Below are 482,982 nucleotides of genomic sequence, written 5' to 3'. Positions count from 1 at the left end.
GGAAGGTTAAAAAAGAGAAGAGTGAACACCTGAACCCAAAAAAAAAAAAAAAAAAAAAAAGATTAGCTCTTTTGTAAATGATCACATGTTTTTTACCATCGCTCTACCAAACCTTTCAAAAAGCAATCTGCTCAGAACCAGTGCTCCACAATATTGTGCTCCTCTATCAGGTTACAGGAGGGGTAGCAGCTCCACAGACAGCACTGAGGGAATACAGCCCTCTGTCAGGCTGAATCCTGAGATGCCAACAAAGGACAAGGCCTTAGGAAGTGTGCTTGTTAAAGCCCCTTGTTTTCACATGCAGCGCTGAATTATTTGTTAGGCTCCCATAACAAACACAAAAGACAAAAGGAAATAACCATAGGTCAAACACCCACCTGCTGCTTTTGAGGTGGAAGAAATTAGGTACCTTTTATATTAAGACCTTTTGTTTCATGAAATAATTCTGTTGTTCTAGTTAAACAATCCACACCTGGCAAGGGCTCATTCCCATTGTTCCCAATGCTTCAGAGGGTTCACACTGTAGAGAAAAACCACACTGCTAATGTTTCGTTTCACTCCCCCTCTGATGCATGTTGTGAATGACTAAAAGTCAAACACACCCCTGTTGGGATTAGAAATGATAAATTATTATAATCCTCCTACTGCTGGGCAGAATGGTTAGCAAGAGTATAAATGAAAGGCTGGTACTTTAGCACAACAAGCAACTGTGAACAGAAAAGGGATGGAGAGTTGTGGACACACAGTTATGGAGGAAAATGTGCCATGATTGATAGTCATGCTGTGAAGAAAGAAGTAAAAAGCCACATGCCACCTGGAAGAAATGCCTGTGCTTTGAAGGACTTAAGAGAGAGAGCATGGTTCCCTTTATCAGCAACATTTGTGAAGCAATAGGAGGAAAGTATAAAGGGAGAAAAGCAGCCACTAAGTTATAGTTCCAACAGGCATTACGCCACATGAACAACAATTTGGTTATAACAATTGCAGTATTTTTGTTAATTCACTTCTTTCTGCTCCTGCCACACAATAGACATGTGTCATCTACGTATGACATTTCACTAATGCCAGAGTATTGTCTCAGCTCCATGTGCTAATGAGTCATTATAATATTTGAAGTACAGATTTATTCACAGGAACTAGAAATTATTCCCCTGTTTGCTCTGGGAGAAGTAGGGGGCATGCAATCACCCTTGCACAGCCTCTGACCATACTTGATCTGAAGAGCAATGTGCTCCCAACTTTTTTTTCCCCCTGAATCTCTTCTGGAGCCTGCACTCAATAAGCAGATACTCCACACCCGTAAGTCTGCTCACTCAGCACAGCAAAACCACAGGGTCATTTGGTCTGTTCCTGGAGAAATACTTCCCTCTCAAGTCCTTTGGAAAGGCCTGGAAAAGTCCTGGGCTGGCAACACCACGCCTTTGAAGTTCTCCTGCTGCTAAAGGTGCAGTAGAAACCCTGTGAGTGTTTCCAAGGAGAAAGAGGAACTGGAATAGCCCATGCTATGGTTGCCTCTGTAGGGTACTTCAAAATAAAAACCTGCAGAAGTGGCTACTGAAATCTCACTATTTATTTCACTGCTGAACTGAGGCAGATTTAGAAACCATTTGTACACTGTCAAGCAGTTGCCAGCATTCATGCTCAGAAGGATTTCTTTTGCATGGGCTGAAAAGTTAGTTCTTCCATTTACATGAAAGTTTAGCCTCTGGAGAAGTGGATGCCAGCAACAGAAGTCTCCCAGGAAACTCATGTGCTGGCAGCCTTCTCATTTTTCCCAGGAAGGATTTTGCAAGCCTGTCAGCAATGAACTGTGCTTACTACCTGTCTTCCAGGGGGTTTGTATTTGGAAGCCTGTTACACTCAGCCGAGAACATCTGACACTGATGCTTTAAAGCTGTTAGTGGAGCTTATTGACATCTATTTCAGTGTTTGCTCCTTTGCTGAGCATGGATCCTACACTGGTTTTCACACGTGTGTCAGCTCCAAACCTCTCAAAGGTCAACAAAAGCATTTGCTGGCTCTGATGTGTGAGGTGGCCCCAGCTGATCTGAAAGGTGACATTCCTCAGTGCCATCTCCTCCTGCCTCAGGTAAGAGATCAAACCAACCAAACCTATTCCAAGTTATGCTGTTTACTGCACCCAACAGCAACCAGGGGAGTTTTTTCTTCTTGCTCATTTCAGTGATTTGTCCACCAGAGAGAAACTCTCAGTGATAGCCAGGACTGCTGAGATGCAACACTAACATTGCCCCTGTGCAGACCCATGCTTTGTTGTGGTCCCTAAATAGGAGTTTGCCTGAACAATTTCATCATTTTTGCAGAAGCCTAAATCAGAAAGATGCTTCCACAGTCTTCAACTCAAAAACCTTTACATAAGGAAGACCTAGTTTTTCAGCACTGTGAACTTCAGCTAGAGGCTAAATGAATGTTCAATGAATGAATTTTGGCCCTGTGATCCTGCCTTTCCTCTGGATTACATGGATTAGTTGCCCTTGAAACAATTTATCAAATAAGACTTCAAAGGGGATTAATTGTACTCATGGGTTATTTCAGACACCTCATATTCCATTGCATAAACTATATGTAGTTTGAAGAACTGATATTGCTGGACTTGATAATTAAATGTCGCAAAATCTGTTTTATTTTCCAATTTTAAAATTTAATAAGGCAATAAGTAATAAAATGGACTGGGCAGTTTCCTCTTTGCTCCTCCTTCCCAAATGTCAGCTCTGTTTAGCAGCCATTCCAGTAACAAGAATACTGTGAGAATCCAGTGTAAATAATACACTCCAGATCCGTGCAGACCAGACAAAACAGAGCAAATATCTGGCAGAGACAGAAGTGACAACTGCTCAGTTTCATTGCAGAAGAAATACTACCCTGTGCCTTACAGGTAATAGCCTCAGCTAAAGGTTTGCTCTCAGCTCAGCCCAGAACAACATCTAAAATCATTAAGCTCTAGACTTGACAGGCAATGAGAAATCAGCTAGACAGGGCCTAATGCCCTGAAAAGAGTTATTGTGTGTTCTGTACTTTAATTTTAAATTTTGTTCTGTGTGAACTTTAATTCTAGAAATAGTTTAATTAAAAAATAATCAGTACAATATGAGACATTTCTATGCTGGAATAATGAAGTCAAACGAGACTAAGATGTGCATCACAAAGTACATATGAAGGGGTAACAGGATGTAGTTCTAATGACTGCTTCAGAGTGCTGTGAGGGAAATAAGCAAAAGCAGGAACACCCTGTTTCCAATTCATCTCAACAATGGGTCCAGAAATGGTTCTTAAAAAGCAAAGCCCAGTTAGTGGCCTGCTGAAGCCTTATTATCTCCTTTGCAAGCACCATCCTCACAGGGACCAAATCCAAAGACATTGTACACAGGCTGAAAAAACTCAGGATCTCTTTCCTATGGGAAATTCTGGTATTTTGTGAGAGCTTTGTTCTGAATTAGAACAAGAAGAAGAAATTTAGAAATATCCAGAATTAAGGACATTGTGGAAAAAAAGAAAAAAATAGAGAACTGTTTGTTTTGTTTTCCCCTGAATGAAACAGAACAGTTTAATAACAGTTTAACAGCTCCCAGCTCTGAAGCATTTTCTGTTTTCTTACTCTGAGGGACTGCACAAGTCCTTGAAGTCATCAGTGGGATCCTACACAGAGAAGGACAAACCCTGGAACCTTTTGAGGGTCTCTGCCAAGGAGATTACAGTAAGCCACCTCACACTGAAGCCAGGGGGCCCAAAGCTTCTCCTTTCTAGACCCCATACCTGAGAACCCACAAGGCCTGAGGATCCCAAAGCTCTCAGACCACACATGGAGCCTGTACTTGAACTGAGTGCCTCACCTCCCCAGCATCAACAAGGCAGCACGAAACCACACAGCTCTCTACTAGAAACTCACAAATGTGTCAGCAATAGGTTGTCAAACAGCCAGGTTTCCTCAAACATTTTGGTTTCGACATAAGTGACATTTTCCAGCAGACTCTCTCTTCTAGGGGGGGAAAAAAACCACCAAGCTCGGAAAGTTCCCATCCAACTGTACTTGTGATATACACCTACAGAAATAGCACTGCATTTAAAGCCATTTCAGGCTTGATTTATATGAACCTTACAAAAAAAAGAAGTGCAAATGCATGTGCTGAGTGTCTAATGGCAAGCAATATCCTCCTGAGGAAAAGCACCACAGAGTGTAGCGTATCTACGTAACATTCCCGTATCACAACCTGTGATACAGATACACGTCTGGCTCTTAGTCATCGAAATAACACCTTGATATTTCATTTTTGTGACTGCTAATTAAAGCATACTACCTTTCTTTGTGGCAACATTCTCGTGCACAGCTTGACATTACAGCGCACACAGATTGCCCAGAGAAATGCAAGCTTTTTTTTTTTTTTTTTTTTGGTGTGATAATTGATCTGAACTTGCCTGCATTCATTTCCCTCAAGATGTTTCAGATTAAATGAATGAATCTCAGAGCTGCAGTAGAGTGAGTATTAAAAGGATTATGCTCACCACAAGAGACCCAGTGCTCCTGAACCCACAATCACTTTTACACACTTTCTACCTGCTCTTCAGACTACGATGTCTCCTCTCTAAATGTCAGCAGGTTATGGAGTTCTACTGAGTTTAGAGATGCTCTGACATATTTTTCTCAGGCAGACTGCATACTAAGAAGTACTGCTAAGGTTAATGACCTAATGATAACAGCAGAAGACACATTTGCAGGCAGAAGTTCACTAACAGAATTACTGAAATGATGATGAACTTTGCTCTCTTCCAGTTCTATACATCCCTGCACCCTAGGAAGGTGCAATCTCCTCACAGAACTGCAACTTGTCATTGAGCAGCAGTGTCTTTACACATGACGATGGCCAGGACAACCCTTTGTCATCTTCAGGAGGTGGAATCACTGTCTTAGTTGCACTAAAATGATTTCTGAAAATGTAGGATGGAACTAGCAATTATAACCACTGAAGGAAAGGTCACGAAACAGCAATGGCCACAGGTCAGCAGCATAGCAGAGTCTGGCAGCATTTGAGCAAGGAAACAGTGCGTTAAAGTGAAGCACCAGCAGCAAATACAAGAACTAGCAATTATAACCACTGAAGGAAAGGTCACGAAACAGCAATGGCCACAGGTCAGCAGCATAGCAGAGTTTGGCAGCATTTGAACAGAGGAATCAGTGGCGTTAAAGTGAAGCACCAGCAGCAAGTACAATATTTGTAGCTCTCACCAAAGAATCAGAATTGTGCTCTTTGCCACAGATGTCCCTCCCTGCTCAACTGGACCCCTGGGGAGCAGATCAGTCTTACAAATGGATCTCTGGCCTCTGCTCTTTAATCTCCCATCTGACAGTACCTGATACAGGCCCAGCTTCCCCCACTCAGCAGGATCCCCCTCCAGATCCAGAAGGGATCCCACAGAACAGATCACCTTCTCCAGCTCTCTGGTCAAAGCACCTCACTGCTCAGGGCCTTCTCTGGTAGACTGAAAGTCCCAAACATCTCAACAGCCCCCACACAGCACCTGTACTTCAACTGTGAGCCCTTGAGTCCCCCAGCACCAGCAAGGCAGCAAGAAACCAGATGTTCAGTCTCCACTGAACACAACAATCCCCTTTGGTTCCCTCCACAATGGGAACTTTAAGTTTGCAAATTTTGTATTTATATTAAAAGTCCTCCTTATTCCAGGGTTGGACCCAAAGTAATTTATCAGTAGCTAGATACAGAAGCAAACAAAAAAAGTAAAAATAAGGATTTTATCAAACTTTTAATTACCCATGAACCAGGCAGCTAGTGTTGAGCTACACCAGAGACAGAAAGAGACCTGACAGGGCACATCAAATGAGAGACTGCAGAGAACACCTAGTCACTGCTTTAAATGTACGCATTAGATGGTATTTTACAGAGCAGGAAAGGAAAGTGTTTCCTCACCAGCAGTAAAGAAGCAGTCAAATCAGATAGCAGGAATTACAGGCACCCAGGCATTCTTCAACTGACTTTCCCTGTTTGTGTGCCAGAAATAAGAGGAGGGGGGGAAAAAAAAGTAAGTTGCACATATGCTGCCTCCCTGCCTACATCTCCAATGAAATGAAAAGTCATCCTGCAGCCACACATTTTCCTGGGAATGATGACTTCGATATGTCATCCCATTCTTCCTACACACACATGCACATAAAAAAAATCACCACAGCTCCCCAGTTGTGGCCACTGAATGGTGCCATCTTTGTGTTTAACCATCCAATTCCACACAGGACCACTCTGACCTGATGGTGCATCCCTCTTACCTGCATTTCAGTGGCTCACCTGGGGAATGTCATGCAGGAAGATAGCACCTTCTTCAAAGTTTCTGGTGACTCTGCACATCACACAGGGCTGGAAAGAGACCACCACTGGATCCTATTGAAACTGCAGGTGCACCATTCATAACATACCAAGCACAGCAAAAATAGGGCCAGGCACAGAGCCAATACACACACTCTTACTAAGGGCACCATCAGACCAGCACTTGCCTCTAGCATTCAGTGCCCAGAGACTCCACATCTCACCTTGTCCCCCAAACATGCTGAAACACCTCTGCTCTTGCAGGAGAAACAAAAGGAACATCCATGAAATAATGACATGAGGGGACTGATAGAGGTTAAGAACTCTCCCAGACAGCTTTAAAATGCTGCCTGTATTTTAACTTCCCTATCCCCCTTTCTGAAGGGAGAATCACTACGGCCAGAAAATCAGCACCTGTGTGTGTGGGTTGGGGGAACTTCAAGTGAGAGAAACAGATTGCTCTTTAAAGCTCTTTTACATAACATGGCCACAGAATCCCTCAATGGCCCTTAAAAACACTTCAACCAGAAAAACACATTGGATGACTGAGCAGCACAGGGGGAACAAAGCACAGCTCTATTCTCAGCCTGACGTCTGACTTTTTAGATAGAACTGGGATGGGAAACTCTTGTGCTTGTGCTGTGCAGGAAATTAATCAGGACTTCATGGGAAGCATTCTGTTAAGGAACCAAGAGTATCCAGCACCTTCAGAGAGTGTGGGCCAGGATGGACTTTGGAACACAGAAGATGAGAGAGTGGGCATTTCTGCAACTGATTTTGTTAATGGGGTTGACACAAGAGGTAACCTTTAGAACACACCAGCATTAAAAAAAAATAAAACACTCCATGTTGACATAACACTGTAATGTTGAACTATTTTTTCAAGGCTTTTTTTTAAAAAAAAAGTATATGATGTATTGGGGGAACCATACAAAGAATGCTTTAGCAACCATAGCAACAAGAAAGCTGGCATTTAAAGGCTACTTGAATTTTTCCCTTTGTTTTTAAGAAAAGCTTGAATATTTTAATAGAAAAATGGTATGTCCAGAAAGGTATTTAAGTAGTCCTTGAGTAAATATCCTCTGCTTATAATGGAGCTCTCCCCTGTGGTTCCTTGCCCACAAGGAACCTCAACTAAGCAAATTCACCTGCAGGTCACCCCTTGCAAGGATACAATTATCTGATTTCTTAAAACATGAGTGAGTTGCTATTTTCAGTGAAGCACTAGATTTCCTGCTCTCTTCTGCTTTTTCAGGACAAGCTCCCTACTAGTGCTATGTTCAATCTGTTGGCTAAGCAGAGAGCAGGGTTGGAAAAACAAAGAACAAGGCTGGAAAAACCCATTTCAAGGAACTGAAAACAGACTGCACTATCAAATCAGAACAAGATTAAAATTTCTCCATTTGAAGTCCTGGAAAAATGTAATTTAGCTCTAGGGTGAGTGTCAATAAAAGCACTCCACTATGATTTCACACCTTACGTCAAAGCTTTACTATTCTTGCTGCAGGTAAGTTAGAAGGAGAAATTTATTGCTTTTTCACACTGACAAATATGTAACTTGTGTGAGTTGTGAGGGTGTGTTAGCCTTGAAAAAATAAAGCACATAAAATGTGGAAACCAACACGTTTCCCAAAAGTCACCCGTGCCAGGTCCCTTTGCTGTCCAAGCATTTTCCACAGTCAGAGCTGTGGCCAGCAGAGGCCTGGGCTTGGGAGGAGCACAGGCTCTGTTTACCCAGGTGGGACAGGCTCTCTTGCACCACTTCAGGAAGGAACTGGCACATTCATTAGCTGCTCTTTTGGGAGTTGCAGATGGCATCCCTCCAGCAAAACACGGTTTTCAAGTACTGACATGAAAACCCTGGAGAGGAAATAAATGCACAACACACACCTAATATCAATAGCTCTGCTTCAACTCGCCCCAGTGCCCCTCCTTCCAGACACAGACACTGATCCCACAGGGTACCACATCAGGCACAAAACCAGCTCACTGTCCCTTTGCAATGGGCATACAGGCTTACATAGAGACAAGAAGGGGAAGAAAAACCCCAGCTTCCCACTGTGACAAAACAGGTCATTATTTTTCATTTAATAACAAATACTTTGGAGATGGTGCCACCATCACCTGTGGAGAAAGGGAGCAAAGCATTCTTCTCCCTGTGGATAGCATGAACTGATCACCACAGGATGGCTGGGAACTTCCCTTTCTCAGAACACACCACCCACTCCAGCCTCATTGCCAACACCATTTCAAATACATGTCTGTGCTGTAGGGCTGGCAATAGAGCCAATGCACTGGAGAGGAGACAAGACATTTCTGGGGTAGCTCTCATTAAAACACCAGATGCCTTGCTCACTGTGAGAGAAAAGCTGCGTCATTTGGCTGTTTTAACTTAGTCTTTGTGCGAGACGATGGCAAGAAATATGCTCTAAACTCAGCTTGACTTTGGATCTTTACAGAGTCATATAATCATGGGGGTTGGAAAAGACCTCTAAGATCATCCAGCCCAACCATTAACCCAGCACTGCCAAGACCACCCCTAAATTCTGTCCCCAGGTACCACAGCTATGTGTCCTTTAAACCCCTCCAGGGATGGTTACTCCACCACTGTCCTGCCAATCTGTTCCAATGCCTGAACACCCTCTAAGTGAAGAAATTTTTCCCAGCATCCAATTTAAACCTCCCTTGGAGCAACCTGAGGCCATTTCCTCTTGTCCTGTTACTTAGGAGTAGAGACCAAACCCCACCTTGCTACAATCTATTTTCAGGTAGTTGTAGCAATAAGGTCCCCCTAAGTCTCATTTTCACCAGGCTGAAGAACCTCATCATTCCTGCAATACTTAAGGCACGGCAGGAGTACTAAAATGTCAGATCCACATTTTTGAATTTTCAACATGCTGAACTGCTTATAACTAAACTGTAACCTCTTGTGGGACTAAATCCCAGTACAACAACAGGGACTTCAGGTTCTTTAAGCTTGATTTCTTATCTCCCTCCAGTTTCTCAATTCACCTCAGTGGTTTCTCACACTTTTCTCATGAGCTGTGGCCAAATGCTCGTCCTTCTGCAAGCAACCTTTCAATTCCAGTTAGTGTCTATCCTTACACCTCAAGCAAACAAGCCACTCCTACCCACCCCTTGCAGAAAAAGCCTGTTCTCCAACATCCTTAGCCAAGTAGCCACCATCATCCAGTGTCCTCTCCAGACTGTTGCCAAGGAAAGCGGTGTAGAGTCCTAGGCCAGGAAGGCTCCAACTGCCTGATCCAGAAGTTTATCTCCTGCTGAAGGGAGACACAAGGCAGAGTCATCTGGCAGGATCTTGCAGGTCCTGGCTACTGCATCCAATCTCATGCCTTTATTGGGGCATCATCACCTGATGCTTTTCACTAACTGTGGCAGGTTCCTGGCAGCTCCTGCTGCACCAAGTACTTGAGCACAGCTTGCTCTCTCCAGGGAAAATGTGACAGAACACCTGGAAGCATCCCAGGCCAGCCCTGAAATCAGGGCATTACCACTTAGGCTCCTTTATCAGAGTTTGTGAAGGAGGCACTTGATGTAACCACCAAAGGAGTAACCTCCAGTACGAATGGATCCAATTCCTCTGTTCCTTTAGGGAGTACACAACACATTAGAACTCCTGTCTCTTCAGAATTCAAGGTAGGGAGGGAGAACAATTTTGCTTTGTAAAGGACACAGCTTCTTTTTATTTTGTGGGTATGACCCAAAACTGGAATAGCACGAAGCGGGTCTGACATTTTAATCTCGTGGTACAGCTATTAATGACCACCTTTGTTTAGGCAGAATTTAGGTAGTAGAAAATTTGCCCTCAGACTACAGCAAATAGTGTTAATGAGCACTGGCATGCAACACCAAGTCATTCTCCAAAGGAACTGCTTGTATCCCTGGCAGAGATGAAAGAGGACAGAGACTGGACATCACATACAGGTCTAGGGTGGTCTAGAAGTGGGAGGGAAGACTGAAGAAAAAAAAATAGACTTAACTTGTTATGCAGATAAATGGAGACATTTCATACAGACCTCTGTCAAAAAAGGTAATGAGAGGCAGACAGCAAAAACACTCCTCATGGATAGCAGCATGGCTTATCTGTCTTCAGAAACATGATCATGTAAATGAAATAAATTGTCCAGTATGTTGGCAATTTAAACAAAAATCTTGGTTTAAGAAATACTGTCAAATGTCACAACAGTGTACAATATGCTGTCCTCTGGGCAAAATAAAGCCAGAATATTATTCTGCTTTAATTAATTTTTAGCAAAGAAATGTCCACATCAAACTAGGTCAGGATGACAAATCACTGTAAATAAAACCTGCTATGTTGGTTCATCAAAATTAGGTTCTGCAGTATGTTTTTGGTGTAATTGGGATTCCACAGCACCCAGTAAACCTGGCTGGGCAGTCCATGTTAACCTGTGGGAGCAGGGCACCAGAAAAAATTCAACATGCCTGGACTTTGGAAGCTGCAGTAGTGCCTGCAGAATCAGCCAATTTAGTATGCTCCTTCCAAGGGAGAAGTAAAGTGTTCCCACAAACCACACTGAGGCGTCATTAACACTGAACAAAAGTACAATAGTACTCCTGAGCAGGAAAGGGTGATTTCACAGCACATGCAGATGAAAGACAACACGCCCCATAACACAGTATAAAAATATCCCCAAGCCTCCTGCTTCACAAAGTGATTCAATGAAGAGCTATAAATAAGCAGGAGGGAGTCAGATGTTGCAGTGAAAGAACTTGGTGACTTAGTGACACATCAAGCTGATTTGGATAGTCAAGAATCAGTATGTTCCCCAGCAATAAGATAAATAAGCATATAAAGAAATATATAAGCCTTTCCACAGCTCTTGACAAGGTAAACAGGAGAAGACTTTTCTATATACACTGATGAGATTATAAAAATGTGATCAGATGTCTTCTATGCTTCATAATAGCCCATGAACTCTCGAGACATCTGCAGAAAATGCTTTGAGGATATAATTTTGATTTGCTGCCTTCTGCTTCCCTTCACTAACGTTGTTTCCCTTAACAGTGGACACAGATTGACTTCAAGCAGCTGCTCAACCCAGAGCAATCCGATTCTCTTCATTTTAACAGGATAAGGAGGCTACAATAACTCTGTTAAGTTGAGGGCCCTAGAGGAATAGTTTCTTGCTTAAATAGTACTTGCACTGGCAATCAAAATCAATACAAAGTCAAAAATGTAGAACCTCCCTCTGCCAGACAATGCCTATATTTCCAGGTTAGTCACACAGCATTTTTGAAAGCTGATCTATCAACCTTCTCTTTAGTGCTCAATGGCAGAACTTAACCAACAGCATAAGATCAGTTTTGTCTTATTCCATTTCATAATCCATATGAAGCTGGCAATAAAGCAAGGGACAATTTAAGGATTGGCTCAATGTGCTGTTTTTGATTAACTTGAACCAATTGCTGAGCCACTGGACCTATGACCAGGAGTAACTGGGCCACTCATTACTTGAACGAGGGCTGTTAAAAAAAGCAACTGGTATTGGTGGCCCACTGACTATCTGCTGGATGAAAAATGCTACTTTATTTTTAATTTAATTTCAGATTACTACAAAAGGAAAAAAAGGAAGCTGAAAAATATGAGAATAAAACACATCCAATATACAATAAAAAAAAAAGGATACATAAATGCATGTTTCAAAGTTAGAAAAGGACAAGCATTACCTTGTGGTGAAAGAATTTCATGTAGCCTGAAGATCTGCAGATCTGCCAGGGAGACAGCAGCACTGGTTCCAGGGAACCAAACCTGGTGCTGCTGCTGGAGTCCAAGGTGAGCTCTGGGGATTTCTCTCCTCCAGCACAGTGGTTCTGGGGCTGTGCAGGACTTCAGCGAGAGCCACCTTGCATCTCTTTTTGCATCAACTTCACCAAGACCCAACTGAGGAAAGGTGTTTGGCAATTCATGTGCCAGACAGATGGGTGGGAGGAATGGTACTTGGAATGTTGAATAGTGTGAATGAAGCATTTGGGGATGGATTTAAAACATTATATAGTGAGCATGGTGTACTGACAAAATCACTGGAGCTAGAGAATCTGATTATGCATTAACAGAGCAGCCAGTTACTTAGGATTTGACCCTGGTTTTGACTCTAGGCTTGCCTCTGTAGCCTTTCAGCAGACACCACTCCTACTAGAAGTCAGTCGTACTTGCACCATGGTGGAAAAATGCATTGGTGAGTTGCTAAGATAATTTTAAAAAGAACTGACAAAGTAAAATTTAATGAAGAGGCAGGGGACTAGAGAGTGAACATTATTTATATGTTTGTGGAGGAGTAAATCAGCCTTTAACTCTCAAAAAGTCAAGAAAACTTTGCAGCTAAGGATTAATACAAATTCTCTAATTAATTTTATTTCTATATATGTCTGCATGCAGAGGAGAGAAATGGGAGATGGAAACAGGGAGACCAGTAAACAAGAGACAAACTGCAGAATGTTGGCATTCTGCATTTTTGGTGGGGTGTTTGAGATAAAATTATTTTCATTCCCCTTTTTTTTGCTCAGGTTCAAGTCAAAAACCAAGGGATGGAGATATCTCCAAGTTCATATTCTCTGATTTTCCCTAAACAAGCTTTGTACTTGGGATTTGTGCAGTCTTACTTAGTTATTCTCTCTTATTTATTGTCTGGACTACCATAAAACAGCTTTAGGTTTCATTAAGGGTTCTTGAAACAAATCTGCCTTGACTGAAAGCTTCTTTATAAATTTCATGCTTCTACACTGCTTTTGTTATCACTCTGTAAATTCTCTTCAATTTTCTGTCCATAAGATTAAAAATGCAGATGCACAAAACCACAAGCATCACTTTTCTTTTCACAATTGCCAGCACATGCACAGTCCAAGTAGCTCTTCCCTAAAATTTCTATTTTTGCAAAATCATTTGAGTTCTGTCAGAGAAACCTTCAAGCCCGAGACACCAGACATAGATGATGACACTACACTGCTGACATCTATTCATGCTGCTGTGTCATCACTGCCAGTGATGTGGGGATCAAGTTGGAAAACACTGGAATTGTCACTTTTTTTTTTAACCACACAATTTTTTTTTTTTTCCAGTGACCTCTGCATGACCTTGCACAAGCTGTTTTCTCTTTCTTTTACTTCCCCTCTACTTTTACTTGGAATTTATCATCTTTAGGAAGAGCTTGTCTATGAATAGGCACAGCACATACCACTGTGATCTCTCATTTCAAAGCACTAAGTACTGACAGCAAACGATGACAAAGGTCTCAGAAATTAGAGAAGATGTGGTATAAGAGAGATTTTGCATTGCCTCTTTAGATCCACGACAACATGAGAACTTTTCTCATGTTAGGTTTAGAGCTGGAACAATGCGTGCCCAAGAGTGCTTTACAGCTCGCCTATGCATGATGCAATGTTTTACACTTACACTTCTGTTTTACCCATATTTAATAAGGAGGTCGAGGTGAAAAGTGAGGGGAGAAGAACACAACAGTACAGCCGGAATGGTGAAGAAGGTAGAGATCCCGCAGGAGGTTTTTAACCCACCAGGTGAGCACCCCGAAGGGCCGTGTCCCCGGCAGTGCCGCTCTGGAGCCCGCTCAGCCAGGGCCACAGCTCCGAGCGTGCCCGGCTGTGCACAGCCACCCGAGCCGGCAAACACCCGCTGAGGGCTCCGAGGGACCGGCCGGCCCTGAGGGGAGCGGCAGGGAATTCACAGAATTCACACGATCACAAATCACTGAGTTGGAAGAGACCTTCAAGATCACCGAGTCCAACCCTGCCCCAACATCTCAACTAAACCCTGGCACCCAGTGCCACATCCAGTCTGTTTTAAACACATCCAGGGATGGTGACTCCACCACCTCCCCGGGCAGACCATCCACAACTTTACCACTCTTTCTGTGAAAAACTTCTTGTCTAATAGCCAACCTATATTTCCCTTGACGCAGGGAAGGGGAATAGGTGTGCCGGCCCCAAACAAACCCCCAGAGTGGCACGGGAAGCACAGCCAGGCTGAGCTCTCGCCGACGCGACTGCCAGGACGGGGCAAACAACTCAAAGTGACCAAAAACCGGCCCACAGCAAACCCAGAGATGGGCAGAGAGGCCGGGCTGTGCTGTGCCGTGCCGGAGGAGCAAACTCCCCCTCACGCCTTCCCGCAGCCCCCAGCAGCCGAGCAGACACCTCCCCTCACATCGCTGTCTGTTCGGGGCTCTCCCATTTCCCCTCAGCGGAGACGGCTGGGGCAGCCATGGCCCTCACACAGCTCCACCCTACTACACCAGCGGGGGTGGTGGGGTTGATAATGCAGCCAAGGAGTAGGGTTGATAATGCAGCCAAGGAGCCCCAGGTGTGCAGCAGCTCTCAGGTGAGGAGATGAACACCATGTGGCAGCCCTGAGTGTCTCTCCCTCCTTTGATGAGGGTGGCCGCGGCTGTGTCCCCTCCACCCTCCTGTCAGGGACAGGGGTGCTTTGTGTAGGATGTGTTTTTGGGGGCTGGAGTTGTGCTGGGCTCCTGAGCTGCCCTGAGGGGGACATGGCCCCCTGCCCAGCTCCTCCTGAGAGGGCTGCAGTGCTGCAGTGCCCAGGGCCCTCGGGCCATGTACCTGGGTATTGTCTGGCCCCATGTCCTGCCCCTGTCCCCTGGGGTTGGCCACCACTGGGGACAACACTCGCCAAAGCCTTTCCTTCCACGTGTGGCCAGGTCCAGGAGGGAGAGATGTCCTCTCCTGAACCCGTGGAAAGTGTACAAAACCACGTGTAAGATCCTAATCAGCACCTGTGCCTTAGGAACAGCCAACCTTTCTGAAGGGTGGGACAAAGCCAGTCTATTTTCTAATCTATATTTGAGCCCCAAACTATCATTAAAAACAACCTCTTTCTTCTCCACTTGACAGTCACTCAAATAGGCCAAACTCTCTAGGGTTTTTTATATATAGCTGACTCAAACCATATTGCTGTGAAGCTCCCATAGGGTCTGTACACCTGCTCTGTTTAAGTACCTTTTAAGTATTCCAGTCTTTATTGATGTTTTTTTTGTGAAATTTTGTGTGAAAAGAGTTCAGCAAGCCTAGTCCTGGAAATCAGAGCTTACTAAGTATCTTTTCACTATCATATTTCGCTCCTGTTTCCTCAGCTCACCTTCCTTTCCCCTGTTTTTTGCCTTGCCCAATGCTTTTGCCACTGCTCACTGTAGTGCATATCTTCTTTCTCTCTCTGTGTTCATCATCTCCAATCTTCTTTTAGAAGAAGGAAAATGCCACATGATGCAGCTGTGTAATAAGCTACTTCAAATAAATTATTTTATTCCATGTGGGAATAAATCAACGCAACAGATGCTGGGGTTTCTGACCTCTTTACAGAGTTTATCTTTGCCTTTGGTAGCAAATGAGAGGCTTTATTGCTGAAGGAGCAAAAGATAAACCAATATTATTTAGTTTTCACTTTGCTGCTGGCTGTTTATTAGTGCATCTGGAGGAAGATGAGAAGCAGGATCAAAGGGGTTTGGGCACATGCATCTGCCTTAATATGGAAGTGGGTTTGGTCCAGCTGTCTGGCATTAGAGTAACCCTTGGTATAAATTGCTTGAATTAAGTATCTAAGTCAAATGTGGCTCTTGCACATAGTGGGGCTGCTTAAAAGGAAATGTCTGAGGGAAGCCATTAGGAGAGGAAGAGAAGCTGAAAGACTCTAAGGAAGGTTAAACCTTGCTAGAGAAAACCTGATAAAATAAATTTCCCCATCTTCTCCCCTGCTGCACACACAGATGTTTGCCAACCCCAGTGGAGCAGGACAGATTACAAAGGAATTTCTTCCAGAGGATATCTTCAAAGGATGTGCACAGATGTATTTTAAAATAAATTGGGTGGGTATTGAATTCACATCATTATACTATATGTACTGCTTGTTTCTTCCTTAGTGGGTGACTCTTGGGGATCCTTCTCTCATTAGGTCCCAGACAGGAAAAAAAGCACTTATTCCTTAACTGGAGAACTGTGTAATCTGTTTTTTTCATTGATCAATTAGTCATCATGCACAAAGGCCATAATGTCCAGCAGGCACCACATCCCAATTTCCCCTGGATGGTCTCTCTTTGGTGAAAGCACAGTAGTTATCAAATATTTTTATACACTAAAGAATGGGTTAAAGATGAACTTAAGCCTTCACCTCAGCTCATGAGTTACGTGTAATCATAACTGCCTCTTGAGTGGAATAATAAATTTGTTCCTGTGTATAATTTGTACTGCAAAGGACGGTAAGAAAGAAAAGCTGAAGTCTAACAGAGAAGCAAACCCAATATAGTCTTAAGAGAAAATATTTACCCTTCAGTAACACAAAGAATTTCATATTTTCTGTGCATTGTTAATTTTCCTGACTGATTGTGAATTTTCCTTCATATGTACTAATATATGGTGTCAATAACAGGAGGAAATTCTGAGAATGTTTTGCCCTGTGACTTTTCTCTAGAAAAGAGTATTAGAGTAGTATTAGAGTAATATTAGTATTAGTGTTAGAGTATAACCTCCCTTTTTCTCCACAAATGACATTTTACAACTTTCTGCTTAGTTTGCTCAGACTAAGTCTGGGTTTTTTTCCCTGTCCAGGACAAACAAATTAATAAGGATGACTTTGTGCAGTTTGCTTCTTTCTGTTACTGTGATCTGCTGTTTTTTTCTCATTTTATTCCTCCTACTCCCCTCCAAGATAGAGAAGATGAGTCTGGGGCAAACAATACATGGAATTTGCTGGTGATGAATTTAAGCGAGAGGTTGAAAGTGGGAGGGGGGAAAACACCAACTCTTTTTTTCTTGCTTAGGGGAGAGAATATTTCACCTGCCTTACACCTGCTGGGCATAATCCAGACCCTGCTGAGGAGCCTGGTTGAAGACTGCTACCAAAGGTTGGTGGTGCTCTCCCTCCTGAATGACTTTGCTCATGTCTAGACCTCCCTTCAAAGGCAGGTGCTAAATGCTGATAAGAAGCAGAAGGAAAACTCCTCTTGGAGTGGAACTGAAAGAGAGATGCAGAGTGTTTATTTTAATAAGAGGATATTGTAAAGGCAGAATGATTAGTAAATAGCATGCAAAAGGTTAATGAATATCTGTTGATATTCTAACAACACATGAGAAAAAAAATGTTCTGGAAGACAGCTTGGACCAAGGAGCATGATGGTAGGCAATTTAACAAGCTAAATGGAAATGGAAATCTTTATAAAGCAAAAGGGATATCAAAACCAGTTTAGGGCTTTGCAGTGGTTCAGGAAAATGTGCCCTGCATTGGGTGGAACAAGGGTGTTAGGGACCCTGGATCCATCTAACAGCAAATACAGAGCATAAAGTGAAATCCTGAAGGCAGATGAAATATACACCACACATGACTGATTCTATTGTTCTCCTTTATGAGTTTGCAAGTTTTTTTAACTTACCTTGTACCTTTGTCTTTTCTACTTTCTTTTCTGAGACAGGATATTTTAGACAGAGATGGGCCACCAGTTCACCCAGGAATGCATAATTCTTCAGGTCTTCTCTCTGGGACTCTTTGAGTTGTGCTATTTTGGTGGGGGTTTTAAGCCTTTTTAATTTTTTTACATTTTAATTATGATATCTTCAATGTACTGATTTGCCTTCTTTCTAAATGTTATGCTTATTGATTTTTGAAGATAACCACTGCAGACGTGTACTCATTACCATGTACCATGAAGTCATTTGGGAGTTCACAAAAGAACATTTGCCCAAGTAATGAGGTTGACAGTTCACTGACCTTCGCTCATGTGACAACACAAAGTACTGTCTTATACCATCATTAAAGTGAAGCACCTTGAAATAAATTATTATATCACTGCCTTGTTTTGATCTCAGTAAATGATGAATTAAGCTCTTTTATATCTAGCCCAGAGACTGTAATTCAGCCACTTTTACATTTTCTGCAGCCTCGTGTCCCAAGTCTGGCTCCCCAGAAACGCTAGCAGAAATATTCTGTCTTTATTTTTCCTTAGAATAAGTCCCAGATGTGTTAAGGACTACAAGCCTAGGTATCCACAGAAGAGTGCCCATTGTATCTGGCCAGTATGAAATGTTCCACGGTGGTTTGTGCTTTTGTCTGTTTAAAGCGTGGCCTCAAGTGATTTCTGTGTCCTTTTTCATGAGAACAAAGCACACAGCAGTGAGCAGGACTGTCTCTCTCGTACCTTCTGTGAGATCCCACAGCCCTCTGCTGCCCAAGGAGCAAGAGGTGTGCCCAGAAACAAACCCGGAGGGACTGCCTAAGACATGGGAAGCTGGGGTGTGTCTAATTAACTTGTTCACTGAGAGGAATATTCCACTTGTTTTAGGGCCATTATTATTTTTATATTTAATACATATTTTCCTTTTGAAATTGCTGTGTGAGCCAGCCCTCTGGAGTGTGTTAGATGAACCAGCTTTTCTCACAAAAGGACCTGAAGAAACCTGCAGGTACATACAGGTGTTTCTGCACAGCTCATTGGCTGTATATGGAAAGAGAATTTGATAACAGTGCAAGACTCCTGCTGATCTGTCCACCTTCAGACAAACCTAATTTCTGAGGCAGAGTTGAGTACTGAGTAATAGCAGGGCTGGACATGGCTCCTGGCTGCCAGCATGGGCAAAAGGTAAAGGGAGAATGACCCTATAGGTGTGCTCTGCATCATCTTGGGGCCACCTTTTACTCTAGGATCAGTTTTGGGGACCCCAGTTTGGAATGCAGCTGTTGACTGGGGCAAAGCAGGTGACATTGACAGGTAGGTTTTTCAGCCAGTACAGGTTTGAATCTTGCTGCTGTTGCATGTGCTGCCATGTGTTTCTGTAAGGATGGAATCCATTTGTAAGTTCTGCTCTGCCCAAAGATGAGTGATCAGGAATTTGCAGGGAACATCCAACAGGAGGAATTGTATTCCTATTAGCACATTTTGCTCCGGGCAAGTATCAGCCTTGTGCTTTTGACTGTACAGAAAAAAAATGCTGCTACTCTTAGTTCCTTGCCTGTCTGTGGATAGGAGCACCTTCTTGTGAATAACATCAGAAAGTCAGTGCATTTACCAGTGCACTTAACCCAAAGAATTCCTGTCCTGTAAGAAAAAGTCAGGGAAGTAACCACTGTGTAGTGACTGAGTACATGCTGATGTTATTAATTTGTGTTGATTTTTTTTCTTTTTTTTCAGATTTCACCCATGGCAAATATAATTTCTTCTTTGCATAGAAAAAAACTTAAGCCTGTGGAGGTTAATGAATGTGTTTGTTCACACTGCTCTAATAGGTTACATGCCAGAGTAGGAGCCAAAAACATGAGTCCTCATTGTGGTTCTGACATGCAGTGTAAGAGTGCTGTTCCCTGAGGTTCATTTTCCCAGACAGACAATGAACTATGGGGCTCTTCATCTGAGGTTAATTGGAGTCTCTGCACCTTTCCTTAAATTAAAGAAATTCCCTGAGGATATTGATGCACCAAATGAGTCTCAAGAACTGTACATCAAATTTAAGGTAGGACTGAGAAAGACAAGTGCTAAAGTGTGACCTCACCAGAGGAACACAGCAGCGCGTAGCAGCTGTGTGCGTACCATGGATGCTTGCCAGGGAAAAGCAAAGCCACTGCCACTCTTAGAAGTTTCTAATTCCTGAAAGATCTGAGGTTATTCACATTTTAGACCCAGTAGGACCAAGATACCTTCTAGTTGTGCAGACCAAGTTACTCTGTAATGGAAAATATTGATTTTGCAGTTAGAAAAGTCTACCCACTTCTTGCTGAGAAAACAGAGGGCAGGCACTGTAACAGTTTGTGCTATAGGATAAGGGAGCAGCCCCCTGCTGTCCCAGCACTTGCCTGAATACAAATAATGAATCATATGGAAAAGAAGCCTTTAGTTTTTAAAGGATAGCTCTGAAACTGAAGGGGTGTCTCAGGCATAATTCATTCCTTCCTGCTCCTGGATGAGGAAGATCAGCAGAAACTCTTCTCCTTTCCTTCATGTCCTGAGGGCTACCTGTGGAGCATCCATAACATTGTCTGCATGTACCCTAAAAAAGGGAATGGCAGCATGATGTGGGAGCCACCGAGAACCCTGGGGCAAAACATGGGATCCTGCTGTGAGAGACACCCTGTGTCCTCACCCCCTTGGGAGCAGAGTACGATGCCTGTGGAACCAGGGGAGGCAACCCCATAAGGATTGAGTCTTCTCTGGGGTTTTCAGGTTCTGGGAGTTAACTTGGATCTGTGCTGCAGAGCCAAAACGCCACAAGAAAACACAGAGTAACCACTGTGAGTGAACAGGGCTCACATCTGGTGTAATCTCCTTCTGCTTGCTCTGGCAAATTCCTTTCATCCATATGTTGTTTTCTTGAAAACATGCAAGATGGGAAAGTAGTAGTCTGTGGTTGTAGGACATAATCCTGTAGGTGTAGGACATGGGTTTCTCTTCCTTTGGAATTCCTTATTTCTTCTAAAGTTAACTCTGAATCTCCTTGAGGACATAATAAATGCAAATAAAACCTGTCTTTTTCTTACACAAGCAGAAGTATTTTCAGTTTGCTCTTTTAGGATGGTGGTAGTTTATGTTGGGTTCCTGAGTTAATCATGACTTCACAGGCGTTCTTTCCAAAAAAAGACTGTTTATTTTCAGATGTAAAACTGAAGTGTAGGAAGACTTCCTACACTGAAGTCACAGTGCCTCTCTCAATATCATAAGGCAAAACATCATTCTGGTAAGTCAGTGGTTGTATTTGGAGCTATTCCATATTGGAACCCCCGAGAAAAGGTAGGCCAAATGCATTCTTTTTTTTGCCCAGAGTTTGGGTATGACCAATTCCATGTTTCGAAGCCAAACTGACATACTGCTCATAACTAAAACCAAGGAACAAGAAGAACAAAAAAAAAACCTGAAGAGGAAAGATTTAGATTCCTGATGGGAGAAGCATGAAATGGATCCTGTGTCATTAGGCTAAGCAGAAGAGCCAGTTACTCACTGCAATTAAAGATCTTCAGTCCAAGATATGAACTCCAGCACCACTATTAAAGAACGTCCTCGAGGCACCTCATCAGATCTGATGTATTCTGAGTATTTTTGGAAAATACATATGGAATCAGGTGAGAAGCAAAGCCTTTAAATAGCCCTACAAATTTGAAGTGTCAAAGAAGCACTTTTAAAGCATCTTTTGGGAAAAGAAACAACATCTTTTGAAGTGGAGGCAGGTTGGATTTGAGAATGAAGCAGCTTTGCAGATTTAGACACTTGCTTAATTAGAGGATGAATGTGAAATCCTTAAAAGGCTTTTATGAGGCAGCACTTCAGAGAACAAGCATCCCTTTAGCATCGGCAGAGAAGAGCTGTTGGCTATTATCTTTGGAGCTGGGTCAGAACCAAATATATTAGGAAAAAGCACTCTCTATAAATGGTGGGATGAGCTGTATGCAATTCCTGGACCTCAAATAGGAACCCTTTTGAAAGAATCGGGAACAGCTGGAGTCGTGGATGCTTTAGGAGGCAATATGCAAATCATGATGCAATCAAAAAATAAACTGACTAAGAAAAAATTGGGTAGGTAGACAGGAGGCACAAGTCACGTAAACACAATCAAGATACATTTTGTTCATGATACTGTTGTGCTTCAGTGGTCTGTCTACAGACTTCAACCAACAGTACCAGAACAGGAAGTAAAAGAGAGTAAACCTTTCCCATCAGCTTCTAAACAGGAAAAAACCCATCTGTTCTGATGGAGCAGTGAAGAGGTGGTCATGGAAATGAGCTTTAAGAAATGCTTGTAAGAGCAAAGGTCTCTGCTGTGCCACTTTAGGTAGAGACATCTGAAAAAAAAAAAAAGATATTTGTTTTACCCCCCTCAAATGAAGGAAAACTGCAGAGTTTGTAACTGACAAGTGATGAGAACACGAGAGTTCCTTTTTCTTGTACACTGGCCTATAGGAAGACAGAGCAGACAGTGCTCCTAATCAAAACCAGTGAAAAGGCTTTTAATAGGGCACACAGTGATTCCAAGAACTCTGTCAGTAGAGAACTCAGTTCTGACTGTTTATGTAGGAATGGAAGTTTTTTTGGAAAAGTCCTACCTGCTGTGGGAGGTGTGTGGCCTTTACCCAGGAGACCACTGCACGTATTGCATCTCTTCAGGGGTACTGAGAGCTCCCAGGAGAGCAGGCAGGCACCTTAACACCTGACTGTGCTTATTTCAAGAAAGGAAGAAGACCAATAATGGAGTCATGTGCTGAAGAATCAGACCTTTCCTTGCCAGACTATGGCCAAAATACAGTTTCTCAGCAGTTCTCAAGGTCTGCATCCTTTAAGCAAAGCATCATCTGATTAAAATACATTTAAGATTTTATAAGCTTTGTAACTTACATCACTGATGAAAAACACTCAGAGGGAATGAACAGAAATTTTAATAGACAATGAAAATTTACTGCTGTGGATTATTTATTTTTATTCCCAATCGCAGTTCACTTTTACAAAGCACGCTGTTTAACTTTTCAAAGTAGCCTTGTTCTTCTTTTAAGACATTGTTCTCAGACTGTTTCTTTAAATTGCTTGCATTGTATTCAATGCTGAAAACAAACTGAAGAAAACTGACAAATTTATGCAATAAAAATATAAGCAGATATACTGCAAATAAAACATGTGCTTGGGAAATAGAAATACATATTAGAGCTTGAATACAGCTTAGGGCAAAACCAATCTATTTTGGAACTTAAAATACCCAAGATACAACTAATGTAAGATAAAAATGGAGCAGCCTATTAATTCCTGTAAAGTAAAATATACTAAAACAGACTAGGAGGCCGTAAACTAGTTATTTAAAAAGCTAAATGGCAAAGCACATATTTCACTAGAGTTTCTATTCCAGTGTAGTGTAAACATTCATGCTGTGTTAGTTCTGATACCAAAGAACAGGAAGTAGCTGTATTATGCAACAAATTGCAAGGTTTGGTGTACTGGCTTCCATTTTTATTCCAATAGGGCTCCATAAAATAAGTGGGATACAAAAAACATTTTCTGTGGTATTGCTGCTCCAAAAGCCTGCTCCCAACTGCAGTTGCAGTGTTTTGGGAGGAGGTTTCAACCCTGTTGCTCACCTCTAATGCAAAAGCTCAAATAAGTCAGTTGACTGCATCTTCTCATTTTCCAAAGAGCCCCCACTGACTGCCTGACTGCTTTGTGGACTTGTCTACAGCTTTTGCCTACACGTGGCTTGTCACCTGTGAGCCATAATCCTGAGCTTTTTTACAGCCCAAAACAGAACTAAAGGGTAGATGTGCTCTTCCATGACAACCTTGCACCAACCCAGCCCCACTCAGGGGGATCTTTGTGAGGCCTAACATCCTGCTTTGGTTTCCTTCCAAGCTGGAAGTTTAGCATAATATACAATAATGTTTGTTTCTGTTCAGAAGAAATTTAATTTCTTCACTATAGAACTGCAGTAACTCAGGAATTTGTGATTTTGCTCATCTGGAAACTCCTGGATAATTTTACCTGAAACTGAATGCAAACACACACAAGCTTCAGCTGAGGCAGTGCACAGCTGCCTGCCCTCTGCTGTGTGAAATTCCCTGAAGACATCAAAGCCACCATCAGTCTTCTCCAACGAGTCTCGCTTAATTTTTAAGACCAGTTCAAGACCTGGATCCTGTTTTAACATGAAACAGGAAAATCAGACTTGATCTGCCTCAAAGCTCGATCTGTTATCAGTGAACCTTCTCTGAGAAAGAATTTCTGCCCTAGGAGATACTCACAGAATAAATATCTCCTTGTAGCCCAGCTACAAAGGTGTAGAACCAACTGCTGCTGGAAAAGGCCCCTGCTGTGCCCTAGAAAGGGAAAATGCCATAAGACTCAGGGCATCCCACGTCTTTCAGATTTGTGTTACAGGCATGAGACACTCTCTGATCAGTGGCTGGGGCAATGCAAAAATTAAGCAAATTTTGTAATGCCTGCAGTTACTCTTGATTTTCAGCACCTGCAAAAAGATGGGCAGGAATTCCCATTCTTGGGCTAGATACGTATGTCAGGGTGAATTTGCATTGTCGAACTGAAATCAAGGAAACTGCATTGATCTATGGGAGCCTAAAGTATCTTCCCACATTTCACACCTCCAGAAAAGTATCTTTATTTTTGGTTTCTCAATTTTGTATGCGTGGAGACTGTAAACATTTTTTTCAGGTCTTCTTTTTAGAAAGATCAAATTATTTTTCTCAGTATTTTGTGCATTTAAATAGAAAATTACTATTTACCTAGATGCTTCCTTGCAAGATTGAAGCAATCTGGTTTAATTTCCACAAGTTTAACACAGCATTCTCAACTTCTGAACTGTATATGCATATACAGAAATGTGAAAATTACACGACTATCTATGGTCTTGAAGTCTTACTGCTTTCCTTTTTCATTACTGAATAAAACAGGCTACAAATTTGGGATGCTGTAGTTAATTATGGGAAAGTGGTATCAGACTTCCTCCATTTTAACTGCATTTAAAATGTCAGTAACTATTTTAGGTGCAATAGCCTAAAAGCCTAGCCTGGCTCATAAACCCAGAAGATGTATGAAAACGTGCTTTTGCATTCCCCTGAAAAGTAATTTTTACAACTGTGTATTTGCAAGGAGTTCACAAAACTAGCAATGCATTTGTTTTTCAAATGAATTGTCCACAGCCTCTAGAATAATTCAAACAGGTGCTAATTAGGTGTACAGAAAGGCCACTGAGGACAATTTCTATATCCCCCTGCAAGAGGAAAAAACCTGAATAAATATTAATTGCTTTTATTATACAACTAATTATTTTTCAGATGGCACTAAATTAACTGCAAATATTATAATTACGAAGTACTGAGTAATTTACTAAAGATTAATTGAAATGATTAAGTGCAAACAGCATAATTTTGCACTTTCTACATGGAAAAAATGAGACAAACGTGGTTGTTAGTGGGTATTTAATGAAGAACTTCAAGCACATTGTGAGAGCACCACTGGCTTCTCTTTGATGTGCTCTTCTCCTGGAAGGGTATTACAGGATTTCCACGGGGGGAAATCCTTGTAGTGTTGGTAATGACCAGAATGCCTAAATCAGTCTATTTTAAGGACAGTGACATGGAGTGACACAAAAAAATTTCATCATGGTCTGTCCAGCAGCCTCTTCTCAAAGCTACAGCAGCTGCAGCTGGTTCCTGAGTAAGGACTGAAGCAGCTGCACGTGCAGTTGGAATGCATTCCTTGCAACTGGCAAAAGGACATCCACTGCAAGCAAGATATTGGAAATATCACTGTGCAGCAATAGTTTTAATTCACTTTGCTGAATTCAGGAGCAGCTTCCTGCATGCAGGCTTCCTGCTGTGTGTGGTGATGTACCTGGAGAAGGGAGAGGGATTTGAAAAACTGTTCCATTTTTCCATGGGTGATTTCTTTCCTAGGAGTATTCTCCATGTTAAATGCAGGATCTTTTTCGGAATTTATTCTCTCTTTATTACAATCTCTCACCCAGTATTTATTTTTTTGGTGGCTTAATATTTAATATAATTTAAATGTAGTTATTTAGAGAGTGACGATGGAACACAGAAGAGCTCAGTACTGAGAATAATTCTAGACTTCTGAGGCAATGGGAGGAAGATAAACTTGTGTTCTTTTTGACTAACACATGTCAGAGCAGTAATGACATTGACTGGAAGATGTTTCACTTTTCAGTGACATATGCCATATGTCATTACAAGAAGCACAGAGAGCAGCAAAATGCAATAAATGAAAATAAATGCTTTGTACTTACGGCCAGTTGTAACACTAAGCCCTTACAATGTGCAAGATAGGGAATGTGTCCTACAGAGCTAAACTTGACCACGTGAGAAGACATGAGGAAAGCATGTATATCAACTGATTTCCCTTTAAAATGGATAGACTGCTTATCAATTTTCAATAAAAAGTTGGAATCCCTCTGACACCATGCTAGCTAGGAAATTCTGACTGTAAACTTTGTTTAATGTGAAGAGTTCCATTCAGGAATGTAGGAACTTTCTGGATTTTTTGTCCTACTCAGTATCTCACTTCAATGCGTGTTTCAGCTCCTTTCACTTGAATAGACCTAGCTTAAACCTAATAATGTGCAATACTGAATATCTCAGTAAATATGGGCTAAAAGGCTTGACTAATATTAAAATCAAGTCTGTATACAACAGCCATTAGGACAACATGAAGAAGACTCATAGAGGATGAGAGAGTCAAATTTAAATTTTCTCTGCATGTTGCAGTCTTGGTATCAAAAGGGAGTAGGGCTATTTTAAACACAGATCTGATTTAAGAGATCAGAGAGATGTGAATCTCACAGCCAGATACCCACGCACAGAGCCTCTGAAGTCAACGCAGCTGGACAGTATTATTTGTGTGCCCTTATCGAGCTCTGACAGACATTTTTACCTCAAAAGGTTCATTACTGAGAGATCAGAATCACAGTTCCTTATGCAATAACGAAGTTGCACTAGAAGAGAGGGCACAGCACTGGCAATGTGCAAACCAGAAAAAAGTGCGAGAGGCCGGACTGTGTAAAGCATCTAAACTGCAAAAAAAAGTCCAATTCCTAGCAGGTGGCTGTGAAGTTGTCTGAAAGTGCAGTCTCTTGATTCTCTGCTGCTCTTTGCCTGGCCAGTCTCCAAGAGATGATTTGGAGAGGTGTAAAAGCTGCTTGAAAATAGCTGAGAACGCTGGGCTCAGGGCTCAGAGCAGCCAGCTGGAGGCTGCCATGCCCTGGCACCCTGCAGCCACCCACGCCTCTGCCCACCCCTGCTCATCCTCCCCTGGTGCTTCCACAGCCAGGAAGGGCACTGGGGACACGCAGACCTGAGCCTCTCACAGGAACACAGGGCCTGAAGAGCTGTGAAATACTAAGAACTGACACTGTGCCCGTGGCAGCTTTGTCTCATTTGGTAAAAAGCCTGCATCACTCCCAACAGAAAATTGTACATTGATTTTACTCACAAATGTATGACAGCAGTTACTTTCCAATGCTGGCATTAACAAATGTGGGCACAACAAAACATTCAAAGAAAGTCATAGCAAAACAATAAACAATCAGAAAGCAGTGGCTAAATACAATTCATAACTGTTAGGCACGGCTACAGCAATGCTCTTAGACTGGTACCTTATTTTACACTGAGATTACACAGACAAGTTCAGAAGTATTTTGAATTTAGACCTTTGTAATTACATCATAATTACAGTGTCCTGGGTAACAAACTAATACTTTGTAAAGCAGGTAACTTATCTGAAAATGAATGCCTCCTTTATCTGACACAGCCAGTTGGTTTTATCTTTGCTGGTATAGATGGTTTCTTTGATGGAAAATATTTGTTTGCAAAAATGTAAATGTAACTGATCCTGAGAGGAAAAATATCATAAACCACCAGTAAAAATAAACTGCATTGCCCTTTAAAATGGCACCATTTTTTATGTTCATTGTGAACATATTTCATGCTGGTTCGACAAGTTCTCTTCTTACAGTGTAGAAGTGTTTTTCCATGAAATGTATTAATTGATGTAGAGCCCTCTTCCCTCATTCTGCAGCAAGTTGTGTCTATCAAAACATTGTTTGAGTCCAATGAAATGAGTTGATTCTACCTCACCCCACAATTTGAACTTGTTGCGTTTTGTTACAGAAACTTTGAAAGGTTTTTCTTGTTTAGCTCAAGAGATGAATACAAATATTTGCCAACCAATTCCCAAATCCCAACCCTTGATTTTTCAGAGGTTTCTGTTTAGCAAAATGATGCCATTTAGCAACAACAAATAGCTCCCTGGATGAATTGCTGCATACTCCTGTGGGGTTTCTGCAGCTCCCTCTGCTGCAGCTGAACATTGGACCGGTGAGATCGCCGCTAAAATCTTTTCCAGAACAGACCTCAGAACACACCTGGCTCTGGCTGATCAGGTTCCCTCTCTGCAGCTGGGAAAAATCTGAAAACTCCAAACTGCACTGCTGACATCTGGCAGGACTGGAGGCCAGCCCTGAAACCTCATCCATAGGAATCCTGACGGACACTTTCAGTGCCTGAATGATGACTGAGCACTGTAAGTGTGAGAACACTAAATCAGCAGTCAGGCTGGCAAGCCTCAGACAGGGATTGCTCCAACGAACCAGAGTGCTTGGTGGGGCAGGTGGTGAGTGTGAGCACCTGGGGTACATTTCTGTTTGTGCACAGAGAGCTCCTGTCTGACTCAGCCATCACAGTGCAGGATTCTCTAAGGGTGCCAGGCATCAGAGAGTCCTTCCACTGCACAAAAGATGGGACCTGCACACCTCGGCAGGTATAACAGCACTTTCCCAAAGGGCACCGAAAATGGATACAAGAATCAGCATTTTTAACTATGGTTCCATAGACTGATGCAGCTCACAAACCCTGGAAAACACAGGACAGCCATTTAAATACTTGTGGGAAAACTGATTTTCACTAATCAGACTGGGAAGTACTCCTTAGGGACATTAATATCCTTACCATTGTGAAAAATCAGAGTTAAAATATAAAATACTTGATGTTAATGTATCTTCTCCACTTTATTTCCTTGTTTCAATACTACAATTGAATTATCTTTTAGAAAATTTAGCTGGTGCCACTTCAGAGACACTGCCTTTGCAGCTGGGTACATCCACAGTTCTGATCATACCTTTATGTCGTAAATATGATCTAGGAACCAAAACTGGGAATGAAACTGAAGCCCCACCTTTGCAAACATAATTAGACATGTTCACTGATACTGCCTGGAAATGTGCAAGTGCAGTAAGCCTTTGTTCTCTTATTGTCTGCTTGTTCTGTACTATTGTCACCTCCTGTGTGGTGGTACCCAGCAGTAATCCTGGCCCATGGCACCTTCTTTGAGTCAGGCTTCTATAACCAAAGTTGCCAATAAAATGCCTGAAGCTGCTTAGTGAGACACAGGGCTCTTCTTTTGAGTAATCTCAGTGACTGGGTAACGCCAAGTATCAAAGAGATGTTTTACAAAAACCAAAGGCAAGTGTTTTACATTAAATCTTACAAAACTGTACATAAGAATAGTCTACAACATGAAAATGGCCATTAAATGGTTGTAATAGTTATGAAATGTAGTAAATATAACAATTCTAATGTTTCATATATTTATGATATTAATCACTGTATTCATACAGTTGTGTTTGTATACACATATTCAATGGCACTGTAAACAGTTGTTGGAAAACACACATTAACTCTTAACCCATTAGAAGTTATTATAGTACTTTTTCATCCAAAAAGTTAAAATGCATCAATGTAACATTGACTTAAAAAAAATAGCCTTGTAATATAATGCACATTTGACATTTTCTAGGGTAGCAATCAAGATGAAGCGTAACAGAGAATGTTCTAGATTTCAGAATGTTTTACATTTACACCTAAAGTGATACAAAATTTTAAACATTAAATGTAATTAAATAATACAGTTTATGAAACAGTTGATTTCAGAGATCCATAATACACAAAATCTAGTTAGTGTCTAATGGGAGTTTCCAATAATTTATATCTCTGGGACCTTTATGGAAAAATTAAGTTGGTTTCTATTAATAGGCGAAGTAAGTTTGAACTGAATTATCTTTTTTTTTTTTTTTTTCTTTTTTTTCCCCTTTTTTTGTACAGAGCTGCATTTAGGTGGATAAAACATTATTATGTTTCTTTATGTTTCCCTTTGCTGGACATTCATCCAATAAGCCTTGAGCATATGCTTAAGCATCTGGTAATGACATTTTGTGGGGCAGGGAAACTTACTATCTATGTCTCTCAGTAAACGCAGTGGTTCTATTTTTTTCCACAGTTAAGGCAACTATACTGATATATTAGACACACCATATGTTTTTATGTTGCTTCCTACAATCTAAACAATAAGAGTGAAAAGAAGTTTCAAACATGCTTTGATCTTCTTGACCACTCAGGAATTTCATCAAGCTGGTAGAGAACACTTCACACTACAGGGGAGCAACCTGGTACCTGGGCTGGTGGGAGGTGTCCCTGCCATGGCAGGGGGCTGGGAATCAATAATCTTTAATGTCCATCCCAACCCCTTAACATCCCACCATTCTGTGAACGGTAGCACAGCTTGTTAGCTGTTCACTTAAAAAAACAAAGTATGGGTAGCCTCGAATTTGAAGACTGACCATTCATATAACTTACCAGAAAAATGAAACAAATAATCAACAGCCAGTCAGATTCTAGCAAACGAAATTGATAAAAACAGTAACACACATACACAATTTCTGGGTTTTCAGTTATTTCTGCCCCATAACTTAAGCTATGCAGACCCCTGTGATCATCCTCGCTGTTCCTTGGGTGGGCTTTGCCAAAAGCTATCTTCAGACATTGAAAGCGATGACACTTGGTATCTGCCAACTCCAGCATTTCACTTCTTATTTATCCTAACAAATCACATCAAGTAGAGAGCCATTTCCATTTGTTTCCAGTCGGGTAAGGCTGCAGGTATCAATGACAGTGAACAGGAGCACAGCAGCTGCAGGGCAATGCAGCTACAGGGGACAGTGCCACACAACTGCTAGTGCTGCCAGAACAGCAAGGGAGGGACTCGGGGCTGGGCTGCTCCCACTGCCAGCTACACTGTGCTTGGAGGATGACTTGACAGTGCTTGCGGTGGTTGTGGTGTCAATCTTTTTCATGGTTGGTTTTGGTTCATTTCTGTTTTCTGGATGGGTTTTCTTGTCCTTGAGTATATCTGGAAACATGAAAGTGAACATGAGATTAATCACACATCTTTTAAATAGTGCTTGAACATATTTAAATATTGCTGGAACCTGGTGTACACTCACTCTGAATAACTGAAACACAGATGAAGACTGATGGGGCACTCATGTTTTAGTTGGGCTCAGTGGGGCTGCTCTGTCCTCAGCACCCACTGTTCTGCTTGTTGACCAAAAGTCAGTCTCCTCTGCCTGCCTGGTGGTTACTCACAGACACAGCCTGAGCAGAATAGAATGTATTCTGCATTGCAGTGGCTGGGCTCAGAACCTCTCTCACAGAAAGCACCTTCAGTTTCACCTGGGCTGGGAACTAGCTCATGCTTTAAAACATGGTTAGGATTGAGTGGATTTGTAGCACGTCGCAGTGAAACACCCTCCAGGCTGGTGGGGTGCTGCAGGAGATTGGACATTGACTTAACACAATCCCAGAATGGTTTGGGTTGGAAGAGACCTTAAAGATCACCTTGCTCCCGCCCCTGCTATGGGCAGGGACACCTTGCACTATCCCAGGCTGCTCCAAGCCTTTCCAACCTGGCCTGGGACACTTCCAGGGATGGGGCATCCACAGCTTCTCTGGGCACCCTGTGCCAGGGCCTCAGCACCCCCTGAGTACTGACCTTCTTCCTAGTATCTAACCAAAATCTCTTTTCATTTCAAATCGCTACCCCTCGTCCTTTTCTGCCTGTGTAAAGGATCACTCTCCCCCCTTTCTGTAAGTCTCATTTAAGCACTGGAAGGCTTCTCCCTCCAGATGCATTTTGAGGCAATGCCATGTATTTTTATATAAAGAATTGGATTCAGAAGAAAGTGGAAGTGGCCCTTTATTGCAAAAACATGGATTTGGTTTTTTTAGGGAGAAAATAATAAGTCTTTGGTTATGAAGACATTTCGAAGCTATTTGCAAATATTACTGAGACCATATTGCCCTTAAACCCTCTCACTGGCATTGTGGAGAAAAAACAAACAAACAAACAAAAAGACTATTTCATCTGCTGAAGGGATGATGATTTCATAGTCAATCTGTAAAAGCATACCTGAGTGCTCGGAAAGAACAAATGCCTACCTGGAAGAATTTATAATTGACAATAAATGTTCAGGTCCAAGTTTAAAGGATTTGTGTTACTAATGAATGCAGTGCACATACAAAAGAAAGCAAAAGGCATGGATTTGTAATGCAGATGAAACAGCAGTCCAATCTTAAAATGAAAACTCTGAATCACAGAAGCAAGTTCCTGGCAGAAACTGGAAAGATGGAAAGTATTCCAGAAATGTAAATGCAATCTGAGATCATTGTCTGCATGTCAGTAGTTCTGAACAACCATCAATAAATTCACTTGATACTAAAAATGAGCTATTGTATTGGGAAAGCACACATTGTTCTTTTGCCAGAATAAACTGTAAAAGAAACGCAATGAATTCCTCCGTTTTACCATAATATCAACATTAATCCCAGAGGAATGTGTGCTTCCTACACCTGACTCAAGAGGGACTGCAGTGAAGGGACAGCAGCTGGCAAGGCATACTTTGGGAAAAGGGTATTCTGACATTGTGCTTGAAATTCCTTATGGCAAAGTGCAGGCAGAGCTCCTCTGTGATTGCAACTTGCAGTGGAGCTCACAGAAAGGAGGGGGAGAAAAAGCATGCTCGAAATGTTTAGAAAATATCAGTATTCTGAGGACATTTAAAGAAAAATGGACAACCTTCAGACTGTCATTAAAGTAAATTAAGAATAAATCATGGAAATAGGTGTGTTCTGACACTGCCTTGAGTCCTTTCCATCACTGTCACTCTCCTTTGCAACTGCAGTAAAGGCACTATTTCTCTGCTGCCTCTTATATCATCCCAGCCTGCTGACTTCAGCTCTCTGGGGCCAGCTGATTAAATTAAGACCTCACTCAGGTAAATCTATTCCCCTCTTTCAGCTGGCCATGTCCAGCATTGTAACTTGATTGGCGTCTATAAATCGGGCAGACTGAAATGTATTAATTCGTTTATTTTCTTGCTATTGACTTTAACAAAAATCTAGGGTAAGATTTAATGCTATCAGAGATACTGTTGGTTTTTAAAAGCTTTCCTCTCAGTCATTGCTTAATGCACTACATAACAAGCGTTAAATAATACATTAGAAAATTCTGCCTTTATCCTTTCCAGGGGAAGGACTCCATTCTGAATTCTCTCTCTGTCTTCACAGCAGAGGATCTTCCGATGCTATTCATGGCCAATTCTAATTTGAGACCTAATTGTGCAAAATTGGCATTTTATTTATAATGCTCTGTTCTCTGCTTTCTTAAAAATAAATAAAAATAGCTTAACTTTCAATTCAGTTCAAAATATTTTTCAATCCTCTGTTTGGTTCTTAAGGCACAAATTTCAGCAGTATAAAGATTTCCCATTTTATTCCAGTTTCCTCAGAGTTCCTGTTGCTTACTCACTCCATGATTTTGGCTGAGACTCTGAGTTAAATGAGTTTTTCCTCTTAAATCTTTTCCTCTGAGTCAGAGATGGTTATGTTCAGTCTACTACTGACATTCAAAAGGCAAAAAAGTACTGATCATGCTAGGAAAGAAAAAAGTGTTAGTGTGAAGACTAGCACAGAAATGAAACTTCAGTCTCAACAGAGCAAACCCCAGATGTTCAGCACCCATGAATTCAGCCCCCGGAGTATGACTTCATAAAACCAAACCCCACAGCTTTGGTTTGTTCTCCTGTTTACCTTCTGAATTTTAAAGGCCTTATGGTTGCCCATTAGAAGCTTTCTCCATTGCTAGAACTTCCTTCCACCATCAGTCCCTCTCTGTGCTCCAGAAATGGAGTGGTTGAACTCTCTGAAGCCTCCAAGGGGATGGCCTTTGGACCTTGGCACATGAACATTGTCCTGAGCTCTTTATTGTCACTGCACCGTGGTGGTGATGCAGCCACTGCAGAGGCGGCTGTGCTGCTCCCTCATCCAGCTCTCAGTGAGGATATTCAAATCCTGCCAAAAAGGGTGCTTAGTGAAGGCAGCTGACTGCCAAAGCAGCCTTTCTGAGCAGCCTTTCGGGACTCCTGCCGAGGACAGGGGCTGCTGGGGTCACTGAGGATGGCTCAGAGTTCCTCCAGGCCCCGTGATTACAGCTCAGTTAGTCCAGGGGATTGAGTCCACTTCCTCAGCTGAACTCTCATCTCTGTTACCTGCTGCTGAACTCACATCTCGACACTATAAACAAAACACAGAATGAAAATGACTTGACCTTGCTGTTGAGAGTGTTCAGGATTATCTTCACCTCTGAGCTGTAACCACAGATTGCTGCCCAGGAATGCACGTGCTGCTCCGACGGCACCGAGCTACTCACAAATACCTCTATGGATCAATACTATTCCTCAGAGAGACCAGCTTAGCATGACAGGAGAACCAAAACTGCCACTGACATCTAATTTAGGAACAGGAAACCTCCGCTATAGTGAGGGCTGATTATACTTTTCAAATGCATTCAGTGAGTACACCTGAATCAGAGGCAGTAAAGATTCTGGGGCAAAACAATGCCATTATAATTTTTTTAGGTTATTACCAGGTCATCAGACAGAAGTTCAAGTCATATTCACAGCCAAGCTGTCTGTTCCCCCTTCCTAGGCCAAATGATTTTCAGTTTGCTACTGCTAGGGATTATCAAAGATATAACTTTTTACTGTTGTTCCTGCATGCTATTGCTCTCTAGTGAGCGGTATCAGCAGGGTCTGCTTTAATCTGTTCATTTTTCCTACTGTCCTGCCAAGGGATGAACAAGTTCAGCTACTTAACAGAAACCTCCTTCCATTTTTGTCCTTCTCTTGATCTGATTTGAGCTCAGACCTCTCTCTGTGATGGCAAATGACGACCTCTGCTCGTCAGGCACTGCGCTCGTGACTGCCCAACAGCCTGCGTGCCTCTGAGGCTGCAGATCCTCTCACCAGACAGGGGAACAGCCCCCGAGAGGGGAGGCAGACTGAAAACAAACCAGAGAGATTTGCCAGACCAGTCCTGTAGATGTTAATTACAGCAGCCTGGTTTCTAATGGAGCGGGCACTGACAGCAGAGAATCCATGCTCATCAATCCACCGCGCGGATTCTGGACACGTTTCCATCAGTTTTAACCTGGAGCTGCTAGAGAGAACTTTCAACCCAGCTATTTGGGCAGACAAAAGAAGCAGAGATTGTTTATTTCTGCTTTCCCCATGTTAATTACATCAAGTCAGACCATTTATATACTCTTATTTTCTTGTCCATGTCTTTCTAGACTTTCATGCAAACACTGTGCTTTGAAAAGACAGACTGTCAGCATCTACAATAGCAAATTAATGCCTCGGTCTTGAATGCCTCATCATGGGTGTAATGACACTCACAAGACAGGTCTGAAGTGAACTGGTCAGCACCTGCAGTTGCTCTCCACACTGGAGCTCAGTTGCTTGATAAATTTCCCTTCGATCACAGGCTTGGGTTTGGCTGACAGCTTCGTAAGAAATTAAAGCTAGGTGCAACTTGGTGGAACAGGCTCTTAAATTACAGTAGATGCTGCAGTGTTATTATTAGCTTTTTATCACCTCGGGTAGCAAAAGCTGAAATTACTTTTACATATTCAAAGGAAGAAGCTCTGAAATTGCAAAACAATGTTGTCACCATAAAATGTACCAACAATTTCCAAATAATCCATTATCTTGACATTAAGACCAGCAGTAATTATTTCCGGTTACAGCTGCAGCAGACAAATGGAAACAGGAATACTGTGGAAATGGGAATGTGAGAACTCCTAAAGTATGCTAACTCGTGATGCAATTCTCCAAATTCTGGAGTCTGTTATTTTGGTCTGTGTAATACCAGCCAGTAAAAGGTGGGTGTAATGTATGCTTTGTGGAGCCAGAAGAAGGGAGCAATGAACAGCTCTCTATGTACTGTTCTACCATTTTCTATTTCAGCCTGAGAACGTGGGTCCAGAGAAGCCTCCTCCCCACATACCTTTTAATGGAAACCTGGTATTAGGAGGGGAAAAAAAAATCTTTAATCAGAAAAAGGAAGAACTCCAGGAGTTTTAAGTGCATAGACCACTCTCTCCACTGAATTCCTGAGTGACGTTTTTTCAGCTCAGCCTTTCCAGAAGACCTGTGGGACAAGATTATGGGGGTAAGCTGATGTGTCCCAGTTTGATTCTGAGATCTTTCCATTTCTCTCTTTAAGAACTTTCTCTTTTTAAAAAGAATGAGTAAGGGGATAATCATAAATTGGGACCAGGATTATCTATTTCCAGGTTTTAGTTCTAAATTAAGCTCTATGTGATCTTTGGCAGATTGCCATTCCCTGTGGACCAGTGAGAGAACTACTTTACTTCCTGCACGTTTTGCACATTCTGGATGCAAATTCTTCCGTCTGAGATCCATACCCACCCTCTGAAAGAAATAACATTGGCTGGAACTTTCAGGAACTAACTCAAATGCAATAAAGAAAAGGCAGGAGCAGCCATGAGACAGTTTGAGATGTCAGGTGCCTGGAAGCCACACTTACATGAAATGGCAGCTCCTTCCCCTTTTCCCAAGCAACTTTTTAGTCCATACACATCTGAGTGTAATGTACATGTGTACAGAGAGAGGAGGACATTATCTCAGCTGTCCTGCTCTAAGGAAAGCTGTCACTGTATGTGTTTGGCTTCTGATATACAGTGGCCATAGAAAACCCGGCAGGATTTTCAGGAGCCACAATACAATTATATTAGTTCTGGGTTTAAAAGTAAACCTGCACGTAGAACTGCTCCTGCCGTGGTAAATGTCAAGCAGGAACAATCCATCTTTTCCTTGGGAAGAAATAATCCAACCTAACAAACCTCGTGTGATTCAGCAGTACTTCCATTAATCAATCAGTCATTTGCAAGAAAAGGTTTTGTAATTTTGTTTATATTAATATGGGACTTACTCAAATGCAGACAAGCTGAAAATATAAGCTTAAAACATGCCAAACATATTTTACATTTCCTGGAAACATCTGTTTTTAGTCTAGTCCTAGGCACATGTTTGTGGTTGCATGTTTATGCTTGTTTAGTTTGCCAGATACCTCGTATGTAGTGTAGCACAGCTGACATGATATCCTGAAACACAGCATGGAACTATCTGTAAAACATGATGTTCCCACTAAATCTGTGGAACATTTGTTGTAACTTTCTTGTAATAAAAGAAACAACTCAAAAACCCTGTGACAGCCTTCTGCCTTCACTGTATGGTGCAATTAATTAGCTAAGTTTGGAAATTGTGTACATGCCTCATTGGTACTATCAGGAAGACTGAGAGCGATCCTGATCCCACATGCCTCGCATGCTCCAAGCTCCTATTAAACTTAATGGCAGTTTGGGGGGATGCAGGAATGCAGGGCTGACCTTTATGGTTAAAGATGAATGTGAGCTCCAGACTTCAAAGATTAGGTGCCCCTGCCAGTCTGGAGTGTGCAAGTGATCAGCACGCCAAGTGCTGAAGGCATCTGCTAAATATCACGCCACAGCTCAAAGCTGTAATTAAGAAAAATATAAACTGGCTCGAGGAAGAAAAATATTAGTAATAATTGAAAATGCTTTGGCTCTTGATTTTGTCCTGATGATCTCATTAGTTTTGGTTACAGAAACAGTTCTCATCACTGCCTGACGTGGGGCATGCTTTGTTTGTGCTCTCCTTCTACCCACATCTTTCCCAGTTAATTTTTATTGCTCAATACAAAGGTCAAATTGAAGGCTTAATTAAATTGTATGTGGGGAAACTATAAACTTATTTTGGAAGGGAGTACAAAAATATTTAAAGCCATCCCAACTCCTCTCCCCCAGACACTCCTTAATTTCTTGTGAAGAAAAGGAGCATGTGTTTTTGGCACTCTTTCCCTTAAGAAGAAACTACACCTTTTCTGGCTTCAAAATTTACATTTTACGGATATCAAACCCTTTTCATAACCTGCTAATTGTATTTGTAATTGACATTTGTAATGAGGATTTTAATTTAGCTCTGCTGCTCCAAACACAGAGAGCTCCATTTCGTAACAGGCCTGGATATGATCTTATACTCAGCAGTCTAAGTTAAACTTACAACCAGGATTGGAAGTTCCCTTAAACTTTGCTTAACTTTAAACAGAACTCGGAGCACCAAGATAAATACTATTACCCACCTGCTAAAGTTAGGCATGCCTCTCAGGTCTGGAACTGAAAAGTAGTTCTGAAAACACTGGAAGGTCTACCTAAATGGCATTTACAGTTTCTTCATGCCATGAGAAGACAAGCACATAGCTTGAGAGTAAGGTCAGGTGTGAGTAGGCTACAGCCTGTGTACAGCAAGGCTAATCCCAAGGAATTCCAGGCTTCCTTGTACCAGGCTGCTGCCCATGGTGTTCATGCACCAGCGAGGTTCTCAACACCCTGTCAGCTGTTGCTCAGCCCTAGGGGCAGAAGGATTCTCTGGATCCTTCTCCATCTCCAACAGCCCTCCATGGTTTGTGTTAGTGCAGCTGGCTGTGCACACGAGCCCTGGGAGCTGTGCTGGGAGGGGAGGATGCCCTGCAGGTCTGCTCTCCTCAGCCAGACCTTGCCAGGACAGGCCTGTGGGATCACACCGAGGGCAGGGCAGCAGAGAGGAATCTGCCAGCTGGGGCAGCAGTGACAGACGGTACCGGGGCTCAGACCCTTCCTGTGAGTGATTTACAGGGGGTGCTTGCACCCAGGTCTCTCATGCACTGTCCAGTCAGAAGAGTTGTGCAGGGCAGGACATCTCAGCCTGAAGCAGGCTCTGCTTGGACTGCCTGGGTCTATCCTGGAAGCAAACTGGAAAGAACTAATCAATTAACTAACAGGATGTCAGCCAAAAGAGAAGTGACAATAGGAATTGCTCTGTGTCCCTGCATGAGATGTGTTCACATCTCCCCAAGGGGATGGACTGCTCTCTGCCCAGGAAGCCATCCTCTCACATTTTAGCAGAAGCAGATCCCATATCCGCAAGGAGTGAGCAGGAGAAAATCAGCCACTGCAGAACTCCCTTCTCACCAAAGGGCTGGGACTCGGAGCAGAGCCCTTTTAGCTCAGCAGCCTTTAAAGAGAGGCAGGGAGGATTCAACACAGGCACTGCAGGCAGCTCAGCAAAACCTGAGTGAATGGCCACAACTCACAGCAACTCCAGCATGGCAGCCACAGGAAAACAATCACAAGCATCTCTAGAAGATATCTGAAAGGGTCTTTTCACCCAGAAAGCAGGCTGCTCTCATCATTCCTCATTCATTAAAAGCCAGTCAAATTCCTCCAGTTATTCCCATTGCTCCCTTAGAAACTTGGGCAGATACAATTCCTGCTTTAAGATTCTGAAGTCACCAGATTTCAATGGCAACAGAGAGGGTTTAAGATGCTTCCTGTACTTCTGTCATTTTTGAGCAGCCACAGAACCTTATACTAAAGATCTCTTAAAGAGGTTCAAATAGGATGTAATAATAATAATTTATGTTTAATTACGGAATAAACATTGAAATCACCTCAATCTACATAGCATCTGATTGCTTTTAATCTAGATGATAAAAAGGATTAGTTGTAATGCCAAACAATACTTCTAGTCCTTATATCAATCAGTAGGAATTTTATTTTTATTGAATCTTTCCAGTATTTCATTTTGCTCAGAACTGAAATCAAAAGAAACTGTGGCAAGATATTATCCTGGATTAATCACTTGAGCCTGAACATCAGGAGTAGTACAGAAAAACATCGTGGTATTAGGCTTGCTACAGCTCTGGTATGGGAAGCTTTAATTAGTCTTTTCTCCTGCAACTGGCAACTCCTCAGCACTGCACATCCTCTATTTCACACTGCTGGTTTATCCGGCCGGCCAGAGCCCAGCTCCATCACAGCTGACAGTTATTGACAGGGAGCATGATCAGAGCCATCACTCTGCGGAGGAGCTGCAGCAGCAAGAACGTGTTTCATGTGAAAATACCAAAGGGCTTAAAAGCATTATCTTATTAGTAGCATGCAGTGAAACTGATGAACCCTTATCACAGTCAGCAGGATGATGAATACCCAAATCAACACAAACGGAAAGGAGATATACAACCAGCGTAAAAAATAAACTTTTCTAATAGAAACTCTTACAAAACGAAGCCCCATCCATTAGGGTATGCATAAGGCTATGTTCTGGCAGTGTTCAGGCTGTGGGGCAAATTAAAAGAAGGAAATTCCTTTTTGTAGGTGGCAACGATCCCCTTCCCTGCTCTGTTTTTCTACGGATCTGAACTGCTCCCTCCAATTTTCATGGAGCCACCTACAGCAAAAGCACCAGACTGAGCTGAACAGGTCTGCCAACATTGGTACATAACAGACTAAGGGCTACAAATCATCCCCTTTTTTGGGTAACAACACTGCTTAACTTTACCTTGGCCAGGGTTCTCTCACTTGGCCAAAAGGGAAAAACCATTACTGCCATTAGTCCTCACGGGCTAAACTGCCCTCAAGGCATTGTCTCAATCATGAGAATTCTTAAAAACACCATTTTGAGGTGATAAACCCTGCACTGGAGCCCAAAGGTCTGGCTTCTCTCTGCACTGATGTGCTCAGGCTTGACTGCCCAGGTGACACCAGTGACAAGTCCAAGGTCCTTCTGCAGGCAGCTGTGCATGGATCCAGGGGATCATGCCAAGGGGCTTAGGGTGGGTGGCGGTGAGAAAAACTGCTTGTTTTTAAGGACAAGGAAGCTGGAGAGCATGCAAGGGTAAGGGTGTGGCTGGAAACGTGGGGAGAACAGTGAGGACCCCAGATCAGGGAATTTAGTGGGCTCTGATGAACATGAAGGACCATCTTTGCTGCTTCCATGCACAGAACTGGCATGAACATACACAGAACGCTTCTCAGATGACTGAGCTGGCAGCTTGACCTCTGTGTGTTTCCAGCCAGCCAAGGAAGCTTTGACAGGCCCTCAGCCTGCTCTGAGATCTATCAGTTATAGATACTTTTCTTTACTGGCACTTCTTCCTGTCACAGGAGCTCCAATAAAGGGAACACCCTGCTGGAAGTTCATGAGAGCTGACACCGTGTGCTGCGATGGATCTGTTGGCACTGCTGTGGTCTGTTATGCAAATACACATCAGTGGACTTTGTACAACATAAATTATGTAAATATCCATGTAGAGACTCTTCAAAATGCAGATTACGTGCCTGATGTTTGGAGACAATAATTAAGATCTCTGATGTGAACCTGTACTTGGGATTGCTGTGCAACTTGGGCCAGCCTGTGGATGTCTAGGCCTAGCAAACCTCGTTTCAATGCAGATTCCATCTCAGTAAGAAGAATTTTGCAGTCAAAGTTGATTGTCATAATCTACTTAAGCCACGTATCACTGACACCACAGGTTATAAGAGATCCTTGAATTTACAGCTGCAGAAGGGCTCCATAGGATCCCACCTGGAATTTAGGTAAACACTTGTTCATTCAGGATTATGAAGGGTTTTCCTTTTTAACTAAGAATTTGAATTTTACTTTGACACATGCCAGACATCCAGAAAACTGCATGAGGGCAGGTGGCTCATCCTTCTGTGGGGGCAAGGGTTGGAGTTCTCCAGGGGGCTCTCCCGCCCTGCAGTCTGCTCCTGGCCTTGGCTGAGACCTGAGTCACAACCAGCACAGACAAACTGGACCTGGGCTGGAGCTCAGGGCACCCTGCTCCTCAGGGCTCCCACTCAGGAACCAGCTCAAGCAGTGTGCTGCTTTAACCCCAGCTGGCAGCTGAGTGCCACACAGCTGCTGGCTCAGTCCCCTGAGCAGGAGAATAAAAAAAAAAAAAGTACAAAAGTAAACCTGACAATAACTGTAATGAAAAGGAGAGAGGAATAAAACCCAAGAGAAGTCAGTGATGCACTGCACAGTTGCTCACAACCTGCTGGCCACACCTAGCCTGTCCCCAAGCAGTGACCAGAGCCTCCTGGCCAGCTCCTCCCAGTTTGTATGCTGGGAATGTGGCATGGAATCTCCCTTTGGCCTGCTCAGGTCAGGTGCCCTGGTCATGCTCCCCCCAGCTCCCTCTGCACTTCCCCCAGGCAGGGCATGGGAAACAGAGAAGGCCTTGACTCAGGGTAAGCTCTGCTTAACAACAATCAAAACATCAGTGTCTTATCAACATTATTCTCATCCTGAATTCAAAACACAGCGCTGTACTAAGATAAAAATTAACCCTATCCCATCTGAAAACTGGATAAACAGTTAATTTTTTTTCCCAGAGAACACTAAACATCTTAGGTTGGGCTCAGTAGGTCCATTCCTGCCATCTGACATCTTACAAAAATCTAGGCCAAGAAATATATCCTTTCTGGAAAAGAAAAACATCACAGACTGTCTACTTGGGTAAAGAATTTGGAGAAACTAGGTTTTCAGGAATAGTAAACTGAGCATCTGTTGGACTTCATTAAATTCTTATTTAACTTGAGTTGAGATCAGTGAAATTAACCTTTATACCTCAACTGTGCTCTTCCTGCTTGAAGCAGCTGAATCAAAGCAGCTTACCAAGGGCATCCTTCTGCTTTGTAACTTCAAAGAACATTTATTCAGAGGTAGCATGTGAGGATCACGTAACTGGTGCCAGATGATAGAGAAATCACTGCAAACTGAGGCAGGCAGGAAACATACCTGATTTAAGATGGATTAGAGATCTGAAACAAAGGTTCATAAAGACTGGTGTGTTGCAAAGCAGAGGTAACAATTTGCCAGACAGGCAGAGACAGTGCAAGGTGAATGGAAGAGTCTTTCTAACCACTGCTGCTGAGTAGTGTTCCTTGAACCACAGACTATAAAAAGAAAAGGAGCTCAGAAGATTATTTGCAACCATGCAGTTTTCTTTACTGGCCTGTGCAGGCTCTTCAGGACATGGACAGTAATTTCTGTGCACCTACAGTAGCCAAGGTTGTGATCTTGACTGGGGCATTCATGCACTACTGTCAAATGAAAAATGGGAAGATATAAACAGTGGTAATTAAAGGGCAACAAAGAACAACATTCAATTAAACCCCAACATTTACTGGTATCCAGAACAGTTACCAAGTTTCCAGCCATCCATAAGGTTGCAATCAAACACTAAACTAGAAACCCCAGAGATCTACAGCCCTCTAGTTACAAACTTAGATTAGAACCATTAAAATAATTAGAAGGGATAGAACTGATAATTTCACTGAATTTTGTCCAACTGCCCACGAGTGTATCCAAGTCTGGGATATGCACTGAGACCTCCCTCTATCACTGACCTGGTACACTTAAGCACTACAGGCTCCTGACATCTCTCAGCTTTGGAGATGTCAAGGAAACAGAAATACTCCTGTGATGTGTCATCCAGCCATAAGAACCCCTCAGTTCCACCATGGATATTCCAAAGAGCAGAAGATATTGTGAGATGAGACCTTGCAACACTCAGAGCATTTATTTCTAGCTCCAGAGTGGGAGAAGGCAGGAGAAGATAGGATCTCGTATCTGTTTCTCTGCAACAAATTGTTGCACCTCACTGAATATCAAAAGGCAGTTTAGTTCTGCCATTGATAGTAAATGAAAAAAATTGCTGTGGAGTGACAGTGGTCACGCAGCTCTGTGCAACTTTAATGGAACTAATAACTTAGTTCCCTTGTAAAATACCAAGCCTTGTTTGTGCAAGGATTACTGTAGTAACATCCCTTAGGAGCAAAACAATTCCTTGTACATGGGCTGGTGCACAATCTCTTCCCCACGCCACATTTCCATCAGCTTTCAATAAAAAATTAGAAGCAAATTGCTTGACTTGTGAGTTACAAGCCTTACATCAATGTGCATTTGAAAGTGGACTGGGAGAAATGCCTGAAGTTTGCTCTGGACTTTACTTTCAATATCCAGTTACACAGGGATGCTTTTTGGTAGTAGGTTTTGCTTAAAACTGACACCTCTCAGGGAGAAATAATTTTACTAAACTGTCTCCAATTAGTGTGGCAGAGCATGGGCAGGCAGAGAAGTGGTGGCCCCACACAGCTCCATCAGGGGGACCCCCGTTCAGCCAGACAGGAAAAGGAAAGGCAGAGGATGGTGGCATGGGGTACATGGTGACAAACAGGAGAGCAAAACCTCAAATTGCACTGGCAGTGGCATGGATGTGAAGGGCCATAGGAAAGGCCCATCACCAGTGAAAGGGAGACCACGAGAAATATGACAAACAGTTTGGGGCGACAGAGGACGCTCAAAAACAGAGGTATGAGATGCCTTCTCTGCCCTGGCTTTGCTAACAAGGTGATTGCTCAGGTTCCCATGGCTCAGTCTGGGGAGTGAAGATCCCAGGGCAGAGGAAAATTGAATTCGGGACTGTGTGTTGGCAGTGGGATGAGGAGCAGCACTAGGGCTATGCAGGCAGCTGCCTGTGGGGTGCTGTGAAAGCCCTCTTGGTGAAGGTTTTAAAACCCAGGTGAGGCACACAGGGATGGGTTTGTCAGAGCTGACTCTGGCCTGGGACACTAATCCATCCTAGAGAAGCTTCTCCATCACTGTTTTCAATCTTCCAATGATCCATTCATTTTGATGAATCGACTCTATGTGAAAAGCAAATGAAAACAAAGTATTCAATCAGTTTGTGACTAAAGTTGTAACTATCTATAAAAACCAAGGGTGAACATCTTGTAAAAAGAATATACACTGGCAGCTATTGCTGATGAAGTGCTATCGATAGGCATTAAAGCTGCAAATGGCAAGGTGTTGGCAAAGTGAGAGGAATTGCTGCAGAAAGTAAAAAGCCAATCTGTATGATGAACAGAGTGTACATAAAGTACAGCAAATTACCAGACACACTGCCATGGGAGTACAGAGGCATGGGAGCTGATTAAGGAGTCCTTGTGAAGAAATCTTGAAGGCTGGCCAGTTCCCCCTAATTCTCTGGCAGGCGCTGCAGCCGCGCAGCCAGTGAAAAGAGCACTGTCTGTGATGTGAGCACACGCAGTCGTGGATTACAGGGAGATGATGGATGTGCCATACCACAGCAAATGGCTGCTTGGAACTGCCGCCCCCTTTCAGAACAATCCTGCTTTTCAAAGCCTCAGTACTCTTGGCTAAAGGCCAGAGAGGGAGACTTGAAAGGCGCAGCTCCCCGGTTCCTCCGCGAGGAATACGCCGGGCGCGTGGCGGGATGCGCCGGGCGTCACCGGCACCTCGGCCGGGTGACACTGGAGGCTCTGCTGCTGGGCTGTGCTTGCTGAACACCTTACCCTGCACATTTGTAACCCGAGACGGAGATGATGGCCCTAAGTCCTCAGAAGCCCAACAGCTGCTGATCTTCTCCAAACCCAGGAGTCTGATTTTTATTTATTTTTTCACTTCCTGGGTTTTCTCAAGACATTCCTTCTTCCTATTTCCTTCTAATTAAATACAATGGAGCCTTGCTCTTTAACCTGCTAACTAGGGAAAAAATTAATGACTTTCTGGTCATTTTAAGAGCCATCAAATTGTTTAGACTGGAGAAGACCTTTAACATCATGAAGTCCAACCTCTAAACCAGCACTGCCAAATCCAACACTAAGCCCTGTCCATAAGCACTGGGGCAGGAGCTTGGACTACTTGACCTTTAACAAAGGTCCTTTCCAAGCCAAGCTATTCTATGATTTTATGAAAATATGAATTATTTGAGTACTGTTAATAATGACTTGTGCCAAGGAAAAATTAACCGGACTGAATTTGATGTAACTGAAAGATGAGCTTGGCTTAGAGTCACAGAAGGACTGATTAAGCTCAGGTTTTGTGCTGAAAGACTATTCTCTGCTTTACCAGCTCTCCAGGAAAATTTCAAGGCAGCAAAATCACAAACACGACTAAATTTAGTCTGATTTACCTGTCCATTTGCAAATTACCAGTGCTTTAATTCTTCCTGTTTCTGAGATAGTCTGCTTTAAATAAAAGCTGAGTAGGCAGAGGTAGCCTGGTAAAAAATTCATTACTGTCTTTTTGCTTACCTATGGAAAAGGAAAGACTCCCCCAAATTACAAACATAACTGCTTTAATTGGGGATTCTGGGTGCAGCAGCAATGGAAATAATAAAGCATGCATGAGATTATGGTTGTTGAACTTTCATCAGCTTACTTCATCGCTCTACAGCCAAAAATAATCGGAAATAGGCAACTGCAAACATCAGCCAAACACTGTTCCAAGGGCGTGTCTAAGCAATTTGTCTTGTTTTCAGACAAACCAATTATCTGTAACTCCCATTAGAAACTCCCAATTAGAATCAAGACCTTGAAATGTATCTCCAGGAAAATCCTCCTGCGGTGCTGTGGCAGGTCCAGGGAGCACAGCTGGGCAGTTTTCACTGCTGTGCATCCCCAAAGCAAAGCAGCAGCTGCTCCATGCCCAGGAACACTTCCAGGAGTGTTCCACTGCCTCTCCAACGGGGCACACACAGCAGCAAGTGAGCAGCCCTTGTTTCAGGCAGCTCAGCACCTGGGACAGCTTTCCCTGGGGAGCTGCCCCCAGCACAGCCCATCCCATCCCACCCACAGGATGCAGCACAGATTAACATCAGCACTCGGGCCAGGTGGAAATGGCAACGGTTCTGCTCTTCCCGCGTGGAGTGGAGGAAGAGAGGGATTGTGGAAGAGTGAGGGGATGGCACTGGGATTGGAAGGAAGGTACAGCTGTTTTCTGCACCTTCCAATGTGCTTTGGTCTAAGCCAGCAGGGCACGCTGAGTTGTGTTTTTCTTTTCAAAACTGCATCTTGCACATGCAAGGGGGCTCTTCCACTTCTTTACATCCTCCTACATCACACCTGCCAGCCTGCCAAGCACTGCTCAGCACTGTGTGTACCAGGAGAGCTGGGTTTGTTCTGGCAGGGCTCTGAGTCACAAAGGTCAAAACATTTACAGGTATAAAATACTTTCGACTCAGGTGTTATCGTGCCCTTATGTAGCCTTTAAAACCACTAAATTAAACCCCTGTTTTTTTCAATAGCTCTGAAGCTGTGCTGCAAGTATATTATGTGACTTCTGAAGGAACTGCCTGTAAAATGTGACAGAAAATGAAAGCAACTAAACCCAAACAAACCCCTGCCTCACTCCCAGAAACACCACATCTTTTACATCCTGGAATTCTTCAGTAGTTAAAGTCATACTTCAGCTGAATTTCCACTGTTTAGGTAAAATTTATGATGCAACAGCCAAGTAATTTATATTCTTGTTTGTTATGAGATTTCTAAATTCTGCTTTACTACAGATGTCAGCCACTATACTATATTCTATCATTTGCCAGTGAAATTTTTTCTTTGGAGTTAAGACATTCAGATGAATCACGTTTTCTTTGCATCTTTTTTAAATGAAAGGTTTCCTTGTCTCTGTAATTCCCACTCCCCATCCTCCAGCTTCTGTTGCTCTCACTCTACAGAGACAGACTGAGATATTTATTCCCTTACTTAACAATGAATAGTACAACATATCAGTGACAGCCTTTCTGAAATCAATGAGACTTTTTATGGAGCGTGCTACTACTCATTGTGAGCAGGAGTGTTTCAGTTTGGCCCCAAGAAAGACCAAGATGACATAAGCTGGAATGAATAGAGTTACTCAGCACTACAATACACGAGTCAAAGAGACCTGAGCAGATGGAAAACCATTTCAGCAGCTGCCAAGTGTTCTGACCCCCTAAAGCAGGTAACAAGAGACCCTGGCAGTTCTTAAATCAAAGCATGACCGTCTTGACAGTAATTTCAGAATAATCAATGGAAGAAGTAAGTTTTTACATTCCTAAAAAGTCTTTAGTTCAAGTCTTAACAGACATTACAAACAGCAAGTATGGCAGCACTCCTGGGAAGTATCACTCCCATTTTTCAGATGAAATAACAGACATGAAGTGGCTAAAGTGATCCAGGTGGTGTCACAGCAGAAACCTGCAATGGCCTTCAGAGTCAGCGCTACACTTCCATCTTCAGTCCAGAAACCAACACAGCCAAATGTCATTTCATTCCAAATGTATTAATTTACTAAAAGCTAATTTACTGTATGGCCCAATCAAAATCAAACTGTAGGTGGTGATACGCTGGCTTTCCAGCCTGTAGCTCACATGTAGCTTGTGGTTCTTAGCCCACAATATCTGATGAGGGATTGGATTGTCTTTGTTCTGTTTGTACAGTCTGATCTAACACCAGGGCTCCAGGAATATCTGGATCATTCATTTATTGTAATTAGCTAGGGTGTACCGTAACTGAATGCCTGTCCTCGCTAAAAACAGGATGGGCATCAAAAATAAAAAATGTGGAATGAAAAATAAACAGTAATAATCAGATGTGATGACAGAAGTACACAACAGCTGCTGCTCTTGTGAGGTGCTGTGAAGTCCAAGCTGGAAGTATCAAAGCAGAGTTACAGTGGAGAAAGCTGTCAGCAAACAGACATGAAACAGTGCAAGATGAAATAGCCTTCCCCAAATTATGCAGTCTGTGACAAGTTTCACGTGTGATGTGACACAGGTTATCACATGTGTTACAGTGAAGGTCCAGCAAGTTCAGTATTTCTGTGTGTGGGTGTGTAATTTGGAGTTTTTAATACTTCCTACAGTGGAAATGAACAGTACCATGTACTGAAGCACAATTTGATAGACTTACTACAAACATCCATTTAATTCAGACATTCTCAGCACCTGTGAGAAGTTACAAAGCCATCCAACCTACCTCTAAAAAAATAAAGGTATCCAATGACAACACATGCCTCAGCATCTGGAGATCACCATGCAGCACACACCTCAAACCTTGCTTGCACAGGCAGGAGTTTGCTTTTCATCTCACCTGCTACACTGTTAGATTGTTATCCTTGAAATACATGGAATGATTATGTAAAGAGAACTTCATGCCTGACCAAGTATACAATGCAATTAACATTTAAAGCCATTCTGCATGTCTAATCTTCCTGCTGTCCTCATCTTCATCCCTGTTCCTGTGGTGACCAATACTTATTTACCTGTGTCTCAGTTTGAGACACTTGCCCTAAGTTTCTGGAAGGAAATGAAGATTCTTTCCTCAGGTATCTCTAAGCAATTTGCTTTTTCCTCTGACGTTTCTGGCTTTCTGCACATCCTGACTGCTTCCCCTAGTCAAACTGCTATTGCTCCTGTTTGCTTCAAGTGTTTTTGGGTTCCCTGTGTGCTGAAGGGAACAGCACAAGTTGTCTGACAGGGAGGGCACAGCCTGACACTGTCAACAGTAACACCTGTGTAGAAACAGAGCTCAGCCTTTTTCTGGGACTGGGTATCTGTGTAGGGAGCTCTGCTGGAGGGCACTGTCCTGGCACAACGGGACCTTCATGGACTGCTGGCATGGAAAACCCTTACAACTGCCTTGCATCACAACAGGAGAGAACACTGATTAATGCACAAAATATTGAGTATCATCTGTTCTAAAAGACCAAAGATGGTTGAGCTTTAGAGGGAGCAAACCCAAAGTTCCCACTCATAGCCCTTCTCTGGAAGTGAAGGGAATGCCTTGCCCATACCCACACACTGCAGGAGGGATGCCATCCTGCACAGCCACGGGCTCTTTCAGGCAGTAACCAGCCACTGGAAGTGAAGGAATTCATTTGTACACATAGAAATGCAGCATTAGGAATGTGCAGAAGCACGCAGAGCAGTCATTTCAATTTTACTTGTTTATGTACCTCTTGTAAAAAGAATCATTTATGGTCATTATAAACCTGCTCTAATGTAAATCAAATGAACAAACCAGTGCATTACTGCTGTCTGCTTTGCTCAGGTTTATTTGGCAGCTGGGTCTGTCAGCACTGTCAGAACCCAGGTAATCAGTCACCCACAATGAGGTGGGAGTGAAGAAGAGGTGGGTGCCATGCTGAGGCTGAGTACAGAGAGTGAGGGGCTGCTTGTCCCTCTCTGTGCAGGAGGCAGAGTGGGGCTGCTCCTATGATGCCTTAGGAGCTTGGGATTTGTCTACTTTTCATATATTTGTAATCCTGCAGTTTTTAGTGTGTAGCTCTAAAGCTCCATAACCTGTCAGCTACTGTTCTCCCATTTTATTCAGACAACACAATTCCTCTCCAGGCCTGGCAATCAAGGACACTTCACTGCCTCGGGCCCCAAAAAGTACAAACAAAAGTGAGTTGGGGGGAGCAAACTGGAGGTAAAATGACTTCATTACCTGAAGCTGTAATTGGAAGATTAACCCCCAATATGCAAATGGCCCAAACTTATAAAAGTGTGAAAATCCATGAGCCATCATCCGGGGGGGCTTTGTCTGCCCCTCTGAAATGTACCTGAAGGCCCTTCAATAAATAGAAATGCTTTTTATTCCCTTAATTTTGTCTGGCCTCTGTTTCTAGGTAAGCCCAAAATAGGCACCAGTTTTGTGCTTCTTTGCAGTCCCAAAGCAAAGGAATTACAGAACTTCATGTGCTACCAACCCCATCCCTTGATAGTCTTCTCATTATTCCCTCCTAGGTGACTTCATTCAGTGACAAAGTGACAAACCAAAGAGAGAGGAAAACATGGGGAGCAATGCCTAAATCAAAAGAAAGGCTGCATGGAAAAATCTTTCCCTTGAGACTTCTGGCATCTCAAAATATGAATTACTTATTTTTACTGGAGAGCTGCCTGGAATAATCTGGGGAGAAATAAGGGCCTGTGACTTGCTCCAAGTTAAAAATATTGTTGAAAGGAAAGCTGAGGGCACTTTTTGCTTGTACCCAGCAACTTTTCTATGCAATCTGATAGGTCTCACATTGTGTTACGCATGAGCACAAAAGAGAGCACAGAGGAGCCCACTCCTTTAACAGAACCTCAAAATAAAAGGGATTTGAAAGGAGATTTTTTTCCCCCTCTTAAAAAAGTCACTTATCAGCCCAAGAGAGTCCCTGTGGGGAAATAAACCTTCAGAATCCTCCAGTAAAAAGCTCCAGTGCACTTAATCCTTGTTGAAATATAACCTAGGGTGCCAAGCAGGAAAAGAACAGGGATAATGGGAGGAGAAGTGTGTATACCAAAATATCCCTTACAACATCCTGGGCTGTGTCCCAGAATGAGGAGCTGACAAACCTTGGTGGGCTTCAGTTTCCTATGGGAATGTGCCACCAGGCAAAAAAATCCTCAAACCAGCCATATTCAGAACCTCTCTTGCTAATTTATCTCTGTCAGAAAAACAATTTGCATCTTGGTCTGGCTCAGAAATGAACACATTTGTAAAGCAAACAGAGCACCTCAGAGTTCTATAGCCTTTAAGGAAAGATGTTATGAAATCCTGCAGTTCTCTGCATTCCCTGGGCAACATCCTGCACAGTGTTACCTGCTCAGCATGCAGCTCAAAATGAGTACAGACAGGTATTTGCTCTCATAATTACCATTTGATAGCAGGGATTATGTTCTGTCCTGAATCTGCCATCTCCCCCTAGAGCAAACCTGCCTGGATGACGAGCATTCATAAGAAATGAACTGATCAGGAGTTTGACATCAATGGCTCCCTCCCTGGTACTCACATGTCCCTTTCCATGTGTTGGGATCCAGTAACTCACATTGGCACAGTGTCCCCAGAGCTCAGGGGTTAATGGGAGGAGATCTGTGAGTGCAGAGCAGAACACAACACGCACATCTCGGAACTGGCACTGGCAGGTGTCACCCTGCACGGTTCCACACACCATGGCAGCACTGCCAGCCCCAGTGAGCCATGCAAGGGGGCTGCAGCTGCAAAGCCCCACTGCTCCCTTCCCTGCTTGCTGCCATCCCTGTTGGGATTTATCTGCAATTCCCCATGAAGGGCAGCGCTCCGGTTGTTCCCTCACAGTCTTTGGGTGAAGAGGTGATGAGAAAAGAAGTCCTGTAAACGGGAATAGCATCATCTCTGGGTGATGTCCTCTTCTGAAAAGCCAGGCTGTGAAGGATCTAAAGGGTGCTGTGTGATAGACCTGCTTCCAAAGATGACACCTCTGGTAGAAGGAAGCTGTCACCCAGCATGAACAGACATGTCACCAACAAGGCCACAGAACACATGCAAAAGGACTGCAAATTGCTCTCCCTAGAAACATTTCCTGTACCCCAAACACTGCCCTAGAAAATCAGGCTTTGAGTGAAAGCAGTTCCCCGAACATCCCCAAGTGGCACATACTAAGAAAATCAGCCTTGCAAATCACAGAATTCACAGAATCCTTGGGATGGAAGAGACCTTCAAAATCATCGAGTCCCACCCAGCCCCAACCCCTCAACTAAACCCTGGCACCCAGTGCCACATCCAGGCTTTGTTAAACACACCCAGGGATGGTGACTGCACCACCTCCCCGGGCAGCCATTCCAGAACTTTATCACTCTTTCAGTAAAAAACTTTTTTCCTAATATCCAACCTATATTTCCCTTGGCACAGCTTGAGGCTGTGTCCTCTGGTTGTGTCAGTGCCTGGAGACAGAGCCCAGCCCCAGCTGAGCACAGGCACCTTTCAGGAGCTGTGCAGAGTGAGGAGGGCACCCCTGAGTCTCCTTTTCTCCAGGTGAGCACCCCCAGCTCCCTCAGGGGTTCCTCTCAGGGTTTGTGTTCCCAGCCCTTCTCTAGCCTCGCTGCCTCCTCTGGATGTGCTCAGTGTCCCAAGGTCCTTCCCAAATTGAGGAGCCAGATCTGGGCACAGCACTCGAGGTGAAGCCATGACAGTCACAATCTGGCAAATCTGATCCCTTCTGGATCCCACTTCCAGCACTGTGGAAGGGATTTATCTTCTTCACAAGGTTGGTGAGGGAATAAAATCACTGTGTAAGTGCAGATGCTACAGTGACAAGTCAACCCAGTTCTTTAAGTATGTCCTACATCTTTCTGCATAGGAAACAGATTAATCCTGAGGGACTGACACTGAAATGTTTCTATGCTTCTTCCTCTAAAAAACAGAACAAAAAAGCACAGCTGAGATTCTTGGTGTTTGATGATAACTGATGAAGTTCTTACTGAATCTCCCTCCAGATTTTTCATGTTAGCATTTGATCAAAAGGTTACTTTTCTATACTAAGAGGGGATAAATTCTGTATTTTTTGTTAAAGGCAACTCCTTGTGTAGGGAGGTGGGATTCTTCAATGCTTGTATCAAACTTTTAAGAGGAAAATCACATTTTCTAGCAATTTCATAATCCTCAAGGAAATTTTGGAAGTTTGATACCTTAAAACCCGTGTGTTTTTTTAAAAAATAGTTAGCCTTGACAGGAAAATGCTGCAGCATATTTACTATATGCAAATAGACCTGCCAGCTGAGAAATCTTAATTACCTTTCAACTGGAAGCAAACATTCATCAATACACCAAAAAATCTCATGGATTTGATTCTTTGTTGTAAAAGACATCAAAGTGATGATAAACATGAATGAATGAATGAATGAATGAATGCAATAGAAAACTCATCCAATTTTTTTTTTTTTCAGAGATTTGCTAATGTAGTGGAAACAAGAAAATAAATTAAAGAAGTTCCACTGCATATTTACAAATATTGTGGGGAATGTTTCTTTACTGAAGTTGTCCAAGAGTTTGATTTTATCTAAGCCACACTATTGAAGAAAGCATATTTTAATTAAAATTCTTACCTCAAGTCAATATTTAGATCCTATTCACATCAAAGAGATACACTTCAGAGCCCTGCTGAATGGGGACAGTCTGGTCATTTTGGGACATTTCTACCCAAATTAGCTTCTGCCACCTCCAGAGGAATCTCCTGACAGCTTGTCCCAGTGCTGGAGAGCCCTTCAGAGACACCAGCAGAGACATCAGCTCTTATGTCTGAAGTCTCAGGAAGATACTCTTAATGAAACAGAAGAATTAAAGAAAAAAAAAAATGGAGGTGCACGAAGAAAGTCTGAATTCCACGGAAAGCGCAAAACAACTGATAAAATACTGCAGTTGCAAATATTTGCATGGACAAGATGAACTTCTGCATAGAAATAAAAAGCACTTGACTGCGCTCCCTGCAAATGTTAGTGCCTGTGTTGTATGAGGAAAGGAAAAGAAGAATTGGACAGTTCTAGGCTGAATCACCTCTTATTTAAGCAACTTTACTGGCTTCAGTGAAGACTCTTGCCACTTAGCTTTGAATCAAAGATTTTAGGATTCTCTTGGATGTGAATATACAATTCCTAGGACTTTAGCATGCTATCTTTTCAGGCAGCCAACTTTTCCCTCCCTTGTCACTGAGGAGGTGGCTGTTCTCTGCCACTCTGAGCTTGTCACTGCTGCGTGTGCCCACGATGGTCGGGGGATCACTGTGGGAGCAGCAGACTCTCAGAGCAGCACAGCTCATCTCCAAGGGGCTGAACAGCACCCCTGAGTGTGCCTGATTCTCCTACACATGTTCCTGCCCAGGGCATGCAGGCTGGCAGCAGACAGACTGTCCTTAGAGGCATCAGCTCCATGGCCAGCAGGGTCTCAGCACCTGCCAGGATTGTGCCCATCCATTTCTGAAGCCTGGCCTGCCAACAGAGTGTCTGTAACACACCCCTCCTCCCTCACTGCTGCTCCCCAGTGCCCTAGAAAGCAGTGGTTCAGAGTTCAGACACAAATCTGGCACAGAAGCAGCAGCTGACTCAACAAGCTGCCTGGGGAAACAGTGCCCTTTTGCAAGCCCATGCTGGCAGTTTCTGAGGTGTCTGGCTCCAGCAAGGCAACTGCTCTTTGCTTTTACCATCACAAATACAGAGAAATGCAACTTTGGTTGAGGAATCTGCTGAAAACATTCAGCACAATTTTCATAGTGTCTGCTTGAACTCTACATGTGCCCTTTTCCTCTCAGCAGCACTGCAGTGGGAAGTAATGGTCTGTGACTGCAGAAGCTCTCAGGTAAGCTGGAGCTCTCTCAAGTTCACAGACATCCTCAAAAGGTCGATTTTGTGTACATCTTGCTCCAACAAAACATTTGGAAGAACAGTTTAAGAGATTAATCAATTCTTTCATGAGGTGGATTTTTTCACTGTGTGTATTTTCACATCATGTAGTCTTACAGAGGAGACACTGCTCTGATAAACAGACTGACTTGGTGTACTTCATCAGGAATTTCAACAAACACTCTCTCAAACTTCTAATTCCTTCCTCTTAAACCTTGTACTGTGGAAATCTAAGACCAGATTTTGCTTCACCAAGCTCTAATAAAGTGTCTCTGTACAACATTTATATACAAATCCTAAACCAGACCCAAGTATGTGATTTTAATGGTCTGAGGTCATATTACTGTAGGTGCACAGCTCACAGTTTACATGACCGGCTGGCTGCCTTGTTTATCAAAATGGGTGATGGTGGCTAATTGTGTTTTATATGTCTGGGCTGGGCTGGGCTGAAGGTCAGCTGGAGGAGACAGCCTGGGGCTGGTGGCGGTCACTGAGGGAGGGACAGACAGACAGCAGCCTGCAGACACACAGCTGTGGGAACAGGCCAGAGGAGAAGCTGGACAGAGCACAAATGTGGCACATGGGTGAAGGCACAGGAAGCCTAAAGCCCAGACAAGGAGAGATGTGCTTTCCAAACTCACCTCCTGCAGCAGCAACCACAGCGGAGAGAATTCCAGCAAAGAAACCAGTGGCAGAGGCAGAAGAAAGAACTGAGGAAGAAAACCCTGGGAAAGCACGTGGGGAAGCACAGGAGTGAGAGGAGAAAACCCAGAAGGCAAATGGAGGGGACAAAAGTGGAGGGAGGCAAAAAGAAAAAGAGCAACGAGAGCGTGGCCAACAATGGCACAACTGTTGCCAAAGAAGGGTGGGTGGCTGTGACAGAAACATTTCAGCCTTTTGATGCAGTCAGCAGCATTCAGAGTGGCCTTGTGCAGGCAGAGCTGGGCACGGGGCCAGGGCAGACACACGGGGCCTGAACTGGAACCTGCCCCACACCCGTGCCGGGAACGGCGGCTCTGGAAGCGGGATGGATCCCACCGCCCGCAGGGCTCGCTGCTGTCACCACAGGGGTTCCCCTGACAGGGTGTAATTAGCACTGACTCCATGATGCAGAAGGCTGAACCATTGCTTTATCCTTCTATATTATATTATTACTATATTCTTAAGAAACCCCTAACCCCTTCCAGCCCGTCCGATACAGCTTTGACCTCACTGGTCAACCAACCAAAACGCCACCACCCTCTGGTAAACAAATCTTCATCACACATTCCACATTTGCCTAGCAACAGGTGCAGCAAGTGGAGATAAGAATTGTTTTAATTCTTTCTCTGAGCTTTGTCACAGCTTCTTTAGAAGGCTGAACCATTGCTTTATCCTTCTATATTATATTATTACTATATTCTTAAGAAACCCCTAACCCCTTCCAGCCCGTCCGATACAGCTTTGACCTCACTGGTCAACCAACCAAAACGCCACCACCCTCTGGTAAACAAATCTTCATCACACATTCCACATTTGCCTAGCAACAGGTGCAGCAAGTGGAGATAAGAATTGTTTTAATTCTTTCTCTGAGCTTTCTCACAGCTTCTTTCAGCCTTCTCCAGGGAAATTGCCTGGGAAGGCCTGTTCCTGCTCCCTGTGGACAGAGAGCTGCTGCCACACCTGCCAGCGCGGGACCCCAGGACCTCGGAATGAACCGGGGCTGAAATGACCCACGGGTGGATCTTCCTTGGTGATTTTATCATTGCTGCAAAAAGCCTGCCGTGGATTTGCTTGGGTACTCCTAAAAACCCCGTCTGCAGCTAGAAAGGTCCTTTGAAAATTCCCCCCAAACTGAGATTTGCATGGCTGCATTCCGGCGTTGAGGTTTGGAAGTGCTGACAGAGCTGCCCAGGATAGGGCTGGGAGAGCGGCTTAGCTTCAGTCCATTGAGTAATGCTGGCTTAATTCTGCTAAGAACCTTTAGAGCCAGGATTAAAAAAAAAAAAAAAAAAAAAAAAAAAACTCAAAAAAAACTAAAAAGCAAGAAAAAAAAAAAAAAAAAAAAAAAAAAAAAAAAAAAAAAAAAAAAATTACCTCCAGTTCCCTGTATGAAATATGCTGAGATACTTTGTACCAAAAACTTTTTCGGAGCAATTCTGGAAGAACAACCCAGTTCAAAGATACACCACAGGTTGGTGCTGTCATTTCCCAGATTACCCTGTTCCACTTCAGCTCAAAATAAGAGAAAAAGTTAATAAATTAGAGAAAAACTACATCCTTATGCATTTCTCTGCTGAGAAGCAAGGAATGGAGTTTTGTTTGTTTCCTATAAAAGAATTTGAGTAAGATCCATTAAAGGCAATCTTTTAAACCCCACAGAATGCACTGCACAGGATTACATACCCAATACTATAGAAGTCTTGCATACAAGCCCAAGTCCAAGAGCACAGGTACACATGCACAAAGAAAATAACATTTATCTTCATCAGCTGCAAGTTAACACATCCCTAAAAGGCAGAAGACTTGTACTCAGCAAGTGGATACTCTGGGTTTTCCATGTAATATGTGTAGAGATTTCCTGCAGAATCCCTTTCTTCTTTCCAAAAATCTTCATGCAAAGCACATTCGAGCTGCCCATTTAAAGAGAAACTGTCTACTTGAGATAAGCTGCTCCCTACACATTTTTGCATTTATAAAATATGACTTAACTGAGAAAACAAAATGAAAATCTATTAGCTGCAATTCAGAGCTGTGACTGCAGTGTAATGGCTTCATTATGAGCGGGATGATAAACATTCCCAATTGCAGGCTGTTTCAGCAGCAGCCACCCAACAGGAGCCACACTTGAGCTCAGTGACACAGCACACAGTGCCCAGCCCTGCTGCAGGGCAAGGACCTCAGCCTGGACTTCCCAGGAGGTGCATTCCATCCCCTGCCCTCAAAGATTTCCCTGTAGCCTTTGGAAACTGAACTGTTTGCTGTGTCTCTTCATTGCCAGCCTGCACATTGCAGAACAACTGCAGAGGAGGCCCTGTTTTATTACAGCAACTGGCCACGAAAACATCTTCACAGTGTGTCACATTCACATTTTCTGGAAAAATCCCTTCACCAGGATTTCTCTCCTAGGAAGCTGAGAAGCCTCAGAGAAAAAGAAAAACAATATTATCTCATTTGCTTCTGTGATTTGCTGCTTTGGAATGTGTTTAGACATTGTTTACCAACAGGTGATTGTTTCATTGGTTTCATGTGGATTGCTTTTACTTATTGGCCAATCAAAGGCCAAGCTGTGTTAGACTCTGGAGGAGAAAGTCATGGGTTTTGAGTAGTATTCTTTCTAGCTTTCTATCTATATATTTTCTCTATTCTTTAGTGTAGTTCAGTTTAGTATTATTTCATATAATATAGATAATAAAATAATAAATTAGCCTTCTAAGAACATGGAGTCAGATTCATCATTTTCTCCCTTCAACTCAGAAAATACCACAGGGGGTCTCAGAAAATACCACAGGAGTATTAAGGATTTATGCCATACTATAACAGCAACCCTGCTTTTCTAAGAATTTTCATGGAGCCCCCCATAAGGGTCTGAGGAGATATTTCCATGGTTTGGGGAAGTGGAGCTCTTTGCTGGGGAGTCGTGAGAAATCGGAGAGCTGGGCTTTGTTAGACCCTGCCATGGCCCTGAGCAGAGAGGATCTACAGCCACCCCCTCTCCCTGTGGCACACACCCCCAAACACACAGCTCGGGCCAGAGCCTGCTTTGTGTGAGTGATCAACTCCCCCATCCCACAGCAGCAGCTGCAGGCATTCCCCCTTTGGAGAATCTGTTCAGTGAGAGGTGCAAAAGCACACGTAGAGTTCAGCTGCCTCCGTGCCCTCCCTTTGTGCTCAGCTTGAATTAATTGCTTAAAAATCCGAATATGAATTACTCACATATTTGCCTATAAATTAGAAGCTTTCACAGCAAACATGGGCAAGTTATTTACTACCCACACAGAGCTCAAAGCAACCTTTAATAGTAGTAGCCACAAGGCCAAGTCCTGAGCTAAAAAAGCATCGAGCTCATGAGCTTTACAAACACAGAGTTAAAAAACCTGCTCCTAATCTGAAGAACAAATAGGGGATTTATTCAGAGAATGCCAGAGGGACTGTGGTAATGCCAGCAGACTGCAGCAGCCAGCCTCGTGGAAGGTGAGCAAAGTTCAGACTTGGTACACTAAAGCTTTTAGAATAAGTCAGGACAAGAAAAGGACATGAAAAAAAGATGTAAACTGCAGAAGAAACTTGAACCAGCATGGCTAGAGCTGATCAGGGAATAGATCAGGCTGCTTTAGGTAAGCACAGCATAGAAGGAGGCTAAGTTTAGACCCAGTCTCCCAGAAACACAGTGACAAATCCAGTAAAACCCCATTCCCTCGTTGTAATGCTGTGGGTTTATGCTGTTTGTTAGATGATACCCTGGTTTGCCCCAGGGCTGTGTTCCCCTGGCACTGAACTCAGGCTCACACTCAAGTTCCCACCTACAGATGTAGAGACATCCTTCCTTCCAGCAGAACTCCTGACACATGGGGCAAGGTGTGGTGCTCCTGGGATGGCCTCTCCCTGACCCTTCTCAACAGTTTAGAAATTATGAGAGTTTTCACACAAAGATTTTTGTCTTTCTTAGACTAAAAAAACAAACAAAACAAAACAACAACAACAAAAAAAACAAAACAAAAAAACCAAAACCAAACCAAAACCAAAACAACACAACCAAAACCCACACAAATTCTTATTTATTTTGTGTTTACAAAGTATGTAGTATTTTAATTCATTTGCTTCTACACTTCCCATGACTGATTTTTGGAATATCCTATTTTTTTCTGGAATTGATTCCTCCAAGTGGGTTACCTTTCCCTAAGCTTCCTGTCCCCAGTGCTTGGTGAAGAGCAACAGGGTTAGTCTCACTCACTAGGGAAAGCTGATGTTTCACCCTTGTAATATCTTTATACAATAATGCAACAGAAGTTTGAGAAATGGAGCATTCAGGGATCAGGAAATGTGGACAGAAGGTGGAAAATTTACTGTCTTCAATTTTACGCTTTTGCCATACAGTCTGATTTCCGTGCAAGAGGGAGAAAAATTTAAAATAAAGTTTCTCACAACACAGAAACAGTCCTAGGAAGTCCCTAGGATACAGACCGATGGAATACACCAAGGGAATTGTCACTTTTACATTTTCAAGGGTTTTTTGTCACAGACAGATCTCTGGCAAAATTAAACTACCCTTACACTTGTATATTCTGATTCCAAATTTTAAAATAAATTTCTATGTTTACCTTAAAAAACAGATAATTAAAAAAATCTCCTACAGAAGTTTGTTTTATGAAATTGAACAATTTAGCCAGCTCTCCCTGAGTTAAGCCCGCCAAACTGTGGCTGCACAATTGACAGAGGACTCCTGAATGCCCTGGAGAACACAGACACCTTCAGGTAGTGTAAGACGAGCTCTCAGAATTTCAGTTCTATTAAACACCTCAACTACTTGGCACTAGCAAAATTTATTCCCAGTAAACTTATGTTAATTAAGTACTGCTTAACACCATTCTCTATCATTAGACAAAATCAGTTTTCTGAGAAAGTCATAATCTAGAGGCAGCTTCATTTCAGAGTGTTCCAGCTCTGAGCACTGTGTTGTAATAAAGTTCATTTCTGGAGCACCTCAGCAGCACCATTTCACCAATATTCTGTGTGCAGACAGGGCAGTGTCCAGAGTACCAGGGAATGGAGCAGCCCTTTCTAAAGGGCCATGGGACACCAGCACCACAGAGCCTGGCTGTGGCATTCACATTCTCTGGAAAAGTTCCTTTGCCCAGGATTTTTCTCCTGGGAAGCTGAGAAGCCTCAGAGAAGAAGGAAAACAATTCTTCTCTCATTTGCTTCTCCTGTGCTGTGCTCATGTGGAATGTGTTTGGAGATTGTTTACCCACAGGTGATTGTTCCATTGGATTCTGCTGTGAGTTGTTTTCACTCTTTGGCCAGTCAGGGCCAGGCTGTGTCAGGGCTCTGGAGAGAGCCACGAGTTTTCATTACTATATTTTTAGCATTGTCTAAGTATCCTTTCTGCATTCTTTAGTATAGTATAGTATTCTTTAATATACTATAGTATCATAATGTAATAAATTATCCTTCTGAGAACATGGAGTCAGATTCATCATTCCTCCCTGCCACGAGGGTCCCTGCAAATGCAATACCTGTCTGTGCCACAGAAAGCACAAACAGCACTTCTGTTAGCTGGGCACAGCTTCCCCTGTGAGGCAGCTGAGGACAGCAAGTGACAAAGGACAAGGACAGCAGAGAGTGTCCCAGGTGTGCTTGCAGATGTGGCAGAAAGCTGCTCTGGAGCTGCCACTGGGGGTGAAAGGCAGAGAATTGGAGGAGAGGGAGAGGGAGAGGAGAGGCCTTAGACTGAGATTTGTTAAGCTGGGATCAGTGAGGAGAATGAGATTCCCAGTCTGATACTGGTCTGAACTGGGGAGGAAGGTTTGTGGGCTACCAGCCCATGGCAGCACTTGTGTTTGCCCACGTGGGTGAGATTCCTGCTGCTTTTGTGGGAGCTCAGCTCCACCCGACTGCCTGGGAAATCCTGCCCATGCTGCTTCAGACCACCAGCACAGGACACTGCCGTCATTACTTCTCGTTAAAGCTGAGTGTCCTGTGCAACAGCTGTGATGCTCTTTAGAGTAAATTTCTTCCTTTCCATGAGTGTTTTAGAAGCCCTTTAAGAGTTTTTTGTATATACACTTACTAATTGGTTCCTGTAACTTTAAAATGCAAGTGTCCCAGCAGCTGCCTTGTCCCAGCCTCTGTAAGCATGTGGTCATCCTGGTGATCCAGAGAATGCAGCAATACAATATTCCAACTCATTGTCCAGTCAATAAAGTGAAAAATGCCATTCCTGTTTTAGCAGATGGCAGCAGAAACGCAATACAAGGAGCAAGAACACTAATATAGAAATCAATATCTATTACAGTTTAAATCACATTGCAGTCCTGAAATGATAATAGCAATCCTTTAAAAGCTAATGCTGATCCTGTTTGTATTAGAAATCGGTTCAATGTATTTCAGGTTTTAATTCTGTTACAAAAATAATTACCTTTTAACCTAGACCCTCCATTCCCAGCCCCCTCCTCCTTCCCCAGTCCCTGATCCCACAGAAGAAAAACAAACCAACCAGCAAAAAAAGCCCCCAAACAAACAAACTTAATCACTTCCTTCCTTCCAGTCTATGACTGGGGAAGGGATTTTTATAATGGGAATTCCCACAGCAGCATGGCACGGTCAGTGCAGAGGGATTGTTCAGGCAGCTCGGTCCACTGCTGTGCAAAGTCCTTCTGGACAGCTACAGAGAAGCATGAAGAAGGAAGAAAAGAAGCCTTTAGAAACTGCGGACAGAGAAAACACTTCCTTCTTTGAGTAAAACTGGCGTTTTGATGCTAGAACAGCATCTTTTGATAAAATCAGAAGAGCTACTTGCACAGCAATGCTGGCAAACCCCATCTCTGCTGGTTAATGGTCTGCCACGATCAGCAGGTGAGAACTGTCTGGGGCATAATTTCCATGACAAATACAAAGAACAGACACTGGGAAACACTCCCCAGGCCCTGGGTGTGCTGGGTCACCTGAGGAGCCTGGCAGCACAGGAGAGCCTCCAGCCTGGCTGCAGCACCCCAGCAGCCCTTGACCTGAGCAGCTTTATGGCTACAGGGACCACAGTGGCTCAGGCACAGAGCAGGGGAAAACCAAATCAGTTCTGTTACCACTGCAGCCAGCAAAATCCCACATTCAGCATTGGTGTTCACACATCAGGGGAGACCGTGATAAATTCCCAATGGCTCTAAGTCCTGAGACTGACTAAGGATGGGAAAACACATCTTACAGTGACAGTCTCAAGGAGTTCAATTTATTTAGCTTATGAAAGATTAGGTTAAGGCATGTCTGATCACCAAGTAAATACTTACTTGGGGAAAGGGAAACTGATAAGAAGAGGCTTTTCATCCTAGCAGAGATGCAGCAGTCCCACAGGCAGAACATGAAACCAGACAAATTTAGGCAGGCTAAAGCCACGTACTTTTAATAATAGAGGAATAAACCACTGGACAAATTCCCAATAATTTTAGAATTATAAATGGGTATTTCTTTAAAAGATACACTATACCACAGAGTAACATTTTGGCTAGCTCCCAAAGTTGAAGACAGCATAGAATAAAAAGTAATTTTATTAGCTTTTTGATTTTTCATTTCCTCTCTCTGTAGCATTCAACAAATGTTGTTTGATTCAATAAAAAAGCCTCAATGTCATAGATGTTGTTTCTAGCTCATTTTACCACCCCAAAACCTACTCCTTTCTTCTTTTGAGTACAGAACTACTCAAAAGCTTCATTTGCTTCTTTCTTTGAGTAAAACAGAAGTCTTTTTATGCCAGACACAATCTTTTTCACTTCATTTAGAAGAATTTCTGTCTGTGTCCTTAAGGGTACATATGTGTATGCACACACACTTTACCTGACAGGGCACTGGGACTGCAAGTCAGCTCCTTTACAGCATGTGCCTTTCAATGCCTTGCTGCCCTTCATCCACATGCCCCATTTCCCAAGAAGTTGTCTCTAATTTCTGATGATTTCCTGTCCTTCCCAGTGAGCAGAGGTGCAGGGTTGCCCCTGGTTCCCTCTTGCTGGGCTGGGGAAGAGGAACCCTGCACTTCCCTTCAGCTTCACTTGCAGGCTCTATGGAGTGCACTGAGCCCAGCAGTGGCTGCAGGGGTCCTGCCTTCTCCTGGGGCCTTCTGGGAAGATCTAACACCCTGACTCAGTCATTTTTTTCCTCTTCCACTTGCCAAAACCCAGTGCCTCTTTTGCGTTCAGACTGGCAGAGCTGGCACTTCCCTCTGATCCTGGGCTTCTCCCGCTGCTTTCCTCCTCCCCTCCCACCGCTCCATCTCACACACAGGGCAGCCCTGTCTCACTGCTCCTGCTGGTCAAGAATGAACCTCCAGCACCTGCCACAGAAAGAGGAACCTTCAAAGAGCAAACCTTTGAGATTACCCTCCCAAACACACAGGCAGGCAGGTCCCAAATCCCTGTTCCTTGGAAAAGCCACTCTGCTTGTGCCAGGCCACTCTCTGCAGCAGCCAGGAGCAGTGAGCACAGGACACAAGGGCTTGTCAAACACTTTTCAGCAAAGGGGAATTTTAAGGAAAAAAGGCCAGGCTGGAGGGACTGCCACCATGTCCTGCCTTGGCTCACATCTCTGGGACTTCCCCAACAGCTCTGTTTGCTCATGTAAGATGCAGCACACTTATTCAATGTACCCCTGGTTACTGCTGACTGAATGGCCAGTGCCTGTTTGCCCAGCAATCCTGGGAACAAAGCCAGAGAGGCCATCCCTGCCCAGGGCACTGCTGAGCCCAGCAGGGTGGGGTCAGATCGCTGCCAAGAGCTGCTGCCCTGGACAGGTCCTCACCCTCTGCCTCTCCTGCTGCCAGCCACGTTTGCTGGATTTTACTTGAGTAAAAACTTTTGGTTTTTGGGGGGCGAGATCAGGGATTGTTCAGCACTGTGATCCTTGACAACAGCTCCTGCATTTTGCAGTGACAGGAATGACATGAGAGCCACTTGTCCAAATGGTTTTGTCCACAACACTCTTGGCGCCAGAGATCTGAGCAACAACTGTGCAATTGGAGCTTTTATATTCACTGATTTGAGAAAAACTAACCAAGCCTCATTGTTAAGAAAATCCAAACTTATTTTCCCCAGTTCTTAGCCCAGCTGAAGTCTCTGGAAATTCTGGGTTTAACTTAATTTTTTTAAATTTTTCTTTATCATCAGTCTCATGTCTGAGCAGGAGAGATCAGTCAGCTTACACAGCAATGCACACATCAACCTTTGGATCAGGACCATAAACGAAGATTTCAAAGAAATCTTGACAAATACTGAACAGTTAAAACAAGCACAATAGCTAATAGGTTACATACATCACTTAGTATAATAAACCTCTGCTGATGTATTATGTTTTTAATTCTTGCAATATGCAAAACACTTAAATTAATCATTTCTGTAGAGGCATAATAATATTGGGCTCCAATGTCATATCTCTGCAGTGCAGTTTGCCTGGAGGACAAATAAAAACTGATCATTAAAACAACTGGATTTGGCTTTGATTAGAATCACCAAAGAATAAAGGAAATAAAAGGAATTACAAAGAAAAATGAGGAAAGTAAATGAAACAGACAGATACTAGTGAATATTGTACATTAATATTTACTAAGGAATTAGGATAAGAACTTTTAATATGGCCAGCAATGAGGTGTGAAATATACCATATTAACAGGTTACTGACTGCTGCACCAGAATATAAACCAAAGGGTAAGGTGCAATCAGAGGTCATTTCCATCCTTCTACACTAAATTACCTCTACCCCATTTGGAAACACAAACAAAGCTTTGAAACAGAACCACAAAACCCCCTGCATATACACGTATGAAAAATAAATTACTTTGTTAATCATGTTAGACTGGAGATCAGATTTCACCCTGCTCCCACCACGACTGCTCCTGTCACCATCTCTGTACATTTCGCAGGCAAATGTGTTTTTCCTCTGCAAAGTGGCAACTTTCTACTTGAAAAACTACCAACTGTTTCTTTAGCACAAGTGGCAAAATATTTAATAGAAGATCAAACACTGATTGCTCTTTTTAAAATTTCACTTAAGTTAGCAGTTCCCACATCTCCCTTTCAAATTAGTCCCACTAATATCTAGAGGTAGAGCACATTGAAATTTACACTTAATAGGTTTTTGGCAAGGACATGTTTCTGGTTTGCACATTCCATCCTGTCTTCATTTATCACGAGGAAGAGAGGGTGCAGAACCAGCTGCTTTGCTGAGATACCCGTGCTGCTCCTGCCTGCACTGAACTGGCTCTGCAGCTCCTCAGCCCAATGTGGGACACTGTCACATTCATATTTTCTGAAAAATCCCTTCACACAAGATTTTTCTCCTGGGAAGCTGAGAAGCCTCAGAGAAAAAAAATGAGAACAATTCTTGTCTCATTTGCTTCTCCTGTGCTGTGCTCATGTGGAATGTGTTTGGAGATTGTTTACCCACAGGTGATTGTTCCATTGCATTCTGCTGTGAGTTGTTTTCACTCTTTGGCCAATCAGGGCCAGGCTGTGTCAGGGCTCTGGAGAGAGTCACCAGTTTTCATTATTACCTTTTTAGCATTGTGTAAGTATCCTTTCTGTATTCTTTAGTATAGTTTAGTATTCTTTAATATAACATAGTACCCTAAAGTAATAAATTAGCCTTCCGAGAACATGGAGTCAGATTCATCATTCCTCCCTGCCATGGGGATCCCTGCAAATGCAACAGGACCCCATTCTGCAGAGGTCACCACTCACAGGCAGCAGTTTTGATGATTTCAGTGTAACTGAGCCTCAGAGGAATGGACAGCTTGCATCATGGAATATTTACAGCACTGGGGGACAGGTTCTCTCTGTCAGTTTGAAAATGGGCAGTGAGAACAAGTCTTTAATGTGCCAATATGGAACATAAGGGATTACACATTTGACTGTATGCTGGTAACTCTCTGGACAATGCTGTTGGGTGAAAATCTCAGTGTCTGAATGCTCTCCATATGAAAAAGCATTGGATCAGGCTCTGAAGACAGAGGTACTTCTTTTTTGACTTCCTGAGCCTTGACCCTGTACATTAAGTTTCTGAAACACAAATGTAACTTAGCTTCACTCTGGATCTAGGACAGAAAAAAAGGACAAATGCCTTTTCCCTAAGGCAGATGATTTTCATCAGGCACTGGCTGAAAGCCTCAGGTATGGTGCTGGTATCTGGGATGGGGCTGAAGTGTGAACAGTATTGGCAACAGTATCACCTTCCCATCAACATCACTACCAGCGCCCCAGCACTAATAAATGAAGTCATGACTTGTTTCTCACACTCTTACCCTGGAAAGAGTGCACCTGCCTGTGGGCCATTGTGATTTGTAGGATGGGAGAATGATCAAGTTTTCAACCCAGATCAGTTCTTCAAACTTCATCACGTGGGCACAGGCAGAGTTATGCGCAAATAATGGAAAGGGAGGAGTGGGACAGGAGTAAGCAGAGAGGCAGTAATGCAAAATGCCTTTTCAAAACCCTTTCACTGTTCATGCCTTGCTCCTATTAGGAAAGCCAATACAGAAGTGTGCCTGGGTCACTACAGGCTTTGTTGAAGTGTGGATTCCCAAAACTCAGTGACATCTCCAGGACGGCAGAACTGAGACAAAGGAGGATTTTTTTTTTTTTTTTTTTTGAGGACTTTCAACAAAGTAGGGTCCCAAGAAGGGAAGAACAGTGCAACACATGCCCAGGCAAAGCCAGCACAGGGAGCCCGAAAGATGCAGAGGAGCAGCTGCCCCTGAGCCATGGACAGGAGTGAAACCATCTGGAAAATGTATTTGACAATATTTAATTGCTCAAGGTACGAGTCACAGATTGGTTTTCACTGCTCTTGTATTTTGTTTCCCATTCAGGAAAGAAGACAACACAGAGCAGGAGATGCACACAGCAACCACAGCAGAAATTAGAGATTGTGAGAGAAAACACAGTGAGCAGGGAGTGTCACTGAGGGACCTCTTGCTTCCTGTGATACCCACAGATAAGATGAAACATTTGTATTTTCCTCAGCAAATAAAGACTTGCTTTGACATCAGTAATCTACACAGCACATCATTCTAGTGGCACAGCCCTGCCTCAGCTCTCAGACATGGATTAGATCATGGGGACAAGTGCTCCTTTTACATGCAAGTAACCTGCAAGACTGAGGTAATGCACAGGATGAAGCTGTGGAGTAGATAAGCACAATTAAAGTCAGCTAATATTTTTATGCAGAATAGGTGTTGTCAATAACAAATCAAAAAGAAAGAAAATTCCCTGGTTACACTCCACAAGACCATGTTTGATTAATAATGATCATTTCATCATTGTGATAAGGTTTTTATATGGGGTTTGATTTAGTGCAGCATAACATTCTGGTTAAAAACAAATTATAATACGTCAACTGAAAAAATTAAAGTGCTAGCTTGCCAAAGGATCATCATTAAAAGAGCTTTCTAATGGGGCTTCCCAATGAATTGTTACTGGTCTCCCTGTATTTCCCAACACTTCCACCCAAGCTCCAGATGGGAATAAATTACAACTGCTATCCAAAACCTGGGGGTAACATAGGTAAATTTAAAAAAAAAAAGGGTGTCTGTACAAAGGAATACAGATCACCCATCTCAATTACAGGAATTAAAATTGAGCAGAATCAAATGTGACGTGGTAAACATGTCTGAACATGTTAATCCTCCTGATGTGCATTTTACACTGCCTGCAGTTCACTTCTTCCTCTGGCCTTCAAACGACTTCAGACATGACAGCTACTGGGAGGAGAGGCCCAGTAAAGCCAAGTTTATGTCTGCCTTTTGAAGTTTACAGTTTACTATTCCAACATTATGCACACTGAGCCACTGAGATATGTAATCCCCAATACCCAAGGCACTGTTGGGGAAAGCAATCTGAGTAATGAAAAACATTATTGCACATTTTGTACAGTGCACTGCTGTGCTCCCAGTGTAAATGGCTGCAGCAATGCCTGACAAAGGAAATCCTCCTGCCTCTCCCCATTTGTTTCTGCTTTCTCACGTGCCTTCTGCTCTTTTCTGCTGCTGCCAGCAGCGAGCCTTTGTCACCTGCTGCCCCAGGGGAGTGTCTTCGTGAGCCCCTCTCCAGTTCAGTGTGCAACTTGGAGATCTCTTTCCCACTCCTTTAATTGTTCTAACCCTCTAACTACATGAGTTGTCACTGTTAGAGTTCATCACTTGTTCTCTGTTGCCTGAAAGCTGTATAATTAGGAGCAGCATGTGGCCTGACTTGTTTGGGGATATGACTGCTATGAAAATTGTTAAACACAATCAGATTTTGATTGCATTGCCTTCTTTTCCTCCCTTAACCTGTGTCTCAAATCTCTCCCAATCCATCTTCCTTATCCTGCACTCCCCCATGCTGTACCCTCAGGACAGCCTCTCTGAGTTATCTGCTGTACATTTTAGCTCTAAAGCAGGCCATGCACACAGAAGCATGTGAACAATGAACCACACACACTCATGTGAGCTGGGGGTAGCCCGTAGCCCAGGTCCCCAGGGGGAATTCACACAAGCACATTTCCCTGATTCCACCATCTCATTTGCTCTGCTGGAAAACGTTAAGCATGAGGAATTATGCAGAGCACAGAATGCTGTGTGAATGGAGGTCTGAGAAGGGAAAGCTTGGGTGTTCCTAATGAGCACCTGCTGCAAGAGATGCTGCCAATATCCTGTGCAGATGACACCAGCGAGAGCAGGGCAGGTATTGATTGGTGCCTCCAGGGTGCAGGAGGAATTGTTAAGGGTCTCCTGAAAGCACAAGGCACAGCAGTTCCTCGGAGATGTGTGAGTTGCCAGTAATAACATTATCCCTGCCATCCCAGCTCCCGGATCAGCAACGCGCCGCGGAGCAGAACCAGCAAGAGGCTTTCTAGAAATAGAGATGCAAACGAGCATCCCATTTACCAACCCTGTCACTTTAAAGGAACTATAGATTAAATAAAGTCCAACTTGCTGTTTCTGAGTAGGCAGATTGTTGTGGGTAAGACACTTCCTACTGTGTTGACTTCTTAAATCTACCAGAGCCTGCTCGAAGAGGGCTGAAACCGATTAGGCCCAATGTGCTAAATGTCACTTAGTCATGATATGTGAGGTTTCTTCCCGCCTCCTGTGGACTGGGAGAAAACAGGCTGAGCTATAATTTTGTACCAGTGAGAGAAAGTTCGGTCAGCAAAGGGCCAAGGAAACATTGCCAAACTGGTGAGGGTGGCAGGAGGTGGAAAGAATGGGGAAAGAAGAAATAATACATACGTGAACTGTCGTGAAAGCTTTAAGGAGCTACAATTAAAAAACTGGGGAGATATTTTAGGGAGATGAAACACTTGCTAATGTGATGCTTATATTAAAATTGTAACCAGATTGGATAGTGGTATAAAACATGTCACTGGAACCAGCATTTCCATATTGTATGTTATGAATTTTGCCTTAAGGGCAGAAAAAGCAGCAAATGAAACAGGAGATTTCCACCCCACCACCCCAGCTGAGTTTCATGTAGTTATTTCAGCAGGCTTACTTAGCAGGAGGCATACTGCAAAGAAGTATTTTTAACAGAAACTATCAGAATCTGACAATTCAGCCCTTTTTTTCACTCTTCAGTGATAAGATCTTAACCTGAGGAAGGTGGTTTTAATTTCATTTGAGTACTTTTTTATCTCAGTAAAATGCTGCAATATGGGGCACTTCAAGTAGCTCACTTCCAAAAGGACAGCAGTATTTTATTATTTGTTGCAATGGATCTCTGGGAGAAGCAGCTGTGAGGGACAGAGAATGGAAAGGAAAGAAAGGTCAGAGGATTTCTTTGGGATGAACCCAAGTCACTCCCACCCAGTGGAGACAGGATGCCATGCTGGCATTCCTGCTATTGCCAGGCACGTGTAGAGACATCCTCCTGAAGGGAAGGAAATCCCCTTTTTGGGACTTCTCAGTCCAAATAGGAGAGCACCTCCCAGCATGGTGGGGGCTCAGTGCTGAAGCAGTTTCCTTTGTCTAAAGGTTTGTGACTGGAAGGAAATGATGAATCACCCAGACAAAATGATGTTGTCGGCACAAATCGAAGGCTGGGCAGAAGAGCTGCCAGTGCCTTGTGCAGCTCAACAGCAACAACAGGAAGGTTGAAGCACCTTTCACCTCTGGCTGTATCCACCAAGACACAAATATCCCCAAAGGGGGCACATTCTGGCAAATACTGGATGGACTTCTCTTACACCTCAGCATGAAAAAAAAAAAAAAAAGCAGCCAAAAGACTATAAACAAACTTTTCTGGATTAAGTTGACAGAATTTAAAAATAGCTAGTAATAAAAGGCATAGATACTCCAGCCTATTTTCCATGCCATTTATTGCACTTGGAGAGAAAGAACAAACACTGGGCTGATTCTTCATGGGTGGGGAAGGAGGGTATTTAGGATGACAGGAATTACAGTAAAATTGTACTGAAGACTAACGGATATGGCACCCCCCCTGTGTGGAAAGCCCCAAAGCTGGGCAGTGACTAGTAAAATAGCTTATTTAAACCTCAGACCCTCTGTAAATTTATAGAAATGTGGATAGCAATGATAAGGCAGTCAGTATGGAACTGAGAAGAAGTTCTGGCAGCCCTTGATTCCTCTCTGAAAACTGCAATTTGGCTGCTTCTTAAGTGATTCAGTGTCTGCTAAATGTTTGACTCCCCCTCCAACTTACAAAATATGTTTGGCAGAACATTGCTTATTTCTATGCTAGCCTTGGGTTAAATACCCCTGCACCTCTCAAAAACCATGCCCAGCCCCTACACCCAACCCACACTCTCAAAGTTGGACTCCTGTGCTGTGCACAGTTTATCTGGTGGCTGAACTTGCCCTGAAGTTCACCCCAGCACAGCAGGGCCCAGCAGGCAGAGGTGCCCAAAGGAAGGAATGGGTTATCCCTCTGGGAAACACTTCTGCTCACTGCCACTCAGATCCCTGCATGCCTTCACTGTGGCAGAGGCTGTGCTTTCTTCTTCACCCAGCTCAGGCCAGGGTTCTGAAAACCTCGGCCACACTGGAGGGAGTCTCCCCATTTACTCAGTATCATCTTTAAAATCTCTCACCTTTCAGTGATCAAAACCCACTCAAAGCGTTTTTTCCAACACAGAAGTAAGAATCCCTCTGGGTTTTTTGTTCGAGATGTGAGTTCCCAAGGCAGTGTTTCCCACAGGCCTTGCTGTGGGATGGTGTGTTCTGGCTTTCAGCAGCCTGAGACCCTTTGCTCACTGCTCACTCATTTAGAGCCCCTGATGCAGGCAGTACTGACACCCTTGTCATGGCCCCAGGCATCTTCCAACAAGCTTCAAGAGGGATTTTGTGGATGCAGGTTTACAAATATCAGCAGCCCATCTGAAGCAAGGCCACCTGGGTAATTATCACTGAATTATTAACCTGAAGGCACAATGTGACCCCTCTGGAACAGGGTGGGGGCAGTTTGCCACAGCAGCTCCCTTGGACTGAGGTGTCCCCTGCTGCCCTCCTTCTCCAGAGCTCTGACAGCCTTTCCTTGGGGTGACAACACTACAGATCCTTGGGAGCCCTTGGAATCCCATCAAAACACACCAAGACTTGTCATTTTCACTCATGTCAGGAGAAACACTGCTCCTGAACAAATGTGTTCAAGATCAGAATTTCCCTTTTAACCCAGGTCCACTCATAAGAATTCATTAAGAGAAGCACACACTTATCTCTAGTAACCATTTGCCTTGCTCTATCCTAAATTCAGATCCTTTTCACTTTCCTTCAAAAGATATTTATCACGGTAAATTTCTCCATTTTACATCTCATCCCTTTAAAGGTCAGGGTACAATGCTGTATTTATGGAAAAATCATAGTTATCAACAGCTAACATATGGGCTGCACTGAATAGCAGAAGTCATGGTATTTATATCGTATTTACTGAAAATGTGTTTGCAGCCTCATCCCTCCTGTACTGCTGGGTGATGCACTAACTTACAAATTAAACATTAACAGTGATGGCAGCTGATTTACTAAATAGAAATAATAATGATTCACTAAATCACAGCAGCACCTGCTGTTACATATTGGCATTTATGAGCATTGATGAATTTGAACACTACAAAGTGTTAGAGATACCAACTAATACTCTCCACTCAGATCAATAGGACTCATGGAAATTGGTACCAATTACTCTGTTCCCACTGCTTCCAAGGTTTGCCTTCATGTTCAAGGTTGTACAGTTACATCTGCTAAATTCCAACCACAAGAGACAACAGGACAATCTGTTATTGTGAAATTTTTTGAAAAATCTTTTTCCCAGGATTTTCTCCTAGGAAGCTGAGAAGCCTCAGCTTCTCTTATATTTTATTGCTTTAGAATGTGGTTTGGAGATTGTATATCTAACATGTGAATTGTTTTAACTTAATGGCCAATCACGGCCAGCTGTGTTGGACTCTGAGGAGTCAGTCACAAATTATCATTTTCGTTAAGCCTTCTGTCTGTATCCTTTCTCTATTCTTTAGTATAGTTTTAATATAGCATTCTTTAATATAATATAATATCATAATATAATAAATTAACCTTCTAAAAACATAAAAGTCAAATTAATTCCATTCCTCCTTCATCCTAGAAACCCCAACAAATACCACAACAATCCAAATTAATTCTGCTGTGAGAGCAAAGCTCAGCAGTGAAACCACGTTCTCCCCTGACTTACACCTCCTGTGACATCTCCAGCTCACTCTCACCTTCCTCTAGGTGGACAGGACAGCAACTGCAAACTCCAAGCCACTCTGATGCTTGATTTGTGGCAGTGGAACTGCCTCTGCTGCAACCTGTCCTGTCCCAGTGGGAAATGAAGGTCTTTTAGAGCTGAGCTGCTCTTTGGAGAGTGATTTATGTCCTGAGATGCTGCAAGCACAGCTCCTGTGCCACCTCTGCTGCCAGCAGTGACCTCCTGGAGCTCCCCACTGCTGCCCAGGTGAGCCAGCTGCTGCCAGAACGTGCCTACTGCAGAGACACAAGGACAGGAAACGTGAGACTCCAAAACAAACTCAGTTTGGGGCTTTAGTGTTTGTTTGGGTTTTTCAAAGCTTGGCTTTCCCCCAAGAAAACACTTATTATGGGCTCAGTGTTGCATCGTAAGGCCAGGTTTCTCCCTTTCAGCCTCTCCCCTGTGCCCCATCTTTGGAAAACCAGGGAACACCTGAATGAGTGTCAACAGCAGAGTGGCATCAGGGCACATTCTGCCTCTAATTTGACCACAGGCACTGGCCTGGGTTATCAAGTATTTAATGTGCTCTGCTGGCTGGTGGTTCTGCAGGGCCTCCAGCAAATGGACTGGGCCTCTGAACCCAAACACCCCCGTCAGCCTGAAGGACAGCAACTGCTTTTTCCTCCTCTTGCATGCAAGCTCACCTAGCTCAGAGGAGAGGTTTGATGGTTTGCAGAGTGAGAACTCAGTGCTGCTGAGGGCAGAGCAAATGCCTCATTTCTCTGATTTAATGGGAATTCTTTTGGTCAGCTTGTGTTACTGTGTCACCCTCCACAGATGCTGAGAATCAGACCTGAACGTGCTCAGTCGTTGCGGGACTGGTTCTTAATTGTTATGCACTGGCCTCTTAATCTATTAGAAAGGAGAGATAAACCTGGTTGTTTTACAGCCCTTGAAAATAAACATTTGATCCCACTTAGAGTATATACGCATATATATATATATATACACACATACATATATACATACATATATATACACACACACACAAAAATACATATACACATACATATATATATATATAAAAATAAATACAAGGGTATATAATGTGAAGAAGCTGCTTAACATGTCCACAGAGACAGTATTATGAGAAGCAAAGGATGCAGTTCTCCCTGCAAAGCTGACAGTCATCACATGGAAATTTGGAAATTTCACTGCAAATCCTCTGTGCTGCCACCCTCCATACGTGGCAGCCAGTGCTGCTGGGAAGTGCTCAGGATGGCAGGCCCACCTCATAACAATCACCTGATTAAACTATCATCTGTCATCGTAATTTAATTACTTGGTGCCTAGGCCATTCCTGCTCAGGATTGTTTTTCAACACCTGTGGTAGTAGATCATTTACCCAGATGACATTTTATTTCATTTTTACAGTTTTAATCTAATCTGTGAGCTAACAGAATTGTTTTAGCTGTTGTGAATTCAGAGGCACACAAAGAGCTTCATTATACATCAACCTCTTTATTTTGCTGATGCTTTAAGAAAAAATTACCAAAACTAAACATTCCTCTCATTTCAGTATAAACTCTCCAATTCTCTTCAGGTTAGACTGAAAAGTACAGCACTCCATTATCACAGTACATTTAAAATATGCATTAAACACAAAACTACACCTAATCTTGTTTAATGCCAACATAAAACCAAATCTGTATCAACTTGAAATGCTAGATGAACTCTCAAATTACTTAGTGTTTGAATTAAAGAAAACAGTTCTTTTCATATGAAGTACCTGATCATGCAAACAACATATGCCAAGCCCTCCTCACACAGGTTGGGGAATGATGGAGACCTCACTTTTCCCCCTCAAACACCTGATTTCTGCCTGCTGTGCCCTGCACAGGGAATCCAGGAATTCCCCAAGCCTTTACAAATCAGACTTCACTCCCTGGGGAGCTGCACAGCCTGTCAGAATCTGTGGGGAACTGGCACAGCCTTTTTGGAAGAATACCTCTTTTATTAACCAGGCAGATTACAGCGAGTTGAAGCCTTTGGGTAGCAAGGGAAGGAGATGTACCCAGGGATGTGGGGATGTTGGCAGCCATGCCAAAATCAAAACTCTGACCTAAAGTGCCTGGCACCCTGTGCTGTACCCCTTGGGAGATGGCATTGAATTCCCTGGGTGAAGTTTTCAGACAATTGAGTGACTGTGCTTCTCTCTCCAAGCCCTGGCCATGCTTCTCTCAGCAGCTCAAGGTTATAATTCAATGGCCTCTCCCTGCTCCACACAGGACCTGCTGTGCCAGGCTCCCAGCCAAACACCCCTCCAAACTCCACACAGCCTCCTCTCTAAAAAAGTCAGGGGCCACACATCTTCTGCCCTCCAGGGTTCCTCTGGTATCAGCACTTTCCTACACGCAGTGCAATACACACCTCTGATCTTCCAGAACAGAAACTGATGCCTTGGGAGTTTAGCTTGTGTATTTTTCATGTATTTGTATTTTTTAAGGAGTGCAGCTTCTATCTCTTCCCACTGCAATTCTTTAGTGTGTAACTCTAAACTCCATACAGAGTGTGAGCTGCTGCTTTCCCATTTTGGGCAGACACAACAATTCCTCTCCAGGCCTGGCAATCATGGACACCTCACTGTCTCAGATCCCAGAGATGGAAACAAAAGTGAGTTGGGGGGAGCAAACTTGGGGTACATGACTTCATTACCTGAAGCTGTAATTGAAGATTAACCCCCAATATGCAAATGGCCCAAACTTATAAAAGTGTGAAAACCCATGAGCCATCATCCATTTTTGGGTGTAGCCCCTGGGGGGCTTTGTCTGCCCTGAATGTACCTGAAGGCCCTTCAATAAATAGAACTGCTTTTTATTCCCTTAATTTTGTCTGGCCTCTGTTCTTAGGTAGCCGTGAAAAAGGCATCAAAAGACTTCAGCAGAACCACAAAACCAGGGCCTGTGCTCCTCTTCCAGGGCTTTCCCAGCTGCAAGGGCTCAGGAGCCTTTGCATACCACAGATGTATCCCCATGGATATGCTGGGGAGTTGAGTTGGAGCAGTTGCTAAACTTCTTAAATTGAAAAAAATTTAGTTTATGGATCTGCCCTATCAAATAAAAATATGGTTAGTTAATCTTAAGTAACAATAATCCATATTAAAGTAAAAAAAAAAACAAAAAAAAAAAAAAACCACAACCCAAACTGACTAGGACAGACAGCACAGGTACACTTGTTTAGAAAAGTCACAAAAACATGCCCTGAGACACGGAGTGGGCCCTTCCATCCTATCCAAGGCCTTTCCTCTGCCCCAGGAGGCATCTGCCCCTCCTGTTGAATCACTGTTACATTCCAGTTTCCCCCTTGTTACCTGTTGGTGGGGGGCTCCTGGCAAAGCCATTTGGGCAGGGTTAAGTAATTTGTGATCCCTCCCCAGGGCTGCTTCCTGCAGCCAGCATTAATCACTGCTGCCAGCCCAGCTCCCACAGGCCTGCAAGGCAGCTTTATGAATTAATTGTTCCAGCAGGGATCTCACTTCCAGGGAATGATTAAACATACTTTTACTTACTTTTTTATTTATTTTTAAGGAGTGCAGGATCCAGCTTCTATCTCAGGTGATAAAGCTCTTGCACACATTTACCTCTCTGGCTGATTTGTCCTTACTACTCTCTTTTTTTCTAGGCAAAGCTCAAAGATTTTTTCTAAGATATGGTTATTCACAACTTTTCTGTCATCTCAGTATAGCAGTCTGATCCTCCACAGGAGCTCTCTAATCACCTCTGGGTTATAGAGAAGGGATGAAGGATACAGCCTTTTTATTTTAGAAAAGAAAAGAACCCACAAAAACCCCCCACCAAACCCCAACACAAAAACACAGAGAAAAATCTCAAGTTCACAAAAACCTTGTTGATCTTTCAGGATCTGAAACCTCCTGAACTTTCAGGATCCCTGAGTTACTGTTCTCCCAGAAGACACTTCATATTTGAAATTATGAAGGGTTTGTGCCACTCTTGAATTTCCTTTTCAAGCAATGATCTCTTTTACTTCCCTTTAATGAAATTCTTCAGAGCTCAGGGAACCCAGAGGTACTTTTGTCTGCAGTGCATTTGAAGCTGCACAGACTCACAGGTTCTATCCCATTTCTGAAGGGTTTTGTTTTGAAATCTCTTCCCACTGGTTTCAGATAATCTTCATCTTCTTTTGATGAGATGTATTTTCTTCTTGGAAACCCAAAGACATTGAGCTGGGAAGTGAAGATTCCTGTCCTGGCAGGAGCAGCACTGCCAACACGGACACTGGATTGTGCCTCTCTCCCCAAGGAACCTGTCCCAACCTCCTCTTCCTCCTTCGTACATTAATGTAGCAAATGGGGTGGAGCCAGAAGGGAACAAGGACTACAAATAAACTTCACAGCTGGGAAAAGATCAGTCTTAGCACTTTTCCATTCCCTCCCTACCACCCCAAACCATTACTGCAATATTTTTTCTCATTTGTTACTTGTGCACGTCAGGAGTCAGTGAACAGCAAACACAACTGGGATGGCATCTTCCAAAAAGGAAACTGCTTGTATTTCCAAAAAGGAAAATGGACCTGCTGTGGCACATGGAAAGATCTGGCATCCAGATCACAAATGAATTCCCCTGCAACCACCAACGAGGACAACTGTGTACCTTTTCTCACAAAACCTTTTGCTTCTTCCTCAGGAACAAAGCAAGAGATTTACTTGCCAACTGAAGTTTGGGGACCCCAGACTGATTTTTCTTTCTGAAAACCTACTCTCTAGGTGTATCACATTAAAATGAGAAGCACTTAAGCCCATTCTTTTGCTCTAAAGCAAGAACCAAGCACTGCAGTGACTTATATCACCTGCTCCCTTCCAGCATCAATATCACTTACGTGTGACTGAGAAAAATATTCCTTCATTTGGGTGGATCAGGGAAGATAATTAACAGATGCATAGGCTAGTCTGTATCTGTGCATAATAATCTCTAACTGTTAAGTGTCCAAAAGTAAGAGATTGCCCATGGTTTCTTGAAAACTCCCTTTTGTCTTGCAGAACTGGACTTGCTCCAGTTGGGAGATGACAAGATCCACAGGAGAGCTCAGCACAAACACCAGCCTGATGGCTACAAGATCCTCAGAGAGCTGTGCCAGAAAATCTCCCCCCAAAAGCTGCTCTGTTGGCAAACACAGTTATTCAGGAGAAATTCCCTTCTGTGCATGAATAGGGTATCAGCACATCTCAGGATCCAGTTCATTTCAGTGCACATAGAAGCCTAAAGTTACCCTGAACCTGAGGACATTTGGGTCCCTCCTTCTGGAAGCATTCAGGAAATTTCAGCTTCATCTGTCAGCAGACTAGAACAGACTGAAAGTAATCCATATTGTAAAATACCAAACTTCACTGATTGATTACATCTTCATTTTCTCTAGCCATCATCAAATGTGCATGTGAAGAGAAGAAATCCTTTTACCTAAAAGAACGAAGGTGACTTCTTGACACCCCATGAGGGAAAACAGATGGAATTCAGCAGCAGGAAAAGGACAAGCACATCTGATTTGTGACTTTCCCATGTGTCAGATTCCCACACTCACTGGCAGCTCCTGCAGCCTGGCAGCCACTGCCCTCCCCTGCCCTGGGCCCTTCCAGCTTCCCTCACACCCATGAAACCTGTCACAAGCTTGACTTGATGCACCTGCCTTTCAAAATATCCTCTGACTGCAGATAAATATGATATGACAGATAACTTACACAAATGTTTGCAGACAAGTTATTAGTTAAAACAATAAATAAATGTAGGCACAGGAAGGGGACCCTCCCTTAAGCGAGGAGGGAGGAGATGCCCCGTCAGGAAACCCTTCTGAGCAGAGCAGCCTGCACAGCGGCACACCTTTCTTGCCTTAGGTTTTTAGCTTTTCAATTCTTCTTATATTTGTAATCCTGTAATTTCTTTAGTGCATAACTCTAAACTCCACACACAGTGTAAGCTGCTGCTTTCCTGTTTTGGGCAGACACAACAATTCCTCTCCAGGCCTGGCAATCAAGGACACCTCACTGCCTCAGGCCCTGAGGGATGGAAACAAAAGTGAGTTGGGGGGAGCAAACTTGGGGTACATGACTTCATTAACTGAAACTGTAACTGGAAGATTAACCCCCAATATGCAAATGAACCAAACTTATAAAAGTGTGAAAACCCATGACCCATTGTCCATTTTGGGTGTAGCCCCTGGCGGGGCTTCATCTGGCCTGAATGTACCTGAAGGCCCTTCATGAAATATATCCACTTTTTATTCCCTTTATTTTGCCTGGCCTCTGTTTTTAGGTCCCCTCAAAAGGCATCACCTTGCTCCTGCTGGATTTCTGGCCAGCTGTTATTCACACAGAGTGCTCCTGCCCCACCACTCATCCCCAGCCCGATCAGCTGGTCTGTTGCCTCTGTAACCACCCAGGGATTCACTCAGCGGGAAAAGCCCTGTTTAATTACACACACCAGGGTGGGCTGCACAGGCACACAGAATCCACCTGGCACAGCACTGACAGCCTGGGAAGATCTGAGCTGAGCCTGGCAGGACCAGCCAGTGCCCCCAGCACAGCACCAGGAGCCTCAGGGAGTGGTGCTGTGCAATGTGTGCAACAAGATGAACTGTGTTCATTATTTGCAAAATTAGCATCAGAAAACAAAGTCTTGAGTTTCAATCCTGATTTATTTCCTCATTTAAATATCACCTACTTTTCCTGAATGAAGCCTGCAATATTTTGATTTAAATTATAGTCATCAGTTAAATCACTCATTTCAGGTATGACAGTAAAAGTGATGTGTTGTAAAATTCATTCCTCAGCTAACTTGATTTTCATGTGTGTGACTAAAACAGCTGCTGCTTTCTGTACATTTGCCTTTGAAAACACCTCCAGAAATAGTGAAGCTGGAGAAATGCTGTGGTAAATAAAAATTGCTTTCTCTGGACTGGTTTCTGGCAGCCTTGGATGTGTAAAGAGAAAGACATTGGCTTTAGGAACTATCCATGTTTATGAGAAGGCTAAATATATTCATGAAAAGGCACACTGTTCATGGACAAGGAAAGCAAACTGTTTTCAGGAACAATTTGCATGAGATCTTACCCACTAACCTAGAAAAATAAATGGTGCATTCTAACGCACTGGGGGAAAAGAGCACAAAACCAAAAACAACAATTCCTCCAAAACAGCAACACACCCTTGTCAGAGAGAGAAACCAAACACAGAACAGAAACTGGCACCCTCTCCTGCCTTGACATCTCTTCATCATTTTCACACTTAGCAAAACATTCAGGAAAGTCCTGACTCACCAATGGGCAGCACACATAGGGGTAGAAAGTCCAGCATTTCCACCTGGCTTCCAGAGTGCTGTAGGAGGGAGGAAATATCCAGGTTTGACGGGAGCAGCCCAGCCCCTGCAGCAGACAGGAGCCACCTGGCTCCAGAGCTGTGCCAGTGACCCCACCAGCCAACTGAGGTGGGGATGTGTAAGCCCAGATGATTAATGCTTAATAAATCCTTCCCTGACAATCACAGAAACTTTCAGAAGCCACTAAAAAAAGCAACAGCACAGACTGAAGCCTGTGGAGGTGACTAAGTTGGTGAGTGAGCACAAAGAGGACACACAACAGCTACAGGCAGCTCAACTCAGGCCCAGGAAAACTGCAGGGAAAATGCAGCTTCCCATTGGAGGTAATGAGGCTGTGGAAAGCCAGGGCACTGGGAATATTTCTCTGTCTGCCCTGGGGTGCCCTGACCCCCAGGGGAACACTGACTTTGACCTTCATTCATGGAGAAAGTTTCCTAGACTTCAAGATAGACTAGAATCCACAAAAGTGTGAAATAGATTATAGAGAGTAGTGTCGATGTATCACCTGGAGAGAAATTTAGGTTTTGGGATTTTTAATATGTTGCGGATGGAACCAAGATGGAGGGCACAAGGTGTTGTCCTGGGTTTCTTCTTCATGCTTCTTCTTCCTCCTTCTTCTTGGGTTTGGGTGATGTTTTGTAATTGGGCAGAAACGTCTGGGTGCTGTAACATTTTCTCTATTCAGTCTTCTGTTGTATTTTTGATAAGGTTTTAATAAACCTTTCACATTTTTGGAAGTATCATTTCTCACACCTATTTCTCTAAACACAGTCCAGTCCTGCCACAGACACAGCAGCTCAGCCTGGAAGCACTCTGTCTCCACATCCCCCCCGATCTGGTGGGAGAGGCTGGCACAATGTGTCTGAGCAGAGCTCCTCTGCGCACAGGCCTCAGAGCTGTCCCAGGCAGTGTCACCAATGTGAGAAATGACCGCACACTTTTAAAAGATTTTATTAAACTTTAACAAAAACTACAACCAAGGACTAAATAAGGAAAAATTACAGCACTGAAAGCCCCCCCTGTGGCTGCCTGCTAGTGGCTCACCTACAAAATCGATGTACTTTTTATGCCTTTTATATCCTTCACCCCCTGAAAGTTTTGTCAGCCAACTCTTTCTCTGCTGTACATTGGTGGAGGTTACTTTTTACACCCTGACTGGAGGTTAGGTGTTTTGCCACATCTCCTGGTACCAAGCCAGCCTCCTCTAAATGTCCTGACTAATACCGCTATTACAAGAGGGGGAGGGAAAGAGGACTATGGAATGACATCTTACAATAACATTACTATACATCTATATCATACCTATCTCTTAATTGTGAGAGCCAGCTGTTACATTGCTTATCTATAACACTGAGAACAAGGCACAGCCCTGAAGTGCTCAGTGCCAACTGCCTGGGGAGCTGTGAACACCTTTTCTCTTCTGGACCTGGATGCTTAAAAACAGATATTGTGTCTGTAACTGTGTGATGTGCCTACACTGAACACCAACCTCTTATTGTATTTGCAGGGATCCCCATGGCAGGGAGGAATGATGAATCTGACTCCATGTTCTCAGAAGGCTAATTTATTGCTTTATAATACTATAGTATATTAAAGAATACTATACTATACTAAAGAATACAGAAAGGATACTTACAGAAGGCTAAAAAGATAATAATGAAAACTGGTGACTCTCTCCAGAGCCCTGACACAGCCTGGCCCTGATTGGCCAAAGAGTGAAAACAACTCACAGCAGAATGCAATGGAACAATCACCTGTGGGTAAACAATCTCCAAACCCATTCCACATGAGCACAACACAGGAGAAGCAAATGAGACAAGAATTGTTTTCCTTCTTCTCTGAGGCTTCTCAGCTTCCCAGGAGAAAATCCGGGGTCAAAGGAACTTTTTCAGAGAATGTGAATGCCACATCCCCCCCACTCATGCCTTACAGGTGACTTTGCAGATGTCCCCACCCTGCTGCAGACAGTTCATTGGCAAGTCGTGGTGAGTGAAGATTCTTGGAATGGTGGCTTAGAAGTTGCAGCAAGTTTTTCACTGAGTGCAGAGACCACCACAGTCCTCAAAGCAGAAAGCAACACCTGATGCTTCCCCACAGCCACACACACAGAGCCCACCTTGCCCCTGCTCAGACGTGACACACGAGGTGGCAGAGCCCTTGGCACAGAAACCACAGCCCTTTTTGCCATGCTGATTCTACCCAGGTTCTGAACAATACCCATATTCTTTAGCCACCTTTTCCTCTGCTCTCCACTTTGCCATCCTCCTTCCCTCCCTCCCTCCATGCTCCTTCCCACCCACCCCACCCAGCTGAGCCCCAGGACAGTGAGGAAGGTGGCAGCAGCAGGACCTGTATCCACAAGGACCAGAGCTGGGCAGCAGCAGGGTTTGCAGCACAGAGGGTGCTGCAGGGTGAGGGGTGCTCCCCTGTCACCCCCCGAAGGGGGCAGGAGCTGGGCAGCAATAGCTGTGCAGGAAAGGGTTATGCTGCCCTGCCGTGTGACACAGACACAATCTCAGTTCCAAAGAGCAGGTGAAATGCACTTCGGAAAGCTCCAATAGTTCCAAGTTCATCTTCCCACGCACCCAGTCACTTATTTGAAAATTTAAAGGCACTTCACACAGCTTGTCCTCACTTAGAGCCTTTCCTGCCATGTATATATTTCCCTCCCCCCACCTTGCTTTCATTGTTACACTGCCACCACCACTGTCAAAAGTAATTTTATTTCAATTTCATGGCTTGATTGGGCCGACTGTAATGGAACCAGATGCTGTGAATGAATGAAAGTTCCTTCTGTGAAGGCCCATCATATTTTTGAGCTAAGTGGGCCATGTTCAGCTGCATATAGGTGCTTCATGTGCTTCCAGAGCATTAATCTGTATCAGGTATGAAGCCAGTCCAGCGAGCCGAAACTAAAGCAAAAGCATTAAACTGGCCTTTGTTGTTCCACAAAGAAAAATATTATACAGCTTTAATTGCTAGGTAATCAACATACTCCAAAATAAATTAATCATACTATTTTCCTTGGTGCTTACATGGTTTAAAATAGCTAGAAAATTACACGCTCGTTTTCCCCCAAGGGGAAACAGTTGCAAACTGTTTCAAAGATGAAACCATTTACCCAGAACATTTTATTTCAGTAAAATCATGAGGCCACTGCTGAATAAGGCTGCATAAAACTCAGAATTGGAGAGTGCTAGTGTCTGGTGTGCTGAGTATTTCCTTCAGAAACACGATTTTCCTGAAATCCTCTTTTATGCTCCCATCCAGTGGAATGACAGGGTTGAACTGTGCCAGTGAGGGAAGCCAGCCTGCATGGGCAATACTTGGGAGACTACTGAAACAATGCTTGAAGTTATTTGAAGGGGTTCCAAAGCAGCATTTTTTCTGACTTTTCCTAGTGGCTGTCCAGTGGCAGAGTTCAGGGAACTTGGTCCAAAGATATTCACAGGATTCCCTTTCAGATAATTTTAGCAGCAATAAAACATGGAATCCAACAAATGAATGAAACATAATGGAACAAACCCCCTGCATTATAGAGGTATTTGGTATAATATTTCTAAAATCCATCAATGAACAGGAGTATTAATCTTGAAACATATCAATTTTTAAAGAAGTCTCAGGTAGTCAGATTCCAGCCTGTTGGAGGCAGATCTTGCCCAAGCTTCAAAATTTTATTGGTGGGGAAAAATGAGTCTCCTTGGATGTGTGAGTGGTAGCCTGAGCACAAACAGGGCTGAAGTGTCAGAGGGCCATCAGGACCGAGCCCTTCCTTTCCTAATGGCTACTACAGGACTATTCATCAATATCCCCTGGCAGACCTAAATGCCTATAAAGCATCTTAATGTGCACTAAAAAGCTCTTCTGAAGTCTGCTAGCCTTATTACAGTCCTTGTGCCTTCTGGGTATGCACTTTAGGTGCTCTGCAGGGCAGGAAAAGCTTCCTGCTCTGTGCCCAGCACCCAGCACATCAAGGTAACAGGGACTCCTGGGCTCTCCAGGGCCTCCAGACTTGTGCCCTGTATACAGTTTGGCTACTAAATCCTTGCAGGAAGTTCTGTAGATGACCAGCTGGTTTAGCAATAAGCACCCAAATTTGGGTGTAATTTCACAGAGATTGGAATCTGGATGTGAGGAAGCCCTGGATGTGCAGCAGTGTTACTGACAGCAGCTTTGGAACATGGCTTAAACAGAAACTGGTATGGGGCATCTAAGTGCATTTTCTACTGCTGATCCTATCTTTGTCCAGAGCGACAAAGAGGGCAGAGCATCAGCAATAAAGTTGTTTTTTCCTGAGGGCCTCCTTTCCTTGGGCTCCCCACATGGGCAGCTGAGCATGACCCTGTTCTCAGGTGCACAGGTGAGATCTTGGGTATCTCTCAGCCTGTCACAGCACACACTGTAACTGGAACAGGCGACCCTCTGGATGAGGGGCTGAGCCCTGTGGATGGGGACCATCACCACCTGTGATGCCTTAGGATTTCAGCTTTTACATTTTCCAAATTCTGAACTGCTTTGGGGTATAGCTCTAAAGCTCCATAACCTCTCAGCTACTGTTCTCCTCGTTTATTCAGACACAACAATTCCTCTCTAGGCCTGAAACCCAAGGACACCTCACTGCCTCAGGCCCCCAAAAATATAAACAAAAGTGAATTGGAGGGGAGCAAACTGGGGGTAAATGACTTCATTACCTGAAGCTCTAATTGGTGGATAATACGTAAATGGACCAAACTTATAATTGTGTGAAAAACCGGTGAGCATTGTCCATCTTGGGTGTAGCCTCTGTGAGCCTTCATCTGCCCTTAACGTACCTGAAGGCCCTTCATTAAATATATCTGCTTTTATCCTTGTAATTTTGTCTGGCCTCTGTTTCTAGGTAAGCCCAAAAAAGGCATCACCTGGACAGTGATGCCTCAGCTGGACACTGCCTCCATAAACACACAGGGGCTGCTATCAGGACATGCTATCAATGAACCCAACCAATAAACACTAAAATGGGATTTTAATTCAAATAATACTTATTATGGGAAGGTAGGGGGTGGTAAGTATTTGAGCTTCTAATGTAAAGCTTGAAATTCAGAGAGCTGCCTATATTAACTCATCCACTCTTAATTTCCACATTTAATTGCAATACCAGCTATTCTAAATTTAAAAAAAAACTTTCTGAGGTTAAGTTCCCTATTTCAACAGCATCCCAACTGTGTTTCAAAAAAATTTTTAGATGGCCAACAGACAATTTTCCCCTCAATATTTTTGGTAGATGGCTCATTATGGAAAATTAATTATGTTGTTTCTCATTAAATGGTCCAACAGTATCATGAATGTTAAACATAATAAATTTCACATTGCAAGACAATTTCCATAGTTGAAATCGTGAGGTTAGTGACATTATTAGCCTTTTCCCTAGATAAAGCTCTTATATTACTTCTGATTTTCTTCCTCCTAGGAAGATATAATTTATGAGGGAAACCTAGTCTAAGCTGGGTTTCTACCTGAATTCTTGGTATTGAGAAGCAGTCTTATATACTAAAATAACAGAATAAAACTAGTTAAATATTTATAGAATATGCATGAATTTTCCTGTTGAAAAGAGATTAATTTAATACTACAGGAATAGGCACAAATTTTACTTAATTAATACACCAGGCAAAGAGAGGGAAAACTGCTTCTCATGCAAAGGAATCGACATTCATGGTTATTGTGTTGGGCATGGAAACCTCAGCAAGGAACTAAAATCATAAACAGAATTTTCTTAACACTGAACACAACCTTTCCTTCCTCCCCTGTGAGCACATCCACCACAGCCTGAATCCATAACAACCCCCACGGTGTGCACGAATGGATTTCACTGTCCCCAACATGCTGAAACCCCTGACCATGGGGGTGCCCCTTGCAGCTGCACAGAAGCTCTGCCTGTGGTCTCAAGCTGCCACTCCTCTGACAGAAGGTGCTTGGTGGGGTCACAGGCTCCCAATCCAACAAGCAAAGGTTCCATGGGAAGGCACATGAACAGTGCCATTTATGTTCTCTAAAACAAACAACATAACCAATATAAAGTTATTTTACTCGACATGGAAAGCATGACATGGTCTATGAAGGATCCAGAACAGCTTCTGGAGTGTGTCATCTCTGAGCAGGCAGAACCAGCAAACACACAGAGCTGGGAGGATGCTCTGGAAACCACTTCCCACAGCCAGCACCAACTCCTGCACTCCCAGCACAGCCTGACAGCCAGGTCAGCTGGGGAACTCCTCTCCAGAAAGCACACACATCACAGACACACCAAAGGAATGAGGAATCCTGGAGCACAAAATCCCTGGGCAGGGCTGGCACTGCTGGACTTTTCCAGAGGGTTGGCAGCACCCAGGGGAGAGCTGAGTAAGTCTCAGGCTGGAGCATTGTTTTCCTGCTACCTCAGGGCAGCTTCTGCAAGAAGGATTTGTGTGACACTTCAGCAAGTCACACTCCATGTTCCTGGCACTTCAAACCTGTGAAATTAAACTGTGGAGTTAAAATTGGCCGGCCTGGGATTAGGATTGAAGGTGAGTTCTGATCCCAGCAGGACTCCCCAACGTATCCCTGTAGCTGCTGCTCAGAAAATATCCTTCTGCCCTCTGCAGAACCTTGTTTGGCTGCAGAAAGGAAACACTGAGTTTGCTCGAGCCCTCAATGACTTAACATGAGCACTGGGATTTTCCCCCTCCTCTTTTTTTCTTCCTTACGTGTTTTTCAGCTATGGATGAGTGGATGAAAACATGCTGTGGCTGAAACCATGCTTCAGGCTGAAGAAAGTGTCTGTGGCTTGCAAAAACGCAAAGGCATAAACCTCAACCTTTCTATTAATAACTGAAGGAAAGAAATTTCTTTGCACATTATATCCTTGTAATAGCTTTTGTGATTCTATTTTTATAGCACCATGGATTGCCTACCAATCTCTGTTGTCTAATAAACTTTCAAAATGCCTCACACAGGCGAACAAGCATTTTCTAATGTATTCCTGACTGTAAATATAGTACTACAGAACACAAAATTAACTAAAATTGCAAGCAAGACCAGGTATGGAAAGCAAACCAGCTTTGACATTTCCCCCAGAAGAGAGAACAAAGTCTGCTGTTCTTCAGTCACAGTCAGCCTACATCACCTACATGACAGAAGAGCAGTGCTTCACTTCCAGGTTAACTCCTGCTTCTCCAGGGTGTTACAATCCAAACTGTCACTTCCACAGACTGAAATCCTGGGGCTAGAACATGCTTCAGCCTGTAACTAACCCAGGAGCCTAACACAGGATTTCAGCACAAGCATCTGGCTGTCTGTGTCCTTAGGTTTGCCCTCTGAACTGCAAACCCCACACACACACACCCCACACACTCAAAGAATGTTTTATCAGAATAAGGAATTGAAACTACATGTTTTCTTATCCACATAAAGTGAGAGGAAGTTTACAAAAAGGCAATGAACAAACCCATGTGACATCTGCTCAGGCAGTTTGCACCACCTGAAAGTCCCAAGGCAAGAACCTGGCACACACATCAGTCCCAGCAGGGAGCTGCCATCTTCTCCAGGGAGAAGAAGGCTTCAGAGAAAGTCAAGTCGGAACCTGAAAGCAGCAGGAGCCCTGAAAGGTGTGGGGACAAGGAGCAGCATTCCAGGCAGAGGGATATACAGGAATCCTTCTGGCTCAAGAGCTGGGGCATTGAATGCTGCTGAAGCCTCTGATGTCTGGCTGGTGTGGTTAGGCTGAGAAGAATAAGTACTGAAGCCCTCATCAGCTGTACCAAAAACCTGTAGATTACATGGGCGGTCAAACTCAGCTGTGGCTCAGCCATGGTGGTTCCACACATTCCTCACAGGACAGGCTGAGCCAGCTTGGCTTCGGGGGGCTCACTTATAGACCAGGTCCTGAAGAGGGAGGAAGGGTTTTAAAATACTGGTTAGTGCAAGGGAGGAAGAGGCAGTGAAAGTAACAGGCTTAAGGAAGGATCCTGAGCAATGTTGTTTCAGAAGATTGTGACAATTACTGAAGGAAACTGAATTTCTCAGCACAATCTGGTGCCACTTCCACCAGGCAGGAATCTGGCTCAGCTCGTGGTCTCTGCACTGCTTCTCCTCTCAGGAACAGCCACAATAAGATCTGAGAGTTTAGGGCAGAAAAGAACCCAATCTGTTCTGCTCAGCTCAGCACAGGTAGCATATAAATAAAATATTCACCATGTGGGTTCTGCCCCTCATGAATTGTTTTACCCTCCCTTGCTTGAGGCACGGATCTGATCTCCATTCACCCATCGCCCACAGCCTGCACAGCACTGGGAGGTGCAAACAGGCATTGCTGGACCTGGCTCACCCACCTGAGAAACTCTGTGCTGCTCCTACCCCCTGGCCAGATGTTAAGGAGGTTAGGAAAAGTCTGAATTGCAGGGGGATTATATTAGATTCCCTGGAAGTTTTCAGGGAACCCCAGCTTCTTTACAGGGAACATTATACAAATTCACCATCAAATACTCTCTCCCTAACAAGCAGCAAAAGCTTGTGGAAAACAGTGTCAAATGCAATATGCCCTGAGGCTCAATAAACCTGAAAAATTCTCTTTCCTGGTTGTGTGAACTGTCCATGACCCAAGTGGTGGGTCAGGAACATCAGGGAAGAGAGCAGAGCAGGCACCAGGAAAGGTCACGAGATGGAGACCATTGCACTGCAGCCTCAAAGATCTGCTTCTTTACTCAGCTTAACACCTACCTGGCAGAGCATCCTCTGAGAGATATGCATGTGGAAGCAAATTCTAGGGGTTTAACTGTGCAGTCATTAAGAAAATACGACTTTGAGAGTAAGGATAAAAAATGTGGAGTTGTTAAAAAATACAGAGTTTGAATAAATGACTGGTAATCTGAAGATACTGCAAGATACTTGTTTGTAAGAATCTTCCCTTTTTAGGGCTGCAAAGACAGGACTGCTCATGGTGGGTAAAGTGCAAGATCCAGACAATCTGCTGCAGCAGGTAATCAGCTGGATAATTTAATATGACTTAAGGAAGAACAATTAGACATCTAATGGCTAACAGGAAAGCAAAATACATCATGATTAAGGTTTTGCTGGAGGAAATTGGAAAGGCTAGAATACTCTAGGAATTCCACTGTAGAGAAGAACGATTAGCACTTCAGCTCGATACAGATGACTTCTTGCAAAGGGAGATACAACAGAAAAAAGCTTGCTGCTGCTCTAACCCTCCTTCCTAACAGAGAATAGTGTAGCTGTAGGCTCACCTCTGGTGAGTGTATGTGCAGTGCTAATTTCAGTTTTAAGATACTCTTTCATATTAAGAAAAGTACAAAAAACTTCAAGCCACAACACCAAATCTGGGACCTATAAAAATATTTTCAGTAATTACACACAACACTATTGTATTTGTGGGGTGCCCAGATGAAGGAAGGAATGATGAATCTGACTCCATGTTCTCAGAAGGCTATTTTTTTTACTTTATGATACTATATTATATTAAAGAATACTATAGTATACTAGAATGTGGAAAGAATACTTACAGAAGGCTAAAAAGTTAATAATGAAAAAACTCGTGACTCTTTCCAGAGCCTTGACACAGCTTGGCTCTGAATGGCCATTGAGTCAAAACAATTCACATGAAACCAATGAAACAATCACCTGTTGGATAAACAATCTCCAAACACATTCCAAAGCAGCAAAACACAGGAGAAGCAATGAGATAATTATTGTTTTCATTTTCTCTGAGGCTTCTCAGCTTCCCAGGAGAAGAATCCTGGGCAAAAGGATTTTTCCAGAAAATATGAATGTGTCACAACACACTTGGAGGAGCAAGGCAAATAGAAGATGCTTCTTGAAAGCTCATCACTGTAGATTCAGGATGCCATCCACATCTTCCACCAAAAATAATCATTTTGCATAAGATGCTGCTTTTACTCAAAGCCTTTTTTGATTAGGTTTTTATAAAACTCCTTATAGAAAAGAATAGCATCCTGAATGTGGCAGAATCTAGACCAGGTGCCACTTGACAGAGGTAAGTGCACATGACACGACTCCTGAGGCATCATGGAACATCTGATTTTGACTTCCAGGGTTTTGCTTATTCATTTGCTTATTTGCTGATTTTATGGGGGTCACTTAAAGCCTAAAGGAGGTACCTGCAGGAAAGACCAGCAAATGTCTTTAATTATATTAAAGACATATTAAAAAAGTAATTATTTTGGGCACTTGCCCAAGGCTCAGGCTGCAAGTTTTTGTGAGTAACTGCACTCTGCAGCAGGCACTGCATGCTGGAGTCAGAAAGGCCAGAGCCTCTTGCCACAGCCCCTGTGCCCTGAGGGGGCAACCAAAACCTGCAGGAGAGGCAGGAGAAGCCCAGTAATGAGGGATGAAGATGGAGGGACCTGGGATCTCTGCACAATTAAATTTGTGAGAACTGAAAGCTACTGTGCCTCACTCCCCTCATCTACAGAAGGGAGATTATCACCCTTATCTCTGCTGAAGCATTTTGGCATTTATGGACGTAGAGGAAGTTGAGCAGTCAATCTTTCCTTTTTTGAGCAATTAAAAAAAAATCATGTGCTGCTATTTTAGCACCTCTTCTGTTTTTTCACATGCAGAGAACATCCTGGAGCTTTTTACTCCTCCAGTGCACTGTTTCCCCAACTTTAGTTTCTTAAATACACCAAAACAAGAGGGCAGGAGCAGAAAGCAAAAATAACAGTCATTTCACAAAAAGTAGAAAACTAACTCTGGGTGTTAAAATAGCCCACAAAATTGGTACATTTTCAGTAAATGGTTGTACATGAACAGTTTAATTTTCTTAACCATAGGATTTATATAACAGCTTTTTTTACACATTCAAAGCCTCTCAATGTTTACTGGTTCATTGCAGGATATTTAAAATCAGGATCTGCAAAAAAGAAAAAATATTCTGTAGAAAACAGAACAGGACTTTTAGTGCTGTACTTGTGTCCAAATAACAAGGCAGATATAATTTTTGAACACTCTACCACATATTTCTCCTTTCATTTAAAAGCATTAGGGCTGTTAAAGCTGTAAATGGCAGCTCCAGAGCCAGGCAATAAAAATGCACTTAGAGCTATTTTAGCCCTACATGTAAGTAATTCAACCCTTCAGGTTATTAGAAAAGACACCAATTGTGACAAAACTGAGAGGCTTTTCCCACCATTCATACACCAGGCTGAGAAAGACAGATGCTATTTCTCCAATATGCTCCATCCCCACCTTTGTGCTGCAGACCCTCTGCTGGCCAGGGGTGCCAATCTGTAACAAATCACCCTGCTCAGAGGCCCTTGCACATCCCAGTGTGAGGGCACAGCTCTGCCCTGGCCTGACAGACACACCTGGAATGCACAGACACACCTGGAATGCACAGACACAAGTGTTCATGAGATGTCTGTGCCTGGCTACCAGCGCAGCCTCCAGCACAGCTGGATGGGCTCACCCTGCTGGGATTTCGTCCCTGTGTGCCCACAGGCTGGGCCAGACACCACTGCAGGATCCTGCACTTGCTGCCAATTTTCAAGGTCACATCCTGGAAAAAAGCCTGGAGAAAAGGAGGCTCAGGGATGATCTTATCACTCTCCACAACTCCCTGAAAGGAGGCTGCAGTTATGGGGGGTGGTCTCTTCTCCCAGGCAACCAGTGACAGAATGAGAGGACACAGCCTTAAGCTGCACCAAGGGAAACTAGACAAGGGTTAGACATTAGAAATTAGACCAAGGGTTATACACTAGGAAAAAAATTCTTCATTGAAAGAGTGACTGGGCACTGGAATTGTCTGCCCAGGGAGATGGTGGAGTCACCATCCCTGGATATGTTAAAAAAAACCTGGATGTGGCACTCAGTGCCATGGTTTGGTTGATGAGGAGATGTTAGGGCAGGGTTGGACTAGATGACCTCAAAAGGTCTTTTTTAACCTCATTAATTCTGTGATCTTTAATTGTGAGATTCACAGCCACCCCCAGCCCTGCCCCTAGAGCTGGGTCACATTCACAGGGGGCTCTCCCTGGCATGGCTGGCAGAATAAAACCCACCCTGAGGAAAGCCTGACTCCACACACAGCACTACAGCAACTGTGCTTTCCCACCAGTTAAAAATACACATCAGGTATCCTTGCTGGAACAGCCCTGATACCGAATTTGCCTGGTAACATCTGCTGGATACTTGAGTGTATTTAAAGAGTTAAATTGCAGGAAGCAATTTAATGCCTTGCAAATAACCTGGACTAAGACACATCATAATGTGCAATTTCAACTAGTAGAGCTAAGCTGGTGAAACCAAATGCTTTCTCAGGCAGTAATTGAATTTCTTAGGTACAAAGGGCTAAACAAGGGCAGTATCACTGTCACTGTGAAGGTATAACCCGTTTCTGTCAAACCCCTTTCCCTCACTCAGAATTCCAGCCCTGCTGGAATGAGACATGGTTTTGCCTCTGGTCAGTGCACTGGAATAATCTTCCAACAGTAACCTGTGCTGGCCTCAGAATCATTCCTACACAGCAGAGCTTTCCCTCCCTCCTCTGGGCACATCTTGGAAAAATAAAAGTACTGTTTGTTTATCTGGCTTTGTTCGGAGCCCAGCCAAGTTAAGGATGGGTTTCACTCTTCTCCTGTTGTGGTTATGAGGTCCCAGGACAAGGGAAGAGATGAATCTGACTCCAAGTTCTCAGAAGGCTGATTTATTATATTATTGATATTATATTATTTTAAAATAAATTATATACTAAAACTACACTAAACTATAAAGAAAGGAATACATCAGAAGGCTAGAAAAGAATGAATGATAAAAGCCCGTGACTCCTCAGAGTCACTCACAGCTGGCTTTGATTGGTCATTAAGTAAAAACAATTCACATGGAACAGATCAAAGATGCACCTGTTGGTAAACAACCTCCACACCACATTCCAAAGCAGCAAACACAGGAGAAGAGAATCAGATTATTATTATTTACATTTTTCTCTGAGGCTTCTCAACTTCCTAGGAGAAGAAATCCTGGCGAAGGGATTTTTCAGAAAATATCACGGTGACATTCTCCCAACAGCCAGCCAACGAAGTCAAGAGGATCCCTGTTTCTCCTTGAAGGGAGGCATTCCAGGCTAAGCTCACAATGCTCCATAGCCAAAGGGCAGGAGACATCTCCTCAGGTAATTTCTCCCATGGAGTGAGGAATGAATTACACACACTGCCCCTCAAGGGGAGCACAGATGGCCAGCTGCAAGAAGCAGCACTCCCAGCTCCCATTCAGCGAGCTCAACCAACACCTCCTGCTCCCCTGGCCACCCAAAGCCCAGGCACAGCTCAGCTCCTGACACCAGAGCACTGCCAGGGCTGCCACACCACTTCTTCCAGCACTACACACAAGGATACCAATCCTACTCAAAATGCCTTTGCTTGTTTCATTTCAGCTGGCATAAGGATGCCATCAGAAACATTCACTGTCCCTAATTAAAAGAACACGCATCATAAAAAACAAGTGCAACTTTTTATTCTTCATTCCTAGGACTGAAAAGGGTTCTGGCACTGAAAGGCTACTCAGCAGTGCTCTCTGAGCCAACACCCTTCAGTTTTTTGACCATTACAAAGTGAGGTTTTTTTTCTTGTTTTGGGGTTTTTTTTTGTTTGTTTGATGCTTTTTTGTTTGTTTTGCCTTTTTTGTTTGGGTACTGGAGAAGTTTAGTCCAAAAGCGTGGCATCCATTTAACAGAGAACCTGGCTGGAGATCCAGAATCCTTTTATTTCCAGGTTCCTAGACCTCCTCCTCCACAGTGGAAAGCACAAGACCTGCAGGGTCTTGGACATCAGGGAAGCTTCTTGTTCCCCTCACACTTCTGAGAGGGCAAATCCATCTCTCCCTGGGCTGGTGGCAAGGGGTCTGAGGGCCAGGCATAGGATTTCACTGGGGCTTCCCATCTATGCTGTTATTGTGGTATCATTACACCCCAGGGGCAATGAAAAACATCACAACTTCTAACCAGGCTGGTACTATAACCACCCCATCCTAAAGGTGTCCTGAAGGCTCTGCATTTAGGAATTCAAAAGAGCAAGACCAGTAGTGTTGGCTTCCACTCCTGATTTGTGCTTTGAGTTCAGCCTTTTTTCCTTTGGGCTTTCTGACTTCCAGTGTGTTCCCTCTGAAGCAGCAGAGCTGCCTCTCTGGTTGGCCAGAAAGGAGCCTGGGACACATCAGCAACCCCTTCCTGCTCCCAGCACCTGGGATTGCCTGCAGGGACACATCAGCAGCCTGCTTTGCTGCCAGGGCCAGTGATAAGGAAACAGGCCCTGATTAGCTGTGCTCAGGCCTTGGCCACAGCTTCCATCACAGAATCACTGCCCCTCCTGACCCGAGACAGTACCCAGGAAAAACCCTGCACTGTAAACCAAGCAAGAGGATAAATGTTCTCAGAAGGAAGCTAAAGAACTCCTAACACATCCACAGATGCTTAAAAAAACCTGATGAAGTCCCAAAATAGTAACCAGTAAAAAGAGCTTTAGAAGCTACCAGCTTTGTTGATAAAAATATCAACAATCTTCACCAATCTTTCCAAATGTCAAGTATCTTCCCAATACAATAATGTTTACTCATTTCTGATGAAATAATTTCTTAAACTGAATCTCCACAGAGAGCTTTTACTGATGGCTGAAATGGGTGGACGTTCAGGAACTGAGTTGCTCTGAGTGCAAAAAGATGTAAAACAACAACAAAAGACAGGCTTATACAACATTCTCACATTATCTCTGCATCTCTCTGATATCAATTCATTATCATAATAAGAAAGTTAAGAACCTTCCTTCAGATGCCAGAATTTATTCAAAGCTAGAAGAAATAATACTTATTGAGTTTAGCCCTGTTCATTTAGAGCAGCTGAGTCCTGGAAGCAATGCTATGAAGCAGCCCCCATGCCAAGAGATGTATTGCAGGGGCTGTTTTCATAAACCATCCTCAAACCAAAGACCACATTTCTTCATGTTGGCAATCGGTAAACCTAATTAAGGAAGAGAAACATTGCAAATGAATGCACTTAATTTTGAAGAAAATGTGCAGCGTATGCAAACTTGTAGCACACTGAAAAAATGGCTGGGCATCCTTTTTCCTCTCTTCGGGTCTCAGGAGCTCTCCAAGAAAAACAGCTGCTGAGTCAAAGCAGGGGAAATGCACCAATTCTCACCACCCAGGTGTCACAAATCAACCCGGCTTCCTCTGCACACTCCCTTCCAAAGTCATGCAATCACAGACTAGTTTGGCTTGGAAGGAACCTTTAGAGGTTCCAACCCCCCAGAGTAAATAATTCATCTACAGAGGCCTGCACACAAAAATTCTGCTCTGGATAAAGAACCCCCAACGAGCAAGCCCCAGTGCCAGGGGCTGATTCAGCGTGGCCAGAGAGGATGGGAGGAAGGAGCAGCGTACCGATCCACAGACAGGCTCAGGGATCATGAATTCTCTGAAGACAACTCCTCTGGTATTCACAGACACAGAATTTCCTCCCAAGAGCAGCAGTGAGGGAACAGCACGGCCCTGGGTCTGAGCAGGGCAGGGCTCAGCTCCAAAGCTCACTGAGTACACGCAGTGTCATACATGGAGCTCGTGTCACTGCCAAAACTTTTGACCACAACCTGTTTAAACATGTTGTATTTTTAAAGGGTTCCTCCTAAACAACAACAACAAACAGTGACTGGTAATAATAGAACTGGAGGTTGTATATAAAGGAAAAGGGGAATTGTTTAGGCTAATCTTTAAAAGGACCCTTAAATAAGGTAACATTGCTTACAACACATGGGGCCAAAGATTAACATTATTTTAGGCTGATTTTGTACTGTGGTTTTTCTTTTTTAAACCACTGCAGCAAAGGAACAAACTCCTGTTTATTAATGTTAGCTTGACTTAGACAAAAAACCTTAAGTAATTTGGCAATATAAAACTCAGAGGGGACAGGGATGGGCCTAAAACCTGAAATCATGTGGATTTCAGCATTTGCAATTACCTACATGACAGGTAAGGATTCAAATGCATTCTTAAGCATGGACTACCATAGTCTGTGGAATCTACATTTCTGTTGACAAGGTTTCTAGTCCCTTCAGGCACGTTGTAGGATGTCTGTTAATCAGACTCTAGTTCTAATAAAATGAGGGTTATGTTATTTGCTCACTGAATTATGGCCTGCAAAACCTTAGATGGTCTATTTTACATACCTGATTTCAGCAGCACAATGATCTCTTCAACATGAAAGGGCTCTGCAGCACTCCGTGGTACAGCCTGTCAGCCACAGAAAGGTCTCAAATGATGATGCAGAGCAAGGACTGCTCACCCTGCACCCACCAGAGAGGCATGGCTGGTCTGCTAACTGGCAACAATCAAATTATACTTTCTAATACTACAAACAGTGGAAAAGGCTGTTACAGATGAGCACGCTGCAGCAGATGACTTCTTCACTCACTCTAAGTTCTGTTACCTAAAGCAGTGGCAAGGGAGAAACACTGCAAGGAGTGAAGTGCTTGATATAGTGTCAGAGAGCCACAGCATTGCTGGGAGATGCTTCATGCCTTGGAACTCCAAAAGTGACAGCCACACCATGGAACATATCTGGAAGGGACACTGCTGGTTTTGTCCCATTTGTTTTGCCTGGCAAAACAGATTTCCTGTCAGCTCCAGACAGGTTATTTAAAATATGATGGAGCCTGTGAAGGGCATCAATATTTGCAGCAGCCTCATTTATCAGATTTTCCAGACATTTTTTCTACGCCCAGATCCGAACCAAAAGCAGACAGATTGTAACAGATTCTATGTCTTGAAGCTCAGCAAAAGACCTATGGAGAAGGAGAAAGAAACCCCAAAAATCTACAGAAGTGAAGTCTCTGCTTGTTTTTCCCTTCCCTTTTCCAGGGGGAAACAGTCCTTCACTCAGAACAAATGAGGCTGCAACTCCTGACTTGCAGCTGGCACACACAACATTGAACTAGATTATGTAAGCCACAGAATGCAACACAAAGCAGTTGTTTCCCCAGAAGCATGGAGTCATACATCTGATACATTCCCTGAACTCCAAGGTCTGGCCCAGATTTGTATCTGGCTGTGTGAGTGCTGCCAATGAACATCACTCAAAACTTGGCCCGAGCTGTGTATTTCCGTGGAAGTTGATTGTGTGGAACTGAAACCAACGCACATGGATTCACAGAGCACTGCAAACACTGCACAGCCCTGCTGCTTCTCTGCATTTCTGAAGCCTGTAACTCCAGAAATGCCATGCACAGGTGAGCAAAGCAGGCTGTCCCACACCCCACAGAGGCTCCTCTCCACCCAGAGCTCCCCAGGGCTAAACACACATTTAAATCCCTGGGTCCCCCTCCCTGTTCGTTTCAGTCCTTATCACCTGTCAGGCTCTGAAGTGGGTGCAGCTGGTCATTTATCACTTATCAGGCTCTGAAGTGGGTGCAGCTGGTCATTCTGCTCCCTTTACCAAACCTTCCCTCCTGTGCCCTCCCCTCAGAAAAACCCTTCAGTGAGCAGCAGCACAGTGGGGTGGCAGCCAGGGATCAGGAGACCCTGGCTCTGTTGGGATATGGCAGCACAAACCTCAACCCTGCTCTGTCCCCCTTCCTGCTCCCCATCCCCTCAGCCTGGCACACCAGGGGCAGAGGCCAGCTCTCCCACGTGAAAGTGCAATTCCTCATGTCACAATACCCTGGCATGGGTGCATCTTCTAGACAGAAAAGCAATGCAGCTTTTAAAAAGCTGGAAAGATTTCAGAGAGTCAACATCTGGCAGCAGTTGCCAAAACAAACACAGCATAGAAATATTTGTAAAATAGCTGAGGAGCACTATGGATAATGTGGCATTATACTAGAAACAGAGCAGCATATTAATCAAGGAACAATAAAGCTTTTAATTATATTTTAAAGAGTCTCACTTAAAACCAATGCAAAACATAACTCATGTGGAATGACTGGCCTATTTCCCATTGGCTCCCTATGCCAGTTCTCCAGCTGTAAAATTAAGAAAACAAGTCTTGGGGGCATAATGAGGAAAAAAAGATGAAAGACCAAGGAGCTCCAATAGAGCTGTAATTGATACCATGTATGTAGGTGGGCTAGAGATCACTATCCAAGTACTACAAAATTGTGTTTGTTTGGAAGGAAATACCACAAATATTAGAAGAGGACTTGTGGCCATCGAGTACACAAGTGCAGATTCACTGGGGAAGTCAAACACCCTTCAGCTGTGACACACAGAGCTCACAGCAAACCTTCTGTGGAACACTGACACTGCCTACCCACAGCCACAGGGCCATGTCACCCACCCACTGCATCCTGTGAGAGCTGCCCTGCCAAAATGCTCCTTCTTCTTGAGCTTTGAGCAGGCAGAAAGAGATAAGGCTGTGACACGCTCCTAAGCTACACCAGACAGGGTATTTTACACCAAATATCTGGAGCACACATGAATCAAAGGAACTTTCAGACATAAAGGAGAAAAGATTGACAGTATCTGCTGGTTTGAGGTGCTGAGAAGAGAGGCTGTCATCGTTTACTGTCAGCTACACAAGGTCTCTGTGGCCCTCTGCAGCACTCACCTCATCCTCAGCTTCCACCAGGAGAAGTGTCAGATTGATGGGAGCCCTGCATGAGCAAGGTGCATCTCCATGGAAATCCACTGTGATGAAAGAATCTGCCACAGGAGATGGAGAGCAGAACAGCTGGGGCTCAGTGACACTGAGTGACACAGCTGATGAAATGGCAGCACTGGCCACAAGCACTTGGTGAGTTTTTTTGCCTTAAAACCCACTCAAACCCACTCTGTTCAAAATGACCTTTCATCTTAAAATTTCAGGAGAACTATAGTTAGAAAACATGAGTGCAGTAAAAGCTGTAACAACTAATTTAGATGAGCTGTAACAACTCATTTAGATGAGCTGTACCAAAATGAGTGCTCCGTGTGAACCCTTCCCCAGGCCCCACACTCCCAGTGGTTTTTCCTATTCCTATTAAAGGGACCTAAGCGTTCTCTCCTCCACAAAGCTCCGAATATTGTATTTCCTCATCATTGCACACTTCCAAAGAAGCAGGACTGTACTTTGCAGTGTGGGTTTAACACACAGAACTCATGGGAAGTGTTCATGGCACTGCACAAACTCACACTGTGGGGTCACTTGAGGGCCACTGGCAGCACCAAGGAAAAAACATCACCCCAACTGAACACCCAGAATAAGTGGGATATTGCAAAGAATGGAAAAAGGGATGATTGAGTAGATTCTAGTGACTAAGGAGTGTAAGGGCAGAATGTGAGATACCAAAAGTCAGCCTGAGATTCAGTGACAGATGTGAAAGGCCATGACACAGATGTTCTGCAGCTGGATTTGTTAAAAGAGAACAGTAAAGCAGAAGAGGAGCTGCCTCACTTTTCACCATGTGGCTACACAGTCCCTCAGCTTTGGGATTATTTGTGATTATGCCAGTGAATATGCACGACTGGAAACAGAGACTGGAATGTCTTAGGAGGAAATGCATTGGAAACGGCCCAATGTGCCATGTTCTGCCTGGGAGAGGCATTAGAAATCAGAGATTCACCATAAACAACCATCCATGGTGATGTCTGATGGAAAACCACAACAGTCACAACTCCAGGCCTAACTGTGATTACATCAAAGTCTGTAACAAACCCTGGCTGAGGGCAGAAAGTCTCTGTAGGGGAATAAGGGTGGAAACCCACAGGACGGATTTGTGCTCTGGCCTTCCAAACTTTTGAGAGCAGGAGACAGACTGTATTGCTGAAGGCTTCTCTGGTACCAACCATGCCAGCAAGGGCCTGCAGTTATTTTCTGCAAACACGGGAAAAGTGAATCAAATTTCCAGCACTGGACAATGAACTTTTCAGCTCAAAGTAAGCAGCAGAGATTCTCCTCTTTCCAACCAGGTCTTAACTGCATGAATCCCTCAAAGAGAAGGCTAAGTGGTAATTTATATTCAAAAAGATACAGACACCATCTCATGAGTAAGAGGGTATTTAAATTACAGCTTAGCAGCACTGTAAACAAGCCAGGTCAGGCCCAGGAGCTCTCCTGAGGATGGGGTCTAAGCTTTGAGTAGTGCTCCAGGATACTAAACCAGGCAAAGGTTACCCTGCTTTGGGCACATTTATTTTTAACTCTTCAACTTAACCCAGCAGCCACCTGTTGCAAAAACACTTAGGATGATACAGGCTGACTCCAGGATCATGCTCTGTAAATCACCCATGCTGGACTTGAACAGAATGAAGGCAGAAAATAGTTGTTGCCCAGGTAAAAGGTAGGAGAAGAACACTCTAAGGCTGGGACAGCAGATAAGCTCGATGGAGAGAACCTGAATAAATTTCACTGTATTGCACAGAAGACTACCCAAGGGATGTTATTATACAACAGAATTATTCCTTATCTAATTTCTGCACACCCAGAGGAAGGTGTCCAGTGCCTGCAGACAATACATCTAGGTAGAATATTAGCACACTATTCAAGAAGCAGGCTGAAAGGCAGTACATTTTCACTAGGGCCATAATTCCACAAGAGAGTATATTTTTACGGAAAAATCCATTTTTCACTTTCACAGTGATGTTTAAGTATTGCAATACATTTTACAATAGTTTCCTCAACATTAAAAATACAGCTTCAAATAATACAGAGCTATAAATGTGACACTTATGAATATTACGGCAAATGAAGCAGGGATGAGTTCTGGGTTCAGATCTTTAAGGTGGGTTGATATATTGGGCTGACATAACTGTAAATGCCACTTTTCTTTGGCTATCTTTTTTTTCTTTTCTAGACTTAATATTGCCAATTTCTTCTTGATTGGTTTTGGGTATTTTAGAGAGGAGAGAAGTAAATAAATGAAGGGCAGGATGATTCCAGTTGTTGCATCTGGCACTCTGGTGACAGTTTGAAAATTACTTTTAATTAAACAACTGTTGATTTTTAAAGTCAAGAGTAAACTGAGCCTGTAACACTCAGCTGGGAAAGCAAACAGACATGAGTTCAGCTGATAAGCACGTGCTGAAGAGAAGGCAAAGGAGGATATTGCCTGGGATCCCACATGATGCAGACCCTCAGAAAGGCTGGGGCTGTGCTTGCACACGTGTGTGAGCACATGTGCACCAGCAAGGCCTGGCCCAGCCAGGCTGGGCCCAGAGCTTCAGCTCAGTGAGAGGCTCTCCTCAGAATGCCACCTGCTCAGAAAAGCAGGTGGTTTGCAAGGATAATCTGACTTCTGATGTGACATCACCAGACACCACAGCATCCTGGGCAGCAGACTGAGTGTAAACTTGCCTTAGAGTTACCATCAACAAAAAAAGTCCCCCAGTTCCTGTCCACCACCTCTATCACTTCAGATCAGAGTAAGGGGCAGCAGAACCAGCCCCTGGCACACAACAGCTCTGCAGAGCAGGGAGCTGCACGGGCAGGCAGTGGGGAAAATCCCTTGTGATCCCATTGCAACAGAAGGAAACACTATGGAAACCTGGCATACTGCAAGAGAAAGCTCAGAAAGAACAAAGCTTGTTCTTATCTGCTCTAGAGCCAACAATCAGCTGAAATCAGGCACATGAATGGCCCTGGCTGTAAAGGAGAGAGATGGAGGCATCTGCAGTAGCTTTTCTGTGGGTTAGAGCCTCTGGAAGGCAAACAGCCACTCCTGCCCTTGCTCCCCCCACTCCCAGGCACTGCACAATGGTAAGATCAGCACCGTGTGCTCCATCCACACTACTGAGATCTCCTTTCTCCTCTCATCCAAAATCAAACCAAGAGAATGCCCCTGAGGACTCCTCTTGGCAAGCCAGAGTCCTCAGGGGTTCAGGGCTCCTGCCCTGATCAGCTGCTGCTGTCCATGCTCCACATTTGGCCAGTCTGGCTGCAGCTGGAGCCAGCAGGGAGCTGGGAGAGGGATTTCCCATGTGGATTCCAGGCTGCAGAAACTGGAATCTCTGAAGCTGAGAGAAAGGGGAAAAAGAGATGATTAAGTGGATTCTAGTGACAAAGGAGCGTAAGGGCAGAATGTGAGATACCAAAAGTCAACCTGAGACTGAGCCAGAGGAGCTGGGAGAGGGATTTCCTTTGTGGATTCCAGGCTGCAGAAACTGGAATTCCCCAAGCTGAGAGAAAGGATGGTGTCTGGAGGATGTTGGAAAGATATTTCTGATAGGCACTGAAAGCTTGCAAAGAATTAGCAGAGAATTAGGCTGAAATGGAGTTATGGTGCTCGGATGGGTGTGATCAGGCTGCAGTACTTCCAGGAAGGAATGTTTAAGGGAGCCAAGCCATGGAGCTCAGCCTGGGCACAGCCGCAGAAAAGGCAACACATGATAACAGAGCCCAGGAAACCAGGAGCTTGGAGAGGGACACCAAGGGGGTCTGGGAAAATGAGGAGCAGGGACAGCTGGCTCTGTGAACCTCCAGAGCTGTGTGAGCAGCAAAGGCACTCCAGTGATACACGGAATATGTTCTTTACTGCCCATAAAAATGCCAGTACCTAAATCCAAAGGCAAAGACAGCTTCTGAGATAGCACCAGAAAACTAGAATTTAACTTTTTACCCATAAGTAACACCAAGGGAATGTTAATAAAGAACAGAAAGAGAAATATGGGTTCACAGCTCACAGCCACAAGAAGAGCCTTGCCCTTTGAAATGTTCAGCTGCTCCCCACACCCCAGCACTCTGTAACAAAGGCTGTCCTGGCTCCTTCCCTTGGCTCAGCCAGGAGGGCCTTCCTGCCAGGGAACCTGTCCAGCACCCAGGCATTCCCCTTGTGTCCCTCAAAGAAATTCACATTTGACACTGCTGAGATATTCAGACATACTCATCTGACAAAAGCGCCCAGGAATTTCAGATAAAAAGAAGAGATTTTGAATACTGCATGAATTCTTGCTATCTGTTGGGAAAATGGATCATTGTACTAAGTTTTCTGTGAGAAAAAACCTAAAAAGAAATAATAATAATAATAATAATAATAATAATAATAATAATAATAATAATAATAATAATGAAAAAAGCCCCAAATCCTCAGGCTGAGATACTGACCTCTAGAGAGATCAGAAGTGATGAGATCTGAGAAAATGAAAACTATGCCGCTATTTATTCACATGGCACAATTAAGGTAGTTTGAGAAAATGCACTGAAATTTCAACACATCTTGTAAGCTGTTGCACTTTAAAATCAAGGCTGTTCACAGATTGTCTTCTTTTCAAACCAAGACTTTTTTTTTTTTTTTAAATTTCAGTAAGTCAGAATGTTTCATTTCTCAGTCATAATTGCTAATCAGGAAGATGTGATACAATCTGCTAAATCTCAAGAGTGCTAAGATATGAAGGGCCTTTAGCAGTGGTACAGGTAATTAAGTTTGTTATGATTTTCTATATATTCTGCAGCAGAAAATCTGATTGTTCTTTTGGCAAGGGGCCATGCCTGTTCATCTTCAAAGATGACCTGCTTTAAGTTTTAAAATAAATATTATTTAAAGTTGAAGGTAATTTTGTTTTAATAGAGCACACAACACCAATGTTGGTTTTTCATTACATATAGCAATTATTTTTTTTTTTGCTAATAAACCATTGCACTGAATTTTTTCCTGATTTTTAAAATACATATTCAAAAGATGGAAACACTAAAGGCAGGTGATGTTAACTAAGATGACAGATCCTGTGGAGCTTATTAACATACTGCATACTAAGAGTCTGGAATTTTATGTCTGGCTGTAGTAAAGGGGAAGATTTGAGGAAGAGGCTTTGAAAAAGAGGAGAACTTAGCACAACTTCTTCCTAATTATTGGTATTTCTCAGCAATTTCCATGAGACATTATGAGACACAACGATTGTGGGAGATCTCCAGGGCTTTTACTACTTGACAGCAGAAGGAGAATGCTATTTTGGAAGGATCATGGGGTTAAGGGCTCCCATTTCTCTGGACTGGAGGGAATACAAACCCTTTGTGCCACTGCTTGGGAGTGTTCCACATGGAATCAGAGCTACCCTGACACCTAAAAAATGCCATGGGTGTTTAATACCTGCAGCAGAGCTATCTAAACTCTCATTAGAGTCATCTCAAAGGTGATTTATTTCATTAAACAGAAATTTGCACACACCCTGATCTTAACCCTTAATGTTTCAGCCAGTATTCCAAGTTCTCAGTGCCATTAATGCACACATGCTTCCACATCTGCTTCCAGCCAGCACATCCAATTCGTTTTCTTCCTCAAGAAACTGTCTCAAGTGAAGCCCCCAAGAAAGCCCCAACCACATGAATCTCACCACTTCCTGAGATTTACTCCCAAAACTATTTGACAAGCTATTAGACTGAACCGGGAAAAATAAAAAAAAAATAAAAAAAAAAGAGATGAGTGCAACCATGTAGCTGCTTTCCTGTACAGACAGCTGCTTTGGCAGCTAAATAAAACTAATAGTATCTGACCAGTTCTCATGTAGAGGCTTTGCTAATTTACAGGCACAATTTGGATTTCTGGAAAATGCTTCCTGTTGTACATTTTGAAATGATACTTTTGCTTTGGTAAATTATGTTACTGAAGTCTCCAACTCTAACCAATATGTTAAAAATAAGCCAATCTTGGTGCACAGTATTATTAATCAGCAGTCATTTAACTTCATTACGTTTGTGTATTTTTCCTAAAAAGTATTCACTTAAAACAAGGCAATAATCAAAATAAATTTATCTACACCCTGTAACAACCAGATTTCTTAGCACAGACTAACACATTTGCACTACCTTAGCCATATGAAGAATTAAAAAGAAGTATTAATGCAGCATTTTCAAGAAAAAAGTGTGAGTTTGCCAGGGATGCATCATTACATTACCACCTACTGCCTGTGAGTTTAGCCATGGTGCTTTTGATGATGGGCATTTTAAGGCATTAATGCTGGGCAATTTTCTCAAAATTCCTTTCAGGACAAATCTCCTTAAGCTCATAACATCTTAATCCTCTCCAAGAACAAAAGCCTTCAGTTCCACGAGAGCAGCGCTAACGCAGGATGCGTTTGTGAGGAGGGACTGGCACCAGAGCCCTGAGAAAACAGATTAGACAGCTGCAGCTTCTGTGGGGGCAGCCAGGGAGGGCAGGCAGGCAGAGAGTGCCTCATCTGCCACGGCCACACAGCCCTGCCACGGCCACCCAGCCCTGCCACGGCCACACAGCCCTGCCACCTGTGGCCCTGCCATGGCCACACAGCTCTGCCATGGCCACACAGCTCTGCCACAGCCACACAGCCCTGCAATGGCCACCCAGCCCTGCCATGGCCACACAGCTCTGCCAGCTGTGGCTCTGCCATGGCCACACAGCCCTGCCATGGACACACAGCCCTGCAATGGCCACACAGCCCTGCATGGCCACACAGCCCTGCCACGGCCACCCAGCCCTGCCAGCCGTGGCTCTGCCATGGCCACCCAGCTCCAAAGCACTGCCAGGACTCTGTGTGGCCCTGCAGATGGTCCCAAAGAGGAGACTGGCCTGGAATGGGAAACCCTTCTGTCTCAGAAGGGGATTTATGAGCATGTCCTAAATGCAGGAATCACTGACATGTGTGACATGGGTGAAGTGCAAAGAGCAGAGGACCTGAACGCTGGCCAGGGGAGGATTTTTGACTATTTACTTTCTAAACTTGCTGGCATTTACCCAGCAGCTGTGAGCAGAGGGGAAAAGGATCATTGCAAAGGCTTAAGGCTCTTTCAGGGGAACACAGCAAACCCAGAAAAGTCACCTGCACCAGAAACCAAAGCACCTATCTGCAAAATGGGGGAAGAGCCCTTAAGTAAAGACACACCTGGGCCAGTGTTCAAGTCTTCTTTGTAACAGGAGGGAACAAATAAAGAAGGATCTCTGTTTCAGAATAGGCTTCTGCTTCTAAAAAATTACATTATTAAGGTGTATAATCCAATCTAAAAAGAATGCATGAGAAAGGGATGGTGTTTGATTATGTAAGTGGTGGTGGATTACATTGCACTCCAGTGTCAGCAGAACATAAAGGAGTTGAAAACAATGATTTGATTTTTAACCAGATGCAGAGAGTTTGTCCGTGGTTAGTCAGAAGCACTGTACTTTACATAAATGCTTCACAAATGGTGACACAGTAATTACAGCACCAGGAAATGGCCACTATCTGTCTGCTCTGCACTTTACAGACTAAATAGAGATTTCATGCATAATGAATACACTTGTGTTAGCCCAATTCACTTTTTCAATAATAAGGTGAGAATAATATAAATTTTAAATTGTTATTCAAGTGTTACATCTATTTTATCATGAGTTACACTTTTAATAAAATGCAACTTTACTTGAAGCACACATAATGCTTGCATAATCTGTGGAAGAAAATTGGCACTCTAGGAATTTATAATTTGCTTATTTCTTATAAAGCCTTTTGATGTATCCTGCAGATTGATAGGGTTTCAGTGTATTTATACAGATAGAAAAATATTTTCTGTGGTTGGGTATTTGCTCCTTTGAATAGACTTCTTTACAGTTTGCAATGCATTTTCATATAGTTTGCAAAAATAAGTTTATGATTTATCTGTAGTTTAAAAAATTCATTTCAAATCTTCTTTGATACAACACACTTCCAATTTTTGTTGTGACACAGATTATGCAAATGTGCTTGACAAAGAGGATGCAAAGTGATTTTAAAGCAGCAGTTCAGCTGACAGTGCCCAGGCTGCTGTGGGAGCTCAAAAGGATTGGGGGTTTACAGCCCCATGGATGGACATTGATTACTTGGGGCTTTTCTTGGATTAATGGGGAGGCTCCCACTGGGCATTTCCCAGTGATGTATTTGGGGGTGATACCGAACCACTGCTGTGTCCCCATTAGTGTCACACATCTTTTTATCTTTTTCATTCACTGACAAGCTGTCATGGACCTGCTAACATGTCAGGACTCTGGAACGTGATTAAAGTGCACCCAGTTGGTTTTTTTTGTTTTTTGTTTTTTTTTTTTTTTTTAATAAAACTCTTTTCAGTTCATGATATCCATGTGGAATTTATGTTGAGGCTTAAAGCAGCTTGGAGACAGCCAGTGAGTGCCTTCCTAGTCAAGTGTGGAGGAGTGCACATGCAGCAGAGTCCCTGGAGCAGGGCAGAACCACACGGGGATGCTGCTGCGTGCAGAGGAATCTCAGATGCTGCTCACCAGGGCAGGAATCCCCTCTCATCACCAAGGGACCTGAGCAGGGAACACTGCTCCATGAAAATCTGCATTCCCAGCCCCACAGGATCAGGAGGCCACAGGGAACAACACACACAGGTGGGCTGGAGAGAGAGAGAGGAGGGAGTTCTTCCATGTGCAGCCACTGAAACTGTGGAGGCAATGACTGGGCTGCAAGTGATGCCTTAGGATTTTAGCTCTTCTGTTTTTCAGATCCTGTACCGCGTTAGTGCACAGCTCTGAACTCCATACAAAGTGTTATTTAACTGCCTTCACATTTTGCTCAGACAGAACAAATCCTCTGGGCCTGAGATCCAAGGACACCCTACAGCCTCAGGCCCCAAAAAGTACAAACAAAAGTGAACTGGGGGGAGCAAACAGGGGGTAAATGACTTCATTAGCTGAAGCTGTAATTGGAGAATTAACCCTTGATAAGTGAATGGACCAAACTTATAATTGTTTGAAAAACTGGTGCCCATTGTCCATCTTGGGTGTAGCCTTTGGGAGGCTTTTGCTGCCCAAGGTGTGGCTGTTTGAAGGGTTTCAATAAATACCCACTTTATTCTCTGAATCTTGTCTAGCCTCTGCTCTAGGGAGCCACTGCAAGGTATCAGAGGAGGTGAGGTTGCTGAGAAGCTGTCTGGCTTTCATAAGGGCAATGCCATATTCCACCCTGTCTGAAGGGAAAACACATAAATTTGTGATAGTGCCAACCACAGAACTGCTGTGCAGTGACAAGAAAAGCCTCCACATGTGAGGTTTTGAGTACAACACAGCCTCATGACACTGCTGATGCTCAGGGCTTTTCTTCTGCTTTGGAAAAGCAAAACCCAGGCAGCACCTGGCTGGGTCCATGCCCTTGGAGGGCTGGAATGAAATCTGCAAGGACAGTGGTTGGAGAGACCCTGGCAGGCAGGGATAAGGCAAAGAACTACCAAGAAAAATCCCCTAAGGTCCATGGAATGAACACAAGTGCAGCAGGTAGTGGTCAGATTGCTGGAACACAGATGTTTCTCACACCAAGGACTCAACAAAAGGAATGATGTTGCCATGGCTTTAATAAAAAAATTTAGAGCTCCATGAAGAGAGAAAAACTTACTCCAAGTGAACATGAGTAGTTGGTCATTTTCAAAAATAGTTATTTTTTAATGTGTGAATATAACATGAATATTTCAATTCCCAGAACTGTTCTGCAAGTACTTTTTATGATAAGTGATGAAATGTTCCTGCCTGGATGCAATTGTACTACACTACTGTAACAGATTCTTTGTTTGAACTTGATATATCCCAGCTTTGGGGCTGCATCCCAGTTTTGAGAGGATACTTTATAATCAATAGCTGAGTTTCAAAAGGGGCCATGACCCTTGTAAATTAGATAATCAGAATATCAAAAAAAGACAGTGTCACAGTTGTTTAACCTGAACCAATGGAATTTCTGTGCTTTGGCACAGGCCAAGCTCACTGCTGCAGTTCACCATGGGCAGCATCTTTGTAGCAGCCTTAGGGTCACCACGCTGGGCAGGAGGGAGAAGGGCTGCAGAAACCAATCCTTCGTTTCTTGGCTCAAACTGTTGTCTCATTAAGTCAAAAGCAAAATCCCCAGTGATAATTATTGGGTCAGAATCAGGCCAAACTCCCCCATCTTGTTCTTTTCTGGCCTTTATATTCTTTCTTGTGAATTTTAGAATGTAATACCTTTAAATCAAGAACTTTCTGGCTAAAAATATCAAGCTTACTATACATTATCATTATTATTATTATAAAAGCTATATATTATTTGCAGGGGGTAAAATATTCCAGCTTGAATCAATATTTTCCCTTTTGTGTTCAAAACCTACAAAAAATATCCCCTGAAACGAACATTCTTACAATTGCATATGTACAACAAATGTTTCCATTTTTCAAAATGAAACCTTTTCGATAGAGAAACAAATTTGTGGGTTTTTGAACAGGAAGAAAACTGCTTTCCCTCCCATCAGCTCTACTGTTTTTCTATTGTGTAAGAGATTTATCCTGATGGAGTTTAGCCCAGGGCACTGTGCTTGCCCCTCCACGTTCAGGTTACTGCAAATGTTCTTTGTGCTGTTGGAGCAGTGTCCTGCGTGTGCTGCAGCTCCATACATATTTAACCAGGCTGTTGCTTTACAAGCACATGTTCAAAAGATTTTATCTAATCAAATTTTAAATAGGAAATTACTTGTCTGACTTCACATCAGAGAGCCATTCCTTTCCCTGCTGCTGCAGATTGGCTTATTAGGACTTCACTACCAAATGGTCAGCAGCGTGGCTGAGTCACCACTCTTAATTCTGGGCTATAAATATCAGATGATGATTTACTACCAGGCAGTTGCAATGCTGCAGGAGCAAATTTTCTTCAATCTCCTTAATTTGGAGAGGAATGGCAAATAGTTTGGAAAGCTGAGAATTTCTGAGGTTTTCAGTTCTATCAGCTGATTTCAGTGTCTCCCTCCACTTTCTGGTGATTCCAAGACGTTTTCATGCCCACACTGACCCAGTCCTGCTTCTCTCTGTGAATTAACTGCTAACTGTGGGCAGCAATTCCATGGTAAGTGGGCTAAAGCTGTGATGGTGAGAATGTTCAATGACTTTCACAAGTAAATGGAATAAACTTTGAAGGAGTAGTTGTTCCCTTGTGTGCTACCTGCCTCACCACTGTTCAACATTCCTACTCCATGTGGGCTTCAGGTGAGAGTTTATGGTCTGCACGGTGACAGAAATGGTACTGCCTATTCAAAGGTTGGAGTTTGCTCCCCAGAATATCCACTTACAGCTTTCAGCTCTTCCAAAATGCTCATTCTGTTTCTCCTAAAGGGCACCAGACCAAGGTGTCTCATCTATTTGGGCAATGGAGCTGCCCAGGCAGGTTGCTGGTGCAAGGGAGGCTTTTTTGTGCAAATCACACCTGGAGCAAGAATGTGCATCATTTCAGAAAGCCTAAAGCAGGAAATGGACTTAAATCTCACTGAAGTGAAGACTGCTGATCTGCAAACTTAACAGGATTGCTTATTTAGAAGATGCACAAACTAATGTGACACAAGATACCACAAGAGATTAAAAAAAAAAAAAAAGACCAAACCAAACCAATTTTCTTAATTTCAAAATATCTTTTTGTCACATTCAAAGTTTGTTTGGTTCTTTATAGTTTTTTTTTTTTTAATTTCAGAAATAATTCAAATTTGTCTTGACAAACTATTAGGCATTCAGAGAAGAACAAGTACAATAGGGAGATTAAAGAAGACAACCTAAAGAATGTCAGACAATGTCTAAATCCTAAAAGACAGGAAGAAAAGGAAAGAAAACATCTTCTGATTGTGATATTTAGGAGTCTGAACTAGGAATAGAATGCAATTTGGAAAAATAAAAGCTTCTGCGACAAGTAAACATAAAGGGCAACTACAGGAGCCAATAGAGGAAACCAGAATAACAGCAGTGTTAGAAGTGCTGTAGGATCTTGTACCCAGCTGACTTTTCCATCACTGAGAACTATGACAATGACCCTCAGTCATCCATAATTTAGGGACTTCACCCTTCTGTTTGTACAGATTGAGACTCCACTCTTCAGCACCTCATATAAACCCAAAAAGGGTTCTAAATTCCTTCTTTTGCAAGTTAAATCTGGTTCCTGAGTTTTGGGCTACTGGATGATGTTACAGCCCTACACACCCTAAAAGGCCTCTGAAAAGTGTCAGCTGTCCTGTCCAAACTGGAGATTTCAGGGAAATATTACTTGGCCGCTTTCAGGATCAAAGGACAGAAAGAAACACTCCTAAAAACAAGCAGAGAGGAGACACTGTGGGATAAACCAGATGCAAAATCACCTGCTGAGGAATAATGTGCTTAATCTTTGAACACTTTTCAGGGAAGGTATTTAAGTACATGCAAGATCATCAGCTGGTTTAAGTTATTTTAAAGTATCTTGATCTCAAGGCAGCCAGATCCAGCCCTATAAATTCTTGATCCTGGTGATATGTCACATACTTCAGCCTGAAGTTCTGTTTGTTTTGTAGTAAATCGAGTCTAGAGCACAGAGCAGTTGTGCTGTGCTCTCTGTTACTGTTAAACTAAACTGTGCTTTCTTTCAGGGTATTGTTTTGATCCTAAATTTCTCAGCTGAGACATTCTGATGGCATACCTGCTGGCTTCAGGCACAACAGAACTCTTTTAAGGAGTGTTATTTTACTTTAAATGGACAATCAAGGAATAGAAAACCTCTAAATGTGCACCTGGTGTACTCAAGGCAGCTTCTCCCTGAAAGCAAAGACAAAGCACCCCCAAGGAACATTGGTTCAAGAGAGGGAGGGAAAACAAAGCAGAGCAGTTCTTTTCCTCCTTCAGAAGAACAACAACTGCTTAGGCTTTCCTTCTGAACCATAAAACAAGAGAAGGTGTCAGCAGGGGAAAAGAGAAAGTGTATTTTCATTTGTCAGTAACTTTCGGTTCTATTTCCACTGCCAAGCAGCTGCACCACCTGCCTTCCACTTGTTGTGTGCAATGAGAGATGACAGAGGGCTTCTTAAAGCCTTTATGGTTGCAGTAATTCATAACCTTACCTTAATTAACCTGGCAGAATTTACCTTTGAAAGAAACAAGGCCCAGGGTTGATTTTAGTCTCTTCCTTCCTTGGAGAAATGTGAGGAGGGAAGGTGGCAGAGGTGCAGCACAAGGACCAGGAAACAATGTCCCTGTCACCTGGCTCTGGCCAGGTAAGTGTTCTTCCCTTGTGTGGTACCAAAACCAACTGGCAGGTGAACACTTGCCTTGGGCTTGCAGGATTGTTTTGATAACTCATAATCTAATGGCATTAATATTTTAAAGGGAGTTCCATTAAATGATATGAGTTATCTGTTTTGGAGCAATTTGAAGGATCTTTCATTGTTAACTCCTCTTAATTAATTCTGGCTTTATGGCATTCTGGGGGCAGATTGCCTCAGCCTTCATTTACCCTGTCACTGTGTGGCATGATTGGAGCTCTCAGGTGAATTCCTTGTCAGAAGGATGCAAACCACACATCTCACAAGAGCTCCATGTGAAGGGTTGGTTTTACTCTCTGCCTGTGAACTCTGGGTGCCAGCCTGCTCCTGCAAACAACATTTTCAGAAAAAACCACCATGACTGTGGGGTCAAAGTACGTACCTGCAGAGAGCTCCCACAGCCTGAATTAAGTAAGATATCCTGCTTAATGAGTTTAACATTGCAATTTTTCTTAGAAACCTGTCTTTCTCACATTTAACTATCAAACACCAAGGTGCTACTTTTTGTTCCTGCTCTTTGTGGTTCATCCATGGTCATGTTTAGGACCATTCAGCTGTGTGACAGTTCTGTTTAAAAGAAGTCCTTTTTTATTAATACCTGTGAGAAATGCTGCTGAGTGGGAACTCACTGGAAAATGAAATCAATGAGTTTTTGGTTTAGGGCTGTTTTTAAAACTCATCTCAGAAACAGATATACACATGGAATTACTCCTGTGGAAGGTAACCAGATAAAATACTGCTGACAAGGACAGTGAAAATTGTTCTGCTGTAAAAAGTGTGTTCAAGGAACAGAGATTACTGGTAATATTTTTAGTAGGAAGCTGGTAAAAGCTCATTACCCTTCAGTGATCTCCAGTGCAGTCCCTGATGGCTGCTTATACAGAACTACTGCAAGCACTTGAGCCCCAAATGTCTTTATTTTTTCTCTCCAATGTTTCATTTCCTCCTACAGAACATGCATTGGAAGGCTTAGGGTACCTTAAGCAACTAAAATGCTTTACCTTTTAATTTTGTCTAAATGCTGCTAAGATGATCAGAAATGTGCAGTAATTTACATTTCTCTGGTGAAATGGTAAAACTGCATTTCCCCAGTTACCATTTTGCCTCTTTGAAGGCACCAGAGATAGCACCAAAGCTGTTCAGAGAGTCACAGAGCTGGCACACAGTCTGTTGTTCCTCTAGCTACTGCTCTGCTCAGCATTAGGAGAAATTCCTGCAGGGGATGTGTTTATCTGGTCGTGCAGAAAGTCATTTCTACAACTTGGCAAAAACTCCTGTCTTGAGTGGATCTAAGCAGGAGCCCTGGTGCTGCTGGGAACTCTCACCTCAGGTCTGGGAGTGAGAATCTGAAGGAACTGAAATCCCATTCCTTTACACCTCAAATTGTCACATCAGTGCTGAGGCTGAGGAAGGTTGAGGAATGATTCTAAGATTCTTCTTCTGTTCATCCCAAGTTAAAATTATACGAAGTGACAAAAAATAACTTACTCCTGTACGGGCAGATTATAAAATAGATTTACCCAGGGACAGAGATGAGGAAACCTTCTTCTATCTCTCTCTCTCTCTTTTTTTCTTCTCTTCTTCTCTCCCTTTGCAACACTCTCTTCCCTTCCCTGAAGCCCCCCTCAGGTGCCCTCTGATCCCAATAGCACAGAGCAGAGCCTGCAGGAAATGCCACTGCCACCCAGGGAATCTCTCAGCCAGGGATACCCAGGAGGGAATGGTGAGACACCACTGTGACATCAAAGTCACTCACCTCAGGATCAGAGCTTCCCAAGCTCAAATAAATAATCTAAAATCTGTATTTTTAATTGGATTATTTCAGTTTCTCTGGTTTTCTCTGCTCCCATGTCTCCTCCCAAACTGTATCCTAAAACAGAAGCCACAGCCTGAAATTTGCCAGCTGTGGAACTACCACTCACTCTCCCCCACACATGCTGAAGACCCTGGCACGGTTTGCTTCTGCTCCTCTTGACAGAGGCTCATGTCTATCTACCACCCCAAATGGCAAGCATAAGGTGGAGTTTGTCTGAAAAAAAATCAAACTTCTATAAGGGTTTAACCTGTTACTGTGCTGTTTTGAGGACAGAATGAGGCATTTATGCTGAGGGCAATCTAGGAATTTATAGGCTTTCTAAAAACAGAGTTGGAGATAAAATGTCTTGAGCAACAAAGGATGTAGAAAAATGGCTATGCAAGGCAGCAGGATGGGGAGGAGGTGTGATGGAGAGGTTTCTCTAGGCAGGAAGATAGAAGAGACTGAAAATGCAGCATTTCTGTGAGCCAGGATCATCTGTGAGGATGTGTGGCAATGAGAAGCTGACGAGCATGGCTGACTGCCAGCAGATATTATGATCTCAGAATATTGATGTTTTGTACTAATAATTACAAAATCAGCAGCTGTACAACTGCGTATTTGGATAAATACAAGTGTGAGAGCAGCCTGTGACACGGTGAATGGAAATGAAGTATGATTAAAATGACAGGTCACACAGTAATACTGATGCCAAGAAAAGACTGACAGGCTGGGAGAATGATAACATAATAAAGCATTAAAGAATCTTGATATTCAAAAGGAAAAAACTGATAATGGAAACATCCATAAGCAGTCAGAGAAATGCATTAACTTTCCATTGCTTTTGAGAGCAGATACAGATCAGAGAGAAGGCAATAAGAAAAAAGAAAATTTACTTGTCTGCACTTGTAAAGGCATATTGGGGCAAAAATGCATCCTTCTCATAAGCCCCAAATAAGAAATCTACAAGCAGGATAATCTCTTTAGATAGTCTGAAAGATAAGCAGAAGGCTGGGGATTGTCTACACTGCCAAGAAGAAAGCCAAGAGTTGCAATCATGTCATCTGAATGCTCCAAGTAGATTTGTTATAGATTCCCACCCAGGCAATGATCTGTCACAATAATGCAGGATATTCAACTGGGATGTCCAAAATTTGAAAGTTCTTGTTCAAGGGAGGGAGCTTCATGAAGGAATTAGGAAGGAATTAGGAAGAAGTACAAAATAAAACTGTTACTGGGATTAGGTAAGCATTTGGCAAAAATCATGGTAATAAAACACATTTAGGCCACAGTCATGGTCAAAGTCTGGCTGGGATGTCCCAGGATGTGTTTTTATTAATTTAATTCCTGCACTGACAGACACGATTGAAAGTATTATAAAGTGCCTGAGGGCCAGGCACTTGTTGTTATTCCATGGACAGCCCCTGCTTTTGGGATGGGGACACAGCAGAAGCCCTTCTTTGTGGGGAACAGGGCAGTGAGCCAGGCCAAAAGAAAGCTCCATATTTCCATTTCCCAATGATCCCAAGTTTCAAGGCATGTCAGAAGCAGTGAACACCTGTCTCACCTGAGGGCTGAGCTTTTTGAGCCACACACAGATTCTAACCTCAGAGAGGTGAATCTGGTGCAAAGCCTCAAGTTCAAGTACACCAGACACTTGGGGCTGTCCATTGTGTTCAGTGGAGGAGGGCCCAAGGATGGACTAAACTGTATTTTCCTTCACCAGAGGACAGCTCCATTCCCTGGGACTTTGCACAATGTTGCATCGGGCTCCTCAAGACAGAAGCTGGGAAGAATTTCTGCCTTGCACAGGCTGTGTGAAAACACCCGGCCTCAGAGACAGGGATGCAGGAACACCTGGGTGTCCCCTGTGTGCAGGTGTGCTCATGGACTCGTGCCCACAGTGCTGTCAGCACAACCTTCCTCACCACACTGCTCCACAACTTCCACACAGCCCAGAGCTCCACACAGCCGCCTCTGGCCTTGCACTAAACACAGGTTTAAGCCTTCCTGTGGCCTAAACATTTCCTCCACCTTTGTTTAAGAGTGAATCACCTGATGATTTCCCTGAGCTGACCCCTAATGTTGGTTGCCATTGCTTGGGTGGGGCCTCATCACAACAGAGAGCTGGGAATTGGAATTCCTGGCACAGGCTTCCTTCCCACTTTTCATCAAACATTTTTCTGCTCTGAAAAGGAAGCAGCAGTGTGAACCTGTTACTGCTCTCTTTTTCATGCGCAGCAGGACACTCATTCTTCTCCCTCAATCCTGCAGGGCACTGAGCAATCCTTGCTCTCTCCAGCACCTCCACCACCTCCACGTAAGGTCTAAAGAACAAGGACTGACACCCTTGTGTGGACTCACACCGTGATCCACGTAAGACACTGGCTCTGTGAGCAGGCTGGGCTCAGCAAGGCTCAGCCTAGGATGCTGCTTTACCCTTCTGCCTAGAAACCTGCAGGACTGCAGCAGGGCAAACCACAGAGCAACTTCCCCATCCACGCTCCAGATTTATACGGCTGGCTTTCCTCTTCTTAAATCTCTCCCAACAAAGCTTTGTTCCAAGATGATTCACAGATGTTGTCATTAAGAAGTTGGGACTTGCCAACAAATAACACATGGGCCTGCTTGAGAAACTGCTGTTCCCACAGCTTTCCCCAGGAAGAGATACTCAGGGTAATTGGTAAGGCCTGTGAGAACAGCACATTATAAAACATCTTCCACCATCCATAATTTTTGAAGAGAATCCTGGTTTCCTGAGAATTTATCTTGTTCATTTAAAAATCACATGGATAAACACATAGATATAGAATAATTAAGCCCATTATCATGAAAGAAGTGTTGATCTTTTCAGGTAATAGTGAATAGGTCAAGCAAAGACATATTTGCAACAAACAAAATCCCAGCACTAGCTAATAGACAGACATGTATCTTAATTACAGACATAAAATAAAATGATTAATTGATATGCAGGCATGAGTCTCAAAGGCCAGAAGGTGACAAACAAAAGGACAGGACTGTCCTGTCCATTGCAGGATGAGCTGAACTACAGAGAGCAAACCCCAACCAAAAGGGAATAAAAACCAGCAGAGGGACAAGGGTGTTCCAGTAACCTGGCTGGAATCACTTCTGTGCTCACCCACTCAGGAGATGTTGAAATCCAAAACCCAGGAGCCCAGCCCTCTGTTAGCAGCTTGGAAAAGTAACATTGGCAATCAGCAGGGGACCCTGTCTGGGGAGATCTCTATCAATAGCTATGAACAGAAATGTTTCGTGATGGTAACCCATATATTGATTAAATTCTTGGTCATTTAGCAGTAAGGAAAAGGCTTTTTTTTTTTTTTTGAGGGAGGTGAAAAGAAATGAGCATTCTGTAGGTTTTCACAAACTAAAAGCAATCTCAGTCTTTTGCAATGCTCTCAACACATAGAGCAGTAAATATAATTTTCATATAGTTTTGAATAAATGACAGATGTAGTACATATTTACTACATTCTCAATTCTGCAATTTAGAGGCTGACATTAAAATATTTTCCTCTGTTTTTCATGGGTCTGTTGTTAAAAGCAGACTGCTTTGCCAGAAATTTGGTGTTTGGAAAGGCTTTCATTCCTTTTTCATTCCTTTTGTCCTGCTGTGAGACTCCGTGCTCCAACATGCCCCAAAGAGCTCAGTGACATTTCACAGCTCTCCTTGTGTCTCACCCACACCTGTGAGGACATTCCCAATGACTTCACCACCTTTCACACCAGGGATCTGAGATTTGGGATTTGGCTTTAGAGCCAATTCACCACCCAATTTCCAGGCAAGCAGGGAACAGGCAATGCTGTCATGTTCCACTTCCACAAAACCATGGGTAGATGGACTGGATGAGTTTAAAGCTTAGGAAATACAAGTTCACAGGCTGTACAACTGCCAACATCATCTCACAGACATGCAGCAAGGGGAAAATCAACTAATCTGATGTTTGTTTTTCTTTAACATTCTATTAAAGCAAAGCAGCTCCATAATGAGATTACTGCATTTTATCTCTTAATTGTATCCAGATATGGAAAAGAGATTTACTGCTAGTGGCTTGTATACATTACAATATTTTAAAGCTAATTATGATAGAGCATTACTATTGTCACACAATGAAATACTTACTCTTCTCTTATGAATCAATACCATTTTCTAAAATTTATTGTAACGACCTTTTTAATTGGATATACACCTTGCTAAATTCTGAAACAGACAGTTATATAAATATAATTCTTTTAAATCCAGGATGATCTCAGCATAAAATATTTTAATTAAATAGACTCCAAAAATGGAGAAAAAGTAACATCAAGTAGCTTTCCATTATTAAAGCCAGCTGAAAGTCAAGTCTTGAAAGCGTTCAAGGTTTTTTCTTTTAACTCCACCATTGTCCATGGAAGCATGGATACATATCCTCCCCAAATGGTGTATTAATAGTTTGATTGTTCATTGAAGACTACCAAGCACCTGGCTTTTGTTTCTATTACTCCACACAGAGAGGAAATCATATTACAGTATTTATCTTCCTAAATCCCTGGGGTCTAAAACCTCTACAAGTCTTTCCTTTGCTTATGTGTGAAATACAGTAAACAATTAAAAAGTTAAGCAAAGAGTTTTAAAATAGCATTGTATCCCAGCTCCTTTGTTCAAAAATATTGGTGAGTAGATGGTGAAAACCTCTGCTTGATCTCTCAGTTGTAATTACTTAACTATTTTTAAAACTAGTGTCCCTATGTGGTGATACCCTCATCATACAGGTCATCAATGCAAACTAAAATTCAGGTATTTATAAGCTGGTACTGCAATTACCTGTAGCACATTGCACACAATCCAAAGTACATCTGTAAGTTTGGTTTTCCTGAACAAATATTCACAACAGGGACAGCTGAAGTCTTGACCACAAGCTGATCACAGCATGTCTGCAAATCTTACCTGAGTATGAGATACCTCCTCCCCCTCTCCATTCAGTGGCAAAGGGACAAGGAAAAGGCATTTGTTGACCTCAGCAGAACCAAGCAGCAGTTTGAAACCTACCTGAGCTCCAGCCATCCCAATGAGCATTGTTTTCAGCACTGTCTCACCTGTATTTCCTGTATTTACACATTCAACCCACATTATATTTACACTATGGTAAATTAAACCACTCACATTTTGATGAGGTAAAATGAATCAGAACTTAGAGATGAGGTAAATCAATAATATCAAGTATTTAGAAACATCTTACTTTTTCTTAAGTTACTGTAAGAATTTAACTACATATTATATTGCCAGTATGTTGGTGGAAGTTGTTAGATATTGAAGCTGATTCTACACTTGATGACATATTATCCAAGTAATTTAATGAATAAATATTGCAGAATGCAGTATCAGAGACTATCAAGAAATTTCATTTAACTGGCAGTTCACCACTAAGGAAAAACCCCACAGTATTTCTTATGGGTTTTTTTTAAGAATATATTCCTTGAGCCAACTCTGGGTTATCCTTCAGTATGGTTTTGCAATAAATAAATGTTTATGTTAACACTTAGCACACTCTACAAAGGTCATCAGTTTTCTATTTATCGGAAGGGTCCACATTATGTAGGAAGGCTCTTCAGCATTCCTGTGATCCAGATTTCACTGCAGATATTATTCACTCTACATTTAAGCCTTTTATCTGTACTCCAAGTGTTAAATTACATTGGGTTACTCTCTGCATCATTCTATTTTTACTGCACCTCTTCACAGATTAAGATTCAAATCATTTGAATTTAGTGGGATTTTGACAGCAATTCAAGCAGTGTCAGTCTTAGCTCTGTCCACCTAATTGTGACACAGGAATCTCTAAGCTCTCCAAGTGCCTACAGAAGCTGTGTTTACCTGCTGTGTGCATCCTGTCTCCGGATCCTTGGCAGCCATCCTCATCATCACAGTCTCCACTTGACTCCATCTCCTCACTCCTTCCAGCCCCACTGCCAGCATCCCGGGGACCCCATCTCTCCAGCTTCAACTTTGCCTTCTCAGCATCCAGCTGAAATGGAAGAAGTGACAAACCAACCACGGTCAGAGTGTTCACACAGTTCCTGCCCCTGGCACCCATCTGGTTTGTATAGCAACAAATACTTTCTCATGCACTTTTAAGAGCAGCTTCCCAAGTTGGAGGCTGTTTCTGGCAATGGCATTCAAATATTCTGCAATAACAGAGTATGCAGCCAAATGTTCTGCAGTGTAGATGACCAGGAGCACTTATCAAACTTTTAACTGAAAACATCACATCTACCAGTACCACCACAGGGAGTGCTGTTCCTACAGCTGGGGAGTCTCTGTTTCTTTTCTGCCAAGGTCAGGATTAAATGTGTGAGACGGAATTTCTTGTTTGGACTTGGATGTTTATTAATTCTTATCTATGTTACAGTCTCACAAACCCTGAGTTCTACAGCACTGCACTCTAATAAACTAAAATGGAGTCCCATCTCTCTCTAAGGCCTTTTAAGGATAAACTGTCCAATTAAGAAATGACATCTAAAGTATTTTTACTTTTAACCCAATAACCAACCACCCTTAACTCACAATGGGGACTCTTCTATTCAATTACACAAAACCACCCAAACTCATGAAGAAGTGAAGAAGAAGGACCAGACTCCACCCTAAAACCTCCATCTTGCTTTATATATATTACTATATTCTAAACCCTTAAATTCTAAGTTTTCCACCCTGTGATTTCACACACTTCTATTCAAATCACACACCCATAATCCCAGTTCTGTCATTCCATATTGGAAGCCTTCTCCATGGCCTCGGGTCAAATGCAGTGTTCTCTTGGGGGTCAGTGCCTGTCAGCACAGAAAGTCTGAAATTCTCAGTAACCAGGGTTCCACCATACAGCTTTTCCTTTGCCAAGCACAGTTTGGGGCACACTTGTTAACGATGGTACAATCTGCCAGCTGTCCGAGCACTTGTTTTGAGGAATTTACAGTTGACGACCATGACAAACTTCATAGCTGAGGGCATTTGCTACTTTTCATTATGGGCTTGGTCATCTTAAAACCTTGCCTCTGGATATGATTTTTAAGATGCTGCCATTTAAGATGTCTGTTCCAACGGCAAGTTGTTTATCAGACTTCACTTGAAATATTTCCAGGACTGAGCATAGAATAAGAAAACCTTTTCTAAAATAAATCTGGATTTATCACACCAGGTCATGCTTGTTCTAACAACATATTCACCTCCCAACACTCAGCTTGTTGATGTTTAGATAACTCTTTCTCCTGCTGTCACCATGAACAGCTGCCTACTAGTAGCACTGTGGAAATAAATGACTTTTCAGCTCACTGGTAGTTCCAAAAAATAAAAAACCCCATTTCCTTGGGAGGGAATCTAAATCCAGCCCATGCAGATCACACCAAGAGCAGCACTACCTGGGGGAAAGAAAAAAACCAAGCGGCTTAGACTAACCAATTGCATTATAAGGCAAATACTCATCAAGCAAGGATGGTCCAGCAGAAGCCTGAACCTTTCGCCCCACACCTGAGGAGCACTGACCAAAGGGAAAGACTGTACTGCTCTCAAAGCCTCTGCAGTGCTGCCAGATTGGATCTATCCAATACCCTTCAGCACAAGTATCCTCCCCCCAAAGTACTCCAGACCCATTTCAGGCTTTGTGATCTGCTTCATCCCAGAAGACTGATTATTCTTGGTACTGAGCAAAATGCACTTTGAAATGTAACACTTTGGAGATTCAAACACTACAAAGGAGCTGTTCTGGGAGCTGTGGGTGAACTGGAGCACAGGGCTAATACAATTGTATTAACTGGGCTGAAAGGATGGTGATGGGTGCCACAGTTTCTGTGTAGTGGGAAGCTTTGTGTCACAATCTCCTTCTTCTTCAGGTGCTGGAGCTGCCATCCTCCACTCCGGGGCTGACGAATGCTTGGAGCAGAGATCTGGTTCTGTGGAACAACAGATGCCAACTTGTACAAGGCAGAACTCAGGAAATTCTGCACCCTTTTGCTGAAGAGCTCAGTTTGCTCCTCCTGAAGACACAAATAACTGCAGAGTGCAGTGGGAAGATCAGTAAGTGGGAGGAGAGGGTATAGACTCGAGTGGGGAGGCACGTTGAACACTCTCTAATTGTTACTGCATGTCTGGTTTTTATAAACAAGTTGCTTAATGTTGAGCCTTGGTATTCACAGCCATAAAAGACTGATGTCACAGCAACACAAAACAACATTTTTGTTAAACAATTGGAAAATTTTGCCTATGAGGGAGAAAGATAACTCAGTTCTTTCACAAATTTATTGTGTCCTGGTCATATTAGAAAAGACTCATCCATTCTTAGTTACAATTATTCAGAATTAAAAGAAATGGCTAAGTGGCAAACAGAACAGACACAGAATTTAATAAAGGCTTTTAATGACTGTTTGCAAGTCAGAGCAGAAATGTTTACTGCTTGTTAAGGCACTCTTTGCAAAGATCTGATTTAATTCATTGCCTGTGGCTCAAATCCTGACCTCTGCTCAAGACAAGCAATACTTGAACCAAATGGGCTCCAGCTCCAAGGAGGAAGCTGAGCTTTCCAGCATGATGCACTGCAGCATTTCTGGGTTCTCGTGCCTTCACTGCAGCAAGAGAGGAGCTGGAGTATTGTAAATGCAAGGCCACTGAAGAAGGAAGGAATGATGAGGAGAACTCCATCTTATCAGAAGGCTAATTTATTACTTTATTATACTATATTGTATTAAAGAATACTATACTATACTAAAGAATACAGAAAGGATACTTACAGAAGGCTAAAAAGATAATAATGAAAACTTGTGGCTCTCTCCAGAGTCCTGACACAGCCTGGCCCTGACTGGCCAAAGAGTGAAAACAACTCACAGCAGAATGCAATGGAACAATCACCTGTGGGTAAACAATCTCCAAACACATTCCACATGAGCACAGCACAGGAGAAGCAAATGAGATAAGAATTGTTTTCCTTCTCTCTGAGGCCTCTCACTGCCTTTCAGCTTCCCAGGAGAAAAACCCTGGGCAAAGGAATCTGTCACCATGATATTTTATGAAAAATCCTCTGCTAGAATTTGTCCCCTCCTGAGGAGCTGAGGGCTTCAGGAAAGAAATGTAAACAACAACTATCTGCTGCTGTGGAATGCAACAGGTCCATCTGTGATTGGTGCATGTTGGTTGTTTCCAATTAAGAGCCAATCACAGATGCAGCTGCATCGGACTCTGAGAGTCACAAGATTTTGTTATGCATTCTATTCTTGTTCTTGGTAGCCTTCTGATCATTCTTTTCTCTCTGTTCTTTTAATATAGTTTTTATGTAGTATTTTAATATAATATATATCATAAGATAATAAATCAGCCTTCTAAGAAAATGGAGTCAAGTCTCGTGTCTCCACAAGTGGGAAGTCCTCAACAGGAATCATGTTCAGAGAATGTGAATGCCACACTGGAGCTGCATCTCCTCTGCATCTCTGAGGTGCCTCCAGCCCTTCCTTGGCTTGTTAGCAGAGAGGGGCCCACCAAAGTACCCCGAGCCCTGATATCCAGGTTCACCATTATCACTTCACATCAGCTCAGGTGTGACCTACCAACCCTTTTCACCTTGGATACCCTTTCCCAGCCTCTTCACAACAGGGCTTGTATGTCCTGTGGCTCACCCTGAGCAATGGACCAGAGCCTGATTCTGTGCATCAGTAATGCTTTATCTATAAACAAACTAATTCCAGGAGATGAGATAGTGTAGCCATTTTAGCTCCAGACACACCAAACATCCCTGTTGAGAAGGCAATGTCACCATTTCTCAGTGACTTGTGACCCAGCACCCTTCTCTTTCCCATATTCTGAAGGCAGAGCTCTCCTTTGGCTACTGCCACAGGACTCCAGTGAGATCAGTGTTTCAGGGCAATAGCAAAGCTTATGGCAGCATGTCCCAGTCTCCTTTTTCCACAGAATAACAGAAACCTGTCTCAAAGGCCTGAGACTGCACCCAGTGCTATGGTTTAGCTGGTGAGGAGGTCTTAGGGCATAGGTTGGACTAGATGACCTTAAAAAGTCTTTTCCAACCTAGATCATCCTGTGATTCTGTGAAAATAGCACCGACTGCATCAGGATGGACTGGGATGGTGGAGCTTTAGAAGACCATAATGGAAAACATTAGCCATCACTTTTTCCTCTCTGGTCCCAGGGGTTGGCTGTGGGCAGGGAATGCCTGCTGTGCTCTGTGGCTGTGGAACTGCAAGGTCCCCAGCAGAGGAGCTGGAGGTCACCTGAAGGTTCAGGTCATCTTCAGAGATAGCCTGGCAGACACAGATCTGTTAGAAACCTTGAACAATTCTCCGGGCTGCTGCCACCAAGCACAAATCCTCCTGCTTCCCTAGATGGCTGTGGGGAGAACCAGAGTGCCTTGTCCCGATTTAACACTGGGGAGCACAGATTGGACTCAGATGTGGCATTTCTACCATTGCTTAAGAGCCACTCTTAAAGGCCTTATTTTGGTGGCTCTTTCCCTGCCAGCTGACAAATGGTGCCATCCAGCCACTCTGGCAACTCTGCACAACAGCTCCTGCCTGGCAGTGCCCTGTTCTGAGAATTGATGCCTCAGTTAAATAATTGCAATGAATTTCAGGCTGGGCCCTGGAGCTTGTGCCTTTACCTTCAAAAAGCACAAGATAGCTGCTGCCTAAGATTCCAGGGAATACTGCAATCTTAACAGCTTAAAAATTAAGTCTTCAAGTTTTTGCCGTATGTGAAAGATTTTTTTTCCCTCTTGAAAAGGTTATATAAATAGATCAATAAGATTTGTACAGTCCAACTGGAAACTGACTCAAATCAGGAATTTTCCCAACTGCAATAAGCTTTGGATCAGGTTCATAAACCTCTGAAGGGCTTCTGAGAAACTATATACTGCTTCTGTGGGGAAGTTTTAGTGTCTGTATCTGACTCAGCTGAAAGGCAAAAATCCCATATTACCATTCAGCTCTGATTCAGACACAGATGACTCTGCTGCATGGACTTTATTTATTCCAGCAAAGATCCCAACCTTAAGTGACATTAAAAAACCCCCAAGTTATGCTGACATAAGGTTTTCTGGAGAAGAAAGAATTCATATGAGAGTGGCTCCTGTCTTTCTCCCCCATTAATACTTCATGATGTAGCACACACATTCCCAGTCACATAAAAGAGTCCTTCAGACTTCAGAGGCTTCAAAGAGCCCCTGACACACAACCCCTGAGCTCTCCACAATGAGTCTAACCCTAATTCTCCCTCTCAACACAGGTGTGGCAGAGTACAAATTCATTATCATGGTTTTTCATGAAGCCATGCTCCACTTGAGTACTTCCACACCTTAATTAAATAATAACTGCTTTACTCCATGAAAACCATTGTAGAAAAAAGTGGCAATTTCTGTTTCATTGATCAGTCTATTTGCATCATATATGTATGTGTACGACTTCAAGCTATAGGATAATAACCCCATTTTATCAGAAAATAGGTTTTAAAAGTTTATTTTACACCACAGTTTCAGACTTCTCAGGTCAGTGAACACACAACAATGAAAATATTCTCTTTGAATAAAGCCACTTAGAAGTTGTGTGCTTGGAATATTCAGAGAGAAATTCCATAGAATAATTGTTCCAGAGGGATTTGGTAATTAGTTTTCTACATGACAGATTGCACTGTGAATGCTTTTTCCTTCTGAGGAGCCAGCTCTGAGGTGAAATGTGACTTGTGTCCACTCGCCATGTGAGCACACCTATCATTCTCTGGTGTTTCCAGTGGGAGGAAACACCAGCTGATTGTACACTGCATTTAAAAACTGTAAGCTTAGCATAATTTTTCTCAAGGTACTTATAAGTAGTTGCCTTTTTAAAAGTGCTCTAGTGACATAAATATGATTTGCAGAGAGAAAGGTTTTGCCGGCTTATGCACAAATAATGCACAAAGCCTCATCTTGAAAAGAGTCATAAATTACTCAATCCTCCCATTCATTTCTTTAAAAATAAAAATAAAAAATCCTTTCTAAACCATTATTAGGTCAGAAATGACTACAACTGGAAAAGACAATGTGCCTTTGTTTTTGGCCTGTTATATACATTTCTTGTTAGGAACTGACATACTGCTTTAGGCACAAAGCTGCATTTTACTGGTGCCTTGTGACTGAACAGATGTTCTGTCATTTCACAAAACAATAGCAACATAACAAATTTTAGACATAACTGCCATATACATGCTTATTCCAAGTGGGACCTCTCTGAGATAACATTTATGGCTCATTTTCCTCCACATATGCTCTTATCTCCTTTATAAAAGCATTTGGCAGTTGCTTTCTTTTCTTCTTTTCATATTATCTAGCCACTCATCTATTACAATGTAAGTAAGGAAAATAAACTTATTTAGCTTCAATTTTGTCGGACCTTTCCTTTGGTTCATTCTTTCTTTGTCTCTATTTCACAGAAACACAAAAAGGCCTGATGAATTATCTCCTTCTAGTTTCTTCAGGAAGTAGTACAGCTCAAGGAGGTTTCTCCTGCTGTCACCAAGAACAGCTGCCTACTAGCAGCACTGTGGAAATAAATGATTTTTCAGTTCGCTGGTAGTTCCAAAAAAGCTCCAAAATCCCCTTTTTAACAGAAGGGAACAGACATCCAACCTTCTGCAGCAACCAACACCCCCAGCCCTCCTTCTGCTGTTTATTCAGATCCTTCCAATAACCTTTCATGACACATCCTGCTTCACAAGTCACCTGGACACATTACAATAATTTAAATGAACAGCTATACATAATTTATGGGGCACACTTATGGGCTGACAATGGCTTTGGAATTTTATCCACTTCCCTCCAGAGCAGACCTTTTCAGCTCAGGAACTGGACCAACACTGGTAAATTCCTTTGTTCTGTGGTTTTCTCCCCAGCCTAAGCACCTCACATTTACATACATTGATATTTGTAGTTATTGTCCGTGCCCATGCTCCTAGAAGATATAAGTATGTATATATTTTATATGCACTGAAGGGAAGCTCTCTTGAGGCACATGGAAACATGCTAAGTGCAAGTCCCAGAAAGTGGGGCCCTAGTGTATTTGTGGGGTAGCAGAGAGGAATGATACATCTTACTCCATGCTCTCAGAAGGCTAATTTATCACTATATATTATATTATATTATATTACACAGAAAGGATACTTACTGAAGGCTAAAAAGATAATAATGAAAACTCGTGACTCTCTCCAGAGCCCTGACACAGCCTGGCCCTGATTGGCCATTGACTCGAAACAATTCACATGAAACCAATGAAACAATCACCTGTGGGTAAACAATGTCCAACCACATTCCAAAGCAGCAAAACACAGGAGAAGCAAATGAGATAAGAATTGTTTTCCTTTTTCTCTGAGGCTTTTCAGCTTCCCAGGAGAGAAATCCTAGGCAAAGGGATTTATCAGAAAAATATGTGAATTCTACAGGGCCCAACACCTTCTTTTGCCCTCTGCCTTAGTGTATCTCCACTTAAGCCACACACAGAAATTTCAAAGAAATTTTTTTTTCCATTTTTAGAAATTTTCTCCCCAGGTTTTTCTTATCTGTTCTCCCATCAAGTTTCTCAGAATAATCCTACCCTCCCTGTATTGGTTTGGGACATTGCAGCTCCCCATAGAGCCACCTTTTGGATAAACTGCACCAATTTCTGGTTGAGCAGGACAGGTTTACAGGTCTAGCAACAGGAGGGACACAGTGACAGAAAGTTTCCTTGGGACCACTGCATGTGGCAGGGAAATGACACAGCTGCTTCTAATGTCTTTTCCATGTTGTTTTTCATCTTCTGCTTCATTCTAGGATTATTTTGTTCCAAGTATGTTGATTATTTGACCAACCCTCCCACAGTTTCTGAGCATCTCCAGTAGGAGCTGTACATTTTCTGGGAAGGTCAGGACTTGTTTTCTGATTTTATCCATCTTTTTAAAGCCAAAAAGATGTTGGAATTGGTGTTTTGATTTGTTTTGACTTGCTTTTATTCACATCAAATCACTAAATTACTGCCTTCAGAAACAGCATCTGTATTCCTACAAAGGCTTTAGATTATTTTGGTTTCAGTGGAAGTTTCTTGCAAACACTCCTTTATTTTCTCTGTGTTTCCCTCCTAATTTTATAGCCTTAGCTTCTCCACACGTACTTTGCATCCTCTGTCATTGAGGCTTTGTATTTGCCCACATCCGTCTCTACCTGTGATTCCTTTTTGCTCTCCTGGTTTATGCAGATTGACTCATTAACCTCTTCCTGATATTTTTTATTGCCAGGTGACACACTGGCACTACCTACACTACCTACAAATCCACACTTTCACTTATCTTTGACTACTTTTCATTTCTTCTCGGAGTCCCTCCTCCAGCCTGGCTGTGTCTCTCTGATTTCCTGGACATTCCAGTGCACACCCATACTCCAGAGCAGAGGAGCAAAAAGCATTTATTTCTTCCTGGTTGGATTACAAATGTTTCAGCAGGAATCTCAAGATGGTTTTTAGAGATTCACTTTGTTACACTGCCCAATTAATGCTTCTACTTTTGCAGTTTATGGTTTCTGTTTTCCAGCTGCTTATCCAAGGTGAGCTAAGGGACTGCTAGCACCAGGATCAGCGTTCACTGAATTAAATTACACAAGCTACAAATGTTCTCATATTTACTGATTTCACTGTGAAGGAGCAAGAAGAATGTGCACTCACAGAATTTTACACTATTAGCAAGAGCTTCATAGTAACAGTTTGGGTAAAATGTCAGTCAAAAAGCACTAATTGTGACTGCAAAATGAGCATAAGTCAAAAAAATACTTATTCCAGTTAATAATGTGCTTAAGCAGATGTCTAAAGAAAAAAAAAGAAAATCTGATTTAAATTCAGCAAGTCAACTGGGGCAAGGGAGCAGCAGACACACCTCCTTGATGTCTGGTCTTGGTGTTGGGCTGTAACTTTTTGGTATTTTGTGATCCACTAAAGAAGATCCTTCTGATCTGGTATCTAACATGCTTAATTCAGACAGAGATATTGGGTGAGTCCCTGCCACAGGTGTGAATTTCACCTTCAGACAGAAAATGTAGCCCAGTGTTGCCCAAAAACATAACTGGCTTTTTAAGCTGCAGTACATGTCGTTTGAAAATAGAGCATATGGCAAAAAAATCTGTTGTGTTACACTGAAGACTCTATGCATCTTGTTAAGGTAAAAAAGAGGTAAACAATTGCAATAAAATTGTAATATTTTCTAATAAAAATGTAACATAAACATAATTATTGGTGAGGAATAGGCAGTAGTTGCTTACAAAAGACCTTGGATTCTTCAAAGTAGTTCACTTCGAGGAAAAAAACCCTTTAGATGGCATAGTGTACTTTTTTCCAAAAATAAAACCTGTTTACAAAAGACCTTTTACCCTTCAAAATATTCATTACTTGCGAGAGGGTCTCTTTCACACAACAGCTTCAGAGGCAGAGGGTTGCTGGGAATGCCCACAAGGTAGTGGGAATGATATAAAAACCCCAGAAGTTTGGTTTAAAGATTAAGAATGTAAATGATCAGAAATTGTAGCTATGTCTATCTTTTTTCAGTGGGCTCCTGCTTCCCTCTCAGATCTCTGTGCATGATATTCACTACATCATGGCTCAAATTCCAAGTTTTGTATAGATAAAATATACTAAGATATACTACTTATATAAAATATACTATATTTTATATAGATGAAAAGTTTTATATAAAATATTATATATAAAATATACTATATTAACTATATATACTATACTATTTTAAATATATAAAATATTTTATATATATAAAATATACTATATCTTACTTAGTAAAATATACTAAGAGCCTGAAAGACCATGCACAAAGATGACTGGGAGAATCTGCTCCCAGATTATTGTTCCCACTGGTTATTGCTGGTAAAAGGCATTTTGCCTTTCGCTTAAATGCAGACATCTCTGAGAATGAAAGAAGCATAGAAAAAAACAGGTGGAAACAAGCATTTTAGCTATCAGAGTGATGAGTTCTGGGAGCAGCCTCCCATGAGAAAGGTGGGGACAAAAATTCTCAGGCATTTGCAAGCCCTGGCTGAACCAGGGGAGTTGCCTGTGATGTCAGTGAGCTGCACGTGGTATTTGAGGAGGTCTCTTCCACACTTCTATCCTGTAGCTCTACACTCCACTGGTTTCTAATATTAGAAAATTGATTTGTAAAATCCCAAACCAGTACTACCCCCATTAGCAATTAGGAGTGGGGTTTTTTCCTTGCTTCTCTGATTTCTATGTGGGAAAATTGTGTCTATCTAGCAAATTATGTCCATTCTTTCTTCTAGGCTAAGAATGAAGCCTCTTAATTGTGCCTGAAGTCAAAATGTGGTTCAAAAAATGTATTAATTATTACTGGGGCTTAACATGGTTTACAAATGAGCTCTGACTCATCAGGGTTTAGATGTCTAATAATAGCCAAGGACCCTGTGTCTGATCAGACTTGGGAAGTGTGAAATGAGAAGTGCCTGCAATCAGCAGGCTGGTCACACTCCATCAGCCCTGGAATGGCACCCTTCTGCTAGGCTGCATGTTTTTATGGGCTAAGTGAGTAAACAGTGGCCAATCTCAATTGTCTAAGGAACAGAGCCAACCTTTCTCCTTGCTTTGTACTCTGACAGCAATTACCTTTGTTATTTGCTGAGGGAAACGTTCATGACATGCTCCAGTGCATGTTAATTCTGTTTCATGTTCTTGGATAATTATCTGTTTTCAAGCTCTATGTTGGGGAACATCATTTTCATACTATGAAAAGTTTGACATTTCATTGGAAAGACTTGTGAACAATCAAAGTCTCTCATTTCTTGGTAGTGCTCAACAGACCCAGGCTTCAAATTTGACATTTCGTGTTAAAACATGACAGAAGCAAGGATCTGCTTAGGCTCCTCCACACTAAATCACAGCAACAAAGCACTAAAATACAACATGGAATGAAGTATGGAAAATATGGAAAGAAGATGGGTAATGATGTTTGTCATCCATTTAGCATGTATCAATGCTGGGAGCTAAATCACCAATTATTCATTACACAAGCTAACCAGCTTTAATGACATTGCAACCCAAAGCCACATATAAAACTAATCCCACTGTCTCAGGGCCACCATGCTTCTCTGAAATCCTAAATATCATAAATATCTTGTATTATTCAGAAAGTGCCACATGTACAGGAAAAGAAAGAGAAAATAAAGGATTGGAGCCTGTGCTGCTATGAATCAGCAAACTGAATTCTGTGGAGCTGCTCCAGTTTATTCCACATGAAGGGCCAGACCAGATTTTTTCTGTTTGGGGAAGCATAGTGTTGTAACAGAACAGACAAATGCATTTCATGTTGCATAAGCCTGACAGAAGAAAATACTCTCTTTCCAGATGTTGTACTCCCATGGTTTCATGGTAACATCTGAGGACATGATTGAATGCTTTTGCTAAATCATTTTTATTTAAAAAGGGAAGAAGAGGGAAGAAAATATACTTCTGCAAGCAGCAGCTGTCACTGGAGCTCTTTTCTTACAGTTTTTCCTATGGCTTTTCATTGATAGCTTCCATGGAGGTTCTGTGTCCTCACAAAGACTGAGTTCACAATACTGGGTTTTTACCAGCAAGTCTCTCTCCCCACAGAAGTCAGGATCTGTTAAATTTGATTAAAATTGGCTAAAGAGTGGAAAAGATCCAGCAGGAGTGGCAAGGCTGAGAGGCAGGGACACAGCAGAGCACATTACATAACTGTGTTTGTTTATGAAACCAGGTTAAAACAAAACGAGAGGGCAAACCACCAACTGCCCTCGGCAGCCCAGCAGTGAAATTTCTGGAGAGCAGGAAGAGCTCTTTGTCTGATGCAGCTTTGCTTTTCCCCTCCCAGGTTTAAATTCTGTTCAGGCTCAGAACAGGCAGAGTAAGTGGAAAAAGGTCAATGCATCGGTCTTCATGGAATATCATCTGCTCCTGCTGCCTTTTGAGAGCCACTAACAAGATAATCTGATCACAAAGATCAAAAGCTCTCTCGTGGTGCACTGGGGAAACTGATAACTGCATTCTCCTGTGCTGGATATCCTATAATTCAGAGCTGGGAACTGGCCCACATTTACCAGAGATGTAAAGTGGCTTTGAAAGTCTGTCTTTATCTCTCATTCACACTATATAAAGGAACTGATATTTCCTGGGAGAGAACAGGAATGTTCAGAACAGGGCTGCAGACTTGTGCTACCAGCACTTTACTGCAGGACTCATTTAAGCCATTTCAGCACATCCAAGCAACCATCACTTGCCCTGATGTTTTACACTTCTATTTTATACTTATTAATTCAGAATGTTTTCTTGACAAGTGACTAAGCACCCACTTAATCAAACAGAATAATTTTCACTGATGTATCTTCTGAGATTTCTGAATTTCTCCACTCCATTTTTTATTTCACCAAAAATTTAATTCTTTATTTAATTAAAAAAAATCATCCTATTTTCTCCATCGATGGGTCTAAATTAGATTCTGCTCTTGTACAGCTCTGTAGATCTTACCTAATTTCCAGCAGTGTTCAAAAGGAGCAAAGAAAAGATGTAGCTCTGCTAAAGACCAGAGAGAATTCTGGACTGCAGCTGGCTTCTATTATTGTTAAGACCTAGTTTGGAATAGGTGAAAACCCAGGAAAATGACCTGAGAATTACCAGTGCAAGACAGTCAGTGGAAAACAAAACATTCTACTGATCTTGTTTCCCCCCTCTTCTCAGCAAGATGCCCTCCATTTCATTTGTATTTCATCTTTCTTGCCAGTTCCTCTTCACTGCTTACTCATGGCCCACCCCTCTTCTTTTTGCCTTCTCATGGAACACCATCCTCTTTCCTGCGTAAATGCAGTCATCATTTGGCTGAGCACGAGGGCTCTTGGTCCCTTCTGTCTGAATGCATCGCTAGGTTTTACACGTGGAAGCTCTTCTCCTGGAGAGCAGTCCCTGGTGGGCTGCAGCAGCTCTGCCCAGCAGACACTGAAGGCTGTGGGGACCCTTCAATCCCCCTGCCTGTGCCTCTTCCCTGCCTCAGATCTCTGCAGAGCAAGGCTGGCCTTTCTTTTCATTTTGCTCTCTCACAGCTACTGTACTGTTGGAACCCTGGTTGCTGAGAATTTCAGACTTTCTGTGCTGACAGGCACTGACCCCCAAGAGAGCACTGCAATTGACCTGAGGCTGTGGAGAAAACTTCCAAAATTGAATGACAGAACTGAGATTATGGGTGTGTGTTTTGAATAGAAGTGTGTAATACTACATGGTGGAAAACTTAGAGTTCAAGGTTTTAGAATATAGTAATATATATAAAGCAAAATAGAAGTTTTAGAGTGAAGGGTAGTCCTTCTTCTTTACTTCTTATTCCAAGGTTTAGATAGTATTGTGTAATTAGATAAAGAAATCTGCATTGTGAGGCATGAGTAGTTAGTTATCGAATTAAAAGTAGAAATAATTTAGGCGCAATTTCTTAATTAGACGTCCTTAAAAAAACCTTATAGAGAAAGAGATACAACTCCATTATGTAGTTTGTTAGCAAAGTGCTACAAAACTCACAACTTGTAAGACTATAATATAAATAAGAACTAATAAAAATCTGAGTCCAAACAAGAAATACCATCTCACAATTTAATCCTGACCTCAGCAGAAAAAGAAACAAAAAAATTCACACTGTACCACTCAGAATCTTCCTTTCTGCAGGGATTCTCAGTGGAAACAAGGAGGACTCAACCCCAGGGATCTCACCCCACGGACCACTGGCAAGTTTCCCCACAGTCTGGGAGCTCCCAGGTGAGCTTGTTATAGATGGATAATGAGATGATTGGCTCTTGCAATTAAGGGATGACTATTGTGTGAATATTAAGAGAAGCTTTAGTGATGTATGGTTATGTTATTGTAGTTTAGATGTCCTCTGTTCTCCCCATGGTTCCCTTTCCCCCCTGCATTGTTGCTATCAGACAGCCTGGGTTGTCCAGGACAGGTACAGGAAGGTGTGCACTTGTGCCCCTTGCATGGGGCAGCTGGGAATGGCAAAGCTTGGCGCTCAGGGGGTGAGGCATGGCAACACCTGATCTCCAACCAAGTTACAAGAAAGCAGTCTCCACCGATAAATGGCAAAGAAGAGCTGACTGACAGACTTTGGGAGGGACCAGGGCTGGCTGATGCAACCCCCAGGGGTATGAAAGAGTGAGCATCCATCTTGAAGATGAACTGGCCATGTGGTACCCCGTGTTGTGAATTTTTCCTTATGTACTTTGTTGTATTTTTGTCAAGATTTAATAAACCTTTTTAAATTTTCAAAGTGAGCAGTTGCTCCTCACAAGCTTGTCAGCAATGCAGTGCTGTAGGGGAGAAGTGTGGGCTGGGAAAGCTCACGCATTTCCATGGACATGGTCCCATGAAAGACCAGATTCACGCCTAATTTGGATCGGATGACCAAATACACAGTGGGCTTCTTGCTAGACTTCATGTTACGTTTCAGCAGGCATGAAATGACCAGAGCCATGGTCTGGGTCTTTGAAGTATTTCTGAGGTAATACAGCTATATTTAGCTGCTGAAACTAACATGACGTATAGCAAGAAGCCCGCTGTGTATTTGGTAACATAAACATTTTCATGTTCTTCAAGGTAAAATTATTGTAATCAAAGAGCCCTGACGAAGGCAGGAATGATGCATCTGAATCCATCTTATCAGATGGCTAATTTATTACCTTATGGTACTATATTATATTGAAGAATACTATACTATACTGAAGAATACAGAAAAGATACTTACTGAATGCTAAAAAGATAATAATGAAAACTCATCACTCTCTCCAGAGCCCTGACACAGTTTGGCCCTAGCTGGCCAAAGAGTGAAAACAACTCACAGCAGAATGCAATGGAACAATCACCTGTGGGTAAACAATCTCCAAACACATTCCACATGAGCACAACACAGGAGAAGCAAATGAGATGAGAATTGTTTTCCTTTTTTCTGAGACCTCTCTCGCTGCCTTTCAGCTTCCCAGGAGAAAAATCCTGGGTGAAGGGATTTTTCAGAGAATGTGAGTGCCACATCAGACGGCTCTAGGACAGCTGATACTGTGCTTGTTGAACACCCCAGGTGGGGTACGTGCCCTGCTGCCTGCCCTGAGGGAGAGCTGAGGTGTGAGTGCACCCAGGCCTGGTTCTGCCCCAAAGTCCTGCTCTGCTCCCCCTCAGCTGCACCTGGCAGCAATAGGAAACAAACACAGCCTGGGATAAGCTGTAGCTTCCAAACAAAAAGCTGAGGGTGAGAGGTCCTGGATTTCAGAGCTGGCAGCCAACATTGAGCCTGTGAGTTTTCCTTCCCGACAAGGCCCCGGCATGGCAGGGAAGGACGAGCTGTGGCACTGTCACCTCAGCCTGCTCCCTGCACCTCTGCCCAAGGTGGGTGTGTGCACATGCAGCTCTGGGAGGAACCATTGTTTGTGATGGCAAAAAGGATGATCTGAGCAAACAACGACACACTTCCAGCCCTTGTCTTCTCACCTGATGCCTGAGCAATCACATTACGGAGCCCTGATTCTGCCCTTGGCGTTTTCCTAACCATGAATCACAAAAGGCAGAGATGGCATGAAGAGACCATGAGGAGTTCACCCTTCTGGCACTGTGGCTTACTCTCCTTCCCTGGCGCTCAGACGTGGCTGTGCTGGGCCCTGCCTGCTCTGGCAGCAGCCACACGAACCAGTGCTGGCTCTGACCCAACTGGGAAGGAGCAGCAGTCCCCAAACAACCCTGGCATCACTGCTGTATCTGGGGGACTTGTTTGGTCTGTGTCTTTGAACTATTTCTGAGGTAATACAGCTATATTTAGCTGCTGAAACGTAATGTGAAGTCTAGCAAGAAGCCCGCTGTGTATTTGGTCATCTGATCCAAATTAGGCATGAAAAAGAAGGGATCTATCTTCAGTTTAACTTCAAAGCCGAGGCCGGGGCTCCTGCTGTCAGGCAGGTAGGGCTGGCAGCGATAGCTGTGATTACAACTGCGGGGCCAGCGCCCGCAGGGCCATCGCGGGCAGCTGGAAAGGCTCAGCAGCACTAATGCTCCCTCTGTCTCCTTTCCCCGGCTGCTGTGTAAGTTATGGGGCAGGCCAGGGCTATTCATTCCCATTACTCCGATGTCCTCAATGACTGACTAGCAAATCAAAGCCTGCTCACTGATTTCACTCAAGGTGATCCCTCAAAAAATTTCCCCTTCCCAGTCCCCAGCCCTCCCCGTGCTGTCACAGGGCTCAACACAGAGACACAGCCTCTAGCACTCACAGGGACACAAAGAGAACGGTGCTACAAGCCTTTTTATAGAGCAAAGTGGGCAAAAAGCCACGGTGGGAACTGTGTTAAGATCCACCTCCACCATAAAGCTTTCTGTTGTGCTCTCTGTCACCCTCCCCAGAGCTTTACCTGGCCTCCTGTATTTGCAAGCTCTGCAGGGACTGCCTATTCTTTTGGATTTATTACCAGCTTAGAGGGCTGTTCTTAGCTGGTCCCTTATTCCATCTGTAATAAACATGATTAATCATAATAATTAAAAGGATATCCCCCCTGCTTTTTGTTCTTTTATTGCTATACAGATGGTAGGTGTTTTTTCCCTGTTTTCTATGCTGGGTTTTTCCTTTCAAATCTGATCTCATCACCTCTCCACTGCAATGTATGTATAGATCACACAAGTAAGTGCAATTTTATAAGGGGAATGGTGCTTAATTGTGCCAATTTTTATAAATCATGTTTCCTCTTACCCCTCTTCATTTGACACATTACACTCCAGGTAATGTGGGCTTACACCAGTTATGCCATGACAACACACATTGCAAGTTTTGTTGTGATTATTTAAATACATGGTGTCCTGATTCTTATTCATTTCATCTGGTTTTTGTTAAAAGAGATGGCAATATGGAACCATAATGAAGGACCTTCTTGTCAAGTTTAATCTTCAAGGAGGATGGATTAATGTGAAGCACACAGCTGAGGTATCTGTGTTTTGAAGGGCCTGAGAGACTGTTTAATTACTGCAATCTGTTGTGCCTCTCAGATCTATTTGTGAAGGTGTTCAGCACGGTGTGTGCTTTGCTGATCAGCTATTCTTTGTCTCCTAATGAAGAAATGTTTTGTCTTCTGTCAGATTTAGAGCCACTGATATTTAAATGTTTAAGAATGGGAAATGGAAGAATGAATATTAACAAAAGAATGAAAACACGTATCATGACGGTTGATAAAACATTGTAAGGTGGTGTTTTACTATTTTATTATATTTTGTTTATCTTTCTTCTTTCTGTTCATTAGCCAAAAGCCCAGGAGTTTTCTTTCAACAGATCCTCTACTCTAATGCTTTCTAGAAAAAGGCAGTTTATTACCTCAAAATAAACTCTTACTATGGGCTACATACATATGTTTTCTATATCCTTTCTTTGGGTCTACAGTGGATGTTTTACATTAGTGGTCTCTCTCAGAAGTTCCCATTTTTAAGATGTCTCTAAATTGTCTTGATACAGGGAAATACACAGCAATAGTTGATTATACCACCTAATTCTCCTTAGTATTCTATCAAAAATGGGAATTTATGTCACAACATGGGTGGGACTACCATTGGAGCAGAAAACTTTCATACATGTTGATTTAATACTACTAATAAATCATGCCTATATTATCTCCATAGTAATTTAATACTTAAAATAAACATCCAATGTAGAGCAGACCAAGTCACTGCTCACTTGTAAGGAAGGGGAAACCGACTGAAGCAACCACATTTTGCTGTAATTTTCATGAAGTCTCCCATGAAGTCTCCCTTTTCCCTGTTGTATTTCTCCCACACCCTTCCCATGAGTAATACATATCCCAGATAAACACCCTAGGGCTTCTTCTCATCCATCCCATCCCCGCTGTGCTCCCACAAGCAAATGTCTCCATTCCCCTCTCCCACCACTCTGGGGTTATTTCTTCCCCCTTTACCTGATCTCACAGACTTTATTCTGCCTCCTCTCGCTGCCTGCAAAGCCTCCATCACTGCAGTTTGCTTCTCACATCTACTCCAAGTCCCTTTATTCAGGTTATGAACGAGTGGAAGTACTCGGGGTGCTGATCTGGAGTTGCTGCCTTTGTTAACTTTTTTTTGTACTACAACTCCCTTTGTACAGTGTCTTCTAAATTGTGGTGTACCTGATACTGGGAGCATGATTTAATCTAGTTTAACTCTTTGGAAGTTAGTGCAGCCTGCAAGATCAGAACTAACCACTCTCAGGCTACTCATTTTCACAGATCGTATTAGTCAAGAGTTTTTTCATTTCTCGTTCAAGTGACAGAACTGCCAAAGGAAGGTGAGGAATAATGATGTACCTCCAGAACAGAGCTTAATATTTAATAGTCCATGATCACTATTTAATTTGGACCAATCCCATACTGTATGCCATAGAGATCTCTCTACTGTTCCACATCTGTTAAATATTTTAGATATTTTAGCTTTATATTTATGTAGTTGAGGTGCAGTATAATAAAGCCTGTTAAAATCAAGAGTGTATGAGGTTATATTGGGTATCCTGAGAAAGACAGATTTAGCAAGCTTAATGGAAACCATTCACTCCTCTGTGGAGACGTCACATTTGTTTCTCACAGTTTAGCACACTATGTTTAACTCAGTTTTTTCCATCAAAGGCAACTGATGTCTTCTAGCAACACATTCAGACATGGTTTCCTTGTTAGTTCCAGCTTCTCCAGAATAAATTAATATGACAGACAGTGGCATGCATGTGAAGAAGATCATTCCGTATGCAAAATGACGTCTCCATAAATACATAGAGGAGCACAACTTACTGTCTACATCTATGGAATCCTTCCTTCTAAGTTTCTACTGAGCTTCTTGTTAACATTTGGGCAGCACATTCCCATTATGACTAAGAACCCATGCTCTAATTTTCAAAAGCTTTAATCAGCCAGGAATGTCAGACTAACACCACAGCAATTCCACCTCATTTCCAGCAAACTGTTCCACAAAGCTTGAGTGTCATTAGGTGGACGGAGCATTGCAGATGTGTCTCTGCCATCAGGCTCCTGTCCACAACCCTCTGCTGTCAGTATTTTTGCTGAAGTCGAAGCTTTTATCCTCAGGAAAGACTCCTACCCTGAAGCAGGACATCTCTCTTGACCAAAGGCCAAATTCCCTATTGATATTAGGGCAGGTTTAGATGAGTGAAGACAGAAGTAGCCTCAGATCATGTCCTCACTGTTAAAATTGTGGACACCGCAGTTTTAGAAGCAACTGAGAAATGCAGACGTGACCAACAAAATGTGGGAACAACTCCCACTCTCACTCCTCACTGAAGTGCTTTAAAGTGATCTCACTGGGCAGGGGTACTGGGCAAGGCCTGATATTAAAATGGATGACATAAACTTGGAATTTGAGTCATACCAGAGCAAATATCATGACACTCACAGACAGCTGAGGGGGAAATAAGAAGCCACTAAAAAGAAAGAGACTGGCAGACATATCTACTGTTTCCTATAATTTACATCCTTAATCTTGAAACCAAACTTCTGCTTTATTTATTTGTGCGATTAAGCAGATTATTTCATCACTAGCTGTGCACAGAGTTTGGAGGATTTAGTTAAGCTCTTAAGCAATTCTGAAACATAATGCAAATACTCTGTCCAAAAACGTGCCCATACCATATAGCATGGACAGGTAAGAGAGTTAATCAGAGAAGAAAAAAACTGATGTTAAGGAGGAAACGCTCTCAGGAGACACTAACACAAAGCAAAAGACACATTATGGCTTGTGTGAATTACTTACAGAAGCATTTGCTCTCTTATTGCAGCATTAATCTTTGCAGTGGTGGGGTTTATCCTCACCCCTGTCGTGCAGCAGGCAGGGAGCTGCAGGTCAGCACTGCCTCCTGCCCCCCTTCAGCCACTGACAGCACTGACCTCCTGCAATTTGTGTAGGTCACAGTGCCTGTGGCAGAGAGAAGAGGATTTTTTCCGTCTCTCTTACAAGTACCATTCAGACAAAGCAGAAAGTTTCACTGGGCCTCTCCCCCATGCCCCAAAGTTTCCTCTCCTCTCCCCTTCCTTCCACAAGCACAGGACCACACCAGCTAAGCTTGGCCATGTCCACCCTGAGTGCCACAGTCCAGACCCTTGTGCTCATTCACATCAAGGTTCACGAGGACCCCTCTGCCCTCTGTACTCCTGCAAAAGGAAGGGCTGGATCAACAAAATGTCAAACTACACAGGCACAGCTGCAAAATCTGCCCCCTGACAATCCCCTATATCACTGTCTGGAACCGCAAGGCCACCTCTGCAGGGCTAGATTTTTGTCCCAAGTAGAAAACTAAAAAAACCCTTCTGAATCATGGAGGTGTCAAGCACAAAAAGGAGATAAACAACATCTGCTCTTCATAAAATAATAAACACCAAACTTTTCAAGCTAGAGGCTTCCCGAACGCAAAGCACAGCCCCACGTAACGTGACCTTCCAAAAGAGAATTATCACCTCCTGATTTATACTTGCAATATCACATCTTTTCTGCATGAATTTCAAAGTGTATGATAATGTACTACAAGTCCTCAGAGCCAGAGTGAATTGCTGAATAGCTGGCTCGGGATCAAAATGATCAGTATGCCATAAAAATGGCTCTCCAGGTTGAGAGAGGAGTTCATCCAGCCCAGTATCCTGCTCCTGATGGTGGCACAAACCTGATACTGCTCTGTGCCCCTTGAGGCAAAGTGTGTTCATCATCCTGGCGACAAGAGGCAAAGGAATTAGCTGACTCCCTCCTTGAGGAGATGAACTGCAGCTGCTGGTGAGCACTGTGGGACATGGGCCAGAGCAGGAGGTGTGACAGCCTCAGAGGCTCTCGAGGGACAGGTGACAGCAAGGTTTCAGAAGCCTGAGCCAGACTGCCTCTTCCTCCTCATGAACCTGCTGCTCTCCCAGCATTTACATCTGCCTGAGGGATTCCTCCCCACTCAGGGACTCTGAAGACTAGGACGGGCTGGACATGACGGGTAGAGCTGAGAGCCATGAGGGAACTGCAGCTTGGAGCCCAACACCTCCAATGAAGCTTTTAACAATGCAGCTCTTGGAAACCTCCAGGTGAACACGTGCACCTGTGCCTGTCACATTGCTGCATTCCTGAGTCTTCTGTGGCCACGACTCCCAGTGGGCACGTTTAGCATGGCAGGGAACTGATGCTTGGGATTGTAGCTTTTATATTTTTCATGTATCTGTAATCCTGCAATTCTTTAGTGCTAACTCTAAACTCCACACACAGTGTGAGATGCTGCCTTCCCATTTTGGGCAGACACAACAATTCCTCTCCAGGCCTGGCAATCAAGGACACCTCACTGTCTCAGGCCTCGAGAGAGTGAAACAAAAGTGAGTTGAGGGGAGCAAACTTAGGGTACATGACTTCATTACCTGAAGCTGTAACTGGAAGATTAACCCCCAATATGCAAATGGACCAAGCTTATAAACGTGTGAAAACCTGTGAGCTGTGGTCCATTTTTGGGTGTAGCCCCCAGGGGTTTTTGTCTACCCAGAATATACCTGAAGGCCCTTCCATAAATATACCTGCTTTTTATTCCCTTAATTTTGTCTGGCCTCTGTTTTTAGGTAGCCCCAAATCCATCAGCAGAGCTCCGTGAGGGCTGTGCTGCAGGCCCAGCTGGCTCTGCAGCACCCACTGCCACCGGCTCATGTCTCCCCATGTCCCAAATACACCAGGGTGCCTCCTGCAGAGCTCCTGAGAGGCTTTAAACACCACAGCTGCAGATCTGGTCCTGCTGACCCTGCACAGAGCCCCCACCAAAGGGCACACACCGACACAGGAGAGTCCTGGATGTGCCTGAGTCCTGCTCCAGCACACGCCTGGGAGCTGGGAGGAAATGCAACGCAAAGTGTCCATTTGTAATCCCTGATAGCTCCCATGAAATAAAACCAGGGGCGTAGAGGAAATGCCTGACTGATAGTGTAAGCACTCATGTAAATGTGTGCAGGCTGGCAGGCTGATTTTCATCACTCAGGCTCTGCTCTATTCTTTGAAGATATGTCACTTGCCTGGATCATGCAGCTGTGTGTTTGAAGCTCACACTAGCTGGACAACATGATTTGTTCATGATCTTCATGTTTAGCCCTTTCACGGAAAAAAAATTCCAGTACTTCAAGCTTTTGTGAGTCTGAAAGGCTCATTCAGTTTTTACGGATCTGCCTTAGCTTTTCTACTTCAATTATTTATTTGAAGCCTGAGCAGGCAATTTGACGAATGAAAGAGAGAGAGAGGGTGGACAAGAAAGCACACAAATATCATACTGTATATAATTTTGCCAATTATCACGCAACAGTCCTCAACCAGTTAAGAAGATTTAGTATTTTTGGTATGCTACAACACAGGATTTCTTTCATTTTCTTGTTGCTTTCCTCTTTCCTTGTTATTAATTAATCTACTAAATCAAGAGAGACTCTAATTTTAGAAACTGATCCTGATGTTTCTGCCCACACAGGGCAATAGTTATGCTATGTTATCTCCAGGAAACCAATGTCCTGATCCAAGAAAATCAAAGCACTGGATCCCAGAGCTGGAGGGATATTCACTTCATTCAAGGCTCTTATGCAAAGATGTTGAATTTCTCACGCCTGCTTCTTCTGTGCATATTTTTACAATTTTAACCCTCTGCATACACACGTGGCTGATTTCCTCCCTTGCATCTCAACCAATACACAGAAATTTTAATAGAAGATGCTGTTATTTCAGGAGTGTCACTAGTGCCTGCCCCATCCTGGGAAAGGTGGTTGTGGTGTCTCTCAGTGAGGCAGGTAAAGCACAAAACATCCTGTGAACATAGTTGATTGTTCATTTGACTCACTGTGGGGCTTCATTCTTTCTGAAGTGACAGATTAATCTGGAAGTGAGACCCAGTGCAGATCCTCCTTTCTTGATGTGAGTTTGGCTATATTGCTTCCCTGAGAAGATCTGCCCCTACACATCTACAAAGCTGCTGGCTTCCCCATATGATAAAAAGGTATTTTTAGAGTACTCCATGCACAAAAAAAACCCACCAAAACAACAACAACAACAACAACAACAACAACAAAAAACACAACAAAAAAACAAAACAAAACAAGCAAACAAACAAACAAAAAAAAAAAAAAAAACCAAAAAAAAAACCACCACAAAAACCAACATTTAATAAAGAATGGTAATTTTTGCAGGGCTCTTAATGTCAACCTATTTCCCAGCAAAGATATTCATTCAACATTTTGCTGAATTTCTTGTTTTGTTCATCAGGACAATCTCTACACACAGTGCCATGCTATTTCTTTTAATTCTATATTTTCCAGAGGACTACTCTACTGGGGAGTGTGAAATTTAGGCCTGAAAGCATTGACTATTTTTTGAAGCTAACCCTAAGCCTCTGAGCTACTAAATTATTTCTTAAGCAGAACCAGCACTCTTCATTTAAGATCATTCAGCATCCTCTTGATTACAGTCTACTTAAACTGCTGGAAAACTTTAGCTAGTCAGTAAGTTTTACACTGATCCTATTTTGCCAGTAAAATTTTAACTATGACATAGTTAAAGAGACATCTTTCATAGCTGCTGACTGAATATTAATCTGATTTTTTATTTCCACCAGACTCCATTAGAATGTAACTAAACATTAAAAATGAGCACTGAATTCAGTGACTCTTATTCTCCCATTGCCCATCATTATGTGACTCCTGAGTCCTGAAAATTCTCTTCATCCCATTTGAGGTCCCATCCATCTGATTTATGGAGCAGGCTGTGGCAGGAAGTGGAAAGGAATTCTAAATCAGCACTCACTTGTCAGACTTCAATACTAAGTGCAAAATATGGTATTAAAGCAAGACTGAAAGCTTTCTTAGGAGAAAATACCTCCTTGCTCAGGGCTGCATGGAACAGCAGAGGTAATGGGATAAGTGGTCAGGAATTTTCCAGTACTCAGCTGCTCTGCACCTGTGTGCCACCAGCCAGGGGAGAGCTGGAGGCAGGCTCAAACATGCAGAGCACATTCCAGTTTATGACTTAATTGTGCTGAGAACCAGCACTGTTAGGTTGGATCAATGGTGCTGAGAGGAGCATTTCTACATCTGCGAGCTTCCCACACTGATCTGCAATTACCCTGCAAACTGTCCACTTACTGCACTGTCCTGCTGGATGATGCCTTCTCCAAGAGACATTAAGAGGTTTCATTTCTGCTGCTCAGCTTTCTTTTCCATCTTAAACTTCCAAAGGATTCATGCTATCTGACATATGGTGCTTATACTATCTGCACTGCTGAATTACTGCTTCAAAAATGATACAAGCCTATTTTAATTAGATTTATGGGAAATCTTCCTAAGGCAAATTCTTCCCAGTTGCAATTACAGAGCACACCTGAGATAAAGGGACGGCAGCGGAAGGAATTACCTTTCTTTCAACATGAAATATAGTTTATTTGGCTATTTTCATTATCAAAAGAGGTAATAATATTTTCAAAAGAAGCCAAGTGGCTCATCTTTATGAATCATTAACTGTCTATCCATAAATATGCACAAAGCTGCAAGAAAGAAAGGAAATGAGGTTTCCTGCCCTAGAGAGTGTACAAAATGATGCTATAGACAAACTTGCTGTGGCAGCAAAGCACTGGGGAACACCTATCACTTGAACTGTGTGTGCAGAATGAGCAAAGACTCAAAATTACCACAGCAAAATTTCCCATAGATCTTTCAAGACAAGCGGATGCCTCCAGACTTTGGGTGCTGAGCCCTGGGAGTGCAGAACTGCCTCTCTTTGGGATGAATGCAATGTGATGCCTCAGGTTTTAGCTTTTATATTTCTCAGATTCTGTGTTGCTTTAGTGTGTACTTCTGAGCTTCAGATTAGGGGATGGTGAGCTCTGCAGAGAGCAGGGAGACAAAACAATTCCTGCCCTAGCTGGGGACCAAGGACAAATGATCCAAATCTCAGGCCCAAGAGCACAAACAACGTGGGCTGAAGAGAGAAAAACAAACAGGATGGGACTGCATGGGCTGCAGCTGGAATTGGACAAGTAACCAATATGCAAATGGATCAGAACTGATAAAAGTGAGAGACCCCGTGACCTGTCATCCATTTTTGTGACCATTTTGGTTCATCCTGGGTGCAGCCCTGGCTGGGCTCTTGTGCTGCCCAAGGTGCATCCATTGAGGCCTTTTAATAAATCCCAGCTTTATTCTTTAGCTCTACCTGGTCTCTGTTCTAGATCAGCCTTCACAAGGCATCCAGTGCACCCTCCCCAGTCCTGAGCAGAGCCAGGAGCAGCAATCCTTGGGAACCTGCCTCCTCCCACTTTATTCTTTAGCTCTACCTGGTCTCTGTTCTAGATCAGCCTTCACAAGGCATCCAGTGCACCCTCCCCAGTCCTGAGCAGAGCCAGGAGCAGCAATCCTTGTGAACCTGCCTCCTCCCATGCAGCTGACAGCCCTCTGCCCTGCAGTGCCCAGCACAGCCCCACCTCAGCTATGCAGAACACACATGAGAACAGGGCAGTACAAGCAGAGGGGGAAGACTGGGTCAGGAAATAGGAGAAAACACGCGAACCGTTGCCTTTTGCTCTCTTCATTACTCAGAACTGAGCAACCCCCCATCACCATAAAAAGTTTGCCCAAAATAAGACAGACATTGAAAGGAACCCCCCCAATGGTGACTTCAGGACACCCCTGCACTGACTTTGCAAGGCTTACAAGAAACAGCGCTTGTTTTTATCACTATATGCAGAAATGAAAACTGTATTTCATGCAAAAAGCTGCTCTGCTTAAATAGAACAGCTGATGAGAAGTAACCCCCTCAAATTGTGTTAACACCTGGTCCATTTAGCTTCTGTTTGAATGAGATTTTCCAGTTGAATTCTGAGTTGCTCAGGGAGCGAGGCTGGGAGGGAAGTGCTGACATCCCCTTCCCACGGCTGTGCTGGGAAAGGTACAGCAGTGGCACGTTTGGGATGTGAGCTAAATGGGAAGTCAAATGTTGCCACTAATATAAACCACAATTTTCAGCACAAAAGTTATCTTACATTTTTGGAAATGCAGCAGCTGTAATGTTAAATTTAACAAAATGCAGGCATGTAACCTTCATGCAGACTAAGCACAGCTAGGACTATATATGCAGATCCATGGCCTAAATTGCATTTTGTTAGGTAAAACCCCACGATATCAACATAATTACTCCATAAATGTAGCTTTTTTCTAAACATAATACATGTTAATTGTGGCAGATTTGATGTCACCAGGACAATGACCTGAACAGAACATTGCAACAAACTGCAGAACAACAAAAATCTACAGCAGACAAAAAAAAACCAAAACCCAAATCAAGAATGAGATGATCTTTAAGGTCCCTTTCTACCCAAACCACTCTGTGATAATATCTGTAAACATCACCAGGATATTAAACATATCTGACAGAGCAAGAATCCTTGAATTCAGCATCTGAGACAGGCAGAGCTACATAACATGATGCAGGATCTAATGAAGTCCTCGTGCTTTCCCTGCAAGGAAGTATTTTAAAGTATTCATGTAAGAGCTGCACACGAGCTTCGTATGTGGAACTCTGGACCAGCTCTCTCTCATTAGCAATACTAAATCCCTGAAAAAACCAAATAAAAAATATTCCTGTCCTTTCAAACAGTGTTTTAAAATGTTTTTCAGGAACATGCAATTATCCAAGCTGGGAATGGAATGAAAACTAAATAGAAACACGTGTAATCATTTCCTTAATAATGTTCTAATTTACTAGATGGATAAGCTCAACATCCATTCCATGCAGGAGAGATGATTTTAGCTCCTTGCAGCTATGGAAGTTCTGGCACAATCTTCTAAACGCAGCACACAACACAATGCTTGATGAGGCATTCATGACATCCTGGCTTCCTCCACACTGTCACACCCAGTGGGGCAGCAGGGGTGTCCCAAAGGATGGATCTGAGATCTCCAAATCTAGTCTGAGCATTGCTCTGTCCCACACAAAAATGAAAAGATTCTCCATCTTAGGAGAGATGGTTAAAAGGGTCTCTTGTTGTGCTCACTATTATCACATTTTTTACATATTACATACATGTATGTATATATATATTACATACACACATATATATAACACACATATATACATACAGATATAAAATACACACACATATATAGTATATATAAAAATGTAAATATATATACACATATGTACACATATATTTTATATACATTATATATATAAAATATATAATATTAAATATATATAATATATAGATATATTAAAAAGATATAAAATTCTGCACTGAATGTGTTCTTTGGATGCTTAAATGAAGATACCCAAAATGGAAGCAGCAACACACGTACCAAATGTAAGAGTGGTCAAATGGTGACTTGTACAAGTATTAGCTTGCTTTTGCAACATTCAGTATTTAACTCTTGGCTCAATAATCCTGATGCACTCCTCAATGCCAGTCAATATCCATTTAATATTTCATGCTCAAGCTAACCAGTGAGCACCAAATCAATCTGCCTCCCTGAGCTCTGGGAAGCGCACAGGAGCTGCATGCAGCCCAGGGAGCCAGGGATGCTCCCCCCCTGCTCTTGGGAATGTTCCCACCTGCTTGGGAATGTCCCCCACTGCTGCCACCCCTCCCTGTGCAGGTCCCTCTGGCCTGTCCTCCCTGGGAAGCAGATGACAAATCTTCACTGCTTGGCTCTTTGTGCTCCCTCTGCTCCGAGAGCTCCAAGCACTCAGCCTTGGCTGAGCAGAACAGGGGAGCCTCAGGAAGCTCAGAGCCGTGATCCTGATGGCAGAGCTGCTGCTGGGAGCCATGCTGTCAGCTGAGGATGGATAACTCCTCTTCAGTGCATCTTCTCCAGCTAATGGCTGTGCCTTCCAGCTCCATGGGGCTCAGGGCTCAGGGCTTTGCTTGGGTTGTTTAAGGAGTACAAGAAAGCAAAGGCTTTCATTCCTTGTCACTTTGCTTTGCCTGGCTGTCCTGCTTAGAGTGAAGGTCACCCTTTAGGTATTCTCCATCACCAGCTGCTGCCCAGGAAGGCACTGGAGCAGCAGGAGGAAGTGTTTAGGCTTTGCCTGTCCCCCACATCCTCCCTTATTCCTAAGAGGAATAACTGGGTTTATGCAGGCGAAGAGTAACTCTGCTCTCAGTGGAGGAGATGTAACTTCCCCAAAGCAGAGGGAATTGTGTTTTACTGTTGGTGTAGTTTAGGTGCTGAGAACACAGCTGGCATTACAGCCTCTCTGAGGTGATGGCACAGCTCCACCACTGCTGTGGACTCACCTCTTCATGACTCCTGTGAGGTTTGCCCTCACAATGCCCCTATTACATAAGAGATGCTTGCTATTTTTCACCTGAAAGCCTGAGAGCAGGTGACTTGTCCAAGCACAACGATGGCGGCAAGACTGAGCCTAATTTTGGGAAAATGCAAAATTCTGTCCTTCTCACTCACAGTGCTTCCAACCAAAACTGAGCAGATGATTTGATTTTCAGGACATGTACAGGGAACTCCACTCATTAGCCAGCTGAGTGAGCACAAGCTAAACAAGAATGCTGACATCCAGGACCACACTTCAGCTGCTCACATTCTTTTGAAATTTTCAATTTAGCAATGACATTCCAAAAGTTTGTATGTCACAAAACAAACAAACACACAAGGAGAAAAAGGTGAGAAAAACCCACCAAAATATGAAGGGAAAGGACAAAACCAAAGGACAAAACCAAAGGACTAAACCAACCAAGCAACAAGCATCAATTCTGCAACTAAAGGCAGCAGCAGCAGCAGCAGCACGTGTCTCAAGGGCTCTGGAGCAAGTGGCAGGAGGTGGGAGCAGCAGGCACACACTGGGACAGGCACTGGCCCCTCCAGAGCCAGTTCTGCAGCCCTGGCTGCTGCTGGCAGCCAGACCCAGCCTGCAGCTCCTGCTCCTAATTACTGTGCTTGCTGTGCAGTACTGTTCCTCAGGAAACTTCTAATTTCCAGAGCTGAACTCTGGAGATCAGATTCTTCCTAGTTATGTATTGATCCTTTTGAACCCAAATGCCTCCAGGGATGTTTAAATTGCGCATTTTGTAGTAGTGACAGAGACCTGTGCTCCTCTTACCGCGTGCGATTGCGCCTGCAAAGTTGTGGGGTAGACAGAAACTTCACAATTTATTTTGGGGTGAAAGTCTGAACTTGTAAGCTTTTAGGAAAAGCAGAATTGTTTCAAATTTAATTTCTCTTTTATGTTACTGCTTCAAGTTTTGGCATTCAGAAACCTCGTATGCAGGGGAACAAAATAAAAAGGGAACTCAATTAAATTAGTGGCTCCCAAAGTTGTGTCTATAGCACTGGCTTGCCTCCTGATCTCCAGCTGAAATAAAACAGATGTGAGGGGAAATTAAGGGAGCAGCCAAAGTAAACGGTGTGATTTGGTCAAAAGGAACTCCCTCTCCCCCGCCAGATTTCAGGACTCCCCCTGCACCAGAGCCAGCTGAAGGGATAGAAATACTTTGCCATTTACACCTGGTTGAAGCTTTCTGGATTTCATTTCCCCTCTCCAATTTTCCCTTTTCCTTTCATCTCCCCTTTATTCCAGTCATCCTCTGCACAGGTATACATGCACCTAGGGAACACATCAAGATAGAAATGCACAACACATTTTGGGCTGAATTAAAAAACCCCATGATTTGCACAGTAATGTATTCTGAAATGTGAAATGCTATCTAAATACTGTGTAGAAAATTGCAAAGTGAGTCATTAAGACAATTTTTGGAGACACAGTTCGGTGTTGGAGCTCCAGCATTAGATGTTAGTTAGCATTTTGTACAGTGTGGCTTTAAGTTAACACCAATTTCCATCAGCCCTGTCACTAAAACAACTATTTCCTCTCACATTGCTTGCACTTTACTAGTGGCACTTTCCAACATAAATTGTGCAAAGCATGTAAACAGCTACAGTGTTTTCATTAAGCACTACTGATATCTCAGTTCATTGTTTCATCTTGTTCTGCTTGTAAACTGCTCTGAAGTTTGGGAGAGCAGAACAGATGCTCAGCACCACCTGGGCTGGGCCTGCCAGAGTGAGGAAAACCATTCTGCCAGCTCGGTGGAAACAGCCAACACACCCCTCAGAAGGGCACTTCAACCAGCTGACGTGCACAGTGGAGGCTCATCTGACAGCAGAGCTGATTTATGGAAGAAAAAGTCTTTAATGGGCAATCTGAGAGAGAGACAGAGCCAGGATGGAGGTGAAGAGCAAAATGCAGGGCAAACTTTTGTCATGTCCAGCTGTCAGGGCTCACCCAGCAGCTGGCTGTGAGAGAAAGGGGTGATGCTCCTGTTTGATGAAAAAACCACCAACTGCACGATGAGCTGATCTAATCCCAAAGTGAGAAAAATGTGTAGGCACCTGTTATTGAGTCTAAATCTACTTGTTTGTTGTGCAAAGATAATTCAGAGTGTTTGAGGGGTTTGGGGTCTGTTTGGAGGCTCCAGGCTCCCATCCTGCTCTCCCAGTTTCTCTGGATGGTGGTAGCAGAGAGAAGGAGAGCCCTGGGGAGCAATCCATGCCCTGACACACAAGATCTGTCTGCTCCTTGCATGCCTCGTGTACTCTGGGTTCACTAAAAAGCCTGTCACCGCCCTCCTTCTCAATTAAACCCGGGAAAAATCCACACCAACCATTTGTTGCAGTGTCGTGAATACCCCCACAAAATAAACTTAAAGCCAACATGAATTGGCAGGGCTTCATTTTCCCTCATGAATATGCATAACTAATATAGAAAATGCTAATCTTGCCCTCCTCCACTTCCTTTCTGCCTTCTCCGTCTGCCCCTTTTGGAATTAAGCACTTATCTCCTATGGAGTGAATAGGGCTCCATTATGTGGAGGGCTACAGAATTTTAATGAATTGCAAAATATAGTTAATTATGGAAAAAAGACATCTTCTGCACTTTTTCATGTAAATTAGACAAATTAATTGGTGTTCGGTATTTTTTTAAACACATGCAGCCCTGGGAGGGAAGGGAAAAAAAGCCACTTGACAATTCAGCATTGGAATGGTGACAGAGAAAGGAAAACTGAGGGGGCATTTCTGATCATGCACTAATCCAGCCCCCAAAGTGACGACCATAATTGCAAGCAGAATCGTGAGAAACCCAGGGAAGGCTGCTTCCACAAACTGAGTTATTAATTTTTGGAGCTCCCAGGTCTCAGGAACACGTATCAATAGCTGGGTCTGAGCACAGCTCAGGGTGGGAATTGTGTGGGATTTCCCCAGCACTGCTGGTGCCACCTCCGTGCCCATTTCCCTCCAAGTGACACTGGTGGCACCTGGATGGCAACACGTGTCCAGCTGGGGCCGCAGTGACTCTGCTGGGTGAGGTTTTGGTTTCACTCCACCAGCATTTTCAAAATGATAACAAGCTGCTGTGCTTGAAACCCTGTCCACGAAGAAGGCACTGCAAATTGCACAGGCTGTAGCAGTGAACAGTAAAAAATATTAAATATACTCCAGGAGAGTCTGAGTCCTTCAAAACACAACGTAAATCTGCACTGCTGACCTAAACAAAGCACCTACATCCTGCCTTGGCTGCCCAAATCAATACTCATGTGTGGAAGGAGACACTATTTGTTGCAAGTGGGTTAAAGGAGTTCTGTTTAACTGGAGCTTAGAACAGAGCACTCTGTCAGCTGCAATAAAAGGAATGGGTTTATTTCTCAGAATGTAAAATTGACTCTGGATAGTTTCAGAGAAGGTTAGTGTCACAAAACAACACAGCAGCAGCAATAACAGCATCTATTAAAATGACTATATAAAAGATGCCATGGTGTATTAGGACTGCTCTTTATAAATAATATTGCACTCTTACATTGCAACTGGCATCTGTAACAGAAGCATTCAGGCTGATTTATTTCAGTGCAGCAAGGCAGCATTACCACACTGTATTATTTTTTTAATCTAGCCAGAGAAGTGCCCCATTTGGAACAACTGAACCCAGAATGTGCTGACATGGAGCACAATTTCATGTCCTGAGAACCTCTACAGCAGCGCACAAGAATGGGTATTTGAGGGATCTGGGATATGAGCATCTGGGAATGCTATTTGCCCCCACACACCCTGTAGTCCATGCTCCTCCATTTCGTACATGAATTCTGTGTGTCTTCATTGGCATGTGGAAAAAAAAATCTCCCCCTGTGTCAATATATCACAACTGGTTTGGCATCCTGTTTAGGATGTTTTAATACCTAATGATACTAAAAGCTTCAGTGAAGATTTGAGTCTTTGGGGGCTCCACCAGCCCAAGAGACAGGAGATGCTCGTGAAGATGAAGGTGCTGATGCAGCCAAGGGAGAGAGGAGCTCCTTCCTCACAGGGAGACGCCAAAGCAGGAACCTAACTCAAAGGGGTCTGAATCTCTCCTAGTATTTCTCTTCCTCTACCCTAAACAGAGAAGGTTCTTGTGGACACTAAAAAGGACTAACATTAGCCTTTAACGGCATTCTTGTATCTCCTCATCAAAGAGATTAGATGAAGACATCTAAAGCGATTCCAACTTTAAAATTTATTCCAAATATTAACAAAACAAACTTTATAAAATAACATTAATATGAAGTAAACACAAGAAAATTTTCTTTCTTGTTCTACACATGGAGTAATTGACATTATTTAGATTGATCTTAACATTTAAGTAATATTAAAAAAATCCCAATTAAAAAGTAACTTGACTCTGATGGAAGAATGATAAATACTGAATGCAATTTTATCCAAGTAAGAGTTCAAAGCCCTGCAAAGCACAGCTGATCCTCACTGACATGAAGAGAGCATGCCTCAGAGATATCAGGGCTTGTTTCAGGAACTGATTTATTTGAAACATGAAACACTTCTCAGAAAAAAGCTGCTGATTAGACCTTTTTAAGAGGCAGCCAGTAAGTCGCTCAGTGAGTTGGGCAGGGGATGAACTTTGTTGTGGGTCATCTGCAGACAAGTTGAGACATGGAAGTGCTGAAAGCGTTAGGAAGCATTAGCAACAAACTCCAACCAGATTACATTCTTGCAGGAAAACCTGCCTGCTCCCAGGAAACATTTGTGCTTTGTTAGGAACTTTAGAAGATTAGGAAGGGTTTAGCATCACAATTTTAAACACTGGAGGGAACTTCTGCTAACCTTTCTATGTTTCCTTTTACTGACCATGATTTTAACTTTAAAAAGCCCTCCACACAGCGTTCTTTTGCATCCCCAATCTCTCTGGACCAGGCTACAACAGCAGGCTTACATTTTGTTGTCTGACAAAACATCCTTGGAAATCCATGTAGGATTTTAGGGTTACCTGGATCAAGCCCTGAATTAGCATTGAAGCACTTCAGCATCTCCTTAACTGTTAAGCAGATGCTACAACCCCCTCTAGCCACCGATGAAAATTAAGATTATTTTAAGTCCTTTTGATGCCTCAGGTTTTAGCTTTTATATTTTTCAGATTCTGTGCTGCTTTAGTGTGTGGGCCTGGGTTTCATTTTAGGGGATGGGGAGCTTTCTGCAGGGGGCAGGGAGACAAAACAATTCCTGCCCTAGCTGGGGACCAAGGACACATGGTCCAAATCTCAGCCCAAGAGCACAAACAACTGGACTGAAGAGAGAAAAACAAGAGGGAAGGGACTGCATGGGCTAAAGCTGGAATTGGACAAGATGCAAATGGATCAGAAATGATAACAGTGAGAGACCCAATGAACTGTCATCCATTTTTGTGACCATTTTGGTTCATCTTGGATGTAGCCGTGGCTGGGCTCTTGTGCTGCCCAAGGTGCATCCATTGAGGCCTTTTAATAAATCCCTGCTTTATTCTTTAACTCCATCTAGTCTCTGTTCTAGGTCAGCCTTCTCAAGGCATCACTTTGCTGAAAAGAATGCATTGAAGCACCTTCCTCCCAAGCAGGCCTAGAAAACAACAGAACCAATGAGCAGAGCCCTTCTTTGTACAGAGACTTTAAATGGGAAATGCAATTACTTTAGATAGATGTATAATTACTTTAGATAGATGTATCTGACAGAATATTAGAAATCACCTAAGCAAGATCACATAGATCAGCTTTGCTCTGCATTTCCTTCTAGCCAGACTTGTCTGGGCTCCTGTTGTCTTAGGGTACTTCATGAAACACAAACACAACTGAAGCCTGTGAGGATGCAACACGTGTGAACAGAGTTTCTGAGTTTAAGCTTCTACACTAGTGATACCACTAGTGGTAATTTAAATCTTAAGTAACTCAGGTTTTGCTGTGAACAGGGAGAGTGACAACCCTGAGCAGCACAAGCTGATAAAACCCCTTCAGCAGGTCCTCCACAGCTGGAACACCCCACGAATTGATGGGCTCTGCTGCTGAAGGGTAAATCAGCCTATTTCAAGTACCACCAGTTTGCTCTACACTGCAATTTCATCTGTCAGCTAAAACATCCTGAATGTTGCATTATCAGTTGCAGTGTGTTGATTTGAAAAGGGTATGAAATTCCAGGCTCTGTGTTTCCTGCACTGCAATCAGGAGCAGCTTCAGCAGCTCTCCTGTGTGAAGCAGGATGTGCCTGCCTGGGCACAGCTGTGCAAAGCTGAGCTTCCCCACACAGGATCCATTAGCATGGAAGGAGCCCTGATTAAAGGGAGCAGAGAGAGCACCAATTTCCCTGCACACTGAAGCCTCTGCGGAAGCAAAGGACTGCCAGCTGGAATTAACCTCTGACCCTGAGACAGCTGTCAATGCAAGGTCCCCATCCAAACATGCATTAAGGGGCTGCAGCAGGGTTCTGAGCACTGCAGGGCAGCCCCAGAGGGCTCGGGCAGCTCCTGCTCCTCCCTGCACACCCTGCAGCAGCACTGAGGGAGCCTGGACATCTCTCTGCAGGCTGAGCTCACCACCTGGGCATCTGCTGGACTACTCACAGAAATTCTGTAAATCTTATTACCATTCCTGAAGCTCCTTAAGAAAACTGAGCTGAGAAAAGTAAATCAAAAGTACATTTTAAAGAACAGATTCTGTGTAATAATGAATTCAGTTCCCATTATCAAGCTTCATTTATATTTGTCTAGATAATGAATGAGATCTATCTTCCTGATGTTAACAAAATTTATTTGCAAACAGATACTCCCATTGTCAAAGCACTAGGAGATGCTTCTACCTGATAAACAGACATTGTACAAAATAAATAGCTTTGAATGGCATTTCAAAGATATGCTTCATTTATTTCTACTTTATCTGCCTGGAACAAAAAAGGAGATCATGATGTTTTTGCTTGCATTCCTCATCTTGCAACAAGAATTAATTATCACCATCTATCCATTATATTATCCTGACAGATGCCCTTCAGTTTTTTCAGGTATAGACAGCAGAGAAGAATCTCAGCGTGTCCTTTTAAATAAATATTCTAGTGCTAAATATATGATGTGTACACAGAATAGCCACTGGACAGCATTGTTCTACACGTACCCTTTTAAAAATCTGTTCTACCTTTAATTGTTGCTGAACTGATCATTGCTATGAGGAAAGTGAGATGAAGAAATGTTTTGAACTGGCGGAAAGTTTGCTTTATTTTCAGGGGACGCTTTTCTCTAAATAAATCTGTATTTCAAAATAAATGTTCTTAAAAATAAACATTTTTAAACAATGGCATTACAAAATGCTGTAAGACAGGCTAAGTGGTACAAACAGTCCCCTCCCTCAAATGGTCCAGAAGGAATCACAGCGCCCTGTAAATGAGGAAGTTGAAGTTCCTCCTCCAATTCCCAGTTTTCCAGGAAAGCTTAGACTTTTGCAGGGTCAGAAATGTTGGCAAAGAAAAGGTGATTTCTATAAAACATGTTCTCCCATCCTTCCAGTCCAGTGTTCCTCCTCCACCACAATGCCCACTATTGCTTTCTAACCCACAAATAAAGGCACTGGTTTTCCAAGGACAACGTTATCCCTCACTTCAACAGCATTTCCAACAAACAATCTAATGATCCTCCAGTGAAAAATGATGATTCTTAATTCTCTATTTCATCTCCATTTTTTCTTTCCGATCATAGATTTTTGTTTTAGTTTTTTCAAAAGCCTTCATTAAGACTGAATTGATGTGCATTTGATGAGCCTCTAGATAAATTTTAGAAAAACCCCATTTTGCCTGAGCAGAGCTACTCAAATTGCCATGAAATCTGGTTCCCCTTTCAGTATGGCTCAGGTTTGAGCCTTACAAATCCCTACTGCCTTGTTAAAACGTTCTGCCCATGAACACTGAAAGGGAAAGGAACGGAAAGGGAGAAAGGAAAAGGGAGGGAAGGGAAGGGAATGGGAAGAGGAAAGGAAAGGAAAGGAAAGGAAAGGAAAGGAAAGGAAAGGAAAGGAAAGGAAAGGAAAGGAAAGGAAAGGAAAGGAAAGGATCAATTTCTATGCACTCCCAGCAAGGCTGTGGCATGCCCAGCCCAATGCCAGCGTGGTGGGAGGTGCTGAGGTGGCAGGAAGGAGTCCTGTGCCCAGTCCCCAGCCCTGCTCCCTGTCTGACAGCTGGTGCTCTCACCACCAGCAGCACAGCCTGAGCATCTCCAGCTCTTCTTCCATGCAACAGCTGGTCCTGCACAATCACTGACCCTCAGAACACCACAGGAGGAAGGGACTGTCTGTCTGTCTGTTACCACAGGAAATGCTGTGAAGGACAAGACATGTCCTTGGGAACACCAGAGGTTTGTCTCCAAAGTGGTAATTAAAACTGGATTCTCATTTGTCTTCTATATCCACCCTGAAAAGTTCTCCGTCTCTGACAAATAATCATCATTGGCTTCCATTTAACTTCCCCAGTTCCTGCAAGGCTGCCTCCCTCCAGCTAAATGCTGAGAGAGATGCTCATGATGAAATAAATGGCCTCTTATAAAAAAAACCAGTCAGGATATTGAGTTCCCAGCCTTATTTGATCACCTTGCTAGTAAATGGGCTGTTAGCAGCTCAGCCTCAGCGTGGCAATTTTTGCAATAATTATTATTTTGCAATAATAATCATGAGTTGTGGTGATGAGAACTCTCACTACGAACCTATTCAGGTTTTCTCAGGGACTGGGGAAGATCAACTATTTCTGTCTGGATTAGCAAAATTAAAACTAGAGAGCCTGCTTTGTTTACATTTAGCAGCATTTACCATTGACAGCACAATCTTAGAAGTGTGAAACTGCTTCAACTGAGGCTTTGCATTTCCTCCTCCTCCCTTTCCACACCAGTTTACACCTCCCATCCAATACATTTAAAAACACCTTGTAGAAGTTCATGTAAGACACGTGTCTCTCCTGAGGCAAGGCCAGTATGGAGTTCTCCACCCTCACCCCTCTCCCACAGAACACAGAGCAGGAAGAAAACACCATTTCAGTGCCATGGCTTTTCTCCTCTCTGTGGGACAGGGACTGACACTTCAGGCTCCTTCCACTCCCACGTGGGAATGGGAGCTGGCACCCAATGCTCTGGCAAGGGCTGGGCACTGAATGGTGAATGAAACAATAGCTACCAAAAAATTAGGAAGGAACCCCTTTGTAAGAGAATATATATTTCTCTGAAGCATTTCCTTTTCCTAGCACAAACAATGAATACAATCTTTGATACGGGTTTAAGGCTTCAATACCACTGCACCCTGAAAAGAACCCCTGTTCCACTGGCAAGTGCCAAATGATTCCCAAAAATGTGAAGGAAGCTGAAAATCTTGGGAGGACCAAGCACAGAGATGCAGATAACACGTGTTCCCATTTCTTCCTTGGCCTTTCCCCTGCTGGAAAACTGCCAGAGACAGAGGTATTGGCACACCAGGAGGGAAATTGTTTTCACAAGATTCCTACCAGAGGGCTGTGGGTGCAAACACAGTAGACAGTTCCTATGACATTCCCAACCCAGGCATGCTCAGCAATGGGAACTCCTGGAACTTTAGCAATTCATTCATCAAAACTCAGAGCTTTTCCCCTCCTTGGAAAGGTTTTTTGTTGTTTTATTTTCTTGGTTTTTTATGGGTAACATTTTGCCTCCTTTTGTGACGCAGTTTTCTATCCCTTCTTCATCTCCCCTGACTCTTTACCTTTGCCATTAATCTGCAATAGGCAAACTTGTCAAATGTCAGCAACACCCAAAATGTCCTTACAGGCTTGAAATCTTTTCTTTCTTTCTTTCTTTCTTTCTTTCTTTTCCTTTCCTTTCCTTTCCTTTCCTTTCCTTTCCTTTCCTTTCCTTTCCTTTCCTTTCCTTTCCTTTCCTTTCCTTTCCTTTCCTTATCAAATACATGGCTCTAACTTTCAGCATGACTCAAAACAACTCTTTTCTAAAGAAATGCTATTTTAAACCCAAGGGAGTTCAAACTACCAGCACTTGGTTTGGAGCTCCAGCATCCACATGTCCCAAGTCTCTATTTAAGTATGCAGAGGCATGTTCAAATAAATGGTAAAAGTGCAACTTTTGTGAATTCTGAATTTTTCAATATAACATCTTAAGAAGCAATGTGTCATGTACATACAGCTTCCAGTAAAATTGTAATTACAATGGGTATCTTGATATCTCCTATTAATTGTGTAGCAAGGAGGCACTTTTTGAGCTGTTTACTGGAACCAAAATTGTTCTGCTGTCCTGATCTTATTCCTAATTTAGCCCTGAGCTAGTTCTAGCCCTGCTTCATGGAAATCTGGCTGCTGCCACAGATTCCTGTGTTAGGGAGACATGAGAGAGCACATGATGATTTCCTCCAAACAGAGACAGTTTCCCAGAGCCCATCCCAGCTTCCCAGCCTGGGGTGTGAATACCCCACACCACTGAATCCCCAGCAGAGAGCAAACTGCCCCACTGCCCCGGGGCCAGCCTGCAAGGAGGGAGGACTGGAGGCTCAGCAATTGTGTTCCCCACCCCAGACTTGCTCTGGCTCTGTAGTGACAAACCTGCTCAGCAAAGCCTTCAGAAAGGATGGGTTTCTATTCTCAAGCCAATAAATCAGATTTTAGGTGGATGGCTATCCACACACCGGCACATGAACTTACAAAAACAATCACATTGTGACCGGCAAACACAGAAATGTTTGTTTGGACTTTGAAGGCTGCTTCAGACACATTCACCTTCTCCCCATATTGGGCTTCTTCAAAAATGTGTGATTTTGCACATTTGTTGCATAAATCTGCCCCAAAAGTTATAGGCTGCAGTAACTGGTTTCTTGAGCAGAAGCTGAGAGCTGCAGCATCACAAGCTGTAACTCAGGGGGATTTCTGCTGGGTTTCTTTGCTGGTTTTCCTGCCTGCCTGAACACCTCAGCTTTCCTTTGAGTTGGGAACTGCACTTACATGGGCTTGGCTTTCTGAAGATCATTTGCAGTGTAATCATCTGTTACTGCTAATTATTGCCATATTGTTCGTCTATGTGAAAAACAACAACTAGATTTTCGGGAGTTTTCTAACATAGCTCTCTTGCATTTGTAGCATTAAAGAGGCTCTGTGGCATCCGAAACATTAATAATTCAGAGTCGTTCAATCCAAAAAGCACAATATGTGACTGACAGCTGTCAAATGTATGAGATCACCCCGCAGTTATACAATATAATAATTTATATTGTATAATGTCTTCAATGTCTAATGTCTTCAATAAAATGAACAATCCACAGAAAAGCACAGAAACTTCAAGGTGACGTCCAGGGGAGAGTTCCTTTCTGAGCTGCTAATTTAGATTTTCTGGAAACAGTGGGAATGAGCAGTTCTTAGCACAGCAAGGCCTTTCTGAAATGAAATTAACTTTCAGCATGTAACCATTACCTCACAATGGTCCAAGATCACACATTAGGCTGCTGTACACTACGAGAAAAACTCAAATTCTGCTCTGAAAAATACACAGAGAACGTTTTCCTTTCAATGAAGTGAAGCTTTTAACAATTCTTACTAGTTACTGTGTTAATTATGCAAATACAAACCCAACACACAAATCTTCAATATTTGGGTTGCAGATCAATTCACACTTCCCCAGAAGAGACAGCAGAAAGCGAAAGGGTAAGAAGAGGCACATGGAGTCACTTATTTGGCAGTAAGGAGTTTAACTGTTCTCACTCTCCAGCCCAGGAAACAGCCAAGTTTAAGCACATTTTTGTTCACCACACGGCTGAGTCTAACAGGAAAGCACAGCTGAACACAGGCACAAATGAACGAGATGTTCTGTGGGAAGCAGAAGGGAGCCTGAGCACCTTTGGTTTTGTGTTCATGGCTGGATCATCTCACCTGTACTAAAGCAGGAGACCTGACTGAGGCTCTTCTCACAGCTGAGCCATGTGGAGACTTCTCATTCCTTCCCCTAAATGTAGATTCTTTGGGATACAGAACACAGCCCAGCCTTTCTGTCAGTGGGGCATGAGCAGGATCTCTCTCTCTCTAAACACCTCTTCTCCTTCAACTTCTACAACCCCAATTTATTTTATTTTTTTGAGGCTAGAACAGTGGTTGAAATGGCTGACAGGTTCAAGAGTTTCTGGCAGGATGATCAGTGCACCAAGCTGTTCCCTCCCTGCCCCTGTGTGCCAGCCCCACAAACTGCACCCCCTGCACTTGTAAGGCTTCACCCACTGCTCACAAGGCATGCCAAGAACTGAAGGGAAGCTCCCCAACACTCTGCTCCAGTCTGGGCATCTGCTGCAAACACTTCCCAGGCCTATGCCCTGGTTTCCAGAAGAAACACTCGAGCTTCTGACACGTGGAAGTGCCATGGGAGCAACATTTGGACCAGTGAACTTTCCCTGTTATTTCTGCTGCAACCATTTCCCCTCTTCCCAGCTTGTTCAATTGTTATTAAAAGAACACAAAGAACTTGCAGCTATAGGAGAAGATGATCTGCTCTCTAAGAGCAACAACAATTCGACATTTTCTGCAATGGTGAGGGGAAAAAAACAACCAACAAAACAACCCAATCACCCAACCCTCTAAAAGGCACTCGTTTGCCTGCAGTTATACCCGTACAATCTGAGCAGAGATGGAAGGGAACCTTTATCTTCAAAGAAAATAATGAGTTGCAAGATGCCTGTATTTAAAGATACCACACAAAATTAGTCACATAATTCTCATTTTTGGAGAGGAACCAGCTCCAGGGATGCTGCAGAGATCCAAATTTAAATAGTACAATCCTACTGCACAGTGAATATTGGATAGGGCAGGCCAACAGAGAATAGCAAGGAATTAATGGGCAGCCCTCGACACGTTTTTAATTAAAAGAATCCAGAACAATAAGTGTGTCTAAAAACCTCCCAAAAGACCTGAGAAAGATAGATCTCAAGGACAGAAAATCCTTTTCAGATCTGCACCCTTGTAAAGGTCATACTTGGCAAGGGTAAAGTGTAAAGTTACAGAAGTGTGTAGAAACTTGGCACCCCCAAAACACTCAACACAACATCAATTCTTGCTTGTAGATTGAAAATTTCCACTGAATTGTATTAGAAGGCCATAAGATTGGTTATACTGGGTCTTTCTACTGGGATGTGCAGGGCATTTGGTGTATCAATTCCAAAGTACTCACAAAGAAACAGCCAGAACTCAGCGGCTGCTTCTGAGGGGCTGGAGGGATTTGCCCTCTGCTAACCCCTGTACAAAGGACAGCTTTGAGCCAGAACCTGCCACAGCATGTACAGCCCTGTGTCCCCTGCAAATGTAGTTCTACATAACCATGGCACGTTTAGATTTGGGAAGTCACATTTTAATGTAAAAACATGAACAGGCATTTCTGATCCCTGCCTTGGTCAGGAGCTCCAATACCCTGACAACAAATGGACCTGAGCAACACCTTCAGATGCTGCTGAGACTTCTGTCTCACGTTAGAGCAGTGCTACAAAAAGAGGCACCTGGCCTAAACACTCAGTGAGCTTAGAAACCCTCAAGAGAGGATGTTGTCTTGGCTAGAATTGGAAATAATAGTTATTGAATGATGCCTTAGGATTTTAGCTTTTCTATTTTTCAGATCCTGCACTGCATTAGTGCATAACTCCAAACTCCATACACAGTGTTAGTTACTGCCTTCACATTTTGGTCAGACAGAACAATTCCTCTGGGGCTGGAACCCAAGGACACCCTACAGCCTCAGGCTCTGAAAAGTATTTAAAAAAAGTGAATTGGGGGGAGCAAACTGGGGGTAAATGACTTCATTAGCTGAAGCTGTAACTGGAGGATTAACCCCTGATGTGTAAATGGACCAAACTTATAATCATCTGAAAATCTGGTGCCCATTGTCCAGCTTGGGTGTAGCCTCTGGGAGGCTGTGACTGCCCAGGGTGCATATATTGAAGGGTTTCAATAAATACCCACTTTATTCTCTGAATCTTGTCTAGCCTCTGCTCTAGGCAGCCCCTCCAAGGCACCAATAAACTACACGTGAAGGTGAGCAGAGGCCAGGGTGAAGGGTAAGAGGCTTTTTAAGGATCAAGCACCAACCATGGAACTGCAGTGGGCCTGGAGATTCATAGTGGGAGATGCTGCTGTCCAGAGTAACCCCTCTGTGTGGGAAATGAGCACAGCAGATGGCAGAAAAAGGTATTTGTAGACAACCAGCCACTTGTCTTCTTTCAGAGACAGAGAGAGAAAAATCTCCTGTCAGTGTGACAGCCACAGGTAACCACCTACTGACAAAGCTTGCAGTGGCATGTGAGCATCCAGCTGATAAAGCAGCTTTTGATTCAGCCGTTTTCAATCTGTGATGCTCAAAACTATTTCCATACACATACACATATCCACAGATGCCAGCCCAGCAGATTACAGCTGACAGCTCTCTGAAAGCCACCAAAGTCCAGATATGATGGAAGCCTGCTCAAGCTGCTGGAGATATTTCATCTGATTTCTGTCTCATCCAAAACTCTGTATAAAGCCACAGTGAGGAATAGCATCCTCAAACCACAGACTGAGCTGCCACCAAGCACTGTGGACTTGCAGGTGCTAACAAGCACTTTGGGGTGAGGGAGGGGCTCAGAAGAAAAAAGACAAAATTCTTCCTCAGTCCCTCATGTTGTCAGGACTCATGTTGCAATTTTCTGTTCAGTCCTAGGCTGGAAAACTAAAATACAGCACATCTGAATTTTTAGGATTTTGTGTTCTTTAAGAAATCAATGTCATTTTTTTCTGCAGGAGCCAGACTAACCCTGCCTTCTCCCACTTCTCTTATGGGGCTTCCAAAATGGTGGGAGAAACTTGGCTGATTTAACTGCAGCAGTGGAACTGTTCTGTGCTTGTAGCTGTGGTTGTCAAGGGTTTAACCCACATCCAAGGCAGAAGCGAGGGACTAACTGTGAATTTGCTAAATCTCCCTCTTAATGCTCTTCCCTCTGACAGACACCGAGGTTCCAGCTTTGCTAAATTCATATTACTGAGCACTTTGAATGGTTGATACAACCAGAACAGAGGGATGCTGAGACTGACCTGAATTCTGGGGTTTGCAGTGAACTGCCACATCCCCAAACTGCATCTCCACCCACCTGGCTCTTCCTGGGAGCAGCATGGCCAAGGCTCCCCCACACCCCCACAGGCAGATGGGTGCTTCACACACGTGGGGCTTCTGCTCCACCCTGCTCCTGTCACCCACTTACCACAGCAAAATTAAACATTTCATTCACAGCAGGGATGAGAGCAAGGGAGAGCGAAAAAATGAGAGTAGGAGAGAACCAGTGCCTTCCCTTATCATCTGGAGTCTGTCCACAGCCATTTTCACTCCACCCTGGGAACATCCCCTGACACCCAGACCCACAATATGAATAGAGACCAGGCCAGACTTGCTCTTTTTAGATACTTCCTAGTTCCACATAAAAAAAATGTTGAAATCTGCCGTGGGATGCAACCAATCTCCTCAGGTTTTCTCCACACACCAAAATTTCCTTGGATTCGAGGTTCTAGCAAATGATCTTGTTGTTTCTCTGTGTACCAGCCAGAAGAACAAATGTATTGATCATATGAACTCTCTGAAACTGCCAGAGCCTGACAGCAGGCAGCACAGCAACTGCACACACTTTAGCTCCTTTTCACCAGTTTAACTCCAGCTTGACCGTTCATATGGAACTATTTTAGCTCACCCCAGATTACAGTCATTCAAATTTTTCCCTGCCTGAATGATAAAAAAAAAGCATCCACACACAAACCTGCTCTCAGTTAATGAGAACAGCACCAGGCCAGAGTGCCAGCTGATGGTGTGCACAGGCAGTTCCCAGGCTGAACACAAAGCCCTGCATCCCCTGCCCTCCTCACATGCTCAGAGTGCATCACTCAGGCATTCCTTCCATGAATCTTTCCCAGGAGTCAAGCTGCCGTATGTGCTAACGTGTCAGTGTAGCCCAAAACGCCCTGAAACAGGAGGAATGGGCAAGGAGAGAAACCTCCTGCACAGCTGAACAGGCTGAGGAAATGTGCTTGGGCTCCATCCCTTCCAAATGCGGCTGGAGGAGCAGACAGGCAGGACAGCTTGGGCTGCCTGGAAGAACACAGCCCAGAAATGTCAAAGCCTTCACTGGAGCTGAAATGTTGCTCAGAGCTACTTTTTGCCTCCTTATTAAATAAGGCACTTTCTTATTTTCCTGGGCCCTACCTGTCACGGGTTTTACATTGCACCACTTAGCTCTTCTAATTGACTTTCACATGTCATAATTTCTCCTTCATTCACTTCAGTATTTTTTTTTCTTACTTCTGCTACCTTTGAAACTGCCAAGTGTTTTTTCTTTGCCCACTGACCTGAGATGGTTTATGACCAGCTAATCCCATTTCCTGAGTGTGCACTCATGACTTTCTGGCTTTTACCATTACACTTCGAAGTTAAAGAGAAACTTCTCATTTCCAAAAGAAATTATTCACATTTTCAAAGTAATGGAATATATTTAGTTCTGCTTGACCATCTCAGAATTAAGTAGCAATTTATTATATTTTGTTTGGATTATTAGTTAATATATCATATTACCAACACAGAAAGTATTCTGTATGGCTGGTTACTGGTGTGCAATTTGTAGTCTACCAAGTGCTTGGAAGTGATTAGCAAAGCTAGACAAAAAAACCCTCAAAAATATTTTAACCAATAACTAAAATAATCTTTATAATCAGGAAGTATAATATTGCTTCATATGGTTCATAAACACTCTAACTGAAGTTCAAAATTGAACTTTAATACTCAGACTGATTAATTTTATACACCTCAGTTAGAACTTCTGTATGGCGCTGCATGACTCAGAATTACCCTTGAGATCAGAACTTCATGCAACACAGCTCCTTAACATTAAACTTTTATTTGTGGGACTGGCATAAGTGGTCAGCTTCATCAGGGGGTTCAAAGTGCCTGCAGCTCACCACAGCCCCTGGCCGCTTTATGACTTCATCCAGCCCCAATTATAAGGCCTAAGACAAACCTCAAGCTTTCCATTTACCCTTCTGAAACCCATTTGATATTATTAGATTCTCTTATTTCAAATGCCACATCAAACATGGCTCAGCTTTATTTTCCTGCAGCGAAGCACGAGCCATATTTCATTATGTTCCCCAATAATGACATTGTTTGTCTCCAGTTCACTCCCATGAACATGTCACTTTGAAAAACTGCTGGGAGAGGCTCCTCTTATAGGTCCTGAAAGCAAACAAGACACAGCCCTGTTGAGCACTTTCTGATTCTGTTTGCAAGGCTGATCACTTGTATCTGGACATATGGTAGCATTCAAAACACTCCCTGCTTCCTTATCAGCAGGCTACATTCTGCTTATTTGCTTCTGGCTATTAAAAGCTCTGCTCAAATTTGACTATCACTTGAAACCACTTCAATTAGTTATTAGGCATACTTTTATAACTGTGAAAAAGTCCTCATCACATAGATAAATAATCTTCCATATCAGAATTATTAATAAATTAGAGCTGGAAACCTTTCCTAAATGTTGGAAACAACAGATTGTGTGCATGAGGGAATTCTTCTTTTAGTTAAACACGTTAAAATCATGTAGAGGGCAACCTAAATTCATCTTCAGATGCGCCTGAACTGTGTAAGACTGAGGACACATTGTGGCTGCTTCTAAACAATTCAAGCCTGTTGCCTGTCCCTCTGGGGGTGTCTGTGTGTACTGGGGTTTGCACACCCCTGTGAGCCTCACACACACCTCACACACCTGGGCAGGAGCACGAGAGGGGAAAACTGTGGGGGCTGAAGGAGAGTGGGCTGGCAGAGGTGACTGTGAGCCTCACCACAGGATCCTCCCGACTCCCTTTGTTGTTGATGAGAAGGATAATGGAGTAAAAGCCTGAAGATTTTGATTGATCTTCTCAAAGAAGGCAACAAATACACCAAGAGTTCAGCTTCAGAAGGCTCACAGGCCCTGCATCTCGCTTGCTTCTGAGCATGCATACAGCTGGAATTCCATACAGTGTCAACAGCCAGAGGAATTATTTACATCTTTCAAGTTAGGGACACGGGTAAAGATTGATTCTGGGCTTGAGCACGTTACACATGCTGGCTCTTGTTTGCTCTACTGGACCAATGTTACCTTTTGCAAACACTCCCCAGGGCTGCTGTATGAACTTCCTGAGAGCTGTGAGCTGCTGTGAGAGCACTGCCCTGCTGCCCTGCCCCAAGCAGGCACCTCCTGCACCTGCCCGGAGGCTCCTGAGCACTAAGCCCAAACCCCTGGCTGGGGGAAGCCCCTGGCCGAGATGTGGGGGAGCACAGACTGCCCGGAGGATGCTCTGCTCCAGAGTGATGCCTGGGCTCTGCACAGCCCCCAGGCCAGCCGTGATGGAAGTGTGCAATTCCTGCACATGAATCCCTGCCTCTCGGTCCTCACTTTGCTGTCGGTGCTAAGGCAACACCAAGGCTCCCCACTCCTGAATGTCTCCTGGGCCACTGTTCTGCATAATGACAAGTTCATCCATGACATCTGGGACTGGGAATACTCAGCTCCAAGTAGAGCCACTCCCACATAACTGTACTGAGGCACGGGCTCATTTCAGATGCAGCAAAAAGGCAAGTGAAATAAATGTATTATCTCATTTAAAATGCATACAGTCCCGGGAAGCAGGATAGATTGGAGGTGTCACTGAACAGTGCATAGTAAATATATCATATTTGCAATGCAAGGCACTCCAGCCAGCCAAAGCCTGAGGTGGTTAGGGGCATAGAAACTGAGGGCCTGGACGTTTTCAGATCTACAGAGCTCCAATCTTTAAGCAGCATTTTCCACCATGAAATCACCATTAAAGGTAGAAATCCCATCTGTGTTCAGGAAGCAGAGCTGTCTGCAAACCCACCAGAGCTGTAGCACACAGGCTCTTACACACTGTGCCTCATTGCTATTCAAATAATGAGCAAATGGCTCCTTGCTGTAACACCCCAGGCTTTCCCAGCACCATGTGCACAGCAAATTCTGCTCCAGCCCACCAGAGTATGCAAATCCTGTGCTCTGAAAATGAAGTGCCTGCTGCTTAATCAGTACTCTCCATTTATTTATGTCCACCTGTCTTCTGGGAATCCAGGTCCCAACAGGAATCAGCTTCACACAAGGTATGGAGACACTCTGTCTGCATTGGCTGTCATTTCCTTTGGATATTTTCCTATAGGAAGCAGGAACTTCCAGGTGTCTCACTACTGAGCCACATGAATGCTCCTGCTTTATACACTGCAACATATTTCAGTGTATAAAGGTATAAAGTGCCTATTCTGTGCCCAAGACTTACTGTCCTTGAACTCAAGCTGGACCCTAAGAACACAATAAACAGGAAGAAGTGAGGCATTTAAGAGGAGTATACTTATTTTCATAGAGATAAGCAAGCAAGCAAACACAAAGCAGAGGGGCACCAGGGAAGAGATGGAATCTCTCCCTCTGGAATGATGCAGGACCTGGTTTTACAGGGCCCTGGATAACCTAATCTAAAGCCCTGCTTTCAACAGAAGGCTGGATTGTCTCCAGACTGTCCCTTCCAATCTCAAATTATCTACTACTCTGTAGTAACTTTACAGTCTAGTAAATGCTGGTACAAGATGCTAGAAGACTCAGAATTAAAATATATGCCTCTAAAAATACTCTTATTGCTAATGCACTCTGAAAAAAAAAAAAGCCTTTAATCTCAGCTGACTATTAGATGACAGCCATTCCCTTCTCTCTGTGCTCTGTGGGGGGGGAGTCTCTGCATTTTGTCATTTAAGCTCCATGTAAGTCAGCACACACAATGCTGGACCTAGACTTGCGTAGAAGGCTGAGGAAGGGCTGATTTTTACCATTCCTAACTATCCAGATAGCACAATGTATTAGAACCCTGGTGGCTGCTGAGAATTTCAAACTTTCTGTGCTGCCAGGCACTGATCCTCAGGAGAACACTGCATTTGACCTGAGGCCATGGAGAAGGCTTCCAAAATGGAATGACAGAACTGGGATTATGGGTGTGTGGTTTGAACAGAAGTATGTGATATCACAGGGTGGAAAACTCAAGAGCTGAAGGGTGTATGATATAGTAATATCTATAAAGCAGATGGAGGTTTTAGGGCAGTGCCTGGTCCTTCTTCTTCACTTCTTCTCCATGGCTTTGGGTGGTTTTGTGTAAACGGACAGAAAAGTCCACATTGCACGACACGAGGGATTAGTTAGTGGGTTAAAAGTGAAACTAATCTAGGTGTCATTTCTTAATTGGATAGTTTAGCCTTAAAAGACCTTGGAGAAAAAGATAGTTAGCAGTTTTGTACCTTTGTCAGTAGAATGCTGTAGAACTCAGGATTTTTAAGACTGTAACATGGATAAGATCTAATAAACATCTGAGTCTGAAGATGAAATATCGTCTAGAGTGCCTTCAATCCCGACCTCGGCAGAAACAGAGAAAAGAAGCAAAAAAATCCAGAAAACAAAAAACCAACCAACCAAAAAAAAAAAAAAACACCCAAACCAAAACCACCCAACAAACAAACAAACAAAAAAATAACCCCAAAAAAACAGTGACAATGTTTATGGAAAACTGTGCCAAACTGGTCCTAGGACCAAAGGCATTCCTTGCTAGGTTTTCCTGCTCAGCTCACATGCTGCCCTTGTACCTGCACAGGGCTGAATTGAGTTAGGAGCAAACTGCACAGACTGTCTGCAGTGGAATGAAATCAGCTGATACACTCAGCTTGTCGTGCCTTTAAATAATACAACTAACTCAATTGTTGTAAAAGTGACTCAAATGAGGCTCATTTTCAGAAACAAAACATTTCAATATCAGTAAGAAAAGCCAGTAAAAAAGAAGGGTAAAGACTAATCTATATGCTCCTAAAAGTCACAGATGGTAAAAATGAGAGTGTGGTAGGGTTTGTAAAATTCCTACTAAACCTTTTCACATTAGCTGAACTCACATTCTTTGCAAATCTCCAAGTCCTGACACAAAAGCAAGGAGACAAAAAATAAGAAGCAAACAGTTATAAACAGAAGTGATACTCCCTATGAGATGGTTATCTCACACCTCATGTGTTGTAGTTCTGGATGCTGAGAATTTTAGACTTTCTGTGCTGACAGACTCTGACCCCCAGGAGAGCACTGCATTTGACCTGAAGTTGTAGAAAAGGCTTCCAAAATTGATTGATAGCACTGAGATTATGGGTGTGTAGTTTAATTACAAGTGTGTAATATCACAGAGTAGAAAACTTAGGAGTTTGGAGTTTTAGAGTACAGCAATATATGTAAGGCAAGATAGAGGTTTTAGAGTGGTAGCTAGTTGTTCTTCTTTATCTTTTTCCTTCTTCTTCATAGGTCTAGGTAATTCTTTATAATTAGACAGAAAAGTTGCCATTGCAGACTTCAAGTGATCAGTTATTAGGTTAAAAGTGAAAATAATTTAAGTGTCATTTTTTAATTAGATAGTTTAACTTTAAAAACCTTATAACAAGAAATAGTTAGATATTTTGTACCTTATTAATAAAAGACTAGAAAACTCACTGCTGTGCTCACTACAGGCTCACTCGTGTCAGCAAGCAAGCAGTAAGGCTGGCAGGTAATTCTCAGCCTCTGGTGTCTGATGGGAAGCTCTTTGTGGGAATTCTGATCAGTGATATCAATGTGCAGTGATATCAATGTGCATTGAGCTCTACAAGGAGAAAACAGGCTGGCAGCCACACAGAATTAATGCTGTTGGGGAGAAGTGTTTCCCTGGATAAGCAGGAATAGCTGCCCCTGAGGAGAGGTGTGTCAGGGTTAGGATGGTAGAAGGCTCCTGTAGAAACCCAGGGCACTGGGAATATTTCTCTGTCTGCCCTGGGGTGCCCTGACCCCCAGGAGAGTACTGACTTTGACCCTCATTCATGGAGAAACTTTCCTAGAAAGTTTACTTCAAGACAGACTAGAATCCACAAAAGTGTGAAATAGATTATAGAGAGTAGTGGAGGTGTATCACCTGGAGAGAAATTTAGGTTTTGGGATTTTTAGTATGTTGTGGATGGAAGCACGACAGAGGGCACAGTGTGCTGTCCTGGGTTTCTTCTTCATGCTTCTTCTTCTTCCTCCTTCTTCTTGGGTTTGGGTGACACTCTAACTGGGCAGTAAAATCCACATTGTGGGCTGTTTGGGATCAGTTATTGGGTTAAAAGGGACAATAATCTAGGAGTCAATTCTTAATTGGATAGTTTAGTCTCAAAAGACCTTGTAAGGAGATTGTTAGCCGTTCTGTGCCTGCTAGTGAAAAGCTGCCAAACTCATGGTTGTGAGACTGTTTTACTGATAAGAAGTAATAAACACATGAACTGCCATCTCAAGTGCCTTCAATCCAGACCCAGAGAAACCCACACGTGGGACCCCGGCAGGCTCCCAGCTCTGTCACGGGGCAGAGGGCAGGAGGGCACCTCCCTGCACCTGGGGAGCCCAGCCCAGCCATGCTCAGCACCCACAGCTCTGAGATCCCCCTGCTTTGGGGAACAGGCTGCAGTGAAACTCCAGGAGGTCCCTGGGCATTTCAGAGCTGCATCCTGCTTTGGATGAAAGAGCAGGAGCAACAGTGACCATGTCTGACTGGTGCTTTTTGATTTGACTAATTAGGTTGATCCTACACACATCTTGCTTTTTTGATTCCAACTCTGCAGAGGAGCTTGGGAAGAGGTGAGGATAATCAGCCTGATAACCTGATAATCAGTGCTGGGTTTGGGGAACTCTCAGCCTGGCTCAGGGCTGTGTGAGATGTAAGATACCCAAACCTTTACAAGTACTATGCACAACACCAAACCAGTGCCAGAGTGTCAGAAACAAAACAGGCCTATTTTAAGACTGAATTTTTTTAAAGTGACCAAAAATGCTGTTTCACAGCAGTGGTTCTGCCTGAAACAGGAGGATTGTTTCCTTTAGTCCTCCTATTTACTAATTACTTGTGAATGTTTCCCTATCTGGCACGGCCTCTCTCCAGCATTCAGCCTTGCTCTCTAAATCCAAAGTATAAGGCAATAGACACTGACAGAAGAGCAGGGTAGAGCAAGAATTCCTCTGCCTTACTCATGGCCCTGTTCTCTCCTTCAGAGACCACACTGGGAAGTTTGGACAACCTCACCTCACCCCCACCATCAGCTCTTCTTCTGCTCTCCAAGAAGGACATGACTGCTCACATGAGCACACATGGCACCAAACATCCACAGGTTTTAACTCCCCACACCCTGCAGTTCCACTGAGGACACAGATTCAAAGGGTGCTTGCCTGGGCAGACAGGTCAGAACCATCTCACATGAAGCTGTCACAGCTAAATAATCCAAATCTGAGGGCTGCAGGTACTGTCCAGGACCTGCTCCTGAGCTGCTGCCTCGCGCAGGAAGCTCCTGGGGCTGGCACTGGGCAGCCAAACTGGGCACCCAGGTAAGGGAAGCCTGGGGGGGCTCAGGGACACCTGAGCTGGCTTCCAGCCCAGGTCTGATTCATCAAGCTGTGCTGCAGCACAACCCAAATTACTGCTGGAACCATGAAGATTGCTGTAGATCAGAAGTTGCTGCAATGTATTTGCAGGGGTTAGGCCATGGTGTGCACCAGCCAGCCTGCTTCTGAGTTTGGTATCAAAGCCTCAGGAACTCCTCAAGGCTACTGAAACATAAATTGTGCTAAATTAAGAATGAAGAGGCTGAGAAACCGAATAGCAAGACTGCAGGAACTGGAGAGAGGACTGTGAAGCACCTGGACTGCAACCAATCACTCACTGTGAGAAATGCAGGCAGAAAACGAGTGAAAGGACAAAGGCACCAATCAAGAAGTGTGTGCTCAGGAGTTCGTAGAATCTATAAATATGTGTGCAATGTAAACAATAAAGGGCTTCTGCTTGATGACACTGGCCAGTTGCTCAGGAGTCCTGGATTTCCCACAGGAAGTGGCTGAACCCTTGAGCAGCATGAATCCACTCTTCAGCAGCAGTGCAGTTCCAGTCAGGCTCTACAGAGCAAGGCTGGGCTTTACATGGCCTCAGTCCTCCTCTCCTCCCCTGCTTTTTCTGCCTGGCTGTTCCCTTCAGCAGCAGAACAGAAAGAGAGGAAAATGACCCTGCTCTTGCTTTTGGACAATGATCAATTAATTGTTTAAAGACCTTTACTCTACCTAAAGAAAACAATGATTAGCCCATAAAGCTCTGCTTTCTTTTCCTATTATGCTAAACTTACCACCTCCAAAAATAAGCATGTTATTGTACCTCAGGAATTAGATCAAAAGTAAATACCATGATCTCACTTCTAATGGTAATTACTTAAACAATGCATGTAACTCAGAATTACTGGAGTGATCAGAAAAATATAGGTAAAAGAAGAAAATAAGTATTTACATAAAAGAGAATTTTTAATTTCAGTTAATTCAATGATGACTGCTGACTTTCTGACTATAAAAAACCAATTCTCATCAAAACAAATAGGCCAGATCCACGAGTCCCCCTCCCCTGTGAGACCCCCAGAAAGGGGAGTGCAGCAAGAGCCCCTGGCCTTGGGTGCTCACTGCAGCCCTGGAGTTCCCACCCTGCCCTGGTCAGCTCACAGCAGATCCCTCACCATCCTCTCCTCAGCAATTCCACCAGAGCATCCAAAACACTCCCCAGGGCTCATCTTTCACTCAGCAGCTGCAAGAACTGGGCACCCACCCCAAGGGACAGACCCATATTTGTTTTTTCTTTGAGTAAGACTCTCCCAGCTATGTTCTCCTGTGTGTGAAATGCTCTGGCTCAGTTCTAGATTGGAACAGTAGCTCTGCCCTCCTCTCCCCCACTTGGCTCAAGTCACTTCTGAGATTCAAGATGTGATTTTGATTTATTAAGACTAATTTCCCACAGTAAGCAAAACAAAACACATACAATGGTCCATCTGGGCAAATAATTTCTGAGAAGGCTTGCAAGACAAATAGCACAGCACACTCTGGGACACAACACATGAATAATAAAAGGCCATTTTAGCATTATATATTTGCTAGCATATAATAAGATGTGGTGGATTTACACTGGGGTTTAGATTTGTCTTGTTTTAAAATGCTAAATTCTACTTCAGTGGAGCCAGTATTTCACATTACTGCTTCTACTGAAATCCTGATGCTGGTTCTAGTACTAAAAGGTAATTTCTCAATTCCAATTAAAAATATTTAATTCTATCTCAAGTCACTATGTTTAACAAAACCAAACAAATAACCTGCAGCCCTCAGACCAGCAGAAGTTCACTGATTTCAGCAGGGATGATAGATATCTCAATTAGCACCAAATTACAATTTCAACATAAGCTGCCCATAAAACAATGTTCCAGTGGTGTTTTTTCAGTGCACTGGGCTAGAAAGAATTCTCCTGCTCTGATTCATGGACAAACCTCTGGCTTTGACAGGAGTTTTAGTGCCACAACAGAACCAAGGTCAGAGCTTCCAAACTACCTTTCCTTTTAAAATCTAAGAGAGAAGAAAACCACTGCCCACAGCCTGGAGCTGCCCAGCCCTGGATGAGGAGATCCCACATCTCCAGATGAACAGCCCAGTCACCAAATCACTGTCAGCTGCTCTGCTTTTACAAATACACAGATATATATTTGTATTTCCCAAGAAATACAAGAGACCACACAGAGGAAGATCATTCTCAGTCTTTGAGTAAATTGGATTGTTTCAAGCATTGGGATGAATTGTTTCATTGCATATGGATTGTGAAAAAGACCGTAACCTGTCTCAGAGCTGAACATTCAGCATCTAGATCTGGAAGCAAAGACATGTTTGACTTAGCAGGGGAGAAGAAAAACTGCTCATGAATCCAATAAGGACAAACATATTGAAAAAAAAAAAACAGGATGAGAAACAAACTTTGTATAACTGATGAAGTAACCTGAGATGATAGTTTATTTGACTACAAGGGTAAACAATTTTTATATAAAAAACCAAAACAATACAGTTCATTTGGTCTTTCCTGGTCTTCACAAGATCCTACATATAATTGTTTCAGGTTTCATTAATTCTGTCTTTATTTTCTTCTAGTATGTGCATGTCTTGGTGCTATTCATTAATCAGCCAATAAATGTGGTATTAATTCAATTATCCCTGCTGTTTGCTTTGGGAGACAGAGGTGCTGAGGGCTGTTACTGCCTTCCCAGTGAAGTGAATTCAAAAAGGACCAGCACAGCTGCAGAGGTGCTTCCTTCAGTGAAAAAGTGCCTTTTGCCTGACTGCAGCCAAGCTGATCAAGATCCACCTCTGCAGGCTCCCTGCCCCAGAGCCTGGCACAGCTGCCCTGGAGGGCTGACACCTCTGCTGTGTCCCGAGGGAAATGCCATTGCTGTGACAGTGACAGCTCCGGGGAGGGATGTGGGGGACAAGCAGTGGTACCTGTTCAAAGCCTGTGGGGGCTTGGAAATGCCAGGGCACAGAAGCAGGAAAGCAACAATCTTTCTCAGGTGATGCCTTTCCTTCCATGCTTTCACTGGATGAAACCAAGAACAGAAAATTCTGAATCCTTGTCCAAGTCAGCTACAACTTTGGCTAAAAATCAAACCAACTTGTCTCCACTCATATCTTATATAAAAACTCTACAACGTAATAAATTTTATAGATGTCTCAAAAAATACACACTTTTAAATTAAGTCCTACTTAAATTATTTATTGTATTATTCCCTATTGTATAACTCAACTAAATCCACTTTCAAGATTAAATTATGGCTGGCTCATATTATTGGAATGAAACATCTCAATGCTGCTGCTTTGAACTCTGCTCTAACAGAATCCTCTGTATAGAAGTCTGAAAGGAATTAAGTTACATGCATTTCTTAGTTCAGCTGGCAGATCCAGGAGACTTTGGCAGAGAGAAAAAAAATAAAATACATGAGTCCACATTCAGAAAGATTTGCTTTGACATTACTCTCATTTTCTGCACTAGGTTATTGCACTGCCTTGAACTCCAGCCATGCCCTGAGAATTCATCTCTGACAAGAGCAAAACACAGATTCACAAAACCTGTCAAGAGTAGATTTAGGCTGACAAAAACCAAATAAGTCAAACCTGTATAATACTTATTATATTATAATCCCTTGAGAATGCTGATACCTCCCTGCTAGTAGAGTCACAGCTTTTTCACTTTTCCCAGCATTCTCATTTCTTCTCAGGGCAATTGATCCTTGAGCATTTCTAACCTTGGCCTGAGAACCAGTTTAGTCTGAACTATGAAAAGCATTAGGCTGAAGAAACACATTGAAACATTTAAGTGTGATTTTGTGGCAAGAAGCAGCACTCAAAAAAGGTGCAATGGGGGATCATTGTGTTTAATATCAGTTGTGGTTCACACCTGCTCTATTCACAAAAAAGAGGGAGGAAAAGATGTTATTCCTGCTGCTTTTTTTCCCAATCAACCTGGGACTTCACTTGATCTGTTTTTACATTACTAGAAGTTGCTGTAAATTGTAGCTCAGTAATTCTATTGATATGTGAATCAGCCACTAACAATAAACCCTTCAACCACCTTATCTGTCAGGGATGCAAATAACAGTAATTGTTGAATAATATTCTCTAAATTTCACTTTACTTCCAGCTTTGCCAAGTGGATATAAAATAGCCTGCTATTTGCATAATCATTTTAGGAAAAAAAAACAACAACGATGTGCTGAGGATTTAAGTCCCAGATGAAAAAAAAAAAAAAAAAAAGAGGAGCTTCTATAATCTCCAACAAAGTGGCATTTCAGCCTAAATGACAGCAGAAATGGAAGATGCCTTGCATACAGATTATTTGTAACATGCTGGGGCTGGGATGCAGCAAACAGAACAGCAGCAGGACAAGAGTTTTGTTCACATCCACAGGATTTCGGGTCAATGAAGTTATTGGTTCTTTTACCTTTGGACACAACACGGAGCTCACAAAGAAAGGGCAAAGCCAGTCAGGGTGGGATTTGAATGAGGAAATTTTTGGCTGCTCCTGCCTGGCCAGTGGCCAAGCCCTGCTGGCCTGACAGGGGCTGCTCAGGGAGGAGGAGGAGTGGAAGAAGAAGGTGGAAGAGAAATCATCACAGACGGCAGGCTTAGATTTGCTCCAGAAAATGTTAGGAACTGCTGAGCTAAGGCAGACCTTTAAGGAAAATTCATCCTGTTGATTTGAACATAGCTCTCCCCAGCCTCAGCAAACTGATCCAGCAGCAGGTTATTCTGATTTCAAACACCTCTGAAAACCAGAGAGAAAGTGGAATCCAACAGGTCCAGGCTCCCTGAGGGACAGACCCAGCACGGCTGGCGCTCGTTTCCTTGAGACACGAATGTTATTCCTTTAAAAATCTCATCACGCCTTTCTCTTCTCCAAGGATATGCTTTCCTCTGGGTAGTTTAGCAACACTATTGAAGTGGTAGGAGATGGCTGGGGCCCAGGCACACCAAATCACCTCTGATGCACATTGTGGGCATGGCTTTGCTCTCTGCTCCCCAGGCTTCCTGCCCCTCTGGGACTGCTTCTGTGTGCAACCACTGCTCCTAACAGTGCTGCAAATGTGCAGATACACAGACAACACCTCATTTGAGCAGTGTTTACATTTCACCCTGCACATCACCTAAAAAAAAAAATTAAAATGTATTCCTATGAAAAAGTTCAGTTTGTCCATAAAATTAGGAATAGAATTCTGTATGACTCTACAGTCTACACACACTATTGATGACACTTTAGACTCCTGATTTAATTGGCTTTTCAGTGTCAGTTTTTATTTGTACAATAATATCACAACTGAAACAAAAATCCAAGAAGAAGAAAACAGCTACATGTGTTTGATGTTGTATGTGAAAGCCTCAGATATTTAGCAACTTCTTTGATGCTTTGATCTCCAAAGAAATCTTACTAAAATTATGATCAAAGGATTTTATATTATTCTAAGTACTTAAGAACAAACCATCTTAGGGCAATAATCAGTATTCTGTTTAATCCTTCACCCTTGGAATCCATTATTGCTAAGCACCTCAATCTCATGGGAGTTACATTTACTTAACCAAGATATTCTCCTGAAACTGTTACAAGTACCAAAAAGCAACACTTCCAACTCACAGACAAAGCCAAGAGCTGCATTTTATTCTGCTGGCTAAAAAGTGTTTTTTGAGACTGTTTTTAAAATGCATGTAACTTAAGAAAATTGGTATGCAGCTCAGACCAGGCAGATTTTTATTCTTCTACAGCAGACAAAGAAATAGAATTTCCGATACACAACTACTTTTGATTTAATCTATTTCTAACTATTTCCTATTGTCAGTGTTTATAGAGCACTATTACACAGATGGATATATCTAATATTTATAAAGTAAATTAACACTCTACTTTATAACATGCAAAGACAGATAAATAATGAATTATCCTTTTCATCAATCTGACCACATAATGCCTATTCCAGTGCAATATTAAGTACTGCACCAGACTGGTTGTTGAAATCCCCCATGGCGAGTTCAATCAAACAGAGTGATACAAAGCATCCCTGAACTGCAGTCTTCAGAACAGGAGAATAATAGAGACCAGCAAGATTTAACAAAAACACTGATTACAGCTCAGATTATGTATTTGTAGACTTGGTTGATGAGAGGTAAGGAGGTAAGGAGCATTTTTTTCCGAGCAAGTAGAGGAATTCCTGACTCCCAGTCCGAGTCCAAGCCTTAACAACCTGCCAGCTCCTGCCTGAGCAACTCCCCCCAGTTTTACCTGTGCAGATTGTTCTTCCTCCTGCACACCCCCCCCCACCAGGGTGGGTTTCCCACCATTCCTATCCCCACACTCCTCTGCTCTTTAATGGTGCAAGGTGATGAGCAGACTGACGTGCACACACCTCTGCTGAGAGCATCCCTGCAGGCTGGCAGCAGAACATCCTGCTCTAAGTGAAAATCAATCTTGTTAAAGCTGCTGGCTGCAGCTCTGGAGCTCCCAGAGCAGCTCAGGCAGGAGCACAGGGAGCCACACTCAGCTCGGGATGGCAGCAGCACCAGGAGAGCCATGGGTGTGCCCAGAGAAGAGGCAGATAAACTTTCCTAGGCATTGCTCTGTGAAGTTTTGGGGAAGTCCAGAGAAGGAATTAAAGCAATTCTTAATCTTTGCAGCTGGTGTTTACACCAAGAGGATGGTGTGTCTAATGAGCCACTGGAGTGAGGGATATTGACTGAGCACCAGTCAGGTCCATCTGTATCACAACTGTCCATAAAGTCTGCGGTTTTTAATGAACTCAGCTTTTCCCACCATGAAGAAAATGGAGTCCCATGTGATTTATTCCAGTGCCACCTGCATCTGTGGGACCCACACAGATGGCAGAGGCAGGCACAGCTTAATCATATCTCAGACAAACCTGAAGGTTACCTGGCCTTTTGGGCAGAAGAAGGCCTGTGAAGGAAATGGTTTTTTAGGGGAAAGGGGAAAATTCCTCAGTTCTGGAAGGCGGAATGTGATGATGGAATATGAATCTCCACGTGGAGATCTTACCTTCAGCTCCATGATAAAATGGTTTTGTCTTGGAAATTACTTACTTGATTAAAGTGCTGAAGTTTATCAATTAAATTTTTGATGAGTGGGTCCAACCCTCTGACTTTCAGTTCTGGATTATTAATTTGTGCCTTCAGTCCATTGGAAACAACTCTGCTGGTGTAACTGAAAACCAGAAGAAAGAACACATCAGTGAGTGGAACCACATCCACCAGAATCAAGAATTGTGTTACAGGGGACTTAAAAAAGAAAATGTTTTGCAAATGGGAATGAAATTTATTATAAATATTTATGTTTTAAAATACACCAACCGGAATAAAAGTCACAGTTTCTTGCAGTATCATTTACCACTTTAAACTATTCAAGTCATGAACCAACAGCAGTTTCATAAACCATGGAGAGGTTTGTTTCATTCATAATTTAATATTTGAACCTCTGTAACTAACATTCTCAAGTTCTTCCATGCAACAGTCAAAGCTGACTGCTTTCAAAAATTTACTCTATTGTTATTGCAGAAACTCGGGGCATTTGAGACAGAAATTCTGTTTTATGAGATTGAGGCAAATTCCAACAAAAGGGGGGTGTGATTTGAAAAAAATCATAATCAAAGTGTGAACTGGAGCCCCCTTGCTGAGCTGGGGACGCTGGGGACAAACTCTCTGGGGACACTGCACGGCAGCAGCTGCTGCTCTGCAGAGCTCCCAGGGAGCCTCACCCGTGTGAGACCTCCCCAGGCACAGGACACACTCAGCAACTCCCTCTGAGGAGCAGCAGACTGCTCTCACTGCTGGTGCTGAGCAGGTCCTTGCTGGGAACACCCCACAAAGGTATTCTCAAGTCCTGCTTGGGCTGGGGCTCCACCAGGGCACCTTCATGGGGAAAATTTGGGGTTGTGCCCCCTTGGTCTCTACTTGTCTGTCTGTACCACAGGTGAGGAGCTGAATCCATCAGTGTTTGCTGAGCCCAGTGCTGCATGGATGCATCCAGACTCCTTCAGATTTGCTCCAGCATTTATCTGAGTAAAATTTAAGCTCCACAGAGCTACAGAGCAGCCTTTTTTGGAGAGTTATGGCTTTTTAGGGTTGTATGAACCCTGAGTTCAGCACTCACTTGTAACAGAGGACATCAGGGATGTTTTGTGTGACCAGCTTTGAACTGGACAAGTGTTCACAAACCAAACTCTCCCAGACTCACACACACAGGGAGGATCTCATTAAAGACTCCAAGTGGCATCTCTGCTCTGAGGGAGCACTGGCTCTGCTCCTCTGGACTGAAATGTGGAGAGGAACATCCTGCTCCATCTTTCCCTTTGATCATCCCCACACGCCTGGATATGCCAGATGTTCTCCTACCAGTGAATTCTTCACTGTGAACCACTTTGTGCTGAAGCTGAGGACAGCACTTTTGAGTAGAAAACAAGGCCCAAATTCTGTTGTAGAAAGGCAACAGAATGAACTGGGGGGAGACCTAGCTTCCCAGATATATTTGTCCTATCTTAGTTTCATTTAGGATGAACACCAAATTTATACCAACTGCTGGCAGAACACACTGCAGGACACTGCTGCTAAAGATGTGGCTTAGAAAAAGAAATAACTGAGAGTGGCCTGCTTTTTCAGTAAACTCAATAAATGTCACTTCTCAGGAAAAAAAAAAAAAAATGTTTAGAACAGAGAATTGAGAAAAAACATGTTTTGCCTTAATAGCCAGAGAGTATTCAGAGGACAAATGGTAAGGAAAACCTTTTGCACTGAGATGGTATTTTTTTGTTTCACTGAGCCTTTTAAAGACAATGTTCTATTTTTCTTGATAAGTAATTAATAAATGTGTAAACTAATCTGAAGGATAAACTTTGACAATACAATGGCACACCCAAAATGATGGTAGGGCTCAGATCTTAGAAGTAGACCCAGCTGGACTTGTGTCCCCAGGAAGATCCCAGCTAAACTACTACTCTGAAGCCAAGGGTGGTAGGGATTGTAAAAATCTACATCAATGCATCTGGACAATATGACAACACTGCTGCATCTTACCTGCCTTTACCTTTATTCACAAATCATACTATTTGCTGAATGCTCAAATGATCATCATGTGATAATAAACACATGGTGACCCACTGGAGAAGTACAGGGACATGGGATACAGCTTCCTGAGATCATCTAGTTGTAAAACAGGAGAAATTTAATTTAATGGGTCAGCTCCTGGCCTCCACCAGTCTGTTTGGGGATTCCCTATGTCTGCTGCTTTGTCGGATCAGAAACTCATCTACAGCAGCAAAATGCAAGGGTTTTCCTTTTCACTGCTCTGCTTTCAACCCCTGGTTAGAGCTGCTGGAATGTCTCTGGAGGCTTAAATCACTATAACCCACGATAAAGAAACCTTGAGTTGGCTGGGGTGTTTTTTGGCAAATGACATTGTTTTTTTCCCCATGAATCACCAGCCTCCATTAACTGCCCCTAAGTGCAATTACAAACCTACAGCAGTGCATGGAGTTTGCACAAACAGGGCCAGCTCAGAGCCAGCATCAGCACCAGTGCCAGAGCCCTCAAAGGGACCCAGAATGGGCAAGGCCAGGCTCAGCCACTCATACCTGCTGCTGCTGCTAAATCCCCCCTTCCACACACCATCACCAGGAGCACAGGGCCACTTGGAGTGAGTGAGTGACTTCACAGCCCATGCAGACAAAGGGGACCCCTGTACCCTCCAAGTCCCACCCACGATTCAGGACTCCCTCTTTAAAGCTCTGCAGATACGCATGCATTATGCACAGATATTTTCATTGTCCAGATTGTTCACAGCTAGATTCATCACACAGCTTAACTAAATTCCACGTGTCAGAGAGTGCATGGAATCTGTGTGAATCCTGCTTCAGCTCCTTCCCCTCCCTGGTGCCACCAGCAGCACATCACAAGTGGCCCAGCCCTGGTCTGCACTGTGACCTGCCCAAGTGGAAAAGCCCAGAAAACCAGCTGGAGTGGTGAAACAGATGGGATCTGCCCTGTGAATTGGGTAACAAGCTGCTGGAAAAGGAGGCAAAAGACTTGCAGAGCACAAAGGCAGCTCTTGGGTTTTCCCATAATAATGTGTTGATCACAGTGGAGTTGTTCAACCAGTACCAACAGAAATGGTGAAAAAAATGCATGGCAGATGACAAAATATTTCTGCTTAGATGCTGCTGTCTTGATGATGTATAATGTGTAATTCATGTTATAAAAATATGATTACAAGCTGTGCTGTCCTGTGTGCTCTCCCTGGGAGATCCCTGCTAGAACAACCCAGAGCCTGGGGAGGCTCAGAGCAATCAGGAGATGGGGATTTCAGAGAAGAGGTGTTTCAGCCCTTGAGGAGGAGGAGACAAGGCAGAGAATTGCAGGAGAGTTGCACACCCAGCAAGAAGGGAGCAATTCCCCAGCCCATCCCAGCCAAGAGCCACAGCCTGCATTAGAAGTGACCTTTTGTCCATCTGACCCAAAGCACCACCCTGCAGGCTGCAGAGCCTTCTCCTGCCTCTGTACCACCTTCAAATGCTTTGAAATAAACACTATACATTTCCTGAAAGATAATCTGATTACTTTACTTCTTTGCACTATCTAAACCATTTTTTTGGTTGACATCAGATCCTGAATTACTGGAAATGTACATTAAGTAACATCAGGAATTGGCTTGCTTTATTTAATAACCTGCAATTTAACTGAAATATTGTAATACAGAATAGTTAACTCTGGTTACAGCTCTAGTACTTTATTCCAACTAAACCCAAAAATGTCAGCAGGAATATCCAGGAAAACTGTATTAAAACGCTGTCACTGGAGCAATCCTGAAAGTAACTGCTACCCTGGAGCCCAGTGAACAGCTTGTGCAGACAGAATTTTAACCAGACCTCAAGCCTCAGGCCAGTGTTATTCCATTGATTGATCAGGCTAAGCTATGATACTTTAAAATAAAAAAACAAAAGCAAATTATAAAAAATAAAAAAAAACCCAACCAAAAAACAAAACAGCCTCCCAAACCCAGCCTTTCAGCATTTCAGAAGAACAGCATCAATTTTTTTAGATCTTAGACAAGGCTTATCTCAAATTTAAAAATATATAAAAAGTGAAATGCTGTTTACATATGGGATTGCATTTCAACTGAAGGCAGATATTTTCATTTCATCAATAAATAAAAATAAATTAAGATATCTGAGTATAAAAGCCTATTTCAAGAAGACAGATGTTGTTCTGAATGTGTCTTTTTTAGTTTCTAATATAAAAAGGAAGCAAGGTAAAAAGTTTTCTCAAAGTCAAATATGCCTTAAAAAAAAGGCAAGCATATAAAATAGAAATAACTTTGTATAATAAAATTATTTTCTAATTAAATATAAATAAATTTGAATTCCAGGGAAATGAATGCAGGAGTTGCAGTATATAATATAATATAATATAATATAATATAATATAATATAATATAATATAATATATAGCATAGAATATAAATAATATAAATATAACCAGTAGTGACATTTAGCCACAGCAGCCCAAGAGACAGGGCACTGTCCTTGCTGTTTTCACACCCCTTCCCTGCACACACCCCAGCAGCCAGGATGCTGTGGGCAGCTTTTCCAAGCATTATCCAGGGATTATGGAGCAAGACCCCAGCACATCCCACACAGCTGGGAACAAGCACTGAGCATTTCAGGATTGACTGTGTTGGAAATTCAGGACACCTGGAACAAGAACTTCATCTCAAGGCAGATTTCTTCATTTTAATTTTCTGTTCTCTGCTTGAGTATTTGACCCAACACTGCTGAGCTAAAGGCATCAAAATTTTCATTCAATTTTTATTGAATTATGGCATAAATGAGGTATCAAGCATCACATGGCAAAGCTGAAAATCTGAGCCTTAGAGTCAGCTCATAGGAATCCAGGAAGTGCAGCAAGCATCTCTATGGGACAAAATCTGCATTTGATGAAATCATTTGTCATACAACCTTAAGAGCTGCCATATATGTAGAAGAAGAATAAAATTCACTGTTCAGAAAATTTAATATATATTTGCTGAGATGTTTCTAGAATTACACACTATACATCAAGACAGCAGTATCTAACCAGAAATATTTTGTCATCTGCCATGCATTTTTTTCATCATTTTTGTTGGTAATGGTTGAGTAATTCCACTGTGATCAGCAAGGGCTAAAGCAGCAACACCTTTCTGAGACACACTGGGAAGTACAAACTCTTCCTGAGACTCGAAAAATCACATCTCACCATTTATTTCTTTGGTGTTATAAAAATGTGACTGTCCTATTTTCTGTACAAATGTAAAAAAAAAAAAACAAACCATTCACTAAGAGAAGAACACACTGGAAATGTGCAGACTGGAGCACCTAAAAGAAAATACCTGCTTTCTCAGCCTTCTCAAACCCAACCTGCTAAAGCCAGAGAGCTCTGGAGTGATTGTCTAATATTTTTTTTCCAGTCATTTTCCAGCAAAATCATAAAGTGTTGAGACAAAGAGAGACTTTACAGCAATCATTTCACATCAGCTCTGCTTCCATCATCTCTGGGCACAACTTACTAAGCAGGAAACCATCTCAGGATCTGTGCTGCCTGCAAAACCCCCAGGAGAAGAGGGCACTGAGCAGCCAGCACCAGAGGGAACTGAAATGGTGAATCTGTACCCCGTGTGCTTGCCAGGCTGCAGCAGCCTGTTTGCTCCAGCAAAAGGCTCAGCACAGTGCCAGAGCAGCCACCACCCACCCCTGAGTGACTCAGAGGTTAAAGGATGATGGGGAGAGGCAAGGGAAGAGCTCTCAATGTGCCATTTAGAAAGGAGCAATGAGAAATGTGGAGAAGCCACTTAACCAGCCTTGAGATGCCCTGGAAAACGAATTCGGTTACATCAGGCACGGTTCACCAGATGGTGTGTTTTGTCTTGTATTTATTCATAATTTGACCCTTGGGCTGGAATGGTTTGCCTGAAATTCAATTGTGTGAATCCATTGATGATCTATACCAGTGTGTGGTGTCCCCAAATTAATAATTTTTGGACATTTCCCTTGCAAGTTTTCAGATGCAGCCCCTGGAGCATGTGACCTTCTGACCTACAAGGCTCTGTAATCCTTGTTTTTTTCCCAATTCAGGGAACACAGAAACGTGCACCAACTAGTAAAAGCAGTGGCATAAGCTGCAGAGCTGCAGAATGTGACATAATTCATCAGGATTATCAGCTTTGATCTGACTGACCCCTCTGCCTACTCCTCCACACAGTGGCAGGAACAAGCAGAACACACGGCAAACAAATTCCTCCCCTGGTTTCACAGCTGCTCGTCACTCATGGGGAGCTCCAAGGAAAAAAAGAAAATGCTGTTTTCCTGAGCTGTTTGATTTTGGACACAATGCTCCATGAGGAAAAGCCAGGCAGAGCAGGACTCCCCTCAAGCTCAGCTTCCCCTGAGCTGCTGCACACAACAAACTGGAGAGGGGTGAGCCCCCAGCTCTCCTGAGCCTTGGCACTAAAAGTGACCAACACACAGGCTGTGCTTCATCTGAGCAACTCCCACAAAAATGCCTCCAATCACACGATCTGTCATTTCTGAACCAGCTTAAATCTGGGTACACTCACTGAGCATCACATGGCTGAGAGATCTCCAAAAAGGGATGATCAACCCATGACCAGTACTGCTCTCTAAGGAACTAAGCTGCCAAAATAAACACTTCATTAAAAAAAAAAAAAAAAAAAAAAAAAAAAAAAAAAAAAGAAATACATCTTGATAAGTTTACTGGCATGATATCAGCAACCATGGCTTGTTTCTGAGGAAAGAACCATGGCATTTATACCAGGGTGCAATTCTGCTGGAGGAGCTGGAGTCACCAGGGTAAAATCTGGATGCACAAAGGAAAATGATTTCTTGTATTCTAAACAATCAGCTGAGCACAACTGCTGCAACATTCTCTGAGATAAAGGTTTCTCTTTTGAAAAATACCTATGCAAAGAGTTCATTTTGAAATATTAAGTAACTGCCAACAGACTACAAGAAAGCTCAAGTCTGGCACGTAATGAGTTTAGCTGCCCTGAAGATTTTGTGAAGCAGAACTGACACGATGAGAATGCCATCTCTGCCAGAAGTATTCTAATGGGCTCCAGTGGAAGTTTCACAAATAATCTTATTTATTAGCAATTATGGAAAACGATGAGACAAATGCAGTGTGCTAATGAGATAATTAGAAAAGGAAAATCACAAAGCCAAATAGCATTTATAATGGTCTTTCTCCACTTCTACAAGGCTGAAAAAAGCTCCTGTAGTCTAGATTATAAAGAGAGTTTTAAGCCTGAAGCTAAAAAACCAAGTTACCAGATGGCTTTCAGTGACTGGATGATGCCAGCCCATGGACACCCTGAAAATCAGTGAAAACCAACGAGAGAGTCTACATGTAAGAGATGGCAGCCTCCAAAAAGATGTGTTCATCAGTTTGTCCAAAATTATGCTGAAAATGTACTGACTGGAGCTTCACAGAATATTGTAAATGCTTGAAGAGTGTTGCAAAAAAATCTTATTCCAGATTGTTAGTGGAACAACCTTCATTCTTTTCCTAGCTGTATTAAAAGCTACCTCAAGGCACACCACAGAAATTTGTAGAAGTTAATTGGAGAATCTTTATTATGTCAAGGGAAAGAAAGTACTTGCCTGGAATACTATCAGATAGGAAAGCTCTTTAGTTTCCAGCGAAATAAACTCTTCAGGACACACAAATGTCACCTCTATACTCATCACACAGAATAGAATGAGCAATGAAAATGATAAAAACCAAAAAAAGCTGATAACCTAACCGGGAACTGGAGGCATAAAGAGCATTCCCCACTATAATGACTCGAGAAACAGAACAGAAAATAGAGTAGTAAACAAAAAATACATACTTATCAAAGTAACATCTGTGGCCATTCCTAAGGAAAAAGTAAAGCTCATCTGAAACACCTTTTCCTCAGCAATTCCCAGGCCAGGAGGGAGCCTTCCCTGAGTACAAACAGAACAGAGCCAGCACAAATCCTGAGGGAGAAAGGGATGCTGCCCCTCTTGGAGGCTGGCAGCCTTCACTCTGTTCTGCTGGGCACAGCAAATGGAAACAGGAGATGCCCAACTTCTGAACCTGCCAGAGGGAAAACGCTGGTGGAAAACAGCACTGACTCAGCAGAAAGTGCACTCTCAGGAGAGGAGAGGACTTGAACTCTTACAAGAAAAAATAAAAGCAGAAATAAAATAAAAACAAAAACCAAACTCAGCAGAGAGAGAATGAGCATGGAGCACGGGTTCACATTATTTGCTTGACAGGATTTTAGACAGGCCAAGGCAGCAAGAATCCAATTGCCTTTCTGAAAACCCTGGTTGCAGACACTTAACAATTAGCCTTGACAGATGACCACGGCTATACAAAAGGATATTCTGTGATCCCAGCACAGGAATTTTTATGAAGCAAAATGGAAAATGTCCTAATTTGCACACTCTCCACATATGTCACAGGGAAAAGACCTTGCCTGTGGCTCATTAAAAGCAAAACAAAACAGAAATAGATTAATACTGAGGTCAAAATTCCAGCTTTCCTCAGAAGCCAGTTTCTCCAAATGCACGTAGATACACGTGGGAGATTAGAGAACAGCTGTCAATAATGAGCACATGAAGTGCAGCTCTGTATGAACTCAGCTCAGGGGCTGAACTCTGCCCTCCAAGCCCTTGCTGATCCCTCTGGCTTTGGCCAGATTTCATTCCCTTATACAGTTTTTCCAATATATTTGTGCAATACATTCACTGCAATTCTTATCTGCTGCAGTGTCTCTGCTTCTGCCCACACCTTTTGGTGTTTGGTCCTTGAGTCCCAGATGGAAAAGTTATTTGCCTTTCTGGGCTGCACTAGTGCAAGCTACATAGCTCCAATTTATTCCTATTTCCAGGTTACAAAACTTCATCACAAAGATGGTGGTGCTCCATTTAACAGAAGTATAAAGTAAATAGGAGATCTTAGTGCCGTACAGAAAAAGATCAGACACGAAGATTTCCAAGTCTCCTGACTCAAGGGTTCTCAAACTCCTTCCCTTTTGCTTCATCTCTCCCACCAGCAAGACAGGTAGCTGAAATCATCATTCCAAAGCACCCAAGTTTTATTCTTGATAGAGGAATCTGTATTTTAGTACAGAAGATACCTGTTCATCTCCAGCAGACCTACACAAATTTAATCCAATTTCTTCCTTTTGCAACTGCCTGACATGGTGCAGGACAACACTTATTGTCCCCCTATGAGTAAAACAAGAGCCCAGCTGCACTCAGCAAATCCTGAGCCACTGGTGGTGGCTGAATGTGGGAAATGGATTTCCCACAGCTACAGGCCCTGGACTGGGCTCAGCCTGGAGCCATCCTCACTGCTACAACTCCTACAGGCACACCAAAGCCTCTGCCACGCTGGCACCACAGGGCACTGCTCAACACAGACCTTTCCAGGGCCAGCTTCATGGCTTAGAAGCACTGTTAAAGCAGCACTTGGAATTTGTTCTAGCTTTTACTCAATATTTGATGCAGTATTTCAGTATGTAGCAAAAATCACTGCATTCCTCACTCCTGAAAACACTGCAGAAAATGTCAGTAGTAGTAAAGGGCAAGTAGGGTCCAGTTATGTGTCTTTGCACTTGTCCAAGACAAATGTTTACCCAGGTCAAGGTTGAAGAGCTTTAGAGAAATGTGGGAAACTGAGCAGCCTCTATTCGTGTTTTTGTCATTAAACACAAAGCATTGTTTTCCCTGCTCCAGTGTTTGGTGCTTCTCACAAAATAACTGCACTAGAAGAGAGGTCAAATGTAGAAAGATTTTCCTGTCATCACAAATCTGGAACAGAGAATATTTATACAAAAATCAATTTATTTGACCTATACTGTTCAATTTTTCTGCTAATACTGCCGGAGATTTATGTCCAGTTAAAACTGTTCCATTCTGAAATTTAGCATCTCTCCCCCTTGATTTCGCAGGAAGGTCACAATCCCGAGTTCATGATTTTATACTTTGCTGCCACAGAGAGAAACAGCAACACAAATTCACACAAGTTCACTGCAGGATTAACAACAGCAAAACCACATTGTTGATGGAAACACATTTAATGCACACAAATGCATACACCACAAAATATTGTGCAGAAGAAGAGCTAAGAAGAAAAATAAGGGCAGGGAATCCCTTTCCCCATGCTACACATGTCCTCTTCTTGAAAACCCAAGCTGCCAGTTCAGTCATGGGATGCACAATCTTATTTTGGATAGCTACTTTAAAGGCAGACCATAGCAAATGGGAAGAGGAGCCACTTCTGACTTAGTTGCAAGTTAGTGGCTTGTTTCCTCTAAAGTTTTGATTTCTGTTGCAAAGATTCCCTTCCCTCAAACCCCTGCAAGAGCTGCAACCCTCTGTGTTGGATGCAGACAAAATCAGAACCCTCAGTACAAAATCCCCAAGCAAGCAAACACAGGGCAGAGCAGAAGGCTCACCAAGGCCAGGTAAATCAATCAATCTGCCCATCACACATGTCCTGCAGCACACTCACCAACATGCATGTTTTACTTGTTAGCTAAAAGGTGTAGACAGCTGAAAAGAGAAAAAGAAATAGAATGAATGACATGATAAAGAAAAACCCAAACCTGGCATGACATAGTGCTGCACACAACAGAAAAGGTCATGTTGCAGTGATGGCCCTACAGCTCTTCCCTAGAGAAAGCCCTTTTCTTCACAGATAATAACAAATAATCTGTTTAGCAATAATATTCTGCCCTTCCCAGTTTATATTCAGGGGATGAAGTTATGGTGCCTTAAGCAGAGATCCTAAAAGGACCCTGTTCCATCCTATTCCCACTGATCATCTGGGCCTAAAAAATGTAAGTTCATACTCGGAAGACTCCAATGAGCAAGGAACCAAACTCTCTCCCATGTGCCAGGGCTGGGCACAGAGGTCAGGAGCCATCCAGCAGCTCCTGATCTTCTCTGAGGACATCAGGTGCAACAGGAAGCACTTGAGAGCTTGAGTGGGACCAGCCCTGGCTCAAAAAGGAGCTGAGAGCTTCAAGTGGTTGCCACTGGCTGAGCAGACAGAGAGCTCTTTGCTCAAGCTCAGCAGTTGCCCTGACCTGTGTGTTTTTCAAGTGTTTGCTGAGATGCTGAGGGGTTTTGCCCGCCACACACAGTGGAGCTGACACCCCTCAGCATGGGAAGTACAAACTCGGCCATAAGGAAAGGCCTGCAGACACCAGGGAGACAAAAAAAGCACAACAAGAGAGCTGGATTGGCTTTTCTGCCAAAAAATCAAGGGGAAAAAGGAGAAAAAATAGACAGGAAGTCTCTTTTTCCCTTTTTCTTTTTTAAGATATGTACAGTATTAGAGAACACAGAGAACCAAAGTAATTTTGAACACAAGACAAAAGCAATGAGAGAATAGCAGGCAGTTTGTTGTGGCACAGCTATGGGCTACAAAACACCACTTGTTATCTGTGTGCTAAAAATACTGCCATGATTAACAGCAAGGAGAAAACAAATAATAGAAGAATAAATGATGTAACGATGGTATAAAAAAAAAGGAAAGCATGTGACATTTCAACATTTACAATAGGATCTGAACAGACTTCTGTTGTCTGCAGACCATCCGTGTTGGAGGTATCTGAAGGACTTACAGAGGGTGGGTTGGGCTGGTACTACTGAAGGCAGATGGAACTGGAATTAGTCACAGTGCACAGCACACAAATGTTACAACTGCTTTTCAGGGTGGGAAAAACCCTGCAAGTCTGCACAGCTAATGCTGATGGATACTGAATTCCTCTTTTGGATGTGATGGCCAGCACAGCACAGGGACACTGGTGGTGGACAATTGTGTCTGAAGCTGTTCTACAGAGATGTACAGGGAGAAATCCCTACATGCACAAACCCACTGGCTTTGGAAGTTCTGCTGGACAAAGGCAAGAGGAGCAAGAGAAGGAGGAAGCATTGACTGTCATGTCCTACCAGTGCACAGAAAATCTTTCAACAGAGCAACCAGGTTAACCAGCTAGGAACCAAGTCAGTTTAAAGTCATTAAAACAAGACAAGTGTTCCCTGTAGGGGATGGCACAGTATTTTCTGCAGACGTTTGTTAAACTTGTCAATCCTTAATTTGATACTGCATTTAAAGAACAATTAATGATAAAAGGTTTTTTAATTAGATTAAAATTTAGAAGAGGTGCAGGGGGTGAGTAAGTAGCTTACTGCTTGCATTTTTTTTAGATTAATAATCTCTTTTTACCATGGCAAAAAATTAATCCAAAAAATAAGGATCAATTTGGCAAAAAGTAAATTATTTCACCTGATTTTCCCTCTTAGTGTCTAAACTAAGAGTTCATTAATCCCCAAGGGGGACAGGATATTCCAATGTGCCTGTCTAGTTTTACATACACTTACAAGTTTCTGTTTGGATCTTGCCTTGGCATGAGACTAAATACTACCAAAAATGACTTGCCTCCATGTAGACAGTAATGCTCAGCAATAATGGTCCCTCATTTATTTTGGAAAAGCATCTGAAACTCTAATGACAGCTCTCCCCCTGGCAAGTGGTGCAAACACAGCAAATTGCGTGAGGAAAAAACCATTTAATCAGTGTTTTACTGGTTTTCATCTTGAATAGAGTAATATATGATCCACATAAAAAGATAAGGTAAAATTATTACAAATTATTGGATGATTAGCCCAGCACAGGACAAATTTGTTAGGCAATCAAAGCCTGTGGCTTAATGCCACTGCTCTGCAAGGGACAAGCCTGGAACTTGTAGAAGCAGAACTGAGAGCCACTTGTGATGATGCCTCAGGTTTTAGCTTTTATATTTTTCAGATGATGTGCTGCTTTAGTGTGTGGGTAAGAGCTTCACATTAGGGGATGGTGAGCTCTCTGCACAGAGCAGGGAGACAAAACAATTCCTGCTCCAGCTGGGGACCAAGGACACATGATCCAAATCTCAGGCCCAAGAACACAAACAATGTGGACTGAAGAGAGAAAAACAAGCAGGATGGGACTGCATGGGCTAAAGCTGGAATTGGACAATGAACTCCAATGTGCAAATGGAGCAGAGCTGATCAAAGTGAGAGACCCCGTGAGCGCTCGTGCATTTTGTGACCATTTTGGTTCCTCTTGGGTGCAGCCCTGGCTGGGCTCTTGTGCTGCCCAAGGTGCATCCATGGAGGCCTTTTAATAAATCCCTGCTTTATTCTTTAATTCTGCCCAGTCTCTGCTCTAGGTCAGCCTGCCCAAGGCATCAGTGAGAGCACACCAGGGGTCACACCGTGAGGATGCAGCCTCCAGCCCCAATGCATCCAAAGGAGCTGCAGCTCTGAGCAGAGCTGTGACCTGCATTCCCTTTGCCCTTCTGCTACCTCAGTGCCAGGGAATTGTCTCCCAGCTGACACCTTCCCCTTCACAAAGCTCTCTGCTCCTGCACAGGTGGGTTCCCACACTCGTGGGCTGGACTGCAGGCTGGAAACCTCAGTGCTGGCCTCGTGTGTGCACAGATCCACGGGGAACACTCCTGGAGGTAAGCTGGACAGTGTTTGCAGCATGCAGACAGACAGACACACCAGATCCATCAGCACAATCAGATGGAGAGCCCACGCACAGATGGAGGATGACGTTGTGATGCTCACAGCTCCCCAAGCACGTTAGTGAGGAACAGAGGGGTCTGTGCTGTGTTTCTGAGAGGCACCACTCACCTTTAACACCGCAGAGCCTGGCAGCACAGGCTGCCCTCGGGAGCAGCCCAGACTCTCTGCTGGATGCTGAAAGCTCTGCCCAAAGCCCTGGCAGGTGTCCCAGCCCAGCCCCTCAGCAGCCAGCTCAGCCTGGCACTGGAGCACAGTGGGCAGCAATGGCAGCACTGCCTCGCTGAGGAGGCACAGCACATTTCTGCACATTTTCCATCCTGGTTTTTCACTTTACACAGCACATGGAGGCCTTAGAAAGGAAGGAGAACCCCATGTCTTATTCCTCTCTTAAACTTCTAAAATCTCTGTGAGTCAATCAAAGGAGGAAAAAAGACTGAAAAGAAACTAACTAGTGTAAGGAAACAGCTGAAAGCCAACAGGTAAGTCCTGCTTACTTCACCTATCCCACAGAAAGCTGCTTAATTCCTGTACCATTACAATCTGAAGGTCAGTTTGGGCAGAGCAGCATGGCTGGAGCCTGTGACAAGCCTGCAGTGACACTGCCACAACCAGAGAGCCCCTCCAGCCCAGGGCAGTGCCAGCACTGTGCTGTGTTTCAGGGACTCCCCGGTTTATGAGGCTAGTGGGCAACTGCTTGTCACTGCTGAAAACAAACCTTTGTAAGAGATGGAAATTTAAAAAGCAGCTCTTAGCAGCAGCAGTTGTCCCTGCAGGGAAAGAGCAGCATCTGCCACACACATGGATGGCACAGCAGGGACAGTGTCTAAGAGTTTTGGTGGCTCCAGGACACAACAAAGGCTGAGCATGCCTTGCAGGGTCTCTGTGACTCAGAACAACTCCTGGAGACCACACCATCTCTGTCTCTGTACCTGCTCCATGCAAGCTTCTTTTTGGTTGGTTGTTTTTTTTTTGGTTTTTTTTTTTTGGTTTTTTTTTTATTCTTTTTTTTTTTTTTTTTGTGGTTTTTTTTTTTTTCTTTAATGCAGTGGAAGTATTTTAACCATAAAACCTGTTTCCACTTGCCTCACTGAAAACCTGCCCTGTGTTTCCTTCAGATTAGCCAGAGCAGCAATCAGAGGCTGCCAGCCCAGCACTGACATGGAAATACAGCTCCAAGCTGTGCCAGGGCAGGGGAGCTCAGGGTCCCAGGTGGGACCATGGCCCAGCCCAGCCCATGTGCCCTGAAAGGCTCTGGGGAGCCCCAGAAATGCCCTGGGCTCACAAGCAGGAGCTCAGGAGCACCAGGGCTGCACCTCAAGTGAGAAGCAGTGATTAATCACACAGCTGTATGCTGTGGGAGTGGAAATGAAAAGCCTTTTATTGGCAACCTCATTATTTAGTGATAATTAGAGCCCAGTGTGCCATAAACTGCCCCCAGATTTTATTTTTACAAAGAGAAGGTAAATTCACTGCTCCTTCCACAGATCTCTTCAGTTAGCCCCTAAGTATAGAGGAAATTGGAAATGCAATGGCAGAGTTAAATCCAATACAGAATTAAACAAACCTTTCCCCGCTCTCTGCTTTTCCGGGAGATGGGAAAGGCAGCGCTGCTGCTTAAATTATTCCTGCAGCTTTACTTACTTAGTCTCCAGCAGCTCTAATCTGTCTCATTTGTAATTTCTCCCAACTGCAGGAGGCACATTGGAATTGCCAGAGAAGATCAGCTCATCAGCACATTTAGCCCTGAATTCCTGCCTCTGGCAACTGCCTGACTTTTAACTTGCACTGCAAAGCCAACAAAAGGTATTTTTCTGAGCCAGGATGCCAGCTTGTAGCCCTAAGCTTTCAATTCACACCTTGCCCCCACCTTTCCTCCCTAAGATATATATTGTCCTTTACACTCTAGTTATGCTGGTGTACCTTCCACTGGCTTTCCCAAAAACAAGACACAGAAGGAATTTCTTCCCCAATGAGAAATGTCATGGGGCAGACCCCAGGGTTCAGAAGGCTCGGATGTGTTCTAGGAGTTACAGAAGAGAGACCCAAAGCACCTGGTGACTGAAATTACACCTGCAGCTGTAATTCTCTAGCAAACTCCTGGCCATGGCTATGGTTTTATATAATAGGAGTGTATTACCACATTTCCTTACAAAGCAAACAAGCAGCAATTTCTGATTAAAAAAAAAAAAAAAGAACAAAACTTTAAGCTTGGCAATATCCAAAAAAGGCCACTTCTAGCAGAGCACCAGTCCCACTCCCAAAGTGCCCAAGGCACCTGAGAAGGGCAGGGAAAAAAAAAAAAAAAAGAACAAAACTTTAAGCTTGGCAATATTCAAAAAAGGCCACTTCTAGCTTTTGTGGCAGAGCACCAGTCCCACTCCCAGAGTGCCCAAGGCACCTGAGAAGGGCAGGGACAGGGGTTGGTGTGTCCCATGGATGTCTGTGACATTGCTACAGCCAGCACCAAACACACTGCAGTGAGGGAAGCACACCCACACTGAGAATCAGACAGCACTCAGCACTGATTTGGGGCAGGAAAGAAGCTCAAGACTTCTCAGTTCTAATTTGAAAGGCAGTGCAGTAATTTTCTGTCACTTCCTTGTGCTCATTTGACTTGCCAATCACAACAGGTGAGGAAGCACACTTCCATTTTAATGTAATTTCCAGTAACAACAGCCCATTATTGCTGCAGTGATTAGTACCAGCCCTTCCATCACCAGCTGAGTGGCTCAGGTTCACTGCTGAAGTTCATCTCTCTGCTAAAGCTCGTGCACTGACCACTCCTGCAGAACCTCTGAAGTTCTTACCTGCATTCTGTGGGGAGTGACTGTACAGCACTGGTAGAGCTGAGCAGGTTTATAAAAAAGCAGCTCTTTGTGAATTGCTGTATTAACTCAGCAGAGAGGAAAAAGGCAGTTTGCATGGATTCTAATGGAAAAAAAATCAAGTAGTTTCAGTTCCATTAAACTATTACATTCTTGAAATTGTAATTTTATAGTTAAGTCTAATACACTGAGCAATTTAAAACAGAACCTGGCTGGGGATGTTCTGTACAATCTATGAATATTCAGCAGCAATTTGAACCTTGAGCTCCCCCTTGTGCCACGCAGCCAAATTACCAACAGAATAATTGGGGTTTCCTTTCCAGCCTCGGCTGGCGGGGATTTTGGGAGAGTGGATCCAAGAATGCTGAAGCCCAACCCCACACGAGGGGTTAACATCCCACACAGCCCCTGGCCGGGAAAAAACACCGAGGGAAGGTGAGAACAAGGGGTTTGTACTTGTGCTCAGCTCACAAAAGGATGAATATTTCATAATGCCACTGACACATCAAAATGCAGCTGCAGCCTAATGCATGCGATCCATGTTAGATGCAAAACGCAGGATCCAGATTCACTCTTTCATGGATTATTTCTTCCTCCTGACCAAAACACTGTTTGTGACACGTTTTTCAATGAGTATTTCCTCTCTGAATCCACATCCTCCGAGGCATGTAGTGCTACAAGAAATAGCCTCTGCAAACCAAGTGCCACCTCCAGCCTGAGCCAGTCTGATGTTCAAAGACACAGAACACCACAGGCAGTAACTGTCAAACAAGAAATCAGACTGCTTCAAGGAGAGCCTTTCTAGCCCCTCATTTTCCATATTTATTCTCTTACTTTGGAGTAATAGCTCATCTATGAATTGATAAGGAAAATACTGGTTGGTTACATTAGCTCCACTGTGGGTAACCAGTGCTGACACCTGAGAGCTCCAAGAATTACAATCACCCATTTCACCAACAGGAAAGTGATTCTTCAAGCAAAGTTCCCTGCTTTGAAGTATTTCTGTTTTTCTCATAAGGAAAATCCGTGCCTGTAACTGAGTTTAGCTTATAAACCACACACAAATAAAAACCACTTAAAGGTGACAGTGCTTAAAAACCAAACTAATGCACATATAAGATACACCTTAAAAATGTGTATCAATAATTTCCCTTGCACCAGAGATTATATCAAGATGAAATGCTGCTCCCCTTACAACCAAAGAGGAATTAGGCTTTAGCAACTGCATTTATATTGAAATATGAAAGGGCTGTGTTTATTAGAAGTCTGTGGTCTGATGTTTTTCTGGGCTTTCAAGCACAGCTCTGCTGTAAATCTATTTTTCCTGAGACTGATTCCATTCTCCTGCACTGCTTTCTGAACCAGGGGTTCCCAGCATAATGACAAGGAGCTGACATGAGTAGCATTCAAATATCCTCCTAGGTTTTGAGGTGTTTTTTTGTTTTGTTTTGTTTTAAGAATTTCCCTAATTTTCCCATCATTTTCTATGACCATTATTTTACTTTTTTTTTTTCCCAGCTGCAGGTACTGATTTGCACTGGGCTGAATACAGATCCCCAAGGAACGAGCACAAATTAAGCAGCTTCATTAGATGAGTATTCCTCATTTCCAGTCTGGAGGTTTTTGGTGATCTTTCAGGCAGTCTTAATCCAGTGGATATGGGCAATATGGATTTAATAATCACACATGGTTTTACTCACAGTGTTGCCTGGCACTACGTCAAATGCCTTACAGAAATCTAAATGTACTAACAGAGTTAACTTTATCAAACTTCTGTGAGTGCCAACAAAAACGCAGCACCGAGACGGCCTGATAAAATCCTGTTTATAAACCAGTGCTCTCTGGAATTCTGTTTCTACCTCCAGGTCCCATATGGACTTTGCAAACTTCAATTATCATCTGCCTGAGCATGCCACTCACTGATTCTGGAACAGGGACACCCCTGAGCTTTTCCTCCCAGGTTCCCAATGCAGTGTTTGACAAATTTCTGTGACCTCAGGGATGGAATTTGTCCCCACACAGCAGTCCCTGGAGAGACACAGCCCCCGCCAGGGTCACACCCTGCTCCACCCCTCAGCAATTGCAGGTGTATTTGTACCTAAGCTGTGCACGTGGCAGCACATTTTGTGTACAGAAACAATGAAAAAGGGTAAAAGCAACCCCCTGTCATGGCACCCCAAGACTGCCCTCTATTTGCAGAATGGGATTCCCTCCCATCCATCTTCCACAGCCTCAGCAATCAAAGCAGCTTCTGTCAGGACCAGATCTACTGCATATGAAAATGCTGTTTGTCTTTTAAACCAAATTTGTTTTGTTTCTTCAAGGTAATTTAATTCCAGCCTAATTCTGCTGCTGTAAAAACCCAGAAAGTCAGACTTGCATTGCTCAGGAGGGCACCTGGCTAAACCTGATTGATTGTACCTTTTTGTCCACTCTTCCCTTCTTGGGATTCTGAGGTTGAGATGACCCCGAGGCAGTAGAAAGTCTTTTTTTCTCCCAGCCCCGCAACCAAAGAAGATGCTGAAATTTGTCAGTTCTGCTCTTCAAGGTTGTTTATTTTTCCTTATCTCTCACATTCTTTCCCTGACCAGCTGAGGTCTGTCCTGCAGGTCGGGTGGCGGCACACTGACCGCCCTTGTGTTAACATTTTATACTAAGAACTACCTGTACTTTATTTACAATAATTTTCCAATACCTATCACCTATGTTGGACAGTCTGTCTCTAAATCAATCAAGAAGTGTCACTATCACAGCAGAAGATGGAGGACAAGAAGAAGGAGAAGAAAGGACAGGACACGCCCAAATCCCTCCATCTTGCCTCTTGAACCCCCATTCTAAAACCCCCAAATTCTACTTTTTTACCCTGTGACAAATTAACTATCATTCTACTCAAACTCCTGTGGCTTGTAAATCTTCACACAAAGTTGGTAATTTTTCCCATGGGTTAAAATCAAAGGCACAGGTGTTCTTGACTCCGTGCCAAGGTCTCTGAGCCCCCTGACAGGATCTCGAGTCATCCAGGGCAGCCAGAGGAATGTCCTGGGTCCCGACATTCCCTGGGATGTGTGACCTGAGCCTCTGGTCCTCAGTGGGAAACACCTGGAATGTGAATGTTTCTGTGCTCCCACGTGCTGCCCCAGGAAGGATGAGGAGCAGGCAGCCCCAGGTCCTCAGCACAACCATTCTTTGGGGGATATGGTCAGCAGACACTGCAAAAACAGCCTGATGCATCCTCACTGCTACAAGCACCAAGAAATCTGGTGAGTGTGCAGATTGAATATTTAAATATTTAAATATAACCAGCACACTCCTCTTACTCCCTGAAGCAACATAAGGAAGAATGTCTTAGCTCCCAGTGCCACCACTCTTCCCACAGCTCATTCTGCCCTCACAACTGGGGTGTATTTTTTGCACTTTATACATACATTTTTACACATTTTACTGTTTACAGCAAGAAAAGATCAGGAGGATATATTTTGAAAATTTAAAGAGTTTTTAGATTTCAAAATTAATTCTTCTCCTTCCTTATTTTCCACAGCAAAGTAGAGAAGGAGAAGAAAGAAAATAGAAGTGCTTGCAAAGCTACAGAAAAATAAAGTTACATAAAATAATTGTTAAAATTATCTGTCTTCTCTCTTGTTCAATGCTAAATGAACAAAAAAACCTCATCATCAAGAACTCCAAAACTGGGATTTTTTTATTTTGCTACTGCTGTTGTTGATTGAGCTGGCGCATCTGTGAATTAAAAAAAAATAAAAGTACTTGGGGAGCAGGTTTCTCTCTTCTGCTGAACTTGTGTGCCAGTTTTCAAACATTTGTTTTTTGATAAAAAAATTAAGAAACATGATCAAGTGCCTGTGCTTTCTAAGAAGAGCACAGCAAAAGGCTGACCATTAGATGGCCTGGACACACAAACTGAAATTAAACTTGTGAAACTTCAGCTCCAGAATGTGTGTTTCTGGGAGATAAACATGTAATACATTCTAACAATCAAAGTTAATCTATTGTTATCTCCCTTTTATTTCATCAGCTCTTTGGATTAGACTACACAGCTTCACTACTGTGCACCAGGAACTGAGTAGATGGAAAAATCTTTTTTATTCTTCTTACTTTAAAGAATACATGTTTCAAAGCCTGATTATAAATCCTTGGCTGGCAGGAATTACTATCATAAGTATTGTGTAAGAAATATATTTTCAGCACAATGCAAAAATCTTTCATGGTGGATTTGAAGAAAGTAATGAAAATTAACATTAAACCTGAAACTTGGCAGCCACTGCACCTTTCCACACCAAGTCTAATAGCTTACCTTCAGATTTGCGTATTGGCCCTTATTTGATATTTTTAGCTACAGAGCGGGTGCTTTTAGACATTTTTAACACATCTGCATATTTCTGCCTGTCACTGCACTGCAGTGCCTTAAATCTGAAAAGGAAAATGGCACCAACCCTACATGGAAGAGATTTTACAGTGACTTCTGTGAGCCAGAGAGAAGTTTGATAAGAGGATCCATGCTTACCCCTGAAAGAATTTCCAACCAAGGTAGAGAATCCTCTACCAAGTTCGTTGACATAGAAACCAAGAAAGAAAGAAGGATAAGTAAGAGAAACCTGCAACTGTCTATTCCAATGAGCACTTTGTCTGTCCTGACCGACGAGTAAAGTGTAAACTTAAGAGTTTACACTTTAAAAAGCATGCATGCTAGAATAAAATCAGTTTGAAACCTTCTGAAAATGGAGCGTGTTGCTTTGTATTGTCTCCATCTCAACTACGACCAGCCTACACCAAATCACTGCCTGTGGAACGTACCAGCAGTGACTTTCTCCTTCCTGTACCAGAAAAGAAGTTTAAGCAGCACCTGTGGTTCCCTTGTCCCCAGAAAGGTGCCCCACTCCTTGTGGGTGAGGGGGGCAGGGGATGCTGCCCCCCACTCCCCCCATCCCAGCTCTGCCATGAGCAGCAAAGATCAAACACACGGTGTGGGGCTGTCCAACACCTCTGACAGAACCCCCAGCAAGGCAGATTGCCCATTCCATGCTCCAGAGCAGTGGGGAACAGGGAGAACCCACAATGCAGCCCTGTGTGCTGGGACAGGCAGCCAGGGGTGTCTCAGTGGTGTCACTGTGTGCTCCATGTCCTGCTGCTCTACACTGGGCAGCGGCAGAGCCACACGCTGCACAAACTGACAAAGAGTCACAGAAACGGTGGATAAAATGCACCAGGAAACTGCCACCAAATGGAATTTTTGCTCTCATGGAATAATTTTCCTCAGCCATCCCTCCTGTTATTCTTGGCCCTTTTATGAGCTCCTCTGTTACTTTTTGTGCTATCTGCTGATAATTGCAGGCAGTGATGAAGTGGAGAACTGCTAGCAACTGGTCTGCTGGCTCAATAATGCAATCTCACATATGGACAAACCCTAAAAAGCAATCTATCAAAAGAAGAATAAGCCTCCCCTTTGTCCCAGGGGCAGAGACAAGGTTTTATTAAAAAAGAAGGAGGGGGTTTATGGGTGAATGTCTTTGTTGAGAATTCTTACAATTATATTTCAGTTTTCCTCTCAACACTGAACTGCCACTTGCTCCCACATCTCCTGGGTGTTTTGCTTGTGTAGAACAACAAAACGCAAATGGGCCAGTTTTAATTTAAAAGCAGACCAAATAAAGAATGACCCTTAGGCTGTAACCTATGCAACAATCATTAAGCAATTTCAGGCTATTCTAAAAGGAGTGTTTCCACTGAAAAATTTTCCAATGAACTCTCAAGCCCATCCTCCAGTCTTGCTGAACTCATCAAGTTTAGCAGGAAACCACCACACTAAATGCCCCACAGTAACAACATTAAATTCTCTGGATGTTGGATATTTATTCTGCATGTAGTGTATTACATCCAGTGCATCAAATGCTCTCTTAGCAAGTAAACAACCTCTCTTCACCAAAATGAGCTCACTCAGATTCTTAATAACAGACAAAACCCCAGATACCCAGGGGAGAACATAATTCACTAAAAACCAGTGCATCTCTGACCTCTCACCCCTTATGAGGGATCTTCAAGAACAGTTCTAAAACACAAGCTTCAGAACTAAAATTCATAACTCTGCTGGATATTAAAACACCCCAATACATCAGACTCAGTTTACAGAGAATGATTCCAAAGAATGTTCTATTTCCCCATCTTTGTGAACTACAGACTATGAAGGACCTATCTCCTCTTTTTTTTCTCTCTGTGCCTCTGGAACCCCCCTCCACCTGCCCCCATCTCAGAGCTCCATCCTCTGCCAGCAGTTCAGCTGATTTCCATAACAGAGTGATTGTGTGTGACATTGTGGCCTTTGCTCTGTTTCAGGCACTCACCCAGGAGCAGCAGTCATTGCCCATCAAATCACTGCATGAAATAATGCCTTCATCTCAGCACAGCTCACACTGCATTCCTTTGTTTCTCTCCTCTGGTTACTCTCAGCCCTTCCTGATGAGCTCTGGGCTCCCAGCAGGTAAAACACAGCCCTGTGTCCCCTGGCCAGATACAACACAGCAGGTGAGAGGGACCATGAGGGAGCTCAGCTTCAGACACATTCTGCTCAAGTCATCAGGCTGCATCTGGGGCCATGCTCAGTTCTGCTGCTGTTTCAATAGATCTCTGAATGGGCACGCTGTGGTGCTGCTCCCAAAGTGCTCAAATAGTGAGAACAGAATCATAGCCCCAAAGACCTCAGCTGGACAAAGCCTCTCTACTGGGCCCCATATAACCTTACATTTCCACCTGCTCTCTGTGACCCTGACCAGTTTTTCTCACTTTCAGGGTTAGTTGACCTCTCTCATCCTGCCTTATTTTCCTGAGAAACGATTTCTCCCTGTCCTGTCTTGCCCGTGCTGCTGACTGGCAGAGCAGGACAGCTCAGCACCAGAGACATGAGCAGCAGCTGCCTTTTCACTCCTGCATCAGCAACCACAGGCAAAGAGCAGCTACTGTGCAAAGGACTTCCTCTGATTGCTGGAAATGACTCCATTAATTGCATAACCAATTAATTCATCCCAACTCAGTAAGCCAGGAGACTCATACAGCCAGGTGACTGCAAGGGATGACAGCCTGCTTTGACTTCTGCTGCCTTTCTCACATGAAATTCCAATGAAATCACCAGCTGAGATTATTTCCTTCTCCAGGTGTGTTCTTACAACACTTCTCCAGGTGTGTTCTTACAAATGGTCAGACTCTGTGGGACATCAATAACATTTCTTCCTGAAATTTGCAGTCATAGGCTAAAACTGAAATAATCTTGTGAATGTGAGCCCCAGTTCTGTGTCAGGAAGCACTGAGGACAGAAATCCAATCAAGGGGTCTCTAAAAAGTAGTGATGGGTTTTCAAATCCATTATATCCTCCCCTGGGAAAGTAAAAAAAAAAAAGGCAGGACTTGTGAAGTGGGGAAATGCTATATTCCACTCCTCCTTCTGGACTGCCAAAGTTGAGAGGAAAATGTTCTACGGTATGGAGAGCTTAAAGGAGTAATTCTTTTCTTGGTCCATTCAAAACTCATTAAAGGAAAGCCAGAAAGCTGCCAAGTGCTCAGGATGGCAAGCAGACTCTTTGCACCCAGGGGAACAGCTTTGTTCAAGGAGCCCCACTGCTGGGCTGCCTTCTGTGCCAGCTCTCAGCTCACTCCCCTGGGACTCCCAAATTCACACCACTGGAATCCAAATGGGATTCAGTCCCTCTCTCAGTAAACCTGTCTTCTGTTTGTCTCCTTTGCTGGGCCTATCAGCTCAAGACAGAATTTACTGCAATGAACCATTGTTTAGCATCTGTTCAGCTATAAATTAATCACTGCCAGATAGAAATAAAGGTAATTAGTTTCCTGGAGTGCATCTTTTTCCTTAGTTGTTAATTACCTGCACAGGGACCTGCACCTTTCATGGAGTCAGCACAATCACAGCATTGAAATCCCATTACTCAAACTCCTTCTGAGAAAATATTCACCATCTTTATACCTCAGCGGCATGGAAGTATCTACATTTTTTTTATAAGATGAAGGCACTATTATATTCACCATTTAAGCAAAATGAAATATATAAGTTATCACAACGTTTAAAGTTAAATTTCTTTCTACTGGATTGCAATACCATAAAAATGTGCCACGGCAGGCACACCACAGTAACGTTTAAAGTTAAATTTCTTTCTACTGGATTGCAATACCATTGCACATCACAGACAGGACACCTGGATTCTCCTTATAGTGGCCATTTCATATGGCTGCCCCTGTATTTCAAACACCTTCTTCCAAATTCAGGTGACACTTACCCAGTGCTGCAGCCTTTTGTGCACAACCCTGCAACTGCTGTGTATGAAGGACAGGGTTTTGAATTGCCTTCTTGCTTAGCATTAAAAAATTCAAAAGTAGTGTAGAAATTGATTATTTACAGAGATGCCTGATCAAAAAATGAACATATATTTCTATAAGGCTGTCCAGAGCAGGAGACATAAAAACCATAAAAATTTAACTTCTTGTATTGTTATACAAGAAATGTTTTACAGGGGAAAAAAAACCCAAACACACAGAAGAAACCCTCAATTCCAAACAAATACATAACACATACCAATTTCTCCCCATGAAATAAGAACTGCCAGCTGTGAATTTTTATGTGAATCCAGTAAATGGACTTCTCTCTGGCCACAGGATGAGAACCTGAGACACAGAAATCCTCCCCTTTCCTGAAGCTTGATTATCCAATGCTTTTGTCTTTCAGACTGAAATAAATGACCAAGGGGGAAGAATTTCTCCCACTGTCTCACAGAGCAGAGAGGTGCAGCTCTGCCAGGACAATCCAGCTGTTCCCCTGTGGAAGAAGGGAGCCTCGTGTCTGTCCCAAAGCCCCTGCAGGAAGAGCAGCACTATTGCATCTGCAGGGAAATGCCCTGACGAGGGCAGGAATGATCAATCTGACTCCATGTTCTCAGAAGGCTAATTTATTACTTCATGATACTATATTATATTAAAGAATACTAAACTCTACTATACTAAAGAATACAGAAAGGACCCACTGAATGCTAAAAAGGTAATAATGAAAACTGGTGACTCTCTCCAGAGCCCTGACACAGCCTGGCCCTGATTGGCCAAAGAGTGAAAACAACTCACAGCAGAATGCAATGGAACTATCACCTGTGGGTAAACAATCTCCAAACACAGTCCACATGAGCACAGCACAGGAGAAGCAAATGAGAGAAGAATTGTTTTCCTTTTCCCTGAGGCCTCTCGTTGCCTTTCAGCTTCCCAGGAGAAAAACCCTGGGCAAAGGGATTTTTTCAGAGAATGTGAATGCCACACAGCACCTTTTGGGAATCCACTGGATGGATGTGCACAAGAAGAACATCTCCCATTTCCTTCTGCACTGCAAACAAATGCGATCCCAAGAAATGTCTGAGCCTCTGAGCTGAGGATCCACTCAAGGGAGCTACACCAGAGTTTAAACTACCAAAAATGAAACTGTCAGCCTCAAAGGTGCATAAAAATAGTTAGATTATATCCTGTTAATGCTCTGTTCAGTTTATATTTTAAAAAAAATTCGATGGCAGTACTGGAGGGGGCAATGGAAAAAGGGGTGTATGGAAGGAATAGCCCTTCCCAATGACAGCAGTGAAACAAATGTCTGAGCTGGAAAATTAAGGAGAACAAGCACATCACACTTTCCCTGATAGAGCATGCTGGAAATCCAGATCAAGAGGCCTTTGAGAGCAGAACTCCTGAAGAAAATTACCTCAGGAGAGGTTTAGACTGGATATCAGGAAAAGATTCTTCACCCAGAGGGTGGTTGGGCACTGGAACAGGCTCCCCAGGACAATGGGCACAGCACCAAACCTGCCTGAGTTCAAGAAGCGTTTGGCCAACGCTCTCAGACACGTGGGGTGACCTGTGCAGGGCCAGGAGTTGGACTCAGTGATCCTTGTGGGTCCCTTCCAACTCAAAATATTCTATGATTCATCAATGGAATGTAAAATTCAAAGTTAACACCGGAATTAAAATTCAGAATAAAATTCAAAGTTAACACCAGTACATCTCCTTGTAACGTAGGACATTGTAATGTTTTCCACTAAGAAATGGTCTGAATATCCTCTCCTCCAGCTGCCAGAAGGTGGTAGTATTTCAAAATATTAATATTATTTATGAGGAAACACACTCCCTGGTTCCTGAAGGCTGGCTGCCTGCCAGGGCTGTATTAATTGCATCCACAAGAGTCACAAGCCAAGCTCTGCACAGGGCCTTGACCCGGAGCCCTGGGTGTCAGAGGGACCAGAAAACAAAACTGCAGAGCCCTGGCGTTCCACACCGGCTGCTGCAGGGGGAAATGCGTTAATAGCTGCTTGTCAGTGGGGCAGGCTGACACAGTATCAAACAGCAATGCTCACTCCTGGAATCTGCAAAGGAGCCCAGTGAAACAGTCCCGGGCTGAGATCAGTCTCAAAAGGATCACCTGAGGCCAAGTCTCACCCTGGAAATGAACACCACTTTACAATGTCATTAAATCCTCCAGAGCTTCTTCTGCTACCTTCAGAAATTACTTCTCCAGTGAGGACAAAGCAAGTTTCAGGATGGATCTGTAATTAAATAAGGCTGCCAAAGAACAAGTCTGACTCATGTTAAAAGCCAGTTCTTGGCATACGTGTCTGAGTGTCTATCAAGGTAACCTCAGCAAAAGCCATTCCACAGAAGTGCTAGAAAAGAATTCTGAGCATTTGTTCATAAATGAACAAAATTCTGCAACTTTAGAACTAGGGTGAAATTGCTGCAGCCACATAAATATAGTAGATGTTGCTTAGACCAGATGTGGTTAGTCAGAGGAACTGGTTACAGCAGACAAAAAGCAGATGTCCTAACCAAATCAATTAAATGCAATGTATTTTTGCAGGATACCATAGGCAGAAAGGGCACTGCTGGCAGATCCCCATTAGTGCTCTCAGGATGAGCTGAGGGCAGGTGGCACAGGGAAATGGTCTTTTTTGGAAACATGACAAGATCCCAGTAATTCTGCCAAACAGGACCCAGAGAGCTGTGCCAGCTGACATTACCTCAGAACTACTGCCAAACATCTCCTCAGCGTGGAACATTACACCAAACTTTGTGACATTCCTCCTGTTGGTGCAGACGGAGCAGATGGAGGAGACAAACGAGGACAATGGCTGCGCCCTCCCAGTCCTGTCCATGGACAGCCTTCCACTCCATGGATTTCCTCAACAGCTCCAGCACGGGCTGCAGGAGGTGACACAGCCCCAGGTCACCATCTGTCCCCTCCCCTGGAGAGGGGGGAACAGCATGCACAGAGCCTGGAGGGTTTTTCCAGGGAATATCTCCACCAAAAATCTCATTCCTGGCCAGGTTTGTGAAGCTCCTGCATCACAAATCTGAGAAAAGCTGAGTGGCACTGCCCAGGTCTGACCCACCCAAACAAGCCACAGCCAGAGGCTCTCACTGAACCTATTATTTACCACGTGCCAGGTGAGATATTCCTCACAGGTGAAATATTCCTCACAAAGGTGACCCTTCCTGAAGATCTAATCAACACTCATTTAGAAATACCTCCATGTACCTACCTGCTGGTAAAAGAAGTGGAAACCCCCCTGCCCGAGCTACACATATTTACAGTCAATAAAATACTCCTGATTCTTGCATTTTGATTTTATCCCTACATCTTTAAGAAATGAGTTTGGCAGAAGGCGCTTTTAATATTCAGGAGAAAAAAAAAAGAGTTTTTACAATGGCACCCCAGGAACCAGAACAATAGTGCTGCCTTCATTCTGGTGTGATCTGTGCAGCTTGAAAAGTCATCTAGAAAACCCAAGTGCTATTAAAAGGGAAAGATCTTTTCTTGGGGAAAAATAATTCCTTAGGGCATGATACACACAAAAATCAAACCACAAATTCCATGGATCTTGATTACACTAAGAGAACTGTGTGCTTCAAAACTGTTAGCTCAGCTCTGGTCAAAATCCAGTCACAAGGAATGAGGCTGAAAAATAAAAGGCTATGTGGGAGATCAAAACCAGTCTCCTTGCAGAAGAGAGGAAACAAGCCCTGGGTCCTGGCTCCCACCACAGTGATGTGATGGGGGTACTTTAGGAACAGTGTAATGGCTCAGGGAAAGGTTGGCTGTAGAAGTTTGGCCTTTGAGACCTGAAGGAAACCCCCTGAAATTTCTAGGAATTAAAAGCAAAAAGACAAAACAATGCAAAAATAGCAGGAGGCAGAACAGCTTAGACTGGTATGTTCAATCCAGCTTCATCACCCATAAGAGAAAAGTATTAAACACAAGGGAACCCTAGGTAGCAATTTATTTTTTTTTTGAGTGTGCAAATACCACGTTTCTGTTGACCTTTTTATTGAGAAACAGAATTTCTAATGCTGAGCTAAGAACTGCCCTGCCTTTTGGACAGACACAAGTAAAATCAACACAGCTCTGGGGTGCTGGAGACAGCAAGATTTCAGCCTCTTTTTTTGCACCGTGAAGGATGTTACACCCAAAGTAGAAATGTGTAAAAAGGAACCAGAAACTCCCAGTTTTGCTACTGGCTGGAATCAGAGCCCAAATGCCACATTTCCTACATCCCTCAAAGGGAATAAAAAGTGATGACGTGTTCTGGACTGGACTTGGAACTGTCAGGCCACTGCAAATGTTGATTTCCCTGGACTCTGCCAGACTGAGGAGAAATTGAAAGTCCCTTACTAACAGGAGTTTACATTTTCCATAGAAATGTCCTATAAAAAGATATTTATTAGATAATGAATTGCAAAGGGCTGTCAATTGAAAGTGATCTCTCATGCAAGCAAGTGCTCACATTAGGCAAAATCTTTTGGTCATTTAACCAAAATCAAGGATATGAGTTTCTACATGAATTCTTCATATGAATCCCTTTTCTAGCATTTCCTCTCTTTAAACAACTTAGGGTAGAATTTCCAAACCCACCAGTAACACTCAATGCTCACCTCTGTAACAATTCACTGTTTAAACACCCCAGTGCACTCCAGAAGATGCAATCCACACTGACTGTCCCAGCCTTGCCACCTGCTGCCTCACACCCCAGTTATGAATATTGGGACTAAATATTTCAGTGTTCTTGCTACACACACAGGTAGTTCTGTGAGCAACAGATTTAATGAAGCCTTTCCTTTGGGGGATTTTTTTCATGTTTAATAAAGCTGCACTCACCTTACAGCTTTTCAATGAATGGAAATATTAATGTGGTTTCTCTGTGCTTCCTATTCTTGCAGGAATATTGTTGAGAGCTCTTTCCTTCCATCAAATGGGATTAGATTAGTTCAAATTTCACTGAAGTTCTCCAGGAACTGAGGAGTTCAGAGCAGAGGAGAACAGTGTGACTGCAGACACCTTGTTTCTATTGGAAACAATGCCAATAAAAAGAAGAAAAGGCTTTTTTTATAATAATATTTAACTGCAAGGGGGAAAAAACCAATTCAGCTGGGATCCTTGTAAATGCCTGGCAAGTTCTGCTCAGGTTTTAAACACACATTTGCTCCAAACATTTAATAATTGTGAGATGTTTCAGGATTTCTCCTTCTGAAATGTCTGATTAAAGATTTTAGTGTCTTCAGGCCAGGTCAAGGAATAGTTGTGAAACCCAATCTTTGAGGTCAAAGCTGCATCAGCAGAGGAACATTTTTAGCCCTTTTTAGGCTTGACAAATGATTTGAAATGAGAGAATGTGCTTGTACTGATCAATAAACAGGGATTTTATACAAAAAACCACTAAGATGGAAGTACCAACATGGAGGGATGAGGCTATGCTAATTCCAAGAACATTTTGGATGAAGAAATTGATTAATTTATTTTATTTTTAGTAAAGCACCACCCCACACACATAAATGACAGAAGAACCAAGCCCTCAATCAGTGCACACACTATTCAATGAAATTACTTTTATGAAAAGAGATGGCTTAGTCCTTGTAGACCTGGCCTAAAAGTGTTCTCACCTGACTGCTGTCAGCCTAAAGGCTTGAAACATTTATTTGTGAGCTACAAAATTCTTCTCAGAGCTGTGGGGAGGAGGAAAAGGGGCACCTGGAGGAGCCAGCAGAGGTGGAGTGATGGAAGGGATTTAGGTGCTGCTCATCAGCCTGTCACACCCAACATTGGTTACTTCTTTACCTCTGAACACCGACAGCAGAACGGAGAGGGGTATTTACAGGGAAAAAAAAAGGTGTAGCTTCCCTCCAGATTGCTGATCTCCTGGAAGATTAACAATTCTCTCTTTTTTCTGGAAGTCTGCTTTGCTTCACTGAAGGCCTTTCACACAAATGGAGCCCTTTTCTGACTCAGTGAAGGCACCTGAGCTCCTCCTCCCACACATTCTGTAGCTGTGCTATGGGTGTACACTGCCTATTTCTTGGAAGCAACAAGCAGAGGAAAAAGCTGACAGCAAGTTCTGCCAAATTTTTTTTCCCTGTCCACTGAAGAATGAGAAAATTAGGGTAGGCCTTGGGTGAGAAAAGTATATATTAAAGAATAGGTGAAAATCAGGATGATGCTGAGAAAGTATTTATGGGAGGAACTATTATGGGAGAAGGTCTTGGGAGGGAAAATGGTGGCTGAGCTGCAGAACTGGAATAAATAGTACCATTGACTGTAAGAGTTTGTCAGCTTTCCACCTACTCTCACCATTTGTGGAAAGCAAAGGGAGCTGGGCTTGTTTGAAAGAGCCACAGCTTTCAGGGAGTGACCCAGGTCAAATGGACTCACTGTGCCCTCACCAGGATGGTTAAACACCCCATCTTCCCCAGCCACCCAAGTTATGAACTTCTACACTGGCACCAATAAATTCTGAGAGACTTTCTATAGGAGATGAAGTCATGTAGCTGAGTTTTATCTCAGTTATCCATCATCTTGTACCATGTGTAATCATTTATGCTTCTCCAAAGTAGGCAAATGTGTAATTAAAAACCTGTGGCTGCACCTTGTGCAGATTTTCTGCTCGTGTAGGTGAGTGGGAGTTGACCTCTTTCTTCCTTTCCCCCAAGAAATAACAATATTGTTTGAAAGCTGCACTGAAGTCGTGTAAGGAAAGTTACTGTTAGACTTTAGGAACAGACCAGAAGTAAAAATGTTAACATTCTTTTTCTCCTTGAGATGAGAAAATACCCTACAGCACAGAGATGGACACCACCAGTGATGCAAAAGCAGAGTGTCCACGGGCTCTTGCTGCAGCACAACTGAATGGCTGCACAGGGGATGTCAGACACCACGGGGTCCCTGAGTGGATTCCAAATCCTCCTGAGTGCATTCCCTGCAGCCCCTTCCCAAAGCCAAGGTGTTGCAGGGAGGGTTTGGAATACACCCTGACTGTGCTGGCAGAGCTCAAACCAGATAGCACGAGCAATCCAAACCTGCCAACGATCTGGAGGAAAACTAACTCATGGCAAGGAGAAAGGGGACAAAATAAGCACCTCCAGACAGGGACAGAGCTGCTAATTCAACCTTTAGGAAGAAGCCATCTCATTGTCCTGAAAAAAGTGCCCTGAACAGGGGTAACAATTTCAGCATTCCTGAGAAGCAGCAATTCACAGAATTCACAGAACCACCAGGCTGGAAGAGACCTTCAAGATCATCGAGTCCAGCCCAGCCCCAACCCCTCAACTAAACCCTGGCACCCAGTGCCACATCCAGGCTTTGTTAAACACACCCAGGGATGGTGACTGCACCACCTCCCTGGGCAGAGCATCCAGAACTTTATCACTCTTTCTGTGAAAAACTTTTCCTTAATATCCAACCTATATAATTCCCTTGGCATAGCTTGAGACTGTGTGTGCTGGTTCTGTCAGTGTCTGGAGACAGAGCCCAGCCCCAGCTGAGCACAGGCACCTTTCAGGAGCTGTGCAGAGTGATGAGGGCACCCCTGAGTCTCCTTTTCTCCAGGTGAGCACCCCCAGCTCCCTCAGTGCTTCCTCTCAGGGTTTGTGTTCCCAGCCCCTCTCCAGCCTCGCTGCCTCCTCTGGATGTGCTCAGTGTCCCAAGGTCCTTCCCAAACTGAGGAGCCAGAGCTGGAATTACTGGAGCACACTCATGGTCTTTTGTGCTGGCATGGAGAAGTGCACACCTCAAAGAGTTAGAAGACAATTCTCTGTTACCCAGTCCTGGCAACAGCAGAACTGTTCAACTCTGGGGAAACTGGAAGCACCTGAACAAAACAAACCAGCAAGGGGGTACAGGCAGGAGCATGCTGCTCCAGTGATGTCCTCCTGGCTGCCCAGCCTGCATCCCTCCTGCCACAAGTGACTCCTCACCAGGAGAAGAAGGGGTTCTGGGTGCCACCACCTGAAATTTTTTTCAACCTCATTTTGCCTGAAATGGTTTAGATGGAAATAGAAATCCAAACTAGGAGAAAAGCAGGGTTGTTACCCTTGTTCGACTGACAAGAAATTGGGACAAAGGGAGACTAAGTCATGGTTGTGAGCAGGACTTGCAGTTTAACCCTTCTATCTCCTCAGATCCACACTTTAAACATCAGACTTGCCAAACCCCTCTTCTTCTTCCTCTCATAAGAAGGAAGAAACACAAGCCTTGATGGCTTTTGTGAGCCTCTTTGACTCAGGGGACTTACCACCCTGCACCACCACCTCCCCACCCTCTCCTCTGCCTTTTCTCTAACAGGCCAAGCTCCACACGCCCTCAAGTTCCACCCCCAGCCTTGCTCAGCTCTGTGCTCACACACCCTGCTGGGTGTCAGCATCAGGCCCTGGCTGTCATCCTCATAACAGGATCTAAAACCAGATGAGCAGTTTGAGAAATTTTATCCAATAGGACCAGAATTTCAAAATATATTTAAAAACAACTCTGGCATAAATATGTATACAAGGGGAGAGAAAGAAGCAGAGCTGAAGAATATGTTATCAGTATGGTTCTGCACTGCTTTGCAGTCATTCAATGATGACAACAGAGAGTGATGGACAGCCCAGCCCCACTTCACAACACACTGTGCTTTGAGCAACAGGTCGTATCTATGAATTATAGATGACCAACTCCATCATGGCTTACACTAATGCAATGCTAGGGTTTATATTGTTTCTCCTACCTTGATGCTCCTGGTGGAATATTAGATAGAAAAGGCATGTGCCTCATAAACTATCAAAGCAGCCAAAAAAAGTCTCAAACTCCAATAAAAGCTTGTAGAAGCTGGAGGTAAAGATGAGAAAAGTCCTTGGCACTAAGTGCATTAAATTTACTGAAAATACTATAGTGAGTAGCATTTGGGGTTTTTTCGGTCCTCTGCCAACCTATTTTCTTCACTTCTACCAATGGCAAGCAAGTTTCACAAGGATTATCATCCTTTTTTCCAACTTAAATCACAAGCAGAGAATATGTTATCCTCACACTACACTGGCCTCACTCCCCCTCAGGCTCTCATGGTCACAGGCAGCAACACCACCCAGAGAGAGGGAACATCTGGGACAGTGCTCACACACACTCACTGCTCCCTCAGGAATTCCTCCATGGAATCACAATCCAGAGCCTTCCCTGGACTGACTGCTGAGTCCAAGCTTCCACATGTGGAATAGGATGATCCATTCTGAAACTACAGGACCTGACTCAGTTTCCATCTCAAGAGACTCAGTCTTTCTGCCAGCACGTCAGTGAGCGCAGAGCACCAGGAGTGTGGAGATATTCATTTACAGCAGTTGAAAACGTGTCTGCTGAACCTCAGTGCAGCTATTGCTAATCACGACTGGTGCAATTGGGACAAGAATTGAGCTCTTTGAGAACCAAAACTCACACTGATCCAAGAATGCCTGGCATTCCTCCCTCACCATTGTTGTGTCTGGCACAGACAAAGCATGCATGTAATAGGAATCTTTCTCATTAACGTCCCTCAGGAATCAGGGCTACTGAAGACTAAGGATCATGGCAACAATCACACAGCAGACCCACAAGTTAGGGAGGAAAAGCATTTTCTCTCCAGTGTGGCAGGGCCCCACACATGACAGCACAGCTACTTGGGCTTGGGGGAAAAGGGGAAAGCCTCAGCCCCAAGAGAGCAGAGGGTGAAGAATTCTCTCTCAAAAACCTGTTTTCTATGTACAGTAAAAGCTTCAAAGCTCTAGGGAGCAGGGAGCTGGTTATATTGTTCAGGCTGAGGTTGGGTTGCTGGGATTTGGTAAATAAAAAACATTTTACAGCTCATTAAGTGGTGCTTTGGGAAATGTTCTCATATCCGTCTTCAAGGGGCTGTGGAGAGCTTGCCTTGCCTGGTGGGTCAGGGAAGCAGTCATTTCAAAGTAAGGGTTCTAGGGAAGTTGTGTGCAAATATAAATATATATTTTATATAGCAATACTGGACTGAGGAACCTTACTTTACTGATATTGGTAGTTGCTAAGATGTTATTGCTTTCACTTGCTAGATTTGACTGAGGGGCATTCTCTGCTGCTGTATAATGAAAAAGAATCATCAAACAGCCTGGAAGAACGGGACAATATCAGTGGGGTGCCTTAACAGATTCTGCAAAACCATGGGATTGCTGTCATACCCTCTCCACATCATATGAAAACTATTTTCTGTGTGTGTAGGTGAAATTCCCAGGTGGGCTGCACAGGAGTGCTCCTGGTCTCACAGGGCTTAAGGGACAGCAATCTTTCCATTACTTCTTGATAAAAACTCCTTAAAAACCCACACACGTTGTCTTTCTGACAAACACAGAGCACTTACTTCAGCCTGTTACTGCAGAGCAAGCTCAGAGCACTTCCAGCCATGGAAGGCCTTGATTGCACACAAGGAGAGATGTAGCAGCACCTTTCCATTTTCCCCTCATGTTTGGGGTACAAAATATTCTAGGGGGGTATTTTTTTTGTTGGTTGGTTTTTTTTAGGGTTTTTTTAGATGCTGTCTCATCTTAGAAAGACTCCCAGTCACAGACAGCTCTGTGGAAGAAATCCAACTTGTTCACCTTTCCTCTCCTTTGACTTGGGTGCATTTCCAGGGGAGGAAGCACACAGACATCTCTACTGCTTATTTTTGGTTTGCAGTCATTGGTGCAAAGAATACCCACCCCTGCTCTCTGTACCTCTGAGCTATTTGATGTTCTGCCTTCAGAACTATGAGGAAAGTCAAAAAGGCCTACCAGCACCTTTCTGCATGCAAAACTAACCAAAGTCTTTCTAAGCGTGGAACTACAGAAGCCCACATTTTTGAGCCGTATCTAAAATTGAGAATTACATAGGGAAGCACACAGATGGTCAGCAAAAGTCAGAAGTAACTTCTCTCACATCAACACTTCAAGGACTTTTTAGTTTCCTTTTACATAAAAAAAAAAAAAAAAAACCAAAACCAATAAAAAAGCCGAAAAATCTTATACATTAACGTGTATTTTTTTTTCTCATGAAAAATAAGTTAATTAAGGACCTTGCAGGAATGCCAGAACAGTCAGGAGTTTGCAGGTACATGGGAAAAGCCTTGTAAGGGCTGGAGTGCATGCCATCCCAGCCAGCACTGCAGTGGGCTTGAGAAAAAGCAAAGATGTGCTTGGGAGGTTTTGGTATTTTTTCACTCCAAGTCTGATCTTAGCAGCGAGCCTGAAAGAGAAGAGCCAAGCCAACAGGGTGTGCCTGGAATTAATTTATTGGAAGGAAATTTGCTGATTGGCAGCAATCAGGATGGAGCTGACAGCCAAACATTTTCTGGGGCTGACTGAAAGAAATGATCCAGGACTTGGTTAAGAGTGTCCCTAAGGACTGAGTCTGTCACTGCTAATTAATTTATCAAAATGATGCTGTCCCATTGGGTAGAACCAATTGGATTCATCTTCACATTTGCTAAAAGTCCCTCAGTACTTTTCTTTCCAGCCAGCACACATGTACCTTTAGAGAGCCTTTCCTGAAAGATGAATTTTAATTCTTCAGCGTTGTTCTTAAATCTCAATTGCCACAACTCCTTGCAGCCCAGTGCCATGCCAACAGGCAAAGTGACACAGTCTCATTTGTCACCCCCATCAACATCATCACCACTTTGTGCCTCTGTGGGCTGCCTGCTGGAGCTTCTAAGGCTATGAAGCTCTGACACACAGTTCACACTGCCAAGGCAGAGGAAAATGTTACCTAACAGCCATGAAGGAAACAGGAATCTGAAATTTATGCCCAGAAGTTTTAGAGCATTTCACCTCCCAGCGCACAGCCTCACTGCTCTTTCTCCTTCCCATGCATGTGAAAGTGGAAGAAGAAAGTTCTGGCGATTAAAAGGATGCTTGTCTTAAAAATAAAAAAAAAAAACAAACAAGCAAAACCACCAATTAAACAAACAAAAAAAGAAACTACTTTAAACAAATTTAAAGGTAACTTGTGTGCAAAACTGCAGCAGCACAGCTTGTAGCTGCTTCAGCAACAGTTCCATACAGATGTCCAGACTTAGAGGAAAAAAAGGTAGGAAGCCCCAGAGCAAAAACAGGAGAGAGGTTTTTGTTTGTCTTGGGTTTTTTTAATACTTTTGTCATCCCTTTCTTCACTGGAAAGTAATAAATCTTCTGCAGGAAAAAGTACCTGCTAGTATCATTAAGAGACTTAAACACGGCAAGATAAAACTCCCCGAAGCCAAAGCAGCTATTTGTGTCAGAGCAAACAATACAGTAATTTATACTTCCACTCCCAAATCTTATGTTACTGCAGAAAATGTGCTCCTTTAACAATTAATCATAAATCAGAGCACTGACAAGATATTAGTCTCCCATTCCTCTGGGAGACAAGTGGAATGTGCATCAAGGAGCAGAAGTAGGAGCCAGCCTGCCAGCGTGTCGGATGGAAGCTGTGGAAGGGGATCACTGCGTTTCCCAGCACAGCAACAGGGAATTCCTGATTCAGCAGTACCCCAGCCAAGGGGTGAGCAAACCTCAAAGCCCACAGGCTCCATCTGAAGGGAGCTGCTCTCTCAGAACACTTAAACGTGACTCAGGGAGTGCTGGCCAGGGAGTGCACTCTCTGTGCACACTCTGATTTTACACTTTTTATGATAACTCCAAGGGAACAGGGAAAAAGCAGCACTGACTTTTCCACGTGCAAGAGGGGCAACTTGTGTTTGTTTAATTAGTGATCATTATTAAACAGCCAGAGCTGTTAAATGCTGGTAACTTCAGACAGAAATTCTGAAACAATTCACACCAAGAACAAGGCAAATGAAAACAAACTTGAGAAATAATTTTGCAGATTATAATTTCTTGCAGAAATTATTTCTGCAAGAACCTTTCTGAGTTGCTATCACCTCATACTGCATATTTACCCAGCTGACTGCTTGCCCAAAAAAAATGCATGACAACAGCTCTTTATTTTCATATTAAAAAGCATTCTAGGTAAGGGGAAAATGTAAATGTTGTTCCATGTGTAGACAATTCTTTGAAGAAGCATCTCAGGTGAAGAATTAAAGGTATTTAGGATAAAAATGGAAGGATTTCTGAGAGGTACTTAGCAGTGTCTTCTCCCTCCCTCTCAGACAGCCTGGAGGGTGACTGGGAGCACACAGAGCACTCCCCAGATGCCACAGGAGCTCCCTTGACACATCCATCCTCAGTGGAAGACATGGCACAAAAATTCAGGTCAGCACTTGCCCCCTCTGCGAAAACCTCAGGAATTTACAGATTGCTCTTATTCATCAAGGAAGCTGCTTTTAGGTTTAGGGGTTTGGGGTTTTTTCAGTAATGGCATTTTCAGCCCCATGAAAAAAAAAAAAAGAAACACTACAAAATTGTGCACATCATGCAGAAAAAAACACCCAACACAAACCCATCTGAACAATATTCAAGTGCTATGTGTGGTGGGAATAAAGCAGGGAAAAGCAATCTAAACTTTGTAACCATCCTCCCAAACATCTCCCACCAGCCAACAGTTTCTTGTTTTAGGGCAGCACATTCACACCACTCAGGTTTGAATACCTAACACCAAACACACATCTCCCATCAGGGTGAAATATTGCTGCCTGCCTGATCTCCACATCCTTCTCAGCCCTGCTGCCTCTGCTGGGATTGCTGAGCTGACAAGTACAGGACTAACGTGTCATCTTTTCTACTCCAGGGAGGTTTTTTCAGACAATTATTCTTACAGCTTCTCACAAAACAAGGCATAATTTCACTATTTGTGTGACCAAGGAATAACAAATCCTTATTACCATTTCCACAGGGAATGCAATTAACAAATCTTGTGCTTACTTTAAGTAACTGCTTAATGGATTTTGTTATTCCTACAGGATTTCTCACCTGACCAGGAGATCCTGTTTGCGTGCCCTACATTAAGAATTTCAGTGGCATTCAGTTATACCTACAAAAATTCATCCCTTAAAAGAAAAAAGGACAGAAAATCAGTGTGGCCTTGAGCAATTAAAAGATGCAGCCATTCCTCCAGAGCCATGCAATGTCTCCTCAAAAACCTTTACACAGCTCAAATGGAACTATTCAGCAAATCTTGAATTTGCATCTTTGCTTTCCTCTAAACAGAATATAGTGGTATATGTAACCGATGATATCAACAACTATTCTGTGTGCAGTAAATGCTGCTCATGGTCCTCATTTTCTTGGAATTATTTGTGGAGGCTGGGATACTTTTTAATGAACAGAATCAGAATGGAAAACTCTTCTGTAACAGCAAGAAAACAACATTTTACAATATAAAATGCCTTGAGAGGTGGTGTAGTTTTGCTTTTTTTCAATTTCTTCTCCTGAATCGTCTGAAGAATTAGGTCACTTAGACCAGATAAAGAAGTTATAACAGGTATTAATGAACTCAAGAAACCAGCACTAGTCTCCACATGTCACTGTCACAAATGTCGACATCCCCCTGTAAGACTGAATTTAACATGACTGGAGTCTCTGAAAACTTCTGTTCAGCTTGATAATTCGATTAAAGTAAGACTTCTATTTGAAATACTATTTCATGGTTTTCAGTAGAAAAGCTTCAAATCACTAATGTTACTAAAAAATGAACACTAAGAACATTTAACATGTGTTAAGGATTCTTCAGCATCTCTCAGAGTTATGTGAGCAGCTGAGACATGTACCAGCAACAGCCAAAGACAATCTACTGCTTCCAGGTGTGCTAGAATAGTTCTCCAAAACCTGATTTTGTCAGCTGCTTGTACTAAAATCCACCCCTCACTGTGGCTTTACACAGTGATGAGAAGCCCTCCCCATATGACTGAAAACCATCTTGTTACATTAATGCTGTTATCAACAAAAGGGCACGGAGAGAAAGGCTAAAGGGATGAAGGATTCTGGTACCCTTTCCTTATCCAGTTTTAGCTGGTCACTCCCAGTCAAGCATTACAATATTCAGTGACAGTTCTCTTCCTCCTGACTGTGAGATCTTCCCTTTTTAACCAAATCCCTGCACACAAGAAGCTCAGCTGATCTCTGCACTGCTTTTTGAATCTCAAGCAATCATTGAAGCCAGAGGATGGAGAGAACCACAGTTTACTTTTATTGCCTAGGAAAGTAAGAAAAGCACTGAAAGCAGTGGTAATTACACACACTGTTTGCAGAAAGGCTGCTCTCTTTTGAAGTGCAGCTTAAGCTCAGAAACACTTTGCAGCATTACAGCCATTTTACAAGCCTGTTTTGGACATTTAAAATAGAACATCTTTTACACAACTACCTCAAAAGAGGCATCTTGAAAATGTTTCCAAGTTTATTACCCAGCTTTATTTGGTTAAAGGAAGTTCCTTCAGTTAATGGGATCAGTTGTCTAAATTGTGGGCTATCTACAAACTTTCTTAAGGACTGAGGACTGGCCTCATCATCACTTGGCTCTCTGCAGAAGGGCCAGGCAGGTTTTGGCAGGAGGACGAGCCCCACGCCGTGTTTATCACAGGATTAGACTGGAAATGAGCTTCTTCACCATCCCCAAACAGCCTGCAGAACTCACTGGCACAGCGTACAAGAGCTCAGGAAGGCTCAGAGCAGGATCACACATCTATGCAGCAGTGGGAATCTGCACTGGCTGGGATTTGTCTGAAAATCCTCAGGATCACATCCTGCAGACAGCTCTGTCCCACCCACAGGTGTTTGTGCACATGCCACAACCTTCATACTGAACTCACTGCAAAGCCTAGATTTACACTGCAAAATGTAGGTTTATGAAACCTAGATTTTTGAGCAGACTTCTGTGCACTGAAACACACCAAAATATAAAGCTGAGAGTCGTACAATAGAGTTCAGTGTCTCTGAGCTGCTCAAATATAGAGTCATTACTTGTAAACAGCGAGTGTGCTTTTTATGGTTTCTAACCTGGAAACATACTTATCTTTTCAACACAGGATGGATATAATCCTTCCCCTACTTTCCTTCAAAATAAATGTAAATCAAGCACTTTCTGAAAAGTCACAGAAATGTCAAACTGTGCAACTGCTCTGGATGGACTCACTGTCATGTTCAGTTTATTCAGGAGAAGATTAAATTGCAACAAAAAGCAGAAAACATTTAAGAATTTTGCACCATTTGGCCTGCATACAAGTGAAGGAAAAGGCATGCCACACATCTGCTTCTTGTCATGATTCAAGCCAAAACTCATGTGACAATTGCTTTGCTTTTTATTACCACGCATTCCATAAAATTCCAAGCCTCTCCCTCCTATTATGGACATAGCGGTTTCCAATCTGTTCCTGGATGTGAAGTGTGGGCTAAAATTCCTGGTTAACCAACAATTCCTTATGAACTGTTAGGTAACAGGGAGGGTAGGATTCCTCCAGGGAGCCTCGTGGAAGGGTCACAGCCATGCTCAGAGCCTGTGAAAGGGCTTCCACAGGGGTGGGAGGTGTGAGTAACAGCACAAAGAGCGTCTCCAACTCACGCCGTTCCCATCCCCGGTGCGTGTTTTGGGAGCTCTGATGGAGAAGGGGTTCAGTTCTTTGTGGACTTTAGGGTGGGCTGGGCAAAGGCTGTGGTGATGCATTTTGTTTTCATTTGTACTGCTCGGCTCCCTTACTGAAATTCCCCATTTCCACATTTCCTGAGCTCACGAGGAACTGGAAATGGAAAATGAGGAAATGGAAACATGGAAATGGAAAGGGTGAGGTCAGTGCACTGTGCCTGATGCCTGCCCTGGCTCCTCTGATGTCCCCCCAGCAACTCATAATGCAGAGCTGGGCATCAGATATTCCACCTAAAAACCCCAGAGAATCAGGGAAACACTTAGGATGGAAAAGGCCCTGAAGATCATCAAGTCAAACCATTACTCTAAAACAAGTCCCCCACTGAAGCACATCCACACTTTTTACAGGAGTTTTTATCCATCAGGGAGGGTCCACAGAAAAAATAATCTGAGACAGCACAGCACCAGGGACTATTTGCCAAGAAATCCCTGTGGAAAGGGTGGAAGGGGAAAAGGTGGGCTGACTCTCAGTGCAGAGACAGTGAGGAGGCAATGGGTGCCCTCAGGCTTCTTCCCTCAGCAGGGCTGAACCCTAGGAAGCCACAGCAACTGTACTGGATGATGATAAACAGAATAAACTAGAGAAGCACTAGGCCCTCACCAGTTTGCCTCACAACAATTCATTCTTACATAGAATCACAGAATGGGGTCAAAAGGAACCTTAAAGAACACACAGCTCCAACCCCTCTGCCATTACAAGCCCCTAACTGCTGAATGTTAAGAAAAGTAGACAAACAGTGAACTTTAGGTCATCCTTGACTATGGCCCAACAGTAGACAAGCATTTATACAGTCTTCTTGACAAATTTTCTGTGAGAAAAAAACCAAAACCAAACCCCACAACCTTTCACCCTAAAGCGAATGGTATAAAGAATACAAGCCTGATATGACTGGAGAGATTTTTCTGGCTTCCCAAACATGTCCCAGAACACCCTGCCTGCCCCAGAAAGTCCATAAAATCAGGCTTTAAAGTTCTCATGCTCCTGAAGAAAAGCCACTTAAAGTTCCTATTGAAAAATACTGCTCTTTATTCCAATCTTTGTGGCACCCAACCTCTGCTCAGCTGGGCTAATGAGGTCACCTTCCCAAGCAAATAAATCAACATCTCTGCTCTGAAGTGAGCAGGGCAGCATTGATTTACAGCTCTTGGTTTGGGCCATGGAAAATAATCTTTAGTATGTAAGGGTTAAGCAATTCTTACTGGTGAGATCTAGAAAGCAGTTCTAACATTATGTTACAAGGATTTATCCAACATTTCGGCTGCAGAGTAAGAGTCCTCTCTGCTTTCCAGTTCACAAATAATAGAATCTTTCCAAACTCTGCTGAAATATATGTAAACTAGGTGACAGTACACCAAGTGACAGTATTTTACCAGCAGATGGATGGACAAAGCAATGCTTTGACATCTTTCAGAAAATTAGTGAATGCTAAATAACCTAAAACAGAAATTGTTTTAGTGTTTCTTCTTCTTAAAGTTTTTGTTTTTCTCCTTCACATTCACAAATGAAACACATTTCCAGCATAAAAATCAGCAAAATGGAATTATTTAGGTCATAACATTTGTGACTTCTTAAAACACACCCAATAAAGCCTGAATCCCTCATTCTTTGGAACATTTTCTCCTGAAAGTTGTGGTTTGATACTGCAAAGAAACATCTATTTCTGCTTTCCTCTCTCGTAACAGCTGAACCAAACACTGGAAAGAAAACACCAAAACTTTAAAACCCAACAGAAGGCAATGCTTTCACTTGGCCTTTCTGAATTTGTGCCCAGCTTGAGAAGCAGAGTCTGCCTGGCAGCCCAGCTGGGCTCCACCATGGCTGGGTCTCTTGGGGTGCAGGGCTCAGAACCTCTGCCCTCAGCTCCTCTCTCTCACACCAACCTCACAGGAAGAGAAATTCCCAAATACCCCTCGAGTGGCACACTTCTTCTGTTTTGTCTCTGGAACCTGCAACACTATCAATAGAGAATGACAAAGATTTTAATTAGAGTGCCTGGAAACAGTTTTTGGGTTGGAATTGAGTACTAGAATGTGGTTTGCAACCCAAGACTGCAGAACTCTTTGCATGTGAGACTTCAGATAAAATGGGCTGTAATGAAAAACTGTTCTCGTTAAACTCCATCAACTAACTCATTTCTGATAATTTAAGTTAGAGAATATCTGTGAAAATATCACCATCCTCTCAATGTTACTGACTCTTTGAAAGCACTACTCCGTGAGATTTGCAAAACATCACAGATTAAACACAATGGTAATTCAACATAAATGGTAATTTGGATTAGGTCTCTCTCTTCAGGTCCTGTAGGTCACTCTTGAGGGGGCCTGCTAATGTGAGGCCATTTCCCTGAATGGAAATAGAGACTCAAAAATTGGGGTTTATAAACAGCCCAGACTTTAGGGGGAGAAAAGGCAAACAATGTAAAAGGAAAAATCATGAAGTAATTGCAGAGGCCAAACATTTCTAGCAGTGTTTTTCTAACTTCTCCTCCTTATTCTGCATTTTCCAGCAGAAGCAAGCTGGAAAATATAAACTGATGCCAAAGTTTACTGAAAGGGTACTTGGTTCTGGTGCAAATGGCCCTAAGATGCTGCTGACAACAATAACAATATTACCCAATACTGACAGTACATGTTGAAAGCATGTGTTCTCCACCAGATGACACAACTTTCACACAGACTGGAAGAAAAGAGCACATTGGACCCTGATGAAAGGAAATTAGAAAAAGAGGAAAGAGAAAAAGGAAACAAAGAAAATTCAGAAGTGGTGTGGATAAATGTTTTATCAAATAAGAAACCTTAAAAAAAAAAAAGGTTGGTTTTTTTTTTTTTTTCTTTTAGTAAACACACAACAGATTTGTAAATTATATTAAGGCATAGTCTGACTGTATGGCACATGACAAAGATGCCTGAAAGTGTCAGGATAAAGTGCCACATTCAGAAAGGTTCCATGTTCTGAAAATCCTGCTGCAACTGCTGAGGAATATCCATTTCTGTGTTTGCTTACAAAGGTAACAATATAAAATGTGCCTTGCTCACCTAGCAGTCAGGGAGCCAGTATATGGAAGGCAAACAATAATTCAGCTTTTAAAGAAAAATATCCAGTGCAGATGGGAAAATGAGGAATTTCTTTTGTGTTTTGTTGAGCGATTTTTATGATTATTTGGGGGGCTTTGGAGGGAGGTTTTCTTGTTTCATTTACTTTTAACTATTTCTTGTCTCTAACAGAACCAAAAGCAGGTACAAGCAGAAAAGGAATGGAGGGGTTTTTCTCTTTTCTTAACGTCTTATAGTCCTCATGGTACCTTGTATTTAAATATCCCCTTTCACACACAGCTAAAAAAGGCAAAAGTAAAGACAGACATCTCAGAGGAAGGCAATGCTTCAGTGACTGGTCAGCCAGAACAGGGGACTCCTCTTCCCCTGCAGGAGCAGGCATATGGCAGGGTGGGATGGAGCCAGGAGAAAACTGAGCCTCATTCAGGGGAGGAGGCATTTTTGGCAGCCAGCAGAGCCCAACTGCAGAGCTGAATCACCCCCTCCAAGTGTCTGATGCTCTCTGCTGACAGCAAACAGAGACCATGGCCAACAGGCTCCTAAATCACTCGCCTCAGATAAGCTGCTAAAATTAGGAAAGGGGAATTGAGGCAACATCCAGGACAGCAGAATGACGCTACAGCGTTTGAGACAGGAAACCTGGCCTTGCATGGCACAAAATGATGGCAGACATGCCTTCCTGGCTGCTGAAATATTCCAGACCAACTGAGTCCTAAATCCCTTCACAAGAAGGGAGCAGCATGAGCTCCTGCACTGACACATTTCGTAGTTCCATCCATTTCCTGGGTGGCCATTGGAAAAAACCTGTGTTGGAGGAACCAAGGGGATGGGCCCACAAATCAAGCATTAGTATCTCCAGTGTGCCTAATTCTGCTCTGATGGTTGTGCAAAGGAAAGAGCAATGCCACCAACACCCACCCACAGGGCAGGAGGGACCTGCCAAGGGGATCATGTTCTGGCCATGAGCAATGGGACAGGGAGCAGGAGCCCTAAATGGAAACAAATGAGGATGAACAAGACTGTTCTAGAAGCACTGCAGCTCTTCCAGTGTGAGGCTCAGCAGGGGAAGGTGATGCCTTGGAGGAGCTACCTAGAACAGAGGCTAGATAAAATTAAGAGAATAAAGTGTTCATTAAAGGCCTTCAATAGATACGCCCTGGGCAGTCACAGCCTCCCAGAGGCTGCACCCAAGCTGGACAATGGGCACCAGTTTTTCAGACAATTGTAAGTTTGGTCCATTTACATATCAGGGGTTAATTCTATAATTATAGCTTCAGCTAATGAAGTCATTTACCCCCAGTTTGCAGCCCCCAAATCACTTTTGTTTGTACTTTTTGTGTTCTGAGGCTGTAGGGTGTCCTTGGCTTCCAGGCCCAGAGGAATTGTTCTGTCTGACCAAAATGTGAAGGCAGTAACTAACACTGTGTATGGAGTTTGGAGTTATGCACTAAGGCAGTGCAGGATCTGAAAAACAGAAGAGCTAAAATCCTAAGGTATCCGAGGTGTGACTGGGGTGGCTGGCAGAGGCTCTGAGGAGCCCTCTGCTCCCCAGCACAGCCAGAGAAGGGGCCATGGTTCTGTTCCTCCCCACAGCAGAGAGCTGGGCTGGAGGAGGCTGCACATCCTGGGATTCCAGCTCCCCTGACTCCCAGGGAGCCTGGGCAGCCCCACTCTGCAGGAGTCAGTGGGTGGCAGTTCCTACACACCCCACATTCCTTCTGCAATTTCCCTTTTGGTTGGCACATTGCACAGAAATTCTCACTAGGAGCAAGGAAATGTGTCAGCCTTTCCCATCAGCTCTCACTTCCCTCCTGAAGAACAAGAACAGTTATTTCCCTTTTGGATCTGGCATATCATTAGTGTCTAATATAATGCATAAAAGATTTTTGATAAAATATGATTTGGCCTGAAGCATACTTTTATTAAAAAAGCTTAACTCTACTATATGCACAAGCATTAATAAAACACCAGATTATAATTAAAAAGAAAATATCCAAGTTATTTCAATGTCCTTAAAACTCCCACACACTTTTGTTATTTTCTTTGGTTTGATTTGTTGGGGGTTTTGTTTGTTGGGTTAGTTATTTTTAAATAAATAAAGTTGGACAAAACCAAGATATTTCCCAGCACTGCCTTCTCATAGTGACAGTTAGCATTTTCCTTTAGCATATATATATATATCTTGCCTGAGCTGAAGTTATTAACTGGAAAAATGAACAAAGTTTCTATTTGTCAACTCCCGAGTTAAAGAAATGCCAAATACTGCTTTGTCTGAGGACAGTTTAGAACACCTCTGCTCTGGGAAATCTTGGCTTCTGGTCTGGTGGGAAGATGGGAGCTGGAGTTCATTTGATCCCTTTCCAGCCGGGGTGTCCAATAAATGCTATCAGCCCAAATCTGATGGAAACAATCTCACAAAAAGATCTGTAGCTCATCTTGACAGTCCATATCAGGAATTTTTTAATGCCACAGAAATTACCATTTCTTTTGATTTTTTTTTCCCCCTAAAGCAGATTTTTCATCTTATTAAAAATCTAATGTTGGCTGTTCAATGACAGCAGCCTTCTTTCAGTGCAGTCTCAATCCAAGAAAAGTGCTAGTATGGATTAAAAGCATATGGTGGAGCAGGAATTTCTGCATGTTCTACTTAGGCCAGCCACCTCCCTGCTCTGAGTAACACACTGCACTTCATTAGAACTGAATCAAGACTATTTGGTTGTACTTCAAAGTGCATCTCTAAGGTAAACAGAACAACCTCCCATTTTCCTGAGAAACTGATATTCCCACAAGTGAAGTGACTTGCCCAAGGCTACAGCCCCTGACTGCCAAAAACCCAGGGTTAGCATCAGCCCTGCCTGCCAGAGAAAATGCTTAGCCTCGGACTGCTTTGCAAGCTCCAGGTTCATTCTTCATAAAAAAGGGATGAAATAGAATTACTTATCTCTGAGGACTCCTGTGGTCTATAAATAACATTTGTACATTGCTAAGTCAGAGCAAGCCTTGTCAGGGATGGCAGAGGAAAAGTAGCAGTCGAAAAGCAGCTTCTTTTTTTTGCTGTGTTGGTTGGACACAGTTTTATGGGTAAAGCATGTTTTTAGTCTGAAAGAGTAGGCAAAATGCTGCAATGCCAGCTGTGTACAACACCAGCTTTGTGGGCAGGGATGCTGCCAGCTGCCTGCCTTCAGAAGCATGTAATAGTAGAAGGATATTTTATGGAAGGAAAAGTTCAGATTATTTTACAAAACTGTTTCATTTTCCCTAATATTTCACAGATGCAGAAGTGCAGACATTTTTCAAAATTTGCTTTCAGATGAATGCCATTTCACCTTACACACCAACTCCTGGCCACTGCTGTCAGATTACCCATTCTGGGACATTGGATGCCATTTGCAGCATTTTGCTACTCTTTTAGACTAAAAATATGCTTTACCCATGAATGTGTGTCCAACTAACACAGCAAAAAAACAAAACAAAAAAAAAAGGAGCTACTTTTCCCTTGCTGAAAGATTTCCAAATGGACCCCAATATTGGGGTCGATGTGAGACCCTCCACTTTTATTTCTCTCTGCATTCTTGGTAGCCACAACCCCAACTTAATCAAGCTTGCAGAAAATTGCAGAGGCAATAATTTTTGCTCTCTCGTACTGAAATTAAATAAAAAGCCTTTGATTTCTTTTCTGTCAGCTGCGCTACAGAAAAAAAAAACAATACACCAGCAGAGACAGCATGGAAAACCATGAAAGGAGAATGTGTGCACTTCTAAATACTGTTGCTTCTTCTGAGGAAGTTTTTTCTCCTAACAAATGTAATAAAATACAGCTTCAAATATTTCCTCTTATATATTTCTTCCATTTTCAGAACTGAGTTTTAATCTGTATGTTTACAAGTGTAGTGCACCCCACAGGTGCTAACAGAAAATTAGAAGTAATAGAAGCCCTTTTTGTGTTAATCTGCTCTCTAACACAACTGAAGCAGGAGACAGCAGCACCCACCTCTCTGTGCTGTTCTTGTCTTACATGCCCAGTATCCCAAGCCTTTCCTAAAGCTCTCCCAGAAGTTTTTCTAATTTCTCCATGCTGGCTCCCTCCCAAATAGCATTTGGAGAGCAGCAAAGGAGCAGCAGGGTGAAAACCACTTAACTGAAGCCCAGATGGAAAACTGAACACCCCATCTTTTGCTAAGCTTCTTCTGCTGGGCAGCAATTCCACCAATATAATGACCTGTTTTCTTGTGCCTTGACACAAAAGGTGTTTTCAGACATAGTGTGAAGTTTTACAAAGAGGCATAAACTTCTTCAGAACAATCACAGGTTAGAACATTGATAGTGAGGATGTTTTATTAAATATCACTTAAGCTCAGATGCAGTCCCTGATCCTACAGGGTGTGTGAGGAAATACAAGTTCTGACACCACTTCTTAAAACTACTATTCCATTTACTCAAATTCCATACCCTTAACAGAAACCTAAATAGTTTTATACACACAAAATTTGTGAATTTCACAAAGATGCAATAATGTAACAGCAAAGGCATCTGAAAATATTTATACTAAAGTCATATGAATGAACTTTGAAACTAGAAACAGCAAGCAGAGCAAACAACAGTGTTCTGAGCAGCTGAGTGAGTGTTCCAGTGTGGAAGTGGGGATTTTTAGACAATGCTCCCCTGTAAGTGTTATTGCCAATTCTAATAGCAGCAATGCAGCACTTCTGCAATGAGCAGATCCTGTCAGGAGATCATGGCTGTCCTGATAAAGCACAGAATAAACATGTATTGGGGAAAAAAATGTGCTGCAGGTCAAGCTCTGGAGATGAGAGACAGAGATGAGAATTAAGTTATCTAAGGTGGTAGCTAGGTCATGGCAACATCAGGAACACAAAAGAAATCTTTTCACTCCCAAATCGTCCAGCAGTGACAGGACAGAAGCATAAAGGCCATATTCAGTAGAAAACATACTATGAATCCCACCAGACTGGAATTCACTGACTCTGACTCCCTCAAGGCTTCAAGTGCCCTAAACTTGGAACCACGGACAGCAGAACCAGCCACCCCATCATCTTCTTGCTGCTGTTTGCTCCTTTTCTGTGCAGAAGCTGCATTAGCTTCTCATCTTGCCTGCAATGCCAACACTTCAGTGCCATTCTCTGGGGTCTGGGGCTGGTTTGGGTCAGGACCTGCCTGGTACAAGCCAGGATGCTCTGTGCCTCGGTGGCTGGCGAATCCTGGGAGCTTCCCTGTAACAGCACTGAACTTCTGCACCAAGGATCTCCCACTGCTGCTACACTCTGAAAGGTGCAAAAGCTTATGGACTGTGACCCATCCAGCCCCAGCACAAAGGCACTAAACAGTCCTCTCTGCTTTTTTCTCCCACAGTTCATCCTCCTAGTGACACATGGCTTTTCTTTTAGGAAGCTTCCTGCTATTTTTACCAGGATCTCTGTTAGCAGAAGAGAACAAGCATCACACTTTGGAACAATGCCAAATAACCGTGGTGCAGACACTGCTTGGTGTTCATTCCATCCAGCTGAGCTGCTTGCAATATTATCAACAAATCCTACACGCAAGAAGGGGGCACAAAACATCATCAAATGGTTCATGCCCAGCGTCGAGGTATTTCTGGTAAGTGCCTCCAATTCATCACCCACCTTTTCAACAGGTCCTGAGAAGAGATTTATGTCCAAATAGCCTCAAGTTCCAGGGAGTGGGATGGAGAAAGGCTGTCCCTCTCTGCTGGGCAATCTGATCTTCACCAAAACAGATTGCAAGAACGAATGCAGTTCGGATAAATTCAGTGGTCTATGATTTCTCCATTTTTTTGTGTTCCTACATGGTTTGTGTTGGGATTTTTCTTTCTATTTGATACAAGCACAGGATAAATGGAACTGGCAGAATGTGTCATCCCATGTTTTCCTTTCCATTCAGCTGACGTGCTAATTTTGTGTAACACAAGAAATGAACAGCACTTTCCAGATGTATAAAATTGGTTTTAACGACCAAGTAAGGCAGGAATTTTTTTTCTTTATGGGATCACAGTTTCCTCAATTAAATTTTAAGAGAATTCAGCTTTGGAAACATTGAATGCTGTATTTTACAGTTCTCTGAGGGGAAGAAAAAGTGAGGTGGGAGGATGTATGCCTATTTTCAAAGTATAGACTTAACAAAGCATTACTTTAAATTCAGTGATTTTCAAGTTGGTTTTTCATGTCTGCTTAAATGCCCGTGGGTAAGTGTGCTGAGGTCTGTAATACATTCCAAATGGTCAGTGCTGTTATGATACTCTCACAACGACTGCACTACAAGACAGATTAAATCAACCTTTAAGAGTTGTAGAAAGGAAATATTTTTTCCCTTTTCTGGCTAAGACAAACAATTTTTCATGTCACAACCCCACCGAACAGCTCGAAAGGATGGTGGCAGACTGTACTGAAGGTGCTCTGCCACACAGACCCCGAAAGCTCTGCCAAGGGTGCCTGAGCTAGCTGGAACTGCACAGCGGACTAAAGGGGTTGAGCTGGTCCTACCAGCAGCACATTTGGGCTTTATACCAGCTGTAGTAGGAACCAGCATTTTAAATGTGCTGATTTTGCCAAAGACAAAACAACTGCTGACCAAGGGAGGTGCACATGTGTTTATGTGCCTGTGCACAAAGAGAGAGGACATCTGAATCCATACACAGGCAAGTAAACTACAAAGAGGAAGTCAACCAAGCTGTCAGCACAGGATTCCTTGCAGAATGGAAGGGAACAGAACTGCTCAAAGAACTGAAAGCATTAAAAGCCAACTTGTTTGCTGCTCTTCTGGCTTTTTGTTAAGTCAGCTGTGAAAACCATGCATGCAAGTGTTTGAGTAAGGAGTAATGTACTGAGTCACCTGTCCCCACTGAGAGGAGGCATCAGTTCAGACTGGGGACACTGGCACTGACACCATTCTGTAACCACAGAAAACAGCAAAATTTCCTGAAGTGACACCATCTTCAAATTTATCAATTTCACAGTTAATTATTCTTGCAAAAGAACACGGCAGAAATATGACACTGAGACAGGCTCTGACCTCCTCTTCAGAACCAGCTCAAGAACCTGTCCAGATTTAAGCTCCACTGAAGTAACAGAATTTACCAATAATACAGATTTAATCAGTGAGTGGAAAATAACAGCAGTTCTAGAAGGGGGATTTCATGACATTGAGTGACTAGGCAAAAGAACTGAGGGGTTAAGTTGGACATCACCAGATGTAGCCAGAGAAAAGCTGCCCTAAATACCAGCACACTGAGGGCACACAATCAGCCACCACTTCTCAGGACAGAGCACAGGATTGTTATGGTCAGTTTGGGAACATCAGCTCACTGTTCAGCCACTGTCAGAAAGGACAAAGATTATTTATTCTTATTTTTTCTTTCTTAGATTTCTTCCCCCTCCCCTTTTTTTTCCCCATATACATTTTTTTTACCGCTTTAAAGCCACAGAAAGCCTGTGTCTTGGACATTCCATGGAATTCTGGTTATCCAAACTCAAAGAGGGCACTGCTACAGTACAGAGAGGTATAAAAATGGCAATAAATATTTTAAAGATGTGGTGTAGCTGGAATCCTAGGACAGGCTAAACATATTGAGGTTCTTCAATGTGGGAACTAGACAGCTGTAAGTGGTATGATTAAAGTCAATAAAATCCATGAATGGCCAGTAAAAGGAGGAAATTTGGTTTTTACACAGTCTCAGGGTGATTGTGGAGGAACAGGACATTAAATTAAGCTATCAGATAGCAGGGTTAAAACACGAATATACTTGGTTTACCACATATATTGGCACCACGCAGAAAGCAAGAGAGTCACTGCTAACACACACAGGTACTGCTCAGGCTGACAGAGTCAGCTTTCCTCACAGAGAGCTGCAGGCCCTGAAGGGCAAAAGATGCTTCCTCTGAACAGCAGTACTTAAACTTGCTCACAGAAACATGTTCCACCCATACCTGCATTGGATTTCTCTTTTTTACAGCACTCTGAACTCCAACAGCAATCCCAGTGGCTACAGCAAAGTCACAAATGGGTTTTTTCAGTGGTATTCCTACTTTTCTACTGGAAGTCTGACTTCAGGCTGAAAAGGTTCTTCTTAAGAACAGAGCCCCAGGACAGAGAGGGTCAGTGCAAGTCAAACACCCCAGGAGCTGTTCTCCCCCAGATCAGGGTCACTGCAAATGGCAAAAAGCTCCAGCCTCTCTGTGCAGCGTCATCAAATACTCACCATCACACACACACACATCACACACACTGCCAGGCACTGAAACACACAGTACTGGTGTTTGTGTCTGCTAATAACACAGCTGATTTCTACTACCTACAACCATAACCATTACTATTAATAATAATATAATTAGTAGTAATACACTATTAATTTATTAATAATTTATAAATTCAATAAATTATTATATCATATTATAATATGGTATAATCAGTAAATGATACATTTATTTATTAATTAATAATACCAAACACTATTTAACAGATCTGTACTCAGATACTGTGTATGTACTTGTTACAGCTACCAACCTAACTCCCTGTACTTTATCTCCTTAGAAAGACTAGAGGAAAAAAAAGGACAAGCAGAGTGTTACAATTTCTATTGTGCCTTAGGCAACTCTTGAATTTGAATTAGTAGATAGTACATTAAGATGATGTACCATAAAACCCAAGAGGATAAATCTATAAATAGATTACAAGGCTGACTTTCAAAGGATTTTAAGTATCCTCTCATAATTGGTCCACCCAGTGTTACTGAAACATTCAACCAATTTTTCAGACCCTTTTGTATCTAAAATATATACCACACAGTGCCATAGCAAGTTTTCCATTCAAAAACTATTTTTCTTTTTTAAAATTACACCTTTAACCCTAATGATTATCAAAACCTAATCTAACTGAAACCAGTCTGAAGATTTGTACCTCTCTTTGCAGCCTGACTCAGCAGAGCAATTCACCTTTTGACAACAGCAGATCAATTAGGAGGCATCAAATTTATCAGCTGGAGACCCCTGGGATCTGCAGTGCCAGGAATGTCTCATGGGGAAAAGGAAACGTGGAAACACCCACAGAGACCTACAACAGCAAACCCAGCCCAGCACAGGCAGGGTGCAGCTTGTTCTCAAACCATGCCCTGCAATTACAGCACAGCCAAGTGGTGTTTCTGCCCACACTGATCACTCTGCTTGGTTGGTTTTGCTCCTTTCATGTAAACTGTAAAAATAATCACTTTTTTTCTGAATGAGACAGAGCAGCTATTTCCTTCTAGGAAAAACATCCAGTGCAGACAAACACCATACAGTCTTTCCAAGTGAGTAATTTGCCTGGACACTCATTTCCCCTCTTCTGTCACAGCCCTGGCAGGAGCCCCTCGAGCACTGAGATTCACCTGAGAGCTGCCAGGTGGGAAAGCCCTGTCACTGCAAACACACCTGGGCTGCTCCAAGGAATTCACTCAAGTGCAGAGCCTGCTTCTGCAAACTAGAATGTTTCCACCTTACCTTTTGCCAGTATTTTGTTGAAATTCCTTTTAAATTGAAATTTCTTTTTCTGTTTGGATTTCAATTCATACAACAATACCTCATTCACTATGAAAAAAAACAAGACAAGTTGATTTTGGGGTTTTTTCCAGGGGAACTAATGTTGAGCAACGTGAAACCATGGTAACTGTCAACTTCCACAAGGTTATGCTATAAAAGAAAATGAATTGGTGCAACCATCTCTTAAACACTTCTGTGGGTTATCACCACAGTAAATCTGACAAACCCACACTTCATCCTATAACCAGATTTTCATTTCAATAAGGGAAACCATTGATCATTTTAACAAGCTATTTGTGATCTACAGTCAGCAGCTCCCACAGGAAGTAAATCTGTGCTAAGGGAAAGAGGGGAAGAGTATTTCTTTCAATGGTTTCTCTTCCATCAGCACAGGGCAGCAAGGGATGAGATTTAGGGGCCCTGGCTGGGACAGGAAACTCTTGGTAGGAGCAGCTAGAGGTATCTTGCAGCACAAGAATCCACAGAAATGTTAAACTTTATTGTCCTTTGAGCAAGGGAAAAATAAAAGACCATGAGGGCCAATTAAGCACACAGAGCTGTTAAAATAGGAATGAACAGAGAATAAACCTGAGCACAGCCAGAGCTGGGGAGAAAAGGCTTCCAGGGAAAATTTCCTGGTTATTAGATTTCCTACAAGACTCTACAGCACTGGCCAGTGACATCCAGGGGGGTTCTGCCTCACATTCCTCCTTCCTTTCCAGGATCTGCACGTGAGACAAGGAGTGTGGATGAAATCAGGACTTCTGTCCCACCAGAGTAACTCAGCAATCCCTGCTCTCCCACATCCAGCCTTATAATGGAGGCTCTTTCAGATGGCAGCACACCTTCCAGCACACAGGATGGAAACTGAGCTCCTGAGCCCCAAGGTCCAGGCTTTAGTCATGCTTAAAAGGGCTCCTATTAAAACAATATGGCTTAGTTGACCCTCCCTACTTCTCTCTTAATAAACTGTTCCAGCAGTTTGGTTCTCCAGTGGACTGACATCTGATTCCCAGACTAGATTTCCCACTCTACAGTCTACACCCACTTACAAGGCTTTGCCAACAACCTTTAACACTTAAATAACTTCTCCCTCTGTGGTGAGGCCTTTGAGAGAGCAGCCAGAGCCCTCAGTGCCCTCACCCTGTCCAGCTGCCCGAGCCAGGCTGTCCCTGGGTCCTCAGCCTGAATTCAGCCAGAGCTGACCCCCGCCTGTCTCAGTCACTGCCTTTTGCCCTGGGCCCATTAAAGCTTCTCTGCACTATTTTCTCCTGCACAGAGCAGCATCACTGACTTTATCCACACGTGCCCAAGCTTCCTTACTACTCTATTTGCTGGGAATGTCCTGACGAAGGCAGGAATGATGCATCTGACTCCATGTTCTCAGAAGGCTAATTTATTACTTCATGATACTATATTATATTAAAGAATACTATACTATACTAAAGAATGCAGAAAGGATACTTACTGAATGCTAAAAAGATAATAATGAAACTCGTGACTCTCTCCAGAGCCCTGCCACAGCCTGGCCCTGATTGGCCAAAGAGTGAAAACAGCTCACAGCAGACTCCAATGGAACAATCACCTGTGGGTAAACAATCTCCAAAGACATTCCACATGAGCACAGCACAGGAGAAGCAAATGAGATAAGACTTGTTTTCCTTTGCTCTGAGGCTTCTCAGCTTCCATCCTGGGCGAAGGGATTTTTCCAGAGAATGTGAATGGCACACCTTACAGCTGACTGGAGCTCTGATGTGCAGTGGCCTCCTTCCAGCTCTGCAATCCCCCCTGCCCTGAGCCCTGCCTGCTGCTCTGCCACCTTTCTGCTCTGTTCTCTCTCCCCCCACGGAACCTTCAGGGCACCCTCTGCCTTGTTCCCAGTCCATGGTCCCAGTTTATTTGCTTGCCACTGACCACACCCATCCTGCCTGCTGCTCTGCCACCTTTCTGCTCTGTTCTCTCTCCCCCCATGGAACCTTCATGGCACTCTCTGCCTTGTTCCCAATCTGCTTTGTTCCCAATCCATGGTCCCAGTTTATTTTCTTGCCACTGACCACACCCACGTCCCTAGCTGGGTTCAGCACTGTCCCCCCATTAATGACAGCGCTTCTGTTAATTACTGCCCTCAGCAGCCTCAGCACCAGGCTGTGTATTCACACATGCTCATGCATATGTGTTGACAACAGCTAATAAATTAGACTCAGGCAATTTTTTACTACAGATGACCATGAATGGTGCTTGAATTCTGTTACTAAGATAGATTTTTACCTCATGTGCCAGCCCTGACACTTCCAGTTTGTCCCATCAGACAAAACAGAGTGATTTTTAAAAAGAGGAAACCAGCAGCAGTGACACATTACTGATCCATCAAGAGAGCTTAGGGGCTTTTTGTTTGTTTTCTTTTGGTTTTATGCACTGAGTTATCTCTGGAGAGACAGATCACACGGCATTTTCATCATATTTCACAAAAGAAACGCAGCAGGAAGAAAGCACAGACTGAGGTGGCTCTAAAACCCAATGCTGGTTAAAAAAAAAAAACAGTAAACATTGTTGAGGATACAGCCTTTGCAGATCAGAGCCTCAGAAAGGAGCCCAGTAAATACTGGCCCTGTCAGACCTGTCCTTTCACCCAAAAGATGATCATTCCAGCCCCAGTGAGAACACAACCTCTGGCTTCACCTGTTGTTTAAAACCCAAAGGCTCCAGCTGCAGAAAGGAATTTCATCTGGAGCTCTGCTACCAACCTGCACAATCCTGGCCCCAGAGTGGGAAAATCTTCTGAGAGATGCAATCCCATTACCATAAACTGCAGGAAACACAGAGGTGATGCTGTTTAGAATAAATTTAACCTTCCCCAAAGCTCTCAAGTGGAGTAAGCAGAGCTCCAGACAAGAACTGTCAGACAACAGGCACTCACAAGCACACTGTGAATTGTCCAGTTGATTACAGCAGACTCAAAACCTTCCCAGCAACTTTGTTGTCTCCTGTGTGCAAGCTAGGAGGGCTGAGAAAATGAAAACTCATTATTCTTTTTAGCTATCATTCCACAGGTATAATATGATCTAAAAAGTACCATGCTGCTTTTTTCTGAGTTTCTCTGTTTATGAGCAGAGGCAGGAAATTCAGAAACTGCCATTGTGAGATGACACAGAGTCAAACCACAATTCTGCAAAGATTCAGACTCTGACTCCAAGGTTTATGAAGAATGAGTTGCAAAGAAAAATCTTTGATTATTCCATTTTTTTTCAGTCAGAAACCAGCAAATAAGCTAAAATAAAAATGTAGAGTCTTAGTTTAATTTCTGAACCTCTTCATGCCTAGTTAATAAAATGAAGCAGCTGATGGCATTAATTTGTAGTGAAGTACAAATTTTTGAATACTTGGTAGACAGGAAACAAAAACAACATCTGTCAAAACAAACAGCTACTACACAACAGCAGTCATGTACTGAAACAATCCCATTTTCTGCTGGTATGAGATGGTGGAGCTCCACTGACACAGAAGCTGCAGCAGCTGAAGGGACAGAGACCACAATGGACAGTGCTCCCAAAAAAACTCTACTTAAGAAACATTGGAACAGCCTTCCCCAAAATCTGTGTGAGTTACACCAGATCAAGCTTGGGTTGAAATCTCACTGCTGCTTAAAAGATCTTATTGCAAAAAAGGTGATGGAAGTAAATTTGAATATTTTTTTTAACAAACAAAAGATTTATAAGAAGGTGTCCAATAACCAAGCTTGTTCTTCCACGGCATTACTGGTAAATTAAGATATGTTTAGCGTGTGATCACTTAAAAAAAACACTTTAATAATCGAAAAGGTTCACCTAAATAATTTAAATAAAGCCTTTTCTCACTCTTCTTACAACCAGTGACCTGAACTACTTGACATGTTTTATGAATGGACAGCTAACATCAGCTAGCACTATTGACACACACACTGCTACTTTGGGAACAACTCAGACTTAATAGCTATTAATCCTGCCACACAGAAAAGCTGAGAAAAGCATTATTAATACAATGTGAGCATCTTGATTAATTAAAAAGCTCTGGCTTACACACTGAATTTTCTCAAAATACTTAGAAACCACAGACACACAAGTTGTCATACAAACTGAATGCAGTTTTAAGATGGATTAAGTTCTATTACCTAACACAGACCCTTATATAGAGAACTTCTATTAACTCTGTAAATAATTCTCATCAGCCTGTGAAGATGTAACTCAAAAACCCCCTTCCTATTAAAAAGGAACTTCATTATGCTCCAAGTCTGCTTGCAATCAGCAGTTCTTTGCAGGCAATAAGGTGGTTTAGGTCCTTTGCCAAATCTCAGTGTGTGGCCATTCCATAAAATTGACTATATCAATGCATTTGGAATTCTCCAGACAGTTAATTTTCCAAAGAACTTGCCTGATTCAGATGTATTTAATACATATGTAGAAAAATGTGCATTACATCAGTTTTTTGTTTTTTTTTTTACTTTTTACATCTATTCAGCTTAATTCAGTTCCCATTTCACTTTTAGGTATGTCAGCATCAGCTGTGCTCAGTGCTAATTCCAGCACAACTTATGAAAGGCTGTAAAACATTAAACTCACGGCTTCCATGGCTGTAACACCCAGCAACAGCTGCACTCCAAAGGTGTGAGGAGAGCTTTAATGCTCACCTACCATTATTCACCATTCTCTTTGGCTCCTGCCTTCCTCAGCAGACACCTGGCTTTTCAAACCAAGGCAATTTTACAGCTGCAGAATGCTCTTCACAGTCAATGGCACTGGAGAACCCCAAATGTCTACACACACCCTTGCCTGTTCCTACACTCCATTTCTTGTCAAAGACAACTTCTCCCAGGCTGCTCCATGTGCAGCTCCAGCAGCAATCCCCAGAGTTTTTTCAGCATTCCAGCAGCTGCAGTTTTCCTCCCATCAGTCCTGCTTGGCCTGACCCATGGAAGTGACACCACACCCAACACCTGCCCCAGCAGAACAAACGGGATGCTGACAGGGAATGCTGCAAGGGAGGCCACTTAGGAGGGGCTGGCAAAGTTTTCCAAGTGTTCTGTCTATCAGCAAAGAGCCGGGAATTAAAATTTCGTAACCCAAGCCCTCTGGTGGCAGCAGAAGAGGATCTGATCTAGCATCCCTCCACTTGCAGAGGAAGGGCCTCAGGAAGAAAATTCAGGTACAAACATATTTGTCCTCACTTTGTTTTCCACCTTTTTTCAACAATGCTACTACCTTCATGGTTTTATGGTTTTGGTTTAAATTTCCTTTTGGACCTGTGCAGTTGATCCCACGTCAGCTGACACATTCTGGGCCCACGAGCAGGGAGTTGCTGGACGTCACTTGTGATGTGGCTTCCACGCCGAGCAACACGAGCCACCGGGGCTGACAGAAGCTCAGCCTCCTTTTCTCTGAACTTTGGGTCAGAGCCATGGAAAAAACCCACAGCAGCTCTCCATCCAGTCCATCTCCAGCCCAGTCCATCTCACCATACATTCTGATGAAAACTCTCATGGGCAGTTACCCAAATATGCTTCAAAATTAAAAGTACTGAATGTTAGATAATACTCAGCTTTTTGTGCATTACCCAGTGAATAATACAGAGCTAAGCCAAGGCAACAGACAAGGACTCAGCAGAGGGTTTTGTACAAGACATTTAGTCTGTGGCACCTCACCTGGAATTTTAGAGCATGCTATTGTATTTTGAAATCTAATGAAAAGGCTTTCTAGACAGAACTCATTGCTAATAAAGGAATAACAAAGAAACTCAAGAGAATATATTATTAGATGGATTTCCAAGAATTAAAATGGAAGGGATTAAAGAACAGCTAACAGCCCAATACAGTTTGTAATTAAACCTGAATTCTCAACTGTAAGAGTCTGGTTATCAAATGTAAAAAAAAAAAAACAAAATTAAATCACTTGAGTAGTTCTTTATCTTCAGGATGAAAAATATGAGCCAGGCCAGCCCTACAGAATGAGGCCAGAAAGCACTTTTCCTGTGGTTTTGATCAGCAAAAATTACATTAGTTCCACATAGCTGAAATTAGTACAGCAGGAAGTTTTAAACATTTACTTCCATCAGAGAACTCTGCTTTTTTATATCCCCAACTCCTGTGCTGGTGCTGAGGAGGCAGCACCAGCCAGTGGGTGCCAGGCAGGGACACCTGGGGCACCCCCAGCACCTTCTGCACTCAGCAGGCACAGACATTGCTCCCTGGACCCTTCCTATCAGGAATGCTCAGCTGGAGGGGCTGCAGGAGGAGCTGGGACCAACAGGAACACATTGGGTTCTCTCAGGAATGCAGAGTTTTCACTTGCAATGCACCCTGGCCTGCTCTTGACAGGTGTTTAGGGTGGGATGGGAGATAATTCCCTTCCCAAAAGCAATCAGAGATTGCCAGGAGTCACACAAAACTGAAACAGAACTTACAAATCAGGTTTAGAAAGATCAGTCCTTGCAAAGACTTTCAGTGACAGAAGGACTCATTCCTCCAGGTAAGAGAGCACTTGGCTGTTCCTGTAGCCACTCAACCTTTCAGGAGGGCTGTGCTTCTGGAATTACCATGCTGGGAAGCAAACATCCCTGGGCATTCATTCTGTCCCCTCAAAAAGGTTCCACCTCTGCCTGCCTGACACCAAAGACAGCAGTTACACCTTTGCAGAGTTCCAGCAGAGCTCATGTACTTTGCAGTAAGAATAGAATTCAACTTCTTAACCCCAAAACATCAGTGACAGGACACCACTGCCACTTCACAGCAACATTCAGGATATCAAACCCTGCCTGCAGGCTCCCCACCTCCTGGCTGCCAGCTCTGAGCTCAGGGCTGTCAGAGCAGCATGGCTCTGACACGTGCCCTGTGCTTTCTGCAAGTGTGGGGCCACCCCAGCTCTGTTTTGCACATTTGAGCCACGTTCCCAAGAACATTGCAGAGGTGCAAAGCAGCCTGCCAAACTCTTGGAGTGATTGCTGGAGCTGGGTCCTCACACCCAAACCATGGAGGTGTTCAGACAGGCTGCTAGGCAGAGCCACACTTCAGCACAGCACAGGATTTGCTGTTTGCCAGGATCTTCACTCTTAATTTGCCATAGAAACCTCTGAATTACAACTTTTCTTTTATTGTCTTTTCCCTGTAGTTGAGTTCTCCTTAAAGTGCAAGGTGTGTACCACCCACTCAAACATCTTGGGTGAACTGTCTGACACCATACAGCAAAGACCTCAATCCTCTCTCCTTCCAGTCCAGCTGCAAATAAACTCACCCAGCCTCTACCTTCAATAAAAGCAGACAAGGTGTCAGAATATCCCCACGGGGAGCCAGCCATGCCAGGGAGACAGATGTGCTTGAATACACCTGAACTTCTGTAAAACTATCCCTGCCAGGGTAACCCTACACAGAAGTCTCCATTCTTCTCAGTTTAGTTCTATCTCACCTTACATTCTGAGGAAAATTCTCACGGGCAGCTACCCAAATATGCTTTAGAAGTACTGAATGTTAGATGATACTCAATTTTCTGCTGCATTACCTAGGGAATAACACAGAACTAAGCCAAGGCAACACACAAGGCATCAGCAGGGTATTTGTAGAAGACATTTAGTCTGTAGCACCTCACCTGGAATTTTAGAGCATGCTGTTGTATTTTGAAATCTATTGAAAAGCCTTTTCTAGGTTCCCAGGGAGTGCAGACACTCAAGCCTTCCCACAGAGCAGTTTGTCCCCAAGGTTAAGTGGCCACGAGAAGCAATCAATTATCATGGATCAATCTGTCTCTGGTTTAAAATGGCACAGTTGTATTCAAATTAAAACAGCTCTAAGGATGCCAGTTCTGTGTTCCAGGTATTGAAAATACACCTGAAGAGAAGCTGGCACTGGAGCCCCAGTACATTCCAGTTGTTCCTTTTTTTAAACTTTTGAATCTGTTAAGGTTTTGGTGGCATTTCGTCTCCTGCACACACTGGTAGGAGGTTGAGGAGATGTGAAAAATCCTGCAGTAACCCTCCACTAACTGTGCTCGCCTGTCCTGCCTCTGCAAAAACAGAAAATAAAACTGCTCTTGGTTTTGCTTTGGCCCCAGGTGCTTTTGCAGCAGTTTATCCCTTTTTGTCTCGCTTTAGCCAAAGCATTTTCCAGTTAGCTGATGAAGACTCCCCACCACGAATCCACCACAGGTATTTAAGATATTGGAAGGTCTCCTGGTTCTCCTTAGTGAAACTCAACCTCCTGACGTGTACTCAAAATCCCAACATGTACACTGAATTTCCTCAGTACTTCAGGGATAACATTTTAAATGCATTTCCTTGGAATAAGCCTGCTGATCCTGAGTCTCAAAACTCAAGTCTATTTCTATGTTCCTGAAGAAAACCAGGTGAAATTCTGATTTTAGACAAAGAGCCTGCCAAGGTTAGAGGTTAACACTGAACACTATTTTTCAAGTTAACTTACAGTGTTTGTCCCAAGCAGTTTAGTACAAGGAATTTGAAAGGGCTCCCACAGCTGGGCAAGGAATACATAACTTGTTTTAAATTTCTGTATGTGGAAATAGTGCATTTATTAAAAACAGAAGTGATGATTTGCCTTTTTTACATTAAGCTTCCACAAACATATTGTTCAAATCATGCCCCAAATTCTTGAGTGGAAATAAACTGCCAAGTGCTGGGTATGAACAGAAATAATAACTTAATATTTATAGATAAATATCATCTGTAAATAAATGTGTTTATAAATAACTTAATCATTATCTGGAAAATGACCCTGGGAATATTATGAGGTCACAATCCAGACCAGTGCCACATTATATTATTCACTGTAAAACTAATTTGTCCAAGGGTGAATCCATGAGCTCAAAGGCAAAGTTAACTCCTCTGTTCAGTCAAGGGTTTTAACAATTCACTCTCAACTATTCATTTTTCATTTAAAATATGCTTTGACATTGTATTATTGCAATAAGTAAAATATCACAGGTGAGTCAGAGATGGGCCTTTATCACCAACTCTGTCTCTTCAGGTCCTGAAGTTCATCAGAGCCTCCTAAACTATTTAAAATATTGGACCAATTTTCATTTTAAAAAACTTCTGATTTTTCACATTTATCAAACATACACTTTAATGTTTAATTGTATTTATTGTAATTAAAGGGTAATATTCATGTCAGAAGAGTTTACAGAGCAATAAACTCTTCTACAGATAATTACTTCTACAACATTCTGCTCAAAGAATGAAGTAAATTTACCAACACTCTTGAGAATTCTTTCATATTCAGGAAAGCTCATGTGGTGCCTTTTGGCCTACAAAATAAAATAGATGGGGGTTTTTGTTGGTTTTCAAAAGTAGCTTTGAAAAGTTTTCATCCTGCACAAATTTGCTTTTCCAGCACCAGCTTTCAAGAGCATTTCAGATGTTTCTACAATAAGTGCTGCCAATAAAGACACCGAGATGTTTGCACACCCCAGGTCCCCCCTCTCATCAAATCAAAGCTCAAGTGAGCAGAGCTGCCAGGAACACCTCTACAAACAGAATTATTCCTACACCAAGGAAAGCAAAGACACAAAGAAACACAAATCCAGGTCAAGAAGGAAAGAAGTGCAGCAGAGAACTGAGAAAGACGTAACATTCCCTACTTAAACAGGGTAGGAAATTAATTTAAATCTAGTACATGGGAAAAAATGGTGCTGGTAATTTCAGATATTTGTATTTTTTTGTTCTGAATAACACAGAGATGAGCCAGACAGTTCCTAAATTGCAAAATATTTACAGCAATCACTTTGACAAGTTGGGTACCATTTCTGTTTGTTAACTGATCAATGTAAAGAACTACTGGTTATTAATAGATCTTATTGGGCCAAGATCTCTGGTTGCACTGTGGGTGAGAAAATACTTTGAAAATATGATCACAGCACTCAACTGAGCTGGCAAGAGGCTGTCTGGACAGAGCAGGGGTGTTGGATTAAGCCCTTTTCTGCCCTAGAGATGGGCAACTGAGAGGCATTTTAAACACTTTTATTCCATTTTCAGTCTCATGGGAAGGGTGAGACAATACAGATGTTATAATTCACACTATCACAATCAAAACCCAACTATTTCCTAATTACAATACATTGTAAATACTTCTTGGCCTATCAACTTTTGGCACACCACGCTATAAATACCTTAAAACCAATCATCCAAAATCACCCCTGTATTTGTATGTAAATGTAAATGTATGTATGTAAACTTCAGTTTATGTATTTGTATGTAAATGTATTTGTATGTAACCTTTCTATCAAACTTTAAGAATTCTTAACAAAATCATTTCCCACACAGGGGAGGTTCAGGTTCAACTCATCAGCTGAGCAAGGCAAAACTTCCATCAAAGTTCCTATTTTTCTTTATTCCCATCAATCCACTGGGCCATTTCTGGGGCTGTGTAAACCACCAACTCCCAGCACAGAAAAACTCATTTTAAAAAGCATTACTGGGGAGATCAGTGGAAGCACACACCAGGCAGGGACAGAGCCAGCCAGAGGGGTTTGTACCAATAATATGGAGAGGCTGTGGGATAAACAATGTATAAATTAAACTACTTTTAAATGATACTTAAGGTTTGTCAAGCTGTCTCTGTGTCTACTCATCTGATCAAGGCAAATCTGCCTCTAAGCACAAGGCATGGCCCTGAACCCCACTGGAGCCAGCAAACGCTGAGATAACCCCATGCCCCTGGGAGGTCACTTTGGGGCTGCAAAGAGGCAGCACTCTGGGGTTTGTTCTGCCAAAAATATCAGCATTTCAGAGCTCTACCTGGTCTGTGTTGGGAAAACACAAAAGCTTTCACAGAGGAGAAGAAGGCCAGCCCAGCCCACATCCTCCCTTATTAAAGGTGAGATTTACAGCCCAGCACAGAGTGACAATCTCCCCACAGCACAACAGCTTTCCTGGCAATCTGGGACACCCTTCAGCCTTCCAAGCCAGAATCCAGATGATTTTTTTTTCTCCCATTTCAATGAATCAACACTTTTCCAGTGAAAACCAGCTAAAAAAATTAAAAATGCCTCTCTCTAATTCCAGCTCTAGCTCTGGAGGCTACCCCACTCTGCCACAGAAATTTCTCTGAGAAGTTACCCACAGCTGGATGTGTTAAATCACACACACATCACACCAGACCAAAGATATTTTGCCAGCAAGGAATACAAACCAGCAAAAAGGAGATTATTTTCTGTCTTTTGGCACTTAAGGCTCGGAGAGCAGCAGAAACAGATTGCTCCTCCACCCTTCAGACACAAAGTACCTGTAACACAAATAAAACCAACCCCAAGGCCTGATTTAACTTTGTGACAGTTTACAGCAAGATCATCCTGCTAGCACAGTAAAACCTGTATCAAACTGCCAGGTGTGGGGGTGCGTGTATATATATATATAAATAAATATATCTATTTCCCAGTTCAGTTAATACCAACACTTTCATCCAGTTCCCATCTCCACTCATTTCTACCTCTCTGTCTCAAAAAATATCTGTCAGGAAAGCAAGAACTGTTGCAGAGAACCTTGCACCACAATACCTATACATATATATACACATAGATATATATTTATATATGTGTGTGTGTATATATATATATATGTATGTGTGTGTGTGTATATATACATATGTATATATATGCATATATGTGTATGTAGATATAGATATGTATTTCAACACATATCTAAATTATTTCACACAGAGAGAGATGCCACTGAACAAGGCACCAAGGTGGGAAGAAGGCTGCAGAACTATGCAGATTTTTTTTTACATTTCCACTAAAAAGTTTGCATTTAAGCAACCACAGGTTTTATCTCAGCAACACCTTCCTCAAATAATTCCTTTCTGTTTGAAAAATGTAACATTTATTATTTGATTGGCTGTGCTACAACACTGATGGATTCCTGCTTCAAAGTCCACAGAATTTAATGGATTTTTTTCCATTGACTTGCTCATTCCACAGAGTCTACAAATGCTGTTTTCATCACTGCTGGGACACAGGACCAGGAAAGGAAAATGAAAAAATTCACTTCCAACTTTACTTTTTTTAAATACACTGCTACTTTTAAGCGTCCAATTTCAACTTGAAATAATATCAAAAATTCAATGTCCTGAAAAATAGCAAAATCCAAACATCATATGGGAATCCTTTTCATCCAACAGATCAATGTACCACACTTTCAACCATACCCTATAGTTTTAGGAGAAAGGATTAGGTGTATCAGGATTAAAAACACACTCACTGGTATCTCATTTACCTGAGATTCTAAAGAATATATTTCCAGCCCAATATCTCCAGGCCTTGATAGGATTTATCCCTCTTGTTTGTATTGCTGTATTGCATACCCATTGCAAATGAAAGAAAATGAATTTTGCTTCCCTCCAGGAAGAATCATTGGCTAAGACAAACTGAAGGATCAGATAAGACTTTCACTTTCCATCTTTTCAATTGGACTTTGAGTGTGACCTTTCCTAAGAGGAAGAGGTACAAAGTCACTGTCTTGGACTCTGCACAACAAAATAAACTTTTTCTTGGAGATATTCCATAGACTTTAACCATGTCTGGATTGTTCCTGTTAGAAGAGCTTCAATGATTGGAGCATTACTATTTTAATACTGTAGTACTTTAACTGCAAAGTTTCAGTTTTCTGACTGAATAAGGGATGTCCTTTCCTTCTGAATAAAATAAAATAGCATACAAAAGAAGGAGTACCTGCCCATTATTTTATGCAATAAAAAATATTCCAAACTTTCCTTTCTTACTACGATAGTATCAAATTAGTCATTGTTACAGTGCATCTGCAAGATACTGTCCCACTGGAGCAAGCTGGTGGTTGGCTGGCAAGATTTATTCTTTCATGAATTCTGCTCAAAGGAGTAAAGTAGACATTGAGTAAGTAGCAAATCTGAAGAAACTCTGAAATCAAGAATTCATTATTTGTGTTCAAGTCTCTCCACCAGAAAGAAAATGTTGAGTGCTGCAGTGTCAAAAAAATGCCTTTGCAAGTCAAATGTCCATTTGCATTTACACAAATGCTTTTCAACTACTGACCCAACCCATCCATTCCAATTGCCTGGATATATCACAGTAACATTATTAACTAAAAAGAAGAAAGTCAATCACCGCAAGGAAAATGAGAGCGTGATTTCACAGCAGGAGGATTGTTCCCAACAATCAGGTCATTCCTAACCAGCAGTGGGGTCTTCATGAGTCAGTCCTGAGAACTGCATTCACTACATCAGAGTGATTTGGAACTACAGCATGCACAGAACACAACCCAAAATGCAATCTGCAAACAAAAAGTGGGCAAAACCCCATCTTTAGAGAGAAGCACCAAAGTACAGGAAGTTAATTTTGTGCTCCCACGCAGGCTGAACTGCAGAAGGTTTGGTGAAGCTGCTAGCAGAGTTCCTCAGTGACCCCAAAGCCTGAGCTCCAGGATCTCCTGCTGCCCACCAGGATCTGTCATCCTAACTCTTCAGCACTCCAGGCCAGGAGGACACAAATAAATCCATCAAACCTCCCCAACAGGCCTTGGCTGAGCTCCTCATGCCTTCCATCAGGTTCCTGGGCTCTTTTCTGTGATACTCACAGTTGCTCCTGGCTCTCTGTACCTTCATACAAAAGTTGCCTCTTGACTCACATTCACTTCTCATCTGGACCTGGGGCTGGAGAATTCAACACACAGCCCTTTTCTGGGGTTAAACTTTCTCCCAACAGTTGGCAAATAATTACATTTAATGAAATGCCTACACTGAGATCAATCTGTTGACAGTATCCAGGACTGAAATCCTTGTCTTTCCTTGATAATTGTATTTTAAAAAAACACTAAACAAACCCCACATCACCACCAACAAAAACAAAGTTCTTAAGCATACAGATTTATCAGTTTATCTTACAAAGAGGAAATCCAGGCAAATGGTCTGACACAAGTGTCTGTGGGTTAGATACCATGCACAAACATCACTGACTTCTGTCACTTTTCTTCACACCTTTTTTCCAACATGGGTCATAGTGAGGACCTGCCTTGAGCTTTTCGAAATTTGTGGTGAGGAAGAAAGGAACAAAAACCAACAAAACATCCCAAGCCCGGGAAGATACCCTAAAACCTGAAAAATACTGCAAAATGAGAGATAGCATTTTGCAGTTTACAGTCACAAGGAGATCTCCAGAAATTGTTTACACTGATGGCATGAGAAGAACAGAAGTTAAACATTCTTTAAGTGAGCTGAGGCTAAATGACTGTCTCTGTTTTCCATATCCAGATGGCTGCTTGCTAGAGCCTAAGGAACTGAGAAAGGGGACAATGAAAGTGCTAAACTCATAAAAACTGGGAGTCTCTAAAGGAACACATTTTGAGAAGAAGTCACTGTGATTTGTCACTTCCTTCCTCAGCCAGCTCTCACAGGCCCTGAGCCTAACAACGCATGACAAGATCTGTTCATGATCATGGACAGGTGTCCCCTAATGCCCCCATTCAGTGCAAAATCCCCCAAAAAACAAGTTAAGGGACAAAGGAGAGAAGGAAGGAGAAGAAATGTGGGTCCCCACTAGCTGTTACAGGCCATCCTTCTTTTCTGTTCCAGGTAACCTGGTTTAAAAACCATTTACATGTCCAAGTTTCCTGAAAAAGGGAATCCAAGTGGAAAAACAGTTGCTGTAAAATACCTCCTCCCCTGTGCCCCACCAAATCAGGGTACTACACATCAAACCTGTACTCTGCAGTGACAGGAGTGTGTATTTATACCCTTGAACTCCTCAAGCTACAAAAGCACAGCAGGTATGGAGAAAGGAGAATGAGACTTCACCATCTCTCAAATATTTCTGCAACACCAGCCTGAAGTCTGCCACATTCAGAGCAACCCACAGTAGCTAAAATCCACCCATTCACACCTGAGGGGACACTGTGCAATGGGAAGCTGTGTCTGACCAGCAGAATATTTCTACTTCCACCATCAACAATGATATTTCAGATCAAGCTAACTGGCATTAAAAAAATTACCATTTCATTTGGAAAGTCAGAAAATTTCCTCTAGAAATGGAGAGGCAACAAACACAGAACTGCCTAGAGTGATTTTCAGAAAGGTTTTTCTTTCTTCGCTCCAAATAAATCAAAGTTTGATCTTCTGATCCAACAATTCTGTGTTGGATCCAAGTTAGAAATGGCTACAGCCCAACAATCATTAAGCTGAGACATTTCATTAGTGCATGGTGATTTCTTACATGAAGTCTTGCTTCAGGAACAAGATGGTCAAAAGAGCAATTAAGAGAAAGAAAGTACTCCCAGTGCAAGTATTTCTAATTTTGTCCTGAACTGACACTGGAGGATTCCTAACAAAGCCATCTCTTCCTGTTCTCTGAAGAGCAGGCCAGAGGCAGAGTCTCAAACCAGTGGGAATCTCTTTTTATGGTGTAATTAACTGGCAGCTCAAACTCCTTTTTCCTGCAAACACTTTGATTTAAACACGACAAAACCCAACCCAAAGAACTAAACTAAAATTAAAAGGTACAGCTCCAATCCTGTTGATCAGACCTCAAGTGCTCTCTCTACCAATTGCATGAATTATTACTCATTTCTGAGTAGTAACTTCATATTGTTTCAAGCTGCATTTGAGTGTCAAATTGTTTTTAAAGCTCGATTTAGTTTTTCCTGAAGAGCTGGCATGCCAGCTAGCACAGAGAATAAATAATAAATAAATAAATAATGCTCAGCTCCCAGCAGTATGAAATGCAAGGAGGGTGGAGGAACAGGAACTGCAGCAGTGCCAGCTCCACAGTCCCAGTAACCCAAAACTCGTGTTCAGCAGACCCACGGGGGTGATCCATTTGCTGACCCACAGTCAATAAAAAGGCTCTGTTTGGAGTTCAGAGCTGCTCACTACTGCTGATATTTAATGCCCTGGGAGGGGAGGAAGAGCAGAGAGGAATTCATCTTCAGGCAGCACCAGGACAGATTCATGTGCCACGTGGGGAGGGCTGTGCCAAGCCCAGCTGTGCCAAGCCCAGCCTATAAAACAAACAGGTGATGAAAGGAGCAGAATGTGCCAGCAGGCAGGAGATGTCTGTGTGCTGCTGTGTGGCACTGCAGGCTGCCCAGAAAGTCCCCTCCTCTTAAGACAATCAATACTGGGGGAGAATATATTCATATATTATTATATTTAATATTATTTAGCTAGCTATCTATAGCTGTCTGATGAAACACATGAATTTAACCTTTTTGTGTTCTATTTTGCCCATTTAATATGTTAACTACAGACACATATCTAGGTTTGGTGGTGGGGTTGGGGTTTTTGGTGCTGTCATCTTTGGGGATAGGCTGTTTAGATTTCCTTTTGCCTTCATTTTTTCCTTTGTAATTCAACATATGAGGGATCTTGTTAGTCCTTTCTCTGCTACTTTTCCCAGCTTCCCATCCCTTTCAAACTTGAAACTTTTTCATGTGTCTCCAGTTCTGGGAAAGTTACAAACTGGCAAAGTAACAACAGCTTTTTTTCCCTTCATGCCTTTCTAAAATGTGTATCAGCAATTTGAGTGGTTTGGGCTTTTTTAAAACAAAGTAAGATAAAAACTAAAAGTAACTTTTTTTTTTCCTCCCCCAGGAAACCGATACAGAAAATATTTGGTTTGTTTGGCTTTTCTTGTTTTTCTTTTGGCAAGAAAGCTGTTTGTTCTAAAAGTCAACTGTGCATCCAGCAACACGCCACAAGCAAAAGAGATTCTGATATGGAAATATTGATGAGAAATACTGATATTCTTCCTGTTTCCTCTCCATTACTTTTGCAGTAAAAACTTCAACCTGTATTGCAATCACTATACATCAATATTTGGAATATTGTTTTATTGCCAAAATATTAAAATATATGCCCTACAATGAATTTTAATATGTTGAAATATTAAAGCTATTTTTGGATGCGTTAGACAAGCATTTATCTCCAAAGAGCTCGAATGCAATTAAGCTGAAGTTATTTACACATGAGAAAACTCAGCAGAGCTATGTGGGAGTCAGAACCCCCATGAATGGGACAGACAGGAAGTGTCACATCTTTGCTCCATGTTGGAATTTTTCAGTAAGTTCCTACAAACCAACTTGCGACCATGAAAATTGCTTTAAAGCAAGAAAACAGAACACTAGAACTTTATCTTTTCTAATTGTTACAGACCACAAAATCCACTTCAAAAAGAAACATCAATGAAAGCCAACACAATCCCATGGAACTTCTCTGTTTTGACAATAAGAAATTTTTGCAGAACATTCACTGGCACACTTCCAAGCAGCTCTCACTGCAAAAACTGATGTATACTTTGACAGTGATAGTAAAGATAGATTTTTGTTCTAAACATCTCTTTTCTCCTCAGGGTGATGTAGCCTCATGTTATAGAGAGTAAAAGAAATGACAGTAACAAGTTTAGCTCGTGGAAATGCAAGTGTATATTCCAGTTTAGAGTCTGAAGGGGGACAGGAAAGACACTGATAAAATACAGAGGGGGAAAAAATTAGCTGGGAAACTGGAAAGTCTTTTCACCCTGCAGAGCACCTACCACAGTGTCTTAGAATGCTGCTGAACCATCAGAAGGATGTGAAGAGACCTCTTTTCACCATTTGTCCTCGTTTTGCATGGGAGGAATTTAGGGAAGTTGTGGGGGGAAGAGAAGTGTTCTGAAGGGTTTGTTTTGATTCTTACTACTTTTTTTCTTCCTTTTAGTTACTGTTAATTAAATTTTCTTTATATCCTTTTAAAGTTTTAAGCCTGCTTTGCCTTTCTCCTAATCCTGAATCCCAGCAGGAAGTGACTGGCCAGCACTGAGCCCACCACACTCATTGGTGCATTGGCTGGGAAATCTAAAATTGGTGAAATCTCTAATTGGTGAACCAAAACCACTACACCATGCCAGCAATTTTTTACTTAGAACTTTACCTTTCCACAACATCCTCTCCATTCCAGCAGGTTGAGCTGTCTCTCATCACCAAGTCTCCATCACAAAGCCTTTCTGCTATGGAGGCATAAAAGGTTCGGGAGCGCTTCATGTAACTGATGAACTCTCTGCAAGGCAGGAAGAGCACATTTAACAACACAACAGCAAACTCAGCACTCAGTTAAACCCCCTGCAGCCCAGCCCTCCATCACATCAAGGCTTTGGAAAATGAGTAATTTGAATTCATTTCTACTTCTAGTGTATTTTTACTCCTTATAGATCATGCAGTTTTACTTAGTCTGGTGTCAATACACATAATTACACACCTAAAGGGTGCTTCTAACACGTGGTGGTAACGTGTCTCTCACCAAATCTGAAAAAGGCCACACCTTTATAAACAGATTAAAAAACACTGAGAAAACATCATCATAAAAGGCATGGCCAGTACAGACAGTGTATTTCTGATGACTGTGTATGGAAACATGCCTTGAGGGCAAACTGCTGCCTCTTTTATAATCTCATTATACTTATAATATATACCTGGCTGAGGTAGCCATAAAAAAATCCAACTAAAATTGTATTTAAAAATTTAAATAATAAAAAAACCCGCTAAAATATCAAGTGTTAATTCAGCACCCAAGTGAGAGGATTTCAGAATGAGGAATTACCCTGCTGCACTGCTTTAGAAGCCCCTGTTTGGTGTGTTACAGATCTGGAGAACAAGATTCAGGACACAGCCTGAGCTGGAGCCGTCACTGAGCTCTGTGCCTGTCTCAGAGCTCCTGGGGAGCCCACAGGACCCGTTCTGGTTGCAGTGTTTCAGCCTGGCAGGCACTGGAGCTGGATGGAGCTCAGCACAAACCAGTCAGGATTCATCACTCCTTAGCAGGAGCAGGTGCTTCAAACAACATCCAGGCCCACTGGGAAATATCTATCCCTGCCATCTCTCCCCACAGCTATCTTTATACCTTCTTTATACTTTCTCAAAAGTGTTTAACCACCCCATTTACCTTCTGTGATGAAATCCTGCTCTAGATAAATCAGTCACCACATGATAAGAAACTAACTCAGCCTAATACAGCAGGAAAGCTGGGATTTAAAGCAAAGAAAAAAGCAGGAATTTGGGGGCTTACAAAGAGGTAATCAGCATTTCTACCTCTTGAGTACCAACTTACAAACATGAACTCTGAGTATTTCTAGAGTAAAGCCAAGCCCAGCCAGAACAACCTAAGAGGATCAGTTCCAAAAGGAAACACAGATGCCAAAGATTTTACAGGTTCTAAATCAGAGTCTTTGAAAGAGGAAACCAGCACCCTTGTAAGAGCCTAAAGCTTGCCTGACTCAGCTCAGCCCTAGAGGTCTGAACTCCTTTGCCTTCTCAGCAGAGTGGGGCTCTGACATTTCAAAGCAGTATCTGAGCAAGTGCAGAGTTCTCTGTCCCAACTCCAGTCTTACTGAGTGAAAATATTTACTTTTCATCACTATAAAACTAAACACACTAGGGGAGAAAATGCAGTTTCCCAGTGTCCCACAATGTGAAAGCAGCAATCAAAAGTGTTCCAGCTCCTAGATTGCAGCTGGAGGTGAGCTAGGTGTAGAGACAACAAAGGATGTCACCTTGTTTTCATTCTTACCGAGAGATTTTTTTCAAACTTCTTGATTTGTCATTCTTTGAAGCTTTCAGAGGCAGAGAACTGGAATAGGCCAGGGAGAATAAGCATCAATCAGGAGAGGTTGGGGAGCAGGGGAGAAGCAGGAATTCAGGCAAATGAGGAAAAGAAAAGAAAAACAAAAGAGAAAAGCAAAAATTATTTGAAAGAAAGGTCATCAAGCACATGCATAGGACAATATAAGAAAATAAATAAGAAGGAAAATTATCATGAGATTTTTGCCAAGTATACATGCAATCGAAAATGTCAATTCAATTCTGGAAAAAAGTACAACTGAGACTATTTGTCTCAATCATTTTCAAGTAAGAGCAGAATTACAAATGCAGTGCACGCAGCAGAAAGCTGAAAATAAATTTAGTGGTACTTAAATTCAGCATAACTGATACCAAATGGAAGGACTGTAAATATACGAGGCTGTACAAGAAAACAATGGCAAACAGTTTAGGATGAGAACCACAGCAAGGGGCATACAAACCAGTAGCATTCATGTTCTGGTACAATGAGCAATTTACTGCCTGTTAATAAATAGTATAAATACAGGTATTTTTTGCTGTTCTGGGATTGCACCACTGGAAAAAACACCCAACTCTGCAAAACTGGAGATACAGCTTTTCAGGCTACCTCAGAGGAAGAACGGTGGAAATAACCCTGGTGATGATTCAGTGTTTTGACTGGAGAGAGCAGCCTGAGGACATGCTGCAGAGGATGCAGCTCTGCCATCACAGCTCTGGCAGTGGCCACAGGACAGCAGGGACCTGCTCTGGCCAGCAGGGAGTGGCACCTGTCTGCAGGAATTCCAACACAGCCACCCAAAAAACCAAATGAAAATTTGTAACAGGGAAAACCTGGATCAGCTGAAACTTCAGCCCTGGCCAGTGGTTCATGTGCATCTGACATTAATAATCTGGTTTGTACTAGCACTTTATTACTCAAATGTTAATAAAATCATGTGATGTCTGACCCAACAGATAGTTTATTTTAAATGAAATAGATATCATTAACTTCAAACATTCCCAAAGGAATTCCTACATGGTTGATTTTAAGATATATAAAAGATCTGTAAATTCATGGCATAAAGAAATCCCAACAAAATGTAATTTCAAAGCCTTCTTTCTCCAGTCAGGGACCTAGTATGTTGCAGTTCTTTGTTAAACATGTTTTATATTCAGCTCTGTAAGCAGTCAGTGTTGAGTGGTTTGAAATGTTCCATGGAGCAGAGATGCTAAAGGCAGGTATTCAACTTTGCTGGGAGACCAGACCCTGACCAGAACAGCTCTTTGTGCTGAACTCAGCAATAACATTCCAATTTACTGAGATTCTGTACATGCCATTTCCATTCCCTGGATCATCATCTGGTTTCAATTTTCTTGTCATCTCTATTACATGTTATAGTAATCTCCACATTAAAAAAATGACTACAGCAGCAACGCTGCCAGTTGCAGTTAATCCCCAACAACGATTGTGTAATGGTAAAAAAAAATAATAATCAATTTTATGCTTTCCAGTTTAATCATAGGAAATGGTTTCTTGCAAAATCATGCAACATTTATTCAAGTTTCAGCTTCTTTCATTATTGTCCCTGACACTTAAGTGATGCATAACAAAAAATATGCAGGAATGGAATGCAGAGTAAAATCAAGAGAGATGGGAAATCTCCCAGGAACTCATGAGAGTAAGAGGAGAAGAAAAGGGTTCAACTACTGCAGAAGAGGATCCAGTTGCTCTGTGCAGACCCTGCAGATCTGGCTCTGCAGAACAGTGAAGGGTGAGGAGGGCTGGCTGCAGCCAAACCCCAAACTCCTCTCCCTGAAGAACCAGGTCAGGACAAGGGACAGCACTGAACACTTGTCCTGCACCAGCAGCCCTGGCTCTGCTCCACAGCTGAAACCAGAGGCTCTCCAGCTCCTTGGAAAAGGAGCCTGATTTTTCACATGGCCCAGCAGAGACTCAGCACCTCTGGGGCAACACCAAGGGCACCTCTGAGCAGGTTGTACACTAGACAGGAGAGGCCACTTGGTTGTGGTTTCTCCTCCAGATGTGCCAACAGCCACAGAGGTTCTTCTCTCTGAGCTCAGGAATGCTCTGACACATAAAGGAACGAGCCACAGCTTTTCTGTTTACTTGGGCAGTGTTGGCTCATTCCTTCTCTTTTTCCTCCTTACCCTAAAAGGCTGGAGTCATGTTCCATCCTCCCCAGGATTGTTTGGAAGGATGTCCATCACCCAGACCTACAGACAGACTCAGCAGGGCTGGGGTGACCTGGCACCTGAACAGACAGCAGCTGACATTATTGCTCTCCCTCTCTCAAAATCACCACAAGGAGGGGCTTCACGAAAGATTCATGTAATTACTCTCATCATCTGGTTCCTCTGTAGCAATTTTCTGTCACTCTAAGTGCATTTTACACAACCCACTGCAGAAATTATTTAACCCATGTATTACAGATTTTTATTACCTTAAATTGATTTTTTATTGATATCAGATGTGATTAAATGATGGAGCATGAACAACACAGTGATGCAGCCAACCACTGTGTCTTTCACTCTATGGTTTCACAATTGTTTCCAAGAAGCAGAAGTACAAGCTTCAGGCAATGTGCTTTATAGGAAGTTGTGGAGAACAGCTTCAGATTTTCCACTAATTACTATTTATGGCATATTTCCATCATTCATTTTTGGTGCACAGGCTCTCCACAATACCTATCAACACTGTAATTCAGTAATTTTTCATGCTAATTTTATAAGCAGGGACTTAGTTTAGATTTTTTGGATAAATTAATTTTCAGTGTGCAGACCAATTCTAGCAAACTGTCTAATTTAGAGCACATTAGTTTATTTTCTTTTCCATCTACAAGCCTTACATTTTAAAAGATCAATATCCAAATAATTCTAGATGGTTGGGAAGGGGAGCAAGCAGATCATCAAGGTGAGAAAGAGCAGCTTTTAGGCCACTGAAGACACAAATCTACAACTTTTAAAGAGATCACCTGTTGACAGGTTGGCAATTCTGGCTTTTGGGCTGCCAGTGTTAAGCCCCAGCCAAGTCAGTGAGTTACACAGAAGATGGCCCAGGGCTCTGTGCTGTTAAAAATCTCTTTCAATAATTGTACTACAACTGTTCTTTGGATTTTTGTTGCTGAAGTCATTAATTTAATTTCTGTAATGCTCCTTTTTTCTGATTTGCATGGTAAAAACTGATTAACTCCAAGCACTAGCACAAACTGTTATGGTTTGCCTTTCAATTACAAAAGAATAAAAAATTATCACTATCACTCAGAACACCTTGCTTGTTGTTATTACTTTTATCTTTTAAAACAGTGTTTGTTCCATTCATGCAAGCTGAGAATTAAACCAGAAATGTGTCAAAATCTCATGTTCACAACTGAAATGCCAAAACCCAGGCTGAGGCAGTTTTAACAATTTACAATTTTAACATTGCTCCAGTCATCCACTTATCCAACAGGGATACACACAGACTGCCTGGGCAGTTTAATGCTGCTTTTGGACAGAGATAAGCCCAGCACAACCCCACTGATGGGGCTTGTTCCAGATTAACTCTGCTCTTACACAGGACAAGGTGCAGCCAGAAACAGGCACTGGGTGTTTATGGCAGCTTGCTCTGACATCTACTCGTGTATTGTGAGTGGGATTGCAAAAAGGAATCCTTCCTAGAAAGTACAGAAAGGCAATTCAGGAGCTACACAAGGTGAAGTGACAGAAGATCCCAGGAGATGTGGGAGCAGGGACACTCCTGTCCAGGCCAGCAGCAGTACTCAGCTGTAGGTGTCTCAGATGGGACACAGCTGAAGAACAGGAGCCAAGATGCACACCAGAAGCCTAAAAAACTCCTTCAGCTCTTTGTTATGTAACCAATCAAGGAGATTCCAAATAATTTTATCACTTCTGCCCAGTCCAGGGCAATCAGGGACTGACTTGGTGTCAGGGCAATGAATTTTTCCTTTTCACCCGTTCCTCCATCTGCCCCTGGGTAAGCTCATGCCCTTACAGACCTGGGCAGTTACATTTTTAGTACTTTAGATTCAGCTGTGGAAATCAGTTTCCTCAGACTTTGTCAAGGAAAAGCTTTCACCATTTTCACACAGAGATTCTGGAAATAATGAACACCTTGGTGTTAAGTAATGATACCAAGCCTGGCCTTTTTTAGAGAGACACACAGTGTGGTAGAACAGAGTCACCTGTGTGACTGCCAGTGGTGGCAGTGGCTGGAGAGCACACAGAGGAGGTGACAGAGCTGCGGCTTTGCCTTGAACAGTGCCAAGAACCAACAGCACAAATTATGAGGCTGAGGGTTTGTTTCAAAGCAACTGCAGCCTAGCGTTACCTTCTTCTATTGTTCAGGCTGGTGTGAGCCATCACAAAAGTCTGGGTTCCAGTCACCTCCTTCACTGGCACAATACTGGCTGATGACAGGTTCCCTTCTTGCTGTTTGGGCTGTCCACACACTTTATCCACCTGTAAGAAAGGAAGGGAAAATGAAACAGGATGAGTGAAAAAAAAAGGATCTCCAACCCCACAAAAGTCTGCCTGCTCCTGCAGTCAGTGTTCACTGCACGAGACATTGTGAAAGTGCTCTTCTTTCAAGCAGGGAACAAATGCCTGGCAAAAGAAGGACCAAATTCAAAGGCAGGGCACAGAACACCAGAAAGGCAGCAGTCATGGATTCCCCAGTGGCTACCTGGACTACAACACACCTGGAAAGGCTGAAGGTAGTGACTGATGAAGTACTGGCAAACTAAGCTTTGATTTAGAAACGTACCTGGATATTGTATTTGCAGGGTGCAATAGTGAAGGAAGGAATGATGAATCTGACTCCATGTTCTCGGAAGGCTAATTTATTATTTCATTATCTGTATTATATTAAAGAATACTAAACTATACTAAAGAATACAGAAAGGACACTCACTGAATGCTAAAAAGGTAATAATGAAAACTGGTGACTCTCTCCAGAGCCCTGACACAGCCTGGCCCTGATTGGCCAAAGAGTGAAAACAACTCACAGCAGAATGCAATGGAACAATCACCTGTGGGTAAACAATCTCCAAACACATTCCACATGAGCACAGCACAGGAGAAGCAAATGAGAGACGAATTGTTTCCCTTTTCTCTGAGGCTTCTCAGCTTCCCAGGAGAAAATCCTGGGTGAAGGGATTTTTTCAGAGAATGTGAATGCTACACCTGGAGCTTAAAGGTACATGGATTTTGGTGAAACATCTGCCTCATGCCTAAAGAGCAGAGTCTATCCAGAGTTTGAAGGGCTTGTAATCAGCAGATAACCAATTCTTCCAGCCTTTAACCAGGCCATGTAACATCACTCAGTCCTCAATGCCCCTCCTGAAGACTCCTAGGGATTTAGTATCAGTCCAGGAGAAAGCAGGCTTGTGTTTATCCTTTCTGCACTGTGGATCTGACACTGCTTGTGTATCCTGACACATTTACTTGCTGTAACAGCTTTAAGTGACAAGAGGAAGACAAGTCCCTTCCCTTTCTAATCCACAAATGTGGATTTACCCTGTCATGTTTTAACCACACTTAAATCCACAAGCAAACATGAAGAGACCACGAAGGGAATCCTGCTCTGGGCATGGTACCCCAATGACCTGAATCACACAGAACCCCTTATCCCACACAGCCCCGGGTTTGGTACTGCTTCCTCAAGCTCCCACAGTAGCCACCCAGGGTGAGGTGGATTCTTACTGCTCTGTGCCCTTTCCTGCAGCCCTAGAACCCTCATGAGTCTGCTGAGTGCTTCACCCTCAGGTGACTTCAGGTAACTTTTCTGTCCCCTTGCACCACTATCACACAAATGTCAGCACCAGCACAGGACAATTTTCTCTGCCTCAGCCCATTTCCTCCAGGAGAACCACAACTATGTGAAGCTAAGACATCCTCCTCTGAAAAAACAACCTGGAAAACTGGAAGCTCTGTAGGCATGACAGTTGCTGTCAGCTTTAGTTGTTTGAGTTCCAGCCCAGAGCAGTATAATATGCTGTGAAGAACCTAAAACTGCAGCAGTTGAATGGGAACATACTGGATTAATCCTGACACATGTCTAGCAGCAGGGTGGGAGCCAGCTGCCTCACTCAACACCAGGCACTGTGTGCACTGGTCTGGTCTCACCAGGGACTAGCACAGTACTGCTTTAAAATGCAACTTTGGGAAATCAAATAGTCCGTTTCGGTCCCTTCTAAAATTATGAAAAGGAAAAAAAAAAACTCTATGCAAATGAAAATATGAAACAAAAAAGCCTTTTGAACCCTTTAGAGCTGGACAGAGGGTATAACACAGCTGGAGCACATTCCTGCACAGGATGCTTTCTACCCTGCACCCCAGGCTGCCCAGGTCCCCTGCAGCACACAGACCCCAATTCCCAGCAAAGGTCTCTGCAACATCCATCTCAGATTTCACCATGTCACTAAAGTTCATGTCTTCAAATTACATACACCTCAAATCTTGTCACTATGCATTTGAGACAGTTTTACCAACTAAAATCAGAGTGGTTTGCAAAAGCAATGTGGTTCTCATATACATGACCGATGGAGAACTCCCAAGTTTCTTGTTTGTCCTGAAAAAAGATTCAAAGGTACTGAAATCATCATTTCTGTTGTGAATCAACAGTTTAAGCATCAACTGAAAACACCAACTTTGTTTTGATTTGAATTTTTGGAGCTACAGAAATGACTCTAGATTGCCCAGGTTTCAGTATTTCCCATGCAAACCTATGCTTCAGGGCTTTCTTTTTAAGCAGTAGTAACAGTTTCCTGCATATCAAACAAAACCACACATATTTGAAGGAAAAAATTTTCTCAGGGGAAAATTTTAACCAGTTCTACTCCACTAAGAATAAGGTTGTTAAATAAAAGGGCAAACCACACTTCTTTTGTGACACAGGCCTTTCGGTGCCTTTCCTCTCAGCCCAGCTCCCCCAGCTGTCCCTGCAGCCTCTCCTGGGGGATTATCCCTGGGTTTGGCATATTTGTTTCAGATTCTGAATGAGTTAAACAGAAATCTGACTTTTAATTTTTTTTAATGTTGACTAGTTTTCACATCTCTCCAACATGTGTATCTTTCTGCAAAATAAAACAACAGAAAAGCCTGAATTTTACCAGCTAATTTGAGCAGTCACAAAGCTGGTAGCACAAATGAGAACACTCATGTATGAAAAACCACCTCAACTTCCAAATGGGCTGTTTATAAAAAATAAGATAGTGCTGTGTAAATTGAAAAGCTTGAGGCAAGCCCTAAAAAACCCAAAAAGGTGTTTTCTGGAACTGCAACATCTGCAATCTAGTGCTGCAAGTTCCCTGTGTGTTAACAGTGAGGGCCACAGAGATTCCCTCCCATCCTAAGGGCACCACACAACTGCACTGCCAGTTTAACCCAGAGCTCCTGAATCAACCACCGCCCACAGGAAAATCAGTGCACCTAGAAATGGGGACTGGAATGTCAAATTAATTAATTAATTCAAAAATTAATTCATTTAAACATTAAATTTATTTAAATTTAATTTTAAATTAGTTTTTCTTATCCTAATTTCAAGGTGTAGGACTAGGAATAATCAGGAATCAACATAAAGAATGAGCCCATTTCTTGGATTTGTAAACTTAAAATAAGTCTGCCAATCTCAAGTTACAAACTGACAGAAAATCATCCCTCATTAATGGCAGGACCCTGATGTCATTCCTCTTCTCTCTGCCACGAAATTTAAGCTCTGTCTTCTAACAGTGAATATCTACAGCTAAAAACTGGTATTCCCTCTACCTCGTTACCTTCTAAATTATCAATCATGTTCACAATTCCAACATTTTTATTCATATTAAAGCTTTTTTCTTACACAGCAATGATCCCTCTTAAATATCTGTTTTTCTAGCCACAGCTACATTTTTTCTGCTGTGAATTTTTCTTGGTAATGAAAAGCAGAATCATATATATACACATTTTTTGACCTCTTACTATTTGTTATTTAAAAGGAATGACTATTTACAATTACTACAGAGGCTTACCAAAATAAATGGAAAAATTCTCATCCAGAATCTTCTTGAACTCTTACAGCTTGAGTAACCTTAAACACTGAGGTCATATTTAATATATTTGATATAATCAAACATGGGAAAAAATGTCATGCCCTTCTGGATACCAAGAGAATCTTATCTCTCTAAAGCAGGAGACCTTTTCACTAGTCCAGAACAGTAATTTTCTTTGATTTTGTAATGGGAAGATTAGTGTTTTATAGTACAAGATTTTCCCAGTGATGGGCTTTGTGCTGTTATTATTAAAACCCTGACACATTTGCCTGCAGGTTTTTGTCCCTGGATTTGTCCCCAGCCCAGCTCTGCACAACCCCTCTGCCAAATGACATCCCCAGCCCCAGTTCCAGCCCTGCTGTGCCCCACAAGTGCCACAAACACCCTTCAAAGCAGGACTGGAGTTTGCTCCAATTCAGGTTCCAGCTGCCAAGTTTGAAGTGAAACGAGGGAAGGGACAAACACTGAATTATGGGGAAATCAGGTTGGAGTTTTCAGATCTGCATGTTCACCAGGAGCTCCCACTTGCTCAGGGTCAGAGATGTCCTTGCATCACTCCATCACCCACAGGAAAATAAACCCATCAGTATCATCTGTGATTTTATGCTGTCCAAGCATCAACCAGAGTTCACTCTGGAAACACAGAATCCTCTCCTTGGGGTGGCTGTCACTTGCTACCAGAGTATTGCTGTAAAACATTAATTTCCAGTGCTCCAAAGCTGAGTGGGAGCCCATATGATAAAATGCAAGTCAGGGCTCATGGCTCATTGCCACTGCCTCTATCTTATTGAACAAAATCAGACAAGACAGCAAATAACCTCTGATTTTGCCTTCTTTTAAATATTCTCTCCCTTTTGGAGTATGTTTTCTATTAGGAGCATTTTGCTGGTAGCAGAGTTCAGCTATACATAAGCAAGCTAAGGGATTATTAGTTAATTTTCCTACAGGAGTATGTTGGCTTTCACTCATGAGGGAAGCATTCTCTTCTCTCTTATTCTGAATCTACTGAATAGTTCAATTTAAATTAATTTCCTACCAATCCTCTGAAATCTGGCAGTTACAGAAGCTGACCCTTTGATAGTAGAGATTCCTCAAAGGAGAACAGTGTTATGAATTCCTCAGGGGCAGAAAAACCTTCTGCCAGACTTCACACTTGGACACCAAAGAGTTCAGCCATAGAACCTAAATCCATAAAACATAAGGTTCTGTGTGTTCTGTCTGTGGCAGAAGAGATCCTTTTAGGTACCAACACTGGGCACAGGGAGTGGACAAATTCTGCAGCAGTTTTTCAAATGAATGAAATTCTACCCCCGATAAAAGTATAAATGATGAGGATATGTGGAGTGCTGTTCTATAACAGCATTAACAAAGAGTGGTGAGATAACCTGTCCTGAGCATGCCACAAAGCTGTATCTGAATGCACATACACAACCTTTGTTCACAGGGAGAACCAGCAAGAATTCCTGCAAAAATGTCAAAGAAATACTTCACATGACCACCAGGAATTTCAAGAATTCTACTCAGTTTGTATCTAACAAACTTATACCATAAATTACAGTGCTGTTATTTTCTGCTCTCACTGGCTTTTAAAATTGCACTATTTTGCTCAGTGTATCAAACTATCCACAGTGCATCTCAAGAGCTGGAATCTTTTAAGCACACACAAGTCAGTAACTTGGTCTTTTTTGTTAGGATTATTTCAAAACATTTTTGGTCTAACTGTATATATATTTACCCAGCTGAAAAGATAAGTAGTTATTATTTATAAAGCCAAAACAAAATACCAGCAGCACCTGAGAGGTCAAATGATATCTCCTCTTCTCCTCCACAATCCCCCCTAGACTCAGAACTAATCTTCCCTGGCCTTTGTTACTTGTGACATTTGTCTTTAGATATTGACAACCTACAAAGGTTAAGTTCAATTTTATAATTAATTACAATAATCTAGCATGAAAAGAACATTCCATTGGGAGCCAATCCAAGTGAGCCACTTCAAGAGCTCTCAGAAAAATTAGGTGACTTTAAAGATAACGTAACAAAATCGATTAAAAGATTTTATTCAAATTTCCTTTTAATCACTTTTCAAATTGATTACAGTATATCAAAATGATATTGCATGTTATTGTGTTTACTATTTATACCCATTCTTAAGGGAAAGCAATTATCCAAATATTCCTGGAATTTCTTTTATCATTGCAAGCTTAAAATGTAACAAAGAAAAAACCCTTCCCACTTTCAAAGGTTCCATAAAGTTCAATAACCAAGTACAAGAAGTAGCAGAGAGAAATTGTACAAACACACAGAAAATAAGGAAATCCTTTCAGGATTTGGGTGGCCAGGGTGCACCCAAGGCTGGGCAGCAATCCCTGCTGGTGCTCCCAGCAGCACGAGCACCAAGGCTGGGCCAGCTCCTCCCCTGGGGATATTCCCTGTCCCCCTGGGAGCCACAGCAGCCCCAGGCAGTGCGAGGGGCCAGCTGCGTGTCTCAGGCTGAAAGGGGTGGCTGGGTGTGTGTTCTGTCCCCATCTGTCAGAGCTGGGGCAGCTACCTGTGCTGTTTGTGAGGGTTTCCAGGATCAGGGAAGAGATTAGTCTGACTCCATGTTCTCAGAAGGCTGATATGGTTTGTTACATTATGAGAATGCTATACTAAAACTATACTAAACTATAAAAAAAAAAGATATATCAGAAGGCTTAGCAAAAATGAATAATAAAAACTCATGACTCCTCAGAGCCTCAACACAGCTGGACCATGATTAGTCATTAAATTAAAGCAATTCAGATGCTAGGTAAACAATCTCCAAATCACATTCCAAAGCAGCAAAACAAGGAGAAGCTGCAGCTTCTCAGCTTCCCAGGAGAAGAAATCCTAGTGAAGGGATTTTTTAAAAAATATCACAGTGACAGTTCTCTGCTGTTCACTGGGCAGTGTTCTTTATCTGTCCCACAGCCAATCCTCCCTCCAGCAGATCTCTGCTGTCCATGGCCAGGGAGTGTCCCTGCAGGGCTGATCAAATTCCAGCATCCCATGGGGAGATGCTCCGCCCAGGGCAGGAGCCAGGCATTCCTACCTGGATACAATCTGAGCCTGGAACAGCACAGCAGCCTTTGCCCACTGCATTCCCAGAGGAGCAGCTTTCTCCTGCCCTGCATTCCCAGAGGAAGAGCAGGCCCATCTCCAGCAGCCCTGGAGCTTCAGAGGAAAACTGCAGCCTTGTGCAGGATCCCTGCTCCAGCAGAACCACAGCTGGCACTGCAGGAGGGCTGAGCCCCCATGGGATGGGACTGTGCCACCACCCTGACACACAGGGGCCAGGACATGTTCTGGCTCTGTGACTGTCGGTTTTTTTGTACTACTGTATTTGTATTTTCAATTTTCCTAGTAAAGAACTGTTATTCCTATTCCCATATCTTTGCCTGAGAGCCTTTTAATTTCAAAATTATAATAATTCAGAGGGAGGGGGTTTGCATTTTCCATTTCAGGGGAGGCTCCTGCCTTCCTCAGCAGACACGTGGCTTTTCAAACCAAGACTCTGTTCTACTCAGGCTCAGTTTGAGCTAGCCCATCAGTGAGAGATGCAGGGCAGGGCTGACAGGCAGGAGGAATCATACCCATGGTTCAGGCAATTCCAAAAATTCCCATCTTTCCTTAGGCTCAGGTACCTCCCTACACATCTTCAGTCAAAAACTAGTATGTCACCCTTCTAGTCCCTATAGATGAGCCATGGTTTTCTCTAATTTCAGCCACGTTCAGGCATACCTGACCTGTTAATGATGCCCAAGAGCTCTCCAAGACAAGATCCCTTTCCAGCCTCCTTTTCACTAAATCCATCCAGTTTAATCCCCACCCCTGCAGTCAGTCCCCTTTGTTCAGCAGAATTCACAGGATGGCCCAGTGACATCAGGGATCAACATGCAGGGAAGGTTATTGAAAGAGGGAGTGTTTCTCTTTCTTCTGGCACCTTCTTTTGGCATTGCCAAAGACAACGGGGTAGAACAGACCCTTAGTCTGAGCCACCTGGAGTCTCACGTTCCTCTAGATGTACTCACTGCAGTTGTAGTTACACCAGAACTGCAGCAATGACAATTTTAAATAACTGGCTGAGTTGACTGACAGTCATTTTTCATCTCTGAACAAATAACAATTTGCAGTGAATTACAAGGAGCCTGAGCCAGATTTGATCCGTGGGTAACTCGGTCACACAGTTCTCTGAACCTGCAATTCAGCTTCATTTTCAGGTTAACACACTTTTGTAGGTGGCCATCACCACTCAGGTGTTCAGGCACAAGCCCAGACACACAAAACAAACATCCTAACAGGCTTTTTGGTACAACAGAGAGCTCTCAGGGATGTGGTTTGTCTCCAGGCTTTATATAACTCAAGCAGAATTGCTTCTCAGCAGTTTTCATTAATGGCTGGCATTATACAGGATATCCAAAATAGGGCAAGAAACAGCAGCACAGAGCAAGAATAGATGTCATGCTCACAGGTCTGACAGCTCCTGGTCAAAATCTCCCCTTTCTCTTCAAGTGGAGATGTCCTAAGAACCAAGTTTCAGGAAAATAAATGGGGGAAACATTCTCTAAGTGAAAGAATTTACTCCAAATCCCTTGTGATAAACTGCTTCTGCTATTCTAAAACTGACAGCTGAGTATGTTCAGGGGATAATTAAGTAAGTTATACATATAACAAATATTGGTTATTACATATATACATATGCATGAAAGAGGGACAAGAGCATTCCTCTTAGGAATGGCTGATGATGCAAATGTAAACCAGCATTTAAGATACATGAAGTCATGCCTCTCCCATGTATTTAGAAGAGCACTTAAATTAACCCTGAAAACATTTGCCAAAACAGCAATCAAGAGCAGTAAAAACCATCAATTTCCAGCAAAAATTGTAAATCCTTCTATGATTATTATTTTCTCTTCATCATTACTGTAAGCATTTCATGGGACAGGCAAAATGCCGGAGCTTTCTCCAAACAACATCATGAAAGCTGCCTAACAAAAATACGTAGGAAGTCAGAAGGTCATTATATACTTTCACATTGTCCTATTAGACAAAATAATACTGTAAGTTTATGCAATCATTAAATCAACATGTCAATAATAATGTCAACACCTACAGAGAAAGAATAACCTTCCATTTTGTGTTTAACAAATACAATAATTACAAAAGACTGATAAACACATTCAATTCTTTTTTCATGACATATATCGTTTCAATTACAATTTACACCCCAATTTGCTAACAGCTGCTGTCAAAATAAACATATTCTCTCATGCCTTTTTTCCTAAACACAAATAAGTGACTTTAGATGACTCTGAAGAATTCAGTAACTATCCAAGACCTGTAGCAATAGTAGACAGCACAATTATGAGGGCAGCAGCAGCCACCCTTTTATAAAAATACTTAGAAGACATTTTTCACATTGAAACAAGAACATCACGTTTATCAGCAAATTCTCAGACTTCTCTCCTGTCTCCCAAGGAAACCACTGCTCGTGCAGTAGAGGTGTTTTGCTTACAGTGGGTACCAAATCAGCCATTTCTGTGCTCCTTTGCCTTAGGACCTCAGGAAGGTTCACCAGCAGAGAGGCCTGGGAGCTGGCACAAGGGAAAACCTGCAGCCTCCCCTGGGCCTGAATTATCACACCTGGGCCTCAGCTGCACCACCAGGCTTCTGATTTCTGAGCATGATTGCCCTGGTACCCGTGGGGAAAGGATGGATGCTTTAAGCATTCCCCGCAGTGATTAATTAAAATGTGGGTCTGTTGGGACTATTAAACCAGCCATGGTTTAATGTCACTTCACTGGCTGAGCATTTCTGCAGCTGAAACCTCTGAAGATATCAGATCTGCAAGTTTAATTCCAAAGCTCAATTGGGCCTTTAAAACTCTACCTTTGAATATCAGAACAGATATCTTTCCAGCAACAAATTTACTAGTAAGGGCATCTTGTTTTGAACTTATAAACCACTTGTTAAATAAAGGAAACATAGCCCCAAGAAAACTCTGAGACTGCCTGCTCTGCAGGATTGATCCTGGCTGTGCTCAGGTGCAGGATGGTCCCACTGTGCCAGGTCTCAAAACAAGCAATAAAGATGCTAAGAACACCATCCAAGACCACAGCTCCTCATTTATGGTCGTCAGGCCTTTTTAATTCTAACTTTAGTGATCCATGCTTTCTTAAAACAAAATCAACAGAAGGATTTACTTTAAACCATTTAATGTATTTTTGTCAGGCCTTTTTAATTCTAACTTTATTTGTGATCCATGCTTTCTTAAAACAAAAGCAACAGAAGGATTTACTTTGAACCATTTAATGTATTTCTATAGATAGCCAAGGAGTTTTGTCATTATTCACAAGCCTAGGAATGATTTCCTCACTGATGTCACATTGAAATTCGTGAGATGCATTCATGTATCTCTCTGACCCATTTCTGATGAAGTTCTGCAATAAGAGCAAACAAAATATAGCCTTTCCTTCAACTTGAGATTCCTCAGACTTTCTATACAATCTCAAAGAACATGAAGGAAGTTGGACAGAATGTTTTCGAGCTTGAAGGTAGCGAAAACTTCACATTATTACTTTTAAAAACACATCATAATCCAAAACTAGTCTCCTTTTACAATGTTATGTCTTTCTTAAAGAGAGACAAATTCAAGAAGGGCACAGAGTGGAGTCAACAGTGAGTTACAGTCACTCCAATAACTGTGATTGCATTCATTTCACAAAAACCTTTTGCCAGTGACTGACTGGAAAAGAGTTACCAGCTCTGACTACAGGCAGAGTTAATGCCAGCAACATTGTCAAGAATCAATCATGCTTTATCAACCATGCAGTAAAGCTGCACATTAGGCATTAGATCACATCAAAAGCAGCATGGTGAACATGTGTGGAACAATCAGCCTCCTGAATGCAGAAAACTGACAGAAAATCTGGATTCTCAGCACAGAACCTGAATTTGCATGGAAAAGATGTCGCAAAAGGGCACTGGATTGGGGATGAGGAAACTTTTACTGAGCCAACCATACTGGTGAAAGCTAATGGTAGCACAGAGCATTTTACAAATTATGAGCTTCCCTTCTCTCCAGCACTGGAAGAGCCACCCCAGAACTGAGCCCAGTCCTGAGCACAGCCTGACCCTGCTTGAGCACAGGGGTTGAACTACATGACATTCCAAAAGACAATTAAGAGCAGGGAATTTAAAAATCTCAATGCTGGACACGTGGATCCTTATTGCAGCACAAGAAATCTCAGGACGGGACCCAAACCAAGCAAGCACCCAAAGCAGAAGACAACAAAAGGTACAGAAGTACCCCCAAACCTCTACATTTTCTTCCATGTTTAAGTAATTTACTAAATTATCCTCACCCTGCTAAAATCAATAATGGAAGAGTAAGATTCAGTGTTTTGGTTCCTGCCTCTGGAAGGCACACAGGGCTGCCCTTCCTTAGAGCACACTGCATGTTTAAGCCACTGCATCAGGAAAAAATACCAGATAAGAACCAGAGGCAAGAGAACTCCCCAGACCGATGGGAATTCAGTGCAGTCAAATTGCTGTTGTTCAACACCAGTTCTAAGCACTTCCAAAGAGAAGAAAAAGCAATCTGAACTGCAAAAGGGAAAATAACAAATTCAGACAGCTCATGATCAATAATAAAAAAAAAAATTAAACAAAACACTATCTAAAAGCACAGTGAAAGTTCTCTGCCAAGATTTGTCTGTGTAGCAAACACCACAGTGCAGCATTCCCAGCACAATGACATGCTCCATGAGACCACTACACTTGTAGGAAGTGCTCTGTTCACTTCCAGTCTTTAATGGCATTTATCAACACTACACCCTTCCCACCTTACACAGCCCTCAGCTCAAGGCAGGCAGTAACTTTGTATTTTTGTCCTCATTTCTCAGACAAGGATGCTAAAGCAGTGAGATTAACAAAAAAGTCTAAGAAGAAACCACGCAGGCAGGCCTGGAACTGACCAACCCCTGACAACCAATTTCCTTCTTTGACAATTAAATCACATTCTGAGTTGCACAGCTTTGGCAAGCTGCCTGCATGTTTAGACACTTGCCTGTCTCTAACTTGTAGATTTGGGCTAAAAATCTCAAGAGCTGGTTTCACAAACATCCCACTGGGTCCGAGGCTGCCCTGCAGACCGGAATGTGCACACAATCCAGGCATGATGCTCCCAGCTCATGTCCAAGACCACCCAGCAGCCCAGCATAGCAACAGCAGTTGGCAGTCACCACTGCAACCCAACTCATTGTTCAAGGCTGTAATTAAACTGCCCTGAATATGCAAACTTGTTTCATTCACCGTTTCACTTGCCCAAAACAGGAACTGGAAGCAGTTGATTTCAGCTATGTGGTCTGTGCTCATCTGCCTTTCAAAAAATGCACTGGATTTTTCATTAATAACCTCTACTTCTTTACTTCCTTCAGTGCAGCAGAAAAGAGTTTAATTTCCCTTTTTCTCTAGCCTCTTGAGCACTACTGGCTCAAAATGAACCTAAATTAAGCCACTGGTCCTTTTAATAGCTGTGCCAACAGACACTGCCCTCAGAAAGCTGTCCCACAACAGCGCAGAACACAAGAAGAGGAAAAAGTAATTTAGTGTTTAGGTGGCTTCGTTTGAAGGCCATCCCTCTGCAAGCAGGGAGCTGCACTGAGGGTGGGGAGGCAGCAGGGACACAGCCAGAACTGCAGGACACACAGCCCTGCCTGCCCCTCAGACAGCACAGCACACTGCTCCCACAGCTCTAACAGAAATTGCAACTTCTAAATAACTTCTCTGAGAAATGAGTTTTGGAGAGCCCATTGCTGCCCTTCTTTACAGCACCCTCACTGGCATCTCCAACTAAATGTCATTTGCAGATGATTACTGCAAAGCAGCAGAGCATCCCCCATCCTCCTTATTCCATCCTCACAGCCTGGTGCCCACAGCTCACTCAGCTTTCATCCTCTGGCCTCCTCATTTAAGTAGGATGACTACAGAAATCCCTTAAAAGTATCTATCAAGGTTTTGATCTTGCAGGCCCTGGGGTATATTCTCCCAAATGCAGCCAATAAATCAGTCAAATGCTTAATTTTCAGCACCTACTGGGATAGAACTGAAGGAGACATGCACATGCTCTTGTTTAGGAGCAAGCTCTTGAAGCAAGAGCATGGTAGAGCAGTGAGAATAAAAGTCATCAGCTGGTTGCAGAAAAAAAAATTAAAGCAGGGGAATAGAGACGTACCTGGGGTCGGTTAATTACCACATAATCTACCATAGTTACCATTTCATTTTCAATTTTGGACTTTTGCAAGGCAATGGGATTAGATATAGGCAAGACACTTACTTGTACAATCTTGTACACCTGGGGCCCAGTTTGGCCTGGTTTTGTGCTAATTGGTTCGTTATTAAAATCTGCTAAAAGCATCTTGAGAGTCCCGTAAACACGACCACTTTCACTATTCAATATGCATCCAGGATAAATAGAATAATAACTGGAATACAGCAAACAGCTGACTCAAACCCTCCAGCCACACTTTATCAAACACCAGCAAATAGCAGGCTGATAGTTGTTTTCCTAAACAAAAACTATAAAAAATTGCTAGTCCTACTTTTTTTCTGATTGGTAAGACCAGATACAACAAAACCTGTCACCAATAATGAGACAGAGAGAGAAAACTGAACAATGAGGGAGAATAAACTCTCTCCTAAATTCCAGATGTTTCAGTGTCTCTTGGAGCCCCAATCTCAGATGTCTTGGGTTGAGACTACTTAATATAAGAAATGTCATTTGGGATGGGAGGGCAGTGCTTGTAGCAGACATTTTTTGCTACCTTTATATAAAGTTGTCTGTATGCAATAGCATGAATGGGAATCAAGACTGAACTCATTTTCTTTTCATAACCATTAAAAAATAAAAAATTAAAATCTCAGCAACCTAATAAAACACATGGGAGGTTAAAAAGTAAAACTGGCTTGTTACAGGTCTTAATGTAGAATGCCTGTAATAATGAAAATGGTAAATGAAAAGCATGCTGATTCCTGTTATTCTTTGAGCTAGACCATGCCCTTGGGTAATACATGAAACCCCAGAAATGCAAAATATGAAAGTAATAAACATACAATTGCTCCAAACTTGATAATGATCTCTGTGAAACAAAATCTGAGGATTTTTGGTAGGCTTTGATGATTCTGAACATGGAATTAAGCTGAATGTATTTTAAATTAAACCTAAAATAAAAACAGCTGCTGGAAAACATGCATGACCAAATTCCTCATCTGAACACGTGCTGCTTTTGGCTATTTTCTTTTACATTTTCAAACTTCACTGGCATTCTATATATTCAACTCAAGTATGAAGCACAGTGCAGTAGCTACTGCTGGCATCCAGTTAAGCCAATCTAATTTTATAGACGTTTGCCTGACTCAGAACCACTGCTATTTCCATTGCTGAAGGATTACACCACCAAATAAATTTATTCACTCTGGTACCTGCAATTCTATGTGCAACAGGGCCTAAGAGAAATGCAGGCATTGTTAAGGTTCATGAAGTTCCCCCTACTACTCTGATGGCAACCCTCAAAGTCAAATAATCATATGGAAAAAAGACAGCAGCTAATTAATTTTCCTAAGAGTTAATTTGAAGAGCAAAACAAGATGGATTCCTAAGTGGAATTTTCCTGTATGAAAAAGATTTGTTCCATTAAAAAAATGTAATTTTTTTCTGCTTGAGAAACTGGGGAACAATACAGGAGAAAGAGACACGGGAGAAGAAATCACTTCTATAAATAAACATACAAAAAAGACTTATTTCAGCACAGCAAGCCAGAGGGCAAAATTAACAAGATGTATAGAATTCACTTCCACTTGTGACTGAATTACCCAACAAAAGATATCCATGTCACAGTGGAAATGTCCTAATCAAATAAACTTTGAAATACCATTTATTTGGAAATCTGACCCCTCTATTCCCAAATCTGCAAGATTCCATGGAAATGCAAGAGAAATACAAAACAGAGTGTTCTGCAGCACTGTGAACTGAATAACCTTCAGAACTGCCGTGGTTTTGTTGATAAAACTATAAACCATGTGTATGCATTGTTTCCTTTGCACTTGGTAGGATGACAGCAAAAATTTAAAAAATTAATTTCACAGTAGTCAAAAAGCAGTTTTCTATCCCATATTCACCTACCTTTAAAACATGGATATCTTAAAAAACAACCCATATCCTGAAAAAGCCATTCCTATAAAAACCTTTCTCACTTTGTTTTAATCTCCTTGTAGCATGTGCATGTCTCAGAAAACACTTGAGTGAAAAGCCAGATGTTTTCTTCAGCCTAAAATCAGCCCATAACCACTGCCAAAATAAGGCAATATTAACCATACCTGAAGACCAGAAGATAATTTTTTTAATCTTTCCTAAATCTGAAATGCCATCAAATGGAGACAGTAGGAAAAGACTTCCATGCATTCTGGGGTAAAAAATCAAAACCAAACCCTAGTACAGTCCACATGCTCCACTCCTGAAAACACCTCCCAGCACAAAGATGAGCTCTCATTGCTTTCTGCAGGAGTAATTCTCGAGGGTTTTAGGTAACCAAGTTACACATAAAGTTGTCCATGACAGCCACGGCACACAGAGGACCAGAGGAGAAATGGAGCTTTATTTGTGTATAATCCTCAGGAGTGAATCCTGCAGCTCCAACAGCTGCCTGCCCCCTCACAATCCCAAGTGTCTGCACCTGATCTGGCTGCAGGAATTGGAACTGATAAAACTCCAGAATCTGATTACTCTTCTCTGACCCCTAAAGCATGAATTCCATGCCTCAGCCTTCCCTGACACCCTGACCTGCTGAAGGACCTGCTGGCCTCTGACTGCCACGAGGCCCAGCTCTGCAGGGCTCACAAAACCATGAATGCTTTGGGTTGGAAGGGACCTGAAAGCTCATCTTGTTCCACCCCCTGCCACGGCCAGGGACGCCTGGCACTATCCCAGGCTGCTCCAAGCCCTGTTCAGCCTGGCCTGGGATACTTCCAGGGATCCAGGGGCAGCCACAGCTTCTCTGGGCACCCTGTGCCAGGGTCTCATCAGAAGAATTTCTTCTAATATCCAATCTGAACTTAATCCCTGCCAGTCTGAAGCCATTCCTCCTTGTCCTGTCCCTCCAGGCTCCTATAAAAAGTCCCTCTCCCCCTCTCCTGCAGGCTCCCTTTTGGTACTGGAAGGCCACAATGAGGTCACCCTGATCCCTTCTCTCCTCCAGGCTCAACCATCCCAATTCTCTCAGCCTTTCCTCACTCCATCTCTCTAATCAAACCCCAAACCATAATGTCCTGTGTTCCTGCTCCACTGTCCTTCCAAAACGAAACACAAAAAAGTGGCAACTGGAAGGCTGGGGTGTTTTTAGAAGGAACAGGGGCTTGCTAAGGAATATTTAACAGCACCCAGGCTTTTATATGGTGGTCAAAGTATTCCCTCCCTGCAGCTCACAAGAAGATAAAGTTTTTCAGGATGCAGGACAGCACTGGTTTCTCCACATCCAGCAAAACCTTCAGGCAGCAAAGCACCAAGCTCAGTCCCAGTGATGGCAGCAACATCTGAGGGACACGAGCTCCCCCTCCAACGCTGGCAAGCACTTGGAGACCATACAGCCCAGGTGAAATGTCACAGAAAATCCCACTTTCTCTGTCGTTTTTCCATGTTTGCCCCTTGTTTATTATGGACATTTTACTCACATGTCAGTATCACAATCCATTTACCAAATAAACCCTGAATCTATTTACTAAATCTATTCTATTCTATCAGAATCTATTTACTAAATAAACCTATGAACTAAATCAACTAAATAATGTCAAGGTTGTCAAGAAACTGACCTCAGAATCAAAAGACTGCAAAATTTATTAAAGCAGCGAGCAAGAAAATTTCCAGTAAAAAAATGTGCAAGAGCACAATACCAACTACGTCAGAATGTTTTATTATAAACATTTTATGTTTGTCTGGACAAAAAAGATGAAAAATTGCAGAAAATTAAAATTATCTGTTCTGATTTTAAAATATAAGAGGGGATTGTTTTAAAATATCTTCACATTCAAAAAAGTTCAGTCGCCTCAAGTAAATGGACATAACATCTGTTTTTCAAAAGTGAATTTAAAAAAGTCACAAACATCAAACTGATCAGTTACACATAAAAATATGTGTGTTTGATGTCACATCACCAAAATATCCCAGAAAACACATTCACCATGGTTCCTACCACTGGGGTTCACCAGGCTCCACTTTTGATTCATTACCTGGAGCAGAACTGCGACCTTATTGAAGTTTAATGGTTATAAATAACATCCCATCAATTTCCAAATTTGCACTTAAATTCAACACACACACTTTGGACATATCATCATCACTGTCACACTTAACCCCTACTGCTTTCTTTAGATGATATGTTTGAAACAGATCAAAATACTTTCATTTAACCAAATTTTTTACATCTCCACTTCTAGTAAAGTCTATGAATATGAACTTGCCTATGCTCAGTATATTTAGAGTATTTACACTGGAGTGATGAAGAAGTTACTGTGACAGCCTGTATTTGGATATTCAGTCCATAATTCTGAGTGTGGATGGCACTGTAACTCCATGCTTTGTGTCAAAAGAATGCAAAGAGCACCCTCGTAACAAGCAAATGAGCTGAAATATAAAAATGTGCTGTGGCTTGGAAGCTGAAGAAAGTTTCAGGCACTAAAAATGCACAGCAATAAAAAGGGAATATTTTGCTATGCAAATCTCAGTATTTTTTTCCTCCAAAGAGTATTGGGTCCTTAAGTAATTCACAATTAATAGGCCTGTTCTTGACAAAAAATGTGTATCGTACTAAAGGAAGAAAAGTTTGTTACTTTTACTCAAAAAGATTTGAGAGTTTCCAAAAGCTCTAAGTGGCATAAGCACTTCTTCAGAGAGGTCCTTCTCCTCAGAGGTATAATCTTTCCCTTTTCAACAGGGGCCTGTTAAAGGAATTTATTTGTGAAAGGATAATCTTGTGCAGTTTGAGCTTTCTCACCAAGCTCCTGCTCATTGCTATGCGGGGTGGGAGGTGAGGCTGCTTGCAATGCCAGCCATGTCTATCGAATCAGAACTAACCTTTTGTTCCGCACTTTTTCTCTGCAACTTTCTGCCATCAGCAGCCACCTCAAAAAAAAAATACACTTTTGAAGCCCTGGTGCCTTTTAGGTAATTCACCTCCAAGCTGGTTCAAAATAAGGAAGTTCGATGGTTTTGTGGAAAGCCAATCAGGACTTTTTGCAGAACACAGGAATGCGTGGCCTTAACTTTGTCACCTCCAGTTTGTCAATGCTCATCAATGCAAAAATAAAGGGAATGTCATCTCACACTGTAACACCAACTTACACCAGGGTCCAAAAATTAAAGACCAGAAGATTGATTTCTGTTAGTTATCAATGCCATCAGAATAGCAAGGTTCAGCTAATCAGTTTCAGAAAGAAGAAAGATCCTAATAACAGTCAGCACTGGTGATACACAGAAACACACTAAGGAGAGCAAAGAAAGATTGATGACTACAGCACTCACTTCACTTTACAGAAAAGCAATATTCTTAAGGAATAAGTACCTGTAACTTACACTACACACACAAAAAATATAGTGCTTGCTCACTAAACATCATAAATGCCTATAAAACCATAAAACACACACACAAGTACTCTGCAATCAAAAAAAAAAAAAAAACCAACCCACAGTCTCTGAAGGAAAAACACACAAAAACAGCATATAAAATTAGAAAACCTTATTAAGCAGACACTGGGGATGTATCAGGAATGTAGCTTTATCACAATCTTGAACCCAAGAAAAAGCACATGATAAAATTGCAAGTGTTTATGGTTTCTCTTCTCATTCAATGCTGTGTATTACATTTTCAAAGTATTAAAAAAGCATCTTGGTAAAATAATGTGCTGTAGGGGTAACACTGCGGAATCTGGTAAAGAAGAAAAATTCCTCTGTTAGCCAAGCCACAAAGCAGCTACAGAGGCTAATTCATCATGAAAATGCCAGGATGGCTGACAGCTGAGTGACAGAGCAGCCCTGGGCTGGCTCCTTTCCCCTTGCAGAGGAGCCCCTTAGATTCCGTATCTGCTCCTCCTGGGCAGCACAGCTCCTGTGCAAGGGCTGCAAGCAGCAGCCTGGCTCTGGAAAAGAGGACAGGCTGGGAACAAAGCCCTCACAGGTAATTCACTGTGTGCTGGGAACTCATTGTCAGGTGTAAGGGAGAGTTTCCACCCCTTTTCCTTCCTCTCCCCAACGGGAGATCAGGGAGCTCTGCACATCTACCCAGCCCGTGCAAGCACCAGGCTCCGGCAGCAGCACCTGACACCTTCCCAGGAGCCCATTCCCAGAAACACCAGTGCTGTCACCTAGAGCTGCCATCCCCCCTGGAGCTGCCATCCCACCTGGGAGTTCAGCCATCCCACCCAGAACTGCTATCCCACCTGAAGCTGCCATCCCACCTAGGAATTCAGCCATCACTCCTGGAGCTGCCATCTCACCTGGGAACTACCATCCCACCTAGAACTGCCATCCCACCTGGGAGTTCAGCCATCCCACCTGGAACTGCCATCTCACCTGTGAGTTCAGCCATTCGACCTGGAACTGCCACCCCAGCAGGAGCTGGCATCCCACCAGGAGCTGATATCCCACCTGGGAGCTGCCATCCCAGCTGGGCATGGAGGAGCAGCCCTGGCTGGGGCACAGCTGAGCCAGGAGCCCAATTCCTGCTGTCCATGCAGGGTCAGGGATTGGCAGTTCAGCCTTTCCAGCTGCCACTCAATCTCCTGCTCACTTGAAAACGAAGCCTGGGCTTAAGTGCTTTATGGGACTGGGGCCAGACTGCTCAGTTTCTTGCAGAAATGAGCCCTGTGTTTTTATATCCATAATGTTAGCTCAATCCTTCTGCCAAGTAAACCTCTTTTCCCAGAGTTTTGTTTATTTTTCAGGATTGAGCTCAGAGAGGGCTGGGGGTTAACCTCAAGCACAGTGGCCTGATTGCCATATATGCTGAAGACACTTTCTACTGAAAAGGCAGCTCTATGAAGTATGCTCAATTTATTAGTCCCTAACTCTGCATGGGACTAACAAAGCAGCACATGGATAAGTGAAAGTGGGGGTCTCCCATTCAATCTGTGAAAGAACAGACAGTATGCAGATGAAAAAGTAAATTAAATAATGCCAAGTCCAAATAACACAGCATTGGATTGTTTATGCTTTCAGTACCTAATTTTTCTCTGTATATTTTAAAAATCTACAACTCTAAGATGAAAGAGAAAGGGAAACAAGAGAGTACTTGGAAAAAGACTTCAGAAGCAAACACTTGAACAAAACCACTCAAATCGCTCAAAAAGAGAGATTATTTTCCTAATCATGACCAATGTGTTGATGAGAAATGACCCTAAAATAACCCTAAACTTTTATACCCAAAGATAATCAGCTTCCAAAACCAAAGAAAGAGATAGTTTGGGTTTGGGAACTTTGTGGGAAATTCATTCCTGTAACACCTTCCCCAGGTGGTAGCAATGGCTGGGTGGGACAAGGCTGAAGGGGGTCAGGTGGGGAACAGAACAGACTGAGCTCAGTCCCACAGACCCTGCAAGGCCACACAGCTCTGAAGGCTATGAAATCCAAGCAGATGTTAAAATCTTTGTTTCCCTTCTGCTGTTTGTGTAAGTGCACTTTCCTGGAGAAATTTCCCTCAGAAATTTAAGAAATATAGGGCGGAAAAATAGAGCAAAAACTGAAAATAATTTAGGGTCTTATGTCTTGGCTCAAGAAAATGTAGATGCTCCAAAGCAAAAGTGGTCATGAGGTCTTTGGCAGCAAACCAGTAAGGCACAGACTTGTTCTGTCCCTAATCTTTCCTAAAGCATTTTACAAACAGACAGTGTAAACAAGGAAAACTGGAACCACTCAGACCTTGCAATGATAAGCTAATATTTTAAATCTCACTCACCCATTAGTGCAAAAGTAACAATGCGACAAAGACAACTTCTTTGGAATCTGCTGTCAAAAAATGGTATTTGTAATACAGAATACTGTAAAGAAGTGATGAAACATTTTCATGGGTTCACATGCACTGGGGAGGAACATGAGAAGACTTAAGTGTTTAGTTTCTTATGAATTGGAAATCCTGGGTCACTACATGTAGTCTCAAAACAGAACCTTGGACTGATTACACATTTTCATAGTTAACTATAATGAACAAGCCATTCTTTTTTACTGTCAGATCATGATAAATGTCACTTCAACTAATCATCATGAAGAATTAAGCTCATATCAAAATTTAGAGTCTGCCAATGGAGCAGCTCAAATCCTTCAAGAAGCTGACTTCATCATTCCATCAAGGATGAAACCCTACAGCTGAGGGTGTATCCTGGGCAAGCTTAGACAAGGAGAAGTACAGATTATAGATGCAGATTATAGATGCTTAATGATTAAAGTTTGCAGGGTAGTGCATCACATTCCTCACCAAAAAACCAACAAAACACAAAGTGTCTTTTTTTGTAAAACCCACAGGACCAATTAAAGGGAGAAGAGCAAGAGAAACTGAACAAAAGCCCTGAAGATGTGCTGCTGTGTGGGGGTGAAAGGGGGTGTGTGTCATTCACACACTCCTGTCCCTCCCCAGGTTTCACCAGCAGGAAAGCAAACACCTGAGAAGGTCAGGCTGAGTGCTCTGGAGAACTCACACACACAGATTAGTCCAGCCAAGCCCCCTCCGGCAGAGGCAAAATATGGCTAAAAGCAGCTTGAAATGGTAGGATTAGCCAAGCAGGACAGTCTAAGGGGAAGACAGACAATATTGATGTGACAGGTCCTCACCAGCATTCCAGACTCTTCAAATACTGGGGGGGTGGGCATGTCCATAATTGTTTTTCTAGCTCTTTTCCTTGTCTTTTGTCTCAATATCTTACAGCCCTTTCCCACTGCCTTGCCTCCATATTCTTCTACATCTGTTTCTCCTGAGTTAGTCCTTTTTTCTTTCCACACAAACAAGATTCTCTCAAAACCACTGCCTGTCTCATTCTAACTACAAATAGTGCAATTTTTCTCTGTTACCTCAGATCACTCTTTCAGTTCTTCGTGTGTGCCTCTCTTCCCTCCTGCCAAAGTCCAGCAGTTCAGAAACATAAATGACAAATTCCTCTCACAAATAAAGGTATGATGTACAATTCCTGAGAATTTGCCTTTTTTGACTCCTTCCTGCAGTGTTCTGCGCCCTAAAAGATGTGTTCCTTGAGTCTGAGCTCTTTCTTCCCAAATCCCCATCTGTGTCACACTCACCCACTGGAAAAAAGTGGGAAAACATGTAATTGCAATATAGAGAACATATTAGGAATGAGAACCAAGGGTAAACTCCATACACCAAGTACACCAGTGAGTCAAAACTAACTGTCTTACTAAGTGAAGTTTTTAACAGAAAGTATTGACAAAGAAAGAAAACAGGGGACAAAGCATGGACATCTCCCTAAAAAGAGCCAACAGATCTCTCAAACAAATATGTGCACATCTCTTCCACTCCGATCCCATGGGAGCAAACAAGGATCCTTCTGTAAGGGCACAGCAATGGGCAGAAATGCCCAAATCTCCTCTTCCATCTGCTCCTCAATCCTCTTCTTCCTGTACATCCAACCTCCTGCTGCTCCTGCCAGTCCAGCACAGCTGGGCCCTGTGCTCATCTTTCAAACTGCACTCCTGATCCAGAGAACAGAGCACAGACCTGAATGCTTGAAACAGACAGCCTAGAAATTATTGTGTTTTTCTTCTCTTTCCCCTATCTTCCATTCCTTATTAATATTTCCAGTAGTAAATGCCTTCTAGGGAGCTCTGCAACAACGAGGCCCACCTCTGGGAAAATGAGGATTCACGTGTTGCCATGGCTCACAAGCTCATGAGCTATGGGTCTGTAATAAAAGCAACACAATTTCATTAGAAAGGATTAAAACTGTTTGATCTCCCAGAAAACAACTACAGGGGATAGTGCAGAGCAGAGCAGGTTTGCACAGAAACAGAGATTAGAGGCACCAATATACACTTCAGGTAAGGAGAAGGAGACAGAGGCTCTCAGCATTGTAAAAATCAGCTTTGGAAGTTGCGTCAGTGACTGCCAGTAACTCAGATGTAACACAGCTGTCAGAATGTTCAGGCTCTGTCCTGACTTGAAAAAACAGGTATTTTATACTATCTCCAGTTAGTGACATATAAGCCAACACATGCTTGATGTCACAGACAACAAAACTTGTGTATTTTTCTATATAAATGGCAAATGTTGCTCTGAGCCGAGTCCCCTGAAGCTGGTGAGGGCAGACACTTGTTCCACTTGGCCCGATGGCTGCAGAAAACATCTGTCTGCTGCAGAAAGCATTTGTGCAGCCTTAGGAAGGCCACCTCTCTCTCTAGCCTTCAAGTATTTAAAAGGAAATGCAGGTCTTCTCTAAATGCAGGTACAAGAAGTCCAATAGCTACCATTTATAATTTCCATTTTCCCTTCTATAAACTGTGCCCATTTCTCTGGTTCATACAGACACAGGCGGACTGGAGAAAAACTCAGTGAAGGTTTTGTATAGATGGACTAGAAGAATAAAAATTAAGTAAAGCTTCTCTACAATTAATAAAAGCCTAGAGAAGCACAATAAAATCACCAGGGCCTTTTACCTCATCTGCTGTGGAAGGGCACAAACCCCATGGGCCACCAGGCTCCTGTTTCCAAGCTGTGCCCCAGGTTTATTCACAACCTGACCATTTCAGCACCACGTGCTGATGCTGCTGCCAGTGCCTCCCCAGCACAGCTAGGAAGCAGTACAGATTTCTCATATAACACCAAATACTGGTAATGGTGATTTTTTCCTCAATTTTTCCAATTAATGTTAACCTAACTGAATGATTACTGGGAAATGAGAGGAAAAGGAAAGTTTGTACTCAGCTGGATGAAATATGTCATTTTTCCCAGTGTACAAGACAAAGGTCTTCACAAGAGGCAGCCTCTTTTGGGGCAGTCTTGTATTTGCAGGGTTCCCAGATGAAGGAAGGAATGATTAATCTGACTCCATGTTCTTAGAAGGCTAATTTATTATTTTATGATACTATATTATATTAAAGAATACTATACTAAACTATACTAAGGAATACAGAAAGGACACAGACAGAAGGCTAAAAAGATAATAATGAAAAACTCGTGACTCTCTCCAAAGTCTCGACACAGCTTGGCTGTCACTGGCCATTAAGTCAAAACAATTCACATGGAAACAATGAAACAATCACTTGTTGGATAAACAATCTCCAAACACATTCCAAAGCAGCAAAACACAGGAGAAGCAAATGAGATAATATTGTTTTCCTTTTTCTCTGAGGCTTCTCAGCTTCCTAGGAGAGAAATCCTGGTGAAGGGATTTTTCCAGAAAATATGATGGTGACAGGGCAGAAGGTGACAACAGAGTCAAATGGCTTTTCACTCCAATCTCATGGCCCATCTACTGTCAGCAGGTTGAAGCCTTGAACTCGAGACAAATGGAAAAACTGAACATTATCCCCAGGTTCGTGCCTTCAGGGAAGCTGTAAGAGCTGAGGACCTCCTCACTCTCTGCCTTCCCTTGGTACAACCCAAAGGTGCTGTCCCCATGTCCCCAGACATGACTCCAGCTCACGACTGGACTGTGGCACACTGGGAGGCAGCCAGCTCTGGCAATACCAAATACTGACAGGTAAGAACACATTTTTATGTTCTTTCACACACTAATGTCCACAGCTTTACTTATTTTTTTTAGTCTTCTAGTCCATCTATACCAAACTTACACTGAGTTTTCCTCCAGTCCACCTATGTCTACATAAACCAGAGAAGTGGGCATAGTTTATAGAAGGGAAAATGGAACTATTATAAATGGTAGTTACTGGACTTCTTGTACCTGCATTTAGAGAAGATTTTAAATACTTGAAGCCTACAGAGAAATGGGGCCTTTCTAAGGCTGCACCAAAAGCTACAATTTCAGCTGGAGATTGAACAGACAATACCCCAAGCTGTTTGTAAAAGAACCTGCAGCACTAAGATTGTTTGGCACTGCAGCCCCTAAAAGGTGAGCAGGGACATGAAACAAAGACCTACAAGTCAACAGATTAGCACCCCTTGTTGATTAAAAGAAGTTATTGATTGAAAAAACAGTGCTAAAAGTTACTTTATAGTTCAGTTTTTATATTCAACAAAATGTAACACTGTTCAAAGTACAATTCAGATGGCTGGTATTTGTTTGGGGTTTTTGGTCATTTTTACCCCATGCTAAGTGCAAAATCAACTAAAAACTTTCTGAACCATCTTAAAAATGAAACTAACCTGGGAACATTTATTGTTTGTATTGGCAAATCCTCTACAGGCAACCAAATGGTTAAAGAAAAAATAAGGGAAAAAAAGCCTTAAAAGACTCAGGAGAATTAGCTGTTGCTAAAACAATTTTATGGTCCTTTCCACTCCAGTGGAGGTAGTTTGTATGGCTGACTGGAATCTATTCAATGCTGTCAAACATCTAACACTCCCATAGCCAGACGCCTCACAATGAATAACAAGCAGCCTCGCTGCCAATATGCTCGAGCTGCATTTTTTACCAGGGACTGCACCCCAACCCAGCAACACTCCAACTTCATTGTTCCATGCCTTGTTAATTTATAAGACCAAAAATTAACCACAACAAACAGAAGTGCCAAAATTCTAAAGCATTGCAGCTACAAAATCCATCATATTTAACAAACCGCAATACAGAAAGTCAGGTTTGTAAAAAGAACCTGCACATCTAATTTCTCTTTTGTAGTTTAAATTGATTTCATAATAGAAAATAACACTCAATTTCAGCAGACGACTTCCATAATCCAGGGAGGCTCACAGTGAGTGCATAGAATAAAAAAGAAAGAAGTAGAAACAATGAATAAAGTGTACACAACTCTCGTTGAAACACTAAGCACATCATCTGTCATCCTGAGTATCATCATTTCCATAAATATTATCCCACCCATTGATTGCCTTGCTCAGTGCTGTGCTTCAAGCAGAATCCTGGACTCTTACCATATTTACATCCTTCATCTTTCAGCTCTAATAATGGTGAAGTGCTGACACCAGACTCTCATTGCAGGGAAGATATAGAGTGCTCAATGACAGCCCTGGCTCTGGGAAATTACAGCTCTGCTCTCCTGGCAGCTTTATGATTATGGCTCTGACAGGCCTTGTGTTCTGGAGCTCATATCCTGCCTTGGGCACATCCTCCTCTCCTGCAGCACCAAGCTAAAGTCAAACAGGACACACACATTTCCATGGAGGTATCCTTGAGCATTTTCAGCTTTGGGGGGAAAACGAGCACCATTCTCACCATATTCTAAACAGCTGATGACTCTGGGGTTTACTTTTAATTAATACTTGCTGCTAGAGTTCCCAGGATCTAATACTCTAGGAACCATAAGGTGGTGCTGAAAAATTCCAGAGCCTGGGTTTGTAAAACAAAGTGAAGCAAAGCAGCTGTTTTGAGAAAAAGTGGCCATATCCTGCAAACAGCCCTGAGAAAAACTAAACTCAAGTCCACAGCTGAACTCATGAGCTCATTCTTATTGAATAAAAATTGCTGCTGCACTTCCAGAGCTGAGCTGCTCACCCACATTAAAAAAGATACAGCTTTGAAGGAGTGAAGAAAAGCAGTGGGCTGTGAGTGTCAGTGTGTGCACAAGTGCTTGTGGGTGGTTTGTGTTGGTCCTGACAGCACTGAACATCACAGAGGGACAGGTGGGCAGCCCTGCAATGGTCAGGAACATTGCTCCACCAGCCATGCACTTTTAAGGATGTATTTAGAAGTAGCATCATGAGGTATCATTGTTTTTAAGCCTAAAGAAAACAACAATGAAGTAATAAAATGTAAAGTTCAGGGATTTATTGCCACTGAATTATTTTACCTAAATACACATAGAATCCATAAAACAAAGTGATTTTTTTTTTAATTCATTTTTTACAGCACTGTTTAGGCCTCTTGCTCTTACAGCAGGGTACTGTTTCTTTCTACTTATCATTAACCTGCTGTCCTTACTTCTCTACATCTGGCCCTACAGCATTCCTTAGCACATGCAATGGAGAAGAAACACACAAATTATATAAAATTTCATCTGGTTTGAAGCAGCATGCATGCACATCTCCAGAAAACACTCAAGAGCATTTCTGGGACCCCCCATACACACACAAATATCTGACACATTTTCAACAAACACTTTGGCACAAGTGTCAAACAAGTGTACCTTGACTGTAAACAGGAAAATAGTCACAAAAACACTAACAGTCCCAAAACCTTAATCACAAATGATTAATCACAGATAAAGCTGATCTCAGACCAAAGGCAGGTAAAAAGCTACATCCATCAATTCCACTGATATCAGTGTTTAACATGAACCTTTTAGGTTACTCACTTACACAAAATCCAAGATTTAGGGAATGAAAAGTAGAACTTGAGTACTGCTCCAGCAGGCAGAAAAGAGCTTTTTATCTTACTACAGACTAATGAGTCATTAATAGTGTGGTTAAGCACTATCAGCAAACCAGCAGCCAGTTGGGAGGCAAGCTGGGCCTTGTGAAGGAAGAGACACATCCATGCAAATGCATCATCACTCCTGCAAAAGCAACTGCAGGCTGCACAATTTATGTCAAATCCAATTCTTAGCTACATGTTTAGTCAAACAACATGACAGCAGGATAATACCCAGCAAATATTCTCAGAACTAACACAGTTGTAATTACGTGATGTTTCTTTATTCCTGCTCCACTTGATAAGAGAATTTTGGAAATATGTATTTCAATTTAACCTACTCCATTTTGACATAAATACTTAATTTCAAGCAGTTCCATTCTTACACATGAGATGATCCTTACCATCAGGAAATCAGGCTACTTTGTGGTACCAAACACCTGCATGGAAGAGAACTGTCATTACCCAACAGGGGCCAGAAAGCTCCTTCTATCCCCCCAGGGAGCTGTTCAAGGCCACATGAGCTCTAATTCTCCAGAGGACTTCTGTAACAGATGGAAATAAGGCAAATGCATTAAACAATTTAGATTATTATTTCCAGAAATACTTCTACAGTACTCAAGTGTCAAAATGCTTTTAAATCAAGCAAATTGCACGTGGCAAGACTTACAAAGCTGACTACAAGAATTAGACGCTTACACTCCATGAAATTCAGTTGATTCCAGAGATATAGCTCCACTGCTGCTTTTTAAAAATTCACCCATGACTGACCATAACATGAGAGCAGTATCTTAATGAGTATAAAGCCCAAGAGAAATAAACCAAAAATTTAATGCATGTTTACACCACGGTGAAAGCCATCCTCTTCCCTCTCTCACAGAAAAAGGTCACTGCAAGGCGTGCCCTCGGGGCAATTCCCCTGGTTTTCACAAGGTCTCCTCCCGGCCCGGGATTCACAAAGGACTGGAACGTGATGTACATTCACATAACCTGGGTTCATGAGAACCAAATATGAAAGGACAGCAAGAAGTGATGCTAAATCAGACAGGGCTGCTTGGAGATCTTGAACAGGAACCTCATCACAGCTGAGGGCTCCTCCAGTTTCTGTTTGCAGAGGAGGTTTCCTGCTAAGTGCTTAGAAAAAGCAAAATGTCATTTAAAATAACATAACTTTCCTGTCCTTTTTATGGTTGTTTTCTGCAATCTAACCACAAGGAATTGAATATACTGCTTTAACCTCTGCTAAGTACAGTTTTTATACTTATTGACAGCTGGTGTTGATCATTTGAATTGGAAAACTTGCAGGAAGGAAGCACCTGAGCTCAGCCCTGAGTGTTCTCCAAAGTCTCCAGGAGTGTTTTATGATACCATTCAATGTCATTAATCAAGTAGTTCATTACTGGCTGGCAGAAACTCTTTGTTGCTGTGAACTCACTCAGCACAAAGTTATTTTGTTCATAGTACTGCCACTTCCTTTTCAAATTTGTAAGGTTACTGTGCATCAACCTCCCGCTGCTGCAAATTTGGCAACCTTTTCTCTAAGCTTTTCTTTCCCTAAAGGTGGCCATTTAACACATCCTGGGTGTTTTATTGTTTATTTCTGCATTCCTCATAATTTAAGACACCTGAGTTATTTTCTGTAAGCCTTCCAGACACTGCTGAATTTTTAGCAGAATATTTATGGTAAGATTTTATGTTTTTCCCAAAGGCCCCTCCCCGGTAAGTTCTGGCTCAAGGCCACTGCAGTAACACAGGCATTCCAGGATACCCCAAGCATGTTTTTCCACAGGCAAATGCCCCCTTCTGTCCTTAAACTGAATCTAGAAGATATCTACACAGTTTGCTTGCTCAGTGCAAAAGTCCCATATGCTGCCTCTCAGCAGGGATCATCTGTTTTGGTTAAATGCAGCATTTAAACCCACTGATGGGAGGAGATTGATCAACCAGCCATCAAGAACAACCATCCATCTAGATGTATTTTCTGTTTGGTCTTTTTTTTTTCACTCCCTTAAGCTCTAATTTGCTGTTAATTCTGTGTAATTTGCCTCCCAGGTCCCAGTGACATCCCCAGCTGCAAAGGGCCACAGCAGAAGTGGCTGGAGAGGCATGGAAAGCCCAACTCCTTTGCCTGGATTTTCTTTGTCAGCAAAGATAACAGTGCTAGAAGCTTTCACCTTCTCATGCCTTTCTTGCATTTCTTCTAAGCCACCTGAAAACTTTTAAGAAACAACACGCAAATGATCTGCCAAAAATAGGCATCAGAGAGTCTCTTTCATCACAACCTGAAATCAGACCCTTTAAAATACAAACGGTATTAATGGATCTTTTCTCAATATTATTCATCTTTCTCCTTGATGTCTTCACAACTCGTAGAAAGGTTCTTATTGATTTTGATCCAATTTTGATCACAATCACTATTTCTGTGCTTCCTGACACTCCTGTAATTCCATGCGTCTTGCATCTGAAACATCCCTCCTTTTCTGTATTTTCCTGCCCCTATCTGCTCCTCTTCCCAAAGTTTATTCTTCTATCACTTTTTTATATCACTGTTATCATATTAATTAGTGAGCTTGTCTTCAAGAAATTAACTGCCTCGAGGCACATCTTTCTGCTTTCTCTTAGTGCTTAATCTCTGATCATATCTTGGTTTTATAATCCCTATCAAGCCTTTTATTAGCTTTTGCTTTTATTACTCCTAAAATCACAAAACACAATATTCTGGACTTTGCTCTTGCCTAACGGTTATCCATTCCAAAAATATCAGGTCTGTGGCTTTTTACATTGTCCTCATTTAATGCTTTCTCAGCCATTATAACATTAGCAACAAGATAAATACTTTATGCTTATGAACTCCTTGAGCAAGAACCGAGAAGTACCAGATGTGCCTTCCCACATTCCAAATATTCTGCTAGCACACATCCCTTTGCATTTCCCACTGTGTGGGCAGGCAGGCAGGCAAAGGGATTCTGATCCAGAGACAGGAGAGAGCAACCTCTGGAGCCATCAACTGGCAAAGGAAATCTGTAGGAAAAGAAAGGAAATCAAAGGAAAGCTAAAGGAAATCTGTGCCTGGGCAGGGCAGCAGCTCCTGAGTGCCCACTGGTGCAGCAGGAAACCCATCCCACAGGGATGGCCAAGCCTCACTGAAGGCCCAAAGTGAAGCACTCAGACCTGGAGCTGGTGGGACTGGTCAGATTCCAGATATTTCTGATTCAACAGAAATCCTCATTCTGTTTCCACCACCCACCCCCAGACACAACCTGCTGGAGCAGGACTGCACTTCCCTACACAAACCATGGAACACCTCAGTGGGACGTGGCTCCAGAGCGTGGGAAGTGTTTGTTACCCCACCTCTGAAACACCTGCCTGAAGTGCCTGCCCCACATGCTTCAGAACAGCCTCTCCTCCTGCTCCTCTCTGTATTTCAGTTGAGAGCAGTTTACTTTCACTCTGAATAAAAAATAAAATTAGCATCAGGAATGATGTGTAAGTACAGAGCTTATAGAGCAATACAGAAACTAAACACTGGCTTTAAAACACAAAGGCAGAAAAAGAAGTAAACAAAGAGGAAAATGCTTAGGAAGGGTAAGCCAAGCTGGTGTGTGTGGCTGGCACCACGAGGCAGCCAGGGCTCCTAGCAGGAGGAAGGACAATTAGATTGAGCAGATGAAAGCAATGATGATGATTGCTGGTGCTGCAGACCCGGGCTGGCCTGTATTAGGCTAAGTGAGCTGGATGCAAGCCAGCATCATTGAACAAATGGCATGGCACATCCCCAGAATCTGAGGAGAGATTACCAATATCTTAAAGGTGACCTCTCACACTTGCTATCCCAGCAAATCAGGCAATTCTCTTGGCTGTAATGGACAAGATCAGCAGAGGCCACTCTCCTGAAGTTATGCACGCCTCATACAAATAGGATTTTTAGTTTCAGATTTAATATCAATTGACTGCACCTCATTTGAGCAAAGTATCCTAAGTGCTTTATTGGTTTATTTCAGCCCTTCCCCATTTTAAAGAAAACATAATCTAACTTTCCATTATTCATTATCATCCAGGCAGGCAACAAGAGAAAAAAAGAACCCTAATTTTTAGTCATATTGTCTATTAAAAATGTAAAATGTTTCCTAAAAGGGCAGGCGCATTAATTAAGGCTGCCTCGGGATAAATGAAGATTACTAGGAGTGCTCTGCTTTCCTGGATGAGTTTTCCATTATAATCAAATGAAACCAATTACTGCATTTGTAATGGAAACTACCTAAGCTGAACTTTTGCAGAAGCTGGGGAGTACAGTGCACAAGCAAAAAAAGGTCTCCAAATGCTTAGGAAGGGAACAGAGAAAGTAACTTTTCTGGGGAAAACCAAGAATCCCGTAAAACCAACAGTAAAACACTGGGTACAAATCAAATGGCCTCAGTGTAATTGAGAATCACAGCCTGGATTCCCAGAAGCCATCTCCAGCAGGAAATCCTGAACCTGAACAGTGAACTCCTTTCCGCTTCTTCAGAGGAGAAAATAAAGCCTAATTAGGCTCAATTTTCTAAATAATGGTTACCCTCTGTAACTAACCAGGAAAATTTTAAACCAGTATCAGATGAATGCTTGTTCAAGTAGTGAAACATGCTCTGTGTCTTCTAAATATCATCTTACTCTGCAGGCAACTGAAAGGATTGAGGGTAACACACACTGAGGCATAGCTTTTATTTTCAAACATCCTTGGCCATCCTACTGAGCAGCCCCTAGAACAACACACAGTAAAACCTTCTTCTGCACATGGAGGTTCTGCCAGTGACAGAAAGCAAAGAAAACTTCAGGGAAAAAAAATTAATGGAATTTCAAACACAACAGCATCTTCTGACCTTACTCCAAATGGAAGAAGGCAAATGTTTAAAGATATTGCTAGGGAACTAAGAAGGCCCCAAATAAAATTATTTGAATAATCTTTAAAGAGAGTCTGGAGCCTGAAAGACACTTTGGAGAGAATTCGACTTCCAAATCACCTAAAAGCAACACACTCGTTGAGTTCATCCACGATTATCCACTATTCACCTGGATCATGAATTTTACCCCTCAGTAAGCTAAGCAAGAGCATGTTAATTATGAGGCTGATAAAGGCAATGCACAGTTATGTTTTAGCATTCTGTCCATGAAATCAGCAATGAAGCTCTGCAACTATTTTAGAGGCATCCATCTACGGTCAGATAAAACCAATATGTAGTAATAGTGTACTTTGATTTCTGGTTCCCTTTTAGACTAATTTAAAAACAACTTCTGAGTGAAAATAGAGGCAGAGGCAGGAACATGGTACACAACACGCTCCTAAGTTTAACACTCCTCCATGGGGTACATTGTGACACCACCAACCAGACTTCAGCACAGTGCAGACCTGAAGCACATGCAGGCTCCAGGGCCCACCACCCTACTTCAAGAACCTGGAAAAAATTCATAAAGGTTTTCCATGTTCATCTCTGGATGTCAGATAAACTAGCAAGTTTGCTGCTCGTAAAAAGGAAAGGAAAACTGAGGCAATATGAACTGAATTTTAACTAAAATATCGAGTGAAATTCTGTCAGAATACAACAAGTGGTTGGGGTTTTTTACAATTTATGTATTATACTGACTCTAGGTATGGCTCTGTCAGGTGTTCTACAGTGAAGGGAGCTGCAATATTAGGGATTTTGGAAGGTTGCAAACATAGAAGCATTTTTCTCCTATTAAAAACCTTCTTCTGTTTAGAATAGCTACTGCCACAGCTACTTTCTGTGGAATCTCTAGACCACCTTCTCTCTTACACGACGTGGTGACCAAAGTTCTACACAGAAATTACATATTTAAATTTGTGCATTTCCATCTCTGTTCTCTTCAAGACTTCCTTTAAAGACAGGCAGATCTACCTGCATTTTTTAGATTAGTCTTTATACCCTATTTAAAACCACACTGCTACATTTTTTACCACTGACAGTTGTGTTAACTTCAAACAGACATAGTCAGCTGCATCATCAGTCATTTCAGTAATTTCTATCCTAATTTCCAACACCTTGAGAGAACAACTGCCAGTCATATGCTGCTATTATTTATGTGACAGTTCTACCATCCTAGTTCTTTCCCCTTAATCTACACCACTCACAAAGCTGTTTCCAATTCAAGTGCATTTTTATCCTTTACTTATGTAAATGCTGCCAAATAAGTTTGAATTTTTTCCTGCTCTTTTCCCAACTTCTGTATGATAGGTGCACTTATTGCAGACCTGTAGTACCTTCCTGATGTCTCAGTCAACACAAAAGTAAAGGGACTGTAAAATTGTGAAAGTCCACTCTTTTAACTTTATTTAAAAGCTCACTTTTCTAGGCCCTTATACCAAATCCTGTGGGATGTCCCCACATGCTACAATTACATGCCAGGATAACACCTGATTGACAACCAGTACCAAATTTTTATTTAGAAAACTGTGCAGGCAAAGCAGAGATCTCCAACTAAAGAAACAAATCCCCCCAACCCCTTCATTTCAAAGGAGACTCTACTGAACCCCACCACAATTCTCTGTAAAGTCTGCACGGATTATTAGACACAGATCTAGTTAAAGACTAAAAACTGCCGCAAGGACAACACCAACTCGATTAAATGTTTATCCACCGAACAAGGGAGTAGCAAATAACGGGGGAGCACTTACTGTGGCAGAGAGCTGCGGTCCATTGAGCTGCGCGTGCAGGATGGCCTCGTTGACGGAGCTCCAGATCCCCGCCAGGGCCGTTTCCAGCTCGTGCGAGGCAGCCATTTCATTAGTCAGATATTCCAGCGTGGAGATGAACTCCCTCCACTGAGCATCCAGCTCTGCCACGCTGGCCAGGCAGCCCCTCATGACGTTGAGGCAGTATCCCACGCAGGGCCTGATGAGCGTCAGGCCCTGGCAGTGCGGGCAGTACTGCATCTTCACCAGGGCCCGGCTGCACTCCTTGCTCAGAGCGGCGTGCTCCGTGCTGTTTATCACCTCGATGCCCAGGCTCAGCGCCTGGCTCAGCACCCTGCTGGCCCAAAGGGATTTTGACAGCTCCGTAACCATGTTTTTAGAATAGTGTCCAAAAGGATTTATGTCTTGCCTTGTAAGCCGCAGACACTCTGTGTAGTCCTCTGACAGATCTGTAATTCCTGGGTTTATTAGCCGGCTGTACACCAGAGGAAAGAGACTGTCAAAGAATCGCAGAACTGCACTTTCCACTGTGGTCTCTGCTCCCAGAATGTAGAGAGAGATGTCTGTAAAAAGCTCCTTAACGGGCTCTGCTGCTTCTTTTGCCATAGGTCTGTAAGCTGTCTCAAACAGGGAACTTGTGCGGTTTTCAGCAAAGCGCAGCAAAGACTCAAAGGCCTCTAAAAAGGGGGCAGGGGAGAGAAAGAACTAGAGGTTAATGGCAGGCACCTGAAATCTCAGTCACAGGACTAACACTGTCCTGAACAGGAACATCAGTAGTTACATGAAATCTGCAATATCAGTGCAATAATAGGTAATACAGCTTTCAGCAGTAATCTGATTAAAGGGACCCCGAAGTATTGCCTGTGCATACTGAAGGCAACACTTAACAAACAATTGCTTTTCTTAAAAAAAAAGATGACTCTGATCTCACTAGCCAGACCCTGATCCATCAAGGACTCTCACAGATTCCAGGCCAGGGCTGGAGCGCAGTCCAGGGCTGTGTAAGGTGGTTTTTAGAACTCACACTGCATTTGGCCAGTTCGGATGGGTACACTTCCAAAGCATTGTGAGGCAAATGAATACACAAAGAAACTGAAGGTTTTGTTTCACAGTGCTTGAGTAGGTGGCTGAGAGGCACTTCTTGCAAAGCAAAACTCCAAGACGATGGAAAAGAATATTGCTGTGTGAATAAATTCTCTCCCCATTAACATTTGCCATGTCTGGACACCAGCCAGTGGTTGGGGAGGACTTGACATCATGTCCACTATGACCCAAAACCAAAGTGAAATAAACAAATCAGGAAAACATTATCTCCTTTAATTAAACCATTTCTCAGTGGCCTAAGGAAAAATAATATTTAAGGAGTTCCACAGTTAACACATTTCAAATGGCACATGGCAAGTATTATACACCCAAACCACTGACTGGGGTGCTAGAATTCATGGACAGGGCAAGGAAGGGATCAGTTTTCCAGATTGTTTTTAATGACACAGAAGACAGTAATCCACACCATTCCCACTGCTTTCTTTGGAAGCTCTCCAACAAAAAGCCTCTGACATAAATCATCCTTGCACTCCTCTGGGTGGCAAGCAGCTCCAGTCGAGGCAGGAGATCCATCACTCCATACCTCCTGAGGCCTGGCCAGATAATGGGGTTTTGGTCTAATCCTCCTCTCCATTCATGGGAACACGGCTGTGTGATTCCCTGCTCTGTAGCACAGCCCCAAATCACCCAGAGATCAGCCCCAGGAAGAGCAGCCACAACACACAGCTCCAGATTAGCACACCCTGGCAAGGTGCTGCAGCAGAGCCTGCGCCGTGCCGTCCCTGGGACAGCTCCCCGGGCAGCTGACTCGCTGCTATGATAAGCATTACAATCCCTTTTAGCACAACGTGTGCTTCAACCACACAGATAATACAGCACATCTCACTGGACAGTCAGCAGCAGCATTTTGCACACACATGCTGCAAAATATCACTTCAGCACTCACACTGGGATTACAGCAGCTAATGCGTTGGAAGGGCTTATACAATCCTAGAAATTAAGAAAGCAGACACACTCGAGTTGAAAAAGATGACAGTACATTCTTGGCAGAGAAACACCTTACCAAGTTTCAAACGGAAGCAGAGCTGACAACAATTCTGAAAATTGGATCCAGGATAGAAACACAATCTTAACATCTTAACACAATCTAAACTGTGGTTTGTTGTGTGCTACTGCATATTGTATTTGCTGGGTGCAACAATGAAGGAAGGAATGATGAATCTGACTCCACATTCTCAGAAGGCTAATTATTTTATGATACTATGTTATATTAAAGAATACTATACTAAACTATACTAAAGAACACGGAAAAGATAATAATGAAAACTCATGGCTCTCTCCAGAGTCCCAACACAGCCTGGCACTGATTGGCCAAAGAGTGAAAACAACTCACAGCACAATCCAATGGAACAATCACCTGTGGGTAAACAATCTCCATTCCAAAGGAGCACAGCACAGGAGAAGCAAATGAGATAATTATTGTTTTCCTTTTTCTCTGAGGCTTCTCAGCTTCCGAGGAGAAAAATCCCGGGTGAAGGGATTTTTCAGAAAATATGAATGTGACAACTGCACACTGTTAAAAGGGGTTTTTGTTTGTTACATCACCTCTATGTGTTTATTTCTAAAGGAAACCAAAACATCGTTTTTATCATACTAAAAACTCAATAGAAATATTACAAAACATAAAAATGGGTGTTTAAGTTTCCTCCCTAAGCATGGTCCCTTACAGATATTCAGCTTATCATTAAATTATGGGAGCAGGGACTGCTGCCTACAAAGCCACCAATCTCACACTCTTCTTTTATCTTCCATATCCATAAAGGCAGAACTGCAGGCATTGCTCTCCTTACCTGAAAACTGAATGAAATTCATTTATCAGTGTGCTAGTGTCAGTATTTTCCCAAGAAAATAAAAGCCCCAGTGCAACATATGAGCATCCATTGGCAGCATACATCCCAAAAAAAGAGATTTCAGCAGATTCCCGGGATACTAAGTTGCAGGCTAGAAACCATGTAGCATTTTATTTTCAATAAAATTCTATTAAATAAAATTCTGCAATATTCTGAGACAAGTATGAAATCATTATATGTAATAATGACATTTATTTTTCAATGCGTAAGAGAAAAATTGTGATGGCAAATAGCTTCATTCCTCCTGCAAGAATAGCCCTCACACCAAAAACATGGCACAAAAATACTGCTGGTTTTTATAGATGTGCTGCAAACCCCTGTAAGGCAAGATGTGCTTCCTTATAACCACTGGTCAGACACAAAATGTGACTCGTGCCTGAAGGCAATTACATTTCAGAAGGAAATATGCAGGTCCTTTTCCATTTTTAAGGCATTAAGGGATGCTTGAGACAATGAAATTACTGCTCTTAGACCTTTAAATCAGGAATTTATTAAAGGCACTTCATGCAGTCAAATGATGTGTCAACAATGGACAGCCTGAGTTGTGGCTGTACAGGGCAGGAGCTGCTGAGGAAATTAATTATGTGCATTTCAGTGCCCTTTGTGTGGTACTTTGTGCAACGTTTCTGAACTCCAAGGAAGGTATACCACTATCTGCAAAACCAGCTTCTCATCTATGCTGTCAAATACAGCAAACTTGAGGCAGTTATGAACTCACAAAAAGCTGAATTCTAAGCCTAAAGATACACTGGGAGAATTATTTGATCATCTTTCACTGCCTTTGGCTTCAACACAACTCTACCAGCAGCATGGTATATATTGCAAATATATCAATTCTGAACAGAAATAAGACTTAACTGAAATAATCCAACACTTGATGAAAATATCAAATTTACAAGTTTTTTGTCTTCCACTTGCATTAATACAAATAGGAAGGTGGAGAGCAATGTTTGTTCCCGTGCTGCTGAGAAATCCCCTTTTAACTTAAGAACTACGTGAAAAGTGAAACGACAATTAGTTTTGGATTTTGAACGTTCACACTGGCGAGTATTTAATGAAAGTCAGGCAGCATCCCCTTCCACGGGCAGAATTTTGTTCTGACCGTGTGCTCACCAAACACTTGAGTCCAGCACTGATGAGCCTGGACACTCCAGCACAGCTGATCAAACACAGCTCACCTCGGGAATCTTCATCATACTAAAAACTCAGCAGAAATATTACAAAACATAAAAACGGGTGTTCACGTTTCCTCCCTAGGCATGGTCCCTTACAGATATTCAGCTCATCATTAAATTATGGGAGATGGGACTGTTGTTTACAATGCCACCAACCTCACACTCTTCTTTTATCTTCCATATCCATAAAGGCAGAACTGCAGGCATCACTCTCCTCACCTGAAAATCTGAAATTTTCTTATCTGAAAATCTGAAATGAAAATGGAATCTGTCCTGCTGGGGTTATGGAATGGGCTGTGGGGACAAGCACAGCTCAAGATCCATGCTGGGTTTGCTGCTCCGGTGGCAGCACCGACCTGGCCGGGCCACACAGCTAAAGCAGCCCACGTGCTGGGCTCCAGGGGGCTGCCAGCCCTCCAGGCACTCCAACTGGACTATGCTCAGTCTGACACACATACACAGGAGTGGTACAGAACCCCCAGCTAGTTAAAGTCAGAAAGGGGGATGTTTATTGACAGCACCGGGCACAAGGGGAATAATTTCCCAAAGGCAGGTGCAAAACATCACAGGCTCCAGCTCTCTATTGATCTAAAAAGTCTTACATATCCATATAACCACCCAAAACGCCTAATACATGTTAATTACCTAACCCCACCTATCTCTGCTTTGTATTAAAATGTATTTAAACAAGCCCAAAGTTCCTTTTATGCCTGTGCAGGCTCCTGATTGAATTGGGGTGGTGGGTTCTGAAATGGGTCGGTGGGTTCTGGTATGGTGGTCTGCTGAGGTCAAAGTGACCTCTTACTTTTGCCTTGTTGGCAGGCTCTGGACCCCTTGGCTACAGCTCAAGTTTTGGGGCCCAGGTGCAGGCCACGGTCCTCTTCTTTTTGACAATTAAATCTTCATCCCATCCTGCTTCTTTAAACATAGTAAAGACAGGCACGTGATATATAACCCTAGCCTTAACTACTTTATCTGCTAATAATTAACTATCCCTTATTATTCCTACTCTTCTTGCTACACTCTTACTTCTATCCCTTCCACTAAATCTAGCTAAACTTTTTAACTCTTTCAGTTTTTTTAAACCCTTTGTTCACACACAGATGGACAAACACTGCTTTGCAGGTACAGCATTAGTGCTTGTTCATCCTGAGCACGGCACAGCTTGGTTTGGAGCAAGAGCTCCCTTCTGACAGAAACACACCCACCCTGACACAGAGCACACTTCCCTTCTCCTCAGCCAGCAGCTACACCTCAAATTCCTCATGCAACGAGAATCACAAAGGTTCCTGACTTAGCTCACACCAGCTTTTGCACTGTAACACCGCTGACTTCTTCTGTGGGATTTAATCCTGCTTTAAATCCACTGCACGTCACAAAACGCTGCAAGAATGGAAGTGTTTCTGCTAGAGAACAGTGCTACAGGGAGAAACAAACGCAGGAGGAATGTGTCAATCTGCCCAGGGCAGTGTACCAGCATTTTCCAAATATCTCCTCTATTTTCCCACCACCTAGGGGTCTATTTGGGCAAAACCAGGTATATATTAAGTTTCTCATGTCACATAAACACCACATTCACCAACTTGCATGACTTCCTTTCAGAAGGAACAGCTGCTTATCATTTCTAACTGCTGTCACCTCTGTTTTAGTCTAATCAAGTGCAACTGCTCTCCAAGTTTGTGTCCACCTCTCCTCCTGCACCCTTATCCTCCAGACAAGAACCAAAGATGCAGAAGTGCCACACATCTATATGCCACTCTTTCTGCCACAAAAACCTTCCTGGGTGTGTTTATTTTTGTCAGGCTCTGAGACAAACAGCAACACAAGCTCAAGGAAAGATGTGAGCAGAGGCTTCAGTGAAGTGCACAGAGCTGGTGTCAGAGCCTGCATTCAGGGTTGCCCACATCTCATCATGAGCCCTGGAATCCTTACAGTGCATGGAAGGCAGCAGATGTGGTCTCAGGGAACACACACAGACTGGAGCTTCCCAAGAAAATCTGGTAGCCATGCTTAGAGCAGGTTCATTTGCTTTCCTCACTCCAGCAAGACCTTCACAAACTCTTGAGATCCTTATTCTGTCTGTAAGCAGCTGTGGGGTTCAGATGGAGAGCATTAGGCAAGGTTAAGCAACCTCCAACTTGCTGGATTATGATTTAGCCCAAACCTACATTCTTTTCTTTCCAGAGCTCCAATACAGAAATACTAGCATAGAAACAATTTCACCAAAACAAAGGCAACCTAAACACCAGATACCTCTGCTCACAGAGGATTATTTCTGCCCCAGAGTAGCTGAGGCTTAGATATTAATGCCTGAACCCAGAGTCGTAACACTCACTGCAAACCACAACATGCCAGTGAGAAAGGGAAGTCACTGCCACTGCCACCAGACTTCTGTGTGCCACTCCAAGCTGGCACCTTGCCCACAGAACTGACCAGGTAAGACCACCCTGCTAAAGCAGCAGCTCTCCAAGGAATCTGTGATTCCTGCACTCTGCAGTAACTCACTGCCTGCTGGACTTCCATTTAAAAAATCCACAAACTCCTTAAAAAAAGAAAAAAAAAAAAAAAGAGAAAAAAAAAAAAGGAACAGTTATAAAAATCACAAAAAGTTTTAACAATGCTCAAAACCCAAAACTATCTCTACAGACTCTATACAGAAATAACATCTGTGTACATTTTAGATTTTGACTGTAATGACGAAAGAAAAATGACAAATTTAAGTAGCTCCATTATTTGTTTGGTCTCTCAGGACCACACTAATATTTGGCTCCTTTCCTTTCAACATCTTGCATTTATTACAGAGTTCCAGAATGAATGAAAGCTACACTTGGTTGAACAATGGCTTCCTTTTCATGCTTTCACGTCCATTAAGATTTCTGCATCTTTACAGCTTGCCAAAATAAAGAACAACATATTAATATTTTGCAGCAGTAGAATTTAAGTACAAACTGTTTGCAATGTGCCATGGAGAGAACAATGTACAAAGCAGAAAAATCACACCCAGACATCTACATGGCACACAAAAAAATTCATCGCTCTGCTTTTCGGGTGTACGATGATTTCTAAACATGTTTGAAAGAATAAAAACAAAGAGTGCTTAAAAACCATCATGAAACATGATGAACAAGTGGTTGGGTTTGGGTTTTTCTCAGATTACTTTAAAAAAGGATATAAGTGCAAAGAAAATTGTATCATGTTTGCAAAGACAACTCAAAATCCATTCATTCATTCATTCAACTGCTTTTGTAAACAACTTCATGTAACTCTCAGCTTAATTTCAATTCTGTGACATTTTCCTAGGAGCAAAATTTCCAAGCATGCAACGTTTCCTACTTATCCTCCTTATTTATCCTCCTGCAGAACACAGGACCAAAGCTCTTTACTAATACCCTACTTTCCCACGTGCCTTGCTGGTTTTAGAATGGCAGTCTCCCTGTACATGAACACAGTCACTCTTGCTGAAGCTGATGAGAAATTACATGGTAATAAACACGTCTAATGAGAGAATGTCTACCACATCCTGGCTGACACATCACCAGCACTTGCAGGAAACACAGCAACCCTGCTCCAAAACCATTCTGGGCCAGAGAAAACCCTGGAAGTGCTCAGAACCTGGGCTGAGCAGAAGCATCTCTTACTGCCTACTCACCTCCTGAAGCTGCTTTTAACAAGGCAGGGCCAAAACATTTTCAAAAGAAAGCAAGCAAAGTCAGTTTTGGCAGGAGGGGGAAAAAGAAGTTTGAATTTAACCTTGACAGTCTTTAGAGTTCGTAAGTCCTTCACAATATAGACCAGCTTTCCATTACTGTGCATAAAGGTCTTTATTTAACAGCCTCCCCCGTGTCTACACTGACAACATCAGATAAATACCCTCCTGTGTAGCTGCTGATAGAAACTTTTGCCCAAGCTGGAAAGAAGCCTATGCCTCCTTCTCTGTTCACACCCAACAGCTATGGACACTGCTCATTAACCAGAAATCAATGAGCAGAATTATTTGCAGGCTACTATTACCTCCTTTAAGCTACTGCTTGATTCCAAGTATAATTCTACACTGTTTTTAACTTTAAAAAACTTATGAAAAGTTGTAAAGGCTTTAAGAAGTTTTAGAAGTGAGACTTTGGGAGCAAAAGAACACTTTCCTTCGTGGCCTTTCCTCCAGTGCTGGGAGCTGGGATAGGGGTTGGCCACAGGAAAGCCTCATGCAATGTGAGTGTCAGAGCAGCTGACCCCGTACTGGGATTTGGGAATGTGGGCAAAGCCATGACACTTAGGAAAAGCCATTTCCAAATCTTCTACTGGAAGACTGACTTCCAAGAGCAGCAACAGGAAACACTCCACTGAAGGACCATCTGAAAACTTCTGTCTTGGGACGAAGATTAGTCTTGCTTCTTTTATATGCACAAATCTATTCTGGCAGCCTTGGCACAGCTTTGCAATTATATAAGAAATAACCACCCTCTTCAGACTGCTGCCCCAGACAGCAAACCCACACCCTCTGCTCCATAACACAGTCCCACAGGACAAATTCTTCTTTTAGTATTTCTTCTTCTACTTTTTTTAAGTTTAATCAGTTCATGATACATTCTTATACAGGGAGAAGGGGGGTGAACATGCAGCTCATTTTGGTGACACTGCTGTACACTATCTTGGGTTGTTCTGGTATTTGATTCTATCAGTAACAGAAATAACACCAGGTTTAAAACAGGCTGACTGCTTCAGAGGCTGGTGAGGCGAAGGGAAAACAGGCAGTGGATGCACAAGCCCAGGAGATGCCTTAATAACAACAGAATTGGCCAGCAATAAACACAATCAGTTGTTCTGCTCTGGTCAGTTTGCCATGAAATCACAAATAATGGTTCCTGTAGACTGTGCTGGGGAATGTATCCAAACTGCTGGAAGTGGAAACCAGAGTGCACACATTCTTCAGACTTAATTGCCTTGGCTTCATAATTTCTTCATAATTTCCAAACCAGCAATGTTTAACAAGTTGCAACTACCTGCAAAACTATTGGCCAAAAACAGACTAGAGACAGCTTTACACTGTGCTGCCCCAAAGCAAAACTGCCCTTTTTAAAGAAAACACTACATGGAGGAGTTTCTAGAAAATAATTAAGTTGTTACACTTCACAGAATCAGTTACAGTTTGCTGGCTTGACTTCGACTGTTCACTTCATATTTCACCTTCAAACTTTTTTGTGAACACAATGAATGAGCTGGTAATTAAATTTAGCTGTTTATTATTTCTGTATACTCTATTTCAGTACAGTTGTACATTATTTTATAGACTGTAATTATAGGGTAAAATGACTTTTTTTTCAAGTGAGCAGTCTCAAGTAAAACTGAGTCAGTTGGCTGGCAGAAAGCTGGAGACCAGATGTGGAATTAACCTTTTATGACACTGCTGGGCTTCTGCTGACAGACAAATAAAGCAAGGAGTTCTCTGGGAGTGTTTGTGCAGTAGCAGGCTGATGGACACCTAGAGCAGCATGGTGAGATGATCCAGAAGAGCAGGGAAAGCCCTGAGGAGAATGGCTGGATGTGGCACAAAGCCGTGGCTATCACTCTTATTCCCCTCTCGTCAAAACAGAACTTCTAAGGATGATTCATAAAATTCTTATCTGCCAAGTTCAAACCTGTCAGCTGTTACTTAATAATATCAATTGACTGTTTCAACAGGATTTGCACCAAGATAACTGAAGAAAGAACCACAGCTGTGCTTCAACAACATCATCTGTGCCCTTCACTGGCTTTCCAAGGACAAGTGATTTATAAAAAAGGCTTCTCACAGTCCATGAGGGGAAACCCACAAGCAGTTGTGCATATGTAGGTAGCCAGCTGGTCACACAACTGTAACCATCTTAAGTTATTTGGAGGTTCAACAGCCCGAATTATCTGATTTACCTGATCAGTCACTTACAGGGACTGTGGCAAGTGGGAGCCACAGCTACAGCAAGTAGCACAGAATTCCCAGGATGGATTCCAGCACAAAGCACTTACAAAACAGCTCTGAATGACAACTCTGGAACCATCACTGTTTCTTTCAAGGCAGACCCACAGGAACAGTGTACACTGCTTAAATTAGGACTGATCTAATTAGTCTAATGAACAAAGTTTCTGCCACACAAAAATAGCATCCAGTTTTATTTTTCCAAGCTAAATGCCTGTGTACTGTTGCTAAGATGCACCCTCAGCAGAGAAGACAACATTTTTCCTTATAAAACAAAAGTTTTCTGGTAAAAATAAACAGCTTGAACAGTATTTTCTCAGCAATGAACCATGGCTCATCTCTCAGGGGATGAGGTAAACCCCTGGTGGCTTTGCAAGTAAGCGTCTTGCTGTGGGGTGGGGTTGGATTTTTCACAAATTTTAGCATTGTTATAAAAACATAGCCCTAAAAAGTACGTTGGTCTAACAATCCAAGACTTGCATGGCCCTAGACAGGATGAATACTGGCTTTAAAAATTGGACTGCCCTCAGTTTGGACTCTTTGAGTAGACACCTGTGGTTCCTTTGAGTGAACAGAGCCTCCAGCACCAAAGTCCTGCACATTCTTTGTTCCTATTTTCAATACACAGTGGTTTATTCAGCTATAATTGCACATTTCTCCAAGCTTTCAGGGTTGTTACCCAAGCACCCAGTGAAGGGTGGAGCTCCAGGTATCACCAGGGCATGTCTGATTCTGGGGTGAGCTGAGGGGTGACACTGCACCTGGGGAAGACACGTGTCACACACTGGTACCCAAAAATGCCACTGTCGCTGGGAGATGGTGCAAAACCCTTACCTCGTTCTTCCTGGGGTTCCATAGCCTTTATTTCTCCACGTGTTAAGCAGTTTTTCAGAGCTGAGGATCACTGCACTACACTTGACAGCACAGGGGCAGTTGATAAATGAAATGCCCATATTGCAATCTCTAGGATTACGATTTTCAGGTAATCTCTTCCCACAGACTGCTGGACAGAACAAAAGGGAATCACTTCTCCTTGGACTTCACAAACTACTCTTATCAGAAGGACCTTTGGAATGAGCTATTTAGTGCCAACAGTGTAGTTTCCAGAACTAAACCACACCTGTGGGAGAATCTCTGCACGTTCATGACTGCTGTGTGGGCTGGCTGGAGTGCCTGAGGCAGCACATCCTTTATCGTGGCACTCCAAATGCTCTGGGCCTTTATGGAGCAAAAAATCCTCTTAACTGGAACCTGTGCCTAGGTAAGGGTGAGCACAACATTTAAATGACAACATGCGTAAGCATACACACACAAATATCCAGGAGCAAGCAAGAGTACTGTGGCCAGAAAATCCAAAATGCAACTGCGGACACAGCTCATGTACAAGTAAAATGTGGCTGTGTAGAGATACTGCTGGGTGATATTACTGGTTTACATTGCCTGAGGAGATGGACTATTCAAATAAATACTGAGCAAAAGAAAAAAAAAAGGCAAAAAATTGCTTCTGCAGCCTTCCTGCAACTGAAAACCAAGCAGAAAGTAAAAGCTGTGCCAACTGTGCCCCGTGCCAGGTACTAATACCAGGGAGAGCAGATGCCACGGCTGGAGAAAGAGAGGGCATTTAACGCTGGTGGTCTCTGGGCGCTCAGACACTGCACAGGGACACAATGGGGCTTGGCCAGGGGCCAGCCAGGCCTGCCAAAGCGCTGCACACAGACTGCTCTCTGTTGAGGTGCCTTAGCGTTTGAGCTTTTCTGTTTTCCATATATTTGTAATCCTGCAGCTCTTTAGTGTTTAACTCTAAACACCATAAACTCTATATGGAGTGTGAACTGCTGCTTTCCCATTTTGGGCAGACACAACAATTCCTCTCCAGGCCTGGCAATCAAGGACACCTCACTGCCTCAGGCCCCAAGAAATGTAAACAAAAGTGAGTTGGGGGGAGCAAACTTGGGGTAAATGACTTCATTACCTGAAGCTGTAATTGGAAGATTAACCCCCAATATGCAAATGGACCAAACTCATAAAAGTGTGAAAACCCGTGAGCCATCATCCATTTCTGGGTGTAGCCCCTGGGAGGGCTTCATCTGCCCTGAATGTACCTGAATGCCCTTCAATAAATAGAAATGCTTTTTATTTCCTTAATTTTGTCTGGCCTCTGGTTTTAGGTAGCCCCAAAAGGTATCAGCTGCTCGACTTGCACAGTGGCACCAATGATCCCTGAGGCACCAAGCACTGGGACTTACCTGTAGAGAAGTATAAAATACAAAACCGATCTTTAGAATCCAGAGGTGACCAGGGTACCCAGGACACTCTAAAACTTGTCTCTGGAACACTGCTACACTGCAGGCTCTGTTTCCTGCAGAAACACACTTCAGAGTCACCAGTAATTTTGGCATACCAAGAAATTGAGTTATTTGTATATATCTGATGTATTAAATACTACCGAGAAATGAAAGTACAAAATGGTGTAAGACTTGCAGTAGTTAAGAAGGAAGAACCAAAAATTCATCTTATGAGTTAATCAGGAAAAAGCAGGAAGATACAGAAGACTTTTCATTCTTCTGGGAATCTTTTCATTAACAGAAAAGCAACAAGACAGGGGTCTCTAGAGAGAATTTTCTCGACCCTCTGATTAAGGAGTTCAACTGGCAATAGGAAAACTAATATGTTTGTTTCATAAGGTCATGAACTATTTCATGATTTCCAGCTGAATTAGTTAGGTGGTCCATTAAGATCAATTTCTAAAAATCTAAGCAAAAAATAGCTAAAAGAGACAGGATTAATTTAACAAAGATGAAATATGGGGGCACATGGCTTATTTTTCATGTTTTTGTTTAGGCACTAACAGAAATACAAGAAATAATGTCCAAGTTCCGTTAAGACTAAAAAAGTTTTACATATCTAGATTAAATCTGTATTTATCAACAACTTTAAAGGTCTCTGTGAGAAGGGCAGCATGAGACAGCCCGGTGGGAGCAGCAGTGCAGCCTCTCCAGCCCAGCCATGCCAGCTGGCCCGAGCACTGTGTCCCTGTGCCCACGCTGAGTGTGTGTGGGCACATCCTTCAGCTGCCCAGGAACGGCAGCAGGGCTCTCACAGAACCACCAGGCATTGAGTCCAACCCAGCCCCAGCACCTCAACCAAACCCCGGCACCCAGTGCCAAATCCAGGCTTTTTTTAAACACATCAAGGGATGGTGACTCCACCACCTCCCTGGACAAACCATCCAGAACTTTGTAACTCTTTCTGTAAAAAACTGTTGGAATCCTGGATGCTGAGAATTTTAAACTTTCTATGCTGCAGGGCACAGACACACAAGAGAATACAGTATTTGACCTGAGACTGTCAAAGGCTGCCAGAATTGATTAACAGCACTGGGTTTGTGGGTGTGTAGTTTGATTAGAAGTGTGTAATATCACATGGTGGAAAACTTAGAGCTTAAGGTTTTAGAATATAGTAATATGTGGGGCAAGATGGAGGTTTTAGAGCAGTGGCTGATTGCTCTTCTTCACCTTCTTCTTCGTGGGTTTGGGTGGTATTTTGTAATTGGACAGAAAAATCCGCATTGTAGACTTTGAGGGATTGGTTATTGGGTTAAAAGTGAGGATAATTTAGGTGTCATTTCTTAGTTGGATGGTATAGCCTTAAAAGACCTTGTAAAGATAGACAGTTAGATTATGTGCCTTGCTAGTGAAAGACTGTAACACAGATGGGAAAAAATAAACATCTAACCCCAAACAAGAGATATCATCTTGAGTGCCTCCAGTCCCAACCTTGACACAGGCAGAAAAAGAAGCCAAGAACGGGCAAAAAACTTTTTCCTAACAGCCAACCCATATTTCCCTAAATTTCTGCCAGTTGTTACCTGGAGAAAGAGACCAACCCCTCGTGAGCACAGCCACCTTTCAGGGAGCTGTGCAGAGGATGAGGGCACTCTGAGTCTCCTTTTCTCCGGCTGAGCACCCCCAGCTCCCTCAGTCCTGCACAACCACAGCGCACTTCCCCTATGTCCAAACGCAGGACCCACAGAACCTTGCTGCTGTTTCTTCTCATTCTGGATTGACAAACACTGACTTCATTTTCACTTCACACAGCCTTCTTCTCCAGCTTCTAGTGGAGCCTTGGCAAAGCAAACTAAGGAAAACATGGAAGGACCATAGCTAAGATTGGTGCGGAAGCTCTTTTGTACAAGCCATCTCCCGCAAACATTTTAATTAAGTGGCTTTTGTGTTTTTCAGCTCCTTGGACAACTCCTATCCACAAAAACCAGCGACAGACCAGCATGAAGTATCCTCACCCAAATCTGAGCTGGAAACACCCTTTTCCCACATTGGCAAAGGCCAGCTGGGTGAGGGCCTCTGGGCGCCTCAGCAGCACCCCCAAAACCATTTAACTCATCTAAGGTTAAAGGCAGAGGTATTGCCCTTGGAGAAAAGACACAGGCATGCAATGCTTGAAAAACAGAAACCACTCCTGCAGCATCTATTTTTGGCTGTGTCCTCTTGTAGATTACTCTGAAGACGTATTTGATACCATAACACTGTAAGGTAATTGAAAGGACACGTTTGCTTGGAGAATCTGACCTTGTTCATGGACTTTTGTACCACTCTGAACAAAGAATTTCACCAGACTATTGAAAAAAAAAAACAGTGGAGAAGACTTCCATGCCTGATTTCAATGGAGACTGAATCCAAATAGCTGTCAATTTAGGAAAATATTCAGGGTGTTCCTTTTTAAAATTTCACATGCTTACAAAACCTCACTCGATGGAAAAAATTAAAGGTGGATCAATAGCTAAAATAATCCTATAAAAACAGAACACATATTTCTTTATGGTGAATAGTTTCCCCTCAATTTATATGCCAAATTCCTTCAAGTAAAGTGACTGGCATGTGTTCAACACATGGGTCAGAGCTGGCAGAAGTACATATGCTGGTGATTTGATAGCTGACCAGATGTGTGTGGAGAACTAGCTCCAGCTATTCCTGAGGGAAGGCACATGAGACCCCTTAGCACTAATCAATCAGAACACCTATTTTCCTCCCGAAATTCCTTCCTTAGAAAATACACAAAGGTAGGTTTTTTCTAATCACACCAGCTACAAGACATTTTACAGGGCAAGTCCCCACCACACCAAAGGCATGAAATGAAATTTATGTGCAGAAAACTTCACAGTCCTTGACCAAAATAAAACCACTGTGACACTGTATTTCAACATTGCCACACAAACCCAGACACCTTTTCAGATGAGCAGGGTTCACAAGATCACAGAATTTGCCTATATTCAACAAGCTGCACGTTGCAACCTCGTGCTTGCTTATTCATGCCCTAACTTTGAGGTGAGATGACTGGCCTGCAGCTCCCCAGGTCCTCGTTTTCCTTCCTAAAAAAGGGTTTCTCCTTTTCCAGTCAGTGGGAACTTTACCAGACTGCCAAAATTTCTCTAATATGATGGACAGTGGCTTAGCCACTACATGTGCCAGTTCTCTCAGGATTGGCATCCCAGAAGAGTTCAAGGGCAGATTTTTGTGGGAATGCATTCGTTTCCTTCTCCTACTTTCTCACATTGTGTTATCAAAGTAATCATTGCATTGCTTCCTCTGTTGCTTAGGGTTATTTTGTGAATTACTGAGGGTTTTTGGTTAAACACGGGTCATTAGTGATGGGAACTCATGTGCAGAAATATTATACTTGGAATTGAGGGCCAGAGCATCCATCACATCTGTCACACTGAAGTTTTAATATGCAACTGTAAAAACCTCTCAAATACCTGCAGCTTTTATAGTTCTGTTTAAAGTTTTGCAATCTTTGACTCAACAACTTAATGAAAAATAAAGGCTGCAGATAAATCAATCTGGTAATGAAAGCAAATTAGGCATTCTGCTCCAGCAGAATTCCAGCATGAATGAGTATGCTGAGATTGACTGCAGCAATAAAATGAAATGCTCTCCTGAATTCCAATTCAGATCTTCCCTTTCCAGGAGCTTCAGAGGAAGTTCAGCAAACCAGTTTGCAGAACTAAAGCACCAAAACCACGATTTACATAAGTGGTGCCATAAGCTTTGACAAGCCCCAGCCAAGCCAAGAATCTCTCTTAATTCTCATCACAGTCCTGGCTTTTCAACACCATGAGTTTTTAACACAGCAAAGCCAACCCATGACATTTATTCTCTCATTAAGACAAAAAAGTTAATTCTAGACAGAGAGTTTCACAGTATGGTCACTCTTGCTCTTCTATCATATAAACTCAGTTGATTTTAATCACTGAGCACTGCCCTAAATTTGCATAATTTACACTGTATCAAGAATACTTAATACAGGGAGCAAGCAGATGCTTAACTAGAAGGAAAAGTTTAAAAATAATTCATCTTCTTAAAATGCTTATCTTCATTCCAAGGTCACATGGAATCAACAAAAATAAATAATTTCTTGTACATTGCTCATTTAGGTATCACATTTCTAACCTAATCCGACTTAAAAAGTAAACATGAAGTTTTAAAAAGCTGGTGGTGGTGGGAGAGTAACTGTGAAATATTCTGACAGCAATTTTGTTGGTTTTGTTTCAGGAGAAAAGTCAAGATTCAGCTATTTTCATGAACAAGTAAATTCTCAGCTTTTTTTTCTCTTTAAATTTAATAGACACCTCCCACTGTTTATGTTCCACTCTGTGAAGCCCTAGAACTGATTGCTTATTTTAAAAGAGATCTTTTGGCATGAAATTTTATCTGTGTAAGCCTGGAAATGGGATCAAGCCCTTCAGAAGCACTGGAAGAAACCAGGAGAGGAGCAACCACCCAACCAAAAAGGAAATTACTGGCAGGCTGAAAATGAGAGGGTAACAGATAACTCCTAAGAAATTCTGGGCCTGAAGAAAAGCACATTTCTGCATTTCAGACCCTGCTCAAAAAAGCATTTTTACATAGGCAAGGTTTATCTTAGTTGTGCAGTGCTGCTCTTGATCCACAAAATCCCCACAGAACTTCAGTGCTCACTTCAGTTTGCTGCCAAGAAAGTGGATTTGTAAGAAGGGGCCTTAAACTTTGCAGAATCATTTGAATTCTGTAAGGCCACTTCTGCTCCTCTGACACATCTCCTGCCTTCTTGTTCCACAAAGGTCAGCTCGTGGAAGAGTTTTCTTTTGTCTTTCAGATCAATCTTGTATAATGACACTCTTCACAAAGACTATGAAAAAAGATGTTGACTTGATTAATTTATTCTGGGAAATGTTAGGAACCAGCTCCCTGTAACAGAATAAAATACTTCAGTGAGAAGGGATGTGCAATGGCTACATCTAGTCCAACTGCCTGACTAATTCAGGGCTGATCAGGTTCTATTGTCTTGATAAGGGCACTGTCCAAACACCTCTTAAATCACTGACAGGCTTGGGGCACTGAGCACCCTCCAGAAGCTCATTCCAGGCTCTTGCCACCTTCTTAGCTAAAGAAATGCAAAATGCCCAGACTACACCTCACCTGGCAGAGCTCTGATCCAACTTTGTGACCAAAAATTCTCCTGTCTTGTGGAAATGCCATCCCTAACAGATTTTTTACCCCATCCTAATGGAGGGAAGCTCTGTAAGAACCAAGAACTTGCCAGTTCAAGAGACTGTCAAAACACCCCTTAAACGAAAACTCACTGATGCTAAAAAGCCTGCACTGTAATTTAGTGAGGCACAGTTAGAGACAGCACACCAAACAGTAATTTAGCAAACACACACTGAGCAAGAGACACAAACCATTACAGTAAAAGTGGCATCAGGTGAAGGGGTTTCCAAATTTAGAGGATATGACCTTGATGACTGGTTTTTTCAGACAAAGTGTTGCAGATTTGTCACTTAGGGAGTTTCAACATAATGAAAGGAACAGAGCACTCAGCAAAGGAGAACTTCATTGGAGCCCTTGATCTGACTCTGAATAGGACAGAACAAACCAGTATTTACAAGCCTTTAATATACTTTAGGCAATGCCGGTTCTTCAGTCACGTTCAGGAACACTGTAAGTTTCTCTACAATACCTGAGCATTTGTTTCCCAATCCTGACCACACAGACAGAGAACAAAAGCCAAGAAGTCTGTCCCACTGGCCAAGATAAACATCCATCTCCGTCTTCTTATGCCTGGCATTACAGCAGGCCCTTGAGGGATGCAAAAATGTACACCCACTGCTCCTCAAAATCTGACATTTGATTTCACTGAAAGCTGCTTAAATATCACAGAAATATCCAGGGAGTACTCAGAAATTATTTCTGGATCTGGTGGTTAGCTGGGATGGGATGGCATGGGCCTTTGGGACACAAGGCAGAGAGGGATGCAGTCCCAGCTCTGAGGCTGCCCTCAGTGCCTCACACAAAGCTGATGAACCCTGCAGCTGACAGCTCCAGGGTATAGGGCAGTGTGCCCAGGGGACCTGCCCAATTTCTCACAGTCCTTCCTGTCTTTAACATACCACAAGAATTTCTTGTTGTTTGTTTTTATGTCTTTGACTCTTTGCTCTTCAAATTCCCTTTCAGGCTCTTCAGTTTCCTTCTCACAGTGCCCACTTTGGTCTGTGCCCCTGTCTTTAGGATTCACTAGTGTTGGATTTCCAGTTTCTGACAGCCATTTCTTCTGCTCAAATAACCTCCTGAACTCTGTGTTTAAGCATATGGATTCATTTGCCTTTCTGCTCCTTTTCTCAAAGGGTGCTGCTCCTATTTGCACTGACAGGCTGTGGGGTGCTTAAGTAGCTACTATGCCTAAACTCACTTTTTAATTTCTATACTTAATCACAGCCATATATTGAAACAATGTTCACATTGTTCTAATAATCAAGAGGGGACCCAAGAATGTCAGTCATTATGTTTTCCTGTCTCTCTATAACCTATGTTGGACTTCAACTGTAAAACTCTGCTGTTAGTGTGAGATTTCCTGCAGGTTTAAATGCAAGTCTCCATAAACCAGACCTACTCTTCAGCTGACTGAAGCAATAAAGGTAGCAGGTAATATTGGTACCTCAATCAAATAGAGCAGTGGCATCTCCAAAATCTGTCAATATCACATGGATAAGCAGTGGGTTGTTTAGCTACATGTATTTGTGCAAGAGTTCAAATAGCAAAACTCTCCAAGTGCCCTAGGCTCTGAAAAGCACAGCATCTCTGGAAATACTGCTTATTAAAACTTCTGGGCAAGGTTTGCCGTTAGATCTTAGAAGTTTCCATGTAAGTGACAAATACAACATGAAAAAACTTCATTTCCTGAGATGCTGGCAGACAGCTCAGCCCAGAGCTCTCAGGCATCTGGGACTTGCTTTCCATTTCAACTAACCTGACAGCAGAAAGTTAAAAATTAATTAGAGACTGATTTTCCTGCCACAGAAACCATCCCATTCCTTTCAGCAGGGCAGCTCTGAGAGGAAAGTCCTCCTCCAACAAAAAGTATTGAAATTTGTCCCCCACCACTGCATGCTTGGTTTCAGGGGTCTCCCTCAATCAATCACTTCATCCACAGATTAATGACAAAACTAAATTGCAATATATCATCCCTCTCACATCTTCAGTATCCTCCATGGATCTGCCTCCTGCGGCCTCTATGAATTAATCCCCTCCACTTCTGCAGACCATCCATCAGGCTCTTTCCCACTCTTGACTCCCTACATCCTTATACCACAGACTTCTTTCATCTCTGTTGCAAACTTTGGAACAGTTTTCTCAACTCCGCTAATCCCTCTCTCCAGACGACTCTTCCTACAGCCAGATGACCTCCACAAGTCTTTTCCTAAGAGAATTTTGTCATTTCGCATTCCTTTGTGTTCAGCTACTAAACAACACAGAAGTTACACATACAGTAAAAAGCAGTGTTCATACTGCTTACCCAACTGAGCTGTAAATAGGCTGCAAATAGGCTGAAATGCACTTCTTGGGGATTAAAGCGTTTATATGAAACTTGTAAATAAATATAAACGTAATTTACCATGCTATCTTTAAGCGTGCATTTGCTTTAGAAAGCACTTTGGAATACATTGATCAGCACAAAAAATAACTTTTATATCATGCAAAAAGATTGAAATAAAGATCTTCAAGACACAAGCAAATAGTAAATTTTCATTTATATCAACATTATATTTTTTTACCATCAATGAACAATATTTAATAGATCTGCAATTTTACTGAACAAAGACAAAAGTACTGGCTCTTTCTAAAAATCTTAAAGATGTACTGCTTATTTCAGTCCAACTTATGGAGTAAAATGTAGAAGGGAAGTGCAGCACAGTTACAGTGAAGACAAAGACATAAAGGCATGAAATCCTGTCCATTTTACAGCTACCTCTGAAAAAAAAATTTTCTACAACTTAGCATTGCACATAAAAAACAAATACAGCTGCCTGCTAAACACAAGCATGACAAAGCTCTACAGCGAGTAATAAAGACTTCCCACGTTGTACCAGAGAGAGGAAGGAGCTTCTATTGAAGGACTGTCACACCTATCAGCAAACACAAAATGACTGTGCGGCCTGCAACAGTGGAACAGTGCCAGGCCAGCCCTCGGTGGGCCAGGAGAAAAGCTGAAACAGCTTTCCCAGGGAAAAGGGACACTGCTGCCGCTCAGGGACACTTCTGCAAGCGGGGAGCAGCAGCAGCACCTGCACTGCCCCAACACCTGAGCAGCTCAGAAATTCTGCAATGGACATGTCAACAAAGGTCACTGAAAACTGCATTTGCTTAAGTGGTTAGAGAAAACAACTGCAGGTAATTCTGCGGTTTTTAATGAATTATTAGAGTATTAACACTAAATGAGAAAAATTACTACTCTGGCTTTATCCAGCCATCAGCCTACCTTTTTTACAAGCTGCACAGTAATTTTACAATCTGAACTATTGACCAGTTATAACTGTTTGCAGGAAGATCAAGGACTTCCTTTTGAACTGTGGGTGTACCAGGGGGAAGCAGGGTGTCCCACACAGCCTTTCTTTCTGTGTGTCTTTTAGCTGCTTCCCACCATGACATTGTCTCCTTTCTGTCAGGAGGCACTTGGCAGAGAGGCATTCCGGGAGTACCAGCCTGAACATTTCCTGTCAGGTCAGTAGGTAATTTTCTCTCTTTTTTTCTGAGGACAGACCAGCTACTGAACACCATTTTCTATATATAAAAATAAAAAAGAACACAGACCACCACCGACAGAAAACCCACCACACCAGCAAAAAGAACCAGCTTCAACAAGCATCCAGTTCAGAAATCACTGCCATCAGAGGCTGGAGTATCATTCCTCCAGACATTTCCTCCTCCTCCTCTTTTAAGTTTGAATTTAAGAGTAACAGATTTGCCCAGATTTTCCCCCACATCCCTCTGCCTGAGCTGCTGAGAAGCACTGATGAATCGCAGCTCCGAGCTCCACACATGTGCCTCGAGCTGCATCCCTGTGCTGTGTGTAATAACCCAGGGAACACTGCATTAGTGCTGCTCTGCTGAGCACGAGGGCTACATCTACCAAAAAGCATCAGACATTTCTAAAGTCATGCTGTGCAACTGGCCTAGGCATTTGTAATAAATGACATTTCCCAAAATGTTCAAGATTCCAGCAAGAGGACATTTGTTTCAAACACAGGAATAGTGTTAAGTTGCAGCCCTAGAGTTGAAATATTATAATTCTCAGGAACTGATAAGAAAGCATAACTGGCTTTAAGGGAAAAAATGGTAATGCCATTAAAAAAATCTTTTTTTTTTTCTTTTTGAGGCATTCCTTAAAATCTTCATTCAAAACCCAGAAAACTAAACTCCTTTTCTGATGATAAATAAACTGATACACCAAATAAATAAAATAATAGTGCTTTGCTGAAAAAAGGTGTTTTTGAAGAATACAGAAATTGTAGGAAAATATGAACCGTATTCTAAAAAGAAAAGAGGAGCAAGCATCAGCATGGAATAAGCTATCACCTAAAATCAACTGATTAGAACTGTTTGTCTCTTCAAAGAGCAAAATCTGATAGAGGAATAAGGTCACAGATCCTTTCACATTATCCAACCCTACCAAAAGCAGCAGATCCCACTGAGGGAGCATTCCCAGAGACTCCCAGCAGTATGGCCACATCTGCACTTGATTGACTGGAAATCTGACTCCAACACCACATGAGGAAAGATGTTTTTTGAGGGCAAGTGTGAAATTCTGCTCTGGCCACAGTGAATAGGAGTGAGTGTTTTACGAGGTGTCTGTTATCTGTGCTGGCAGAAAGCAAAGCCTGCAGAGCTCTTCCCACATCTCTGATTTACCTCCACATTTCCATTATCTCTCTGCATTTCCTTTGATACACAAGCCATACCTTGAGGTCAACGGGGTTTGCATTTCTTTAAAACTGGGGTAAAACACATATTTTTCATCTCTCATCTCAGGTCTCTCTCTGCTATGGAGCAAAATTCCTCACAGTCTATGCTGATTGTTTGTCTGATGCACAAAGTTAATAACTTTTGAGTTCACAGTGTTTGCCTACCATAACACTTACATTATACAGTCCCAAACTGCACCATAAAAAAGCAATCTTAATCAAGCAATTACAAAATTAAGCCATTAAGAATTGCTTAAGAAATTAAGCAATCTTAATTTATTTATAGTTAGCCTTATTGAACCCAGAGGAGCACACACGTGTACACAACTGAATGTGTTTGTGAGAACCACCATGGTTTGGACCGAACAGCACTTAAGATATAAAACCTGAGGTCAATTTCTCCTTAAATGCTTCCAAAAATTCTGTAATGTAACTGGAATCTGCTACTGTACAGATTTGAAATGGTACTCTGAGCTTTCCTTTATTTTTTCTGCAGCCTTATTCCCCTACCACCAGCTTCCTGACAGGTGAGATATTTTTCTACTGACAGGCTAGCAATTAACCCGCTGCCACAAAAGAATAACAGAGTAAAACAAAATGTGAAAAATGAAAGATTCATCATAGGTATCACAGAGAAATCTAGAAACAGCATCGCTTCAATTAAGGTTCTTTTCCCTATGGTCATATAGTTTCTCCTGTACAAATCCACTGTTGTTCAGTTATTACTTCAATCTCAGGATTTAATTTCCTCCTCAGCACTTGAGATGCAAGTAGGAAGGAAAGCAGAGAATGAAAAATTGAAATCAAAGCCACTACACAGATCTTGTACTTCAGTTGATAAACCAGGCGCAGCAAAAGGTTCAGCTCCTTTCTCCCCAGTCCCAAGTGACATTGAACCAGCTTTAAAATCCCAGTTACTTTTTTCCTCCTCAGAAAACTGAGTGGTTGCTGTTGCCTTTTGTTTGGTTATTTCAATTTCTCACTAACATTTCTGACTCCTCAATGACAAAGCTCAAAACATTCAGAAGTTATCTTGGCTTTACAAACGCTGACTTTCATTAACATCTTCAGCACAAAAAACCACTTTCACACGTTGATTCAAATGCCACTGCTCACTGAAAAATATTTTGACAAAAAACCTTAAGGCAATTTACCACTTCTCTTACACATTCCTATTTCTAGAAGTGACTTCCTTCTACGCACAATGCCATGGTGGCAGTGAGGAGCAGCTGCTGGGTGCACTGGGTGCCTCCACTCCTGGATCCAGCCCTGTGTGCCCTGAGCTGGGAACCTCCACAGCAGCTGCTCCAAGCCTCTCCCAAGGACCAGCCTCAGGCAGGACAGAACACACTGGCCTGTGGGATTTTTGTTTTCACATCACCCACCTTTAACCATTACACTTCACAAACTGTACCTGCAAATAAGAATAATATAAGACATTCTCCATAAGCATCTCTCTGCACAAATTAAAAAAAAAAAAAAAGCAACCAACAGTTAAAAACTGCGAAATGATGGGGTAAAAGTCACTAAGCCAGTCTGATGCCAGAAAATATATAATTTATATATGCAAGTTGAAATTCCATTGTGAAAATAGCTGGCTTCCATTGTGCCACCTGAGAGGTTGAAAGCACCGACCACCCAAATGACAAATTAGGGACTCTGAAGTGTAACTCTAAGCTATCTCTCCTGAATATGAGAAATACACACCTGCCAGTTTATTGCAGACAGAACAGGCCCCAACACAGGGACGACACCCAGGGAGAAGGGGTAAAGCACACACAAACTCCACACAACACAGGAGACCCAGAGCACAGCCCCAGAATGATAAATCCTGACCAGAAATGGCCCAAGATCTCTGAATGCCCCTGATGATGCAGCTGACAGATATACCACAACACACACTGTATTAAAGTGTTGCTCCCATGCTGTGCCCTGCTCTCGTGCAGAAAATCTGACACAGGAGGCAGGTAAAGCTCTCTCCTGCACAGAAAACCTGCTCCAGGAATGTGATGTGACTTCTACCCCTTAAACAGCACAAATAGAAATCCCCCAGACATATCTGTCTACAGGAGGAGTTTCTAGAGATCCACAGAAAACTGGAAAGAGAGCAAGAGAGGAGAATTGATGAACCCATTTCAGGAGTCCGAAAGTTTAAATAAGAAAATGTCTATTACCAGATGCCTTCATGTTCACTGTTCAAAAACCTACACCTGCACTACAGAATTCTCAGGAGTGAGAAAAGCTTAGAAATTACCAAGTTAATGAGACACAACTGCCATTTACAAGCTTCTGCTAATCCCAGAGGCTTCATCCCAGCAGTGCTCAGCCAGTTTTTACTTAATGCACAGTCAGTCATTCATTCCCAACTGAAATTAGTCAAGCTCTTGTGAATGACGACTGAGCAAAAGCAGAGCTATGACTTAAAGAATTGGTCCCAGGATGTCAATTCACTGTCATGAAAATGAAAACTGTGCCCTGTATGCACACAATGCTTACTGGTACTACTGGGAGTTACTGCTGAACAGGCACAGAAATTAAGGAATTTCTTTTTTAATTTATTTTTAGGCTATGATGAAAACCCCATTAGGGAAATTACCTTTCCAAAACTACAAGCAGACACTATCTCAAAGCAAGCTACCAAATTGTTTCCACATTTAGGGCGACAAAACTTTGCAAAGAAACAAGGACACTTCAAAACATTGCCCTTTTCACTTCACCACCTCTTGACACAACATGATGCACATTTCCAGGAATTTTTTCCACTGAGTTCAGAACCTTGGAGGCCAAGGTCTGCAGCCATGATGAAACCAGGAACAACAGCAAGGGCCTGAACACCTCAGGAAAGACAAAAAGACATCAGGGAAACTCAGGGCAACACCAAGCCAAGAATCTGGCAGAGGAAGCCCACATAATCCAGGGAGAGAAGAAGAGGGCATCCAAGCACAGGCCCTGAGGAAAGGGGTTAACCTGTCCAAAACCACAGTCTTACCACCCAAAAGACTACAGGAAATGCTCAAAAATATTGAGATTTACAAGCACTCCCAACTGAAATACTGAAATTGCATTAACTGGTGTGTTTTTCACACTAGAGAACTAGACTAAGTTAGGGAGCCAGCATAACTTCTAAGCACCCTCAACAGGAAAAGAATCATCGCAGAGAAAGAATCATCATTCTGGGAGAATCATTTCCCAAAAGAACTTCCATTCTCATGGAAGTACAAAAAGATTTCACTAATATTTTCAAAAGCACATCATCTATAATTTTCATGGTTTCTTGTTAGAGGAAGCTCAGCTGATACTTTGAAATGGTAACTAAAAGGTTATGTAGTAATTAAGGAGAATAGTGTCCATCTGTCATGGATGCAGGAAGGACCAATTAGAAGAACAATGTTTAATTTGATCAACCTCAACTGACTGGCCAGGTTAATCCATTAATGGGTCCAAACAAATATATAATCATTTCTAATCATTACTGGATTAGCTGGACAAATCCAATTGGATATATATAATGTTTACCATATTTATTTCAAGTATCCCACCCTTTTCCTTCCCCTTTAAAAGCTATATTAATTTAAGGCTTTGCAATGTTTTGGAATATTGTATTTGTGGGGTTCCCAGACAAAGGAAGGAATGATGCATCTGAGTCCATGTTCTCAGAAGGCTAATTTATTATTTTATGATCTATATTATATTAAAGAATGCTATACTAAAACTATACTAAAGAATACTGAAAGGATAGTCACAGAAGGCTAAAAAGATAATAATGGAAACTCGCGACTCTTTGCAGAGCCCCAACACAGCTTGGCCCTGATTGGCCAATAAGTCAAAACAATTCACATGAAACAAATCAATCACCTGTTGGATAATCACTCTCCAAACACATTCCAAAGCAGCAAAACACAGGAGAAGCAAATCAGATAATATTGTTTTCCTTTTTCTCTGAGGCTTCTCAGCTTCCCAGGAGAGAAATCCTGGGCGAAGGGATTTTTCCAGAAAATATAACTGCCACACTGGAATTCTATTATGAAACCAGAAAAACAACCTACTAAATTGTTTCACTTTTTTTTTTTTTGCAAAGAACTCTCATTTCCTCCTTGGTCCTCCATGAAAAATGGTAAACCATTATTCTGGAAAACAGAAATCATTCTGGTGTAAGGGACCTGGCAATGTTTGCTGGCTTTAATTTTGTATCAAACATATCTGAGAAACAGGAGGCAACTGCAATTAATCATCTCTCCCAGCTATAGATTTTTAGAACTGCCCAGGGGGCATCCTCACATTATCTGCTGATACTTGTTGGGAAACTCCTCAGACCAGATGGCTCCTCCAATTCCAGGGGGTCTTTAACCCGAAAAAACCCATGACGAAGAAAAGGAACTCCCTCCCATCTGTGGTTGACCTGTTTACGAGTAGTGGGAGGAAGAATCCAACAATAAAACTAATCCACGTCCACTGGAAGGGACTCCTGGGGGAAATTCTCTCAACCAGCCCCACACTGGATTGTGTCTTCCTCAGAACAGTGCTGGAGTCACAAAACTACCTGTGACGAGTTTGGTGAGAGGAAAATGGAACCGATCTCCTCAGGAAAGGAGCTGGAGGTGCAAATGGCAATAGCTGAGCCAGGGGAGGCTGACTGAGCTGGAAAAGGGAATCCCTTGCTCCCTCTCTGCTCTGTGGTGCCCCTGAGGTACCAGAACTAGGCCAAGGAGCACAGGGAGCATCAGGGACTGACACCCCCTGCTCTGACACAGCCTGTGCAATAACTGACATGGCTTCTGCAAACTGTGAACAACAGCTACTGGCAACACTGGATGGGGGATACAGGAACTTCCTAATGCATTTGATAAATTTTCACTTTAATTGCACCACTTACACTTGCACTTTGCTTTCTTTCCCGCACTTAATGAAGCACAGAAAATCCAACCCTTCTCTAACTTCACTGATTTCAGTGTAGGAATTAGATTTTTCCTTCATTTACCTTGCATTGTCAGTGTGGCAATGAGAGTCATGACCCACTTCATCCTGACCCTATCATTCCACTCTCCCTGTTTGGAGGAGGCTGCCACCATTTATTCATTCCCAGGCACATTTTTCTCTCGTTTTCAGTTCTACAAATGCATACAATAGAAAAGGTGTTTTATTTCCTGCTATCAAACTGGATGTTTTGATTAAGAGAAACTCAAAGACCGTGTGTGTAAAACAAGTGTCAAGCAAAAGGAGCTGCAAACCCTTTGAAGAGATGCTAGTCTGAATCCATAGTTTTTGAGAGAATTTAGGAAAAGAGAATTAGTTAGGCTTTTCTGCTGGGATTATTTAAAAGTTGACTAATGAAATGAACACTTAACTCCCTTAGGCCCATTTTAAAAAACTTCACATTTAATAATTAATCCCAGAGTCTGATTATGCCAGAGAAGAATATTTAAACAGCACTGAGATCAGGGCTGTGCAGCTCCACCCAGCTCCAGGTAAGCAACAGGAATGTTGAATATCTAAAGCAGAGCACCATATATTCCTGCTCACATCGTAAAGCTGATAAAAAACATTTCAGATGCTGTGAAATACTGCCAAATTAATGTTCTGGGAACCCATTACTCCTTCTATTTCTTGTGTTTACTGGGTTTTATCTGGGCAATCTCAGTATTGTGTAAATACAGTCTGTCTCTTCTATAGATAATGAAGAATAGTTAATATACTTTTTCTCCTTAACAGGGAGAAAAACTGAAGCATTCATTATGGGAAAAAAAAAATCACCTTGGTCAGAGTGCTTCCCTTCAAATAGACCTCAGTCCTCCACATGACCCATTTCTAACAGATCCACATAACAATAAACTTTTAATTTCCTCCTCCAGCACTTCTCAGCATCATATCACTCCTTCCCATCACCAACAACCACAGCAAATCTTTAACAAATGACCTAGAGGGTTCTACAACAGTTCTTATAAGTTACTTAATGAAACTGTTTCATTCACAAGTGTCTGGAGAGTTGCATGTTGATAGCTTGAAAAAGGGTTAAAAATGCAACTTGGATTTCCTACGGGCTCACAATGGAAGATCAACATTAGTAGTAATAAAGGCCCCAATTTAACACACACGGCAGGTTGTAAATAAAAGGTTTAAAGACAGAAAATAAGTAATTCTTAGATGGAAAAAGAGGAGATTTTGAAAGCTGAGAAAGTTAAGTAAGATGTACTGGAAGCATGCCAAGTTTAAAAACATTTTTCATCTGTATTGTTTCTGAAGTATAACATACAAATCCAATGATCTAATTAAGCTAATTACATCAATAATAAACAATTAATTCTGCTGCAGCCTTGGCAAAGATGACAAGATAACGATTCATAGAAAGGTTTTTTTCTGCCTAATTACAGGACAAAATGTGAATGCAGCTTGAGAGCCTGGGTGCAGATCTCAGTTTCAGCATTGATTTCTGGGGTGCAAGGCTGGTCTGCACCAGGTGAGGGACTGGCTCTTGGCTGGTGTGAAACAAGGAGGTTTTTGTGGGGACACCCAGTGCAGCAGTCCCCTCCTTCAAACTCGGCCACCTCTGGCCACAACCCACGCTGCTCAGCTGCACACCTCAGTGCTGTCATGCCTTGGGAAGGCAGGCCTAGAACAGAGATCAGACAGAGCTACAGAATAAAGCAGGGATTTATTAGAAGGATCTCCTCCATGGATCCACCTTGGGCAGCACAAGAGCCCAGCCAGGGCTGCACCCAAGATGAACCAAAATGGTCACAAAATGCACGAGCGCTCACGGGGTCTCTTACTTTGATCAGTTCTGCTCCATTTGCATATTAGAGTTAATTGTCCAGTTCCAGCTTTAGCCCCTGCAGTCCCATCCTGCTTGTTTTTCTCTCTCCAGCCCACGCTGTTTGTGCTCTTGGGCTGAGATTTGGATCATTTGTCCTTGGTCCCCAGCTGCAGCAGGAATTGTTTTGCCTCCCTACTCCATGCAGAGAGCTCACCAACCCCTCACATGAAGCTCAGACCCACACGCTAAAGCAGCACAGAATCTAAAAAATACAAAAGCTAAAACCTGAGGCATGAGCTGAACCCAGAAACTCACAGCTCCTGAGCTATACATTGTTTCCCTCTCTGTGCACTGGACTTGGCTTTCATGTTGGGGTTTTGGCTGGTTCAGGGCACTGCGAGGGTGCAGAGTTTAGGAAATACAGCAAATGGTCTGTGTGAAAGAACGTCTTTGTGGCCACGAACCCGTGCCACAGTGAGCTCATGCCATGAGCAGCTACGTGATCCTTCCCACTGTGACACCCGGCTCATCTGGGGCTCCTCACTGAACACTGTCACATTATCCCATGCACAACGTGACACCAGGCACAGGACCCTGCAGTACCATTTAGTGGCACTGCTGATACCAGCATTTACTTGAAAAGCAGTGTAACGAAGTGCTGTTCGTTCTGGGGGAAGGAATGTCACCAGGACATGGCTGTGCTGGCAGGTGCTTGAAAGGAGGCTGAAAGCCTGGACCAAGTTCACAGGATATGGCAAAGACTCTGCACCAAATCACATCTGAAACATAGATGTAATAATGGGACATGCATCAACTAAAGACATTAACTCCACAATTATTTCAGCTGATTTTGAACATTCATCCAAATCCTTGTTTGCTGAACCCTAAGTTACAGAAGAATTGCTGTGAATATATGGATTTTATGCCACCACCCTTATTCTCCAGTATCTAAGCATTTCTACATCATTCCCAGCCTCCATGGCAATAAGGGAACCTTGCCAGCACTGAAGAGCACACAATCACCACATCTACACACAGCCTGACACAAAGGCTTGAAGACACCGACTTTCTGCTCCTCTCCAAGGTCTGCAGTGGTAAAGCTGGAGCCTGTGACAGTGTCTGGGTACCAACACCATGAACAGAACCATCTGTCCTTAACACAGGACTGTGGGCTGAGCTGGAGCTATTAGAGGACAGAAATAATAGGAAAAACAGTGCAGGAGAGTCACAGAGATATGGAAGCAGAAAGGGAGAGAACAGGATAGAAACACAGGACAGTAACAACTGCCAAACCAAAGCAGATTTTCTTATAGGGGGTAAAATAGAGAAGACAGCACTAAATTTAATCCATGCATGCAGAACTTAACTTTGGCAAGCCTCTACTGCAAAAAGAAAAGGCTTAAAAGAAACTAAACTCTTGTCAGCACAGTCATAAAGTTGAAAGAACTCAGGTATTTCTCCCAAAACAGTATCTAAAACTCACAACTTAAAAACCTGCTTGATGAAAGAAGCAGGAATGGCCCGGCACAGCAGCCAGTGCTGCTGACGCCAGCTGGGAGAACATGTTGGAAGCTACAGCTCCACACTTCCTCCACCAAGGGAATGCACATTCCCATTCCACCCTGCCCTGTGCAGCACCCCAGCTCTGCAGACTGCCTGGAAAGGAGAATTTAACGCACTCCCTGGGAATCAGGGAACTCTGCAAACCAAATGCTGCAGCTCAGGTGCCTTCATGCCCTAGCTGGAACAGATACTTAACACAAATTACTTAAAATGCTGATTTCAATCAACTGATTCTTGCAGAACTTTAAATTATTTTGAAGTTTTGCAAAAAACTAATTAGGAAACTGGTGGGCTGGCAAATCACTTGTTCAACTGCTGCAAAGAACTAACTTCTATATCATCCTTCAGCTGATGATGAGCTACCTCCATAAAGCTTTTAAGTTTCTACAAAAGAAAAAAATTGGTCTTCAATCATCCTTTTGTGGCTTCTCAAGGTTGCAGCTTCCTGGTGCCAGGAGTAGAATGACACCCAAGCTCACCAGCACGAGACAGTTCGTGTCTGGAAGCAATACAGCTGCATTTATTTTGTCGCCGTGCTGCCAGACTGACTTGATCAGGTCAGGACAAGCTGAGAGATCTCTGAACTGCAGGCAAGTGTCACTGACCTCTCCTCTCCCCATTACATCCTTCTCTGGATGTTCTCACAACCTCAGCTACATGTGTTTTGAATAATCTGTCCTATCTGGGTTATAAACTTACCCTTTTACCACCTGGAACAATCAAAAGCTGACAATATTCAGAATTGAGGCCCTTATCCCAGAAGTGTTAAAAAGCAGTATTTCACTCACCTCCACGCACAAAAGTAGGTTTCCTAATAAAGCAGTAACTGGGATACAATTACAGGCATTAAAATGGCATTAAATCTTCTGCTTTTAAAAATTACTACTTCAGTTTTACGTCTAAAAAAATGTGTATTTTCTAAACACCAGGGAAAATGTCATTGGACATATTTTTAGATTAAACTGTCACAATTTAAATGAAAATGCATTTTTAAGACAAGTTTTGACATCTAAAATAAATTTTCATACCTACTATATTGATTTAGGAAATTCCTCAAGACCACAGAGTGCAGATCCTACCAGCCTCCTTGGTGTATCCTGCCTTTCATGATCATATTGAGCATTTCAGAAAAGAATGCTGGCTCCAAAGTAAGCAGGGGCTGTTGGATGTGAGCTTTGCCTGAGAATCTGCCTTGTGGTCATGGCAATAATATTAATGAGGCTCCTGGCTCGTCTTTTATTAGAGACATGAAGATTTTATGAGTCCAAACCCTCTTAAAAACACTCATGTAGGTCAAATGTGAAACTCAACTAGATGCTAGAAAAGTAATTGACTTGATTCAATCATGACTTGACAAAAGTCTTTCTGAAAGGCCGAATTTTCATCAAAAATCCTGGGTATCAGACACATTCACAAGTGGATTTGTAGCAGATTAAATGGTTTAAGAGAAGATTTTGCAAAAGGACCTTGCTGTTTGCACAGTACCACTCGTGAAAAATAACACTTTGAGTCTTTTGTTAAACATCTGCTGTGCTGGAACACAACAGAGCGCTGGAAAACAACACAGTGATGAGAATATTTGGAGGTGGAAGCAGTGTTTGTTTTTCTGGGAATCCCTTGAATGTTTGAACTCCAGTCCCACTATGGTCTCAGTCTCACGGATAAGAATTATGAAGACCAGATACTGTGCAACGAATGTTTGTTAATTCATGCCCATTTATCAAACCCATATGTACACAACCATCTCCTATTGAGCTACTGTAAGTACTTAAGTCTCCCTCAAGTAAGCTGCATGTACAGCTTGCAGTGAATCATTTAAGGGAAAAAGAGCCCCGAGTTCACTGTACCAGGACAGACTGATTTATCTTCATTTTTGCTTTAGCTTGTGTCAAATTATATCTAAGTTTGTATTTAATTTTATTCTATAAATAAAAGCTTGCATTTAATTTTGAGAATGCAAGCAATCTCTTGGGACCTGATGGAAATACTCTTTAAATTAAGCACATTCTGGTCTTTCAGGACCCTGGGAATATTCTGTCTCTGCTTTCAGCCCTTGCCATCTCTACATACATGACAGATGTTTGGGGAATACATTTTTTTTTTATACCAAATTTCTGTGCACAATTCAAAATAAGTAAAAACTTACACCACACTGGATTGTTTAAGATACTTTACCTGAGTGCATTACTCTACATAAATCACAGGTCTTTGAATAATGACTAGAGATTAAATCCAAGGCTTTATACAGACAAGCTTCCTCTGAAATTACCTCTGTATTACAAAAGCTGGAATTAATTTCAAGAGTACCTACTTTTATAATAATTTATACCTGTCACTAAGCCCTCCAGTATTTAGCAAAGGTGATTTTGACTAAGATAACGTCCTTTTTCTTAAATCTTTTTCTTTAAAAAAGCACCCACCATAGCTTCCTGCCTGAAGCAATTCTTTAGTCACACTGACAGTGTCTTTGTGCTCTCCTAGTTCCTTAACTACTTGCCATGAAAACATTCCTTTAAAATTTTAAATCAGTATTTTAAGGAGGGAGCAGGGCTGGGGTCTTGTTGCCCCCACTTGAGATGACAGGAGACTGTGACAGTGACCAGCAGGGCTGAGGGACCAAGGACAAGCTGCTGGTCAATCACTGCATGGCTGCAGGCAGCCTCCAGCTGGAGATTCCCATGGATCACTCCCTGTCTCTTAACACTGATGCTAAAGTACAGCTGGTCCCTTTCCTTATTATTTTTTTCCTCCTTCCTCAGTTGCTGAGTCTGTGTCTGTACAGGACAACCAAACCAAACCAAACAAACAAAACTAAAAGAACAAAAAAACCCCAAAATATCTCAGCCTAACATTTTCAAAGGCCCCAGTGGCAGGTCTGACACTGCTCAGCCCATGGAATTCCTGTCTGCTCAGCAGACAAGCACATCCTCTGTACATGGATCCTTCTGTGGCCCATGGCTAAACAACCAAAAGGAGAAATGTGCAAAGCCATCTCAAAAAGATACCAACAGCAGTACCTTACCACTAATGAATCAAGCACTGCATCATCTCCACGAGGAGACACAATGAATTTGGTTTTCTGGGATGTAGGTCTGCACTTGTATCACCTCAACAATATAAACACAGGTATGCATTTATTTTAAATGAACTTCATTCTCATTTTTAATAAATACCTGTGGCATTCGCATTCTCTGGAAAATCCCTTCACCCAGGATTTTTCTCCTGGGAAGCTGAGAAGCCTCAGAGAAAAGGAAAACAATTCTTCTCTCATTTGCTTCTCCTGTGCTGTGCTCATGTGGAATGTGTTTGGAGATTGTTTACCCACAGGTGACTGCTCAATTGGATTCTGGTGTGAGTTGTTTTCACTCTTTGGCCAATCAGGGCCAGGCTGTGTCAGGGCTCTGGAGAGAGTCACCAGTTTGCATTATGATCTTTTTAGCATTCAGTAAAAGTATCCTTTCTGCATTCTTTAGTATAGTATAGTATTCTTTAATATAATATAGTATCATGAAGTAATAAATTATCCTTCTGAGAACATGGAGTCAGAGTCATCATTCCTCCCTGCCACGGGGGCAACATGCAAATACAATAAACACCAGGACCAAATTATTCACCCTCAAGCTTATCTTAACCTGAACTGGCAAGGGGGGTTTGCAATCCGTTCTGCTAAACAACACAGATCCAGGGATCTTACATTTACAACACATTTCTGTCACAAAGCTGAACTACACGTGAATATGTGGAAGATCATGAAATCTGATGCTGTATGAATAATTCCTCTGATAATTGAACAGCACTAAAAGACACCAATACTTCCTAGAAGTAAAAAGGGGTTCAGCCATCAGCCCTCTGCAGATTATTTCAACGAACTCACTCAGCATGACTCAGATTATGAAAGGACTGGCTGCTGGCCACCACATGCATATCTCACTCTCATTTCTTTAACTCCCATACCATTTCATTCTTTGCATTACCTTTGCAAACACAGCCCTGACTCCGAAAATATTTTTTGCCATTCTTTACAAGGAGCTCAGCAGAGGTCAACAAATCTACATAAAGTGCCTGCATAATCCCATACAGGGTCTAAATTACTGCAAAAGGAGAAAATACAACAGTTTGTATCTTGCTGCATATGAGAGCTTAAATAAACCCTGAAAAATAACCTGTTCACTAATAACACATATCCAGCAAGCACAAAATCACCCTGGGGATTTTTTCCATTACAGTACACAGAGATACTTACTGTACCTCCTCCATGCCAGTGTTTCCCACTCCAGGTGGTGCTCAGGCTCCTGAAAGGGCAAAGCCAGGTACCCACCTCCTGTTCTCTTTTACCAATATGTCAACTTCACTCCAAATTCTCAGAGCCCTGCACTATCCAGTAGATTAAAGCTACTTTAGCAAAATTGGAAAGACATAAACATTTAAGATTTGACTTTTATACATTTGTTTCTACTTACATACAACATTAAAGAAATTCCTTTGCTTTGACAAATTTACCAAAACCTGTGCATATTTCATATTATCATTCACCTGAGGAACAGACTCCAACTCAGAAACAGAACAGTTACCTTTCACACAAATATATTCCAACAAAAAAAACTTGTGCTCTTTGGTCACGAGCATCAGCAACATTAAATGGCCATTTTAATAGCAAATGTTAAGGATGGGAATATATTATATTAGATATTCCAATATAAACCCTCTGAAGAGCCAAGCTTCCCTAGCAATGTGAAAGATTCTGGTGGCTATCAAAAGGCCCAAATGATGCAAACACTCAGCAATTAAGTACATGCCACTAAATTAAATGAGATTAGTAATACAAAATTTGTTTGAACCAGAGCATGGTTCATATCTCACTTATTCCAGAGGACCATGTTTAAGAAATAAATGTAATTTAATGACCCATCCTCTTCATGACTAGAAAAATACTCATTCCCCACATTTCTATGTGGAGGGTCTCCTCATTTTCACGAAGAAAGAGATGAACTTTTTTCGCTGTACATTTTTTGGGATTCCAGGGAACACTTACACATCTTCTTATGACTAGGCTGTAGTTGTTGTCAGAGCAAGACTAAATTGTGAACAAAAAACGCTCTTCACGATTACACAAACACAAAACTGGGGTTTGGAAGGCCTACCAGAGGGGGCAAATAACAAATGAAGCCTAAAATGCTTCTTGTTCCAAGACTAAAACCACTTTATGAAGGTTTGCCTTTAATTCAATCACAGGAATATTATTACAATTTCCGCAGAAAGAACTGCAATTTACAGCCATAGAGGTCAGAATGCACAAAGGAACAGACTTCTGGTCACTAGGACACATCTCTAGCACCCAAAAGCAGTCAAATAATCTCTTCCAAAAAGAAAAGAAGATTGTTTTACTTCCATTACCCACCGGAATATGAATTTGGAATAACTGAACACAAAACACTAAGTACTTAAAAAGTCAATCTACATTTAGCAAAAAGCTGAAAGAAAACACTAATTACACCTATAACTCCTAACTCCCTTACAGTGTTCTGAAAATAACGCACTCTCTGACACTCAGTGTACTCAGAACTGCTCTCATACCAATACACATGTCCTTGTCTGAGCTGTAGAACACTGGCAGTTCTCTCAACTAGGACAGGTCTTGTGGGGGACAACTTACTTCAAACTCAACCCTCTGGACAGGTGAAAATGTGAAATTTCATCCCTTTTCCCAGCATTGCTGCAAGCCCTGATGCCTGCAGTGTAACATGAATGGTCTCTCAGATTCCAGCTCTGTGGAGCAATAAAGAGTTCCAACTGCATAATTACTGAGCGAATCTCCCACCTTAGGCTTTATCCCCTGGGTTGGAAATTTCTGATTGATATGAAAGGCCATTCTCCAAGGCAGGAAGAGCAACTTCTGTATGAGTGAACTAGGCAGAAAATACATGAACTCCATTAGTGATGGGGTCAGCTTCAACCTAGGTGTATGAATCTAGAGCAGTTTTCATCTTTTCCTATATATTTTAAAAACCTATTTATCCTTTAAAGGCTACAGGAATTACCACACAGCATCTTCTTTGTAAAATCTCTGCACTTGATCAGCACTCTATGGGACTTGGTCACAGACCATGATTCTCAACAACTTTCAAACGCACCCAAATCAACAGCCAGCAATCTCTAGTGACAGATGCTTCTGCCCTGACCCTGCTCTCATGTGAAGAGGCAAGAACCAGAAGTTACTTCCATCAGAGCCTTCATGAAATTTCTTTAAATATATTTGCTAACCTGTAATGATGTAAGGCTGAAAGTCCAGCTTGCTCTTCCAAAATGTTCAAAGTTAATCAACAAGTGGCTGCTGAGGGAGCTCACTCCTGTCCTTCAGCAAGCCAGCCAGCCACACTTTCTTGCTGGGAAGAAGGGCAATGCATTGCTTTAGTATCTGCACACGTACCTGAGGCTTGGAACACCCTAACATCCTGCAATTGTTTAGGTTGGAAATTACCTTTAAGGCTATTGAGTCCAAGCACTAACCCAGCACTGCCAGCTCCACCAGCAAACCATGTCCCCAAGTGCCACATCCATGGCTTCTAAATCCCTCCACAGGTTATGGGTTCTAAATCCCACCACTGCCCTGGGCAGCCTGTTCCAATGCCTGACAATTAATTAAATGTTTCCTAATATCCAATCCAAGCCTCCTCTGGCACAACTTGAGGCCATTTCTTCTTGTCCCCTTTTTACCTGGGAGAAGAGACTGACCCCATCTCACTCCACGATCACCAGCCTCCTCCCAGGGAGTTGTGGAGAGCAAGAAGGTCCCCCCAAGCCTCCTCTTCTTCAGGCTGAGCCCCCCAGCTCCCTCAGCTGCTCCTGGTGCTCCAGCCCCTTCCCCAGCTCCCTTCCCTTCTCTGGACACTGCGTTCTTAAGATTATTGTTCTGATCAGAAAAGCATTCAACTTTCTATCACAAGAAACTAACAGCACAGTATTGAAGTCTTAATTTCAGTAAAAAACACATGAATTGGTCATTAATTTTCAGTTTCGCTGCTTTGAGTGATTCACTACATAAAGTAAATGATGTGTAAAGTAGAGAACAGTTCCATTTCCATAGGCTATTAAAACAGAAATATGGGAGGTTGGCAGCAGGGAAAATGGTCATGCTGCAGGGGAGTGCTGGTCTATTTAGAACCACTGCACGCATCTGAGTTTTACAGAAACAAGAAGAATTATACTGAAAAATGAACTCTCTTTTTTAAAAAAGTACTGCCCATTATAAATCACACTCTGCAAGATACACAGAATACAGAATAATCCTTGAATCATCACAAGCATTAGGCCATACTGACAGCTCGCAGCACTTACTGCCATGATATAACCTCTACTACAGGAAAGAATTTCGAAAATCCTCTTTTTCCAATACAGATGGCCCCTGGTTTTAGAGTCATAAAATCACATCAACAGGAGCACTTGATTTCCTTTTTCTGTATGGAAACTGCTGAGCCCTCTTAAAAGAAAGGCGAAAAACAAGATCCACGAAAACCAACATTGCAGTCCAGACTTTATGATATTATCAGTATCAAAATCAAAGTCAAACAAAAATTTTCTTGTGACAAAGATTCGTAAGAAAATCCTGGTTTGGTTTGGGGCACCTTGGCCTTGACAGATTAGCTTGTCTGGTACCTCTGGGCTGCCCTGCACTGCTTGTCCCTAACAAGCTCCTGAAAATATTCTCCCCTCCATATGCACAGAAAAACCTTTTGAGGATGAAATTAAATTACGTCACTTGAAATCAAGGTGGAGCACTCACTAGGCTACTAGTTAAGCTGCTCCTATTACAAGAGAAGAGCCTAAATCCTTTAGACACGTATCAAGATCCCAAGCTTCAGAAGTCAGCACCTTTCCTTTAAAATCTCCTTGTCAGGAAGCTCTGATTCTGAATAAGAAGTTTCTGGATGAGGAGAATGGGATTACTGCTGGCTTCCTCTTCAGGGACATCATTAACGCATACATTGAATCTTTCCAGCCTTTTTCTTCCCCACAATCCTCTGCATCTGCAATAGAAAAATCCTTCTCTCTCCTGCAAGCTGCAATGCCCTCAATCCCCACAGAGTCCCAGCCCCTCTTTACTCAGCAATTTTTTCCTTTTCTAAAAGACCTCACCTACCACTGACTGTTCACCTCCAGAAACAAAATTGCACCTATTTCCTCTAAAACTTTACTAGGGAGACCTGGGATTTCCTCTTCTTTCCCTGCAGACTCATTGTCCTGCAATCCTTCCTCTGTCCCAAAAGCCACTACTCCATAACGCTGCTGTGAGCAGCCACTTGCAGGTGGAATAAATCTGGAGTGTCCCATGCCATTCTAACGGCACTCCCAACATTCTATCCTCTGCACACACAATTGAAAACACACAGCCAAAATCTCCTCTACTGCTAGAAAGCTCAATTTTTCATTACCATGGAATTTGACCTGGAAGACCTACACTGAAGATGAACATCACTGGCATGGCACATGGAAAACCTGGGAGAGGTAAAGCTCTTAAACATTCCCCCGAGCATTTCTGGGCAGATTTCTGTCTGAGCATTCCTTAGATGATTCCTTGCCACCTTTTATTTCAAGACATCCCATAGGAAAAAAGTGTGAAACCCAACTCCGTCCACTGCCATCCAATAATTTCATCCAGTCCAGAGGAGAACACACTTAAACTGAAAATTGGGACTGGAGCAGACACCAATAGGAACAGACATGGCACTAAATCCTGCTCCTGAGGTCTCACCTGTGTGCTTCTACTCCTGCCTTCAAGAGTCACTGTGTGTGCAGAATCACAGCCTGCAAGGTCTCTGCTGACAGATTTAAATCATGGCCATGACATATTTGTCATACCTATATTTAAACCTCTGGAACTTAATAATAACATAATATAATAATATATTATATATAGTGTAATATATATAGTATAATATAATAGTAGTCATAATTGCTTATTTTTTCTTTTTCACTGGAACCTAAACAGTTAAAATAGTTTTATTTGAAAATACACTTCAAAATTTATAAAAACAAAAGAAAAGACATCACTTTTTTTATTAGAAGATGTACTGATTGAAGAGAATATGTCAGAGAGTACTAAAAAACCCAAAGAAATCATCAACAGGCAACATGAGTTACATACTGCCAAAAAACACTAAAACCAGCCTAGTGCAACAGTCACAGATTTATTGGTCTGGAAAGAATAAAGAGCCTCTCGAGCCAAAAGATGTTAGTGCATTAAAAACTGCAGTGGATCAAAACACTAGATATAATTTCACTAAGGGGAATCATTGAGGAGCATGGAATTTACATAGGGTTTCTTTACCCAGAATACATGAAGTCAGCATCTGGCTTCTTTTTATTAAAAATAGCATTTTTTTGCTTTTTTCTTTAAATTTTTTTTGGAATAGCTCATTGTAATGCCGTACAGCCAAAACCATTTTATCCTGCTGGCAAACATGTTCAATGTGGATTTAATAAATAATATGACTGGGAAAGTAGTTAATAAATATTATTTTTCACCAGGAGATCCTGCTGCCTACAGTGAGAAGCTATCCAAGGTTAGTTTGAGACACTGAGATGTGCATGTATGTTGATGTTTTGGGCTGGGTTTTGTTACTAACAAGGCACCAGGAACATGACTTTTGATGTCCCAACTGCAGCATTTTGATTTGAAAATGCAATGAGTGCCAGGTGCTGCTAATGCTGATCTAGGTGGGATTTTTAGCTCTATTTTTCTGGAATTCTAACATTATCAACAGAAGTCTTTTGACTGCAGGTGTAACTGCAAAGCACACGGATTCTGTTCCAGGGAAAAAGATCTGTTTAGTCAGAGATGATGAAGAACATTCACAGAGTTAAGATTCAGTCTGGCTCTGATTTGAATCAAGTTGATGAATTGTAAATAGAAACACTCTAATCCCACACAGGGACAGCAGGGAACTCCCAGAGCCTCTCTGATGTGCTGAATGGGTTCTTTTAGAAAGGAATGCCACACCTCAAGAATGCTGATTGAAAAAAAAAATCATTTTCCATAAAAAAAAATGGGAGGAGGGCAATTTCTTTTCTTTTAATTCTTCCTGGCACCAGCCAAAGATACGCACACAGAGTTTTGATGAATTCTGTTCCTCAATTTATAGGCAATAGTGTCCACACTACACAATGTTCATGTGCCTTATCTCAGTGTGCTTTTCCAGCTATTTAACAGATCACACAGGGTCATGGCCAGACCTCAAAAGCAAAGATGCTGCATGTGGAAACCTCCTGGTGTAAAGGAGAGGAAATCACAAGGCACAGTCTTTTCGGTCAGCAGATTATATGGGTTCAGATTTGCTGGTGTCAGAATTATTACTTATATTTTCAAAACAGATTTTAAGCAGAATGTGATTCTCCCACTTTTTTTTTTCCATTATTTTTCTTTTGGGTATGGTTAGGTGTGACTCTCCCATACATTTCAACTTGATCTGCAATTTTATGTTGACTGACCACTGTCCTAAGTCAGAATAATTCTGAAATAAATTCTAGGACTTGTTCTGAGTTACAAGTTTTTTAAAAACAAAACAAAACAAAACAACCATACAGCTGAAGTTTTCACATGATTTTCCACTGTAAGTAAAGGATATTCATGTTACTTCTCTATAATTGCCACTTCTAAAACATTACACATAGATTCATGCTTTAATTAATACAGTTTAACCTGACAACCTTAAATGGTTCTCAAAACCAAGTGGGATGAAAAATATTTGGAACTTTGTTTTACACAACATGCATATCTAAAAGATTAATTACTTTTTTTTTAAATTGAAGAGTACAACTCTTTAATAACTAAAATGCCAAGGTCCTCCTTCTTCATACAACAAGCACAACCAGAGATAAAACCATAGGCAGAATCTAAATAGAGTCCAAATTTGAGAATAAAAGAATGAACACATCCACAGTTCTCTATGTTTGTAAGCTACACTGGAAACAAAAACAACCAACCACAAATAGCATCCAAATACTAACAAGAAAAAGTCTTTTCTCACTTACAGCTCAACACAAATATTAAAACCATTTCAGATAAAATTTCATTTCCCACATCATGGATCAATAACTGCATCAATTTTAAAAAGCAAGCCAAGATGAGAATGTGTCCAAACTACTCTAAAGGTCATCATAAAGGCTTAATTCCATTTTTATATCCAATTTTTTATTTAAATAAATTGTCATGCACGCAAATGTGAGAAATTCAAAGGTTAGCGTGTAAATAGACTTGAGTTACTTCACTCAAGAGCCCTCAGGCTGTTGAAACTCATATCCTGGCAGACCAATAAAACTTGTATGAAATCAAAATGTTTGATCTCCAGAATGCTGAGTTCTTTGGTCCCAAGCCAATAAAGAACCTAACTATGTGTCTGTCTGTCTTTAAAGCACATGAATCCAGGGCTGACCCTGGCTTGTGCAGCCAGTGAGCCACAGCAGACGGCTGTGTAAGGAAGACGAGAATGAGGAGCTGTCCTGAGGGACAACTATCAGCCATGCAATGAGACCTGATGGCCCCTCAGCAGAAGAGAGTCCCCAGAGGGAGTTATCAGGGATGAGTCATTGAAGGGGTAAAGAACAGTGCCCCACCTGGTTTTAACAGCTTAGGGAGATGGTGACAGAACACAGACTTTTGGTTCCACCTTACACTGTGACACTCAGCACGGCAGGAGGATGGTTGAGTGCTCTTCACTGCAGGCAGAATTGGCTGCCAGGGCCGGAGCCCAGCCCCGCACTGCTCCTCCTGCCCTGGCTGAGCAGTGAAGAGCAGCCGTGGCTCTGGGGCCCTGCCAACACCCAGTCTGACTGGGAAGGAGCCTCACCATCCATCTTGAAAACTCGGGGGAAAACCTGAGCCCAGGACCTCGAAGCCTCCCTCTTCCCGTCTCCCTGGCTGCAGACATCTCTGCCAGGAGAAGGGGCTGTCTTCAGAAACTCATCTTGGGTTTACAGCACGGTGATCTCTGGTCAGGACAAGCACGCAGTGATGCTGATGCACATCAGCACGTCCAGTCCCTTCTCTCAGGCATGGACATGATAAAACAATGCATTATGTCAGCAGCTCTTGGTGGGCCTGGGTGCAGATGTGTGGGGCTGCTCTCCAGCACTTCCCACAGGGAAAGGGCTTGGATACCACACACAGGGAACTGCCTCCCTTACTCTCTCCTCACCTAGCAGCCTTACCCACTGCAAGTGCACCCTAAGTCCTCAAAACTCTGAGGTTCTGGATAACATGACTGGTTTTGTTATTTTAAGCAATGCAGATTGGTATATTCATATCTGACTGTGCTTCCATCCTGTCAGGGTGTAATCTTACCACCCAAATTTTTAATCAACATGCAGCATCAGAACAGCTCCATTGTGATTCCTGCTTAAAGAGGGCCTTGTGCTACACCAGCAAACCCAGCACGTGGCCTGGTGGCACTTGATATGACAGCAGTCCCAAAAGCTGTGTCACAGTGTGTGAGGGAAAGAGTGGGTGGGCTGGAAGCCTGCACTTTGCTTTTAGTATTTCAGTTTTATTGATCTTGAAATAAAAACTCACTAAAACTTGCTATAAAGCCCATCAGTCATAAAATAAGATCAAAAGCAGACCTATAGAAAAGATGTCTGCTTGAGGAAAAGACCTTGATGATGGTTTCAGAAATACAAGAAAGCACATCCTTAAATAATGTTTATAGCCTCAAAACTGCTCTGTTCAGACAGATTATAAAATTAGATAAAACTATCTATTGCCTTGAATGATGACAGGAAAATGAACGTTTCATCCTCTACAGAACCAGGAATGTTCAGATAAGATTTGTCTCTGCCATCACAAGATAAATCACCGTGGGTCTCATGCTGCTGTGATTTACACCAGTTACACCTGGTGAAACTCAAAAGCCTTCACTCAAGTTACTCCACCTGCAAGGAGCCATGAGGAGAATCAGTTTTCTGATACAGAGAGATAATTTAAAGATCTTTGAAACCTTCATTAGTTCTTTGCATTTTCCTTGAAGCTGTGCCATCCCCATCCTTATTTTATCTTTGTTATTCATCAGCACGTTATTGCTAAGCCCACAGTGGGTAGATGTGCAGGTACATATTTCTTTTTACACAGCTTTTGTACATGTCTTATTTGTCCTTGAATTCTTGGGTATTCCTTTCTGCAAAAGTAAAATTGTTGAGGCTAGTCTTGCTGCTCAGACCTAATGAACATACTTAGGAAAAAGAAAGGGAGGGAGGAAGTTTGGTGAATACTTTAAAAAAAAAAAAAAAAAAAAAAAACCAGATGACTAACCTCATAGCCCATTAGAAAATGTCTAGATGAAAATGCAAAAAAACTACAACAAATTCTGATTCAGACCACTGAAATGACACTTCCTGCTCTACAACCAAAGCATACCTGACTCATTAAAAAGCTCCCCTCCACTCTGAAGTTCATTGTGCACTCAGAAGAAGTGACAGCTCATGCTATCAAGTGCCACATGCACATGCTTAATGCGTGCAGCAAAGAGAGTGACTGACCCACGGGATCCACACACACAGGAGCTCCCTACCAGCAGGACAGACTGAAATGAGCAGACTTTTCTTCCACTTTAACCAGTGCCCCCAGCTCCAGCCTCAGATCTGCTGCAGAAGCAAACTGCTCAGCAGGATGAGAGGGATGTCAGGTGTGCTGCTGCTCAACAGCCTCAGACACCCAAAAAAGATTTGGTATGGAACAGCAACAGCTTTGCTGGAAGGAAGGCAGCCTGAGGATATTGGAAAATTGTGGTCGTTTTTGGGGTCCCTGTCGAGGAAGAAAACTGATGGATTTGATTCTGTGTTCTCAGAAGGCTAATTTATTATTTTATGATTTTATATTATATTAAAGAATGTTATACTAAAACTATACTAAAGAGTAGAGAAAGGATACAGAAGACAGAAGGTTACAAAGAGTGATAATGAAAACTGGTGACTCCTTCCAGAGTCCTGACAGAGCCTGACCATGATTGGTCATTAAGTCAAAACAATTCACATGAAACCAATCAAACATGCACCTGTTGGTAAACCATGTCCAAACTACATTTCAAAACAGCAAAACACAAGAGAAGCAAATCAGATAATTATTGTTTTCATTTTTCTCTGAGGCTTCTCAGCTTCCCAGGAAAAAATCCTGGCAAAGGGATTTTTCTAGAAAATATAATAGTAACAGAAAATGAAAGGTTAACAGGGAAGGATGGCACCTTTTATGACATGATTTGATACTTTGGACATAGAAATTCTTCAGCCACAGAACTATGAAGGTCTCAGACTGCAAGCAAGTCCATTTTCCTTCCCCACTGTATTGGCATAGCTAGTGAAACCAAATATCTGTTTTGTTCGAACACTAGCCTCCTCTCATACCCTTTGCAGAAGTTACTCTGCACATTTGAGTATCAAAGCATTGGTCCTCTTCCTCCATCTTTTCCAAATTTTGCCACCACGTACAGAAGCAGCAAGAGTGAGGTAGGTGTGATAAACAGTCTCAAAACCTGGAGGGAGGTAGTGGTGAAAGAGTATTTTTGCTGCTACATTTAGCATGTAAGCTAAAACATTAGGAGGTCATAAGAGTAATTTTGTTTTCAACAAAAATTAACTAGAGTGGGTTTTGGTTCTTCATACATTTACTTCCCCTGCAGAACTAAATCTCCATAAAATGTATTATTAAATCCAAATAATAAAGAGCATGTGCCTGCCTCTCTTTGCATATGCATATATCAGTACTTTACATTTTTTGTATCTCATATGTTTTGGCACTTCCTGACTTCCTCCTGTCCCCCAGCAGGACCCAATGAATGATGCTTCTCTCAGGAATCCATTTTTGCAGGTTGCCAGAAGGAGGTTTTTCAGTAATGAGTTCAAGCTGGCTCATACCCATTGCAGTTAACTCATTTGCCACTTAACAGTATATTCCATGGCACATCCCAATAAAGTAATCTTCACCAGGGAAACAGAAGCCTTCCCTTTTCTTTGGCATCATTATTGAAAAGCTTTAGTTCCATCCTATCCTTGGAGCCAGGGCCCAAGCTCAATTAAATCAGTGCAAAGATTATCAGGGTTTTTAACTGCTTTTGGGCCACAGCCAAGGCCAATGCTATATTCTGTTTTGTAAAGACTACATACATTTAAATCAGAGAAGACTCCTGTCACCATGATATTTTATAAAAATCCCTTTGCCAGGATTTTTTTCTCCTGAGACGCTAAGAAGCCTCAGAGGAAAAGAAAAACAATAATTATCTGCTGCTGTGGAATGCAACAGGTGCATCTTTGATTGGTCCATGTGAGCTGTTCCTACTTAATGACCAGTCATGGTCCAGCTATGTCAGACTTTCTGAGAGTCACGGGCTTTTATTATTCATTCCATTCCTTTCTAGTTTTCTGATAAATCCTTTCTCTCTGTTCTTTTTAGTATAGTATTTTAATATAATATAATATCATAATGTAATAAATTAACCTTCTAAAACATGAAGTCAAGATTCTCATCTCTTCCCTCATCCTGGAAACCCTCAAACACAGCCACAGACTCTCTCTCATTCCTGTGTTTGCAGGTAAAAAACAATATTCATCTTGGTAAGAGCTACTTCATCACTCACTGGTACTATATCCTCCTAATATCTGCCAGCACTGTTCAGTAGCTTCATGCTCAGGGACAGAACCTGCATGCCTGAAAGCTCTCACCTTCGTGAGAGTTATAAATATCAGTCACTGCCACATAAATCCTTGCAGTGACTCCAGGACAGCAGTGGCTTCAGCAGGAACTTCTCAAGGAAACCCTTCTGAATCACTAAAATTCCCTTTACTCCTAGTGCACAGATGCACTCTTCCATTATTCCCAAGGGTACTGAAATTAGGTATATACATGAAGACTGATATATTCATAACTAACCCAAAACAATCAACAGAAGAGCAGTCTGGGTTAAAAGGATTCACCCTCCTGCACGTGGTCTGCTATTTCTTTGATTTCACATTTGTTTGCTAGTTCCCCTAAAACGTTAACTTTTTTGGCAATAAATTTGCTGGCTTTCAAATTTTCTGACAATTTTTTTCCAGCTGACTATACTTGAAGAAGTTAGTATTTCTGGAGTGTGAAGTTTAAAGCATTAAAAAAACAAAACTATTCCTTGAATTTGGTTTTTGTATTTGTAACTTTAGACCTACTCCCATTCTCTGTGCCATTATTTTTTCTGCAGTGTTCCAGCATTTTATGCCTCATGTTTACAACTACCACGTGCTCCTTTTCTGCCAAGTTCAGTGAAGAAGGAAGGATGCAATGTGCTACAGGAGGTGAGTCCTGCCAAACCTCAACAGCCTCTTTTCACGCCATTTGCTCAGCAAAAAGAAGTGCCTCAGATTCAGCAGTCTGTAAGAGCATTTCAGAGACCCACACATCTCTGTGTTTTTAAAATATAAAAATTCCTCATATTTAATGTTAACTACACACCAATATGACTGGCATCTGGATTATTTCCTGCTAAGTCAGATGCCTGACTAAATCATCAAATAGCCCTGATTTCTGATTTCTAGTGCACAGGAAAACATAAAAATCAGCTCTTTGACACATATCAAAACTTTTCCTTAGAGCCATCTGCCCAGGTAGAAACAGAAGGAAGGTATTCCAGAGAGATTAGGCCATATTTTCTGTTAGGACTTTCACACAACCACCTGGCCCAAAACTACTGAGAGAGAAAAGGAGGATGTAACACATGAGGAAGTGATTAAATGCATGTAGAAAAGAGGTTCTAGCTTAGATAACTGCTTTCTGCCTGCCTGTCAGCTGTTGTTTCTCAGAATGCTATTTATCCACCCAAAATTACTGCCTACCCAGCTGTAGGAGCACTGTTCTTGGGTGGAACAGGACTCTGCAGCTGGGCTGGGGAAAGCTAAGCCTGGTCATGGAGAGAAGGAATGAGGAGAGGTTCCCAGAGCAGTGAGTTCTGCACAAGGTGCCAGTGGGGCACAGGGCTTCAAACATTCCAGCAGCTCCTGCAGTCCTGGTCATGCATGGGAAATGCAGATACTACGAAGAAGCCTTCTCAGAACACAGCTAAAAGGGGCAAAAAAGAGTTCTAGAAGTTCCATGTTTCTCATGTGCATCTCTAAAATCCTGGTACCAGAGAGACACAGTGTATTGTTATGAAAAGCCTCTATTCCAGTCCACAGCCTTCTGTTTACAATAAATGCTATGAAACCCAACAAAAGCAATAACAGAAAGGGTAAAGAAATTATTCTATCCCCTACAGACAAACCTCTTTCCCACAGCAATCTAAAACAGACTAGGGGAAGCTCTCACAAGCATCTGACAGCACAAATCAGAAAAAAAGTTACACAACTGCAAAACAGTCGCAGCAGGAAGGGTAAGAACTGTTAAAGCTCTTCTTTCTCTCAAGAATCCATGAAGGTTTGCATCAATACTTACCTTCCAAATGTAAACATCTAATTTTAGCATGGTACAAAGACAGAAGTCTCAATACAGGAAAATGAAGAGAGCCAATCTCAAGCCGTTCTCTTTCCAATGAAAAGATTCAGAGCAGATGAAGTTATTTTCAGCAGGACAAAACAGTTGGATCCTCTCACATCTGAGAAGAAACACCCTTTAATTGCTATGAATAGGACTGTAGGACTGAGGGAAGAATCTGGGAGTAGGCAGGAAAGTCATGACCCATAAATTTCTTACTTCCAAGTCCTATTCTTGCATTGCTTTCACTCAGATTCACTCCAAAGCCAAGAGCTTCTCCACACCAAGTCTGAAGAACAGGGGGAGGGTGTAGTGGTTTTGGTTTGTTAATTTTAGATTTTTTGTTTAATTTTGAGATTTTTTTAATTAATGTGTTGATGAGTGTGGTGGGCTTTAGTGTTGGTTAATTATTAATGTATTTATTTTTTGTTGTGAGATAGGATTAGGAGTAGGTTTAAAATTTTTAATGGCATAAAGAATATTTTATTAATAATAATTAAAAGAAAAATGTAGCAAGAATTAAATATTTTAGAATAGTTTTTTCTCTTTTTTTTAACTGATAATGTAAAGAAATAAAGAAAAAGTTTTTTTTTTTTTTTTTTTTTTTTTTTTTTTTTTACTGATAATGCAAAGAAATAAAACTTAAAATTTTAAGTTTCAATTTCAATGGGAAGCTGCTAGGAAGCAGCATCAATCCTTTCCCCACTGAAATGGACAGGAAATAATGCAGCACATTTTATTTACAACACAAATCTTCCTAATCCCCAAATCTAAGATATCTGAGGGCAGAGAAAATGTTTTGAGCTTTTTGTCAGGCTGGTGATAAAACTAAGAGATACAGTACTTCATTTAAGAAAAACCCAACTCTCAGGAAAATAGCAAACAAAAGGCACAATCCAATAGCTGCTTCCAGAATATTTACACTCCATCTGCACAGCCCAAAGTGGAGGAATGCAATCCAAACAGATGTCCATGAAAAAGGCACAGGACCAGGAATCCTCATTAACTTCAAATCTGATATGCTGCACATGTCATTTCACTGATACTTCTGAGGACAGATGGAAAGCCATGTCCATTAAAAATCATATGGAAAAGTCGGTTTTAGTGAGAATTGTGTTCACATACCATGGATTTGAGCAGACACCTCTTGGATATACTGGCATTTCCTTAAAAATGCCACTTTCCCCACACTGGTGTACACAGGGCTGGTCCAAATGCTGCTCCAAAGCACCTCTGACACCCTTGCCATGGGGCAACCAAAAAAAAAAAAAATCACAAAAAAAAGGACACAATCACCCACACACAAAAAACCCACACCATCAGGGTTAGCTTCCCTGCCTCCGAAGTGTGCTACAAATCTGGAAACTTTTGAATGTGTTTTGTCTGAAGTAAGCCCATGAAGAAGCTCATTAAAAATCAAGTACATCTCTTTCCAAACTAAAGTCTCCTCCAAGCCTGCCAACCCCAAAGCTCTCAGCTGATGGGTGACCAGGGAAGCCATGACACTCCAGAGTATCAAGGAAATTGTGAACTAAGATCAAACCTGAACCCTGATCCAAAAATCCCAACATAACTCAGAAGCTCTCTCTTACACTGAAAAACACGACCCTGTAGGTTTTGCACACCCTCCATCTGTCTGTGCTCCTTTCCCTTGTGTTACAGGAACTGTGATCTTCCCAGCACTGTCACAGTGACTTAGGGCTTCACCTGCAGCCCCAGCCCATCAATAAAATACCCCACAACAGCAACGGGTCACCTTCTGTCAATAACGGTGTGAAAAGAAAACTTCATTCTGTTTTTTTTACAACTAGACACACCTAACAGTTTAGATCAGTAATGCATCATGTTACACAGCATTACTAAAAGGCATACATTCAAATTACTCTAAAAGCAGAAACAGATTACATCTGCATAACAGATTCATTAATTTGGATAAAAACCCCAAAATAATCTAAGTCATTCTACCTTTGCCCTCTAAACCAAGGCAAAAAAACCCTCAATGGCAGTGTATATGTAAACCTAAAAAAAAAATTTTTTTATTTTCTGAGTACAATATTCATCCACTGAGTCTACAGTTGGCACACTGCAAACTGAAATGCCACCATCACTGGGGCACAGAGCTGAGACTGGAAGCTATTTCTATCTCCTGTGCTCCCCTGAACACACTTGCTCTGACATTCTGCTCTCTTAACCTTGCAGTCCCAGTAATTTTCTTTTTAAGTCTGAAAATGCAATGGTGGAAATGAAGAATTTACAGTAAATAGTCCTTTCTGTAAGGGTTTTACTCATATTTTTACTGAACTGCCCAACGTTTATAATATTGCAGTACCAACACTCTTGCTCAAAAAAATTCTACAATTTTGGTTCCAGAAATGGCTTAAGAAAGTGCCTCTCCTGTTTTCAAATTCACAGGAAAAGGGCTAATAAAACAACAAAAGTAATTTTTAACAACTGATCATCTTTGGGAGAGAAGGATGTGTAATAAAAAGCTGAATTATCATTAAAATACCCCCAAACTGACAGTCAGCGGTCTTTTCATTCCAAAAAACACTTTGGAGCAAAAGTAAAAACAAAAAATAAATCCTTCGTGCAGGATCTTCATACACTTAGACTCCTATTCAGAAATTTGTCAGAACACATTCTTTCTCAGAACTTCATCCACTTCTTTCTCAAAATGTCAGCCTGACTTTGGCAAGCAAGAATTCGATTGCGGGGAGAACAATTGGATTTCAGAAGATTTCCTGAAGCACTCCCACAGCCAGCAGCAGAGTCACTGGGCTGAGGGACTGGAGGGAATCACACTGGGCATTTCTTGATGGAAACACCATGTGAAAACAAAAGGGAAATAAAGGGAGAAAACCACCCACCTTCTAGAGCCCAAGAAGGAGATAACAGAAATTTCACAACAAGGCTGTGAATTAGGTGTGCAACTCCAGAAGAAAGGACAATAAAGGAGACACCAGGTGGCCAAGCCCTCAGATTCATTTGCTCACTTTGCTTTTGCAGGCTTTTTGGTCTTTTTTTTTTTTTTTTTAATGAATAAACACTTTTCTCCAGCCATCTTTGCGTTTTCTAGCTCAACTAACACCTCATGAGTTTGCTGGGCTACAGTTCCACCACGTTTTTCTACTCTGGAAATACAGTTCAACAGCCTGACAAGGCACTGGGGAGAATGAACAGGAAGAAAAAGACAAATACAAACACCAACAGGTGAAATATGGACAGGGATGGAAGATAACTAAATATATGATCACATGATATATATGTGTGTGTGTTCATTAGATTTCTACCCACACTGCCTGAAAAGCAGCTATACATAGATGATGAAGTGACTGTCCCTGCCCCAAACTGCTGACATTCTAGGCATCAAATGGCAGCCACAGGCACACAAGCTCAGGAAGAAAGTTTACATGATGATTATCAAAGCTAAATGGATGATATCTTATCTGGATGATTTGCCGTTTCCTTTTAAATGTATTTAATGTTTATTTCTCTCACCACTTCACATGGAATCATCCTGTCCTTTCAAAGCCTCAGGCCAAACAGTTCCATAAAATCTGTATTTAATAAATTGAATGTTACAAAGATATCTAAACAATACAGCACTTTTGCTTAGAAGTCAAAGCACTGCAATCCCAATAACCAGCCAAAAACTTCAATACTGATAAGTATATAATGATTTCCAGTGTAAGCTTCTGGCAATATTCTCCAGCTATCCACAAGCACAGCTGTGCACGTGCACTCTGCAGGAAGAACTGCACCATCCCACAAAGCAAGCCTGCACCAAGGAATTCCTGCAACACTGAGCTGCTCACAGGGCTGGGCACTGCCAAGGGTGACTGCTGACTGCCAGGGGTTAAAAGGTCATTTCAGTGGAACAGGTAAGACTTAATGGAGGGTTTTCCTATGTTTGAGGAGAAATCCACTATTAACAATACAGTCACCAGCTGTAGTTACCCTATAAAGACAATGTAGATGTGATCATTACTGAATTTGGTTTGCAGGACAGTGATTTCCATTCTACAGCTAGAAATAAGCATCCTTCATAAGTTTTAATTTATTTTTCCACTTGATTTGAAAGCATAAAGTCATCAGAATTTTCTTATTTCCTCCATTATTCTTCTGATTTTTCCTGTGTTCTTTTAAAGACCTGTGATTTCTTCTTCCTAACAAGCTGCCCAAATGACAAGCAGCAGCCAAGGGATACATTAATGTAACCAGAAACACACAGAAATTACCAAGACCAACAGGTATTTATGTTCCAGAGGAGTCAGAGATGCTGATAAAACACCAGCATCACAGGTGGATAAATCCTGGCTGTAAAGGCACAGAATCTTTACAGCTCACACATCTCTAACATGAAAGGGAGCACAGGAAAAGCCAAAACTGTTCTCATCTGAATTTTTATACTGGGACAAAAAGCTGGAATTACTGGCCTATAATTACTACTGTACCTGACATTTAGATCACAGGTGACCAGCAGCATGGGTTACAGTGGAAAATACAGGATGAAAGGTGTACTTCAGATGCAGGAGGGGAGCGCTATCAAGGAAATATAGAATGGGATTGGTAGTTTAATTAGGGAAATTATCTTTTCTGTACGATTTAAATAACCTTGAAAAAAAGAGTGAAAATCATAAAAACCCATCAGATACCTGCTTTCTGTAATGTACCCTATGGGAAATGAAACAGTATGGGAAGAATCTAGAGGCACACAGTCTTACAGGACATGAGAGGCTGGAATTAACTTCTGCACAAGCTCATTTTATGTCTAATAGGCACTACAGGAAAATTTTAAAGGTAGGGTTAATTTAAACCTTAGGTTTTTATTTGGGGTTTTTCCCTATTTAATTTTCAACTTGTACATAGAAATAAAGTAAATTTCTTAAATTATTCATGGACAGCAGATCACACTGATTTCAATTTCTATGAAAAATGGAACAAGACAAGACACCAAGTAAGAATCATATTAATTCTTTCAGTAATGTACAGCATTAAAGCATCAATCTGAATCTAGAATCCTGACCAAAATGTACACACAACTTCTGAAAAGATATTGTTCCAAAGCATCACAGGTAGTATTTCAGCCAAAAAAAATACCACCTCACACCATTCAGAAATACAGACAGAACACATAAGCTGCACAGTGAGTTCAATAATCTCCATTTACAACGTAATGTTAATATTTACTCACAGTCCCTGGCCCCCACCAAGATTTTATTTTAATTTTGCACATTCAGAAGATAAAAGGTGAGAGCATTAGGGAACAGCACATTGCAAACTTTTTATTTTGCTGAGAGAAGGACAGAATTTAACACCCCCTTCCACCACCCCACATGCAAAGACTGAAATCTTAGCAAAGCCCTGGGCTCTAAAACCACACATGGCACATAGAAGATAAAATCTTATAGGCAATAATATATTTGTAATGGTAAATTTCAGGATCAATGGACACCATGGAACAAGTAGGCAGTGTGTTTAAAGCAGGAGACCTGAAGCACAATTAAACAGTATCAGCACATAGTCAACATTGACAAGAATTGTCAAGAATTGCTGTGGCAACCAAAAGATAACGTGGGGAGAAGGGAATTAAGGGACAGTGAGCCCAACAATGGATAATTACACCACTGGATAATTGGTACATCTTGGCCTAGACTTGCCAAGCTCTGGAATTCTCAGTCTCCAGGGTAAGAGGGAAGCATGTTCATATTTCTGATAGATTTCCCTGTTCATTTACTGCCCATGCCCTCATTTAGGGCAAAGCAGCCCAACCACGCCAAGATTAAGGACAAGAGGAGCCCCTCTCCATCCTGCAGCAAACACCTTAGGAGACTACAGTCAGACAAAATTCCTTCCTCTCCGAGGTCTCTAGAAATCTAGAAAATACATTTTTAGAGGGATCCTATGGTATATGATGTTCCACTTCAGGAAACACATCTTCTCTTCCCTGATCCTCCCTTTATCTGTCTGCAGCACCAATACACCCAAACTGAGGTACTTCCTACAAGTGCCTGAAGTCTGTAAAGAATACCCAGTGAAGTGCTGTGTTTGCACTTCACCAAGGACAGCAGCAGCTGAGCCAAGGCTGGTCTGGTCACTGGGATGAACTCAGGCTTTGCACCTGCAGCCCCAAAGGCAGCCAGCAGTGCTCCACCAGCAGGCAGCTCACAGCTGGGAAGGGATGCTGCAGCCTTGGATGCATGCACAGCCCCAGCTCTCACTGCTGCTGGAGAACACAGATCCACTGGGGCCTGGAACAGGACGGGGACAGGGACACTCCAGTGGAGCCTCTCCCTCTGGTGGAAATAATTTTTGCCTAGAGCCAAAACCAAACTCTGCATCCTGGCCTGTTGGAATTCTGGATGCTGAGGATTTTAGACTTTCTGTGCTGACAGACTCTGAATCCCAAGAGAACACTGCATTTGATCTGAGGCTGTGGAGAAGGCTTCCAAAATTGAATGACAGAAGTGGGATGATGGCAGTGTAGTTTGAATAGGAGTGTGTAATATGACAGGGTGGAAAACTTAGGAGTTTGGGGTTTTGGAATATAGTAATATATATGGTGCAGGATGGAGGTTTTAGGGCAGAGACTGGTCCTTCTTTACCTTCTTCTTCACGGGTTTGGGTGGTATTGTAATTGGACATTATGTGCCTTTTTAATGAAAGACTGCAGAACTCACTGCTGTGAGACTGTAACTTCCAGCTCAAAGGTCAGCAGAGCACAACACAAGCGGGAAGGGGTGGGGAACAACTTGTCTGAGCAAATGACCAAGCAGTACAGGACTACAAAAACCTATTTAGAAAACAACATTTCTGCATTTCTATAATCCAGCAGTAAATAACAGGAACCAGAAGCACTGGTGGTGAGCTTTGGCAGGTTTCTGCTGGTGATGGTTGGCTTTTTTTTAAATAGCTCATCGATTCTGGACTGCATCCATCTCCAGCATTGTGGCTACACTTCATGTAGTAATTTACTTCAAACCAGAGCGCGCTTCTACAGCCAAGTCTTTGTTTTGTAAATGTCATTGCACTTCAACACCATTAACCAGACACCCCTATTTCAAGCTGATATTCCTAAATTCAGTAAAAATAAGTATCAGGAACACTGCAACAGAGCCAAATGAAAACAGAAAATGTTTTTGACTCGCACAGCCCTGAGTGCAGTGTAGTGTATTACTGCTTTCTGGGAGAGTTTGGATCAGCTGATTAATGGGCCCACTGGTGCTATACATCCAAGATCCCCTGAAACCATTCAGTTATCCCCATTCCCCGTGGAGGCTTCAGAGGAAAATCTTTGTGCTTAAGGACTTTATGGATCAACTAGGCATTAACTTTCAGGCATTTTACTGACAACCAGAAGTCCTGGACTGCAACAAGCAGCTTCCCTTTCTGTCATTCATGTCCTTCCCAAGTTTCCTCCTTGGATCAGATGGCAACAGGGCAAACCAAAGTGCATGCACTGCAATGTCAGGGCACCTGCAGCTGTTAGAAACTGCAGCAAGGTGCTTTCCCAACCAGCATCTTCCCATTGTGTAGAAAGCAGAAGGTGAGCTCAGCTTTGCCAAACCCTGTGGGCTAGAAGTGAGAAGAACAGAGCTCCAAAGCTCATCCTCCCTCCTATAGTTGGGAGAACACTGGAACTGATCAAGGTCAAATGAATGTTATTTCAGAAAAGTAAGACAAATTAGTGCTTCATGACAACCAGGTTTGTTCACAGAAGCTTTCTCTTCAGAGGCTAGTGAACAATCCCTACTGCCTACTGTAAAAACAAGTGCAGAGAACAGTAATTCTTTTAAACTGTTGAGTCTGAAGTTTTTCACCACATTTCCGGGAGCTGGTAATTTGGTGACTGAGAAGTGATGTAGGTTTAAAAGTATCTTGTTCTGCCTCTGTGCAGAGACCATCAGCAGAACAAATAAATTAGCAGTGTTTGGATTCTCATTACCTCAAATTAGCCTCAGCATACTATGACAGGAGCAGAGCCAAGCTGTCTGTGGGTCCTTATGTGGCACCTGTTAGCACTCCATAAAGGACACAGAAAAGGGAGGCCAGGTTCTCTCTGCTGTCTGACCACAACAAAGCTTTCCTGTCAGACTATCCAGACCTCTTCTGACAGCAACTTTCAGCCTGCACACCCACACTGCCCCTAATCCACTAACAATGAAGCACTTGCCACACTTGGAAGTGTCCCCAAGGGGTGCAGGGACTGCATGAGGAAATTGGGGCAGGAATGGATGACTCTCCCAAATAACAGGTGTCATCACCACAAAGACATCCATCTAAAATAATACTTTTGTTTACATGCAAGCCTAAAATAACCACTGTGACAAAGGAAACAGTGAAGAGAATCTTCAGTTATCACAGGGAAAGTGAGATACAAAATGGAAGTGTCCTGTTTCATTATTCATTTAAATAGTTCTGCTGGGCATTTCAGGCTGCAGCCACAGGAGCAAAGACAGGCAGGCACATCTCTGGGTGGGACAAAGTGACCTGCTCCAAAATGCATCCACAACAAAGCCAGCTGTGGAGAGCCAGAGGCTGACAGGGGGGATCATGACAACAGGCACACTCCTCTGTTACACTGCTCCTGTTACAGCCTGGATCACTCACTCATCTCATGCTCTTACTCCTCCTTGCCTGTGATTCTATTTGGAGCAGACACACAGCTGTGGAGGGACTAAAACCATGGTTATGACCTCAAGGCTACACCATGGACCAGAATATGAAGAGAAAGCAAATGCATCAGCTTTCCATGAAAGCCTCCCACGGGGCCCTGCTTGCATTCAGCCTGTCAGAGCCCCAGATTTTGTGTCAATGTATGGTTTTGCAGGAGCTGATTGTGATGCTGTGCCTCCCAAGCAGCCAGCTGGCCCTTCCATTCCTCTGTCCTGCTTCTCATGGGGAGGGCATTTTTCACTGCAGTTGGTGCCAGTGGGGCTCTTCCTCCTCAGATCAGTGCTTGACCACCTGAGACAGGCATTCAAGCAAAACACATCCATGCACGAGCTTGATTTAGCACAGTGTTTGAGCAAAAAACACTTGCTAGCATTGGAAACTTTAAAGGGGAAAAATATTGGGACAACCTTAGTGCTGAAGTTGTCCATATAAATGGATTGGGCACTAGCCCAAATACAAGAAGCCTGCCCACAGCTGTGATGTATTTAATCAGGTCTTACAGACTAATTATTTTGCACAACTAAATCCACCTGTGAAAATTGTCTTATTTCAGCTGTGGGCAAAGCTACTTAAATAACATTTTTACCTTCAAGAAGAAAACCCCAAACAGTATCTCTTCAAGTCCAAAATACCCACAGCCAACTGCAGTGCCAAGACTGTAGAGGGAATTGTACTTAACCAAATTCATATCAAAAGTCCTACTCATGTGAGAAAGCCCTTTATTACTAATACTTGGGGCACTTAAATGTGTCCCCAGAACTGTCTTCTGACTTCTTTGAAAGAAGATAAGGAGATCATAACTTTAAAAGAACCAAACAAACAACATTCTCTTTAGGTGTCTGCCCTTCCAAAAAAGTTCTCTCTTTTTCCCAATGAAATTTAACTGCCACCATTATGTTCTCAGTGATGGACCACTGAAAATCCATTTCTTACACCACAGTAATCTTGAAAATTATTTCATCAGCATTGATGTAATATTACCAGTATTGTCTGCTTAAAGTGCATAAAAAGCAGCTTAGATTTCCTCAGAAACAGGCAGCAAGGCTAACTACTGCTTTGCTTTGACTAAACTAACATATATGTGTATATATAAAAGTAAATTGTGCATGAAAATTGCACAAGTAAACACCACTCCATACAAATGAATAAAGTGCTATTTTTCAGTAAGTCTGAGTCAGTTCTCCCTGCTGCAAAAAAACCCCATGAAATCTGAAAAGCATCTGAAAGCTTCTAAACATCAGGGTTTCCTTTTCTCAGGCTGTAAAATGTGCTGTTGGCACACTCACTTTATCATTCAAAATAGCAAGAAGTGAAAACAGACCAAAAGGACAGAGTTAATTCAATGCAAAGATCTTCTCTCTCAGTAAATGTCTCGCACAGCACCACTCTTAGCAACAGAATGTTTATCCACCACAAGATAAAGGGAGAGGCTTTTCCCTGACACCTGGGACAAAACCAAAGAACAAAAGCAGCTCCCAGTGCAAGCCAGCAAAGTTACATTTTTCAAGTGTTCCCTCCTAATGCAGACAGAAGGCCAGCCACAGCAAGTCACAACAAACAACCTATTTACCCACTTCCAGAAAATGCTTGTAAATTTAAACTGTGTGGAATGTCTAACTACTGCTTTCATTCCATCAAAAGGCTTCATCTGCAATGGACAATAAAGCCTCTGGCTTGACCCAAAGGGGCTGCTAGGTTAATCTATTCTGACCTTACCTTTATTCAATCATAATACTGAAAGATTGCTTGAATGAATAACCAGCATTTAACAATGCCAACAGGCACTCTTTCACTACAGTGCTCCTCTGAAGTGCCCTCCAAGCCAATTTTTTAATGAAAGGGGATATCAAACATTTTCAAAAAATTAATTGTAAAATAAACCAAAAGTGCCATTTCTCACTTGTGGGTAAAAAAGGAATGATATAAAAAAAAAAAACCAAAAGAAGAAGAAAATTTTTCTCTTGCCCCTTCATGTCTATTTCAGCATTCCACCATCACTTATTGTCAATTTTTGATAATATGCTGTCTCTTATTAACTGTCAGTCACATCTTTTATTTATAGTATTTTCACTCAAATGGAAGAAACCAGACAAAAAAAGATACTACTGATAAAACCTGCCCTCTAACAATAGATCTTAATCACCCAGGCCTCAACATTTGGTATTTTAATAACTACTGGCTTCGATTCTGAACCCATTCCATGAGGGTGCTCAGCACTGAACATGGCAAAGCAGAGTTAAAATTAAGCACATAATTAGGCCCACAGAGGTCAGTAAGCTGGATTCACCACTCACTGACTGATTTAATCACTCAGCAACCGTAAGTTTAAAGTTCACAGCCTATGTTTAAATGCCCTTCTAGAGAAAAGCCTCCAGTACTCAACACTACAGCGCACAGTTCTCCCCAGGCATTTTCCCCCCTGTAACAGTACAATAACCACCTGCATGAAGGAACTAAATAGTCTGGTATGTGTCTGTTAGAGCAAGGCACCCTTGCCTTTTGTCATGAAGGAAGAGCTGTATTCTCATTTGACATATCAATTAGAGCACTTATTTTTCAGCATCCACAAACAAATGCATCTTCATTTAACGTTCTACACCTGTAAATGGTTCGGCAACACAAGAGAATATCAAAAAGCACGACCAGCAGGCACTGAAAAGACACTTAAAAATGCCTTAAAAAATCCTCACTAACCCCAGAAACCCCCTAAGTCTGTTCCTAATTAGATTTAGGAAGATGCTTAACATACTAGTCAAGATTAAGTGCCATCACCTCTATCCAAAAGCACAACCATCAAAGAACTGGGAAGCAAACCATAAGGCAAGCATGCGATGCAAGAGGAATGAAAAATAAAAATAAGAGCTTTCCTTTGGATTGCAGAGGATACTGTTATAAACTATTCCAAATTTCCTACCTTGAAAAGCTGTGATGTGACCAACAATCATGTACTTCAGCTCAAAGTTCAGGGCCTGGATGCTCTGAGTCCTCTCCCTCCGAACAGCTGCCTGGTAGCTTTCTTCCATCTTTTTGGTGCAACACGTTGGTGCCCTGTGTTGACAGATCTGCAAATCTGACTCTTAAAGCAAACAAGAAAAACACAAAAATCAGAAAAACCCTAAACTCGCACCATAAAAGCAATGCAGCTTAACATCAGAACCACCACATTTTAGATTTTGAAACAAGACAAAACCCACAAGGAATGACAATGTGAAACTCAGCTGTTGTCAGAAGGACACAAAGTTGTGATGATTTCATTTGAGTAAGGTGACATTATCAGCTGATAATTTCTTTTATACTGTTACGAACACTGACACAAAAGTTACCTGAACATAGTCAGGGACACAACAGAATCAGGGTCATGAAGATGCACCATCAAAGGGGGAATATTTCCACCATACACCTTGCACTAGAGGTATCATAACTTGAACATGTGAGTGATAACCTTGCCTCAAATGAGGATCCAATACTCAGCCTGGTGTGCCTCAAGGGATCACCTATTCACCTCTTACACTAGGGGAATCTTCTTAAAAAATCTCTGAGCCCCCAGCAGCTCACCAAAATAAAAAAATTTAAAGGCACTGCAATCACTCTCACCTTGCAACTACAGAGGAAGTTGAAGGCTGATTAAAAACGTCATTCTTGTAGGAAGTTTTTGGGTGTTTTTTGGTTTTTTTTAATCCTTCCATCTTTGTATGTGTTTCAGTAAGTTTAGTATCCTTGGTAAGGGAACCTACATCACAGAGCTGTGATGGACACACTCAGGGTCTGTTTGCTCTACACCACGGGTACAGACTGCAGGTGAGTATTTTCTGAAGCTCCACAAACATACGTTTTTAGAAGGGGAGGGAAAAAAAGCAAGAGACTGTTAAGCAAGCAAACCCAAAAGCAGGGACACTCATAAATACCAGAGTCACACACACAGGATTATGTGTGACAGTGTGTCAGAGGCTTCCTTCCCTCCACCTCAAGGCAGAAACAGAGGCCCTGAGGGAAAGGGGCCACGGTGTCCACTTCCATCGCATCCGTCAGGCTCTGGGAAGGAGACAGCCTTTGCCAGGAGCACCAGTGGCACACTGCTGGCCAAGCTCCCCACTGCCACCCTAGCACTGGCTGTATGAGCCATTTTACTGGAGCTGGTGTCCCCACACTGCCCCTCTCTGTGCCCAAGGGGGTCTCTGTTCCCAACCACTGCAAACACCACTGGCACCCCCTCCCCACAAAGCCCCAACAGGGCCGGAGGGCACACATGGATGAAAACTGCCCCGATTCCCCACAGAGCCACAATTCCTCCTGAGGGTTTCTCACCCAGGCCACTGCAGAGAACCCAGACCAGGCCTTGGGATGGAAATATTTATAAGCCATCACCTGCACTGCCCCTCACAGCTGGCCCTGCAGGTTAATGCCCAGCAATGCACAACTGACAGGGATTAAGAATACAAGGATCCACTCTGGGAAATCAGCAGGTAACCCCAAAGGACCAGGCTCTTCTCACAGCCAGCTCCAGGTCAGCAACTCACTGAGACCAACCTGCAGGAAGGAGCTTCAATAAATCTCCCTCACCAGGGAAAAAATAAAAACAAGTTAGCTAAAACATCTCATTTGACTGGAAAATGGTGCTTCCAGTTTATAGCCACTCTTATTTGAAAGTGCAGCTAATTTATGTCAAGAAGGTCAAAACCAAAGTAAAGTATTTCAATTCACTGCATTTTTATACAAGTTTGCAAACACAGACGTAAATTGTCACAGAGTGAGCTGAGTCAGGTACCATTTTGGAGGTGGAATTGTTTCACACTTCAGTCTAATCTCAAAAACGGGAAACACTCTTCTTGAGTGTGAAGCCCCAAACCCCACTGAAGGCCCTGCCAGAAGCAGCAGCGGGAGGGCTGCGCTCATCACCGGCTGGGCACGCTGGTCCCAGGTTGGAATTAGCTCCTTGGACAGGCTAATTTTAACTTGGATGGGCTCCCTGATCCAGTTTGTCCTGCCACAAGGAACTGGAGGTCAGGGAAGCACCACTGCTCTGAGCCAGCACAGCAAAGCATCAGTGAAATTGTAATGCAAACTGCAGAGCAACTCGGTCACAAAGAGGAGTCGAGCAGAGGGGCTGGAAACACGGCTCAGCATCTGCAGGGCTGAGATGCTGACACCCAGAGCATTTCTCCTTACAGCTCCGTGACAGATAAGCAATGTAACAGCTGGCTCTCACAGTTAAGAGATAAATATTATGTAGATGTACAGTAATGTTATTTTAAGATGTCATTCCATAGCCCTCTTTCCACCCTTGTAATAGCCTTAGTAGTCAAGACATTTACAGGAGGCTGGCTTGGTACCAGGAGGGGCAGCATAACAACACCCGACCTGCAATCAAGAATCTCCACCAATGGATGCCAGAGAAAGAGCTGACTGACAAAACTTTAGGAGGGACAACAGATATAAAATGCAGAGCATCCATTTGGTAGATGAGCCACGTGGCTAGTGAGTCACATGGGGCTCTCAGTACTGTTATTTTTCCTTATTTAGTCCTCTATTCTAGTTTTTGTTGAAATTTAATATAATTTTTAAAAGTGATCAGTCGCTTCCCCCAGCAGCCCTCTACAGTTTTGTTTGACAGGGCTTTGCAAAGCTCAGACCTGTATCAAGAAAGGCTTGAAATGGCAGGAGCTCTGTGCTGGCCCTGGCTAGGAGGCAAGCCGCGGCTACCAGAGCTGCCCCTGGCATTGCCCTCTGAACCGAGGCACACAGGAACGTGCTTCCCCTCCAGAAAGCTTTAAGGATACTGATATCTCAGTACTCCTGGGCTTCCCCACCCAGCTATCTCCCCCACGAATGCTCCAGGAGCCTGAGGACTGGGACTTGCTGGTCCAGAGCCAAAATGACACAGAAGGCACTCCTAAATAGAAACAGCACTAAACCCCTGCCAGTTCAGGAGCCTGATGTAAAACACAGAGCACTGAAGGCCCAGCAAAGAGCAAGCCCCACTCTCCTCACAGGACTGTCAGGTCAGTGCTGTCACGCACACAGCCTGGCAATTTCATTTGCTCCAGTATTAGCCTCAGGGTATCACTTTTAACACAATTATAGAAACCTAATAAAAGGTTTCACTGCTATACATGCCTGGGTGCCAAGATTAAATTAGAACTCATTAGTAACATCTTAATGTCTCTAATAACTCAGATACTAATTTTAGTTTATCTCATCTCTTTCATCTTGATGAAGAATACCCTCTCCAGTGGGAAGAGGGGAGGAGCAGTGACAGAGGGGCTGAGCCCCCAGAGACAGAGCACCACCAGCCACAGGACACAGCCCTAAGGGCAAACTCCTCCCTTCTTTAAGGAACAAAGCCATTCAATACACCAGAGAGAAAGCACTGCTCCTGAAAGTTACCAACAGCATCATTTCAGGATTTCACCCTGCTAATTTCCCTCCATCACTGGCTTATCAGCTCTCTCCAAGCTGCCCCTCATTTCCTAGCTAGCGATTTGGGAGGAGCCTCTACCTCAGCCTCCCCCTTAAAGCAGATCTAACTACAGAAAAGCTTCATCCAGTCAAGTTTCAAGCACCTACAAAGATGAACAATACCTCAACCACACAGAACCCATTTCAGTATTTGACTACACTCATGGTAAAACAAGTAAATTAAAAATTTCTATCTGAAGATAATTTCCCATGTCCAACTCACATCTGAGTTGTTTTCAGCATACAGCCATGTACCTACAAGAAGCTGACTCCACTTTCCCTATTTTCTCCCAAAAGGTAGCATACAGCAGTATGGCCTCCCTTAACCTTAATTCTCCTACAACTGAATAAACCCAGCTCTCTGTTCCCACGTGTTCCAGCCCCTGACCATGATGGGAGCCCCCTGCTAGGCTAACTTTATGCCACAGATGCAAAGCACCTGCATCCAAGGCACCTCTCTATTTCATTTTCTTATGCATTAACTTACTGACAGAGCAGAACACTTTCAACTCTGCATGCCTGGGCTTCAATTCCAAAAGGTTTATTACAGCTTTCCTAAAACAAATTAATTTTCTGCTTCAGATCAGATGTAAGGATTACTCTGCTGATTATGTACATTATTTTTCCATTCAAGTATTTTTCCCTTGAGTACTGGTTAAAACTATGGCCTGGCTTATTTTTTAAAGTGAGAAAAACTACAGACTTTAAACCCTTACTGTTATTATAAAAAACAGGATAAAGTATCTTGCTCCACTTTGAAAAACAGTCACATTCAGAAGTGTAGGAAAAAAAGTACTTGAGTGTAAAGCGGGTGTGTTTTGGAATGCATCAATGATCCCCGTTGAAAACTAGTGTGCAACCCCAAAGTAATTAATACATGCCAAAGGCATCACCTTCAGACACTTCCCTGTCACAATTATAAATTACTTTAGGTGCTAAATGCCCAGAAAACTGTGTATCCTTACCTGACATCCATCTGGCCAGCTCTATTGAAATCAGCTGTGCAGTATTTTGTTGTGTGTTGCTTGGAGAACTTTTTGTTTTGAATCAAAAAGTTTGGGACTTCATTTTGAGCTTTGGCACAAATAAAATTTAAGACTCTGGCCATTAAAACTAGCTGAATCAGTATCACTTCCCAAAAGCAGAGAGGCCTGTTTAGCAAACAAAATTTACTTCTTCCAAAAATGAGTATATATTCATTTTGTTAGCTGACCATGCAGTTTAACAGTTTTGTCTTTAAAATGCTGCACACCCTGTAAAAGCCATACTCTGAAACCAGAAAGCCAAATTTAACACACACTAACTGATCTAGCTGCACCAACTTTTTCAAAGACAGGCTGATTTATTTTTTTCAAACAAGCTGAGCCTCTAATTTCCACTGCAGAGAAGAGTCCTGAGTAAGCACGATCAGAGGGTGAGCTCAGCGCAATCTTTCTTCTGAGAGCTTTTGCCTTTGCATTTTGCCAAACATTTCAACAGTATTTCCAAACAAAGCTTTAGTCCAAAGCCCAAAATTTTAATGTTGTACAAATATCTTCAAAGGCTCCAAGACTGATTATGCCTTAGTAACACAGAGAAAGGTGCCAAAAGTGCGTTGCATTGTGTCTGGCCCAGCTGAACAGGAGCCAACACTTCATCCTTCTTGAGACTCATCTGTCTGGTATAGCTGCTGCCTCAGCTAGAGGAAAATTCAGCAATTAAACACAAACTAATTTGGGGAGGAGGCCAAGCCAAATGAAAAAGGAGCTATTTCCAACAAGGGCTCTCCCTGCAATGACTTGGGGCATGAGCAGAGCCCACACCAGCACAGCCACATCAAGGAAAGGGAATCCAGCCACTGTAGGCTGCCCCAAGTTTGTGAGGTTCTTTTTTCATGCAGCTTCCATGCCCCAGCAGTGCTAAAACCATCTCCACCTTCATCTGCAAGATTGCTGCCAAGAAACTCATCCAGTGGCCATCCTCACCTAGCAGGGAGCTCAGCTCCCTGTGCACAGCCTTACAGCACAGCTCAGGCCCACTGCAAGCAAGAAAATGTTTGCAACTAGAAAGACAAGCAAAGGATCTTCAACTCATCAACTCAACATGTGCAGAGTGAAACAGCTGCTATTTTATCTGTCAGTGTGTAAGATATGGTAGTTATTATGCTTGAAGTAGTGCCAGGAATTAGCACAAAAATCAACAAGCCAATGCACCAGTGCTCTGGGACATAAAATAGCAGCTAACTCAATAAATCTGCTCTCTGGGCTAGCAGTAAAAGCCAGGTCAGCTCCAGGGAGCAGAGTCTAAGTGAAACTGAGGTGTCTTCTCTTCCCGCCTCAGGTACCCTGGAGCCAGGGCCTCCCACACACGTTTTCTGACTAGGCAGAAAGAACTTTCCAATCTGTTTCTAAGTCTTTCCTCTGTTTTGTTAAAATAATCCTACTATCAGCTTTAATATAAAGATCACACAGACAAACAGCACAAAGGTCCCTTGAAAGCAAAAAGCTCCTGAAATACCAAAGCAGAGCCCAAATTTGTCCCATCCACCTACATGCAACTTGGCAACGTGCATACATCTAGCAGGAAGCCTCACAAGCGCAGCTTGGAAAACACAAGTTATGAAAATTTTCTTTCCCCATCCCTTCTTTCATAAGGTACATTAACAGAGATACTATTTAATTTGATCAGTAGACTTTGCATTCTCACTGTTCTTTTGAAATACACTGAAACATGACTAAAGCTAAGACCAGATGTGCTATTCCATCTGAAACAATCAAGGCTAAAAGGTAAACACCTCGAGTTTTATCAAGCACAGCTTAGATAACCCACTAACATAACTACTAGCAAGTGTAGCTACTTCCAGCTTTGTCAAGTCAAATAGCTTCCATTTGCTCAAGAGTTCTTGAGTAGAGCCCTGGATTGCACTGGAATTAAACCTGCACATCTAAGGAGGGTGGGAACCTGGAGTGGGACAAAGGGGGACAGCAAGAAGCACTGGATGTCATGACTCCAGAGAGCTGGCAGCATCAGCAAGTGCCACAGCCTGCAGGACAGCTGGAGACCATCAGGCACCAGCCCTGATCAGCTTCCAGAGCAGGAACTCTTCCAAATACACAGCTCTTAAGGGCAGCATCTGCACAATGAAATGTTGTTAAGTCTGGTGCTAGATGCATTTTGTTTGAGTTTTTTTTCCTTTTCCCTCTGCTGTTTGCTTGGTTCTCACTGCTCTTGTACTCTGATTTTTGTGTAGTTTCAAAAGCAGCTTCTGCCCTACCCCATGTGTCACTGCCTGGTAGGATTTCACCTTGGCTTGTGCCCCACAGAGCTGGCTTGTGCCTGGACACAATGAGCAAAAAAAGCATCTGAGTTCCCTAAACTGAATGTCCCTGCACTCACTGGAACCTACACAGGCATAAATAAACCAGGCAACTCCCTTCACTCCTCAAAGTCCCTCTCCTCACTCTCCTCAGACAAGATTCCCATCTATTGATCCTCCCCTAGCCCCTCAGTTCCCCTTCTCCCTGCCTTCCTCCAATTCTTTGCACACCTGTGGGACATCCTGGAGCAGCTGGACACATTTCCAGCCCACAGGCCACAGCTTCCCTGCACGGAGGAGCAGCTGCTGCAGGGAGAGACCTCCTCATGCCACTCATCCTCAATTTTCCAGGCTGTACCCAGGAGGTTGAAGGCAAAGAGCTAAGAAAGCAGCTAAAATCACTGTTCTTTGCTTTGTGCCTGTTACCAGACCTCTGGCAGGAGGAATAGGGGATGGAGCTCACACATAGGAATAAAAAGTCTTGCAACACATCTACAAAGCAGCTACAATTGGAGATTTTCCAGTGTTTTCCAGAACAGCCTGGTTGTCAGTAGGGTGTTGGAAGATGCATCTTGGACATCAATGCCCAGCAGCCATAAAGCCACTGCTGGTAAATAGACTCCTGAAGGAACAATTAACTTCCACTTCTCTCTCTGGTCTTTCTCACACCCTAACCTCAGAATCAGCAAAATTTCAGTAGGAAGGCACAAAACTCCCCTTACAGAATTTCACTCCAAGCTCTAAACTGAGCAGCTGAGCAGAGACTCAGCTTGGTACGTGCAGGAGCAGCAGGCAAGCACTGCCTGCCATGCCCAAGGACTGCACTTGGCCACTCCTCCATGCCTGGCACTTCTTTAGGTGGGTGATAAATTCTTTAATGCTGACCACATTTAATAACTTCCCATGAGTCCAGTGCTAAGTGAGATATTCTCTGAACGTGGATATATCTGGGAGGCAGGCAGCAGGACACTGACTGCTAAAGAGCTTGCTAACTACACACTACATGCAAATGCAAAAGATTTACACTCTCAAGGATCCATCCTTTTTTATCCTAGAGTTGACACATAAGCATGAAGACTGATATACATAAAGTACATTATAAAACAACTCAGGTTGGTAGAGACAGTGGAATTCAAGGGGGTTTCTACATTTACTGCAATGCCAACTCATTCCTCCATTTTCCTGCCACAACACTTCTAACTGAATGCAGAGGTGAGAGAAAAATTACAAGAACTTTCATTAATTTAGAGTCTATTACAACTCATCTTTCATTATGTCTCATCACATTCCAAGCAGTAAATCCCATACATTTTCTCCACCACAAAAAAAAAATCATAAACACATACAAAATATTTTCTAGAGGAGTCTAGTAAATCTTCCTACTCTGTATAATCCAAGGACAGCAATGAACCAACAGCTGCATTTCTGCTCTCCAGAGGGGATGGCATTTCACTGCCACAGAACCCTGCCTTACCTGAAGAATGAGACACTGAAACCACAAGAGGTGGGAAGCCTCAAGTGGAACACAGCTTACAACAAAACTGAATTGTGTTTGAATGAAAAATGTAGATTTCTAGCCCTGTACAGTTAGGGAAAAAACACCTTCTGAATGTAAATCCCACAGGCTGCCTATCTAGTCCTATAGGGAGGACATGAAATTCTTTATGAGAGGTGTGAATCACCTCGTTCATCTCAACTTCAAATCCTAACTATAATCAAATGTTAGCATATGTGTTACCAACTTTTGAATAGGAGCTACTTCCTAATATGCTTTACCTGCTGTGGTAAGATCCATAGGAGGTGGCAAAGCATAGAAAATTTCAAAGATATGGACAGGGTCACGATAAATTGTATTTCCTATTCTTCTTCATTTTATCTGTCAACATAAAAATCTGTAAGAAGGTTCGACTGGAAGAAGAAACAAAAGCAAAGATAAATCTAAAGGAGCCAAGGGACTATTGGACAATTGGGCCATGGGCTCAGAAAGGGAAATTGCAAGAACAGTACTTAAAAGGGGAGGAATAGCAACTTCTCAATACTCCCTTTCCTCTCAAAATTTGAGTACTTCTGGTTTTGCCATCTCACTTGAAAGCCATACATGAAGCCAAGTGCTCAGACAACTATTTTATCTTCCTTAAAAATATGTACTAGTCTTGCCTAAGTATTAATTTTACAACCTAAATCCTAATACTTTCAATGAGCTTTTCCTGTAAGCCTGTAACTTCATATTTGTGTATGACTTCAGAATGAGAAATGGCTGATTTAGATGAGTTTTTACCAGCATTTGAACGTATTTCTTTAGGATCCCATTCTCACCTTCATTATTTATTTGTAGGGAGAAGAAAGAGGAAAACTATAACAACTCAGGTGAAATACCCGAGAATTTTAAGGAAAGCATCCTGCACTCTTGACACTATTTACACAAAAGAAAGAACTGAACCAAAACTAAGCAACTGCTTACTAGACAAGACACCCCTCACCAGGGCCAATTCTTCAACTTCATCACCCATGACACAGTAATTAATTAAAACAGGCTGCAGCAAGACTCCAGCATCACAAGGTCTCTGCACCTCATTCCCTTTCTGTGGCTCCTTATGCAGACAATGCCACTGCCATCACTGCTGGAATTTGTCACAAACTGGAATATGACACCACGAACTGGACCCACAAGCAGGGGGAGGCATCCCCCAGCAGGAGAGACAGGAAAGAGCCCAGCAAACGTGACAGTGAGTGCAGAGGAACACTCATGAAGCATGACCATGCAGAGGAACCAGCTGACAGCCCCACAGGTCGCACACAAGACAGCAGGAGCCTGTTTCTGATGGTCTAGGCTGAGCCTAGATTTATGCTCAGATCACTTCTCCCACTCCAGACCACATGTGCAGGAAAGACGAAAGGTAAAAATATTAGAGAGCTTGGTTCAGCATCCCCTGATGTCAATGGAGACACCCAGTGGCATCGAGTCATACAAAATAAAACAAAATACAAGCAGAGACAGCACTTCATGTGGGAATTTAGCAGTTTGAGACTAACACAGCTCTGTACCCAGAGAGCTTTGGGTCAAACTCTTGAGTAAATCCTGGAAGAGGGATTACAGCCAGGAAACCCAAAAAAACTTGCCCTTAGTAAGAAAAATCAAAATTAAGAGAAAATGGAACCTACAAAGAATTATGATTTAGAAATTCCTGGAGTAACTTTAGAGTAACTTGCATTCCATTTCAGACAAGTGCTTGTGGTTTTTTAGATGCATGCATTCAATGAAAACCAATGGAAGGTCAAGCAGCTAAAACCCCAAACACCTCTAGCAAAGTTCACCTAACCCCCATGAAATTAAGGCCACACCAGTATTTCCCCTTAAGCACATGGCAGTGCTTAGGATGGGACTGGCCTTCTGCCCTTTCTCATCTGTTTTGGCTTTGCTTTCTTCTGTCTGCCTGGACCATGGAAGATGTTCTGATTGTGGCAGGAGCACACAAGGAAGAAAGAATTGGAGAATTACAGACAGTCCACAGTGAAATCTCACCTGAAAGGGCCCTGATTTCTGGGTACCAGTCACACCCCTAAGCTGGAAAGCATCCAAGCTCACTGCACAGGACACATTCCACCAGCCTCTCCAGGACCCCAGCAGTGTGCTCAGCAGGAACACATGGATCTTTCTGGACTTCTTGAGCCAGGATAACAGATTCTGAAACAGATACTGCTTCCCAAAGGCTGAGGGGAGGCAGTAAGATATTCTAAAAGCCTTTAAGCTGAGGCCACAGACAAAGAACTTTCAAAACCCAGTGTGGAAACCCCTGATGGGCTCCTACATGTGGCAATACTAAAATGCACATTTGACCTTGGACTCCACACTTTGTTTCAGACACGGAAAAGAGGAAGATCTCTTCCATTAGTTTGCTTAGACTGGTAAGCAATTCTTAGTGTAGAGTGCCCTCTGCTATGTTCAGTGCTTTCCTAAGACCTGCTTTTGATTTGGACCCTGTGCACCTGTTATATAAATTAAGAAATCATGTTTCCCCCTGACATCACTCCAACAAGGCACCTCCACAGCACACTGAAGTGATTATCCTTCCCTTCTGTCTTGTGCTGTTCCACCCAGATCTGCCAACACTCCTGGAGCTCTGGGGTGGCCAGCACAGCCCCGTGTCACAGAGCTGCCTGGAGCCAGCTGGACACGGGGGCAGGCACTGCTGGCTCTGCTCAATCTGCCTTTGGAAAAGCCAGGGGCAGGCAGGGGATGGCAGCCACGGAGACACAGCAGCCAGGCTGGCACAGGCTGGCCCCAGGCAGCCCTTGCTGCTCAGCTCATGTTTTGGCACCTGTGATAGTGACTTAGAACAAACTTTCCAAATCGAAGCCAAGAGCCCTGCCAACAAATGACACTGACACTTTGCATCCCAGCTGGGGTTTGTTTCTATCAGAGAAGGCACAGCAGCTCTGTTACCAGCAAGGGGGAAGCTCCCAGTCAGCTCTGGATCCCAAGCAGGTACAGCCAAACCACAGCTGCTTTCTGGGGAATGCAAATGTTTAGATTTCCTGACATATCTAAGGCAAACCAGATTAGAAAGAGTAAATTTGATTACTGCAGCTTGAAACTTAAAATGCAATGCTTTAGCCAAATACAACTTTGGGCTCCTCCAAATGGTAACAGATATATTTTTTCCCAAACTTCAAAACTCAGATTCAGAGATTAAAGCCATGTCTTCTCTGAGCAGAAGTTTGAAAGCCTTTCTCTGAGAGCTGTGCTTCCAATTCATTTTTTTAAAGCCCTAGTCTGTTTTGGGAAGCCAGTGGTTTTTCTACATATGCTTTGTTCTCTTGCCTTCACACTCATTACACCATCCCTTTTAACCACCATGTAAAAAGAGAAGCAGCACTGCACTTTTCAAAGCTGGATCTTGTTCTGAGCTGCAGGGAGGGAATATTTTCACCACCATCATGGGACAACCATGAAAACCCCTGGGTCTGCTCCCCAAATATCACTTAACAAGCCCCTGCTTCCAAAAACATCACCCCAGCCTTCCAGTTCCCACTTTTTTGTGTTTCCTTATGGAAGGACAATGGAGCAGGAGCACAGGACATTATGGTTTGAGATTGGATTAGAGGGATGGAGCCCCTCTCCTACAATGACAGCCTGAGTGAACTGGAATTGTTTAGCCTGCAGAAGGGAAGGGTTCAGGGTGATCTAATTACAGTCTTCCAGTACCTGAGAGGAACCTACCAAAAAATGGAATTATTGCCAAGAGCATGGAGTGACAGGACAAAGGGGAGCAGATTCAAACTCAGTAGACTTAGATTCAACATTAGGAAGAAATTCTCTGCTGTGAGGGTGGTGAGAGCCTGGCAAAGGTTACCCAGAGAAGTTATGGATGCTCCCTCCTTGGAATTGTTCAAAGCCAGGCTGGACAGGGCTTAGAGCAATCTGGTCTAGAGGAGAATGCCCTGGGTTGGAACAAGATGATCTTTAGGGTCCCTTCCAACGCAAACCATTCCATGATTTTACCCTCTGAGAGACTCCCAGGAGAAGCCATGTAAAGCTCAGCCATGCAGCATTCTGCAGACAGACAGACATGTTTTGGGGAGGACAGACACAAGCTCTGAGCTGGAGCAGTAAAGAATGATCTGAATTTGGGCACAGCACCATGCCAGGGATGGCTACACTGCTGGCAGCACAGGACTGGATTAGAGGGATCTGGGGCAAGACCAAACCCACCTGGGGATGTAAACTTTACCCTCATCTTTGAGCCTTTCTCAGCCATGAAGAATAACTTCCCCACATCAGTAACAACAAAACATTGCTCAGGAATTAACAGCCCAAAATAGGGAAACACTGATAAACAGAGGGTTAAGGACCAGAGCTCCCTTCAACCTGAAAAATTAGAGATACTCAGGCTTGCTCTGGAAATCCCATGTCTATTTGCAAGACTTAAAATTTTGGTCAATGTCATCTGATTTCAGCAGCCTAATTGCCACCTCACCCCCACACCCGTAGTACAGTGAACAACCTTCCACCAGCAAAATCTAGGGTGAATATTTTATTTGAGCTGGGAGCAAATGCTCCCCTTGTCTTCAGGTATGCCCATGTTGCCTTTCCACAACAATGTAGGTTCCCACTAGCAGTCCTGCAACTCGACTGCTGCTCAAAGTTTGATCACTTGAAAACTGCTTTTTCTCCAGGCTCCCATCTACCCGACATAGCAAATCTGTGGATTTGTTATTTTACCTTCCTGATCATGGAATTTTATATCCCCACACTATATGTTTGCTCCTTCACAATACTCAAACCTATAAAGGAGGAAGAAACCTATTCTTAGGGCTCAAATACCAAGTGATAATCCTTAATGAGTCACCACATCTGGAATTCACTTCATTCATTCCAGGTGCATGGGACCCAAACTTAGAATAGATTCATTTACACCAACAAGCTTATTGCTCTGGGACCAGTGCAAAAGCACAGAGCATCATTTCAGAGCACAAACCAGAGCAGTTGTCATCTGAGTGTTACTGCATAGAGGAAGGCCCTAAGAATAGGATAATGCTGTATTTTAGTAAGGAAGAGCTAGGTTTTGCATTAGGAAAAAACCTATGCAGTAGGGTAATTAAGCACTGGAACAAACAGACAAAAAAGGCTGTGATCTTCTCTCACTGATTTAAACAGTTTATTCTGGCCACAAGTAGAGGGAATGGACCAGATGATCACTTCAGCTCTCTTTCAGTACTATTTTCTGTTATTATAATCTTTCAGCAGCTCTCAGCAGTGTGTTTTTCTAATTACATCCAGTTTTCAACAGATTAGTCTGCCTTTATTCACATTTCCCAGCACAAACACCCAGAGCAAGCTGTTCCTGGACACCAGCTCCTTTGGCACTATGTTGCTGTACCTTTTGTGAGGATTTGGCCCTTAAGATCTCTCAAGAGTAGAGCTTTAATTTCACAGCATGGATCTTGCTCATTTTACTCCATATTTACCGAGAACAAAGGGAAGACTATGCAAATGCCCTGCTACTTAGACCTGAACAAAGTGGAAGCAAACATGTAGATGTGAATGGGAGACATAATGGTAAGAAAAAAAGCAGCCCTTTTCAAAAGTGAAATGACTTTGTCAGGGTCCCTTTGCACTACGTGCATGGATGATTTGTGACAAAACAAAAAAGTGCTAGCCTAGCACGTCACCCATGTCAGAGATTAGAGCACTTCAAAACCTTCAGTAGTTCAAGCACTTGCTGGAACTTGAAAGGCTTTCTTAGGCAGTGCTGAGCTTCTTTATGGCTTTTACACGACTTTGATGTGCACCTAAGGGTGAGGAATCTTAATCTGAAAGTTTTCTATGGAAACACCCATTTTGTATAATAAATCAGAAAATCTATCACCCGGATTAACGTTGAGTCAGAAGTTTGCAGAAGTTTTTTTGCCAGAAGTTAAAGATTCAGAGTCATTGTTTTGATACCCAAATAAGAACCCTGAATTTCCAAGCACTTTGGTACTCTCAAAAGCATCTATGATAATGGCACTGGAGCAGTATTTCTGATCATTGACAAAGTAGGGTGTGCAAGGAAGTAGGCGCTTATGCAAGTGTCACCTTCTCACTCCCTCTTCAAAGCAAAGATTTCAAGTTTTCCTTGAAGTTAAGGGATCTGTGGAAACACAAATCAGTTTCTCCTGTGTTACAAAACCTCTTCTCTGAGTGCAAACATGGATGTGTAAACATCAGCTTCATTTCCCCCCTCACTACACACCCTTAACCCCTAGGAGCATTAATGGGAATTATGCATGCATAACGAGCACAGAATAGTCCCCTTATGAATAGGGGCCTTGTTGGAACAATGAATACATTTAACCATTAACATCTAGGATGTGCCCAACTATCCAATTTAACTAGCTGCCAAACAAAGCTACCATGACCTAGCTGATATTGTCAGGTTTGCCACTGCAGCTCTCTGAAATTTGTCTCTCATTTGTTTCTGAAGGAGGTGACAGTGGTCGGCGCGGGGGCTCTTTGTCACAGGGAGCTCCTCGCAGGAGGACGGGCTCCAGAACCCTGGCACATCCACCATGGGATGGAAGAACTCTGCAGAGGCACAGACCACGACCCCAGGAAGCAAGCAGAGGCATCAGAAGACAAAAAAAAATTTCTATCTATATAATTTAAGTATATAATTTATAATTTATATAATTTATCTGTATAATTTAAGTATATATATATATATATGCTGGCCATCAGTATTAACAGACAGTAAGAGCAGAGAAAGGCAGAATATGGCACAGAATCACATAAAGTAGGCTGAGAACTACATTTCAAAAGAAACAAATGGAAAGACAACTTCTAGGGGAATCATTTTGTCCTCTGCAGGTCTGAAATTCCTATGCAATTGCCTGGCTACACTTGTTCTTTATTTCAGCTATCAAAATGCAAGCCAGAACCTGAGGAGATGTATCAACAATACCCTCCTGAGAATTCTGAGTCCATAATATAAATGTAATGGTATCATCTGTGATACTCAAAACTCCTCCACTGTCTTAATTTCTTTCTGTATTCTTCCAGCTTGTGCTGTGAAATTTAGTAAGTTAAAACTTTACTCATTATTCATGCATGTATGAATACACTAAGAAGGTAATTAATAACCCTCCTTTAAAACTGATGTACTGAAAAGACTAAAATAGATAGATTTATTCTCCTGGAAGTGCATGCACAGTGTGCATCCATAAGAAAAGGCAAGGTTGTGATTGCTCCATCATAAATCATTTGTGTAACTCTGCTGAGCTGCTTGGTGCTGTACAATGGCACAGAGCCCCAAGAGGGTCCAGGACAGGCAAGCAATCCATAAAACTCATCTGTCAGACTGCCAGGGTCAGCCTTGGGCAGCACCTTGGACAGAAGTGAGCTCTGCTGACCCAGAGGGTTCCTCTGGCTGCCACCCCACTAAGCTGTGGAGCTTCACCTGCCATCAGACACCACTGGACACAGCATGGAATTAGCAAAGCCACCTGAGATTCATTTCACATCCTGAAATAGGGAGGCAAACGTGGTCTTTTGGTTCTTCTACAGAGTGGTCTGACAGACCAGTGCTGCTGCAGCAGCTCAGACACAAAGGGCTCATCGTGTCATCACCAGCATTGCCATAAAGAATACTTATCTGTTGGAAGGGACAAAATGCAGCCACAAAGTGTCAGAGCAGGTTGGCAGTCCTGCTATGCCCACTCCACACACAGCACAGGCAGTTCTCTGTCCAGACCAGGCTCAGGCCCCAGCACTCCTGGATCTACAGATCACTGGGTCAGGATAGACAGAAAACAGGGAAAAAACCCTGGGGAAAAACCACAAAACCTTGTCCTCCTGAGTCTGTGCTATGGAGCCCTGTGCACCCAGCTCTCAGCTTGAAGCTCTGGTTACTTTTGTGCATCTAAACAAAAGACACTGTGCAGAAATATTTTGTGTTTTGCCATCAAATAATATACTGCCTCAAAACACTAAATCCTAACTGCTTGGAGGAAGATTTAAACAGGCTTGCCTCCCTATCTTATTCTATCCTTAGGATAAATCATTAAATATTAGCTAGGTGCTTCCTTTCATCCATTTGTGCTGCTCAGAAGTTCCTTGTATGTGAACAAAGCAAATACCTTTAAATATATCTTCATGGATATGAGGATGAACCTATCATCTTAAATGCTGGTACCTAATCAGCAGATTGATACACCCCATATAAATTTTGTCACAGGCCTGGCTGTTGTCTGAGAATTGACTCTGATCCATCAAAATTTGTATTTTCCCCTAGAAGCAAAAGTTATGATCTAAACTGGTACGTGATGAGTATGCATTTGAACTATTATTAAACACATGCCCCTTTATCGTGTAACTTTATGCTTTCATGGGACAAAGATTCAATTACAAAGACCTTACAGTATTTGCAACTGGTTTGATACCATTTAAAAGCAAAACCATTTCACCACCCAGGGTGCATTTTACACATATCCTCGCTCTTTACAGATCCTCAGGCTATGACATTTTTCATTATTAATCTTTATGAAAGCTCTTATTTATTTTGATGTATTTATTTTATTGATCTATACAGCAATTATCGTGCCAAGTTTTGTTTCCACTTACCACATTAGTGCATTTTCATTAGCACTGCCCATTGGTTAAGAGCTCTCTGCTCAGACCTGCCACACTACATGGGGGTGTGGGAACACTATTTTTCTATTATTTTCTCATAACAATCTGGTAGCAAAACTTCAGTGGCACATGAGGTATTCCAGAGGTAGCTTTTGGGAGCCACCAGTATTTTAGGATGAGTCATTTCCTACTAAGCTTTTTTTCCATCCCAAGGTCCAGTTCAACTCCAGAATCACCAGATCTTGAGCAGACCATTAAAAATGAAAATCGTTACACACTCTTTTCAGCAGAGATCTGTCAGAGAATGAACAGACCATGTGAATTGTAGCAATATTTGACTCAGTCTGACAAGAAGATTGTGTGCTGGGGGAGAGTAGGTCCTCTGCTGACTCTTGGATACCTTCCCAAGACATTTACAGGAAAGGCTGATCTGAGTAACTAAGTCATTTTTCTTCTCACCTGGACCAAATGCTCATGCAAGTCACCAAGGACAATGATCTTGGGGGCTCATGGATATGAAAACTACAGGTTTCCATCTGGCAGTGGAACAGCAATTCCATCTTTATGAGGAATTAAGTAAGTTTAAACACATTTTTTCTGCCTATAGATTACTCCCAAGAGGGCTTTACAGAGTGGGCAGCTGGTCCTGCGTCAAACAGAAATTTAAGACATGGGAAAAGAAGGGGAAAAAAGATGTTACTGCTGGCAAGACCTTGCCTGTATCCACAGTCATGACCAGCTTCAGGTTAACGCTTCTGGTGACATTCTGAGCCTGAAGAGTGCTGTAAAATCCTGAAAAGATTAATGAAGGAAGGATCCTTACTCCAGAGGAGCTGCAGGCTGCAAAAGCAAAGCTTTCCTTCTACTCAGAACAGCAATTTCAGCAGGCACAGACCACAGCCCCTGACTGGATGAGAGAAGTGAAGGAAGGACAGCCTTCAGGTTCAGCTTCCACTTCAGAAACCAACGTAACTTCTGGCCTTTTCCCTCACCTAAGTGAAAGTCAGCCTGAAGAAGTGAAGGTGTAGCTCAGTGATAACTTTTCTAGCTGCAGTCTACCACCCTTTCATGGTGGGTTTCCAGCAAGAAGTTGCTCACAGTAATATATCATGATATAGCCTGTAGACAGGGAAACTGAGGCACAACTGTTCTACTCAGAGAGGAACAAAGATGGGAACAGAATCCATCTCACACTGGACCAGCCCAGCCCCTTCAAAAAGTATCTCACCCCGTTTGTGATATAAATCACCAAGAAGCCTGTGTGTTCATAAATAACTAAATATGAAGTGCAACAGGAAAAACACCTTCCACTTAACAAGCTGCAAGGTAATGCCAAGGACAATTCAAAATTTGGTAACAATCAGGTTTGTCAAAAATAAACACGAACCTCATGGAAACAGGACTATTTTTTGTGCCTTTTTTAACAATCACAACCACCCTACACAGTTCCTCTGCACAAAGAGAACTGTGCTCATCCAGCAATGTTTCCTCTCAGATGTACCCTTCATCCACCCTGCTGAAGGCAGTCCCACACAACCACACGTGCAGGTGGACAGAACACCCCGCTGCAGCTCACACCAGAGGATTTTAGTCTCTCATTCTGATGAGGTAAAAACTTCCCAGACCAATACAGCAAGTCCACATCTCCCCTGACACACAGCAGACACTGACAGAATGTTACTGTGAGCAAAATGCCTTCCTGCACTACACCTTCGCCAGGGGAACCTCGCTGCTCTCATTAGGGAGGCAGAAAAGCTGAGCAGTAATGAAAGAAAAACAGCAGAATAAAGTGTGGCATGACCCACTTCATAAAAAAATGGGCAATTCAATAGATATTCTTGTACTATACAAAATAGGGATCTAGCTCATGCTCCTTTCTCAACACACATGGGAGCTGCACCACAGACTGAGGTGGGAAAAGATCCAGTCAAATGCATGCACCACATGCAGCAAGGGGCTTCTGGTGGGAATCTAGGACTTGTCTATCATCATTCAGAAGTAAAACAGTTTTAATGTATAAATTGTTAATGCACGTCCAGCTCCACAATGGGATATTCAATATAGACACAATAATGAACACTCCTGCTGATTTAAGGTGCAGGATGACACAGGAGAATAAAGCAGCTTTTACTAGAACAAAACCTGCTCTTCAAAAGCACATTCCTGTGCACAGCCTGGGCATCTTCTGCACTCTTTGTAAAGCAGTAGTACAACAAGATAAAGCTAATCATCCCTTTGGTAGTTTTCTGCAAGATGATTATTTGTAAGGTAAAGAGGTCCTAAAATTCTTTCACAAATGACGTATTTTCCGTGCTTCCCAGAAACCAGCCCAGTTCTTCTCTCTTACTTGCCATATGTTTACAGACTGGGGTTTTTGCATGCTCAGACACTAGTCAACCAGCCAGAGGGAAAACTGAGCATACGTGAATAAGCAGGATGTTCTCGTGGTTACACAATTGCCCAAGGAATCACAAGAGGACTTTTATTCTGGTCCTGCTACCATTCACTGCCTGAATGCGGTCACCTCACACCACAGACTCCACTTGGCTTCATCCAGTTGTCCTCCTGAGAACTTGGAGAGCAGTGACAGGCAGGCACCACCACGCTCCATGTCCCAGAAAAACCTGGGAGTGTCTGGAACTCCTCCCAGAGCCCGTGCCAGGGCGCATGGAGGCTGCAACACAAGCCAGGGCTGGCAGGGCACGGCCAGCGCAGCCCCCGCCTGGCAGCCATTCCACACGGGCCAGCACGCGGCCGGGCGGAGCTGTCCAGACTCCCTGGAACCAAAGGCTTAGTCCCCTGGCAGGATTAACACAGCCCTTCACCCTTGGAGACTGCTTAGAATCCTCTCTCATCAAAATGTCAACCAAGGAGCGCCCACAAAAACATCCCAGCTCAGTCTGCGATAAAGTACACGATCATCGGGGACACATTACCTCATTTCTCAGTCTGGGGAAGGCACAAAAAGCCCTTCCTGTGGATTGCAGCCAAGGAGGAGTACCTTTACCTGACCAATCTTTGCTATTTGCAGCAAATTACCCTTGAAACGTTCCATTTGTTCCAAAAAATTAGGGGACCAGAGAGAAGCACAGATTCCACCAGAGGAGAAGGGAGTCTTAGAGACAGACCAAGCAGATCTGCTGTTTGAAAATGCCTGCAGTTTGGGTGTCTTACCCATCCCATATCCAAACATGTCCTTAGCCCTGCATTCATCAATGGACTAGACTTCAGACTAGAGAAATATCTCATGTCTTTTGGGGGGGAAGATGTGGAAGAGAAATTTAAAAGAAAGCTCCCGCTCATCTCTAAGAGCTCATTCAGGTGACAATTTTCAGGCAGGTTGCTGCAAGATTCACATCACACCTTAAGAGCAAAAGCCTTTTTTTCTTTCCTTTAGGAGTCTTCCTCCTTCCCTTACCACTACATTTTATCCAGGAGGCTGGCAGGTCCTGCCCAAACTCTCCACCCCCCTTCAGGCCATGCTGACAGCCCTCTCCCACCAGTCAGCCATCCCAGGAGCCTGGCTGCAGACCAGGTGAGCACAGGGAAGCAGCTCCCAGCACACCAGTCCCTACGAGGTGGTATCCAGGATCCACCAGCTGACAGCTTCAGCACTGCCACCACAGCTAATGCCACAGGAGGGGGTCGGCTATTAATTCTCCCAAGCATTTGATTCCAGGTGAAATGGGCACCACCCATAAGAGGAGACACAAAATTTACACCTGTCTGTCTGTCTGCCTGTCCGTCCCTCCTCAGGCACTGGGTTGGGCTTCTCTCCTTGACTGAGCTGCTTGTTTTCCTGAAGGGTCTAAGAACCCAATAATCATTAAGACTTTAACCTCTTCCAGATTTGTTGCATTAGCTCATAAATACTGGTTTGAGATTAGCCAAGGGCTTTCCACACTTTGGTGACTGAAAATATCTAGTACACAGACAACAGGACTGCAAAAGTTTCATTTTTTTAGAGAAAAGCCCAAACCAACATGCAGGCACCCCAGGGCAGGGCAGGTCTGGCCCACATGAGCAGAAGTGAGCAGTAATAAAAGCTTCTGGTACTTCACCCAGGGCTCAATTCAGCCCAGCACCCTGCTCCCGAGTGCCACCCCAGCTGCACACCACTCTTCCACTTTAGCTGACATCCAACATCTCCAGGGGATGTCCTTCAACATTTGTGTGGCATTAAAATGCATAATAAAATGAGCCCAAATGTCAGGAGAAATGTGGGTATATTAAGATATAATTGTTGATAACAGCTGCCCAGGAAAATGCTGGAAAACACTTCAGTGTTTAATTAAAAGAGGGCACAAGACAGGAGGCATTAGTGCTCAGCAAGGGATCATCTAAGCACACCATCTCTGGAGGAGCAGAGTGATACTCAACGAACACGGAAGATCAATATGCACCACTTGTTCTCAGCTCTGCTCCAACCCTCTTCAAAGGAAACCTTTATGAGCTAAAATTTAAAAGCATTATTACCCTCTCTCACCTTCTCTCTTGCCATTTCTTTTCTGGGAGCTTGTTATTGAACAGGGAAGTTGGATAGGACACGAGAAGATAACGAAACCTGTCCACAGCAGCAGGGCTGGAACTAACTGAGCTTTAAGGTCCCTTCCAACCCAAACCATTCCACGATTCTGTGATTCTCTTCAGCACCACAGGACCTACACCTTCCTTCTGAAAGCACACAACTTTTTGAGAAAGTTTCCTCTACACCACTAGAGTTTAATAGATAATGTAAATTCCTCAATTTAAAGTTGGAGGAACTTCTTCCACGAAGAGCTCAGGAGAGAGAGTTAAGCATCCATCACAAGGGATGAAAAGCCTTGTTTTGCCTCTCCAAAACAACCACCATCTGACGCCTCTATCAGCACAGAACAGTAAAACCAAGTTTCAAAATGCCACTCCTGCAAATCTCTTCTTGCCAGAAAATGACAAATGATTCCTCCTCCACAGGTAACTCTACACCCCTGTGTCATCTCAACTACCTCATGCAAAGTGAAGATCACCAGCACTCTGCAATCGATTACAGCCGCAAGAGATCAGCTCAATGGCCTATCAAATTTAATCCCCAAGACAGAAACCTGTGCCAGAAAACATATCCAAAACTCATCTAAGACAAGGAGTCTTTCCATCAAACTCCACAGGCTTTGAATTGAACTACTCTCAAAAAAAAAAAAAAAAAAAAAAAAAAAGTAAAAAATAATAAAACAACAACCCAAATTGAAACTTGTACCACCACACACCTATCTAAAGGCAATTGCAGTGGCATGAGGCAGCTAGAAATTGTGTTAGGAGATTGATATTCTCCGTTTTATTTCAATGCCTGCAAACACTGTCTTTAAACAGATTCACTGAACTATTTAGACTGGAAAACATGTGAAAGTGAGGAATGTGACTTCATTATCTAGATATATGATACATTCACAAGAGTTTAATTACTAAGTGCTTCATCCCCTTACCAGGTTAGTTGTAGAGTATGCAATAAAAAAGCCTATTCTTATTATCTATGCATTACTTTCCCCTTTCACCGCTGCCAGGCATTGTTCCCGAACTCTGAGAAGGCAAAACGGAACAACACTCTGCTCATCAACTTTCACAAGTGCTGCAGACTTACTGCTTAACTAAGCAAAAGCCAAGTTCTGTCGGCTATATCCCTCCAAGGTGTCACCTCTGCCTTTCCCTGTGACAGCGCTCCCGAATTCATCCGCAAGATAACTCTTCCCGAGTCAGAACTTACAGTGAATTCACCCCCCGCGTCTGACGACCCCACACCTGGCCAGCAAAACAAGCCTGCCAAAAACCGCCGGGCTACTGACCCGCCTGCTGCCAAGGGACCCTTCCCGCGGGGAGCGCTCTGCCCAGGCACCCAGCGAAGGGACGGCACCGCTGCCACACGCGGCACGGAAACGCCGCCGCTCGCGCGGCACACCGGTAAGCACCACCTGCACAGTGTAGAAGCGGTCATGCCCTTCTCCCTTCCCGGGAAACGCCGAGTTCTTTCGGCCGGCGGCGTGCCCGGTGCGCTCGCCGCCGCTCCCCGAGCCCGCAGGGAAGCCGCGCCGGCCGGAGGGAGCCGGGGCGGGCAGCGGCACCGCGGGACCCCGGCTGAGGCGAGCCCGGCCCCCGCCCCGAGCCCCGCGACCCTCCCGTGGCGGAGCGGCCACCCGCGGGTGGCTCGGTACTGACCGGCGGTGGGCACGTCGGGGACCAGCTTGAGGGGCCCGATCTGCCGCAGCTGGAACGCCGTCCGCACTTCGTGGCAGCTGGGGGACCTGCCCGCCGCCACCGCGCCGCACAGCCCCGCCGTCAGCAGCCACAGCCCCAGGACGGCGCGGCTCCCGCCGGCGGCCATCTCGCACCCCGGCCACGGCCGCGGGCGGCCCGAGCGCTCGGGGGGCAGCGCCGCGCCGCTGGGCGCCGGCCCCGCGGGACGGCCGCGCTGAAGTTTGCGCTGAGCATCGCTGCGCTCCCTGCACAACCCGCCAGGTCAGGGCGGGCGCCCGGCGCTGCCCGGAGAAGGGAGATGCGCGCTCGGCGTTGGGCTGCTGAGAACAGGTACAGAGAGCAAACGGAGCAGGAGGAGTGAAGCCCCGAGCGCTGCAGGTTGCACACTCGTTCTCGGTTTGCTTCGACCCTGAAATTCCTAGCAGATGACACGGAACGGTCTTCGTGAAACGAGTGTTAACTCCAGCCAACAGTCCCTGCAGAGAATAGAAACTTTACCCCAGGAAACATATCTTTATACACCAAATGCAGGTATAAATTGTTCATTTGTACCAAAGCCAGCAGCAGTTCCATCCTGTGTGGTTCGGGGGGCATGGCCCCTCCTGGGGATCACACCACCTTCAGAGAGGTGGTCTGCGATCTTTGCACTGCCCTCAGCAAGCTTTGGTGTCAACTGCTTTACCACACGTTTGAGAACTATGTTCAACACCTATGAATATTTTCCATTTCACAAAAACATTCAATTTCCAGAGAAGCCAGACCCAAGCAGCCTCCCACAAAGAGTCCCATTTGCACAGTACCTCTCAGGCATATGGAGCACGTTACCAGCTGCAAGAATGACTATTGTTTGGGGCCGTTATGTCTGATTTCTTGAAGGTTACTTGCAACCCTCAAGATGCTTCTAATGTGCTTCTGAAGCAGCAGGGGAGCCCACCTGCTGCTAATTTAACCATTATACATTCCCATAGATCGTAATGAGAGGCTGAACTTCAAGTACTGAAGTTGCCTAAGTTGTATTTTAATAGCTAGAAGCACAAATCCTTTAAGCAATTTACTTGTATTAACTTTGTTCCTATCAAGACAAGAGATTAATTTCCCCTTTTTTTTTTTTTTTTAATAAAAACAACAAACAATTTGATGTAGACCATTTAACTCATAAACTAAAAGAAAAAAACAAACTGGAAGAACAGACCAGCCGCATAATCAGGCTTCTTAATTCAAAAGTAGAAAACAAGTCACCTTGAAAGCCCTCTGCTCACCCACTTGAGAACTGCAGTCCCTGGCTCATCCTGCAGCTTTCCAAGGTCACACAAGAGCCCAGGACACCAAAAGGGCTGAGCCCCAGCAAGTCCATGGACACCGAGAGGTTATACAGCCAGCAAGGCTGAGGTTGCACACACACATGAACAAATCAAGGTGGCAACAGGTAGATTAAAGAGAGATGAGGGAACAATTGGCATCAGTGACAGAACAAATCGGCATCATAAGGCACAATACTCCAGCTGCCAAACTATTGTCCATCATGTGGGTTTATGAACCCAAGGAAGATGTTATAACAAGCTGCCCCCAGTTGCATTTTGTTTAACCTCGGGCCCAATCCTAAAAGACTTTATTCAGACAATACCCCCATTTGACTTCAGTGGGAGTTCTGCCAGAAAAGAAACGGCAGGATGATGGATTTGACAAATAATTTACTTGACAAATAACAGCATTACTTGGCATATACGTTATTCTATGAATAGCATCGAATCAGTCCTGTGCAAGGGCTTGAGGCATTTAATTCAGTGGGGGTTTTGCTATTGTTTTCAGTGGGTGGCAAATTCAAATCCCTAGTTCTTTTCTAACATGATTTTAGTGCCTCATCTTTGTATGATGGGTGTTCTTTTCATCACCTGTCTTTTTAAGTTATGTCACTTATTTGTAATTGGTCCTCATATTGTTAGCAGAGGACAGCCCATTACATCATCTCCAGCTCCCCTCCTCGCCTCAAAATCCTGCTAAGGAACCAGAATTATTCCTGTGCCCAGCAGAAAACTCAGTGAAGTGGAATGTCCATACATGTAATACTGGTTACTTCATTACATACGGAAGCATTTATGTTTCTCATGATTTTGTGATATCTATACTGAGAAGCATCAAATAAAGATGGATTGTTTCAGGATGGAATTTAATTTTTTTCCCCCTCTTCCATAAGAATAAAAGTAGACCTTTCCACACACTGCTGAGGTGTATGTTTTTGCCACTGAATATATTGATAACAATGAGAGAGTCCTTATCACCTGAGCTGCCCCAGGTAATGTGCCTGCACACAGTCCACAGGTAAAAATGCAGCCCTTGAACCCCGGGGGTGACACTTACCTGTCACACCTCCTGACACTGCTTAGGTGACAAATGAGAACCTTCTGGCACTGCTGAGCATCCAAGATTGCTGCTTAAACCCAGCCAGTGAAAAGTGGCAGGGTCTGTCCCTACAAAGTGATCCTCAAACCCGGAGTTGTGTTTGGCTTCCCAGAGGGCTGGGAACACACACCACGGGCAGGACACAGTGAGGTCCATGGAATTCAGCCCCCATTTCTCCAAAACACATGCTCCACATACAGCAGGGCAGTCAGACTGGCTGCAGTGGAGGTGGGCAGGTGCTTAATGGCAAACACACGTGCCCGAGTGCTTTGCTGGAGCAGGCTGCAGATAACACGAGAGCTGTTTAGCCAGTTATTGTACATGACATTCTACCACACTTGAGCAATTTGCTTGGAACAATCACAGTTTACCTTGTCAACAGGTGTCTTGTATTTTAACAAATGAATATTTATCAACTGTACATCACTGAGAACTGTATCAGTACTTCTTACAATGAATGGCCACATAAATCTGCCCAAACAATCTGCTCAGCCTAATCCTTCTAAAGTGACCACAGTACTCAGCATGAGCTTTGGATGTGTAAGAAAGGCTGGGATCAGGCTTAGAAACAGGGTTTTGTGTGCCTGCTGCCTCAGCCCTTCTCTGGTTGAATATAGCTGGAGCTGTGCCAGTGATTTAAATGGAAGCTGGACTAATTCGCTTGTGTTTAAAATAAGCTCCATCTCCAACTGGACTTTCCACCAATGGGACTTAATGGGCACGAGGTCTGCTCTTGCCAATTTGGCTTCCCAAGGAAAGGCTTGCTGTTTGTGTCTCAGCCATGCCAGGAAAGCCAGCAATCCAGTCTGCACAGCCTTAGTTTATCTTTGGAGGTCCAACTCTTCAAGGTACATGTTTCACTGAAGCACCTGAAGAACTCAGCAGACAGAAGTAAAGTTAAGGAACCTATTTATGTCATTAGGATAAACCCAAATGACATGCTGATTTTCATTTAAAAAACAATTTAATCATCCTCAAAATAAGTGAAAAATCCTCCATCTGTAATTAAGACTAGTTTCCTTTTTCAGGGTTTTATAATTTTCTGGTGTTTCTCCTTTTAAGAAAGTTAAATTTATTTTCTGAAGACTATTTCAAGTCAGAGCAAACTTTAAAGCTGAGTATGAAATTTTAAATATAGATCTTAATAGTAAAAAAGTCATGCATGAAATATTCATAAATATGCCAAGACTAAAAAGCACTGCAAGAAAATTATTTCTGGTGATTTTACTCAAAATTTTCTCATCCTGTTAAATGATGAACATATGAACCTATTAGAAAAATTACCAGTCTATGTCTGCCATTGTTTTTTTTTGCTTAGAGATCCCGTTTCCTTCCCTTCTCCTTCCCTCCCAGTACTGAGCACAAAGGGAATGATCATGCTGCCACACCATGAATTGTTTCCCTTGCTGCATGGACTCCACACAGAAAAAATGTGTGCAGCCCTTTTTGATGGTCAGAATGCAGTATTCCTGTGCTGCCTCATTATTTCAGGGGTATTTTTCACTTTACCAGACCTATTGAAATGCACACTTTAGAAGCGCCTGTGGTATGTTTTTTTCCCCCGAAAAGACCCTATCATACCTGAAAAGCACAGCCATTAACTGTACCATAACACTATTAAAAAAAAATATTAGACCACCAACTAATCAAAGATCTATGGAAGAAATACAATTGATATGACAGCCCAGCAAGTCAGGACAGCCACTAGTCAAGAGAAAACATCCTATAGACAATTCTGAAGAGACTTCCACTTTTTCATCTTTTTCCAGTGTTTCAACAGTGTGAAATACAATTATTTTGTATCAGACCAAAAATCCTTCAGCCCCTTGACTTATCTCCTGTGGCAGAGACCAGACCTGCTGTGCTTATTTAGAGATTACACTGTGTACATCATATCAGAGTTCTCTGTCGCTAGATCTGTTCCAAGTCCCATCCTGGCCCTCAGAGACTGCTGTGAGCTGAGGACATCAGCCTAAACTCCCAGAACAGCAGCCTTTTGGTCATAAAAAACTGCCCTGAGAAACAAAATCTCAAAAATCTCACTGGAAATGTAAGGGAGGAAAAGGCACAGATTTAATGACTCAGAAACACAGCACCTCCCAGGGCTGATAAGTGACACAATCCAAGAGGAACACCATGGGAAGGTGACAGTGTGGTATCAGCCTTCCCATCTCAGTAATACCAGCTCTTTCTCTCTGAATTCTTCCTCAAGCATCCTGGTCACTGAGCAGCTGAGAAAATGAATATACTCTTTGCCCTCACCTGCGTGGCTCAGCATACAAATTAATTTAACTGGGACAAGCAAGAATATTCTGAACTTTCTCATGTGAGAAGCTGCCTCACAGCCCAAGGGAAATCAAGAAGATTACTCAAGGAGTAAAGGCTGCATAACACCAGCAGAAGTATCTAGCTCTGGTTTTGCTTACTTCAAAATACTAATTAGGGAAATAAATTTCATATTTAAAAAGTCAGACTGGATACACAGGGAAGAGGGATGTGTGGACAGGCTGTAACAGGGCATTCATGCTTCTCTGAGCAGTTGTAATGCACATCAGCCACCCCCTCACCTCCCACAAAATCTGTACTTGGGGCTTCCATAGTGAGACACACATCACATTTAAAGTGCTGAATTTGACTTTAAAATATGCATCAAAAGCTGCCTATAATTTCTGATAACCTTATAAGAACTCCTGGCTTTTTCCTCCCTGACAGGTAAAGATCACAACGTGTTGGCTGCCTATAATTTCTGATAGCCTTACAAGAACTCCTGGCTGATTCCTCCTGACAGGTAAAGACCATGACATGTTGGACTTCATTAACAGACATTGTCATTGAATTCAAAACTGCTTGTAAAACTTCAATTTATTCTTCTTAGAAAATAGTGTCCTTATTCAAAAGCTTATGGCATGGAACAAAATCATCTTCTAAAAGTACTATTTCATAAAAAATTTAAAAGATCACATAAAATGTATAATAGAAGTGTGAATAGCATCATTATAATATTTGTAATAGCTTTTTCAAGCAGAACAAAATGCCTCAACTTCCACCTTTCTAGCTGGGCACTCAGAAGAGCTGGTTTTTAACTATGTGTCAGAATTTGAAGTTAATTAAAACTAATTGCCCACTGTACTGTAAGCGATGCCACTGCATTTTCAAATAGCTCTGTTTCCCTGGGATGATTTACTTAAAACTGATGTCTCTCATTGACTGAATTCTGGGTTTGCCTTAATTGTATTGTTCAAGTTGTTTATCTTTGCTTTCTGCCTTGCAGCTTTACATGAAAGGTCATCAGTAGCAAAGTTCCTCGCTAAGATTGACACTTTATCAACACGAGAAAAAGCATCCTAGAATATCAACTAGTTTATCAAAATAAACAAACTCCTCTGACATCTCACATTACCATTCTCACCAGCCACCACTTTCTGTCCTCAGAATATTTGTGTATGTGCTCAGCTTTGTAGCAAAACTCCATGGCTTAGAACCACTGTACTGTACAGCAGCATTCATTATCTTTCTCACATGGGGGTAAATTAAACTTCTTTAATGAGAACTTGTGCACACCAAGAGCCTTTCTGCTGCTCCCTCTGCCACTGGCATGCACACAGACCTGTTCAGCCTTGTGTGCACAGAGTGAATGTGCTGGATGGCACAGCGTGGTAGCACCTTCTCCTTCATGGGAGGCTGTGAAGGGTAAAAACCCAGGGTTAAACAGGGCAAACAGGGCCAGGCACAAGTTTCTGCAGCTGCCCTCCAGCACAAGGGGCTGCAGAACTGCAGCAGCACAGTGGGATTATGTGTGTCAGGTCTTGAATTTGTGGGATTCCCAGACAAATGAAGGAAATGAAGACTCTAACTCCATGTTCTTAGAAGGCTAATTTATTACTTTATGATTTACATTATATTAAAGAATGCTATACTAAAACTATACTAAACTATACTAAAGAATGCAGAAAGGATACAGACAGAAGGCTAGAAGGATACTAATGAATCTTGTGACTCTCTCTCTGTAGAGTCTTACACAGCTTGGCCATAATTGGCCAATAAGTCAAAGTAATTCACAGCAGAAACCAATAAAACAACCACCTGTTGGTAAACAACGTCCAAACACATTCCAAAGCGGCAAAACACAGGAGAAGCAAATCAGATAATTATTGTTTTCATTTTTCTCTGAGGCTTCTCAGCTTCCCAGGAGAAGAATCCTGGGCAAAGAGATTTTTCAGAAAATATGACGGTGATAGTCAGGGGTACAGACTGTACAGGGGAGGAGGAGAGTGCTCTGGATTTCTTATGGCACAGGTGGAGGAGCCTAGTGAAAAAGCACAGCCCTTCATGCAATGTGACAAAAGCAGGCTGGTTGCCACCACGCTGATGCACAGCATGGCACGTTCACATCACCTGCTTCCCCCACCTGACATCTGCAAAGGGTGCCAGGACTGGTGTCTAGGGCAGAGTCAGCCTTTGGCATTCCCACCTGCTGCTGGCGGAATGCAGGCTCCATGGGAAGCCCTGGCTCAATCACTCCTTTCCCTGTGGTTTGGTGGCTGGAATTACCCCAGGAGATCCAACAATAACCCTGGTGAGCTTTAGCACACAGCCAGCATGCAGCACCTGCCCTTAACCAAAGCATGCTCCAGGCAGCACACAGCATCACTGGCACCAGCAACCAGTAGGGAGCTGGAGTAGGTCCTGAAGATAACTTTTGTTGCTATAGAGAATGTACTTTAGAGAACCAGATGCTGTATAATTATATTTTCCAGCCTAAGAACATACCTTCAGAATTAAATTTAACAACCACAAACTCGCTTCATTCCCTGAAGTCAAATCCTGCCCAAACCCATCCCAAGTGCCAAGACTCCTATTCAAGCCCATGTCCAGAGGTCAGGTGGTGCTCAGAGGAGACAGACAATGGGCTCTGCAGACAGCCTTCAGCTTGCCTTGCCCTTCTGGACAGGAGCCTCTGCAAAGTCACTCAGCACAAGTCATCCACGATCTGCATAGAGACCCACTGGCTGTATGATGGGCTGGAGGGCAGGACTGTGCTAAAAACTGCTGGCATGGAGACAGACCATCATTTACCAGTACAATCTGCAGTGGAGAGATCTGCAAACTGAGAGACATGAAAAAAGCACCACATTTCATCAAATCCAACTGCCAGATGTTAAATTCATACAATATTCCTAGTCCACTTCATTATGAAGGGCAAGAGCAGCTTGATAGCCTAGAGACTGGATCAGCAAGAGCAGAACAGGCACAAGTCACTGTTGAAATATTCTTGGGAAGTTTGCCTGTGCTGTCTGAAGCACATTTGGTTAAAATATGCCATTCATAAAAAATACACGTTGTGAAGAGCTTTTTCTAATTGGCATTCACTGTTGTCAGTTTTAGACAAACACTCTTGCTAAAGATCTCACTGCAGAAGACTTTGTGATAAACATTTCCAACGGGAGGATTCTGGAGTGGAAGTCCACACTTCAAGAAAACTGTGAAAAGCTTGCTGGTTTCTCAGTGCTGGCAGCAAGTCCCACAGTTTCTTTTTGGTCCAGCAACTGCCCAGTGCATTCACTGCAAATGGACTTGTAGAGGTGTCCCTCAGAGCAGGAGCTGGAAATGATGGATTTGGGGAAGTCTCTGGCATAACTTCTCCTGTAGGATCATTGTTAGTGCAAACACTCAGCACACCTTTGCAAACTGAGCAAGTGTGATACAGAATCAGAAAAATAAAGAGTAAGCACACTGGGTTACATTTTAGTGTATGATTTATGCCAAATGTACCACTGTGTTTTTTAAGAACTATGTTTAACAACTGGCTTTTTGTTTAAATATTGCAAATCACCTTTTGCTGTTTTCCCATCACACCATAAAGTGACTTATAGATATAATGCAACAAGTAATCCTGGAGCTGAAAAGTGCTTTTCAAAGGGGAGAACCTGAATGAACCAGCTCGGTTAAACCCTGTGTGTGAGTGCAAACTTTTCCTAGCTGGTTCTGCTCATGAGTAGCACAGCAATTGCTGCAATTCTTCACATTAAAAAAAAACAGGGATATTCAACCACTTTAGCTCCAGTCCTGCTGTGGGAACAGCCCTTAATGTCCACCAATTTCAGTTCAAGTCTTTCCCCTGTACTCATGGCTCTTGCCAGCAGATCAGAAATTCCTATAGCAACTCCTCTGGGGACACATCACTGCAGCTTCTTAATGCCACGAGTTTTGTGGTGCTTTCACTAACAGAGGGTGGAACAAAGAGTGAGCCAGCTGCTCTGTTGGGGCAGGCTGCTGGCACCCCTCCCTCAGCACGCGCTGCTCCCCGGGATGCTGAGCAGCTCCCGGCCTCGTCTGCTGGACACCGAACTTTTCATGCACATGGCTGTAATCTCTCTTCTCCAAGAGACTGCAGGAAAAGGCAGATGAGCCCTGAGCAAGGATAAATTAATGCTGACATTTGCTGGAATAATGTACTCTCTCGAGCCTCTGCATCTATGACGCAAATAGAGGCTGCTGGCGACACGAGTTTATATGCAACTTTCTGCTAAATCAGAGAATCATCTGCACAAATCAAGCACTTGGGAGACATCCTGAGATTTGTGATGGTCCCTAGAGCCATGGCTGAGTTCTGAGCCATCTATTCTCACTGACTGCTGAGATTCCTTACAGGCAGTTTTTAGTGACAGGAGTGAGGATAAATCCCACCCGTATTTCACAAAGTAACAGGCAAGCTTTGTTTGACTTTGAAGTACAGATTACTCAGTGCTGATAGCACTACCTATCCCACACTGCTCATTTTCTTTCTTCAAAACCAAATCCAAGGCTGGTTATAAGTGAGTTTCTGCCCTGCACAGTCAATTTGGAACAAATGTGGACCCCAAGGCACATTACCCCAAGTTCTTCACACAGCTGGAGAGTTGAATGAATCAGGATTTTCTACCTGTGGCAAACTCTGTGTGTGAGATCCAAGACTCCTCGAAACCAGTGCAAAGCTCCTGTGGCCCCAGTAAGCTTTGGGCAGGTCTGCTGTGGGCTGGTGCTGCTGTACAAGTTCATCTCTGAGCATGCAGAGACCAGGGCTGCTGGGATGCTGTGACTCCTTAGGACAACAGCCACGTTCTGCAGAACCTTTGCCCTCCAAGTCAGCACTCCCAGCTCACTGGGAGGACCTCAGCCTGAAGCTGAGGGTGTCAATGTTTTCTTAATAGGGTTTCTAAACCTTTCATCAAACAATGTATTCACCACAGCTCTTCTCAATGGCTGAAGTCAGCGTGCAAGAATTTAGCCCTTTAAGCTATGAATTAGGGACATAGATCTGTCCAAAATAAAGCCTTAAAAGTCATCAATAAACTGAATACCAGGACCAGGTATATACTCACAACCAGAATTTGCACTTAAAGATGTTGATATGTGGCAAGCTTCTTTGTAAAGGAAAACACAGAGTATGAGCAGGGTTTTTTTTAGCTCTGATATACCACTTAAGCTGTGGCATGCTTCATTTGCTGAAATGGAATATAATATGTCTTTGTATTGAATTATACTTGGGTTGGTTATTAAATGAAAACTATTATTCCATTATAGCCATAAGGAATGGGAGTGCTGCATATGGCTGTGTGCAATCCATTAACTGGCTGATGGAGCCCCAGACCCTTCAGAGACCATTACAAATCCATTCCACAGCCCTCTCTGCCAGATTCTACACTCTGATATCTGCACTCCAGGCAGGAGGCATAAGGCTCTGTAGAACCACTATTAATCAGCCTTTATACACTGTTTGTGCCAGCACAGACAAAGAATATTCCAAGCTTAAACCTATTTCTCATGTATTAAAGCTATTCCTCATGTATTGTTGTGTAGGTAAGTGTGTGATGCATGGATACAGCTGCCCTGCTCCAGGCTGCTGTGCTAACCAAAGTACATCAGGCTGGAGAGCTCACAGGCAGCTCATCTGCACCAGTGCCCATCTGAACCTGCCTCTTGCCAGGCGATAATTAACAATACAATAATTAACAAAACAAGGCAATCATCTTGTACTGTGGGGATATTTTCCGAGGGCACAAAGTGAGAATAAAAAGGAGAGTTGCCTTAATTGACTAATAGTAAATCTTCCTTAATACTCCTTCTGGTGGCTGGGGGTTTTTTATGCAGAACTCTATTTTCTGTGTACAGAATCTTTAACATTAGAATTATTTACCATGATTCAGCAAGATCATTTGGTTTTGCAATGTTCTTTGCAACAATATGATCATCCAACTATGAGTCTGCATGATTTGTCTTTAAAAAAGGTCAAGCTTACAGCGTGAAATCGATCTTTTGTAATTTCCTTTGGATCATCTAATGTGAGAGGGCAGCTTGGATTTAAAAGACACCAAGTTAATGACTCCAACAAAGATGCTAGTTGAAAGCAAAAGTTTGACCCAAGTTTTAACCAGGAATGTTTCGCTACCCAAAATGAATTTTGGTAAATTTGAATTTTGGTAAAATTTTGGTTTGATTTGGCTAGATGAATTTTCCAAGCTGCCTGATACAATCAGTTCTCTCTCCATTATCCATGCCACACTCACCATCAACGTGTGACTCCAGATCAGCACTCAAACTTTTACCTGGACATGGTGATGACAGAAGGAGGTATTGGCTCCCTGTGAGTCTGGACAGGACTGCTGATCATGTTGATACAGAAGTCACACAAAAATGGTTTGTCAGCAAAGCTAAAGGGGGAAATGCTCCTGTGAGTTGCAAGTACCCAGAAACCTCATACACAGCACCATTCAGCCCAGGAGAGCACGGGAGGGAGCCCTTGGAAAAGGTGGTGACAGGGAGACAACAAATCCAAGCTCCTGGAAATGGACACCTGGCTCTTTCTGACCCCATTCAGGGCAGAACTGAACATCTCTTTGCTGATATTCAGAGGATGTTTCTTACTAACATGTAAGAGAGAGGACAATGCAGGAAAATGCACAAGGAAGAGCCAAGCAGGAATGGTGAGCTGCTTGGAGAGCAATGGCATGGACAGCCCGGCGTGTTAGCACTCCCACTGCCAGAGCTTTGAAATATACCTTAAGACACACACAATCCTCTGTGTTTAGTACATTTTCTGGCACTAGAGTGAAGCTGATGTGCTAAAAATGCATGACTCATGCAGGCTGTTAGATTTCATTTCCTCCTGAGGAAAGACAACTGCTCTTGTCTTTGTCTTAGGGCCAGCATTTTGGGTAATCCACCTTTGACACTTACAGCCCTAAGCCAGTTGGGATTTCTCTCTGGGCCAGTTCCCAGTCCCTCTTCCAAACAGAACAAATGCAGAAAGCTGATGCAATTCCTCAAAAGCATGTGGTGGCTGTGCAATGGGTGTTGGCTCAGCAAGGCAGTAATTAATTGTCTAATTAGCTGTTCTGAATCACTACCACTGTGCACACAGGGATCCACAGGTGAGCTGTGACAGAAAAACATCTTTTTGGCAAGCCTGTTATGATCTGTCATGGCTCAGCACAGGAGCTGAGACAGCCCCACCTCTGAGATATCCAATCTACTTTACAGGAACAAGCTCTGAACTACAGGAGACAGGCACCCAAGGGTTTTCTTTTTTTATATTTTTGTTGACCTATTGTTGCCAGTGTCAGAGTTATTTCAAGTTACACTGCACTCCACCACCAGGAATTTTCCTATGGACTTTTCTTCATTCAATAAATTCATTCGGAGGAGCTGAGAGCAGATGCTTACACAGAGGTGATAGAAGAGGGAAACCTGCCCAACTTGGCAGCATCTAGGAGCATCTGGTTGCAATAACACATCAGAGGTTGCTATTTGACTTAGAGAGGCTCTGTTCCTAATGCAACAGAAAACCCTTCCCACAACTGGCAACAAGAACTTGACAAATTCCTTTTTTTATATTTTTCCCACTATTTTCAATACCATGCCAAGCTTGTGGCCAGAAGGGATCCTCCTTTCTGTACCTCATCAGTAGGGCACTTGCCTTTTATTTTTTCTTTTTTCCTCCTTAGCACCAGTGCTTTTAAAGAAAGGAGAACAGCCAAAAATATCCTGAAAATGTTCTCAAGGGAAACATCTTGCTGGAAAGAGGAATGGGAGATAATCCACCCTGCTAACTGTTCATGGCAAACATGCTCCTTCTAGGCATTTAAGGTCCTTCTGATATCTGATCAGTCCAGGCTTTCAAGCCCCTTCCTAGAAACTCTTGAAAATTCTAAATGTATTTTTTAATCCCCAGGCTGAAAATTCAGGGAGTTACAATCATGTCCACTCCAAATTCTTCTGATTGAAGAATTTCTTTTATCAGGAAAATCCCTCTCTATTGGTACCTCAGTTCACCCATGAGAAAATAGGCACGAAGCACTTTTTAGGTGCTACATTCCTTCATAGGCAAAGTACAAAGGCATTCTTTATGTCAAGCTGCCTGCACTGAATAATTTTTCCTCATTTTATTTCCTTTCTGGAAAGACACCTTTTCCCCATTCCTTGTTTCATACCAAAGGGAAGATGAACATCTACGGACACTGGCAATCAGTACTTCCACAGCTGTTCACTGGAAGAGGGAAATCATACAAACAACTCCCTCCTGTGCCCCTTGTTACAGCGGGATAAATCTGCATTCCCCTGCTGCAAGGACAGGGGAGCTCACTGAAGCTGAGCCAACAGAACAATCTCTCCTTCTCTCTGTCTGACTGCAAGGAAAAGAAAACCTGCTTTGGCAGAGCACAGGGGCCTTGGAGGTGGCAGCAATGGCCAGGAAATTGCAATTAGCTGACAGAAATGGGCACACAAGGGCTGGCCCTGGCTCTCAGGGAGCTGCCCTCTTCACAGGGAGCCTCTCTCTGTTAGGAGGCACCCTGTGGAAAAAGGCACTGTCACTAATTTAGGATGTCACCTGAAAAACGTAGGAATTTCACAGAAAACGTGAATTTCGTAAGTTGTAACATTTCAGCAAGTTGGGGCAAATCTCTGGAGGAGGTAAAACTTCAAATAGAAACATAAAACTTACTATTAAAGGCAAAGCCAGCTCCAAGTATTTCATATGGAGAAAAAAAAAAATCAAGCTGTAAAACCTTGTATCTTCTGAGGAGCACAGTCCTTTATCACCTGGAGGATGCATTTACCCCTCAACACTTTTGACTAAGGAACCATTTGGATCAGATCATTTTTGGGAGGGTAATTTCTCTGTGCAGGAACCTCAGCCATCAATCCCCTGCACTGCCAGCTGAACGCCAGGGTCTGGACCAATAAAAGCAGAGCTGGACTAGAGCTAAACCTCTTGGTACTACAGACTTCACACTTTAAACATGGTATTTTACTGCTGTTTAGTATTTTGACAAGAAAGCAAATTTTTCCCCTGTTAAAAAAAATAAGCATTGGTATCTCTGGCTGGATGCTATGCACGAATTCTTGAGCATTTCCCATTTTTAGAGAATGTCACTGGTTTCTATTTGCTTCTTTTCACTTTTTTGGTAGTTAAAGCAATTTTTTTTCCTTTCTAAAGCCAAATCCTCTCTCCAGATGACAAAATACTGTAGCTAATGAAATGAAAGTGATATATAAGAAAAGAAACCTCCATTCATAAGAGTTATTTCAGTTGGTTGATGAAAGGCATTCTGATATAGTAAACACATGTTAGAAAAAGAACAGAATTTGTGCTTATAAAAAGACAGTTCTCAAGTGTTAACCATTAATTACAAATTAAATCAGCCTAACAATGTTCTAAGGTAGCAATATAGCTATGTCATTTCCCCATTAGATTTAGTAAGTCCTTTTGTGAGCACCAAGATTATGTAAAGCACATGATATACAAATAAATCAGAAAAAAAAAAAAAGAAAAAACAAAAAACTACTAGGTTTTTTTTTTTTTTTTCTCCGAGGACACTGAAATTTCTCATTAAAAGAGGGCCTGGCTGCAAAGAACAAATCCATATAACAAATTAATATACTGGTGATGAAACATGTGGAATATATACAGCAGGATTATAAATATGGATTTTATGCATCACTATACAGAATATGCAGTGAAATCTCCTCTTCCCACAAATGTAATAAAGGCATAAACATGTTGCAGGAATAGATTTATTGCACAAAGTTCCACATTTAAGAGGTCTCCTGAGCTGTGTTATGTGCTAGGTATGCTCTGATTGATAGCAGCTTCCAGTGCAGGCCCCTTTATCCCCTAACATATCTCCCTGTCAAAGCTACAAACTTTTTTTTTTCCTCTTTGTCTTTTTCTTCCATTCACTGACAGTTAAAACACTCCTAAACAATGACAAAGTTTCTGTAAACCCTTTCTCATATGAAAAAGGCTCTACCCTGCTAGATTTCTAAGCCATCCTTGCTCATGAAGTGTTCTTTGACTCCATCCACCAGTAAAGGAATCCCACGCGACGGGAGAGACCCCAACAGTCCTTTGAAAACTGCCTTGTGTGCAAGGAATCCCAGAGCAGCCTCTGACCCTTCCCACTAAAAGCCATGGGAATTTCCTTTCCAAGTCACAAATCCACTGCAGACCATCCTGTTTTCCTCAGGGGAAAAGAGGCACTGCCATTAACAGGGAGCTGCACAGCGCGCATCTCGTCCTAAGGAAGAAGGAACATCCCTCTGCAGCTTGGCTGAAGCTCACCTGACACACCCATCAGGAAAAATGGCAAGGAAGAGATGATCAGCCCTGGGTCATTGTTTTTAAAGAAAATTTCCCTTTTGAAACTGATGAAAAAGAAGTCAGTGCTGTCTGAACAGGGTTGTGCTCTGGGTTTTGTATTGTTTTTATGTGTGATTGTCAAATCAATCTGCAATGCACCTGTGTTGATAAGATGAGCTTGTTTACTAACATGAAAATTCCAGTCTGTCTGACAGCTGCATGTATGCTCACTGAGGAGCCTGTGACTGGCCGTGGAGCCTTTTCTGCTGCTTGCAAGGCTGAGCATAAATCCCCAGGCCTGCAGAGTGGACAAATGCACTCACAGCAGCTTTCAGCCACACTGGACCAATTCATTCAGCAGCCCTAAACCAAAATCTGCTCTAACTTCATTGAATCAGCCTCACTCCCTTTGAAGACACCAGTCTTATGCCAAACCCTGGTAACTGAACATCATTTGTTTGTTGTTTGTATTGAAATGAAGTGCTAACTAGTACATCTCCTGTTAAAGAAAGAGTGGCATTGAGTCATTCTAATCAGTTCCTTTATGAGAAAGTCTGTTTCCCTTCTGCCCACGCTTGCTGTCTGCATGCTAATTCACCCCTGCTTAAACATGCATTGTTGTCACCACTTACCCAAGTAAATCTAGATTTTTATTATTATTATTATTAAACCACGTTAAGACAGGTGCAGTAAATGATTTATGCATCTGGATTGGATTGTTCCTGAGACAGAGAAACACCATCATAAGTCAGTGTAAAATATGCACTGGCTTTAGCTACACTGTTCAGTTACTGATTCCCTGCAGTTCTAATAGTTTTTATACATTCTGTCTCCTCTATCTTGGGCAATGTGCTGCCATTTACAAAATTCACTAGAGGAAACCCATGGCCTACTGCCCTACATTAAAGCCCTGCTAATTAATTACAGATATTCTTCCAGGACTGTGTTCTGGATCAATGAGAGAAAAAAACGTGTCCCATACTTTCCCTTTGTTTTTCCATTTCCACACCACATCTAATGGCTCTTGCATTGAAACCCTATGCTGAATGTAATGAGATGCAAGACTCTTCTGCATCCATGGTTACTATTTACTAACAAAACTGATGATGTCAGGAATTTAATTAGGTTGTTTCTAGCACAGAGATTTTAAACCATGAAATCATTAAAGTGTCTAATCTTTTCTTTGTTTGCATTTGATAAAAAAGTAAACCCCAAACTAAACACCATTCCTGTAACAGAGAGCTAAGCTTCTCAGGCTTTGCCAGGCATAACACACTAACAGGTTTAAGAGTAATTAACACAAGCTGGTCCACACACTATTATTTTTTCAAACTACACCACAGCAGCAGCATTGCTGGGCTTCAAGATAGTACCAGTGTTTTTATTACAAATCCTTACTTTCAAGATTTATAACTCGGCTGTAAAAATGAGCTTCAGGCTAAAATTTGGCAAATGTGCTCCAGGAATTTGTTTTTAACACCAGAATTGTTATAATCCTGCACAGAGTTGGGACATGCCGGGATGGCACTACAGAGAGAAGTGGGTGCAGGGGCTGTGGAAATATCCCATGTCTCCATCTAATCCCTGGGCACCCCCTACCCTGCCTGTCCCACTGCCAGGGGCTGGGCAGCCTTCATCTGAGCCTGGCATCAGAGAGGCTCTAGCCCAGAGGTCAGTGGGGGGAAGGACACAGATCTCCTCACACTGCTGCCCTGGCAGAGCCCTGCCAAGGTCCAGCAGTTCCTTAGGGAGCCAGCAATGAGGCCACCAAGCACAGGGCAGCCAGGTCCAGGAATGCACCTGGGACCTGAGCAAGGTTTGCTTTCAGGGTGTGATAAAGTGAGCTTTAGTCACCCACCCACGGGCTCATTTATGCTCTTTTTTGTTTTGTTTTTTTTTGTCAAACCCTTACAGCCCTCAGAGATCCTTCAGCAGGAAGATCCCTGCCATGGTGCTGCTGCCACAACAGCTCCATGGTAAAGGCACAAGGATGGGAGCACACAAAGCAGCTCCTACCCAGCTCAGCTCAGACTTGGCACCCACAGCCCTCCCCGGTGGGATGCTCAGGGGGGGCTGTGCAGCAGAGATGCAGCCTGTGTTCAGCCAGGGACAGAGACCACAGGGCTGTCAACAAGCAGGACAGCACAGGTAGCTGATACCTGCTACCTGCTCTGTTCTAATCTAAAGGGGAGCAGCACTGAGCATGGTCCTTGTCCTGTTTTTATACACTGACACACCTGCAACCCAACAGAATCAGAAAAAATTCCTCCTTGAGCAAGACCTAAGTGAGAAAAATTAACACCAATATGTTATTATGATATCTAGGCAGTTTGCACCGGCTGCTCTGATGGTGGGCTGGAAATGCTGCTCTTCCCACCAGCACCACACTCCCTCCAAACTCTGGGCCACCTGTGATGTGTCCTGCCTGTGCTGCTCAGCAGCTGAGTGGCTGTGCATTCATCTCCTCTGCAGGAACCCACGCTGCACAATGCAGCAAATTCTAACACCAATATTTATTGCGTGGTATCAAGGCAGTTTTCACCGGTGCCTCGAGAGTTTACCTGGAAGAGAGGCTGGACAGTGTTAAAGGAATAAGGTAGGGATTTCTTAAAAGGCCTTCAAAGGATACACCTTGGGCAGTACAAGAGCCTGGCCAGGGCTCCACCCAAGATGGACCCAAGATGGACCCTGGGTCACGAGTTTTCACACGTTCATGTTTTGGATCATTTCCATATTGGGATTAATTGTCCAATTACAGCTCCAGGTTATGCAGTCCCATCCCCCCAGTTTGCTCTCCTCAATTCCCTGTTGTTTGCACTTTTTGGGTCCAAAGCTGTGACAGTGTCCTTGGTTCTGGGGCTGGAGAAGGATTGTTTTGTGTGACTGAACTGTGAGGAGAACTTGCTGACACTTTATATGAAGTTCAGAGTCACACACCAATGCAGAACAGAATCTGGAAAATATGGAAGTTAAACTGAAGGCATCAGCACCAGCTGCTCTGAAGGTGGGCTGGAAATGCTGCTCATGCTCCACGTCCTGCACAGCTGAGTGGCTGTGCATTCATCCCTCTGCAGGAACCCACGCTGCACAATGCAGCCAGGCTCCCCCACTGCAGCACAGACAAGTGACAAACGTGAGGATTACTGTAATGCCCTTGGGAGAATTAGAGCATGCCAGGAAAACTCAGCCCCGTTCATCTCTACAAAAGGGATAAAACTGTTCTTTATCACTATTAGCACCAAAGCTTCTTAATGTGCAAAGCCAGAGGTATCCTGTCAAAAAGCAGTAGAGTATCAGACAAACTAAAGAACTCCATTAAACCCAAATTTCCCAGAGTCACGTTTCTGCAGTTTTGACAGCTTCCTCTTTGTCATCAGGAGTAGAAAGCTCATGGAAGTGTCTGAAGTTCTAAGTGACATGAATGTGATCACACTTAAGAGTTAAAAAATAAAATAAAAGAATCAAAGGTATGATTTCAAAAGAAAAATAGGCTAGAAGTCAAACTCAAAATAAATCAACACGTGGAATTGCCAAAGGCCCCAAATAAGTGTTTTCCTGAGCATATCCTTTTGAACAGAAAGCTGTTGAAAGGTAGATTGGAAGAAGATCATTGCATTGGACTATAAGATAGTGGTTTAGTTTTGTCATGTAAGATAAAAGCAACTCAGATTTACTGCTGCTTCATGTAGAAAAATTCTCATGAAATTCAAGATAAACACTGAAGAGGATTGCAGTGGGTAAGAGGGTTTTTACTTTTGAATTATTAAACTTCTCCTAACAAATGTTATGGTGGTTGGGTGAAAGCCTTTTGCTAATCCTAGCAAATTATTTTGCTTGCAGAAGAAACCAGAACCTGAGGTTTCTTCAGTTCAAACCCACTTGTTTTCTGTATTATATCCTAGACTTTCATTTGAAGATTGGAGTATTTAACAGAGGTTCAAGTTGTTGTTTGTTTTTTTTTTAATTTCCAGCTTTGAAAATGAGACTTCATTGGAGTCTTCAGTTGAAGTTCATTGATTTTTGAATAATGAGAATTATTGATGGAAATAAACTAAACCAAAGATGTGATCATCCCACATCCCAGAAACACTGCATGGGTGCCCCTGAATAACCTGGATTAGCATGTTGGGAGTGCTTGCACACCTGAGTTTGGACCAGCCTGTGTCCTCAAGCCCCTCTGTGTAGAAGATTTGTGAAAGCAGTTCTGTTACTCAGAGCTCTGCAGACAGTGCCCATCTCTGTGCAGCTCAGTCTCTGAGGTTATTTAAAGGCCAGTCCCTGACAAACCCCAAATCCTTTCATTCCATTTCTTGCCAGGCTTGTGCCAGTCCTCCATGACCAAGAACAATCTGCTCCTGTGTGAGACAGGAATCATAACTGAGGAGAGTTTTGGACAGGGGGTGGGGCTGTGCAGTGTCCCTGGCATGTCCAGCTCCCCTGCAGGGGCAGAGCAGGCTGTGCCCAAACATCCCACACCGCTGGGGAAAGGCACTGCTGGCAATGCAACAGGGTGGCACATGCAGGGTGGCACATACACACACAAGGTGGCACATACAGGGTGGCACACACACACACAGGGTGGCACACACACACAGGGTGGCACATACAGGGTGGCACATACAGGGTGGCACACAGACACACAGGGTGGCACATACAGGGTGACACATGCACACAGGGTGACACACACACAGGGTGGCACACACACAGGGTGGCACACACACACACAGGGTGGCACACACACATACAGGGTGACACATGCACACAAGGTGGCACACACACACACAAGGTGGCACACACACACAGGGTGACACATGCACACAGGGTGGCACACAACCACGCCACGCTCCTGAAGCAGCCCTGCACAGCCCTGCAGAGCATTTTGCCATTCAGCTGTTGCCCCACCATTTTCCCAAGGCCAGGCTCCCAAAGTGAACCAAGGGCACTCCTGTGTGTCACATTTGTGCACGGGGCCACGCCAGGGCTTTAAGCCCAGAGCTTTCTCCCCCCAGGAGTGGAGCCACCGAGGTGCTCTAAGGACAGCTGGAAGAACCTGCAGGCAAAAGACTTGGCAACAAGCACTTCTCCAGAAATGCTTTAAATAAAGAGATGCCTCATTGCTCATAAGTCACCTTAGAGCAGCAGGCAGAGAGGACACTGAAGATGAATCTGAGTGAGTAGCTATTACTTAAGTGAATGACAAAGGCTGTTCTAACTGAGCATTTAATTACTTTGACCTTGTAATAAAAAACATCCCCTTTATATTTGTTCCAGGTTTGCATAATCAGTTTCTTTCCTCTTTGATCATTTAACCATATGCATTTCTCCTGCACAGAGCTTTGCTATTGTTCCCATCAGACTCCAAAATGCCACTGTGCACTGTTACTGCACAAAAAGCAGAAACAGCCAGTTCGGGCATTCTGCCATTGCCATTTCACTTATTTTCATCTTAAGTGCAAAATGTTCTTTGTTTGGCAGAGAATAAGATGTGTGTGTCACAGTGGGGAGGGCAAAAATATGAGCTGAAAGTCAAGCAGGGTACATTGTGCTCACCATGCTGTGTTTTTGTGGGCTGAAAGTCACCCATGATCAGCAGATCCAAAACTCACCATGGGGGGAAAAAATCACATAAAATCTCCCACCATCACCTCAATACATACAGATAGTGAAGAATTACCAAGATACCCTGGTCTTTATTTACTATTGGAGACTGATCTTTTAAGAACTTGCTTTGTCAAAGGATGCTGCAGCAGGCAGAGCAAAGGAGAGTTATCAGAAAGAAAAGTATACCTGTGTTCCTTTCTGCCTTCCACCAGAAAAACTGGGATGAACACAGGTAAAAGTATAGGAAGAAGCAGAAGGGCTAGCAAAGAGAAATGGGTTGAATAGCTGGAAGGTCCTTCAAATGGCTGCTTAGCTGATGTGCTCCAAAACCAAAGTGCAGGGCAAGGGCCTGAAGCCAGAAGGGAAGAGCACAGCTTGTCCCAGCAAGCAGCAGTTGGAGACTCCGAGTTCCCCTCGTGCTGAGCCATAGGAAGAGGTGGTAAGCGTAAAAATGCTGCAGATGCAAAACAAACCAAGTGTTAGTGGTTTGAATGTTTCTTCCACTAGAATGATGGCACAAGGGAAGGCAGATCACAGTTTCAGAAAGGAGGCAAAGCAGCTGCAATTCATTTCAGCAGCAGAGAATCAGCAGCGAGAGCAAAACAAAGAAATACATTTGTGTAAGTGAGGAGTCTCTGGGGAGGCTGTGGTAACATGGCCCAACTGGGCTCAGAAGAGATAAGAATGATCTGGAAATTCATCCTAGAAAGATCCTAAATGAACAGAACTTACACAATATGGCCTAAACAGGAGCCTTAGAATAATCTGGGGGAAAAAATCCCTTTTAATTGTTACTTGGTAGGACATTCTCTAATTCATCAGTAGAAGTTAATCACCATTAGCAGTCACTGCCAACTATTTCAGCTGAAGATTATCAGTCCCATCTGCCAAGACACAAAACTGAAGTACCAAAACTAACATCCAAGCCTGGAATACATGAAATCTGCACTCAGTTTGTGGCACAGCAGCAGACCTGAGGGCCCATTTCAAAGAGAGAATCAAGGAACAGATGACAAGGGTAGAAGAGTATCTTCTGCTGTGGCATACACTCAAGTGTTGTTTTAGTTTAACCCTTTTAAATCCAAGCTGTACAGAGCTCAATGAGAATTTTAGCAGTTACAGAAAGCCAGGAAGCATCACTGCCTTCAGTTCTGTGGGACTTTTTGCCTGTTTGTGAACTGAGATTGACAGATAACAGTTCTTGTCCTCCTGCTCCTTTCTCACCAAACTTTGCAGCACAAGCTCTGCTCCTGGCCCTCAGAGTTCAGTGCCTGGCACAAAAGGGCTCTGAACTCATCTCAGATAATCAATAACACCCACATGATAAGCATCAGTAAGATAACCCACAAAACCAGCTTCTAGGAAGTCTGTAGCTCTACAAGAAAGCCTAAAAACAACCTCCCTTCTGCCAAAATGCAGAGAACTGTTTAGTCACTAATGGGACTGCTGGTCCTAATGATTAATTTAAACAAAAAAATTGTTTTATGATCCAAAATTGGTTCATACCTGAAGTGTGTTGGACACCACACACTGGGAATTGGTGTTCTCCTTTTCCGTTGTAAGGAAAGGATGCTCTGTCAGCAGCCTGGCTGCAAACTGCCCTCTGGGGCTGAGCTGCTGCCATCTTATTGGATTGGCTTGGAGAAAGGCACAGGCAGAGCTCACAGGGTTTCACAGAGGCAGCATCTACAAGGACTGCTGTTGGAGAGCACTGCATTTGACCCGAGGCCGTGGAAAAGGCTTCCAAAATAGAATGATAGCACTGGTATCATGGATGTGGAGTTTGAATAGAAGTGTGTGATATCACAGGGTGGAAAACTTAGAGTTTAAGGGTTTAGAATATAGTAATATGTATAAAGAAAGATGGAGGTTTTAGGGCAGAGTCTGCTCCTTCTTCTTCACCTTCTTCTCCATGGGTTTGGGTGGTTTTGTGTAATTGGACAGAAAAGTCCACATTGCAGACTTTGACGGATTGGTTATTGGGTTAAAAGTGAAACTGATTTAGGTGTCATTTCTTAATTGGATAGTTTAGCCTGAAAAGGCCTTGTAACAATAGATAGTTGGCCATTCTGTGCCTTGTTAGTGAAGAACTGCAGAACTCACTGCTGTGAGGCTGTAACATTGATAAACACCTGTCTGGATGCAAAACATCACTTGTAACAATAGATAGTTGGCCATTCTGTGCCTTGTTAGTGAAGAACTGCAGAACTCACTGCTGTGAGGCTGTAACGTTGATAAACACCTGTCTGGATGCAAAATATCGTCTTGAGTGCCTTCAATCCTGACCTCAACAGAGGTAGAAAAAAGAAGCCAAAAACTGGCAGACTGCCCCTTATACCTAAACATTTCCTAAGGATAGCTAATGTTAAGTGTAAAGTACTTGAAACTTTAATGAGCAGGAACAGGTTGAAGTTCATCTTGTTTTTTAGTGCTGCTACAGATCACCACACTGAAGGTCTCTCTGGGCCTCTGTGGTCACTTAAAAATAGGAATAAAATGCCTCCAGCCACACGTTTTTAGGCCATAAAACCTCTGTGTTACACACCTGAGTTACTGTGTTACTGTCCAGTGCGAGAAAGATGCTCAGCCCTGCCAATGGGAGGGTGAAATAACATCCTGAGACATCCACCCCTTTCAAAGTTTGTCTAAAGAGAGTTTCCAGAAATATTGAGCTATTTCACAGTCACAGAATCATTAGGGTTGGAAGTAACCTCTGGGGATTATTCAGTCCAGCCCTGTCAAGGCAGGGTCACCTAGAGCACAGGAACACATCCAGGTGAGCTTTGAATGTCTTTTCAAATTAATCCTTTACATCAGAATGCATCAAAACAGATGAAAGTGAAGAAGAGAGTCAATTTTTCTAGCCAGAAGGCACTGAGTTTTTGTGAGGTTCTCTGAAGAACTGAGACAACTATTAATTGCTTTTTGATGTAATGCAGCACTTTTTCCTTGCCCCCTTGACCAAGAGAGTGGACTTTCCACAGGTCCTAATTTCAGGTAAAAATAGAGTGCAAAATAAGTAGATACAAGATTTTTTTAAAAAACTTTTCCCATGAAGCAAAGATTGTTTAAAGTTTGTCTTTTTTCCTTAAATGCCACTGTGTTTGCTGCAGTCATTGTGAGACCCTCTGTGCTGTGATGCTTAATGTCTAAGTGCTCCCTTGGTAGCAGATAATTTACTTCACAATTGGCATATTAGGTTGTTCAAGCTGAGCCATTGCTCAGTGTTGCACCATTTTTGTTCACAGACATCCACAGAAGAAATGTTTAATCTCCTGAAATTAACAGCAAAACTCTCACTGAAATACCTTCAAACCAGGTGAGGACTTTCCAAACCTGTTTGTGTTTTGGAACTGGGAAATCAAAGCAGCACCCCACTGAGCACAGGGAAATGGGATGCTCTGGGCTTCAGGGCTGGCCACAGCCCCAGCACCTGCTGCTGAGCAAGAACTCACAGAACTGCAAAGGCAGCTGGAGTTTCTCTGGCTTGACTTGGCTGATGTGGAGATTCAGCAGAAGCCCTTGTCCCAAAGCCCCTGGAGCAGCTCCTGCAGAGCCTGGTGAGCTCCTGCATGGTGAGAGGCTGCTCTGGACAAGCTGGGTCTGCCCTGAGCTGGGAGCACACCTTGGCATGTGCCCACAACAGCAGAGGGCTCCAGCAGTGATTCTGAGGACTTCCCACCCCAAAGAGCAGCAGGGACACGAATCACTAAAGTTTCCTGGAGTATGCAAGCATGACTGAACGAGACTGAGAGCACTTTGTGCTGACCTGAGCACAGTGTGAAGAGCCTGAACTTCAAAAGCTGCTCACAAATTCCGTGGCCACGTGAATAGGCAAGGACTGTTACTGATTGCACAACACACTCATTTTGCTACCTCCTGAAGTTAAAATGCATTGCAATGGACCCTCTCCCTGGCAGCCCCAATACTACCCATTTCTTTACCAAACAGAGAGAAAGCAGCTTTGTAAAGCCATCTGTAAAGTCTTCCAATACTTCAGCTACAGGGTTACAGGGTCTGCAACCCAGATGGGTTGCTGCTATTCTCAGTGAAATATACTATTAATTAGCTGCTGACAGCACAAACCAGCTTTAAACTGTACAACTGAAGGAGGGTGGGGGAGACATCAAATGGATCTGATCTTCAGGGGACAAGATAGAAAGGTAACAGATGTTGGTGTGCCCTGACCTTGGTCTCATCACTGTTCCTGTAGGACTAAGGTAAATAAAATTTAACAACCAAAGAGAAAAGTGAAAGGGATTCATCTGTAACAGCTCCCAGCTACTCTCTGGCACTTTGGCAGATGATAAAAGCAAGGGTTAGGTCCTCAGCATGCGCAAGTGCAGCTGTACTGAGTGCCAGGTGAGGATCTCCAAGCTCACAACATGGATGTGACCCAGCAGCAGCAGCAGAGCTCTGGCAGGATCACCCACGAGGAAAGAACCTGTCACTCCATCCTTCACTGCTGATGGATGCCACACTCTCAGGAGAAATGAGATGACAGAATCACCTAAAGTCACTAAGAGCCCTGAACCCCGGGTGGCACAGGGTGCTGACACATGCACAGCCTCAAGCCTGGCTCTCTCAGGGACAAGGACATGTCCTGTGCCTCTAACAAGTCGGCCTGGATGGTCAGATACAAACACCACCTCCTCCTTATTTCTGAAGTCCATGAAACACAACCTAGAATTAAAAACAAACAAGCAAGCAGCACAGATGACTGCTCAGACTGCAACTGCAGCAGTGAATATCCAATAGACAAACCAAACTCTAAGGTACCTGCATGAGCTTTGGGCAGGATCCATGACATACATCCACAAAGTGTCTAACAGGACAAGCCACTTGGGACTGCCACAATCACAAGAAAAGCTGAGAAAATTCACTGAAGAATGAGAGAAGAGGATAAGAAGCAGCAATAGAGGTCTGAGATCAGGGAAGGAGGATATGGGGAAGCACTAAAATGCCATTCAGTTGGCAAGAATTATTCTGCTTGTCTGCCAATCCTGGCTTATTTATGACTTCAAAGAAATCAGACTCATCTCTGGATGCCCAGCACACCACCAAGCAGGGACCTTCAGAGTGGGCTTTTACAAGTAGCCATGATCAGACCTGTAAGGCTGAGAATAAACAGAAGAACAGTGTACTCCTATTGCTCTGTGTGCTGCCCTCAAAAATTCCCTTTCATGTGGCTAATCAGACAGAACAAGCCCTCCTGGAGCAGAATGTCACAGCTGATGAGGCAGGCACATTATCAAGCACAAATTGTGCCAGCTGAGATCAGGATGAGCTGATGGCTTCTGAACAGGCTTGATGTTACTCACATCTGCCTTTTGTGACGTGACTTGTTCTGGGAGAGGAAGGAGCTGAAGGGTTCTCCACGCTGCAGAACCCTCAGCAAGAGGAAAACAAATTCCTTTCTGATGCTAAATCTGTTCTTCTACTCTTCAGCCTTCTTGCTGACATCCAAACATCCAAAGTTACATGCAGGATGAGATCATGTCAGTGATCTCAATCTGAATGCTGCCACATGGGTTAATTGTTTTGCTGTCTCCCACACTGAGAGTGGTTTAAATTTCCCACAAGTTCAGCAGTCCAATTTAAGAAAACAACTATCCCAAACTTTAGACATTAATCTTGGGTGCAATTCCAGTACAATCAATGAGCCACAAGGTGGAAAAAAATGGCAAATTCTTTTATCTAAAACAAGACTAAGGTTACGTGGGCTACAGAGAGAAAAACTGCCTATTTCTTAGAAGTCAAAAATAAAACTCCATATTTGACAAAGAACAAAAACACATAATCCAGTGCAAATGCCACCATTTAAAATGTATGTGTCAACATCTCTCACACAGATCAAGGAAACAGTAATGTTTATATGCTATCAATAAAACTTCCAGAATCTCTTTCTTGCCCCAAGTCATGGTCAAACTCAGCTTGTCACAGATATAAATCAAAGGTATTTGAATTATACACTGAGGTTTCTATATCTAAAAACTGAGGTCTGCAATCTGCATGTATGGACACAAGAAGGATAAGTAGGTTACAGCCATGAACTCTGTGTATGGGTAGAAATTACTATGGTTTGGACTCAAAATACACATATATACACACACATATTATATATATATAATATATATAATACATATATAATATATTATGTATTTACATACATACATATATATATGTATGTATATTCTGTATATATAGGTTATCCACAAAGACTGGACAAATTCCCTCCTGACCTGGAAGTAAAACACTTCTCTGGGAACTAGAAGGATGAAGTTCAGATTTGCAAGGGTATTTAAAGGACTTAAATATACAGGTAAATGCTGAATGGATTTTACAAAAGCTACCTGAACGTGCTAATATTTGCCTCAGTGAAGAACAGCCTCTTTGTTAAGCTGTGCAAATCCCTGGTAGGGATTTACCCATATTTAGCTGCTCCAATGGCTTTATGAATCTGCTTCCTTATCTTCCCCCCCATTACCTGGGTTGGCTCAAAGCCATCAGCTAACTAATGGAACAAATCTGAGGAAAACACCACTCAAAATATAAATAGGGAGAACAACTTGCTAATGGATAAAGGAGGAGATTTGAAGAAAACCCAAATGATTAGTGCAGACTGAATAAGCACATAATGAACAAATGGTTAGAAATATCATCAGCACAAGGACAAAGGAGCAAGTAACCATTTTATTACAGAAAAAATCAAGATCTCAAATTGGCAAAGCTAACTTTGTGCCACATGGCCTTTTCACACATCCATACCATGGAATGATGAAGTACCTACTCACGTTCTGCCTGCTCCATCCTCTTCATAACACTGATACTAAACTTAGCACTGAGTTTTCACCCATTTTCTGCAACAACCTTCCCCCTGCCAGAACCTGCTTTAATGAAATTTCCCTCTAACATCATGACATGGCAGAGCTGACTCACGCTTCCAGGCTGCTGATCTGCTCTAAAAACAGCTTCAAGTTTTCATCATCCACTCACTTTTCAGGCTGAGGTATCAGCAATATGACAGCCTTGACTGATCATGGGATTCCCATCTGCAGACACTCAGTGCCTCTGTTAGGAATCCAGATTCATCCTAAGGCAAGCAGGCAAGAAATCAGTGATACCTTAGTGTCACCATGATATTTTCTGAAAAATTCCTTTGTCAGGATTTCTTCTCCTGGGAAGCTGAGAAGCCTCAGAGAAAAATGAAAACAATTATCTGATTTGCTTCTCCTGTGTTTTGCTGCTTTGGAATGTGTTTGGACATTATTTACCAACAGGTGATTGTTTCATTGGTTTCATGTGAATTGTTTTTACTTATTGGCCAATGACAGCCAAGCTGTGTCAGACCCTGGAGAGGGAGTCATGAGATTTTCTTTAGTGTCTTTTAGCCTCCTGTCTGCATCCCTTCTGTATTCTTTTAGTATAGTTTAGTATAGTAATCTTTAATATAATATAGCTCATAAAATAATAAATTAGCCTTCTAAGAACATGGAGTCAGATGCATCATTCCTTCCTTCGTCTGGGAACTCTGCAAATACAAGACCTTAGGTTTTAAGTTTTTCTGTTCTGTTTTGGAGTGCAGCTTTTAGCTGTATATTAAGTGTCACCAGGATCTTTGCACAGGGTGGTGGAGACAAAACAATCCTGTTCCAGCTGGAGACTCAAGGACAATCTCCTCAAACTTCAGGCCCAAAGCATGAACAACGTGAAAGGAGGAGGGTGGGCAAGTGAGCAAGGAGGATGAAACGTCATCATTTGAAGCTGTTAATTGGGCAGTTAACTCCTGTATGCAAATGGACTAAAACCTATAAAAATGTGAGATCTGGTGACCAAGCCCTCCTTTGCTTGGAGCCCCTGGGCAGAGCCAGGACTGTGGCTCTGCTGCTGCCAGGGTGGGGCCAAGGAAGGCACTTCAATAAATCTTCATTTTATGGCTCTGCTCTCCATCCAGCCTCTGCTCCAGCTCCTTGAGGCATCACCAGAATAAAACTCTACCTTAAAAATTGCGATTTCAGATCTCAGTGTCAGTGACCAAATAAGACAGAAGCCTATCAAGGAAAGGTTGGAGGTGACTAGAAATCTAAATCATGTTTAGGGCTTCTGAGGATTTGTATTATTTTGGCTTCTCTACTTTGCACGTGCTTCCTTACTAAAAAAAGATACATTAAAAAAAGGGAAAGCCCCAAATAATTACCTTTGCAGATGAAGCAACAATTATAAGCCTTATAGAAAGTCACTGCAATACAGCAACAGCAACTCAGCTTTGTGCTCATGATAGGCATGTCATCAGGCAGAAATGAAATATGTGACTATAGGTGGGCAATCAGACACTCAGATCCCTGGATCTTTACTGAAACCCCTCTGTCCACTGCCAACAGCAAGTTGAAAGACAAATATTTAGTTCTAGAATCTGACCTAACGTGTAAGCAAATCCATTTGAACAGCCAAAGATATTTTGATTTAGCTGATTAATGAAAAAATATAAAAGGTCAAAGTGGCGTGGTGAGGAATACTCAGTGAGTGAAACTGCAATATGCCTACTGCCTGCAACAATTTGGCTACTCATTATTAAAAGGAATAGTGTGAGGAGCTGTTCTATAAAGTGACAGGAAGCAACTCCCATCGAGGGAGAATAAGGATGATGAACATGTTGGAAAATGTTACTCATCCATTCTCATTTGTGCTGTTTCCTCTGCTCTAGAGGAAGCTGATGCTAAAAATAAAAAACCTCCTCAGAGTTTAACCAGGATTTTATCATCTGGTACCTTCCATGCTAAAAGGAAATGCATCTGCTAAACTTGGAAATTAAATAGAAGGAAAAATCATGGAGAACCCAATTCTGCTTAGAACTTTTGCTCAATAAACACGACTCCCCAACTGGTTGCATCAAATATGATGACACAGGGTTTATTTGGCAGCTTCTCCTGTGATGTTGTACAGGGAACAACTGTGCTTTGTCAGCAGAATTTTTTGGCTTTTGGAGCACACAGAGAAAGCCCAGTAATAACCCCAAAACCAGAACAGATGCATTAAGCAGTACCTCAGCTTGCAGCAGAATGTTGTCTCAGATTCTCCCTCATACAATTTATTCACTCACAGCAATTGCAGCAAGGGATTACCATGTACATTAGGCAGCTTGCTCCAAACACTTAAATACCAATTCTGAAGAAAAACCTAGAGTCCTAGAGGTCTATACCTAGTTCTTATAGACCTGGAACCATACAACTAAATTACAAAACCCTTCATCTCTTTAAAAACAAAGCTTATTTTTAGCCACAACTCCCCTTTCAAATTTCACCAGAGCAACTTCTGGGAATGCATTTTCCTAAGCATGATCAACACTGGGATTGCCCAGAGCAAGCCAGACAAACATCAGGGCTTGTTCCAAGGGGCATGGCCCGAGCCAGATGAGCATGGGAACAAGGAGACATCTGGCAGGGGGGCACTGGACGTGGCACAGAAACAATCCGAGTGCTGAGATCAGAACCTGAGCTCACTGCTAGAACTGGGACCAAGGACTGGCTTTTGTTATGGTCTCACTTCTCAGCATGTGCACAAATCACCTCATTTCTCCCCCTGTCACTGTCATATTTTCTGGAAAAATCCCTTTGCCTACGATTTTTCTCATGGGAAGCTGAGAAGCCTCAGAGAAAAAGAAAAACAATATTATCTCATTTGCTTCTCCTGTGTTTTGCTGCTTTGGAATGTGTTTGGAGATTGTTTATCCAACAGGTTTGTTCCATTTGTTTCATGTGAGTTGTTTTAATGACCAGTCATGGTCAGGCTGTGTCAGGACTCTGGAAGGAGTCATGAGTTTTCATTATCATTCTTTGTAACCTTCTGTCTGTATCTTTTCTCTATTCTTCAGTATAGTTTAGTATAGCATTCTTTAATATTATATAGTAACATAATACATTAGCCTTCTAAGAACATGGAGTCAGATTCACTCCCTTCTTTCCTTCTATGGGGACCCCAGAAACTCCCACATCCCCCCACCTCCACAAGGGCTCAGGCCCAGGTGTTGAGGCGTACACACATACAAGTTCTGCTTCCTGGTATCACCTGGTGGGTTTAAATTAAAGGTATGCTACTGGGAGCAAATGATGCTGTCTTTAGGACATGCAAAATCCTTCATGTTTCCCACAAGGAACACATCACAGTAATTTTCAATTCATTCTGAAGCATAATTGAACTTACACAGAGTTTATGAAGAACAGGGTTCCACCTCACACCCTCCTGCCCTTCTAAGAGTTTTAATGGTGATAATTTACTTAAAAATTAAGACCTAAACTTGGTCTTGTTACAGGTCTAAGACACTTTCCATACATTCAAGTAGATACTGTCATTATCAGATAAATGCTTAACACTACTACTGACAGATAACATCACTTGTAAAGGTGCATAAAGAGCAAATCACTCACTAACTTTTGCACACATACCTTTTTTTCCCCATAAACCAAAGGGAGAACCCTTCAGTGTTTTCCTCCCAGGAGACTGGCCAGTAAAAGCCACACTATTAAAAAACCCAAAGGAGCATGTTTGAGTCACATCTTGAAAGCCCTCTCAGATACTGAGAGCTTGTTGCTCTATGAACGGAATCAGAAGAGCTGAAACAGAGAGCACCTGACTCAGTGGGATCCTGATTTAGGATGCTGTAATCCTGGGGGAGAGCCAAGCCTGTGAGTCAGATCTTTCAGCCAAGAAACTACAACACACCTATCTATCATTTCAGGACAGAAATATTTTTCTCTGACATATCAAAGCCCCTGGATTCTCCTGGTGGCATATCAGGCCTTTAACAAATATCAGCAGTGGCAGGGGAATAGATGGTAAGGTAAGGGTGGGAGAAAGGCATCAAACTAAGGGAGCACCTCCATCACAACAAAGATAAAAACAGGAGTGGAGGGCTCAGAGTCAGAAGTGGAGACACTTGCAGTGCCTTCAGCCTTCCTAGATAAACTTGTTATCTATAAAGCTCTCAGCTTGCAGAGCAGTTTGGGCTTTACCTGCTGTGTTAACAACTTAATAGCATCATCTCACATAGAGCCCCACAACTATTCCAGGCTGCTTCTGCTTGTTAAAGACTCCATATAATGCAGGAGCTGATGCGGAATTCATCACATCACACAAAACCAAGTGTATTCACTTTAAATCTCTTTTCTTCAGTGGATGTGTGCCCTGGTGCATGGTTATGGATGCCTTTGCAGAGAGCTGCCCTGGCTTTTGAGGATTTACAGCCAAAGGGAGTCCAGGGCTCACAGCACAATCTTGCTTTCAGCTCCAGGCTCAGGTGCATTTGCTCACCACCAAGGTTCTCAGGTGCTGGAGCAGAGCAGACACCTGCAAGCAGGCTTGCAACTGGAAGCAGCTCTCTGAATGGGACATTAATGGTAATTTGATAGTTGGTTGTACTGCAAGCTCTTTTGGCGCTCTGACTACACTGATAACACAACAAAAATGGAAGTGTTTCCAAAATTATATTTTATTATTCCTCTGGGGATGCCAATCTACCTGAAAATGGCAAACTTCTCTTAGGGAGTACCTTCCTGATAGCTTAAAACTCTCATAGAGCCAAGGAAATTATTAACATCCTCAACGTTAATGTCATTTCGTTGCTTTCATATGAAGTAGAAAATAATTTGATATAAAGACAAATTCCTCACCTGGGGTAAAACACAATGCCTTCTGCATTTATATTTATTAAGCTTTCACTTCATTTCAGATTCTTTGGAAGTTGTAACCTATTATTTGTCTGGTAATTTGTAAGTTACTCCCTTCTCACTTTACCACTCATTTTCAGAAACAGGTTTTATAGTTCTTGGTTTTATGCTTGCAGTGTCTCAATTTGTCTTGAGACAAATGTAACCATGCTGTAACCATGTGTTGGCTTACTGGAACCACAGTAAATCTTTTTTTAAGGATTGAAAATATCCTTGGCAATGTTGTCCTGCCTTCCTGAGAAAAAGGGTCCTGATGGGTTCTAAAGCAAGTGCAGCTGGACTAACTCTGGGTGGGAATTTTCCTTAGGGGAGCCTGGCTTCAGTTTTTAAAACTTGTGCTGGATACCTCAGAAAATCCCTCCAGTCTCTAGGAACAGGAAGAAAAAAATGCAAAGAGGCAAGAATGCAAGCCTACAGAGTGGACAGAGAAGATGAGAGCTCCTAAGAACATTTTGTCCTGCTCACTTCATAAATAATTGGCAATAAAAATTTCAGAAAACTTAGCCTGCACACACTGCTAATTGGAAGATATTTTGATAACACTTGAGTGCAAAAATGTTTACTTTAGTCATCTTATTATTCCTGGAACCATCACACAGCCAATGTCTGACATCCTCCCTTTCTCATTCCATTGCCTGATAGCAAGCACACAATAAAACAGAAGAATGAAACATTTATAGGTAACAGATGCAAGACTGCAACTTCCTTATTTGTTAAGATTATTTCTCTTGATTAACTGCTGTTACTAATTCCTTACATGTGGCATTACAAACAGCAATTGGAGTATCCTCAGGGCTCATCCAGTGCAGTATTTTGTATTACACACATGGAGCCTAGGACAACCAAAGCTGACCAGCACTAACACACACCTTGGGATTAGGAAAAAACAAAGGAAATGCTCAGATCTAGTAAATCTCACAGGTATCAAGCCTGCCATGGCAGTTCAAACCCCTCAGGTGATTTCCAGGTCCCCTAAACAGGTGGAGGAACATGTGCTACATGCCCTCACCACTCAGCAGGAAGCTTCATAAAGGGACTTCAGCCTGGACAAATTGTCAGTGACTTTTAATTTTAAACAATTTCCGGCCTGTGACCTGTCCTGGGTACACTGGGATAACAGGCTTTAGCATCAGAGTGGGTTTATTGCCCTTGAAGGTGTATTTTGGAAGCTATATATGAGATTTATTGCCATTGCTACAGAAGTGGTGGTGCGGTTTCTAAATCATTCCCTACAGTTTATCAGGGAAGAGCTTACAGGAGCAAAACCCAAGTTGCTAAGTGCAGGTTAAAAAAAAAAAAAAAAAAAAAAAACCAAAATCAGCTCCATATCATTCACTAAATTTATTCTTATTTCTAGCTAAAGTCACAGAGATAACTTCCCTCACGGGGTTGATCTGAAAACACCCCTACGAGATGAGCACTGGAAATGTGGCTGCTACCTCAGTAGGAGGGAACCTGGCTCTGATCCTTGTTACATTTGGGAGTCCTTGCTCAATTTCAGAGCTTATTTGCAAAACAAGGTTATTTTGCTTCTTTCCTCCCACCTTTTGTATGAGCTACCTAAATTACCTTCTTTATTGAGCAGTCCTAATTACAGCACAGCAGACCCATCTCAGGGCAGCCTGGATCTATAAACTACCATGCAGAGAACTGCCACTATGAAAACCAGGATATTCTCATTTCTTGACCCAAGTACTCAAGAACTGTCATTTACCTGTCACATTTCACGAGATCTTTTTTGCATGTAATTCACTTCATAACTATAGTTTTCTGTACAACCAGAATCCTAAAGGACTGAAATAACTTCTCACCCTACACTCTAAATATAAAACTATAAGGAAATGCAATTTTAAAACTTTTACACTGTACAAGAACAAGTAGGAGAATTTTTCTCTGTGAAAAGAAGCAGTACTTTGTGCCAGGTTGAGTTAGGTGTCCATGAATAATTCCAATGGTTACCACAGCAAAAGGCAGCAACTGGTAACACAGTTCATGTTTGACAACCATTTTTGGAGCACATGAACATGAAATGTCTTCATCCTTGTTTTAAAGGGTAATGCAGCACAATATTTAACTTTCTCAGGTTTACATGATTCTGAGATCAGAGTAGATCTACATCATCATCCCAAACGTGAATTAGGAGGTCTCTACTACTCTTCATGACATACTAAAAGACAGGTTTGGTTAAGCTCAGAATTAGCTGTCCTGTGATTTTACCAATGCCAGTCCATCAGCACTGTACCCTACTACAAAGGGGCAATCTATAAAGCACTTCTTTTCCATTTCACATTCATTGCACCAAATCCCCTGCCCAAGCAGTTTTTGCTCATGGGAGACAGGCTTTGTGCTGTTCAGGCTCTGGACTCTTCAGTGACTGCAGCCAAACCCCACAAACAATACCCTATTCTTCTCTAGAGAAGGAAAGCAATCAAATTTGAAAACGAATCACTTACTAACCCAACCTGAATACAGCTTCTAGGAACAACTTGCCCTTGGATGCACTGCCTTTGTTCCTGCCTTGCCTCCCTCAGCTCAGAGATGGAATCTCCTCCTGCAGTGGAGGTCCTTCAGTTCTGTAATGACACAGTTACACTGAAAGATGAACTGTGCATTGCTTCACTGAAAAGCCACCTTCAGAAAAACCCACAAACCAGGCAGCTGTTACACATCTGATCCTTAGCATGCATCCAACAAGAGCAGCCCAGATTTCCAGCACAAATGTGTCAGTTTTACTTTCATTTAGGAGTTATCATAGCAGCTGTGGATAAATGTGCTTGTACTTGGCAAAGAATTATTAAAATAGGCTTCTTAGGAAGATTTCTACTACAGACAGAAATTTGACCCCAACAGTGCAACTAAGTCAGAGGGGAACTTCAGAAAACATCTAGTGCTTCAAGTTGTAAAAACACAACATTTCATTTATTAATATTTTAAGAGGGAAAGCAGATTAGTGCAATGAAAATGCTGCACTTCTGGGTTATGGGGGTAACCCTACCCACTATCTCAATCACGCTCAGTAACTTGTTTCAGGAAGCTTCTGGGTGCCAAAATGCACTACAAAGAACCACAGGATGGATTCTTCCTTCATTTCCATTGGCATGGCTGGAGTGACACAACAGGAATCTGCTCTTCCCTGTGGTCTCTCCAGAAGTGCAGTGCTCCAGCTTCCTGTAAGAGCAGCCAACTTCAAAAACCCCACAGACCCTGGGTTCATCTGGAGCCACCAGTACATATTTGTGAAGAAACCCTGAAGAATTTTCAGGTTTCTCAGCTCCAATGCAATGTAACAACTGCAAAGAACATATTTTTAAGTGAGCATTGTATAAACATTATTTTCTGCAGCCGTCTGCATCTTTTTTCTGCTGTAACCACACAAACTTCAGCATGACTCATGCCCATGACAGAAGCCTGCAATTCCCATGTCCTGAACTATAAGCCAAGACAGCAAGTTATCCAGTTTCCAGAGTGTCCTCCTGTTTCCAATCCAGCATTTCCTCTCACCCAAACCTCCCTTCTATACAGCCTTTTGCATTCCAAGAGTTTTAGAGACAGCCTTGTCCTCCTCTTCTGTTTTTCATACACAGAGGACAAGTTGTGGCTGCCCAACTCATATGGATTAATGACCATTAACGACCATGACTTCAAGACAACCCAAAACTACAAGGTCACCCCAACTTATTTTGCAGGCACTATAGTTTGGAGGAGTTTTTCTACACACACATATAAACTGCCCAGCAGCACTGCTAATACTGTTCCTGCAGTAAACTCTGTGTTAGCTCATTCCTCGAGCAAGACAAAGAACATGATCAATCAAGTGAAAGTGATTTAAGAGTATCCTCTAAAAATCTCTGCAGGTGCCTCACGGATCTCACACTTGTTTGTCTCAATGAGCTGATATTTAGTAACAAACAGCACTGACCCATTCTGAACTTTAACTGAGAATGCAATTAGCATAATTAGCTGTTAATCTACATATAACAGGGACCTGGGACATTCTCAGTGTGCAACTTCTCTGCCCACAGAGGATCCATGTTAGGGCTAAATCCAACCTGCAGCGCCTGGTGCTTGTTACAGCACTCACTGTGCCTCTCCCCTCACAGAGAAAAAGGAATCAGGAGATGAATTACAGATGCAGACAAAATCTTCCAAGCCACATTCAATTTGGTTTCTTTATCATCACTTAGTCCAGATACCATGAGATGTTCAGCTGCACAAAGGCACAGACTCAGATGTCGTATTAATGTTATCTATTATTCTGTGCCTCTGGGAAGGGGGAGGGGAGCTTTCCCTCTCACAAACTGCATATTTTTAACATCTGCTATTTTAATGCAATTTAAAAAAAATTATTTCTGAGCTCTGGAGGAAAGAGATTATTGGATGGTAGAGTCCCACAGAGCCTAAATTAGGTGTTTCAGGTCACAGGAATCTCTTATTTCAGCCTTTTTTTAGAGGTGCACAATACCTGGGGAGAAAGTTCAGCTTGTTTGCATCTAAGAACACACGGTGTAGAAGAATGAGGATTTATTTAAAGCTGCATTTTATGCATTTCAAAGAGAAGATATGACAGTTTAAAGATGTTGAACACCAGCTGAATGTGCTTTTAACCTTTTCCTGGCTGTGTGGACGGAAATCTGCCAAACGAACCACAAGACTTCCCCTAGGAAAACTCCCCTGCCCTACACACGGTGAAATCTGCGTCCCGAGGCTCGCGGTGCAGAGGGGCAGTGGGAGACAAGAAAACCCCTGTCTGCAGCTTACACACGCTGCTCTGGGTTTCTGCCCGGGGCAAAGGCTCAGTCAGAGCCGTGCCTGCCCACAGCAGCGCTGCAGCGCCGGACACGGGCACGGCCAGCCAAGAGCATCCTGCCGGGCACGGCGCTGCCCCATCCCGGGACGCGGAATTGGGCCGGCTGGGCTAAAAGAGCCCCATCTCGTGCCTCCCGTCAGCATTACACAGCGCTATTCCCCGAGTAAAGCTTTGTTTCTGCGTTAGCTCTTCGGAACTAAGCAGTTTCTTGTGCTGGGAGAGGTTTCCTTTCCCAGTACCTTTTCCCCAGGAAGCTGGGAGCAGGAGACACCACAGAAGGGATTCCCACAAAGGCTCAGCTCCCCTTTCAATGCCCCTTTAGAACACAAGGCTTTCCAAAATTCTCAACCCTGTTCGCTTTTTGTCCCAGAAACATGGACTTAATCATGAAATCTGACACGCCTGAAGTCAGTGGTTTTGATCCCATGGATTGTTTGTACACTTAATACAGAAAAGCTGTATCTGATTTTATTGGTTCCCATTAACAATCAGTGCAAAATGATGAGGTATCCATGCTATCTGAATTCTTTCCTCATTACATCAAGCTCCAGAAAACATGCTGTGGCAATTTGCACCTGTGACATAATGAGTGTCAATTGCTACAAAGGAAGCGCAGACAATCTGAGAACTAAGGGGTGTGAGGATTCAAGTGATTCTCACAGACACTTTTATCTTAACTAGGAGTAGTCTCGCTGTTAAAGCAAGCACCACTCAGAAAACCTCAGTAAGTAGCAGTGCCTGATTTCCCACATTTTCCAGTGCAAGGAAGTGCTCAGAGGGTCTGGCTCCCCTCAGGAAAGCCCCAGAGCTGTTGTGTCCCTTGTCAAACCCTGACAGTGACCCCCCACACGCAGCACCAAGGAAGGCTCAAGCCAGCTTTTCCAGCTCACCAACTCACAACAGCGCTTCTCAACTTCCCCTCAGCTTTGGCACGGACCAGATTTTCCCTCTGATTGTCTTTGCCTTCTCGGTGACCCCAGAAGCAGCTCTGCAGCCCAAGGCTGCTGCAGCAGAACGCCATGGGCCAGGTGTCCCTTTGGGCCAGGAGCACGGAGCAGTGCTGGCTCTGTGTGCTGCAGCTCTCAGGCTCACCCCACAAACGCCACGTTTCTCCCCAGGAGCCCAGAGCCATCTGCCTGTCCCCACCTGCTTGGTCGTGGCCTCCAAAGGAGCTCACTTAAAGCTGGCTTGGGTCAGTGGAAATTGTTCAGTCTCTGGCAGTTCAGACATGCCTAATCCACACCAGCATGAGATTATAGATCAAACACTTGTTCTTGTTTTGCTGGGGGAAGCAGGCTGTTTTTAAGGGGAGGAGGTTGGAAACCCGTGCCATTTCCATATATACTGTAGTTACTGATCTCATCAAAGTAATAATATTTCCTTGATTTTTTTCCCTATCATTATTGTTTTGTTGCCTGTTTTATTCTCATTTTGACTTTGAGGTCATTGCTTTCAATACATTTATACAGCACCAAGTACAAAAACATTAAACATGTGGGTCTTTGGCATTATCAAAATATAAATGCATAATCATATTCTGCATCTCTGTCCTACAGGAAACAGAGCTGGTATAGCATGCAAGAATCCTGGGGAAGGACTCCTTCCACTCTGCTGCGCTTCCAGGCAGTGCAGGAAGCCACAGCCTAAAACTGAGATTTTTAGGTACATAATTCCCAAACCTGAAACTGCACATCTGACATTCTGAGGCATGGGCCAGCTTGGCTGCAGCTTAATGAAGTGCTGTAGCTGCAGGATGCTGAACAGTTACCAGAGTATGTACTGGTCAAGACCAGATGCAGGCATTAATGTGGTTATTCCCACACTTTTTTTGGTCCCTGTCTCAGCTGGATGCAATCACTCTGACACAGGAGCAGCTCCAAAGAACTCCTCTGTGATAAACCAGTGGGACTTAGCTCAAGCAGGAGCCCCCAGCTGCAAAGGTGAAGCAGATACAGTTGATGCCAAACTGACCAGAGCTAAAAAAGGGGATTATGTGAGTGCATTTGCTCTTGCCTTCATTCCTCCTGCCCCCCAAAATGGGCTAAAGCTTTGCCCTGTCAAAGTCTGTTGGGGAAACAATGTGCTCCACTGTTAATCTTGTCTTGCTGCTTTTCCTGCAGTACAGTGGCTTTCCCAGCAAAAACCAAAGCCCACAGATCCCTCACCCTGTGTGTCTAGAGGAGGCATTATTAGCCTGAGCTTATAGGTGGGGAACAGACAGATTAAACACTTTGCCTCCAGATTACTCAAAAAGTCTGAGCCCAGGGCTGAGCTCAAGAACTGTCTCCCAGCCAGTCCTTCAGACAGGCTTTTCTTGTCTCCAATAGGATCTGTAGTTATTCCACTGGAAAACCACAGAAATTATCTGTTACCATTTCTGCACATAAATGTGCACATGAGGTTGACAGAAGGAAGAAAAATAAGGCAGTGGGGAGTAAAGTCAGAGAAGGTAGCATGCAATAGCTGTCAAAACTGTTCAGGGCTGACATTCTCAGGTTTTTGCACCCAAGGAACTGAGTCAGCTTCCTCCCAATATTTATTGGGATTACTGGCCACTTCCAAGGTCAGCATGTGCCAGACACTAACATTACTTAAAACAGCACAAACAGCTTTTAGCAATCATGAAATATGTCATTCTCCAGGTGCTGATAAGCCTGTTCCTAGTCCTACTCCAAATTTGTTATTTTTAATAACTTACTCTGGAAGGATTTGGAATGTGAATTCCCTTTTCCATTCATTCCCTTCTGTTATTACAGTCAGGGATTCCAGCGGTTGGTTTCAAGTGATATTTACTACTAAAAGCCTGTCATATGTGCTGACTGGTAAATATTTATTACCCTGAAAAAAAGAAACCACCTCTTTCTGTTGATGCACTGAATTTCTGCTCTCCAGGTGGTCAGCTGTACACCACACAGACAATTTCAAAACTAGGAAAAATTTTGTTTTGAATTCCAGGACTTCAAATATTAGTAGCAGCAAAGCAAATGAGTACAAAAAATGGTGTTTTCAATGACCTACATAATTTCCCTCAAGCAGCCAGCAACATTCTGAGCCAGTAAATGCTGAAGCCTGTAAGCCCCAACTCTCATCTCTTATATCACACATTCCTGCTAGGCTTTAGAAACTCACCCTCCTGCTGTTCCACATCAGCCTTGCTGGGGAGATCCTGCACTGACACCTGAGGAGGGGACACTGAGCTCCCAGGGGTTTATGCTGGTTTGTCACCTGTGCATCCTTCCAGCCCTGCCTGCCACCAAACTCCAGGGGTGGCCAGGGGACCCTGCTGGCCACAGCAGCCTCAGCTGGGCACTGCAGGAGGAAGGATGTGATAGCTGCTCTGACAGCAGCCCTACTCCCCCTGGAAATCCAGGATTCCAAGGGGAACCCCAGACTATGGATGTGCAGAGCCTCAGCTGGGAGAAACCTCAGAACCAAATGCAAAGGAAGCCCTTTGCAGCATTTTCACCCTGAGAAAACAAACCAAAGGAATAAGGGCTCCCCAGTCCTTCTCCATGCCCAGGTTTCACAGCTGGTGGACAGAAGAGGACAAGCCAGCTTTGTGAGATGTTTGGGGCTTATCTGTGCACACAGCACTCAGGTTTGGAGGTCAGACCACATGGAGGTCTGAAAGGCTTTCAAATGTGTCAGACTGGCATAAAAATCTAACTGGTGACAGTAGAAGATGAAGAAGTGAGTCTAGCTTACAAAAACTCAGTTTTCAGTAGTTCAGATGCAGCTCGTGCTGTGCAGAACTATTACAAAAACATTCCTCCAAAAGCTCGTCCCAACATCTGCACTTTTTCAAGTCACAATGAAGGGCCACTGAATGTTCTGTTCCTGCTGTTTTTCCTAAAAATCACGTCTTGGCAGGAAACCCAATGTGACATCTTTCCTGCTGCAATGTCCTTTCTATGCCAGCTACAATGCCAAGCATTATTTATAGCCACATAAAGCCAAGATGAGCTTATACAAGAGTGTCTTAGCAAACCCAAATTAAGAAGGAATTGCAAACAGATCAACTTCTTTGTGTAGTAAAACTGTTATCACAGATCTAGGACCCAGAGAACTGCAAGCCTTCATAACAACAGAGAAGTTCATTGGCTGAGTCCTGCTATCCTCCCTCAGGCAGAATCATGGAATTATTTAAGTTCTTGATGACCTTTAAGGTCATCAAGACCAACAGTTAACCAAGCAGTGCCAAGCCCAAGCCACAGACTAAACCCAGTACACCTCTCGCAGATAAAAAGCACTGTGAGACTGTACAAGCACCACCAGGCCTCTCCACTTGTCATGATTTCGCATTCCAGACTTTAACAAAATTCCCCCTGACCTACACCAGTGGAACCTCATCTACAATCAGACAATTATTTCAAGGTAACACAGCAGCTGTGGAGAACACAGCAAATTGGGAACAACCCAGAGGGATGGTGTCACTGGGCACCAAAGAGTAGGTGATGTGACTCATCCCATTCCTGGGTATTTTAAGGTGCTGATTCTGGCTCAAGAACAGCTGTGAGATGTCAAGGTATGGGAGGAGTGGGGCCTCTGGAAATGGTGGACACATCATGAGAATGAGACCTGCATCAGACTGCAACACAGAATTTCAAAGGGAACAAGTGAAAACAATGAAAACAATGAGCTCCCTGCAATTAAAATATTACCATCTCACATTGTTTCTTTGAAAAACTACAAGATTTCCCCTGTAATGATGAGGGGAATCATACTATAATATGAAGGCACCAGACATTTTTAAAGCCTACTTTCAATATACTTTAAAAAACAAAAATGGAAACTTCATCCTGCAACAATCTTCTCTCAAGCTTTAGGGTTTTCATCACCCCAGACCACAGTGACTGTTCAAGGAAGGACCCAATAAATCCAACGTTTTCTTCCCTAAGGACTGGTCCTAGAGATGCAGTCACCAACTGCCAGGCTTTTCTTCCCTGAGAAGGGACCCATGCTGTGAATTGTGCATCAGACCTTCCTGTGACCCTGTGCTTTGCACTCACCCACCCCTTCCTTCTGCTCCGAAAATTCCTGCAGCACCCATGATTGGTACACAGGCAGAGTGCTCAGCAACAAAACATCCATAAATCCCCTTCTAAAGCACAGCCATGCTGGGACACCCCTCATTCCACAGCTTTTTTCACATATCTGACCACAAGATATTAAATGAAAGAAGTTTCCAGCAAACTTTGGTATGAGTGTGGGCTTACAACAGGTTTTTAAATGAGTGCAGGGTGGGTTACTGCAATTAACTGCCCTAATCATTCTATAATGCCAAAATATCCCATCATGGTATTTGCAAAAAGGAGAAAAGTATTTTTCAGAAGCACTGAAATCCCCACCAATGAGTACTTAAAATCCTTCTGGAAATTGCTTCTTCACTCTATTTTAATCTTTTTATAGAAGTAACACATTTAACTGGTGCTGGGATGCTGAACAAGCAATGAAAAGGTCAATCCTAGCAACCAGAGTTATTTCAGTCTGAGGTATTATACCAGACCTATCTATATTAAAAACACTTCAGCAAGGTTGCAAAGCCAGGTGTTTAATAGTTCAGAGATCTGCTGAGCTTTTGTGTTGCTTTCTGAAAAGCCTGTATGATGATACAGTCTAATTACATGATCACGTCTTATTTTTCTGCAGAAGTTCCCCATCTTATTCAAGACACAGAAGAAATGACAATATTACATTTCAACTCCTGTGACCAGTGCTTACCCTTCTGCTCCTCTTTACTGCACACTGCTCAAAGCATGCACCAAAGAAAAAATATTTCTTTATGGCTTCTTCCAGTGCTCAGCTCCTGCATCCAAGCACTTCAAACAAATTATTCTCACAATAAAACAGGGAGATGAGGTGCTTTTACTGGGCATACAAAACAGACTCTGCACCTAATGTAATGCACTCCAGACCTGCATCTCAGCCAGCTAGCAGCAACTTTTAAAATTCTTGAAGTGATATTTGGTTCTTGGCACAGGACAATTTGTAGTCAACACTGGCTTAAGGGAAGTCCAGGACTCTGGGCACTGAGCAGAACTGACTGAAAATAATGGGCATCCAGATAGCAGGTGGGGCTGACTCACTTCCACAGCAACCCAGGGTGGGCACAGCTAGGAAACAAGGCTCGAACTCCCCTTCCATACATCTCACCCCTTCTCCCTGCAGTTCCCAGCTGCTCCTGCACTCCCCATAGCTCACACACCCCCAGGCTCGGGGTGAAGCCTTCTTGTGGCAGAAGGTGCAGCCAGGGCAGGGTGAGCACTCAGGAAATGGCATCCCCTCATCCTGCACTCCAGGGGCAACAGAAGCTCACCACAGCACACCTCCTTCTCCTCTGAGACCTCACCATTCCACCTGCTTTTGTGTGGTTTCACAGGCCTGCCTGTCTTAAGGTTAGCTACTTTCCACGTCCACTTTGAAGTCTGAACTTCAATGCACAACTTTGAAGTTTGAACTCAACTCTTGTGATTTTCACTCCTAGTTTTCTTTTCCCATCTCTCCATTTTATCCTTTCTACAGACCAGCCACAGTCATCCTCTAGTTCCAGGGTGTCACACAGCCACAGAAAAGGGTGTGGAAAATCACATTTCTGGGGAATTGGCTATGTACCCTAGGAGCCAAGCCCAAGCACTGTCAGGATGAACTGGGAAGCAGCTACCAAACCAAATCATTTCTAAATGACTAGAGAGAATTTTAAGATCTCTCACTTGGTTATGTTTGGATGGCTCTTCCTCACAGAAGCAGAAGCCACCCCATTAAACCAAAACATTCTGCACTGGAAAGCTTAGACCATAGCCCAGTAGTCTCAAACCTTTCTAAAGAAAAGTTTACCAAATAAACAGTGTATAAATAAAGGTACCGTTGTTACGGAAGCTTCCCAAAACCACGTGGCTGGATGCAGATATGCAAACTGAGAAGTTTTAGTCCACAGTCCTTACAGCCTGATGAGGTCTACAAGAAGGGGCAGTGGAGCACCTTACCTGAAGGTGCAGCTCCATGTCTGACTGTGCAAATAATCTCCTTTAAAGCCTGCAGCACAAACAAGTGGAAGCAGAGCTTCCCAGCAGGCCCAGGCTGCCTGACAGGGCACCCAGGGGCCCAGGCTGTCACCTGGCTGCAGCTGGCCTGTCCCCCCCCCCACACACAGATGTTCCAGTTGCTATGGAAACAGAGGCAGTGTCAGCACTAAGATGCAAGTGGGGCTGAAGGGGAGACAGATGAACTCCAATTAACATCTGCACATGGATTGTGAGCAACTAAAAGACAGCAATATGTCAGGTTGCATTTGTCCACCACGTGTAATACACCAAGTGTAAAAAATACACTTGCACACTTTGAAGTTTGAACTCAATTCTGCTGATGCTTCCACCAGTCCTTCAGGATCCTGTGCTGAAGTATGGATATTGCCATGCCATAAGAGAAGAGGCCCAAAAGTGCCTCTGCTCCCATTGCCTCCTCCCCCACCACGGGCACATCAGTCAGCACAGCAAGCTCTGCAGCTCTCCAAGGAACTAAAAGTAGCAACATTGGAGCAAAAGGATTGAGTGTCACTAGTGATGATGAGAAAATTTTGTCACGAAAGAACAGAACCATCTGACACGTGGAACAGCAGCATTAGAGAAATGGAAATTAGAGACCCAGGCATATGCTTTCTAAAATTATCCATGAAATTAAAACCAAGGGCAACATACTTCAAATACTCTCACAGCAAGGCTGTAGACAGCCTGCATGCACACTGCAGGCCTGCCTTCTGAGCTGGACTGGCAGAGCTGCCTGCCCTGGGCAGGACCTGGAATGTGCCTTTGGATGAGCACAGAGCTCAGCATCAGCCTGGCCATCCCCACTTCGAGTGCCAGTGCCTGCAGTGCTCCATGTGTGACAGGGCTGGGGAGACACACTCGGACCTGGGGGAGCTCTTGTTTCACGCCATGTTGGTCAGAGTAGTCCACATTTATTTTAGTGCTGCCTAATTGACTTCCCTCCCCCAGGACAGCAATAAACACAGTCAGAACATTTATTTGTTTGATGCAATGTGATTTTCAAGCAACTGCAGAAAAATTGGTTTCTCAGTTGGGCTCTCAAGGACAAAAGTGAGAGTGCAAACAATATTTATCTGAAAATAGCCCCAGTTGCCCCTCAGCAGCTGTCCCTGGGTGGTGGCTGCCCAGTAACTCACCCTGCACTAACAGAGGGGAGGAGCCCTCCAGGCACAGGGCAGCCACAGGCAGACAAGGCAAAACTGGGCCCTGGTTCACCAGGACAGTGTTCAGGGATGCTGATTTAGCTCAGTCACAGCTTCCCCTGGGGAGCTTGCAGTAAAGATAACATTCTCAAGTGCCCATGAAGCATCATGAGATAATTCAACCACCAGCTTTACAACTTTCTCTTTTTACCGGCCATTCCCCACCTTTTCCTCACTCTCTCAAAACCTCCCATTTCAAACAAGCTTCTGGTGTCAAAACAGGAGATTTTGATACCAAACCATGCAGCAGAATGGTTTGCAGTTGCTTTGCAGCAGCTGCACCCCAGTGACACAACCCCCTGAAGTCAGTGACCCCCTCTCCTCCCAGGGCTGGGTGTTCCAGGGAGCACAGCAGCAGTGCCACATCAGACAAAGGACACAGAGCTTCTGCTGTGCAGGGAACAAGCACACTGAGAGGAAGCCTGCAGTGGGAATGCAGCCCTAGGAACAGCCAAGAGCAGGAGAGCCAGTTCTGGAGCTTCTCAATGACACTGCCATGGTTTGACCCATGCGCCATGCCCCTGTGCATAAAGTGGATTCAGCATTACTGGCAAAAAACAAGTGTTTGAGAAAGGATTTTGATGGTGAAAGGAAAGACTTAATGGAGCGTTTCACATGAAAATAAAAAAGTGAGAATAGGGAACAGTGACACTTGCAGAGAAAAAAAAAAGATTAATATGGGCATTAAAGTGGTATTATTAGCCCAGCAGAAGGAAGAGTAATAAGCAACCAGGCTGGAAGAAAACATGTGGGAGTTACATAGGTAGTCTGGATAATCAGACAACATATGGCCATTTTACAGTGAGGCTTCCATGAAGTCAATGAGGAATGAGTGCTGCCACAAAGCCTGAAAGCACAGAAAGTTCATTTAGAAGGATAGACAAACCCCAGTGAGTTACACATATTCTTCAAAAGCCAACATGCAGGAGACACAGTGTGACTTCATGCTAAGGCTGCAGCCAGCTGCACTGGGACTGGAGCAGGAGCCCTTGCAGTTCAGGTCACAGCTATGTCGATTTGCTGCCTCTGTGCTTTGCTGTTCAACTGCAAGAAACTGCCAGGCTCTGCTGGTGCAGGAAAGTTGAGGGGTGGGTAAAGAACTCCTCCCAAACCTGTGCCCTCCAAAGCTGAGGTGATTCTAGATGATCTGGAACCACAAACAGGGGGAAAACCTCCCAGTTACCTTCCTCCCAACTACTCAGCATAATCCCATCCTCACCCTGAGGTGGCAGCTGCCACAAGGCAATCACTTGGAGTATTCCAGGTTAGAACCTGCCCAAAAATCAAGACAAAGCTTACTGAGCACAGCAGACCCAGGTAAAGCTGTGCCCCAGTCCTTCAGCAGCTCAGGGGCTGGGCAGCAAAATCGAGGAGAGCCCTCACACTTCTGAGAGAGGCTGAATCCCTCAGGACACCTAAGGGTGTCACCCAGGGGTGACTGTCCCCTCTGCAGCAGCAGGACTAGTTGTCACTCTCACCCTCAGTGGACAGAAAGGGCTCTTGCCTAATAGCTGCAGTAAGGAGAATAGCCAGGTAAATTAAAGATTCTGAATTCTGTCACTCTGAGCAGAGAGTGCAAAGCCTTTGCTGAACACAGACATGCTTTTCAGTTTTGGATCTATCAAGATGAAATGCCACAGTTCTTCCCTGACCACTGGTTTTACACTCAGTCAAGCCCCAGAGGCTGCAGTACCACACATCTGCACCTCCTGCGGGGCTTTAGCCCTGCACATGAAGACTGGAACCAGAGGCAGAATTAGCATTTGGTGCCTTCAGGACCTTGTGGCTAATAAAAGTCAGGAAAATATAATGAAAGAAACCAGGAACTGTTTCAGAAAATTGAGACAGGTGACAAGGAACAAAAATCCTTCTCAAACTCTTTGGCTGAGGTTTGAGTTTGACAAGACAATCTCAGGTCTCCTGGAGACTTTCAAAACTTGGGCCAAGGTCAGGCACAATACAAAAGAAAACAAGTAAATATTCATGCCTGGCTTTATGCCCCTTTATAAAAATTCAGTCCAGCTTCAGTCCTAATTTTCTTATCATTTCTTAGCATTGTTGTCAGCTTGTATGAACTGTGTGCTATTGATGTATGTGCCCAGTGTAAAGATTAATTGAAGAACCACAATTCAGGAGGGGTAACTTAATTCCCTCCTGCAGGTGCTTTGCAGTATTTCATACAACTTGTGGCCAGGAATACTTTATTAGTTCCATGCAAGAAGACTCATGGCAAGTGCTGTTGCTCAGCCTTTACTAGCTGCTGCACAAATTCCAGACCACAGAAGAGGCTGGGGAGGGGACAGGACAGGGAAGTTGTCAGGGAACACCTGTTAGTTTAAGAACAGAAAACAGAGACAGTTTTAATACATCAGCATGGAAGGGTAAGTGCACAATCCTCTGTTTTAGACTGAAAAGGATGCTCACAGCAAGGGCTGGGGCAATGGTACCATTGCTTTTGGCTCCCAAGCTAGCAAAAATAGAGTTTGTGGGGTGAAGTTTTCCTTGCAGCTGCTTGGTGCTTTCAAGAATAACAAGTCTTACACACACTCTCAGTTTTGGGAATGATTATCTAACAGCTTGAAACTCCTTCACCTAATTTGGACAAAAGCAAAGCAAAGACCATCAAAATAATCCTGCTGGTACAAAAACCTTCAGAGAAACACATTAATAGATGTTGTGCCACCACTTGAAGCAGTAAAAACACCCAACAAAAGACAGCCTTACTCCGAGGACAGGAGCATGAAGCTCTGCAGGCACAGAAAGCTCCTGCCTGGCCAGGGGCTGGTCCCAGCTCAGCCTCAGGTGCTCAGATAAGGGCTTCTCCCAGCACTCACATTTCCAGACCCACTCAAAAACAGAGAGAGCAAGAGAATGCCACCCACGCCAGCCTTCACCAGCCCCTCACCTGGGCTGCTCCCCTGACTTGGTTTAACATGGTGGAAGTTTTATTCAGGCAGTTGATGACCTTGTCCATCCCCAAGGGAATGACTGACCACTTTCTGGGAGCTTCTGGAATGCCCAGACCCCTCAGTGACACCTGTCTGAAAGGTGCCTATTCCAGGAAGCAAAGCAAGCAGCTTAGACACAGGTCACACCCAAAGTCACGAGGAAGGTAACATATTGGTTAAAACAGAATTTCAAACTAAGGATTTAGAACAAGAAAAGCATGTCCAATAGGAAATTTTGGTAGCTGGCAATCAGTTTCACAATTTGAAAGCTCTGAATAAGCTCTGAATAGAAGTGTTTTACATCATCTGACCTAAAGTCAGATCTCAGCCCTGCAGCAGAATCAGAGCTCTGCTCATGGTGCAGGAACTTTTACAGGTCTCACCAAGACAGCCTTTTTTTGTAATTTAATAGAAATGCCAATTTCAGCATGCAAATTAACTGTGAGGCCAACTCTTTGAAGAGCTGCCTATCCTCAATTCCCAGTGAAGTCAAGAGAGTCAAAGAATCCATAAAGGCACAGGATCAGAGTAAATTAGAAAAGGGATGATAACCATGTTATGAAATCCTGATACATTCCGTTAGTTAAAGCTTCTGAAGAGTGGAAGTGTAGCCAATAATAGGAGCTAATAGTTCATTCTAAAGAATTAGAGAAGACTAGGGGCAGTCAAATTCTGTATTTCAGCCTAAATATTATTAATGTGCTTCTATATAGGTGTGGGGAAAAGTCAGCTGTTAGTATTCTCTAGGTACAATAATTAAGGTTCCACTGTGACATGTCTCTGTAGACATTTATTTTCCATTAACAGAGGATCAGAATTACAGTTTAATTATTCATAGGGTTCTAAAGAGATACTCTATTTCATTCAAAAAGTCATTGACTGGATTACAGGAAAAGTCCACCAGGCTCCCATCCACTTTAATAAGGCAAAGCAACAGACAAAGGGCAGCCTCAGGAGAGAGCAGAGAGAGGAAGGTGGGAGAGCCCTGGCAGGGATGTCACCCAGGCCAGACCCTGGGCACACATCCTGGGTCACCCTTCCCTGGCCCCGGGGCACTCCTGCACTTCCTGCCCAGGGAGGAGGGGTCACCTGCAGGGCACCTCTCATGGCACAGCCTGGCACTTCCATGGGGCCAAACAGGACACAGGGCCCCGTGGCAGCCAGAGCTCAGCTCCTGACTGCCTCACCTTCTTTTGAAAGCTTGGATTATTCCTTCATGCACAAATCCCATTCCCAAAATCCACACAAACAACCCCCATTCCTCAAACCCCACAGAGAAAAACCCCAAGCCCAAAAGCCCAGGTAGGGCAGCTTTAACAGAATGCACAAACACTGGACACAGGCAGGGTCACTCTGCACCAAGAGCCCCAGCCCTGCCCTGCCGAGGTGCCAGCAGCGGTGGCCGCCCCTGCAGGGACACAGCAGGACACGGGCGCTGTCACTGATGTCTGGTGCCCTCTCCTGGCACCAGCAGCCACACGGCCCGGTAAATCCCGGCTACGTCGTGACGGGATGGCTCAGAATGCGTTTTCAGGGCTGTGCGGAAAGGAGTTAAATCGTACGCTTGAGAATATGTAATTTTATAGCGGATGAGCACAAGGTACTGACAGAGCAACTATAGATTTCCTTAGATAAACATGTTTGGGGAAACAAGCTTCCTGCTTCCCAGAGGAACAGACAGTTTAATTTGGATTACAAATTTCGTTATAGAAAGGAAATTGAAACACTTGTGAAATACTTCTGATTAGTAAAAAGCCCTTCAATTATTTTAGAACTTCTCCTCAACAAATAACGCAAAAATCAGAATTTTTTCTCTGAATTTATCTTAAAGAAAGCTGTGTAATTTATCCTGCAATTGGGAGTTAGCCCCCTGAACTAGCTAACTATTTCTAGAATATGTAGCTGCAAGTGACAGATTTAAAACCAGATATAATGTACATGTTCCCCCAGAAAGAATCATTCTCTGGTGGAAAGATTACTGTAAAGAGCATTGCAGTTTCACTGAATATTTGTGCAGGATTGGTAAAATCCTGGTCAAGACAGCACAGGAGCAGCTCAGAGACACACAACTTTAGCGTTTAAACCAAAGTGCATTGCCTCCTGTCTATAAATAGAAGTAAATTTAACACACAAACCTGTATCTCTAATTCTTTACTTTTAAACGAGATGAATTTTAGAACTGGCCTACTTACTAGTCCCTTCAGTATTAATTATATGAACATTAATTGCACATTAGCTCCCAAACTGCACATTTTCTGTCTTGTAGCCACAACTAACACAAGCAATCATAAGCAAAACTTCAAGTCAGAATTTAAGAGAGCTCTCATGTAGTTGTTGAAAAAAGGACTCTTATTCCAGATCACTAGCACAAAATAGTCTTCAAATGTGCTCATGAATAAAAAGTCATGAGGACACATACAGAATTCAAGGTTATCAAGGAACCCATAACTAACTAACTGAGCCTGCTGTCACAATCAGAGGTGCTCACAATAATATGATAATAATAATAATAACAGTCACAGAAGGCCACTGCAGCCCCAGGTTACACAGAGCTATTTGGAAGCTGCAAAGCAAGTTTTGAGAGAGAAATTCTTGTTCCATAACTTAATCAATTTTCAGTCCAGCTTAGGGAAAAATACTCCCACATGTGTTTATGGCCAGGGTTCATCTGTACCTCCTCCACAGCCCCGTGTGAGCACACAGACACTGGCCAGCATCCTCTGTGCCCAAGGCTGCTGTCATGTTTTCCCTGCTGGACTGGGGTTCCAGGCATCACCACCACCTTCAGGGCTCAGCCTGGAGGATTCCCTTCCTCTGGGAAGTGCTGTGCAAACAGGAGGGCTAGGCAGAGAACACAGGAGCTTAAAACATTACAGCCACCTCATCAGGAGCTCACTCAACAGCTTCAACAGCATTTCTCTTTCCAAACCCACCTTACTCTCATCTCAGGCCCAGCCATTACAACCTTGCCCTGCCAGTATGCTCCAGGGAAAACAGCCCTGATCCCAAGGAGCCTGTGCCAGAGATGAGAGAAGGAATGATGCACTGGGGAACTGTACACATGACAAGCTTTTGGGGAGTTTTCCATTTCTAACTTGTGTTTTATATTCCAGACTCAGTCCTTGGTGCTTTCTGCATTAACTAGCCCCTTGCCAGGTCCTTTTTTCTTTCTTGAGACCAGCGTGCTTTATTAGCTCTCCAGCTGAACAGGCTGGAATGGAACAGGGCAAACACAGTCAGTCCTCAGCCCTCGGTCCCCCAGTCTTGCTCATCACTCCTGCACCTTCCCCTGAGCCAGAACAGCTGGCATTCCTCATATCCCAGTTTCCCTGAGAAATGCCAGCTTGGGAACACCTGCAGAGCAGCAGCATGGCTGGGCTCCTCAGCTGAGCTACACAGGGCTCTGTGGGAGCAGGAGCCTCACTCCGCTTGGGAAAGCTTGGCAGGCTTCACACACTGGAAACACAGAGTCTAAAAAAGCACCTTCAAAGTCCCACCCCTCTAGGTCAGAATGGAGGTAATAACACCAAAAAATCAACAACTCTGTGCATTCCAGCACAGAGTCCAGCCTGGGGAGCTCTCTCCAAGGCCAAGGCCTGGCAAGATCCAAGGGACTGAGGGGAATGTGGCAGCCCCCAGGTTGCTGCCAGCACAGCCTGATGCTCCTCAAGGAGGAGTTACTGTCAAGGCAGAACTCAAGAAAACTCCAACATTTGGACTGTCTTCAATTGACATCCAGCTGAATTTGGCTGGCCTTCCCTCCCCGCAGCACACCATACCACTCTTGAAGAGAAAACAAGGGAAAAATGAAAAAAATAGGAAATCCACACCTCGTGATCAAAGGGGAACCAGAAGACCCTTACTGAGGGGTGGGGAGCAGTACAGGGGGTGCCATCTCAGAGACCCAGCAGAGGAGATTTGCTCCTTCTCAGAGACCAGCCCTCCCTGTGTGCTTCAGGAGCACCCCCCTGATGAGCACAGCCAGAGATACTTATTAGAGAATAACCATTAACCAGGGCAAAGCTGCAGGGACACACCTCAGTGAAGGGTTAAAATACTGGAAGGAGAGTGCCTGCCAAATTCCAGGAACACAAAATGCCAGACCTCCCATACTTTTATTGCAGACTTCTGCAATAGGAGTCACTCCATTAGCCCCCACCAAGAAATGTTTGTTTCCATACCTATGTCCCTGAGCTTAACAACTTCTGAGGGAGTCCTTTCACACCCTGGAAATAGAGCCAGGATGGAATGCAAGTAGGTGGTACATAAGGTTTGCGTTAACTCTCGTATGTCTAAACAAAAAGGTGTCAAGCATTGAAAGCCATCAACTGCATAAAGTCTCACAATTGAATTGCACACACACCCCTTGTGTTTCATTAGCGATTATTAAATCAACAGTGCCTTTGCCCAGACCCAGATGGGTCCTTCAGAGAGGGCTCAGTTGCTGACCCTCCCAAAAGCAGCCCTGAGTGTTCACATGGTGGTTTCACACCCTGATGTAGATGTCTTCCTTTACATTCCAGTGCCCACTGGGCCAGCAGGACTGAGTTCTGTAAGGAGCAGAAACATGCATGTAGCTGCTACCCTTAGACCTACAAAATACATTGAAATTATTTTAGGACACAGTTCCCAGTGAACATAACTCTCCACAAAAGTGTTTTTCTCCAGAAACATCTAGTGCCCAGTTAAAGTCTCTGCATTCTCATCTTCCCTTCTCCATCTGCAAATTTTCATTTATACTTTGATTTTGCCTCTATTTGAAGGTAAATGACCTTAAAATGACTACTTTGTCTGTCTCTTAGAGGAAATAAATCTCCACAATCAAAAGCTTAACTTCATTAATTTAACAACAGAATTTTAAATTGAAAGTGTCAGTCGGCTCACTCTGGGGAACAGCCTGCAAGGAGCACCTGGCTAAAACCCCATGCTTCCCAGGGCTGCAGGCTCACATGCACATCTGTGCTAAGTGCCCACTTCAGCCTCTCCTTCTAACTCCCTGGCTGCAGCTCCTCTCAGGCAGCTTTCTCAGGCAGGAACTGAAGCCAGCTGTCCTGAAAGTACTGAGGGGAACCACCTCTTTAGATTAATCATACAGTGATTAATGAATTGTCTCACTAGTTTCTCAGTATATCCCTCCTACAAAGTGGAGGCAGAAGTTACCACAAATAGCAGTAACATTCATTTATCTTCTTTATTGTTTGGTTGATTTTTAAAACAAAGATTCAACAGAGAACTCTGAAACACCCAGAAACAGTCCTTCCTTAAAGCACCCCCACATAACAAATAGATTCCTCCCTTCATTCTGCTCACTCTACTAAATTCAGCATGTGGAAAATACCTGTTTATATCCCACACAGACACAGATCAAAGCCATGAGACAGGAAGAGTTTAAGCTTCTGGACCTGGAGGGACCAAAGGCTTTCCCTTTGAGGAAACCCCTCCTCAGCAGACACCCAGCACAGTGAAGGCCCCAGGAGTAGAGATGAACCTGGTTCTCCTACCCCTGGTTTGAAGGGCTTGGTGTCCCCAGCATCAGTGGGAACGGAGACACCTTGAGCAGCCGCACCTGCAGCCACACCTGCTCTTAGTTAGTGTCTTAATGAGGATTCAACACTGGAAAAAACAAAGATACTAACAGTCCCAAAGCAAGGACTAGGGAGGTGGAGGTTTACAATTTTGAGCAAATCCCATATGGCTCAGCCTAATTCAGGGGTGTTAGCCTCAGTTCTCAGCCTGCTCTGGGAGAAGCAGGTAAGGCAGGATCACCAAAATAAACTCAATTGTCACTTGTGTGGTGCTGTGGAGGAGCAGGGTGTGTCAGTGTCCTGGCACCCTGGTGCAGTGGAGCTGGACAGACCCCAGAGCTCCCACATGTGAAAAATGCGTATTTTATGATTGTCTTTTCACAAACATTAAAATGAATATTATATGTGTTAGGTTAGAAAGTTATGCTGTATTGATTTTCTTAAGTAGTGTGTTAAATATAGTCTTAGGTTATAACATAATGTTAAAATAGAAACTACGCTATGTAAGATATTTTTTTAAAGAAAGTACTTGCACCAAGATAGCAGCCACAGGACACCTAAATCTTCCAGAGAAAGAGAATTTATTGCCCCATTATCAGAAGAAACTAACTTCTTCCTGCCTTGCTCAGCCATGAAGATGACATTAGGATTATGAGAAAGGAGGTGACACTGACCGGACAGAATCCTTTGTTTGAATGGAATTTATGCACCATGTATGAATATGCAACAGGCTGTTGTTTTTAAGGGTTAATCCTCTGTTCAAATGTGTCCTTTTTTGGGCTTATTTTGCCCAGAAAAAGGTACCCAGACATCCCCAACTCTTTGTATTGTTCTCATATTGTCCTAATCCAAATAGGTCAACTTTTTATTACTCTAATTATATTACTATTTTTAAAACCATTTTATTAGTATTAAACTTTTAAAATCTTAAAAACAAGTGATTGGTGTTTTTCACACAAGGCTCCATGCTGCCTACTCCCATGGAGCAGTAGTGCTGCCCAGGGAGGTGGTGGAGTCACCATCCCTGGATGTGTTTAAAACAGACTGGATGTGGCACTGGGTGCCAGGGTTTAGTTGAGTGTTGGGGCTGGGTTGGACTCCATGATCTTGAAGGTCTCTTCCAGTCTGGTGGTTCTGTGATTCTGTGAATTCTGAGCTGCCCCTGGGGCTTCTCCAGCCCCAGCTGGGAGTGGCTGGGGGGCCAGGGAGCAGGAGACTTCCCAGAGAGCAGCTCTGGGGGTCATGAGGAGACCTGGTACATAACCAGGAGCCTCCTAATCCAATTTCTTTCTCCTGTTCAAAATCAGCATCCCTCAGTGGGGCTGTTCTGGTGACAGAGGGCTGTTTATTTTCATCCTCACCATCTCATGGCTGCTTGTCCTCCTTGCTCTTTAGTCTGAGCCACAATTATCTCTGCCCTATTTGACTAGCAGCTTGTGAAATCTATGACTGAGATATTTCCAGGTCAGCCAAATTCAAATTCTCATATGTCAGCTTTATCTTGTGGGGGATTTGCTTTATTATTCAGATACCAGTTGGATGTGATTAACATAGGGGACAGAAATGCTGAGCCATGTTCTTGCAAAAACATGTATTCCTGAGATACCTGTACAGAAAAATGTGCTACTTTGAGATTATGCAAAATTAACAGCTTTCAAACAATCTGTTGGGAAGCTCCATTTTCTTGCTGTGTCAGTGGAGCCAAAACCGTAGCTTAATTGTTTAACTGCATTTATCCTGCCTCTGAATTTGATTGGGGAGAATTATTACAACCAAGGCCTGGACCCTGTTGTGTCAATTAGAGCCAGAAAGACTTTCAAACACAGCTCCTGCTTCAAAGACTGTTTTCTCTGCATACCCAGAAACAGAGTGCTTGCTATTCCCCATGTCCCAGGTGGTGAACTGGGTCACAGCCAGCCTTTTGCGTGAAAGTGGAAGAGGAAAGTATTTCACCACCACCTTGAGTTCACAACATTTGCAGGAGCAAATGTTGGACATGGTGAGCCCAGTGAGGATGTTCTGGACACCCGCCCCATTTTGGAAAGGTAGCTGAAGAGAAGAGCCTGGCTGTGACCTTTTCAAAGTGTTCTCAGAGCAGAGGGTACCTGGCAGCCACAGGGTGAAATCTTGCAGAGGGTAAAAATGCAGCTCTTTCCTGGGCTGATGGTCACAGACAGCAGCTCACAAGGAGCTCTACTGTACAGGAGTCCTTCTTTGCCATCATGGAGCAGCAGGTTTAATTCCATTTGTCCCCATGTCTGCCTCTCTGAAGGGGAATGGACCCCTCCAAGTGTCTGCTTTGGTTCTCTGCTCTGCACCTGTGGTGGCCACCTTGTTCCACTGTGGGAAACAGGAATGTTCAGAGGCTGTCTGACATCCCTCCAGGAGAAAGGGGACTGTGTGCATCTGGTGAATGTAATTGTTCTTTGATCTCACTGCTGCTGATCTAAACCAGTGCTTATTTGCAGAATTTGCACTGAAAATGATGAAGCAATGCTAGCATGGAGCCCATGTATGTGAGAAGAACCTCAAGCTTCATGCCTCCAGCTTGTATTTAAACCATGCTGCCTCCATGGTCTGCTGTGTATGACACAGTTAAGATAACACATTGCATAGTGCTGGAGCCAGATGAAACAGCATCTGCCCTACCTGCCCTCTCCTGTGCTGTTGGACACTCCTTTGTGCCCAGTGGTACAGACTGAAAACAGACACACTGAAAAACAAAACCATGTGCATGGCTATGCTCCTGTGTGGGCTCAGGTTACCCCTGCATATTGTCATCTACAAAACATTCCTGAGCAGTGAACAGGGGACAAGGTGACATTTTCTCAGTGTGGTCTGGTCCCAGCTGTTCAGCATTTTACTTCTGCAGCGCAGCCCCTTTTCTCCCCAGCTCATCTCATGCAAGCACAGTAGATCCAGAGGCTGGAGAGGACAGTAGCTAAAATTTACATGGTGGCTGGCATCCCCCCGGTGGTCTCAATTCTGCAAAGACTTATTAATCATGAATGGTTCTATGCATCAGTTTTCAAAGTATGTAAATCCTTTCCTTTCCTTTCCTTTCCTTTCCTTTCCTTTCCTTTCCTTTCCTTTCCTTTCCTTTCCTTTCCTTTCCTTTCCCTCTCTCCTTTCTCTTTCTCCATTCTCCTTCTCTTTTTTTCTCTCTCTCTTCTGTTCTCACTTTCTCTCTTCCTTTCTTTTTCCCTCTCTTTCTTTCCCTTCTTTCCTTGTCAAGATCAGATCATACCTGATGATAGGAAATTCTTTCCTACAGACAAGACCTTCAAGTGTCCCACATAGGCAGGGCACAACCAGGACCACCAGTGGAAAGCAAGGAGATGCAGCACAGTTTGGCAACTTTCAAAATGCATTTCAGTGTTGGATCAGGGACTGTGGCACATGTTACCTGCTATGGTGACAGACCAGGCTAAAAAAGTGCCTTTCCCAAGAAGGTGACACACAGAGGATGTCACTGCTCCAGCCCAGCCAAGGGTCCTTTCCTGGAGGCTCTTACCATAGAGACCATACACCAGATTGGGTAAGGTCTGGAGCAAATTGCCAGTTGCTGATGAAATGTAAAACTCTCTGTTGCTCTCAATTTTTTTAAGGAGAACCAAAGCTACAAAATATTTGATTTTTCTTCAGCTATATACACTTTTTACACCCCAAAGCAGCTCAATAATGAAGTGAAGCATAAAGTTTTAAAGAAAGAGGAGCAGAACACAGCAATTTAGGTGAAACCAGAGAAATTAGTCTAAGTTCTGCATAAATACACTAACAGGAATAAGCCCTATCCTAGATCCAGGGAGATGACTAAATATAGATATGCCTATTCTATATTTTAATATTACACTATTACTATTTAAATCTAAAGAAGCATTTTGGTCCACAATTCCCCATGGTTACAGAGGTTCTTTTTTATCCTGAACTGTGCTTTGAGAAGAGGCATGTCTCTCCTACTCAGTGACAGGACAATGGTGTATATTAAAAAGTAGATTTTTGAAGCCAAGTTGTCATGGTTTCAAATTTCTCACTATATAACTAATTCTCACAAGATGCCAGATCTTGAAAATAGGGGTCAGAGACTTTCAGCTTTTCCCACCCTTAATATTTACATTCACAAATGGTTTGCAGCATAAGACTCTGAGAAGTGGTCAGAGTGATTTTCCCATGTTTGTTTATCCACAGTGACACTGTGGCCACCTAGCTCATGAAATAATAATGAGCCTGTTCAGTGTAATACACAAAAAACTGCACTTTCCATAGAGTTCCAAGTCAGGTGGGGCTATCTGTCATTTTTGTAGCTTAACTGAATCAAGTTGCTGCAACCTTCAACCTGTATTCTTTCTCTCCCTGAATTGCATTATGGAGTAAATTTAAATTACTTCAGGAAACAAGTGTGGCACTGGTGGTGCTCCTGTTAATAGAAGTGTGCCTTGGAGCACTGGCCAGGTCACACACACATGGAATTAAGCACTGGAGCCATACAGTGGGCAAAATCCTGGCCTTGGCAAAGTTAATGGTAAACGTTGTGGCTTCAGTATAAACAGGCCTTCTGTCCTTCCTTGCAGCGAATGAGATAGGAGGGAGTAACAAAAATTAGAAGGTGATAAATTCTGAGTGCACAGTCACCAAATGTAACTGGTTACACGGTGGCAGCAGACTGCAGACCTCTTCACAGCCACTTGTTTGGCATTAGAGATTATCCTTTCTCTGCAGGCCTGAAAAAGAGTTTCTAAGAGAACAGCAGAGCAATGTGTTGACTCTTAAGAATCAATCATATAAATTATTTCTGATAACCCTGCCCTTCACCAATTTCACCCACACACGTGATGACAACATTCTTCTTCTGGTCTATAGCCTGCAGCCATAAGTCACAGATTTCAGAAAAAGCCCTGTGATTTACCTCACTAACACAGTGAGCTGTGAATGCTCTGTGCTCCACAGATGTGGGCTACCTGCGTGGCACAGCAAACCAGCTGCATCATTCCTCAAGGGGATGAAGATTGAAGGGTGACAGCACAGACTCTGCCCTGCACCCCTTCTCTGCCTTGAGCTCCTGCTTGTACTTTGAATTTTCAGTGGGCAACTTTCTAGGAAGAAAAGCTACAGCCCCCAAGCCTGCCCAGAAGCTCTGACTGTTCTCTCTGCCTTTGGCACTGACACACATTCAGACTGGTTTTGCACATTTCCCAATTTGGTCACATCATCACCAGGAGGACACAAGCAGTCACTGGGGTGTTCAGTCTTCCTCAATGACTGAACCAGATAATAAAAGACATCTGTATTCCTGTTGGGAAGGGTTTCCCAGACTTCCCTAAGTAATTGATGTCAGCATCAATACAGCACTTTTTGCTGCTACGGCTCAGTAGCATTTATGGTAGGTTTCTTTTTTAACTATGCTTTCATTTTTTTCCTATTTCCTGCTCTTAGAATCTTATCCAGTAAATTCCTTGTTTGGGTTTTGTGGACTTTTTGATCATATTTCTTAGAAGATAATTCTTTTGGGATGTCACAAGCACAGAGGAACTTGAAAGAATTACCATTGTTGACAAGATGTTTGGTCATGGACAAGTGTTCCTCATTAAGAACAGGTTTTGTTTTCTACTTATAAAAACAAACTTCCTGCACGCTCCAGTTACAAGGAAATGGCCTTATTTTTATAAGGATGTGTTTATGTTTGAAGCCAGCAAGGGGCTTAGTCCTTGTCTGGCCTTTTATCACGTTCATGGTTGCTTTCCCTTGCCCTTGCAGAACTTGAGAGAAACTCCTCTCAGTACACCATCAACCCTTGACCCAAAGCAAAACAAAAGTACCTTAAAAATAATCTTGTGTGCTTGCTGCAGGCTAGCACAGAGCTCCACATCAAAATGAGGTCTAGAGGAATCCCACCCATTTTGAGTTCCTGCTGGCTCTGCCCTTGCCTTGCATTATTAATAACAATTTATGAGTCTTCTGCCATGTTCCTCATCTTGCAGCACATCCACTGATGCCAATTGAGTGCCAGGAGCAATAGCATGAACTGCCTGTGGTTACCCAGGAAAGCTGTGATAGAACTCAGAATAGAGCCCAGCTCTCTTGGGTCTCATTTGAATTTTGTTTTTTTCCTTCCTGGTGCCATCTTCACCAGCCTCCCTAGAGGCAGCTTGGCACAGCTGACTGCAAGGGGTTGGCAAGCAGGAGCAATCCAACTGAAAGGAATGGGAGTTGTTGGAAGGCTTAAAACCAATCATCTGGATAAGTTACCTGATGTCACACAGGGTGAAGACATTGGAGATCTGAATTTCTGGCTTAAATCCTGGCAGAAGCCATGTTCAGTAGACATTAAAGCATGTACTTAATTAAAACCTCCCACTGTCCCATCCCTGGGCAATCAGGCATGTGAATGTGTTTAGGGCTTGTCAGGATTAGCTGTTGCCTGCCTTGTTACCCAGAGCTAAGTACTCCACACCTTTTTCTGCCTGGCTTTGCACCACTGTGGAGCTGTTTGCAGAATTAATGAAGATTTATGGTCACACTGCAATGGGGAGACCCCTGTGTCCCCACTGTGCTGGTTCTGGCAGCTGTGCCCTCCTCACTGCTGTGTCTGTAGTGGCATTTCCACCTTGCTGCCATCACACACTCATGTACCCTCAGAAAAGTCTCCCCTGCTCTCAGCTAGGCTGTCTTTTAGTCCTCTTTATTCTCCATAAATCATCTTCTGAGTTCCTTGCGATGTAAACACAGGGCCTGAAAGGGATGATATGTTGACAAAATCTTGGCTTACTTTTACAGCTTCAGAACAGATAAGGACAGTCAAGGGTTTTACATTAAACCTGTTATTTCCATTGTAACAACTCCTCTTATTTCTTTTCAATCTTTTGTTAAGGATGACAAGAAGGCTGTAGGTAATGGGAAGGAGGGGGAGCACATTTAAATAATTTCTATTTTAAAGCCCTCACTCACGCATTTGCATTACCCTTTGCCAAAAAATTTCAAACAACAGAATCTCCCACAGAAGGGAATTTCCCTGTTTCAGGCAGCTCTCACAGCAATGAGCCTGAGTTAATTTTGGCTCCATGCTCACACACTCTGGGCTCTGGCCCCAGTCCAGCAGAGCACTTTGAGCTGTGTTTCTTGCCCTCCAGTTTCAGCAAGTCCCTCTGCCTTTCTTCAGAGATAAGCACCGTGCTAAGGGTTGTGCTGGAGCAAGGTCAGAGGCAGCCCACGGACACTGAGCCCCCTGTGTCTCTACAGCATCTCAAAGGCTTCAGAAGAAAGGCACTGCTGTGTCAATGAAGCCAAAGTTTACATATGGAGCTGTCTGTAAACTTTAACATGTAACCCTCCAGAATGTGATGTACTCGCACTTGCCTTTTTTTTTTTTAATAAGCAATATGTAAAATATTATCTGCCTCAGAGCTGATACAAAAGTAACAGCCGTGCCTCTTCCAGATTAAGAAAAAAACCCATGCAAATGAGCTCACACACATACACACACAGAGTGAAAAAAACTTAATGTTGAAGGATTTATAGTCTATTGCTGGGTCCTCCTGTGTCACGCAGATGAAAATGGGCATCTAATCATCAGCATGATGCTAAAAGCATTAAAAAGCACATGAGAACAAGAGAAAGGAAGTGAGATGGGCCTGACTCAAAGCAAAAAGCCCTGATGTGAGCGTGGGCTCACATTTCTGAGCTGCTGGCAAAGGGACAGGGGTGGGAGCAGTTTTGACTGTGTGACTGAGTGAGGGCTGGGGAGGGAGGTGTGTGTGGTGGGATAGTTAATCATGTCTGCAGGGTTTTGGCAAGGTCAGGAGTGGATTACGTGTGTCAGGCTCTGGCTTCCTTTGCAGTTTGAGAGGGATTAGGAATTGTGCTGGATCAGGCAGGGAGAAGGTGATGAGACTTTGCTACCTCCTATACATGAATTTTCTATAATGAGGGAAGGAAGGACACTGGGGACTGAAGAAGAAAATGAAAAGTCTCTGCCCTTAGGCTAAGCAAAAGGAAAGCTGTGTAATGAGCAGGGACATTTTATACAAAGGGTGAGGGGTATTCTGGCACCTTGTTCAGCAGGAGTCAGAAAGTAACATAGCAGGTTGGTTATGCTAAAAAAGAGAAGTTTGTGGTGTAGGCTAATTTTTTTCCACACCTGCTAATAAGTGGTGAAAGGAGCAGAGACACCAGCAGGGATGTACAAACACTGGGAGGCACACAGTTTACAGAGAAGCCCAGGCCCTGGGCTAGCAATCAGGAAACAAGCCTAACCAATGCATATTGACTCTTGTATTATCTGGGTGCCCCGACAGAAGGAAATGATTAATCTGACTCCATGTTCTTAGAAGGCTAATTTATTATTTTATGATCTATATTATATTATAGAATGCTACATTAAACTATGCTAAAGAATACAGAAACAATACAGACAGAAGGCTAAAAGATACTGCTGAAAAACTCATGACTCTTTCCAGAGCCTCGACACAGATTGACAGTGATTGGTCATTAAGTTAAAACAATTTACATGAAACCAATGAAAAAATCACCTACCACAATCCAAAGCAGCAAAACACAGGAGAAGCAAATGAGATAATATTGTTTTCCTTTTTCTCTGAGGCCTCTCAGCTTCCCAGGAGAGAAATACGGTGAAGGGATTTTTCCAGAAAATATGACCGTGACATGTGACAGATGTCTCTATTTATTATGGTTGGAAATGGGCTCCCAATATCCCTTTTTTGTTTTCCCTAAAGACCCTCATTCTACTGGATCTTGAGTGTGGACAGCCTCTAAAAGCAGTAATCACCACCTGTTAGCAGTCCCCATTTTGGGATGCTGCTGAGGGGAGCACAGGAGTCTCAGTGCTTGCCTGCTCCCCTGTGTGAGGCCAGGACTGGGCACAGGGGCTGTGGATGGGGACCTCAGCCCAGGCCAGCCCACTGAGGAGCTGCTGGCAGGGCACAGGGGCATGTGGGGCAGGTGACACCACGTGCAGGTGACCCTGCTCAGAGGGGAGCTGTGTGAGCCCCTGTGGGTCACTGCCTTTCCACACACTCCTGTCCTAAGCTGTGAAATGTCCCAGCTGTCAGTGCTGGCGTGCTGCAGCAGCCCACCCCCTCCTTGGGCTGCACTGCCATCTCAGGAATGCTTGTTAGGCTTGGCCTTGACAAACAGCACTTGGGCTCAGCTCTTCCTGAGCTTATCTGAAACACTGTCCACTCCCAGGAGCTTGTGTTGTTTAACGAGCTCCTGGCTCCTGAAACAGCCTCGAAAACCTACTTTTCTTGCTGAACAGCAACCCAAGTGGAACAATATTTTGGTTATCAAACTTTCAAAGAAACATGCTGGCCTAAATTGCAGCCAGAATGGGAAATTGCTGTGGCTTAAGCCCACTGTCTCATGGCCATATAAACAGTGGTGCAAAGTGAGAGCCTTTGGGCTCCCCTGGACTGCAGCAGGGTGAGACAGCACCTCTCTCTGAGCGGCGCCTCTCAGAGCAATAGGGCTCTCAACATTGCTGTTCCTGCAGGACCATCACCAAAACCCAGCAACAGAGCCTGGGCTGACACCCGCCACTCCTTGAGGAGATGCAAAGACATCCCATGTGAGTCCTTCACTGAATTCCAGGGAATTTTCACAGGTATTTACCTTGTACTTGCTTCTGTAGGTCTGTGTGAGGGTCAATGTGCTGGAGCCAGTGTACAATGAAAGTTGCTCTGCTGGATTCTTGAGTGCTTTACAGTCATAAGTAAGTTAGGCCTATAAGTGAGTTCTTGTTCTGCTATTGTGAATCCTATAAGAATCCTGTGTTAAATTGTTTAAATTAAACTCTCAATTAAGTGCTGTTAAGTCTAAGTGCTCTTAAAACCTTGAGGCCTAAATGGTTGGTGCAGTCCAGGGCTAAGTTTGGCAAGGGGGTTCACTCTGAACATTGTGACTCAACAGGAGGGTCTCCCTCATTCTTTCTTATCCTCACCCTTTCCCATCCTTACCCTTTCCCTATTCCCCAGATAGATAATTTTTTGTTGATTTTAACTTCAGATTGATTGATTTTAGGTTTTAGTCCAGTTTTTCTCTGTGTGATTTAACCATCTAGTAAGCAGTAGGGTGAATCTTGCCAACCAGTTTGTCACATTTTCACCTCAATATTAAGCCAGCTTTTGCTGGTACCTTTGCCAGCAATTCTTTGAGCAACCTAAAACACTCATTTGTGACAAATTGTTGTAGTCAGCAGGATAGGAAGTGAAATCACTGACTACTTATAAAAGCATGGAAGAAGTCCAAGTCCTGAGTTCTCAGATGAATGGGCTCAGAATAATTGGCATGATTGGGAAGTTGTGGAGGAATGTCTAGAAGCAGCTAGGGGCCATAGAAAGGCTGGAAAAAACAAAGGAATTATTTGTAAAATGTTAGGCACCTGCCTAGAAGCTGCCTGCTAGTATAGGAAAGATCAAATTAAAGAGAAACAAGAGCTAGAAACTGAGATGGAAGGCAGGAGAACAACTGAACTATTACTGTCCTTGGAAATAGAACAGCTGCAGAGACAGTTACAAAAAGAAAAGAAAGGAAAACAAAAGTTGAAGGAAAAAGTTGAGCTGATGCTTATGCAGGCTCCAAATCCTCCTGACGTTGTGCAGATTAGACAACTAATTCCATCCCCTAAAGATTGGGATGAAAATTTATGGGGTGATCCCTGCAGGAACAGACCAAGGGAAAATGATCTTTCATCTTCTTCAAATTCCCCAGAGTATGAAGTCAGGCCTATTATAAAAACAGAGGTAACTACTGGATCTCAGGGTGGACAGAGAAATCCCAACCAAACCCCAACTCTGATGAGATTCAGACAGCAAATTTGCAAGAACACTACAGCCGTAAGCCAGGTGAAACTGAAACTGAATATTTATGGTGAGTTTGTTTATCTGGAGGAAACAGAGTCTTACTATGTGGTGAAGAAGCTAAGACAGGTTTTGGGGCCCTGCTGTCTTTTTAACAGACAATTATCCCCATTCAATCACAAGCAGGGTTACATAGGTGTGAGGGAGAGAGGAGAGCCGCTGATCATGCCCTTTAAATCTCTGAGCAAGCTCTTGACTGCTGTTACCAGAGCTGCCTGTGTCCAAGCCATGCATGAGCCAGGCCCTATTAACACTCCCATTACAGCACCTGCAAACTATGAAATGTGAAAGTGACTAATTAAAGCAGCCCCTGCCATACTCAAACCCTACCTGGCTTCAAAATGAGATGAAATTAAAAGAGACACAGCCTTTAATACAGAATTGGCTGAGAGTGTTGCTGCAATTTTAGAATATAGAGAATCCCCACCTGGGCAACACTAATGAGTGACTTCATAAATTACAGTCAAGAGATAGGATGGAGTGATTTAAAAGTCATCATTTCAGACAAATTGACTATTCCCAGCAACCACGACCTGCAGGTCATCCATCCAGAAAACAGAGGTGCAGGAAAGAGCTCTATCATCACACATTATCATTACACATTCCAAAGGTGCAACTCAGAGACAGCCTGTTGGTGTTATCCAGAGCCTAACCAGTACATTCCTGGGATGAGATGGATGTATATTGTATGGCAGGCCATATCAAATTCCACATATTCCGGGAGAAATCCACATGAGTGGGAAAATTTACTTACAAAAGCCCTGAATGGCTCTAAGTTCCACTTTGCTGAAGCTCCAGAGGTTCATTGTGTTGTCCATACCCATAGGATTGGACAGCCCTGCTCATCCGTTCCAGCTTGGAGACTGGCTCTATGTTAAATGCTGGGACAGTGATTCCTGCAAGCTGAGTGGAGAGGACCATTCCAAGTCCTGCTGACCACCCTCACCACAGTCAAACCTGCTGGCAAAGCACCCTGGATTCACTGCTCCAGAGTTCAGAGGGCCTCTGTCTTGGAGCAAATGGGAAAAGAGAGACTGATACAAAGGGTGTGGTTTGAATTGTTTTTTCTGTGTTTACTATCTGCAGAGTTGGTAACCAGGATTGAGCTTTGGAACCAAAATTTGCATCCCGCTCTAGTCCAAAACGTATCCAATGCTCTTCATAAAAACAGTTGTTGAGTTTGTACTCAAGTGCCAAGAATTAATCAGGATAACAACTTGTCACCGTCATATTTTCTGGAAAAATCCCTTTGCCCAGGATTTCTCTCCTGGGAAGCTGAGAAGCCTTAGAGAAAAATGAAAACAATAATTATCTGATTTGCTTCTCCTGTGTTTTGCTGCTTTGGAATGTGTTTGGACATTATTTACCAACAGGTGATTGTTTCATTGGTTGCCTGTGAATTGTTTTTACTTATTGGCCAATTATGGGCCAGTTGTGTCGAGACTCTGGAGGAAAGAGTAATGGATTTTTAATTATTATCTTTTAGCTTTCTGTCTGTATCCTTTCTCTATTCTTTTAGTATAGCATTCTATAATATAATATCATATCATAATAAATTAGCCTTCTAAGAACATGGAGTCAGATTCCTTCATTTCCTCCCTTCATTGGGGGACTCAGAAAATACCACAACAACTGGCCATTAATTGGTGTTTTAATGAATGAGACAAACCTTAATGACAGTTGGGAACGGGTCACTAAGGACTGCCTACCTGTAACTCTAAGCAGTTTAGTTCCTGATCAAGAAAATTATAAGATTCAGTGTGTGCTGTTTAATGTCACAGGAAAGGCCATTCTCCCTCCATACTGTCATAACACTGAATCTAAAATAAGGCTAGTCCCAAAAGCCATAGCAGGACTGGCACAGACACCCTGGAGAATGGTTCCCCCCAAGGTTCAGGATGGTATTGGATATGTAAAAATGAAGCATGGAAAGTTTTGCCACTTGATAAAGACTTGTGCCCTTGGGGCTGAAATTCCAACAATAGCAATGTTTGACCACCTCAAAGAACAAATTAGGGGGATGAGGACTTATGTAAGGAGGATGAAAACATCCAATAATCCCCTTGTTGGCTTTCCATGATTTTCCATAGTGCAATTATGGCTCCTGTTCCTTCTTGAGAAGTAATGGAATTGGAGAAAGCAATTGTCAGCATTTGGGCCTTTATTGAACATACTCAGAGTCAAATTTCAGATTTAATTGTGGCCTCGTGAGGAGAAGCTCAGGGTTAGGATTGTGTGATTCTTTAAGACAGACTGGTTCTTGATTTTTACTGGTCTCATAAGTGGGCATGTGCAGAGTCATTAACTCCAGTTGTTGTTCTTATATAGATGAGACAGGAAGAATTTTAAAAGATTTGGCTGAAATTTGGAAACAAACTCAAATTTTAGGTCAGGTAACCCTTGAAGATTGTTATGAATAAAAAGTTATCTATTTTTTTTTAAGGTCTCCTGCCCATTCATTTCAAAGATGACTCATTGGGCTTTGAAAAAAATAACCATACACTTATTTCACTGTTACCAAACTGGACTTGGATAATGCAACTGTTCATACTGGTTGTATTTGTAATTAGTGTCTGCACAATTGCTTGGGGCATGTTTTGATGCTGTAGTTTCTGGTCATCTTTACGGGTTACTGCTAAATATAAGTGATAGAGACTAGGCAAGATAGAATTTTATTGTGAAGTCTCTAAAGAGCAGAAATTATGCCTAAAGATTTTTAGCTTTTGAAGTATTTGTAGCTTTGCAGATTTTTAATATATAGCAATATCCTTTCCAGGACTTTCTCACACTCTAGAACCGTAGTTACCCTTTCTCACATTTTATGCCACGTTCTTGAAATTCTGTTTGATCTTACTTTCAAGGAAAATAATTTCTAACAAGAACATCCTGTTTTGTTCCAGCATCTGGGCCAGAATAATAAGATACTTCAAAGAAATAACAAGATATTGGGCTAAAAACCCTTCGAGGGGCTCCAAGGGGGCAGACGCAAGGATGGGTTACCAGACCAACCTTTCTCCTATTGGATTTACTTGCTAGAGATGTTAATTAGTTAAACTTATAAAAATTGTGCAAACTTGATGCTGTGCATGCACATATAATGTGTACACCTGAAAGCTCTCCCTAAAAGACTGCTCTTTGTTTTATCAATTTTTATATTGTTTGGAAAGTTTTCCTTCTGCCTTTAGGAAACAACTAAAATTAATTAGAGAGATTATTAATTAGAGAGATAAAACCAAGGAATTCCTTAAACCAGGAGTGGTATTGATTGGGAGAATGGTTACATGAGAAATTAGATCACACTGGTAAGGAGGCGTTTTATTTTGTTGCACAGAGCAAAGGGGAGCCTCTAAACAGGAAAACTTGTGAAATTATTCTTACAGAATGTCCTCAGTGTAGATTAAAATTGCAATTAGATCACCGTGCTAAAGCACCACCCCCACACATCAGTAAAGGAAAAAGTTCTTGGGCCACAGGGCAAATTGATTACGCTGGGCCACTGAAACCTTCTGAGGAACACTGACACATCCTTACAGGTGAAGAAGAAATCTCTGGCCTACTCATGGCAATTAAATGCCAAAAGGCCAATGGTCAAAAACACAGCATGGGGACTGTCATCTTGGTTATGGAGCCTACCTACTCCCAATACCATCCTGAACAATAGTGGCTCACATTTCTCATGTGAGGATGTACAAGAATGGGCCAAACATTCAAAGGGAAGAATTCAATGAGTATCTCACACCCTGTATTTACCCCAGTCAAATGGAATCACAGAAAGGGATAATGGCCTATTGTAAAAGAGCCTAAAGCCACATCTGACCACTCCTCAAGGTTCATCCCTTTGCCCATTGAGAAGATGCAGAGACATCTATCTGGAGGGGAATTTTCACAGGTATTTACCTTGTACTTGCTTCTGTAGGTCTGTGTGAGGGTCAATGTGCTGGAGCCAGTGTACAATGAAAGTTGCTCTGCTGGATTCTTGAGTGCTTTACAGTCATAAGTAAGTTAGGCCTATAAGTGAGTTCTTGTTCTGCTATTGTGAATCCTATAAGAATCCTGTGTTAAATTGTTTAAATTAAACTCTCAATTAAGTGCTGTTAAGTCTAAGTGCTCTTAAAACCTTGAGGCCTAAATGGTTGGTGCAGTCCAGGGCTAAGTTTGGCAAGGGGGTTCACTCTGAACATTGTGACTCAACAGGAGGGTCTTCTTTATTCTTTCCTATCCCCATCCTCCAAGAAGATAATTTTTTGTTGATTTTAGTTTCAAATAGATTGATTTTAGGTTTTAGTCCAATTTTTCTCTGTGTGATTTAACCATCTAGTAAGCAGTAGGGTGAATCTTGCCAACCAGTTTGTCACATTTTCACCTCAATATTAAGCCAGCTTTTGCTGGTACCTTTGCCAGCAATTCTTTGAGCAACTTAAACACTCTTTCATAACAGCTGTGCTTTGCATGTGCTTGTGCAGGAGTCACACCTTTCCCAAAGGAAAAGAGGAGCAGAGCACTCTGGCACCAGCTGCCTTGCATGAAAACACAGTGCTCATGGGAAGGGAGGTTTGGGATGCACCACCATGCACATGTTGCCCAGACCAAGAAAATCAAAGCAGTGGTAAAAATCAAGCATTAAAGGAAAAACTCCTGCCCTTCTCTCCCAAGAACAGCTGACAGTGCCTGCCCAGTTTCTGTCAACTGTCCCAAGTGCTGCCCAGCTCTAGTGCTGGGTGAGACAAGCCACCACATGCCTGGCAGCTGCAGCACTTTGTACCCTTTCCCTTGTATATAATTCACAGACATTTGCCTTTGGAAGGTGACAGGAGGGATCACAGGCATAGAAGCTTGGGCAACAAAGAGAAATCACCTTGATTCAGTCCCTAGGCAGCCCATTTAGTTATTATTCCTGTCTTAAGCTCCCACCAACACAATAAGCCACAAGTCAAGGTGATTTCAAAATTCAGCACATTTTAAAGGGTTTAGAAATAGACATGAACATTACTGTAGATTAAATGTATTGACAAATATGTAAGCACCCTCATCATTTTCCAGGGTCACATGGGAAGACATGAACAATACCAGGAGCTGAATTTGTTTGCCAAGGAATGCTTTAGAGCTTTGCCAGCAACATTGCCCTCACCATTCTTCTCCTAACTCATCTGTCATCTTCTTTACAAAAATGCCAGCAGTTTTCCCTTTAGCTGACAAACATGTTGCCTGAGGGGGCCTGAGGGCACTAATGTACCCTAAAAGGCCTCCAGCAGCTTCCCCTGTAGCCTCCTCCATGCCCCTGCCCATGGTCCCAGGAAACATTTAAGCTCAGCCCAGGGCCACAAATCCTCGACTCTTTTGCGGGGGGTGTTAGTCTTTGGCTCTGCTGGAGTTATGAGTGGTTCTGTTTTATGGCTCCTGGTAGAATGTTTACAGCCCTAATCTATAGCATGCTGGTGTGAGTACTGCTTTCCTATAAGGGCTGATGGAGCCTAACTGGGGGGAGCAGGGGGTTGTGGAATGTGGCAGTGATTATTTCCCTCCCCCTTGATGCTGTCCTTGATGATATCCTTGAAGGATAATGAGATGATTGGCTCTTGCAATTAAGGGATGACTATTGTGTGAATATTAAGAGAAGCTTTAGTGATGTATGGTTATGTTATTGTAGTTTAGATGTCCTCTGTTCTCCCCATGGTTCCCTTTCCCCCCTGCATTGTTGCTATCAGACAGCCTGGGTTGTCCAGGACAGGTACAGGAAGGTGTGCACTTGTGCCCCTTGCATGGGGCAGCTGGGAATGGCAAAGCTTGGCGCTCAGGGGGTGAGGCATGGCAACACCTGATCTCCAACCAAGTTACAAGAAAGCAGTCTCCACCGATAAATGGCAAAGAAGAGCTGACTGACAGACTTTGGGAGGGACCAGGGCTGGCTGATGCAACCCCCAGGGGTATGAAAGAGTGAGCATCCATCTTGAAGATGAACTGGCCATGTGGTATCCATGAGGGCAGTTCCCAGTGTTGTGAATTTTTCCTTATTATTCCTTTTGTTGTATTTTTGTCAAGGTTTAATAAACCTTTTTAAATTTTCAAAGTGAGCAGTTGTTTCTCACAATGCTACAAAGTGAGTGGTGTCTGCATAGAGGACGTAAAGCGCCTCTGGTTCCTTTTTGTAGAGGAAGACACTGATACATCCTTCAGTCACAAAAGCGGTCTGCTGAAATGGGGCTTTCACCTTTGTGCCTTTGGTCCTTCTTTTTATCCATCTCCTGCTGCAGCTGAAGTTTTACCCCGACTTTGCTGAGATTGCAAGCGTGCTAAGCCCGAGCAGGCTCTGCCGTCGTGCCCGTGCGAGCATCTCGGTGCGTGAGCGGCGCCCCGGGGCAGCAGAGGGAGCCGGAGCCCCGCGCTGCAGCCCCGGGCCGGGATCGCTCCCCGGAGCCTCCGGGCACATCCCGCAGCGCCTGCGGCTGTCCCCGCTGAGTGCGGGCTGTGGCCACATGTCAATGAAGCCGGGAGCCTGGTAAGGCTGCCCTGCCCATGCACACGGCTGAACTTCACTAAGGGTGGCAAAAATGGCATTAAACTGAATGGTGAGGCAGGTGACAGTCTGAGCTGCCAGGCAAGGTCAGGTGCAAACCGACTGCAGAATCGTGTGTCAAATATGGGCAATGATCATCAAATTAAAAACTACACAGCAATAAATGCAGACAAGAATGGCTTGCCCTCTGTTTAACTGTATGCATCAAGGAATTTGAGTGTCAACAATGCTGTTTTAAAGATTATTTGGTCCTGATATAACAGGTTCAGTATTGTTCAGCTGCACTGGACTTTAGTACATCAGTCCAAACTAGAACCTCAAACATAATCTCTGCAAAATTGCTTGGTAAGGCCTCTAATTTATAAGGCTAATCTCTGCTTTCAGTATATAAGGCAATAATCAGAGTAATCATAATTTACAAGCTCCTAGAGATGTGCAGGGCTTGCTCTCCAGCTGCAGTGTTAGTACTGACCACTGTTAGTACTGACCACTGCTGTTACCTAAAAAACCTAGGGCAGAAGGTATGTGCTGTTTTATTTTGGGATGGTCACTGATAGTCTTCACCCTGTCAGTCTTTAAAACAGCAAAACTATGTAAGGCGGATAAACAGAATTATTCTTTCCAGACCCACATGTGATGTTCCTTGGGTTTGCTAACCTGGTCTGCTTGTAGCAAAGTCTGTGTGGCTTTTGGTCTGGCAATAGCTGCAATGATACAGCCTCTAACAGGTCTCATTGATTGCTGGTATCAAATATACTGGCAACTTGCTCGTGTTTGTGATGGATTTTTTGTAATCAAACTCATCTCTTCATCAATCTGGTTAATCAATTTTATGGTCGCTAGGGCAGAGCTGCTTGTGGACAGGTATAACTGGTGATATTGAAGTAGCCTTGACATATGAATCAAAGGAAAGAAAAGACCCTGGGTATAAAGAAGCTTCTATTTATCCTACTGAAATCTTAACTTTGGTAATGAAATATTTAATGCACTTTTATTTAAAGAAACATCTCTCTGAAATGAAAACAATAAACATCTGCTGTTGGCTTAATAGCTTAAGTGTAGCTGGAACATTCAATCAATCTGAAAAAATTGTAAGTATATTTCAGAATGGTGGAGATTATTGCTATGATACATCTAACCTTAATGGCAATGGGAAAAATATATCCTCTCTTGAGAGTTCTTGAATAAACCTGTCAGTTTGTGACCCGTTTATCACATTCTCTCTTGAGTTCAGTCATCTGTGGCTGTGCTGAATAGCTGAGTAAGGCTAAAGCACACAACTGACCAATTTATCCAAAAAGGTGCCGTGGATGAGCTTAGGCCTAATATGGGTGCAGGAAGGGTGTCCTGGATGCCCTGCTGCTACAATACAGTTGCTGCTGCTGCCTCACATTCTCCCTGCAGCGGAATTGCTTGGAAGCCAGTGCTCCTCACTGCCACGTACCTTCTGTGGTGCTGACAGGCACTGCCAACTGCGTCTCCTGGGCAAACAACATGCAAGAAACCAAGTGGCCTTGTTGGCTCTTATCCTCCATTTTGCCTATAGCAAAAATAGTTTGAAATGTTACCAAATCGTAACCCACTCTGGTGGCAGGCTGGGTGTGATGTTCCTGTCATTCATGTGAACATTTGCAGATGGATGGTAGAAAAAGATAGTTGGTGTCACTGGTGATAGGAGAGGAGAAGTCAGCCTGCAGCTGTTCTTTGCTGGCTCAGGAGCATCTGCTTGACTGGTGAGCAGGAGCACCAGACTGCTGTGCTGCGCCAGCAATGCAGCATGGATCCTGGAGAAAGCCAAACCTGGTGCTTGGAGCTGGCAGTGCTGCCCTAGGAAGGCAAAGGAGCAATGGGGGAGAGCTGAGGATACTCCTGGGGAGTGGCACTGGCATACCTGGCAGGATCAGCTCCTTGGGAGCCAAGCTGCGCTGGTCCTGATGCCAGCAGGATTGCTCCCCTTCTTTGTTTTCAGTACCTACTGCTGCATGCAGCACTGGCTGCTGCCTGTGCACCCCTGGCAGCTCATTTTGTGTACAAATATAACCTTTCTTCAGATAGAGGTTAAAACTGTAAATTAAATAAATATCTGATGTACTTACTTGTTGGCCCTTAAGTGTGATTGATTTAAGTGTAGAGCTACTCCTTAACTTGGGTTTGTAACTCTGACCTTCCCAATTTGCTCTAGTACATCTGCAAGTGGTTCATTTTCACTGGGCTATCTCTAATTGCACTGCAGTTATTCTGTTAATGGTTTTGTAACTGTCCAAATCCATCTGCTATGTCTCCCTTCAATTGTTTCCAGGGGCTAAGAGTATCAGGATGATCAAGCCACTTGCTGGCAGGAAAGCTGTCTGTTCACAAGGACTGGAAATATGTCCTATTTCAGTAACTGACTGTGAGATCAAGCACAGGCTCAGCCTGAGCTCACCTGGCCCAGCAGCAGAGGGTGTCAGAGCAGTGAGACAGAGCAAAAGTGCAGAGCAGTTCTGCTCCCAGGCCTGGCTCAGGCACTGCAGCTAGGACACTGTGTAATTGACAATACATCGTGACAAAACATTCCACAACTTAACTGTATCAAATCCCACTACTTTTGTTTTGGATTAGCTGTTGCCAGACTAATTTGGTATCTCTTGGTAGAAACCAAGGTCCTGTTATCCTTTTGCTGGCCTGAAGCAGTTCTGCTCCCAGGCCTGGCTCAGGCACTGCAGCTAGGACACTGTGTAGTTGACAATACATCATGACAAGACATTCCACAACTTAACTGTATCAAACCCCACTACTTTTGTTTTGGATTAGCTGTTGCCAGACTAATTTGGTATCTCTTGGTAGAAACCAAGGTCCTGTTATCCTTTTGCTGGCCTGAAGGGTCTCAGTCTGCTTTAGCTGGTCCTTGTCTGCTAATCCCCCTCACGCTCTTCTTTGTATCCTGTCTTGTTCAATCATGACTTTGAGTTATGTGACACCAAAAATGCAGGCAGTATTCAAAATGGCACAATGGCAAAGTGATGTCTTATGGGTTTTGTTTTGTCTTCTTATTTGTCTTTTTGTCTATGACTGAGCATTAAAGAACATTATACCACACCTCTCTTTGGTAGCTCCAAATCCAGTTTGAGTGGGAATGGTCAGAAACCACATGTCTTGAAAGTGGAAGAAATTTACACAGGTATCTCATTTTATATTTACTGGTCACTTTGTTACTTGGCTTCTTGGTATTGTGAGGTCCTTACACCTATCTGAGCAAAGCATATTCTAGTCACAGGAATATCCTCTTGACCTGTATTATTTGTACAAGTTGCTGGAGGAAATAATCAAACATTTGTTGTTTGTTGTTTTTAGGGGTGGTCAATATATCACTGTCATTAGTTGTTTCTGATGTTCAGAAATGTTGTAGCCCTATGGAGAACATTTTGTCTGCTCAGCTCAAGGGCAGAGCAGACAAGATGCATCTATTAGTCCTATTTAGTTTTTAGATAAGTTCCTATGGAGCACTGCATGCACTTGCTTTTGTCTATTGATTAAATAAGAAAGATTCTGGCTTTTTAAACAGGGGTTTTTCTAGTGCCTGGAGCATTATAGATTTTTTTGTGTGTGATAGCAGTCTAACATAGCTATTGAAAAACCAAAGGCATCCATAAACTTGCTTTTATGTATTCCTTTATCTTTGTTTCAAGTTAATCGACAAGGAGAGCTGAATTGCTCCACAGGGGCTGGCTCTGGGCAAAACAGCCCTGTTAGTAAGAAGCCCATCTGAAGGCAGGCTGGCAGCTCCAGGACTGCTCCCCATTGAGTCACACAAACACCTGTGCTGCCCAAATTGCATTCCCCTATTCCCAAGGGAATGTCTTCTGTGCTCCGATTGATTTCGGTCTCTGACACGGCTCTGTGTGGGATTTTCTGGCTTTGAGAGCCATCTACAGAAAGTACATATTGATTGGATCCTCCTGGGATAGGGGGGTAGGAAAAAACAACAGCCCTTTCTATCGTGTAGCAAAGCTTTTCTGAGTGAATGGCCTTAGCTAAAAAACTTTATGCAAACTTTAGAGTACAGAACCTGAAGAACTTCTTGTCAGCAGGAATAACAGCTTTTTGAGCTAATGGGCTGTTCTGGAAAAGGAGAACAGTAAATTTCTTTCCAAAATAAGTAGAAATTAAGACACTGAACTCATTAAGCAGCTGCCCTGTTAAGTGCTGTAGTGTCTGCTGAAATGTGGCTGCTGCTGAGCAGGATTTGCATTTGTGGGCACCATAGCATCTCCAATTACTGCTCAGCAGTGAGGAAGCCTGCAGGGCAGCAACTATTAGCAGAGGGTTCTGCTAAACGATCCATGCCAGCACTGGTGCTGGACACTCAGTGCTGTTACTTTAATTGCCCTCTGTGTTGAGTTTGAAAAAAGGAAAGTGCTCCTAGAGAAAGAAAAGGGAATTAAAAAAAAGGGGGGAGGGATGAAATGAATGTGTTTGGAGGCTGTTACAAACCCTGCAAGTCAGAGTACCATGTGTTCTGGGAGCAACCAGAGAGCACACTGTGCACTGTTTGGCACACTGAACCCAGCAGACACAGTCCTTCAAGCAGCTGATGAGAACTCATCAGTTTTTCTCTAGTCCAATGCTATGTTTAAAACAGATCCAGTTGAGACAAGCAGTCATGTACAGCAACAGAAGTGTTGATAGAAGAGGTTGTAACCTGTGATGCAAGTTGTTTTCAATGCTAAGTCTTATCCTCTTTTTATAATTTCCTTGGTCTGCTTTAGCATGGAAACCTTGAGAATTTATTCACATCTCCAATACTTGCACTAGCAAGGGGGAAATTTTGATTTGAATTAAGTTGCAAGTGTGCAATTGTTAGAAGGATGTCACACAATGTCAGGTCAGCAATCCTCCTGGCTCTGGAAGTAACCCCAAGCTTCAAAAGACAGAATATGAAGGTGTAAAGGAGGTAGGTGTGAAGGTGTGTGTCAGCCCAATAGCTATGGGAATCTTCCCAAGATCATCAAGTGTTGTAGCAGATTGTATTGTGATCAGATAGACCCTGAATCTTATAATCTCTGGGACTTTGTCATCCTCTTACAATGCTGTTAATATCTCAAGAGGAGAGCAGCAGGATGTGGCTCCATCAGGAGCATCATTATTCTCCTTTGTCGTCATCCAAAACATGTTATCTCACCTCTCACTTGGAACTACACCTGGTTTATCACCAGCCAAAACAAAGAGCTACTGATGGATGTGCACAAAAGCAGCTTTATGGCAATTATTCCATTACAGCTGATGACTGTTTTGTGTGTGCATCTGCACACCTCAGTGCTTCTGGGTTTTTATTGGAATAGGATATGCAGAGTAGGCAGTGAAAGAGAAAGCCTGGCTCTGCAGGCAGTGCTGCTGGGTGCAGCCAGGTACATGGATGCAGCACAGGACTCCAAGGAAGTGCCTTTTCCCACTCACAGCTTCTGCAACCCAGGTGAGTGCATGAGGTGCTGCAAGAACGTGGCTTATGTAGGGAGCCCTCCTACAGGCCTAGGAAATAAATATTAAACAGGAGGATTAAAGCCTTTCAAAGATGGAATTGGTTGTGCTTTCATAATATTTTTCTTTTCACCCTCCACAAGACTTGGCACAGCCTGGTGTGCTACAAAGCACCCTTTTTTCTCCTTACTCAGAACATCTTGAATTAATTCTTGGCAAAGCTATCTAACTCTGTGTGTAGATAGGAACAAACTCCAGCCAAGCTGGGTCCTCCTGCAAGGCCACTCACCTGGTTCTCTCTGCTCCAGGACTTTGTGAGTGCACAGATTTCCCTGTCTTGCGGCAGATGGGTGGATGTGGTACAGCAAAGGCACCGATGTCGGGAGCCACACACGCAGCTGGGAAAGGCAGGTGTCTAGAAATGACACAGAGAAATGCTGTTGTAGACCATAAAGGCAACTGAAAATGCCCAGCAAGAGAGTACAGCTCAGATCAGCATGTGTACAGTCAGATTTCACAGCATGAAGGTGCACAGTAGCTCTTCTCAAGAGAGGCAGTATCTAGAAATAGCTGGAGGTTTGGGAAGGTGACCTGAACTGCCACATCTTCGAGAAGCATGGAGATTCCCTATCTGCCTGTGAGTCACAGAACGCTTTCTGCTGCACCTTAGTCCATGACCACCCCTGCTGCCATCAAGGGTTGTGTGCTAGACGAAAATCAATCAAGATGTGCGTGACAATTGAATATTCTCCAAACTGTGTCTCCTCTTCAGGCTTCTCAAAGTGCTGGATCCATACAGCAACCTGCACAAGCTGGAGCCCGAAGCACCTGCTTGGTGTGGGAGAGGAATCCTTCCAGGAAATGGGTGTAATGTGCAAATGCATTTCAATGCACCCCATCGACCCTCTGAAGGCACCAGCACCATCAGCATGGCTGTGGTCCTCGGGGACCTCCTTCTTTACTTACTGTAACCCAATTGATTTTAGTGGGCACTCGCTGCCTGGTACATTTTAAGGTCTAGATTTTGAGGATCATAAGTAAGAACATAAAGCACTGTCAAATATTTCTGGGGTTTATGACTGAGCTGGAAAAGAAACTCAATTATCCTTTTAGCAAGTTGCTCAGCTAACATTTTAAAAAATCTATTTGTCTGAAGGGGCAGAAAGAAAATCAGGAGGGCAGAAAATATAATAATCACTGAATTTGCTTCTGGATTTTTTCCCTCTATCTTCCAAAACAAAGTGTTATTGCCAAAGTGAATTCTGATTTCCTCTCAGAAACTGTCCACTGTATTCCATGGGCAGTGCTGAAATATAATGCAAATGTGAGTAGTTAAAATATCTGAAGAAAACAAAATCAGATTGGTGTAGTAACTCAGTGACGTTTCCCCCTCACCCTTCCTTACAGAGCGCCGCTATTTTACAGCAATAGAAATCCTTTTGGAGTTGTGTAGCTGACTCAGAGCTGCAAGAAGAAGAGAAAAGAAGAGAAACAGAGAGGTAATTTCCAAAGTGAAATTAAATTAACCACAAAATCAAACATTTCCAAAGACCCTTGATTTCATGTTGGTTCAGAGGCACCTTTTGGATTTATGCCATCTAAAACCAAAATATCAATACACATTTCAGGACTGATGATCTTTTAATGCTCTGTGTTGCACTTCAGAAGCTATAAGAAATATGACTGGATTTTGTCATGCCTAAATTAATAAGTATAATCATTTTGGAATCTATTCTTCTATTAAAACAAGAAATAATAGAGTTTGCATAATTATTAATCTCTTGTAATAATCCTCAATTGTACAAATTACTTTTCAGAAACACGAGCGGTTTCTTGCAGACAAGATGACATTTACTGGCTTCTTTTTGTTCTGTATGCTGCTGAACATGCTAACAGGTAAGATTATTACCAAAGTTACTCTTGTTTATTTTTTCAAGCTCCCAGAAATATTTTGTTACAAATACAGAATCTTCTCTTTAGTATTGCTGACATTTTAATCCAAACTGTTCAGACTGTGAGTTCTGACTAACAGCCAGACTAAGTTGGTTCGTAGCAGTGACTTATTGCAAACAGGGAATTCCTTGCTCTGCTGTTCAAGAAACAAAAATCTTCTGGCTACACAGAAGATCCTATGTGGGCATTAAAAAACTTGTGAGCTTCCAGTTCTACTAGTTCTACATGGAATATGTTTGGTTAACAGAAAGTCTTTCTGTGCAGGAGCTGGTACTGATGTGTTTCCTCTTTACTTACAGATGCCCGATCCATCCAGGATGGAGATGGTAATTCCTAATGTGTTTTTATTTCCTTTGTGTCACTAATAATTAGAGTAATTTGCAACTCCCAGATCTGATGCCCAGCAATGACTTTGGCAGGAATGCTTATTAACCTCAGTGGGCTATGGAAAAGTTTTCAATTAGTTCTGGTGACAAAAGAATAGTGAATTTTAAAAATTCCTTTAAAATTTATTAAAAGGTGGTGACATATTAATGTATAATAATAGAGCTAATATCCAGTCTTAAAATGAAAAGGGATTACATCTGTTGTACAAAATCCTAACTGGAATGCACGAGACTTAGAAATGTATAGGACATCTGAGAATTTTGTCTGTCCTGAACCATAATGCTGTATGTGCATCTGCTTTTTGGCAAGAGATACCAGCTTTCATGACAAAAAGCTTAAAATTTACAAATTGCCACAAATCCAATTAGAGAAATGTTGGAATAAATCCCTTAGCACAGCTACCCTGTGGTTCATGTCACTTTGTGTGATTAGTCCATTGGAGTAGTGTTTGCCTTTGATTAAAAAAACCCTCAACACCCTAATGATGTTTACACTGGCTTACTGATGATTCCATCATTGAACCTCTTTTTGGCTTTTCAGACAGAATTCTGTCTAAAAACAAAGTTGCAGAGAAGTATCTGCAATAATCAAGTACTGCCATTGCTGGTGTACATCTCAGTTAACCAGAGGACAGCCAGCAGCATCTCCAGTGTACAAATATGCAGATAACAGATATGAACAGAACAAATGTACAATAATGATGACTTATCATTCAAACCTTTTTTCCCCTATGCTCCATTCTATTTCTTTAGAAATAAATCTTTTTAATACATCATCTCTAAAATATTTTTAATATATCATCTGTGTTTTTGTAGAGCAAATATTTTTGTGGCAACTTTTGCAACAGTCAGGAGAGCCTGCATCAATCTAGAATTAGAACCCTGTTCAGGCAGTGTCCTGTTGCTCTCATTACCAGCAATTATTGTTCTCTTTCACACTGGGCCAAGCAGCAGCCTGCAAAGTGAATCTGAGGTCAGCTGGTATAAACAGTGAGTTCTTCTCTGCAGACAGCATTTGGCTGGTTCATTTGGTTTGTTATGTGCCATCTGTGCCTACACGCTGCAAACTTTACTCCGTAAAATTAAAGTCTGACAACAGGATTGTTGAAGGCTCTTAATTCCTACTAAAGACTGTGGCCCCAAGCTGAGTGAAAAGACTTTCATTCATCTAAATGGGCTTCAAATCAAAATAAAATACTGTGTTTAGCTTCACTGCACAGAAAGACATTTGTGACTGTGCTCTCAGCTGCTGTTTACATTTCATATCTGCTTCTCTGTTTGCCCACATTTGGGCCCAAGGGTGGTCAGTTCCTGCATTCTCAAAACTGATTTTGTTTTGCTGCTGAATTGTTAATCTTGTTTCAATGGCTGTATCACATTCTGGTCCTGCTAGAGCAGGCCCAAATGCAGCAGCTGTCCCCCAAGTAGCAAAGCCTTTCCTCTCCATCCCCAGAGCTCTTTCCTACAGTCCCTGGAGGAGAGGCACAGCTCTGCAGTTCCAGGCAGTATCAGGGCAGTATGGCCCCATACTCCCGGGGGGTTCTGTGGGCAGTGTGCCCAGCTGCAGGGGCATGCCATAGAGGGTGGTGCCTTATCCCTTATATCTTTCTATGGGACAAAGCAAATTATGTGGAAAGAGAAAAAACGGCTTTCGATTGCAATTGCTCCTTGCTCTGAAATAACCTGCAGCCTTCTAGAAATGAAACCAGCCTGATGAATTCTTGAATTGGTGTCAATGTGGATGTGTTCCTTCTTTCCTGCTCCTCATCTTGTCCCACTCTGTCACTCCTGGTGCATCTGGAGCAGGGAATACCGGCTCCATTTTCTGCTGAGTGGGTCACGGAGAGGGGTCAATGGCTCTCCTTGCCTCTCTCCTGCCAGAGGAGCACACCAGCCCCCAAAGGGAACTCACAACCCCAAACCATGGCGGTGGCTCCAAGCCCAACCTCTCAAAAAAAGTGCTTCGTATTATAGTAATCTGCAATATTTTATTTTGGTTGGGTTTTTTTAGATCTCTACCAGGATGCTGCAGCTTTGCCCTACTGGCCCTTCTCATCCAATGATTTCTGGTCCTATGTGGAATATTTCCGGACCTTGGGAGCCTACAACAGGATCAATGACATGGCCAGAGCCTTCTTTGCCCAGTTCCCTTTTGGGAGCCACCTTGGCTACCACGTGCGTGACCATGAGCACTGAGAGCCTTGCTCAGCTTTGCCAGAGCTGCTGCCCAGGTGTTTGGGTGAGCACTTGACTGCCACTGAACACACCTGGGCTGCCCTCACCTGCTCTGTGACACCACGGTCATGTGCAGCGTTTTATGGCTTCAGTGAGTCTCTTTTTTGCCATTTCTTGTAAAGGTGTTTGCGTGAACACCTGACTGCCAGCAAACACACCTGCACTGTGCCTCAGCCACTAAGTGACACTGCAGCCACATGGAGCATTTCAGGCTTTAAATTAATCCCTTTTTTACAATGTACGCTTCTGTGTGACACAATAAACTTGTTCATTCTGCTGCATGGCTTTGGGAGCTTTTTTTTTCACAGGTGATGCTCTCAGATCCGTCTCGGGAGACTGCTCTCTGTGTAGAGGAGCACATGTGTGTACAGGAGTTATTCAACCAGTGCACGCAGTTTGGGAGCTGGAGGGGCCACCAGTATCAGTCACACTCACCTCATTTGCAAGCTGATGCCTCAACTGAGGCCTGAAGGGGCGCAGGGCCTGCCGTCGCCATGGCGATGGGGCGTGGGGGGGGGGGAGCAAGATGGCGGCCTTCATTGCTTGTCACCATGGCGACGGGGGCGGCATGAGCAAGATGGCGACCTCCATTGCTGGGCGCCATGGCGACGGGGGCGGGGTGAGCAAGATGGCGGCCTCCATAGCTGGTCTCCATGGCGACGGCGCGGTCCACGCGCGGGGGCGGCCATTGGGCACGGCGGCGGCGGAAGTGACGGCGCAGAGGGGCCGCCATGAAGCCGGCGGTGGACGAGATGTTCCCTGAGGGCGCAGGCCCTTACGTGGACCTGGATGAGGTGAGGCGGGTGCTCCGGGGTCGCGGCCGTGGTGCCGCGGTGCGGAGGCGCTCAGCGGCTGCTTTCGCAGGCAGGGGGGAGCACGGGGCTGCTGATGGATCTGGCCGCCAACGAGAAAGCGGTGCACGCCGACTTCTTCAACGGTAAGGACGCTGTGCTCCCGGCGGTGTCTCTGCAAAGCTCGCCTGGCTCCTCTCCCCGTGCTTGGCTGCCTGTGCTCCCTAAACTTGCGGCTAACCAATCTCTGGGTGCGGTGGTGCAGGTGCGAGCGCTAAAACGCGGGGTTTTAAAACTTCGGGCAGTTTTAGCGTGTTCATCGCTACAAGGAAAAATACCTTGGTCTGCTCGTATGACAAGTAGCTTATGTTAAACAGTGCAAATAGGTCTGGAAATGTGGGCTTCTCTGGACAATCTGCTCCGGTGCCTCACGGCCCCTCACGGGGAAGCATGTTTTTCACATCCCCAAGCCTACATGCTGTCAGTTTGAAGCCGTTCCTTTTGTGCTGCCACTCCAGGCCCCTGGAAATAGTCTGTCAGTGTTCCTTGTAGGTACTAAAAGGCCACCCTGAAGCTTCTCTTTTCCAGGCTGAACAATCCCAATTCTCTCAGCCTGTGTGTAAGTATTTACAGCTGCTTTGAGAGAGGGGAGCCACGTAGGGATGGAATATAAAACACTGTGCTGCACCTGGTGGCTAAAGGGGTTTTTGTGCTTCTAAAGAAATGCATTTAGACACTGCAGCAGTGAGTTTTATATGTTATTGAGTCTTGCAGTGGTAGTGTTGGTATCACAAACTGGTGTTAATTCCAAAATAAAGTCCATTTCTCATTTTACTCAAGACTTGGAACACAGGAGTGAGTGGAAGGCAGTTCTGCTCTCAGCTGTCTGTTGGAGCCAGCATATTCAGGAGTGGCTGTTTCCATCTATCTCACACACTGTGGCATTGTGTTCCATTGGTAGTTTAGGGCTCTTCTAAATGAGGATTCGTCCTCAGTTCATTGTAGGTTCTTGTAAGTTGCCTTCTGTAAGAATAAAGTGTGTTCACTTAGGTGCTTAGTTTATGTTCAGTATACAAAGAAGATGCAAGGCCGAGTAGTTAGGAGTAATTCCAAATGTGACTGGAAACATTTCACTACTGGGAGATGTGTTCTGAGACAGAAATGTTATTGCCACCTTTAAAGTGGTTTTGAGGAAGGGGTTTTTAACACAAAACAATTAAATGTTTTTGAGGAAGGGCTTTTTAACACAACTCCCAATTCGTTAATCTGCAACATCATCACCCTGATGCTACATTTCTAATAACTGATGGTGCAGTAACTCTCATTCTCTGAATTCACCTTTATTTCTTGATCCAAGGAACAAAGTACTGTACTTGCATGTTCATTTGTAACACAGGTTAATTTTTGTCTTGTTTTCCTGACTAGATTTTGAAGATCTCTTTGATGACGATGACATCCAGTGAGCTTATGTGTCCAGCAGAGCTGAGATGTGGAGTTTTCTCTAGGATCACCTGTGCAGTTCATTATTTATTAAATTAATCAAAATGGGAAAATCACAGAGGAGGGGAAGAAAGCCTGGATAAGCTGCTTGGGGAATATGAAAACCAGATGGTTAAAGATAACTAAGGAGGGAAGTGTGCACTGTTATTTCTAGGAACCTGTGTGTAGATTTTCCTCGAAATTTCATTTGCTGATGTGCTTATTGAATAAAATACTGAAGAAACACACATCTTTCTGACTTATCAAAGTAGAAATTGCTGTCTTCTGATCTCCCTTAGAGTGATTATTTTGGTATTAAATAATTGACCGTTGCTTTTGGATATTACATAAGAGAGATGCAGCAGGGTACATGCTGCCCAGGAAAGTTTTGTTCATCCCACAGTAAAGGATTGTTTTGGGACCAGATTGTTCTGAGTAGTCCAACTCACTTGTTGGTCACACTGAGAAGAGTGTGGCTTGTCTTTTGTTTCAAGACAGAGCTACCATCAGTGCTTCACTTGTAATTTAAGGAACACAGAAGGAAAAAGTAACTTCACCTTGATATGTTAAGCAAAGAAGTGTTCTGACCCCAGATTAGGGGAATGCTTGGATTTAAAAATATAATTTCATTTTTGAAATTGTACTTGATAGAAAAAGAAACTTTTCCTGCAGAATCTAATGCACTTATTTGTGCTGAGAGGTACAGTGTATATGAACCAGGCTGTTAAAATACTATCTCAGATTTTGACATAAGCTTTTCAGAACATAAAAATATTTCATTCTCACCCTTCAGTGACCAAACTGAATCTCAAAATGAAAGGAACAAGTGAGTTTTTAGTATATTTTTTTCAGAGTCAAGAGTGTAATCCTGTCTAATCACAAATGCAATCTGTATTCCATAAATTGATCACAGACTAAATACTGATCTTTCTTTAAATAGTTAACACTACTTCAATTTTACCTGCAGTAAAACATACCTGTGTCACATATTTTTCTTTAGTTTGCCTTCAAAAAGGAAATCTTAAATCTAACAGTAAGTCTTCCAGGCAGTGAGTTGAAAAAAGTAAGCACAATAAAGCCAGAAGGATTTAGGTGTGTTTTGATTGTGCTGCTGTGGATTTCTGCAGAGCCCGTGTTTGGTCACGCAGTGTGCTGTAAGTCAGCACTCTGACGTGTTCTCTGCCTGGTGCCTGACACTGCTGTGTCCCTGGAGGAGCAGCCCTGCTCAGGCAGTGCCTTTCCCTTTTAGTGCTTGCTCTGCTGGGAGCCTGGCCTTTGCAGCTTACCTCACTGAGACCGAGGTAAAGCAATTCGAGTGGTGGCAAATGGGCTGGGACTGTCTCAGGCCCTGGTGCTGTGCTTATTCCAAATTATCTTTTGAGAAATGAGTTGCTGCCAGGAAATAGAGGCAGCATTTTGGGCAGGTGCAAAAGATGAAATAAAACTCAAGAGGCAACTCTCCTCCTCTGCTCTTTTATCTACTTCTGCTGATTCCTCAGTATGGTTGGTTTTGGAATACATCCTTGTCAATGTTTTGTAGATAGTTCTTTGTTTTTCATTTGCTTCCTTAAGTTGTAAGAAACTTGAGCTTTAAGTTTGATCACAGCAGCAGGAGTATATTCTGTGATACAAACCCACCTTGAACAGCTGCTCTTCAGTATGGATGGTGTTCTCTCCTCTGAAGATGTCTGAAACCTCAGTGAACGTTGGTTTGAAGGTGCTAATGGTGAGTGGTTCTGGTTGTGTAACATCTCACCTGATCAAAGCATGGAATTCTCTCTGTGGAACTGGGTCCAGCAGTTTTCATCCTGGGAGGATGTAACTTTCCACTCAAGGTAGGTTGAGCTAACACCTTTTTGTGAAGATTTCCAGAAATGCAGGGTTTCACATAGAAAAGCAGCATCAGTAGTACTGCTGGCACCTGGGAGGTGTAGTGTGTGTGTGTGTCTGTGGAGAGGGAACTTCATCTGTGCAGTGTTTAACAGTGTGTGAGTTAATCAGTCCTTAAGCTGTGGAAAACTGGAATCCCATGAACTGCCTGGGTGTGCAGGTAACGCTGCTCTGGCTGTAGCTACTGGGGGTTCTTGGGTATTCCCAGTCCTTCAGTCTGATACCTGTGTGCATCTCCTGGGCTGGGATGAAATGAAAGGAACATTCAGAGTTGGGATATTGCCAAACATGCATCTTGGAGCTGTCTGCACTAGGCAGTTCCCTCCTGCACGGTGAGACTGAGGGTGTGCATCGCATCATCTCTCCAAAGAGGGCTGTCAGCGTGTTAAACTTCCACCAGGAGCTGTGGTTTGTTTGGGTCCCTGCTGGAACAGTGGTAGATGAAGAACAAAATGCCCTTCAGCTTCACGTTGCTGCTGTGTTCCCATTTGTCAGGGCTTTCAGTCTAATTAGTCTGGGGGCAATAGCCTTTTGTCAGGAAATAATCACAAGATGTCAAAATCTCTAATAATGGATGTAAGTAGCATTTGACTGCCTTGGCCAATTATTTTCTTGAGCTTTGATTCCTGTCCTTTTTGTGGAGATTGACACCTCTCATAAGAAGTGTTTCTTAGGGAACAAGGCTGTTTGAACAGCAATATGCACACGTTTAGACTGATGTGTATTCATTTATAAGCTGCTGGGTACTGCTGAGTATTTCAACATCCAAGTAAAGGCTCTAGTCTGAATAGTTTTGTGAATTGTCTCAGTGATTGCAGTGGGACAGCTGGCAATCCATAAAAGTGAGACTTGGCAGGATGAGGTCCTAAGTGCTAAAATGCCTTAGAAGGGTGTAGCCAGTGGTGCAGCACAGATGAAAAGCAATTCCTTCAAAACACTTAAATGTCAGCTTGTTCCCTTCCATACTCTCAACAGGCCACGGCTCTGTCTACAGGGAGCTGCAAACTGTCCCAGTACATTCTTTGGAAATAAAATGTACAATCTATTTTGAGCTGAAAAGAATCCACTCATTGTGAGGGAGAGAAAGTTGCCATGCTAAAGGAAGCTGGCTGTCATCTGTGTAATATTTCTTCAGTGCTGCTTCTGAGCTGGTTTCCAGTTTATCCAATATCCAGTGTTCCACTGCTCTTCATATGAGCAGGAGCAGGCAAGCTCAGACCTAATGTGGCAATAGTGGATTTCCTTGGCTTTTTGCTGAGTTAACTTCCAGGGAATAAAAAGTTTTCCTTTTAATATTTTATTTCAGTAATTGAAGTGAATTTTTCTTGATAAAGAAGGAATTCATTTAGATGAATAAATGGACTTCTTCCTGCTTCCCAGGGGTGTTGAGAAGCTGGCAGGCATCTTCCTGCTCTCAATGTGCAGTTGTTGAGCACATGAGAACATGCTGGGAAGATGACAGTGCTGCCCTGTTCCCTGAAGTCCCTGTTGGTGATGGGGCTGGAATGCCAGTGTCACATCAGGGATATTTTGGAAAAGCACAATGCAAGTCAGTCCTCAGCAGCAGCGGTGGCTTTAAGCACGAAGATTTGCTTCTATGTTTTCTGCTTTCAAGTTTATTTATTTTTTGAGTTTGCCTTTTATATTTGTTCCAGTTGGCTTTTGCCAAGCAGCAGGGTTAGAATCCTGACCCATGTTACAAACCTTTTATTCAAGCTTCTATGAGGAGTTCAGAGCAGAGGGAGACAGGAGCAGTGTCTTTCAAAGCTTTTAAAATTCACAAATGCAACTATTCTGTGAATTCTGCTTGCTTATTTATGAAAAAAGGTTTAGGTAATCTTGTACAAACTCATTTAAACTTAAAGCCTCCTGGAAGAAAGGACTCAGTTTGGAATATTGTGAATAAACAGATGCACAGCTGAGAATGTTGTGTATGAGGTGGGTGACAGGGCGAGGGATGTGACAAAGCATCCGTGGTGCTGACAGGAGCTGCCCCACCAAGTGAGTCCCAGCTGGGGATACTTTGGTGAGGACACTTCAGGGGGGACTTCTGCCACAGGACAGAGGGGACTCCTGTCACAGGACAGAGGCTCTGTCCTGTCAGAGAGCAGAGCTTCCTTTCAGGCCGTGCTCACCTCCCAGCACAGCTCATTGAGCAGGGTCCTGCTGTGCCCTGTTCTCCTGCTGCTCTGGAGCTGCCTCTGCATGGCTGGGGTACAGGTGTGGTGCTGTGGGAATCACCTTCCCTGTGCTGTGCCTCATCCAGGATGGCAGATCCACCTTGGCCTTCAACACTTGCCAAAACATGGACCAGAACTAGAATGGCTTCTCCAGAAATCCCTGTCAGGGAGCAGAGGAGGCTGTGCTGTCCTGACTCTTTAGCAGAGCTCCACTTTCTCAGGTGCCCAGAGGGAGCTGGATGTGTGGGTTCATACCCCCTGTCCTTCCCTGCCTGACTCCAGAAAGGAATTAAAGATTGTCTTCAAGTGTCATCTCTCTGCCTCCTTCCCTGATCCCTCTCCATAAATCTGTCCTGCTTTTATGGGAGAGATTCCACAGATTCCCTTGAGGGTGGGAATCTCTGCAGGAAGAAATAGATACTGACATCTAATGCTTCCATTTCATTGGGAATAAACCTTTCCTTTCCCCTGGATTGGCTGGAGGGTAGTGAACTGCACCTCCATGCACGGAAGTTTCCCAGTGTTCTTTCTCAAAGAGCAGTGGGCTGGGCTGATCATCCCAGGATGAGCTAAAGGTGGGTTTGCTGACTTACAGTCCCATGGAGACTGAGTCTTTTCATCAGGTACCTACACCCAGCACAAATACAGTCAGAGAAACACATTGCAGCCTGGGCACACTCTGGTTTACTGCACAGTATTTCAGAGACGTTAAATCTGATGGCATTTCTTGTTTGGAAGAAGAGTGGCTGATTAGCCAAATGTCAGGCTTGATCCTAATCCCTCTGCCTGTTTCCATGATGAAAACCCTCTAGTGAGTTTATACTTCAGGAATGCAAGTCTTGCAAGCAATTTATCTTTTTCTTGTAGCTCTTCATGGTTTAGTGCATCTGCTATTTGTATTCCAATTAATTACTGGCACAAGTGATTACATGGGGTTGAAGTACAATTAGGACCAGCCTATAATTGTGTTTGAAAGGGCTATGGATGCTTTTACAGATGGTTTCCCTGCTGGATGAGACTGGTCAGTCTCTCCAGCTGTCTTCAGCTTTTCATGTTATTTCTCCCTAATTGTTAGTGCTGTGACTTCAATCTTTCACTGGGGAGTGTTCTTGCTTTCTGCCTCTTAGAGTACATTAGCTTCTAAAGGGAAAAGCATCCTTTTAGACCTGCTGGACAGGCAGTAAATAGTGAGACATAACTTTGTACAAGGCATCTGCTGTCAGGATTGATTAAAAACCACAAAGTAAAACACTTAAATTTGTTGAAGAGCAGGTGATTCAGTGCCCTCTCAGCATGCCAGTGTCATTCTTGCTCTTTTCTTACAACATAATTGTGTGTTCCATGCAGTGTGATCCCCAGGAGCCAGCCCTGGCCTTGGAGATGTGCCTGTGTTGGCCAGGTTTTGCCCTCCCATGGGTTTATGAAGCATGGAGGGATAGTAAAACCACAACACCATAATGGAAAAAGGCTGGATTCCTTAGGCACTCCCCTGAGCACATCCCCCAGGACCGTGTTATCCCCCCAGACCCTGTTTACCGCTCTTCCTTGAAAGCAGCCCAAGGCCAGCATGGTGCCCTGCAGGTCCCTGTCCATGGTCAGCCTGGCCATGTGCCCCTGGTGTGGCAGAGCTGGCGAGCTGCAGGTCTGATACCCATCCCACATGCAGGAATGTGAAGCTGTTGGCCCATAAGGACTCCCCAGGGTGATTGGTGGCCACGCTCAGCTGCTGCTCCCAAAGCTTGTCATCATGTTTTGGCTGGCTGAGGCCCCCATGCAGACCCCTGCAGGGGCTGGGCAGCCTCAGGAGGCAGGAACAGAGGGGAAAGGGCAGCTGTGGGGCAGAGGTGGGGGTGCTTCTCTGCCTGCCCTGTGTCTGTGCTTGATTCCTTGACGGACTGAGTCTCTGTTGGGAGCAGTTGCCTTCTAGGAGAGATGGGAGGTGGTTTAAACTGGAATCTGGTGTCTGCTGGGAAAGTGCTTGTCTGAGCTGAGCAAGAATCCTACAGAAATTTGAGCTGAAAGGCTTCTTAAAACAGTCCCAGTCCCTACAGGGAGGGCTTGGAGCCCTGTTTCCATGGTGGGGGTTTGCCTTGGGCTATTGTTTGGTGGGCTTTGAGGTGCCCAGCTGGGACATGGGCAATACAGGCACTCTCCTGGAGTGTCATGCTGAAGGGGCAGTTCAGTATTTGTGTCTGAGAGAAGGGGGAAGAGTCAGTACATGGAACAGCAGTGCCTTAATGACTTTCTTTAACATTTTTCCCAAGGTCTGATCCTGAGTGCTGGTGTACTGGATAAAGCTGTAAGCATGTTTGCTCCTGCTGCATGGCAGCAAAGAAAGCAATAATTTGTTTTGACTCCCTCTTGGGAACTGGTCTTTAAACTTGTATAGCCTCCTAATGTTTATCCCAAATGCCTCTTAATACTCTGGCTGTTTCAATTTTCCCTGCCTTCCGAAGAGCCATCTGAAAAAATTTGACAAAAACAGTGAAAAAGCCCTGACTTGCTCTTTTCAATTTAAGCCTCTTACACCATTTGATCCAGCAAGTGCTGCAATTTTAAATCTCCTTTTTTTATGGATTTCTGGGGTTCTTTTACCTTTGCCCTGTTTCCTTCCCATTAATTCCCACAATAAGAGCAGGGCTTTTTCCAGCTCACTGAATTTAGCATGACAAAATTGAGCATCAGTTTCACCCTTGCTAAATCCAGGGTGCTTGAAGCCTTCAGGGCCAGCAGAGGCCCTCGCTCTGGATGGCCCTTTAGGCTGGATTCAGGGTATTTGGTTGGGAAATAGTGGAAATAATTGGGAAAACCAGAGCTCACCTTACCCAAAAAGGATGCAGTACAGTGTGAGGTGGTGAGATGCTGAAGCCTTGACGAAATTTAGAGTGTGGAGTGTTTCTTGAGAAAGGAAAAGGGGGATACCCCTGTGTTTGCCAGCCTATGGTGCCCCCACCTTGCTGGAAAAAAAAAATTTAAAAGGATTTCCTGGGCTGCCTGGTGAGGCTAGGACTATATCCCTTTCTTCAAGCCCTTCCCAACAACACACAAAAAAATGTGGACACATTCTCATTGAGAGAGCTTTTTATTGTTTTTTATTTGCAGTGTGGTAATTCACTGGAGTGTGAAAAATGATGTTGCAAGTAATTTCAGTTGAAGCTCTTAATGCTGTTTTGTGCTTGTAATACTGCATTAGCTCTGATCTGTGTTAGCTTGCTCTGAAGCTTAGTAGCAGGAGTCTTCTTTGAATGTATCTGAGAAACCATCAAATCCTCTTTTAGCAAAAAGTCAAGCAAGATCCTTGGAGAGCAGTTTGATGGGATTGACACTAGTTGCAGCCTTAACACTCTTCTGCATTCAGGTAACCTTGCCCAAAGCTGGGGCAGGGATGGGGGTGTTCATCCCAGGAGCTCATTCCACATGGGAGGCTTCAACACCACCCGAAGCTCTGCCCAGCTGGTGGGCAAACCACGGCTTACGGCACACTTAGGGCCTGGAAATGGACAAACACAGCTGATAGGTCTCAACTTCTGGCTGCACCTGGGAGCTGTGTAGAGGGGAGATGGGACTGGATCTTTGTGGTCACCTTGGGACCCCTGAAACTGCACAATCAATGGGCTGCTTTTGTTGTGTGGCCTCACCGGTGCTCACAAGGTTTCTCAGATAAATCCCAAGAGAAGATCCCTGCCCTAAACTTGCATTAGAGATAACAATAGGGGATAAACATAAAAAGAAAACCAAAGGATTAAAATCAGTGGACATTAATAACCTGAATATATTCAAAGATCTGGGCTGAAAAAAGGGAGACAACAAACCAGGAGTGGAAGTCAAAGGCCTTAATAAGGGGGAGTTACAAAAAATTGAGCCATCTGTTCCAGCTGAAAACAAGAGCACTCTGCTTTTGTGAGTAATATTTTTCTTCTTTTACTCAAACTTTAAAATGCTGAGTAAAATTCCTACAATTGGTTTAAATGGATTTAGGTGGCTAAAAAAGGGAAATTTAGAATATCATATTTAAATGCAATCAATTTTTCTCTTCTCACTTTTAAATTTAAAACAAGGTTAAGACATGTTGAGAGTTTTTCACGACATGGCAGGAGTGGTATCTGACTTTGTGCTGAAGTTTCCACAGAGGTAGGAGTGAACTCTTGGTTCCATGGAAATACTGGTATGACCTCAGTGATTTCACAGGAGAAAGGGTTTTCTCTTGGCAGTCGTTGCCCTTGCAAAAGACAATTTTCTGGTAAATACATTACAGCTATAGCGCCAGTGCCCCAGAACATGTCCAGGGTTAAGCCATCTCCTCCTTTTCCACACAGCATGCCCTACTTTAGTAGTTATCTGGGTCAGGGTACAGGAGGAAGCCCATGAAGGTGGAATCATTGAGGTTGTCAGCATAGACCCCATTTTTGTCCCCGTTCCCATACACCTGAAGCCAGACCTCATCCCCGGAGCTAAGGTGCAGCAGGACAGAGCCGCTGGCTTGGTCCACGTTGTTGTTCTGGAACTGGTCGTAGGTGAAGATCACAGCCTTGTCCTTCCTGTAGAGGCTGACCTTGACATCTGACAGGTACACCGTGAGGTGATAGCCGAAGAAGTAGGTGCCGGGCACGTTGCAGAGGAACTTGCCCGTGCTAGGGTCATAGTGGCCCTGCTCGTTGTAGAAGATCTTGCTGAAGCGGATGGGGACGTTGGGGGCAGGGCTTCGCTCCGTCAGCCCCACGCTGAAGGCAGAGCGGTGCACAAAAGCATCTTTGCCCTTCTGCCCTGGGATTCCAGGGCTTCCAGGAGATCCAGGGGGTCCGGGAAAGCCTCGGCTTCCTACTGGGCCCGGTTCACCTTTGGGACCTGCTGGACCTGTGGGACAGAGTGGGGACTGGGAGTTGTGCTTGCAGTGTGTTGGAAGCTGCTGCTGAAATGCAGAGCCCTACTCTATTGTATTTGCAGGGACCCCTGTGGCAGGGAGGAATGATGCATCTGACTCCATGTTCTCAGAAGGCTAATTTATTACTTTATGATACTATAGTATATTAAAGAATACTATACTATACTATACTAAAGAATACAGAAAACATACTTACAGAATGCTAAAAAGATAATAATGAAAACTCGTGACTCTTTCCAGAGTCCCAGCACAGCTTGGCACTGATTGGCCAAAGAGTGAAAACAACTCACAGCAGAATCCAATGGAACAATCACCTGTGGGTAAACAATCTCCAAATACATTCCACATGAGCACAACACAGGAGAAGCAAATGAGATAAGAATTGTTTTTCTTTTTCTGAGGCTTCTTAGCGTCCCAGGAGAAAAATCCTGGGCGAAGGGATTTTTTCAGAGAATGTGTATGCCACACTGCTCAGCAGCATGGAGCCAAGGAAGGGCTCGGGGATCTCAAAAGCCCCCAGGGCTGAGGCAGCGAGTAGAAACCCTGCTCACCCCCGACCCTGGCTGTGTGCAGAGCTGCTGAGAGCAAAAACATCATTAACTGGGAAAAAAAAAACCCAAACTCTTTGACTTGGGTTATGGAATCTCCACCCCAGGAGATAATCAAAAACCATCTGGATACACATCAGGCATGGACCCACCAGACAGGGGACTGGGACTCGAGCAATGACATACCACCTGCTCCTCACCAACCTTCATCTCCTTTATCTCCCTTGAGTCCATCTCTTCCGTCTTTCCCATCCCGGCCAGGGACACCGTTGTGGCCAGGGTAGCCGGGTGCTCCTCCCATCCAGTTGGCACATGGCATTTTGGGGTCAGGCTGCGTGTCCTGGGCAGCCACCCCTTTGGAGTGGGGGGCCAGCAGCAGCAACGAGCACAGCAGGAAGCCTGCCAGGCCCCTCATCGTTGGTGCCTGATGTGGACAATTGCTTTGTTAACTTTAAAAGTTAATAGAGAAAAAAGAGTGAACACTCTTCCCCCACCCCAAATAACAGAGAGGCACAGAAGACTCAATTTGAGTCAGTACATCTGAAGGAAAGCAGTTTGTGCTCGTGTGAGCTTCATGAGCCAAGCTGGGCCCCTGGGGCACGGCCAGAGCAGAGAGGAGCAAAGACCAGCTACTCCCCCAGCCCGCTCAGGCTCTGTGCACAGGCACAGATGTTTCAGGAGCCAGCACAGCAGATGCCAGGGTATCTGTGGCTGATCTCCTTGCAAAGCTCTGCTCAATTAGCCACAAAAAAGCCCTGACTCCTGCCTGGGTGAGTGAGCAGCTGATGGGAGGAACGGGTCTGGCAGAGTTCTCTCAAACCCTCTACAGCCTCGAAGCCAGGCAGGAGTGGGTTCTGACTGCACGTACAGCCTGCTCACCTGGCTCTGCCTAACACGAACAGAAGCCACAGCCAGGCTTCCCAGCTTCCCTGAGCCACAATTTGAAATTATGATACTGGAGGTTTTTTTCCATCTGAATTGTTTTTTGATTATGGGAAGGCAAAATGTGCAGTGTTTAGGCACTGTAGGATTGCATTTCTTTTTAATCTGGTTGCTTTGTTGGTCACAGCAATTAATGCAGCTGCCCAAAACCAGGTTGGTGGTGACACCCTGCTGCCAGCCTGGCTTTGTCCTGTGCTCCCAGCCCCTGGTGGGCCTTGAGTCAGGCTTTTAGAACACAAGATATTTTAAAATTACCATTGTTGTGTGATACTGCTCCCTGGGCAGGGTTTATACTCTGGAACAGTAAAGGTATCCTGTTAGGAGCATTGTAAGTGGCATAATAGGCAATAAAAAGTGAGCAACAGCATGGCAATTAGAATCCCTTAGCTGTGTAATTTTCAAGAAAAATAATATTTTGGAGCAATTTCTTTGCAGGGTTGATTTTCAACAAGCAAGCTATTCAAATGTCATATTTTAAATAATGTCTTACTAGCTCTGGTGTAATTGCTTCAAAGGAAACTAAAGAAATGTGCTGGTTTTAGCTGGGGCAGAGTTAATTTTCTTTGTCCATGTGTTGTGTTTTGGATTTGTGCTGAACACAGGGTTGATACCACAGGAGTGGTTTTGTTATTGCTGAGCAGTACTTGCACAACATCAAGGCTTTTTCTGCTCCTCCCCCCACCAGTGAGGAGCCTGGGGGTGGCCAAGGAGTTGGAGGGGACACAGCCAGGACAAGTGACCCCCAGCTGACCCGAGGGATATTCCAAACCACGGCATCATGCTCAGCTCTAAACCAGGGGTGAGGCTGGCCCCAGGCTCGGGGGCTGGCCAGGCATCGGTCAGTTGGTGCTGAGCTTCTGTCTTCATTTGCATCACTTGTCCTTCATTCTTTGTTATTTTCTTTTCGATTACAAATTTATTATTGTTATTATTACTATTTTATTTCAATTACTACATTGTTCTTGTCTCTCCCCATGAGTGTTCTTACTTTTACCAGTGCAATTCTCTCCCTCCCTTGTGAGTGAGTGGCTCTGTTGGGCTCAGTTGCAAGCTGGGGTTAAACCACAACAGTAACAAAGAGGTTGCCATGATTTCAGTTTTTGCTGCAAAAAAGTATTGATATTGAGGATATTGAAGGAGCTCGGGGAAAAAAATAAAAATAAAAGCTCTCTTTAATGGCTTTGGTGGACAGTGCCTAACACCTAAAATCAGGAAAATCCCAAATCCGTGCCCACCCAGCCAGGCTCCAGCAATCCAGCAGCCACCCAGCACTCTGAGATGGGGCCAGTGCCCTGCCTTGGGGGCAGTTTTGGGGCTGAGGATGCTGAGAGGTCCAGTGGGCACAGCCTGAGCCTTAGGCAGTGTTCCTGTGTCCCTGCACTTTGGGAAGAGAAACGTCCCTTTGCAGCAAGGGCTGTAGTGATTGTCCAGGGACCAGCATGGAGCAGTGAAACTGATGTCTGTAAATCCTGAAAGTGGCTTGGTTTGCTAAGCAAGTTGTGCACAGTGATCACACCTTGCCCTGCCCCAGTGAAACCCTTGCCCCCTGCCTGGGTCCCCTCCAGCTCATGCACATACCCCTACAAAACCAGCATAGGCTGTCTGGGGACACCTAACTGTGTTAAAACATGGTGGTGATCTACAAAAATCTGGCTCAAAATCGTGTTTCTTGATCTGTGTTTTGGTGATTTTGTTTGGGTTAGTTCTGCTTTCTGGTGTGCTGCCTAAAACTCAAATATCATCTCAATTTTAGTGGTGTGCCCCACAGGTCTTCTACTGGTACAAAATAACCCCTCCTGTAAGGTCACAAGCAGTGCAGGTGTGAGGAGCCAAAGCAGGGCTGCAGGGAAGCTTTTCTGGAGGCTGCCTGGCCACTCTGCTCCAGAGGGCTCAGAGCCATGCCCTCCCCAACATCAGTGCCCACACATCACACACTCAGCGCTCTCCTTTCTCAGGTGAAGAGGGCTGTGATATGCAAGGAAGGAACATCTTCCATCCCCGCAGTTTAACTCAAGCCCAGGTGATTTCTGTGCTTGAGAAGCCAAGCAGCTCTCTGGCATAGGTATGTCTTACAAAGGGGAAGTTTTAAGCTGTGGTTATCAGATCTGAGTTTAAACTCTGGTTTAGAAGTGACATCCCTTTACTTGGTCTTTCCCATTTCCTTTTGCTTTTCCATCTGAAGCCTAGCATCAGTTTAACATGAAATAATCTGCTATATTTGAATGTCAGTTGTACCTTTTGGACAAGAAATAGATGAGCTCTGTACTGCTGGTGGCTTTCAGTGATTGCCTTGGCAGCTGCTGTATTAAAGGCACATATCTGTTATATGAAGCTTATTCATTTATCAGCAGAAACCACGGTAGCATCTGTGAGAACAATGTCATTCCTAAGGGCTATATAGTGATTCAGAATTTAAATTTCAGATTGCACTATATAAAAATTACATACTCTAAGTCCCCGCATCGTTCTGCACAAAACAGACTGAAAAATCCATCTATTTTCCCACTGGAGAATTTCCCTCAAAGGGTATTAATCAGGGCTTTGGCTTATGTCAAAGGTTTTTCTTTTTGTAATTCTCGTAGTGTGGCTTTTGCTGAGGTTCCAGAGGGCTCACACCTTAAATATGGGTGGTGCAGGTTTCTGGTGAGGAACTGATGCCACTCAGGGAGATCTGGGCAAAGCCAATGTTCCCTGGAGTCTTTGAGGAAAGAGGTGAATCAAAAGGTGCCAGTGCAGTATTTACTGTTACAGCCATGCACTTTCTCACTGTTTTTCCTGACTACTTTTTGATTTAGGAGTTCTGTTCTCTAAATAGTGTTTCCAAAAAGGGGAGTATGAATCTAGTGGAGATCAGCTATTCTTGGTTTAAAATACTCTCTGGCTATTACAAGAATAACTTGAGAAAGACAACTTCTTGCAAACAGAAAAGTCTGTCCAATTCAGCCCAAAAGAAGAGAGTAACTTAGTAAGGAGGGGGAAAAAAAAATCATGCTTACCAGATGCTTTGAGTCCTGGTTGGCTTGCTGCAGTCTGTCTAGAGAGTGAAGTCTGGCTATTGCATCGCTATCCTGAGGGCATGGGGAGCTGTCAGCTCAGACACTGCAGTTCCCATTTGCTATTGCGCATGCTGACTTAAAACTTGGGTTTTCCCATTAATTTTTCCTGGACATAACTTAAGTTTTGGAACAGATATATAATCCACTGGGATAGCTTGTGAAGATGGCCTTACAGGGAAAAGATGGCTTTGGGAATTGGACAGGAACTGGAAGAGCAGTGGTTTGCTGGAGAGCCTGTGTGAGAGCCTGCTCAGCCAGGGCTGTGCTTGTCCAGCCCAGGCTGCTGCTCTCTGCAAATTGGGAAATGGTTTAGTGGCTGGTGGAGAAAGTGCGTGCAGCTCTCAGCAATGCACACACGTGGGGCTTTCAGTGTGTTAGTAAATGAATTATTGTGGAATAAGTTTGGGCTTCTCCTTTTAACTGCAAGAACCATTCCTGGAGGCTGGAGGCTGCTGCCACACCAAAGAAGGGCAAAGCTGCTCAGGGGGAGGGCAGCACTGGGGGAAAGTTCCTTTTTAAGGCACCTAAGCATGTGCCAGCACTATTGTAAATGACTGGAGTTATTCCAGCCTGAGGATGGCTTTCCACCTATCAGACTTTTCGGCTTTAGGTCAAAACCAAGTCTCTTTCTCCCTGCATCTTTCTCCTTCCCAAAGCAGAGGTGGAACCTCAGCTAGCTGAGGCATTTCTCTACAGCTGCTCTGGGGCAGTTCAAAGTTAGCTAGGTGGAACCTTGGCAAACCCGAGTTCCCAAAATCATACCAGGAAAAAATTGTGTGATGTTGCACCTGGGCATGGGAAGCTGGTGTGCTTGTGAGAGGGGAAACTCATCTGAGTGAATGCCAGTATTGGCATGGCAGCATTCTGAATTGCTGAGTTGTTTTCAAGACCTGGCTATTGGGAGGGACTAAAAAGATGTATAAATGAGCAATAAATAACTTTTTATATGTAGAGCTGGGAGTAAGCAAGAGTGAATTTTTAAGCCTGAGGAGAAGGTGCAGAAGGGAGGAGCCCCAGGACAACTGCATACTGCCTGCCTTGTTCTGGTCAAGCCCTTAGTCCAGCATTTAAGAATATTTGTAGGTTTTTTTTGGATGATGGGTTTTCCATGCAATGTTGAGACTTAAAACAACCTCTCATGCAACCCCAGTAAAATACCAAAGTAGTCTAGTTGGATCTGTTTTGTTATAAATGTGATTATCTAGGGCCATGTGCATTTGTGTGCGTGCAATGCCAGTGTTTCTGTCGAAGTTTCCTGAGCAATGAATGGAGGAGAATGACCTTGGAACTGAAATTGGACCTGCTTTTGCTGTGGAGTGAGAGGTTTTCTGCTGCCCCTGCCCCAGATGTGAGCAAGACAAGGCTGCTTCCCCTGACAACTTTTGACTTGAACCCCAAAATGTATGACTGGGATATTTATTAGGCTGCCAGGAGTTGAGGATTGGACCTGAGATGTTTAACAGGTACTGCTGCAATTACCTCATGGTCTTTCAATTCAGTTGTCAGGGAAATACCACAGTGATACATTTTTCAGTGGTCCATCAAACATCTTCCCAAACATTATCACTGCCTCCCCAGGAGAGAAGTGGAAGTTTATCGCTGGGGGTACAACCAGCTGATACAACCCCTGGCACACTTGCTTGCAGTTATGTTGTGTTGCACACTTGGTTTGCAGGTTGGTGCTGGCTCCTGTTCCTGCTGCAGAGGGAGATCTTGTGCAATCCAGAAAGCTGCTTCTGGCTTTGTGGTAAGAGAACAACTCAAATGCCTTTGGCTCTGCCTGGTGACAAGCAAAACCTGCCACCAAATGTGGGCTGTCCTGGCAGTGCCCACAGCTGCAGTGCTCAGGGACAGCAGTCTGGATGGACTGGGGGGTGTTTCGGCACAGAGAAAGCTGCTACTCACAAGTCCTGCAATGTTTTCTCTGCTTTTCTCTGTGGTCAGCAGCCCTCCTGTGTGGGACCCGCTGCCAGTACCTAACCTGGCTACAGGCCTTGTGCTGAGCCTGGGTGTTCCCTCTCTTGGACCTGATGCAAGCCAGCTAATATAAAAACCCCAAAACTGACTTGATGGATTGTGGTTCGCAGCTTTCAGTAAGAATTAAATATAAGCACAAAGTTATATTTAGCCATCTATAAACAGGTATAAAATAGAGCAGAGGCTCATTATCAGCTGTGCTCTGTCAGATCCCTGTAGCTGCCCTGGTTGCAGGGAGGCTGGGACAGCTGTCTCAGGAGGCTGGTGACAGTCCAGGCCCTGTTGGCAGGGTCTGTGCCATGGGGCTGGGCCAGGAGCCCTCAGCTGCCCAGCACTGTCCTCTCCCAGCAGGATCAAACCAGCACCACCGTGGAGCCCAGTTCTATGGGAACCCTCGTCCCCCTGGCTGTCCCTCCCTGAGACTGCTCTTCCTGTCCAGAGCCGGGGCTCCTCCGCTGGGATCTGCTGAGCCCTGTGCTCCCATTCACTGTCCCCCAGGGATGCCAGGTCATCCCCTTGGCTTCCCTCTAGCCCTGGATACAGCATGTCCCAGAAACAACACACATTCCCCACTTTGCTAAAAATGGCCCAAACTGTTGATGCTGTCTGGCAGGCGGCCTGGCAGGCTGCTCCCTGCTATTTCGGTGCTGTCTGGAGAGACCACGGCCTCTGTGCCAGGGTCCACAGTCTCCATGCCGGGGCGCTGCTGGCTGCGGCCCAGGGCACCGCGGGCAGCTTGCACCAAGCCCGCTCCTGTGCCTCGCCAAGACCCTGGTCCCCTTCCTGCCACCGCCTCAGGGGCACCTGCACTGGGGGCAAGTCAGCAGCGAGTGCTGAGGGGCCAGCTCCGCAGAGAAAGCAGTAAAATGGCCTGTGCCTGTGCTGCCATCCTCAAACCGCGATCCCCCCGCGATCCCAGGCATCCTCCTGCGCCCAAACCCGTCCCTGTACAGCCTTGCACTTCCCTCTAGTGGCTAATCGTTAATGGCGCTCTCCCTGAGCCCGGCCCGAGGATGGCAGCCTGCTCCTGCCTGCCCTGGGGGCTGCTCAGCCCCTTCCCCGTGAAGCTGGCTCCTGGTGGGTGCACCGTGTGCCGGCCATGTCCCCAGCAGTGCCAGCAGGAAGGCACAAGGGCCATCGGCACGGCGTGTGGCACAGCCTTTCCTTTACACCTCAAGGGTTTGTTCCCATGAATTACAAACTCATGGGCCCTGATGTTCCCCCTGGGTTTTCCTCCATGAGCGTGGGGAGGTGGCACAGCTCCAGGGACGGGCAGGTCTGGCAGCAGTGCCCAAGGCCAGGCGCGCAGCAGGGGACAGTGGCTTTCTGTGGCCATGGGACAGCCCAGCTGGGCTGTGCAGGGCTGCTCACCCGAGGCCATGGCAGTGTGATGAGGGTGGGGGGACGGGAGGCCTCTGGTGCACAGTGGGGATGCTGAGCCAGCATGGGTGCGGGGAGAAGGGGACACACCCCACTGGGTGGGCTGGGGGACCCTGGCCCTGGCTGAGGACATGGCACCCACTGCCACCCTGTGCCTTTGCTCCAGGCCAGCCTCCTGCCCAGTGCTGGGGCTCCCGTCTTCCCGGCCCATTTCACACGGACAAACGGGCTCTTTCTGTCCCTCTGATGGGCAGCTCGGACAGAGCAGCTCCTTGCCAGGCTTGAGCAACAGCGTGCTTCTCTTCTTGGCGATTGCAAATAAACTTCCCTGGCCTCAGGGGAGCCCCGCTTGGCTCCTAGCGAGGAGGATCTTGGCACAGCGGGAGCTCTCATGCCGAAGGGACATTGAGACGTTTTGTCCAGGAAGCAGAGCCCTGTAAATACAGCTCAGAGCTCCTTTTATTGATGTCACAGCTGTTCCCAGGGCGCTCCTTTCTGCACTGAGAGTTCAGGGCGCTGCTTTGGCCTCCCCGGGCTGGAAAACCAGGGGAACAGGCAGGTTCTGCATGATGGCATCCAGCTCCCCTCTGCTCCACTGAGCAAGTCACTGGCTGCTTTCAGCACAGCCTGGGCTCGCCTGGGGCTCCCTCCGGGCTGGGAAGAAGCTGGGCAGAGACCAGAATGAGCTCAGTGCTGTGGTGTGCGGGTCACCCCTGTGAGTACCCCCTCCGAACGGCGCCCAGCTTTCACTCCCTGCAGGGATGGCATCTTTCACAAGGCACCTGAGAGCGCACCTCTGTCCGGCTGAGCTGGTAATGAGGAACTTAATGAGGCTGTCACCAGCCCGTTCAAATGAGCAGCTGAGCGCAGGCAGGGACAGCTGCTCCCCGCGCAGCCCCCGCAGCCTCAGCGGCACCGCAGTTTTACAGGGCCCACGAATTATTTATTATGAGAGCGTCTCTGAGTCACTGAGGCGAGGAAAAGCGCATTTCCTTCGCACAGAGGAGCTATCCGAGCCAGCCCCTCCGCCGCTTGGACAATAGATGGAGCTCACCGCCCTGGCTCCGCACGCCCGGCCCAGGCTGCCGGAGCGGGGATGCCCCCAAAGAGCCCCCGAGCTCGGGGACAGCCCCAGGACCCTCCCGGGGCAGCCAGGCCCTTCTCTGTGCAGGTGGATGGGCTGTAGGGGGTGAGGGAGCCGTGACCCCAGCCAGCTGGAAACAGAATGGAAGAGGAGAATTGGGATTTGTCTGGGCCTTTGCAACATTTGTGCACTTTGGTGGAGGTAACCCCAGCATAATTTCCATGGTCTTCCCAGTCTACATCACACTTCTGTCCTTTTTTAAGAGGTGTCTGCCCCCAGTCCCCTATTTTGCTTCGCTTTTGGCTGCTGAGGGACAGAAATGGCATCATCTCCCCTTGTCACCACTTCCCATCACTGGACATGTCTCTTCTTTCAGACTCCATATCTGCTGCTCTCAGTCTGGGGTGTCTCAGTGTTGCTGGGATGTCCAGGGGGGCTGCACAAGCCAGAAGAGTGTATTTGCTCTGGGTCTGATGGCAGAGGGAGCACGTGGATCCCCAAAACCCCAAGTGGTTTGGCAGAACCTGAGGGGGGGTTGGTGGCTCCATGCTGGGGCCCAGTGCAGGCAGCAAGGAGCCATGGCATGCTGGAACTCCTGGTCTGAGGTTTCAGGGTGTCCCCAGCCCTCCACACAGCAGCCAGCTGGGATCAGGACTCCTCACAAGGGGATTTTCCTTTCCTCTCTTTGTTCCTTTCCCCCAGACATGGCACAGGGAGGGCACAGCCAGGGAGCAGGCAGGGGACAGAAAGGGCACAGCCAGGGAGCAGGCAGGGGACAGGCACAGACAGGAAGCAGGATGGGCACAGACAGGGCACAGCCAGGGAACAGGCAGGGCACAGGGCATAGGCAGGGGACAGGGCACAGACAGGAAGCAGGATGGGCACAGACAGGGCACAGCCAGGGAACAGGCAGGGCACAGGGCATAGGCAGGGGACAGGGCACAGACAGGAAGCAGGATGGGCACAGACAGGGCACAGCCAGGGAGCAGGCAGGGCTCGTCACGGTTCCACAAACCACAGCTCTCATCTGCTGTGTTGGGAAGCCCTGCCTGGTGCCAGTCCCGTGCCCTCCATGCCGTGGTCACCCCAGCAGAGGGGTGGAAGTCAGGAGCCCGGGGAGGACATGACTCCTTCCCGTCACTCTTTGCTGTGCATTGTGCAAGGTCAGCAGAGCAGTTTTTGGCCATAAGGGTTTTTCCATGCACTGAGGTATTGATCCCCAGCCCCAGCCTGGTAAGCTCTGCTGTGCATGAGCTGACTGCCTGCCTTTTGCAGATGAGGGATGTGCCACGGGGTGGCTTTGGCACTGGCCTCTGGAGCCTGGGGCTCTTCTCCCAGAGCTGGACTCTCCTGGAGAGAGTCATCCAGCTGCCAATGAGTCACTGTGTTCTCACATCAGTCCCTGCCTACCTTCCAGAGGGTCTGTGCTCAAATTCAACTACCTTTGAAAACACTGGTGAGGTGCTAAGGGATAACAGTTTGCTTGTTTCATCTGCAAAATCTATTCACTTAGAAATGAGGATGTGATTAATTAAAGGCATTAGGATTCTTACATTGTCTATAAAGTGGAATATCATTGCTCAATCTCAGTGATGCATGTTTCTATAGAAAAAAAAACCCTATAAATCTATTAAAAAATTATTTCCTGTGTTTTTACTTTGGGCATAAATCATCCCAAAGTGGTCTTTGGGAAGTCACAGAAAATGGCACATCTGTGTGGCACTTTTAATAGGGCATTTCTTTGTGCTTTCCAGGAGGTGTTTGTGTTTACTGTAGGACTAATAAAGGCTTATAGTGTCTTCAATTATTCATTTTTATAAGTGCTTGTTCTCCTGATTGAGCAGTCAAAGCCACATTTTCACTGGTTTTAGCAGTAAATTGTGGGGCTTTTTCTGCAGTCAAATGACTTTGCCTCCACTTTGCCTCTCTTCCGCATGAAAAACAATGGTGGTTCACTCAGCCATCCCATTTTATGTTTCTGGCTTTGGAAGGCACCTTTCTTTGGAAAGGCAGTCTGGCAGCTCGGGTGGCAGCTGGCTGACCCAGCAGCCTTGTGGCTGCAGCACCTTGCCTTGCGGCTGCCAGGAGTGTACGTGTGAGCTGGACAAGCAGATCTGGCAGCTGGGAGCAGACTGGGGGCCTCAACACCCTGTCCCAGCAGATATGAGGAATTGCAGGAACTCTGGAGGACTGATAGGACATACTCAGGCTCTGGTGCTGCCTGTGGTAGGCTGTGGTAAGCAGCCTAGTGATAGCTTGCTCCTTCATGCTTGCAGCCTGGCCTGGGCAGAGCTATGACCTGATGTTTTGAAAATCCTTTACAAACACAGACAAAACTCATGCTGGTTTGTGCCAGTGCCCCTGAGGTGGAGCTCAGTCGTGGCTGGATGCCAGGGACCCTTTGTTCTGGGCACACAGCAGCTATGAGACCCTTTGTGCTGTTCACGTGGGCTGGAGGCAGCTTCCATGCTCACATGGCAGTCCTGGGGGACCTGGACACCAAACCCATGGGCAAACGAGATGTCCTGAGCCCTCCTGCCATTGCACCCAGCTTCCTGCTCCTGCTGTGCCCTGGCTGTCCCCCCTGGCAGGGTGGGTACCCTGCCTGTGAGCCTCGGGGTGCCCCGCTGTGCTGGGCTCAGGTCCTGCCACCTTGGCATCACGCGAGTCTCCTCCTGCAAAAGCTATAGAGCTAGACAGGCAGGTAGGAGTGAAGTACTCCTATATAAAACACATTTTCTGGTACTCCTTTAGGGGTTTTTAATGTGATTCATATGTCCCTGCCTGGCCCATCACCCACAGCCAGGCACTCCCTCCTGCTCCTCACTGCAGTGTTTTCTGTGGATTGGGTTCAACTAGATAATTTCATCTCCTTTGTATTTATAATCCCTATGAGGGTGGTGTTCTCTAACAAAGGCTATTCCTTCTCATTGCTTTGGCAAAGCAAGCAGCAGCTCCCTGCTGTGTCTCTGCTCAGATGACACAGAGGTTCTCTGAATAGCAAAGAGAGAAAACAAAAAGAAACAGCTTAAATGCTTTCTTTTTTCCAGGCAGCTGCGCATATCCACCTCATGATACCCATATCCACCTCATGGAAAATTCCCCCCAGTACTTTAGATTTTTCCTTTTCATGTGCCTGCATCCACAAGGCTCTGCCTGTGAAGCACACTGCTGGCTCGTAGGTGGAGGTGGGGACATCAGAGAGTGTGTCTGGCAGGAGGAGAGGAGCAAGAAAGGGCCTTTTTTTCCCCCACAGCCAAAGAGGAAAGAGTAAGGGAATTCAGAAAATCCAAATGAGGTATGATATAGGTATTCTTCGTGAGAAACACCCCAGGACCTGCAGTCTGTGACTGCACTGGGCAAGTGGTTCAGTTAAAAAGTAATTTAATTCCTATAATGACACAAGCCATTCCTGTGCTTGATCAAGGGTGCAGACTGGAGGCAGAAATGACATTGCATCATTTTCCCCCAGCAGGGCAGGGCACGGGTTCCCTCTGACCCCAGGCTCCTTTCCTCCCACTGGCTCTCTGAGCAGTGAAACCCTTGGGCACACTTCTCACCAGTGTCTTTGGAGGGGACTACTGGTGGCATGTGGACACTGAGACTTCACCTGCCCCATGTGCCTGGACAGCTCTGATCTGCCTTTCCAAAATGCAGGTGTCACTTGCCCCCAGACTGTGCCAGTGCTATCCCTGTCCCTGCTGGGCTTCTGGGGGCATGTGCAGCAGAATCCAACCCCTGAACCCCACTGCTTGTTTGTTTGTTGTGTCTTGGCTTTCTCTCTGCAAATATTTGTATGCAGCTGAACCAGAAGTAATTGCTCCCAGCCCTGCCATGGGGGTTTGTGATGAGCCTGCGAGTGCCGGCGTGTGTGTGCCAGAGGTAATCGGGGTGCTTTTGTGCTCAGTGGCTCTGGCATCTCCCACTGCACTGCTTTTGTTTCTGTGTTCTGTTTGTCTCCCACTCTCCTCTCAGTGCATGGTGCCTTTGCTGATACCTCTGAAAATAACTGACTTCATGCCTTGGTCATTCTTCTGTATTTGTTTCTGGAAAGCAGGAAAGCAGCATCTCTGCATGTGTTTCCCGGTGACTGCTGCTCACACAGCGTGTGTCTTTATGGTTCAATTAAAAATGTTATTGCATTTCCCCAGCAGACCCTGCCACCATCCTGGCAAAGCATTTGCTACCTTGATAGCATTTTCCAGTTTGTGAGTGCGAGGTATTATACCAGCCCTTCCCTCTGGGACAGCAGGCTGTGGCTGCACTGCAATGACTCCAAAATGCAGTGTTTCTGATGCTCTGAAATAGAGACAAAATGTAGCCCCAAGGACACTGCCAAAGCATTTCTCCAAGAATGAGATTGCCTGATTTTTGAAGAGGAGTAAGTACAATTAAATTAACCACAAGGTTCTCTTCTTCTCCCAACAGACTTCCTGGGCCTCACCTGGGACACAGTGTTCCCCTTGGCCATATATGTCCAAAGTTTTGGCTCTCTTGCTTCCCAGAGCAGCTTTTTCACCTGCAGGAAGGTTTCATACATGCTTATCAAAGAGTAACAATGGCAATGTTGCACAGCCCAAAAGAAATATTCTTCTGTCCCTGTCCTGTTTACTTTACCCAGCTTCTCTCCATCACTTTGTTACTCTTGCTTCTGACACTGTTTGGCCAGTGTTTGCTTTTTCCTCACTTTCTGCACATTCAGTTTGTTATTTGCAGCCAGTCCTGAGCATGCCACGAACCTGGCAGCACAGGAATAATATTTTCCACTGCTAGTGTCAGAAGGCAGCACAAACCAACCTGCATGGCCAGTGACAGGGCTATGGTGGAGACCTTCTGCATGGTGACATTTACTAGAGGTGGGTAAGGAAGCACTGATGACAAGGGGTAGGAAAGGAGTGTGGGTGGGAGCCTGGCTCAGCTGCAGCTCCTCTCCACCTCTCAGCATGGCTGAGGCTGCAGGGTAGCAGCCTCAGGTACAGAAAGGCTCCGTGCTGCTGCTCCTCCCTGGAGCTCAGCCCGGTGAGTCAGCGGCAGCACGGAAACCTCTGCTGCGGTCTGCTCTCAGTACGGCTCAGCTCCCTTCTCCCTCTTGGGGCTGTCAGTTCCTCTGCAGCCTCTCTTGCTGCTGAGCTGGGAACCTGCTTCCCCCAGAGCCTTCCCTCTCCTTTATGCTGGGATGCCAGAGAGCGAGCAGCTGCAGCAGAGATTGGGATGTTGCATTTCGTGGCAAACCCTTCTCTTCCCAGTGAGTCTGCTTTTGAAGGTGGAGGCCTCTGGCTGAACCTTGCCACGGATGGGACTTTACCCACAGTCATCACTCAGTTACTCTGTTGTCTAAGAGGGTTGTTAAGATGCTGCTGTTGGCTTTTAAACCAGAAGCAGTCTTTCAGAAGCCTTGTGAAGTTTTGGTTGTGTTTTTCCATTGCTTATCAGCACATCAGTATATTGCTTGTATTACCCTAAGGTTTATGGTGTCCCTCCTGCGTGTGGAAGGGTTGAGGCACAGGGTGCAGCCCAAATGGCTGTTTCCTAAAGCAGTGCCTTCCTAAGAGCACAGAAAGATCTTAGGGTGAGATGAGCTTGGTTGTTTTTACCCCTGGAGGAAATCGGCTGAAATCTTCAATGTGGTAAAGCATCTGCTACCTGCCTCACCACCAAATACGTCACACACTAAGCATAGGGCGATGTCTGCTCTGCACACTTGTAAGCTCTCAGCACAGGCAAGCATTGTCATCCTTTGATTTTTCATAGAAAAGGAGCCAACTCTGTTGTCTCTCTCACTTTTCTTTGAGATGATTATTTTAACAATTCCTTCAGGTTATATCTACACCTTGCACATGTGGCAGCTCTGCTCAGAGGTGGGCCCTGCTCTGGCCTTTCTTTATTCCTTCCCACCATCTCCATGCTCCTTCTGACTGTCTCCTGCCTTTTTGCTTGGTGTGGATTTTGCAGGAAGCATTTCCTCAGAGCTCCTGCTTCTGCCCTCTTTGGCACGTTCCTGTGGTTTCCATGCTGGTGTGCTGGGATGCTGCTCTGCTTTCCCAGCCAGCCATGCAGCCCCACTCCTTCTTGTGCTGTGCATGCTGCCTTGTTCCAGCTGTGGGATCTGTATTTGAGGAGGAATATTCTGGCAATCTCTTCTTTTAAATTTCTGAGCCCATTGTACCCTGAGTGAAGAATTCCCTTGTCTTCCAGAAGAGAACATATAATTTGGTTGCTTTTGTGCTGTGTATAAAAGCTTACAAGTTTCCTGTTCCTGGTGTTTCTCTTTAATCCAACATTTTTCAAAGTTTGATCTATGAATGCAATATCTTTAAAGTCTATGTGGCATACTACAATAACCTGCTTACTCTTCTCCATTGAACTTTTGAGCAGACCTCCTACCTCTGATATAGACAAATAAAAAATGTGGCTTTTATTCATCTCCCCTTTCAGGCTCCCTTTGCCTTCTTGAAAAGCTGAAATTTTTGCTTGAATCTTTTTCAACTGTCACAAGTATTTTGGGGAGGCTGAGGTAGATTTTATAGCTACTCTCTTCCACATTCCATACCTGCTTTTCTCACCTGTTGCCATGTTTTGTGATTAAAACCTCACCTTTTGCCCCCTGCTGCATTGTGGTCTCTAGGAAGGACTTTGCAATGTGATTTGGACAGTTACTAATATAATGTAGGGAAAGATTTCTCCCAGTTTGAAAGGGAAAGTTGTAGGGAAAGGTTTCTCTCCATTTGCAGCTGCTGAAATAACAGCTGCTCTAAACCCAAACCCCCTTTCTTCTGGAGCCTTCTGCCATTTGCAATCCCAGCCCTTTTCAGATGGAGATGCAAACCTCAGCCTCCTCCTGCAGCTCTGTGCCCAGGGATGTGCTGAGCCTGGCCGTGCCCCTGGCTCCTGGGGCTGAATATTCACATGTGACAGAATGGGGCCAGGGCTGCAGGTGGCCCTCTGCCAGCACACTCAAAGCAGCCTGGGAGAAGCTTCACTTCTTCTCCAAGGAAGATGCTGTCCAGGCCAGCTCTGTCCTCCCAGCCAGACACACAGAGAGGGGTTCTGGTGCTCATCCGTCTGCTGCATGGCAAAGGCTGGTGGCCACACATCTTCCCCTTGGGGACATTTGGCTTCACCAGCCCTGCAGTAAATCAGGGCCAAATCTGCTGCCAGAGGTCAGTGGGGGATGCACCCTGCCACCGTGGAAACAGGAAATGGTAAGAGGCAAAAGGTTTTTTAGAGCTCAGTTGGCCATTGAGAAAGTGAAGAGTTATTTGTTATTCTTATCTAACAGTGAGACTTTGCTTCCTGTGTTATTGTAGGTAATGCAGAAGTCATCTTCCTTTGTGAACCTCATTTATGCATGATCTTTTCTCAGTTCACAGCTTCCCCTTCACACTCCAATGTGTAAAGGTTCTCCAGTCACATCTGACTCTGAAGTATTTGAAAAGAAGCGATGCCAGAGATGTGGGCTGGGGGGGGGGGGGGGGCCAGGGATAAAGC

General features: G+C 43.3%; 4 protein-coding genes across 5 annotated transcripts; 2 read left to right on the top strand and 2 right to left on the bottom strand.

Annotated features, from left to right (window-relative positions):
- Positions 1 to 27,310: 27,310 nt before the first annotated feature.
- Positions 27,311 to 374,165, bottom strand: LOC121342182 (glypican-5-like). Of its 2 annotated transcripts, XM_041416405.1 has the most exons (9): positions 373,963 to 374,165; positions 350,829 to 350,990; positions 291,057 to 291,751; positions 257,140 to 257,270; positions 252,763 to 252,822; positions 251,131 to 251,256; positions 179,336 to 179,456; positions 120,278 to 120,428; positions 27,311 to 31,060 (listed from the first exon to the last, which is right to left on the bottom strand). In XM_041416405.1, exons 1-9 carry the CDS (start codon positions 374,126 to 374,128, stop codon positions 30,858 to 30,860), a joined length of 1,815 nt encoding a protein of 604 aa, XP_041272339.1. In that variant the 5' UTR covers positions 374,129 to 374,165; the 3' UTR covers positions 27,311 to 30,857. The 2 variants fall into 2 exon arrangements, with proteins under 2 accessions (XP_041272339.1, XP_041272340.1); XM_041416406.1 differs by lacking the exon at positions 252,763 to 252,822.
- Positions 374,166 to 452,100: 77,935 nt separating this feature from the next.
- OTOS (otospiralin) lies at positions 452,101 to 455,562 on the top strand. Its single transcript, XM_041416314.1, has 4 exons — positions 452,101 to 452,210; positions 452,529 to 452,607; positions 452,964 to 452,990; positions 455,062 to 455,562. The coding sequence occupies exons 2-4, from the start codon at positions 452,556 to 452,558 to the stop codon at positions 455,244 to 455,246; spliced, it is 264 nt and encodes an 87-aa protein (XP_041272248.1). The 5' UTR covers positions 452,101 to 452,210; positions 452,529 to 452,555; the 3' UTR covers positions 455,247 to 455,562.
- A 414-nt stretch (positions 455,563 to 455,976) lies between these two features.
- Positions 455,977 to 457,803, top strand: COPS9 (COP9 signalosome subunit 9). The gene is made up of 3 exons (XM_041416411.1): positions 455,977 to 456,079; positions 456,150 to 456,222; positions 457,502 to 457,803. The coding sequence occupies exons 1-3, from the start codon at positions 456,017 to 456,019 to the stop codon at positions 457,537 to 457,539; spliced, it is 174 nt and encodes a 57-aa protein (XP_041272345.1). The 5' UTR covers positions 455,977 to 456,016; the 3' UTR covers positions 457,540 to 457,803.
- Positions 457,804 to 464,691: 6,888 nt separating this feature from the next.
- ADIPOQ (adiponectin, C1Q and collagen domain containing) lies at positions 464,692 to 471,415 on the bottom strand. Its single transcript, XM_041416367.1, is given in 4 exon segments — positions 464,692 to 466,479; positions 467,260 to 467,479; positions 470,994 to 471,067; positions 471,070 to 471,415. Coding segments are annotated over 4 exon segments (861 nt in total). The 5' UTR covers positions 471,110 to 471,415; the 3' UTR covers positions 464,692 to 465,952.
- Positions 471,416 to 482,982: the final 11,567 nt, after the last annotated feature.

Source organism: Onychostruthus taczanowskii, unplaced genomic scaffold, assembly GCF_017590055.1.
Source record: "Onychostruthus taczanowskii isolate IOZ18803 unplaced genomic scaffold, ASM1759005v1 scaffold51, whole genome shotgun sequence".
Taxonomy (NCBI): Eukaryota; Metazoa; Chordata; class Aves; order Passeriformes; family Passeridae; genus Onychostruthus; species Onychostruthus taczanowskii.
The sequence above is the reverse complement of the archived record's forward strand: the minus strand, read 5'-3'. Positions and strand labels throughout refer to the sequence as shown.

What these genes read in the sequence shown, in the direction of transcription:
- LOC121342182 (XM_041416405.1), bottom strand. Translation starts at nt 374,128, where the DNA reads ATGGCCGCCGGCGGGAGCCGCGCCGTCCTGGGGCTGTGGCTGCTGACG. An exon ending in GACCGCAGCTCTCTGCCACA is followed by an intron (nt 257,271 to 291,056) that starts GTAAGTGCTCCC and finishes CCTTTCTTACAG; the next exon opens with GTGGATAAAGTGTGTGGACA. An exon ending in AGACAGGATGCACACAGCAG is followed by an intron (nt 31,061 to 120,277) that starts GTAAACACAGCT and finishes TCATGTTTCCAG; the next exon opens with ATATACTCAAGGACAAGAAA.
- OTOS (XM_041416314.1), top strand. Translation starts at nt 452,556, where the DNA reads ATGACATTTACTGGCTTCTTTTTGTTCTGTATGCTGCTGAACATGCTA. An exon ending in GCTGCTGAACATGCTAACAG is followed by an intron (nt 452,608 to 452,963) that starts GTAAGATTATTA and finishes CTTTACTTACAG; the next exon opens with ATGCCCGATCCATCCAGGAT. An exon ending in ATCCATCCAGGATGGAGATG is followed by an intron (nt 452,991 to 455,061) that starts GTAATTCCTAAT and finishes GGGTTTTTTTAG; the next exon opens with ATCTCTACCAGGATGCTGCA.
- COPS9 (XM_041416411.1), top strand. Translation starts at nt 456,017, where the DNA reads ATGAAGCCGGCGGTGGACGAGATGTTCCCTGAGGGCGCAGGCCCTTAC. An exon ending in CTTACGTGGACCTGGATGAG is followed by an intron (nt 456,080 to 456,149) that starts GTGAGGCGGGTG and finishes CTGCTTTCGCAG; the next exon opens with GCAGGGGGGAGCACGGGGCT. An exon ending in GCACGCCGACTTCTTCAACG is followed by an intron (nt 456,223 to 457,501) that starts GTAAGGACGCTG and finishes TTTCCTGACTAG; the next exon opens with ATTTTGAAGATCTCTTTGAT.